This window comes from Callospermophilus lateralis, unplaced genomic scaffold (genome assembly GCF_048772815.1).
Source record: "Callospermophilus lateralis isolate mCalLat2 unplaced genomic scaffold, mCalLat2.hap1 Scaffold_127, whole genome shotgun sequence".
Taxonomy (NCBI): domain Eukaryota; kingdom Metazoa; phylum Chordata; class Mammalia; order Rodentia; family Sciuridae; genus Callospermophilus; species Callospermophilus lateralis.
This window is the reverse complement of record NW_027512450.1, coordinates 473,282-1,017,011: the sequence shown is the minus strand read 5'-3', so window position 1 is coordinate 1,017,011 and position 543,730 is coordinate 473,282. Positions and strand designations below refer to the sequence as shown.

The 543,730-nt window shown below is 38.0% G+C and overlaps 3 protein-coding genes, 2 non-coding genes and 2 pseudogenes across 5 annotated transcripts; 4 read left to right on the top strand and 3 right to left on the bottom strand.

Annotated features, from left to right (window-relative positions):
• Positions 1-5,369: 5,369 nt before the first annotated feature.
• Positions 5,370-6,341, bottom strand: LOC143387315 (lymphokine-activated killer T-cell-originated protein kinase pseudogene; annotated as a pseudogene).
• A 22,467-nt stretch (positions 6,342-28,808) lies between these two features.
• LOC143387301 (fibronectin-like) lies at positions 28,809-65,074 on the bottom strand. Its single transcript, XM_076841821.2, is given in 29 exon segments — positions 28,809-28,880; positions 29,226-29,339; positions 31,732-31,838; positions 32,338-32,463; positions 34,347-34,502; positions 34,717-34,725; positions 36,942-37,080; positions 38,177-38,631; positions 39,610-39,708; positions 39,875-40,054; positions 40,273-40,362; positions 41,245-41,421; positions 42,309-42,396; positions 43,190-43,383; positions 44,558-44,827; positions 45,643-45,756; positions 46,428-46,583; positions 47,226-47,390; positions 48,058-48,174; positions 48,949-49,218; positions 50,407-50,496; positions 52,507-52,689; positions 53,831-53,866; positions 53,869-54,102; positions 55,415-55,606; positions 57,756-57,842; positions 58,255-58,423; positions 59,900-59,994; positions 65,062-65,074. Coding segments are annotated over 29 exon segments (4,197 nt in total).
• Positions 65,075-76,177: 11,103 nt separating this feature from the next.
• Positions 76,178-77,965, top strand: LOC143387313 (zinc finger protein 511-like; annotated as a pseudogene).
• A 90,969-nt stretch (positions 77,966-168,934) lies between these two features.
• On the bottom strand, positions 168,935-423,636 carry LOC143387302 (NBAS subunit of NRZ tethering complex-like). Its single transcript, XM_077108062.1, is given in 41 exon segments — positions 168,935-169,330; positions 176,946-177,074; positions 183,702-183,846; positions 187,863-188,002; positions 203,691-203,886; positions 212,994-213,083; positions 215,493-215,695; positions 219,520-219,738; positions 236,543-236,877; positions 237,730-237,980; positions 246,585-246,695; positions 250,288-250,517; positions 260,872-261,009; positions 261,390-261,466; positions 272,695-272,812; positions 273,127-273,240; positions 275,592-275,759; positions 284,012-284,082; positions 296,079-296,192; positions 304,179-304,292; positions 314,114-314,226; positions 318,901-319,130; positions 322,586-322,688; positions 330,091-330,213; positions 331,952-332,014; positions 337,456-337,589; positions 344,210-344,383; positions 345,269-345,454; positions 350,107-350,301; positions 354,825-354,893; positions 361,525-361,663; positions 393,615-393,713; positions 394,713-394,846; positions 397,708-397,841; positions 413,096-413,139; positions 416,643-416,673; positions 416,676-416,689; positions 417,003-417,080; positions 419,895-419,931; positions 421,296-421,347; positions 423,520-423,636. Coding segments are annotated over 41 exon segments (5,496 nt in total). The 3' UTR covers positions 168,935-169,066.
• On the top strand, positions 299,626-299,732 carry LOC143389302 (U6 spliceosomal RNA). The gene has a single exon (XR_013090126.1). It is a non-coding gene; the product is annotated as a U6 spliceosomal RNA (small nuclear RNA).
• Positions 355,346-355,413, top strand: Trnag-acc (transfer RNA glycine (anticodon ACC)). The gene has a single exon. It is a non-coding gene; the product is annotated as a tRNA-Gly (tRNA).
• Positions 423,637-443,534: 19,898 nt separating the features above from the next.
• LOC143387303 (ATP-dependent RNA helicase DDX1-like) lies at positions 443,535-489,966 on the top strand. The gene is made up of 7 exons (XM_076841823.1): positions 443,535-443,602; positions 446,483-446,534; positions 446,797-446,860; positions 447,776-447,805; positions 448,529-448,625; positions 450,549-450,596; positions 489,689-489,966. The coding sequence occupies exons 1-7, from the start codon at positions 443,587-443,589 to the stop codon at positions 489,964-489,966; spliced, it is 585 nt and encodes a 194-aa protein (XP_076697938.1). The 5' UTR covers positions 443,535-443,586.
• Positions 489,967-543,730: the final 53,764 nt, after the last annotated feature.

Genomic DNA, 543,730 nt, shown 5'->3' with positions numbered 1-543,730 from the left:
TATTTACATGATCACACATGCATGGAATATAATTTGTTTCCTATCAGTCCCCAGTACCTCTTCTTTCCCTTCCTTTCTCCCCTGCCCTCTCACCCAGATTCCCCCTCCTCTACTCCATTTGCCTTTCACCCTTCTGTTTGCTGTTTTTATAAATTGGTATTTTATAGGTATAGACAAAGGTGAATTCACTGTGGTACATTCACACATGCATACAGCATAATTTGGTCAACCTCATTCTTCTGTTCTTCCCCTTTCCCATCTCTCTCCACTTCCCCCTCAACGTCTCTTCTCTATTACAATGATGTCCCTTCCATTTTCTGGTGTCCCCCCCTTTTCTAAATTCTCTTGTTTTGCCATAACTTCTGCATATTAGAGAAAACATTAGACTTTTGACTTCTCAGAATACATTCTTAAAATATAAGTAGGATTTATCTCAGGTATCCAAGGCTGATTTGAAATTCAGCATATATTAATGTAAATCATTATATTCAAATTAAAGAAAGTATAATTATCTTAAGGAGAGCAAAAAATATTTGATGCAACTGGACACTCGTATTTTTATGTTATATAATATTAGTTTTATTTTATTTTTACAGCACTGGGGAAAATCCAGGGGTACTGTACCAGTAAACAACAGCCCTTTTTATTTTTATTTTTTAAAAACTTGAGGCGCGACTTGCTAAGTTGCCCAGGGTGGCCTCAAACTTGTGATCTTCTTGCCTCAGCCTGTAGAGTTCCTGGGATTAAAGGCACTTACCACCACCTGTGGCGACACTAGCATTTTTAAGAAGAAAGCAAACCATTTTAGTTCAACAGAATTACAGAGAAATTTTCTTATCTTAATGAGTGTTATATGCATATACCAGCCTCACATCTAATGATGAATAAATGTTTTCCCACTAAAGCTTGTTCAATATTATTGTGAGAGACCTAGATAGCGCCATGTGAAAAAAAAGAAAATTTACAAGTGGCAAACTAAGAGAAAATATTTTCTATATTTATTAAAATATATTTATTATTCATAATAAAGTCCAAAATAATCAATTAAAATAGGAAGACTAGTAAAAACATGGGGCAAAAAATATAGTCACTTTCACAAGAAATGTAAATGATGCATAGAAATATAACTTAAAACAACAATGAGTTTCAGGGGTTTTTTGTTTGTTTTGCCCTTACTGGCAAAATTTTAAAAGATTGATACATTCAGTTATAAACATGTGAGAAATTAGATATTTTTATGGACAGTTGATTAGAATATAACCTGTAATATCTACTTCAAGACAATTTGGCAAAATGTACCTAAATTTTTGCACTATAATTTTCCTTCAGTTAACAATATTATTTCCACAATTTTAGCCTACAGAAATTAATTGTGCATAGTGCAAATCAATATATTGTAGTGTGCTCTCAGAATATTGACATATGCTTCTTGAAGTATTGTTTCAAATAGTGAAAAATTAGAAATAATTGAAGTTTCAATTAGTAACAAGATGATTAAATTATATGACTTTTACAGTTTGGAACATTATGCAGCTTTTTAAAAATGAGGATGATGTGCACTAAACATACAAAGAGCTGGGAGACGTATTTTGAAAAGTAAGACTAAATTATAAGCAAAAAAATGTTTTTAATAATTTTTTAGTTGTAGATGAACACAATATCTTTATTTTATTTATTTATTTTCATGTGATGCTGAGGATCGAACCCAGTGCCTCATACTTGCGGGCCAGTGCTCTGCCACTGAGCCAAAATCCCAGCTTGCAAAAATGAATTTCTTATATTACATTCACATAGATAATTAGGACTTATGCTCACAATTGTAGTCTCTAGGGAGAACAGTGAGAAAGAGTAGGAAATAATGGCAAGATTAATGTCTTACTGTCAGTATTTTGGTATTATTTGAATCTTTCAATGAAAATATGTTTGTGTAAAGTTTTTGACTTTTAAAATTTTGGTTGCAAATTAAGATAGACAAAACATGCACAAATGATAAATTATCAAATTATAATAAGTTTTACATATGTATTACTCATGTAACCACGAAGATACAAAATATTTCTGCTACCCAGAATGCTTCATTGTGCCTACACCATAAGTAATCACTATTTTTACTTTAATCACCATAGATTATTATTTCTGACCATGAATTTTGTGGAGATGAACCCATACTGCTTTTTCCAATTTCATGTCTTGTCTTTTCTCTGGTATCATGTCTTGTATACTCATCAGTGTTAAAAAATTCTTATTGCTGTATGGTATTTCATTGTATAAGTGTACCGCAGTTTATCAATTCTGCTGTTGATAGACATCTGAGTTATTTCCAGTTTATGGCTATCATAAAGAAAACTGCTGTGAATGGTCCTACACATTCCTTTTGCTTTACATATCTATACCCCTCTCTTATATACCTAGTATTAGAATTTCTAGATCATAGTGGAAGTTTTAGTAGACCTCAGCAGTTCAAACTGGTTGTACAAATTTACACTCTCATTTGTATTATATAAAACTTCCTATTCTAGCTGCTCCATGGCCTTTCCACACTTCATATTGTTAGTGTTTTTCATTTTAGCTAGCCATTATGTTGGGCTTATATTGATACCTCTTTATGGTTTATTCTTATTTGTAGTTTACTGATAAATAATCACGTGGAACATCTTTTCATGACATATGTCGATATTGATATTCTCTTTTGTAAAATGCCAACTCAAATTTTTTGCTCATTTTGTTTGTTGATTTACTTGCCTTTTCCTTATTGATTTTTAAGCATTCTTTAGGTATCACAGATATGCAACATATATGATATGTGTACATATCCCTACTGATACATATAGCAAATCTTTTACTAGATTTTGTCTTGCTGTTCCATTCTCTTAATAATGTCTTTTGATAAACAAAACTTCAGAACGTTATTAATATTTTCTTTTATGATTCATATTCTTAGGGGTCTTTTTACTAAAATCAGAGCCAAGTAGTTGCAGTTGGAGACCCTAGGGCCCACAAAGCTGAAAATGTTTACTATCTACAACCCCTCTTGTAGAATATTACTGTTATTTTTTTCACATTTAGGCCTACAATCCTATTGGAATTAACTTTTGTAAATGGTGTGAAATAGGCTTTGCTCCCATGAATGGAATAATGCCATCATTTGCGAGAGGGTTTCTAGTAAAAGCAAGTTTCTCTCTCTCTCTCTCTCTCTCTCTCTCTCTCTCTCTCTCTCTCTCTCTCTCTCTCTCTCTCCTGTGCACACTCTCCCACTATGTGGGTCTTTCTGCGCTGTTATAATGCATCAAGAAGAGCCTTACCAGATGCATCCCCTTGATTTTGGACTTCCAAGCCTCCAGAACTGTGAATGAAATAAATTTATTTTCTTTATTAATTACCCAATATTTGGCATTCTGTTATAGCAGTAAAAGATGGATCAAGACAGTAGAGTTAAAGTCTGTTTCTGTCATATGAATTTCCAATTGCTCCTCAGCACAATTTATTGAGAAAAAAAAGAAATCTTATCACCACAAAATTGCAATGGCATCTTTGTTATGCATCAGGTTACTATATATGTGTGGCCTATTTCTAGGCCCTTCTCTTCTACTGGTCTATTTATATATTATCACATAAATACCCCTCTGTCTTAAATAGTGTAGCTTTATAGTAAGAATTTTTAAAAATCAAATTAAAATTTTTTTCCTCCACATTTTTTTTTTGGTATCAGAGATTGAACTCAGGAGCAATCAACCACTGAGCCACATCTCCAGCCCTATTTTATTTAGAGACAGGGTCTTACTGAGTTGATAATCACCTCACTATTTGCTGAGCCTGGATTTGAACTCACGATTCTCCTGTCTCAGCTTCCCAAGACCCTGGGATTACAGGCATGTGACACTACATCTAGCTCTCCCAGCACATTTTTTATTGGTGCATTATAATTGTACATAATGGTGGAATTTGTTGTTACGTATTAGTTCATCCACACAATATAATTTGGCCAATATCACTTTATGTTAAATGTTATTATATGATGGTAGTAAATTCTCCAACAATGTCTTTTTCTTGATTTCTTGACTATTATAGGCCATTTGCATCCCCTTATAAATTTTAGATGCCCCTAATAAATTTCCACAGAAAAACACAATGAGATCTTGGCTGAGATTGCATGGAATTAATAAGTTAATTTAGAGAGAATTGGCATTTTTACAATATTGAATCTGCAAATCCATGAGCATGCTATATCTAGTCTTCTATTTAGATCTTTAATTTTCCCTGAAATATTCTGTAGTTTTCAGTTTTGTGATCTTGCATGTCTTTCCTCAGATTTTTTCTAGAAACATGATGTTTTCCAATGAAATTAATTGCTTAAATATTATTTTATTTATTAATTCTTTTTGCAAATACATATATACCTTAGGTTTTATATTCAGTGATCTAAGTGAATTTACTAATGCTAATTGTGTATATATTATTTTGAGTTTTTTTATGTTTAGAGCATGTCATCCAGAATGACAGCTTTAGATCCTTCTTTCCATTACTTATACCTTACAATTTTTGTTGTTGTTATTGCCTTCTTACACTCACAAGAACCTACAGAGGCAATGATTAATAGTGTAATTAAATATACTTGAATTATTTCTGAACTCAGAGAAAGCACTTGACATTTAATCATTAGATATGTAACAGTAGAATTTTTATTTTTATTTTTTTTTCAGTATGAAAACTATCCTTTATTTTGTATTGCCCTACTTGAGTTCTATTATTTTTATACAATCTTGATTAATAAATAAAAACTAAAAAAGGGATCAGTACAGAAAATACATTAAGTAAATTAAAGTAAACAACTAAGACTGGGGAGATCCAAGACAGCAAGACAAGCCAAAGAATCAAACTACCCAAGGAGTTTTCTATTGAGTCATTTTTTTTCTTCAAGTTCTAGTGACCACTTAATAAGTACATCAGCCAAAAAACTAGAAGCAAATGCAGGCTTTTGCACTGTATAAAGTGCTAATTTTAATAGATTCATAAAAAGAAAATATTTAACAATGATCATTAGTAAAAGTTATGGTCATCCAATTCAAATTAATATTAGACAGTTTACAACATTTATTGCTAGTGTTTTAGCTCTATATAAGCAACATTTAAGGAACTGCAGAGCTAGTTTTTTAAACTTCACAGAAAATCCAGTATAATACTGAGTGCTTATCATGCAAAAAAATAGCCTTAAGAAGTAATTCAAATGTTAACAGTACTATGGTCCTACAATAGGCCTCTTTCAGAGACTAGTAACTGTGTAGATCATCATAGTGACTATATAAATGTATCCAAATAAACAGAACAGTTATAGACACAAACCACACATGGTGAGGTGGTCATGAACATGGTCACTGGCCATCTAGTTCTAAAGCTTCAACAATGTGTGCAGCAGAGGAACGATCTTTAGGATCTTCATTAGTGCATACAGAGAATAGTTCAATTACTTTCTGGAAGGATTCATCCAGTTCTTCCATATTAATAGGTAGCCTGGTTCCCAAAGCTGTATAATATGCCTCATCATTGAAGTCACCTTCATCAAAAGCTTAATCTTCATCATCATCATCATCATAAAAATTAAAGTGTGGAATAGATAAAGTCATCATTTCCCACAGAGTAAGGCCATATGCAAATATGTCTGCCTTATCAGTAATAATACCATTTTCCTCCAAAGCTTCCTTGGGCTTTCATGGCTCAGTACCAATGTAACAGGCCTCAGGATCAGTCACAGTCATATTTTCATCCAATGGTAGAGAGACTCCTACATCACAGATTTTAATTGTTTAAAAATCACCTTTAATTACAACATTTGAGGACTTTATATCTCCATGAAGCAGTTTCTTTTCTTGGTGCAAATTCTTTAGCCCTCTTGCCATGTTCAAAGCAACCTTCAAAATTACAGCTGCTGGAAAGGCATCTTGGCTGTCTTTATTTTGTTCCTCTGTTAAATCATTTAGAGACTTTTCACCTCCATACTCCATAGCAAGGCACAGACTGCCATCACTGGCTTCAGTAAAAGCATGATAACCTACAATGTTTGGATGATGAAGGCTTTTCAAAATCTTAGCTTCATCAATCAGTCTCTTTTGGTATATACTCCGATAATCATCACTGCAGATGGGATTAATCTTTTTCACAGCCCAAAGAGAATGAGACAAACCTCTTGGAAATCTTTTCATTAGGTAAACATTTACCCCAGTCCCAAAGTCAAGCTTCTGCATAAATGGAGAGGCAAGGATAGTTATATATGGAGTTGAACATAACACAGATTTCCTTTTTTCAGATAATTTGCTTGGTGTCTTGAAATTATCAGTTCCTTTCATTGAAACAACCACTCTAGGTCAGGTAGCTCTCCAATCCGCACCAGCATTGCTCACCTTCGGCCCTAGAATTTTTATATATAACCTTTATCATCTTAAAGAAGTCCTCTTCTGGGGATGGAGTCTTAACTCAGTGGTGAAGCTACAAAAGAAAAGCCTCGCATGCATGAAGCACTGGGTTCCATCCTCAGCACCACATAAAAATAAATAAATCAAATAAAGGAAATTGTGTCCATCTACTAAAAAATAAAAAAAAATAAAAATAAAAAAGTTTTCTCCTATCCCCAATTTGCTGAGTTTTCTTATGAACTAGTGGCTAACTTAATTGGAGGTCTTTTTGTATTTGTTGAGATGGTCCTATGGTTTTCACCTTTATTATGTTGATAAGATGAATAATACTGATTAACTTTCAAAGTTTAAACCAATTTTTACTTCTGAAAAAAAGCCAAATTTGGTCATAATATATTATTCTTTGTATGTATTCTGTGGATTTAACTATCTAATACTTTGTTTTAATTTTTGTACATATGTTCATAAGTCTTATAATTTTCTCTTCTTGGAATGTCTTTGTCATATTTTTGTGTCAGGGTTATGATAGCTTCAAAATGAGCTAGGAAAAAAATTGTTCTCTTTATTCCTTAAAAGAAATTGGGTAGGACTGATAATTATTTATTTCTTAAATATTTTGATGAAATTACCTTTCTGAAAGACATCAGACTTGAAATTTTCTTTGGGGATAAATTATAGATTTAATATGTTCAACAGTGATTCCGATTTTATGATTTTCCTTTGATCAACTAGATAACTTGGGTTTTATTAAAAATTATTTTGCATAGTTTGTCAAATTTATCTGTATAAAATTGTTTAAAATATCTCTCTATTCTCTTTTATGTCTGTAGGACCTATATAGTTTTATTTCCCTTTAATTCTGATATTAGTAATTTATATTGACTATTGTGAATTGTGCTGCTATTAACTTGGTTATGCATACATCACTGTAGCATGATGACGTCAGTTCTTCAGGATAAATACTGAGGAGTGGTACAGCTGGGTGATACGGTGGTTCCATGCCTAACTTTTTAAGGAAACTCCATACTGATTTTCATATTGGTTGTACAATCTAACATGCCACCAAGAGTGTAAAAGTGTTCCTTTTTCTCCACATCCTCTCCAGCATTTTTATTGTTTGTATTGTTGATGACTGCCATTCTGACTGGTGTGAGATGAAATCTCAGTATAGTTTTGGTTTGGATTTCCCTAATTGCTAATGATGTTGAACATTTTTGAATATCTTTGTTGGCCATTTGTATTTCTTCTTTTGAGAAGTGTCTGTTTAATTCATTTGCCCACTTATTAATTGGGTTATTTGATTTTTTTTGGTGTAAAGTTTTTTGAGTTCTTTATATATTCTGTAACTTAATCCTCTGTCAGTAGAATAGGCTAACAAAGATTTTCTTCCATTCTGTTGGTTTCCCTTCACATTCTTGTTTCCTTTGCTATGCATAAGCTTTTTTAATTTGATGTCATCCCATTTACTACTCTTGGCATTATTTCCCAAGCTTTAGGAGTTCTATTGAGAAAGTCATTTCCTGTGCCTATATGCTAGAATGTTGACCCTATATTTTCTTCTAGGAGTTGTATAGTTTCTGATCTAATTCCTATGTCTGATCGATTTTGAGTTGATTTTTGTGCAAGGTGAGAGCTAAAGGTCTAGTTTCATTCTTCTACATATGGATAACCAGTTGTCCCAGCACCATTTATTAAATGGCTGTCTTTTCTCCAGTGTATGCTTTTGGCACTTTTGTCAAGGATCAGTGACTATATCTGTGTGGGTTTGTATCTGTGTCTTCTACCCTGTACCACTGGTATATGTATCTTGTTTTTATGCCACTACCATGCAGTTTTTGTTACTGTAACTCTGTAGTATAATTTAAAGTCAGCTACTGTGATGTCCAGCATTGCTTTTTTGGCATAGAATTGCTTTGGCTATTATGGGCCTTTTATTCTTCCAAATGAATATAGGACTCTTTTTTTCTTGTTCTGTGAAGAGAGTCATGGGTATTTTGATGGGAATTGTATTGAGTCTGTGTATTGCTTTTGGTAGTGTGGCCATTTTAGCAATATTAACTCTGCTTATCCATGAACATGGGAGATCTTTCCATCTTCTGAGGGCTTCTTCAATTTCTTTCTTCTTGTTCTATATTTTTCATTGTAGAGGTCTCTCAACTCCTCAGTTAGATTTATTTCTAGTTGTTCCCCTGCCTCCCCCAGGCTACTGTGAATGGAATGGAATTGTTTTCATGATATTTTTCTCAGCAGATTCATTGTTGGTATATAGGGAAGTTATTAATTTTTATGTTGATTTTGTAACCTGCTATTTTGCCAAATTTGTATATTAGCTCTAGTAGTCTTTTAGTGGAGTTCTTTGGATCTTCTAGGTATAGGATCATATCATCTGTAAATAATGATAATTTGACTTCTTTCCTTCCTATTTCTATCCCTTTTATTTCCTTCTCTTACCTAATTGCACTGGCTAGTATTTCTAGTACTATATTATTAAACAGGAGTGGTGAGAGTGGCTGTCCTTTTTTTGTCCCAGATTTTAAAGAAAATGCTTTCAGTTTTTCCTCATTTACCCTGAGTTTGGTTTTGGATTTTTATTTATAGCTTTTATGATGTTGAGATAGGTTCCTTCTATCCCTACTTTTTTCAGTGTTATTTATAATAAATGGGTACTGTATTTTGTCAAAGACCTTCTCTGATCTATTGAGATGACTAAGTGATTTTTGTTCTTAATTTTATTTATTTAATGGATTATATTTATTGATTTGCATATATTAAACAATCCTTGCACCTCTGGAATAAACCAATTTGCTCATGGTGTATAATCTTCTTAATATGTTGCCAAACACGATCTGTCTGCTAATATTTTATTAAGTATTTTTGCATCTCAGTTCATCAGGAATATTTGTCTATAGTTCTATTCCTTGGTGACAAATCTCAACTTTTAAATTTCAAAGTTGGCACACAAAAACCAAAAAGAAAGGGGAAAAATACCACACTCTGAGACACTCTGAAGGTACTGCAGTAATCTTAAAACATTTCTCTTTGAAATGTTTGGAAAATCCAGAATAAGGAGTCAAACAAATTTAGAGGTCAAAAATAGAATTCTTGCTGGGTATGATGAGGCAGACATGTAATCCCAGGGACTTAGGAAGCTCAGGCAAGAGGATCACAAATTCATGGCCAGCCTCAGAAATTTAAAAAATGAAATAAAGGACTGGGGAAGGGGATATGGGTCAGTGGTAAAAAGTCCCTGAGTTCAATCCCCAGTGCTAAATAAATAAATAAACCTTTATTCTAGCTAATAAGTATTTATTTTGGGAATTAAAAGCAGCAGCCAGAAGCATTAGAGGAAGAGAAATAATGGAAAGAAATAGACTCCTTTCCATCTAATGTGAGCCTCAGGGCTAAGAATAAAAGGCTCCAGGTGAAGTGTCATGCATTTGTAATCCCAATGATTGGGGAGGTGGAGGTAGGAGGAAAGGCAGAAAGTGAAAAGGACAGATATAATAAATTATAGTTTATATTTTGAAGAATCAGGATGGCAAATTCCAGGCTAACCTGGACAGAAAAGAAAAAAGAGTGGGGGCTGGGTATGTTGCTCAGAGGTAAATCTCCCTGGATTCAATCGCCAGTACACTTTTCCCCACTCCCCAAAAGGGCATGTTACTATTTTTAATACAATTCTAAAGAATACTAAAATAGGCTTGTGTGGACAGCCTATCTTGTGTATTTATTTTAAGCAAATGTGTTATTTCAAAAAGAAAACAAAAAACAGAAACCAAATGTGTTCAATTTTGCTTTTCCTGTTTTAAATGAATTAAGGTCTTTTCCCTCCCCATTTAACCAGTATCATTCCTCTCCTCTAGGCTTGGGGCAAAACAACACTTACAGATTTGCAAGAAACATAGCATCTTTATTTATGCAGATTTCGGGCAATTTTGATAAGTGAAATAAGCCAACTCAAATGGATGTCCGTTTTACTTCTTCTGGGCTCTGATCTGGGCACTCTCCAGTCAGTCACTTAATAAGTAGACCTCGATTTCATTTTTCAAACCTATTGAAACAGGAGCGTTGCTAGATGATTGCCAAAATCCTTTGGAACTTTTCCACTCTTAAGAACTGTCCCTTGAGGTTCCTTTACTTGTGTTCAGCATCGTGCGTTGTCACTTCAATCCACGTTCCAGCCTCCAGAGACAGGCTACCGTGGGCACCAGGAGTTTGCTCCAGAGGCTGTGGAGTGGCCGCATTCTCCGGGACACTGGCAGATCCTGTCGCAGGCCGGTTATTTTGGAATCCGAGGCGGGAACCCTTCCAGTTCAAATTCCGGATCTTGAAGCGCCACCCGGAGCCCCACCCTGCTCGGGTCTCAGCCCGAGGCTCCAATTGCACTTCCGAGGTTTGGCGGGACCCGGGCGGGGCTTATGTCATGTGACAGGACTGTGTCCCTCCCGCCCTCCCGCTTCCTGCACCGGACAGTCCCGGTGGCGCCTCCTCCTTCGAACGTGGTGTCCCCGCAGCCGCCACGCTCTCCCGGACTAGGTGCTGCAGCCATGGCTCCTGGCCAGCTCGGTGAGGCCCTTGCGGAGCCGCGCTATCTGCGAGCTTGCTTTGCAGCTCGGTGTCCCACCATGACTGTGGCCGGGCGGCCACCGCCGGCCGGGCTGGGCAGGGCTGCGGACCCCTCTGTGGGCTTCGATCAGTGCCCAGAGCCCGCTTGTCCCCGCGCAGCGTCTCCTTCTCCGGGCTCGCCAGCTTGCGACCCAGGTGGCTTCGGGGCAGGGCCTGCCTGTCGTAGGCCCAGACGCTGGCCTTGTCACGCATGAGTTTCCTCCCCCAGGCCTTGGAGAAGCGATGTAACATACTGCAAATAGTGAGCAAAAAATGCCTTCTCTTTCAGCCTTGTTCAGTGTCTCTGACAAAACTGGCCTTGTGGAATTTGCCAGAAACCTAACGTCTCTTGGTTTGAATCTGGTTGCTTCCGGAGGAACTGCAAAAGCTCTCAGAGATGCTGGCCTGGCAATCAGGTAAGGCACAATTTAGTTTTTAAGGTAAGTCCAGGCAGAAAGTGATCCATCCAGAAAAGAATGTAATCCAGGAACCCTGAATAAAACTCCTTATACTGAGTAACGCTGCAAGGTTGGAGCAGTCCTCACCCACTTCATGAAAGAGGAAAATGAGCCTCAAAAGTTTAGTAACTTAATAGATCTAGAGTCAAGTAAGGTGTATGATTGGAACCCAGGTAGTTTCAGAACCCCAGATTAATTTAGGTGGGTCATCTATTATGCACGATGAACTCAAAAGTTATAATTCCGTCTGTTCACGTGATTAACTGTTTAATAAAGCTGTTTACATTTTGAAGAATCACATTTACTTCCCCTTGGCACCTCCCCTAACAGAATGAAAGAAAGAACAAGTCATTCATTGGCTCATTTATTACCTTACTATGCAGTGGAAGGAGATGTCCAGAAGATAAAGCAGAAGGCCATTCCAGACCTCAAGAAACTTGCATTATGGCTGGAGAGGAGGGAAGGCCACTGAAAGGCGGAAAATGATAAAGGACAGATATAATAAACTGTAGTGAGAGTTCAGAGGAAGGCCATATCAACCTCAGAGAGATTTTAGAAAAGGGATGAAATTGCCTTTGTTGCTGTGTGAAAAGTTCACTTCTGGCCCTCCAGACCATGTCGATGTGGATTATCCACATTTTTCTTCATGTAATTCTGTGGTGCATGAGCAGAGCCTCCCTAGATGTACAAATTCAGATGCCAAGAGAAAGCTTTATTAAATAAATGCTTTCTCTAAAATTTTTTTTGTCCTTTTCCAGTACTGAGAATTGAATCAAGGGTGTTCTACCACTGAGCTACTTTCCCAGCTCCCTACTACCTCCTACCCCACCACACACACTTTTTACAAAAGAAATTTTGAGACAGAGTCTCACTAAGTTTCCCAGGCTGGCCTCAAATTTGGAATCACCCTGCCTCAGCTTCCCAAGTAACTGGGGTTACAGATGTGTACCTCTGCACCCTGGAGCTTCTCAAATCCTTTTTACATCTTAACACTGAGGTAGTAAAAGTGGCTTCTGATTCTCAACATGTTGATGTATTCCTTCCAGTGTTTTTATAAGCATTTCCTCTCTTATGTGAGGTATGTGAGAATCACAGAAAGCTGGCAGGTCTATTTTTCTGAAGAGCAGCAGGATGAGACTATGAAGTCCATATATCTTCTTTCCATTGGGCTGAGTTGGGGTCAGTTCTCATCTGCCCCCACCTTTTTCTCCTTCAAACCTTGTGTTTTGGAAACATTCTAGGCATAATGAATATAAGGTGTAAAATAATAATAACCTCTTATGTGTGTGCTATCGAGTTTAAATAGTCATCAACTTTCCAGTGTTATTGTTATTTCTGTCTCTACCTACTCCTCACTTACCCCCATTATGATGATAGCTTTTCTTTTTTTTTAAATTGAGAAGATCGATATGTTTCTATCCTGTTAAAGGGTGAGAATGTTCTCCATGAATGGTTTTTATAGAGCCCAGCACAATAAACTTCACTGAATGGAGTAAGACAAGTGAGAGGGGTATGTTTTGTTGTTTGTTTTTTTGGTACCAGGAATTGAACCCAGGGGTGCTTAGCTACCCAGCCATATCCCCAACCCTTTTTATTTTTTTTTATTTTGGGCTCTAGAGTCTCACTTAGTTGCTTAGGGCCTCTCTAAATTGCTGAGGCTGGCTTTGAATTTGTAGTCCTCCTTCCTCTGCCTCCAAGCCACTGGGATTACAGGAATGTCCCACCATGCCCTACCTGAGGGGTGTTTTATGTATATTAACTCATATAGTCCTCCCAGTAACATTTTTGCTATGGGTGATATTGTCGCTATTAGGCAATTAAGAAAACTGAGTTACACAGAAATCTGTACGGGGTTGGGTATGTAAGTCAGTGGTAGAGTGTTTATGTAGCACGCAAAGAGGCCAGGATCTTTCCCAAAAAGGTAACTATTGTCTTGTGTGGTCAACTGGTGAGGTTTCAGAGTATACAATAGTAAATAGAGAAGACTACATGTGTTACAGACAAATTCTTGAGTACAAAGGAATAACAAGCTTTTTAACCCCACATGTTTATTTCTAGGAATAAATCTGCTATCTCTGTTTTAAGTGATAATCTTTAGTTGGAAGAACTGAATTTTATTTACTAAATTTATTCCTGTGTAGTGTACTCAGGAAATCTGTATCCTATTTTCAGAATTTGCTGTTCTAAAATTTTATTATTTTCTTCCTACAAATGCCATATATGCTGATTGCAGAAAATTTTTTAAAGTGTGGAAATCTATAAAGAAGATAGTAAAAGGGCTTATAATTCTCAACATGTTAATATCTTTCTTCCAGTGTTTTTATAAGCATTTACTTTACTTCATAGCTTACACAGAAGATACAGTTTTGCTTCTTGCTTTTTTTTCCCCTTGCTCATATACATTATGGGCCTTTTCCCACATCATTACAACTTATAATTTTGCCAGAGAATGTTTATGTGTGTAGCTTTCTGGAGGTCAGCTTGACTGATGTGGCTTAATATTTTAAAATTGCCCTTTATATTTTGTGATCTCTGTTATCATTTTTCTATGTAGTTTTAACATTTACATAGTATTTAATGATGTTTTGTATCACACCCACACTGCTTCTTTTCCCCCTTCTTTATGGTATGAGGAGTTGAACCCAGAGGTACACTATTCCTGAGCTTCATTCCAGTCCTATCATATTTTAATTTTTTTTTTGAGATAGGGTCTCACTAAGTTGCTGAGAAACTCTATAAGTTGCTGAGGCTGGCCTTGACTTTGCGATCCTCTTGTGTCAGTTTCCAGAGTAGCTGGGATTTTGGGCATGTCTTGCCACGTCAGGCCTTACCTCACTTTTCAGAACAGGTTTCTTTTTCCACTTGTTTGATATGCCACTTTTATGCTTTTTTAATCATAAAACTCAATTCTTATTTCTACTTGGTTAATTTCTGAGATAAGAATATTTTTAATGCTTCTTATTAGATACTGCCAAATTGCTTCTCAGGTTGCATCTATTTCTTAATATTTAATAAGTATGGTTTATGATTCAATTTCTGGATTCCTGAAAAAAATGTAAAATTAGTGCTTTAGTATACTGGTTTTCCCCAAACATACTTCAGTTAGAAAATAGAATAACATTTATTTGGAAAGTTAATAGAATTTTATGTAAGAAATGAAATGTACCTGGCCAAGGTGGTGCAATCCTGGAATCCCAGTGACTCCAGAGTTTGAGGCAGGAGAATCAGAGGTTCAAAGCCAGGCTCAGCAATTTAGCAAAACCCTAAGTAGATTAGTGAGACCCTGTCTAAAAATTTTAAAAAGTTCGGGGAGAACTAGGAATATAGCTCAGTGGTTAAGCACCTCTGGAATCAATCTTTGGTACCAAAAAATAAGAAGTCGAATATTGTGAGAAACTTAGGACACTGGAATAATTTTTTTTGTTCAATTCAGGCTGTGAAAAAAAATCTCTTGAAATGAGAACAATAGACTTCATGGGAGCTGTTTGGATTATTGACAGTTCAGAAATAGTCCTAATATTCTGTTTATGTGTTTCAGAGATGTCTCTGAGATAACTGCATTTCCTGAAATGTTAGGGGGGCGTGTGAAAACCTTGCATCCTGCAGTCCATGCAGGTAAGTGATATTTTCAGTTTAAAACAATCAATGGTTTACAAGAATATTTTAAAACTTTATAGAACAAAGGAGAAAGAAAGCAAGTCATAAGCTGAAAAAAAATTACTGCTTGTTAGGTTATATTGGTTTTGTCACATCAACTGTCAAATTTCATACTGCATTAGAACCTGTTTAAAATCTGCCTTACCTTATTACATGATTAATTCAGATTGTTTACTTTTGCTTGCTCTTACTCTTGTCTTAGTAACTACTAATTTAGAGTGTTGTATTTCCTATTGGAGTTACTGAAAATATTTAGTTTTTATAGTACAAAGTATAGACTTTTAAAATCAGAAGATACCTGATTTTTTTTAAAAAATATTTTTTTAGTTGTAGATGGATCTTTATTTTATTTATTTATTCTTATCGGGTGTTGAGGATAGAACCCAGTGCTTCACACATGCTAGGCAAATGCTGTACCACTGAGCTACAACCCCAGCCCCCAAAATACCTGATTTTTAAAGGATATTTCTTGGAGTGCTTTATTCATTTGCCTGACACAGTTAATTGCAAATAAACAAAAATGGTAATAAATAGTATATTGCTACCTTGTCAGTTGCAGTAAAATTGGGCAAACAAAAACTGGAAGGCTAATGATCATCAGAAAAGCCGTTGACTTAGGGAACACCTGGACTGTGATGGATTTGACACTATTGGTATAAAATTTGTTTTGCAATTTTTACATTTTTTACTCAAGAACGGTATATTAGGTACTGATCCAAGAGATTTTTAAATATACTCACTATTATTTTTTGCTCAACAACTCTTAAACTGCATTTTGTATTTATATAATTAAGAGCATTAGAGGATTTAACTTGATTGATGGGACTTCATTAAATTAAGTACCTTCTTGTTTTCTGAACTTAATCTTTCTTTAACTTTGTTAAATTAGGAATCCTGGCTTGTAATATCCCAGAAGATAATGCTGACATGGCCAGACTTGATTTTAATCTTATAAGGTAAAAATCTGAAGTTGAACTTTTAACACATCAAGAAACAAAGACAAAGAATATGCCAAACCTGATGTTCTTCACTCTATTTTTCCTTCACTGTAAGCCTTGCAGAGTCCATCTTTCTCTCCCCTCCTCTTTTCCCCCGGTTCCTTTCCTCTACTAATACCTCTTCAGTTTTCCTGAGATCCCCTCACCTTTCTTTTTCTTTTTCCTCTTAACCTTTCACATATGAGAGAAAACAACCCTTCACTCAACCTTTGACTTTTCACATTTCAGCCCCTGTATATTTTCTTTACAGGGTTTTTAATTTAGGTATAAACTTAGGTCATTGATTCATTTTAAATTAATTTTTATATATAGGTGTGAGGTAGGGGTTCAGCTTTACTTTTTTGCATGTGACTGTCCAGTTGTCCTGCATTATTTGTTTAATAGATTTTTTAAATCGTCATTGGGTGGGCTTGGTCTGCTGTGTTTCTATGTTCCATTATGCCAACACTACTTCACTACTGTAGCTCTGTCTTATGTTTTGAAATCAGCAGCTGAGTTTTCCAACTTTGTTTTTTTTTCTCAAGATTATTTTGGGCTCGATGTAGTGGCCCACACCTGTAATCCCAGAGACTCAAGATGCTAAGGGAAGAGGATTGCAAGTTCCACTCCAGCCTTGGGCAATTCAGCCAGTTCCTGTCTCAAATAAATAAATAAATAAATAAATAAATAAATAAATAAAACCAGGCTAGAGATACAGTTTAGAGCACTTGCAGATTCAATCCCCAGTTCTAGAAAGAAAAAAATGATTGCCAATTCAGGGACACTTGAATTTCCACATAGTTTTTAGGAACACTTGTTCATTTCTACAAAAAAAAGGTAGTTGTAATGGGATTGTGTTCAATCAATCAATAGGTGATTTGGGAAATGTTGCCATTTCAGGAGTATTAAGTCTTCCAACCCATAAACATGGGATGTCTTTTCATTCATTTCAGTTTTTCTTCACTTTGTTCCATCATTATTTTGTACCTTTCAGTATGCAAGTTTTATATGTTAAATTTATTCTTAAGTATTTTTATTCTTTTTGATGCTATTGTAAGTAGGTTTGTTTTTTGAATTTCAGTTTCTGATTGGTCCTTGCTAATGTATACAGTTGCTTTTTGTCTATCAATCATATATCCTGCAACCTCCATGCATTTTTTTATTGGTGCTAGTAGGTTTTCTTGTGAGTTTCTTGGGATTTTCTGTATATATAAAACATCATAGCATCTGTGTGTGGGGATAACTTCACTTTTTTTTTTCTAATCCTGAGGATGCCTTTTATTTTTTGGTGAGTTTTCCTGACGGAAACCTCTAGCACAATGTTGAATATTAGTGATAAGAAAGGCTTTTCTTTTTAAGTATTGGGGCTCGAGCTCAGGAGCACTTAACCAATGAGCCACATCCCCTTGTCATTTTTTTTTTTTTGAGACAGTTCTGGCTAAGTTGTTGAGATTGGCTTTGAACTCTAAATTCTCCTGCCTCATCCTCCTGAGCTTCTGGGATTACAGGTATGCGCACTGCTCCTGGCTTGCCAGGTGCTTTTTTGTGCATCTATTGAGATGATCAGATTTTTTTTGTTCTTTATTCTGTTAGCATTATATTAACTGTTTTTTTCTGTTTTAAGAATATTTTTTAGTTGTAGCTGGACACAATATCTTTATTTATTTTTATGTGATGCTGAAGATCAAACCCAGTACCTCACAGTGTAAGGCAAGTGCTCTACCACTGAGCTACAGTGCCAGCCCTTAACTCTTTTTTTTTTTTTTTTGATACTTACCCCAACTCCACATTATTGGGATAAACTCAACTTGCCATGATGTATAATTTTTTTTCTATTTTTGTGGATTCAGTTTGTTAGGATTTTTTTGTGTCAACATACATAAGAGGTAGTGGTCTGTAGTTTTCTTGGGACACGTTTATCTGGTTTGGTATCAGGAAATAGACTTAATAGAATGAACTGGGGGATTCAATCTCCTATTTTCCCAGAGTTTTTGATCATTTTCACTACTTAAACATGTTTGACTCAGGAGCCTGCCAACAGGAATTTGAAGTCCAGAGAGTGGAAGTCTACTTCATTAGTCATTTTAAAATTATTTCTGCATTTTAAGTTATTCTTTTGGCCTTCCTGTTAACATCATTTTTGTGACCACTCTGAAGGCAAAACAAGTATTTCACCGTTAGAATGTTCTACTGTTTTTCATCATCGTGCACAGTCCATTGGTAAGTAAATCTAAATTTGAACATCCTAGATAAAAGTGATCACAGTCTAAAATGAGGGTATTATTTGTAGTTTGGTGTTTTCCATTTCTGTTGAAGTGTTTTAAGTTTCTGATGGCCTGATGAGGTTACCCAAGTGGTTCCTTGGAGGGACCACTGTGTGACCAGCTGGACAAGTAGACCTTTTAGCACAACTTTTTAGAACTTTTTAGAACTCTGAATGTCAGGCTCACAGTTTGTAATTTGGATCTTTTTGGCTTTGATCACGTTTCTAGTACTGACCTCTTCCTAGATAAGCTGTAAACCACATAAGCTGATTCTTTGGTGATGCTCACTTCTCTCCTTTCTAGAGTTGTTGCCTGTAATCTGTACCCCTTTGTGAAGACAGTGGCTTCTCCAGATGTAACTGTTGAGGAGGCTGTTGAGCAAATTGATATTGGTAAGTTAGAGAAACCATTTTGAGGACTGACTGAGGAGGGGATTATTTGAATTCTAATGAGATTTTCTTTCCATTATTAGTGAAACAAAGATAGTTACTTCTCCAAGATTATCTTCTGGGATAATTATAACTTTTCTGTTTTATTATCTATTTGTGGTATGGAGTTTTATTTAGGTATTTTTTCCTTATTTGTTTTCCTTTTTAAGTCAAGAATTAAAGAGAACTTTGTGTACAGTGACATAAAGATTTTTTTTGTTGTTGTTCTTGAAAGGTGGAGTGACCTTACTGAGGGCCGCAGCCAAAAATCATGCTCGAGTGACAGTTGTGTGTGAACCAGAGGACTATGTGACAGTGTCCACAGAGATGCAGAGCTCCGATAGTAAGGACACCTCTTTGGAGACGAGACGCAAGTTGGCCTTGAAGGTGGGGGATGCACTAAAGTTACATCTGAGCCAGGCATGGTGGTGCAAGCCTGTGATCCCAGTGACTTGGGAGGCTAAGTCAGGAGGATTGATGGCAAGTTCCAGGGTAGCCTCAATAATTTAATGAGGCCCTAAGCAACTTAGTGAGACCCTGTCTCAAAATGGAAAATAAACAGGGCTAAGGATATGACTTAGTGGTTAAGACCCCTTGGTTCAATCTCTGGTACTCCAAAAAAAAGTGATGTTTATCGAGTGCATTGTTTGCCAACCAAATGTATTCAGTTCTTGCTTAGATATATCACCTAACAAGGCTTTGTTTGGAACTGCTATCCTTTTGTTAAAAATAGAATCTACCAAAAAAATGACAGACAACAGGAAGGGATCATTTGTAGAGTTATTTGTTGTTTGTGTCATGTTTGTCTCATGCACAGGAACCAGGTATGCAGTTTGCTGTGTGCCTAAAACTCTCTTATCCCTGCTGCTAGTGTCTCACAAAGCTTACACCTTTTGTAGGCATTTACTCACACAGCACAATATGATGAAGCAATTTCAGATTGCTTCAGGAAGCAGTACAGTAAAGGAGTGTCTCAGATGCCCTTGAGGTATGGAATGAACCCTCATCAGACTCCTGCCCAGCTCTACACACTGAAGCCCCGGCTTCCCATCACAGGTAAAGCCTAGTGTTGTGTGACTGTGCTGTGTATGGATACTTGTGTGGCTTTCTCTGCATTGTACTGATATGAGTCACATTTAGAAAATAAGATAAATTACATAATACCTCTTGCAACTATCCAAAATTGGGATACCAGTTGGACTTGTGAAATGTTGAAGAAATCTGGAGTGGCAAAGAGGTCAAGTTGGAGATGCAGATTAGAATGTCCTTCGTATGTGGATGGATATTTGTAAAGATGTGGGATAGAATGGGATGCCTGGGTTTCACAGGGGAGGATCAAGACCAAGCCTTGGGGTGCTTCTCCACTTGGTAGCAAAGCAGTGGAGGGACCAGTGGAGGAAAACCTACACATTTCGATGAGGTGGAATGCTTTAGAATAGAGGAAGGACTTTTGGGGAGTGATTCAAGGAGCAGTTTCCTTGGAATGATAGCTTTAGAATCCATTTGAAGTGGGCCAGAACACAAATTTGAGGTTCGGAAATAATGATACATAATTCTTCAAACAAATTAGGATTTCCATTGGTTTCTAGAGTGAAAAGAGGGTTTTCAGTGTTTGTTCTTGATGTGGACTGTTGGAACAAGTCCTTGGTTAGGGAGAGTAGAGAATAGGAAGAGAGAATTATAAGTGTGGCAGCTTCGGAGACCAAGCACTGATAGAGCAAGAGCAGCCTTGTTCACAATACAAGGGCACGCCCAGAGCCCACAGGCTGGCATCTTTGCTGGTGGGATGGAGCAGGCCTTCCTGTCAGCTTTCTTTGTTGTCCTCAACAGCTTGGGGAGAGGTGAAGGGGAGCAGGATAAGATGTCTGTTAACTTAAAATGCTCTTCTCCTTCACCTTCACATTCTTTCACTATCTGTTTTTATTCTACCTCAGGTACATTTTGTGTCTAACAATACTCATGTCCCCATTAACTCCATAACAGACACGACTGTCTTAACTAATCTCTGCTTTCTTTCTTGGCCTTCTTGTTTCAACAACAGAGAATCTTAAAAATGTGCAGCAGATGATGTCACACCTGCTTGAAACCCCTTTCAGCCTTTCCTCTTCAAGCACCTGCCCAGATCTATTTCCTCTGCAGCACCCTCACCCCGCTCCCTAAAAAATACTTAAAAGTCTCCCCAGCCTCCCTCCCTAAAAGATATGTGTATATATACTTACATATACAATAAGTATATATAGTAAATATATGTATATAAATATGTATTTTATATATTACAAATATATAATAAATGAATACATATTTATATATTTATGTATATTTATTCTACATATATATGTATTGGTATGTTTACATATATTAATATATATAGGGGCTGGGGATGTGGCTCAAGTGGTAGCGTGCTCGCCTGGCATACGTGCAGCCTGGGCTCGATCTTCAACACCACATACAAACAAAGATGTTGTGTCTGCCAAAAAATAAATATTAAAAATTCTCTCTCTCTCGCTCTCTCTCTCTCTTAAAAAAAAAAATATATATATATATATATATATATATATATATATATATATATATATAACAGTATACATTTATATATATAGTACTCTTTGAACTTAGGTGAGTGACAGAAGAAACAAATTAGACAATAATGAATTGTAAAAGTAAAATATTTCACAAGACATACAATAATTCATAATAAAGTGAGGCATCCTGTGTATAGCTCCTCATCTCCCTTGCTTCATAGACAAAGTAGCTGTGTCGTGAGTGAGAGAATGATTGGTTTTTGAAACATCTCAAGAGTTGAGTACCAGTTACCCTTCAAGATATTTAAAGACACTAATAATTGATCAGCCAGAAAGTTCTGCAGAGAAGTTCTGAATCTAGTAAATAGCTAAATAAATAGAAATCGTCTCATTTCTAGTTGTAAGAAACTAGTCATTACAATCATACACACAATTCCATCTTTACTCTTGCTTCAGTTTTGTTTCCAGACACACAAACAAGCATTTACCTTGTAATTAAATCACTGTCAAAAACATTCAAACCATATGATAAAGCAAGATGCCCCCTCTGTTGTGAAAATAAGCATATATTTGGGAGAAATTCAATGAGTCTCTTACAGTAAATCATTGTTTATTTGCCCAGAGCCACCTCTGCCATATTTACCAGAAAACATAAGAAAAAAAAAAATTCATACCCCCACACACTAAAATAAGGAAACAATAAATCAAGACTTTTATATCGTACTAGTGAAAATGCTTTTGATAATGGAAAGTACTAGAACTGAAAGTACATGGAGATATTTTTTGCCTCAGAACCTAAATGAGGACTATAAATTACAGGGAACAAGTATCTGAGATAAAACACAGGTGGTACACACCTGTAATGTCAGCTACTCAGGAGGCTGAGGCAGGAGGATGTCAACAAAAATTCAAAGTGCTGAGGATGTAACTCAGTGGTGGAGGACCCTTGACTTTAAACCCCAATACCACCCTCAGCCATGGGCATTTAAGTTCATCCATGTCTTTTCATGGCTTAATAGCTTGTTTCCTTTCATTGCTTAGTTTTTTTGCCTCCCTCATTAGCTTACTGAAGACAATGATATGGGGGAGAGGTAAGAAGGAGTCCTTTATTCACTGATGTATCCCAAGTGCCTGAGCAGCCACTAATGTGGTAGGCAGTTAGCAAACATTTTGTGCAAGGTTTTTACTTTTTTCAAAAAGTCTTTACTATTCAAGATAACATGTGGGAAATGAAATCATGCAGATTTGTTTTTTGTTAGTGCTGGCTCACTGTTTGCTTATATGCACATCTTATGTTTATTCATGAGAGATACTAGCTCATGCCAAAAAATAGGAAAATAGTTAATGCTAGACTCTGAAGTTGCAGGCTCTTCCTAATTCTCCTTTCCTCCCACCCGCACCTCTTGCTTTAGCTTGTAGTATAATTTTTTCAATTGACAAATTGTAAAATTGTCAATATGTACTCTTTATCTATAATTACAACAATTATCTCAATTCTGAATTTACATGGATCTCTGACTGATTTCCAGTCTTGTCCCGATTCCTCCTGTACCTGAAACTCTATTGTTGATTGATGTCTAGTCTGGCTGGATCTGGTCCTCCAGCAGTGTGTGTGTCTAGCACCTGTGTATGAGTTCACGCTCAGCTGCTTTGTTTTTCTTTGTCACGTTCCTATATGTTAGTGTCTCCTTGCTCTTAATTGTACTTTACTTGAAACATTTGTGTAGACTTGATAAGTTTTATTTTTTAAGGACTGTAAAGTGTGTGTGTGTGTGTTTGTATACAGTGCTCAATGGAGTGCATGGATTCATAAACCTGTGTGATGCTTTGAATGCATGGCAGCTGGGGAAGGAACTCAGAGAAGCTTTAGACATTCCAGCTGCGGCCTCTTTCAAACACGTTAGCCCAGCAGGTAAAGCACTGTGTTCCTGAATGCTCTGGAGCTGCTCACCATGTGTTTCCTTTAAAATCCTTTAATATACTTTTGTATACTTGACACGCTGTAATGTGAATCTAGGTGTTCTGTGAAGGTTTCAGTGAGTCTAGTGATAATAGTATCAATATAATAATATCATAAAATACGATAACACATATAATTATTTGACTGTATTATGAGATAGGAAAATCAGGCCTTTTTTGCTGTGTAAGCATGATTTTATCAGTCAAATGTTTTTCTATGTTTAAAAATGAATCTTAATAAAAGATGAAGAAGTTGTTCTTATGACACTTCATCTGTTGCTCCCCCTGCCCCCCTGCCCCAATACTGGGGATTGAACCCAGGGGCACTCTACCACTGGGCTACATCCCCAACCCTTATACTTAAATGTTATTTTGAGACAGAGTCTCACTAAGATGCTAAGGCTGTCCTGGAACTTGCAGTCCTCCTGCCTTAGTCTCACAAATTGCTGGGATTACAGGCCTGCACTACTACAACTTTTTATAGCCATGTATGAGATACCCTTTTGCTTCTGAATTTAAACCCTAATTCATATATATATATGTATATATATATATATATATATATATATATATATATATATATATATACATACACACACACACATGTTATAGAATTAAGAATATACATATGGATACACACACATATCACCAGCTTTGCTGACAGTGCAACATATAATTATTTCTCAGTATTTATTACTTGTTAAAGCAATAGGAGCAGGGAAGAAATAATTGGTGTGTGTTACCAAGCAAAACAGAAAGAGTCAATAAGGAAGTAGCCCAGCTTCCTACACACTGGGTGCTATCAAGTTTCAGTGACTCTGTTTGCAGAAGCTAGAGAGGAGATTAAAGTCCCAACCCTACCCTCCTGCTGCCTTGGTTCCCTCAGCAACTCTATTTTTGGTGTTCAATTTTGTGGATAAGTAGGATTTTATTTGGCACAGGTGGTAAAAAATGTGCTGCATAGACTAGACGTTTAAAAGAGTCTTGATTTAGCAGTTGACTACTAGCAACTTGAGGCTTTAAGTTTATTGATTATTTTGTCGTTTTTGCTATAGGAGCTGCGGTTGGAATTCCACTCAGTGAAGATGAGGCCAAAGTCTGCATGGTCTATGACATGTATAAAACCCTTACACCCATATCAACTGCATATGCAAGAGCAAGAGGTGAGACTAATAGGATTTTTATTTTGGGGGGAGAAAAAGCAATATTTTATCCTAAACAGATAGGGGAGGAAAAGTTTATTTTGGTTCATGGTTTCAAAGAATTCAGTCCATCCAGGGCTGACTCCATTTCTCTGGGCCCAAGGTGAGGCAGGATGTCATGGTGGAAGGGTACGGTAGAACAGCCCTGCTTGGTTCATGGCAGCCAGGAAGCAGAGGGAGAAGGGGCAAGGGGCCACAGAGAAGATTAACTCTTCAATGGCACACCATAGAGATCCACTTCTCCAGCCATGTCCCACCTGCCCACAGTTACCACCCAGGACAGTATTCCTCTCAAATTACTAATTCACCAAATGGATTAATCCACTGATTAGGTTTCAGCTCTCACAGTCTATAATCGTTTTATCTGAAGATCCCTGCATTGATACAGGAGCCCTTGGTGGACACCGCCTAGCCAAGCCATAACACAGTATTTGGTTGTTGAGCATTTTGCAACCAACGCTGAGACAGAGACTGGCAGTTTACATTTAAAGTCCTGACTAGTGGTCACCTGGCAAAGGTAGTGCCTCCTTTCTGGAAGGAAATGGCAATTTCCAAAGTACTGTCATACAATGAGCTCCTTGGAAGAATTCCTGATCTTCAATTTGTTTGACCTAAGGGAGCACACTGTGGTGCACAGCACACAGGACGGGTGACTCCAACCCTGGAGTGCAGAGTGCTTCCTGTGACTTCCTGCCATCCCCAACCAATGCTAATTTCAAAGTCTTTGGGAGACTCCACATAAAAACTGTTTTAGAGATAAACTTAGCTTCTAGAATTTTTAAAAGCCTATGTCTCTAAAGAATAAGTAAAAAAAAGAATTCAAGGTAATGTAAAACACACTTTAATATCTACATCCGGCTCTACTGAGGAATGTTAAAAAAGGAATTTTCCATTTGGGGCTTTTAGCTTCTGAAGCACCATTTCTCTTCCCTTTTTATTACACACGGTATTTTCTTCTCCTTATTTGTAATTTATATAGATTTTTGTTTGCAATTCAAATTGAATCTTATTTTAATGAGATTATGGAATGGGACAACATGATCATGAAAACAATTCGCATTGCAAACCTAAGTGCCATCACTCTTGAAAAGAACTTTCTTAGTCTAAGGTCATCTGTATGTGCTTCTGCTTTGCCGTCCTGGTGACAATCTTAAAATATCCCCAAACATGAGGAGTCCCAACAGGAAACTTTAAAAAAAAAAGCATTGTATTCCCTGAAAATGAGACTTTTAAAATTGTAGCCTGCCACTTTCCCTAACACAGTAATGGGAACTTACTGAATAGGAAGCAATTTCAACACTTAAATGTGCTGATGTGATGTTTCTTAATCACGTTAATGAGTTTCATACAACTAGAAATGGAATAGAATTTTCAATGGAAATATAATTAAATAGATAAAGTCATTTCCTAAACTTGTAGTATCCACCTGATTATTTCTCTATTCACCTCCCCAGAAAGTGTGCCTTACATACACAGTGATATTATTATAGGTAATTTGCATAATTCTTTTAGGTCATTAGATCTGAAAACAATATTAATACAGAACAAATTTTACTACAAATCAAGCACAGTAAGGCACCATAAAACTTAAAAACCTTTATTTTTCTTTCTAAAGCCTGATAATATTTATTACGTTTACTTTCACTGGTTTTTCTTCCCATTTGTTGCCTAAATCTAGATCGGTCTTTTAATTACGTCTTTTTGATCTGCCTTGCTTAGAGAATTCTCAGTGGGAACAGTCACATGAGTCAATTAAAAACTGTAATAGATTTTTGGAAATACTTAGTTTTTATTTTGAATGATTTTGCCGAGAAATGGTTAATAAAAAAAGACTATTATACATGTCTTGCATTGTAATTCCCAGACAGAACAGAGCATTTATATTTACTTGATTTGTTCTGAGTTTAATTCATAAGTTTACTATACTGCTTTTGAAAATCCAGTAGATTGTTTTTAAAATAATTTATATTTGTTTATTCTTTTTAGATACATGACAGTAGAGTGTATTTTGACATATTATACATACATGGAGTATTACTTGTTTTAATTAGGATCCCATTCTTGTGGTTGTACATGATGTGGAGTTTCACTGATGGTGTATTCAAATGTGAACATAGGAAAGTTATGTCAGAGAAGATCCAGTAGACTTTGTTTTCAGATATAAATACCTTTTAAGCTTAAGCTGAGGTGCTGCTTGGTCCCTCACCTATGAGGGTTTGCTTTCTCTTGGGCAGGCGTCTTTGATAGAATTACCTACTGTTATACTGTGTAGGTTGGTCCTAGGTCCTAGTCTTCTCTTCCATGAGCAGGGGTGACTCACTTATGTCTGAGAGTCATTTAATATCACTTTGATCTGTGTTTTTTGTGTTGTTTTAATAGACATGGAACAGCTAGGCTGTAACTGATAGACTGGTGAAGCTGAAAGATTAGTGATATTAAATAGATATCTGGAGTCTGGGTCTGTATATTGCTAAGGAAAACTCATCTGACCTGTAGTCTCTATAAAATCTCCGCCAAATGAGATACTAAATGTCAAAGCATTTTATAAACTAAATCAATTCAAATGTGTATATAAAAACATGCTTCCTGAATTTTTATTAATTATTAATCAACTATTTCCTATGCCATGATTTACTATTCTGAAAGTGAGATTGATTTTTAAAGGGTTTCTCCCTCCCTCCCTCCCTCCCTTCCTCCCTTCCTCCCTCCCTCCTTCCTTCCCTCTCTCTCTCTCGCTCTCTCTCTCTCGCTCTCTCTCTCCTGGAGATTTAACCCAGAGGTGCTTTACCATGAAACTTTACATCCCTAGTACCTAGCACTTTTGTTTTGAGAGAGAATCTCAATAAATTGCTGAAGCTGGACTTGAACTTGATCTTTGTGCCTCAGATTCTGAATCCACTGGGATTGGAGGCATGCCCAGCTTCTTTTCTTTTCTTTCTTTTTTTTTTCATGGTACTAAGCATCAAACTCAGGGCCTCATGCAATCTAGGCAAGCATTCTGCCGCTGAGCTATACCCCCACCCCTGAATGTCATATTTAATCTCAGAGTTTTGTTGCTTCCCCAAGGTGAAATTGAAAAGGAAATGATCTTTGCAGACCATGAGTAAGGCAACTGTTGAGATGGTAGTTTATTAGTCATGCTAAAGTGTCAGTCGACATGAATTAAGACAGATTGGATGAGGTTATTATACCGTGGGGATTCCCTAAGACAAAGCTACTTGAATAGTATAGTACAGGGAAGTACTAACAGCTCAGCTATCCTTTTATTTTCCTCACAAGTAATCTATTTGAAAAGATGTTTATTCAATGAAGGAAGGAAAGGAGGAGGAGGGAGGGAGGGAGGGAAGAATAATAATGCCTAGAAAAAAGCAACTAAAGATTGTTTCAATTATGCTTCTGAAGTGCTAGCTGGCATGTTTCATAAAGATGAGAGGCTACTTAAATCTGTTAAGGAAAAAACATAAATCTCTCTGCTCTTGAAGAGTGGAGAAATGACAAAAGTGAAGCTGTTTTTGCAGCAAAAAGCAGAAAGCCTTGTACAGAAGTAACCCAAGAATTAAGGAGCCTTGCATGTCAGAGCTATCTAAATGTTTGATGAATTGAAAAGAAAAAGAACATTCATGGTGATTATTATTTCCTCCCCAAATATCTGATATAAAAAGAAGTGGCTTCCAAGTTGTGGAATGTAAATCTTTTATTAAAACAGTTGTCTTTCCACAGTAGTAAAGCTTTGGCACATACAGTATAAAAAATAATTACCAACCATAATTATACCAAATTTCTCTTGTCAACCGCATACCAAGTGTCTTCAATACAATTTTTTTTCTGTATAAAAATACTGAGAAAAATTGATAAATAACAGGTAAGAGAAAGACACTTCTAAGCAACTGTTAGAATCATTTGGAGAAGTGAATACTGTGGATATGTTAAATATCACAGTAGCAAGGACACGCCATTCCTATAGTATTGTGGGCTAGACAATTAAATGAAAACAGAAGTGTTTGGGCAACTTTCCTATTTAAAATTTTGGTAACATAATTCAATACATTATGCAAACCAAATCACACCGAGAATCATTTCATTTAAAATACTGAGCAGTACTGACTATTCTGAAGCAGAATAGACAACATACTGCCCTCATTTATGAGAAAAGTCTCAAAACACTTCCCAGTGTGATGCTTGGAGAAGCCGTGAGTTTAGCTGAAGCTGGAGTCTCCAGAGCAAAAGGCTAAGAAAGAAACAAACATTCAAAGATGGGATCTGCTAACATCACTCGACTTCGGATAGACCATAGCAGACACAGATGCTTGTTCCGTTGGGTTGCAAATATTACTCTCTGGAATCTTCTTTGTCAGCCTGCACATCTAAAGGCATGAAGCATTCGATTGGGCAATCAACATTCTGTTAATGGAAGAAGAAGGGAATCAGTATAGCAAATACTCTATAACGTATATGGGGGTGTGGGTTGGAAGGGGAGACTTGTGACAACTGTTCATAGAAAAGAAACTTTCTAGTTTGAAGAGCCCAGCCATATACTGAGCAATGAGAGATATTCAAAAATTCAATGATGCTTTAGGATACAGTATTCCACACAAGTCACTTAAGAGATCTTCAAAACAACAACAACAACAACAACAACAACAACAAATATTTGGTTCATTCAGAAGAAAGGAATCTGCAGAAAGAGATTCCCTGTCATGCACCCAATTACATTTAGGGAGAGTCTACAGGGGCAAATGGACTTACAGTGTTTGTTGTCTGATGATATCTCGGTGTATACTGGTTGGGGGAGTGACCTGAGGAGGGGCCTTCAGGAACAGTTGAACCACCTGGTCTGTAACAGTTGTCACAGAGCCAACCCTGGAGGAGAGAGATGAAACAAATGGAGCTTAGGACAGACATCCCAAGGGCATCATAATTAGTGCTTGAGTTAAGAATTTCAGCTCTTGTGCATTGGTCAAATATAAGCAGTAAATCACTAAAGAAGCACTGATGAGAATCTCATGTATTTGCAACTCTTGGAATACATTTTGGTTTATCACCAAAGCTCACACTGGCCTCTGCATACACTTTGTCTTTCTCCTGGAATTTCCTCTCTTCTCTTCCTATCTAAATCCCACTCAGTCTGCTAAGTTTGATTGCAGTCCCAACATCCTCAGCAATGTTTTTTTTTTTTTTAATACTAGATGATGGAAGAGATTGTTTCAAAGAATCTTAGAGCTTTTAAAAGAGACTTGAGACCACATAGACACATACCTTCATTATACAGCAAAGGAAATAGAGATCCAGGGGAGAGGAGTGGCTTGCTGGGAGGGAGAGGGAAGTCACACAATGGGCCATAGTTTGGGGCTGCCAACATGGAGTTGGGCTGACACTAGCCATGGTCTTTCCAGCATCGTATGGCAACTCCCTTCCTAAACCACCCTGGCCAGTAACATGGAAGTCTTGTCTCTGGCCAGCAATGGAGTGGAGCATAGGAACAGACCACGCAACACCAGTAAAACTCTCTCAGATTTTTGCCTGAAGTGAGGGGAAATGAGAGTTCTCTTTCTCTGTTCCTAAATTGGGAGACGGTAAATTTGAAGCTGATCTTGGATGTTACCATAAGCAGGGAATCTACTAGAAAAGAAATGGTAGCCCAAGAGCAACAGACTCCATATGCCATGGTGGGAGCTGCCCCTCAAGCTGGTAGATACAGAACTTCTCAGTTATGGGAGACATTTTTGCCCACTTAACTTGAACAGGACTTTCCTCTTGCAACCCAAAGAACACTAATATATTCTTTCTTATTTTTTAAATATATTTTATACATTCTTTCATATCTTTTATATATTCTAGACATTTTCCACTTTGTAGCCTACTTCCCATAACACCTAACATAATACAGGTCAATGCCTACCTACAGAATCAGGAATGTTCCTACTCCTGTCATAAGTGGTTCATTGAGCACTTTGCAACAGAAAAGGAGTCACAGGGGAAAGGTTTCACGTTCATTAAGTAACAAAGAGACTGAAGTGTGACCAATGTCTACTTCCCAATAAATTCTCCTTTACACATTTTTATACCAAAATGACTGAGTTCTATGATCGGTCTTTATGAGAGAAAGAGGGGGGGGGTTTGAAAGAAAGAGACCAACTTCACACACTAGGGATGGAATCAGATCAGTTTCCTTGGACTGTGTCCCTTGGTAAGGTGATGCAGAGAGAACCCTGAAGAAGCTTCCCTGATGCCAGATGAATCTCCCCAAAGTACATTTTCCATCACGCTCATTTTCTTCTTGTGCATCTGTAACTGGTTAATGCCAAATATATCATACTGTGGACCTCGCCTGGGGTGGAAGCATGTTTCCTTCCCATGGGATCAGAATTTGGAGTGTTGTTAGGAAAGGCATGTCTCCATTGAAAATGAAGGACGATGACCTTCCATTACTTTCCAGTTACAAGAGTCATTTCCCTTTGAAATTTTACTTATTTGGGAAAGGCACAGCATTCTGTTGTTACAATGAAGGAGGGCATATATTAGAAATAGCTGAGGAGTACTGGCTTAAATAGTGAATTTTTTTGCCATCTAATTTCTGACAACAAGACAGAGGCAGAGGTTTGGTTCATGGAGCCTACCTGGGCCAGTTCACCCTGTCCCTGGGGGTGTGCTTACTGTCTTTCTGCTCCCTCAACCAAATCTGAGACACCCCAAGTCCAGCCAGTTTATTCTTCTCTTTTCCATAAACCCTTTCTTGCTGACTCCAGTCTAGTCAGAACTGTATTTGTCAGACTCAACTCAAAAACCTTCCTTAATTAGCTTGATTTTAAATACATACTAATTTAATTTCTGACTATATCATTAAGTAAGAGCCATGACCACTTCTCATTTCCTGTTTGTCCCATTTACTTAGCATATTAGTAGAGCTAGTACAAGGATATATATTTGGACTAAGAGAGGGCACAAAGTGGAATTTTCTTAGACCCAAAGTATTATTTGAAATATTTCACAACAAGGCCACAGGAAAATTGTCCATCAGCATAGAGCTGGCTACTCAGTGCTCCATAGCAGGTAACACTTCCAGTGCTGAAGAACAGAACAGCCTGAGAAGAGCAGGCATGGGGAGGGGCTGTCTGCCATTCTCAGGGAGGATGCTCCAGAGTCTTATCAACTCTTCATAAGAGGCATGGAGGCACCTTGCACACAGCATGTAAATACAGGAGCCTCCCCTGTGTCATCTAAATTGCAGGGAACCTGGCACATCCCATCTTACCTGCTGGCCTCCAAAGCATGTGCAGGAACAAATGGCACCTAAAAATTCGTTCTGCCACCGTTCTCCCACCTGGTAAACCTTCCCATCATCGTAGCATGTTGTCCCATCTACATGTAGGCAGAAATCAGAAGCACATGTAAGACCAAGAACAGCAATGCAGACTCAGCTTGATACAAGGGTGGGTTCTATTTTATCCTAAATTTGTATCATCAAAGTCCAAATTACTCAAATTTATATGAATCATCATAAGAGAGGTACTACTCCTCAGATCTTAAGGCAGCATTTCCACAAACTAGATCTAATAGGTTCAATGGAAATCATATTTTAAAAGTTGAATTGACAGACCAATAGAGACTTCTTCCACCATTTTCACTGTAGATAATGATCAAAATACTCAGAAAAGTGCTAAAGTGGCCTGTAATAACATTCCATCATGACTCCTTTTTGAGGCTCACCTCCACTTTTCCAAATCAAAAGATGAACAAAGCCTCTGTTCAAACCTCAAGGGGACCTAAAGTCTCCAGTCCATCCTGTGAATGGGAGTTACAGCCCCTAATGGAAGTGGGTGTGCCAATAGAGCTCCAGAAACCATTCTCAATGACGTACCAGGATCGCACTTGAATTCTCCTTTCCCTTTGCCCAGCCACGTGCAGCTCAGCATCTCGCCGTTGTCTGCCCTGCGAGTCCACTTCTCCCAAATCTTGTAGTTCACACCATTGTCGTAGCACCATTCTGTGTGGGTGGGAAAATCACAGGCAGAGTTATTTGTGTTCTGACTCTCAAGAGAAAAGCACACTGGGATATAGGATTTTAAAATCCACATATCTGGAAAGAATGACAAGTTAAAGGTCACAATACCTACTGTGAACTGATTCTTCAGTTGGACTTAAAAATATAGTTTCTACTATTTATTATTTTCTAGGCCATTTTAAGGCACTCCGCAGTAATCATGTCATAGGACTTGGCCAATGATTTCCATTTAAATTTTCATTAAGGTTTAAAATTGTGGTGAATGAAAGCAGGATCAGAGTAGTCTTTTAGGAATATATATATATTATTTATATATATATTTTTTTAAAGTCAGTTTTGGATTTGCAGAGACCTTAGATACAAAGAAGTGCAATGAAACAGATCAGCATTTTCTTTCTGCCATGACCTCTTGCATGTAAGTTGAAAGAAAGAATAAACATAGATGACAAAACAATGATAAACCCTGGCTATCATCCCTACAAATAGAGACCTGGTGCTGAAGAGAATCCACAAGTCCTATGCCTTTACCATATGTAAAAGATGACTTTTAGTCTCTGAGATTTACACTAAATAGAACACACTTAGGAAGTTTACATCAGAATGCATTTTTTCTTCTAATTTATAAAATCAACAATTCAGTCTTCTCAAATTGGAAGAAAAGGCATTAAATAACTATGACATTCAAGCAAAGAATATGTAAGTTGATCTAAAGACACTCATAAACAACCTTAGACTTCTGCTCCCACAATTGCACCTAATACTTATGCAGGCAAAAAAACAGGCAAAGTTTTAAAAAGTAGTTCATTTTCAGAAGTTAAAAACCAACCACCTCATTGCTGCCACATGTTAACACACCCAACTCTACCACAGTGCACGCCCATACTTCTGCTCAGCCTCCCAATTTTATATACCATTTTCAGGTGGCCAAGCTCAGAAGTCTACACTGTAAAAATCAGTTGGCTTTTGAATTTCAATCTGGATTAAGCCATTTCATGTATATAAGTCAACTAATATACTTTTAAGAAATCTTTAAAAATCTGTTCTGTTTTACTTCCATGAATATGATTTCTGTAAAAGTTGATGAAAGGATTGTTTATATGGTATAATGGTTAACACCTGTAAAAATGAACCAATGGTCAATAATGATTATATCTCCTAAAATCGAAGGATAAGTGAAAGGTTATAAATTCTAATAGTAACTCTCAAAGCACAATAGATAATCCTAGGATCACTGTAATTTGAAACATTAAAATCTCTATAATTTGAAAATCAAATATTTTTTGGTGAAGTGGCTTTTAAATTATGGACAAGTAGAATATCTGTACATTTTCCTTTACATTACTAGCAATATTCAAACTATGTGGCTGGTGTGTGTGTGTGTGTGTGTGTGTGTGTGTGTGTGTGTGCACATATTCAATGTGTGTATTTGTGATGTGTGTGTATAATGTGAGAGTGTGTGTGTACATATGTATGTTTGATTTGTGTTAAATGAGTATGAGTATGAATCATCACCTTGAACCACATTCAACACTAAAGATTAAAAGAGAATTGGGGTTTCTCTGACTGGCACTCTCAATGAGAACTGACTCCACTGAGTTTGACTTAACAGAAAATTTCAAAAGCATCACCAACAACTTGCTTTAATCAGTAGTTGTATTAGCATACGACTTGAAATGAAGCGATATTCAACAAGTAAAATTTCCCATCATTTTTCAATGATACAAAATGTTACTTTGAGTCCAACAGTTTTCTCAAATGTTTGGAAGAGCTTGCGTCTACCAAACATGACTCCTTGGTACGTTAATGCGAATGTATGGAACTGGAGGAGATGGAGGAAGAGTGGATGGTCAGAGCAAGCTACTCACTAGATGAATCACATCTGAAATGCCCACTGCCAAAGCCCAAGCACTGGCACGTGAGTTTAAAACCAGTTTTAGATATTCGCTCCCATTAGTCTCCAATGTCATAATGGGAAGCCGAGTAGGGGTCAAAGCAGGTGTCATCAATAGGTTGGTTTGGGCCTATGAGCAACAGGAAGAAAAAGCAAAAGAGACCTATTATTGGTGGTTTGGAAGAAGAAGAAGAAACCAGAACATTATATACAATGACTTAATCTAACAGAAAAATTCCGGTAGCTCTAAAATTCCATCTGCTCCATGGATGTATCAGCCACTCTCATAAATGATGTAAAGGTGTAGCCAATGGACACTTGCCACCAGCATCTGAAAAGGAGACCATCTTTCACTTTTGTCTTCAATTGTAAAAATGATCAAATCTGGTAAATCTACTTTATAGAACATGGAATCAACTTTGAGGCAATTTAAGCCAGGTAAGAACAAGGGTAGCAATGCCTCTCCATCAGGACCTGAGTGACCTTGAGTTAATTATTTAACATCTCTCTCACAAGGCCAAGAAGCCAATGTATTGTCCCTTTGACAACCTGTAGAAAGTGCTCACTAAACTAAGAAATATTATCAGAGGCTACCTTCTGCTTATGATGCAAAGGTCTTAGCATTTTTATATACTGTTATAATGCAGTCTTCACTTTTATTATTGCATTTTTTTGCATAATAGTTTGGAAATCCTAGATTTTGCAAAATAGTTATTATGATAGTAAAACTGATTTTATTAATAAAACCAACTGTTTCAAATAGGAGAAATCAAATGGGAAGTACATGAGTTAGGAATAAGTAACAGTCTCATCATGTGACCAAAGATCTTGTCTCTTTATGTTTTAGAAAAACTTGTTTTAAAATAATTTGTGTAAGCCAGGCATGCTGGGTACACACCTGGAATCCCAGCGACTCAAGAGTCCGAGGTAGAAGGATTGAAAGTTTATGGCCAGCCTCAGAAAAATAGCAAGGCCCTGTCTCAAAATAAAAACTTTTAAAAAGGACTGGGGATGTGGCTCAGTGGTTGAATGCCCCTGAGTTCAGTCCCTGATACCAATGGATGGATAGATAGATAGATAGATAGATAGATAAACAATCTGCAAATAAAGCATGCCTCAAGTTATTCTCTGAAAACTGAATATGATAACTTACTGTGACTTTAAATCTCACTGTGTGGTTTTTTTTTTTTTTTTAACAGTGTAAAATCAAATCCAGTAGATACTGGAAGTGCCTAATATTTCAAAAGGCATCACTCTGGAAAGAAATATATTTTAGAGAGCTAAAAAGTCTGAAATGTTTCAAAGTCAAGAGACCCTGGCTATCATGAAGAACACTGCTGCCAGGAATAAGGAGTAGGAAAGAAAAACAGAAAGAACTTAAGACTGTTAAATGGGGATTCATTATTCCAAAAATATTCAGGAGTTAAAATTCTATTGTAACTAATGTTATGGAGTTGGACTCTTTTAAAGAAAATAAAAAGATGTGGAAAAGCACAAAAACCTTTATGCTCTCAAAAATTCCTTTCACACAACAATTTTGCCATTAAAGCCACAAAATGCAATACCTAATAACAAACACAAAAGAACCTCCCCCCAGCCTGCCAGCAGTTAGCTGCTATAATTCACCAAAGTTTACACATATAAAATAGTAGTCTTTTGTCAGATGAAGAATAAGGCTGAAATTATATAACTGGACCCTAGGATGAGATTCTGTTACATGGCATAGACAGGAGTTACCACTCCTTGTTGGTGTGGAGAGAGACCCTTCCAATGGGAAGATTCAGGATTCACGATTTTGATTATTTCCTATCTCATGTTCCTGGGTGAATAACATCAGCTGCTGCAAAGTAAAAGCCAGGTGGCATGCTACTGGCTTTAAAGGACTTGCAAAGTGCTACAAAGAAGAGTGAGTGGTTGCTGGGCACAGTGGCACATGCCTGGAAACTCAAGCTACTTAGGAGGCTAAGGTAGGCCAGCTTCAGCAATTTAGCAAGGCCCTAAGCAACTTAGCAAGCTCCTATCTCAAAATAAAAAATAAAAAGGGCAGGGGATGTAACTCAATCCCCAATACCCATTCCCCACCCCACAATAAAGTCAATGGCCATTTAACCTTTATGATGGTTTTACACCTATATAATCAGGAGAAAAAAAGTGAAATAACTTTAGAATTAGGAAGCTCTTTGGATAAAAATGTGTTGCAGAGGAGAACTTCCCATTAGTATTGGTACTAAGAATCACTCTAGGGGACCACAGCATGGTGAGAAGGAAGGGGTACGGGAAAGTATACCAGGAAACCAGTGCCTCATATCAACTCAAGACACTGGGAAGGATTCAATACTTTTGGGCTAAATAACTGAAGCCTGGCCTGTCATCCTAACACTGCATGTGTGTTGGTGAGGACACTTAAAGTTAAATGAACTTAAGGTTGCTCATGTACTTCATATTGATGGTAGGCATACTTTCCACAGTTGCAAGGCAACAAGCAACAAAGGAACAGTCACTAGGAAAAGCCTTCTCTGGTGCAGTCCAACAAGGAGCATGTGCCTAAACCACATGTGAATTTACATACCAGGGTTGCCCACAGTCACAACCTCCTCCAGAACCTTGTGCCTCTTCAGGTTTTTCATTGCCTCCACTAGGATGATGTAGGTGGCCCCTCGGGTAAGGCCTGTCAGAGTGGCACTGGTGGAAGTTCCAGGAACTCGGAACTGCAATTATTGGTACAGCCAAAATGGGGAGAGAGCATTATAGTAAAGAACAGATGCGGGCTCCTCTGGTCCCTTATCATTAACCCTCACTGTTTAAACAAATCAAAGGGAAACTAATAAAGACCAGGGGTATATAGGAGTCCCAACTGGCCAAGGAGAGAAATGGAATGAGCAAGGAATAGTCACTTCTCTCAGATTTTCCTACCCAAAGTCTGCCTATGTGCTCCATAGTTAGCAGGAGCCCTCAATGACACTAGCCGCCTCTTAATCCTACTAGATGTGGCTCTGTAGAAGCCCATGGAAGCCCTGCATGATCCTTTCACATCAAGCACAGACACTGCTCTCTGTGGAGACAGGCAGGCCATGCACAGTGGGCAGTAGACCACAACACAATACAGAGTCCTTAAAACAATGGCACATCCTCAAACTCAGGTTTCTAAGCTCAGTAATCTCCCACAACATAGTCATTTTTAAAAACTGTGCCAGTGGGACAAATTAAAGGATGGGGTTTTAGTAAGAGAATCCGTTACTTCTAACAGCTGACATGCACAGCTCCTCTTACATTCTTTTTCCTTGTATATACTACAGATAATGGGATTCTTCAAGGACAAACTAAGAATGGTGCACAAATGTAATTTCAGTGGAGTATCTTTCTTCTTTTCTAAGATCATGTCTTTGTTCATCTTACTATGGAGCCTCCAATGTGTGAAGATAATAAAAATGATTTCATTCTCTACTGAATAAAAGCTAATGACGCTCTCTCGTACATCCTCCCAAGTAGAGCCATATGGACTTTTAATAAATGATCAGTGCTTAAATGTGCCATCTCTCTAAAAGTTCTAGAAGTAGCCATTTTACATCAGAGCCTCTTAATCCTACTAGTAAGAAACCCATGGGAATTGATAACCATTACCAATTAATAACCATTATCAATTCAGGCAATGAAGACTATTTATCAACCTGATCAAAGCCCCTGGGGAAATCAGCAATTCTCAGATTACAAAACACTTTCCCAGAAGGAAAACTTTGTCACTTCTTTCCTCTAATTTATTCCTTTCTGAGCTTCCCAGCCACAGGCAGGGAGGGAGATGATTACCTGTAAGGGTTCTTCTGTCATGCCAATGGGCTGACATGAAATGATATACTCAGAACTGTCCTGGAATGGAGTCCAAGAGATGGTTGTCTGAGAGAGAACTTCTTGTCCTGTAGAGGCATTTGGATTGAGCTCCCTATTGTGAGGGTAGAGGTGATAGTCTACTTCTCCCCTGGGGACATGAATCTCATCTATAGTCGGCGAGTATGGTCTTGGCCTATGCCTTACGGGGGTGACCGCTGTGGGTGGTGTGGTCCTCCTAAAACCATGTTCCTCAATGACCATTTGTTGCCCCAAACTGGGCTGCCGATGGCTTGTGCCAGGAAGCTGAAAACCGTTTCCATTGTCAACCCCAGGGCTGGTGATGAATGGGGTCTTTGGAACTGTGGAGGGAACATCCAAGATCTCTGGTCCTTGAAGATTGGGGTGAGGAAGGGTTACCAGTTGGGGAAGCTCATCTAGCCAAGAGAGGTTAGAGCAAAAAAAGCAAAGGGCGTTAAGTTTCAGCAAGTAGCAACCATTATCAATTCAGGCAATGAAGATTGTATATCAACCTGATCAAAGCCCCTGGAAAACCAGCGGTTCTCAGATTACAAAAAAACCCACTTTTTCCCAGAAAGAAAACTTTATGATTTTTCTCAAAGGTTTCTTTATAGTTTAGAAAGAAAAAAAGTGTTAGCATGAATTTATTAGAGACACAAAGCTTTGAACCATTGAGCACCACAGAAGCTGCCTCTGTTCAAATTAAGCCTAATGAAACTGAAATGTGTAGTGCCTCCCCAGGCCATTGTCTTCTCTCTTTAAACCTGAGAAACAAATCATAGGAACTAGAATCCACAGCGATCATGTCAGTATAAGAAGTATGAGAATTACAGAGGTTTAAATCAGAAGTATGAGCATTACAGAGGTTTAAATCAATAGTTTTCATGGTTGGAAATGGTAAAAAGAGGTAAGAACACATATTTGTTTTGAAAGCTTTCCTATTGCCATATGTACAGCATTTTCTCCAAATTGAACTAAGACCGAATGACAAAGTAAAACATTATTTAGTTCCAAGTTTCAGAAATCAAATAATAAGACAATGGGAGGGGTTTCTATCCCTCCTTTTTTTTAAAAAAAAAACAGTCAACACAAAGTATAGAAGAATAGCAATAACAACTTGGTTTTATATTTCATATCGGATTTGAATTTTTGAAAGGTAATAACAAGGTTTTATATTGACTGGCCTTTTAATAAATAAATAAATAAAATGGAACTCTACAGAGGATGTTCAGTTATTCCTCCTGTCAGAGAGTACAAAATATACACTGGGCCATTAGAAAAAGCATCCATGATATATGCGTCAAAACATGGAGAGACCCTTTTTACAATGCAAAATCCATCATTCATTAGTTTAGTCTTAACGTTCTTCTCATTACCCGGAAAGTGCTTTTTACCTGTCTTTTTCCTCCCAATCAGGGGCTCATTCTTCTGGTTGTAGATTGTGTACTCGGTTCTTCTGATGTAGATTGTGTCCTTGGTTCCAGGTTCTAGGGCTGATGGGCAGAATAGAACGTCATGTCATATGGAGGGTACTGTGTGGAGAATGTCTTTTGAAGTGCAGGGCTTCCCTTTCTCATGATATAGCATCAAAGATACAGATGGAGTTTCAAGACTTAGACTGTCAGAGGGAGTAAAGAGGAAAGGGAGGGAACACAATACCAGTAATAGTGGCCTCTGTGACACCAGGTTGGGGCCGAGGGACCACTTCTCTGGGAGGGGACCCAGGCTTCTCATAATTGATGATGTAGCCAGTGATCTTGGCACGGGGCGGTTGCCATGCTACCAGCAAGGAGTTGGGGGTGGTAGTCAGGAAGCACAGGTTGGATGGTGCATCAATGGCTAAAAGAAAGCAAAACTAAGTCTCAGAAAATAAAAGCCAAGAAAATGGTCCCATATTCCCCCCCAGCCCTTTTAATCAGACTTAAGAGAGTGAAATTCTGTAAGCTCTTCCCATGGTTCACAGGGAGTCATATTACAAAGACCCTTCATTTGTTTCTTAAGTTCATGTGTCTGATTATACTACAAGCCAGTGGTGTCTGTCAGCACAAAGCAGTTACCAGTGGAGGCATCGATGACCACGGGGGAGCTGTGGGCATTGTCGTTCAGGGTATACAGGTAGATCTTGTAGTCCGTGCCGGGTTCCAAACCTGGGATGTGAGAGGAGATGGTTTCTATGTGTTCTTCTTTACTAGGAAAGTTTTCAAGCCCACACCTGCAATTTTCTTGGCTCATCTACCCACCCATGTTTATACAGATCATGGAAGTAGTCTACCTTTGAACAATAAAGTAGAACATGATGTGGATATTAACTGTTATTGTGGAGCATACTTAAAAGCAAATCACTAATGCAGAGAAGGACCTCCGACTAAAATAAATTTTTAAATGCAAAAATGCTACTTTAGAAGCAGTCCTCTTGGAGAATGAGGGGTGGCCCACTGAGTGTACTTTCTCTATAGGGTAATTAGGTGGTCATTATTTGGTACCTGGAATCAGAATTGTACAGCACAAAAAGACCTAAATTGATCTATTTTATCAAATTCCCTCTGAACTTTGACCTTTATTAAGTAATGTTGTTTGTCTTTATTAATTATGTCTTTTTAAAATCTATATTAATGCTAAGAACTATACACCACCATTTCATTTTTTTCTTTTCTATTTTCATTTTTTTGTGCTTCTGGGGATGGAAGCCAGAGCTTCACCAAGTGCTTTACCATTGAACCGCATCCTCAGACCCTATTTCTTTTGGTTTTACATTATTTTACTTTTTTTTAAATAAGAAAGGGCATAGGGATGAAAGAACAAATCTGATAAAAAGCCATTTCTCTGAGACCATACAGTAGACCAAAATAAAAGATTCAAAGGACAAAACTATTTTTGATTATGGTATGAGAATAACTGTTTCAAGCTGTGTTATCATAAAAAATTGGAAATAAATTGAATCATATAAGACATAGAATAACTAAGAAGCTGGTTTACATTGTGAATGTTGATTGACTGTCACTTGTGGTAAAGGTGGTGGGTCCCCTCACCTGTGATGGTATAGCTTCTGACATCTGGGCCGATGGTTCTCTGAACTGGGGTCTGGCCATTGGCTGGGACGGCATCAACTTGGAAACCAGTGATCGTCTCGGTCTTGGTTCGCCAGTTAATGGTGATGGTGGTCTCAGTAGCATCTGTTACACGAGCCCTTCTGGGAGGGCTGACATCTGCATGGGATTATAGCTAGAGATTAGTGCCTGCCTGGCTCATATAGGTGAGATTTCGATCTTTTAAAACATTTCTTTATGTTTTAAAAATACATCCTCTTCAGAAAATACATTGATTAAATAATTTGTAGATTATCTCCCTTGGCATTCAAAGAATGTTCAACAGTAATTAGGAAATATGGAAATAGTTACATTGGGTGCCTTTTTCTTTGAAGAACTGAAAAGCTTTATAAATACTACCAGTGGTTCCCAGGTCTGACTTTATAGTACATACAAATCTTCAGTAAGTATTAAAATGATTAATTTACTGTACTGTAAAAGTGTGTGGTAGGAATTATAATAGCATGGCCAGCTAGCAATTATATGTATAATAGCCAGTATTATTGCTAGTATTTCGTCGTTTTTATAGGGCTTCATATCTTTTCTCTCAACAGAAAAGATTCGTATTTTATCTCTATTTTATTGATGATGGAACTTTTGACACTTTATGTGACAGCTGAAAGAGCGCACAGCAAGTTATTGATGGAGCAGAAACTAAAATCTGGGCCAAATTTGATCCCATACTTATGGTGCTGTTAAAATACAGTAGAAATCAACATGTCCTCCCCAGACCTAACTCCAGTAAAACAAATTCTAACAAGTGGAGCATAAAGTAGCTGTTAGTCCTAATCTTTAACACCAATGTTATACCATTATGAAAGGATTTCATTTTAGGTATTAGTGGAATACTTTCTGAAGGGGCAAAAAAGGTAACAGTCAAAAAGATAGGGAATCCCACCAATTTCCACATTGGGACTCATTCCACTTTTAACTTAGTGACCAGAGAGATCATTTATCATTCTTTGTTTATACAGAAAATTTTGAGACTAGAAAATTGGATTACTTACTCTTGAGAGTGGTGATGATCCCCTGAGCTGGTCTGCTGGTCAGTGTGTCCTTAAGAGCATAGACACTCACTTCATATTTGGTAGCCACCTAGAAATAAGGGCTTGGTGAGCTTTAGCAGTGTCATTGCAAGAAGCCCCGGGAGTTTCACCATGGCTTAGATAATTCAGTGGTTATTAGTAAAAAAGAAATAAACTAACAAATCTCACAACACTGTCAATTCCTAGATTAATTTCATCTCTACACTACAGATGACCAGCAACAGACTGAAATTAAATGAATTTTAAAAAGCTCTTATGGGCTTATGCCCAAGTAAGCTATAACTCACATTTTCATGTAAAACTGGTGATGAAAAAATAAGAAAAATGGGTAATAGCCTGTTTTTTTTTTTCTTTTATGATATGACAGGTGTAAATCATGAATTTTTATGGTCACAGACAAAGATAATTTTCTTTTCTGTCTCTGAAACCCTTTTCTGTAGTTTCCCTGTAACTGGTCTTAATATATAAGTCTAGAATGATTTAAAAATTTTTTAATGAGGGTAGGGTCAAGTTGGTTGGTACAATCTGGAGAACATTTCTTGCCAAGATGACATCACTCAAAAAATGTATAACTAAATGAATTTATGTCTACTGATATGCAAATTGCCCCCACATATATAGAATACTTCCAGAAGAGCTGCACAAAATCTAAAGCTATTTATAAAATTCTGTTCCAATAGTCATCTGGAAAAGCTTAGGTCAACAAAAAGCAATTCTCTTGATACAAAAAATCACAATAAAATTATTTGACAGGAGAAGAAAAGATCAGTTGGATCGAGCATGAGATTATGTTCTACCACCTAATTAACTATGTAAGAGAGGCTCTACTTTATTCCAATGACAGAAGTCAGTCCTGATACAACCACAGAGGTGCTGTCAGGAGCAAGGTTGATTTCTTTCATTGGTCCGGTCTTCTTGTCTTTGGGGGTCACTTGTACTCGGTATACAGTGAGCTGGACATTGGGTGGTGTCCACTGGGCACTAAAGCTTGTTGGTGTAATCTGAGTAAACCTCAGGTTGGTTGGGGCAGGGATGGCTGTTGGGATGGTCATTGGTCAAAGGTTATCTTACAGGAAGTGGGGAGAAGGGAACATAGAATGAATTCCAGGAAGTAGAAGGGATAGCTCTTGTTGGATTAGAGGATTCCCTGGTCCAGAAAAGATTCAGTAGGAGAGCATAACAAGAAGGGATACAAAAGAAAGAAAGTTTTCTGAAATGTGTATTCTATATCTGCCAATTCTCAAATCCTGAAAACACTTTAAATACTTGAGCTCTAGGAAACTTTGGGTTTTCAAAGTTATTTGTTTTTCCTTAAAAAAACAAAAGAGTCATATTGGCTTATTGGTCATTACAATTGATTTTCCATTTGTATTTGTATGAAAAGAACAATGGCCCTTTTTCTATATAAATTATGTTCTTATGGCATTCAGAGTATGCCATCCAAAAAAAGATAGAATTATGTTTTTATTGTCTCTTTTTATTCGGACCCCAAGGCAGATGTAACTGCTAAATTTGAAGTATTTCTGTGGTGCAACATAAGAAGAAAATTAGATCACAATAGAAGCAGAAAAGAGAAGCAAGGAGCAATAATCAGATTGTCACTGCTAAGGTTTATACCATCACCAGGACAAATTTTTAGCATTCCACTCTGATTCAGCAATAAAGCACAAGAGGATAAAGAATCATGGAAAGAATTTGCCTTAATGACTGTTTCCTGTGTGTCTGAATCAGAATCCTTTAGGCAAATTATACACAAGCATAAGCTATCTTGCCAGGGGAGAAAGGTCTTACCCATGTGCTCTCAGAATCATGCTGCTATAAAATGTCCTAGTTGGGATCTTTTCTTAGAGGAAACTCTAGGATGCCAAACTGCTTTCCTTTGTACATAGTGTGAGAGTAACCACAGGGAGTCATAGCATCGGAAATATCCACAATTTTAGTATCATCTTTAGATGTCTGGTTTCATGGCCTTATGTATAAGCCAAGCTACTCCAATATTTCTTTTCATCAGATTTATTTACCTAATACCACCTAAAATTGACTGTTTTTCCTCTTTCCTCTTTAAAGAGGATCTTTTCTAAAGAGGGTTGTTTATTTTATTTATTTATTTACCCCTTAAATGGGAATGAAAAGGCCCATAAAGTAGACTTTCAGCAAGGCTTAAAGTAACTGCTCCCATGAGCACCCTGGTGGTGCGATTACCAAGATACCTGTGGACTGGTTTCCAATCAGGGGCTGGCTCTCCATATCATCGTGCAAGGCAACCACACTGACTGTGTACTCAGAACCCGGCCTGAGGCCTTGCAGCTCTGCAGTGTCTTCTTCACCATCAGGTGCAAGGAATAACTCATGGATTCCATCCTCAGGGCTCGAGTAGGTTACCCTGTACCTGGAAACTTGCCCCTGTGGGCTTTCCCAAGCAATTTTGATGGAATCGACATCCACATCAGTGAATGCCAGTCCTTTAGGGTGATCAATGTCTGTTAGGCAAATTAATGGTAAGAGGTCATGTGAAAAGCAAGTTGTGAAATAAGCATTTTTATAACATGCAAAGCAGTTTTGCAGATACCATTTTCTTTGATGAATTACACTGCAATTAACCCACTAGTCAATGGAAAATTACTTGACACTTGCCTAAAATTGTTTTGGTTTAGAAAATATTTGATGTTGCATAACTTATCAAAATAGGTGTACATGAGATGCCTAGGCACTCTGCAAATGTCCCCACGTTGGGGATATACTTGCATTGATTTAAAGATGTTCCACTAAGATTTGTTTTGCAATGTAATGTTAGTCTCATAGACCTGGATTTTCTATGCCTTGGAAGTGGTAATGTTGATTTTCAATGTTACATTCAGATCGCTATAAGCTTTCTTAAACTCTTCTTTTTTTCTTATTAAGTATTCATATGAAATGTTTTTCCAGCCATAGTCCTCCAAAAATGGTAACTTCATAATGTATACTTTATTCAACTTTACCATCCAGTCATAGAAAAGAAGGTCCTAGCAAAATATTTTGTAGATTTGCTATAGGCAAATAAGATTTTGCTGAGGCCACTGGAGCAAAAGAAATTCAAAGCACAGCAATTCACTATGGTAGTTCCACAACTTCTTTCCTGTACGTTCACTACTTGGCAGGAAGAAAGAAAAATGTTTGCCAAGGACTCAGCTCAAGATACAAACTAAACAATAAGCTGGTTCTACCTCTGTATAAAATGCAAAAGACATGCAGAGGGCATTCAGACCCAAGAATAAAATTTGACTTTAGAAAAGGAAACCACACATTTGTTACGTACTGGTTACTGCAGTTTGAAACAGGGGCTGACTTTCTCCTTTTCCATTCTGAGCATAAACACTAACCACATACTCCACTGTGGGCTGCAAGCCTTCAATGGTCATTTCTGTTTGATCTGCAAGGGGAGTGAAAAGCAAATGTAGCATCTATGCACTATAAAGTCATCCAAGTGACTTCTGGAGTTTGACAGTAAGCATGTGTGGTCTCGAATTTTTAGTTGCAGAATTGTCATGAAAATATCAAGGAGTTAGATATCAATTTCCTCTTGGACACACCTGTTTATTGCTAATACAATTTCCCATGTTGGAATAAAATCACATTCAAGGAGAAGGTCAAAAACTTAATATGATGCCCTCAACAATGAATGATGGTGCTCTTGGAAAAAGGAAGAAAGAAAATTAACTTGATTTTGAGGTTGCTTTGAGATCCTATTTTCACAAATATTTTATATAAATATAAAAACAACAGATCTACAAGAATCTGAAAAAGTCAGTTATTCTTCTTGGTGTGCATACCAACAAAACCACAAAGATGGATCTGGTAATTTAAGAGGCCCATGTCACTAAACAGAACCATGCATGTAAAACCAGAAATGTGTGTATCCTAAAACTGCTACTGTGAAGTAAGTTGGAAATGATCTTGAGTCCTGAGCTCATGAATGGGCAACCATGACATGTGGCATGAAATGTATGGTCCCCATGACAAGGTGGCCATCTAGTAAAGAAGGAAAATTATGTTGTCCTACTCTGTTCATCCTGCTGTATGTGACAAGAGGGTTATTCTTACCTGGACCTGCAGTTCTAGTTTGTGATGGTCCTTTGCCCGTTTTGGGAATGGTGGTCACTCTGTAACCAGTAATTGGAGAACTTGAAGGCAGCCACCTGACACTAATGCTGTTATCCTTAACATCAGTCACTTGCATCTGGGATGGCTTGTCAATTTCTACAAATAAAAGTAAAAAGAAACCAGTACAGGCCCAGTCCTGGGGGACAAGACTAGAAGAGTCCTTATCTTTGGTTCTGGTACATATTCAAAGATCTCTTATTCCTATTAACCTTTCCCAGGTATTTCTTTTGCAAGAATAAAGAGATAGCTTTGAGGGGTGGGGTGTTCATTACAAATGTTTTCAAGATGATGGCTTCATTCACAAAGAAGCTACACCCCAGGTAGGTGTTTGTCTTCCTATAATTATCAATACATTCATTTCTTTCTCAACAAATATTTATTGAATAATTATCTTTCTGCCTATTTCTTGCAGGAGGCACATGAGATATATCAATTAACAACACATTTTAAAAAATCTGTGCTCTTGAAGTCATTCCTTGTATATTTGCCTTATAATGTTAACTAACGATTTTGTCTTATTAAAAAGAAAGACCGGGGCTGGGGGTTATAGCTCAGTAGTAGGGTGCTTTTTTAGCATGTACAAGGTACTGACTTTGATCCCCAGCAAAAAAGAATAGAAAAAAAAAAGAAGAAGAAAGAAAGGAAATCAAGTTCACAGTGAGGAAAATATATTGGGAAAACATTGTAAAAGTTTTCTGAATAAATAATCCTGTGTTGTTCCAGAAAAGAACTTTGTACCTGTTCGATAGTCAATGGAAATTGGCTTGCTGCTGGCTGGGCTGTCCCCACGGCCAGTGACAGAATACACTGTGATGGTGTAATCTACTCCAGGTTTAAGGTCACTGATGGTAGCTGTGGACTTGCTCCCAGGGACAGTGAACTCCTGAACAGGGCTAATTCCTCCTGTGTGAAAAGGGATTAGTCCATAATGTGAGGGGCTTAGAGTTACTTGGGCATTACTGATTAATTAACATATTGAAAGCAGTATGTAAATCACATTTTATTACTTATTCCCCTTTAAAGAGTGTTATTAATAAATCCTGGACAGGAAGGTGTATTTATACACATACTAAACCTTCATAAGTATATAAAATAGGGAGAAAATTGCAATTAATGTTATTTTAACATTCTAACTTTGAAATGTTACTAAGCTGTAGATTAATATTAAAAGGGAGGAGAGGTAAGCCCTCACTCAAACTAGGATTTTATGTCCTTCATCCTTTTAAAGTTTTTTCATGGAATGTTTTTATGCTAAAAATTAGAGAATACAGAAAAGTAAAATGAAGAAAAAGTTAAAAATCATATTTGACCAGTGATAATATATTTGTGAACTGACAATCTTTTTTTCCTCAGTTCTGCTATTCCTCTTCTAGTTGTATTGGATCAACTTTTTCTCTTGATTTTATAACCAACTATATCATATGCAGAGTCCAGGTATTCATGGAATAGACAAGTGTCTGCAAGTGCGCTGCCAAAATTACTTTAATTTTATGTCCATTTTGAGCTTTTGGGTTCTTCACAGCAGATTTTGGTCTGCTTAAGAATGTGAAGCATCAAGTAGCCAACATACCTGTTTCTCCATAGGTGATCCTATAATATCTCACTGTAACAGCAGGGGCTTCCCAGCTGATCAGTACGCTGGTGGGGGTGGAGGCAATGACTTCCAGGTCCCTTGGGACATCAGAAACTAGAAAATACGAGGGACAAATCTTCACATCCATAACTTTCAAATGATAATTGGATTCTCGTTGCTCATTTTCCAGGTCATCATTTTTAGGTTTCTTTCATACAAAAATGTAAATACTGTATGAAATTAGTAGAACTAAAAGTTATGAACAATTCAAGGAAAGTGGTTAAGAGACTATTCAAATTGTGATAAAATGATTGTTTCAAGTTTATTGAAGGATTTTGTTCCTTCCACTTTTTATTTTAGTAAGACCATAGAAAAGTCACAAAAATAATAACAATGAATAGCCACCTGTCCTCCTCTTAAGTGTCTACTATTTGGAAACATTTGCAACATTTGCTTCTCTCTTAACATTAATAACCTAAAATGATTAACATCATTTCAGACTAAGATAGAGACATCAAGATGACACTTCTCCCCTAAGTGCTTCAGCATCTATCTTCCAAGAATAATGACACTATTATACTAAAATTATATTTTTAAGAGAACTTTGAAATGGTTTTCTGTATTTTAAATAAAACTTTTATAATTATAAACATATAAATATCTAAATCAGGTGAGAAATTTCTTGGGATAAAGAAATTATTTTCTTCACTATATTCTAAGAGGGAGATTTTCCTCCACACATTCTCTCACTGGCCTCTCTGTGTCTTTAACCATGATCTATTTTGGGGGGAGAAGATGACTCTGCCTACATAAAGCTAAGTTATTTCATAGACTGTACCGACTGTATGGGAAAGCCTGGGTTGCTCTGAAGAACAGACTACAAGTTACCTGTTGACTGTTGGCCAATCAAGGGGGAACTCTCCTCTCTGCCATAAAGAGCAACAATGCTGACCACATATTCTGTGCCTGGATTGAGGTTGGTGAGGGTGATGGAATTCCGAGAGGGGGGCACTCTATCTTCTCGGGATCTCCCAGCACTATGCTCAGGATGATGGCGAATCCAGTAGCCAGTGATGGCAGCTCGAGGAGCAATCCAGTGGACAGTGAAAGACTTGGGAGTGATGTCAGAAAATTCAATGCCAGATGGGGAATCAAGACCTATATTTTCCACCCATGAGAGGAAGAGGGGAAGAAAAAAGACAAGATACCATGAGCTTAACATGTGAGGAAGGTGGGAGGGAGTTACATCCACCCAACTTTTTATCATTTCTCATCAATGTAGTGAAGTGCCCTGAATCTTAGGTTATGAGGCACTGATTCAAAGCCACAGATGAATTTCAAAATCATATATTTTCAGTTCAAAATAGCCAATTCATGCATTTTTCTTTTTCTAAGCAATCCCTGTTATGTATACACATCATTACAGTAGTCTCTGTATCACATTTGAAGACCAGTGTTTAAAATACTGTGGGAAGTAATATTTTCAAGTGTTTCAATGTTCAAATAGTCCAGTTCCATCCTGTATCTCTCAAAGTAAGACAAGATCTGCCCACTGTCAAGTTAAAGAAGATACCAAAGAAGCTTTCTGTGCCCAAGAAGAGACTAATTTGTCAACAGAGTTAGTGGTGATGAAGCTGGACATAAATTTTCTAAAACTGAAGACATTATCCTGGATAGATCCAATGCAGGTAATCCTTTATGAATTGAGAACTTTTGAAAATTAATAAGAATTCAGTGTTCATTTTATTTAACCCATATTCAAATTATTTAACCCTTCTGGGACTTACAGCAAATTTTTATTTGAGTTGAAATATTCACTAATTCTATTTAATACTATACTCAAACAAAATTGTGATATATCAACTTCCTTTTGGGAAGTCCTTTTTGGACTATGAAGAACTAAACACACTAAAATAGGCTTTTTTAAGGGAAAACAATTAAAAGCATTCATATTTAAGAAAGAACATACTGTATAATGAAAAGAAATGTCCAGTAACTCTAAAATAATAGAGTTTATGAGATATTCTTCTTGGGAGTTTCATTTTGTTGTTTTGTTTTTGTTTTTCTGTTTTTTAAAGCATAGACAGCAAAGTTTCTGAACTAATTTCAGTCCACTGTGGAAGCAGGAGTAGAATGTCACTGACTGAATTGCTAATTATAAATTACTAATTGTTGAGTGAGGTGTCTTTTAATTTTTAAGACCACTGAAGAAAAAGTAATGACAAGGCTGCCCACACCATAATCACCACAAAAGACAAGGTGTATATTTAGAAGTAGTGTTTCATTTTGTTTTTTTAAAATCGGTAGGCAAGAGCTACTTGATAAGCATGTTGCTCCAAGACTCACATGTTTTCTGTCTTCCTTTAAGAGGTATGCTCTCGTGGTGTTCGTAGACACTGGAAACACTGACTAAATATTCAGTCCCAGGCAAGAGGTCTGAAGAGGCAAGTGAGACTCATTTTACACTTGTGCTTGAAGGTAGGAAAAACCAAAGTACTCCTGGGACTATTTCAACCGATACCATATACAAGCTTTTAGTCCTGCAAACTACTTACAACTATGTAAACATGGATACCTGGAGACGGTCTGTAAGCAGGTGATGATGAAGGGTCACCTTGCCCTGAGTCTTCTCTAAGCCCTGTCCTAAGTTCTTCCTCTGTATGACTTAGTTCTATCTGCACCTGATAGTGTGACCACTGGGAGCACAGGAGACAACTGCTATGGTATCATGGGTGATCACCGAGCCCTCCCCAAGACTCTACATGGTGGTTCACTATTTTCTAAAGCAGTTTTATAATGACACAATATACTGCAAATATTAATATATGTAGTTTGACAAGTTTTGACATATATTTAACTTATGGAACCTTCACTACATTTAACATAAAAAAATATAACCAGTACCACTGGACGTTTGGTTGGTGACAACCGCCCCCCACTTTACAAAGAAGAAAGCTGAGGCAAACAGAAATGATCATTTTTAAATGACTTGCCCAGGATCATTCAGTGATTGACCCAGGTCAGGACCAATGGTCTTAATAATGAAGCTTTATTGGAAAAGGGTAACGTGATAAAGGGATAACAATCAATTGAGCCATATTAATATATTTTAAAAGTTTAGCCTACATCCATGAGTAACCCTTTCTCCCATTTTGATATAGCCAAAGGGTACAGAGGAAGCTTTCCAACCTTTGAACTTCTGCTCACTATACCCTCATTCCCCTATATACTGTTGACTCTTCAGTCTTTCTGCAGAGGGTCCTGCAAGGTTTGGAAAAGGACCAGAAGGGAGGGCTAAATGCTGGAACTTCACATCTTCCTTCCTAGTTGCCAGAGGCAATGTAACTTAACAACTGGGGACCTCAGTTGTTTCATCTTTAAAACAGGATAATAATAATTCTCTAAGGGGGAAATGGCTACCTTGAGGTCATAGCATTAGGACCAGAAGGTCTTAGAACACATGAACATGTAATAGGTATTGGTTGAGCAGGAACCAACATGCAATGCAGGGTTTAGTGTATATCAGGTGATGAGGTCACCAATGGTTCCAGAATGCTCTACAACAAAAATAGTGCTGTGGACGCTATCATGCAAATATAAGGATGTTCTCTTTCACCAGCCAGCAAGTAAGAAATCAAGATCATGGTCACACATAGCTGCCTTTCTTTGTGTTTTGCTTTCTAGAACATGTTGGAAAGGAAGAGGATGTTTTCAGACCATCATTGAGGAATGTCCCTAAATGTAAGCCATTTCTGCTTATGTGGAATCTTTGATGTTCTCACACATTGTACCACAATAGTGAAATATAATAAGAAATGTTTATGTGAAACACAGCACCTCATTGCAGCCTACTCTTATTTTCTTTAAAAAATATTCTGTTTCAAAATGGCAGGGACTAGAAAGAGACAATTTCCATAACTTGTTTAATGTCAGTTGTTTTCTAGGACCTCAGCCTTCTGAGAAATCCTGCCAACAGATGCTTTTTGAAGTACAAATTAAACTTCTGTCCTCACAATATCCTGATCTATCCCAAGCAATCAGTCACTGTTTTTAAGTTTTCAAATGATAAGTAGATTATCTGCTGATACTTTAACAAGAAAAAATGACAACACAACAGATATGGGGACACTATTTTCAATCTTCATTTTTTTTTCTCTTCTAAACACTTAGATTTAGTCAAATAATTTCTCTTGAAATTCACTTATTTTATGTGTTTAGTTGAAAGCAGAATGTGTTTGAAGTCTTGGAACATTACTTTTAGGGTTTTCCACTAAAGTTGTAGATATCAACAGTATATTGAGATAGCAATAAGTATTACGTCTTTCAGAATTTACAGAAGACTTTAGTTTGGAGCTCGTCTGCAGATCTTCTGCGTTAATTCTCTTTGAGAATTAATACATCTGCTCCAGGCTAGTGTTTATTCAACAGATGTACCCGACTGCTTACTTGTTAAGACCACTGCACTGTCTGATGGAGAAATCGACAACTCTGCAACATCGTCCTCGTTTTTCACAGGTGAGTAGCGCATCAACAGGTTGCTCAGCTCAATAGATGAAGGGGGTGCCCAGGTGACATGCATAGTGTCTGGACCAACATTGGTGAATCTCAGGTCCATGGGAGGAGGAACAGCTGGTTTCAAATAAAAAGGAAGATTATATTAATATGATTTTTAAAGTCAAAGCTCACAAATCCACTGAAAAGGTAAAAAAATCAATATTTCATGCCTAAAGGAAACAGAGTCATAATCATGCAAATAGTCTAATCTAAATCTAATCTAAGTCATGGTAGACTACTGTTAAAAAATCAAACACTACATTCAGTAATGTTAGGCCCCTTTAACCTTTCTGCCATCATCGATGTGTTCTAAAGAATCATTTTAATCTACTTTTAAATAGGTTGATTTTTACATACATGATGAATACCACTTAAGATTCTTTTATCCCAGGCCAAAGAGGCTTAAGTTGCCACAGAGCAAAAAGAAACATAGCGGGTATGTTCCAAAAAAAACAAACACACATGCACACAGACAAAAGACAAGAAGGTCCTAAATGTCCCCCAGACATGAAATATCTATGATCTAATGGCATAGCCACAATTTCATTCCGTGAATTCTACTTACAAGTGAGAAGGGTTCATGCAAATTGGTTCTCAGCATGTTTCTTCCAATGCAGGGCAGAGAACCTTTAAGATGTTGCATGCTGGTCCCCAGACTGTGGTTAAAAAGGAGTTCCTTTACCTTATGATAGCAACAAAATCTAGCATATGCTGAAGTTTATTTTTCTTGTACATCAAAACAACCCCTTCCGTTCTACTGTAAATTTTGATGGCTTTTTAGTCAGCTACAAAAAAGGAACATGGTGGAGTTTATCCAGAGGTAGAAGGAAGAGTGTAATGGCATATTCTGGAAGTACCTTTCAGCATGAACTGGTGTTCATCCTAAAATTTGGTATTTATGTTAGGAATTTTTTAAAAAATGCTAGGTCTACAAATTTAACTCACCTCTGCTGGTTTGTATTTACTAGATCCGACATCTAGATTCCTCTAGTTTTATGCATACTTGCAGTTTAAATGAAAGTGCACTTAAGACTCTTTGGATACGACTTCAATTAGTCAGGCATATGCTTTAGATTCCTTAGGCTCAATCCCTCCCGTCTTCATCTCTGTGGCCAATTTCTGGCTTCTCCCTTGAAACATTCATATTTAACCAGAGTGGCTGTTGGCAGCATGCAACACCATCCATGTGTCAAACACAGAAGTTTTTAAAATTCACCCGTTTGCTGTGTCAGTGTAGTAGGGGCACTTCTCTGCCATTAATGAGAGTGATAACGCTGATGTCATAGTCAATGCCGGGTTCCAGCCCTGTAACTGTGTAGTATCCTACTGAGGAGTCCACAAAATCTTCAAAAATAGGGATCCCTTCTCCTGCTGCAACTACTGTGATGCGGTACCCAATAATGGTGGAAGAGTTTAGCGGGGTCCACCTCAGGCCGATGCTTGAATCGGTTATATCAACAAAGCTTAGGTCAGTGAGTTGGGGCACCTCTATTTAGTTACAAAGCGAAGAGGGGGCAACAGGAAAAGAGAAGCAAAAAAAAAAGAGGAAAAAATAAAGCAGTGTATATCAGGTTATCTATAGTCAAACTGATAGAATGGTAAAGCAATGATGGTAATATGCAATCTATTTCAAATGATCTGAAAAGATGTCCTAAGTATCATGAATAGTTTGCTTTCCTGGGAAAATAAAACAGGTTACAATATTCTTTTAGGGATTTTCTTGCATTTGGAAACAGTAAAGTTTGACTTCTAAACAGTAAAGTTTGACTTCTCAGATTCCTAAAAATCATAGGCCAGTTTAGGATGTCAAAACCATGAACCCAGACACAATATCCACATTAAGTATCAGCAATGATTTAAAAAAAAAAAATCTCAAGCTGTCTCAGTAGGAAAATCAAAGCTTGCATGAAGGTTTTAAAAAACTGGCTGATGAATTGGTTTTTGCCTCATACAAAACTCATGTCAACATCATGGTGATAATACTAATGCATTATGGATGTACGGTGTGAAAAGTGCCTTTCCCAAAAAAGCACATTCGGGCCAAGGACAGACAGGCTTGCGTCCAAGGCCACTGCCAATCTTTTAATTCATAATCAAAGTTATTTAATTAGCATTAGTAAACACATACCAAACAGTGCCAAAGGGGAAACAGTCTGTGCAGTAATTTCATTCTGTCATCATCCAATTTTGGACAAACAATGAATGTATCCCTAGATAGGTCTTTTCTTTCAATTCATAAGAAGGAATGCCCTGTGGGTGTGGCCTTGATTTCCTTCTTCATCCTCTTTTCCCTCCTCCAATTTTAAAAAAGACTTTGAAGTTGCAAGATAAGGAACTGGATATTGTCAACCATACATTATATCTGTGCTCACACATGGAGACAAAAAAATATTTTATAGATGGCTGCTAAAAGCAGAAACTGACTGTAAAATCAGGCACAGATGTCCCGATGGGATGCATTTACCATATTACTTTTAGGCCGTCAGTACTGAGTACAGACACATGACATTTTAATAATTTCCACGTGAGCAAACAGTAGAGAGTTCATGCCACGGTTGCCACTCCATTACATACTCATAGCAACAAAGAGCATCCCAGTGAAGCATAGACAGTGAAGTAGTGTTATCAGCAAGCCTTTGTCCAAACAGTCATTTTGACTGCGTAGTTTTGGAAAGTGCGGTTGGGAGGTTGGCATTAAATCCCAAACACACTTGACACACTCAGCCATCTGGGGATTAAGATTCTAATCCCTTCTTATTGAAACTGCCACTCTGAGGAGAACAGCTTATTTTTTTATTACCTGGGATGATGGTATCAGAGATAGGGACACTTTCCTTGTCATCTTTGACAGTGTAAACACTGACATTGTATTCCAGGCCGGGACTCAGATTTTCAAAAGTGCAAGAACTCTGATCCGCACGAACCATTTCTTCCAAAGCATTACCCTGCTGTCCGCTTGTAGGGGTGGTGGTGATTCTATAGCCAGTGATACCTGGAAAGAACAGAAAGGAGGAAGTTACCACAGAGCATTGATGACCCACAGAGGATTAAACAAGACTCCATGGTGAACTGACGAAGGAGATTGAATGTTTATTAAGGATTCTACTGCTATTCAACCCTTTGAGGTTGACCAAGAGTTTGAGTACAGTCAAGAAAATCTTGTGTTAAATAAAATAAGCTCAGAACAGAAAGACAAAACTGTGTATTCTCATTCATTTGTGGAAATTATAATGTTGATCTTATAGAAGAAGAGAGTAGAATGGAGATCACTAAAGACTAGGAAGAGTAGCAAGGAAGGGAGATACAGAAAGGTTAGATAATGGGCCGGGCACAGTGACAGCCAGTTTGGGAGGCTGGAGGATCTTAAGTTTGAGGCCAGCCTCAGCAATTAAATGAAGCCCTAAGCAGCTTAGTGAGACCCTGTCTCAAGATAAAAATTTTTTAAAAAGGGGGCTGATGATGTGGCTCAGTGGTTAAGCACCCCGGGCTTAATTCCTGTTACCAAAAACAGAAAGAAAAAAGGCAGGAAGGAAGAAACAAGGAGGGAAGGAAGAAAAATAAAAAGGTAGGTAGGTAAGAAAATGGTGCCAGAATACAGGTAGATAGGAGGGATTCGTTTTAGCGTTCTACAGCCCAGCAGGGTGACTATAGTCTATAATGATTTATAATATATTTTGAACTAACTAGAAGAGACTGAAGATGCCCAACACACAGAAATAATAAGAGGAGATGGAGAAGCTTATTTGATCATTACAGACTGTATCTATGTATTAAATTATTTTACTGTACACCCAAAATAGGTACAAATTTTGTGGGTCAACTACAAAAAATAAAGCTACCTTTCAGTAACAACAGAAAAGAAAGGAAATCTTGGAAAAAGGGGAAATGATGACCAAATTCCTCTCCTCCTACCACTCTCCCCAGCTTTCTCTTAATGATCAAGTCTCAGTAGGACTGTTGAGGGCCATCCCATTTTACCTGCATGGTACAAAACACTCTCTCGACCTATGGGATTTTCAGGAAGAGAAACCAAGGTGATGCCATTCATTCTAGAAAAAGTCTATAAATTATTTAAGACTTCAGGAATCATGGAAATTGGGCAGTAAAAGAATTGAGGGAGAGAAGGGAGAGATTCAAGTAGATGGTGACAACTAGAGATCTTCAGGACCCGAAGATAAGAGGTGGAAGAGTGATGATGTTAAACTTTCCAAAGGACAAGGAAACAAGGGTCTATTTTATCATTAGGAACAAGGTGAACACTAAAGTGTTATACAAGGAAATCCAGCTGGATGGGAAAAAATATTTAGGTCATTGTATTGGCTTGTGATCATCTGATGAGGCCATTGAGACTGGAGATTAATGACTAGCTGCCAGCCAGCATGAAACTCCCCAGCAGAAAGTTTCAAAACCAGAGTAACTCAGTTGGAAACTGGGTAGCTTTGGCTTAAACTATGTGTTCATATATTTAAAAACAAACAAACAAACAAAAAAACACCAAAATCATTCTAGACTTCAGAGGGAGATTAGAAAGGATATTTTGAGCTACTTTTACCTTGTGTGATTGTATAAACTGATCAGACTTAGAGATAATTACCTCAGTTTTATACCCACATAGCAGTAGAGGTGTGCAAAAAATACTTCTTACAGGTTTTTATTTTTGTACCAGGGATTGAACCTAGGGGCAATTAGGGGCAATGTACCCCTGAGCCACATCTGCAGCCTTTATTTTATTTTTTTATTTGAAATCCTTGGGATTGAACCCAGGGCCTTATGCATGTGAGGCAAGCACTCTATCAATTGAGCTATATCCCAGCCTCTTTATTTTTTTTTAATATTACATTTTATTTTAGAGACAGGGTATTATTGAATTGCTAAGGGCCTCACCAAGTTGCTGAAGCTGGCTTTGAACTCACCATCCTCCTGCCTCAGCCTCCTAAGTCACTGGGATTGCAGGCATGTGCCACTGCACCCAGCTACTTCTTACAAAAATTTTAACAGTAAAATAAGTACGAGTTAAGTAATAAACTAGATATATTCCTCAAGTTAAGTATAACAGGTATGGATGCAACCAACATTAGCTGAAACTTTGGTTTAGTATAAAATCTTGGTTTTGGAAACCCTCCAACTGGTCCCAGTCCTACCTGGGGTGGTGATCCTCTCCCAGGACACAGTAAGCTCGCCAGTATCAGGGTTGGCCTCCAGGTGCAAGTTGGTCAGTGGAGACAGTGCTATGCAAAAAGAAAATGTTAAATTAAAAATGAGAGCTCACACAAAGGACTTGGCCAGAGGAATGTTTCTTCCCCTTCTTTCTTTTCCCTTTATCCCTCCCTGCCTTCCTTCCAGAATTGGTGAAATTATAGAAGTCATAGTATGAAAACATGGTGCACGATTATTTTGTACTACTAATGGAATTATTTCCAACTTTCCAGCTTGCAAATACTCTTGACATGGAAAGAACATATCTTATGCCCCAAAATACCTGGCATGGGTTGGATCCGCTCTTCCAAATTTCTAAATAGTAGGTCGGGATAAGATTTTCCCCCCATACTATTCTTATAAATAGTGCTATTGACAGATTTTTAAAAGTAGAACAGTTTGAAAAGCTAAAAGAAAAGAAAAAAACACAAGAACTCTCCCTACGTGTCACCACTCTGTTGACAATCGGCTGTTCGATTTCTTTCCCATCTCTCAGGACTTGGACGCTGTAATCATATTCCACTCCTGGAGTCAAGCCAGACAGGACAATGCTTCCTGAGTCTGAAGTCACTTCTTGTGGGGCCTCACCTCCCTGGCTTGGTCGCACACCCAGCTAGAGGGAGGAGAGCACATAAACACAAAGGACAAGCATTTCTGGTTAAATAATAGTTAAATTATAATCTAGATACATGTTGAGAGGTTGTGGTTAGACTTTATATATCATGGCTCCTCAGAAACACACAATGTACTTTCACTGGGGAGGCACTGGGGACGTGCCGTAGCTCTATTTCCAACCTCAGCTGGAAATTCCCTAGATTGGACCCAGGGTGGAAGAGGTATCGTCCAAATAGCACTAAGGTATCTTCCAAATGGCACTAAGGTAGTTTGTGATGGAAGGTTCCAGAGAAATGCCTGGAACCTTCTATTAAAAATGCTGATTTGCTTGATAAAGGACCTTCTGGTATAAACAGGGGGCTTTGGGCCACATGATATAGTTCACTTCTATTTTCTTTTGTGTGAGAGGAAATTCCCTAGGCACTCTATTAAATGAGTTATTTACATCTAGTTCACTTTTCAGTTGCCATTTCAGGGCACCAGCCTCTGTAGTACCTCTTATTAAAACACACACACACACACACACACACACACACACGCACATACACACACACACACAAAAACCCTCCTGTTGAAGACATTATGTTCATAGTTCCAGCTGCAGGATATGTTCCAAAAGAAGAATTAAAATAAATGTGCCCATAGTTATGGTGTTATGAAATGGTGTTAGACCTCAGAAAAATCCTTCATATGCTACACAGCATCTGAAGGTTAGATTGATGCCATTAAAGGAAATCCACAAGGTACATTGGCACACTTCAAAAAGGAGTCTCAATAAGTGGCCTAATCATCAATATGGCCATTACATACTCAAAAAGGAAATGACCTCTGGCTTATTTTTAAAACAATCCTGGGGGTTTAGTCTTAATTTCCAGTCTTGATGAATTATTTCTTCCTCCATTCTCTACATAAACAACAAAAGTAATTCTTTCAAGCATATTCATTTGTATTCATCATTTCCCTAATATCATTACTTTAAAGAACATGAATCCAGATATCTACAGGGGAGACCTCAATCTTAAACTCTATTAAAGAGATTTACCGATGGGGCTTTGAACAAGTCAAAAGGAAACTGATTGGATGAAAGTGTGATTTTTAAATGACTCCAAGTTTAATTGTCCTCCCCAAATTGGCTTTTGTGAACTGCTTGGCACCCATTTAGAACAACATATCAAATGGAGTTCTCCTACATTTTTCTTAAATGTAGTTCCCTGGGGGAAAGGATAGAGAAAATAAAAAGAGCAACAACTAACAGGTCCATGCTAATGTTTTCTCCTTTGCAAAGCACACACACACCCTCAGTCCATCCTTGCAGCAACTGAACAAGGTAAGCAAGGGGATCCTCCAGGTGTGAACAGAGGCAGGTGACAACACCCAGGTCTCCTCTCCTGAACCACTTCTATCTACTGCATGCAAAAATAGGATGGCTCTATCAAGCCTGCATTGCAAGAATTTAGGAACATTTGCAGTTTACCTTAAACCCAATCCTTGGAACAGGGATCCATGTGATCACAATGGTGGTCTCAGTGACCTCTGTGTTGAAAGGTGGAATGGAGCTCGATGGCTGCACTGTGAAATGAACCAACACATGTGTTCAACACCTTCAACTCATAAATGATGGTAGAAAATGTAAAAAAAACAAGTATCTTTATCTAGAACTTGAGTTTAATGAACCAGTAGATGGAGAAGGAGTTACTTCATCAGGTGGGAAGAGCAGTGCTTCTCAATGATCAATGTGCCACACAAATAACCTGGTGAAAATCCAGGTGCTGATTCTGGAGGTCCAGCATGGGGTTGAGGAGCTAGCTTTTCAAACCGGCCAATGATGCCAACTCTGGTCTGTGAATCACACTTGAGTATAACAGGTGGCTAGACAACACTCCTTAGATTCTGTGACTTGTGGCTTTTCATTAATGTTGGGATTTGAGTTTGGTGACAATAAATTTTCTTATAACAGAATAAAGTCCCTTATAAAATATGTAACTGGTCACTGCAAACAGAGGATCATTTGGTTTCTTAAACATTAAGAACAATGGTAAAATTACAGATGTGATCTAAAAATAGCTTTTTGCTGAATTTTCCACAATGGTGACCAATATTCTTGGTTGTGGTAATTGATGCTATATAAAAGTTAAAAAAATTCTGAAATCATGAATGTATCTTAATTGTAAAAATTCATCCTTTTAATATGTGATTGTTCATTCATAAGAATTCTATAGAAGTTTAGTATCCTACCACTAGAATTAGAAATCATAACAAAGGTTTATTTTGCATCTCCTAGCATCCTAGCACCAGTTATTTCCCTTAGTGAAAATATTCTTTAAAGCAAGGGATTAGACAAAGAGGAATGAAGGGAAGGGAGTGGGAATGGGAATAGGAAAGACAGCAGAATGAATTGGACATAACTTTTCTATGTTCATATATGAATACCACCAGTGAAACTCCATATCCTGAACAACCTCAAAAACCAGAATTGAATTAGAATAAGTTATACTCCATATGTATATAATTTGTCAAAATACACTCTATATCATGTATATCTAAAAAGGACAGGGCTGGGGATGTGGCTCAAGCGGTAGTGTGCTCTCCTGGCATGCGTGCGGCCCGGGTTCGATCCTCAGCACCACATACAAACAAAGATGTTGTGTCCGCTGAAAACTAGAAAATAAATATTAAAAAATTCTCTCTCTCTCTCAAAAATAAAAATTAAAAAAAAAATAAAAAGGACAAATTTTTTAAATGTCTTCAAAAAAGCGAGGAGGAGAAAGAGCATGTGTACACAGTTAAGGCACGCACTCCCAACAGCCTTGCAAATTTTTGTTATAAACTTAGAAAGATGAGGCTTTGGAAGCCAAGAAGTTTGAGTTGGGTGAATTAAGTTCAAGGGTTTGGAGCACATTAGTAGCCCTGGGTTATGCCTTCACAGTTCCTTCCATTTTATGTCCCAACCAAACTCTGTTCTCACTGGGAAAAATAACTACTGAAAACATGTTTCAAAGAGGGTCATGTAACTTTTGCCAATTGATTAAAGCAAACATCCTGCATGTTCTGTGAAATATATGTCACTTTAGAATGGAAAACTATGAATTTTATACATGAACTTTGATAGCCATGTGGCCTGGAAATATGTACCCTCAATGAAATTAAGATTCAAAGAATATTTGGATTTCCAACCAACTTTGAATTTTTACCCGCATGAGAGTCAGTGTATTATTCTAGGACTTTTAAGTATACCTAGATTTACAAGTTAGATAATTATTCTGCTAGAGAATACTTTGTTTTCAAAGATAATTTAATGGCTAAGATACTAAATATATTTATAAATAAGTTTCTATATATTCGAAAATAAATATACTTTTCCCTGAGACCTTTCAGGAAACTTAAATCTGTTAATAATCTGGTGAAGTGCTTTATTAAACATACAAAATTCTTGGAAAGGTTATTTATTAGAAAGAACTTTTTTTTTATTTCTAGAAAATTGAACATTGGCTGACATTATAGAGAATACAGAGTTTAAGAGAAAGATAGTTTTCTGTTCTATAAACCTAAATATTTCAGGACTGTTTTGTTTTATCCTAAGTGGAGTCTATTGTATTAATAAATTGATTTTCTTTCCTTATTTTTCCTTTTCCTTAAACAAAAGAACCAAGTCCATAACAGTCACACATGCCAAGATGTGGAAACATTGAATTTATTATGTACTTCATAATGTCATTTTAGTTGTTAACTCCTTTTGAAAAAAAATTTTGATCTTTTAATAATTTGGCCAGTGGTGTGATTTTAGAGTATACTTTTTGAATAGAAATAAAGCTAGATTTCTTTTTCCAAACTGACAGAATGCTTAGGCTGATGAGAAATAAAACTGGGTATTTAATTATTACCTTTGTCTATTTGCCTAAGATTCGGCACCATTTAGAAATGTGTTTGTTTTACGTCATGTCATATGGCCTTTGGAATGTTGTTTTCTTCTCAGATAGCAGAGTCTTTGGTAATGAAACTTTCACAAATTAGAATTTTCTTTAAAGGAAACAATATAATCAGTAAATGAAGTTTGTATTCTGAATTACATTGTCTGTGTTAAAGCAATTTCACAATTGTTTCACAATTTTCCTTTGAAAATAAAGAAGAAAACAGATTAAAGAGATTTTTTAAAAAATGTTAATTATAAACATTTGTGTTTCTCATTTGAAGAACAATAATAATCATCTAAGAAAGAATTTGTTGCATTGATTTCCAGTGTCAGGAGGTGAAAGGCTTAACCAAGCCCAGATCATTTTTATTATAGTAATATTAGCTGATAAGCAATCCATTTTTAATGATGACATCCATGAACATTAAATTTTAAATTGGAGTGAATACTCTATATAACCAAATCTCAACTTTTAAAATTTTTAGGTACATGTGGTCCTGTCCAAGTAATTATCACTGAGACCCCCAGTCAGCCCAACTCTCACCCCATCCATTGGAATGCACCAGAACCATCTCACATCACCAAGTACATTCTCAGGTGGAGACCTGTGAGAATCCATCCAGAAACCCTGAACATTGAGTATCCCGACCTCACCAAATTCTGATATGTTTCTTTTGTTTGTTTCTAGCTTTTGAGTCAACAGATCTGATTAACTGTCAGTATGTTTTCTTAGTAAGAATATGTGGTCAATCAAATTGACCTTTTTTTTTTTTGTATTTAGAATTTAGAAATTTATGTTGCAAATGATCTTTGCAAGGAATTAGAAATGATAGCATAAACTTAATCTTGCCCAATGTGGGAAGATAATCTAATTTTTTTGCATGTCTTTCAACTCTATTAAAGGAAGAACTTATTGGGATCCGTCCTGTAAATTAATTCCTTTCTTTTTTGATCCACTTTTTAAACCATATTTTTGTTTTTTGGTTTGTTTTGTGTGTGGTACTGAGGATCAAACCCCAGGCATCCTGCATGCCAGGCAAGTGCTCTACCACTGAACCACATCTCCAGCCTGATTCATTGTTTCAAGCATTAATTTTATCTCCTAAGGTTATTTAGATAGAAGAGAAAGAGATGATGAGAGGAAGGTGCAGATGAGGGATGATAGTTGGTTTATTTAAAGAATGAGCCCTGTGATTTTCTAAACATCTAGAAACTGAAGAAACCATACCAAGGAAGATAATGTCCATTAAGCTTTAGTTTTTCTTACCCTCTCAAACCTACCCCAGTACAACTTTTAAGTTCATAACATGATTTGAGGAACAGTACTTTAAATACAGGAGAAAATGACTATTAAAATGAAAACTTTTCGATTGTTTCCTTATGAGTATATTTTCTAATCTTTTCTTCTGATACCTAATTTTAAAAGCGCACATTGAATACAAGTTTACTACCAATTTGGAGCTAATTTTAATGACTAATTTCAAAATTTTTCACAGTGTATTTAAGTTAAAATTTAAATTCAAAGGATACTAGGATCACTTTCATTTATCCCCAAAATGTAAATGGGCACTTGAGCATTTGAATTAAATCTGTGAACTGGTTGATTGGGCAATTAAAAAGAAAAATCACTGGGGATACAAAATGTATTTTGATACTCATACTACTTTGAATATTTATATTTAAAAGGATTTCGTCTTGTTTGCAGTTAGGGTGTTTCTTTTCCACACATTCTATTGCATTGAGCTTTGTGATCTATGACATATTAATGAAGTTGAACAGGATGTGAAAATGTAAACCAGGAGCAAAAGATTAAATAAACTGAAATTACATTCTTCTATAGTCTTGCCCAAAGTTGGCTGACCACTTTTGATGGGATAGTTTGTATCCAAGAATGAGTCACAAAACCAGACCAGTTGAATCTTTTTTGTGCTGTCCCCAGAATCTGAATCACAAAAAGAGTATGGTGCCTTTGGACACTTCTGCAGGGCAAGAAACTTAAATTGTATCCCATCAACTTAAAAGATGATAGAACATATTTTCCATTTTAGAAAGGAAGCTATCTCTGCTTATTGTAAAAGTGGAAAAAAAGTGGGCAAGATGAAAATTTAGGATATCATAATTGTATTCACCAATATTAAGTAATTGCTCTGACCAAAGCAAAGGTGTTCAGTGCTTGCAAATTCATAACCTCCAGCATGTCACATAATTCTTGGTTTTTCCACCTCTAAAATGAGAGCAGTAATACCAACACTACTGAGTAGGATGCAGGGAGGTGAAGATCAGTGGGAGAAAACAAGCAAAACAGCACAGAGCTATAAACTCCCAATAAATAATACTTATAATACAATTATTAACATCAACAAACTTTACTACTAGCCCCTGTTCTGAATTCAGTTTTCCACAATCGTCCTCTAGAGTGGAGCTGAAAATCTCCTCATTTGTCTTTGAAGATTGCTCACCCTCATCTCTGAATGTGCATCCTTGCAAACTCTTGTGTGATTTTTTCTTTTTTTAAATTTCATTTAAATTTTCAGAAAATTTCTGTGGGCCGTTGGAAAGAAGCTACCATTCCTGGTCACTTAAACTCCTACGTCATTAAAGGCCTGACCCCAGGAGTGATATATGAGGGGCAGGTCATCAGTATTCAGCAGTATGGCCACAGAGAAGTGACATGCTTTGACTTCACCACCACCAGCAGCAGCACTCCCAAAGGGACCAGTACGTACCTAGCATCCTCATGTCTACATCTGGGTATCCCAGACTCGGGCTCCCTGCAGGACCTGCTTCATTCTCAGTTCAATTCCTTCTGTGAATGGCACCTACATTTTTTAAATTACAGTATTCTTCAGACAAGAAGGGTGAACATTCTAGAAAACTCAAGGACTGCTCTCCCCCTTTCTGTGGCACTCTAGGCAACACTGTGACAGGAGAGATGACACCTTTGTCACCGGTAGTGGCCACGTCTGAATCTGTGACTGAAATCACTGCCAGCAGCTTTGTGGTCTCATGGGTCTCAGCTTCCGATACTGTGTCTGGATTCCGGGTGGAGTATGAGCTGAGTGAGGAGGGAGATGAGCCACGGTACCTGGGTAAGCTAAACACATTGTCTCAGGACAGGTTTGGAGGGGTGATGGGTAGACCCCCTGGGGACAGGGCATCACACGTGGTCTGAACACTCTCCCCTCTGATAAAAGTCAGGGAGGAGCTAACCATTTACAGAACTGGCTGGGTTCCTGTGAGCAAAGACACTTTGTCCTGGTCCCTGATGTGAGCTTCACTGAGCACCAAGTATTTGCCTGGACATAGGTTTGCCCAACAGAAGCTATTTTCTCATGGCAGTGATTGTATATGAGGACTACCTCTGAAGATGGTAGCTTTGAAGAGTGCTCAGGTCCTTTGCTTATGCTATCCAGATTCCCCTGGTTAGAGATCTTTTACAAAGTTTGTTGAGAGTGATTCTATATCATGTACAACTAAAAGAATGAGAAGCTGAACTCCATTTATGTATGATGTATCAAAATGCATTCTACTGTCATGTATAACTAATTAGAACAAAAAAAAGTAGACCTTTCAAAATTACTTATCTGAATTCACAACATTTGGAACTAAAGTTGTTTTCTTAAAGCTATATTAATTGTTGACTAGAAACCAAATGTGTTCATTCACTAAAGCACGTCAGTTAGGAAACATGAAATCATTAAAGCACATAGACAAATACAATGACCTAACCTGAAAATGAAAATTACAAAAAAATGTAGTAAAATTAAGTGGATTATAATCATTTAAAATCTATTAAAATGCTTATGATATAGAGCTTCTCATCAAAGAAAAAACATAAGCAAATTACATTACTCATCTCAAAACTAGGAATAGTTTATATAAATAGCTAATGTGAATGCAGTATTTGTGCCACTAATGTACGCAATAAAATTACAAACCAATAAAAAAAAAAAAAAAAAAAAAAGTTTGTTGAACTCATTCATGGGACCAGCATCCAGGTCAAGACAAAGAATATCCCTCCCACTCCGAATCCCATCACTTTTTGCCCATTGCTGCTACTAGGACTTATAATCACAGAGCTATTTTCAAAAATTTGGGGGTGGATTATTAAGACTATGCATCTTTAGGAGAAGATTTTGGAAAAATGAAAGAAGAAATATCCCATGGTACATTAATAATCACTGATGATCTTTTACTACATCTCCTTCTAGTCTTTTCCCCCCTGTGATATGTAGTTCTTCTTGTATCAGCTGTGGAGGCATTGGTTTGCTTTGATCAGTGACCTTTCCTTTTTTATTCCAAAGAACTCCCGAGCACGGCCACTTCTGTGAGCATCCCTGACCTGCTTCCTGGCCGAAAGTACATTGTAAATGTCTATCAGATAGCCAAAGACGGAGAGCAAAATTTGATCCTGTCTACCTCACAGACAACAGGTACCTGTGTGCTACGTGGTGTTCAAGGAATCCTTTTGTACAAGCAGGGCTATAGCAAAGTTGCCCAGCTGCCTCACTTCCTCCTTCCTTTCTTTGTTAGCTCCTGATGCCCCTCCTGACCCTACTGTGGGCCAAGTTGATGACACCTCCATTGTTGTTCGCTGGAGCAGACCCCAGGCACCAATCACAGGTGGGTTTAGCCTTGTTCTTTGGCTTCTTTGTTAATCTTTATGGCTAAGTGTGGCAAGAGCAGATTCATACTGTGGATAAGTGTAACATTCCATTTTACTAACTCCTTACACACACATACACACACACACACACACACACACACACACACACACACACACACCCCTGCAAAGGCAGCTCATTGGCCATTACAGCAAGCATTTCCAGGGCTGCAAAGGTGTGGCATTTCTGAAAACCTTACACTAAGACTTAAAGAAGAACTAAGTTGCCTATTCAGCCTCATAATAGAGGTTCCTCAAAGACCAGACAGGGCTTGAGAGCTCTGTGTTCAGGCTGGTTCATTAATTGCTTCCATAATCCAGAGCTCAAAGAAGAGAAATCAGCCTAGCATGAATATTTCCACCTACTGGCTTTTCTAATTGACAGTTATTAAGTATCTCATGTCTTCAAGGATGATATTTATTATTAAAAAGGTTTGTATGGCTCTTCTTATTTTATCTTTGTGCTGAATAGTCATTAGAAGTGGTAGCATTGAAAGAATCAAAAAGAATCTTGCTGATTCTTAACTAATCAAGCAAGGTGTAAGGGTGACTAGAGAGGGGAGGATTTATGATTTTCTTAGCCTCTGTTTTATAAAACAGCCCTCATACTTTTCTCCGGACCCTGCAGGGTACAGAATAGTTATGCACCATCAGAAGAGGGCGGTAGCACTGAGCTCAACCTCCCCGAGACTGCCAACTCTGTCACCCTCAGTGACTTGCAGCCTGGAGTTCAGAACAACATCACCATCTATGCGGTGGAAGAAAACCAGGAGAGTACTCCTCTCTTCATCCAGCAAGAAACCACGGGCACCCCACGGTCAGGTAATGCTCCCCTGGGGCAGCTAGATAACAGGTAGACCTCCTGGGATCAAGTTCATTCCATTAGCCTTCTGGGGAGAACTGGAGTACACAGACTAAGGGTTGATTGTCCCTGAGAGAGGGTTGTTTTCTCTCTGTCAGAAGTTCCTACATTCAAATCATCTGAAACTAAGGATATTCCACTGAAGTGTGCACAATACAAGTTAGGGAGCTTATCAAAGACAGCTATTGGAACTACTAGTCAAAAAACAATTTTACCATCAATTTTTCTTATTTTTTTCCTCATAAGCCTAGGGTCATTTTATCTGTTGCTCTTCATTATTATAAAATAGTTCAGTAAGATAAGACCATCTTATCGTTTGGGCAGGTACTGTATTTTTTTATGTTTAACTTCTCTCTCCAAATTGATACCTCTTATGCTGTAAACTCATACATTTACCTATGTATTTTAGACACAAAACTTCAAATTTCATAATGTAAGCAGTATGACTGAACTGTGAAAATCTATGCAAAAAAGCCAATTATCTGGTTAAGAGACAAAATTTAGCAGTGCTCTGGAGGGTAGCCCCATGAAGTGCCTAACATGTCCAGGAAAATGGCCTTAAAGACAGTTTTCAGCTGGCCATGGTGGTGCACGTCTGTAATCCCAGCAACCTGAGAGACTGAGGCAGGATTTCAAATTCAAGGCCAGCCTCAGCAACTTATCCAGGCCCTAAGCCACATAGTGAGACCCTGTCTCAAAATAAAAAAAAATTAAAAGGGCTGGGGATGTGGCTAAATGGTAACGTTTCCCTGGCTTAAATTCCCAGTACAAAAAAGAAGTTGGAATTGTGAATGACTTGCTGTTTCTTCTCTGTTAGATAAAGTTCCCCCTCCTAAAGACCTGCAGTTTGTGAAAGTGACAGACGTGAAGGTCACCATCATGTGGACACCCCCTGACAGTGCAGTGACCGGCTATCATGTGGATGTGATCCCCGTCAACTTGCCTGGGGAGCATGGGCAGAGGCTGCCTATTATGGGCAGAGGCTGCCTATTAACAGGAACACTTTTGTAGAAGTCATGGGGTTTTCCCCCCCAGGGCCACCTATTACTTCAAGGTCTTTGCTGTGAACCAGGGGAGGGAGAGCAAGCCTCTGACTGCACAACAGACAACCAGTATGTACTCTTCCTACCTGTGTCTGCCCCACCCCAGCTTCTCCACCCTCACATCTGACCTATGTGGAAGTGCAACCTTGCTCTTCTATTAACCTCCTGGGTTTACAGCTTAGCAGTAGAAAAATGCCCAACAGGGAGACTGTGTATTGAATGTAAAGCTCACTAAACTTGGAATGAAAATTCAGATAAGCTCTGTGGATGGTAAATGGTAATCCATTTCCAATACTCAGGGGAATGGCACTAAGAGAACCTAATTTCCTTTGCTAATGGAAACATGGTTAAGTAATTTGAGTGCATTTTTTATTTAATAAATATATCTAGATCTAAGTTAAATTGTAAACTACTAACACTTTTATAGTAGAATTTTAGAATTGTAGTTGCTGGGCTAGGGATGTAGCTCAGTGGTGGAACACTTACCTAATATGTTCAATTTCCAACACTGCAAAAAAAATGTGGAAATGAATAAGTGTCTACTATTTTGAACACTGAGTTGTCTGCTCAGTTCTAGCGAACCACTCTACTCATATTTAATCTTCATTTTAATCTTATAAAGGAAAATATTATTATCTCTACTGGATTCAGAAAGAAACTTAAACATTTTTGAAGTTCTGCAAGTTTTAAGGTCATAGAGCTAAGAAGAGATAGAACTGGTTCTAAAACCTGACTTTTTGATTCTGGACTCCCTGTTTTCAATTATACCCAGCCACCTCCTAAAGATTTCTTGTATCTGAAATGTGTTCTAGAATTCTGAGGGGAAACTACTAGTTGTCATACTTAAGAAGAAAACCCACAATGGATGTTTCCATTCCAATGGATGTACTATTCTTTCAGATAGTACAAAGTCACCCATGTCCTACTGAGAATCTGAGGTTCTGAGCCTATTCTAATAACTATAATTATTGTCTACTCAGAACCATGCGAAAATAACATTTATTTCTCCAGCAAAGGACTATTCATTTAATAAATGGATAGACTCTTCCTTTGATCCATAGGGAACTTCTGTCTTGCTGTCCTTTCTGTTGAGTTTATCTCTCTTCCCATAACCTTTCTGGCTCTGAGCAAATTGTGGGGTTCACAAGTATTTGTTTTGCTTTTTTAAGAAAATGCCATCACTTTAATGTAGTTGTAATTTCTGAGTGTGATGGGAGATCTTGCTGAAAATGAGACTGTCCAAAGGATAACCCTCAAGGGGAAAAGATCAAGGATTTCTCATGGCTGACACAGTGTTTAGGCACAGTTGTACAAAGTGCTCTGTCTCTTAAAGGCTCATTTTCTCCAGAGTTTTGACTTTTCCTTTAGTTTCTACCTTGAGTAGAAGAAATGCAACACTGTTTAGTCAAGCATTAAGATTCCAATGAGATAATTACTGATCTAAATATTTCTTGACATGTTTCATCTTTTTTTCTAGAACCGGATGCTCCCACTAACCTCCAATTTGTCAATGAAAGTGACACAACTGTCCTGGTAACTTGGACCCCACCTCGGGCCCGGATCTCAGGGTACCGACTGACACTGGGCCTGACCCGAGGGGGCCGGCCCAAGCAGTACAACATGGGGCCCTCTGTCTCCAAGTACCCCGTGAGGAACCTGCAGCCTGTGTCTGAGTACACTGTCACCCTCGTAGGTATCAAAGGCGACCAAGAGAGCCCCAAAGCCACTGGAGTCTTCACTACATGTAAGCCAAAATTTAGTTCTTTTTTTTTAATGGTGCTGGGGATTGAACCTAAGGCCTTGTGCATGTAAGGCAAGCACTGTACCAACTGAGCTGTATCCCCAGCCACATCATAGGTTCTTTACTGTATTTTTGCAGTCTCTGTTCTTCCATTTTTAAAGGTTAACTTTAAAAACTTAGTACATCATTTAAAGCAATGCTACTAAAAATGTGCTCTATGGATTGGCTGCTGGGCCATAAATTGTTTATTATTCATCTGCTACAAGACAAGGAGCTTGTGCCAGAATGTAATTCAAAAGCATGCTATTTCATTTAGCTGATATAATTTTTGAAGAAAGATCTTCTCTATGAGGGCTGGTGATGTGACTGCATCAGCAAAACACGTGCCTAGCATGCCCAAAGCCCTGGGTTTGATCTATAGTAGCTCAAAAAAATGAAAAAAAAATTTTTTTGCATACATTTGCCAAGTTCCTTATTTCCTCCTAGGCTAGCACTTTGAGTAGCATAATGACCCTGCAATTAGAAAAATTGAATTCTATCAGACAAAATAAATTTACCAAATAGTTAAGACAAAATAAATCAGCATCTCTACCTATAGTTTATTACATTGGGCATCAAATGATAGCCATATAAGCAGAATGAAAAATATCTAGGGACTGAGTGGAAACCAACCAATAGAGCAAGAAGTTGAGGAAATTTTTTCTCCCAAGTGTTGTTGACAGCAAAGCGTTAAGTACTTCTATAGCACACAGAAATGAACTTTCTTTTCTTTCTTTCTTTTTTTTGTTTTTTTCCTTTTACTTAAAAAACTCTTGAAGTTCCACAGAGGGTGAAAATTCTAATAATTTTTGGTCATGTTTCTACTTTTGCTCAACATTTTAGAGTAAATGGTCTTAAATCTTCTATATATACACATCACAATAAAGGCCTCTATTCAGAAACTGATTTCCACTAAGTACATTCCATTTACATTACAAAGAATTATGAGACTCCTTATTGCTAGCCGAATATTATTTGTTATTTTCAACTTGACATTTTGAATTATGAAAACATCTAACATAAGCACTTTTTTCAGCATATATTGCAACCATGTACTAGTTTTCAATTTCCCAAAAGCTTTCCACAAATCTTCCTCTTTTACTAATTTAAAAATATAGACATTCAAAAGCAGTCAAAAAAAAGTCAAGACAACCCTTAGTTTGTGCATAACTCTGGAATTTATTTCCCAACAAAATCTCTCTATAAATGTTTCCCCATAAGAATCCCTACTTCACCAAAAACTTATTTCCGTTTAAATTTGGTGTCTGGCCAATGAAGGCTTTTTCCTAAATGATTGTTAATCACAGGCAAATGAAATTTGCTTTTAATTTGAAAGAAAGTTCACCTTAAAATTTCACTCTTTTATGTCATCTGGTTCTGAGAGAGCCTAAAATCTACTCTCATGAAATTGTCTTTGTATTTCTTAAGAAAGGCCTTCACTGAGTTAGAATGGAAAGTCCTGTGCCTGCTTCCTCTCAGCAGACAGCCTTTTTTTACTGAAATGTAGAATTATATAGTTGTCTTTTTCATTAGCATGAGACATTTTATGTACTTTTCTTTTTTTGCTGGATAGAGTAGAGTGCCTATGAAATGAAAGGATTTTTAGTGAAGATAACAATAATTAAGTGGAGTGAGGGGATCAGTACAGGAACTTTTTTTGGGGGGGAACTTTGATATACTTATTGGAAATGCTATTTTTTGCTCTCTTGAATATGTCTATATATATATATATATATATATATATATATATATATATATATATATATATATATTTACTTAAAATATAATTATATTTGAATTAAAATGCTAATACCAAAATTAATATTTATTATGTAAAGGTTAAAATAGTACATTGCAGAGTATACTTTCAAAAAACATTTGTTGAAGAGATGATTGATTGAGAAAGAAATGATAATGAGAACCACTCAGGCCAGCTTATATTTAAATAAACCAACGTAAACAAGGAGTTATACAACTTCATTTAAACCTCAAATACTCCTGTGGCTGTAAACATCCGCAGAGCTTGCTGTTTTTGAAATTACTTGTAACTTTCTGTAGCTTTTTTACTGTCTTACTAAGCTGAATTCTGGGAATAACTTTCCTGAGTTTTATAACTTGTGCTGAATTCTTAAGAGCAAATGTGAGAAAAGTGGGAAGAAGCAGCTATTTCTGGGGAAAATATGGCTCATTCCTTTATTGATAGGGCATATTTATTTCTTTAACAGCCAGGCAGTTCTTCACCTAACAAGACCTTCCAGAATCTGTAACTCATACTTAACAGTCACATCCGTTGCTTGACATCAGTTTGTGGGGTTGTGGTTTGGTGATTTTCCTGTAATGGTCTTCTCAGACAGAGAGGATCATCTTAAACTTGGGAAGATTTTCCCTGGCTAGCTCAAGCAATAGAAAATACCCAGTTCTAAAGTCCAGTACTGTTGGAGAGAATGTAATTTGTGAAAAAGTTGTGGCTTTCACAGATGTTCAATAAAAGAAATTGACTGTTCTCTAAATTGTTTCTTGTGGGCCATTAAAAATGGTGACCCCCTGCTGGCCCTGGTATTTTGGCAAAGTGAGCCACAGCCACGTAATGTATGATTTCAGAGGTGCTGGAGAGCACCAAGGATCACCCACCCCCGTTTCCCCAAATGCCACCAGAATAATATACTTAACAAAATAGCTCACTAAACCTTAGTTCAGTTCAGCCATTATAGCAGTCTCTGCAAAATGGCCCACAAGATATTTGACTTTTTCCCACACAGTATTTTAAAAATAAAAATAAGAAGTAAGACATTAAAATCCAGACTGAGGGGGAAAAAAGGAATAATTTCAGTGTTGAGTCTAAATTCCCACATGGCACAGAAAAAACAAAACACAACATTTGATTTGAGCTATATAGACTAGAGTCTGAAGACTTTTTAATGTCTGTTGGTGTAATTCTGGGGGATAACTCTTTGTCTCACTAGCCATTCATGATTTAGAATAAATGTTTTCAGCAGTTTCTCTCACTTTTTGCTTCTTAGACAAGAGCAAATAATAAGCACTTACCTTTTCCTGGTAGCTCACACTTTCATTTCACACCCTGAACTCTAGTCCCCATAGGATTTATTACCATGTATGGCTCTAGGACACATTTAACCCAGTGACTTGTGTATGCTGACGATGACTACAGAAGTTTGCGTGTCTCTCTCCACCCTACCCTATTAGCTTGTCTAACTGTCCTGACTTTTATCCAAATAAGTGAAACTTCACAGTGTGTTTTAGAAACAGATTTCAAATTTAAAACCATCTTTCACTGAAAATCTTTTTAAATCATGTGTAATGTGACTGAGGAAACACCTTGAAAAATTTCAATGTGTTTAACAGCGGTAGCTTTTTACCTGTAGGAATGTCCGAGCTTCTGTGAGCCCCTCCCTGGGAAACAGCAGGGTAGCACCTACGTCAGGGTTAAAGCCAGCTCACTTGGGCTTCCAGTGACTCATCTACACAATGTGAAGTGACAGCAGCTGCTACCAGGAGCCAGGAGAACAGCAGAGTGGAGCATGTCCTTGGCCCATGGGAAGCACTCAACAAGTACTGTGGCTTCCCTCATGGGAGCTGCTGTAACTGCCAGAAACAAGTACCTACCCTGACGTGCATGGCCCTGCAGCAAGGACTAGTGCTCACCTTGGCAATGTGGGCAGAGACGGTGGTTGTGACATACGGGGTCTGGTTCTTCTGCAGCAGATAGATCTCAGCTCCATCTCCACTGTGGACATGCAACAAGCTGAGCAGCTCATTGACATCATGATGAATCCGAAATTCACTCATGGTTTCAGCTCTGAGGCATCAACATCACAAGACACACTCTCCTAAAGGAAAGTATAGAGTTATTCATAAAATTAACCTCTATGAAAAAATTAAAAGATCAAATTTGACCAACTTCATGCTTTGACAAAACAGATCACCTGGCCCAGCCCAGGCCCCCCCACATCACGATGCCCTCCCCCTCCCCTACCCTTGTGCAGTCAGTTCTACTTGTCTCCTTTTCCTCAGGGAGCTGTGGCATGCTAGCTGGCCTCACTGCTTTCACCAGTGCTACAACCTTCTGACAACCCAAAGTGCTGCTCCTTCACAAGTTGGGCATTTAGCACACTCTACCACTCAGGCAGTGCACCAGGCAGGTTGTGCGAATGGCCCTGTGGGCTCTTCTCTCCTGGGAGACTATGTGCACACTTAGCCCTAGGCCAGCAAGAAGTGGCTGTGCTGCTCCCCTTGGCTAATGCATACACAATAGTGTAAGGCACTGGGTTCAATCCTCTGCACCACATAAAAATAAATAAAACTTTTTAGTTGTTCATATGAACAATTCAAAACACCTATGTGTGGGTTCTTAAGTTAGGATCCACAAATAACAAAAGAACCCTTAAAGATAATCATAATCATTTGTCTGTGAATTTTGTGAGGAAATGGTCTTGCAACAAATTTTTAAAGGTTCTGTGACCCAAAAGGTTAAAAAGTACTGCACCAACAGCTCAGACAGAAACAGCTGTTGAGTTAGACTTCAAGAACAGGAGATCCAGCACACACTCCCACAGCATGCTAATTTTGTAGGGTTCATCAACTGGAACTCTAACCTCAGGGTAATGGAAAGCTTGTTAAATGAACCTCCAGCCCTGGACAAGGTAAGTGTCTCCAAGAATGAGGGTGAGAGGAGGAGGCCTGAAGCTGCGCCCAAGTCCCCAGCACCTTACTTTCCAATCAAGAGGCGCTCATGTAACCACAGTAATGGAACAGGGCCTCTCTTCCTTGGCACTGCACACAGGTACACAGAAGCCGTGCTCAAAGATGAACCATTCCACAAAGTGGGGTGACCTACACCTGCAATCTCAGAGACTCAGGAGGTTGAGGCACGAGGACCGTAAGCTCAAGCCCTGGCTCAAAATCAACGGGGTTGGGGATGGAGCAGGTGGTACAGCGCTGGTGGGTTCAAGCCCCAGCGCCAAAAAAGGAGAAACCGCGGCGCTGGGAGAGTGAAGGCTCCACACGGCCCACTAGGTAAGGTTGTCCTCCGACTTTCGTCCCCCTGCGAGGCGGTGGGCTCGGGTGGCAGCACCGCCTGGGACCTCCTCCCCCCGTTACCTGTGGTGAACGGTGGAGGAGCCGGGAGAGGCAGAGCCCGCAGGACACAGGCAGGGCCGGGCAGAGTTCCGGAAGCCCCCGTAGTGCGGCCGGCGGAGGCAGGTCACAGTGGACCGCCAACTTCCCCGTCCACTGGCCCAGCTGCAGGGCCGTTCCGGGGCCGGGGAGAGGCGGCCGCATCCTGCCGGTGCAGGCGGGCGGAGAATGCGGCCTGAGGGGCAGGGGCAGAGGTAGGGGCAGGGGCAGAAGCTGCACGAACCAGCTAAGCGCCGACTCACCTCCGCCGCCACCGTAGCCGCCGCGCTGGCGGGCCGCCACAGGAAGCGCAGCTACGTCACGTCCGGCTCGACGGGCTGCGGCGCCGCCGCGAAGGGTGATGCTGCTGCCCGTCGCGCCGCGCGCCCGCCTGGCCCGCACTCCCGGGGCGGCCAGCACCTGCCAGTGGAGAGGGACCCCGCGGCCCAGGCGGCGCCCTTCCGCTTTGTGGCACGTCCAGTGCGCCTCCCGCGGGAGCACGAGCTCTTCGAGGTGCAGGGGCGCAGGGGCGCAGGGGCGGGGCCTGACGCTGGGGCGGGCCCCGGCCTTAACCTCGGCGCTTGTCTCCTGTAGGACCCGGACGTGCAGAGGCATCTCTACCTGCAGGATGTGCTCACGCAAATGGCCGAGGAGCCGGAGAGATCCAGGTGAGCGACACCGCCCGCGCCCGTTCCCCCGCACCGCCTCATGCAGCTGAGGGCTCAGATCCCTCCACAGAGACCCTCCGGTGCAAGCGTTGGCACGTCTACTCCGCCTGTGGCCTGTTAGGGAAATTTCATTTTTTAATAAGTAAGGCTTGGAGTGTGGCGCGGTGGCACACTCCTCGAATCCCAGCGTTCAAGGCCAGCCTGGGTCCTGTAGCAAGACCCTGTCTCACTATAAAAATGAAAAGGGCTAGGGTTGTATGTATCTCAGTGGTAGAGCACCCCTGAGTTCAGTTCCCAGTTCCAAAAGAACCTCAGGAGCTTTATTGGGCCTCTTACTCTGGATGAAAAGTCACACTGGGGTTTCTGCTTCAGCAAAGTGTGCCTCCTCCGTTGAGATTAGCCTCCTTTCCCAGGGTGCCTGAGTTCACCTGTCAGGTCCCCAGCTGCTGCCAGGTGTTCGCTGCCCTGGAGGACTACCAGCACCATTACAACATGCTACAAGGGAATGCCTGCTCCCTCTGCAGCCGCGCCTTCCCCTCCGGACACCTGCTGGATGCCCACATTCTGGAGTGGCATGACTCCCTCTTCCAGATCCTGGCGGAGAGGCAGGACATGGTGGGTAATTAATCAGGCTGGGCACACGTTGTGCTAGGGACTTGGATCAGGGAGGTGACACCCTATCTTTTGCAGTACCAGTGCTTGATTGAAGGTTGCCCAGAGAAGTTTAAGACCAGCCAAGACCAGAAGGATCACATGGTGAGGTTCCACCTGTACCCCGCGGATTTCCAGTTTGATAAGCCCAAGACAAGCAGAGGGTACGTGAGGAGTAGGGTTGTTGGTGGCCCCTGGTCTTAGGAGATGTGAGAGCAGCTTGAATGGGTGGAGGCTTTTTTTGTTTGTATATACCTGCAGGTAGCTGACATTCTGACCATGGGGATCAGTACTCAAAGGTGTTACACAAATAGGGTAGTCTCCCCGCAAAGGGAAATCGCAGAGGAGTTCCTGGCCAGGAGTAGCGAAACAGGGATGTAGGAATGGCAGGCACTCCTTTCCCATACTTGCACCTGGGCTGAATCCCACATGCCCTAGTTTTCAGAGTTAGGAAGCTGCCAGCAGGGGCCTATGGAGTTCATCCAAAGCCATGAGCATCCTCTCCCTTGGTAGGCTTATACCATGTGGCACCATAAAAACAGTATATTTGAAAGACAGAGTATGATCATATTTAAATATATAAAATACAGGGCATATTATGTGAACTGTGACCTTGCCATAAGCATTCACCCCTTTTTTTTTGATAGCCTGGAAATTGCACTGTAAAATTAGGCTATGCCAACAGAGTAAGAATATCTTTGCAAGAAAAAAAGTGTCCTTTGCTTGAAAGTTTATTTCTGGGGAAAGCCAGGGCTGTGGGAGTTATGCTGAGCCGTTGCTGACACTCTGTCTTCTGCAACCCAGCCATTCGGGGGTCTGATGCTGACCTGTCAACTGCAGCCCTCAGGGATGAAGGGGATGCAATGGAAGTCTGCTCTGAGCCTGCAGCAGCACACCTAGCACCTGTAGGTGAGAAGCGGACCTACATCCACAGGTCAGTGTGGACATCTTCTTGAGACAGTAACACTGGGCAAGTGTTGGCCTCATGAGGTTGAAAACCAGAACATTCTGGTGTGTTATGAGATAGGTTAGGTAAATTCAGGGCTAGTCGAACTTGTGTTTCCCATTTTTTCACAGATATCCTTCAGTGATTCGCGTCCCTGTGTACAGAGCTGAGCAGGGACCTGATCCAGAGTCTAAGCTGATAAAAGGCAGAGACAAAATGATGGCAGAGATGTCAAGCTTTTCATCCTGCTTTGAGTTACCCATTGGGCATCTGCAGGCCTAATTGGAGGGTCAGTGTTTTAGCAAAAGCAGCTTCTAATTCTCTGTTAAAATTTCTCCCTAGAAAAAAATAAAAATATCATATTACATATTTAAGAATTTCCTTATTGACTAAGAGATCACTCAGTGTAAAAGGTATTTATTACAACTTAAGCAGTTCCAAAGAACAAAACACAGATTGCTAATTGTACAGAGATTGAACACAATTTGAAATTGTGCATATTCTAGAAAATAAAATTTTCTTTGTAAAGGTGACCAAACTTCAATATATTATGCAGAACATTCAAAATTCAGTATTTTGAAATATTTAGTTAGAAATTAATTGAAACATCGAGGCATAACTAAATGTCCATTCATGCTTTTTTTTTTACTTCTTAAATACTTTAATGTAGCAAAGTAGTAACATAAAATTTCAATGTACAAACAGTTGCATTGGCAAACAGAGTTTTTTAAAAATTTACTTTCTTAAAATTAAAACATTATGTTTGAATTATTTGAGCAAGATAATAAAAATAAGTTGGTAGATATTGATTAAATAATCTGATTTTCGGTGTTCCCTACAGCAGAATGCATTCTTTGGTCTATCAAAATTCAACTGTTTTATCAGAAGAGTACTTATTATTCTTTAAAAAATGAAATTCACATTGTATTGTGCTTATGGTGTAATAACATTGCTGTATTTTTTTAACAAGTTACCATTTGCCTGTGAGCTAAAAACAAATTTAAATGATTTTAAGTAACTCTTTCATTATAAAGTACTTTGTATGAATGGAAAGCTCAATGCAAATAGATTATAAGGAACACACAAAATTCATGGGGAAATGAATGGTAAACATGAGCAAGTCCTAGTGGATTTTGAATATCTGTCTATGCTCACTGTAAACCTTTGTTGACCTTATATAAATGACTCATTTCACAATCCATTGATAAAATATCACTCCTTCTCTGTAGGTTGTTTTAAAAATCTGGATAGTAATACAGTGCAATGACTATGCTTCCTCATTGCTATTCATGCTTTTAAGAAACCCACTAACTGAGAGAGCTAAAGTGCCTGCTAAAATCTTTCCCAAAGATTGTTTGGTTTTAAACTGCATTTAATGCTGAAGAGAAACATATTCCATGTCCAGGGAAATCATTCTGGTGATGAAGCCTTTTGAAGCTTAAAAGAGTGCCTGCCTACCTTCCAGAATTAGACTGCATGGAGGTAATTGAGCCCAATGGCAGTTTTATCCCCAGTGAAATTACTTTCACTGCACAGAGTATAAGGTATCTGAAGATTTATCTGACACTCTTGATACCTCAGCAGTGACACTGATGTTGAATGACACATTTGGCATAAGGGAAGGATCATTTCTCTCTAGAATGCTCTATATTTGTTAATTAAATGATCACTGCAGGATGCATCCTCTTCATGAATATAAATTACTAGCCCAGCAAAGGGCTCAGGTTTGTACGCCATCTTTTATTATGAAGGATTTTCAAGGATGCAATGAACCCATTTTACATTGCTAGTTGACATATATTTAGGGATTGCTTTATCCTGCACTGAACATTGTCCATAAGTAACTGTTATATTCAGGATGTAGCTCAGTAAATATAACAGCTCTTATCCTCAGTTGTGGAAGTTTATTTATTTTTTCTTAACTAGGCATGTATTGCCAGAAGAATTCTGCATACCCATGCAGTTTGGTAACAGGCTACAATACTTACCTCTATTTCTTTCAATGCTCTATTGACAATTGCTGACATGCTATATGCTTAAATTTGGCCATCATTGATTTTTATTTCCACTTTGGCACTATTATTCGAACTCAATGAGATTTCTAAGTAACAGAGTATACGCTGGTAGCTGTGTTTCTCACTGGAATATAAACTCCTTGAGGGCAGAGATTTTTAATCTAATTCACTCATGATATATGGTTCAAATAGTGTCTGGTACATAACGGGTGCTTAGTACATATTTTGGGGTGGACTAAATTGATGATATTGATGAGCAAAAGGAAAGAAGTAAATTTACAATAATATCTTCATTGAAATAACATAAAATGATGGACTCATCCTAAACTATATATTATAAGTGGTGTAACAAATATAGAATAAATTGAACAGAAATACAAATAACTGGGGGAAATGTAATAAATTCCTCACTTTAATGGAGATTTGATTTCCTTTATTCCACTTATTTCTTTGAGCAACTCTCTTAGGTAACCTTCCCACTTGGTAATCATATTTCTGTTTTTATTTAATCTGAATTCTAGACCCCCAACAAGTTGGCCTTTATGTTTTTCTGCTATATTATCAGGGTCACATTTTCTAGGGTTCCAATTTTTTACTATATAATTAATCTAATATATAATACTTGGAATTATTAATTTTTAAAATTGTTCTTATTGATTTTAGGTGTAAGAAATTTATATACTGATTATTGTAATTGTTTTTCCTAAACAGGCAATAAAGTGTCTTACTCTAAAAAAAATCAGAATTTTTTGATACTTTATTCCATCATTTAGAAATTATCATTTCCAAATGGGGTCAATACTTATTGTTCTAACTTCTGACAAGGAATTGTTTAAATAACACTTTGTGATACAACGTGTAAAATAATATTTGCTTTATAACTTTCTAACTGGTGTCTTAAACTGGGAATAGATAAAATTGATGTAATATACTTGCCAAATTTGGAATTTCATGCTGAATTGCATATCATTCAATATTTGCTTGCTGTATCAAGATGGCATTATTATATTCAGTGTTTAAATTTATCAATATTTTAATTACAAAGCCAGATATAATATAGTAACTAATAAGCTTTTATACAAAATGATACAGAAGCCAAAATTTAGTGCTTGTTTTAAAATTGAAATCATGGAAGAAACTACAATTATTTTTAAAAAAGTGTTTATAGTGATATTATATTTATGCTAAATGAATTCCAGAGTCTCATGCCAAAACTCATGAGATATTTGCAGTAAAATTTATTGGAAACTTTTCTGGATGTATTCATTATTTTCAGACAGTTTTTAACTTTGCCAATATTATTAATATCAATAAAAAGTGGATAACATAATTCTTCATGTTAAAAGTTATTAAAGCCTACTTAAATAATTTCACACAAAAGAGTTATCTACCTAATGACTGCTTCTATCTGAGATGATATATTGGAGAAAATAAGCACTGAAATTGTCAAAGAATTTTATTTTTATGAAAGCAAGATGTGTACTTATCAAACAACAATAAGTGTTAGCAAGGACGTAGGGGAAATGGCACACTCATATATTGTTGGTGGGACTGCAAATTGGTGCAACCAATCTGGAAAGCATTATAGAAATTTCTTAGAAAACTTGGAATGCAACCACTATTTGATCCAGCTATCCCACTCCGCATTCTATACCCCAGGGACTTAAAAACAGCATACTATAGTAAGCAGCTACATCAATGTTTACAGCAGCACAATTCACAATACCTAAACTGTGGAACCAACCTAGATGCCCTTCAACAGATGAATGGATAAAAAAAAAAACTGTGGTATTTATACACAATGGAATATAACTCAGCATTAAGATAGAATAAAATTATGGCATTTGCAGGTAAATGGATAGAGTTAGAAAATATTATGCTAATCGAAGTAAGCCAATCCCAAAAAAACAAAGGCTAGAGGTTCTCTCTGATAAGTGGATGCTGACCCATAATGGGGAAGGGCATGGGGAGAATGGAGGAATTTTGGGCAAAGGGGAGGGAGGAAAGTGGAGTGGGCAAGGTGGTAGGAAAGCTGGTAGAATGAGATGGATATCATTACCCTAGGTTCCTGTATGACTGTAAGCATGGTGCAATGCTACATTGTGTACAACCAGAGAAATGAAAAGTTGTGCTGCAATTGTGTACAATGAATCAAAATGCATTCTGCTGTCATATATACCTAATTAGAATAAATAAATAAATAAGTACACATCTTTTAAAAATGTATTTAATAAGAACTTTAAATGACTTTTTGAATTCCTGACTATTATGAAGAATATTTCTAATTTATTCTGCTCAAGAATTTGGTTTGCATTTATACAGAGTATTATAACAAGAGTTATAACTCTTGTAATAGTTATCATTAAGTATGTTCTTTATTAAATATTAATCCATCCATCAATCAAGGAAGATTATCTTTTCTAATTTATACAAAAGCACTGAGTAGACTACAGCCAAATTTTTAGGTTTCCCCATCCAAACAATATTGACCATAGGTTTTTGAAAATACTCCTTGTAATTAAGGGAATTTTATTCTATACTATTTTGATAATGAGAAAACATTAATTGAATTTCATATAATGTGTTTTCCATAGATGTTGATATAACCATGTGATCTTTTATTCCTAAATCCTTAAATTTTGGGGGGGCATTACATATTTTATTTTTATATAATCAATTCATTGTGCTAATATCCTCTTTAGGAATTTTGTACCATGTCAAGATTAAGGTAGGCTTTTAGATATCTTTTTTCAAATTGTCACCATCTGTTTTGGTTATACTAGACTTGCAGATCTGGTTGGAAAGGGCAGCCTCTTCCATTACTTGAAAGATTTTGAATTAATCAATTCTGGAGGGAAAAGATCAAACTAATCTGCAAAATCATCTGACCTTTGATATTTTCTTTGGGATAATACTGTTTTTTTAAAAAAATTAAATATCTCAATTTATTAGTTTTAAAATATCTAAGAGTTTCTATCTTCTCAGGAACAGTCTTTATATTTTGTAGTTTTCCAGGAATTTGCTTATTTTGTCTGTTTTTATATATATAGGCATTAAGGTGTTTTTATATTTTGCTTATAAATTTATTGAGGCGTAATTGGCTTGCAGTGAATTTTGTGTATTTTAATGTGCCATTTATGAATTTGGACATATATGTCCACTTGTGAAGCCAATACCATAGTCAAGATAATTAACATTTACCATGCTTTTCAAAGATTCATCCTGCTGCTGGGATGAATGTTAATTTGGAAGAAAAAAAATTTTTGGAATTTTGATTGGCATTGCACTGAATTACAGATCAATTTGGGGATAACTGTCATTTTAATCATATTATTTTTTATTCCATGAATATAATATAGCTCTCTATCTATGTCTTCTTTTCTCAATAAATTTTTATAGTTTTCAGTGTAAAAGTCTTGAAAATATTTTGTCAGATTTATTTCTAAATACTTAATGTTTAGTGATGTCATCATAATGGATTATCTTTTTTTACATTTTCTAGTTTGTGCTAGTAGAATGTAAGAAAACAACTGATTTTTGCTAAGTTTACTTGTTAATACTTCTGTGGTTTTATAGATTCTTTGACATCTTCTTTGTATACAACTTTATCACCTGAAAATACCCATAGTTTTATTTCTTCTTTCTTAATTTTATGGCTTTTACAATTGTCAAAAAGCATTACCAGAACTGTCCTCAGTATGTTAAAAAGACATTGCACAAGTGCACACTTTTTCCTTGTCCCCAGTTTCAGAGGGAAAGTGTTTGGTTATTTATCATTACATGTAATGTTAACTGTAGGCTTATCATTTTGAGTTAGATTCTTACCATTCCCAATTTGCTGAGTGCTTTTTTCTTTTATCATAAATGGGTGTTGAATTTGTCCAATGCTTTTTCTGTATCTATTGAAATATTCATGTGAATTTTCTCTTATTCTGTTGGTACGATGATTTACACTGGTAGCTTTTTAAGTTCATCAGTTTTGCATTGTCTGGTAATTCATCCTAGTCCTAATATACTATCCACTATAGACAGAATATTGCATTTCATTTGTAATATTTTAAAAGGGTTTTTGCATCTATATTTATGAGGAATATTTGTCTCCAATTTTTTGGCAATGCTTTAGACAAGTTCTAATATTTAGGTTATGTCCCTTCCTCTTTTTAAAACTTTAAAAAATAGTTTGTGTCAAAATATTTCTTGAATGTTTGATGAAATTGGTGACTAAGAACTCCGGTCCTGGAGCTTTCTGTTTAGGTCTGAATTGGTAAATATACTATGGACACTTGAAAAGAATGCATATTCTGCAGTTGATAGATGAAGCATTCAATAAAAGTCTGTTAGATCAAGGTAGATGATGATATTGTTCAGATCTATCTTTACTGATGTCTCATCTAATTGTCCTGTCAATTGCTGGGAGAGCAGTGCTAATCTTCTGCTGGTGGCTATAGAAATGTTGATTTCTCGATTTTTAATTTTGATCCTTATAATTTGGAGCTCTTATATTTAGCACACACATTTATAAATGTTCTCTTTTCCCAATAAATTGCAGCTTCTGTGATCATAAAGTATTTTTTAATCACTTGTATTACCTTTTATATTAATTTAATTTAATGTTCATACACTTACTCTAGCCTTCTTGTGTCTATAGGTATACTTTTATGTATCTTAATATATATTTACTTTCAACTTATTCAAATTTGTATGTTAAGACATGTCTTTCATAGGTAGTGTACAGTTGATTTTTTTCTATCCTTGCTGTGAATCTCTTCCTTTTAAGTAAAGTGGTTAGACTAATAATTTTTAGTGCAACTTTTGACATAATTGGATTTAGGTTTATCATTTTATTTTTTTATTTGTCACTTCTGTTTTTTCTCATGTTTTATTGTTCCAAATTTCTTTTGAATTATTTTAACATTTTCACTCTTTGATGTTAATAAATTAGTGGCCTCTTTATTTTGCTAAGTCTTCTTTTTTGTATTACATTAAAATCTGCATATCTAACTTTGTAATATATTTTTTTTAGGCAATGTGATGCCTCCAATGTAATGCCTTCTCAAAATTACCTTTTTCTTTGGGGTCATTTGTGGTTCTATATAAATTTTTGGATTTTTTCTATTTATGTAAAAAATGCCATTAGAAATTTGATAGGAATTGCTTTGAATCTATAGATCTCTTTGGGTGGTATGAATATGAAAAATGAATTTTGGCCTTATTTTTTAGTTGCGTCTTCATTTTCTGTCTCTTTAATTTCTGGTTGTATATCCATTATTTGTTCCTTTCATTGTATTTATTGTATGTTTCTAAATTTTAAAACTTTCTAAATTGAGAAAGTTAACTAATTAATTTTAAAGTCTGCTTAGGTTAAAATATAAGCATTTAAGCTATAAAATCCTCTTTAAGTACTATTTGTGTTGTATGGTATTTTAAAAATATATAGTTGTAATTTTTTATTGCATGAAATATTTGGAAGTATGTTTTGAAATTTGCCAAATTCATGTTTTGTATGTTTTGTCTTTGTCTCTTTCTATGGCACTATGTTTCCTTTCTTTTGAATCATTTTTAATGAGTCAATGAAACTCTCCAAATGGTAAAATCAAAACAGTCTGTCACCTCATTCAGCATCAACCAGTATCTTGAGAAATCAAATGAAACTACAAAGAAATAATAAAAAAAATATGATCGCAGGCTTATCCTGTCATCTCAGTATATTAAAAAATGTGTATATTTGTGGTTGGTGTGTTTTAAGGTGTAATTTAAGTATAAAAAGTTAAAATACAATAGTGAATTATGAAGATATCTGTCTTTGGCTTCTCTAAGCCAGAGAAAGCAAAACAACACTCAAATTAAATATTATGAAAAATTTCAAAATAAAAACTTGTAGACTTTTAAAACTTATTTGCATGGGAGATTGTGTGAGATAACAAAGATGACTTGTTTCAAAGAAATATAATTAATATGATAAAAACTACGTTTTGAGGTTGATTTTTGTTTGGTACTTGTCAGTAGAAGGGCCATCATCTGAAATATTATACTTTTTTAAAAAATGTCTTAAGAAGGGAGAGTCAGTGGTCCTGTGAAGTTTTACTCTCACATTGATGTCTATGCACCCACAGATTCAGCTAAGGAATAAGTAATAATAGTCTTGGGAGGAAGAAATCCTCCTGTAAACATTTTGGTGGCTGTATTAGTCAGCTTTTGTCACTGTGACCAAAGTCCCTGATATAATTTTAAAAGGAAAAATTTAGTTTGGCTTATGTTTTCAGAAATTTCAGTCCATTCTCATCCAGTTCCAATGCTTTGGGACTGAGATGAGGCGGAATCATGGAAGAAGGGCGTAGCAGAGGAAAACTGATTAGTTCATGTCAGCTAGGAAGGGAGAGAGACAGACAAAGGGACCAGGGACAGGATGTAGTCCAAGGGCACACCTCCAACCATTTTCCAACCATTCCCCAAATGCCTACAGTTTCCACCTCTTTCCTGAAGTCCATTCAAAGTATTAATCTATCAGTGGATTAATCCACTCATGAGGTTAAAGCCCTCATGATCCAATCACTTCCCAAAAGCCCACCTCAGGACATTGCTGCACTGGACACCATGTTTTCAGGACAAGAACTTTTGGGGGATATTTTACATCTAAACCCTAGTAATTGATTTCTTCATATACATAAAGATTATAAGTTTCTTGAGACTTCTGACTATGGTCCTTTTCATATTAATAGAAAAAGTCCTTTTCTTGAATTCATATTAAAGTAGGGCTCCTGGCATTGTGTATCATGGACCAGAACTGCATATGGAGGGATGGAATTGAGAAGAGGGAGAATGTTGTCCCAACATTGCTCTCCTATATTTGGGAGGACAGACTTCCTAAGCTCTGTACCAACTATTTGTAATATTTATCCCCATTAACACTCTGTGAATAGTCTCCGGCTTCATGTAGTTGCTGTGCCCCAGTAATCTGGGCTCCCTGGCAGCACTAGCTTGGTTTAAATGAACAGGTTAGCCTCGACACTCAGGGAACAGTGTAGCACTGAGCATATGTGCCATTGGTCAGTAAAGCATGTTACTCAGTAAACCAGCAACACCTGAAGGTGGAGAGATTGTGGTAACACAGAACTAAACAGTGAGTAGAGAGAAAAATGCCAGGAGTCACTTACATATATAAATGTGTGCTTCTATATCTATAGATCTCCTGCAATACCTACATATATTTGGGAGATAAAAGAAAGATGTTTTCTCTCCTTTTCCCTTGAAGACAAGGAAATGGGCTCAGATGAATGGATTCATCTCTAATGTGAATGAAAGATGTGAATATATGTTTAGGGAAGAAGCATGTTTTATCTCAAAGACGATTATGCTATCATTCATACAATGATACCAGAGAAGATGAATCAAATTTCCACTTAACATTCATTATATGTGGTAGGAATTACAGATTTGATCATCATCAGAATTTCCTGAAAATTGTAAATCTTTCAATGGATTGACACATGCAGTATGTGGTTATTTTAGACACCATCTCTTCTTTCTCCTCTCTGCTCCTCCTCCACCTCTCTTTTAATAAAAGGAAAAGGACTTGTGGAAACAAATCTTATTGAGTCACTTATACTCAGTAAGTGTGCCTGCTGGATATGAACACTTGATTATGAACACATCTTCCATAAGGTCACATTGTGGGATATAGACTAAACTTCTACAGGCAAAAATTTCTGTGACCTAGAATGTGAATATTTTCAAAAGTTCTGATTATGTAAAATTGTCTCTTATTTAAGGTCAGTTCATGTGTGATCACTGACAGCTTTGACAACGGTCCAAGTGACAAAGAAACTGTGTTGCTTTTGCTGTCTAGGACAGAGCTAAGCACACAGTAAGTGTTCACAATCAATTTAAATGAAAGAGATTCTTATGTGAAAATATTTTCACCAAGGATGAGTTGTATAACAACAAAAACATGTATAAAAAATTGTATAAAAATATTGTATAAACAGTTATACAAAAAGTATATAGATCAAATGAAAATCTTTTTCTGTGAATTTAAGAAAGATCTAATTTTTATCAGCTTATCAGTCCATCAGCATTTATTTAGCACTGACTATACAAACAAAAACATAAGATGTTGTTTCATCCCAAGGATCTTTCAGTTTTGTTAACCTAAGCAAACGTGTATTCTAACTTTTCATGTCTTTGTTTAATATGTTACTCTTGAGTAGGAGCATATTTAACATGTTAAAAACTAACAAAATTTATGTTCTAATTTGGAGGGTAACTTAGGTGACATAACCAGAGGAAAAAAATTGAATAAAAATAAAACATAAGGACTAATTGCAAAATTCGTGTGAAGTGAGAACAGAACTTTGAAGAATTTCACTCAACACATACAGCCTGTATCTATAAAGAGATGGTGTTTGTGTGTATATCAACAATTTCTTGCCTAGTAGTTTGTAGCATGTAAAACACTTTCTGACTGTCAATTAAAACAGTCTTGTAGACTAATAAGTGATCACACTAAAATTACAGATGAAGGAACTGATGCTTATCTTTGAGATGAGTCTGAGGTCCAAATCTGTTTCCTCCCGAACACACCTGCAGAATATTGAGAAGGGAGCTGAGATGCATTATGTTAGACTGCACATTATGGTTTGTAATTCACAGCTGGGGCTCTTCCTTTTGGTTCATCCCCGTCCATTCAGATAATAAGGTATCATCATCTGTTGTAAAGTATAACATGCACATCCCCATTATTCTAATAATTATGATTTCATTTTTGGTTTTCCTAATGGGTCTAAATGAAAAAAAAATGTTTATGTACAGGACAAAAGGGGCTGAAAATCTATCTGACCCAGAGTTTCTTGTCCTGGATTGGTTAAAATAATAAAATAGTGGTTAAGCACTAAAATCTGCTCTAAAATCATCTTTTGATGTTCTTTACATCATTAAAGTTCTTATTGGGATTAGCTTAGAGTCTTCATCTATCATTGTCTCTTTGGTTCAATGAAAAAATATTATAGATACATACAGGCCATTCTTTCTCATTAAACCTCTTGTCTAAATATTTTAAACAAATAATTTAGTTGTTGATCCAATTATTTGGAGATTATTTCTAATGGAGTCATTCAACTTTGCCTTAATGAGTGATTTATGAAGATACTTTTCTTTAATTGTACTTCCAGGCCTAAAGAGATTGTGCAGATTCTGATTCTTCTTGTTCTTTGTCAAAAGCATTCCAGTTACTTACAGATGTAGCTACAAAAGGATGAAGGCTGCACCCTCATGCACATGGTGTTTTGTGAATGATATTTACTTACTATTTCATTAAATAAATATTTATTAAACATCAAACAGTGGGATAGAGTCTAGAGACATGATGGAAGAGACATGTTATTCATTTTAATTGATTATTATTAATGGGTTTTTACACCCATTAGAATGTGAACTTCATGAGATCAGGGTCTTTTTGCATTGTTCATTGCTGCCTCTAGCACCTAGGATAATGCCTGGCACATAGTTGCTGCTCATTATATAGCAAATGGATGAACAAACTGAGTAATACAAGCTACATGAGTAGGGAAGATGATCAAAAAGAAACATTAACAAATAATATGAGACTATTTTCAAGTTGCACAATTTCTAAGAGAAAAAGAATCCCTCATTGCTGACCAAGAATGATTGAGAAAGAAATTTTAAAAATAGGATGGTCAGGAAATACCACCTCCGAGAAGGTGGTATTTCAGTGAAAGATGAAGGTCTCAGCAGAGAAGGAATGGGAATGAGCCAGCCCTGGAAGCCTAGAGAAGGGAGTCCTCTGGCAGGAAACAGTCTGCCCAGAGCCCTGAAGAGAAGAGCTTGGCCTGCCGACAGAACTGAAAGGGTCTGAGTAGCTGGGACATAGGGGCAAAGTGACATGGTATGTGGCAAGTTATTCAGGGCTTGAGCCTGTGGGCCACGTGAGGATGGTGGCTTCCATGCTGTGGGCACAAGAGTGCAGAGACGATTGCTGGCTGCCAGCTCAATATGGGTTCTCTTTGCTTCCTTACTGAAAAAAAATTCTGATTTTGTTGAGGACAGCAGTGTTATTAAAAAATGAGCCAACAAGCAGAACTCATGGTGGTCCCCTGCCTCCTTGCATGCAGGAGAGCTCTGTGGTTTATTTCCATTCAGTAGCAGGGGAAAGATATTTGAGTGAAGCCTGCAATAGGTACAACGGTGACTGTTCCTATGCCTTTGGCCCTTTTCTCCTGCCTTGGATGCAAGGAACTGCAGAGAAGCCTGTCTTGTCACCCTTGAGTGCTGAGTCAATGGATGCACCCCTCTGATGTTCAGCTTTCCATTGCTAAAACCAAGTGCATCGTTTCCAGGTTTTTAGTCACTGCTATGACAAATCTTCCCAGTCTGGCGTATTGTTTCAGAGGTGTCAGCCCATAGTCAGGTGGACTCATCGCTATGGCCTCGGGTGAGGCAAAGCAACCTGACAGCAGTGTGTGGGGGAGGAAAGCCACTCAGCTCATGTAGCTAGGACCTAGCAAGAGGTGGAAAAAGGGACTGGAGACAGATATAGTCCCCTAGAACATGCCCCCAAAGACCCTCTCCCTTTAGCTAGGTTCCACCTCCTAGTTTCCACCACCTCCCGATGGTCCATTCAGCTATGAATTCCTCAGTGGATTATTAATCCACTCATGGGTCAGAGCCCACATGATCTACTCACCTCCCTACCCAAATTTCCATCTCTGAACATTACTGTGGAGTGGGGACCAAACATTGAACACATGAGCCCTTGGGTGACATTTCAGATCCAAATTATAACACCCCTAACTTCAGGTTGTCCTGTAATATAAGAAAATATACCATATGTTTTAAAGCAACTACCAGTCAGATTTTTATCTCGCTTATAGTTTAATGCACTCCTGATTGATACAGTGACATATGGAACAAGAAAATTGCCAATTCAAAGGAATTCACTGACTCTACATTAAAGAAAGGAAAGGCTAGAACTAAATCACAGCTCTTTTTTTTTCTTTATTTAGGAAAAGAATGAGTTAAATGTCTAAATAGACATCTTGGTTCTTTGAGTTTCCTGACTACTGCTTCATCAGGTTTAAAAATGAAAGGCTTTGACTATGTGACCTCCAACATTCCCTTCAGTTCTCCAAGTCTATGCATTCCACAGTAATAGTTCTATTCTTTCCCTGAGTCTGGAAGTTAGACAAAAGGTGGGGACATTGATTCCTGGATGTGAAGAGGGGAGAGTACATGAACTCAGTTTTCTCCATAAAATCAATGCAAGTTGAATAGAAGAATCACCCAGAGCCAGTGAGGGTCAGGTTGAAGTTGTGTGGCATGGATTATTCATGGGTTCTGGTGTGGTGGTCTGGCTTTTCTTTCAGAAGTGCTCTTTAAGGAAGATTGAAAGTGGAGGGGTGAATAGTGTAGGGACCCTCCAACAAACTTGGATAAAAAGTTAAAGTGCAGAGTGGAAGTGTGTGCCTACCACAAAAATGAGGAAGAGGTACCCATGTATCTGAGGAGCATCTAAAGTTTTCTAAAAATAAGTAGACTCTTTTGTGAGTTTCTAGTTTTAATGGGTTTCTCCATTTATTCAAGTTGTTTTACTTGTCAACACATACTTGGGTACAAGTTCTTGTTGGCTATTTGTCTTATAAAATCTTCTCCTATTCCATAATTATTTTTATATTTTTTAGCTAATGACTTTTCATGAGAATAAATCCTTAATATAATTTGGTTTATGAAAAATTTTCTTTCTAGTTAAAACTTTTTTGTTTTAAGAACTTGCCCACACTTTTAGAATAAAGATATGTTTCATTTAGATGACAGGTTATGGAAATTTTATCACTTTATCTTTTGAAATTATATCTATAAATTTGACCTGGAATTTATTTCTGTGTATGGAAATGTCCTTCTTTCTGAAGTTGACTAAGTGTTTACTTTTGTTTCTGTTTAAAAAGAATGGAAGGTGAAATTTATCAAATATTTTTTCAGCATCTTTTGAGATGGTAATATTTTCTTCTGGTTTGTTTTTGTTTTTGGTACTGGGCTTTTGGGTTCTACCACTGAATTTTATCCCCATCCCTTTTCCATTTTTTGTTTTGAGACAGGGTCTCACTATGATGCTAAGGCAGCCTGGAATTGTGATCCTCTTGCCTCAGTCTCTTGAGTTGCTGAGATTACAGGCATGCACCATCATGTCCAGCAACATTTCTTTTTTTATCATAATATGGCGAATCATGCTACACTTTTGGAAAATGAAAATATTACTCCTGGAGCAAAGCCAATCTTTGACATACTCATAATTTTTATGTGGAAGGATTTGGTGTTTTGTTTAACATTCCTAATATGTTCCTGCTAACTTTGGTGTTCAGATTGTGCTGAATCATTTAAATATTCCCATCTTTGTTCTTCTGGAAAAACACTTGTGCAAGTGCTGAATTTATTCTTCTGAAAGGCTGGTAGAATTCTGTGGTTAAAACCATTTTGAACTTCAGTTTTCTTTGTGGAAGTTTTATAATTATAGATTCAATGTCTCCTATAGATACTGAATTTTCATATTTTTCTATTTGTTTTATTCTAGATTTTGTAAAATATGTTTTCTTAGAATTTTCCCATTTCATGAAATTTTCAAGTTTATTGGTATACTTAGTATCTTATTATCTTCTTAATATCAAAGACTGGTGATATTTATCTTCCTATGTTCTATTTTTTTTTCTTTTTTGGGATGCTGGAGATTGAACCCAGGGCTTTGCACATGCTGGATGAGTGCTGTATTATAAATCCAGTGCAAGATAGTTTTTTAGTACAGTAAGCATCTGTAAACGTGCTTCAAAATTTTTGGATGAATATTTTTAGAGTAGGTGAAATATATGAGGAAATTTGGGTTATCCTAAATGTAATGGTTATGTTTCAAATTGAGTGATCATTCCATGACAGTATGATGAACACACCAATGCTTCATAAAATAATAAGATTTGTACCTAGTATCCAGAGTTGAAGGCAGGCAGATAGCCCAGTAGTATGGACAAGAACACACATCCTTGTTTTCTTCTGCAACCAACACATCAATAAACAAGCAAATGATGTTCTCAGCATTGTGTGGAAGGAGGTAGGAGCTGTTCTGAGTTCTAAGCTGAGAGTTGGCATCTATGGCATATCATTCCTGTATCCACTCCCATGAACCTTGCTCTTGCCATTTGTCCCTCCCTGCCTCAGGACACCCTCACTCTGGAACTGTCCAGTTCAGTGTGGGTAGGAAGTAAACCCATCTTCTGACCATCTGCCTCTGTCCTGCAACTCTGCTGGGTTTCCTGCAATCATTCCTACCTAATGTCTCCTATACTGGCAGGTAAAACTGCTCTCAGCTTTCTATATGATCTCTGAAGATATTTTGAAAAGAACCATTTCTATGTGCTTAAAAAAATCAAATTGTGTAATTATTTTTCCTCCTAATAAGTGAAATATTCACTTTCAACTTCCATTTAAATGAGTGTCCTCTTCCTTTGTGGAAAGATGATCTTAGACCCATTCTCCTTCCAAATGACTACACATTTTCAATTAATGTATTTGAAGTTAGGCATCCTCCTTCCTGGAGTAATGAGCTCAGACGGTGGACAACCCACCGTCTGAAACTCCCATAAAACACATTTACTTGTTGAATTAAGTACTGAGTTCAACAATTGTTTTTCTATAATTAAATTGTGAATAGAATCATTATGTAAAATAAAGAATAAAATAAAATAAAACTTTAAAAATATCCCAGAAAATTACTGAAGATTCCTGTTGAACCTTAAATGACATGGTTGAAGGGACAACATTGTGGCCATCACCCACAACACATTTTGGAACTTATCCGGTCCTGAGTACATTATGGCCATTGTCTATTTTTTAATATTTCCTAATTATATACTTGGATGCATCTGTAATTTTCAATATGTTTCTTTAGCAGCTCAGAGAATTTTTTTATATTTTGAGGATTTGTGAGCACACATATTTTAAACAGGCAATTGTACATCTTTATCATCTTCTCCCCACCATAAATATCAGATGCTATAATTAAAGAAAGGCATGAAACAAGGGTACAAAATAGATGGTATGTCTCCCAAAAGTACAACTTTGAAAGAAAAAAAAATTCTTGTAAAGCAACGGGAATGTGCTCTGTGATTATGTGCTCTGGGGTGGTTACACAGCAAGCATGATGGGATTACAAATTTGCTAGCTCTGTAGGAAAGATATGCCTATTAACAGAAACCAGCTGTTCAGAAAAAATGCTATGCCCAGAGAAGTGAAAGGATGTCTTAATTTAGCTCTGGGCCACATTTATTACAGCTGAAATAAATTTTTTTTCAAAACTATAATCTCTGTTCAATTAATAACATTTCTGTGAAATTATGCAACTTACCAAGGAAATATTAAGAATAGTTAAATTTCATTCTACTACATATGGATTTCCAGTTTTCACAGTACCATATGTTAAAGAGGTTATCTTTTCTCCAACACATGTTTTTGGCATTTTTTGTCTAATAAAGATAACTGTATTTATGTGGAAAAAAAAAAAAAAAAAAAAAAAAGAATAGTTCATCTAAAGTCAATCAATTTCTATGACTTAACACCTTTCTTTCCCCACATGATATCTATATGCTTTCTAACTTGCTATTTTTCACTCAGGTCTATGAAAGGAAGAAGTATAGTCATGGTGGTAGGAAATGTTTGTGCTTACCTCTTTGGGATGACCAATTGACTGGAAATATCACTAAAAGAGTCCTTCCTCATTGAGCATGGAGGAGAGGGGAACTAACTGCCTTTAGCATTCATTGAGCATCCAATCTCTACTTTTCCTAATTGGTAACTGACATAGTTTAGATATGAGGTGTCCCCCAAAAGTTCATGTAAGACAAGATACAAGAAAGTTTAGAGGTGATGATTGAGTTAGGAGAGAGCTTTAACCTAATCAGTGGATTAATCCACTAATAGGGATTAACTGGCTGGTAACTTTAGGCAGGTAGGATGTGGCTGGAGCAATAAGGTTACTGGGGGTGTGCCTTTGGGGTATATATTTTGTTGCTGATGAGCTGAGGTCACTCTCTCTGCTTCCTGGTGCCACGTTCTGAGCTGCTTTTTCTCTGCCATGTTTTCCTGCCCTGATGTTCTGCTCACCTTGGGTCCAGGGCAATGGAGTTGGCCATCTGTGGACTGAGGCCTCTGAAACTGTAAGCCACAGATAAACATTTCCTCTTCTAATTCTGTTTGAGTCAACTTTTTTTTTTGGTTGCTGTGACCAAAAGACCTGACAAGAACCAAAACCGTTATGTAAATATTTGATGTCTTCCTGAATTTAAGTAAAATTGTATTACATCTTATGGTTTATGGAGATAATTAACTCAAAAATTTAAAATGCACAAAAGTCTAACCAGAATATTAGGTTGCAAAATAAAGCATAAATATTTGAAGCTCTGAAATATCTTCATTTCCAGAATGATCTCTATCATCTATTATAATAAGGGTACTTTTGCTTAAGAGCTATTAGTGGACAGACAAAATGGTACACACCTTTCACACAGAATCACACAAAAGAGAGATTTCCTCTTGAAATTTGAGGCAAAACAATTAGTGATTTCCAAAGCTATGTGGTAAGTATCATGGAGATACTCACAATATCACAGGAGTCCAGAGAATGAGCATTGAAAACAGGCAACTGACTCAGCCTTGGGTGTGGCTCATGTGTGTGCCTGTGTGTGCATGCACATATATACTCTTCCTAGGGAAGGAGACACTAAGATGAAGAATTGACATACTTGTTGGAAAAGAATAACACTAGATTGAAGCTTTAGAGATCTTGATACCCAACTCTTTCAAGATATCCATTAGCTCAGGTGGTGTGAACATAGGTTTTTACCTGAAAAGATCCTGAAAGTCAAGAATAGCCTGTTGAATGCTGTTAAATATCAGAATTCAGATTATTTTCTGGAAAAGTGAATGAATTTGATAAGTTTTTTTTAAAAAATTGAATAAATGAATAAAAGAATCTCTGAGGATACCTTAACTAATTATCTCTCTTCTACAGACTTAATCTGGATTTAGAGATATGGCCTGATTCTAGCTTACATAATGCATTCCATGCCTCATTAGTATCGTCCCTGGAAAAACCCTAAAATAACCCAGTTGTTTTTATTAGTCACATATTTGATTTGTCATAACACACATTTATTGAAAATTTGTGAATATGTCTGTCCTAGGTGTTAGGACAACAAAGCTGAAACTTTATCCTTAAGCAGCTCTCTCTCTTCACCCATGATTTCCTGCTATCTAGAACCTTACTTTTTATCATTGAAAGGCATAGTCATCACATCAGGGTATTTCAGGAACTCTAATGCTCATTATATATCTCACTGTATCAATTTTTAACTACTCAAAGGACTTGTTATTATTTTCATGAGAATTTATCAATCTCTGTTTTAATTAATAAAATATTTCCCTTTAAGTTTACTTTATCAATCATTTAAAACTTGATCATATTTTGCTCTCCTTAGCATATCACTGCACATTCAACATTAGTTTCATTATCTTTACCATATCAAAATTTTATCTCTTTATTAGTGCATTACAGTTAAACATAACAGTGGGGGTCATTTTGATGTATTCATAAAGGCATAAAACAATTGTCTTCATTTTAACAAATGGAAATTTGCAACTCTGCACATCAGTGGGTAAAAGCTTGTGGAATTTGGGTTTCCCATTTTAATATACACAGACTAGCCTTGGTTTGCTTTTTATACACGAATCTCATTATTTTGGATTCCTTTTCCTCATAAAATTTTCATAACTGCTCTATAGCCTCTTATGCTGGAAAATGACTGGGATCCTTATAACAGTTCTTTTTTTTTGTCCACAGGCTAATTGTACTTGTTAAAATTAAAAAATGCTGTTAAATGAATAGACATGAAAAATGTGGAGAAATCAATCAGATGTCAGAACAAAAGAATGCCTACTGTTGTTTTGATTCTTCTGTTGCAGATGCATGAGGTCAAACACATGTGAATTTGTAGTTTCAAATTTACTCTAAAAGCTAACACTTTTAAAGCATGATACTGAAAAAAAAATATAATTCCAAATTTTTAGATTGGTATAAGTTATCTTTATTTTGAAATACTTTTAATATGATTAGAGTGTATATCATAAGATTACTGCCCCATTATTGAACATTTTTGAATGTTGAATGCTTAAATTTTGCACATTTCAGTAATTCTTTGGCACTCATCTTCTTTTCAAGTAAGAAAAGAGGAGAGAAACATTTAAATCTGTAAGAAGATTACATGGTACATTCTTAGTTTTCAATATCTGGGTCAATTTGAAGTGTTGTTTAGTTATGCCATTAAAGAAGCATTAAATACATTTTGCGAATTGAATGAAAGAGTTCAAAGTTTTGAATACTTTAATGATGTCCTGGATATTTTTTCTGGTGGCATATACTGATGGTGTACTTATGGACAAAGAGAGGAGCTGAGTACATAAGCCTCTGGGGTCACTATGCTTCCTAATCTGAGCTGGCCTACAGGCTCATAGCCACCTCTCTAAACATGAGTTTCTTGGAAGACTACCATATGGGGAGGACTCTGGAATATTGAAAAGGAAACTGCCCTTTCACTAGAGCTACATCATGCATCTCTGGTGAGTGACTCTTTTTTCCCCTAACAATAACAATAATGAGGACAATTAGCATTAGCTAAGAGCTGGCTAAACCCCAGCCTTTGCTCACAGCTTTGTAAGAGGTCACTTTTTCAACTATGTGAAGGAGGTTTAGTGTCCACATTGGAGAGGTGAGGAAACGGGTTTATAAGGACTGGGCAACTTACCAAAAGCCACAAAAGGCATTGGTAGGCAGGATTGTGGGTTTAAGCTCATAGCCCATGCCTTCAGGCACTTCTTGGACTCATTGACAGCTTCTCTCTTGACCCCACTGTGCTAGTCTACACCCCACAATTTGAAAGAAGATCTGGGCTTTCCACACTGATCCCTTTCTCTTCCTTAGGTTTCCATTCTGGTACCTAAGGTCCTCATGGACTTTCCATTTCTATCATAATCTACTTTTAGGGGATTATATATCATCATTATGAAACATCTCTGTTTAGAGACTAGGACTTGACACACTTCTCTTAAAGGGAATGGTTACCTCAACTCCTGGACAGTAATACCACATTCTTTCCCTACCCCAGCTTTGTACATGATAGACAAATAAAAATAGATATTTAGGCTATACATTATTTGTTTATATTTTATATAAAATGCTTTTTCAAAAATTTATTTTAATTAGGTATATATGACAGCAGAATGAATTTTGATGCATAGATCACAATTGAAGCACAACTTTTCATTGCTCTGGTTGTACACAATATAGCATCACACCCTGTGCAATATTACATGTACCTAGGGTAATGATGTCCATCTCATTCCACCATCTCTCCTGTCCCTCTGCACTCTCCCCACCTTCCCTCCCCTTTGTCAATCAAAGTTCCTCCATTTTCCCCATGCCTCCCAGCTCTGTGTTTTGGATCAGCATCCACTTATCACAGAGAACATTAGGCCTTTGGTTTTTTGGGATTGGCTTACTTCGTTTAGCATTATATTCTCCAGCTCCATCCACTTTCCTGCAAATGCCATGATTTTATTCTTTTTTAATGCTGAATAATATTCCATTGTATATACATACCATAATTTCTTTATCCATTCATCTATTGAAGGGCATCTAGTTTGCTTCCACAGTTCAGCTATTGTGAATTGAGCTGCTATGAACATTGATGTGACTGAATCACTATAGTGTGCTGATTTTAAATCTTTTGCGTATAGACTGAGGAGTGGGATAGCTAGGTCAAATGGTGGTTTCATTCCAAGTTTTCTAAGGCATCTCCATACTGCTTTCCAGATTTGTTGCACTGATTAGCAGTCCCACCAGCAGTGGTATGAGTGTACCTTTCTCTCTACATCCTCACCAACGTTTATTGTGGTCTGTATTCTTGATAACTGCCATTCTGGCTGGCATGAGATTAAATCTTAGAGTAGTTTTGATTTGCATTTCTCTAATTACTAGAAATGTTGAACATTTTTTCATATATTTGTCGATCAAATGTACATCTTCTTCTGAGAAGTGTCTGTCCAGCTCCTTAGCCCATTTATTGATTTTTTTTTTTTTTTGGTGTTAAAATTTTTGAGTTCTTTATATGTCCTGGAGATTAGTGCTCTATCTGATGTGTGTGGCAAAAATGTGTGTGTGGCTCCCAAAATGTAGGCTTTCTGTTCATTTCATTGGTTGTTTCTTTTGCTGAGAAGAAGATTTTTAGCTTGAGTCCATCACACTTATTGATTCTTGATTTTATTTCTTGTGCTTTAGGAGTCTTGTTAAGAAAGTCGGGGCCTAATTGACATGATGAAGATTTGGGCTTACTTTTTCCTCTATTAAGCACAGGGTTTCTGTATTAATTCTTAAGTCCCTGATTCACTTTGAGTTGAATTTTGTGCATTGTGAAAGATAGGGGTTTATTTTCATTTTGCTGCATATGAATTTCCAATTCTCCTGCACCACTTATTGAAGAGGCTATCTTTTCTCCAATGTATGTTTTTGGCACCTTTGTCTGATATGAGATAACTCTATTTATGTGGGGTTGTCTCTGTGTCTTATTAAAGGAATACAGATAGGAAAAGGAGAACTCAAACTATCATTATTTGCTGACAACGTGATTCTATACTTAGAGGATCAAAAAAATTCCACCAGAAAATTTCTAGAATTAATTAATAATTCAGCAAAGTAGCAGGGTATAAAATCAATACCTATAAATCAAGTGCATTTATATACATCAGTGATGAACCCTCTGAAAGAGAAATTAGGAAAACTACCCCATTCACAATAGTCTCAAAAAAAAAAATGAATACTAGGAATCAACTTAGCAAAAGAGGTGAAAGACCTCTACAATGAAAACTACAGAACACTAAAGAAAGAAATTGAAGAAGACATTAGAAGATAGATAGATCTCCCAGGCTCATGGATAGGCAGAATTAATATTGTCAAAATGGCCATATTACCCAAAACACTATATATATTCAATGTGATACTAATTAAAATTCCAATGTCATTTCTTAGAGAAATATAAAAAGCGATAATAAAATTCATTTGGAAAAATAAGAGACCCAGAATAGCCAAAGCAGTCTTTAACAAGAAAAGTGAAGCAGGAGGCATCACAATACCAGACCTTAAACTATACTACAAAGCTATGGTAACAAAAATGCCATGGTATTGGCATCAAAATAGATATGTAGACCAATGTTACAGAGTAGGGTATAAATTATTTGATCTCTTTATATATTTACCAAAATTGTCTTAGTCCATTCTATAGCACTATAATAAAACACCACAGACTGAGGATAGTTAATGAACAGAAATGTATTTGACTCATGTTCTGGAGGCTGGGAAGACCAAGATAAAGGGGCCACATCTTTCTTTGTCATTTCATGATAGCAGGGGCAGTTAGGGGGGACAGAATAAAACAAGGGTCCAGGGAGAGAATTGGGTGGCAGAGAGTGGAAGCAAATCTCCATTTATTAAGAAGCTACTCCTGTAGTAAAGGCCTTAATTCCTTCAGGACTTGCACACCTCTTCAGGGTCCCATGTCCTAATACAGTTGCACTAAGGATCAGGTTTATATCACATCAACCTTGGGAGGACACTCAAGCACAGCAATAGTCAAGCTAAGTAGCTTATCCACCACCTCACATAGTTAACCATTTCATGTGGTGAGAACACTTGATCTACTTTCTTGGCAAATTTCAGACAAGTAATAAATTATTCTGAGTAGTCTCCATGTGGTACATTAGGCCTCTGGCACATATTCACCTTGTACCTGAAGGTTTGCATACTTTGACAGTATCTTGCCTTTCTTCTACCCCAAGCCCTAACCCCTTGTAACCACCATATTGCTCTCTGTGATAATGGCTATGACAGTTTTTTTAGATTCCTTACATTGATGAGATCATATAGTATTTGTCTTTCTGAGTCTGGTTTATGTCCAGGTTTGTTCATGCTGTAACAATTGGCAAGATTTCCTCCTTTTTAAAGGGAGAATAATTTTTATAAGTATATGTGCCTATACATACATATGCATGCATTTTTTTAATTCATGCATCTGTTGATAAACTTAAGTTACTTTCATAACTTGACTATTGTGAATAACTCTCCAATAAACATGGGGGTGTGGGTGTTGTATGTTATAAGTTAGTGATTTATAACTCAGAGGTGGGATCGGTGTATCATGTGGCACTTCCCTCCCTGAGACTTCTGGTATAACTTCGTGGGACTGTCAATAGACTGTGGCATATTGTTCCTACTTCACTGGTCCATAAAGTTTGGGGTGTTTTTCTATGTTCTATCTCCATCTCCTTTCTAAATTCTGATGTGATCCTCCATGGAAGGAAGGAAGCCTTTCAGTACACAGAACACGGAGAAGTCACTGATCCTGTGTGTTTTGTATCTCCCTCAGGTCTAGTCAAGCTGAAGGACTTAAAAAGAACTGTCATAAGCACATTTTTCCCACATGGAAGTGTTGACTACTGGACAATGATTCTTAAGAATTAATCATCAGGAATGACTCATCATACCCTTCCCTCACATCAGTCAGGGAGCTGCTTACATAGGATATAATTCCTGAGCAGCTGCAGCCTTTAAATTATTGACCTTCTCACTCAGGCATTGCTCAATTCATCCCAAGGGCTGAGATGTAAAACTTTGCCATGTTTACTTCTCTGTTTATGCTTCTCCTTTGGAAGCCAAATATTATGAGTCCCTTCTTGGATGCAGGAAAATATAAAATCAGAAATATGTTTCTTCCTTTAAAAAAGAATCTGTTTTAATTAAAGGAAAGCTAAGCAATTTCCTGGAGGAAAAAAAAATACTTGTCTATTCATTTTCTGTCTTATAAATCCCTTCAGTGTGCTTATAGGAAAGCTAGACTCTCGGGGCGGGGGTTGGGCTCAGTGGCAGAACAGTTGCTCAGTACGTGTGAGGCACTGGGTTAATCCTCAGTACCACAAAAAATAAAATAAATGTACTGTGTCCATCTATAACTAAAAAAATAGATAAATAATAAAAAATACAAGGAAGCCAGACTTTCAACCCAGTAAAATAGACAAAAAACCCTCAAACTTGACTGTGTTCTGCCTTTGTGATGTTGATTTCTCTGTTGTGTTGAGTCTAAAGAGAAAAGAGCATACCTATTATCTCTATGCAGCAGCAATGAAACATCATAAATGTAATTCTTGGCATTTGTCTTTTGAGCTTAGGAAATAAACTTCAGATGATTGAGGAAAGTTCTAGAACATGACAAGTGGGAAGAAGCAATAGTTTGCTATTAACTACATTTATGGTTAAAATACACAAAGAATCAACTGAAATGAACTTAGTGTCTTTTATCCTTGGCCTACTCCGAAATAAAGATCTTTATTTGGAATATACATAAAAGCCTTAGTAAAATTTCTAATATTTGGAATCAGCCTGAGCTTTAGTCTCTCTAGTCTTTCAAACTTTAGAATAAGCTTGAAATATACTTCCACGACTCAAATCCAAATAATATTATATGTTTGTCCATATTTTAACACAGACCTCCCAGTTCCAATAGTGTTTCACTTTGTAAAAGTCCATAAGTTTCTGTTTCCTCCCAAATCCAGGCACCTTCCCTCATGTACATAGCTCCCAATTCCCCAGGATAAGTTGCTGCCCACAGGTAATCTTAGATTTGGGTACTTTGTTAAAGACTCACGTAAAGGGAATAAGAGTGAACACTTTTTATGGGTCTTGCTGAGACTCCTGCAATCATATTATATAAGTAGCTAACTTAAAAAAAAACTGCAAGAAAATGTTGGTAATGCTGCTGCTGAAACCAACGCCAAACAAAAATGAAATTGGAAACATAACATGCAAATATTGTGTGCCAGGAACTCTGGGAAGAGTTTTCTACTTGTCTTGGCCTTTGAGAGTTACAAAGGGCATACTTGACTAGATTAGCAAGTCCTGGAGCAGGAGGCTTCTCTGTTTATGGGCTGTCATATCTCCAGACACCACACAGACCTCTGCTCAATACTGAGGTAGTTAATTATTGAAGAGCTACCATCACTCCTGCCTTATGCTGTGGAGATGGAGAATCCGAGTGGTTGCAAGTTTCCCCAGAGGCATATGGTGTGCAGGGCAACTGTCTAATTTGCCTTCTTTCACTAATAGGTAAAAGTAATTCTGGTTGTGTGGTAGAAGCATGCAAAATCAAAGGGGAGGAGGCCCTAGGGTTTTTGTAATATAAAGACACCAAAAGCTGACCTCAAGCACAGAGCTGACACACAGCTTTCTTACACAGTAGTCTCAATAGTTTGAGCTCCTGCTCAGAGGACAAGAAACGTCACATCACAAGAGTTTGAGGCTGATCATCAGGCCTGAATTCAGTGGCAAGAGGACTTACTCCCTCTCCTTCTCCTAAAACTCCCAATCAGAGAGTGACTATGCTTTGTTTGTCATCCAAGGTCTCAGCTACAGAAAACTTGAATCTACCCATAGAACGAAAACATTTTCTCAGCTACAAATTTCAAATTGTCTTCTCTTGTGGATCCCCCAGACTGCATCAATAAGTGTAAAATTTTATTCCAGTGCAGTAGTTTGCTGGGTTTATTTTCTCCACACCTTAGATTGTGCTCTTGCCTGTGAGAAGTCAAGCTCCTAATAGCCTGAGAGTCTCCAATGTCCCCCTGTTGCCTCCCCAACCCACACTACAGAGAGACAATAAACAGCTTGCTTTCAAGTCTTTTGCCTTCTATGGAACACAACAACACTCTGGGAAAATACTTTTTGAAAGTCATATGCTTTTGACAGAGATCCAGGTTGATTCTGGAACCAAGACTTCCCCATGTAGAATTTGGCCTCAATGAGAGATTCTTCACAGCTGTCCCTGGGGGGTCTTGCTACGGCTATATTCTGACCAATTTATGCTTCAGACCTTTGAGGGAGAACAGAAAATTTACAAGTGTCCTTCTTTGATTTAAACTCCTTTTTATTTAAAGGAGAACTACTTCTCTTGTATATTCTATGGTTAGAAGATTAAAATGTGGAAATTTGTGACTTTGCATGAAACAGATATCCAAGATATTAAGCAAAACAAAACCAACCAAACAAACAAACAAAAAACAAAAAGACTCTAAGCCTCTGGCAACATTTATAAAATAAGAAAGACCAACTCTTCTTTGAATGTAGGAGGGGATGGAATTGAACAGAGGGGATCCTGGGGTACTAAAAGATGGAGCCGGCAGAGAAGCAAATCCTGCTTCCAGCAAGTCTTCGAGGAGGTTGTCTCGAACACCTAAGAGGAAAGCCTGATTGGGTGTGGAGTTGGCACTGTCACAGCACACTCCTTTCTACCTGCTCAGCTTGTGTCTTTTAAGCTGTTCTCTTCTCTAGACTGTCAAGCTACATGCACAGTTTTCCTGAACTGTAATTCATCCAGCTGATTGGGAGGGGTGGGCCCACGTCAGCCTCACTAAGTTCAGCTGTCTGATTCACTTTCTCCAGCACCGATCGAGGAGGGGTTAGTTGATAAGTCACCAGGTCTGCAGAATTCATGAAGGATAGTGTACAGTAGGGCATAGAGAGATGATAGGAGCTCAAGAATTCTGAGACTTTCCTCATTAAAAAACAAACAAACAAACAAAAAACAAAAAACCCACAACAGATTAAAGATAGAAAATTCACCCTAGAGAATTGTCTATTTCAAAATGAATATTTATAAAATTTTAGGTAAATCATAAAGAAGTTTAGTGTTAGACTGAAGGGAGAAATGAATGCAGATCAATAAAAAACTTTCAATATGGTAATTATTATAATGTTGAAGAATATTTTTATTACTCCTCAGATTCTAAAATAATTTCAGCTATGTTTTTTTTTTTTATTTTGGAAAAAATAAACTATGAAGAGAATTTAATTTAATTCAGTTTTTTAAATGTATATGGCCCCAAATCTGTATTGTCACCTGTTTCAGTGTCCCCATTTTCTGTTTCAAAAGAGAATAGCAAAGATTTGGCTGGAAGTATGGTTGATTAGAGACAACTAAGAAGATAACAGCCACATGTAGTCCCAGAAAGATCCTAAATGACCTCATGAAGCACTAATTTTTCTTTTCTTTTTTAAAATTATCAGCTTACGCTTTGATATGGTTTTGGAGTACCATTTATCTAGGAATTTATTTTACGTTGTTTATCTTCGATTCATGGATTTTAATTCCTTCTGGTGTAATTCAATTCAGTATTTAGTGAGATGACTTCAGGCTTCCACGTGTATCCAAGAGGGAGTAATAGAGACTAAATTCACCCTCCCTGACACAACAACCAGGAAAAGCAAGCACAATGCAGAAAATAATGTTTTTTGAGGCAATGCCAAGCAGTGTTCCCTGAGAGATGGAACAAGTAAGATGAGCCTGCACCTGTCCAGGCTTACTGTGGGGGCAAACTCCAGGTGCTGGTGGAGGGGGAGCCTAGGAAACCTGGAGACCTTCTGGTGTGAGAAGATGGATGTGGTGGGGCAGAGAGGGAGAGGGAGCACTTGAAATTTACAGAGGTCTCCTCATTTGTTCTGGCTAAGAAGACACTACCCCAGGCCAGGGAACAACCAACCAATGGGTTAGAGACAGTGTATGCTCTCACTGAGGAGGAACCCGGAGCATACAGTGACTGTTCCCACCAGTCAAAACAGAAAGCTTTATGAGGCATCAGGAGCTGTACCGGGTACTGGGGAGTGTCTGGCAGCAGTGGAGGGGTGTTTTGATCCTTGAGTGATTGCTGCTCTTGTCCCACCCAACAAATCTTGAAGGTATGATCTGAAAGGATCAACCTGCTTCCAGGTAAGATAATCTTGTTCCAATGAAACTCAAGAATAACATGTCAGAATACAATAAGATCCAACACCCAACAAAGGAACTTTCACAATGACTGGCATCCAGTCAAAAATTAGTATCTGTGCAAAGATACAGGGACACATGATCTATAAGAAGGGGAAGAAGGGGCTAGGGTTGTAGCTCAGTGGTAGAGCACTTGCCTTGCACAAGTGGGGCCCTGGGTTCGATCCTCAGCACCATCTATAAATAAATAAAAATAAAGACATTGTGTCCACCTACAACTGATATATATATTAAAGAAAAGAAGGGGAAGAATCAACTGGAACTGATGTAAAGGTTAGGAAAGATAAATGTTATAATTAGCAGAGGAGGACATTAAAACAACTGTTACAAATTATTTCATCTGTTAAAATAGTTAGGTAAAGACATAAATGACACTAAAAAGATTCCATGTTTAGTCAGTTGATTGAATTAGCATGTGGGCTGGCAAGAAAGCAAAAGGTATGAGGAATAAAATGGGAAGGCGGTTTACCTAGGGCGACCAGGGGCGGCAAAGGTAGAAGCCGCGTTTTAATGGAGGGGAAACAGAGATTCTGGATTTGAAGTCATGAGACTCCCAACAGAGCCTGTTTTTGGACTCTTCTCTATTTCTTTATAAGTATATCGATTTATTATTTGTGTCATTGTACTTGGATGACATAAAGTCAGCTCTGCATCTGTGACTGCTTCGTCTTCTAGGAATTGTCTGGTCAGAGCTGTAACTGCAAATCAGCATTTCTCAGCTAGGGTCTGGATATTCTGTGGTGCTTTCAGATGTATTTTGGACATTTTCAAGTTCTCTGCTTCAAAATCAGTGGTCTAGAATGTTTTTGCTGATCATTCTTTGTTGAATGAGTGAATTTTGGGAGTTATGGGGAAACACTGTTTACGGGCCATGCATTTAAAACATTTTAAAAGATGGTACATTTTGTTATGTTTGTGATGTTAGGAGAATTTTGATGATTTTGTACAGTTTCTGAAAAATATACATAGAAGTTCTAATTTTCAGTTTCACAACTGGGATGGAAAAATTCAGAAAGAAATTACAAGGACATACTGGGAATTTTGGGTTTTCGTACCAGTAGAGAACAGTTAAAATTAGATTACTAGAGTTACAAATTAGCACTTATTTCAGTACAAAATAAAAGCAACTTTGTTGCTCAAAATGTAAATGGGATAAAGCAAATATTTCATCCTTAAGACAAGAGAGAAAGAAATCAAATTTGATTTAGTTCAGACAATTGAATTTAGAGGAAACGGGTCCTCTAGCTTATTTCATATGATTTCTGTTTATGCTGGGCAGGTATATAGTTAAGAGAGAAATTTGTTGCCACCATTTTCAAGGTATTTCTCTTTTGAACAGCAGTTATTTGTGGTCTGGGTCACACATTATAATTGGGATCTTGGTTCTCTGTGCACAGAGATACTTAATTTTTGGTCTGATTTGTCAGAACTGTTAGCAGTCACTAATTCCTCTTGATAATTGTAGGAACTGAACACAGAGCTAGATAGAAATAATTAACATTTCTAGACTGTATTTAGTAAAACAAATTTAAAGGCACGAAGTTCCAAATTGAAACACCCACAAGGCCATAATTCTGTTTAACACAAAGAAAATATTGGGCTTCAGTGAATTATTTTTCTTGTATGAAATAAGCCAGTGATATTCAAGTTATTCATACGTGGAGAAACTCTCAGGATCATTTCAGCGTGTTCAATCATTAAAGCTATGGAAGAAATGACATATCACAAGTATTTGATCTAATATTCAGTTTTCATTTGTATACCCCAATCCAACTCAGTTCTTAATTTACTACAGTTTTGGAGATTTCTGGCTATATTTGCCTTTTTAAAAATCTATTTTTGCTCAGTGTCTAGTACTTTCACAGAAGAGCAGAATTGAACATTTTTATAGCTTTGTTACATTCCCTTAGAAAATATTTTAAAAGTGACAATGTATTTCCTCCAAATAGTTTATTTGGTATGGTTCTGTCCAACTGTATGATATAAACAAAAGTTCAACAAGAAATAAGTTATTGTTGGGAAAGAAGAACAATGGTGTTTTGAAGAGACCACTGGCTCAGGAAGTGAGTGGATTGTGGATGAGGATGAAAAAAAATAGCATTTTAAGCATTGAGAGCTTCCTCTGCAGAGGACTACAGCTGCTGATGTGGGTGGTGTGTGCTGAGATGCTGCTGCAGAGGGAGGAGTTTGGCGCTTATGTTGAGGTGCCGTGGGAATTTGTGGGAGGTAAGGCCAAATAACTGAGAGCTGGGAATGACAGGGGATCTAGACTGTAATTTCAGACACAGGGAGTCACTAACCTCATCTGAGAATTTGAAATTAGCATTTGAAAAAGATAAACCTGAAAGACGGAAATAACATATAATTTGGATATGATAGAAAAATTAATCATTATGGTAAAAAACACATAAAACGACACTGTATTTCAGTAGTATTAAGTACATGCATATCGTGGTGAAACACATCACCAGAACTTTTTCATCTTGCAAATCTGAAACTAAAACTCTCCACCCATTACATAGCTCCCATTTCACCAGTGTTAGAGATATGATGTCAGCGTCCTCCCCAAATCCACATGTTGAAAGATTTACCTCCAATGCATTGATGTTGGGACCTGGCCCTTGGGAACTAATTTGGCCAAGAGAGTGGAACCTCATGAATGGGATTAGTGCTGTCTTGAAGAAGACCCCAGAGAGCTCCCTCCCCTCTCTGTCACAGGAAATCACAGCTGTGTATGAACCAGGAAGTAGTCCTCAAAAGATGTAGAATCAGAGCCTTCACCCTGGACTTGCTTCTGGAAGGATGTGAAATAAGGGATTATTTTATGTGACACCAAGCTTATTGTATTTTTATTACAGCAACCTAAATGAACCAAGGCACCATGGCTGAACCAGTAAAGATTTGATTGCACCCACACACCCACACACACACTGACACTGTTAAAACGAGCAGCAGCAATGACTGTATGGTACAGGGAATGGGGAGGGTGAAATGTTGGCTTAAACAGCAGGACACAGGTCAATGACAATGTAATAATCAAATGGGTGGAGTTGAAGCTTATCCACATAGTTTGTGAAGATACTAACACTTTTGTTGTATCTTCAGGCTAGGTAGATATTGATGTGAGTTTGAATTAGGATTTCGGAAGTGAGGAATCAGGAGCTGGGATGGATATTACAATCATTTTGAATGTTATCAATTTCCATTGTGATATTAATCAATTGCCTTTTTAATATTTTATCTCAATTTAATGTTTGATGGAATGTGTATAATCCTAATAGCATTATTCAATTTTTAAATATAACACTCCAGTGCTTTTATGTGTTGAAATCTGTTAGAAGTTTTCAAAACTAAAGCATGATCATGAATGGCAATATTTCAAAAATATATAGTATAATAGTGGTGTGATAGCTATTCTAAATATTTCAACAAATACACCTATTTTTAATGAATATTAGTCAACAGTATTTCTAGTTGCATTACAAATATTTAGTTCAATCTGTGATCAATTAGCTGATTATCATTGAATTTTTTTTATAATGTTATACTTCTTTAAGAAATTCTCCCTACTTTGCTATATACTTGATAGTTGTTCAATAAAGGTCTAGTTTGATACTATTAGGGAAATGTAGTAAACAAACCTTTCCAAATCCAGAATCCTCTCCACATGGGTAGAAAAATAAAATACTTTTTATTATTAAATAAGCATTAAAAAATATGATGAGTATCTCATGCAATTCACTAAAGGGATTGCACATGTAGAGTTAAATTAGACTCTTTTATATAGCCATGCACATACATGGAAGTGTGGAAAGCCAAGGGGTAGCCTCTCTCCAAACTGCAAAACCATCTCCCATCATAAAGATATGAAAAGTTGATTTTACCTTAGATAAAGTCATCTAACACAGGTGGATATTTTGATTGCCAGATAGATTTATAAGGATACCATCAAGTTTTCTTATTTGAGAAATATTTATCTTGAGAAAATGCATGCAGTGATGTATGGGCACTTTCTTCCTTGATGAGTACATTTCAAGAAATGTCTCTGGATGTTGAACAAGACATTCCTATGCTATAACATAGCATATAATATAATATAATATAATATAATATATATATATATATATATATATCTTTAAAAAGGTTTCTATATATTTGAGATGAGAAAGTTATTGATATGGGGAAAAAGATATATACATGGCTGATAGGACTGAAAATTGGTATAGCCCATATGAAAAGCAGTATGGAGATTCCTTGAAAAATTGTAAATGGAACCACCATTGACCCAGCTACCCCTTTCTTCGGTCTAATGATGGTGGAATGTGATGATCATTACTGTCCAAAGTACATGTATAAAGACACGAATTGGTGTGAATATAATATGTATACCACCAGAGATATGAAAAATTGTGCCCTATATATGTAATAAGAATTGTAATGCATTCTTCTATCATATATAAATAAAAAAATACATAAAAAAGAAAATACTACAGGAAAAATAGAAAAAGGAGAGGGACTCTTCCACTATTTTTAATAGAAATAATTAAATTAATGTTAAATTTATTATTTTAAAAATTTTATTTCCCCTTATGGTACCTAGAAGTTATGATTCTGTTTTACAGCAAATTTTGCAGTAGTTGCTGTTGAGTATCATACCAGAAAAAATATAATCTTTTGGTGAATCATTAGTTACAATGTAGAACAAAAAACCTTATGCTAGCTCTATGATTAAGAATGCTGATTTAAAAGTAATGTAACTGCTATTCTAAATTGCTTCACAGTGGGGTTATTATCATTCAAGTGAAAAAAAGTATATTTAAAGTAGAATGAAAAAGATACTTAGATGTAGGTCAGAATGTCTTCAAACATATATCAACAATAGCTACAGTCTTGTCAAAATACAGATTTTATGATCAAGGGTGGTTCCAGGTTTGGTAATGAAAGTTGAGGTTACTTGGATCAAGCTTTCCACTAAAAGCAATAAAAAAATTGTTTTAGAAGAATGTGTTTTTGAAACCACTAAGGAATCAGAAAAACAGTAGGAGACTCCAGTGCTCAATATTTGAATAAAATCACTGGCAGAGAGGTGAGCTCTAATCTTCCTTTATTTTGGGGCATGTGCTGATAAAGTTCTCTTGGGCTTTGATTTGACAATATTACACAGGCAGAAGTGAAGTTCTAGGATTGGGTAAAAGTGAAGGCATGGAGTTCCATAGGATTCCTTTTTCTCATTACAAATGGAACCTCAGATGGCTTGGGAGGCTGAGGCAGGAGGATCGTGAGTTCATAGCCAGCCTCAACTAAAAGAGAGGCGCTAAGCAACTCAGTAAGACCCTGTCTCTAAATAAAATACAAAATAGGGCTGGGGATATTGCTCAGTAGCTAAGTGCCCTTGAGCTAAATCCCTAGTACCAAAATAAATAAATAAAATTTTAAAAAATGGGACCTCGAAGAGTTGTGTCCATTGAGAAGGTTTAACCCAACTCTCTTCTCTTGCCGCTCTGAATCTTTTGAGACATCATAGAGGCTGTCTTAGCTCTGAGTAGGCAAAGAATAAAATGAAAGGGGAAAATGAGGATTTACTGCTGAGAACCAGCCTTTGCATGGATTTGCTCTCTAGCCTGAAGTGTTCAAGGAACCTCCAGACATGAACTTTATTTGAGGAAATCTGAGTTGAAGCAACTCCTTGCATCAGGCAAAAGCACTCCTGAAAAAGGGCTTGTCCTTCCTAGGAACCTGGGAATGCTTACAAGTAACTTTTCAAACCCATTGACTCTTACTTAATCAAAGATACCTAGTACATGCAGTAAACATGTCTGCTCTTTTAAACGTATAAATGTCACTCATCAAAACACCTGAAGATAATACAGTTTTATAAATGTGGCATAGCCAGTTTGAAAAACAAGCAAAAAGAATTTCCTTAAATGATTATTGAAATAACCCAAATTAAAAATTGGCAATAGATTGAATGCACAAAAGAAATAACTAGAATGAAAAGAAGAATAAGAAAATCATCCAGGTTAGTCTTAGGCAAAAAGATGGAAATTAAGAAGACAAAGCACAGTGGTATTTGTGAGTTCAGCATGTCCTGAGTGCTTGCTAAAATACAGATTCCTGTCTCTTGAGGCCTAAATACATGAGTTGTTTTGGTCAATGGGATGTTGGGTGAGTAGACAAAAGCAAGAACATTAGATGCACATCTCAGTAGGTCTTACTTTCTTGCACGTCTGCCATCTCCATGAGAAAGCTTGCATGAATCAATGCTTCTAAAATTGTCTCAAACCAGGTGAAGCAGCACTACTCAAAACCTTATTAGAAATGCAAATTCTCTGGCCCCAGTTCAGACCTACTGAATTGGAAACTCAGGAGGAATCTCCATGGATATATGTTCCATCTCTGTGAGATCATCACAGGGATGAAAGTAGTTCTGGCTTTGCTTCAATTTACCTTATATAAATAATGAGAAGTTCAGAGTGAAGGTTATAAAGAGATATGAAGAAAACATTAATACAAAATGCTGATGTAGCTATATTAATATAGGACAAAATGAGATTTTGTTATGAATTTAGAGATTAAAAATTTCTATTCGGTTGGAACATAAAATATTTTTAAGTATGTATACTTTAATATCACAGCCTCAAGTTTATAAGAATGAAAGTATGTTTTTTCCTAGAAGATAGAATTTATTTTTGCAAAGTTATGAAACATGATACAATTTATCATTCATCAACTTATTCATTCATCAATCATTCCATAAACATGATATTCCAGGCATCATGCTAAGAATGGAAGACATACAGATAAACATGACAGGATTTCTATCAAGAAGGATTTCATTGTTATGTGAGTTTAAAATTTGTTTTGCTTTGGATAAAATATAAAAAAGAAACAACATTTTAAGTGTCAGATGACTTCCTCTTTCCACCTCCCAGAATCTCCAAACAATTTCAAGAGCAAAGAGTGGCACATACTTGATTAATGTCCTGGTCCTGTGAGCAGTGACATACTTCAGCTTTCACAGGCATGGATATCTAAATTACGTGATGTTGCCTTAAATGAGAGTGGAAAATTGTAGGACCCATTCCCGGTCAAAAATATCTGAGGCTCTATGGTTCCGAATGTGACTGTTTAAATTTTGGAGTCAGCTATTGCACAGTTAGAAGGGAGAGCCATGTATTCCTACTGATGTCTTTCCAGTATTACTTTGAGAAGAAGGGGAGAGCTGGGGTGTAGCTCAGTGGTAGAGCCCTTGCCCAGCATGTGCAAGGTCCTGGGTTCAATCCCTAACACTTGTCAAAAGAAAACAACAATAAAAGATCTAGGGAGCACAGTTCATACAATGAAAATAAGGAATACGAAGAAACAATAAACAGCCCATTCTGCTAATCCTGGAAAATGCAAGCAATGACAACCCTCCAGCAAGTAGCACTGCAGAATGCGTACTCTCCAGCTCATGAGCACTATTATGTTAGCCCTCCATCAACGTGTCTTAGAGTGTGTATGAGTTTATTTACATAAACAATACATTCACATAGTTCAAAAGTCAATACAGCATGAAAAAGGGATGTACTGTTTCCATCCATGCATCATACTCTCAAACTGACTACGTTTATTTGTTTCTTCTCTTCAAATATAAGAAAATACAATTACATATTATTATCACTTCCCCTCCCTTTTTATTTTTTTTTTAAATTTATTCTAATTAGTTATACATGACAGCAGAATACATTTCAATTCATTGTGCACAACTTCTGAATTCTCTGTACGTGATACAGTCACACCATTTGTGCAATCATACAAATACAGAGTAATAATGTCTGTCTCATTTCACCATCTTTCTCACACCCATGTCCCTCCACTCCCCTTGCTCCCCTCTGCCCAATGTAAATTTCTTCTATTTTTCCGTTGCTACCCCTCCAACCATTATGGATCGACTTATCAGAGAAAACGTTTGGCATTTGGATTTTTGGGGTTGGCTTGCTTTGCTTAGCATGATATTCTCCAACTCCATCCATTTACTTTTAAATGCCAAAATTTTATTCTTCTTCAAAGCTGAGTTATATTCCATTGTGTATATCTACCACAGTTTCTTTATCCATTCATCTGTTGAAGGGCATCTAGGTAGGCTCCACAGTTTAGTTATTGTGAATTGAGCTGCATAGAGATACAAACCAAAACAATGAACAATCTTTTCAGTGACATATCAGAATTTGTTTGTTTGTTTGTTTGTTTGTTTGTTTGTTTTTGTTACTGGGCATGAACCCCGGGGAACTTAGCCACCAAGCCACATCTCCACCCCCTTTTTTGTACTTTTTTAAAAAAATTTAAACAGGGTATCACTGAATTGCTTAGGCTTCACAAAGTTGCTGAGGCTGACTTTGAACTCACCATCGCTCTCCCTCAGCTTCTGGAGCTGCTGGGATTATAGTGTGCACCTCCACGCCTAGCTACTCTCGCCTTTTTTATGAAAAATGTTGCATGTTATGTATGTAGTTCTGTTCTTTGCTTTCTTCCTTCATAATTCATTTTAAAGAACTTTCCATAGTTACACATTTATCATTTTTCTGCAGATCATAGCATTTCATTGGGCTAACATACTATCATTTTGTTAACTCCTGCCCTGTTGGTAGTCTGTTCCCAGTATTTTGCTATCATAAACTTCTTCAATTAAACCACCTATAAGATAGAATAGATATTTTCTTAAAAGTAATTGTAAGGTGTCAAAAAACTTTGATTTGGATAAGAAGAGACTTTATTCAAAAGGATTATAGCAGTAAGCAGAGAGAGACTATTACAATATGAGCACAGTTTCTTATAATAGGGAGAAGGCTCCAACTGAAGTTATGTAGATACCTCAAAGGTTAGGCAGGAAAGGGTTATTCATGTAGAGGAAGAGAAAAAGAGAGTTAAAAGAGCCATGGAGGGGAATAGGAATAGGTCAAACATTGCAGGTTCTCCAAAGTCAGAATTGTCTTTCATTCCAGTGTGGGTCACAGCTTTTCTGCGTGAAAGAACATGTTATTTGCAATTACAGACACTTTTACTTCCTTCCTTGTGGAATGCCTTGGTTCTTGTCTAAATGCCCTGGCTACAAGTTCTAGTACCATGTTGAATCCAGATAAGCAGAGCAGAGACTTGGTCTTGTTCCTGACATTAGAAGAGAGCATACCAGTCTTTCACTGTTATGTATAATATTAGCTGTGCAGTGTTTTTGTAAATGCCTGCTAGTAGGTTGAAGAAATCCTTTCTATACCTAGTTTATTGAGTGCTTTTATTAAAAGTTATTGGATTTTATCAAATGCTTTTCTGCATCTATTGAAACACATGTGGTTTCATATTTTATTAATATTGATGTACTGCACCCATTGAGTTTTGGAATGTTAAATGAAACTTGCATTCCTGGCATATTCCCTGTCAAAGTGTGTATCTATCTTTTCTTACATGTAGCTGGATTACGTTTTCTAGGATTTGAGGAAATGTTGCATTCAGATTTATAACCGATATTGAGCTGTGATGTTTTTTTCCTTGTAATGTTTTTGTCCAGTTTTGGCATCCAAGTGATACTGGATTTATAGGATGAGTTAAGGTATTCTCCCCTCTTCTATTTTGTGGAAGCATTCACAAAGAATTGTATTAAATCTTTTTTAATTATTAAGTAGATAGTGAAGTCATCTAGTCTGGTTTTTATTTGGGAATAGTTTTTTTAAATTACTAAATCAGTTTATTTTTATAAGTCTACTTGGATTTTCTATTTCTTTTCAGTTAATTTTTGTAGTTTATATTTTTCTAGAAAAGTGTCCATTTCAATGGGTCCTTCAATGGGTCCTTTCATCTAGATGTTCTAACTTTTCACATATATTTATTTATAGTATTCCTTTATAATCCTTTCCCCCCATAAAGTTGATAGTTATGTACTTTCTTTCATTTGAATATTATCTCCTTTTAAAAAATTAGTCTAGCTAAAGATTTGCCCTTTTTTTCTGATTTTTCAAAGAACAGGCTTTGGGTTTTATTGATTTTCTTTATTTCTATTATTTCTATGATGTTTCATTAATTTGAGGTCTAGCAAGTATTATTTCATTCTTCCTGCTTACTTTGGGTATTCTCCTCTTACTTTGCAATGTTTTAAGGGGGAGGACTACACTTGGCCTGAGATCTCCCTTCAGTATTTTATTGTGCTCATTTCTCTGATGCCTGCCATTGGACTGAGGGCTTTATGCACTCTGAGCACATGCTCTCCCAGGGAGTTATATCCCAGGCCTATTTTTCTTTTATACTAGGCATTTGCAGGTATAAAATTTTCTTTAAACACCACTTTGACTGAATTCTATAAGTTTGGTTATGTTATATCTTCATTTTGAGTCATCTCAACGTATTCTCTAAAAAGTATTTCTCTTTTGATGCTCTTTTATGTATTCCTTATTTAGAAACCTGTGGCTTTAATCCAAGATGGCAGCCCAGAGGGAGGCAGCATTCTGTGCTGCTCTGTGACCTGGGATTCAAGGAGTGAGAATACTACTTCTCTGAGAGCCATATTCCTGCCCCCACTTAGGAAGCACCGTGCCCATCCAGGGCTCCAGGCCTCAGGGTCAGGGTGGGTCTCCCAACTACTCAACCATGTGGGACCATGTGTGGCAGCAGTACCCACACAGAACTTTTGGCCACCCACCTGAGCAGAAATCACAGATGCCACTCCCACACAGGACACCTGGCTGCTTCCCACAAGTAGGAACTCTGACTGCCACTGCCGTGTGGACCCCCATCTTCCAATGTGGAGCTCCCTTGGTTGCCGCCACCTTGGGACTCTGCAGCAGGGGAGATAGTCCCCTGTGTGCAGTGTCCTGCCTGCACCTGGGAACCTCACACAGGCTCTGAAGTCAGCCACAGCCACACACTGCACACCACAGAGCTCATCTCTGAACTCATCATCCAACACCAACACTTGCTCCCCCCCCACCTGAACTGAGACCCCACCGCTGAGAGCAGGCACCTCTATCTTGGGCTACCTTCATCACCATCTTCAGTGGAGGCAAATTCCAGTTCGAATTCCGGCTGGCCAGGTATCCAGTTTCTACCTCCCCACTAATTCCCTGGCAGCCACTACCCTGGCATAGTGACACCCTGGTTACCTTCATCATCCTGAGGGTGGAGATACCACCAACAAGAGACGACCCCACCTATTGGAATGAAAAGGGAAACAGGAAGGATACTGATCTCCAACCAAAACAATCCTTGTTTCTTTTTTCAATGTGTTTCCTCTCCCTCTCTATTCTTCTGCCCTCACAACCCCAACATATGTGAAACCAAGTATTTTGCATGAATTGGGATTTTGAGAACTGGGACATCTGAATAGTATATTACCATTATGTTGTATTTTTTAAATTTTATTCAAATTTCTACTATTTTAAAATTTTTATTTTCCTTAATATACATGTGTGTTTGTTTTATGTACTCTACTGTCTTCCCACTTACTTGTCTACCCAAGATTACTTCTGCTCCCTTCTTTTGATACTAATCTTCCTCTTTAGATTTCTCTTTCACACTTCCTAAGATTTAATAACTCGATGTCTTCACCTCCTGCCTCCTCAGCATATTATCCTACTCCCCATCCCTGGTTCCTTGTCCACCATCAGAAACTGCAAACCCTTTCACAAACCTACTGAGTATATTGTAGATAATAATTGAATTCACCATTTCTGTACATTGTGATCAAACTGTAAATGTCTTAATAGCAAACATTTGTTTTTAGTGTACATATTGTTTATATTGGGATCTGTTAACATTGTCCTTCACCTCAAATGAGAGATATTGGATCCCTAAAGGGGCACTATAAGCCTACAGGCTAAAACAGTAACACTTCAGACCCACAGTGCTTGAAGCAATATGAAAAGACAAGTGAAGAAAGCACCCCAAACAAATCAAGATACCACATTATTAGAATCCATGGACAGCTCAGCAGAAGAAATGACAAAGAAGGAGTTTAGGATGTACATAATTAAAATGTTCTGTGAATCAAAGGATGATATAAAGAGGGCAAATACAGGCAGCAAAAGATCATTTTGACAAAGAGCAACATAAAAAATACGGAAGAAAAAATAATTTAATAGGCAGATAGAGGTTCTAAACAAACAAACAAACAGAAATCCTTGAAGTGAAAGAAAATCTAAAACAAAAGTTCAATTGAAAGCATCACCAATAGAATACACCACTTGGAAGATAGGACCTCAGACAATGAAGACAAAATATATAATCTTGAAAAGAATGTAGAGCACACAGGGAAAATGGTAAGAAACCATGAGCAGAACATTCAAAAAATATGGGATACCCATGAAAAGACTAAATTTAAGAGATATTGGGATAGAGGAAGGCATTGAGTTCGAAACCAAAGGAATGAGCAATTTATTCAGTGAAATAATACCTGAAAATTTTCCAACATGAAGAAGGAATTAGAAAATCAAATCCAGGTGGCTTACAGGACACCAAATGTACAATATCACAACAGATCCACACTAAGTCACATTATAATGAAAATGGTCAATATAGAGAATAAGGAGAGAATATTAAAAGCCACAAGAGAAGGGAATCAGATTGCATATGGGAGAAACCAATTAGATTATGTGTGGATTTTTCAACCCAGACCCTGAAAGCTAGAAGATCCAGGAACAACATATCAAGCTCTGAAAGAAAACGGATGCCAACCAAGAATCTTATATCCAGAAAAATTAAGCTTTAGATTTGATAATGAAATAAAAATCTTTCATGATAAACAAAAGTTAAAAGAATTTACACCTAGAAAGCCTGCACTATAGAACATCTCAGCAAAATATTCCATGAAGAGGCAATGAAGAACAATAATGAAAATCAGCAGAGGGAGGGATTACACTAAAGGAAAACCTATTCAGAGGAGAAACTAAGACACAATAAATACCAAAAAAATTAAAAATGGCTGTGAATACAAATCATGTCTCAATAATAACCCTGAATGTTAATGGTCTAAATGCACCAATCAAAAGACATAGACTGGCAGATAGGATTTTAAAAAAATGCAACAATATGCTGCCTCTAAGAAACTCATCTCATAGAAAAAGACATCCACAGACTGAAGGTGAAATCATACCATTCACATGGACTTGAGGAAACAAGCAGGGGTCTCCATCCTTGTATCAAAGTAGACTTCAAGACAAAGTTAATCAAAAAGAATAAAGAAGGACATTTCATACTGCTTAAGGGAACCATTCATCAATAATACATAACAATAATAAATTTATATAACCCAAACAAGAGAGCATCTACATTCATCAAACAAACTCTTCTGAAATTCAAGAGTCAAATAGACCACAATACAATAATTCTGGGTGACTTTAACACATATCTTTCACCAGTGGATCGATCTTCCAAACAAAAGCTGAAATAAGAAACTGTAGAACTTAATAATACAATCAATAACTTAGACTTAACTGACATATATAGAATATTTCAACATTCAATAAATGAATATTACTTTTTTTCTCAGCAGCACACGGATCCTTCTCTAAAATAGACCATATATTATGCCACAAAGCAACTCTTAGCAAACATAAAAAAGTAGAGATACTACCCTGCATTCTATCAGATCATAATGGAATGAAATTAGAAATCAATGATAAAATAAAAAATAAAAGCTATTCCAAGATCTGGAGGCTAAATAATATGCTACTAAATAAAAAATGGGTTGCAAATACATCAAGGAGGAGATTAAAAAATTCTTAGAGGTGAATGAGAACACAGATACAATATATCAAAATCTCTGGGACACTATTAAGGCAATATTAATGGGAAAGTCTACTGCAAGGAGTTCATTGCTTAAAAGAAGAAAAAGCCAACAAATAAATGACTTAACATTACATCTCAAAGCCATAGAAAAAGAAGAACAGATCAACACCAAAAGCAGTAAAGACAGAGAATAGTTAAAATCAGAGCTGAAATAAATGAAATTGAAATAAACAAAACAATTGAAAAAATTGAAAAAGCAAAAAATTGGTTCTGTGAAAAAATAAATAAAATTAACAAACTCTTATCAATGCTAACAAATAGAAGGTCAGAGAAAACTCACAATACTAACATATGTGATGAAAAAGGAAATATCACAAAGGACACTACAGATATACAGAAGATAATTAGAAATTATTTAAAACCTTGTACTCCAATAAAATAGAAAATATTAAAGGCACTGACAAATTTCTAGAGTCATATGATTTGCCCAAATTGAATCAGGATGATATACACAATTTAAACAGATCAATTTCAAGCCATGAATTAGAAGACACCATCAGAAACCTACCAACCAAGAGAAGCCCAGGATAGGATGGATACACAGCTGAGTTCTACAAGGCCTATAAAGAAGAACTAATGCCAATACTCTCCAATTTATTTCAGGAAATGGAAAAAGAGGGGGCTCTTTCAAACTCATTCTATGAGGCCAATATCACCCTGAATCCAAAACCAGGCAAAGAGACATCAAAGAAAGAAAATTTCAGATCAATATCTGTAATTAACTTGGATGCAAAAATTCTCAATAAAATTCTGGCAAATCGAATACAAAAACATATCAAACAGATAGTGCACCATGATCAAATGGGGTTCATTCCACTGATGCAAGTTTGGTTCAACATTGGAAATCAATAAATGTAATTCATCACATTAATAGACTTAAAGATGAAAATCATATGATCATCTCAATAAATGCAGAAAAACACTTGACAAAATACAGCACCGCTTCATGTTCAAAGCACTAGAAAAATCAGGGATAACAGGAACATATCTCAACATTGTAAAAGCTATCTATGCTAAGCCTTAGGCCAACATCATTCTAAATGGAGAAAAAATTGAAAGCATCCCTTGTAGAAACTGGAACAAGACAGGGATTCCCTCTTTCATCACTTCTATTTAACACAATTTTTGTTAAACACTGGCCAGAGCAATTACACAGATGAAATAAATTAATGAGATACAGATAGGATAAGAACAACTCAGATTAGCACTACTTGCAGATGATATGATTCTATACCTAGAAGATCCAAAAAGTTGTATCATAAATCTTTTAGAACTAGTAAATGAATTCAACAAAGTAGCAACATATGAAATCAACACCTATAAATCAAAGGCATTTTTGTATATCAGTGACAAATCCTCTGAAAGGGAAATGAGGAAAACTACCCCATTTACAATAGCATCAAAAATAAATAAATAAATGATTTTGGAATCAACTTGTAAGAACTCTACAATAAATACCACAGAACCCTAAAGAAAGAAATTAAAGAACACCTTAGAAGATGGAAAGATCTACCTTGTACTTGGGTAGGCAAAATTAATAATGTTAAAATGACCATACTACCTAAATGATTACACAAGTTTAATGCAATTCTGATCAAAAACCCAATGACATTCCTCATAGAAATAGAAAAATCAATCATGAAATTCATCTGAAAAAATAAAAGACCCAAAATAGCTAGAGAAATCCTTAGGAAGAAGAGTGAAGTGCATGGCATCACTATACGAGACCTTAAACTATACTATGGAGCAATAGTAGCAAAAACAGCATGGTATTGGCACCAAAACAGACTGGTAGACTAGTGGTACAGAAGAGAAGACACAGAGACTAATCCATATAATTGCAATTATCTTATATTAGACAAAGGTGCCAAAAACATACATTGGAGAAAAGATATCTGCTTCAACAAATGATGCTGGGTAAACTGAAAATCCATATGCAACAAAATGAGATTAAACCCCTATCTCTAGTACAAAACTCAACTCAAAGTGCATTAAGAACCATATAATTCAACCAGAGACCCTGCATCTAATAGAATAAAAAGAAGGCCCTAATCTCCATCATATTGGATTAGGCCCTTACTTCCTTAATAAGACTCCCGTAGTGCAAGAATTAAGGTTAAGGATTAATAAATGGAATGTATTTAAAATAAAATCTTCTTTTCAGCAAAAAAACCAAACAAACAAAAAAAAAAAAAAACAATCCGTGAGGCAGAATAGAAAGTCTACGTCTTGGGAATGAATTTTAACCACTTGCACATCAGATAAAGCACTGATCTCTAATGTATATAAAGAACTCAAAGAACTAAACACCAAAACGGAACAAAACAAAACACTCAAATAATCCAATCAATAAATGGGTCAAGGAACTGAACAGACACTTCTCAGAATAGGATATATAATTAATCAACAAATATATGAAAAAATGTTCAACATCTGTAGCAATAAGAGAAATGCAAATCAAAACTAATTAAGATTTCATCTCACTCCAGTCAGAATGGCAGCTATTATGAAGACAAATAACAATAAGTTTTGGCAAGGATGTGGAGAAAAAGGTACACTCATACGTTGCTAGGGGGACTGCAAATTGGTGTAGCCAATATGAAAAGCAGTATGGAGATTCCTTGGAAATCTGGGAATGGAACCACCATTTGATCCAGCTATCCTACTCCTCAGTGTATACACAAAGAACTTAGCATACTACAGGGACACAGCCACATCAATGTTTACAGCAGCACCATTCACAATAGCTAAACTGTGGAGCTAACCTAGATGCCCTTCAGTAAATGAATGAATAAAGAAAATGTGTTTTATACACACACACACACACTGGAAAATTACTCAGCAATAAAAGAGAATAAAGTCATGGCATTTGCAGGTAAATGGATGGAGTTGGTGAATATAATGCTAAGTGAAGTTAGCCAATCACCAAAAATCAAATGCCAAATTTTTTCTCTGATATAGGAGGCTGATTCATGGTGGGGTTGGGAGGGAGATCAAGGGATGATTGGAAAAACTTTAGATAGAACAAAGGTGTGGGAGGGGAAAGGAGGGAGTATAGGGGTATGAAACACAGTGGACTGAAGTGGACAACATTACCCTAAGTACATGAATAAGACACAAATAATGTATATAACCAGAGATATGAAAAATTGTGCTCTATATGTGTAATGTGAAATATAATGCATTCTGCTTTCATATATAACAAATTAGAATAATAAATAAATAAGAAATGTGTGGCTTAGTTTTCACATATGTGTGAATTTTTTTTTCTGTTATTGTTTTCTAACATTTCTATTATGATTACAGAACAAGGCCTTGTGTTATATCCATTACTTTTTTGACTAAGATTTGCTTGTGTATCTTGGTGACTATTCCTAGTATACTTGAAACACATTTTATTCTGTTGTTGGGTGAAGCATTCTACACCTCTACTACATCTAGGTGGTCTGCAGTGTTTACTCCTTTCACTGCCTTGTTGACCTTCTGCCTAGTTGTTGCTAAGCACTGTTAAAGTTTGGAAAACAAGTCTGAAATTATTGTAATGAAGTATTTCTCCATTTCTTGCAGTTTTGCTTCTGATGTTATGGTGTTCTAATTTTAGGCACATTCATTTATAATTTCTGATGAACTGATCCATTTTTTAAATCATAAAATGCCCCTTTATCTCTAGGAACATTTTTGGTTTGACATTAGTGTAGCCACTCTTTCTTGTGATCAAGTTTTTCAAGATACACATATTTGTATACATGTTCGTACACACACACACACACACACACACACACACACACACACAATTTTTTTTTTATCCTTTTACTTCCAACCTATTGGAATCTTTGAATCTGATGGTCATCTCTGGTGGGCAATCTATAGTTTGATCTTGTGTTTATATCCAATATGAACATTTCTCCCTGTTTATTGGATTGTTTAATCCATTCATATTTAATGTCATAATTTACAAAGTTGGATTTATGTCTTCCATTTTCGTGTTGACTTTCTGTCTGGTTCATATTATTCTTTACACCTGTCTTTTGAATAAAGTGAATATTTTCATTATGATATGTTAATTTCGTTAGTGATTACAGCAACATATTGTTGGGATTGTAACATTTGTAGAGGTAATAATTGTAACATCAAAACTATAACAGGATAAAAAAACAGAGCTATTTAATAACCATTCATCTTTTTATATCTCATTGGAGTTAATTTCCTGTGAGATCATGATTACTTATGTAATTTTATACCTTTCAAAGAAGCTCAGAGAAGAAAAGAGAGTAAGTTTATATTTATAGCTTTTGTTACATTTAACTTTTTACTTATTATTTCTGGTTCTCATCATTGGTTTTTATGGATTTGAATTTCTTTTCTTCTGCTCATCTCCTTTGTAGTTCTCCTGGCAAATACATTACATTTCCATATGGTGTAGGTCTAAAAATAAATTAGACATTTTTTTATATTAAGAGAAAAATGAAAAAGAAATATTTCTTCTTACTGGTTTTTATAATCACACAACTACATTTCTGCACTGTTTATATTTTTAATTTATTTTTGTTAAAGTAGATTTGAGCTATTTGAATTTCTTTCAAAAAGAACCTCCTTTGGTGTTTCTTGGAAAGTGGATCTACTAACAAATTTTCTTAGTGCATTAATCTGGGAATACTTTTATTTTATTTTGCTGTCACTAATGGAAGACATTTATACTTGATTGCCAAGTTTCATTGTTGTTGTTGCTATTGTTATTGTTTTAGTCTCCAAATATGTATTCTCACTGCCTTCTGGTTTCTGTTGTTTCTGATAAGTCAGCTGATGCTCTTCTTGGGGTTCCCTTATAGGAATGTGACAATTCATTTGCTTTTTGATGTTTTCGGGATTTTCTTTTCCTTGTCTCTGGCTTTTATTGGTTTTATTGAAGCATATTCTTTGGGAATCTCTGAATTTACCTTGCCTCAATTTACTAAGATTCTAGGTATGTAGAGTCATGTTTATCAATTTATCAGGAAGTTCAGCCACTATTCCTTTGCATCTTTTTCTTGCTTTATTCTCGCTCTTTTCCTCCCGTTATACGTGTTTTGATATGTCCCCTTGTGTCTCTCAGTTCCCTGAGATTCTGATTATTTTCTTCCATTATTTTTTTGTTATTTGGAATGTATAGCCTGTATCAATCTATTTTCACGTTTGCTATTCTTATTCCAGTTCACATCTGCTGTTGAGCCCTTCTAGTGAATTTAATTATTTCGATCGTTGCACTTTTTTACTCTGGAATTTTCTTTGGTTCATTTTTTTTTTCATAATCTGTCTCTATTGATTTTCGGTATTGATGCAATATGATGCATCCTTTTACTTTTTCAAATTGTGATTTCCTGTATTTTTTGTCAAGATTTGTAAGAGCTTCTTTGGAGTTTTTGCCTGTTAATTCCAACCTCTGATGACTTTAGTTCCTGCTGTCAATTTGTTGTTCATTTTACAGTAAAAGAGGCATACTTTCCTGTGTCTTTGCATGTCCCTTAACATTTACGTTGGAAATAAGTCTTCTCTCTCCCTCTCTCCAGACTACTGTTATTTTTTGTTTGATTATTTGGTGGTCAGCTGGATTATTTTCATATTTAGAAAAGTGATTTCCTTATTGTAGTGCAAAGTGTCTGGTGTTGTTCTCCAGGTATTTCAGACTTGGTTATGCTGAATAAATATTTGTCATATGCCATATGTTCTTAGGATCATTGCGAGAGTTTTAACTTTCTTCAAAGCAATTTTCACCAGTTCACTGGGAAGCAGGTCTGCAGAACTCCTAAAGATATCATGCCACTCACTATGTGTTCTTATAAACATAAGTTTTGTATTTAAATCTTTGTTCTATAGGATTCTTTCTTCATGTAGGTGAGAAGTGTGAATATAATTGTATCCTCTTTGTACTCATTTATTCTCATTTTTGGTGGGGAAGAGGGAAAATTCAATCTAACCCAAGTGATCTGCAATGACCATATCATTATATGATAAATTCGTATATACTTGTTTCTACTTCTGATTTTTTAAAATTGTCTTCTATTTTTTGGTAAGTTTAGTGACATGCCAGTGGAAACTTCTCATTGTTTGAGTCTGTATAATGTGTTTTAAGATCTGATTAGGTTAGTTTTCTTATTCTTTATTCTTCATTTAAAAAATAGTCTTGCTTTTTTTTTTACAAATAAGGTTTAGAATAAGTTTCACTATCAAAATGAAGATCTATTAGTATTTTTTTTGGATTTAAGTGAGATTTATTAATTTTCTTTGTATAAAGGATGTGGCTTCAGCTTTCTGTCCAAGAGAATTTCATGTTCACATTTGTTCAATTACTCTTTTGAGTTTTAACTGTGTTTAATTTTTTTCCTTATTCTAAGATTTACATATTTCTTATTAAGTTTACTCCTAAATATTTGATGAAGTATATGGGATTTTAGATATTAATTTTATAATTTCCATACTATGTTATTTTGTTTTCTAGAAGGAATTCTCAATGTATTCTTATCTTTGCTAGGTTATAGGTATGGCTTCTGAAGCTAGATATTTCTAACTGATTTTTCATTTTTGATGATTTTGGCTTGTACCTGCAGTACAATGTTAAACAGTGAAAATGTGTAGTGGGTGCTTTTGATATATTTTTCTATTTTTGATGGAAACTCATCTGGTATTTTTTAAATATATTCATATTTAATATGTAATTATACTTGTATATAAAATTACATGACAATATATGAATAATTTTAAATTGCCTTTTTTCTATATCATTAAGTGATTCAAATGAAGAATGAGTCTGAAATTTTCAAATTTTCAAATTTTTTTACTTTCCATTATTTGTGAAGACAATAACATAACATTTTCATTAGCTCTATTAGCACAAGAATGATACTCTTATATTTCCTAATATTGACTCATCCTTAATTTTTAGGAATAAACCAGAAGATTTATTCCTAACATGATGCTGATTTTTAAAAATGTTTATTTCTGATTACTTGTATTAATTATAAACATCAATGGAGTTTATGTGATATTTCAGTACATGAATGCAGTGTGCACTGATCAATTCTATTCTCCCTTATCCCCTTCCCAACTTCTACATTCAAGTTCACAATTTTTAGCCTCCACATAGGAGAGAAAATGAGGCATTTCTGCATATGGCTTATCTCAATTAACATAATATTCTGTAGTTCCAAATATTTTTCTGCAAATGACAGGATTTCATTCTTATAGCTGAAAAATAGCCATAGTGTATACATACCACATTTTGTCTATTCTTCTGTTGATGGGCACCTAGGTTGGTTATGTATCTTGGCTACTGTGAACAATGCCACAGTAAGCAGGGACATGCAGTTATCACTGTGGTATGCTGATTTCATTACCTTTGCACATATACCAGAAGCATGATACTTCATTATATGACAGATATACTTTGAGTTTTGGGGGTACCTCCACACTCTTCTCCACAATATTTGTAATAATTTACTTTCTCAATAAGTGTATGAGAAATCCTTCTTCTCTACATCCTCACTAGCATTTTCTTGTTCTTTTTTTTCATTTTTTTTTTATATTTTGGTAATAAACATTCTTATGAAAGTAAGATGGTATCACATTGTGGTTTTAATTTTCATTCCCCCAATGATCAATAAAAATTAATCATTTTTTATGTATTTGTTGACCATTTAGATTTATTCTTTTGATAATTAGCTAATTAATGAATTTGTTTATTTTATAAAATTGGATTTCATGTTTTTGTTGAGTTTTTAACTCATTTTATGTTATGAATATTAATCCTGTGTTAGGTGGATAGTTTGTAAATATTTTCTCCCATTCTATATGTTTTTTTTTTGTTGTTCATTTTTTCCTTTATTGTATAGATGCTTTTGAGTTTGATAAAATCTAATTTATCTTTTTTTTTGTTTTTCATTTTTGGGCTTTTCATAGTTCCAAATATCATTGCCTATACCAATGTCTTACAGTGTTTTCCATGTTTTCTTCTTGTATTTCACAGTTTCAGGTCTTACTTAGGTCTTTGATCCATTTTGGGTTGATTTTTTGTTGTTGTTGTTGTTGGTTGAGAAATGGAGTAAATCTCAGTCTTCTACATGTAGATATGCAGGTTCCCAGCACCATTTATTGAAGATACAGTGCTTTCCTGGTGTGATATTTTTGTGGCTTCCTTGAGAAACAGTTGGCTTGTAGATGTGTGGGTTTATTTTGGGGATCTCTTCTGTTCCATTGTTCTCTGTATCTGTTTTTGTTATAGGACCATGTGGTTTTAGTTTCTGTATTGCTATAGTATATCTTGAAATCAGGTGTCATGTTTCCAACATACTGAGAATTTTTGCTTGGTAAGATTTTACTCAAGTGTTTTTGCATCAATATTTTTGAGTAGGATGAGTTTGCCACTTATTTTTGCAGATGAGATCCGCACATAAGACTTAATAATTATAGCATAACAAACAATCAAAACATCATAAGCATCCACACTGCTTAAGAAATATATTTCAAATTAGAATAATTTGCTAAGGGCACAAAACTGGATGAGAATGACATTATTTTACCTTAATACCTATTCTAATTGGTGGATAGTTTATACAGAGACTCAGAGCCTGCCTTGGGATGCATGACAAGGAGCTACAGAGGATTTGAGATTTGTAGGTTAGAAGAAGGGAAAGGGAAGGAGAGGAGGACAGAATCTAATGAGTCTGTGGATGTCCAGACATGAAAGAAAGTTCTGAGTAGGTATTTGTGTGATTTACCCAGGAGTACTGAGGAACCCAGTGTAGTTTCAAAATTTCTCTCATTCCCTCTGCCACCGGGCTGTACCTCATCTCCATTGTGCCCATCCTTCTTGATCATCGTCTGCAACAGCCTGAGTTAGTTGTATGTATAGCTATAGCTTGGGAATGGAGAGAAAGTTACCCCCCCACAGAGACTGTGGACCCCCTTTGAAAGAGTATCACCTTGCAGATCCCAGGGCAATCCCCAGGGCAAGACCAACTGTAAAGTGCATCCATGACAGAGAGTCAGTCTCCGGAGTCTGGAGGAGGAGGTGGACTAGCTTAGAAGTGAGTTTTAAATAGTCTGTCTTATCCTGAACGACTAAAGGAAGGTGACACTGGGGAGGTGAAGAGGCCAAAACAGAGCAGCCTGATAATCAAGTCTACTCTTGCATAGCATTTAAAATCTGAATGTCACATTCATATGCATAATTTCACTTGAACTTTTATAGGAATTTGGTGTGTTAGGTAGAGTGAGCCGTGTTATTATTTTCTAGTTGAATAAAATTACATTGTAAAAGGTCATGTTCTTAGTCCAAGGTCACACAGCTAGTTAGAGGTGAAATCGAGTTTATGTCTAGGCTTTCCAAATCTTTTCTTTTTATTTTTCATGGTAATTGAGACCCATAAAGCTATATGTTCCTGAGGGAATTCTTCTGCAACTTTCATCTCTAACCTGGAGTGAGTTTTGTTTGCCTACCCTGGGCATCATTGATTTGATGTGATTCTTTGAGACCTTCATAGACTGAAGGTGCCAAGTGAACACCCTAAATAGGAAGTGAAACTGATACACACACACACATACACAGTTGAATCTTGACTTGCCAAACTGATCACACTTAGAATGCCATTTCTGTGCACATTTGATGTTCCTGGAGGTGTTACCAACTGCAATCAAAATATGTATGGGTGTTTACTTGCTTTGAAAAATGATGATGTCGCTAAAAGTAATTCAGTAAAGATCCCTGATCATTGCCAGTTTGACAGATATGGATCAAAGTAAACTTCCTATAGAGACAGTAAGTTGCTCAGTGATTCACCAAGCTGAACTTTAAAATGTGCTTCTAGTAGTCTGTGAATATGATGCTATGCATGGGTGACACCTTAGATTTCTACTTGGCTGCTTGCAAAGATTAATGACCAGTGTCATGGCAAGGAAGAAAAAAAGTACTGATTGAGGAGAATGCACAGTACATCTCATAGTTTCCTTAAATAGCATTTAAGTATTTTTTTCTTGCATAGAATATATTTTTACTCCCACCAATTAATGAGAGCACTATGAAAATTGCAATGAGCTCTGTTAAGTAATATTTTATCTCAGTAAGACCCCTATATGACTTTTGTTAAAAACTAGGGTCACTGTCTTGCATTTCCAAATGCTTGGTCATCTATGACAGGATATATTTGGCAAATGTACTCATATTTTGTAGAAGTAATTTCATAGTGAATTTTAAACATTCTAACTGCAGAAGAATAAGAGCACTGCAAACTTTTTAGACACTTGGGAAAACTAAGTTGCCATCTTTTGAAATCTACTAGTATTTTAACATTGTACTTTCAGGAATTATTTTTAGTTTTTATTCTTTTCAGTTATACATAACATCAGAATTCATTTTGACATAATTACAAAAGCATGGAATATAATGTGCTTTAATTCAGTCCCTCGAACGTCCCCTTTACCTCTCCTTCTCTCTCCCCCATTCCCTTTCCTCAATTCTGCTGATCTTTCTGCTATTGACTTATAGTTTTATTTTTTAATTGTGACATTGTTGATATATATACATCAAAAGGAGATTCACTGTAGTGTATTAGTAATTATATAGTTTTAAGCTGTATAAGTAAAATATCTTTTTATAATCTGACCCTCAATTGTTTGTTCCAAGACACTAGCTACAATTACAATGTTTTTTCCTGGTTTACATATTGAACTGTAGAGGACCTCAGAGACATGGATTCTAACAAAACACTGACATTTGGACTGATGTGTCCAGTAAAAGTGATGTAGCCTCATTTTGCCTGTGACCGTACCCAAACCATTTACTAGGTTTACAATAAATTAAATCCAGCTCTCCTTATTTAATTTTTAACCATCTTTTCTTAATAAAAAATATTTCAACCAACCCCTCAATTAAATGAACTTTGTGTTTTCCATCATTTACTTAAAAATCAACTCCAATAGTTGCTAAATGTAATTTTTTTAGAGTAAATAGCTGCTCTAGTAAGAAATATAATTGCTCATTTTCATAAGGTATTATTTCTTTTGTTTTTAATGAGTAATTTAAAAATCTATGTTTATATACAAATTAGCAGTAAAACATTTTGCAGGTGGGAACTTTCACACAGGGAACATTTTGCTCTTGAATTCCATGAATGATGTGGAATGGATCCCTTGGTGAAGACCAGAGAAGGGGATGTTGAGGTGCTGAGGTGATTCCTCAGTGGTTTTCCTAATGTGGCTCCATAGGAAGTGTCACTTAGCAGCATTTGGATGTATATAGCTATATCATTTTCAGTGCAAAAATAAAATCAAATATGAACTCTTGAATTATTTGAGAAGGGGCAAAAATTGTGCTAGTTGTCATTGTTAAAATTATTTTTGAATGCTTTTTGTTTTATCCAATTAAAAAAATCTTTGTTCTTTAATTAAAATGAATTATTTGAGGAAGATTTTGTTAATAAAGAAGTTTTACAATAGAAAAAGTGGACAGTATAGAGTCATGGCAAAGTTATAAAGGTGAGTTTAAGTAAATAAGCATTTTTGATGAAGGAGGAAACTTTTTTCCATGTCATGGCTATCCCTAGCCCACTGGCATGTGGGGAAGATAGATGTCCATCATAGTGCATCACCTCTGAGTTTACCTGACACACACCTGATAGCAAAATGTTATGATCCTAACTCACTTTGTGAGCTGTAAAAGATTGGTCTTGCTTCCCTAGGAAATTTGCTTGAGGAAAACCTTTGGTTATCTCTGTGCCCTGACTTTAACCAAGCAATCACCAGTCTTTCTCCCATATGGACTGCTGTATGGTTTTCTGCACATTATATTTCTAGTTCTGGGAAATGAAGTTCTACTTGGCTGGGACCTTGACAGTTCTCATCCATTCCAGCTTCCTTTGCTTGGAGTAAGATTCCAATATTCTATCCTAGCCAGAAGCTGGGGGTCTCATTTCACCTTGGTAGAGTACATAAAAATCTAGCTTTTCGTTCTCCTAACAACATTATTATAAACATTATAACAGATGACAGCGATGCTCACTGTTACCTTCCAACCACATGATAGCACATTTGGGATATGGACTACTCTATATTAGTAGTATTTATTTTTAATTTAATTTAATTTTGTTTTAGATCCATGAGTCAAAGTTAGATGCAGAATAGACATTCGTAGAGGAGACTCCTTTAGGCTTCCTCCAATGACATCTTCTTCCTAAGTTGATGTCCATCTAGAATTCTTAACTCCAGAAGGGAATGTTATAGCAGGCAATTTACAACTGAGAGGATATGACCAAGTGTAGGTCATGCTCTGGTGCTTGACCAAACAATATTTAATATTTAAAAAGAAGAGAAGCTGAGGAGAACTGAGAAGTTGTCTAAGAACTCTTGTCAGACTTTCCCTTCATCTCCTTTTCTTTGGTGTTCTTCCAAATTGAAACAAGAAATCAAAAAGAAAGGATATTAAAATCACCAATGTGTCGTAGTTGACCCTGACCCCTCTGGCCTCTGCCAGAATTAGACAGAGCTGATGGATGGCCAGTTAGGGAGGCTGCTGTGGAGTTGGGAAGTCTCACGGGACCGCTTCTCTGATGAGGTATTTTTCTATTTTGGTAGGAATTGCTTTAATGGGTTTTGGAAAGAGAGGAAGACACTGTTTTACTTTGATTTCTGGTCTCAGGTCTGCATTTATGGCTCTATGACTATCTCCATTCATGCTCTAAAATCCCTGCAAACTATCCATTCTTTTATGTGACAGTTCAGGCTGGATGCATTCTACTAGATTACTCCTCATACCTACAGTGAGTATACATACAGTGTGTGTAGAATACAAATGGGCCAGTGCAAGATGGACCATTGCTTCTTAATGCCTGATGTCCAGCTATAATTGGTACTTACCACTACAGCCTCTGAAAGTGATTTGTATCATATCATTTTTGCTTATTGTACAAAAGTAGCTTGCTGCATTTATTTTTTATACTTAGGAATCCAGCTCAGGTAGGCAGGTTTTTAGCTTTTAAACATAAGGAGGAGAGCATCTTAATTTTATTGGTGTTGCTAATGCAGTTAACAGCTATCCTGACAATAGCTTTAATGAGAATAAATGCTTTCTGACAAAATTTTCCTTGTTAGCTTACTCCTGAGAAACCTACATTAGATCAAACTAAACTGAATTTGTCTCCTGCTGGATGCAATATCTCCTCTGCAGCTTTATTTAGATGTCTGGGTCTTTCAGGACAGCGTCACATTTTACTAGGAATTATCTTGCTCAAGCAATCTTAGTCAAAACTTTTATACAAGTAAACTTAATACCCAGTATCCTTTAATGCATACGAAAGTACACCCCATAGAAAAGTGACAAATGCACCCTTTGTCTTTCTGATCTTCTGTCCCTGTTTTTTGTGAGACAGAAAACTGGGACAGGTACTTTTTTCTTTACCATTGCCTCCTGTTGCTTTTTCTTGCTTCCTTGATTTCAAAACACATCAAATTATCTATCACTGAAACAACTAAAAGCACATGTACTTTTTTTCTAGCAGGTATAAGAAAAGAAAAAAAAATTTATCTTTGTCTGTTTTTTCCTTTAATTCTAGCAAATGTGAACAGCGCTTTATTGAAAGTGCAGCATTTCTGTTTTCCCGGGTGTTCTCAGCTGTCCTTGACTTCTTTGTTTGCCTTCCTTCATTTCTGGAAGTTGTTGGCAGTGTTATTCTTAAATGTCATTCATGACGCATTTTTCCAACCTCTTAAGAAAAGTCATGTCAACTTATGTGCTTTATTCACCAGGGAAAGGGATTTCAGGATGGGATATTCACAATGTGCTTCACAATAAATTTTCTCTTACTCTAACATCAATTCATCAAACTTATAGGTTTGTTTTAAGCACGCAGATAAAAGTAACCCTAAATAGGCAGTCATAAATCACTCAGAGTATAAAGTAAGAGTAAGATATAGAAACAGCAAAAGGATGAATATAATTCAGGTTAGATAAAGTGCAAATACCTTAAAACTAATACAAATGTTAAAAGAGTGAAAAAATAACACATTATGAACAGCATAACTTAAATGTAGAACATTCTAGAGAGACTCCTAATGAGAAATCATTAAGCCAAAGGAAGGCAGTGTTTTTGAGGATTGCAATAGGTAGTTGCCTTGGAGTAATGTGTCATAGATACTTGGTACTCATATCATGCCCTGATTCTGAGTCAAATACTTTGGGAAGTAGAATCAATTTTTTAAAGCACAGAAACCTCGTTATGGCAATGTTTACTGCAGGAAGACATTCTACGTGAAATGGGGCTTTCTTAGCTTTTTTCTTCTGATGGGATTTAACTAAAGAAGAAATGGCAGGCTTTCATTAGGGAGTAAAAACATTAAGCTTTCTCAACTCATGGACCCCAAGCACAGAGTGCTTTAGTATCCAAGTAAAGCCTAGTAAATTTTAGCTTTAATAAGGTGAATAAATTTAAAATAGCCTTAAAATGTCAAGTGTCTTATCACGCAAGAAGCAGTTTAGAAGGACAAAGACTTTTTATTGCATATTTTAAAACATCTCATGACCATTAATCCTAAAAAAAGAAGGCAGGCACAGAATAATTCTTGCTGAACAAATGACTATGGAATTCTGATCTGAAAGTTAATTTGTTGACTATTCTATTCTGGGTCATAGAATATAATTGACAACAATGTTCCCACATACAAATCCTGACTTGATAATTCATTATAAGTATTATAGTCATGATCCTGCTTTATATATCTCAATACAATGATTTTTTTTAAAAAAATTATTTTTGTAGTTGTAGATAGACAGAATTCCTTCATTTTATTTGTTTAATTTTATGTGGTGCTGAGGATTGAACCCAGTGCCTCATGCATGCTAGGCAAGTGCCCTGCAACTGGACTACAGCCCCAGCCCCTATAATGATCTTTTGATTGTGAGTCTTGTCTTGTCAGATCTAGCTGAACAATATTATTTTATTAAAACGTAACTATTGTTGTTTGTAAATGTGGTTCTCTCTTATTAATTCCTTAAGAGGATTTTCATCTATTTGTCTCTTGCAATTTTTTTGCATCTCTGAAAAATATTTCCCAACATAGCCTAAAGTAATATGGCTCTAAGAATTCAAAGACTTAAACCTTAATGACAAAATACTCAGAACTTAAAAAAAAATCATTTTGAATAAGTATTCACACTTTCCTAATACTTAATGGTTATCAATGTTAAAGTACTGTGCCATTACTGAAAGATCATAAATCAAAGTACTTACGTAGGAGAAATAAAAGTAGAGCAGGGTCTCAACAGAATGAATTATTGTCTAAAAATAACATTTTCCTAAAATACAATGAATTCTATTTTCATTAACATCTCCAATGGAAAATAGAATTTTCTTCTCCTTATTAGAATTGTTGAGATGTATTAAAGATAAACATTGTCAAAATACCAAGGAGCAGAGGGAAGAACTAGGTCTGTGTAATTCCGATATATAATAAACCAAGTCCTTTCTCTCCCCATGCAACTTGGACCTTGTCTATGGCAACATCCTCCACTATAAATTCTCTTCCTCTACGGTGATGGCAGATCATATTGGTTTCCTCCATTTCAGTAATCACAAATAATCTAGATCCTGCAAGTTTTTTTGAACTTGAATGTTTCTCCGCTTTGAATTCCTTTTCTCCAACTATTTGAATAGATGGTTAAATTTCACTCATGATATCTCCATGCCCTTCAATGTGGTTGATTATTTCCAAATATGGTCACAGTAATTATTCCATTTCTGAATAGACAGTCAACTCCTCCTGTCCAGAGGTGGACTCTTTTTCTCCATTTTCAGTCTGGCATGGCCTTATACTCTCCTAGACTAATAAGATTCTGAATGAGTGATGTGTAAGAATGCCTAACTCAGACTTTAGGAAGATATGTAGCTCCTCCTCTTGCTCTTTTGGGATCGAGACTCCACATTTTGTTAAAAATGTGACACCTGCAAATTGTCAAGGAAAAAGAGAACACTTTCCTAGGTAACTTTAATGGATGAGAGAGTTGTTCTTTCCCAGAAATGCAATAAAATAGTGTTTCTAGTTTCACCAATGCTAACTGGATTGTATGCCCATCTCTGAGCCCATTCTTCTGGGCATGAAGGACAACTCCATCTATTGTCTTAATGTCGTCAGGGTGCAGGAGTATGTGTCTCGGTTTAAGACAATGTGAGACTACTAAAAGATATACTAGAAGGAGCTAAATTATGACCACATCCTCAAGATTGTTTTCTCGGCAGTTTAAATCATAAAAGCTGGCTAAGTTTACCCACATTTATCACCTAGAGATTTGCTATTTACTCTTTCTTCTGCCTCAGGCTTTTGACTCAGAGCCAATACAATTTGTAAATCTGCCAACATATAGATTTCTTGGAAATTTGAATTCAGGATTTGAATTATTTATAGTACTTTTCTTTAGGAGTTTTTTTTTTTTTTTTAACATGGTAGTTATAATCCTAGTTTTTACTCTACTATCTAACCCAGTCTTGGACATAGGAGGATCACATTTATAGGTTTTGGAGAATAAAAAATATTTTAAGGACTATTGATTCTTTTTTACAGAGGAATGAAATTCAGTCTATATAGAATATTATTTAAAGCTACTGAAAGAGTCCTAAAATGTGTGACATTTTATTGTAGGTTATTCAATAAATCTAATTTGCCAGAAATAGATGTCTTCTCCATCAATATCCATGTCACATGAAGATAGCTCAATAATTATCAGAAGGTGAAAAAGAGAGAACATGCAGGATGGTTTGAGGAGACATGGAACAGGATTTATGCTATATTTCTTTTGCAATTTTTCAAGGGTAGATAGAGGAGTGCTTTCTGGAGGTCCGTTGGGAGCTTGGGAGTCCAAATACTTCATCCTTTTTCTTCTCATATTAAATGACAAGTCGGAACCCTGAGTCAGTACTCACTGGCCTAACTCACTCAGAGGAAGCATTTCACTAGCACAAGCCACCATGGGGAACCAGGAGTCAGTGGACAAAAACTCAAAAACAGTATCTATTTCTCTCCTCCTTATTTCTCATCATGAATTTTTATTCTTTTTTCCCTACTTTTAAAGATATTTTAAACTTTCAATTTTGGAATGATTTTATACTTGCAGAGAGTTGCAAGCACATTACTGCAGTGTTCTCACATGTCCTCATCCTGCACCACACAGCCATCCTCTTGTATTACTCTGTCCATTGGTCAAAACAAAGAACCTAGCTTTGGTATTTTGCCACTAATAAGACCACAGAATTCGTTTGCTTCCACTAGGTTTTTGACTATCCTCTTTCTTCCCAGGATTCAATCCAGCACACCACATGTATTCATTTTCTTGAATGCCTCCTCATTTTCTTTTCTCTACCTCTCTCTCTGCTTTCTCTCTTCCTTCAGTTGACTCTCTATTGCCTCTCAATTTCAGCATCCTTTACATTATTATCACATTTTCCTCAACATGTTTCTTCTGAACTCTTGCAGCCCAGCTCTGCTCCACTGTGCTCCACTGTAACTGTTTATTCACTCATGAAAGTCACTGTTTCAGTACAGTTTTAGGGCTACAGAAGAGACTGTGAGGAGTGCAGAGTTCCCATGCACTCCACAGCTAGTTCCTCTGGTGTAAACATCTTTCATTAGAATGCTATGTTTGTTACAGTGAAGGAAACATTGATGAATTTTGTGCTTAATTCATGTGACCTTAGCTTTGACCTAAGAATCTTTTTATTTCACAAATCACTGTCTTGTTACCATCTTAGGGTCAGTCACTGCGTCTCCTGGTCCCCTCTTGGTTGTGACACTTTCTTGAACTTTCCCTGTTTGGGATGATCTTGGCGGTTTTGAAGAGTACCAGATAGTTATTTTGTGCAATATCCTTTATTTTGGTATTTCATGCTTTATCTCACGATTATAATGGAGATAAAGACAATAGGAATAAAGTTCAATTTTAATACATCCTATCAAATGCACACACTAGAGCACCACTTTCAATTATTTTTAGTTTTTTAAAAAATTTGTTCTTATTTGTTATACATGACAGTAGAATGCATTTTGACATCTGGTTGTACATGGTGTAGAATTACAATGGTCTGCAATCATATATGCACATAGCAAAGTAATGTCGGATTTATTCTACTATCTCTCCTATCTCCCATCCCCCCTTCCCTTAATTCCCCTTTGTCTAATTCAAAGTACTTCTGTTCTTCCCTACTCTTCCCCTTATTGTGAGTTAGCATTCATATATTGAAAGAGCATTTGGCCTTCAGTTTGGGAGGGTTGGCTTATTTCTTTTTTTCTTTTTTTTTTTTAATATTTATTTTTTAGTATTTGGCGGACACAACATCTTTGTTTGTACGTGGTGCTGAGAATCGAACCCAGGCTGCACGCATGCCAGGCGAGCGCACTACCACTGAGCCACATCCCCAGCCCTGGCTTATTTCACTTAGCATGATAGTCTCCAGTTCCATTCATTTACTAGCAAATGCCATAATTTTATTTCTCTTTAGGGTTGAGTAGTATTCCATTGTGTATATATACCACATTTTTTTATCCATTTATCTGTTGAAGGCCACCTAGGCTGGTTCCATTGCTTAGCTATTGTGAATTGATCTCAATCACATGACTGGGGCAGTAGTTTTCAGGTTTATTCATTGTAAAGTTATTTCCCTACTTCCTTTTATGTATTCAATGGAAAGATGTCTCTAATAGTATTTGTACATAAGGAATGGGTTGTATTTACATGGATAATTTGTACTCATTCTACACAAGGGATGTATCTATTTGTTAAATTATTTAATCTTTATATCAATGTTGATCATGAATTTTTTTTAATACCTTGAGTAATAAACTGATACTACTTGATTTTGTTGCTAGAGTTCTTAGGTCCTTTTGACATATGCCATTTAATTTGCAGATTTTTTTCTTCTATTTTTTTAAATTTCTGAAACTATAGTACTCCAGGACTATTTTATATATTTTCTGCCTCAATCCTAGAATGAAACATTTCTCTAAGAATCTCAATTGTTTTTCTTTTTCTTTGTTTTCTTCTTCCCTTCTCTTCTTTCCCCCATTTCCTTCTTTCCTTCCTAGAGGGGTATTGGAATTCAAGTTCATACAGTTATCAATCATTTTTGAAAATATCTCTTGAATTTATTTTTTCCATAGCAATATCAATGTTCATAGTCCAATATATACTATATGCTAACTTTGATAGTTTTTTGCTGAAAGCTACTAGAATATTGCATGGCATTTTTAAACATTCCACTGAGTATTTTATATATGAAATAACACACATTGCATTTATGAACAGTGCTAAATTTTTCCACATGCATTCAAGAGTATGCATTACTCGGTTCTGCTATGCTTACTGAATATGACTTCCTATGTTTTTAAACACTCTACCTGCTTTTTGATGTGCCTTTTTTGTAGCATCTCACAAGTGAAACACCCATTCCTATTTCTGTGCTTTTGTTTGGGCATTTTCCCTGTGTAGGATTTTCTTACTCTCAGATGTAACTCTAGGTTCATCTTTATGTATTAATTGCCAGATTTTATTAGAGTAACTTCACATAACATAAATATCAGCAGATTGTAAATTGAAATCAAAACACCTCAATATATGTGCCCAAACATAAGTGAGTGAATTTATACTCCTTACTGGAGAGTCTCCACCCTGTTATTCCACTTGTTTTCTCTCCCCACTAGGATTCTCCCTAACTATGAACACAGTCAGCACCATGGACATCTTCCTGAGAATGTTTCAGCCTGTGATCAGGACTGTTGCCAAGCATTGCCCTCTGCAATTGATGGTCAAACTCCTTTCTCCAGAATGGACTGCGAGAATAATACTATAGATGGGTCACTTGTTTTTTGTGGTGTTATCATTTATATATTGCCTGAGATGAAAAGTCTGATAGAGTGAAATGAAGAATAATGTAAGGTTTCCATATTAGTCAAATCCAATTGGTAGGGAATTTAATTAAGATCATGTAATGATGGCTCACTTATGATGGAACTTACGACAGAGGTACGAGCCGGGTTCACGGGAGAGACAATAGTGCAGGAGTGAGGACCAGCAGGCTCTTTCCACCCTGAGGGTCAGAGAGACAAGAGGATGAAGAGAGCCACATTGGGCAGAGAGCCTTGAATGGAGCAGTGGCTTTGGTAGTTATAGGTAGCATGAGGAAGGCTCTCAGGGAGGGAACCATTGGGGCAAAAAGTGATGATTCCAGAATGGAGAAACAAGAGATGGGGATAACTGAAGACCTCACACCTCTCTTCTCTGATTGTTTTAGGGGTCTTCATCCACTGGCCCCCATGGAAGTGACAGGACATGGTCGATCTGATGATACAACCCATGAAAGTGAGCCCCAGAGACACAAAACAGGATGGAAAAGGGTACAGAACGAGTCTAGGGTAGATAATGGAAATTTTAGGCCCTTTTAAGTTTAGCTCCTAATTCATGTCTAATGATAATGGCCAAATTCTATTGTAATACTGTATGTGTGAACAGATGTGTAACAACAAACCCCACCATTACACACACCAACAAAAAATGTGCAAAGAATAAATAAAAGTAAAGAAATAACAAGTCAACAACAAGAAGCCAACTACCTTTTCTAAAGAAGCACGATGCGCCCTGTGTTTTCGGATGGGGGCACGTTTAACTCGTCTCCTCCAGACTGGACAGACGTTAAAGCCACCGCGTGCTCGAGTCCTCGGGCGGCTGACCCCTGGGGACGTTCACAGCCTCGTGGAGGACTAGAGGAAGTGGAATTTAAGGGTCCTCATCAGACACTGGATGAGTTCCAAGGAGAGGCAGAGAGTCCCAGGGATGGAGCATGGTGGGATTGAAAGGGAAATGGGAAAGTTCATGCAGGAAGCAGCAGGCGGAATGAATGGTCTGAAGAGCTGGGAACTTCCTGGATATTCAGAGCTGAGAAGAGGCTGTCCAGGTGGAGCTGTCAGGGTGGAAAACGGGGGCCCCTCTCCCAGCAGAGCACTGGGGCAATCACTGGTCTGGGCCAGGTGTTAACACAGGTGTCCTGCCAGCTTTGAGAGGTGAAATGGGGAACTCAGGTCTGAACACCTGTGCTGGTGGTTGATGCTACTGTGAGCCGTGTCCTTGGCTTCTGTGGTTATGGGAACTACTGAAGGGTGTGAAAAGGGAGAACAATCAGGTTAAGGAACAGCACGGCTAGTGTGATCCCATTTGGGACTGAAAAAAAATGTATGGAATAAAACTTTTAAATGTCTGTACTGGGCTGGGGCTGGGGCTCAGTGGTGGAGCACTTGCCTAGAATGTGTGGGGCACTGGGTTCGAGTCTCAGCACCAATATAAATAAATAAATAAAATAAAGGTATTGTGCCCATCATCATCATCATCAACAACAACAAACATTTTAAAAATACATGCATTCATTACTTTCATAACTGAAAGTGAAACGCCTGGCCATAACTCAGGCTTACAGGCCCCTCGTCAGACTTTAGCCTCAGACCCAGGACAACGAAGCACCTGAGTCCGAGCCTCAGCTACCGCATTCTTCTTGGAGCTCGACAGACTGTCTCTGTATCTCCCAGGCACACGCAGATCTGTGAGGTCCAAGGGCAGAGCCTCCCGGAAGGCCAACGTCCAGATGTCTCCGAAACAGCACCCAGAACAAGAGGACCCTCCCCCCTGGCAGGAGCTGAGGCGCTGTAACCAAGCTGTGGCCTGCGGGGCCTTGTCCTGCCCTGGCACTGAGGCTCCATCCCCTCTTCACACCAAAGCTACTCACATCATCTGCTTCTTCATGGCTTTTCTATCTACCCCTTTTTCTAATAGTCTATTTAAAGCTGGAAGACGAACCTCATTTTTTTCTGAATGTAATTTGAGGGAATTTGCATGATACACGCGGTAACAAGTGAGTCCTGAATTATGTATGATCTCCTCTAATGGGCCGGAGCTTGTTTGGAAAGTATGATCTTATAAACTACCGGGTTTGCTTTTTATGGCAAATTGAACGCCATTCCCCCTTCTTGCTTTACATATTCTCCTAATTAGGGGAGATAAAATAGATTTTAGACCTGAAAAAAAGCGATTTCTTTCTGAGAGCCCACATTTGTATGGAGAATTAAGTTCATTCCAGTCAGCTGCACCCTCTAATTTAGAGCTGTTGTCAGCAAAACCATAAAAGATTTCTCCGTTGAGAGCTCTTATGCAATCCAGCTCTAAAGGTGACATTTTCAAGCTAAGGAGGGGACCGTTAGGTTGGCTCCTTCAGGTGGTCTGGGAGCGGTGACGTGAGTCCTGGGTTTTACCAAGCATGATTTAAGTTGCTCTAAATCCTGCTCATCTATTCCTGGCAAAGCAGAGGGAGTTGGGAATTGAGAATAATTGCTACCACTTATTGAAGCCTGACAGGTACCAGACAGACGAGCTGGGTGCTCCTGTGACAGTCCTGGGCTGGAGGGGCCCACGGGTGGCGGTTGGTCCTCTTGCGGACCTGCTGGGGGTTTCACTGGGAGCTCAAGGTCAGTGATCAACAAGACAGGGTTTTCCCAGCCTTCCTTAGAGATGACACAAGAGTGGGAAGTGGGGCAGCAGGAGGGTGGAGGCTGAGCAGAGATGAGAGCAAGGAGGCTGGACAGAGAGGAAGAGAAACAGACCTGAGGATACACTGTGGCCCTGAATAGCTGGTCTCACTCTAAGGAGGAAGCAACTCTTCTTCCTAAGAGACTTCAACAAGCCCCTCCCACAGGGGTTCTGCAGAGAAGGTAAGAGCAGGCCAGGGCCCAAGAGCACAGCTCCAGAGGCAGGCTGGGCTAGAGAGAGCTCTATTCCACCCTCTCTGGCTCTGCAGCAGGCCTGCAGAGGTGACAGGCATCCCAAACACGCAGGAGGTCCTGAGAGCGCAGGAGTGCCTCCTCCCCCCACAGGCAAGACCTCTTGCCAGGGCGCTGTGGATGACAGCGTCTTCTAACCCCGTGGTGAATGGGGTGAGCACCTTCCTTAAAGCAATCCCAGAGACACTGCTTACCCTTCCACCCGGGAGCTCACATCAAGAAATTCTGAGCCAGAATACAGGACCTCCCTGAACACTGACTACAGCAACTTGATCCTGGATTTCCCAGCCTCCAGAACAGTGAGAAATAATTTGTTTTATAAGCCACTCAGTTTACAGCATTTTGTTATAGCAGCCTGAACAGACTAAGATATGTGGTCTAGACATCTTATATAGCTAAGTGTGAAATAAAATCATATTACTTATATTAGTGATATAGCTAAGTTGTTTCTGTCTGGCTCTTTAGTAATAGTTGGAGAAAATCCCTGCCTATCTAATTTTGATTATTTGCTGGAAATAAGAGCCCTCACCCCCAGCAGATGAGGCAACCATTGCACCTTAGCCCATTCTGTACTCATCCAGCCACTAAACATTGCAAGTGGTGGAAAGATGCCAGGCTTCTTAGAACATAGCTCTGGTCAACAACAACCTGCAGTTTACAAGCTTAAACAGAAAAACTTTTCCAACAAGACACCTGTATTCAGGTTAATGACACCTTCAGTTTTCCCCCAACAGCAGAGGGAGAAGGAGAGTCTTAACTTTGCATCTGTGTAACTGGATAGCCTCTCTAGAGAGTTCTCTCCAGAACGAAAGCATGCTCCTTCCTCAGGGAAATGCACTTTCCTGCCCTAGAGGAGAAATGTGTGCACAGCTGGGAAACAGTTGGCCTCCCGTCTTCCTCCCCTCATGACTCCAGCCAGTCGCAGGCCTGGCCTCTGTCTCCACCAGCAGACCACAGCCCACCCCGTGACCCACAGGAGCCACAGAACGATGGTCCAGCTGGGTCCTGCAGCAGCAGCAGCAGCAGCAGATAGAGACCCAACCTGATCTGGGTCTGGAGAAGGCGTTTGTGGTTGAGCTCATGGGGGCTGAGATGGGAGGGTGAGAAGCCGTTGGTGGAGGGTGGGGAAGCAGCATGCACTGCTTCTCTCCTAGATGGGGAAAAAAGTTTCTGTGAGGCTGGAAGGCCCAGGTAACTGGGGCCCAGGTGTTCCACATAGGTTATGATGCTTAGAAGGGGTTGGTGGAGCACTTTAAGAAGAGAGGTGATGTCATCAGGTCTGACTCAGGGAAACAGAATGGTTAGAATTCCTGTGCATTTTGCCCTGCTCCAGACCTGCTCTCTTTCTGCACACAGTGCCTCTTTTCACCTCAGGAGCAGCCTGGCAGAATGACCAAGAACAGGGAAGGACACCTGGGTCATACATCGGCCAACCCCCCCCCCCCGACTCCTGGATCTCCTCTCCATTTCAGACCCTGGAAATGAGCCCACAGACCTTCATGTCCTCAAAAAAATAGATTAATAAGTGGAGGTGGGAAAGGCAATAACCGATATCCAGGAGTCGCTCATTTCATGGCTAATTTCTTTAGAATGTATCACTTTCGCACAGTTGCTGAAATGGACTCGATCAAATAATAAAGAGAATTTAGACGCTGTGAAGAATAAAGAGCAGGATAATTAAGACACATTAGTGAGCTCAGAGGGAAACAAAGAAGTCGGCTCCAGGAATCCACCTTTTTCTTGAGAGGGAAAGAAAGGGAAGGTAGGCTTTTGTTTGCTCCCATGTGCCACTGCGATGTCAAACTTATTTTTCACATCTTAATTTTTCTGCTGATTTCATGTTTGTTCTTGGAGGGCAGGAAATGGAAAAGGTTTCTGCTCAAGTGCCCCAGCCTGGATTTTGTGCCAGAGTCTGGTGGAACTGCCAGACAATGAGGGATATTTTGCTTCCCACCAGGAGGCTTCAGCCACAGACCCACAATGCCCCCAACCAGGCATGTCCAATTCAAGTTTTTCATCTTAAATGCCACTAACACAGGCCATTATCATCTTTTCTTTGAAAAGTACCTATAGGAAGCTTTTTAAAAACTTCCAGAGAGCTACATAGAATGCTTTGAGAGATAATGGGAAATTGTGAGGAACATTTAAGACTTCCAAATTCACAAATATTCCTGACCCTTTTCGCCTTGACTTCCAGGAAGCTCAGAGTTTAACCCTCTGTTCAGTTACTATAAGCATCACTCTAAGATACTACATGTGATCTTAATGTGAGTTCCTGTTTTTTTTTTTTAACTTTCTGCCTTCATATTTGGTTTTTGGTTTGTGATTTGGGGGTGTGTGCACATGCATACACACAGGTGGAAAGCCTCAAATTCTTTAAGAATCAGGCAGCAATGGTATTTTAGAAACCAGAAAATCCTGCAGCCTGATCCTGTTGCCAGTTTGTTGACCTGTTTCATGGAGCTAGAACGTAGGAGAAAAGATACCTGACAACCTGAGCGAGAGTCCCTTACTTCTCTGACAGGCCGCCACCTGAGCAAAGAAGGCACCAGGGAAGCATCATGGCGTCTGGCTGCATTTTGTCCCAGCACCCCTCTCCCGAGGCAGCCTGACATCACCAAGGCAGACCCCTCCCTGCAGTGGAGGACTGGTATATTCCAAAGACAGACACAGCGGCAGGGTCCATCCCACCCACTTGTCTTCTAAGTGACCTTGACATTCTTCCCACGGAGAAGTGGGGTCCACTTTCCCTCCCCAGGAAGGTGGGCAGATATGTGACCATAGTGCAAGGGATGTCACGTAACTTCAGAGGCTGGGGCAAAAAGGTGACACAACTTCAGCTTCGCTCATTTGGGGACACTTGCTCTTGGAACCCAGTTACCAGGTCAGGCTCGCCGTGACAAAGAAGTCAAGATGGAACTCAAAATCCTTGTTCACTTCTTGGATGTTGGTGCATGGGTAGGTCACTCAGTCTCACTGGGTGCGCAGTGTTCTCATCTGCAAAATGAGAATAATCGTCTTGTCTCACTGACTCACTGGGAGTATGAAATAAACTTATCTGGGAGTCTGCAGTATTGCAGGTGATCAGGCAATGGTTACTGCAGTCATTCAGGAACTGAAGGTCGGGCGTGGCAGTGTTCAACTCACCTGAAACTTGCAGAGGTGCATGCTGTGACCTGCACAGTGGTCAGGCAACTAGGGTGGAACGACATTTTAGGTTAGCGCAAAAGACTCTAAAAATTAAAGGCTCTGCTGGGATCATGTGTAACCCCACCGGACACCCTCAGGATGAAGATCGGCCAGGGGAGACATGGTTGGAAGGGAAAAGTCAGGAAGGGCACTGGGCTTTGAGGAATTCAGAGCCGACAGCGGGAGCCAATGCAGGTTCCTGAAGTTTGGAGAAAGTAGAATCTTCTCATCTAAAATTGTTTGAGTTCTTAGCAAAATATGTCTTTGGATGAAAATATTATCTCTCTTGGAGTTTTTCTGGATGAATCAGATCTCCCCCACGTCTCTTTGCCTTGGTCTCCTCTCCCTCTACGGGTCTTCCAGTTCCCAGTTGGCAAGAGCCTCTCACCGGAGCCTTCCTCTGTGCAGTCTCAGCCTGTGTTTATCGGGGGCTCCTGGGGCTCAGTGACTTCATACATGAGCCTGCTCATTTAATCCTGGTGACCACCCACAGAGGTAGCAATTGGCCCTTTAAAGACAAGGGCTGTGGGGCCCAGGTCTCACCCAGGATGCACCAGCCCAGGGCAGTGTCCCTTGTTCTAGTTCTTCCCACTCCGCTGCTGCAGGGCAGGGACACTTTTTCTCTTTATCTGTTTCTAGTCCCTACTCTGAGGACCTGAGATGGCGTGGATCTACTTTAAATAATGTCAATTAGCCCCTCTCACTGAATCTGGGAATGAGGCTGCAGGTGGGTTTTAGGTCACCTGCACTAATTTTGAGATAAAACCAAGATCTTTTATCTATAATGTTATCGTTGTTGATTATAAATAAAACCCATTTTTTTTTCAAATAGGGGCAAAGTAGGGAAACTAGAACTCAAAATGTATATTCAGTTTGTCATGTTATATGCCTGTCCCCACCAAGGAAGGGGCAGAGAATGCCCAGGAAGGGTTCAAGCCCAACATCACTGATGTTGGGCACCAGACACACCCAGCAGATGGTACCACGTATGCATGGGATCCTTCCCCTTCCTGGAAAGAGAAGTAATGAGCTCTTGAAATTCAAATTCACATCGACTCTGAAGTCATGAACATATTTAAAAACAGTGTGAGCCGGTGACATTTACAATCACTAAATTCATGTCAGAGAATAAATCCAGAATCACGTACGATCACTGAATATGGAGTGCCCATTCATCTGCAGCCACGTGTTGGAGGACTCGCGCTTCAGCAATGGTCACATTCAGAAAAAGCTGAGAGGCACGCCCGCGGGGGGCCACCCTCAGCCGCCAGGCCCTGGACATCACTGGCACACAGAGACTCAGGGAGCCCAGGGCACAGCAGCAGCAGGCGATGACAGCCGCAGAGAGTGAGCAGCCAGCCCCCTCTACCTGGGACAGGGACATTTGGCTTTGTCTAGGGGCACAGGTGTGTGGGCTGAGCTCAGCAAATGGAATGTCACATCCTGGAAGAGCCAAGTGCATTTCTCAGCCTGAAATGCTTCCCCATTAAAACCAAATAAGGCTCCCGCTCATGACGTCAGGCATGCTAAGCCTCGGCTGTCACAAAGGGACCATTTATTGAAGAGCTAAAAATGCTCGCTCTGCAAGGCTGACAGGCAAATATTTGAGGGAACGCTTCACTGGCCGCCACCGTGGCGAGGAGACAGCTGCTGGCTGCTGACGTGCCTTCCTGTCAGTCATCCCGCCGGCCTGGCCGGGAACGCCGGCTCTCTGGGGGGCTCAGCGTCCTGTCGCCTCCCCCTCCATCTCTGTCCTGGGTGGAGAGGGTGTCTCAAGAGCGCCCTGCTGTCCTGGGAACCTGCGGCCAGCACGCTGACAAGGCAAGGAAAACCTCGAGACTCCAGAAGAACCGTTTGGGCACTCGGCCGCTGTTGCCAGGACCAGCTGCTGAGAAGAGGACACCCAAGTCTCCCCCTGCCATCCTCGCCCAGAGTTTCTGAACAGGAGCCCCGCCTAGGGAGCCACCCCGCCCGTACAGTCCCGCCATCCTGCTCCATGGGGCACTGGGAAATAGGAACAGGATTGGCTTCTGCCTTCCCGGTGTGTCTGGTCACAGAGGAGAAGCTTCTGGAAGCCTCCCTGTGTGCTCAGCACCCTTCTGGAGCGCCTCCCCTAAGGCCCAGAACAAGCCTGTGGAATCAACTCGGGTCTCCCTGTTAGAAATGAGAACGAGGCTGGGGATCCCACGGGTCCTGCGCAGAGGTGAGACTCCGCAGCTGGCTCTGTCAGGGCTTCCACTCTGGCGCCATCCCCCTTGCTGCCCTCACGCTGCATGGGCCACCGAGAATGTGACATGGACGGATAGACTCAAGTGTTGACCCAGAGGCCAGTGTGGCTTAACTGAAGGATCAACTGAGCAGGGAACTCGGACCCAGCACAAACCCCCTAGGAACCAGGGTGAGACAGCAGGGCTCCTTGGATCAGTGCTGCACCCCGGGGGCCTGGTGCTGTCCTAGGTTTGTGACTGGTCACCCTGTGTCAGGTGGAATGTCACCCATGCCTGGCCCCTGAGATCACCCATTGCTCCCCCCTACACACAGGCACACGTGGTATCACAAGGCCACACGCGGGGCCTGGATTGTGTGGCCACACGCGGGGCCTGGAAGCCCCTGCCCCCAGATCCTGCTGCCTGGACCCTTGGCAGAGGTTCCTGAGCAATATACACCAGGGCGGTTTCCAGAATTCACCCCAGGAATGTCTGTCACAGACCAAAGTGTCAAAAATGTCATTGTCCTCTACCCCCAGGGTCCCCCCAATCTATTAAAGGAAATATAGCATGTTTCCTAGAGGAGTAACTTCTACATCTGGCTTGTTTTTATTACTATGGCTCCAGTATAATTCCATGCACAAACCTGCCCTGAGCACCGCCCCGCGTGAAGCACCCATTAAGTACTGCAGGGCAGGCGGGGGCCGCAGCGCAAGCCTGGCCTTGAGCAGCGCCGTCTGAATGATGTGGCGAGCGTCCACACCGCTGGCCACTTGGGCCCGACATGTCCAGTAGCACACATCCCTTGCTTTGCTTTGCATGCTCATCCTCTGAAAAGGCAGCAGAATAAGGAGAAGGTGCATGGACCTGGAAGCCGGCAGGCTCTGGGTTCAAATCTACTGAGCCCACTCAGAAACTGTCCCGTGGGAGTCAACACCGGGTCTCGTGTTGGTCATGAGATGTTTTTAGTACAGGAGGGTTTCAAGATGGTGGGGGAGCAGCTTTGTCAAAATCAAAGACAAGGCCACAGCAAATAGGGCCTGTGTCTACCGCCAGGTGGCCAGCTCCAAGGCTGCTAGAGTTGAGCTGTCCACCTGGTCAGGCCCTCCAGTGGGGCCGTGGGTAGAGATGGTCCCCTGCACTAAAGCACTGGATCAGTGAAGGAGGCTACATCCCCATCAGATTTTTAATTTGCATTAAACACTCTCCAGAGCCTAATCTCAAAGGCAATGTACGTACCCCAGGGTTTAAGAAGCCAAAGAATAGTTGGCTGTGTCACGGAGCACAGGCACCGGTGAGGTTCTATATAAATATTCCACTGGCCTTTTCCACACTGCTTTCTACTGTCTGCACCAGCACCCGGTCCCTGGGCTTTGAGCGGCCTGCCTTTAGCCCTCCTTTCCTCTAAGACCTGCGATTTTTATTATGCAATTTGAGTGAACCCAGGAATATCTAGGGCCACGTGTATGCTGATGCACAGTTACCTTCTGTGTGGGCAGGGGCATTTACAGGCCTACTGTGTGCCAGGTGATTTGCAAATGAAAGTTTTTGCTATGGTGTAACTGCCCTTGCACCTGGCACTCGGGTCGACACTCAGCCATTGTCTTGGCCAGTTGAGATTCAGACCAGCCAGAGTCCCCGGCTCACCTCTGCAGACCAGTGGGTACCGGGCTCCTGATCAGGATGGGGACCTGCATCACCTGATCATTGCCTTGGGCCCTGGCCACCTTTAGACATGAAAATTCTCTGGCTTGACCTCCTGGATAAGGAAATCCAGGCAGGAGCTCAGCCAGCTGAATTTTTTTTTTTTAATTTGCTCTTTTTAGTTACATCTGACAGTAGAATGTATTTTGACATATCAGACATAATGGAGTATACCTTCCCATTCTTGAGGTTTTACATGCTGTGGAGTTACACTGGTCATATATTCATATATGAATATAGGAAAGTGATGTCTGATTCATTCCACTGTCTTTCCCATTCCCATCCTCCCTCCCTTCCCTCCACTCCCCCTGACCCCATCCAATCCAGAGAACTTTCCCTTCTCCCACCTCCCTCCCCACCTATTTTGAGTCAGCATCCACATATCAGAGAGAACATTTGGCCTTTGGATTTTGGGGATTGGCTTATTTCACTTGGCATGATATTCTCCAGCTCCATACAATTTACTGGAGAAAATTGGAAAAATTCCATAATTTCATTCTTCTTTATGGTTGAGTAATATTCCAATATGTATATATACCACATTTTTTTTATCCATTTATCTTTTGGAAGGGCACATAGGTTGGCTCTATAATTTAGCTATTGTTAATTAAGCTGCTGTAAACATTAATGTGGCCACAGCTCTGTTAGTATGCTGATTTTAAGTCCTTTGGGGTATAAACTGAGGAGTGGGATAAACTGGGTCAAATGGTAGTTCTGTTCCAAGTTTTCTGTGGAATCTCCAAACTGCTTTCCAGAGTGGTTGCATCCATTTTGCAGTCCCACCAGCAATGTATGAGTGCACCTTTGTCCCCACATCCTCGCTAACATTTATTGTTGCCTGTATTCTTGATAATTGCCGTTCTGACTGGAGTGAGATGAAATTTCACTGTAGTTTTAATTTGCATTTCTCTAATTGCTAGAGATGTTGAACATTTTTTCATTTCTTGACCATATTTATTTCTTCTTCTGTGAAATGTCTGTTCAGTTCCTTAGCCTATTTTTTGATTTGTTAATTGTTATTATTATTAGTTTTGGTGTTAAGTTTTTTGAGTTCTTTATATATCCTGGAGATTATGCTCAATCTGAAGTGCAGGTGGCAAAGATTTTTTTCCCATTCTGTAGGCTCTCTCACTTCATGTACTTGATTGTTTCCTTTGCTGTGAAGAAGCTATTTAGTTTGATTCCATCTCATTTATTGATTCTTGATTTTACTTCTTGCACTTTAGGAGTCTTGTTACGGAAGTCAGTTCCTAAGCTGACATGATGGAGATTTGGGCCTACTTCTTTTTCTATTAGGTGCAAATTCTCGGTTCTAATGCCTAGGTCCTTGATCGACTTTGAGTTCTGTGCAGGGTGAGAGATAGAGGTTTAATTTCATTTTGTTACATATGGATTTCCAGTTTTGCTAGCACCATTTGTTGAAGAGGCTGTCTTTTCTCCAATGTATGTTTATGGCACCTTTGTCTAGTATGAGATACTCTATGTACATAGGTTTGTCTCCATGTGTCTTCATATCTGTTTGGTCTTCATATCTGTTTTGCTGCCAATGTTTTGTTACTAGAGCTCTGTAGTATAATTTAAGATCAGTATTGTGGTGCCTTCTGCTTCACTTTTCTTGCTGAGGATTGCTTTGGCTATTCTGAGTCTTATTTTTCCAAATGAATTTCATGACTCCAGCCAGCTGAGTTTTTAAAGCCCTCTGGGGGATTCTGAAGCATGATTAAGAACCAGCCACAAAGCAAACACTTTCTTTGAGACTTTCCAAGCTGGAGGGGCCGCTCTTTTGTTTATTCATTGTTCACTTGCTCATAGGACATCAAAATTCGTGGGTAACACCCTAACCCAGGGCCTGGGGGTCTGGTGTGACTCTCCACTGTGCTCCCTTCCCCCATCTGTGCAATGGGCTGGTCCTGGTACCTGCTTCATGGGGTTGTGGTAAGGATCCAGGGCACTGGGGTGCTCAAAGCCATGCCCAGAACACAAGTCACATGTAACACGGAAGCTAAATAGATCATACTTCAAGTAGGCTCCAAGGTCATCTTGGATTAAATCTGATTTGAGAATAAAGTGGGACGTGCATCCTTCTGAGGCCAGGAGAGACCTCTGAAGATGTGCTGCAGAGTGTGTTCTCCTGGTACAGGTCATTATAAAGACCACGAAATAGAACTCTAACCCGCCCAGCCAGACATGGAAGGGTGGAAGTATCACAGGGCCCTGGCTGCCATGAAGCTGAGGCAGCCACAGAGGCTCCTTCTTCACCCCGATTCTTGCAATTACTCCAGAAAGATTTCAGTCATGTCTCTCAGAGTAACAGCATGGGCTTATTATGAAGGATGGGAAGGGAAAGGGGTCTCTCTCAAGGAAGAGAGTGAGTCCCCACAGGCAGCAGACAAAGTGTCCCTCCTGCCCTAGTTATTGGGGAGGGGTGTCCCAGGGAAGTTCCAGAGAGCTCTGTCCAGGTCCACCTTTGGACGTTTGACTGACAGCTTAGGATTCACATGGACCACCTCTGAGAGAGGGCCCTGCAGCGCTCAAAGAGTTGGAGAATTTCAGGAAATTGAATCCCCCTGTTTCTGCCTCAATTTCCTGCCCCTAATCAGTTTGTTACCCTTTGAAGGGGTTGTGACAGTTTGGTGATAAGGGAGGACCCAGGACACCTGGTGGGGTGTGACACAATCTGGAAACATTGGTTTTTCTTAAGGGAATGTAACTGTGGTGGGGGCTTCTGACGTACCAAGCCCCCCTCTTCCAGGGGCGCACCTGTCAGATAAGGCTCCCTGTTGCTTTCAGTCACCCTTCATTGTCCTTTCCTTGCTCGCCCATTTCTGGGGTTTGAGAAAGGCATGAGCAAGGAGGCTGCCAGCCCCCCTAGAAGAATGCCCCAAGCACCTGGCAAACCAGAACCCCTGGCAGCGGGAATCCAGGCCACGGAGCAGGGGAGTGCTGCTCAGAGGTGGGGCAGAGCCAGACGGCAGGGCAGATGGACAGGCCTGGCCCCCTCCTCGGGCCTGGCCCAGCAAGGAGGCAAGCATCACTGGGATTGTTAGAAATCCACGAAACAAGGGCGTGGAGAAGAAAAGCACAGTGGACCCTGGGCCTGGGCCCACAGCAGAGTGACTGAGGCTCTGTTAAACAAAGCCCTTACTTCCTGCTGACCAGGAGTAAAGCTGGCTGTCCGCATGCCCTCTCCTTTAGGGTACAAGATCTTCCTGTGCCCCAAAGGGACCCCACCAATGCCCTCAGTAGCCTTCCTCTCCAGGTGTGCCTTTTGGGCCCGGGAGCTGTCCTCCGCATCTGGAGACCACTGCTTGCACAGGAAAACCGACTGTGTCCCGCGGCCTCTGAAGGCCAAGGTGAGCCCAGCGCACATTCAGAAAAGGAGGACATTTCCAGGAAAGGAGGCTGTGCAGCAGATCCTGCCCCCTGTCCCCAGCGGACCCAGTGGGTTGTTATTCAGGAAACTGGTGCTAAGAGAAGACTAGCTAGAAGACATTCATCACAAACCCACTCCAGCCCTGGCCTGTGGCTAATGGATTCCTCAGACCAAACATATGAAGGAAATCGTCCCCTTTTTGCTCATCGAAGGCGGCTCCAGGCTGGCCTTGACTTGTGGCCTCCCATTTAGGCAGTGAGCAAAACCCGCAGTTTGCCAGGAATGATGAGAGGCATAATTATCGCATGGCTTCATGAATGAATTAGGAGCAAACAAATCATTCCCCTGGTTTCCTGTCGAGTTTAAATATAAGACAGCAGGCTCAGATCAGGAGAATCGGGCAGATTTTACCTGAGGCCCGAAGAAAGGCTAAGTACCTATGTCGAAAAACAGTGAATATGTGGAAGTTAAAGAGGAAGAGGGTAGAGAAAGGCCAAGGGAGGTCAGCCGAGTAGAGGAAAGAGACCAGGGGAGGAGGCGGGGGAGGGGGTGCTGGGAGGATTTGGCCAAACCACACTGTTACATTCTGTGCACATAGGAATACGTAACCACAAATCCCACCCTTATGTATGACTGTACTGCACCAATAAAAAAAAGTGGAGAAAAAAAATTAAAAAAATAGAAAGATAAAGAAAATAGGGGCAAAATGTGTGTTTTCAGACTCCAAATAGCCAGCTGCAGAACTGAGACCCTCCTTGTGCCCCCCTCCGTCCATTCCGTGTGGGGAGCAGGATGGGTGTGACACGCCCAGATATGCTCCTTCACCACTGGAAACCAGACTGGGGGGAAAAGACTCCCACATGAGACGATCAGAAAACAACCGAATATTCACCAGAATGTTCCACCCCTGGCCAGCCAGGATGACCGGCTCTGTTGGTAAACCCTGACCCACAGCAGTTCCCTGCAGTTCCCAAGTGCCGGGGTCCCCGGGGCAGTCCTTCACCAGCAGTCCCACCTGATAAGGAGACAGGGGTCATCCAAGGGACTCCTGGGGCCTCTGCAGCAGGAGCAGGGTGGGGAGAGCAGCCAGCCCACCCTCTAGACACTCGGGGGTCTGCACAAGCTTCCAGGAGAGGGAAGACGTGACCTGAATTTTGGAGAAAGATACAGAAATATGAAGTAAGGGGAGGCCCATCCAGGCCCAGGCAGCACCTGTGTGAAGTCCAGGAATGGGGACATGCTCAGGTGAGGGTGGGCAGCAGTCATCGCTGGGGACTCCCTGGACATGGGTACTCAATGCAGCCTTGAACACCAGACAGAATCAGCCCAGGGAGATGGCACCGGCCTAGGGCGGCCCTCAGCCTGGCACCACAGCTGGAGGCTCTCTCCAATGAGCCTCTGGCTTTAAACTCAAGCCAAGGCCCTGCAGTTCCATGGGGGATCAGTGACCAAAACCCTGGCTCACACCCAACTCCAGCTTCAAATAGATCCAAAGAAGCCTAAAATCCTGGCCTCATTACAAGGAGTCAGAAAATATATAGAAAATAAAGATTTTTAGAAAATAGAACCTGCAGACTAGAGATTGGAGATTTCCTTGTTTTATCTAAATTCGCAGCTTAGAGATTTATTTCTTTATCTAAATTCACAGAAACCAGATAAAATGACTAAGGGAGAATCCATTGCTTGATCCTTCCACATTCAGAAAGAAGAAGCCATTAACGACCCAGATCTTTACTTCCGGCAATCCAGTTTCTTGAGCACAGATGGTGTTTTGGTTTCTGGCTGGGGTGGTTGTTTGGGTGGGTAGCTCCGTGTCAGAAAGTTGCAGTGAGTTTGTTCCACACCTCACCTGCTCCAGGAAGCCTTCCCGCCCTGCCCAGGGCCTGCTCTCCATTAGGGCCATCACACGGTTAACCCCCACAGGCTTTAACCCTAGAAGCCCCAACTCTGTCACTCATCTGACTTTGCTGGAGGTGTCCCGGGGCTCTCTCAGAGCAAAGCCAGCCAAGCTCACTGCCCAGAGAGCTGGGAGGACTCCCTGGGGGTTGACCACACAGTGAACATGGAGTTCACCTCCTCCCACAGAGGGGTGGGTGGCTGAAGGGGAAGGGGGAGGGAGCTCAGGGCTTGCAGTGGTGCCAGACAAGAACAATGGGACAGAATAACGGAAAGAGAGTTCGGGAGGCTGGACTCAGGCCTGGCTCCTCCCCTGACAGGCTGCCTGGCCCTGGGCAAGGCGAGTGGCACTTGGAGTCTGAGTGTCCCCTGCTCCTTCTTGGCAGCAGGCCATTTGGGGTAGGGCTGGCATTCAGTGGGAGCAGGGCACATCTCCCAGGGCCTCCAAGTTCTCCAACAGGAAGTCTTCTCAGGAGCAAGGCAGACAGGAGGGCGGACAGCAGGGGACAGGTGGGTGGAGGGGAGGTTCTAGGCTCCCTCGGGTCACATGCCATGATGCTTGGGGGACACCACCAGGGTTTTCAGAGCCACTGCAGGAAATAAAAGAGGAGAAGGATTTCCAAAATTGGGGTAGACAGAAATCCAGGAACTCCAGCCCAGTTATACTGATGTCAGTTCCTGGCGAAAATCTTCCAGTGGCGACTCACCAAACTGCAGTCAGGACTGTCCGGGATGCGACATTCCCGACTCACCTCAGAAATGTGCTGGCAGCAGATGAAGGCCTGAGCCCGGCAAGATGAGAGGAAGAGGGGGCAGAAGGGCCTGTGATGAGGTGCAGGCTCCTTTGAAGGTGGCCGCTATACTCTGTGGGATCCCGCAGGGGGCACCAGGTCCCATGATTAGGCTGCCCAGGGAGCCAGATTTTGCCTCTGTGTTCAATGGAGATACTCACCACTCAGTGAGTTTCTTCCAGAGCTCCATCACTAGATTTATTAAAAACATGAGCATTAACCTCTGCCTACCTGGCTCTAGAATCCAGTTGAACCAGTTCCCTCCAGGTTAAGAGTTCGGAAAGGTGTCGCCCCTTGCAGAGCATGGGCTTGAAATGGGGCTCCATGCTGTATGTCACGGGCACCTGATAGAAAGGCCAAGGGCGAGAAGACCCGAACAGAAGGATGTACATGAACTTCTGCGCACCCCTGGGGAATGCACTTCTCTAAGGCCTGACATGCTTCTATGTAAACTGAAGAGAATTCTTTACTCGGAAGTTCTGAGTTACAGGGATGTTGTAAGTAATAAATTAAATGAGATAATGTCCATGAAAGCATTTTATAAACTCAAAAGTGCTGTTCTAATGTGTGTTATCATTAAGATTTTAGGAGCTTGGAAATAAAAGTCTCTTGAGGCTAGTAGGACTCGGTGCACACTGCAGTATTCTATGCTGGCACTGAAACCTGGGTAGAAATAAAGTGCTGGGAAGCAAATCACGCCAGCCCTGGCACGCCCAGTGCAGATCAGCAAACTCCTTGCTCCGTTGTAATGACTATTTTAGAGCATAAAGACTGGGCCAGAGTGTCTGCTTGGAAGTTGGCACATTTGCACTTTGGCTTATTCCAGGTTTGAAAAATGATCTATTGGGTCGTCTCTAGGTCCAGAGACAGCTGATGAAATTCCACACCTAATTAAAGAAGTTGACAGATAGAAATGAGTTTCATTACATTAAATCCCAGCTCACTTCTGGCCTTGGAGTGAGGTCACTGGGGCCTGTGGGGACAATGACGCTCCAGAGGACAGGGGTGCTTTCTTCTTGGTTCTTCTTGGCACTTCTTGGAGGGCTGCAGAGACACTAGTGGTTTGAGGACTATATCTTTGCTGTGACTTTTAGCTGTGTGGCCTCTTGGTTCTGGCCAGATCTCCAACTGGAAAAATGTCACTTCTGGGTGTCAGGAAGCATGGTTTCATTTTATTCGAGTTTACTGTGCACCTTCTGCTCACTCATATGATTCGGTTCAGCAAGGGTTTGTTGAGAAACTGCCCTGGGCCGCAAGCCTTTTGTCTCCATTGTGGATAAGAGCTGGGCCCTGCCTTGTCTGGACAAAGGAGCTAAATAACCACCCCTGACCTCCAGCTGCCCCTGCACCTACTACCTCAGTCCTTAGGCTCCAGCATGCACCCAGGGACACAGTTCTAGAATGGTTACCCCAGAATGTGAGTTCTAGAGAAAAATACATCTGTCAAGTCCCTAAAAGGGTGCCTGGCACACAGCAGGCACTGGGTAAATCCTCACTACTTCCCTTCCATCTCTGGGCAGAACATTTTCCCCCCAAGGAAGTGAGAACTCATTTGTAGAAGTGCTGGTGTGTAACATGCCAGGAAGAAGTGCGTAGAGGACTTAAGAGGGACAGATTCTGCTTGCCATGGAATTCAACTTGGGGGCCATTTCCAAGGCCACCATGCTTGCCCGGAAGACACCTCCTTCTCCCAGCTTAGCCTCGTCTCCTCCCAGAGGGACTGGCATCACGGCTTGGTGAACAACTAGAAGCCCTCTTTAGACTTGGGGACAGATGGTGTCCAGTAGGGGCTTTGAAAAGCAGAGCCACCGACTTCCAACAGGGCTGTGTCTGGGATGCTGCCTTTCACCAGGCAGTATTTCTAGACATAGTAAATCTTCTCCCTCTTCCTGCAGAAGTAATTGGCGCTCGCGCATAGCACTGCCTGTTGGAAAAGTGTCACCCGTTTCCCTGGTCCCTTCCCACCACGTGAGCACTCCTGCAGGATGGCTGTGGTGCCCAGATGGTGTGTGAGGAGCATTCCACGGCAGCTCAATGCTGCTTTCCTGCCAGGACACACAGACGTTCTTGTTTCACAATGGAAAGGTGAGTGTCTGAATGAGGCAGAACCCAGGGTAATAAAAGCCCCTTTTATTTCAGTCTCTTTCACAGCAGTGGGTTTTATTCTGAGTCTCACTGGAAGCTTGACAGGCATAAAAAGCAACAATTTCCGGCCCCCCAAATGTTGCCTTCTGAGCTCTTTTGTTTCCTGAACTGCGCAGCCTGGGAAGAGAAGGCTGCTCCACGGGGAGGCAGGGAGCCCGAGAACAGGTCATTGTTTGTACTGCCACCAGGAACAGTAGCTCTGTGGGGCCCCATCCAAAAAGCAGGTGGGGAGATGCACCTTTTCCCTGAGGGCAGGTGACAGCCACCCCACACAGAGGTGCAGGTTGGCTTCACGAAGTTTGTTTCTCTTTTCTTCTGATCATCGGTGTGGATGATCAAAGATGGAAAAAGCCATCTTTGTCCATTCAGGCTGCTACAATAAAATGCTGAGACTGGGTGATTTGTACCCAATATGATTCATTGCTTATAGGTCTGGAGGCAGGGAAGCCCGAGATGGAGGCACCAGCAGGCTGAGCGTCTGGGGAAGGTCCGCTCCTCACAGAGGACGCCTTCTTGCTGTGCCCTCATGTGCGAAGCTGGGAGCAAGCTCCCCTTCCAAGTGCACTAATCCTATTCATGAGGCTCCACCCTTGTGACCTCCCAAAGGCCCTGCCCCCTAAGACATCACCTGGAGGGGCAGGTATAAATTTTGGAAGGATGCCAACTTTCAGACCACAGCCAAAGCGAGCCTGTTCTAGCAACCGAGTTCAAGTCCACAAGTACTATTGCTGCCTTTCTCATCACAGGCTTGTGCTAGGCACAGAGTGGTGAATGTAAGACACGGTGCCTTCATGTCTTGATTCCAGGCACTTTTATCCTCTCCCAAGAGGTGCTGACTCAGTGTTGCTTAACCTTTCCTGAGTACTCATGGTTTGGATATGAAGTGTCCCCCCAAAGCTCCTGTGTTAATGCAGGGATGTTTGGAGGTGAAATGATTGGCGTGTGAGAGCCGTAACCCAATTAGTTCATCCGGGTCTGATAGGCTGACTGGATGGTAGGTGGAATGAGGCTGGAGAAAGGGGTCCCTGGGGGCAGGCCTGGAAGGGTGCATACTCCCTGCGGCCCCTTTCCCCTCTCTCTGCGTCCTGGCTGCCATGAAGCAGCACAACTCACCACTCCCTGCCATTGTGATGTCCAGCGTCACCTAGGACCCAAGCAATGGAGTCAGCCATCTGTGGACTACGACCTCTGAAACTGTGAACCAAATAAACTTCCTCCTCTAAGTTGTTCTTGTCAGATATTTTGCTCACAGCGACGCAAAGCTAACTAAATTGCAGAGAAAGCTTCCGGCACCTTCTTTATGCTCACTGTCTCCACAACCTCCGGCCCCACCATATGTACCCAGTAATTTTGCATGTGATTTCACGGATTTGTAGGTCCCCATGACCCATGCACACAAACCCAGGGGGCCAGTGGCCCATCAAGAGAATTAGAGCCCAACCCAGAAAGCAACCTCCCTGTGCAGCTCCCTCCTCTTATAACCCGCTGTGGCAAAGCTGCACCCATCCACCTCTCCCACAGCCACCAACCCCAGGACTGAGTGGTGAGTCTGTGCCAGGGTATGCCCCAGGAGCCACCCAGTGACTCTGCTTCATTCATCTCGCCCACTGAGTGGAGGGCAGAACCACAGGGCTCCTTACGAGGAGCCTCATCTGCAACTCTCCAAAGGAGGATCTTCACAAACACAGAGCCGGCCCTGGCACTGCCTGGCACAGAGCCCTCTACAGCACCCACAGCCTGCTGCTTGTTAGGGGGCATCACTGGCCCTCTCTTCCCTCTGGCTTCTCTGTAAGTCGAGGATCATGTTTTGAGACTCCAAGGTTAAGAACGAGCTTCTTAAACTGGAGAGTGTGTTTAAAGCAGAATAGGAGTAATCCTCCTCAAAGTTAATGGTGACCCCCCAGGCACTTTGCCTGCCCAGGGCTTGGGCGGACAGTGCCCACAGGAAGCTGGGGAACTGTCTGGACCTCACGCCCCCCACTCTCTGCCCTGAGCAATAGCACTGATCCCCGTAACCTGGGGTGACCCAGCTCAAGGCCTCCACCCAGACAGGAGCCCTGAAGCAGGCAGCAGTTGCCCCTTCTGACAGGTCTTCTGGCCCCACAGCTCACCGGCCATGGTCAACAGCCAGCCCAGTGCTAACAGGCCCGGGCCAGGAAGAGCAGGGCGTTGCCATGGCAACTCCCACAGGTGTTCCTGGAAGGAATGACAAGGCCAAGGCTTGCTTTTCTCTCCCTTCCAGCAAGTCTAAAATTGAAAAAGGCCACGAGGTGAGAGGTCTCTTAATGCCAGCAGAGACAGCTAGGAAATGGCAGCGCTGAGACAGCCCCTCGTCTGCTCTGTCCTACACCAGGCTGCCGCTCAGCCAGCATCAGACCTGGAGGAAATCCTTCCTGCTGTCCAAGCCTGCCACGCCCCCTGCTCGGGGCCTTCACTGCCTCCTTCCCTGACGCTGTCTCAAGAGGATTTAGATCAGCTGCGGCGCCCCCATCACTGACTCCTCTCTTGCTGCTTCTGCAAGCCCTGCAGAGCCAGTTGGTAAAGAGTAAGAGACTCATGATTGGCCTGTGAGAGCCATAACCCAATCAGTCTGATAGTGTCCCCTCAGGCTGCTGCACCCTGTTCTTCTGTGGTTGGTTATGGGAGTAAGATCACCCCCTGTGGCCCTTCCACGGGTGGCACTGGCCAGTGGCATCCACCTTTCTCCTACCTCTCAACCCACTAAGCCCTGGTATTTGGTCATCACCATGTCCTTCTCTCAGGGGACCCTCCGTCCCTCTGCTTCTCAGACTCTAAGGCCTCCACTGTCCAGGAGAGGCTTGGAAGGGGCTCCAGCTTATGGAGGACTTGGGCTTGCGGGTAGAGATGGGTACCTTTCTCCATCCCTAAACATACCCTGTGGCAGCCTTAGACCTACATGGAATGCCAGAGAATCAGGGCCTCTGACAAGCAGGAGAGACTGAGGTTCAGGGAACTCGGTCACTCGCAGGCTGGTGATTTAACCTCTGTGCTTCAGCCTCCTCATCTGAAAATGGAGAACTGAAAACACCCACCTCACAGAATTATTGTAGGGTTAAATGAGGTGGTGCACAGAGTTCAGCGCAACTGAACTGTCCAGGAGTCTAACTAATCTGGAGCCCATCCCAGGCACTCACTATCATAACCAAAGAATCACAAAGGAGGGGAAGCCACACTCATAATCCTAACCAGGGAAGGGTACTGTCCCCTGTCACAGACTTTAGAATGGACCACATTAAGGAAGGTCCTACTGAGTGACTCAGCTCTGCCTCCTGAGAATTCAGCACATTATCCCTGGCAGAGGATCCTGGCCAAATCTCATTAACCTCTCCAGAGTAGCAGACTGAGGGCTGTAGGTGTGGGTTCTTCCCCAGCTGTAGGCCATGTGAGAAGGTGGTCTCAGAAACGTCGGGAAATACCCACCATAGAGGCCACTAATCAATAAAACTTTTTCAAAACCTACTGTGGGCTGTTAGAAATGAATGCGAATGGGTCTATGACAACCAATGCTATTAATAAATCAAAAGTGACTTTTCAACTGTCAAAAAGCTGCTGACAAAACTCAGTTTGTCTAATCAAAAAGAATGTTCTAATGCTCAAAGTTGAAATGATAAACTATACCACCAAAGATACAGAATAATACCTTTGCAAAGTTTTATTTGTTTTCAATGTCAAGAAACAGAGAATTTTTAAATAAAATACTGATTTCCACAATAGAGTGAAGAAAGAGAAAATGTGAACCACCCAATCACCATGAGAACAATGGAACAATCATCAAGGAATTCACTCCGCAAAGGAGAGGGTCCAGTGGTTTTGAATGAGTTCTTTCACACTTTCTAGATTCAGGATATAATTCCGACTACTCATATTAGAGAAGCTAATTTAAAGCATTAGAAAGTGCATTTCAAGTTATAAAGCTTGATTTAGCCAATGCAAAATATCAGCTTGATAAAGAGACCAAGTATGTGAACAAACCAACCTCACTAATTATGGAAAAATGTAAAACTGTTACATAGAATATGGTGGCTGCATCCAGTGATGTAGTGAACAAATGATTCACTCTGTCGTCTAAACCTTATTTGAGAAATGCAAAAATTTGAGATTATACAAGAAATGCAAAGGTAGTGTTAGGAGAGGTACAAATTTAATTAATCTAGATTTGTCAAATCAGAAAATGAATAAGATTTCCCATGGTGAAAACATGTTTGATAAAATTCAACATGCAACCTTTGATTTTGTTTCTGAGTGCTTTTCTAGGAATGGAAGTCCCCTCTCTCAGTGAAAGAAACACCCAAACCCTGTCCCAAGCCAACAGCCTGCTCCTGGGCTCACTTCAAGGACAGGAAAGATCCCTCTGGGCTAGCTAGCTCCTGGCTGGTCTGGGTTGCTCGTTTTCCACCCACACTGTCACCTGCCCACTCCTCTCTAAGTCCTTCTTTTTGCACCCTAACTTAATTGGTCTGCAGATTAGAGCCCACCTTTTCCAGTGAGTCTTCAAGACCAGGGTTTACAGCAGTCATCAGCCTCAAGAGACAGTCAAGAGTGCTGCCGGACCATAGGCTTTGTTCCCAGAGTTCCATTCAAGGTGGGAACTCCCTCTGCTAGGGGCCTGCAAGTTCACCTGCTCAGCTCTCTTTGTGGATTGAATATGGCTTCACTAGGGCACATGCTATGCAGAGCCAGAATGCTTCCCTTTGCAGAGCTTCTCATACAAGTCTATGTTCTGAAATAGCTGAAGATTGTAACCCACAAGGTGCTGATGCTGACCATTGCTCAAAAAGTGGCACTGTAGTACTTTCATGTGCTGGAATGATACTTGGCCTCAAAAGAAAGAAAATGATGACATATTCTAAAACCTTGAGGACATTGTGTGCACTAAGTAACCAAGGCAGATACTGCATGGATCCACTTATAGAGGGTCTAAAGAGCAGCCAAGTTCACAGAGGCAGAGTTAAATGGTGGTTGCTTGGGACTAGGGAGGTGAAAATGGGAAATTGCTTAGTGGGTACAAAGTTTTAGTTTGACAACATGAGAATGGTCTGAAGATGGATTCCACAATGTGAATGGACTTAAAACTACTGAACTGTACACTTAGAAATGGTTAAAGTGTTAAATGTTATTATGCACTTTAACACACACACACACACACACTTCTTGAAACATGGAAATACAACAGGGGGTAGGATGTAGGAAACCCATAAGATCCAGATCTTATTTCTGCTGATTCCTAGCTACATGATTGGGGGTACTGCTTAACCTTTGTTAACCTTTGTTTGTAACCTTTGCTCTACAAAATAATCTACAATAGGATTATTGTGATAAAATAAAGTAATCTACAATAGGATTATTGTGAAGGGTTTGCAAGTTACATTAAAGTAGCCACCAACCCAAACGTGACATAGAAGGCATCCACTGTCATCCTGAAGGGGTTTCCTTGTAGGCCAGCTCCTATCCAAGCAGAGTTTGGAAAGACTAAACTGACACACACTCACCAACTGTGTGAGGTCACCTGGACCTAGCAGCTTTCTCCTGAATGGGAACACCTCCTTCTCCAGGTCAGGATGATCAAACTTCCTCTTTAATACGAAGTTAACATGAAACAGCTCAGTGAACTATGAGATCCTGCATACATTTTGGGTTCTCTGTTCTACACAGAGAGATGCTGGTTGTGACCTCTGGCTGTGGTCAATCCCCATGTCAAAGTGCATAGCAGGGCACATGAAGCCAGAATTCCCCAGGAGCATAGAGCCAGCAGTGCAGGAGCTGGGCTTTGGAATCAGACTGGCATGAATTCAAATCCTGACTCTACCTCCTGGGGAGACCCTGGCAAGTTTATAAACCCCTCTGAGTTGGTTTTCTCATATACAAAGGGGGATGAGATCTGTTTTCCTTGCTGGAGTGACTCATGGCTATTATTAACGTATGAGACTTGCACACATACAGGTGTTAAATATGTTGTACCTTACGTTATTTTCGTTGTTAGTGCCAGCAAAGTACAAAATGACCTCTGGTTAAAGCAGAGGAGTAATAATAAATGAGCTACAAATGAGTTAACCAAATGGTGGGAAGATGTCTTTTTCCATCTCCGGGCACAGGTTGACTGTAAACAGTAGGACTCAGGTAGGTAAGGGAGCTGAGCCTGGTATGAGCCTCCTGAGACTGGTGCTATGGAAGACGGCTTCAAGTATTCACAGGGGTTCACTTTTTCCTGGGGGAGAAGCTGGCTGAGGTCATGGGGCACTTCTGTCCCAGCAGAAGGGCAGCATCCATGCCAGAGCCTGAGCCACTAAACTATAGCCCTGCCACAGGAAGGGGGACCTCGAAGTGGCAGAAGAAGTCCATCCTGCTCCACCCTGGCAACTCTTCTCCTGCATCGGGATGTCTACTGTCTGCCCAAGTCTCCTGGTTTGCAAATGGAGTGGCTGTCCTATTCTGGAAAGACAGAACTCTGATCTCTGCCAGCTCACTGTAACAGGACTCCTTGACAAAACAGGTGCTGAGGTAAAGACACACAGAGCACAAGCGGGAGATTGGGGGGCTGGAGATATAACTCAGTGGTACAGCACTTGCCTCGCGTGTGCAAAAACGTGGGTTTAATCCCCAGGACCACAGAAAAGAAAAACAAAAGAGGGATCAGAGTTGGAGTAGGGGCAAGGATCTCAAGGACCTTGTGGTTAGGATGTCACTATAGAATTTTAGAATCTATTCCTTGGCGTACTTTGTGGGATGGTGAAGGTCAATGCCGCAACCACTTTCTTCCAATTTCCCTCTTCTCAAGCTGCTCGTCACCCTACATGTCCTCACCCTCTTCTCTCTCTGGCATAGGAGGAAGCTCTCCCACCCATCTGGGCCTCACAGTGCGGGAGATGTGGCAGGCAACAGAGAGTCAGGAAGCAAGTTGCCCAAGGTCATATATTAGCCAGGCTGGCTTCAAACCCACACGCCTGCCTTCAGTCCAGTGCTTTCTCTTAACTGCATTGCTCAGAGGCACTCTGTTAGCAGTAACCCTTAGCCTGCCTGACACAGTGGTTGGCAGGCTAGGATTACTGCCAGCAGAGTGGAAGCTCCAGTCTGCCCCTTCCCCTTCTCTAGTTAAGCATCAGAATGGCCCTGGCTTCAGAACCCATCAGGGCTCTCCAAATCACACGCCCTCTTGCTTCTCTCTCCACCTGACCACTGAGGGCTCTGGTTTCTGAAATTTGCCTCTTGAGCCTGCAGGCAGCTTTCCAGAATTCTGACAGTCACTGGGGGAGAGAAACTCATGCTCCAGGAGTCGGACAGCAGCATTTGTTTTTCATTTTGCTCTCAATAGCTTGATGAGCACAATTCCTGTCTGTTGCTGTGAGCAGGATGCAAAGCTCTAGCTCTCAGGCCGGCAATGTCTGTCTCAAATCTAAGAGCTCTGTGTTCTCTGGAACAAGGGGAAAGCCAGGCTTCCTTCTCGAATCTCCCACTGCTGGCGGAGAGAAAACTCATGATATGGTACTCAAACAAGAAGCCTCCTTTTCTTCCTTTCAAGCTCTGGAACACTCCTAAGTCTATCTTCCTATTTTCACACTGTAGAAGCCATCTTCAATTTACAATGAGGCTGCAGTTATTAAGAGATACTGAATCCCCAGCTGTTGGCACTAAATGAGAGTAGGGAGCACTGAGTTTATAGTTAACTTGAGAAAAATGCAGCTCTCTCCAAAGAATAGGGTGAGCTTGCATTTGAATGCTCTCCTGCTACATTTATCATAATGAGTTTTCTTTCCAAAAAGGTCCAGTGTAAAAGGCAAGGGGGAAACTTTACACACCTGGCATCACAGAGCTGCTACCCTTCAGACTCGGGAGACCCAGCTAACTCTGCAGGCAACAACCTCAAGGCAAGATCTAAATTTAGCTTCAGGTTAAACAGGGACTTTTCCTACCTTTTAAAAAATAGTATCCCTTCTTTTCAAAGCCAGCTACACCACCCTGTTGCCTCAATGAAAGGCCAAGTGGGCAGATACATGGCTGACAAGAGAGGAGGTGCCAATGATGCAAGGCCACCTGGCCATCACTTGGGTCCCACCCGAAGTTCTGGTTTAACTGATCAGGGTGGGGGTAGGGGCAAGGGTCTCAAGGATTCAGACCTTGTGGTTATAAGTTCTGCATGGGGGGGTTCTGAATAAGTCATCGGAATCACGGTCACTATTGGTCCAGGAGACCTTCAAAGTGGCTATCAATACTTTAGAAATCTTTGACCTGTTCTTATTTTAATAAGTTAATGATGCCAATGGAGTAACTGACTACTGAGAATGTTATAGTAGTCACATGTACACTTGCCTTCTGTCTGGGGAGTCTGGCATACTAGGGCAGGTCTGAATGGAGGGTCCATGGTAGTCTAACACAAGGGGTGTCTGGGCACTGCAGTGCCACAACTCTGGAACAGAGAAGATAAGTGTGCCCCACCTTTAGGAAGACCGTGACATTGGCAAACAGTTGGGAAGAGCCAAAGGGGATGTCATGGCTCCCTCCGCCACAGTGTTATCACCAATTCTTGAAAAGATTGGAGGGGTGGGAAACAGATCAAAGTGTCATTCAAATATCCTCCAGAAACTCATCCAGGTTCAGTAGAGGGACCCAGATGCTCTGTGAGAACTGAAGTTATTACCACTGGATTGTGGTCAAGGGTTAGCTTCTGAACCAATCCCAAGCTTATATCGTGGTCCCATTACTTACTAGTTTTGTGACCTTGAGCAATTTTTTTTTATTAGTAGTAAATTTGCTAAGGCATTATCAGCCCTATTTATGGATGAGCCTTATTTATCCAAGTGACCTGCCAGAAGTTCTCACACTGTTTACACCTAGGCTGATGCCAAAGGCTCATTCTCTACACCAGTTCACTCTCAGGTCTGCTTCCCAGGAAGTCAAACTATAGAACTGGAGGGTGAGGTCGGTCCTTCTTTCTTGCACTGCTTTGTTTTCCAAGATAAAGATCTGGGATAACTGATAGAGACATTTTTACAATAAAGACAAGGTATCATCTTACTTCCTCATCAGGGTTGACATTCTAAATACCAACACAACTCTGTGTTCTGGAGTGTTTACTCAATTGGTATGAATCTGGAGGGAATTTCTCCCTTTTTGTTCTTTTATTCCCCATAGAAACTGCTTAAACAAACATGGAGAATTTGGTCTCTGAAAGGCAAGGAAACAGACAAAGCAACACAGTTTCTCTGAGGGAATCCCTTCCTTTTACGGGTTGCAGAGCAGGTGGCTGGTGACTAGACACCTCTACTTCAGTCGTCTCTGATCAAGTCACTTAGGCCCTCTGGGCCTCAGTTTATTAATCAACAGTGTATTGCACTGAATAATTTCTAGACCTTTAATACTGCAAGTGGAAGCAAGGGTCTTAAAAATAGACTGTCAGAACAGCCTTCCCTGTAAGGAAATGCATGTTTTCGTTTACCTGAATTAATAGCTGTGGGGCCGGACAAAGCCCATCCCCAGTAAGCTCATCCCACTTCCTGGATCAGTGCCGCTGGCACAGCTGCTGCCAACATGCTCAGGTGGCATTTCTGGACTCCTGTTTCTGTGTGGACAGATGTTACCTAGTTTGGGACAAATATGTTGTCCCCTTTCTTCTGAAGTAGTTCAGAGGCTTATAAGGTGCCAAAGTTTAAACAAGGAACTCAACCCTGGGCTAGATAAGCAGCAGAAGGTGGTGAGTGAGCCACTGTGCAATCTCCTTCCAAGGTGGCCAGATCTTTGCCAGAGGACTCTGCAGCTACATCTAGAGGAGAAGTGAGTGGAAGTCTATGGTGAGGCAGATGCCAGGCAAAGTGATGTTATTCTCAGAGGGTGAAGCTGGACAGGTGTGTGCACGGTGGAGGTGGGAGCCTGTGGGGTGAGGTGTGGAGACCGCTGCCCTGACATGCGGGATGGCAGAGCCCCATAGAGAGCCCTGTTACATCCAGGCTGTGGCTTTGACAGAGCAATATGGAAACTGATCAGGGGGAGCTCCCGTATCGCCTAAACTTATTTAAAATTATTCTTCATGACAAAGGATTATCTTATATAATATCACCTCATCTTCCTAGTCTGAACCTTCGTCTAAATTATTTCCTTGAGGGTAAGGGCAGGAGACGATGGTTCCTTGTCTGGATGGATGCCTCAGGTGGGCACTAGTCACTGTGCAGGTGTGGGTGCCCCTTCTCCCACCCGCCACTTTGGCTACTGCTGAGGCTTGGGATTGGTGTGAGATTCATCAGACCACCCAGAGCCCTGACATCCAGTGCACACTTTGGCAGGGGAAGCGAATGCCAGCAAGTGATACCTCAGGGTCCTTATTCTACATAGAGGAAGCAGCCCTTCTGTGGTTACATGGACCTGAAAATGTGTCATCCTAACATGTTGATGCTCACAAACCGTGGAGGTCCTAGCCTCCTCACATGCTGACCTTGTTCTGGCCGTGGCCTTTCAGTCAAAATTCCTTGTAACAGCAGCTAGGGGCAGCAGAGCTCACACTTCTTGGGCCCCCCTGTTTATCTGACAGAAACTCACCCACACAACCTCGCATGAAACTCAACAACTTTGTGGGATAAATAACCCTATTCTTACACATGACAGACTAAAGGTTCGGAGAGGTAGAACACTTTGCCAAGGTCACAGAACCAACCAGCCTTGAATCCATGTCCATTCTTCCTCCATCCGTGGCACCTGATCCCAACAGTGGCCGCTCCTCAGCCTCGCTCCCTTTCTCATGCAACCCACCGCCACGGTCAACTTCCTGAACCACAGTTTTAGATACCTTGCTAAAGGCATTCTACCCAGGAAAAGGTAGCTTACAAAAAAAAAAAAAAAAGGAAAAAAGAGGCAGTCAATAGGAGACGATGTTGATCACTTAGCAGAACAAAGAAAAAAGGTTAAAATGGCAGGCTGGTCACCATTTATATACAGCTTTATTTGAAATTTGTTGACATCACTGAGACAATCAGGTGTTGCTCATGTTGCCCTGGGAACAGTGCTCAGCTCTGATGTTCTCTGTCCCCAGAGGAGGGCCAGGGAAGGCGTGTTACATCCAGTGCTGCCCGGCACCAAGGGCTGTGCTGAAAGTTCTCAGGGCTGGATGAATCCCCCTGGCGGCCAGGAGGAGAGAGCCCGCTTCAGCTTCGTGGCCGGCCTGCCACAGGTGTTTAGCCTGCTCCTCCGCATCCCAGTGCCCTTGCTGGAGGTGGCGGATGAGGTGTGGATAGAAGGGAGTGGAGACACACTTCACCAACAGTCCAGCGTCCAGGAGCAGGGAAAGAAGCTCTTGGTCACAGTTGGAGACATTCACCTTCAAAAAAGACGACAGCAGAATGTGAGTGGGCATGCGGAACCTCTCCCCGCAGAGCCTTGCCCGCTCCACTGGGCCACTCCGCTTCCTTTTGCCTTCACGGTTATACTACCTTTGCCTGGGCTTAACAGCACCTGCTCCAAGAGATGCACATAGGACAGAACATCTTGGAGGTCACAGAGGGGGGGATGATGGACATGGTTTCCTTTCAACTTAAGGAGACATTACCACACACCAAGAACCCTGCTTGACTCATCGCTACATCAGCATATACTGAGTGCCAAAAGCTGTGCTAAATATTGCACAAACATCACCTCTCTGAGTCCTCCCAATCCGACCCCGTGAAACTGGCACTTTTCCTTGTCAGTTTTACACATAAGGAATTTAGGTGTTAAGCCTGTGCTCTGGACACCCACGCTGACCATCTCATGTGTACTCCCATCAGGGCTACATTTGTTCACCCAATTCTCTTAATGAGTATAGATCTACATGAAAATAATCTTTTCAGAACAAGACCTTTTCTCTACCACATCAAGAATCCATCTTGCAACCCAATGACATGAACAGGACATCCAATAGGGGGTTTTAAACTGTTCTTGCTCTAAGAAGCCCTTTTCAACCTACTTTTTAAGTAAGTGTTCAGAGGCTCTGTGGCCACACTAGCTCTCTCCCTGGTCTTATCTTCTTAATCTACATGTAGTTTTCCACAGCTTTGATAATTAGTTTGTATTTTTCTGTTTTATATTATTGTCCATATTTTTGTAAGAAATGAAGTTTCTTACCCATATCAGAAATTCTCATTTACACTAGTGTCACAAAACAGCCTCGTGACAGGCTTTTCTTAATGTTTCCGTTTTAATTAATTTTGACTGTAGGAACCTCAAAAATGATATGGCATTTCAAAACCAATTAACTAATGTGTAGGCCAACTATACTATAAAACCATATACAATGTGCTCTTCCTGCATCTGTTGTCCCAGAAGGCAAGGCCTGAAGATGAGCAGACTGATTGCTGCAAGACTTAAGTACAAGGACAAGTTATCACCCACCATACACAGTGTCTTCTCTACAACCTAGGGAACATTCCACTCCAGCCCACATCAGCTCCAATGACACTTTCATGATGACATTTTCTTTTGGCCAAGCTCCAGGTTTTAGTCATAATGAATACCTTAGTCTGTTAAATACAATTCTGTTTTGGTTACATTTTGTTTATAGGAGTTTCACATTTTTATATTATCAGAAAAGAATCTATTGCTTTATGACTTTTTCTGTTACTTTAAAGCACAAGTTGTAATTCTTCAAAGGAACTGATTATATATATATATATTTCAGTTATACTAACATGTACATTAACATGTAAAAATACATATGTATTTTTTCTGACTTTTAAGTGGTTAACTCAAACTAATCAGGAGTTGACTTTGGTATATGATCTGTGGAAAACCACATGTCCTTAACGTTGGATTAACTGGTGCTTTAAGGGCTGGAGGGAGACAACACAGCCTGTCATTTTTGGACTCTGGAAGTTTAAGTACGAGACAAGTCCAGAAGGATTAGTTGATTTAATTCCCCTGATCAAATAAACCCTGAATTAGAGTGAGAGACAGTTTGGAAGTGTGAAAAGACAGACTTTTGATCCTGGTTCCTTTGCTGAACTGCTGTGTGACCTTGTTAAGGACAATCTCTCTGGGTTCAGTCTCCACATGAGAAAATAGACTGATGGTAAGGCTCAGAGATAAGAGGCACTTTTAAGTGCCTAGCACAATGCCTGGGGCAGAGCTCCATCTCAGTAAATAGCTGAAGTTATTACAGTCAAACCAACCAGGAATGAAGGCTGTTCTGAAGGGGTAAGGATTTGTAAATCACAAGACGAGGAATCGCTGGCCATCTCTGTTAGAGATGTTAGGGTCTTTGTGTGTCAGCAATTAGTTTTTAATAAATGAAACTTTGCAGGTCTTGGGAAAGAAATCTATTAAAGCACAAAGCACTACTGTCTTCCAAGCCATTAAAATGTTATCTGCTTAATTCCTCTTTCAACAATAGGTAATGAACCTTCTCTGAATTAAAATCTTTGATTTTATGGATTCACATCAAGCTAAGAGTAATTACAGTAATGAGGTAAACCGAAATCCCAGTAGCATAATGCATGCAGGGCCTCATTTCAATTACTTTGAAGAAGATTATTTGTTATTATTTCACTGTTTACTTTAAGGAAAAATATTTGTCTTATTTTTACATATACTATCACTTAATAAAAGTTATTAAAAATATCAACTACAATGGCAGAAAAGCATAAAACCCTTGTGTATACTTGGAATAAAAAAATGCCTGCAGATAATTTTTTGTATTTATTTGAATACAATATTCAGATTTTATTTTCTCAGCATGCCATCAGCTCCACTCCTGGCATGACATTTAATAGTGCACTTCTTCCGAAACCACTTAGGACACATCACCTGGCTTATGTTCTAACCACAAGAGGAAGAAAATCTTTGAAAATCCAACCTTGACCATCTCTGGGACCACAACCTGAAGCTGGGCTTGACAGCTCTGGTTTGGTAGTCCTGTGCACGTATCCACCTCCTCGCTACCTTATTTATTATTTATTTTGTGTTATTTCATATGGCAGTCCCTGCAAAAGACAATGCCTTTAAGCACAGGGATGATGATATGATGCCCTACTAATTGCTCACTTCACACAGATCCAGGCTGGGCATGCAGGGGCTAGATACACCTGTTCACACCAAGGAGATCAACCAACCACCAGTGCTGTTTATGGTTGAAATGCTTAACCTAAGGAGTTTGCTAGCTGCCTATCACTGGAAAGACCCACCGAGACCTCTGCGCAGAATGAATGCAGAGCTTCATTCTTCAAGAAGAGGGAGCAGAGGTGAGGATGGATGATAGTGGGTGAAAGTAATGGGTTTTGCTAGGATCCTGTTTAAATGACAGACATGCCTGAGAAAACCGCCTCTAAGAGCAGAAAGAACAGTCATTAAAGAGGTAAGTCTGAGACCAATAGGTATCTGCGAAACATATAGGAAAGAACTTGCCTGGTTGTTTGCATCACTTGGATCACTTTTGCTCAGCTTGGTGTGGACACAATTAGAAGTAGTCCAACTGATGCTAGGGTTAACACCAAATGACTAAGCAGATTCCAGGAAAGGTTGTTAAGACCCCAACCCAATCTTCCTGCTGTCACAGTACACCAAGGCAGAAAAGAAAATGTGTAAGCCATAGCTGGGCTGGAGAAGGCAGCTCCAAGGGGGGCATTCCAGTGAGGAAGAGAGTCCTGTCAGGGAGATGCTAGCTGGAAATTGGGAAAAGGAGGAGCAGCATCAAAGAAAAGAAGGTTTCTTGGTTGTATGTGTCAATTCACAGATGCTTTTCTGATTGTATTAAGGTTCTTCCTCCAACCTAGACACTGGCATCATCATAAATAATAGTGGCAGGTTCTTGATGCCTTCACAGCAAGATCTGAGGGGGAGGAATCATATTCATGAAATACATGAAGGTCTGCCATTGGAGGAAGCATCTTGCTAATTCTGGGCATCTCCCCAGAGCAGGACTAAAGTCAACATGCTTGAGATAAAGAGGTGCAATGAGCTCTACCCAAAACAGCACAGAACTCCCAGAAGGTGGCAGTCACCCAACCCCTGGAGTGGCTCAGCAGAGCCTGGGTGAGGGAGTAGGATGACAAAGGAGGCCTGCCTGGGCAAACCACGGGGCAACCCTGTTCCCGTTTTTTTCAGCACTGTCTTACATTCTTCAAGGTGCTTTCCACAGTCCCATTTCTCTAGTGATTCCTGGATTCTAGATTCCTTTTCCAATGTAACCAGCTCTCCCAGTTCAGTAGAAGCGTATGGTTAAGAATGATGAACATTAGGTCTGGGATTTGGATTTCAGCTCTGGCTGCTCACTAGCTTTGTGACCTCTTAGTTCTCATCTGTGAAATTAAAATAATATCTTCTTATAGGATTATTAAGAAGATGAAGTGAATAAGAATCACTAAGATAGAAATGATTCTATCATGATGCCTGGCAAAGTGATGAAACTTGAAAGAGGGAATTATCATTGGCATCAGGGAGAGACCTTGCATGAGGTGTTCATGATTGTGCTGTGACACTCCCTTTCTAACTCCATGAATTACTAGGCATGGCAGGAGTCCAGGATCGACCCTGGACATGGGGTGGGGTAGACATTGAGCAGCACCAAAGAGGAGGTGGCAGCGGAAAGAAGAAGCCATTGCACATTTGGAATTATGAAATTGGAACATTTTCTGTACACAAAACTATTACAAAACTGGAGGAGTTTACTTTGATGGAATGAGCTGAGAGACTTCCACCTGAAGAGAGGCTATTCTAGAGGCGAGTTTTGAACACTCCAGCAGGGGCACTCAGCTTGGAGAGAACAAGGTCTTAAAGGTGCACTCTCAGTCTTACGGAGACTGGTGCAGGGAATCCAGCAGTCGATACTACACAGGGTTTTAACTATTCACTGACAATATCATCTTTAAGAAGGACTCTGCATTTCTGGCCCAGGAAAGAGACTGTTGGTCATCTGTAAAAGGTTACGAGCTCAACAACAGAGGTGTTGAGCAATTTCACCAGAGGTGTTGCAATTTCAGAAAAGCTTAGAGGAAGAAATGAATCCTGCTATTGGAGGAAAAGCCAGTACAACCTCTGGCATCAGCACTTAAGCATCATCCTTGTAACTGCAAACACCTATAAAGCTGTCAGCATCTGATAATGAACAGCGAAATAACACACACTATCAGCGAACAAGAGAGGGAGTCTTTGCACTTGTGCACTGTACTAGACCAATTGCTATCAGAGGAGTCCCTTTGCCAGATGTTGTTTCTTTTAATGTCCACAGGAGCTACCGTCAATAACCAATAAGGGAGAAACTAAAGTTGTTGATGAACTCCATCCCCCTGCTAATGGACATAGTGCATAGTAAAATAAAAACTAAAAAAGAAAAGTTTTAGGTTTTTCACTACAATACCAAAGATGATTTAAAAATAGCTAGCCAAGAGTCCTGCAAAAATGCCCACAGAAACTCTTCTTTTAGAAAAGTATAACATGACCCTTTAATGGTGTTGGGAGAGCAATGACAAATTATAGTAATTTCATATTTCATTTATACAGCATTCTTGAAATGACAAAATTACAGAGATGAAGAACAGATCAGTAGTTGCCAAGGTCTATCTGGGAGGCAGGGCAGGTGAAAGTGGCTGAGGCTATGAAGGACAGTCTGAGGCATCCTTGTGAAGGAATGTTCTGAATTGTGACTACAGTGGTAGACACATGAATTCACATGTGACAAAACCAGTGAAATTCCAAGAAGGTTGATACAGTATCAATATCAATATCCTGATCATAAAATTATATTAGAGCTATGCAAGACTTTACCATTGGGGAAACTGGGTGAGGAATGTTAGGAGACCTCACTGTAATAGTTCTTCCCATTGAATGGAATTTAAAATTATCTTAAAGTAAAAAGTTGAAAGATATTTTAAAAAATGGGAAGCACTGCAAAAGTTCGGCTCTCTGGAGGATGTAAAAGTCTAAAGATACTTAGCTTTTTTTGTTAAACACATTTTAAGGGCACAAAGGGGCTAGTTTATCATGAACACTCAACTTAGTGTACAGAAATTAGTTATGTCTCATTATAGAATTCCTAAAAGTAAGGGTCCCATGGTAGTGAGTGATATCTTTCAGCAATTTATACCTGTGACTTTGATTTTTGTGTCCCAAGAGTACTGAGGTTTTATGCTATTATGACAACTTCAGGTAATCTATAGCCACAGTTTGCAGATTAGTTTCAAAACCACAAGTCTCAGCACCCACCATGCAGCATATAAGTTCAGATCAAAGTATTGTGAGGTCTACCGGTGCCATGTAAAAACTGCTCAAGTGCCATAGAGGTCCATTTAGTTTTTAATTTTGATAGTCACTGTGTGGGGGAAGGGGAGCTGTGCAAGCAGGTTAGCTAGCAGTTTAGAATCCTGTTCTAGTTTTAGTTCTGACCAAATGAGTTTGAGAAAAAGAATCTTTAAAATGAAAATGGATCCACTGGCCTATGGAATCGGGAGTGCACCAGGAGAGCTCCACAGAGGATAAGGATGGGAAGGCAACGTGTACTCCACCACTGTCCTGCTCTCCAAGAGGCCAGTGAGAGTACCTGGACAGAGACCGGCAGGGCGCTGGTAGGGAGAGGGAAAGGCTCTGAAAACATGCAGCCTGACGTCCTTCAGTTTGCTCTGCTTCTTGATTTCTTGCATTTAAAGAAAAAACAGGCTATGATAAACTCACTATAATTCTCAATTTCATATGAATTTCCAAACTTATGTGCAGATAGGCAAATGGGGCTACCAACAGACAGCCCCTTATTCCTTACTTCAGTCAGGACTGATTATCAGTGACAATAGAGGCATTCCCAAACCTTTGCTGACTTTGAAAATACAGCTTAGTGACTAAAGACACTGGAATTCTCTCATTTTGTTCATAAGGAATGTTTCCAAATACAACGATATTCTACTTTCTATAACCATTTACATAACTTTCTATAGCCTTTGTCATTAATAAAATTTTATATCTATGGTATAATTTTATCAATCTCTTTATTGTCTTCGGTGGCAAACATACCTCTGATCTAGCTTTCTCTTTCCCTCTCTGGTCTTCAGAGGATATCCTGGCACATTTTTGTTTAAAAATATATTTTATACACATAAAAAGATTCAATGTGTATAAAATATGTTATATATTATATACATATCCATGCATAGTGAAATTATATATGTGTCAAAGTATGCATGTGTACACACACAGTTCAAATGAAAGTGATCTCTGTAAACAAGGGTTTCAGAAACAACATAGCTTGTTAAAACATGACCCTGAGCTATCTAATTGTAAAGTGTAAATTTTTGTATATTTATTTTTTAATTGTAGTTGGACATGATATCTTTATTAATTTATTTTTATGTGGTGCTGAGGAGCGAACCCAGGACCTTGCTAGACAAGCGCTCTACTACTGAGCCACAACCCCAGCCCTTGTAAAGTGTAAATTTTAAAAAGGAAGAGAAAGCTTCTTTAATCATGATAACAAAGTCTGAGGAAGGAATCCTAAGACTTGAGCTTCAGGATCTCTATCTTCAAGCCACAAGGCTGCTTCAGAGGCAGCTCAGGTTGCCAGAGGAAAAGAGTTTGAGATTTCAGAAGGTGACAGTAAATACTACGGGAAACTCACCTTTCATTAGCAGCTAACCAAACACATACCCAGGGATGGAATATCCATTGGATGCTAGAAGTTTCCTGCCCCCAAATTCCAAGTGTCAAGAAAGGTCTGCTGGTCCATGAGATTAATATACCACTTCTCTACAAAAACAGCTTTCTGACTTGTCTTTGTATTCTCAGCACCCAGAGTCTGGTTCACAGGCGGGGCTCAGTAAACATTTGTGAAACAAATACAAATGGACTGAACAGAACAGACACAGCTCTCTAGTGAGAGAATACTGTAGGTAAAGTAATTTTAAGTTAACCGTGGTTACTGTTTATAAGTGCCAATTCATTTCTACAAAACAAAGACAAATAGTAAATTCAACTGGGCATACCTTGCTGACAGTTGAGATTTGCTCTAGGCCCATGGCATGCAGATTGTCATCTTGGGTCTCAAGGAGAAGTTTCAGAGATGGGAGCAGGAGGGACTGACGCAGCAGAAGCAGGCTCAGCTCCTTTATGCCCTGGAAGCATAGGAACAGGTGAGCATGATTCATGGATCATTTCCTAGCCCTCTGCTACTCTGGATGCCTCTTTCCACCCTTTTGCTATAAGAGAGGGAGAAAGAGAGGTGTAGAGAAGGGAAGGAGTGAGAGGGGGAGGGAGCAGGTAAGGGAGAACATGCACAAAATACACACAGGACCATACTGAATATCGGAGTTGGTATCTGCTTCACTCACTCCATGTAAACTGTGATCATCCTTCCAATCTGTTATATTTGTCTACAACATAGCTTTTAAACTATAAAATTAATTAAGAAAGCACAGGACAACATAGCTTTTAATGGCTGCATGGTACTCATCATATGAATCTAGTACTATAATTTATTCTCCTAAACTCAGGTTAGTTTCCTTCCAAGTAGAATGGGGACATTTATATCTACTTTGTACTTTTTGGTGTGTGTGTGAGAGAGAGAGATCAGTGCTTACTGATATCTAGTTGTGCTTAATGATGTCTAGTTGTCATACACTTAAACAAAGAATATCAGAAAAAAATTTAAATGATTTCTAATTCTAAAGTTGAGGTAAAGTGAATCTTTAGTATAACTAAGACATTCCATGAAAATTATCCTATCTGTGGTGCATAAAAATAAAACTGTGGCCCTATGAAGGTGTGTCTGAATTGTATTCTCAGCTTTTTATTGGACCCGTCATGAGAAAACAGGTTTTAAACAAGGTAACAAATGATAATTCTTTACAATGAAGTAACAAAAGTATAATGTATAAAACAAAATATAAACGAATTTTTAAAAAATCTGCAAGCTGTTTTGTCCTGCTGAGCTGGCTACCTTCAGTGCCCTGGTGATAGCTGTAACATAAAAAAAATCAAACTCTTGGACCAACGACCAGACAATGAGCACAGCCCCATCATACTATAGCATGGCTGTTTCAAGAAAAGAATGGAGGATCACTACCCTCTGGGGACTGATCTTTCCCCTGTGCTACTCAAACAGTAGCAGATCAGAGAAAAATTCAAATGTATGTTTTCACAATTCCTTTACATTATAATAGAGTGAAGATAAAATGACACAAAGAAGCTCCAGTTAACAGTTAGAATAAAGTTCTCCACTGGAATTCCACACACTGTAGGTCTTTTTTTTTTCTTTCCCTTCTTCCTCTCCTTTACCCAGAAGGTCTCTCCTAGGAATTGGGGTCAGGCCTTCACATTTCAGAGTAGAAGGCTGTGTTCTACAAACTGGTGTGACAACAGTCAATACAGCAGCATAGCTGTTTGTAAAATGTACACTTCAAGCATCACAGATTCTAATTCAGAAAAGCACTAGGCGTGCTTACAGAACACACCACACAGAGGAGTCTTGCAAGCATCTGGGCCAAACAGAATGTTTTTCATCTGGGATGCAGAAAATATCTAGGAGGATGAAGCATAAACTCCCAAATATGACTCTGGCCTGACTTCCTTGTCCCACTTGCTTCTTGTGACCTGGTTCTCCTTTTCTCAGGTTTCAGCAGCATTCACTGTCTGCACAGCCCAGAAGGAATACGGTCCAGGGACCTCTCTGGGAAGGTGGAGCCATTATGTATTAGCACCCTCCAATACCATAGCCATAAGCCATGAGCCACATTAGAGAGATAAAACTAGTGCATATAAGTAAAATTAGAAATCCAGCACCTTAAGTTTTAATTGTAATGTTCACAAGTCACCAGTGGCTACCATATTGAATGGAACAACTGCCAGGTGTTGGCAAGAATATTTTTTCTTCTCATATTCCAAACATGTTTGGCACATACCATACTTAAAAATACTTGTATACAATCCTCTTGCCTAACACTCATATTTGCTTACTCAATAAGTTATTAGTAATGAGAAAAAATCATTTCTCAGCAAGTTATGATGTTTAGACTAAGCATAACACTTGACTGACCTTAGCTTTAATGACAAATTTTATGAAATAACCTGTATGCTCTTCTGAACAAGCATAATGCATAGTTGGCACACAGCCAGGCAAGGACCCTTGAAGGGAGGAACTTAGTTTATGTGAGCCATTGAGAATGCTTGATCTCTTAATTAAAAGTTATTGGCCAAATACTTCTGTCTTCTATGTTTGTTGTATATTTTCAGGGGCACTGCAAATGGGGCATTTATTGAGATTTACAAAGGGATTTGGGGAATGCAAGAAAGGCCAAAGCAGCCAAGAAAACCACAAAACACTTAATTCAACACCTTTACAGTTCCAAGTTGTTAGAACATCATGACACAGACCATCACAAGAGAGAGGCTTGAATGAAGAGGATTAGGTGGGCATGGCTCAGGGCCAGTTCATAATCCTGGGCATTTCTTCTCCCCAAAGACTTTGATCTAGTGTGATATACTAGGACATGGTTCCTGTGGCCTGATGGTGATCAGAGAAGATAGACTGGTGCACCAATATTCCTTTTTACCTCACACAACCCTGATGGTCTCAGGTATCTAGAATCAAAAGGTATTGCACAGCCAGAGACTAAGTCAGCAGTGGGAGCATGCGGTACGAGAAGTGCAAGGATCAACTGCACAGGCCCAGAGGGTATGTCATACCTACTAATCATTGCTCTGGGGCCGCAAGGTTGCTTGTAGTACTTACTCTCCAACAAGACCTGGAATGAGCTGTGTTCCTCTACAGCAGCCCCTGCTCCTGCTGGTTCTGTAGGCCTAGGTGATTACACTTGTGATTATGTACTGCATCTGGGCCAGTTGGGAATTCCAGAGGCCTTAGTTTCCTGTCCTCTAGAGCTTCTCAGATTACACTGGCTTTGGAGCTTGACCACTAGGCTACTGCTGATGCCTCTTGGTCTATGTCTCCACATGGGAATGCAGCTGCTCTGAACTGAACTCTACTTATGCATCATTTCATTTAGTTTTCTCCTCAAATCCTCTGAGGTAGGTACTGTGTCAGTCCCACTAATCAGATGAGGCAAGCAGAGTATAGAAAGGTTAAATAACTTGAATGTCATCAGATTCTAAAAATCAAGCTCCTGGTATTATCCAAAGTGGCTCAACCATGAGGGAGAACAATCATACTTGAGATTCTGAAGCTGGGGGTTAGCCGGGTTTGCTCATTAGCTGGGTGACATACTCCCACACAACAGCCTGTAAGCATCTGTGACTCTAATTCATGCTGTGCCTCAGTGAAATCATGGACCTTCAGGGTCAGTCATAAATAGCTGGAACTTGGAATTTTAGATGTGCAAATGCCAAGAACCTGATTCATGCCAATTTCTTATTCTTTACATCCTCCATTCTTAATGCTTCATATATTGCCATGGATACAAGCTAAGAAAGATCTATAACTTTCAAGATTGTAGGACACATGTGACCTGCAAGGAACAGTGATTATATCTTGCTGGTAGTATTATCCATCAGGAAAACCATTACTGCCATAATAGCAGGGAACCACAAAAAGGCATTCTGAAGAGTCATGGAGAAAAACAAATCTATAAATATGAGAGCTTTTCATGGGATGGGAAATAGGAATGAAGAAAATGGGTGAATCCACTTTAAGAGCCCCCTAGTAAACAACTGGGCACACACATTCCATTAACCAGGGTTATGGTTTTAAAAAATGAGTCATGGATGATGATGATTTACTATAGTGATATAAAGTATTATGAAACTCTGAAATTAAGCTACATGACCTCCAGGTGTGGTAAAATAAACAAGAGAATTCCACTTTGCAATAATAGTGCTTCTTTAGTAACATTTTTAATTCATATGTGAGCACATTGAGCCATTGACAAGAGCAGTATATACCACTGGCAAACTTCCTGTAATCAAGGCACATGAGGGGAAGAAAAATCTATAAATGTGACCAATTAAGAGAAAGAAACTGAAGCAGCACAAAAAAATGAAGAAAAGTCACCGAGGCAACAGAACTCCTTTAATAATTATCTTTCATTTCATTCAACTGGAGCACAGAAGTCAATAATCTACTCTGAGGTGGGTTTTAATCTACTACCTCTTCCACCCCAAGAAAATTAAGGCCTTATGGATGGTAGTGAGTGCTGTGTGTGAAGCAGTGCACAGGTGGTCTCAGTTCAAGTCTCCTCACAGCCTGGGAACACCATGGAAGAGACAGAACTAGAGTCCCTCTGAGATTTTCTGAGACCAGAAAACAAGGTGTGGAGAAGACTGTAGGTAGTGCTGAGGTCCCTGTGAACAGGGCAGCCTGGTGCATCCCTAGGCCCCCTTTTGCTCTGCATGTGTGGCGTGCCCAGTTCTGTGGAGAGCAAGGAGAGCCCTTTCTGTGAAGTGGTGAGAGGAGGACTGTAGAAAAACGTGCTCTAGGTGCTGTGCTTCTATTGTGACCTCTAAAAAGCATGTAGGAATCACTGACTGGAGATCCTGAGATCAATCAGTAGCACTGATATAATGTATTATTCTACTTTTCCAAGTACCTCAACCTGGCTGTACACGCAGATCAAGCACCGAATCATCACAGGTATTTAACTTCTCATTGAACCACTAAGTCTTATTTTTTGGTTAAAAAAAAAAAAACACAACTTGTGACCTATTTTCTTTGATGTCCAAGAACATTTACCTAAAATATAAATGTCATATGAACAAGATTTACTACTACAATGGACACCCATGCACATCTGTTACCTATTCCTAGGTGGCTAACAGATAATGTACATTTGCAACTGAGCTTTAATTACCTGGCCAGTGGATGATGTCAAGGTCAAAGATTCAGTAGTCACATCATCAGCTAGCTTATATTCTTTGCCTAGAAAAGTTAATGGTAAAACCAAACCAATAAAGATATTTAAAAACACAAACTCTTCTAGGCAATGGGAGAGATCCTAATAATCTTACCTCTCAACCATTAATAAGTTTAGATGCTAGCTTCTTATGAGCCATTACTGAAAAAAGTATATGGACAAGAAAAAACTAACAATAAAAGCTTATACAACTGCAGATACGCACTTATACAAGGGCAGACATGCACTTGCAACGTATCACAAATGTTGCAACAACGGCTTATCTGAAAATAGTCTTTTTTTTGAGCATTCAACAGAGACTTGGTCTGAAGAGCTATATACAACTGAGGAAGTTGAAGTGACCCTTGACCTCAGAGTCTGTGTTCCATCAGCTATCAGTGGAGATAAGGACCCCCTTACAGGCTGTGTTGAAGGTTGAAAGAGATGTTTAAGTGAAACTCTTGAGTGCTAGTAAACATTGGTTATGACCATTACCCGTAGCTTGTCAGACAATAACTCTAGATCCTAAATAATGTTCTTCCCTCAGCAGAACTGACAGCGGGACACTTCTGGCATTTGGTCCTGGTCTGACAATGCTTAATCTTAGCGTACATTAAAGTGAAGGGGAAACCCATATTATTCACGTACTCTTGCCCTGGTGTAGATAATAAACTGTGTTGAGCCCCACTCTATGCAGGGCTGAACCCTGCCCTGGGGACACAGAGACATTCAGTCACAGGTCCCATCTTACAGGTGTTCACAATACAGCAAAGAGTATCACAAGTCAGTAAGCAGCTAGAATCAGTGGGTCATGGTACAAAGCCCAAATCATACTCATCTGGGGTAAGGGGATGCTGTTTTTCAGGTTGGTATTTTAAATATTTCACAGAATAATTTTGTCATTCTGCTGGTTGGACGACTTCCTTAAATGGATAAAATATTTTAAAATTCAATCAAAAAATGCTTATCCATTCTCTCACTTGGAAAACAATTCATTAAATGTGCATTCATAATAAGAATAGTTTCCTTGAGTGATTACAATGAGGATGTTATCTACAATTTTATTTTCAACTTTATGTTCTATGTGGTAGAAACTTAAAACCAATTAATCAATTTAATGCCATTATCTAAATGCTTAAATTTAAGACATGTAAATTGCTCAAATATGCTGCTGAGTTAGTATTCATGGAAGGAGGCTGCAATTAATAGAATGTACTAAGTGCTTACATATACACATCTAAGTATGTTTACATACATTAATATAATATGTACTATATGTATAATACATACTATGTTACATGAATAATATGTTACAATAGACTAATATATTAGTACATATAATATATATTATACATATATATTTATTGTCTGTGAGAGTCAAATCATGAGATTAAATAGAGAACAAAGGTCAAAATGGCTAGTTTTTTTACCATGTCATAGAATAAATATTATAGTTATAAAATCTTGTTTCAATTTTATGTCAAGAGGTATGTAAAATTCAGAGTGGTTATTTGTTACCGGTCAAGGAAATTGCTAGAGCTTATTACCACTTTACAACCGACCCAGTTCAAACAGGTAACACATGAGCTACTGTGACCTCCTCAGAACACAAACTTGTGTTAGACATAAAGGGCATCCAGAGAGAACTAGAACTAGAACTGGGTTACACTCTGGGACTTGCAAAAGGAATACTGCTTCAGAGCTCTGAGGAAGATAAAACCACTCCTAAACATCGTTTTAGCATTGCTCTTCTTCATTAGATCCATTACAAATTATGGGCTTCTACCAGCAATGGCACAAGCTAAATGTTCCTCAGGTACAGTCACTGGTGTTGCTTAGAATAAAGAGTTTTGATAAGAGAAAGGATCCTTGGGGAATCCATTTGAAACACCTACTCACCTCTGCCGGCAGCATATGCTTGGTGCCATATAAAGAGCGACAGATCTTCAAAACTTCATTCCCCAGCTCCTCCTTGTTGTCCACTGTACATCTGGTCAGCATTTCTGTAGCTAGTCTCATCCATGGATTACTGGTTATACTGGTTCTAATGGAGGAAGAGTCAAAGCACTGGAAATTAGAGCTCTCAAAATTGCGGTAGGAGACTTTAAAACAGAAAAGAAATTCCACTTTATGAAATAAAATGCTAATGGCAGACTACAATCAGAAACTAGATAAGTTCCTTCGATGCGATCTTGTAGAGAAGACAGCGTGTGAAGGCGGAAACAGCTTGCTGTGGCAACAACAAATAGCACAGGAGCATGGGAACAGAGGATGGTGTAGAAAGGCCTGAGCTTTGAAGCCAGCCCCCTTGACTTATTTCCTGGGTAACTCTGAGAAGTTATTTAATACTCTTAACCCAGCTGCATGGTTCTGGGGAAGTTGCCCAACTCTTTTGGGCCTGTTATTTTCTAGTGAAAAGCAATTTAATGTTTTCCTGGCAGAGTTCTTTATTTAATGAATGAAGTATGTTACTGTGGCATTACTCTTACTAGCAAGCACACTTTAATATTCACTAGGCTGCTCCTGGCTCCTGCTGATCCTGTTGTTACTATACTGCAATGGAGTCAGCTCAGGAGCTTGACTGAAGAGCAACAGATAGTATGTGGTGTGCTTTGTACTTCATGTTGCTTTCTTGTATTTAGAACATGGTTTGCCTTTTCTTTTCCTTCTCTGGCTGCCACTATTCCATGTTTCATATAAACATTGCCAGAAGCTGGGTACCGACTCTGTTTAGAGTTGGTAAGTACTTTATCATTTATTAAGAGTCTGTTGTCTCCTTAGCAAAGCACTAGGTTCTAGATGTTCAACAAGCAGGCGTGGGCCTTCCCTTGAAGGAAGTCTAGTTCTTGCCTGCTGAAAACAGTTTCAAGTTCAATAGTGATAAGGGGACCTACAACACTAGCCTTTGGCAGCATTGGTGTGTCAGCTCAAACTAACAATCTCTGAGGACAAAGAATACTACTTACCTCAAGATACAAAGAGCTCAGAGAGCGCTCCTGATGGGCTGAGGAGTCTTGCTAAACTAAAGGATATACCACCACTCTCCTCCTCAGAGGTCTGGGGCCTTTCTCTACTGGACTACCTCTTAGAGTAAGAACGCTAATCTGCCAGGACAATGGACCCATGGTCAATATGGCTTTGACAACAAAGGATCAAAACACTTTCACCAGCTAGTTGTAATATAGTGGGTGAAAAACTATGAATCTTCCAGAAGTACAAATCTGGTATATTTTCCCTGAGCACTGTATTTTCCTGTAAGGGACTAAAACCCCAAACCAAAGTTGATACAGGCTGATCAGCCCTAACCCAAAATCTCCCAATTCAAAATACTCTCCAAAATATGGCACTTTTTTAGATTGGACAAGATGCACGAAGGTGGAAAATTCCATTCCTGATCTCATGTGACAGGTTGCCATCAAAATCTAGGCACATTAAAAACACTGTGCATAGGTGTTTTTAAGACTTTGTGTAGGGTGTAGATGAAACCTAAATGAATTCACATTATGTATATTTAAATATTCAAAAATTTGAAATTCTTTTAGTCCCAAGCATTTCAGCCAAGAGATACTCAATTTATATTAGTAAACTAGCTGTCATGTAGATCAAGCAAATTCTTTAACTTATAGTCTTTATTGCATTGACTTGCAACATACAGTCATTCTTACACCATCTTCCTTCTTTTTTTGGCTATTTTAGAAGTGCTAAAGTCAAAATTTGATTGGAGGGAAAATACTTTTAAAGGGTACACAGGTTGCTTAATGCTTTGTCCTCATTGTAATGATATAATAAAGTAGCTGTCATGTACAGGATAGCAGTTTAAAAATTATTTCACAGGAGACTTCAAAAGTAACAATATATTATAAAACTAATAGTTCTTGTATATAAATGCTTGTAAATGTTATAAATGCAATACATGTTTTAAGTGAAGTTGCTTTGAGTTCACATAAAATGAACCAAGTGAATGACTTGGCCAAGTGAATGACTTTAAATGTCATTTTAATGTTCTAAAAGTAAAAGAAACCAAAAAAACAGATAATTAACTTATCTAATAGTCATGTCACATTTAGAGTTCAGAAATGAGGGTATGAGGAAATCTACAAATGAACTCTAATAATTTTCTAAAGATTGAAGCATTACTGACAATCCAATCAGTGGGCTCTGGGCCTGCTTCACATTAAGTGCTCACCAGAAGTTTGTTCAGAAACAGATTCCAGGTCCCACTAAAGAGAGCTGGACTCAAGACCTATTCTTTAACATACCCCCAGCTCTGCCAAGAGAATCCACTGTCACAAAGGCACTGGAGATTTCATGATGAGCTGGAAGAGTCTACAACACAGAGCTCAAACAGTACAGGTAGAAACCTGTTCTTGAAGGCTGCAAGCCAGCATGCCACTAGCCACAGATGACAGGATCCGAGAAACACCTTTTTCTTTCTGAAAACGTTTGGTTAAAAAATCAAACCAAAATAGGAACACTTCTCTCATTGGTTTGCTTCAGAAATTCCTAATAGTCTCATCTTTGGGTTCACATAAAGAGTCTTCTTCAGATGTTCTTTCAGTTCTAAACTGATTACAAAAATGATGTTATCTTCAGGAGGACGTCCTTAACTTCTTACACATGGAGATGGGCACTGGCCTGGGGCAGAGCTTAGGGAACAAACTCAGACCTGGAGCAAACGGCATCCAAGCAGGCTGGGCCTCACCAATGAGATACTGTGGCTCCTGACAGCCAGCATGTGCAATCAGAGGAAATCTGGCCACTTCTTCCAAAAAAGGCGGGGGCGGGGGGCGGTTGGTTTGTGGCTGCTAGCACAGGGACTGGAGAAGCAACCCATGCCGATGAAAGCAGCAGCTGTCAGCCCAGCAGGAAACAGAAGAAACATAAGCAGAAAAGGAAGCCAGATATTAGGTACAACTGAGTCTCCTCCACTTATTAGCTCTGTGATGCCTGATATTATTTAAGTTCTGAGCTACTATTCCTTTACCTGCAAAATCAGCTAACATCACCTTCCTTTGTAGGTCTGTGTGAATGATTGATAACTTATGTAAATTGTACATAATGGTGTGCAACCCCAACAAGTGGGAATGATTCATTTAACCCACATGGAGCTTACAATGCTGTGTCAAAAGATAGGCAACAAATTCTCTGGAACAAAACACTGGAAACAAAGTTATTGTGTTGACATCATAAATTGGATATGTTTATCCAGCACAGTCTGAAACTTTTGAAGAAAATGTGTAAGAAAAAGTGGGTGTAGGAGCAAGGAGAAATGGAAAGACATTGCAGTATTTCAAAACCAATGCTAATGACCTTAGAAGGCAAATATTGATTACACACACACACCTTCCTTTTCCAATTTTGCTTTCTAAGGTTTCAGTTACTCATGGTCAGCTACAAATACTAAATGGAAAATGCCAGATTATATAATTCATAAGTTTTAAATTGCATACTTATCCAGTGTATCCATGTTGTATATAATATTCTTCCATTAGCCATTTAACATCTCTGTTAATAGATCAACCATCCAAGTATCTCTGTACCTGTGTTCAAACAATCCCTATTTCACTTAATAATGTCCCCAAAGTTCAAGAGCAGTGATTCTGGGAATCTGGATGTGCCAAACAGAAGGTTCACAGTGTCTTCTTTAAGTGACTAATGGAAAGTTCTGAATTTCATGAGAAAAAAATCCCATGTGCTGAGGCAGTAAGAACTATGGTTAAGAACGTATCTTTTAACTGTGAAGTTTTGAATAAGGAAAATAAATTCATGCTAGTTTCATTGTTGAACTTAAGATGCAACTCACAGTGCATGATGAGTGCTTAGTTAAGATGGAAACAGCATTAAACTTTGTGTGTGTGTGTATGTATGTACAGGAAAAACATGGACCACATAGAGTTCAGTGGTGTCCAAAGGTTCAGGAAGCCCTGTAGGTCATGGAATGCACACCCCTCAAATAAGGGGAACATACTTATATTCTTTCACTGGCTCTTTAGAGATGCTACATTTTCAGAAATGTAGTCTAGACCAAAGACCTCTAATTAGGCTAACTGCAATACTTACCTATTTTCACTTTCCATAGGTGGCCAGGCTTGCAAGAGCAAAACCAAGTGCTGAAATTCCACCTCATGCTGACTAGATGCCAAGAGTTCCATGAATAGAGAGTACCGGTTCTCTTCATTCTCAACATCAGCTATGTCTACCTGGAAGTAGAAATACACACTTGAAACTAATGGCAAAGCTACTTAACTGGTTTATAGAAGAATTCAAATTTGATTACTTTGATTAAACACTTGAAAATTTTTATAATGTACTTAGGGAAAATTCAACAACATCCAAAAACAAAACAAACTACTATGGTTTGGGTGTTGTCACTCAAATGTCTGTTCATATGTTGGGAGCCTGATGTCTGTGCAGTGATGCTAGATAGTAGGAAACACTGGGAGATGGGGCCTAATGGTTCCAAGATCACTGGGGGTATGACTTGGGAGGACCTTGTCTCTCCCAGCTTCCATTGACGATGTGATCTCCCCTCACACACGGGCTCCCACTATGTGACACAACTGAGAAGGCCCGTGTCAGAGTGAACCACTGCCACTGTCATGCTTTTGAACCTCCATAACTATCAGCTAAATAAACTTCTCTTCCTTATAAAGTTAGCCTGCCTCAGGAATTTCATTATCATAATGAAAAACTGACTAGTAGTACCCAATCTTCAAAAGCTCTATGCCTTAATTTCAAATAATTATATTAAAATCATATTTAAAATTTCAAATAATTATACTACAAGATTTCAGGAAGGTTTTTTTTTAAACTTAATTTACCCAAATAAATCCAAAGTAGATTTCCACATAACTAGTACACTGGCATTTAACATGTTAAAATATGGAATTGTTTCCTTTGAAAATGTTTTATTTCACCATACTCCACATTAAGTTTCTAAAGTTTAAAATATTCAAAATTAATTTCTAATTTCCACTTGAAAACTGTAAGCCTATGTGTTGTCTAGTAAATTTCAAATTAGAGATTTTACTAGGGTGTTTTTGTCAGAATATGCTTTTGCTATACATTAAAACCAAGAAAAAACATCCTTCATTCACATCTCCATTTCTAATGCAAAAGAAGTCTCTGTCAAATATACAACACTCATTTTTTTTTCTTTTTCACTGAATAACTGAATGATTTTTCTTTTATATTGAGGCAGGCCTAAAGCATATCATGCTTCTAGTGCCTCTGTGGAAAAAAATATTTGCTGTTTCTAGTTAAAATGGCCATAAGCATAAAAGTAAGACAAATCTGTTTTCCCATTTTTTTGGCCTCTCAGCACAGATCCTCTGTATTTAAGCACACAGTGAATTCATAATTTGTGTACACATTCAGATGATACCTTGAAATGATAATGAGAATAGATGTTACCTGTATATTTGCTAAATTGTCTGCACTAATGCATGTTTCCAAAACATTTAATTTAATGGCCATTCTGGCTCTGATCCCAAGAAGTCATATCAAAATGTCACACCACAAATTCTCCACTTTTCACAAACATTAATTGTACTATGAACAGTTGGTAATCACTATGGGAAGCCTGGCTCACACAGTGACCTGCCAGATACTTCACAAACTGCCTTCAAGCCCCATGCCATTCTTCTGTGGAACAGTCACCCAAGAGCAATGCGCCATTTTAAAAAATAATTTCATAATACAGTAAGTCACTCGTCCCTCCCAATAGTTTTATGCGGAGGACAGCACAGGCATTAGTAAGCTCACTTTACAGAGGAGGAAATGGGGTCAACTGTCCTGGAAACAGGGCCAGCAAGTGACAGAATTAAAAGAGAATTATAGTCAGACCAGGATCTCTTGAAACTAGAGAACTCGGTAAGCTTTAAATTACTGAAGCTAGTCTTCCAAGTGGGAGGTTGGTACTATTATCTTACCTATTTATGAAGTTTGTGTTTTTTTTTTTTTAATTTCAAACTCAAGACATGCACCTGATCTGACTCCAGCCATAGGCCTCGCTGAGATTCCTGGCACAACATCAGGCATGCTTCCACCTCAGAGACTTTGAGCTGTTTCCCCTGGCACATTCTTCCTTCAGCCAGTAGAGTCGCTCAAACACTGTTTCTTTCAAACACTGCCCTAGTAGCAAAGGCCTTGCTAGACTGCCTTCCCTAGAGGAGAATGACCTAGGCCCAGCTTTTCACCATTTATAACTACATGACATATATTTACTCTGTTTTCTTCCTGCAAAAGCATGTTAGTGCCTTGAAAGCAGAAACCATTTTTTGTTCAGTGCTTTATCCCTATTACTTAAAACAAAGCCTCTTATACAACAGGTACTTACTGAGTCAATGAATGAATAAACAGACATAATTACAAAAAAAAGAACTTTTAATTTATAAAATAATTTAGCATAAATGATATTAAATACATATAGATGTGCCATAAGTTTTTGGTTATTGGAAATATATAGAAAATTTAAAAAGAAAATGTTGCCAACAGGAAAGTCACTTAAAGAAAGGCTACACATGGCAGATTTACTGATATTACATCTGTACATCTGTAGAAATGATTAGCTACATGATTTTACTAGAGTCCCTTCTTTGGACCTCATTCAGCACTTTCAATATATTTACTCTATCTCATTCAATACAATTCATACAGTACATTCTATCTGGAATTCATTCTATACATTCAGAAATGGACTGCAGGAGGGGTGGTATGTTTGAATTTCTACTCAACTATTCACTAACTAGTGACTCCATGTATATATGAGTCTTGATTCTCAAAGACAACATGTCAGGGTAAGGGGACAATCTTTTCACATGACCACAGGAAAACTTAACGAGATAAAGCATGGAACATATCAAGCATTGTGCTGGATACTTGATAATCATTCCCTGCACTGCACGCTGGTGGCCTCCCAGCATTTGCTCTGACTTCCTGCCTCCACATTGAAATCTTAACTAAAGCCGTTTGTTATCAGGTCATAAAGCATAAGAGAGATGGCCTACCTCCCTGGCTTAAAGCAAATAAGAGATGTCTGACTTAAAGTTTCTGTACAACTTCTCTACCACACCAGCCCCATTCAGAGTCTAAGTCAGTTCATGCTTAAATGCACATGAACAAGGCTGGGGAGAGCTCCTTCTCTCTGTGCTTTGTTAACGGTCATTTGAATCAAGAACCTGGAGATAATTTTGAAGGACATCCATTGAGAAATGAGAGCCTTTGACAACTATGAATTCTTTATTCTTCTGTTGAGCTAACAAAATGATTTGCCATAGGTCAAGAGACTTCTAGGCCACTGTAAAGACTGTCATTATAGCAATAGGAGTATCTAGTCTATCAACATTACTTATGCCTCTTTTCCAATTCCCACAAGTGGTGTAGAGATAGGGACACAGACACATACAGTGGGCTGTGTTTCTGCAGAAGGACAAGCTGAGGAAAATGACTGACGCTACACAGCAAGCATGGTGACCTTATGCCTCCAGGGAGATACCACCTCTACCTTCCGAGGCTCTCTGCTGTACAAACGGTTTTGAAAAGTCAGACTAGGACACAGACAGTTCCTCTGGCTCAGACTTGCAAAAGTGTGAGAAATTCATGAAAAACTGTCTGCCAATAGCTTTTTGATTTTTGTAATCATCCCATCGAGAATGAGTCCAAAACTATCTTAACACAGTTAAATTCTTTTCTGTAGAAAAGAGTATTAAATGAAGATTCCTTAACATAGTTTTCTACATAATGAAAGTATTAATATATTTTCCTTTGAATAGCAATATTTACTCTAAAATTTATTTATGAAAATGATACACTAAGTGTAAGTAGGCTTATTTAATAGACTCCTACTGAACTATAAGTTCCCAAGGGCTTCTAAGAGCAAACTTCGTGTGTGTGTGTGTGTGTGTGTGTGTGTGTGTGTTGTTATACATATTCTTTTATTATGTATTAGAACTTTTAATATAATTTCTTTATTCATTCTAGTCATTTTTAGTATTTACCTTGGACTTTCTAGAAATTAGAACAATATGCAACTCAACAAGGGCAATTTTGCTTTTATGAAAAGTTACCAATCCTATTTTTCATTGAATTGACTTAGGTCCTTAAGAAGAATGTTAAAATAGTAAACATATGGGGTACTTCTGTATTTTCTAATTTTAATAAATATGCCTCCAAATATTAAATATCTTAACTATGATTAAATCCTAGTGGCCAGTAGAGAAGGAGCATAGCAAATGGTTAATACACATTTATTTTTGCATAAAAATAATGATGCATTCCTACTTGCTTTCTAGAAGATAGCTGTGGCCCAATGTATTTGCACACTATATCTAGTAATGTTGCTCATTAACAGTTAGAAAAACAACTTAGGTTGAAGAAATCACTGTGTCATAAAACTGACAAGTTATCTAGGAAAAAAAAAAATAGGGAAGGAAGAACTGCCCTGAGACCACAAAGGTTAAATCCAATGGTTCTCAGAGGCTCACAGAACTTAAGAGAGCATGTGATCAGTAAGTATGCATATCATGGGAAATCAAACTCCCCAAAATACTTGAAAACAAGGCACTGGTTCATCTTGGATACAGACCTAGGAAAGAATAATAGCTTCCCTGTTCTAGGATATAATATGTTCCACATAAAATATGTACTCCAAGCATCTAAGTATAGTTCATAAAATATAGTGATGCAGAGAACACTAGTCTACAAACAGCTACAGTGTGAAATGACTATGGGTCATGCTTTAATGTGGAGGGAAAACTAACTTTAGGTGGCTGTCAAATGCTTCAGCATAGCTCACCAAAGAGCCTGGAAAACAAATGACAAAAGGTCAATTTAATTAAATATGCAGCTTTCAAAAAATAATGATGAAGTCAAAGTACGACAGAAAATCTTCACTTTGGAGATATTTCCAACCTTTTTGACGCTTAGGGGATAAAGATAGCACAGACTTAAATGATGTTTGTGAGTAAGAAGTCAGTTATGGGAATAAAATAACTAGCAAAGAGATGGGTGAACAGGAAGGTAACATGCTTTTAATACCCTGTCCCTGCCCTTGCCTTGGTGATACCAAACAAAATCCTAGAGGTGAAAATGTCCAATATTTCACGGGTACCTGTGGATTTAGTGACTACTCTATACTGATACTAAACTGAATACTAGGGAACTTTAAAATGCAAAATTCATGTGACTCAAATATAAGAATATCTCTTTCCTTTTTGTCTCTCAAAAAGTGTTGGTTCTCTTCTCATTGAATTAGGTGACTTTAGCCTTTGTTGTAAGTCAATTTGTCAAGTAGCTTCAGTCTCCTTATCAGACACAGACTTGCTGTCCTTGAAAGAGAACAAAGTCACCTAGTCTCAGTAAAAGACAGTATTACCTTAAATTTCACTGTAGCTGCTAGAAGTGAACACAAATATCTTAAACTGAGGCAACCCCCCTGAAATCTGCATCTTGTTACGGAAATTGACAGTGGCTTTTTTTTTTTTTAACCTTCTGGTATTTACAAATATAAAACAGGAATTAATGCACACAGAAGTACTTTATAAATAGAAAATAATCATAAACCTTCAGAAGACTACTATTGGCAGTAGCAATATTAATCACTGTATGGTGATTATCTTGTAAGAGTTGGTGAGCTATTAGCTGGCTTCTGTGAGATTACCTAATGATACTTGATTCTATGCAATTCTTTTCATGATCAGAATGAAATTTGACTGAGAACTTTTTGTATACAGTGCTTCAAAATATAACAAAATACTCCTGCTTCAACAGACTACAGAATCAGGAAAAGGTGACAGATTTGACCTCTCATAACACTGTACCCATCTATTCAAGTGACTCCTTTGGTAAGGTTTCAGGTATACAATGTAGTCTGCTGTCTTCACTGGATTTAAATAAAATTTCTGGGAAAGGAAACTTTGATACCAAAACCCATCATAAGCTGTTGATAAGCAACTTTTTTAATCAGCCTCAGCAGTACTTAATCCAGTGCCTGACACATAGAAAGCACTCAATAAATACTATTAGTTATTACCATTAATGACAATATGTATTACTATTACACAGAAAAATGTCAATAGAACATAAATTATGAATTTTTCATTTCTGAGTTATTTGTGGATGTATTTAAAAGAAAATATAAAATTGTAAAAAAATGTCATTGAAGTTTTAAACATTAAAAGTAAAGTGAATTTTTTTGGGGGGGAGAGTTCCCATTTTTATATAACTAGTAGATACAGGAATTGAGTTTCATAAAATATAATGTTTAACTGTGTACTGCTTGAGACAGCCTGAAATTTCTAACAGCCTTCCCAGCCCATGCTGAGGTGAGACTGTCTGCCATGGTCAAAGGATGTCCTGACAAGAAATAAAGAGGCTGAACTCTTCCTCCTTAGGTTCTAGTCCTGGTGGGTGAGCAAAAGCTGTCCATCTCTGCTTTACAAATCATAAGGCACAGCAGGAAATCAAGGGTATCTGTGAACCACGTGAGAATAAATGGTTCACCACTGCTATAAAAAAAAAAGACTTCCCAGGATGCTGCTAATGTGCCCCTGTGCCCAGGAAAGCCCAAAAAGAAACTGCAACCTAGATTCCCATGGGTTTTTTTCCCCCATCTCTGTGTGCACATAAATACCTATGAACACCCTGCAGGAGCCAACAGTTGTGATTCTGAGCCAGTTTTTATAGCACCCCACTTATTTTATTACAACTCTAAACATAGAAATTAAACAATAAAATATGCTATAATCACTCCCCATAAATGCTGTTATAACTTCAACACATAATACATATTTTCATATAGCTAAATATGTTTTATGAAGCACTTTGAAGTGAAACATATGATAGGAGAAAATATTGTGTGTTAAAATAAGATTTTTGTCTTACAAATAAACATACTGCCATGTGAGCCCCTATAAATATACCTGTATTTACTTTAAAGAACTGCTATTAAAACTAATTTCTTAAGGCCAAGCTTTGTTTCTTTAGTTATAGTTTTTGAAGTATTACTAGAAAACTTCACAGAGCTGGAAACATTTTTACTGTAGCACATCATTCAGACTCGCATTTGAAGTTTGGTCCTACCACTGAACACTGACAACATAAAAAGATCTCTATGAGCCTCAATGCTTTCATAGTAAAAAAATAAGGCAATACCACCTTATCATATTACTTTGTGGATATTACAGTGCATCATAATGTATAACATAATATAATACAGTAGTACAATATATATGCAGATTTCCAACAGGAATCTACCTTTAGAGGTGTCTCAGAGTTAATACTGAGCCACTATGGTCACTACTAGTATTGTTAATTCATTATCATACCTAATTCTGCCACATTACTTTTGAGATATTGAAGAAATTTCTTAGCCATACTTAGCCTGTTTCCCATGGGATAGCATGATAAGAGTATCTATGTCAGAAAATTATAATGTTTAAACATGATATACACACAAAGTCTAATGTTCAGGCCACAGAAGGCCCTAAAAAATATGAAAACAACAATATAGGTAGCACCTTCTTAGCTTAAATGAAAACAGATTTTCATTATAGCTTTCAGAATTTTTTATTTGGACTCTGATTTTCATTATAGTTAGAATTTACCTGAAGAGACCTCTGGGTAGCAGAAAAAAATGTTGGCCAAGGAGTTATATGTATATCTATACATTCTCCAAAAACAAAGAGTACAAAAATGAAATTACACAAAATCCCACATGTTCAGCATAATTACAGGCTAAGAATATGCAATCTCTGAAATATTGTAAGTAAAATACACTAAATAGTAAAAATACACTAAATAGTAAAAATACACTAAATCCCAGATAATGATCACTTACATTCCAGGTTCATGTTTCCCATATTTTAAAAAGTAATTAAAATTTATAAGAATCAATTAGGGGAAAACCAAGCAAATGAAAACAAACCTAACTATAAGTGAAAATTCACACTAACGATGTCTGTGTGTGGGTGAGAGAAGAGAGGTGGGGGGGAGGCACACTCATTAAAACAGTATATCCTAGCTAATAATGTTGGCTGGGAATTTCAAAATTGCTTTATCTCCAGGATTAACAAATAAATAAATAAATTATGGACAATGAAACTAAAGTCTCTGACAGTGAGAGGAATTACAAATAAGCAAAGTTGGAAAGGCTAGAATGAACTCTGGCATTGAAATGGAATTGGTGATTTTGATATGAACTTGACTTTTAACGTGTACACAGACAGACACAGGACCAGATGTAGATTCAGGTATATTTGTGCAGATGCACACATTTATTACTTTCCATTCTGTCCCCCTAGAGGACCTAGAAACTGTAACAGCACACTATCATTGAACATATCTAGCACCAAGTCTTGCTTTTAGATACCATTCTTCAATAAAGGACCCAAAGCTTTCAGAAATCAATGACTGAACCCAGGACTGGGCACAGAAAGCAAAAGAGAAGGAAGTAAAGAAGTGCTTCAAAAATGATGGGCATTTGTGAAAAGGAGAAACTTAAAGGAATCGCCAATGGTCAAATTCAGGATAATTTGAGCAAAGAATAAATGATAGTAACAGATTAGAACCACAGAACAAAATGGGAATCCTTAAGCTCATACTGACATTTATAAATAAGTAACTGAATAAACAGATATGAAGGGGGAAATATAAGAAAACCTTACCATTTGGAAAATCCTATAGTAATAATTATCTCAGGCAATAATTAATTTATGGTATAATTAATAGAGGAAAAGTACAAAGCAAACTGGAATATTTACATAATTTCAAGTTACTTATTAATTATAAAAGGGAAAATGATAATTTCATAAAGAAATATGGTTGGCACTACATCAGGCAGGTGGTCAGAATTAACGTCATCAGTAATGAAACAAATCAACACCATATATCTGCTGATATAATACACTGAGAAGGCCATATCACTTCTGTGGTATTCTTACCCAAAATGTGAAACTTGAATACATGCCATATCAAATTGAGGGACATTTTATAAAATAACTTTCCAGTACTTTAAAAATGTCAAGGTCAAAAAAGATCACATCAACAAGACCAAGGAATCATTCCAGATTAAAGGCAACTAAGCAAACATGACAAATAATGCAATATGTGACCTGGTTTGGATGTGAACCAGAAAAAGAAATTAGTGGAACAACTGACAATATATGAACTATTTGTAAATTAAATAATAATATGTGTTGATATTAATTGTGGCTGAGAAGATACGGTGAATCTGAGTGAAAAGCATACAAAATTCACTGAACAATTTATGCAACTCTTTTGGTAAACCTAAAATTATTTCAAAATGACAAATTTAAAAGTAAAACAGTTATCCCCAGCTACTCTATATCCCCCACCACTGCCAACATGCACACACTGGTTTTCTCTGTGCTTTTCCCTTTCCCTTCAGTTTTTCTCCCTAATCCTTAGGTCGGTGGAAGAGGCAATGTTGTCATGTAGCACTGTGACCAAGACCAAGACTGCAGAGAGGCTGTCACCCTAAAGCAGAGGCAAGGTGGACACAATCACCCACTGCAAAGCCCACAGAGAGATCCCTGCCTCTGGGAGGACGCAGGGGAGCCAGGGCCAGTGTCAAGCTCCTTCCTATCCTAGCTAACAGTGACCACTTCCTAGGAAGGAGCTTGATTTAGCAAGTGTCACACTTGCTAAATAGGAAGGAGCTTGACACTGGCCCTGGCTCCCCTGCTTCCTCCCAGAGACAGGGATCTCTCTGTGGGCTTTGCAGTGGGTGATTGTGTCCACCTTGTCTCTGCTTTAGAGTGACAGCCTCTCTGCAGTCTTGGTCTTGGTCACAGTGCTACATGACAACATTGCCTCTTCCACCGACCTAAGGATGTGGCTCAAGTGGTAGTGCGCTCACCTGGCATGCATGCGGCCGGGGTTTGATCCTCAGCACCACATACAAAGAAAAATGTTGTGTCTGCCAAAAACTAAAAATACTTAAGAAAAAAAAAAGTCTGCTTATATGAAGGGGACAAAAAGAGCCTTCCTAATTCTCTACCCATCACCCCTTCAGAACATGTTATGCAGAGTTAAATTCCCTGAATTTAGTTTCTTTCTCCCCAAAACTGGTATTTCCTGTATTTTTTACCAAGCTGAGTAGCACCACTTTCTCCCTAGGAATATAGGCAAAATTCAGAGCAACATCAAACTTTATGCTCATCCCCCCACATCTAAACAGTGACCAAGTTCACTGCTAATAATTCAAGCTCTCCTTCTACCCTCTTTTAGCTTCAAAGCTAGTGCCAAGTTCAGGCAACTTGACCACCACAACCTTAGTCCTCCAAATGGTATCCCTCCCATCCACTGCTCATGCAGGGGTCAGCTGGCTTCTCCCAGAACAGTAATCTGCTCATGTCACCTCTCCAGCACCATGCTTCCATGTTACGTTAGCGTCATCACAGTGAAACCTGAGCATGACACTAGAGGCTCCCAGCAGTCTGTGTGCTCCTTTCTACTCTCACCTCAGGGTGGCCCCTGCTTTTATACCAGATGCCAACTGTGCTGAACTAGGTTGTTCATGCAGCTCTTCCCACTGGTCTCCCCTCACTATATCCAGACAGAAAGGCTTGGTGCCCACCTCTGAATCCTGTATTAGGCAGACCTAGACTATCTAGACACCTAAATACTTTAGGGTATTGACTATTTGTTAATAGATCAACATTCTCTAGTAGTGTGGAGGCCCACACCAATGAGGTCCATTTAGGAAGCTCTATGTAATCCAATGAAACCCAGATAGTAGTGCTGAATATATTTCCCTGGCAAATGGGAAGAAGTGTAGCACAGGACCAAGAACACAGGCTTTGGGATTGGACAGAAACTGAGCTGGGGCTCCAGTCTACCACTCACAAGGTGTGTCAACTTAAATCAATCACGTGACCTCTTCTCAAAGATGGTAACTATTCTGCAGGACAGTTTTTAAAATTAATGTGCACACAGAACACATTCTGTAGTCCCCTCTTCTGCCCCCAATGATACCAGTGGCAAGAGGGCGAATCTTCAAAGAACTTTGTCCATAAAGAATGACTCCTGATGTTGCCAAATATTTATAAGACCAACGAATATGAACACTTTCTCAACTTCAATTGTCTTGCAAAGAAAGGGACATGACCTTTGGTTGAATCCTGACAAACCTGCTTGTGCCTTGCTTGCATACGACATGAGAAGCAACTGGCTGGTCAGAAATCACCATCAGCAAAGTATGGCAAACTGAGACAGAATATATGCAGATGTATCAGGTTACTCTGTAAAAATTATTTTCCATTATCTCATACAAGGGGGATAAAGCGTGGTCTAATTTTTCATCATTAACAGTAAGAACAATGCACTGAAAGTGAGGAGTCCTGGCCTTGCCATTTAAAGGTGACCTTGGACAAGTTTTTAAAGATTTAATATTAATTTATTCAACAAATGTTTATTGAATATCTTTAAGATACCTGTTCTCACAGAATTTATATTCTAGTGGAAGAAGAAAGACATCATATAACAAATAGAAGGATAGATAGGAAGAAGTTAGCAGACATGGTGATTTATACAAAATTAAGGGCAATAAAATAGACTGTGACTGGTGTGGTTAATTTAGGCTGTGTAGTCATTGTAGAAAAGGTGACATTTAAACTAAAATCTGAGGAAGTGACTTCTGCTTTTTGTACAGTCATATCCTTTTCTATAAAATATGATTACCTAGCTGAGAAACTTTTGGAACTCTCTTCTAGTTACAGGGCTGCATGAGTTCATAGCTATTAGAGACAAAGTATACATGTGTACACTCATTCATATCATGAAATATTATTTTATATTTGGTTAAGTAAATCATGTCTGTGATTCTTAGCTATGAAGATATTTAAGGCAACAGTGAATTACTTTTAAGGTACTAAATAGAGCTTTGCATACTGAACTTCTGCTATGTTCTTTGAGCCTCAACTGAGAGAAGTGCTTATTTTGTTAATGTTCTGGCAAAGAATGCCAAACTAGTCTCTGGCCAGAAGGGTTATTATATCCTTGTTATGTTTGAGGCAGACAAAAACTTGACTTTGTAATGAGGCTAGACGTTGTCTGAAATGAATTCTTTCTGGTGATCACTTACAACCACAAGTTCAGACATTCTCAATCTTAAAAGGCAAAACTCAAAACCACATGTTCTCTTCTACATAAAAATGGGGGGGCAGTTTGAGGTGAAGTATGTAAGTTTTTAAGCAACATCAGTATTTTGACCCATATTTTTCATGCACCAGTTAACCAGAAAATTACAAAAGCTGAAAAACTCAGATAAACTGTACCAAGGGGATTAACACAATACATCCACTCCCTCCCCATTCCCAGCACATCCTCTTCTTCCTCCTCTACCCCCACACTGGGGTACATTTCTGGAATAGAAACTAAAGCCTCTCAAACTATTAAAAAATGAGGACCTCTGAATTTTTAATTCTGTTCACTAATCATTAGAAAAATAGAAACTGCCATCTATCTGAGAAGCAGTGAGAGCAGGAGCCACAGACTGTTTAATTTTGCAGGAGTTGGCTGGTTTCCCAGCAACACGATGATTTGTGGGGCCACTACTTTGGGCACCTTGAAGATAATTAAATATTAAGTCTCTTTTTGATGTATGCAAAGTCTGTTTAAGAGGATTACCAGCCACAGTGGAGGTAGCAGTCCACATTTCTTCTTTTTTTTTGGTTATTGAACTTGCAATATCATTATCTATTCTTATCTTTAGTCTGTTAGAACCAATGTCCATCCTTAAAATAACTGAAAGCATGTTCAAGAATGAAGAAGGTGATAGGGGAAAAGTGGAGAAAATGGCAGTTCATACAGTTGACATTTTGGGATCCTCTAGTATTGGGGATATACAGATAAAGAGCACAGTTGACGTGTGTGGGAAAAATGACTGATGAAGTGAGCAGACCAACTTCTCTGTCCTCTAGTTCAAGGTTCCATTTCACACCCTAAATAGCAAAGGCACATAGTGCAAGAATAGTCCCAGGATAATATGACTAGTGGCAAAGGGAGGGGAAGATAAACACATATCTATTACAACCTGATCCTTCTACAGCTTCAATGAAAGGTAGCATAATTTGTTGAAAACAGTAATTGAAGACATGATTTGAACTATCACGCACTGTTCTGCAACATTCCAGAAGTATTGGTGTTTCTATTCTGAAACTACAATTTTTCTGCATTCATTTGCTAAGAAACAAGAAGTTCTATCAATTATAGGAAAAAACACCCATGTCAAATTCACTTGTCCTCCAAAGTAGATTTGACTCATCAGTGCCTTGCAGACATAGGATACTTAATTATACTTACTTTCTAAAGGAGGAGGAAGAGACACTCAGTGATTTTTTTTTTTTTTTGAGAAGACTCTGGATGAATAGCATAATGAAACTAGAATGAGCCTTCTCATTCTGGTTCCTAGATAATTTTGAAATCAAGACCATTAGCTGCCAAGAGCAGGAAATTATTCTTACATAAGAGGAAAGTAGTGAAGCAAGAAGAAAAAGGGTGAGGGAAACATGAGAGGACTTTTACTAGTCATTCTAAGACTTCTACAAGAGAGATTTTTCAGAAGGCCTAAAAGTTTGCTTCTGTAAAGAGGACAGATTTGTGAAATGCAGAGTTACTAATGGGCTTCACAAGTGAGGAAAATAGTTTATATTTAGAGCAAAAATGTCAACTCAATTTAGGAAAGTGTGTGAAAAAGGACTTTGTTAACAGAGGATTGGCTGTCTTAAGTCCTATTTGGGGGAAAAAGTTAAGCAATAAAGGAATTAAAATCTCAGAAAAATTTATAAATCATTGAAAACTTATAAATCATTGAAATCATATAAAAGTTCTAACTTGTTTGAGTAAGTGGAACATTGAGAAAAGGATAAAAAAGGAATACTGGCAATGCTATAAAGAGTCTGGGTTCAAATATGAAAGTATTATGTTCTAACATTTCAACATGAAGGATAGGATGGATGTTTCCCCTTTCCCAACTTCCACTCTGCTCTGTAATATTTTTAGCATATAGATATGACATTAAATGAAGTGAAGCTCCAAGTAGAGAAACCAGATTAATCATCTTTACAGACTCCAGAAATCATAGAAGATGAAACTGACAAGGTTGAGAACTTGAAAAATGGAGGCTGATCACAGGAAAGGACATAATTGCACTAAAGTTGCTTTGCTTCAGGATAAGGGTCAGAACAGGAAGTTCTGTGTGGCAAAAATAATATGGTCTGATTTAAGGTTTGCCTCAGGGATGTTATGTGTACCCATAGCAGTGTTTTGCTGAGAACCAACACACTGCTAATCCTACCATGCCCTGTACTTGGAATATATTCTACAGCCTCCAGCATTTGTGCTCCAGCATTGCTCGAGAGGCTGCAAGTGGTCTTCTGAGGTAACTGTAGGCAAGGCGAAGAGCCCAGATATGTAGGGAAGGTCATAGTGCTTCAGAGAGCATTATTCATATATTTGTGACTTTTTCATTTTAATCCATTTCAGCAATTTGGGAAGACTAGAGAATCTGATAAAGTCCTCTTTTTTAAAAATCTCAATTTCTCTGAGAAGTAAATATTATTTACCTAGTTATTTCACAAAAGTTGATAATAATTAAGATATTTAGATATGAATCCAAAGATGTTCTTAATATTTGATTCATTAAAAACAATTTAGGCCAGTGGAATAGTTTAGTGGTACAGCATATGCTTAGCATATATAAGAACCTGAATTCAATCACCAGTACCGAAACAACCCAGGAAAGGAAGTCATTGTTCTTTAGACATAAATATAAACTATGCTTTAGAATTAGGAAGTAAACTGAGTTGGAGCCAGACTTCCAGAGACCTCTTTTGCAGATGAGGTTACCTGGGAAGTCTTGATTTCTAACTTTCACTGACCTGGTAGTCTAATCTGCATGCTAAAATACGTGATGGAGTTGCTGACTTCTGGATCTTATGTCCTTAGGATGCATCAATTTAGAATTCAAACTTCTTCAGTCACCATACTTCTTTGACTTAGGAATTAGCATTACCATTTACTCAAAGAACAAGACATTACGCTCTGTGATGTACATGCACAGAATATTTTCAGGGATTCAAAAATCTAAGTACATCCTCTGAGTTTTCAGAATTTTCATGGTAGTCGGAGATAAAACTTCTTTAAAATATCTATAAAATAATTAAAGCTCAACTATGTAGAATTCAAGGTTTAATTAATATGTGATGGTCAGGGAAAGTTTTCCTAGTTTCTCCATATCATGCTTCAGGGTTGTGAGTCTTTCACTCTGGAACTTTCCCTGACCATCTGTGTGCGTTCCATTTATGTCCAGCAAGGTACAAAAGAGAGGGTAGAACATAAAAGAAATGAATTAGCTCAATTACATCCTATATTTCCATATAGCTCTGCATTTCTTCTGGTACAGTGTCAATTAGTCAATAGTAAGAATAGTCCTGCCAGGTGCAGTGGTGCCCGCCTGTAATCCCAGTGGCTCGGAGTCTGAAGTAGGAGGATCGCGAGTTCAAAACCAGCCTCAGTAACAACAAGGAGCTGAGCAACTCCAAGACTGTCTCTAAATAAAATACAAAATAGGGCTGGGATGTGGCTAAGTGATTAAGTGCCCCTGAGTTCATTCCCTGGTACCCATCCCCACTCCCCCCCCAAAAAAGAACAGTCTTATCTCTTCTGAAGAAAAAAATGGTAAGAATGTGTTGCACATTCAAATCTATAAAAAATAAAAATACACTGTATTGCACATACTCAATTACTAAGCCATTGGAATGCTTACCAATCATTAGCAAGCCGATTATTCCCTCGAGAGAAGCTTAAGGTAACCAAGATTGACCTCTGGTAACTGTCAACAAGGAAAGCAGTCAGATGCTCCTTTACCTGTCTCTGGGGCCATGCAGCTTTGAGAATGGCCTCTGTTCTGAAGAGCACAAGGAGCTTGCCATCCTCCTCCGTCAGGTGGAATGACTGCCCCAGGATCTGCAGCACATGGACGCGGGGCCGCACAGGCTGGGTATCATCAGCACAGAAAGGCCGCAACCACTCCAGCAGGTCCTCAGGTGACACTAGCTCCTCCCTGCAGGGCACAAATGGGGGGTGAAAAGAACCACTTAGGTCGTTCTGCTTTCTTCCCTTCCAGTAATCGAATGTGGTCACTGGCCTCAAGACTTCTTTGTTGGTTACTTTTTTTTTCTTGAGAGGAAAAATATAGGTTTTTAAATGGCTTACAGCAAACCATGTTAGTCATTAAAAAGCTATGTAAAATTAATGTCATTTTAAAATGAGTTGTATTAACTAAAAAATAGCCATTAACCAATAAGTCCTTAGCTAGTTATTTTTTAGAATTTAAAGTATAGGAAAGCTTATTCTATTAATCATAACTATGATTCTAGGTACCATTCTAGCAATTTTACATATTCTATTACTAGTTGGCAATAACTATGCAAAGCAGGGATCATAAATTAATTTTAAAGATGAGAAAACAGGCTTCAGGGAAGTGATATAATCAGCCCACAAACCTCTGTAGGAGATACTGCAGTGTGACCTCAAAGCCCATGCTCTTTGTACCACTTTTCATTGAGATTAGAATTTCAGCATGTGGTTAGCATATCAATTTTTACACTACCCTAAAAATAAAATATGAACACTTGGCTCTTATAGGACTGTAGAGTCTAAAAGAATTTAGAGAAGGGGACATATTGTACAACTTTCTATCCAGCAGAATTGCTTCTTTTGACGATGATGTCAATGAATTACTATCAATGACTGTTAAGAGGTTATCCATATAGAAGACTCCTCACAAGGCCCTGGGGATCCATGTTAGAATAATATATTATACAGTTTTTGTTGTAACTAGATCTATACGAAGATCTCGGCGATAAATCACCTAAACTGAGTCGCAGACTAACCTATCTTCAACCCTATCAAGACTACAAGGCTTTTTAAAAACTTCTGAGAATAAAATACTATAATGTCACTGAGTATTCCTCTTAGTAGTTTCTCCATAATACAGTTGCCAAATGCTACATTATGGCAATTTAAATTAATAAAAACAGAATTCATCATTTGTATTAGGATTAAAAGAAATTACAAAACATTGCAGACAAATGGCTTAAATAGTCCTAAACTTATGAATTCATTTCTTAGTTTTACCAATGAATAACCTTTACAATATCAGAAACAGGAAAAACTGGTGTGTGAAAAACGTAGAATGAACCAATAATTCCTGGATACCTGCTATTTATAAGGTAACCAAACAGTATGGTACAATAAAAAGACCGCTTTTTTAAAAAAAATCTGATGGATCTAACTGTAACCCATCCTTTTTGAACAACTCTAGACAAAGAATCATTTTGAAAGTTATCATTTCCATCTTAGAGTTAAGCATACAAGTATCCCTAGGAAATCAAGATAATATATACCAAGCATCTAGTACAACATGGGGCACAGAGGAAGCACTTAATAGCAAACTATCCTTGTCAGAATCACCATAATAATTATCATCAGCATCATCAAAGTACTAGTTTGTGCTTGATGACAGATATTAAAAAATCACATGGTCTCTGCCTTGTAAGAACTAATGATACAATGGAACAGAAAGACTTTAGAAGTAACTATTATCCAAATCACTAATATAACAAATTTGAACAATTGTTTTGGACAAGGTGGTGTGGCACCTGAACAGGATCATAAGGGATAAGCAGGGGGTACTTAAGTGAAAAGGTTTGAAAATAGTTCAGGAGGAGATTAAAGCTCACATGAGTAAGTGGTAAATTAGAGAGCATTGTGATAGATGTTTCTCACCTAGGTAACCAAGTGGCTGAAGAAGCAGCTCAGCTGCACTCTCTGGAAGTGCAGGCTCAGGAGCTGTGGGGCCCAGATTTAGCTCCCAGGTCTACTATTTCCTGTTAGGATTACTTTGGCTAAAAAGTCAATTAATTATGAGCCTCAACTTGCTTATTTGTCAAAAGAGATGGATAACAATTCCTTTCTCATGGGGCTGTTTAGAATTAAACTGAAACATCAAATAGTTAATACAAATGTAAAGCACGTAATACAAGGTTTGGCATAAAACTAAGGACTTCGATTACTGGCAGCCATTATTATTGAGGTTCTCTGGTCTTCCTTGGTATGGAAAGGGAATGAGAGAGTATTTCTGAGCAGTGAAACATCAAAGTGGTGTTAAAAATTAGAGAAGTATGCAGAATGAAGCAGACTCACCCTTTTTGGTGGAGGTCCAAGTGTATGTAATTCAAGGGGAAAAGAGTTTAAAGCCCATGTTTGGCCATGAATTCAAGCTAGATCTACATAGTATGAAGCTAATGTTTTGACCTTCTGCCCAAGTGCCAAGAAGGTGGGAGAGGGGATAAACGAGAATGGGAGGAAGTGGGAGTCATGAAGACCAAATGGAAGCTATAACAATACCCCAAAACCTGAATATAATGAACAAGAATAAAAACAGTAATAATTTCTGAAGGCTTGAGGTTCGCTGTGACTTATAGCTCTTCCTCATAACTGTCTTTCTCCTGTGTACTGTATCAACTCTAATTTGTGGATGAGGGAACAATCAGAGGTTTAATACCTTTTCCAAGGTCACACAGTAAGTAGTGAAGCTAATATTTGAACTTGTACTATCTGACTGCCTTATCAATTACTACACAATGCTGCTGAACCCAAACTGGGCCATATTCCAGAACAATGTGGCAGGAGATTAAAATTATTCAGATACTGATGAGATAAAGACTATTGCTATAGTATTTTCCAAGTTATTAAATCGAGTTAGACTCTTATTACATTAGCGTTTACAATGTAGTTAATAATATTTGATATTTTGGAGGCACATATTCTAATTTTTGGTAGATAGTTCAAAAACAAAATTATGAGAACTCATTCCTAAAACAGCTCTTTAGAAAACACTGTGAAGAGCCTGAACAAAACACTAACTCCTAAAAATTATAGTTAAAAAATAATATATGCTTTGATATCAATTTGAGTTTTTAAAAGTTTTAGTGATTCTCATGGATCAGCACACAGAGAAACACAGAATTGTGATGAAATGTTAATAATTGGTAAATTAGGGGAAGAGTATGTAGATATTTTTCTCCTTGCAACTTTGAAATTTTTCAAGGTAAATAGGTTGGTAAAAAGTAATGACTTTCATCATGAAAAAAAAAAAACAGAATAAGAACAAGGAAAGTGATTCCATTTCTATAGGCTTTTATGAAAGCAAATAGAAGATTTAATGAGTTTAGGAATAATAAAAGAATATTTTGAAACATAACACACTTTACTATAAAATTATAAATAGGTAAAGGGAAAATCTCCAGAGTCACTATAAACAGATGAGAAATCGTTTCTTTTTCCCTATATTAAGAACAGGGGTGGGCATTTTAATGTGCAGGGTAAATGAATATACCATTTAAACAAATAATTTATAGGGGAAATACAAAATCACAAATTTGGCCCAAAAGATAACGAGTCACCTGGAATACATAGTAAGTAACTTTGAGCAGAAAAGTGCAGTAGCAACAGTGACAACACAAATGTTAACTAAATGATTACTTAGAGAATGTGACAACTAAGGTGGGTGGAGTCCTCACTTGGCCTTCCTGTTATGACTGGCCACAGGAGAACACTCACAAAGTACACACACAAATAGAAGGGAATTCAATCAAAGGCAATTGTTGAAACAAGGCAAAAGATAGATTTAATGAATACAAATAAACTAATTATTGGTAAAAGGGTTTTCAAATCCTGCATGGCATATACATAGAAAGACAAGCAAAACTTAAAAGTTAAGGTATATTAAAAGAGGCAAAAAGCATATGGATAACTTTATAAATCATGAAGCAGAATGAAGAAAGGAAAGACTGCATTCAAACATGAAAACAGACCTTTGAGATTTCTTGTAAAATAAAAGTGTCATAGAATTTGAACAACTGACAAGAAACAAGGCCACTTTGTCCAGTCTTTTGTACTGAAGGTAAACTGGCAAACAAATTTGGGGACTGACTTGCCAGTATTTACCAAAGTTTCAAAATTAAGTTCTCTCTCTCTCTCACACACACACACACACACACACACACAAAATGAATCAGAATTCTCCAGTTCTTTAAAAACTGGATAATATGAACACGTGGCAACAAAAGGCTGGGACCAAGGCAAGGCCTCTCTTGGAGGATGCCTCTGGAAGCTTTCTAGTTCCTCCTAGTCTCCATTGTCCAAAACCTGATTTATCTCACTCCATTTCCATAACTGCCTGGCCTCTCAGCAAACAAGTCTGCAAGCTCTGATCTGCATGACAGTGGGAGAGGGAGGGAAGGGGGAGAGGAGGATGCAAGTAAACATGAGCTCAGAGTGAGGGAGTCAAATGTTCATATTCTAGGCCCCTTGCCTCTGTTAATGGATGGATCCACACACTGTGCATACTTTCCTCTCTATGCATGGAGTTGAGTGGGGACGACACTTCCCAGGTGAATGTCTATTATTTATCAACAACCATGAAAAAATCAAGGACAACCAGCAAGGGATAAGAGGGATCTGCAAATACACAAATGTATGTTAATAGTACTGTGGTTATATAAGAAGTGTGACTTTAAAAAGTCCCAATTAAGTTGAATTAAAAGAAAAATTCCTAGAATGAATTGGTCTTGTCTTTCCTATCCTCATAAATACACGACCAATGTAATTCCACATCATGTATAACCGTAACAATGTGATCCTAATTGGAAGAAGCTATACTTATTCAATGTACGTATAATATTTCAAAATATACTGTCATGTAAGGAATACTTAAAATAAAAGTTATCGCAAAAAGTTTCAAACATTCTTTCCTGTAACATATCCACAGATTAAAGAGTCAGGTAGGCTCAAAAAATAATAACAACTGTGGTATGCACACAATTAGAATCTTAAATCCTAACTCTTGGTAAATACTAATATCTTTGTGTCTACTTTCCAATATACAAAATCCAAACTATCTTCCTTGGCTTCACTTGCTAAGAAGCAGCATGCTACATCTTGCTGTGACAGGTAGCCACATCTGCTAGGAGCCATCAACAGGGCCTAAAAGGATCCAGGAACTGCAGTGGTGCAGTAGTCCCACCATCCAGGTCAGTGGCCATGGCTTTCAGGAGGGCTCTGTACCTCACAATGTACACTGTAGGTACTTGAAGAACATGATTCTCAATTTGCTCAAATGGGCTCTCCCCTTTTTCTTTTCTGTATTTTAAAAATAATGTGAAATTCCTAGGTAATAGCAAAGAGTTCAATCAAGTCTGAATTATCTGACCCTGTTCAAAATACATGAGGCTTTAAGATAGTCCATCTGTTTTTGTAGTTAAGTAGCAATGTTAGCAAACAAAAGCACCAAAAATATTAAAAAGTTCTGAAGAAAATCTCTTCTTGGAATATTGCACAGATGGATTCCTTTATTAATTATCTTATCATCTGAGTAGATTTAACCCCATACTTCCTTTGAGAATCACTAATATGCAGTTCATACTTGTAGGTCACTCAAATTAAAAAAAAACTTTAAAGGCTTGAAGACAGGAAGTAGGAAAAAAAATAAAGTGAAAGTAAAGAGAAGCAAGGCAAAGGGATGAGACAGGTGAGGGAAGTACTACCCTAAGATCTTCTACGGAAAGTTTAGTTCATGAACTAGGTGTCACTTGGGAAAGTTTAAGGCCCCCTATAGACTTCTCAATCCAAATCTATGTTAATAAGACACTGCAGGCAAGCTGTGTGCAGAGTGAGGTGCCAGAAGCAGCCCCTTACTCTCCACTGCTGGCTCTTTCATGTCCTGGAGAAATGTCAAGGTGAGAGTCATAGACTGTCCTTACTGTGTGATCATGGAAACCTCCCTAAGATTCACATTTTTTTTCCTTTTCTTTTCCAGTGGTAGGAGGGATTGAATTCAGTTCAAGTACCAGGCATGCTAGGTGAGCACTCTACCACTGAGCTGCACACCTAGCCCTTTCTCTTTTGAAACAGGTTCTCACTAAGTTGCAGAGGCTGGCCTCAAACTTGCGATCCTCATGCCCTAGCTTCCCAAGTAGCTGGGATTCCAGGCATGCACCATCACATCCAGCTTGAGCTCCATTTCTTCTTAATCTGTAAAATGGAGATAATACTTTCTGTGTGGTAGGATTGTTCTGAAGATTGAATTACTGAATAGCACCTTTCTAAGGTGTTGGTATAGAGAAATAAGTGATCATTAAGGATTTTTTGTTTTTTAAAAATTTAGGACAGTGGTAGCTTATTAATTTCTAAGTTTAAGAGATATATTATTTTAGAATATGATTATGTTAAGCTATTGAATTTGAATAATAAGATTTATTTTTTTAAGCAAACTAATAAACGAATTCTCAAACTAAATATCTGGATTATTGCTGGGAGCCATCAGCCAAGTAGGTATGACAAATTCCTTGCCAGCTTACTCCCATGCTGTCTAGTGGAAGGACTTCTGAAAGGTGACCTTGCTCAAGGACCAGGGCAGGATCCGTGTTTAGGGTGTTCCCCCTTTAGAATAGGGCGGTTTAGCATAATAGGAGATTAGGGTGTTCCCCCTTTAGAATAGGGCAGTTTAGCATAATAGGAGATTAGGGTGTTCCCCCTTTAGAATAGGGCATATCCTGCTGCTGAGTTCCTCTTGAGTGCTTAGGGTCAGACGGTATATTTTGGGAGACAGAAGCCCATGCGGAGTGGATTTGGGCAGAGAGTGGATTTTGGGAGAAGTGGATTTGGGCAGAGAACGTGGATTCCCACAGAACGTGTTTGTAGACGGCCGGTATGAGTTCGGGAATAAAGAATTGCTGTTTGAATCTACAAGCTGTGTGGAGACTCGTGATTTGTGCCCAGCCAGAGACTGCGGCAGATTATATTCTCAGAACATGGATGTTATAAGCATACAAAAATAATGGGGGAAGCATGCAAATTCATAAAGTAACTTCAATATGCATGAGGCTCTGAATAATTAATTACCTTATCACATCTTTAACTACAGATATTATAGAAAGTGGGGGGAGGGGCATTCCAAACTCCTGGAATACTTTCATGTGTAGTGGTGTGAACCCTGTTAAACTGGAAGGGAAAGACAACTGGTACACATAGTCATTTGTACACTCCACTGGGGGCTAGTCTGAGTGATTTTATGTAATTTAAAAAGTAGCACACAAAAAAAGTGTTTTCTGAGTGAGGTAGAAGCTGCACCTACAAAGCAAATGACATCTAAACCAATATAAAAAGTCAAGAACCATGCTGACAGATGGCATTAACTATCTAAAATTTAGTCACAAAACCAAAAACTTGGTAGTATTCCTACACACACACACACTCTCGCACTCTAATTCTTACTCTCCTCCACAGCTTCCTGCCAGGAATATTGCAGGATGGTGTGAATAGCCTGTCTTGTGTGATGGCTGAGTATGTGCAGCTTCTTTACTACTGAAACAGATTGAGGAAGGTAGTAGATGTCAAGGCCGGGACTGAAGGAGAGCTGGCATGTTTAGAGGCAGGGAAAGGGGCACACCAGCGTGGCACATCCTCCTAGAGACTAGGCTGCTGGGATCAGAAAATCATCAGTGATATTAAAGTGCTGGGTTAAAGAGACTGGAGTCCCCATGTCACCCAAAGATCCTGTCTGGAACTACCTGAAATACAGAGACCAACCTCTCTATTTGATTCTGCCAGGAATATTGGTGGGAAGGGAAATAAAAGCAAGTAGAATCAGGTTTAGCACTGTAGAATCAAAACATACTTGCCAGGAATAAAAGTCACAACTTTATCTTCTTTTTCCTTTCCAAAGGCAAAAAAGAAAAAAAAATCACTGAAGTTTGTTTTTTAAAGACAACTTTGCTATTCTGTTTCTGGAATAAAAAGTAAGATCTTGCTCTGCTCTCTTGTTCTCCATTCCATAATGTCTTCCTCTTTAGAACTTAATAGAGAGTCTGTATTCAAAAGACCCAATGGCATTCTCTGGTCTGGAAATTCCGAATGCAAAACACTATCTTTTAATCTTCCTGACTGTCCAAAGGTCCCACTGCAGCACCTCTTGGATCTCTCTTCTTGGGAGGCCAGGATCTAGAGTCAGCCTTGCCTGAGAGAAGCTGTGCTACTGGCAGTACTCGCAGGGGCGTTGTGAGCTGGGACTAGGATGGCAGCAGCTAGATGCTGGGTGAGTGTGTCCTGGGCAATATCTCAGCCTGCTCTGCTACCTGCTGCACCTGCTGTCCTGCAGGTAGCTTCCTCAGGCTGGAATGCCATCATCCACAGCCTGTCCCTTTCTAACAAACTTTTTTTTCAGAAAACAGTTCAATGGTCACCCACTGTGTATCTGTCCTGACTTGCCCAGGTGGAATAAGCCTCTCCCTTGACCCTGCTTTCTGTATAGCACCTACCATTCTACCACATGGTTCTTACAGCTGAGAAAGCTCATCTCCCCTGCAAGTTCCTTGGGGTTAGAGGTTAGTTCTTATCCACATATGTAATTCCTCGAGACTTAAAACAGAGCATAACAACACACACAGAATAATTTTTCTCTTTAAAGAAACTTCATTATTAAAAAAAAATGGGAGAGGCCTTATGAGGTTGACACATAGGACATTAGTCATATGACAGACTGTTGTAAATTCTGAGGAAGTCGATAGCTATTCATTGGTAGTTGCTATTATTCCTATCAACACTATTGTAGCTGAATGAAAAACGCTTTCTAAAAATGGCATTAGAGATGAACACTTTTCTAAATTCTAAAGCTGTAAACTGAGTCTCCAAACAAAGCAGACTTGAGTTGTATAAAGATTTTTTCTAAACACACATACACACACACTCTCTCTCTCTCTAACTTCTATACTTCACCAATACAGTTAACCTGTTGTGGATGAGCATCCTTCTCTTTTAAGAAGCTCAGAGCAGTTTCCTCTTCCAGGCCTCCATGTGCAGGAGGCAAGAAGAGACACTTCTCTCCAGGGTAAGCAGATCCTACAAGCACAGATGTGGCCAGCAGAGATAGGATCCTGGCTCTCCAGATGCAGAGTCCTCCTTAATATTGCAGAAACAACTCTGTTCCTTTTAAAACACCTACAGTTGTTGCTTAGTCTTAGAAGCTTTAGAAATATGGACACTAAAAGTAATTCTCAAACTCAGGAAAGCCATTCAGCAGAGATACTCAAACTATCCAAGTCTTACCCCTTGTCTACACTGGTGTGGACTGCTGCAACGACACCTTCCAGTACCTGGAGGGGGTCTCTTGGCCCACCAAGGTCAGCACTGGTACCACTGTGAAAATAGAGAACAGAGTCAAAAGAGGGTCACTCAAGCCTCAGAAATACATATGGTATTTACATACTCAGATGAACCCAGCAGGAGTCCAGCACAGTGCACTGGCCACCCACGGCCATTTGTGCTGCATGTGTACTAAATCCAATATCAGGTGCTAAATGTATGGAAATGGGACATTTCCTGCTCTTAAGGAGCATGTTTTACTGTCAAGAGAACATAATCTATTTGCATTCTGTCACTGAGAAAACACTCACTTAACATGAAATATGCAAGCCATTTAAAGTGTTAAATATGTAATAATAATTCTAAGTATTCCAGTTGAACATTCTTAAAAAATCAACAACAACCAATATACACTTGTTGTTTATTAGGTACTGGGCATCACTAAGTGCTTTACACATATTCTGCTGTTTAATGATCCTCACTGCCCATTCTCCAGATATGCCTGTGTGGAACTCCAGAGTTCTGAAAATGCAACAGAGGAAAAGGAAGTTTAGCCCGAGTTTCTGGGACAATTGAAGTTTATGACTTAAATCAACTGCTGGATTCTGTTACTTTCCTGCTTTTATCACTTTGCGCCTACCAAATTTTACTTTCTGAAAGGTAAATATTATGGAAGTTATCAACAGCAGTTTCTTTTCCTTTGAAAAAGAGGCAGCTGAACTCAAGCTCTCCTTCCTCCACTTCTGAAAGATTTAATTCACATTCATTGAAAGTCCTCTGTGAGCCAAGTATATATTGATCAGATCAGAACCAAACCTTGAATGGTAGAACTGGGTACAGGGACGGAAAAGGAAGTATAATTTATGTAAAGTGTTTGTAACTGTAAAGCTACTAGATATCATAATTTTAATTATTAATGAAAATGTGCAACTTTAAAGAAAAAACTATATTCATCAAAACACTGATTTCTCAAAATGTTTATTTTTGTAAGTTTCATTTAAAGCTTGATTTAAAAAAATAATAAAAGGGTAACTATAACCCAAAAGGTACAAAAGTAGCAAACAAACTTGAGTTGTATAAACATTTTTTTGAGAGGGTGATTCTTATAACCAATGACAAAAAAACTCATGACCAAAAAAAAAAAAAAAAACCAATGACAAAAACAAAAAAACAGTACAAAGCTTCATTAACTGGTTATTTCTAAAAAAAACAAAAACAAAAATAAACAACAAAAAAAAAACCACAAATGCTATCCTATTTCTTGTCTGCCCCTATGTATGAAATTCCCAGATACTTTAGAGCGCTAAGGTGAAAACTGTTTGAGGCTGGGGTAATTAAACTGATAAAGGCTCATTTGATTTCAGTTCAGCTGCAGAAAACTGACATGCATTTAATCAAAAAGTTCCTCAAGAGCAATACAGAATTACAAAGAATGCTCAAAAAGAGAATAAATTAAACACAACTAAATCTTTTAGCCTAATTGCATTATTCACAGAAAGCACTTGATGCCTCATTATTTTCTTAGCTTCACTTTTCCCTCTTTTTTAATCCTCTTGGATACAAGCCTACCAAGGCACCAGCATATTGACATGAAGCAAGAATTTCTCAATTGTCAAGTTTATGCCATTAACTGTAGGTAAATAATGTCCTTAACAGATATCTAGTTTCTTCAGGGTATGATTAACTTTGTTTTACATGTTCAAGTATTTTTTTTTTCAGTAGTGGGGACTTCATGAATGGTAGGCAAGTGCTCTACCACTGAGCTACACACCAGCTGCTTGATGTAGTTCAAAAGAACCTTCTGGAAACTATTTTCCCATTGCTACCAAGAAGGGGTTTCAGAAAAGGCAAAATCTGGGGCTGTGATTGTGGCTCAGCGGTAGAGTGCTCGCCCAGCACGAGTGGGACCCGGGTTAGATTCTCAGCATCACATAAAAATAAAGGCATTGTGTTGTGTCCATCTACAAACAAAAAAAGATTCTCTCTCTCTCAAAAAAAAAAAAAAAGGCAAAATCTGAAAATACTTGCTGAAGCCACAGGGCAGTCTGGCTCTTAGCTACATGCTCAGATGCCATTTTGGACTTTCTCCTACTTCAAAAATAACTTAAAAGTTGGGTGTGGTGGTGTGTGCCTGCAATCCAGCTACTTGGCAACATGAGACCCCCATCTCTAAATAAACAAAAAATAATCTGAGGAGGGAAAGAAGGTCCACTAGAAGTTAGCTTCTTAACATGTACACATCATACAAATGATACAACAATTCATAGTTCTCTATTTTCAAGATTTTTAAGAAATAAGACTGAGCACTCTAAAACTAATTTCTCACTTTGGAAAAATACTTGAAAATTTAAAGCTTCTACATACATGAGGACAGTTTAGCTTCATAACAACCATGAGGTAAACACTCATTATTGGTAAAATAGTACCTTTGTTTTTCTTTAGTATTTTCTCTTTAAAGCTTACCCCAAGACAGAAATTATTTTCCTTATTGCACATTGTACTACATCCTTGGGTGAGATGTCTAGAGGACCAACCGCCACTCCAAGCAGCTGCTGAATCATTCTGAGAGGCTGACCATCCAAACACATAGTCACAGCTTGGTCATGAAGTTTCCCTTTTTCTGATCGGGATAGGTCATAGAGGTCACTGTATTTCTGCAGTATTTCCTGGAAAGACATAGAAATCAACACCTAAATATCAGATGGAAATTAAATGTATCTACAAGCATGTAGTAAGACCTAATTAGAAGATTCTAAACCCAGATAAATTACAACCATTGCAGCACTCCAAAGGCCATGAATTGGTTATCAAAAGCTTAGGATCAAGGGTCACCCAGGCTTGATTTCGAATTGAGCTTTAACATTTATTAAATAGTGGGTCTTTATGATCTGAAATTTCAGCATCTGTGAAATAAGGTTGAAGACTAGAGGGCATGGTGAATGTCAACTGACAGAATGATGATATAAAGTCAGTCCTTTAACACAACGTCAGCATAAAGCAAGACTCAGGAGCTGTGTTGTCTATTATTATGATGATGATGATAATGATGACAACAGCCAAGTTATAATTTGTTGAATATCAACTTTGTATATTTACTCAGTAGATTTTAACTATTATTTGGTTGCACATATGGTATCTAACATAATACTTAAAATAATCCTGTAAGTAGTTTTAGTTAGCCCCATGTCACCAAAAAGAAAAAAGACCAAAGATTTTAAGTAATATGCCCAAAGTCACATGGCTAGCATTAATGGAGATTGGTTTTGAATCTAGAAGGCTACTAATCCACCCTTCTTGCCATACTGCCTGCCTCCCTTTATCATATTTGTAAGAACTAATGTTATAACAAATAATTTAAGAACTAAGATACAAACTACTGTTTTGCAGAATTTTAAATATGATTACTGAGTGACAATAACACTTTCAAGGTTCTTTAGTTTCCCTGATGATCCAAAATATACTTTATTTTTCAAAACAACCATGTAATGAACTGGGAATGTTAGTTGGATTTTTTGATATTGAAGAATTATGATTAACCTTTTGATCATTTATAGTGATATGTTCAGTTGGATGTTCTAGAGATAGATTTACTTTCAAGTAAAATAAAAAGATGACTCCCACAGGAGTGAGCAGAGGGAAGGTAGGGGTATGTGTGATCACGTTTTGGTAATTCTTGAAGCTGACAGGCACATGAGGTTTCATTTTACTATTCTCCCCATTGTTTGAAATTTTTTAAAAAACAGTCCCCATCAATTAGGCAAAACAATCACTAATATAAGAGGAGAGGGAACTGAAGCTCCATGGGATGAAAGCCTTTCATGTTATTAGACTGCACCAGCCTTCATGAGGATACAAAATGTTCTTCATTGGTCATAAAACTAAGCAGGTTAAAATCAAACTCGGAATTTAAAGTGGATAAATGTACAGAGCTGAGGTTATTCCCAATTTTTGTTATAAAAGGGGTCTTAATAAAATTAAATAATGTCCAGTTCAGTAACCATGAGTATCCTCTTATGATTTTCACATGGTTTGGCTGAATGACATTTATAAGGAGTGACATGGTACCTTGCAACCATAACTAGAAGAAATGAGCAGATATTTTTTGCTAATAACTCCCCTTGAATCCATGCAGATGATTCTAGCCATTGAAGGACAACACTTGTTCCAAGAAGAGTATTAATGCTATCCATCTAAAAGTAAACAATGGTATTAGACTGCACCAGCCTTCATGAGGATACATGGAGCTAGGGGTGTGGCTCAGTGGTAGAGTGCTTTCCTAGAACTTGTGAGACACTGAGTTCGATTCTCAACACCACATGAAAAATTAAATAAAGATATCATATCCATCTACAGCTAAAAATATTTTTTTAAAAAAGTAAACAAGTGACTGGGCACGGTGGCACATGCCTGCACACCTGTAATCCCAGTGGCTTGGGAGGCTGAGGCAGGAGGATCTCAAGTTCAAAGGCAGCCTCAGCAACTTAACAAGGTACTAAGCAACTCAGTGAAAACACTGTTTCTAAAATACAAAAATACAAAAAGAGCTGGGAATGAAGATCAGTGGTTAAGCACCTCCGAGTTCAATCCCTGGTATGGCTCCCCCCACCAAAAAATAAAATAAAATAAAATAAACAGGTACTTAGAAATTTATGCTAATAAGTATAAATCACTTTCACGTAAATCAAGATTCAAACTTTACCCTAGTTCATATAATTATGAATTGTGGTAACATAAATATCAGCAGGATAAAATCAAACTTAGTAAAGCCAGTTTGATCCCTAAAATGACTTCTATATTATTCATATAATTATTTAATATATTCATTGTACAGGTTAATAGGCACTGAAAAATACAAAATGAAATAAAACTGCTATCAAACTTTGCAAACTTTCTTCCCGTTATCTTTTTAATGAGGGGTTTGCATTTATATGGCTCATACAAATTTTGAAGGCACCCATTTGTTTATTATCTGAATTCCTTTCCAGTAACTGACCTTTCTAGTTAAATTTTTTTTTTCTGCAAGTCAAGGAAATAAGTCAATAAGTGGAATTTGGGAAAAATGAAAGAGGAGGTCAGTGGCCTTGTCTAGGTTCCTTTGCCACAAAACTGAAGGGTGGTTGGAATGTTATTCATATATCTAAACAATGTTTTCATTCACATGAAAATCATTTACTTATTGATTTGTCAACTCTCCAGTTACAAAAATTGATATCTAAACTCCCCTGACAGAATACAGAACAAATCTTGGAAGACCTCAGAGGGCTTCTGGCATCCCTGCAACAGTGCTAACACCCAGGTCCTCAAACCCCAGCAAGGGCAGGGGCTCCTGAGCTCCAGGTGGTATTTAAAGACATAGTCTCAACAAGAAATGAGGAGAAACAATTTTACCAGCCATAAAATTCATATCAGTAACACAGTTATACTGGAAACATGTAACATTAATACAGGATAAGGAGGATACATGTTTAAAAAAACTGTTGAAGGCGGCATTAGAGGCTATTTCTGATATTTTTTTTAAAATTATGGGGAATACCCCTATTATTATTCAGTTGGAGAGCAACACCCAGCAACTGGAAGAACTTGAGGAGCACCATCTTTAGCACTTATGAACTATGGGGACCATCCTCTGCCAAGGCACAGGTCCAGGGCTCGCTCAACGCCTGCTATCTAATCCTCTCCCACCTTCCCATTCTCTTCTTTCCCTGATAATACAGGTATTATCTGTATTAAGTGGCCCAAATTCCTTCCAAAAGAAAAGTGAACTGACAATCTTAAGTGATACTGAAGAGGTTAAAGGATAAAGGCTTAAGAACCATTTTCAAGTGTATCTGCAAGTCTGAAAACCCAATTAAAACCACTGCTAGAGTTGGGCTTTTTTGTATTTATCTATCTATTTATCTATTTTTTGAGCAGAGCTACCAGGGATTGAACCCAGAGGCACTTTACCACTGAGCTTCATCCACCTCCCTTTTTATTTTTTGAGATAGTCTTGCTAAGTTGCTGAGATTCACCTCAAACTTGTGATCCTCCTGCCTCAGCCTCCCAAGTTGCTGGAATTGGCATGAACCACTCTGCCTGCCTTGGAATTGGAATCTTAAGTGTTCTACAAAGGTCCATGTGTTAAAGACTCCATCCCCCAGGTGGTGCTGGTGGAACTTTAACAGGTGTGGCCCAGTGAGTGTTCCTTGGGGCACTGAGGACAGGCCTTAGGAGGGAATAGTGGAACTCTCACTCTTTTCTCTCTTGCTTCCTGAACACACGGTGAATGCAGCCATCATGTGCAGACATAGGTCCAGAGCAATGGGACCAACTGATCACAGTTGAAAACTGTGAAAATAAACCATTTCTCTTTATTAGCTGATGATCTCAGGCACTTGTTATAGTAATGGAAGTTGACTGACACAACTACTAACATAGCTTTTAAAAGAAAGAAAAGGATATCCTGATATTACTGCTGTGAGTGAGAATACGGAAGTTTCCATTTCCTTACCTGTTCACTATTCTTCAGAGAAACAATGAAGCTATTGTGGAGAGTTTCCAGGTGGGCAAGCGATTTCTCCAAATGATTCAAAGCATCCACGTATGTAACCTTAGAATCACTAGCTTCTTCAATGTTTTCTTCTGCATTTCTTTTCCTTGGCTTCTCAATAAAATGTTTGACTATTTTAATGGCCTTTCTAGTCATCTCTTCACGTGCTTCCACAGATAGCTTTGGGAAAAAAAAAAGGCCTTAAACAACAGTGAGACAAACCATCTTGATTATTATAATATATGGCATATTCAATAAGGCATTAGTAAGGTAGTGAAAATCAAAGTAAAATTTTAATATTAACAATTTAGCCAATGAATAGGATTTTCACTAGTTTTTCTTTTGTAGAAGAAAACAAAAACAGTGAGGTATCATTTGTACTATTAAATTAGAACTATAAGTTTCAAAATGATAATAATCAATTAGGCAATGCTGAGATAGAAAAATCAATATTCATACTATCAATTACAGAGCAAAAATGAGTCATTTCTACAAACCAAATTTCTAGTTCTAGTCATTTATTATGAGGAAATAATTCAAAAGAAATATAAGCATGAAGATTTTTAACTAGAACAAGTCTCTAAAAAGAAAACTTCAAAAGCAATCTAATTGACAAGAGAAATGATGACTAGTTTATGACAAATTACTGGTTAGCATATTATGCAGTCATTAAAACTGAAATTAGAAAAAGAGGATAGCTATTTTGAAAAATGCTTATCATAAAATGTTAAATTTTAGAGATCAGAATATTAAAAACTCTATACCAAGTGTACATTAAAATATAAATGATATCTGTATAGGATATATTTTTTGAATACAAAATATATGCACACATAAAAATAGATATACTCTTTTGCCTATAAATATACATATACATGTACATGTGTATATATGTGTGCATATATATTTATATATACATATATACACACACATATGTATATTAATAAACACCAAAAAAAAAAAAAAAACAGTGACAATGAAGGTACTGGAATTATGAACAATTTTTTTCTTCTCCAGTTTCCAAGTATTCTGTAACAATTCATTTATTCACTGACATGTGTCAGGCTGTGTTTGGTAATGCAGGGGTTATATTTTTCTAATAATATTAAAAATATTAAGCTTATCCTCACGAATATAAAGTCTAAACTTTACCCATTTTGATGGGGAAACTAGATACCTCTGAGCAATTCTTGGTGCCCTCTGAAGCCCTAATTGGTGTTATTTTGAATTGTGGATTCTGGCTTTCTGTCAACTACTCAAGCCCATTTTTAGTATATCCTTAAAAGGATGTGTTTGTGTTTATTAAAAAAAAAAGATAAAATTCCTAAGACAAAAATCTCAATTTTCCCTATTATTTCTCCACACCCCTCCCCAACCAGTACTGCTCTTCCACTATACCACTGAGCTATATCCCCAGCCCTTTGAATTTTATTTTTGAGACAGGGTCTTGCTAAGTTGCTGAGGCCAGCCTTGAACCTGCAATCCTCCTGCCTCAGTTCCCGAGTTGCTAAGATTTCAGGTGTGCACCAGTGCCCCCAGCTTCCCTATTATTTCTTAATGTCAGTCACTGTACATCTCTGGTTATTCTGAAAAGTAGGAATATTCTTAAATAGAAGTCATCAATGGCCACACTAGGAGGTATACCTCCACTAACCCTCCATTTCTTATCTGCTACTTCCAAGTCACTCTACACAGAATCATTAGCTTCAAATAGTGAAAGCTGACATTTTCTTAATCCCACATAAATATTCATAAAAGGTACCTTTAGGAAAGTACTACTTCCATTAAATTGTAACTTTTTATTCCCCCTGCTCTGCAAAGGCAGCTTCATGACAAGTTCTATAGCCTCCCCCTTCTCAGACTTCTGCCTCTAAGCACCTATGGCATAAAAATAATCAGAAGTCACCAATGCTGGAATGAATGAATTACATTCTTCTCCCTTTCCCTCAACAAACAGTGAACTCCTCCCTGTAGTTTAGAAGTACAAGATACTAGAAAGTATGTTTAGCTCAAGGGACTCCCTTTCTTCCACCATGTGCATGGAGAGATTAAGATCAGGAGAGTTACGTGAAAAGAGTAAAAACTAGTACCCAGAGCATATGGTTACCCAGAGGATGCTAACTACCACTGTCCCTCACACAGTTGCCTCTTCGTCACCTGTTCATCCAGGCAGGCTCTGCCAGAGTATGTTGCTTAAATGCTGAATAAGAATCAATATTGTACAGTGAGTCTTTCTATTATATTTGTTTGTCCCAAGAAATAAAATTTAGACAATGATTATTTTAATATATCAGTTTGCAAATACTCTTCCTGCCCTATTATGCACTGTGGAAGAGAATAAATTGATAAGACAGTAAGGAAAGGCAGGTGATTCACAGGAACAGGAAGTTAGGTTCCAGAAGAAACAATGGGTCCCTAAGCCCTTAGGTCCAGATGCAATCTTTGCTGTCCAAGGCTTAACTTGCCATTGCCAACCAACCCTGGAATGAATGCACGGCAAGCAGGAAGCACACTAAACTCAAAGCCTGTGCCTAGCACTGACTCCCAGCATGACTGAAGCACTTTGAGCCTTAGTTGCCTTCATTTACAAAATATGAAAAAATGTCATCTACTGTCTGATGTCATTTCTTAAAAATGAGATAATACATAAAACGATCACTATAAAACCTTCCTCATAGCAAGTACTCAATAAATGGAAGGTGAATTTTAATTTGACCAACTGATAAAATATACAGGCCAACTTCTTGTTGGTTTTTCATCTAATAAATTGTCATGTAATTCTCTTTCAGAAGAACCTTTTTAAAAATCTCCTCAAATTTCTCAGCATAGAAGACAAGGATCTTCACAAACCAGCTCCAAGCCAACCCTCTGGCCTTATAATTGTAAGCCACAACCTAGGCCTCAGCCAGGCTTATCATTCCCAGTTGTCATTACACATCTGTCGTCTCAATAAAATGCTGGCTTCCCTCGTCTTAGCATGGACGATCCCTAGCCATGTTTCAATACTTTGCAAACATAAAGGGTCAACTCCAACTCATGAGCCCCTACAGCAAATCCATTGGCAAGTCATCTGCTCTATGTGCATGACCCACTCTGTCCCCTGCACCTGGGGCCTGGCTCCTTAGCACTGCGGAATCTGGAGCTCACATTAACACTTCTGTCATGAAGCTTGATATGGATCATGAGAGGCTAAGTAACTGTTTTCAGGAGTTAAAACTGACCTCAATATCACAGAGGCATAAGAAAAGGCATTTTTCCTATTTTAAGTGATCCTTCCAGATAACTCAATAACCTGATGCTTGATATAAATAAATACAGCCTAACTTTGGTGAGATAGCCAGGAACTCCAAGCAGCAGAATGCTAGTATGAAAAAGATGGAAGAGCTTTTCTTTCACTAGGCATCTGACTTCAAGTTTTTCACCACTTCATAAAAAACAGGTCCACTGCTAAAAGACTCCAGAGTGTGGTTAAGAATTATAATTTTAACACTGAATTTATGTCTAGCTGATTTACTTTATTTAAAATGTTCCATGATGAGTGGAGCAGAAAAAAAAAGAAATGATTAAAGAAATGTTTCAGAGTAAGAAATAGCAATTTCTTTTTTATACCAGGTGGCCATGCAGTACTTTATTCTTAACATTCTTTTTGAAAACCATAGCATTAACATGTCAGTCATATACATTACTATAATGTAGTAAATGAAGATGTTTTAAGCTGTTTTCTGCAGTAATAATTGTTATTAATGTAGATTTTGTGAAATTAAGATAAGCGGCTAAATTATTCCATCCCTCAATAAAGAGGTATTGACCATCTATTTCCCAGGCCCCCAGAAAATGGAGATAAAATCATGAGCCACGATCACCAAGATACTACAAATATTTGGGGCCAAGACAATGGAAGTGGAATAGCTGGGGTCAACTATGACATTAGCAAATCTTATTGGGGTCTAGCTTCAAAATACACCTACACTCTGGGCTGGGGATACAGCTCAGTTGGAGTTCTTGCCTCACATGCAGAAGGCCCTGGGTTCGATCCCCAGCACTCCACACACACACACCCCTAAACTCTAAGATTTCCAGCACTTCCCCTCTCAGCACTGTTCTCAGACACCATCACCCTTCACAGAGTGCTGCAATGGTTGCAAGGTGCCTCCCAATAAGACAGAGAAGACAAGCACCTCATCTACTCCACTGTATTTGTCAGTGTCCTTGCAGTCAGGCTAAGCCATGTTCCAGCTAATTAAATCTAAGTGGAAGCGACATGTGCTATTTCTGAGCCAAAGCAACAAAAAATTCACAAGGATCCCTATCCATTCTCCCTTCTTTCTCAACCACAGCAACTGGGAAGCGTGCAGGGCCCAGAGGCCAGCGGCAGCTAAAACAAATGCAGAGCCTCCACCACCCTGGATCATAAGTTATTTTTATGCCATAGGGTCTTTTACAGTCTTTTACTCAACTAGGAAAACAAAGGAATATTAACCTTCTGACTGTTGAGACACTACACATACCTAAGCCTATTCTGACATACACCATGTACTAAGGGTAAGGCAATATGTGGCTTTGGTTTTCAGATTAGATGTTGCAAAAATAGTTATCTGTTATGCTATAATGAACTATTTAATAAAACTATTGCCCATGGTAATGTCAGGTGCAGATCCCTAAGGAACTTGTGGCACCAGAGACTGGAAAATGGAACAATGATAATGTGTGTTGGATGTTACAGGATGCTGTGGTTAACTATCACAAGAAAGAAATGACATTGTTCAGACTGTGTGTAGGACTGAAATGGAACTGTGAAATAGCAGAAATTCAAGGGCTTATGGGGTTTTAAAAAAAAAAAAAGTAGTAAATCTAGACCCCAGTAGTAAAAGATTAGATTGAGAATCCAAAGATAACAAATGCCAGGTTAAACCTTTTGGAGATTAAAGTGCTTCAGGGGAAAGATAAACCAAGGGTGTGACATCTCGTAAATTTTTTTGAATTGTCCAAAATGACTCAGGGCAGAGATTCAATTAATGATGTGGTCTTCCACAGACACCTGACAGCTTTAAGATAGCTCCTTTTAAATTGAGAGACTATGTATAGGGTGATACACTAAAGATACATAGTATCTGAGAAAAATGTCTCAAAAACAAATAAGCAAATAAAAAGAGCCTGGAGATGTGGTTATGGACATGTGTTGGTAAAAGATATCAAATATGTAAGAATTCTACTAAATTTCTGAGATAGTGGTGCTGCTCAAGAAACCAGAAGCCTGGACTAAAGGTGACTGATTGTTTGAAACAACATTTGGGCCTTCAACACTCTTCAGGCAGCTTTCAAAGTGGGCTCAAGCCTGTAGCATCACTCCACATGTGGCTACAGAAGAAAGTAGAAGAGACTTCCCTGGCAGGTAAGCCTGAAGTCACGGGGCAAAGGTCAACAGTGAGGCTCCTGGAAAGCCCCACAGAGACCTAATGAATGAATATTACCTGCCTCAACAGGGATCCCCACAGCTGCAGAGCAGACAGTACTGTCAAGAATCTCCTGCATCCTCCCCTTCCAAGGTGTTTGACAGAGTTACCTGAGCCTGCTTCACCATATAAACTGTGTGTCCCGGTATAGAAAAGCAAAGCAATAGGTTTGCCTATCTAACCCACAAATTGGATCAGAGCTGGACCTGATGCACAGCCTACCCAGGATTAGGTTGGCTTGGAGTTCTATAATGACCCAGTGGGCCCTGGCAGAGGGTGGCATGTATTCTGTGGCAGGAAGGATGCTTGGTGGACCAAAGGGTAAGTTAGAGCTGACACATTCCACCTATACCCTCTACTTCTCAACCCCATGTCATTATGTGACAAAGATGGGCCCTATGTGACAAGATGGGCCCATGAAATGTGAGAGGAAAGTCATGGTTCACCCTGGGCTGGGGCAATCACAACCCATTTTCCAGTGCCCCCTCTTTTCATGAGGTGCCTAAGAGGACCCCAAGTGGCTCTGGACATGGAAGGAGAATTTTGTGGTGTTAGGTCTCGGTGATTACTGGGTCAGTTTGTTACTTCCAGCATTACCTAGTAGCAAAGATATTTTAAAACACAGATGGGATAATGCCACTCCACTGCTCAGATCTACTGACTATTGTCCAATTTACTAAAAATAAACCCCGTCTTCAAGGCCAAGACACTGGCCCCCTCTGTCCCTCGAAGCCCTGCACTTATTGTCCTCTACTTGAAATGCTCTTCTAGGCTCCACCTTAGGACTTGACATGAACCCCATCTTACCAGGGAGGCTTCCCTGGCAACCCTAATACCCAGGGCACTCTCCACCTTTTTCTCCTTACCCTCCTTTATATTTTTCTTCATAACTAACCTCCTGGGTTTCTATTTGTTTACGGCCTGCCACAGAAGCACTTCCAGAGTGTAGACTGTGGCTCAGACATAACACACACCCTTTGAACAGAGTGTTGAACTCAGTGAACCAAGAGTTTCAGAAAGACAACAGCCAAAGCACAGTTGCAGGAGTAGGAAGGTCACAAGAGCACTTTGTAGTTTACCTAGGGCAGGAGAGTAAGGGGCCTGAGGCAGGCTTCTTCACAGGCCACAGAGGGTCTTTGTTACATACTCTTTTGTTTATTTGGGTTTTGCCATCCTTTAAAAGGATATAAAAGCCAGTTGTAGCTAAGAGCTGTACAAAAGACAATGGGCTAAACTTAACCTGCAGGTCACAGTTTACTAACCTCTGGCTTATAATGCTAAAAAACTATAGTTGGGAAGACAAGGTGAGAATAAATTGTAAGTGAATGCTAGGTTAACTAGGGAATGTGATTTAGAAGCCACTGAGGGCAACTGTATATTAAGAAGAGTTTTACATGAAGATGGCCTATTAGAGCCAGATTTAAAACACACTAAGAAGATCCAATTTCTATTGGACAGCATTAACCAGAGGCTGCCTCTAGGACCCATGAACAAGAAGGAGGAAGCCCTTCTGACAGTGTGTACGTGCTGCAGAACTGACCGTGTGCTTGGCAAGGCTGTCTGAAGATCCAGAAGGGGATTATACACAGCAGGCAGATGACTCAAGAATCAACCATGCCCCCCCTCTAATTCTACTAACACCCCACTGAAATTTTGATTTCCATCTATCTAATTCTAATGACTGGTTGTAGCTTGAGAGGAAGAACAGCTGCTCTTCTCCCATCAAAATCCAAAGATATGATGGAAATATTTCTAACATGGAAATGGCACAAGCACAGAAGTCAGAGAGGAGCATGAAGCAGAGGTAGTGGACTTCTCTAGGCCATGAGGGACACAGCTGTCAAAAGCATCTGGATTTCAGTTGAGACATTCACTGAGGGCGGTTTTCACCTGAAAGAAATGTGGGCCTGACTGGAAAACTGTCTGAGGAAGTAGGATTCTCAATCGCTCTAGCATTCCACTCACGTGAGTTTGGGATAGACTAAGGATCCAAAGAACCCTTTCTGGGAGCCTTATTTTGCTTAGTTCCCGTCTCAGGGCTGATAATCTGCTTTATTTTCCAAACTGCAAAGATAAGGAGCTGATGGTGATACATCTTTTTCTAATATTCTTTGAGAATCTTTGAAAATGATGAAAACCTGTTGTGGGATTAAATTAAAACAAAGAGGAGCAGAAAATTCTGCTTAAAGAAACTGACTCCACCCAGACACCTAAACCAGACCTCTCTGGCTAAGATGGAACAGACACTAGGAAAATTAATCTATCAATTTCACTTTTGGTGAATTTATGGATTTCAGATTTTCATTTAATTGAACTTTAGCTGAAAGGGTAAGAGGATCTAATACTTAGGAAGTTAATTTCTCTGAGAATTTAATAAAAGGAATTGAAATTTGGGACATTTTAAAGTTGCTGACCTGAAGCATATTTTCTGCTCTCACTTATTAAGCTCATTGCATAACTTCTGGTGGGTTTTAATGATCAGTGCAGTCGGGCAAAATGTGAGATGGGAAATAGAGCTTCTGGAAGCACAGGCTAAACTGTCCACTACTGACCTCAGGAGGACACTCCAAAGACTAACAGGTACGGAGGACTTGTTGACGACATAGGACCTGCAGGGCCAGGTCCTCACAGATCCCAGCTGTCTTTCTCCCTGGCTGGTAAATGGTTTCATGATTAAGCTTAAACACTTACTATAACAAAAAGGTACTCCCTACTTCTCATGCTTGCACTACGAGGAGAAAATTTTTCACTCCAATCAGCAGAAAACTCTAGAAGGAAGGAAAGAAGGCATCTTTTTCCTTCACCACACTCTTCAGCACAAAATGAGAAATGGCTTAAAAGCTAAGTGGTGTGGGGCTGTACCCTCTCCACCCAGTCAGTCACTCTAGGCTTCCTGACAGTTACTTTCTGGAGCAGCTCCACATTGCCCAGTTCCACTAAGTGTAAACGTGCAGGGTCCAGTGGTTGCAGAGCAGGCCAATCTCCATTCCACCTCTTCCCAAAATATTATTTACTTATCATTGATTTTTTGTTTCTATCTTTCTTAAGTCTAAGAGTGGAAGTGAGGGAGGGAGGGGAGGAGCTGTGAGTAAGCATCACCCTCAAACTCAGAAAAGAGTCACCTCTCCTCGATTTGCTATCCTGACCACGAAATATCAAAAAGCACCCCTCGGGGCTGCCCACTTGCTGTGAGCCTCTTCCTGTCTTACACTTTGCCCTCTCATACAGATCTCCACTAATCTTGATTAATAGGAGAAGAGGTTGGGGAGGAGTTAAAAACTTAAAGGCTAAAATTTATAGAAAAAAATGCTGTGTACTGTGCAGTTCATAAAATTGAAAGGTGGTATCAATAAAGCATCCAGCAGGCATTCCATCTTACATTTTCAAATTATTTATAACACTTCTTACCTCTGGAAAGCTGCTTAGGAATTAATCTATTTTAAGAAATTGAAATTTTAAGACTACCTTTTATGTACTTGCCAGAACATATTCTTATTACATTATAAATATTTAGGAAGTTGGAATGATCTTTCATATAGTCACACTCATTGATGGTTGTGGTTTTGGGAAATGATAACCTGTGACACTTGTTCTCAAAGAGTGATCCACAAACTAAAAGAATCCCAAGACTCAAGGGATCTGCAAGTTAAACTTTATAACAGCACTAAGATATTACTGACCTCTTTCTACTGTGTTGACATTTGTACTGAGGGAAGAAAAGCACAGGTGGATGAAGCTGTGAGTATATAGCACAAATTAAACTATGCCATGAGTCACTGTATTTTTTATTGTCATTGTGACGGAAAGTTCCAGAAAAGAACAAATCATGATTAATGATTTCTTCTATGTGAAATAAGATCTATACATAGAGTACTTCATTATGTACTGAAGTAGCAGAAGAAAAATTAAAATTATGGGAGTTCTGAGCTGAAGTAGCTGTTTTTACACACAACACCATTTTTGCTTGAAAGAACAACCGACAGTATGATTATTTAAACTTGGATATTTGCAGACGTTTAAAAAATTTAGAAATGGAAGGATTCTCTCCAAAGTGAACAAAGCAAACCTGTCACTTCAAGGAAACCAGTGCACTATATTCATTGTCAATGATGAAATTTGAACTTTCAAGCATAAATTGGAAAATGTGTTTTTACTACTGTAGGCTTGACTATATCCCAAACAGATTTATCTGATGAGACCGGTGCTCATACTAAGGCATGTCATTTTTTTGAATATTATATAATGCCATGTATCAACATTTGAGTGATCTGCATAAACCAGTGAACCAATTATTTCCAAATGCCTAACGCAATTCTATTACAAAATAATGTCTGAGTAAGAGATTGATTCAAAATGCAATCTAGACTAATGGTTTTAATGTTAAAGGATACAAAAGGTTCAATATTTTTTTTTTTTAGATTCCACATTATAATGTTTAAGAATCTACCACTTGTTGAGTTTCAGTGTAGTATCAGAGTACATACCAAATTATAGGCTATTAAAATACCAATCTCATATCTGTGTAAAGCTGGATTTTCTTCATGTGCATCAACCAAAACAGGTAAATTACAGAAACAAATATGAACTATGTTATATTAAGCCAGATGTACAAATATAAAACCATTTTACCTTTTCATTGTCTTTTGTAGTTTCTGGAGACAGTGATTTGTCATTCAGATATGCCCAGGTGCCCATCAATAGATGAATGGCTAAACAAAATGTGGTATACATACACAATAGAGTTCTATTCAGACATTAAGAACAATGAAATTTTATCATTTGCTGCTAAATGGTTAGAACTAGAGAATATCCTGCTAAGTGAAACAAGCCAGACTCAAAGTCAAAGGTCAATTTTTTTTTCCTCTCACATGCACAAGCTAGAGAGAAAAAAGGAATAAAAAGGAGAAATCTTGTTAAAAAAAAAAAAGGGAGATCAAGAGAGTAAAAAGTAGAAGTGGGGGCCCAAGGCACTATTATTTATAACTGTAATAACTAAACAAAGTTTTAAAATATACTATTCACATCAATCTATAAGGGGTCTATTATTAGTCACATTAATTAATATTAAAACTTTGTTTTCAACTTCTAATATGATAAATACTGATAAATAGAACATTTATAAACCAGAGCTCCTTAGGGTTCTCAGTAATTTTTAAGACTATTAAAGTATCTTGAGTTCAGAAGTTTTGAGAATCTATGATATTAATTAAATGACTACTTCAAGAGTACCAGCTTCATACCATGCTAGGAAGTAGGGAATTGAAGATAAAAGGCATCATCCTTGCCCTCAAAAACATCTCTAAATTCAGCTCTGTCTCCCCATGTGTCACCTTCACAACTCTCGGTACATGATTATTATTATGATTATTATCCACGATGTTATGATTCAGCAAGGAGGTCCCACCAGATCTCAGCAAATGCTGACACCATACCCTTGGACTTCCTAGCCTTTAGAAAGGAAAAAGAAAACAGATAAATTATTTTCAAAACCAGCTAATTAATCTCAAAAGAAGAGAAGAGAGAGATGAAGTACAGAGTCAAGATAAATCACCTCAAGGACTAATTTTAAGATAAGGGAAAAAATTAACTTGGAGAATTGATATATGTAAAGATATACTGAGGCGAAGGTTGCACAGACCTAGAAAATGATGCAGCCAAACAGGAACTCTCCTTGGAAGAGGCTGAGATGACAAAAGTGTGGTCCTTTTTTTTTCTAGGGCCCCTTACTTAGCTAGTGCAGTAACAGCCACATGACTCAGCAATGTCTGCAGGTAAATGCAACTGAACAAAAGGGAGGCTCTGGAGCAATACCTGTGCAGTACTGTGATTTCATCTGGCAAAGAAAACCTGAGCTGCTATCTTAGCTGCGTCTCTAGTCTTGAGAACTTCTGATTCCCAACCCAGCTGGAAACAACTCTTGGTATGTGATTATTGTTCTTACAGAAACAGGATCAAAACTAAATAAGAGAAATGGATTCATTTGGAGACTGAAATATTCCTAAGAAAGGAGCAGCAGAACTTGAGAAGCTAGAGTTCTGGAAGAAGAAATCTGACAAAGACACAGATATGAAAAAGGATTGTACTCTTAAAACTGCAAGGCCAGTGTCTGAATACTTCCAGAACTTGCAAAAATGCTAAAGGAGTATGAACAGGTCATCACTGAAGATGGCACAGGACAGAAGACCAGGAAGAAAATAAACAGGATAACTTGGAATTAAAGAGCACCATAAAGCCCCAGGTCTGGTTGTAAGGCACTGTAATATGGGACAAAACTGATGGTTTCAAAATGCCAAAGCAGGAGAAAGACGATGGATTCCAAAGGTAAAGTCACAGAACAGAACAAACCAAAAAGCAAGAAGTAACCTAGTCTTCTGTATCTTTTCCTTTGGTATTTTGGAGGTGGAAAGAGGACCTGGTGGAGCAGGTAATATTCTATATTGACAACTCATCAACAGGTTATTGACTTGGGACACTCCCAGGTGACACCTGGTGATTTCATGACCCCTATTATATTGGTTTCTGAACCTTGAACTAGTATCACTGATGTAGGAATTCCTCATATTTTGAATTTTTCTGAGAAGAAACGTTTTGGGTGGCCTTGTGAATACTACTCTTGCTCTTTCTCACCAGGAACAATAAAAACAGTTCAGTAATTCCTGTGTGTCTGAATCTGATTTTATCCAACTTAACCATAGTAAAATAATGCTTCTGAGAAAAACTGAAGTGTTCACTAGGAATTACAAAATTATGTTTATTAAATGATGCTATAGTTTGGATCTTGAATGTTTCTCAAAGGCCCATATGCTTAAAGGCCTGGTCCCTGGCTTGGTGCTGCTGCAGGGGTAGAAATTTTAAGAGACTGGGCCAAGTAGGAGGTCTTTGGGTCACTGAGGGTCTGCCCTTGAAGGGGAAGAGTGACCCTGCTCTCCCCCACTCTTTTCCCCCTGATCATGAGATGAACAGGTTGTTCCACCTGCCATGAGTGATAAGCTGTCACCACTGCCCAGTTGATCATGCATTGCAATGTCCGAAACAAAATAAACCTTCTCTCTTTATAAATCTATATCTAAGGTATTTGTTATAGTAATGTGAGGATTTTTTATAGTAGTATGTCTAACATATTAGATACCCAGTAAAGATTAAATATGCTTCAGTTCTTGTCTTTTAAAGCATTCCAACCTCATGAAGAATGTCTCAATTATAACATTTTAAAAATTGTTTTACTATAGATTTTTTAAAATTTTATTTTAAGTTTCTTTCAAGCATGTTTTCCATTGCTTAATGTCTCTGATGGTAACTACTGAGGTATGGAACTTAACTAAACCTGAACTTCTTATGTTCAATCTGAAACTATATAAACTACGCTTGATTCATGCATCAGAAAATTATATGTCAATCCAGGTATGGTGGTGCATGCCTATAATCCCAGGTCTCAGAAGGCAGAATTGTAAGTTCAATGACAGTGTGGGCAATTTGTCTCAAAATGAGGGGCTGGGGTTGTAGCTCCTTCATAGAGTGCTTGCCTAGCATGTGTGAGGCACTGGGTTTAATTCTCAGTGCCATATAAAAATAAATAAAACAAAATAAAGGTCTGTTGACAATTAATATTAAAAAAAAGAGAAGTGTTGGGTATGTAGTTCAATGGTGAAGCACCCCTGAGTTTGATCCTCAATACCACAAACAAAAAAGGGCAGTTAAGTGTTTTAGCATTTGCCTAGCATATGCAAGGACCTGGGTTCGTTCCCTAGTAAACCCTCCCCAGTCCCCATGTCATGTATCATTCTAAGCAATTAGATAATACACTTTATCTCTATCTAAACATTTTTATATAGACCACTTAATCATTACGGTGAAAGACATATTTCTATTCTTAGTTAAAAGACAATATTAGCATAGCAGAGACTGAAGTTACAATGCAACCCCTTGAGAGAAGTAAACTTTAGGTCAAATCATGTTTTTGTTTTGTTTTGTTTTTTAACAAATTTTACTCTCCCCAATTTTTTATGCCAAGTTGTTGGAAGAACAAAGAGTTGCTTATTTCAAGAATTTGAACAGCTATAATATGAAAGATGCCCTTCTACTGTTTTCATAGCTTCAGAGGCAGAACCCCAAAGTGGGGACTACAAGGAGGAATAAGGGGAGAAAACAAGAAAGCAGCAAGGAAGGACAGACATTATCAATAGAACTGGTGTCCGAAGGCCAGAGGATTGATAGATACGAGGTTTCCAGCTATTTTTATGCTCCAGTTCAGGAGAGACAACATGTTCCCACCAGGAACAGTGGTTTACAACCACAGTGACTTGTGAGTGGTGCGAGCTAGAACGCGAGGCACCTGAGGGACCAGGGGTAAGGGGAGCAGGAAATGTCTATCCCATTCCTGGTTAAAAAGCACTGGGAAAGATACTAGAAAGCCTTTTTAAAATCCCATTGACACCAAAGGGCACTTAAAGAATTCCAGCAAACTTCTTGATAGATTTCATAAGTGACAGGAGTAATGTCCTGCCTATGGATGTGGCCACATTAGTAACCAAGAGTAAGTAGAAAACACAGGGCAGTGGTTACACAGATGTTTCCCATATCTAACCTCATCAGGTCTGAACCAAGCAATGCTGTTTAGACCTGCCTTTCATCTTCTGTCTTCTTAGACTTACCACCTACTAACTTGCTCTCTGTCCTTTCCATATCATTTCTTTAATGCCGAGTTGGATAAGCAATAGGAGAGCAACTCTAACCTGACCGGATCACATAAAACAATTTGGATTTGCAGCAAAAGACTTTAAACATTTGTGTCCTTTTCCCTTTTGCACATTCATCACCTCAAATGACGTGAAAATTATTCTCTTGCAACAAGACGTTAATCTTGCTTTGTGAGTACTGCCCCCAGAATTTCTAAGAATTCTGCTGATGTGAGTGTTAACTAAATGACTGTGACCAGGAGTGTGGGGAGCCCATCCTGCTGAATTACCTGGACTGGGCACTCAAAGTTTGGGTTATTCCCGACTTCCAATATCTGAACAATTGATTACTGCTTTTTTTTTTTTTTTCCTAATGTACTCTAGAATAAGCTTACTAGTTCTGAAAATTTGGTTCTCAATTAAATGTGGGTACACATTTGAAAACTGAACACTGTATGAATAGTACACACTTATTTTACATTTTTAACATCATGTACAAGCTGTGAGAACATCTGGTGTTTTGCAGATTTGGACAAATCCAGCTGCATTTCCTCTTCCAAATGTGTCCTCTGACATATGTGGGTTGTGTTTCATTTTTATATTCTCTATAAATAGGACAGCAGTGTGGGCTTTAAACATTTATCTAAATTTTACACTTTTCCTCTCTGATCAGAAAATTAAAAGCTTGCTGATTAATAAAATGAAAGCAAATACTATAGCTAGACTAACAAAAATTACTTCTAAATGTAGTAGTCTAAACACTCTCTATATATCTACATGATGATAGAAAACCATCTCTTGAGAACAGCTACAAAAAACACCTATGCTTTGGATATACCATCTGAGCTAAGAGGAAGCAACAAAAACTGACTGACTTCATCTTCACAGAGTCAGCCAGGCATTTTCTCCTCAGAAAAATACAAACATAGGAATAAAAGATTATGCCATCCATTTTCAGATGGTTGGTAGACATCTTAAAGTGCTAGATTACGATTAGATGAATCGATGAAAATGTGCTGTAACTTAAAATCAGACTCAAAACATAAATAACAGCTAAAACTCTAAGTGAACCCTGTACTACAGTCTTAAGTTTAATCATTAATAAGTAATTGCTACTGGAAGGTCTAAAACTGTCAAGACACATACCTCCATATACATGCTCAAATTAGCATATGGCCTTCGCTAACCAGTCCTACACCCACATAAAATATTTAAAACCTCCTTTAGCCTGAAGTGGGGCTGAGAGACTGCCTTAGGAGGGGGGACTCCCCCATTGCCTCGGCTGGTCTCCTTGCTTATCTGCCTTTCAGCCAGGGCTTAGGCCCCAGCTCTGCGGTTACTTTTCTAGGATACAAACTGACCACATGGATCTATTCGTTCCCATATATTACCAGGCTCCTGCATGGCCTCTCTCATTTGACCCAGCCTTGCTATGGACACAGCCCAGGACAGTCTGTTCTTTGGGGTCTGAAATGCTTGGGGTTCTCTGACCATCGCACCCTACCTGTCTCTAGACTGGCTCCAATGATTTGTTCTATGACTTTTGAGGGGTGGCACAGTTCAATGACGAGGCGTAAAGGTTATGGAGGAAGTCAGTCTCCCTCGAGTTCAATTTGTGGCTCCTCATTACCAACTTAGCTTTGTCTATAAAGTCAGAGTAATAATGTTATCTTCCTCACAGATTACTCGGCCCTGACTCTGCCTTGGAAAAGGCAGAAGACCTGAGGCCACGCTACACAGCTGATATGTGACAGATTCAGAGTTCAAAGCCAGATTTGCATGACTCCAAACTTATGATTTTTTTTTTCCAGATATTCCATAGCATCTTCCTTTAAAACAATTCTTACTTTCTTCCTTGAAAGTAACAAAAATGGTTGTCTCCTTTTCAATGCAGTGCTTATAAAATTGAAACCAAGTTGTTAATTAAATTACTTGGGTTACAACAATTTTTAAAAAAAGTCTTTGGCTATACACAACTGTGCATCTAGTTAGGTAAAACCTAGCCTTCTCCACGGATGTTTGATCCACTCCTATGCCAACCTTCAAATGAATGGTTTTTATTTTCTGTAATTATCTGATTTCCAGGATATTATTAACTATAATGAAGCTGACTTGGGGTAAGGAGAAAGCAAAGATGGGCAAAAGGAGATTTTGTTTTTAAAAAGGCATTCCAGAGACAACAACTTTCTCTGGAATTTGTAGAGGCTGAGAGATTTTCCAGAAGAGAGAACACCCTGGGCCCAAGCAATGAGAAAGGATATTTTCCTAGCAATAAAACCTGGGTGAGTGAGAGAAGGGGAGAAGGAACTCCCTCTTCTGAGGGAAAATACACATTGCTGAGGGATTGAGAGCAGCTATTAAGATCAACTCCAAGGGTTCAGATCTGAGCATGGAAAACTGGAAAATGTGACAGGCAGTATCTATCTCCAAGCCATATGCTGTGTGATTTTCAATGTGAAATTTTTTAAGGGCTCAATTTAATACAGACAAATTGTTAGTGTGAGTTCTGAATAAAGGTACTCTTGGCTTAACAATGGAGTTTTACCCTTGAAAATGTTATTTTAAAATGATATATCATCAAAACCTATAATATGTATAAAAAAAGTAAGTTAGAACAGCTGAATCTGATTTTCACTATCTAAACATCTGTAATAGAGAAAAATGATCCCAATTAAAACCTCATGCTTAACAAAATAAATAAATAAATAAAAATAAGAATAAAAACTAAAAGAAAGGAAAAAATCAAAAGACAAGCAATCATTTTCTACTTCAAGGAAATAAAAACATATCTACAGACTGTGAAAACAATTTTCATTTCTTCTAAACCACTCAACATACTTTCTACCTTTTGGTTACCTTGGCCACAGCCTTTGGAGAGAATGTAATCGCATCCACCACAGCAATGAGGTCACCTGGGTGGAGGCGGTCAAAGTATTTCACGCAGATATCATAGGCATGAAGCCACTCTGGGGAGGACTCTGGGATTTGCTTGATGAGGTGAGGGTCTCCAGTCCAGAATAACTTCTGTAACCAAACAGTGTACAGAGAGCTGGGCAAAAGCATCCGTCCCTCCTTTGCAGGGATTTTGGGAGCAAGCTTGGAAATAGATAAGATATTTTGACTTGAAAGAACGGGCTCCAATGCATCAAGAGGATTCTTATTTTCATCTGTCAATTTTTTGTAATTAAGACCTAATGAGAAAAGAAAGTGGGTAAGTGGTTCACTCAGATATAAACACACAGAAACAATCTCCCATTTACACTAGACAGTTGATTTCATTTAAAGATCAGAAGATCTGAGAACTGGTCCCAGCCTGAAACTTGATCAGCTCTGCAATCCTAGACAGGCCACTCTGTGTGCTTCAGTTTTCTCATGTGTACACTCTGGAAGGCAATATCTTCTCACCTCTCCAGGCTTCCACAAGTTCTAAGTCTTCTCCAGACTGCATTATGTTTGTTATTTATCTAGCATTTCACCAGCTACCTATAGACAGGGATTGATCTTAGCCCTTATTCCTTTGTAAGTGGGGAAAAAAAAAAACCTGAAATACATTCTCAAACTGTTATGAATATCAAATAAATATAGACATGAAAGTGCCATGCAACTTATCACAGAGATTTAACAGTAGTATTAGCATGTTTAATTTCTTAATTATGAGCACAGGGACCCTATTCTCAAGATTTCCACAATTTATCAAAGATGCAAAGGCTCTTTTTCAAGTGTTTCATGCATATTTTTAAATAGGCTCCATTAGAGTGAACTTGAATGTCTTAGTCAATGGAAACAGGGATAAACTTCTGAAACAGGAGTTGAAGCTGTGGGTTCAAGTATTAGGTTTATCAGAACTCACTGTATGACTTTCAAAAGGCCTCTTACTTTTTCTGATTTAATTCCCTCAGTTGTTAGTGAAGGAATTGAAAAAACAGAAAACTACAGTTGATCAATTTCAATATTCTATGTATATAAATCTAATTGTGTACAAAAAATTAATCCCTAGATTTAATTTTAAAAACCAAGTTTGAGCGGCGACATGAGCATCCTACCTGATGCGACAACTTTAAACTTCTTCAGCAGCCGAATGTGGGTTTGTGGCTTAATGGCATGTCTACCTAAGTCTGCACATCCACAGTTTTCCAGAAGAGTGAAATAATACAGCAGCCTTTCGTGATCAAGGCCACCAATAGTGGGGTAAATATACTTGGCCATGTGCTTCTGAAAGGCTTCAGGATCAGTCTTCAAAGTCTGGAGGAGATGAAGGGCTTGGGCCCGCTTTTCAATTTCTCCTGTGGACAAACTGAAATTAAGAGCCAAAGAAAGTGTTGAGATTTGGTTCCTTTATCCAACAGCATAATTTTTTAAAACTCAGCTGGAAAGTCTACTTCATTCAGATCCCTTCCTTTTGCCTAATCAAAGACTTTCAGCCACCAGGATCCAGGAAGCTCTTAAGAAAGGATAACAACACACATCGGATGCTGACCACTGCACCGCATGGCCCTCATATCACTTCCGGGCCCAGCAGCCCTGGGAAGGAGGGCGTCCCTGCATCAGAAGGGTTGTTCAATGCTTCCCAGCTAGAATACAAACCAAGATCTGTTAGCTTCCACTGTAAATCATTTACCCATGTCACAAGAAAAAAATTTGAATCTGCACTTCAGTATAGAAACACTACAACCTTATTAAGAATTCAGGAAACAGCAAGGGGAAGAAAAAGTCCAAACTTTCAGGCATAAGTGTTATATCTAAGAGTCTTGAATTGATATTCTATAGTTCCCAATTTTATACTGTGTTCAAATAAAATGGCAAAGAAGAAATAAGTGTATTTTCTCTTGAATTAACTTTAGTAATACTACTTGAACAAAACACGTATCTTAATATTTTCATACTAAATAAATGTCTTCGTAATATAATAAAAGCCATTTAAGGTTAACTTATTGGGGTAAAAAAAATTCAAGCATTTTTGTTTGTTTGGTCCGTGTTTTGGACAGAAAGGAAGAGTCCACTTTGGTCTACGTTTGTCCCTGGATAAAAGTCTCAGGTTTAGTGCCACCACAGTGGCCTAGAGAAAACACATATTTAGTGCTCCAATTTTAAGGATTCTTAAGGCAGCCCTACAGACTAACAGAAACGTCCAGTTTCCAAGATTCCCACAGGCAGAAATAAAAGTATCTGGGGGCAACAATGAGACCTTGGGCAAGAAAGATTTCAGATGACTTTAAAGCAACCTCTCTGAAATATGATACCCTGTTTACTAGAATTACCATTTTTAGAAAGTGCCAAAGGGGATATGTGTTTGGTTTTTGTACATGAACAATATAAATTGTGTTTTAAAACTTTTATGAGACTATAAAAATTCTTGGGATAAAAGAGACAATCTATAAAGTCAAAAAATAATTTTAAAAAACTTTTCTTTTTACTTTCACTTCAAAATAAATGTTGCTTTCCATTAAGACAGTTCAAATATTTGCAAAAATATCCCTATCTATAAAATTTTCCTTCACTGCCTCTTCTGAGTCACTGACATATGCTAAATATTCTGATACCCATAACATATTTAACTATTATACTATGATGGCATAGATCATATTACATCTTGTTTAACTTTAGTTTATCAGTTCCAAGATCCAGTGTGTGATACAAAAGAACCATTCAATAACATGACTTACAAATGCCAAATAGATGAGTGGATGTCCTCTATAAATAGGTGTCATCTATATACAAAGCACTGTGCTCTGGGAAGGATATAAAGATTTATAGCACAGAACTCTCCTCCAGGTCTGAAAATCGAGTTTAGTTATACGTACTTGGCATTGAACAACAATGCAAACCAGTGGTAAGTGCTGACAAAGGACATAAAATTGTATTCTAATTAAGAGAAAGATCACTAAAAGCTATGACTGCAGAAGTAGAAATCAATGATAACAGAAGACTTAAAGAAGTACTTGAGTTGACATTGTAGAAAGGAATGAAGCAGAAATAATATGAATCAAAGTACCACAGCAAGAAAGCACAAGGCCTGATCATGGAACAGGACAGCAGAAACGGCGACTGTTTGGAAAATACTCTTGACCCCTCTCATTACTCTTAATTGTGCAATGTCATCTCTGGAAAAAAAACAAAAAAAAAACAAAAAACTGCATATGGTAGTATAGGAAAGTGACTAACAGTAACTTGCAAAATGAGGTCTGAAGACAATGAGGAGATAAATAATAAGCCATGTAGCCCCGCTAAGATGATGCATATTGACAAACACTTGCAAGCAGAAAAAGGTGCAGAACAGAGAAGAAAAACAAATTTGCCTTTATTATGGTGGCTGCTAGGCTAGCAAGTTAAAACTGGGTCATTATCAACTCATAGTTAAAGAAACTGCTAATCAAGATAGGTTACATGACTTCCCTAAGTCCAAGCATCCAGATCTGTCTGGACTCAAAAGTCTAAGTTTGTCCACACATCACACAGCAGCCATTGACTCGAGAAGGTCAAGTGTCCAAACTAATAACCACTTGAGAAATAGCACAGAAAGCTCTGCTGCAATAATCTCGAAGGGCTCTGCTGTCACACTTCACTCCTAACACCCTGATAAACAGAATTCAAGACAGATTCGTCCACAAAATGGAAAACAATGACTAAATCATAACAGTCTATTTAGTTCATCTGTGTTTGACTCGATTTTGGATTTAGTTTCTCTCAATCAACATTACTTTTTCCTGTGCCCACCCACTTATTCTTCTGTGCCTACAATTCAGTTTGCCTCATGTGCAATTTTACCTAATTATCTTGTCAAGACAGATAGTGGAATACCTTTACTGACACTTGATAAATACCCAAACCTCCCTTTTCAGTAAATTACAATGTGCTGAGATCTTTTATAGATGCCAGTAATCAATAGCTGTTTTAATAGTTTCCATTGAAAGAAGCTGTTATCTTCCCTTTGGAACAAGAAATGAAATCTCTGCCTAGAAAACAATTCCAAAGAACTTACATTCAAGAGAGTAGGAAGAAATACCATGAAACCACTATGGACTTTTCACTAATCAAATTAATGATTACCCTTAAAAACAGTTTAAGTGCATTTTCCTGAACCAAGTTTAAGTATAAAGCAGCTTATACATACAGTGCATATTTAACTTTCAAAGATTAACTACAGGAAGAAGCTAGTGTTAGCTGTACTCGATGCATAAGGGATAAACTTTTAGTACTAATCCCACCATTAAGGTGTTCTGTAACGGCTTCAAGTTGCCAATTGCCCCAAAATATGACTCAAAATCAGCAAGTATTGAAAGTTAGAAAACAAGTTTATTTAAATACATTTTTCTGTACTCAGTCTAAGACTGAATGATAATGCAATTCCATTAGCTGAAAGGGATACTTAGAATGTGAGAGGGAGGAGGAAGAAAGAGAATGGGAGAGGGCTGCAGGGCGAGGCTGAAGAGAGCAAGGGGGATGGGATTTAAACGGAATTTAGCAATAACCTGCCAGTGCTTTTGCCCCGATTGCCTCATTTACTCCTCACAGTAACTCTCTGCAGAAGACCTCGTTATTCTTGTTCTCTGAGGTAAGCCAAAGTACAGATAAAAATCCCATAACTAGTAAGAGATGGAAACTGATTCCAAGTTGGGTCTCCCAAATTCAGATCTCTGTTTTTCTCAATAAAGCAACAGAGCCAATATTTTCATATGAGATTGCTTATGTGAAAGATAGTTCAGTAGAGTACTTATGGCCATTTCCCCAAAGACTAGTCAGTTCCAAAGCATGGAGGTCTACAAATCAACAGGAATGACCAGCATGCTAACTTGCAAGGGGATCAACCCAAGAAGGGTAGGGTGTGAATGCTTCAGGATGACCCCAACGCAGCAGCCTGGGGCTGCAATGCAGCTTGCAGCAGCACCTATGACTACTAGAGGGAAAATGTGGGCAAAATGAATGTCACCAACTTAAAAAAAAAAAAAAAAAAAAAAAAAAAACACCCAGAGAGTTGATGGAAGAGTCAGCAATGAATATCTCAGAGACAAGTTTCTGTCACACTGATACTCCATGAGTTCCTTTATAGAACATTTTCTGCTATGAATGGTCAAGTTAAAAGCAATGGAAATTAGTATCTTCATTTTTTAAGGCCTTGTGGATTTGTGTGTGTGTGTGTGTGTGTGTACAAACAACAGTTCTGGTTAAGTTCTCTCTCCTTAGTTCAAAAGAAAAATCAAGGGCTGGAGATGGAGCTCAGTAGCAGAGCGTTTGCCTGGCATATATATGCAAGGCCCCGAGTTTGATCCCCAGCCCTGACCAAAAAAAAAAAAAAAAAAAGAAAGAAAGAAATTAGAACCAAATTTATGGCTCAATTTAAAAAAACCTGAAAGGCCTATGATCTGAATATCTACATGCAACATTTCCTACTCTAATATGTATCTTTCCTGGTCCTGGATTTTTGTTTTAATTTTCAAAGTTATAACAAGCCTTTAATAAACTGAGGTACCTTAAATTCTAGGAAATAGGTATGGCTTTAAATCTCCCCCCTTCATATACTAATCACTCTGATACCACCTCCTCAATTGTGTCAGGGTCTTCAAGGGAGAGGAACCTGGAAGAGGTATACAGAATACTTTACTTGGCAACCTGGACACAGACCTCACTGAATGATCAATAACAACCCCAAGTCATAAATTTGGTCTCATCTGCTTCAACTCAGAAAAAGGCAGATACACTACAGTTTGTTCCATCTCCTCACAGAGATACCATGTTCTTGCCCGTCTCTGCATTTGAGATGAATGAATCCTCCCTAGAGAATATGAAATTCACTATGAAAAATAGCACAACACATCTAGGGTCCCTGTGAAGAGGAACCCTTTTTACGGTACTTACTAAACTTGCAATTTACCTTTGGGCTATTTTAGGGGACAGGGAGGAGAAGAAGGGGTCCCTATTAGGTTATAAGCTCCATGGGGACAAGAATGTGACTCAGCACATTGTGCTTGGAATACAAAGATACTAATAATAATACCATCAACAACATTAATAGATATAGTTCTAGTATATCAGACATGTAACTCCAGTATTTTAAAAGGATCCTGTGTCCAAAACTGAGAGACACTCATGGAGTCAGCAAAATTAACAAAAATTACAGTAACAGCAATAACCAGAATAGTACTCAAAGAATCACCTAGTTACACAATTTCCACAGATTTCTTCCAATCTTCACAACCCTCCAGGGTAAGAATAATAGTCCCTATAACTAAGAAAACAGTGACTTAAGAGAATTAGAAAACACTCAAAAGGCTGCACAGCTGGTGGGTCTGGCCAGTAGCACTGGATCTTAAAACTTGATTTGATTCCAAACCCCATGCTGACCCATCAGGTCACATGCCCACTGAGCGCTCCTGCTGTCTAAGATCCACCAATGTCTAGTGCAGCCTCAGGGTGAAATGGATACTAAATGTGCAGTGAGTGACAAGTCCACCTCGAGCCTCAGGGCAGAACATACTCCAGCAGGACTAAGCAGCCATGAGAGACTGTCCAGCAGTTGCAAGTGACTCAGGCATGACCATGGAAAAGCAGTATACTGCTTAAAACAGTATAAGAAGGGGGAAAAGAAACCAGGAACTCAAGCATGGGTGTTTATGAGAACTCTGATAGGAGAGATACAGGGAATAACTGCCCTTTGTGAGGCACTGATCATGCATTGCCTGCTGTAGGTTAAATATTTTACCATTAAATTATTGTTATTATTCCTTAAAGTCAAGAAAATGAACTTCAGGGAAGTGAATGTTCTGGTCTAAGGACACAGAGATAGGATGACATCAATGGGATCTGATCTAGCCATCCGACTGGAGGGCTCATACTCTATAGGCTGAGGACATTTCACCACACCAGGCTATGAAGCTGCTGTGGGGTCACACCTCCAAGTCCACCAAGAGAGGAGGGAGAAGGTACAATGACAGGGGAATGAACTCCATGAAGGGGAGGGTGTGATTTTTTTTTTTAAAGGAACAGTTTTATTTACTAATTTACTATTAATTCAACTAATTAATGATGGGATATTTTTGTATTAACAAGGCTGATTTCTAATAATCAGATTACCAAGTTTGATTAACTAGTTGTCTGGAAGAGGTGATGCACACTTGTAGCCCCAGTTACAAAAGAAGCAGAGGCAAAAAGACCACAAGTTCCAGAACCTCACAGGCAATTTGGCAAGACCTTGTCTCAATGAAATTTTTAAAAAGGCCTGGAATTACAGCTCAGTGACAGAGTGCTTGCCTAGAATGTGCAAGGCCCTGGGTTCAATTCCCAATCCACGAAGGAAAAAAAAAAAGTTTGAATAGTAAGGCAAAGGGTTTTAAGTAAAGAACACAGAGGACCTAACACACTTGCTAAATCAATATCAAGTGCTTTGCCACTCACAAGTAATGATGCGAGGAGCTAATGATTTCCTGGTTTGTAATTGCTGTGCATCTGCATAATCACACTGCTATCAGGTATAATGATATGCTAGGAACAGTCTTGTACATTACTCGACTGCCTGATAATTTATAATATATTCAGAGACCAATGAAGCTTCCTGTTTTTACAGATATGGAATCCTTTTATGTAACAAAGAAAAAAAAAAAGAATTAACAAAATGCCATGATATTTTTTTAAATGCCAATATGCACATCAGAAGAAACATTTATTTGAACATATTATTATGCCTCAAAAATAGTGAGGCCAGGGCAGTATTTATCATAGATAGCAGTGTCACCATGTAGTAACCTGATGAATACTTAAAATGAAGTACTTAAAATTTCACTGATTAATAAAAATTAAAGATGCAACATCATAAGCATCTCTTGACCCTTCAGCAGGATTTGACCCCACTCAGTTCTCCCTGCTTCTTAAAAGGCTCTGGCCACGATACCCTTCAGCACCATTCCTGTTCTCCCCCTCCGATCCTACTGCTCTCCCCTAATTCCTTTTTCTAGCAGCTCTCGACCAGCTACCATGAAGGCCCTCACGGTTGCTTCAAGCCTACCTCTTTGACCATACACTCCTCTCCAGAGTGCACGCGCACACACACACAGCTTCTGTACCAGCGACACGCACATAACTCCCAAGCCAGTTCCTCTGCCTCACCTTCTCCTTTGAATTCCAAATCGCTAAGTTCCAACAGCTGACTGCCATTTTTTGGGGGGACGGGGGTGTATCAGTACATATAACCTCCCATTCTCTTCCCTTCTCCACCCTGCTTGACCTCCATAGAGTGCTTCATCTCACTGAATGATGCTACCACCCAAAAGGTGGACCAAGTAAAAAGCTGGGGATGAGAGTGAGTGGGGGGGATTGAACATAGGGACAATGAGCAACATCCCATTTCTTTTTATTTTGAGACAGGTTTTTGCTAAGTCAGCAGTTTTGGCTTCCAACACATGATCCTTCCGTCTCACCTCCAGAATTGCCAGGATTACATGTGTGTACCACAATGCCCAGCTGGGATGATTCTTGATGTCTCCCCTTTCATTTGCCTTTATATCTAATTTATTCTTGTTAATTAATATATTAAGTTCCATCTTTTACCTTTTAAATATCTCAAACCCATCTTTGCTTCACTTACACTTTTAAAACCGTACTCCAGTCTATGTCACCTGTGGGGCAGACTATTGCTATAATAGTGCCATAAATAGTCTGTATATGTCTATTCTGATTTCCTTCAGATCTTTTCTCAACATAGTCATGAAAGTGATCTTAAAGTGAAAATCTGGTCATACTATCTTCCCGTCCTTCATCCAAATCCTTAAATAGCCTACTATTCTTACGAAGAAGTCAACAGCCCTTGCCGACACATCCATGTTCTTGCTGCATCGTCTGGCTTGTCTCATTTCGTGCCAGGATCCCAACTCACTGGACTTCACCTACCCTGTTCCTCTGCCAGGCTCTCAGACTCATCATGTTCCTCAAAGGGCCTTGGCACTTACTATATTGTCTACTTAGGAAATGATTCCTTTATCCTTGTAATCAATTCTGACTCAATATTTAGGTCTTAGCTTGTAATAGTCTATTTTGCATTACTATAATGAAATTCCTGAGGCAGGCTACCTTATAAAGAAAAGGTTTACTTAGCTCACAGATCTGAGGTCTCAAGGGTCCACATCTAGCAATGGCTGGTCTTGCTGGCAGAGTTCATAGGTTGCATACAGCATCACAGGCAGCACACATGTGCATCTATATCCGTAGGCCCCTCTCTTTTATGTGGCAACCAGATTTAACCATGGGGACTCCATCCAATCTTATCTAATCCTGATCTATTTTTGAAGGTCCCACCCTCTAAACACCATAGCAGGATCCCATTCTCTTATTTATACACAATGGGCATTAAATTTCAATACATGAGCACCTGGGGACACTCAAACCATAGCCAGATCATAGCACAACTGAACCAACATTTCCACAGGAAAGCCTTCCCTAACTATGCCAAATCACATAACTGGGCTCTCTTATATAGTACCTGCCCTGGTTTTAATTTCACATTTGATTATGTCACTACTTGATTGTTGTCTGTCTCTCACTGTATACCCTATGTTCCAAGACAACCAGGATGCCTGCTTTTGCTCACCACTGTATACCTACTAACATTGTGAATCACCACTGTATACCTACTAACAATGTGAAGAGTCTCAACAGAAACTGAATGAATATATAAATGAACAGTAAAGTATCTAACTCAAGGCTCTTATTACCAAAAAACATGAATAGGCTATTGCTTAATATCAAAAATGTGTATATCAAAAATGTGAAAGGGGGAGAGTACTAGGAAAGTAGTCTATTATAGCTCAGAAGTAAACCTGAAGTTGTACGCTGTAACTTCAAGATTTTTTTTTCTAATAGTCTCGGAAAAGAAAAGCATGGACATAAACATTCATATGAACTTCATGCTTACCCACTGTCTGTGAACAGGAACTCCAAATGGGTCATAAAAACTTCCCAACGGGAGATGCTATACCGCTGTGCCAGAGAAAGAGCAATGTTGTAGACATTTTCTTCGAGAGTCCTTTAGAAATGTCCACCATGCACAGGAAAGAGAAAAGGAACACGTTACCTTAATCGGCAAAGACAATTTTCATTGGGATTGCTCTCCAGCTGTGAGGGTAGTCACTACAGCCCTTAATAAAAGCCATTTTATAAGAATTCAGAAACCGACTTCCAAGGAATTTGATTGTTCCTTTTCGACTGAGTACACAGCAATTTACCATGAATTAATCTAGACCAGTAGTTCCCAACTATGAGTAATTCTGTGACCCAGGGAAGATTTAACAATGTCTAGAAATATTCTGATTGTCACAAATGGGGGATGGGAAGGATGCTATTGGCACCTAGTGGGCAGATGCTAGAGATGCTGTTGAACACCCTACAATACAAAGGACAGGCCTAACGATCACCCCGCAAGAAAGAATTATCCAGTCAAAATGTCAGTAATGCTGAGGTTAAAAAATTCTGATCCAGATTCTAGAGCCTCTGCAAATAGTATCTCTCTACAGTGAGGTATCTCTCCGAGAAGCCATAGTTACTTACTCAATAAGCATGTTTTCTCTGTTGTGACAGGTACTGTGCTGGTTATTTAGGACATAAAAATAAACAAGATACTTCTTGAGGAACTCAGTCTACTAGATGATATGTGAACTAGTAGTTAAATACCATGGGGATAGAGTTTTTTTTTTTTTTTTAAAGACCACTAAATGCTTTGACAATAGGGATAGGAGAGTAACAAACTTGAGCTGGAGGCTGAAACAAGCATTAACTAAGCAGAGGTGGTCAACAGGAAGGAGAGACAGATGGAACTATGAGAAATGAAGCAGAAAGGGCTCCTGAAGCTTCTCGGACATGTATCTCATTCTATAGGTAACTGAAAGTAAGTGGAAGGTTGAAACCAAGGAATGACATCACCAGGGTTGAGATTCTCTAGGCATATAAAGAAGTACAAGAAAATGGTCCATGGTGCCCACATTAAGGTCTACTGCAAAACCCCTAGTTCCCAGCAGAAATGCAAGATGGAATTCTTGTTTGGCAAGGTGTGGCCAAAATCAGTGAAGTACAAATGAAATCTCTGTTATTAACAACTGCTCAGACCATATTCACCCTAAGTAAACCATGACACATATGTTTGATTAGCCAGGGGCTGGTAAACATTTTCTGTAAAGAGCCACATAGTAAATATTTCAGCTTTACTGCCATAGTCCCTGTCGCATAGCCTTTTTATTGTTTTGTTTTCCACAAACCTTTAAAAATATGAAAGTCCTTCTTTGCTCATGGGCTATAAAAGAAGAGATCCAGGGTTAGATAAATTTGTCAACCTAGGGATTAGGTCACTGTCAACTGAAATCTTTTCTTATTTTTTGAGTACCTGTCTCACATGATAGAATGAGAATCTGCTGCGAGTAGGGACCATTATCAATTCTAGGCATATAAAGAAGTACAAGAAAATGGGGGTCTATTTTCCTATTATGGGGGTCTGGCACATTGCCTGGCATTGGGACATACTGTGTTTAAGTACCGGTATTTTTTATCACTTGATAAAGATGGAAGGGAACAAATTGTGTCATATCCTCTTCAAAACCACCCTGTCTGACCCCTGAAAAGGTATTATTGCAGACATGTGTATAATGAAGGACTTACAAAAAACAACTGAAATAGATACACAACAAGCAAGAAACTAAAGAATGGTCACATTGTAATACAAGTGAAGAAAGAGGAGCAAAACAAGAAATGGGTTTTATAAATCTATACAAGACACTGAAATGCCATCTCTAAAATCAGAACTGGTAAGGCTGAAAGCCTTAGAAACTTTCACCACCTTAAACAAGCCACCCAAAGACTGCTGTATACTTTTCTAAGCAACTCAAAGTACAGAAGATTCTACACTTATCAAAGGCTTGTATTTGTCCTTTGGTATATACTTCAAATAGCATAGGCTAATTGAATACTTTAAAAAGTAAATACAGGTTAAACACTAGCAAAATGTAATTAATGACAGAAGGCAAGCCTTACCTTATGAACTTTTATTCTGCATAATAATCCTCTCCTATGAAATCATGAACACAGCATTAAGGATTACAAAATGACCAAAGGAAAAGCTCAGTGAATTTAGAATTAGGAAACCCAGGCTCTTCTCCTGCTGTAGGACGCTAAGCAATTCCTTAAAGCTCTCTGATTCTCAAATTCCTGCTCCAAAAAGGAAGGAGACTGAACTATAAGATGTCTTATGTCACTTTCAAATTGGACATTAAATGACTCTCAAATTGTGAACTTCCAGGAGGATAGAGGAGAAGAGAAAAATATTCTATATTTCTCCCCTTAACTGAGAATGGCTGGGGATTGTTCCCACTATTTTTTAAAAATTTCTCCACACCCTGCCTTATTCTAAAGATAATCTGGAGTGTCTGATAATAAAATTATCAGAGAATATCAAGGCTATTTTTCCATTTTCTCAAGGATTTAAATGATACCATGAAAACTGACATACCATTACCATAATCAAGATCATTTTTTATTTTGAAGGAATTTGCCCTGAGAGATGAATGACCACTAAATGTGGCAAAATTTAGCCTTAGTTTCAAGGTTGGAAGCCAAGACTGCATTGCACACCAACTGCCCCTTGAGAATGCAACAGGATGTAAGGAAGGCATGTGGTGTCGTGAAGATGCAAAGGCTTTGACACGTGACTGATGCAGGGTAAAGTCAGACTAGCAATCTGTACCATCAACTGAAACTAGAGCCAGTTACCTCCTACTCCTAAGCAACATCCAGCTCAATGAGATATGGAACAACATCTGAACTCATGAGGTTATCTATGATAAGATATCTAAAGTTTACAGAGCACTTTATGTAGTGCCTTGCCCATAGTAAGCACTTAAGTTGTGATGTTAAAAACAAACTGTCTTAATAACCATAATGTGTGAACATACTTTTCCACCTCCTGACATATAAATACTTCTCATCTGATCTAAACTCCTGAAACAAAAAACAGACATCAGTATTAAAACCAAAGGGAATTCCATACCTAGAAAGCAACTCTTACAACTGTCCCTTGAGCTGTACTGTCACCTCATCCAAGGCCTTGCTCTTCTCTTGAAAGGGGTAAGGCACAAAAGGAAAACTGGCAGCTCTTTGCTCCTTGCCTCTGACAAAAGAAAACTTGTACCAGGCAGCTTCTCTTTTCTTAGAGGCCCAGAACTGATAAAGGCATCCGAACCTATGGCACGAGGTCTTCCTTCGCTAGTCAGTCAACTGTCTCCCGTATTAACATACTGGAGAAATTAAATTTGCATATACTTTGGAAAGTGAGATTCCTGACCAGGAATACTAATTTGGTCATAGTCTTGGTATTGGACTATTAAAGTCATGGGAAACTTTATTAAAAAAAATAATAATCCCACTGCTTACTATTTAAATCTGTAGCTTACGATGTCTGCATTTACTGATCTTTTGGGAAGACACATGCATTCCTCATATGAATGGAAAAAGTGCAGAAAGTCCTGCTAGTATCAACCATTAATGTGAATCTTCAAGGAACTGGAACTAGTAGTCTGAATTTTACTTTTGCTCCATTTTAAATTCATCCCTCATAAGACAAAGGTATCACTTACTCTGCCAAGCCAAGGATAGTTTCCCTTTTATACTGGTCATCTGCAGTGAACCTCTGCACATCCACCCCCTTCCGAAGGCCCTGAAGTAGTCGTGCCTGAGTGAAGTCCAGGAGGCGCTCATTGTAGTAGTGTAACTGCTCAGTCAGTGAAACAAGGTCTTCAGGCCAGGCTTCGTGTCCATGTCGAGTCACATGCCTGGTGACCGTCTTGATTAGCTCTTTGGGATCGGCCTGTGAAAGGCATGGAAAGATTATATTTTATACACAATTGCATAGGCATGAGCAAGTAAGTAACAAAGAGAAGATAGTGAAGTCCACTGGGCAGCCTGGTTGGCCCTTCATACTATGGCCTTTTAATCAAGGCTCACAAATGCCCTGGAGCTGACTGCAGAGGTGGTTCTTAAACTACTCTGAAGACTACAAAGATAGGACAAAGAACAGAGTCCAGGAACAGGTTTCTGGCTCACAGCCCTATTCTTTCAACTTACAAAGTACCTTCTTGCTTTTACAACTGCCATAAACCTACATCATCTTTTTGCTCTAACCAACTGGTCACTTATAATAATTCACTCTAGAAGAAGTTTTCATCATCATTGCCTCTGACTAAAGTTTTGTGGACCACAAGTGTTCTCCACAAGAAAACTGCAGTTCAATAATCCCATTATAAATGGCTGGAGAGCTAAGGAGAAGAGTGTTTTCTCCAGGGATAAGTGTGTGGGGGGGAACCCACCCCAGCTCCCAAAGTCAGAATCTCTTCTAGTCATCTAAGAAAGCAGTCAACCAATTTTGACTCTGCTTGATTTGAGGCTCAAAAGGATTATTGTTCCATGATTCTTAGTTTCTCTAATAATAAAACTATTCAAATAGAACAAAACCCAGAATCCAATAGCTGACAGAAAAGGAGAATAAGTGATTAAATAGCCACATTTATTTATATTGAAGTTGGTCTGGGGTGTCAACGAAGCAATAGCAACTGAGTCATGATACAAGAATTATTTAACAAGGAGCATAATAATTGAACAGCATTAACTCAATCACTTTGATTTCTGGGAAGATGGGGTACAATTTTAACATGAGCAAATCAGGGAAAAACAACTTAGAATTTACTTTTGGTTCTCAGAAATGCACTCCTAATTATAGTAAGCTGTCAGCATGTCTAATGTGTGAAAACCATTATTTTGAGCTACACAGGAGTTTTGTCAATGTCGAGTCTATATCACCAAACCTAGCCTAACAGTTTTTCTTTTGATCCTATTAAGGAATAATCTGGGAGTATAGATAAAAACCAATTAAAGAAACATTGAATTCCAGCAGGTACACTTGTGTAAAAATCAAGCTTATTATATTTAAATTTTGTCTACCTCTATGCATACTCTGAGTCATACTTTCAAAAATAACACGTGAAAAGAGCTTGATTTGAATACTAACCCTATCACAGTAAGACATGGGAACATCTTTCATTCATTTAATAATTTTTGTGCACCTTCTATGTACCAAGTGATAAGCCCCTTTTCTCTAAAAATAGTATATTAAGAAACAATCAATATGCAGCAAAATGAAAATAAACCCTTATCTCTCACCATGCACAAAACTCAAATCAAAGTGGATCAAGGACCTAAGAATTAGACCAGAGACCCTGCGCCTAATAGAGGAAAAAATAGGCCCAAATCTTCATTATGTCGGATTAGGCCCTGACTTCCTTAACAAGACTTCTAAAATGCAAGAAATAAAATGAAGAATAAATGGAATGGACTCAAAATAAAAAAGCTTCTTCTCAGCAAAAGAAACAATGAGGTGAAGAGAGTCTCTACATTTTGGGAGCAAATATTTGTCACATGCACATCAGAGCACTAATATCCAGGATATAAAAAGAACTCAAAAAACTTAACACCAAAAAAGCAAACAACCCAATCAATTGATGGGCTAAGAAGCTGAACAGACACTTCTCAGAAGATATACATTTGATCAACAAATATATGAAAAAAATGTTCAACATCTCTAGTAATTAGAGAAATGTAAATCAAAACTACTCTAAGACTTCATCTCATGCCAGTCAAAAATGGTAGTTAACAAGAACACAGATAACAATAAATGTTGGTGAGGATGTGGGAGAACAGTGGTGGGACTGAATATTGGTGCAACCAATCTGGAAAGCAGTATGGAGATTCCTCAGAAAATTTGGAATGGAACCACCATTTGACCCAACTATTTCACTCCTCGGTCTATACCCAAAAGACTTAAAATCAGCTACTACAGTAACACAGCCACATCAATGTTTATAGCAGCTGAATTCACAATAGCTAAACTGTGGAACCTATCCAGAAGCCCATCAATAGATGAATGGATAAAGAAACTGATACACACACACACACACACACACAATGAAATATTACTCAGCATTAAGAGAATAAAATTATGGCATTTGCAAATAAATGAACGAAGTTGGAGAATATTATGCTAAGTGAAGTAAGCCAATCCTCCCCCCAAAAACAAAGGCAGAATGTTCTGATAAATGGATGCTGATCCATAATTGGTCGGGGGGGGGGGAGCGGCAGCATAGGAAAAATGCAGGGAGGGGAAGGGAGTGGGCATGCAGGCAGGAAAGACGGTGTACTGAGATGGACATAATTATCCTAGGTATGATGACACATATGGTACGACGCTACATTGTGTACAACCAGAGAAATGAAAAGGGTGCTGCTCCAATTGTGTACAAATAATCAAAATAAATTCTGCTGTCATACCTACCTAATTAAAAGAAATAAGTTTTGGTTTTGTTTTGTTTTTTAAAAAGGAAAGGGATGGGACCAAAGTACCCAAAGGTCATAAACAAATATGGAAGAAAAAAAAAGAAACAAGCAAATAATTGCAAATATCAGAACAAAGTAAGCACAGGGTACTATGGGAATACAGAAGTGTGGGACTTGGGCAAGTGTCTAAGAGTTCTCCTTATAAGAGGTTAACATGAATGCTAATTACTCAGGTGTCAGTAGTAAAATAGTCAACAGGAATACTAATTCCAGAAAAGGCTAGAATATGTGCTAAGGCCTTTGTAGGCAGATAGAGTCAGAAAGAAAGATGAAGTGAATAAACCACATCTAACTGCAATTAGTTAGCTATTTGGGAACCAACTGTCTATAACAGTATTTCCGGCAATGGAAATAAAGCAAAGGGGATCCAATGCCTCCGCTCTTAGGGAGACTATGGCTACATTAAACTCCTCCTCCCCTTTCCACCTGTTGACTGAACCCTCTGGAGTATCACCCTGAAGCCATCATGGGCACAGTCTCCTCTGTAGTTTTCTGGTACAGGGATGTGGCTCATGGGCCAGCTAGCCCATCCATACCTGCTCTGTATTCCATCATAAGGGGGGTGGTGCACACACTTGGCACTTCAACTCAGTAGTAAGACATCTTATTTCTATTCTCCTTACATTCTCATACAGTTTATTATACAAATTCCAAGGCAAAGAGGAGAGCAAAGCTACAAAATGGCAGCGCTCAGCAATAATAAGCATAATTATTGCTACTAATATTTATGCAGCTCTCACCCAGAAAGAAAGTTTGAGTCTCCACATAAAACTTGCACATTCATATGTGACAAGAAGGATAGATGAAATCTCCTTTTGCCAATAAAGAAGATATCAGGGTATGGTGAAATAAGCAGACATGCAGAAGCTAGAAGACAAGTGACCTTGTGCAAGTTACTTAACTATGAACTGGCAGTAATAACACAGCTTTCAGGGTTGTGAGAACATATAATATACATGCTCCTATATATTTATTATAGGAATCAAGTCTGGCAAGATGTAGGCAATTTCAAAAAAATGAAGAGAATGATGGAACTTGCTAAGAGGCATTTAAAACACACACACATACACACACACACACGCACTCTTTAATTGTACCTCTATTATATAATTTGCATTGCCTTCTCTTAACATCACATTAGAGCATCTGGAGAGCAGAGACCATGTGTACTTCATAAATTCACCTTTTCCAGAACACAGTGTTGTGCATGCACCAGGTAGATGGTGAAGTTGGGCACACTGAGCTGGCTTTTTTTCTTTTTAGTATTTTTTAGTTGTAGTTGGACACATACCTTTTGTGTAGTGCTGAGGATAGAAACCAGGGCCTCGCACATGCTAGGCAAGCGCTCCACCGCTGAGCCATAACCCCAGCCCCCTGAGCTGGCTTTTAAGTCAGTAGTTCTAGTTCCTATTCCCATACATAGCTCCCTCACTGAATAGAGGCAATTTGAAATTACTTCCTATCTGCTTCCTCGCCTATAAAAGAATATCAGTAAACACACCCTCCTTGTGGTTCGCTGGGAGGAAGGACCCTGCTCCCCACTATTCTATGAAAGTAAACTGAACTCAGAGCTTACTCTCAAGGAATTACAAACCACTGATTGTCAACAACGTGCACATAAGCAATTCACAGAAGACATCTGAATACAAGCTCATTATAGAACCACAAGCCAAGAGTCCTGGGAACTCCAAGGAGGGAGCAATTGATTCCCTCTCGATCTTCTGATGCTCAGTTTCCTCAGATGGAAAAAAACGAGCTTCACCAAATGATCACCTAAGACTAAAATCCTATGAATATAACAAGAATTCAATCATTAAGATAAAATAAACCCTTGTAAATCCCTCCAGGTGTGGAAACGAGGAAGCTCTACAGCTCTCTCATTTATTCCTCCACTAATATTCAGAACAGATTTGTTGAAAAATATAATTTTTCAGACCCACAAATTATATCCAAAAGATTCCCACAGTTTTAACAACTTTAATCTCTTCTCCTTCACTTAAGTAGAAACTGTCTGGCTACTCTGAGTAATTTTTATTTCATAGACTTTGTACAAATTTATTCACTATCCCCAAGAAATATTTAAGAACAAAAATCTAATATTTCAATGGAACAGTCCTAGTGGTAATTATACATGTACTGAGCCTTGGTTATTACCAAGAACCTCTTAAGACAGTTGTCTCTTAATATCATCTCTGTTTGAGAGACCTATCTATGTTCTTCTCTAAGTAGAAGAACACTATTTTAGAATCATGAACAAGAAAAGCACTTTCAATTACCTGTCTGATATGCTTCCTTTTGAGATTATCTTATGGAGGTGAACAGGGTTATTCCTTTAATTCTCTGACAGCAGGCTTCCAATGGCTGTCAATTTATGGATTAATAAGTATTTTTTAAGTGCATAGGAAGGTTTTCAGGTACTTCAATTTATAGTGTAAAATAATACTAGGGAGAAAAGATAGTTTCTCACCAAGGCTTCTAAGGAAAAGTAAAATTAGGTATGAGGGGAATCAAAGAATCGGAAGCAAAGGCCTAGATTGCTCTCATTTCTCTCCTAAGCATCTAGTTTTCCGCTTCTAGAGTTCTCTTAAGAAATTAGACTGGGTGGATAAGCATGTAGTAAGTCCTAGCTACCTCCGCCAGTTATTTTATTATTGCCACAACCTCTTTCTACCTCTTCCTCAAGGACTCTGGTTATGATTGCTTCAAACATTCAATCCAAATTTTACTAAAAATTTCCCCCCTCAGCTTGTATCACCACTTTTCTTAAAATAATTCAAGAATCCCCTCTTAACCCAGTGCTTCAGCTCACACATCCACACACTATCCAAGTGCACAGCATCCCAAGCTTCTGAAGCATTCCCTAAGATTCTCACTCAACCCTCACAGCAACCAGCAGTGAGAGAGGAACAACTGGTCCTATTTCCCCAGATACCTAGTCTGCACTTGAGGCACCTACAGCTGTAGTCTTGCAGCTGGCTCCTTGGCCTCCCGTCACTGCTTTCACACCAACTGACCAGGTCTTCACGAGTGTTCTACTTGGCCTCATACTGGCCGTCACTCAAAGGTCTCGGGTGTATAGCATACATTTAAACTTCTGTTCCTCTTGTCCTCTCCCAAGACAATGACATGATTCATAAGATGCTGATTCCTAAGTATGAAAGTTTTAGCCCCCGAGAAGATTGTGAAGGACTGCATAGGTAGCTTTGAAATATTCAGTATTCACAATGGATATTGCAAAACTTCACAGTAAAGACTAATAGCATAAAAGCCATCAGGAATTTAAAAAGTAAAGTGTGAAGAGTTAGATTAGTTTATTCCCCCACCCCCAAAAAATCTGGCAATGCAGTTCAGGCTTTTAAATAAAATTTATTTATTTAAAGAATATGGTCAAATCGCTGTAAAAACAAAATATACATAAATATTCGTGACAACATAATGCTCAATGACTTGGTAATATTTTTCAGGAAGTTTTATTCAGGTGGTACATTTCTGCTTTAGGACTGTTATTTTGCTTGAGATAATTTTCTAGTTAGTATTTTCAATTAGTAACTTAAAAAAACACATTTTAGAAATAGTCTACCATAAAGCTTTGAATTTCATCACTGCTGTGTTTGCTTCCCTAGCCTATAAACTAAAAAATTTGTTTCCATTTTCATCTTTTGAAAACTTAAAGTCTTAAAAGAATGCTAGAAAGACTGTATTTGAAGATACATTTATAATAACTATAAAGGTGAGCTATAAGTGAAAAAAAGATCAAGGTATAGTACAATATGCAAGGTTTACTCATATTCACCTAAAAATAGTTGTATAAATATATATAGCCATAAAATGTTTTTTGATAGATACAAAAGAGAAACACTAACTATTGTGTATCATTTTAACCACTTGCATATTTTGGTCACGTGCGTATCATTTCTTTAATATAAAAATAAGTTAATTAGGGCAAAGGTTAGTAGAGAAAATGATTTCCTACTGACCATTTGCCCATCATAATCATACAAAACCACAAAGAAAAATGCACGTGAGGCGCACTGCCCCAATGATCCTCTCACAAAGCTGCCAAGTTCCAAGGCCTCTGTGGCTGGCTCAGGACGCTGCTGCCCTGCATGATGCTCAGGCCTTGTACCAGAACTCCTGCACATTCTATCAACCTCAGTTAGCATCCCCACAGCACATAACGACAGGGATGGAAAGAGAAAATGTGAAAAAACTGTGGAATGAGAAACAAGCTAAACTGACAACTGAGTGAAAGCTAAGCTCCACTGGGTGTTATTATGCGTAGGCAACAAATTGAAACCACTTTGATTTCAATTTCCAAGATGATTCATCAGGAGTTTGTCATATTTAATTCCAAACTCAGCAGTGCAGTTTTATGCAGAGGAAGATGCTGAAAAGACTCAAATAATGAGGCATTAGGCAATCAACAGAAAACTCTTGTGTTCTTCAAACATTCAGCTATTATACCTACCTGTACTTCCTTTCAACCCTAGAGGTTCAGGACTCAAAACCACAAATCTGAAAGCTTAAAGAGCTTCCTGACACACTCAGTTGATATGATTCCTGAAGTTATTCACTTGCCAATTAATGGTCACTTTTTAACTACAGTGTCCTGGGGACGCAGGGGACAGTGGTATTCCTACACTCAAATAAGGTAAGATGTACATCAATTATAATATCCCAAAAGAACTACTTGCCTGGGGCACATGCAAAGAGCAAAGAGGGGGAAAAGGCCGGTGTCTGTGGTGGAGGCAGGGAAGGTAGCACCTGTGGGCTGACTCATCCATATACAGTGCGGAAGAAGCGGGTAGCTTGCAGTACAGGTTGTATATGCATGCAGAGAAGGATTTAAATTCAGAGAAATAAAAGTTCTGAACAGCTAAACATAGGCTTCAAAAGACGTTGCATCAGGAAAGCACCTGGAAGGGCAAGGCAGAGCCAGCCAGTTCACTGAGGATCTTATCTGTCACGTACAGGAGCTGAGGTTTTACCTCCAGACTGAGAACTACCCATGAAAATATCCGGCTGGAAATCACCCACACACTAGCATGCCAGAGAGATCACTCAGCTCCACAAAAAGTGACGCTGCCTCCTTTGCCACAAAGCCAGAGTGGCAGTACATCCAAGCAACAGGCTGGGAAAGCCTGGAGTCAGAGCTCTCAATGACAGGACAGTGCTTTCCACCAGAGCACCTAGGGAAGTCACCACAGTTTTCTGAACCACAGTCTCCAGAGAAGATTCCTTTTCTGTAAAATGGGATTGCGCAAAGGATCAAAGACCAGAATGAATGTGGAAAAAAAAAAAAAAAACTTAAAAGAGCCAAGTACCTCTTCAGGGTTAGTTTTCTATTTGTACTGTCCATTGGCAACTCCCACTAACTGTTGCTGTCACAGCCCTTTCTGACATCTTTCTTGGCCAGAGAGAAGGGCCCCCACATAGCCATTAACAAAGGCTGAGCACAGTCTGCATGTATATCACTTTTCTCCAGGGTCAGGCAAGTCCTCTATGCCTTGAATTTTATATAGTAAAATTTAAACATCAACTCAAATACCTTACAAGAAATAATATAGTACGTATGACAGAAAAGTGACTTCTGTGCCTTTGGTCCTGCTTGTTCCTGTCTGGAATGTTCTTCCCTCAGGTATCTGCACAGTATTGCTTATGTCCCCTTTTCTTTAGTCAAAGTCATCTTCTCAACTGAGGCCTTTCCGGACCCTATTTAAATAGTATTTTTCACACATGCACATGCCAGCTTCTTCTACCTCACTTTGCTTTTGTTTTAGTACCTATTTGATTCACCTCTTCTATTTATGCCTTTAGAATGTAATTCCTAAAAGAGGGAGGGCTCACTATGCTTCGTTCACTCTTGCTTCTTCTACAACACTTCCTGGCACACAGCAGTCACAAGATAAATATTTGATGAATACACAAGATGTAAATTCAATTATCTTGTATGTGCTGTAGAATTACCTATGAATTGTCAGTCACCTACCCAGTAAACATTTCTATTTATATTCCAGGTCCTGCTCTATGCATTGGGAAACCCACTAAAGAAAGACAAACGCTATCCTCAAATAGCTCATTATCCAGTGAGATGAAAAGGAAAAACTCAAAAACTAGCATACATGTGCCAAGACAGAGGCAAGTATAAGGCAGTGCCAAAGCACACGGAATCCCCTCACCCTGGGAGTACTGAAGAAAGCTATACTGGTCAGGCACCTACCAACTAGCTTAGCAAAGGCATGGTGGGAAAAGTACTTTGGGCAGAGAGTACAACATGCCTGAAGACAGGAAAACAAAGAGTGATGTGTAAGAGGCAGACATGACTTTAGGTAAAGAAATGAGACTGAATTAGGGTGAGGACATGAGGCAGAGAGATGAAAAGAAATGGAGAGGCTCTAATTCTCCTCACTCTCTTAACACGTCTCTCTAGAAATTTTTGCATATCTTCTTGCTGCCGCTCTAATCCACAGCTCCTATGACTCCTTTACATGCCCAGACAGTGAGTGCCGAGGTCACCGAGTTCACCGAGGTCAGACACCAAGCCAGTAGGAGAGGGCGGCAAGTACAAGATGCTCTAGGAGATCAACAATCTAGCTGACTGGTGTTCTTTCAATTCTCTATATTCAAGAAAGGTACAGCAAGCACCATGCACAAAGTAGTAGCTTTATATAAATGACATAAATTGAAATGAAAGAGAAAGACCTCATTTCAGCACATGCTTTCCACTCAGATAATTCAATCAGATATATTTTGAGAACCTGACCTTCTGGGGGGGGGGGAACAAGTTTGCAAGTGAAATAAGTAACTCAACAAAGTAGCAGCAGCTATTTAAAAAAAAAAATTAAATTCCCCCAATAAAGTCATACATCAACTGAGTAAAAGAAGCAAACATTCCTATTTCCTGGCCAAACACAATCATGATAATAAAACTATGCCTAAGAACTATGCACACCAAATGATGACAGTGTCCTTGGGAGACTAACCTGTGGTGGGTAGCACACCGGCTGTCCCTCTTCTCTTAAATAAAAACTGATTCAAAAGGAATATGTTCAGACACTTGGAATAAGAGTTCTTAGATTTGTTCTGGATGACTGTGGCAGGTAAGTTATTGTCTGCTTAAGGTCAAGAAAGGAGAATCTTCCCTCAATAAAATTTGGATCGTAGACTGTGTGTCTAGTTGATTTGAAAGTTTACTTATCTACTCTTTAAGTACTTATTTTCTTAAAATAATCCATTTTAAGAAAGTAGATCATTTCCTAATGCTGATCTTTTAAAACTTGTATATACAAAGAAACTTGGATGGCTATAACTTCCCATAAGCATCTGTTAAAACTTTTCTATCTACAAAAGAAGGTACATATATCTTGAGGAATAATGTTTCAACATTCTATCTATACAATTACTATTGTCATACCTCTGGCTTTAAAATAAATGAAAGTACAATATGGCTCAAAATATTACATGGCCTACTTTATTAGATAGCCATCTTCCTTTGAAACAGTGAATTAAAAAGCCAATTCTTCATTTAGCCTCTCCTAATTAAGCACTTAGAAAATAAATGAAAGAAAAGTTAGGGAAAAGAATTGGTATTCATAATAAATATCAGAAGCTCTACCTCTTACTGATACCTGGAAAAGCAACTGTGTCTAACAGAAAAGGCAAGTCCTGTCTGCCACTTGGAAGCATTTGGGATACAAAGGGAAAAAAACATGTTTTGACTATTCTAGGAATGCTTGACCTTTCTCATCAGTAACATGGAAAACATGAGGACTCACCCTGTACAGCGGATGGCACTTGTCCCTGAAACATGGAGCCAGTCGGGCATAGATCTGCAGGCTGTAGTAATAGGCTGCTAACTGGAGAGACAATGCCGAGTGGGACTGCTTTTCAAAGCACCTGTTAGCATCTAACACCTAGGAAGGGACAAGATATAATTCAGTTGAAAGAAAATTAAAGAGATCATTTAAATTGTTCCATTTCTAGTCACTGCCCTAGATTTTGATAAAGTTCTTATCCCACCAACTCCAACTGCTGGGCAACCTATCGTGATGATATGAAAACTCAGAAGGTACTATGAAGCAGATCCCATGTGTGTAAAAGTGTATTTAAATATCAACACTTAAGCTACGTTGTAGGATTCACTGTCTGGATACTGATTAGGGTCCTTTCAGCACCCAAGAAACACCAGAAGGAAATGGCATATTTATAAACAATTTTACTGATAAAAATCCCCAGTACAGGTTTTCTGTTTACTCACTTTTAAGTACTTCTATAATGGAAAAGGCAGGCTTACCTGTGGTAAGGCAAGGAGGTATGCAAGAGCCAAGGTCATATCATTTGGCAAAGCATCACTTGCTAGCTGCAAAAGAACTAAATGCAGAGAAAAAAAATGCATGATTGAACTTAAGGATCCATAAGACATCCACAGTCACTAAGTGTCATGGTTTGAGCCCTAGTGATTGCAAACAGACACTTAGTTTAGGAGGACTCTTTAAGACCTTTTATGAAAATCTATTCAGCATCATCTAAACAGATGACATAAAACCATTAGATAGCCAGGTACAGTAGTGCACACTTGTAATCCCAGCAGCTTGGGAGGCTGAGGCAGGAGGATTGCAAGTTCAAAGCCAGCTCAGCAAAAGAGGCACTAAGCAACTCAAGTGAGACCCTGTCTCTAAATAAAATAGGGCTGGGGATGTGGCTCAGTAGCCAAGTGCCCCCGAGTTTAACCCCCAGTGGGAGGGGGAGGGGGAAACATTGAATAGTAATCTTGCCTAACTGGAAACAAGTATGCCATCGGTCACTTATACACCAGGAAATCCTGTCAGGGTGACTGTTGCAGTCTAAGTGTAAACATGCCAGTAAGTGTGGCGGTAAAGACCCAGGCCAAGCTGTATGATCATGTACATTAAAGACAGATACTATGGAGGGTTATGATATGAGTACAGTGCAGTCAAACAGCTCTGGGAATACAAATGTAGGATAAATCTTTTGATTACTACAACATGATTTTGTTCCTCCCAACAACACTTCTGTTCACACTCCACAAAAAGAACACCAGTCTTGTGCTTTGCTTACGAGTTTGTTGGTGTGGACTTTCCCTACCTGCTTATCATTTGGGAATAACTATAGGTCAAAATTTCAAAATACTGGAAATATTTACATAAAAAATAACAGTGGCCCTATAAAATATATGAGCATAGTATTTTAGAATTCTTAAAGCTAGTCTAGATCTTAAAGTTAATCTAGACAAAATTTGATGATCTAAACAATAATTAGATTATGTAACAAGAATATGCTTTGTGTCTGTGCAATTCTTTCCCAAACCCATAACTCCAGTCGAATCATGAGAAGAAAATCAGACAAAGCCAGATTGAGGCAAAATTCTTACAGGATGCCTGGCTGGTTTTCCTTGAGACTACTGAAGGCATGAAAAACAAAACTGAAAAGCTGTCATAGAACAAAGGCAACTGGGGAGATGAGACAAAGAAATGCAGTGCAGTTCCCTAGATTGACTCCTGGAGCAGAAAGAGGACATTAATGAAAAAACTTGTGAAATCCGAAGAAGGGTAGCTCCAAGCACTCACTGAAGGCTTTTGCTCCCTCTGGAACCCTCTGTACCCAGGACGGTGGTACTCCTGCATGGAGCGGAGCAGGTTGCCTTCCTTCCCTTTCCAAACGTTCCCAACTCATTTCTCTCCCAAAGCACCTAGTTATGACTCTAACATCAGCGGGCAATACAGTGTGCCAAGCCTTCCCCACCATTGCCACTCCCTTCATCCTTGAGCTCGCTTTTTACTGATAGAATTTTTGTTTGGAAAAACAAAAAGTGTCACCAAACAATAACTTTGTTACTGTATCCCATAAGATAAATGAAAAAAAGAGCAATTGCAACAAAAGCATTCAAACAATCTTCTCTCAAGAGTCTGACAGCAGGACTATTCAACCTATTTCACCTAGTTTTTTTTTTTTCACTTCCATCTTAATATTGTTTAGATATTTTCCTTCTTCAAGCATAAAAACAGCCAGTTTTCAAAAAGTATATCTGAACCCATTTATCCAAATTAGGACCATCTCTTCAAAGGAGTCCCTGTTTCAGGCAGCTGCTCTCCAGCTCCTACTGAACCTTCTTTCTTAGAGTTGTGGTTAGACCCAATCTCAGACCCACCTGGGAAATTAAGTTCCATTACTGACAATGTATTCATCACATCTTTTCTATTATCACATCAACTCAATCTTTCTACAAATTTTAATGTGTATATGACTGTTTCTGAAAACCAAAGCACCCTCAAGGGATAGTCTGAAAAATATGCTAGAGAACCAACAAATTTCAAAATAAAACTAAATGAAAAACAAAAGCAACACCCCCCCCCCCAAAGCAACGAAGTAATGACGACACACAGTCAGAATAAATGTTTACAGGAGTTATTCTTTAAGGGAAGACTCCAAACACCTAAATTCCAGCAAGTTTACAGTTACACTACATCACAACTACTCTCACAAAATGGTCAGAAATATTCTTAAATATATATAAATGAATACAACATTTATAGCAAGCTAAGGAAGACGGGAAGAAAATTTCCAGGAGCTCAAACTCCTGACAAAAATCACCCTCAGAGAGTTGCCTAAAAGGGTCACTGTCACCAAGCAGTGAAGATATAAATGTGTGTTCCCAGTCAATAACACCCATACAGAAGTCATACACATCACTGTGTGAATCATGCCTTTCACTTTTCTATTTTATGATGCTTTGACCTGGAGAAGGTAATCCTGGAGGAAGTGCCCTCTCAGGGCTAATTGCTAGAGAGAATAAACAACTCATCTGTGAGCAGTTTTGACATGGAAATCAACCAATTCAGGGCCCATACTCTGAACCCTCCTCTAGGTAGTGTTTTATATTCCAGGCAGCAATAATCTGTCCTAACACCTGGAGTAAGTACCATTAAACCAGCTAGAGACTACCCCTGTAAGCTTAGAGATGCCGAAATCAGAAATACTGCCCAATCGAACTCGCCCAAGCTTGTCTACCAGGCTAAACCCATTCCCTCCATGAAAACCACAATTGAGGCTTTCTGCATGCTTTCCCCCGGCTCCTTCTGCCTTTGACCCACCCAGGTTTCCCCATGTGTAGTATACCATGCCTCCTATTTTGGGAATCTTAATATCAATCTCTTACATCTTAACAATCATTTCCATGCCTGTGTCTCCCCCCATAACTGGAGAAAAACAAAATCCCCAGCATTTTAGAACAACCACTCAGACAAAACCTATGAACACACAATGAATTTCTGGCCAACAAAATCAGGTAGAATGATATACCAGTGCTCCAGAGCAAAGGTCTGCCAGGAAGTCAAGATTGCCAGAGAAGTTCTCACTGTTCTTATGATCATGCCACAAAGAGTTCAGGCATGTGACTCAAAGTAGCAGGCATGAGTTCATTAGAAAGGACGGAAAAAGGGGACATGCTCAGGAGAGTGTATGGCAGACCTCTTTGGCCCTCATATTTTACTGGGGGGTTACAGGCGAGTTTTCACAGATTCCCCCTCAGAAACCTCTTGACTCTTGGCTGCCAGCTGTACAACAGCAGCATTTCAGGTCCCCTGTGTGCATAACAACTCTAGGTCACTTTGGCCCACACTGACCAGTTCTAATTGGAATCTGTTCTCATAGATTTCTTTGGTTAGAGAAAATTACCCCTACCTCCTTGAGTTCTGGGATCTAATCTGTGTAAAGGTTACAAAAGTACCCTCCACCCCACTTTTAAAGAATTACTTGTATGCTTATCATTTCGGGTCTGCATTTCTCCTTCATATAACAGGGTACTTGCTAAGAAATGTAACATATCCTATTGACTTAAGGCAGGTAAGGATGTGGGAGATTTGTTTTTTAAAAGACAGTTATGTCAACGGCTCGCACAATGGGCCCACTTTACAGAATTATTCCTTTAACCTTGAATTCCCAGAGCTCCAACTGTCTGTAACTATCACCAGGAGGAAAAAACATCTTCAGAACTATAACGTCCTAAGATTTGAGTTTCAGCATTTGGAATGTTTGGACATCAGAAGGTTATGTCATACACATATTGTATATTATATGACAATGTCATCAAAGTGATCTGGAAGAAGCCAGTAATCAAAGACATTAATATTTCTGTTTTAAAATATTTGAACACTCATACTAAGTAGGATAGGCAAAGCCTACGAATAGACTCACATCAATTTAGTTCAAGTTTTGAGGCCACACAAGTTACAAAGACCCTACTGGTTTTCAGAGCACCTTGGATATTGGGTTTTGGCATTTTTGCCTCATATGTAAATAAGGATTAAATGAGGGAAACACTAAGTGCACATCAGCTCTCTAGCATGTAGACAGCACCCAGTAGATTCCCTTGCTCCCTCCATAAACAAAAGAGTCAAGAAAGCAAAAATTTTATTTAGGACACATCTGATTTGCCCCTGAAAATGGTAACAGGTTATTCCATTAACAATCATCACAGTGGTAACAAAGGTAATACTTCTATTTTATATAAATCATAATTACTAATGAATCAACAACTACATTTAAGCAGGAAGATTACTTTCACTCAGAAGAGATGGCAAGCTTAAAGAGTAACACGTGATTAACTGATGCAGTTCTGTTACTGCATTTATTGTTATTTTGTAATTATTATTACATTTATTGTTACTTAGCAGCTTCTCACAAAGCACTCAACAATTATGTGAATTAGCTTCTCCTCAAACATTGTCCGTGGAATAAGTTGCAGTTTTCCGTGTGTGTTACATATATATTTAATACATAAGTATATATGTTTAGGACTGCATAAAAGAAAAATAATTCTTCCCTTGGAAACTAGCCACTCTAACAAATTCAGTAGAGCAGTGACCTGGATCATGATCTCCGACTATGCCTCATGGCTGCGTTTGCACTAAGAACTTCCCATGTAAAAGTACAGGTCAAGATTGCCCAGTTGCTATGGTGACACCCAGCCTGAGGAAACTGTGCAAAGGCACAGAGTTCTATCAGTTGGGACCTTGAACTCAGATATCATCTCCTAGGGATGGAGAATTCTGAGCATAAAAAAAATAACCCTAATGTCTCACCAGTGCTGTGCCCCTCAGTCTATCTGCTTTGCATAAACTTTCCCAAAAATAACCTTTTGATGATAAAACCTATGTAATAAACGTGCTGAGGTAGCTCTGGGTCACTGTTCCTCCATTAGAGTACAGTGTCCCACCTTTCTCTATATACGTGATCGTCTTCTCAATCCCCCATCACCCCTTGAAGATTTCTGAATTAACGGCTATGGCAGAGAGGCTGCAGCAACAGTCTCCTTTCTTTACCTGCTAAACTTTATAAATGAATGATCTGGCCCACTGTATCCATTACTATGACACTCATTCTTTTTCCAAGTCCTTCTGTCCCAAAATCCAATTGATATTGCTCCTAAAGGTTGCCAAACTCAGTGACCTTCCTCTTTTCTCACATGTCATTGGAGAACTAGACACTCTTAGATAGCTGCTCCTTGGGCTTCCAAAATATTAATTCTCCTGCACCTATGCTCAAGTAGTCCTCTGTGTGTGGCCAGATCCTCTTGCTCCCCACACCCCATGCTTCTTTTCCTTTCCCCTCCCACTACAAGTGCTCACTGAAGGTATTCCATTGTTCTATCACTCTCTCAAGTCCCACTTAAGGTTTTCTCTCCTGCAGATCTCAGCTACATTCTTAACTTCTACAGAACCTTGGTCTATTTTCTCAGAATTTCTTTCTATATTTAATCCATCTCACAAGACCAACATTACCAACTATTTATTGGACATGGCTGCTACTCAAATTTTTCACAAATTCATCATTTTTTTGGTGTGGTACTGTGGATTGAACTTAGCAGTGCTCTGCCACTGGAGCCACATTCCCAGCCCTTTTCATTTTTTTATTTTGTGACAGGGTCTCACTACATTGCCTAGGATGAACTCAAACATGTGATGATACTCCTGCCTCACAGTCCTGAGTCGCTGGAATTACAGGCTTGTGTCACTAGGCCTGACCCAGATTAATCATTCATTACCCAATATCTTTCAAATTCTTGAAATAGTGCACTGTGCTGTCCCAGTAAGCCAAGCTCAGATTCCAGAGTCATCTTGGACTTCTTCCTCTTCTCTGCTCCCAACATGCACAAATCCTGCTGAATCACTTCCAGAGAACTTGCACACATACTTTCTATTTCCACTCCCACAGACTCAAGGTTAGCTTTTCATTGTTTATACACTGGACTCTTTAACAACCTCACAACCTAACTCTATATAGTACCTATGGTCTTTTTCCAATCCCCTTTTCACTCAGCAGATCCATATTAATTTTAAAACGTCAAAAACTGTCATTCTCCAGCTTAAAACAAAACCAAACTCTTCACTAGTTTCCCACTCCCTAAAAAATAAAAGTAAATTTTATTATTTGTCATTTAAGGGTTCCATTAATATGAGCCAAACAATTTGTGCTTTTAATTGCCACTGTCCCTACACTATGTGCCAAGCAAATCAATCTGTATCTAAGCTCTGCCTATGCTCATGTCTTTGCTGTATATAACAAGAACAAAATTATTAGAGAACAAAAATACCCATAAATTTGAAATATCTTCTCTGGTGAACCAGACACAAGATAGGTACTTCGTATGAATTAGCTTAAAAAATCCTCAAAGAACATTATCTTGAATTTTTAACACGAACTTGGAAACTTGTGTAAATTGACCAAACTTAGAAAAGTAGTTCTGTGTTCTAACATGAAACAAGATATCAAAATAAGACTGGCATCTTTCCCTAGCAGTAGTTACCAGGATATTGACAATTCTTATGCTATTATCATGAACAAACGTCCTTTTTATTTTTAATGTGTGTGAACAAATTCATAAGGTAAATTCCTAAAAGCAGAATTACTGAATCATGCAATACACACAACTGTAATTTTCAGTCACTACCAAATGGCCATGTGTTCTTTAAATTCTCACTTCAAGCCTGCTGCTGGCTGGCAGAGTTCTCCACCTGAATATACCTGGGGTCCATTTCCCGATAGACTCTTGACATCTATTTTAACTGCCCAAGCAAGTTGGAATATGTCCAGAATTCTTTGCACCAGGCACAGCTTCATTCATAAATTGACTTCTTGGAAGTAATCCTAGGAAAAAAGGCATCTGGGCTTTCTATTCCTCTTCCTAGAAAACTACAACTCTGAGTTTAACCCACAGTCATCTGAGGAACCACAGTGACCAGAACAGTAACTATTTAAATGCTTCCATGACCAGGTTCTCTGTTTAAAAGAGCCCTCCTGCAAATGAAAAGTACAGACTTTTACTTTTATATTTTATAGTATTAAAAAAAAAACAGGTGTCAGAAAGCACTGGGAGGTAGCAAAAGCAGACAGAAAATTTAAGGTAGTTGCCATTTGGAAGAATGAATGGCATTGGTAAGTTTTCCATTTTTACAGCTTCTGACCTGAGGGCAAGCCACTATCCACTCCATATTGGGCAAGTAAAACTCAAATAGAAAACCAGAGCCCAGAAAAATCACAACAGCTAGAAAGAAAGTAGTTAGTAAACTAAACAAATGCACAATATTTGACTAAGCAATTCCATCCTAAAAGAAATAAAAGGGTATGTTCACAAAACAGTGGTACCAGAGAGTGCAAAGCAGCTTTCATAACAGTTATGCTGCTACAATCCCAGCATCCTTAACATAAAAGATAAACTCATTTATCTACAATGAAATACTACTCTAATTAGAAATGAAATATGCAAACACCTACTGATAGATGCAACATAGGTGAATTTAAAAATCTTTGTTTTATATAAAACACTACCTAAAGTCTAGAACAGTGAAAATTAACCTACAGTAGGGAAAAATCGAAACATGGGCTGACTTGTAGGGAGAATGAGGCACAGGAGCTTCAGTCACTATTCTACCTTTGGGCATTTTATTTATATATATATATATATATCACTCTTCAATTCTACTGCATTTCTGACAAATATTTGATGTTATAAAATAGCCAAATATGTGTGTTCTAGATGTATTAGTGTTATCAAAAGATAGTATATATGAAAATGCTTTCTAAATAATAAACCCAAATGTAAATAAAGGAGATAATTATTATTTTTTTCATTTTTTGGTAGTACTGGGGATTGAACCCAAGGGCACTCTACCACTAAGCTATAACCCCAGCCTTTTTTATTTTTTGAGACAGGGTCTTGCTAAGTTACTGACACTGGCCACAAATTTGTGATCTTCCTCACTCAGTCTCTTGAATAACTGGGATTGCAGGCATGTGCTATTATACCTGGCCACAAATGATTACTAAAATCACCTCTATATTCAATATACATAGCATATTAATGGGGTGTGTGTGTGTGTGTGTGTGTGTGTGTGTGTGTGTGTGTATATATATATCTTCTTAATTCTGAAAATATTTTTTTCTATTTAATACTTGACATTCTGAAAAATTCATTAACAGACTTGGATTCTTTTCCCTAAAGGAACATAAAAATCTGATTGTCAAAAAAAAAGATAACTTGAAAAAACAGAAGTACACAGAAAATTCCTGTACTCCCTTTAAAATCCCACAGACCAAGAGGAGTACACATACCTGCATTTAGATTAACCAGGAGCACATGCTCAGTTCACTGGCCGAGCCACCACAATATACACCCTACTTATTCTCCTCACTATGAAGAAACATTCACTTTGCACCTATCACATAGAAAATCCTCACACGTCTGGCAGAAGTGTTAGAAGCAGAAATGGTACTCAGGGATTAAGTCTCAGGTCAAAGAGACCAGAGATGTGAAAGACACTGTGTCTCTATGCTGCCAGGAAAGAGAAAGGATAGATGTTTGAAGAATGGACATATTATGGGTGGGGAGAATCCAATAACTTAAGTGAAACTATGGTTTCACAAATGGTCAGCATGAGGTACTCTAAAAAATATTTGCTATGTAGGCACAACTCTACAGATTGTTAAATAAATTATCTACAATGGATCCCAAGGTTTAAGTATTTCTTAAAAATTGCCTAAGTGATTCTAATGTGTAACTAGGAGGAACTATTAGGCAGATTGGTCTTGAAAGAAAGGTAAAATAACATCTGGATTAACTGAATTGCATAGTTGTAGCAAAGAAGATTCGGGACTAACCTAAGCACACGTATATAAGACTAGGCCCTGCCAAGACATCATAAGAGAACATGGTACAGAACGGAACAACTGAATTGTTAAGCCATTTAATGCATAAGGGAACTGAAATACAATAATTTTCTGTTTGAAATCCCTATAGCTCCCAGCAGAGGGCTCCATCAGAATGTTTAACGGATTGCTATTTGAGGCTTTGTATTTCTTCTCAGCCTACTTTCACCTCATTTCTTTGCTGTTTGCCCACTCTATCGAGGTATTAGAATAATTTCCAAATCTCTGAAAAATCACATTGTTTTATCTTCCTTATTTAGTAAATTTTCCCATTTGTAAAACATCCTCTTTCTCTCTCTTACCCATCTTGATTTCTATGCTTTCTCATCTACTTAACTCCTATTCAACCTTCCAAACCCAAGCCAAACATCACCTACACCTTACACCACCTCTTCCAGCTGTCAGATCTCCATAGTCCCAATGCCTCTCACATCTGCCTGTCACAGCAAATACACACAAATGTATCTGTCTCCCCACCTCCACTGTAAGCCCTTTGAAAACAGGGACAATGTCTTCCTCCACTTTATATCCTAAGTTCCTAGGACAGGGCCTAGAACCATTTCTTCAGTAAGCAACAAATTCACTGTCAGCAAAGGAAGACAAGGGGAATCTCCTGACATCAATTATATTTTGTCTACCCCACACAGCTCCTCATGGAAACCTTGCTATCTACTTCATATTTCAAGATCATTTTAAAGCATCATTAGTGATCAAGTATAACAAATATAGCCAAGTATTCTAAGGGCCCTATAGAAAGAGGACCAATAACCAGAAATGTATGCCTGCCTGGGTATTATAATTAAGTACTCTAAGCATTTCTCCAAAAACAGCTCTGGAAAATGCCAGAAAGCTTAATGAGAAGGGGAATCAGTTTCTAATCCAAGAAGGCATCCATTCTTTGGACTTTTAACCATAAGTCTACAGGTTCACAGGTCTGCCTTTTTGTGAGGCACGCTTCTGTACAAGGGATACTTGAATTCACAATAAACAATTAGCAAGCTAAATAATATATAAAAATATTATATGGGCAATATGCAGACATACTGGCTATTGCTTCGGTCCCTGGCAATAGCCAGAATGTTTGCCAATCAGTAAATGACATTCCCATATCCAACCCATTATTTTGTTAAGGTTTCATATTCTATCTTTACAAACTACCTGTTATCAATTGTTTTCAGACCATGAGCCACTGACTTCATACAACATAAAGCAAGAAGTAATGACGAATAATTATGTGAATAAAGAGTTATGATACTATACTCTTCATATATACTCAATATCAACTGTGAAGCATATCATGAATAATAGCTTTTAGAGAAAAATAAATGTGATAAACTATGTTATATACCCTCATTAAAGAATGATAGAAGGTAGAAAAACATTTCTCAGAAATGAAGAAAAATTGTATAGTTTATAAAAACCTCTAGTATTCTAAGGATTCATATAGTTTATGGGAAAGTGGTATTTGTGACTCCTCTTCCCAGGGGCATACAAATTTTGACTAAAGAAAATAATTATTTAAAAATAACTTATAGGCTAGGCATGGTGGTGTACACCTGTACATCTAATCCTAGTAGCTCGAGGCTGGGGCAGGAGGATCACCAAGCTCAAAGTTAGCCTCAGGGACTTGATAAGACTCTGTCTCAAAATAAAAAAATATAAAGAGCTGGGGATGTGACTCAGTGGTTAAATGCCCCTGGATCAAACAAACAAAATAATTGTAGTATCAGATTTTCAGGAAAACAGCAAACTGTTCCACAATAAGTTTTCTTGATTTTAATTTACATAGTAGTGTGCTAGTTAGCCCAGAGGGCACTGGATGGCACTGCCAAGGCTCACTGGCAGTTAGAGGTGACCAGTAACACGGAGGTAGAAACTGAATAGGACTTCCAAGAAAAACATTTCTCCCTCCTCACCTTTCTTCCTTCCTCACTGATGGCCTGGAATATGGTGCTCCAGTGGCCTTTAAGGTACTCACCAAGATGGCAGAGCAGTGAGAGAGGTAACTGGAAGACTAAAGTCAAGAAAAGGTAGTAAGAAGGCTAACGAGGAAAAAAAAGTACACTGTCTTTGGTAAATTTACATACATTTCATTCTTTTCCAAGAATTCTATGTGGAAAGATATGCCACCGTGCAGAAAATGCTTACTATCAAATATAGATGCACATTTGATTAAGGATAAAAAGCCAAACCAAAATAAATATTGAGCACTGCATACCATACATGATGAGAATCATTTTACATAATCAGCAACCTAAAGATAGGAATTATACCTGTTTATCTTTTTAAAATTCTCAGTATGAACAAGTTATCCAGAAAACAGTAGGTTCTCAGTAAATGTTTGAAATAAATGAAACTAGAACATCCTTTCTTACCTTCTGTAGTTGGAAATACTTCTTCAGTTTCAGCCTCTGCCAGTTTCCCAGTTCTCAGCAGAACTTCCGCAAAGCTTTCTGCTGGGACATGCTGGTAGGTGTCATAGGTCACTGCAGCCTAGACAAAAGCAGCAACTTCACCATTTAATAGGGTCTCTTCTAATTACACATTCTTAGAAATCACAGGGGAAGGAGTTTATGGCTTCTGCTGACCTGAATAATAATTTCTCGCTAATGCATATTATTGTATCTAACATCTTAAATAGATTTTCATTTCATAGGTCATAATATATATAGAATGAATCATATAAAAGCACTGAATAAGGAAGAATAAAATCAAAGTAGTTTATTTTCAGGAAAATTTTAGTTTTTCTTTATACCATCTTCAATAGCTTGACAGTAAATCTGTTTTCTTAGGCTCACTGTCCTTACCCCATTGACAAAGGGATCAGAGATGACCGATTCATAAAAGGGATGACACCCTTGTTTTTCTAGATCTTCGTTGGCTACAGTTCCAATTTGATAAGCACCACCAAATTCTTGCCCCTAAACAGAACAAAGTGAAGAACAGCAGGTTAAAAAAAGAGCAAAGAAGGGGGGGAGAGAGAGGGAGGGAGCAAGATGGCAGGGAGAAAAGGACAATTCCAGGAGAAATTCATCAGTGTGCTTTCTATGACCAAAAGAGAGGGCAGCAGAGTGACAGACACCAGCAGAGAATGTAATAACAACTACGTTCCACAAGCAGCATTTCAACCCCTACCTTCAGTGCCTCCTGATTTTCCTGGTCAATTTGACATCTATGAATCAGAAACACTGAAGTAATAAGTGCTATAAACACAGCAAGTTTTCTATATTACAATCAGAATAACCATCATAAAACATCATCTTGTTCACAGTGCTTCCCTGCTCAAAAAAACCTTCAGTGGCAAGGCAAATGGGCAATAGCACAAAAATCTGAACTATGTAGAACATTCAAGATCATCAAATGCTAATTAACATTAAAGTCTAACTCTTCACCTCAATCACACCACCCTGCTTAATGCATAAAAGGGGCCTCTGTGCCTTTCTTCCACAGCCTGGCTGCCTAGTGAGAATCTACCCTTCCTCCAGGTCCAGCTCAGACCCCACCTACTCTGCCTTGGTGGAGGAGTAAGACTTACGAAGGTGCCTCTTTCCTTAACCCCAACTCCTTCTTGACCACCACTTTAAGACTGGAGCATCAACATTCCTGTTAGCAAGTATTTTATTATTACTAATATAGTTGATTATGGTGGTTTTGCTCTCCTCAAATCAACATTAAAGCTCCTTACTGAAAGATCCAAGTAGAAGACATTCCTCCCAAGTTTACTGAACCCAGACCCTCTACCAAGTCCCATTGAGGGAAACAATGAAGCTGCTGGCAGTGGTCAGAATACAGCAGATGTTTAATAAAAATTCAGACTACAATCTGGGTTAAAGATCTGACCTAGGACATAAGCCTTCAAAACACCGAACAGTTGAGAAAGGAAAATAATCATAATCCAGTGTGATGCGTGAAGGGATAAGAGATTTACCCCAGAATCAAGTACAAAGAATCACAGTAAACAATATTTTTTTCATTTACCCAAGCATTTGGATGATCATCCTTAGATTTTTCTCTTTCCTATACCCCACACACAGATCCATCTGTAGGACCACAAAATATATCCCACAAAGTCCTCTCTCACCACCCTCCTGGTACTCCGGTCTACGCCAGCATCATCTCTCACCCAGAGGACTGAACAAGAATCTCTCTCTGCTTCTGACTGCCAGCTCTCCACACAGCAGTTACATGAGCTCATTAAAAGTAAGGCTGGAGAACACAACTGCTTTGCCTCAATTTTCCATAAGTTTTCCATATTATCCAGCATAAAATCCACACACTTATTATCACAGTCTACACAAGCTTTCAATGATGGGCCTCCACACCACCTATCTAATCTCTTTTCCCAGTTGTTCACAGTCCTCAAATTACACCTGCCTCTTTTATATTTACACCTGCCACAAAGACATCAAATAAGTCCCCCTGCAGGGGTTCTGCAATTGTTCTACTTGGCTCAATCATACTTCTGCTCAACCCGATTCTTTCCTGAGTAACTAAACTTCCCTCCCTAAATCAGAATTTTAATTCCTCGACATGACTCTTTATTCACTTACCTTGCTTATGAGATACATTCGTATACTTATAGCCACCCTGGCATTATTCAAAATATTTTTCTTCATCTCCCCCATTGAAACATAAGTTCCACAGAGGAAGGGCATTAGACTGAAGGGTTATCCTTTTCTATTCCTAACTTTAGCACAGTATTTGACTCATAGAAAATGGTAACTGTTTGTGGATGGATGGATGAATAAATAAATGAAGGAGAAACTACGTGTGTTTGGGATGAACCGATAAACAGGCAAGTTTTTCCCCTTTGTTTTCCAATGTGAGACTATAGAACTGGAATGTAATAATGCAGAGAATACAGGTGAACCATGTGTTAAGATTTCCCCCAAAATAAACTCCGTTGCTCTACTGCTAATCCTGATCTTTACTTCAACCCTTCTCCATCAGCTGGCTCCTAACTCTTCCCTAACTACTGGCTTGTAGAAATATAGCAAAGCAATCAAGCACTGATGCAATCATTTTCGTTTCACTAAATTTTAATTCTAAGATGTAAACCAAACCCTACTCAAATGTATCAGGGTCCTTTGCAAGTACTCCATGGGAGTGTATTTCACTCCATGAGACAGACTACTCATGCCCTGACAGGAAGCCTGGATTTCTGAAGAAATTTTATAAATCATTAAGACGTAACAGTGAAAACAAATGAAGAGTAGTGCTAACAAATGACAAACCACACAGCACATTTGAAAATGAAGGCTGCCTTGCTTACTTGCAGGGGCCGGAGGCAAGTTAAAGACTTCTTCCACCACTGCCCATCACTGACAGCCTGCAGTACTGCTCTGGTAGTGGTTGTGGTATTGGAAAGGACTTTCATGGTGGTGGCAGTAGTCCAGTGTAAGAGGTCAGCTGAGCTGCTGCCTGGAACACTCATTTCATCCTGCATTAAAGAAAAAATAGCAACCAGATGTCAAATTTTTGTTTAAAAGCCTGTAAATGTATGGACATTTTCTCCCTATGAAATTTTGCCAGCTAATAAATGGAAAATTAGAATTTTTGTGGATTGCTGAAAGACTAACAGGTTCCACATTATAAACCTTCTAAACACTATCAATCATCCATTTATTTGGATGAAAAAACAGTGTCCTTGGGCTGGGGATGTGTCTCAAGCGGTAGTGCACTCGCCTGGCATGCGTGCGGCACGGGTTCGATCCTCAGCACCACATACAAAAACAAAGATGTTGTGTCCGCCGAAAACTGTAAAATATTAAAAATTCTCTTTAAAAAAAAAGTGTCCTTTAACATCGAAAGGTAGAAACCAGAATCTTCTATTTTCCTTGGGGGTCACAGTAGCATTGTTCAAATGAATAATTTAGTTAATAAATACTGTGGTTAAAGAAACATGAGTTGTTAGATATTAGACTGGTAAAAGTTAAAGAATATGTCATTTGCTTTATAAATATTTCTGAAACTAATGTACCATGATGTTTTTTCCCCCTGAATTTTCTTTTGAAAATGATTCAGGGAGGAACAATATGTATGCTATTGTTTTGTTATATATTTATCTCATTACTAGCAATGATGGGTTTTAAAATTTATTTTCATGTGTATCATCTGATCACTTTGAGTGGTCACATTTATCACATTGAGGCACATTTTTGTTTTTGCTTTTTAATTTCAAGCTCTCCCCCCCACTAAACTTCCTTTCTCCTACGTACATAAAAGTGAAGTTCCCTTTGGTATATATGAACATAAAATGATTTTGTTAAATTCAGTCTATTTATCCTCCCTCTAGTTCTCCTATTCCACTGATCTTTCCTGTATCTTTATGGTATCCTATCTCCTTCCCAAGCATCTTTCCTTTATCTTGCTCTAGCCTCCACATCTGAGAGAAAAATATTCAAACCTTGATTTTCTAAGTCTGCCTTATTTCACTTTGCATTTTTTTAAAATTTTAATCCATTTACCAGCAAATATCATTATTTCATTCTTTATGGCTGAGCAAAGCTCCACTGTGTGTATATACCACATTTTCTTAGTCCATTCATCTCATGGGCATTTCTTAATCCATTCATCTACTGATTCCATAGCTTGGCTGTTCTGAATTGCACTGTTATAAACACTGAATTGGCTATATGGCTGATTTCAGACCTTTTGAAGAAAGGCTGAGGAGTGGAATAGCTTGGTCATATGGTGTTTCCATTCCTTGTTTGAGAAATTTTCACACTGCTTTACAGAGTAGCTGTACTAATTTGCATTTGTACATATTTTTCCCCATCCATACCAGCATTTATTATTATTCATGTTCTTGATAATTGCCATTCTTTCTGGAGTAAGTTGAAATCTTAGGGAAATGCAAATCAAAACTACACTAACTGCTAGAGAAGCTAAACATTCATATTTCTTGGCCCATTTGTGTTTTTTTTTTTTTCCCTTTTTGGAAAGTTTTTTGATTAGTTCTTTATAAATATTTGCTTTTTTCCTTTTCCATATTGGCTATGTTTTTTTCCTTCGGCATTGAGATTTTTGAGTTCTTTATGCATTCTGGACATTAGTTCCATCAGAGAAGTAGCTGTCAAAGATTTTCTCCATTCTGTAGGTTCCTCTTTACTCTCATGACCATTTCTTTTGCTGTCCAGAAGCTTTCTAATGGTATCTCACTTAATGATTCTTGGTTTTATTTCCTGAGCTTTAAGGATCTTGCTGAGGAAGCCAGTGCCTGTACCTATATCAGAATGTTGACCCTATGTTTTCTTTGAACAGTTGCAAGGTTCCTTGTCTGTTATCTAAGTGTTTCATCCATTTTGATTTGACTTTTATGCATGGTGAATGATAGGGATTTAAATTCATTCTTCTACATATGGATATCCATTTTTCCCAGCACCATTTATTTAAAATGCTGTCTTAGCAAGTCTATCTTGAAGTAACTATCAAGTAGCTGGATCTGCAGACTCTAACCAAAATTATCACGTGAGTGTAGTGGTGTTAAACAGTGGAACACACATCCAGAACTGCCTCTAACCTGAGCTGTCCAACACAGTAGCCACGAGTCATGTGTGAAATGTGGCTAATCCAAACTGAGATACGTTGCAAATGAAAATACACTATAGATTTGAATGACAGGAAATAAAGGGAAGGAAACAGGAAAGAGTATCATATGTGTGCTTAACCTCAATGAACTAGAAGACAGCCTTTCTAGTGATAGAAAGGAACCGAGGAGGCCAAGTTCAATCACAAGCATTCCAAGGCACAGAAAGAAGACAGATGCAAAAACAGAAGTTCATTATTCAAACACTTCTGAAGAGGCAAGGTAGAAAGCTCTAGATAGGAAAATAGCTAAATGTCCCTTTGACAACAATAATAATGATAGAAGCATTCAAGAAATGGTAGCTATGTGCCAAGACCTTTGTAAGTATACTGAATTTAAAAACTAGAAGGTAACACAAACAGAATGGAGTTGCTTTAATAGTGGCATTACTGGAATTCTCCTTCACTTCTTTATCATTTGTGATGATAGCAATACAAGTTCATTTCTTCTCATAATACAGCGGAAAGCTGGCTCTCAGATCTGAATTAACACAGTAGAAGAAAAAACTGGTCCAGTTTCAGGACCTCCAAAGGCTTTTTCCCCCAGTGAGGCCCCTTCTCCAGCCATAGAGTTTCTCATGCCATGTAGACATGTAGTGGATGTTACCTCCAACTGCTATCCTAACTTGTGTTTCATAATAACACTGCAAAGTACGTATTAGGATACCATGACACAACTGTAGATCAAATAAACTGAATATGCTGCCTAGAGGCAACAGGGCTAGAGTGCCTCCTCCCCTTTCCTTAACTAGATTTGGTATCAGAATGTTTAGGCCACTCATTCTTTGCATGATTTCAACACACCAGTAATCTCTCTCTCCCTCTCCTTTTTTTCTCCCCCCAACCCCCGTCTTCCTCCTTCACACCCTCCCTCAATATTTGCATTCACTTAAACTCATTTTACTTTGTTATAAAACTAATTCGAACTCATTAAAAACGATTTGAAAAGTTCAAAAAGGTATAGATAAAAGAACATTTATTCACAGCCCCATTACAAAAAGACAATTATAACCAACATATATTCTCTTCCTGTCTTTTTAAACCAAGCAAAAGGATTCTTTTGAATAAACCTCATTTGAAGTAGAAGACATATTCAAAGACAATGCACAGCTCACTGATAGAGTGCTTGCCTAGTGTGTGCAAAGCCCGAGTTCAATCCCCAGAATTCCCTCCCCATGGGAAAAAAGTATGCGCACACAAGCTTATAGTATGATCAATTTTAACACGTTCATGTAATGAGCCCTCAGGCCAAGAAACACAATACCATCAGAATCCAAGGAGCTTCTTACATTCCCTCCCAGACATACCACTTTGAGAAAAAATTGTCCAGATTGACAACAGCATAAATGTTTTCCCTGTATTCATTCATATAAAAAAAAGTAGAATCATATACTCTTGTGTTTTCACTTTTATGTACATAGTTAAGGGTTCAGCCCATTGTTACATCACATTACCCGGTATGAATATACCAAAATTTATGTATCTTTTCTTCTATCAATAGGCATTTGGGTACTTAATTTGAAGCTAATACCAATAATGTTTCTCTGAACTTGCTGGTAATTACCTTTTGGTGAACGTACTATGCGTAGTGGAACTGCCAATACACACAGTATGCATATGTCCATATCTAAAAAGTAGATCCAAACATTTTCTTCACACTCTGACCAGCAACTCAGAGTTCTGATGGCTCCATATCCACGCCAACATCAGTTCTGATAATGTTTTTTGTGTGTGTGATTTTAATCTCTGCGATGAGTAATTTCTATTAAGTATTTGCTCTAATCTCTATTGGTTTTCCATCTTATTCACTTATCAGTGTTTTGTGTGTTCTGGAAACAGATTTCTTATTAATTGTATGTACTGTGAATATTTTCTATTACTATGGGCATTACCTTTTCATTGTATTAATGGTGTCTTGTGATTAACCAAAGTTTTTAATTCTAAATGTAATTCATCATTTTTAACTAAGATTATTTTTAAACCTTATTTAAAAAATGTTCACCTACTTCAAGGTCACAGAGATGTTCTTCCAAGTTTTCCCTAGCATGTGATACTTTTGCTCTATGTCAAACCTTTTTAAGATAATGTAGTATCCTTCTATCCATTCGTAACATTAAATGCACATTTTAAATGTATTTTCACAACGTATTAATTTTTTTTCCTTTCTGACTAGACAGTGAGCCAATCAGGAGTAGGGCCACTATTTATTCATCATCACATCTGTAGAATGTGAAAATCTCTGTAATTTGGAGCTAGAGGTAGATCTAAGAAGTCTGGTTTTATTGAGCTGTTTAAATGTTTAAAGATACATTTCCAAAAGCATTATATGTTGTACCTAGAGTAGATAAATTTTATTCAAATAGGATTTCATGTCACATTTTCCATTGCTGTTCATCTGCAGAATCTTAATTGAGAGGGCGTAGTGAATGATTTAAATGTCATCAACTAATCCAAGTATAGAATTAAAAATATAAACAGGGTAAGAAATATGGCACTTAAGCAGAATATGACTTACTTCAGAGGAAAATCAAATAAATTCAAAGGTATAAAAAATGACTTTTATGAAAGTCATAAAACCATTAGTCTTTCTGGGCATGGTGGTGCACCTATAATCCCAGTGGCTTGGGAAACAGACAGGAGGATCATGGGTTCAAAGACAGCCTCAGCAACTCAGGGAGACCCTAAGCAACTCAGCAAGACCATGTCTCTAAAATATAAAAAAAAAACCATTGGAGATGTGGCTCAGTTTAAGTGCCTCTGGGTTCAATCGCCGGTACCAAAAATTAAACAAAAAATTATTCTATTTCATAAAAGAAACTTAAAATTTACTTCTTTCCATATTATGGAGCAGCTAGACCAAGATAGGAAATTTAAAACAGCAAATGCAAACATTTGTTTCAGAAAATAAATGAAATTCACATAAATAGATTTTCTGTATTTCCCCTAAGAAGGATTACAAAAGAGAAAGTAAAATAAAAGATTCATGTGTTGGACCCACAGGACAAGCATTTGTTTTAGGGGTGGTTGACCAAGATCGTAGTGTAACCAGAGTCCTTAATGAGGAAAATATTTCTCCTTCAACTTCATATAATGGGGAGAGCAAAAAGATGTTAGGCAAAATTTACTCCTGAAATTAAACTACTGACACTTTTTATAGTCATAGTGGCACACTGCTAATTAATTTACAGTGTGTAACACCAAAACTAGATTAAACCCCAAACCCAAATTATCCATACCCAGCATATAATTTAACATGAAATCTCATTAATGTCAAGTGTGCTACATAGATCAAAGGTTAACTTCCTAAGCACTAATAACATTTTTCAAATCCTATGATGAAAGATACCATTACCAAATGGGCTCACAAGTACAAAGATAGTTCCACATGTCAGACATGGTTCTTATTGGTCAACTACTATAATGAATCTTTAGTTAAGGAGTTGCTTTCTCCATAGTTTGATAATACAAGGGTTAATTTCAGAGAGATCCATTGGCCTCCTATACACTGAGCTGGGGGGACATGTACACTATGCAAGGATTACAAATCGAGGTGCGACTCAACCACTGCCCCTTTTCTTCTAACATATCCATAATCCAAAACAATTCTCTGCATCTATAATTTATTTATAGAAAATTTCTTCCTGATATCCAAAATACTAAAAAAATAATCCTTATTAATGAAAATCTAAAAGTACCTGTGAGAGAAAGCAACAGAAAAATGCCCCATGGAGTAAATAAATGTAAAGTCTGACTCTGGTTCAACTTATCTGCCTCATGAGCAGGCACAGCTACAATTTAGCTCTTTTGCCTTTGAAAGCCATAAGCACCTTCATATTTCTGAGGAAGGTAAGTCCTTTCCCCAGAAAAATGAATGCATTTTATGAAAGTGCTTTTATATATAATACACAAGTCCCCAACAGACATACTCAAAGATATACTATTGTAAGGGATTTAAGGGCCAGAACTTGGATGTCCTAGCTTTTTCTTTTTTGAGGCAGGAGGAGGGGGCAGTGGTTACTTGGGATTGAACTCAGGGGCACTCAACCACTGAGCCACATCTCCATCCCTATTTTGTATTTTATTTAGAGACAGGGTCTCACTGAGTTGTTAAGTGCCTCAATTTTTGCTGAGGCTGGCTTTGAACTCACAATCTTCCTGCTTCCATCTCTCCAACTGCTGGGATTATAGGCAAGCCCCACTGCACCTGGCTTCGTAGCACTCTTGGGCATACTCAAAATTAGAGGTGTAAGACATAATTTTCTTTTTCCATGCTCAATCTTTTATTTAAAATCACTTTTTTAAAAATTTATTTTCAGTTTTAGATGGACAACATGCTTTTACTTTTATGTGGTGCTAAGGATCAACCCCAGTGCTGCACACGTGCTAGGCAAGTACTCTGGCACTGAGCTATAGCCCCAACCCTTTAAAATCTCTTTTGATACATGTCTTTGAATTCTGCATGTACCAACAAAGTTTACTGAACATACTTTTCTCATGTCTGTGTTGAAGACCTGTGCAATGTATCACGGTTATGATAAAGATAAGGTCCCTGCATCCAAGGAACTTAATACCTTAAGGAAGAAATTAACTGAGAACTTACCAAGTTGAACACTATTCAAATATTCTTCCCTGTGTAATAAAGCAATTTATCTGCACCTATCACATCCACATCTTACCTTCCTCATCACTCATTCTTCAAATATTTGTGACATCAATTTGTAATAATAATTCTAAGCTGCTGGAAATACAGTACTGAATAAAGCACCATTGTTGTCACAGATAACTCACATTCCAGGAAGAGAAAAGCAAAAAAATCAATATAAAGTATGTCAGAAAAGCACATCCCATAAGGAGAAAAATGAAATGGAGTAGTGGCATGAAGGCACTCTACAGTACATAGGGAGAACAAGATCTTAGTGAGGTGACATGTGAACAGAGACCTGAGAGAAGCAAGACAAAGTCACCTAAATAGGTGGGAGAAAAACATTCCAGGTAGAATGTAGCAAGCTCAAGAACCCAGAGGCCAACATTTTCTGGCAATGTTTAAAGAATGGCATAAGGCCCATATGGCCAGCCAGCTCAGCAGAGTGAATGTGTATGCTAGGAGATGGGGAGGGGTGATATGAAGTTGAAAAGGGTGTGGAGAAGAAAGATTATAGGTGTCTTTGCTGGTAATTGTAAAAACTTAGTAAGGGGCTGGGGTGTGACTCAGTAGAAGTGCTAGTCTAGCATGTGCAAGTCCCCATCACTGCAAAACAAACATACATAAATTTGTAAAGTTTAGTTTTTACTCCAAGTAAAAGGTTTTAGGGAAAAAGGTATGTCATGCTCTGTGATACTTTAGAAGAAACACTTTTGATCCCCTGTTGAATAGAGAATATTGTACAGTGGGAAGAAAAGCATAAGAAAAATAGGCCACTACTTTAAGACTTGAGGTGAGACATGATCATTTAAACCAGGGTGGTAGTAGTGGGGTACACAATATAATCCAACTCCCAGTCCACTGTGAATGTGGAGCCAACAGGGTTTCCTAGAGACAAGATGCTTTGTGCAGGGGAAAGAGAAGAATCAAGGATGCCAGGAAGATTTATGCTGTGAAAAACTGTAAAGATAGACTTGTTCTTTCTAGACATGGGTAAAACTGAAGAAAGAACACCAGTATTCCAGGGAATAGGGGCTAAAGGGCAGAGATGGGTACAGAAGAGGAGATGATAACAATTTTGACATACTGCAATTGGGTTGTCTTTAAGAAAGGAGAAGAGATGTCAGGCTGGTGGTGGTACATTTAAGCCTGGAACTCAGGCTAGAATTAAAGAGTAGGTAGTCATCATCATGGGCACAAAACTGATATCTGAAGTCTTGATAGCAGGTGACATCTTCTAGGGGAGGAGCACAGTCAGGGGACAGATTGTGAGAAGATAGACCAGAGCATCTGACATTAAGCTGGAAGATGAAGAAGAACCAGCAAAGACAATGGGAATAAGAGCCAGGGAGGCCCAAGAAAAACAAGCCAAGTGGGTTAACAATTCCCTGAAAGAAGTATGGGTCAAATAAAACAAATATCAAGTTTTGACCCACAGACATAAGAGGTCACTGACAACTCACACAGGTTTCTTTGGTGGAATGGTGAGGAAAGGAGGACTCAGAATAGGTGAAGGAGACAGGAGATGCAGCCACTGAAAGCATACACCAAAACGGTACAGGACAAATCTCTCAGAGTGGCACATACTGACCAGCCGAAGTGAGCAATATCAAGATACTTCCTCAAAGGTAAACAGAAATGAGAACCACCCACAGATTTCACTGTAAGCAAGAAAGGCAACTTGAATATATTGTTTTTGGAAAGTGTCACCTACAAATGGATTTAAACAGCAAATACACAATAAACCTGTACTCCATCTTGCTAAAACAATTATTTTAAAACAGAACATGAAACAAATATTAGAAAAATGGCATGGGCCCTATGAAGGAAAGGAAAGTCAAAAAGGAAGAAAGTTTTGTAATTCCAACTAAAGTGCTAAAAGAGGAAGCAGCCAATTTTAACTTTTGTGAGGAAATCCATAATGTGGAATTGCCAAACCAATCAAAACCATATGCTCACCTGAATTCCTGGGGACAAAAGTCTCAATTAACTAAGCACATCATCCCGGAAGTAAAACAAGGAACAGTGTGCCCTCCTGTGGGCAGATCTACATGCTGACTGAGATGCATAAATGAATATTCTGAAATGTGTCCTACTGCATTACCAACTGGATAACTGAGGACAAATGATTTTTGTAACCAAAATCTCCCACAGAGAATGTACACCAGACGTTGTTGTTTAAGAAAAAAAATAGCAAAATAACAATTAATGAAGACTTACCATACTTCCAGTGATGTGCTGGCTCATAACAGTGGAAAGACAAAGGGAGCACTTATACAAACATACAGAGGAAAAGCTAACAAAAATCACAGGCAATTACATATACCAGGAGCTCATTTCTACCATTTTATAAGGGCAACACTACTAGAATTAGTGTGCAAAATGTGTGCATAAGATGTCCAGAATACTTCAGTCTAAAAAGGCAAAAAACTGACATAGTCTCAATGTCCCAAAACAAAGAAAGAGTAAATTAATCATGGTATGTGCATCCAATGAACCCCATGCAGCCATTACATAAATGGTCTACATGTAATAATAGAGCAGATTCCAGAACACAAAGCACTATACAAAAATGCAAGCTGCAGAAAAATAATATATATGGTTCTTATAGTCTTGAAAAAAAAATAACCCTCTAGGAGCCAGGAGAAGCGTTAAGTAAAATCTGTCTATACTCAAGAAAAATACAGGATACATCTAAACTTAAGAATGTTTACCTCTGACTAATGCGATTCATGGGATAGTAGAAAGATCAGAGAACTGTAACTTTCATATTAATACTGTTATTTTGTATTTTTTAAAAAACAGAAACCACAAAGTTACCACATATATCCCTGTATGACTTATCAAAAGTTAACTATGTTAACACTTTATCATAGATGGTAGATGGTTCGTATCTAGTTGTTTTAAGACAAGCAACATTCTGGATTTTATGCCCATTGAGAAAGAATGAGTTATAAGACTTAAGAGAAAACAAATATATTTCTTTCAGGTCGATTTCTTTATGTGCACAAGGTAATGTTATAAATTCATCTTTTTTAAAATTTTAATTCGTTATATGTGACTGCAGAATGCATTACAATTCATATTACACATATAGAGCAGAATTTTTCATCTCTCTGGTTGTACACATGTAGAGTCACATCCTTCGTGTCTTCATACACATACTGAGGGAGATGATGGCCATCACATTCCACCATCTTTCCTACCCGTATGTCCTCCTCCCCTTTTCCCCTTTGTCCTATCTTGAGTTCATTTAATCCTCCCATCCCCCCCCCCCGAACCCTTGCAGCATATTATGAATCAGCATCCTTAAATCAGAGAAATCATTCGGCATTTGTTTTTTTGGGGATTAGCCAATTTCACTTAGCATTATATTCTCCAGCTAAATCCATTTAACTGCAAATGCCATAATTTTATTTTATTTTTTTGGTGGGCATCATTGGTTTTATTAATTAATTCTTTGAACACTGATGCATTAGTGAACATAAAAACACATCTAAAGAGCGATTTGTTTTCTTTCCCTTATGATTCTGACAGCTGCTTTTCTTAGAGTTTTTTTTTTCTTTTTTAAATTAATTTTTATTGTAGGTTGTTCAGAACATTACAGAGTTCTTGATATATCATATTTCACACTTTGATTCAAGTGGGATATGAACTCCCATTTTTACCCCATATACAGATTGCAGAATCACATCAGTTGCACAACCATTGATTTACATATTGCCATTCTGGTGTCTGTTGTATTCTGCTGCCATTCCTATCCGCTGCCATTCCTATCCTCTACTATCCCCTCCCCTCTTCTCTCTATCCCCTCTACTGTAATTCATTTCTCCCCCTTATATTTTTCCTCCTTTCCCCTCACTTCCTCTTGTATGTAATGTTGTATACCCCTGAGGGTCTCCTTCCATTTACATGCAATTTTCCTTCTCTCTCCCATTCCCTCCCACCTCTCATCCCTGTTTAATGTTAATCTTCTTCTCATGCTCTTCATCCCTACTCTGTTCTTAGTTACTCTCCTTACATCAAAGAAGACATTTGGCATTTGTTTTTAAGGGATTGGCTAGCTTCACTTAGCATAATCTGCTCTAGTGCCATCCATTTCCCTCCAAATTCTATGATTTTGTCATTTCTTAATGCAGAGTAATACTCTATTGTGTATAAATGCCACATTTTTTTTTATCCATTCGTCTATTGAAGGGCATCTAGGTTGGTTCCACAGTCTTGCTATTGTGAATTGTGCTGCTATGAACATGGATGTAGCAGTGTCCCTATAGTGTGCTCTTTTTAGGTCTTTAGGGAATAGACCGAGTAGGGGAATAGCTGGATCAAATGGTGGTTCCATTCCGAGCTTTCCAAGAAATCTCCATACTGCTTTCCAAATTGGCCCCACCAATTTGCAGTCCCACCAGCAATGTACAAGAGTACCCTTTTCCCCACATCCTCGCCAGCACTTGTTGTTTGACTTCCTAATGGCTGCCAATCTTACTGGAGTGAAATGGTATCTTAGGGTGGTTTTGATTTGCATTTCTCTGACTGCTAGAGATGGTGAGCATTTTTTCATATACTTGTTGATTGATTGTATGTCCTCCTCTGAGAAATTTCTGTTCAGGTCCTTGGCCCATTTGTTGATTGGGTTATTCGTTATCTCATTTTCTAATTTTTTTAGTTCTTTGTATATTCTGGATATTAGGGCTCTGTCTGAAGTGTGAGGAGTAAAGATTTGTTCCCAGGACGTAGGCTCCCTATTTACCTCTCTTATTGTTTCTTTTGCTGAGAAAAAACTTTTTAGTTTGAGTAAGTCCCATTTGTTGATTCTAGTTATTAACACTTGTGCTATGGGTGTCCTATTGAGGAATTTGGAGCCCGACCTTACAGTATGTAGATCATAGCCAACTATTTCTTCTATCAGACGCCATGTCTCTGATTTGATATCAAGTTCCTTGATCCACTTTGAGTTAACTTTTGTGCATGGCGAGAGAAAGGGATTCAGTTTCATTTTGTTGCATATGGATTTCCAGTTTTCCCAACACCATTTGTTGAAGATGCTATCCTTCTTCCATTGCATGCTTTTAGCCCCTTTATCAAATATAAGATAGTTGTATTTTTGTGGATTGGTTTCTGTGTCCTCTATTCTGTACCATTGGTCCACCCGCCTGTTTTGGTACCAGTACCATGCTGTTTTTGTTACTATTGCTCTGTAGTATAGTTTGAAGTCTGGTATAGCTATACCGCCTGATTCACACTTCCTGCTTAGCATTGTTTTTGCTATTCTGGGTCTTTTATTTTTCCAGATGAATTTCATGATTGCTTTCTCTATTTCTACAAGAAATGCCGTTGGGATTTTGATTGGCATTGCATTAAACCTATAGAGAACTTTTGGTAATATCGCCATTTTGATGATGTTAGTTCTACCTATCCATGAACAGGGTATATTTTTCCATCTTCTAAGATCTTCTATTTCTCTTTAGGGTTCTGTAGTTTTCATTGTATAAGTCTTTCACCTCTTTTGTTAGGTTGATTCCCAAGTATTTTATTTTTTTTGAGGATATTGTGAATGAGGTGGTTGTCCTCATTTCCATTTCAGAGGATTTGTTGCTGATATACAGGAATGTCTTTGATTTATGCGTGTTGATTTTATATCCTGCCACTTTGCTGAATTCATTTATTAGCTCTAATAGTTTCTTTGTAGACCCTTTTGGGTCTGCTAGGTATAGAATCATGTCATCTGCAAATAGTGATAATTTGAGTTCTTCTTTTCCTATTTTTACGCCTTTAATTTCTTTCGTCTGTCTAATTGCTCTGGCCAGTGATTCGAGAACTATGTTGAACAGAAGTGGTGAGAGAGGGCATCCCTGTCTTGTTCCAGATTTTAGAGGGAATGCCTTCAGTTTTTCTCCATTCAGAATGATGCTAGCCTGAGGCTTAGCATAGATTGCTTTTACAACATTGAGGTATGTTCCTGTTATCCCTAGTTTTTCTAGAGTTTTGAACAAAGGGATGCTGTACTTTGTCAGATGCTTTTTCCGCATCTATCGAGATGATCATATGGTTCTTATTTTTAAGCCTATTGATGTGGTGAATAACATTTATTGATTTCCGTATATTGAACCAACCTTGCACCCCAGGGATAAATCCTACCTGATCATGGTGCGCAATTTTTTTGATATGTTTTTGTATCCGGTTCGCCAGAAGTTTATTGAGGATTTTTGCATCCAGGTTCATTAGAGATATTGGTCTGTAGTTTTCTTTCTTTGAAGTGTCTTTGTCTGGTTTAGGAATCAGGGTGATGTTGGCCTCATAGAATGAATTTGGAAGTTCTCCCTCTTTTTCTATTTCCTGAAATAGCTTGGAAAGTATTGGTATTAGTTCCTCTTTAAAGGTTTTGTAAAACTCTGCTGTATACCCATCCGGTCCTGGGCTTTTCTTAGTTGGTAGTCTTTTGATGTATCTTCTATTTCCTCAATTGATATTGGTCTGTTTAGGTTGTCAATATCCTCCTGACTCAATCTGGGCAGATCATATGACTTAAGAAATTTATCGACGCCTTCACTATCTTCTATTTTATTGGAGTATAAGGATTCAAAATAATTTCTGATAATCTCCTGTATTTCTGAAGTGTCTGTTGTGATATTGCCTTTTTCATCCCGTATGCTAGTAATTTGAGTTCTCTCTCTTCTTCTCTTCATTAGTGTGGCTAAGGGTCTGTTGATTTTATTTATTTTTTCAAAGAACCAACTTTTAGTTTTGTCAATTTTTTCAATTGTTTCTTTTGTTTCGATTTCATTAATTTCAGCTCTGATTTTAATTATTTCTTGTCTTCTTCTTTCGCTGTTGTTTTGCTCTTCTTTTTCTAGGATTTTGAGTTCAAGTATTAGATCATTTATTTGTTGGTTTTTTTCTTTAAGGAATTAACTCCAAGCAATAAAGTTTCCTCTTAGAACTGCTTTCAATGTGTCCCATAGATTCCGATATGTTGTGTCTGTGTTTTCATTTATCTCTAAGAATTTTTTAATTTCCTCCTTGATGTCTTCTATAACCCATTGATCATTCAGTAACCTATTGTTCATTCTCCAAGTGATGCATGATTTTTCCTTACTTCTTTTATCGTTGATTTTCAATTTCATTCCATTATGATCAGATAAGATGCATGGTATTATCTCTACTCCTTTATATTGTCTAAGAGTTGCCCTGTGACATAATATATGATCTATTTTTGAGAAGGATCCATGTGCTGCTGAGAAAAAAGTGTAACTGCTTGTTCTTGGGTGGTATATTCTATATATGTCAATTAAGTCTAGGTTATTAATTATGTTATTGAGTTCTATAGTTTCCTTATTCAACTTTTGTTTGGAAGATCTGTCCAGTGGTGAGAGAGGTGTGTTGAAGTCTCCCATGATTATTGTATGGTGGTCTATTAGACTCTTGAACTTGAGAAGAGTTTGTTTGATGAACATAGCTGCACCATTGTTTGGGACATATATATTTATGATTGTTATGTCTTGTTGGTGTATGGTTCCCTTGAGCAGTATGTAGTGTCCCTCTTCATCTCTTTTATTCTCTCTTAATCCTGAATAATATTCCATTGTGTATATATACCACATTTTCTTTATCCATTCATCTACTGAAGGGCTTCTAGGTTGGTTCCACAGTTTACCTGTTGTAAATTGTGCTGCTATAAACACTGATGTAGCTGTGTCCCTGTAGCATGCTGTTTTTAAGTCCTTTGGGTATAGATTGAGGAGTGGGTTAGCTGGGTCAAATGGTAGTTCCATTCCCAGCGCAGATAGTGCTGGGAAAACTGGAAATCCATATGCAAAAAATGAAATTAAACTCCTATCTCTCAATATGCACAAAATGCCAGCCATGATCTGAAACACAACTGCTATTTTGCTTTTATTTCAATATTTCTAAACAATTTTTTTTATAAATTCAAAACAGCTATAGGCTTAGGCCATGTTCAAATTTAAACATTAGTCCAATCATATAACTCTGTAGCCACTTAAAATGCTCATTAAGTATACCCACATGAAAATGATTTTTTTTAATGGAAACCCTATATAAAAACCATTTCTAACTCTAATTAAATTTATCTTGGGAAAACACCATTGGCTAAATGCTGTAACTAATACTAAACAAAATGTTAATATACTTAAGTGGTGGAACACTGTTCCATTTAAATGGCATAATAAACAACATTAATAAAAAACTGGAAACCTATCGTTTTGTAGTTATTCACAAAGTCTGCATTTTGTTCTATTCATAAACAACTATGTTCACAGGGACAAAAACATTATCTTCAAATTTGTGGGATCCACTTGTACTAATGCAAATGCTACTGCATAACAATTACATCTTTATTTTGCTTGGATATATAAATAAAAATCATTTTCACAACTCAAGTAATGAAAGTGTTAAGTATTATGCAGATTATACATAAAGTCAGCACTCATTTATGAGTCACAATTTATTGTGGTTACTATATGTAGCACACACATCTTACAGCTAAACACTGTATTTTAACCTAATAATAGTAGCTATAACATTCTGAAATGTGCTTCATGAGTCAAAACCATAATGTGTTCACTGAGGGTTCAAGTGAGCACTTCACGAGATCTGGATCCATTACAACTTGCCAAAAGAGCACAAAGGAAGACAAGGAAGCTTTTAAAAAGGAAAAAATAAACAGCAAAAAATCATTTTGGAAGAATTTCTTTTTCTCACTAAGTGGAACATGCAGAGGATGGCTGGTGGTGGCTTTCATTTACGGATGAGGTTTCAATGGAGCAGTATGTGCCCACTTGTGGTGACACAGCATGGCCTACTCCAAAGAAGCCACCAAGGAGCCAGGCTTTGTAGAGGCAGGAAACAGGAAAGCCAAAAGTCATTAAAGGCTTTCCACAGATTATAAGAAGAAGAATGAGAATGCAGAAAAAGCTCAAGGAGCTAAACTCAGCAATTCTATACTGAGCAATGACATATCCCTTACAGTGGCCAAAACAACAGAACCTCAAGAGCCACCAAGGACATACAGAAGAGTTAACTCAGAAAGTCTTTGTGTTTTTATGTTAAACTCTACTTCCTAACTAATTTTCCACAGACTAATCATTACAAGGTTAGTTTTCAAATGAGCTTTATCAAACATTTACCAGGCATTCACTAGGTAATAAACACTCTGGGAGGAGTACAAAGATAAATGACACACTTTCAGTGACCATACAAGTTTGTACCATACCTGTAAGTGTACAAACAAACTGATGGGACAATATTTAGAGAATATAGAGGAAGGAACAATTAGAAAGACAACATTAGAAAGAAATCACTTAAGCTGAAGGAATAAGATTCAGAACACAAGATGAGAACGGTAGTACAGGCAAACCGAAAACTCATAATACCACCAGAGGTATGAAAGAGCCCACTCAGAATGGTGATGACTTTGCCATGACTGGGACATAGAAGTGTCTGAAACACAGGACAAGAGATGATGTCAGAGAGCCATTCAGAGTGCCAGACATGCCTTGACAAGTGAGAAGTGGCAGAGGTTCAAAAGATGCAAAATCTTGGATTAAGAAGATTTCATGCTGGGCGCAGTGGTACTTGCCTGTAATCCCAGCAGCTCGTGAGGCTGAGGCAGGAGGATCATGAGTTTAAGGTCTGGCTCAGCAACTCAGTGAGGCCCTAAGAAACTCAGTGAGACTATCTCTAAATAAAAATTTAAAAGGGGGCTGGGGTTGCAGCTCAGTGCTAGAGTGCTCGTCTCAAATGTGTGAGGCAATGGGTTTGAACTACATAAAAATAAATAAATAAAATAAAGGTATTGCGCCCATCTACAACTAAAAATATTAGTTGCAGGGGGAAAGCTGGGGGTGTGGCTCAGTGGTTAAGCATCCTGGGTTAGTTTAATCCTTGGTACCAAAAACAAAACATAATTTCATAAAACACGGGTCTTCAATTGGACCCTAAAAGAGAGTCCTCTTAATTCACACCTAATTCACAGAACACAGTGAGCACTAGCTATCATAAAAACTCCTTTGAATCCCATGGAGAAACCACCATAGAATTGAATGTGTTCTTATACCCAGAAAGGTAACACTAATTCCTAATCAGTGCAACCACAAGTCTAAATACACCCAAGGATGAAACGTATCCACACCACTGCAGACACTTGGAAAATGCTACAGCTTCAATTTGAAGGGAGAACAACCAAAACCCCACTGTCTGCAGTGAAGGTGACCAAACCAATCCTCTACTGAAGGTGAGCTCCTCCAGAGTTGTGATGACCAACACAGTAGCCAACAACCTCATGTGGCTGCTTAAATATAAACTGGGTTGGGGGCATAGCTCAGTGGCAGAGTACCTGCCTTGCATACACGAAAGTCTGTGTCTGACCCCCAGCACCAAAGGGGGGGGGGTTAAATTTAAATTAAATAAAATTTAGAATTTGATTCCTTAAAGGTACTAGTCATATTTAAAGTGCTCGACAGCTACATGTGAGTAATAGCGGGCACACTGGGCATGCAGGAAGAGAACATTCCTTCACTGAAGAAACTTCTATTGGTCAGTGCTGTCCTAGAGTCACCACTGCAGGAAAGAGGACCACAATCTCCATGTGGGCAAAAAGTCATCACAGACTTCTCCGAGATCCTCAGATCACTTACACTGAACTGGGAACACATATATTTTCAATATATGCTCACTAAATGCAATTTTTAATATAATACAGGTGTGAAAATTATGTATGTTCTACTGTAGGAAAAAGCTAAATCTCTCCATTCTAACTGCATAGATTGCACACTGAAGCTCTGTACCGTAGTACTAGAAGTACCACATGGTACACATATTGTTAATGGATTTGTCAAGATGGATACAGCCAATTAAAAAAAACGTTAGGTGCACCGCACTTATCACAATGCATACCTTCCAACACAGCTCTGGAGAAATGGTTGACATCTTATACTATGGAAATGAAGACTACCATTTCATGGAATCTTGTTAGAAAAAAATCTACAACAAGGATCATCACCTCTTAATTTATCCAGCTGCAAAGTCAGAAACTAAAATACCTTAATCTAAAAAACACCAGTTACATGTTACTACAAACAGTCATGAAAATTGAAATCCCATGGAGCAGATGTTGATCAACAGAAAACAGGTGTCAGGGGGTATACTTGCCTTCCTTTTTCTCCCAGGATAGACTACCAGGAGATTTATAAATATTTAATTGGTTCATATAAATGTTATTCACAAGAATCTCAATAAAAAGGAAAGTGAGGGGAAGGGAGGGGAGAGGGAGATAGGAAAGATAGCGGAATGAGATGGACATCAGTACCCCCAATTCCATATATTAAGACACAATGGTATGATCTATTTTTTGTACAACCACTGACATGAAAAATTGTGCTCTATATATGTACTATGAATTGAAATGCATTCTGCTGTCATATATAACAGAACAAATAAATTTTAAAAAAGCGAATAGAAACTGGTATATATACACAATGGAATATTACTCAGCATTAAAGGAGAATAAAATTACGGCATTTGCAGGTTAAAAAATGAATACAAGAAAAAATGGGTAAGTGTGCTTTCAAGTGCGTATCAGTATATTAATATCAGATATAAGAACAGAAGATAAATGTGTTATGCAGAACAATTTTACATTGATGTAACTCTTGAGAGCTGGGGTTGTGGCTCAAGTGGTAGAGTGCTTGGCTAGTATTAAGTGAGGCACTGGGTTTGATCCTCAGCACCACATAAAAATAAAATACAGATATTGTGTCCACCTAAAACTAAAAATTAAATATTTTAAAAAATAAAAAATAAACCCTTTTGATCTTTAAAAATAAGAATGTCAATTAGAAAAAGAAAAAGAATAAAAATCTAAAGAGAACTGAACAGGCAGCTTGAAAAAGATCTCTCCAGAAATAACTCCATCTTATTAGACCAGAAAAATATGAATTCAAATCAAAACTAGTTATCACTAAATACGTAGGAGAATAGATAAAATTTCTACGATGAACAATACTAAGGTACTAGGTTGGGCATAACTGCCAATCCTATACTCTGCTGCTGAAAGTGCTGTTAGCTAATAAAAATTAAATTATTTGGGGGTGTGGGTGTGTGGGTGTGTGTGTGTGTGTGTGTGTGTGTGTGTGTGTGTGTAAAACAATGTGCACTTCCAGAGCTAGGTATATGCCCAAGAGAAATGTATGGCCATGGGCACTAGAGGCATTTCTAGTAGCCAAAGTTGAAAATAAGCCAATATAAATCAACATTACAATGCATACACCATAATATACACATGCAGCAATTAATGTTTACACATCAAAAAACAAATAATCTAAAGATAAAAAAAAAAATCTAAAGATACTTCTGATGTCTCTTCTGTACTGAAACTTTGCGAGCACATGCAGTATCAGTCCTGAATACGGGCTTCCTTACCATTATAGCAGGTGTCAGAATAGTTATTTCATTAACAGTAGACATGCAAAAAGTGTACAATCAGTGCCTGCCTAGCACTCCTGATGCCCTGGGCTCAATCCTGAGCTCTGGATGACTGCAACAAGAGTACACAACTCTGCACAGCTCCAGAGTTATCATGAAGTGACGCACTGGGTTTTAGCCACTCTTTTTTGAAAGTTTCATATCTTTAATAATATTACAATTAAAATCAGTGACTTTTAATCTGAAAAAGAGACAATTGATAGCGAACTTTCAGACAGTAATGGAGAAGCTCTTATTAATCTCTATGCTTTCTGTGAGATAGCTATATATATAGTTTATGAGGCTGCATTAGATGCCAGGGACCTAGAATACCCAAAATGTAATTTATAAACCAGAGTCAGGTGGAGTTAGGGTTTGTGAGTTGCAGTAGTATTGAGTTTTTCCAAGAGTTCAGTCCAAGACTAAATTTATGATGTAACACCATTATTTGTGAGTCCCCTAGCCACTCACTCTTAAGGATAGATATGTACAGTGCTCAGGCATAGGCACAGAGTGTTTAGCACAGAGCCCATGATGAGATGTCATCACTTCCCCTTCCACTGGGGAACCTGTTCTTCAGATGAGAACTTTTTCCACAAATCTGCCTACTTTCCAGAAACAGGAATCTGAATTTCAACATGGAAAATCCTAAGTTTGCAAACTGCTTCCCAATTTTTTAAAATTAGGTTGAAAACAGTTTTCCTTCAAATTCAAGGACAGGAATATTTACTATCTATTCACAAACTGTGGATATTCTTTTATTTAAGACATAAGATGGGACTAAAATGTTTTACAAAAAATTGTTCTTAAAAAGACGAGCATATTTTTAATATGAATTAAAAGCAACCAAAATCTCAAATATAGCATCTAAGCCCATTAAAATATCAATATATAAACACACAGCATATACACTTGTCAATGCTAATAAAATGTATCTCAAGCAAAAATGTGCCTGGCTTACCAATCAGGCCAATTGATTTCAAACTAGACCTTTTTCCATTATTCATTACATAAATTGAACGCGAGCAAAGTGTAAAGTTGTCTACTCACCTGCAGCCATCAGCTCCTGACAATGCATATTGGCTGCTTTGTAGTCATGGAAATGAAGGGCTTGCTCTACTAAAAGAATTAGAACCTGTCCACGCCTTTCTTCTGCATCTTCACCTGTAGGCACATACAAAACACTTAATGATTATGACAGCCTCAAATGATAAAGGAGCACATTAACACTCAAATTAATTCAAAAATAAAACATAAATCAGACCAATTTTAAAAGATTAGAAGACAAAAGTTTATAGCAATTTGACCTTTTGATCTATTTATTGTGCATGGAATTAATTAGCCCTCAGTCTCTGAAGAGATCAATGATTAACATCAGTTTATTTAAAATATTCACACCAAGAAGTCCAAAATCAGAGTGGTCTTTAGCCCTACAGAGAAATCTTAGTATTACTCAGGTTAGGGAAAGAGAAGAAATCCATGCTCCAAAAGAAAACAGGTTGTAAAAGGGTTCAAGAAAGAGTGAATAGTAGATTAGGTAAATGAAGGTAATAAACTAATAACATTTCTCATCTTTTAAATTCAAATAATATTTAGAAATTTGAAAATAAGTGTAGTCCAGAGTACTGACAAAGACCGTTTCCTTGAAAAACTGCTAAGCCCCACCCCATACCTGTCCTTCATACTGTAGTTAGTAAAAATCCTGCTGAATTTTGACATTGTGACCAAAATACATAACAAAACAATTTAGAGGAAGGAAAAATTTAAAAATTTGGCTCAGGTTTGAGAGGTTTCAGTCCATGGTCAGCCAACTCCATTACAGAAACATCATGGAGGAAGGACCTGTTAAAGAAAAGCTGCTCAGCTCATGGCAGATCAGAAGCAGAGTGGGAACAAGGTAATAAGGGTCAGGGACAGACATAGTCCCCAAAGACTTACCCCCATTGACCCACCTCCTCCAGCCACACCCCACATGCCTACATTTACTACCCAGTAGTCCATTCATATTTTTGATCCATCAAATGGATTAATCCACTGACGAGGCTACAACCCTCTCAAGGCAATCATTTCACCTCTGAACACTGCTTCAACTCCTAACACAGGAGCTTTGGGGGGACAGTCTGGGTCTAAATCATAACACCTGCTAAATCAGTTTAGCCAGAATCTCACTCTGGATACCACTGACGATTCCTTTTAGTAAATTTTCATCCCTCGTGCCCCAATTTTCCCCTGTTGTATTTGGAGTTGGGTTTGATATTAAGAAATCCAGCTCAATGGAAACAATAAAACTTTGTAGAATTACAGACAACACATCTAGTTATATTGCAAAAGCCATTGCCCTGATAAGGTATTGGCTACACTTTTATTTTTTATTATTTTTTGCAGTACTGGCAATTGAACCTCTGGATGCTCTACCACTGAGCTATATTCCTAGCCCTTTTTGAGATAGGTCCTGATTTGCTAGAGCTGAACTTAAACTTGCAATCCTCTCCTAGCTTCCTGAGTTGCTCAGATTATATGCACACACCACTATGGCAAGCTTTGCTGTATAACAGCTTCAGAGTTCGGGAAAGGCAGAACAAGGTTTCTACCACTTTAGCAATGGCTATTGTCTCTGTGTTTACGCTCATAGGACTCCCTTAAATACAGAATTCCTGAACTGAATGTTCAAAAGAGAATATTAAAATCACTTCTTGTGGTGCTGGGATTGTGGCTTAGTTGTGGAACCTAGCATGTGCAAGGTCCTGGGTTGGATCCTCAGCACCACATAAAAATGAGTAAAATAAAGATATTGTGTCCATCTCCAACTAAATATTAAAAAATCATTTTGTTTTAGAATATTGATGAAATGGAAAAAGACTAAATTTATGATGTAACACCATTTTTTGAAAATGCTTTAAAGCACAGGGATCTTGTACACAGACAGATGGAACAATATCCATGAGCCTGGCTTGCTTCTCCCTCACCCCAACTTATCTTTGAGAACAGGGCACTAAGATTAGAAGTTCTTCATAATAATCAAATTTCAGGATAATCAAAGTAGCCACCTAATTACTCCTACTAGACCAGAAATCTCACTTTAATCCCATCTACATGCTAAATGACATATCCCTTAGCACAGATAGCAATGAAGATGGCCAGAAAGAACTGAAAAAAGAGCAAACAAGCTATGCATGAATGCCTGAGAGAAAATATGAATATTCCCCCTTTTCTTAGTCCTACCCACCCAATGCCCAGCATCCCACCTGCCCCCCCCAAGCTTCTTTTGTCTTATATCGATAACTTCCCCACCTCTACCAGACTGTGAAGTTGATTTGATGAGAGAATTCCACTTCTCCATTGTCTGGTCACAAAATGAACTGTGCTATTAGTGATCAGCCTCGGTTTTTCTTTTTGGGCTTCCCAACACTGAACAGAAAAATAGATGCCTTCCTGGGTATTTTCCACTCTTTTGAGGTCAGAATTTGTTGGCAATGGTGGAACAACACATCACATACAGTTTAAGAATATGGTTATGAATATTCACTGTATTGTTTATTGAACTATATATAGCCCAACATGTTTGAGACATCTCCCCCGAAACTCAGGCAGTTATTGGAGTACCAGAAGGGCTGAGAGTTGCACAGGACCACATAGAATGTTATGGTATTACAGAGTTATTTCAGCCCAAAAAGTCAGTTACTGGAAAAATTTTTATTTTTTAACTCCAACCTCATAAGTTCATGGGGTACTCCCAAAGCACATTAACCCAGCAATCTACAATGAGAAGAACACCAGCATTCATTACAAATTTCATTATAACACTTTATTGAGGCTAAATGTATAGCTATTTCATACCTAAAAGTTGCTTTGATATGGTGATATGAACTTTTAAAAAATGCAGATCAGTATAGAACTGGTGATAGAAGAAGAGCTAGAAATCTAGGATGGTTTGTAAATAACCTGACTTCATTTTTTTTTTTAATACATTGAACAGTAAACTCCAGTATTAACTAAGGGTTTAGTGACTACAGAAACTATCCTGGAAAGATTTCACTTTGAATTCATCTTTAAGAAGATTTAGAATATATTCCTTGATTTAAAGGAAGTGTAAGAAATAAACATCTGTGTATAAAGTGCTTAAAAAGAAAACAAATTATCAAATCAGAAACCATCAAGTACTCACTAAGGCTTTAACCCATCAGAAGCTGCCAATTAGCCTCTAACTAGGGCTTTCCACTTTAGCCAATCACTTTTTTTTTGTCCTCTTGCTTCTTCAAACACTTCACAAAACTTTTGCTCTGAAATTCTTTTGGTGGAGCCCTGAACCATTCCAAATTTAGTGCTGTCTCATTGATGACTTATTGTCTGCTGAGATAAGCTCATTCAAATCTACTATGCCTAAAGTTGATCTTTTAACAAGCCCAATCTATCCCCTCCAGGCAAAAGTTGACTGCAGTAGTCCCCATACCAGTCATTATAGATAAAATAGACCAGTCTCCCTTTCCATCTTAACAAGCATCAAAAATTTTTTAATAGAAAACACTAATTCCAATAATAGAGATGTATGTATTTCAAGGATGGAAATGAAAAATATATTTATTTTAAAGTAAATCCTATGCTTGCATCAGCAGCACATACATTAAAATTGCAGTAATACAGATAAAATTAGCATAGCTCCTGACCAAGGATGACAAATTTGTGAAACACTATTAAAAAAAAAGTCTTCTATTACTTTACTTGTGTAAAAAGAATTCCTATGACACCCAATACACTAACTACATTTAAAAAATTTTTTTGGCCTTTTTTCCTCATAAAAGGTTAACAATGAAAAATAAAAATAAAGAATGAAATTTTTTTATTTTAAACATAAATTAATTTACATTTGGAAATTTAATATAGGATAATACTGTTTTCCACAGGCTAGTGAAACTACTTGTACATCTAGAAAATGAAAAATTATTCTCTCTCTCATAATTCTTGGCTGGAAGGGACTTTTCTTACCAAAAGAAAAACCCACACTAGTTTATTATATGTATACCCAAGAGAAGTAAATAAATATCGAACAAGTGGCTCTGAGATACTATAATCCACTGAAACAAAGTAGGATGTGGCAAAGCCAGTAATGGGGAGATGCCCAGGAAACACAGGGCAAAGAAGGAAAGTTGGTGCCTTCGCTGCATAGAAGAATCTCTATTCAGGGTCCTCCATCTCTCCCTAGTGCAGAGGGAGACACCTTGCAAATGGAGATTTCCCATATAGAGGAGGCTCTCTTACAAGAGTAACATCTGTTTTCAGAGCTTCTCTTATGTCTCACAAAATAATTATGTTCCCAAAATTGTTAGAATGAAGTAACCCTTCACCAGAAAGGAATATTCTGGGGTGGCATACTCTGGCAGTCTACAGATATATTTTGGGATGGCATACTTTTTGTCTTCAACATATACTAATGTACTCAAATTATTTCAAAAATAAATCCATTGAGATTTCATTTAAGAGGATGGTTCACATAAGTTTCATGTCTAAGAATTAGGAAGTGAAGGAATCAGCTTTGCCATAGAAGTTATTTTGGGGGGGGCGGAGAATTGAGCTAGAAAAGAGGCAGAAAGTAATCTTATCCGAGTTTACATTATTTGACTAAAGCAGAGACTCCCTATACTCTTAATTGCTGTTAAAACCCCTCCAAGGGAGTTTAAGAATCAGCTATAGACTTCTACTCCTACTAGTATCAAAACCTTCAAAAGAACCTTCCATGTTTTCCTTCTGAATGCTTAACCCATTTAATTTTGAACATAAACCTTTACTTTTAATTATTCTAGAAATAATTATTCTGGGAATTACTCATAACTATATAACTTCTGCATGTATGTATACTTTTTTTACACTAAGGCAGAGCTAATATATTAGTTTCACAGATAGTACTAATCTTTTACTTACCATAGTGAGTTTTCAGAGTCTAAGAACACGTATGAAAATTCAGCTCATGTTAATATAAAGATCTCAAATTATTTTCCCAAGACCTTCCTTAGAAGCCAAATTGAATTTCACTTCCTACCCTAACTCTTTCTCAAGGGACATTTTAGACTTCCTTTACTCTCTGCAGGTTCAATAATTTGAGTGTCAGAAACTGACGATAAATTAACAGGAGAAAAATCAATCATTACATGTGTACGTAATGACAAGACTCACAAGTATGAGACTCAAAGAAGGACCAGATGATGGAACTTTTTATAGCATCCTGAACTACAAGAAAAAGGGGCTTGCAGTTCCTTGGTAGGGGGAGGTGGAGACAGATTCTGTGAGAATGACAGGAAGAAATCCACAGTAAACTGAGGGGAGAAAAATCCTTGGTGAAGGAAGTCTGTTATTATGCAAATGAAATCTCTCAGCCAGGAGCCCTCCAGTAGCCAAGCCTCTCTGGAAGATTGCTGACCTTTCATCTCTTTCTGGGATATATCTTTCCTTGATCCACCTTTAATCTGATAAGAGGACCTGAGAGAAAACCTGTCTGCATCCTGCTTCCCACTGTTCCCCAATCACAGTACCAAGGCATCACACTTCGGGTGTGGTTTTCGGAATCTCAACAATTTTTTTCTTATAAAATACAAGACTCATTTAAAACAACACTCTCCTTTACTTTTCACTCTTAAAACCAATTTATTGTGTTTACTCTTAGTAATTAACATCCTCTAACAGAATTTAGCTCTTTGAGAACAGATGCCTTTAGAATGTGTCCTAATATTTGTGCTTCAATGATTTTTTTTAAGAATATAAGACCCAACCTGCTCTAAAAAGATTATTTTAAAAAAAAATGGTGTAGCATTCAGTAGTATTATTAATAGTAAAGCAACACAATGATGTTTTAGTAACACTAAGACGTATTCCTGGAAATGGAACAATATCTGTAAGTTTTCCTGTAATAAATACATCACACTTAATAATAATAATAGTAAAACTATTCTCTATGTAACACTCTTGAAATGTTTGTATTTATTCAGAATACACTGAAGCAAAAGTGAAAAATCCAGGAATAAGATTTTCATGGCGAGACTATGAACACTAACCTCAGTGTGGTGAGGTGTTTCTAAAATAATTAAAGCCCCCATCATCAGCTGACTTTAAGTGAAAAGTCTATAGCCCTCATGATCTTGATAGGTGACCAAGTCAGTGAAAAGGCCTTTAAGATGCAGAGGTTCCCCAGGAAGAGAGAAACTCCACCAGTGGGTAACAATTTCAGCCTATGTCCATACAGTTCCACCCTGCTCCTGATCTCTTCCTGAGAGATTGCACTTGATTAGCCAATCCTCATAGTACAAAAAGTCAATTCCTAATAATAGAGTCCTACAGGTTCTGCTTCTCTGGTTAAACCATGACTAACAGGCCATGGATCTGAGCTACTTATTCTCTTATTTATAACCTCCTCTCTTGAACACTTTGCTCTTTCCTGCATTATTGTCTGATCTCAAATCAAGAAACTTGATAGCAATTGATAATTTCTGTAAGAACAGCCAGACAACTGCAAAACTTAAGTGAATGAAATGAGGTACAATAGGGTATAGTGAGTACTATTAAAAAATGTAACAAAGGGAAAAAATAAAGAATAAGGGCAAAGGTTTAAAGTAAAACTGAATGTAAAAATCCTCAATAAATTATTTATCTTCTCTATTCGCTTTTCTTTACTTCCAAAATGAGATTCATAACTCTAAGGGCCATAGTAAGTATAAAACTATAAAGTGATAATTTATTGTTGTTAATAGAAACTTTTATATGAAGATGGGTCAAACAATAATTTTGATGTCCAAACTTGTTAGCTGGTTTTGATATCAGAAACTAAATGGGCCAGAAAAGAATGTTTAAAAACATTTTTTAAACAAGAAAATTCTTAGTAACAACAACCTGGAGTGTGTTCAAACTAGAAATCTATTAAATAACTTGGATAGTTAGTCTGAAGAAAGAAAACTAATGGTGGCCTGATGAGGTACCAGCTATCTGAAATACTTTTATGCTCCCTTCTAAATATGAAGCTTAATGTCCCTCCCTTTGACTATCAGCTGCTCTGTTATTTAACATAACCCTTCCTTATTTGCAATTTTGCTTTCCACATTTTCATTACCTGAAGTCAAAGTCTAAAAATATTAAAGATTCCAGAAACAAACAATTCATGAGTTTTAAATTACATGATTAGACTAGTACAAATTAAAACCATTTTTTTTAATGGAACAAAATGGCTAACAACTATTCCTGTAGGAATCTGTAACAGTCAAAACTACAGAAAAGTTTTAAAAGACTCTAGTAAGAAGACCACTCTACTTAAGGAAACATGAAACAGAACGAAAATGACTTTCCTCCAAATACAGTCTGCTGTTTAACCTTGCACAGTAAGATATTTAACTTCTGTGATCCTTAATTTCCTTTGAAAAAGGGGAAAAGATATCATTTATGAAAACTTATAAGATTAAATAAGATAAAATACATGAAAACCTCTCTGCTTCACTGATTTTTTTTTTTTAAAGAATGTAAGACCCAACGTGGTCTAAAAAGATTATTTTAAAAAAAGAAATGCTGTAACAGTAAGTCATAAGGTTATTAATAGTAAAGCAACACGATGGTGTTTTAGTAACACTAACACATAATCCTGAAAGTGGAACAATATCTGAGTTTTCCTTAATACATGACACTTAATAAAAAACTATTCTCTATGTAACACTCTTGAAATGTTTGTGTTTATTCAGAATACACTGAAGGAAAAATGGAAAATCCAGGAATAAGATTTTCATGGCCAGACTGAACACTAACAAATAGTAAATCCAAGTTTCTGACCAATTTTTCAGATACAATAATATAAAACTATGGTTGGACACTGAAGTGAACTAATGAGGCTGGCTGGCTCTATGTTTATGTGTTCTGGTTATAAATGGTAATACTGACTTCTGACCCAGCTCTCACTCGGTGGCACCGTGAATAAGCCTTTCTTCATTTAAAGGACAGATGATGGTTTTAGCAGTTCAGTGCAGATACACACCTCTATAGTATGCCAATCTTTCTAGAATACACTAATTCTTACTCAAAAGATAAACTCACACCTAAAAGAATGTATCCTGATGCTTACCTAAGATGATGTCAAGTGTGACACAGAAGCCTATTCTAGAATTTAGCATTCAAAAGACTTACCTGCAACCCTCAGCAACTCAGCAAGGCCTAGAACCTTGGCAGATTGTTTGTAGCACACGGGAGACTGGGAAATACACTCCTTGATGAGGCTGATCCTATCTGAGCACAATCGCACTACAAGAGAAATACGTATTAAAGACTTGCAACTAGGGACATCACAAAAAGGTGTCATCACATTCCTAATAAAAGGCAATCAAACAAAATGAACACTGCTAGTCTTCAGATCAGCAAAAATTAAGTAAAAATACATATTAATAAAACAATATTATTATTGTTCTAAATGACTAATGTTCAACATGGATATTTTCCTTATAGCCAAACTTCTAAAACATGGCCCTGACCTGTCATTCTGAAGACAGAAAATCATGTCATCTTTTCAAGAATCATGTCAGGACACAGAATTTTTAAATAGGCAGTATTTGTCTCTGAAGACTTCACATCCTTCCTATCATACCAGTCCCTTTACCTTGACCTAATTCCCCAAAACCCATTCCAGATTCCAAATATCCATTTTCTAAGTTCACATCACATTGGTATAGAAGGCAGGAGTCCTCAATGGACATACTATTCTAAGGTTAAGCCAAATCCTCTCATTTAATATAGACATTAGGAAAATGAAACACATCTGATCCAACCAATTCATACCATAAAGAAATGAACACAAAGAAAAAAACACTTTGGTGTTAAAGAGAACAAAGTGTGCTCTAGAAATATACAATGCTTATTTAGAGTACAGATGTCAACCTTTAAGGAGCCCCACACTGCCTAGGAGGTCAACCCCCAATAGCTATAACAAATGTAACACCATCTAAAAAGAAATAGATAAGAACTATGCCACTGGCACTGCTGTAGGTGCTTTGTGCATATTAACCCTACCTAGCAGAACCATATAATCATTACCATTATTTTTCTCAATGGAAAAAAGTGAGGTGCCAAAAGGTTAAGAGCTTTGGTGAAACTCACCAAAAAAGTGATGGGATATGAATAAAGTCAACCCAACTCCATAAATGTTGTCCACACTACAATCATTATCCATTCCTAAACTCATGGCTATTCCCTGTATATCCCGATTTCTTAAAAGTTCTTCTAAGTGGGTGGGAGGACACATAAAGCTTGGTTAGATTAAAAAAAAAAAAAAAAGTAGTGTTTTTTTCTTTGAAATGGGCCTTTTATTTTTGTGTATTTTGATTATAACTTAATTTTGAACTTACAGAAAAATTTCAAGTATGGTACAAAGAACTCCTCTACACTCTATGCCAGGATTAACCAATTATAATAACTTGCTCTGTTCACATACACATATACACAATCATGCATGTACTCCCTTCTTCCTTCCCCTGCCGTATCCACCCAGAAAAAAATACACACATGCACACATATATATACACACACAAATATAAACACACGCCTATATTCTTCTGAACTATTTGAAAAAAGTTGCAAACATCATGTTCTTTTATCCATAAATACTTTGGCATGTGTTTCAAGTTCAAGCTATTTAAAGATAGATATTTCACTGGGTATTGTGGCACATGCCTACAATCCCAGACACTAGAGGTTGAGACACAAGATTACCAAGTTTGAAGCCAGCCTCTCCACTTGAGCAAAACTCTCACCTCAAAACATACATATGTAAATATATACATTTATATGTGTAAGTACAGATACACATATAAATATCTATAAATACATATATATGTATGTATGTAAAGGCTAGGGATATAAGTCAGTGACAGAGTGCTTGCCTACCATGTATGAGACTTGGATTTGTTCCCGAGTACTGCCAGAACAAAAAACAAGAAAAAAGATGAATATATCTGTGTGTGTGCGTGCGTGCGTGCGCCATGCTGGTGTAATAAGCTTGTTGTGACCACTGTAAAATATAAGGTAAGTGTAAATTTCAGCTAACTTCTTTCGCAGTCCTAGTGGTCAGTATCTATGCATCTATATCTGAATATAGCTTTGGTAGATAATTATTCCTAACTCTCCACTGCAATTATTCTACATCCCAAACTCCTAACTTTAGACTTGACCTGTGACTTATTCAGGAAATGAACCTCAGTGGAAGTGATCTACGCCACTTTTAAGCAAAAGCTGTACAGATTATTATGGAATTCCACTTCTGACTTTGTCCCTCTACCACAGAAATGCCACAGTGGGCAGGAATGTGGGCAGGACTGTGGGCAGGAACCAAGCCTGTTAGCACATGTTGAGTTTTTACTGAAACATGCTTTTTTTGCTAGACTGTGCTAAACTTTTATATAATTTAAGTATAAAAAATTTGAGTTTTTTGTCCTAATTACCCGCTACTATTTTAACAGGTTTTTTTTCTAGATTAGTAACATAACTTTTTACATGTTTTCATTTGCTTTTCAAAACACTCGCTACAGACATTGACATTCTATATGTGTAAAACTTGGGGGGCTTCATTGGCTGCATCTATGGACTTGTTGACACATTTGTGTGTTCTTAGAGAAGCTCCAGCTTTAACTTTAGTAGGCCACTTTGATACTATGGCCAGCCTCTACCTAGCAATTAAAAGAAAAGTGGAAAACTGAAGTTGCAAACAATAAAAAAAATCATTTCCTTGAACCTTTCTTTTGATGAAGGGTCAAGTTTTGTTGTCTCCTTGTTACCCTAAGCAATGCATTCTACTAGTGTTTCAAACATATGAAATAAATTTGGAGATCAGGATTCTAATAGGCTGCAATTACCATGCTCAAATTACATTTTTCATTATTTATCCATTTTCTGAATCTCTGGACAATAACTACACTACAATGAATGCTGACCTTCGAATGTGATTATATTTCAAATGCTATTTCTCAGTTAACTAAGTACAAGCCTTAGATATTATCATCTGTCCAAGAAGGGGTGTTTGATTCCATTTGTAAACTAACTTCCAATATGAAGCCAACATACTGAAAAGAATATATTCATATATAACCTTTTCCTGTGGATCTCACAAATATATCTCAAAAAATACCTATACATATATACACAGATAAATAGAGATATACACACAGATATACAGAGAGACACAGAGAGATACACACATACAAATACACACATGTACACACACACCCAGACACCCCCACACACGGACACACACCCCCACCCACAGACACACATACACCCCCACCCACACACAGATACCCCCCCACCCCCACACACAGAGACAACAGACACAGATACCCACCCACAGAGACACAACACAGACACAGATACCCACCCACAGAGACACACAGATACCCAGAGACACAGATACCCACCCGCACCCACACCCACCCAGAGACACACACCCACACCCACCCACAGAGACACACACCCACACCCACCCACACACACCGACACTGAGACTCACACTCAGATATACACACCCCCACACACACGCAGAGATATATACACACACCCCCACACATGCAGAGATATACACACACCCCCCCACACCCACGCAGACACACACCCCCACATGCCGCACTCTGGCTGGGCACAAAATAATCGAGCCACCACAAAAGCCTTGTAGATTCAAACAGCAACTCTATTCCTGAACTCTCACCGGCACTCTACATGCACATTCTGGGAAAATCCCCACACTCCACTGGGCTCTGCATCCCAAATACTCTCTGAATCCCATGAGAACTCAATGGGAACTCATGGAGCGGGCGCCTGAGGCAGCAGGATACGCCCTATTCCCAGCAGGATCCACCCTGGTCCTTGAGCAGGGTTACGTTTCTCAAACATTCATGCAAAGTCACTGCAAATGACCTGGGTCCAAGGCAAGCCCATTTCCACAATGGAGAGTCCTCCTTCTAAGCAACATTGGGTAGACTGGGAAGGAAATTGCCATGTGTCATTCCTACTTGGCTATGGCTCTCAGCACCCACACCCACGCCGACACAGATATACATACCCACACACAGATACACACCCACACACGCGCACACACACAGATACACACCCACACACGCGCGCACACACAGATACACACCCACACACGCGCACACACGCAGACACACACGCACACAGACGCGCACACACACACGCACACAGACACAGCTATATACACACACACACACGGCTATAGATATATTACACACACACACACACACGGCTATAGATATATTACACACACACACACACACACACGGCTATACATATATTACACACACACACACACGGCTATACATATATTACACACACACACACACGGCTATACATATATTACACACACACACACACGGCTATACATATATTACACACACACACACACACACGGCTATACATATATTACACACACACACACACACACACGGCTATACATATATTACACACACACACACACGGCTATACATATATTACACACACACACACACACGGCTATACATATATTACACACACACACACACACGGCTATACATATATTACACACACACACACACACACACACGGCTATACATATATTACACACACACACACACACACACGGCTATACATATATTACACACACACACACACACGGCTATACATATATTACACACACACACACACACACACACGGCTATACATATATTACACACACACACACACACACACGGCTATACATATATTACACACACACACACACGGCTATACATATATTACACACACACACACACACGGCTATACATATATTACACACACACACACACACGGCTATAGATATATTACACACACACACACACACGGCTATTGATATATTACACACACACACACACACACACGGCTATAGATATATTACACAACACACACACACACACACGGCTATAGATATATTACACACACACACACACACACGGCTATAGATATATTACACACACACACACACGGCTATAGATATATTACACACACACACACACACGGCTATAGATATATTACACACACACACACACGGCTATAGATATATTACACACACACACACACACGGCTATAGATATATTACACACACACACACACACGGCTATAGATATATTACACACACACACACACACACGGCTATAGATATATTACACACACACACACACACACACGGCTATAGATATATTACACACACACACACACACACACGGCTATAGATATATTACACACACACACACACACGGCTATAGATATATTACACACACACACACGGCTATAGATATATTACACACACACACACACACGGCTATAGATATATTACACACACACACACACACACACGGCTATAGATATATTACACACACACACACACACACGGCTATAGATATATTACACACACACACACACACACGGCTATAGATATATTACACACACACACACACGGCTATAGATTACACACACACACACACGGCTATAGATATATTACACACACACACGGCTATAGATTACACACACACACACACACACGGCTATAGATTACACACACACACACACGGCTATAGATATATTACACACACACACACACACGGCTATAGATATATTACACACACACACACGGCTATAGATTACACACACACACACACGGCTATAGATTACACACACACACACGGCTATAGATTACACACACACACACGGCTATAGATTACACACACACACACACGGCTATAGATTACACACACACACACACGGCTATAGATTACACACACACACACACGGCTATAGATTACACACACACACACACGGCTATAGATTACACACACACACACGGCTATAGATTACACACACACACACACGGCTATAGATTACACACACACACACACGGATATAGATTACACACACACACACACGGATATAGATTACACACACACACACACGGATATAGATTACACACACACACACACGGATATAGATTACACACACACACACACGGATATAGATTACACACACACACACACACGGATATAGATTACACACACACACACACGGATATAGATTACACATTCACACACACGGATATAGATTACACATTCACACACACGGATATAGATTACACATACAGATATAGATTACACATACACAGATATATATATATTACACATACACAGATATATATATATTACACATACACATACAGATATATATATATTACACATACACATACAGATATATATATATTACACATACACAGATATATATATATATTACACATACACAGATATATATATATTTTTATTAAACTACTGTAAGCATACACACACAGGACTCAAATGTAAAAAGCATTTTACTGACCAGCTACCTACCTGGCAGTCACATCACTTTGAGGAATGGACAATAAATGTCCATCATTATTCACTCATGAATGATATGAAAACGTCAACACACATATACTTACTTGTGACATTGCTAGAGCTCAAATTTGAATTGTTATCAGCCAGAAAGGTACAAACATGCAGGATTCAATGATGACAAAGAAGAAAAGTCCGTCCCTTTCCCAAAGGAACTTTTACTTTTGCATTTCTTCAATAAAATCGTGTCTACCGTTTGCAAAAGCAGGTACTTGAGCCATACCACCTGGATTTGAATTCTAGCTCTATTTCTTGGACCCTATCCAAGTTACTTAATCTTTCTGTGCCTTGATTTTTATTATTTGAAAACTGGAGAAGTAATCATCACTATCTTACAGGGTATTTTTTGACACTTACTGGATATATGTAAGTGTACTTGGAACATAAAAGTCACTCAATAAATATAAATTGTTGCTGTTATCACTACCAACATTGACAGAAATGCTTATCCAGTGTGGAATCCACTAATGGAAGGTTCCTCCGTGTTTTAGAATATAACTTTTAGGACTATTTAGGGAATGTTCTATTTTTACATTCATCCAAGAAAGGTGAAGCTCAGACATTGTTGCCACAGGCCTTATCAAAGCAGCTGAACCAGATTTAAACTCATGTGACACTATGATGTGACTCTTATTTTCAATGTGCCATTAATAAATTAATGTTTACAAAATAGAAGGAATAAGGAGGAAAAGGGAATTGAGTGCTGGAGGTAGGAGAAGAATCAAAGGCAGGAAGTAAAATGAATGAATAGAAAGATGGGAAGGAGAATAAGAAGGCAGGTAAGACCACACTAATTCTATGATCATTTATAAAATGCCTTAAAGCAAAATAATGAAAATGATAACTGATATTTGTACAGCCTTACCACATCCTAGGCCTAGAAATGTATCCACTTACTCCTTTTATTTACTTATTTATTTTTAATTTTTTAGTTGTAGTTATTTATTTCTGTGTGGTGCTGAGGACTGAACCCAGGGCCTCACCCATGCTAGGTGAGCGCTCTACTATTGAGCCACAACCCCAGCCCCCACTTACTCCTTTTAAATAATTCTTGCAGTTCTTATCAGTATCTCCCTTTGGCAAATAATGGGAGGGGGAGACACTAAGATAAAGATACTTGCTCACAGTTACCAAGAAAAATGGCAGAACCAGCTAAGCAGAATCACAATGCTGTGAGTAAAACACTGACTTCCCTTGTGACTGAAATAACTCAGGGAACTGAAATATCCAAGAACCACTCACTTGAATAGTAAAAAACAAATACACTCAAATAAAACAAATACAAAAATCAAAACACCCAAATTACAGGGAAAAGAACATACATGCACGTACACATGCAAATACTTCTTGGACTCAAACTTATGGAACTATTGTTACATGCTATTTCACTGTTTTTTTAATTATAATTTAGCTAGTACCAACAGTCTCCATCTTATGGGATTCATGGGCTTTTCTGACAAACGTTCTAAAAGAAAATTTTAAATTTAAGTTTTCTGCCGCAGCCCGGCTGGCTGGGCAAAATAACCAAGGGTGTGACGAACAACTTGTGTATATTGATACAGCAGAAGTAGGAGCCGTTTATTGTAGGACAGGAGCGATATTTATACATTCCACACAGCTTATCTAATTAACATAAACTCGATACAGCAGTTAACCAATAAGGAATCTCCACACTTAATGGCTCCCTGGTGTAACTTCACAAACCACTCCCTCTGGCATTTTGCCAGGAGCCATCCAGACTTGTTTACAGACTAATAATTCTCAAATTGATTTGAAATTTCAGAAGCTACAGGTTACTGGGTTTGATTGTAAATATTTAAACTCAGTAGCGAATAAAGCTGATAAATATTACAAGCCAAAATATTGACAGAAAGTCAGGGCTCAACATTTTAAAGTTCAATAGCATATGAGGAACTATAAAAAGTTTCTCTATATTGTTTAATTACTGAAGTACCATGTGCACACGCACAGAGCGATGCTACAGTATAACCGCACAAGGGATAAAGGCAGAGTAAAAGTTTCATTGTGCTCCAAACTCTTCCCTAACTGAAAACTGAAATTAAATGTTTAAGGGTGAAGGAGTTAATGATTTAAGACATTTTAGAATAAACAGAAAATGCTGTTTCAGTCACTGATTAATCTTCACAATTTTCAAAGATTTTTGAGCTTCAAAACTGATTTAATGCTACAATTGAATATAATTTTCTAGCGATTTAATAATCAGCTTACATACACTTAAGATGCTACAGGATATTTAAAATTATATACAAATACACTTCCAAAGATACTAAAAGTAACAATAATATTCTTTGAAGCCTATTGTCTGAGAAGCAGAAATTTAGGCCCATATGAAAGATTGTTCGAGATTCAGATCCCTTGAGGTCCAGCCAACCTAATACTGTAGAAGACAAAAGACACCAAGGAACTTACAACAAGGCCTTATTATCCAAAGGTGACATCTATTGTGTAAACATACCAACACACAGAAGGAGGGAACTCCACTATACACCTCCTCCCAGTCCCAATTCCAACGATTTTCAGAATTAAAAACAGGGACTTGCAGGTAAATAGATGGAGAATATAATGTTCAGTGAAGTAAGTCAGTCCCCAAAAACCAAAGGACGAATGTTTTGATATGAAGAGGTTCACTGGTAATGGCAATAGGGGGGTGAGCATGGGAGGAATGGAGGAACTTTAGACAGGGCAACGGAGAGAGAGGGGAAGGGAAGGGGCAAGAGGGTAGGAATGATGGTGGAGTGAGTTAGACATCACCACCCTAAGTACATGTATGAATGGTGTGATAATACTTTGTGTAAATCAGTGACTCGAAAAATTGTCTTATGTATAATATGAAGTGAATTGCATTGTGCTGTCACATATACAAATTAGAATGAATAATTTTTTTAAAAAAAAAAGAACACATGGCCAGCCAGGGAAGCCAGTCAAGCACACCCCTAAGAGCCAAACACCCTCTTCATTTAAGGCATTGGTATCTAGGATTTGAAGCAACTGAAAATCTACCTTCCACTTATCAGCTTAGGTCAGCTAAGGTCCAGGTCGTCGTGAGCTGGGCACTGTGCTCATAGCATAAAGTAGAAGAGACACATGTCTGTGTGAGGAAGCTCTTTAGGTGGAACTTTAAGGCCTTTTACATTTAGGCACCAGAACTTCAGCTTTATGAAAAAATAACACTAATTAACTAAACTCTACACAAAACTTAGAATTGACTTAAACAATTTTCTACATCAAGTATAAAAAGAAATAATCAAATCTATGAAATGAAACAAAATTCAGAATAAGCTATATACTAAAAACTAACGTAAATCTGAAATATTCATCTATAATTCCCAAATTCAACTTTTATTTTTATAGGTAGCCTCACTACTCTATTACTAATATTTTTTAAAAGTCTGCAAATGTGAGTTAAAAAATAAATTTATGGTAAAATGTTGAATTTATTTTTTGGTTTGGGTTTCCACTGAGATTTCACTGGAAAAATAAGAGAATATGTAGAATCTATCGCTAATGGACTAAACGGCCAAAGATACTTGTGGTTTCAAAAACTAAAAAGGGACACTAATAAATTGGCACAAAATAAGTTACTACCAATGCAATACTAAGAAAAAAACTCACCTTGCAAAGGCAGAATCTTTACCCCAAATTCTTCAAGACATCCAAGGGCCCGGATAAGGTCTAGTTCCTCTTGAATGGCAGCAGGCTTATCTGTTATCAGCTGTAAGCAGCACCTGTGAGAAATTAGATTTTTAAAAAGAAGCATGTTCTGCCAAATTATCTTTCCATATTTAACATGAGACCAGACATATTTATCATGAATCTATGACATTGCAGATATTTATTCAGCTAGATGCTTTGTTATTTTTCATAATTCTTGTAGTAAGCCCATGAGAAAGGCAAGTATCATGGCATAAAGCATTCTAATTCCATTTAGTGCTATTTTACTGATGAATACAAAAGTAATGATTACATTAGAAAGGACTGTTTTTTAAAGACAGAATTAAGATAATTTTTAATTTCCCTTTTAGAAAAAACAATTCAGTCTCAATGTGGTTTTCCAAAAGCAACTACAGAAATATTTACTGCACAAAACCTTTTTCTGATTAAAAAAAAAATGAAGCAATCAATTGATAATACTGACATATTAGCAAATTACTTGTCTTTGTAATTTAAGAACACATTAAGCCTATCAAGTTTGGGGGTTTTTTTGTTTTGTTTTAATTTTTTTTGAAATAGGGATCTCACTTTCTTGCCCAGGCCGGTCTTGACCCTGAGGCTCAAGCAACCCTCCCATCTCAGCCTCCTAAGTAGCTGAAACTACAAGCTCATGTCATCACACCTGGCATACAGAATATTTTAAACAGACTTTCAAAGTTCAGAGAAAGTGTATTATTTCTTCATTTTTTATTTAATGAACAAGCTTATTCTCTAAAGATATATAGAGAGGAATACAGAGTTGGCAAATCAGAGGTCATGTTCTAAGGACCAATAACTGCTGAAACCACAGACCCAGGTGCCAGTATCTAGATGCCATATGCCTGAGTGATACAAACAGGCCTAGCTTGTTCTTGCAAACCTATAGGATTTAAATCAGTTGAACACCCATTTATACTCCCAAGTCACTATAGAAAGTCTGATTTCTTTGTAGTTTTTATATACACTTCAAATGTAATTTCCTCTGAATCCTGGAATTCTAAGATGTGAAAGTTTATACTACAGATAGGCCCATACTTTCTCAAGAGGTAGTATTATAAACAATTTCCACAGACTGCTGTTTTAAAGAAAACGTACCAAATTGGGAATTAATAAATCCTATAAAAGTCACACAATGGAATATTCTAACTATCAAAAAATAACTCAAACTTACACCAAAAAAAACCCAATCAATAAATGGGCTAAGAAACTGAGAAGACACTTTACAGAAGAAATACAATCAATCAGCAAATATTTGAAAAAATGTTCAACATCTCTAGCAATTAAGAGAAATTTTAATCACAAGTACTCTAAGATATCACGTCACTCCATTCAGAATGGTAATCATCAAGAATACAAACAACAATAAACGTTGGCAAGGATGTGGGGGGAAGGTACCCTCATACACTGCTAGTGGGACTGCAAATTGGTGCAACCACTCTGGAAAGAAGTATGGAGATTCCTCAGAAAAACTGGAATGCAACCACCATTAGATCCAGTTATCCCACTCCTTGGTTTATTCCCAAAGGATTTACAACCAGCATATTATATTGACACAGCCACATCAATGTCTATAGCAGCTCAATTCACAATATCTAAATTATGGAACCAACATAGGTGCCCTTCAAGAAATGCATGGAAAATGTGTTATATATACACAATGGAATATTATCCTTAAAGAAGAATGAAATTATGACATTTGCCAGTAAATGGAGAGAGCTGGAGAATAGCATGCTAAGCAAAATAAGTCAACCTCAAGGAACCAAAGTCTGAATGTTTTATCTGATATGCAAATGCTAGTTGACAATAAGGGGGTGGAGCTAGGGAAGAACAGACTTATTATGGATTAGAAGGGAGTGAAGGGAAGGCAAGAGGTTTGGGGTAGGAAAGAGAATGAACCTAACATTATTCTATGTGCATATATGATTACCCAACCAATTTAATTTTAAATTATGTACAATCAGAAGAATGAAAAGTTATACTCCCTTTATGTGTCAAAAATGCATTCTACTGACATAATTTAGACAAATTTTTAAAAGAACTACAATAAACTTATATGTACTTATATCTAAAAAACATTCAAGATAGAACATAAGTGATAAAAAAAGATAAAAAGGTGTTTGTTATTTTTAATAAGGAGGGATTTCATTTATTTAATTGATTTCTTTTTTTAAGTACACAATAGCTGAATGCATTATAATTCTTATACATATAGAGCAATTTTTCATATCTTTGTATATAAAGTAGGTTCATGCCAATTCATCTTTATACTTGTACTTTTTTTGCATTACTATCTTTATTACACATACATACCACAATTTTTCATCTCTTTGTATATAAAGTAGGATGATACCCAAATCGTGTCTTTAGTTCATTGTGAGCTTTGCCGTCTTTCTCCCTGTCTGTCCTTAACCTCTTTAGCCATGATGATAATTATAATAGCAAAAATATAGTAATAGAACATTATATAAGCATTTTAGAAGAAACTGGGTGCTTTCATAAATAACATTTCTAAGTAACTAAACATTTTAACTGATCATAAAAGCCTGAAATTTCATGCACAAATATTTTATGTACATATTTTATGGATATGTGATGTTGTAATACTTGTATACTAAAGTTTATTAGTTATTAAAGTGAAAAAGCTTTAAATATTTTGGTAAGTTATGTAAGTTTTATATTTAAGTAAAACATGAAGAGTATGAAATGATCATAAAAAAGATATGTGTTATAGTTTAGATATGAGGTGCCTCCAAAAAAAGCTCATGAGAGAGAACTCAAGAAAGTTCACAGGTGAAATTTGGTTTGAGAGCCTTAATCTAATTTGGTTTTGAGAGCCTTAATTCAGCAGATATGGATTAACTATGTGTTAAGTAAAGGCAGATAGCATATGGCTAGAGAAGGCAGGTCACTTGTGGCGTGCATTCAGTGGGTGTATATGTGGGCCCTGGTGAGCAGAGCTCTCTGCTTCCTGTGGGCATGATCTGATCTGCTTTCCTCTGCCATGCCCTCCTGCTTCCCGGGACCAGAGCGACAGAGCTGGCCATCTGCAGACTAAGACCTCTGAAACTGAGGTCCCAAACAAACTTCCTCTCCTCTACATTATTCTTACCTGGTCTTTTGGTCACAATGATGCAAGAGATGACTAAAACAGACTGTATGAATAGGAAAAACTTGTTATTTAAGAAAGAGGATGATGTTCAATAAAATATTTTGAAAGATAAAGAAACTAATTTTAACAATAACTGAGGAAAATTTAGAGGAAACAGAATGAGGAGAAAAATGTTCCCATTCATATCCTTCTTATATTGTTTGGATATTTACTGCTTTCTCAATAAGAAGCTAGTTAACAAGACTACTAGATAAGAATGTACTGGCCGTGATGGGGTTGTGGCTCAGTGGTAGAGCACTTGCCTACCTTTTCTCGAGTTCCTTTGTTTGACCAAAGAAACAAATACTCATGGAGGACGTGAGAAAGCCAAGTCCTCAGAAAAACTGCTAATTGAACTAAAAGCAATTTTAAAATGTGTTTGTAGAAAGGAATGAAAATCAATTTAGCTTTAAGCAAGATGGAACAGTCTAAAAAAGGAGATCAAAGAAAAACAAAACAGACTCAGACTTCCAAGATATGAATTAGATGAGAAGTACGTAGTAGTAATAGGACTAGATACAACAACAGAGAAAACAGCTGGTGGTAAGAACATCAGGAAATTGGTCAGATGGCAGGAAAAAGGATGCCACTTTTCAGCTCCTGCAGCATTGAAGAAGTAAGATCAATGTTATGGTTTGGTCATGGTTTCAGTGTCCCTCAAGGGTTCAGATGTTGGGAGCTTAGTCCCTAGTATGGTGGTGGTAATATTTCTTTAAGAATTGGGGACTAGTGAGAAGTTCTAAGACTGGCCCAGTCCCCTTGATCTGGCTTCCCATGGGTTCCTCCCTCTCCCACCTCTCCTTGCCTTTGTGATGCCATCTGCCAAGTGGTGATGTAGTAAGGCCCCCCCCCAAAGACAAACCCTTTATGGTTCAAACTTTCAGCATCCAAAACTATGAGCTAAATAAACACCTCATCTTTGTAAATATTTAATCTCAGGTTATTTCATTTTAATAATGAAAAATGGACTAATAGAAATATTTTTGAAGCTTTTATCATAAAGTGATATATTTTTTCATCAGTATTTATTAGTCTTTTAATTTCATCAAAATTAACTGTAAAAACTAATTTCAAATCATGAATAAATTCTTTCAGGGAAAATCAGTTCAATTTTGAGTAACTAAAAATTTAGACTCTTCTATTTAAATAAGAGGATTAAACTAATAAGAGAGGCCAAGAGAGGAACTGAATTTATATTCTAGATATTTCTACTTCGAAGGAACTTTTGAACTTTATCATCTAATCAGGTCTCTTGTCTCTAAACAGATCAAATACTGTGCAAAATCCTAGGAATTTTCAGAACTTTAATTTATATGCCATCACATGAATCTCTTCCAACAAAAGAAAAATATAGACTTATAATCAGCACAAATGACCTAACAAAAAACAGGCTGGAGATACTGGGTCAAGATGAAGTAAATAGATATTCATAATTCATTAGTTTTCATTTTTTACTGAAGCAATAAATAACTGTACTTTTATAAAGACATAAAGAATCAAGTCACGGTGGAGTTTATGCATTGTGACTTGCCCCTCTCTTATGAAAAAACAGGTGTTCGACCTGGCCAGATCCATGCAGCTGTCGCTAAGATTGGTGGATGAGTTGAAGTACTCTCTGCTGGCAGCCAAAACCAAGTCAACACTTTTCTCGTAACTGACCCTGTACTGGATTTTTCCTTTCTGGGCCACACTGGCTGCAGGATTTACTGACCAAGCACTGCAGTGCATCATTTGACCAGCTAGGTAGATGTTCTCAAGGCGACTGGAGCACAGAAGGCTTTCTGTAAATATCTGGGAAGGAAAAAACACAGGAATTAGTGATAGACAAGGCAGACTCATTTTTAACAAAATGAAGGCTCTGAAATCCAAATGAAACAAAAAACACATTCAACCACATCCGCTGGTTGTGTAACACTGTAGAGGTACAAAATAACAATAAATTATATCCTTCAAAACCGGCTAATTTCACTTGAATAAAAAAAATTCACCTTTTAGAAAGATGAAAGAATAATTTCACTGAACCAAAACAAAAGCATATAATTTTAAGGTGTTAGAAGCATTCAAAGTTCATATTCATTAAAAAGAGCATCTAGTAGATATACTCCCCTACCCTTAACCAGGGCCCTTCTGTTAAACTATAATCACTTCAATTTTTAAAAGGAAGTCTTTGAATATGATATACATAACTTATAATTGGTTAAACCATCTGAATTCAGTCTCGCAAACTAAACAGACAAGCTACAAGTGTTATATTTAACCTAGTCATTAAAATTATGATATACCACATAGCAGATTTTTTTCAACCTGCATATTAAAAAAATATTTCAAGCTGAACGCAGTGGCACACGCCTATAATGCCAGCAGTTCAGGAAGCCAAGACAGAGGATCACGACTTCAAAGCCAGCCTCAGCAAAAAGTGAGGTGCTAAGCAACTCAGACCCTGTCTCTAAATAAAATACAAAATAGTGCTGGGGATGTGGCTCAGTGGTTGAGTACCCCTGAGTTCACTCCTTGGAACTCCACCACCCGAAAAAATACTTCAATAAAAAGACACTGATAGAAAGTGTTCATGCAAATATCATATTCTAGGAGGCAACTAACAGTATCAATTAACAAAAGTAATAAATTAATTGAGCTTACATACATACTATATAAAGTATTAACGTGATCCTTTTAAAGCCTACACTAATGATGTGATCTATAGGGCTGGGGTTGTGGCTCAGTGGCAGAGCACTTGCGAGGCATTGGGTTCGATTCTCAGCACCACATAAAAATAAACAAAGTAAGATATTGTGCCCATGTATAACTAAAAAAAAGTTTTTAACTTTTAAGGAAAACTAATAATGTGATCTATAATTAGCACAAGAACTTCCCCAAGAATGTTCTTCCCTAGCATTCCACAGCTGGATGAAGATAGAAGAGAAACAGAAAAGAAAAAAAAATGTATATATATATATATTTCATGGAGAAGAGTCTCCTCATAATTAAGATCAAGTTTTCATAGTTTTCCCTTGTTATCGCTTTACGAAAAGCATTTTTGACCCGGCCTTTATTGAGATGTCTGTTAAGAATAAAGTCTCTAATGTTTAAGAAGTATCTTCTATAAAACAGATATTATATAGAAAGTAAATCAATGAACAGTCCTCGTCGCTTCTTCCATCTGACTGACCAAAACAGCTTCCTCCAAGCATGGACCAGTTTCTCTATAACTCTGGTTTATTCAAGCAAGCCATAAAGACTCAAGGCAAAAGCTGAAAAACTCAAATTATTTAATCCTAAAACTTAAAGTCTTGCTAAAATGAACAGTATGGATTTCTGTTCTAAAGGCTATAAGTAAATCTTTATGTAACATTTTCAAAGTTACACCACTGAGGTTTCAAATTACTTTCCAAGGACAGCAAAATCTAATAACTGAAAGTCAGTAAGACAATATAGCATAGTTTAAAGGTACAAAAATGATATTTAAAACTTCTAAGTTTATCAAATCTATACAACTGTCTTCTAGAATCTTCATAATGTTTCAAATGTTTTCTCAACAGAGAGACACTCAAATAGATATCATTAAGATGTCAAGCCTAATAAAAAGGTACTACAATATTTTAAAATGTAATATATCAATCCGGTTGTTATGAGAGATTACTGCACAAAGGAGCTAGTTGAAGTGTAACATACAGATGGCCAATTTTTCAATCGAATCCTAATCCGAAACAGGAAGGTACCAAAACACCATCACAGTGATATAAAAATACTACTTCAGACATAGTAAGTCAGTTTTAGATTCCAAGTGCATACAGATTATTTTCTCCTAAATTTGATTTCAAGTTTTGTTTTCAACACACAATGGGAAGTTACTGGCAATTGTATGTGCTGTGAGACTGTAATCAACAATATCAACCTTACAGTCAGTCAAGCATTTAAAAACCTGAATTTCAAATATAAAATCATTCTTTTCTCAACAGTCTGTTACTGCTTTTTTGTTTGAATTACTTAAATTAAAAAACAACAATTTCACAAAATAGAGACCTATTTTTACAACTCTCATTCCATAAAATGGATTGTGCTTTGTTATGGGAATGCCCTATATGGTTTTGTACATGACTTATTTAAACAAGAAACTTCAAATGCGAAACCTCTTTTAGGCTGAATCTCATTAAAAGTGAGTTAGTTGGATCATCAGCAATTTATTGTTATTACACAAACCTTCAAAAATAATAAATAAGTCCCCCCTGGATTATGTTCCCAGTCAAGTGACAACCATTTCTTAAGCATCATTTTTTACATTCCAGACATAACACTGCGGGGTATGTAAGGATGAATGTGTTGGGATAACACCTAACTAGGACCATGACCAAATTCATGACCAAATCAAAGGAACACATATGTAAGCAAAAACTATTTTAAGAAAAGCTACAGCAGAGGTAAGTTATAATGAAAAGACAAAGGAAGGTATCCCTAGGGGACATAATTAGTGAAGTGAGTCCTAAAAATGCATCGGGATGTTCCAAGTAAATGAAAAAGGAATATATTTCTGGCAAAGTACATAAAGTCACAGAAATGTGGACCAGCATGGTGGTGGATAGGTGGATTCATGTCAGATTTGATGGAGTTCCTGGAGTATAAGTTCATGGTGGAGAGTGACCAAGGTGGGAGCGGACAGGAGAATGCAGGCTGCTGTGGCTCTCCATGCCATGCAAACAACAACTACAATGCTAACATTTTCATCTGGTTATTTGTATGGATATCAAGCAACACATTTAAGAAAGGGAGCACCATGAACATTTTGTTTTAGAAGAATACCCTGACAGGATAAACAATAAAGAGATAAAGACATATGGAAAACAAGTAAGATAAAAGAAGACAAGACAAATCTGGAAGAGTTTTCTAAGGCACATTAAATATGTTTTTTTGGTTTTATAGTCTTGTTGCATGCTGAGGGCTGAATTAAGGGCCTCCCACAAGCTAAGAATGCACTATACCAGAGTTACACCCTCAGCCACTAAATAAAGTTTTAATAACCACCACGAAGAGAAGTCATGTACAATTTTGTTTTTAGCTGATGATTACCCCATTAAATACTTGGTGTTGCAATAAGCAAAGATAGAAAAATAGTGAGTATAAAACTACTAAACTGGAAGTACTAGTCAATTATCAGCTATTTGAACAGTATCACAGTGCAGCTTATTGTCATCTTCCTTGTCACCAACAGTGTAAAAAATTAAAAGGCAGCAGTTTACAGGAGTAGTTACCTCATAACAAGCATCGGGATCCAGACACGTGTACACATTCTGCTGCATGGTTAACATGTCTTGCAGCAAGGTTCTCCAATGAGACTCACTCACAGGAGGCTGCCTGTAATAACAGAGGAAAAACAAGATGAAAACCGAAAACATGAAAGATCTCTCTTCTATTAGTTAAAAGTTAAGAACACAACAAACAAGTACCACCATTCCAAATGATCACTAGGAATGATCTCATATGAAGACAGAAAGAAAAGCTGGGAAGCTGTACCTCAATGCTAGAGCTGCTGCCAAATCAGCCCCTGTCATAGGCTGCTTAGACACGAAACGAGCAGCAGAAACAATAAATGGCAAATCGACAAGTTGTGAGTTTCTAAGGTAAAATAAAGCACAAAACCAAAGCAGCTATGATGAAGAAAAAGCATTTGGAGACAGGAATTCGTTTCAAACTTCATCTTCATCACTGTGCACCTCCTCTCTGAGGTCTGTCTTCAACTGAACATTCAAACACATGGGGCAACCACAGGCGATACTGGATTTGAAGACAGGATGGGAACCATGACTCGCAGCAGGGCCATTTGAGTTGTTCCTTCAGTGACAGTATGGACAGCATTCCATAGAGCAACTTACAGAATACTGCAGAGTCACCTTCTCAGGTGACAGTTCAGGTAAAAAAAGCCTCATGGAGCAGTTACAGGAGTTCACCCCGTGGGCACAGCAAGGAGCTTCCTGTTCCCAAGAGCCAGGACCCTCTGCAACTATTCCACAGACACAGTGTTCCAGGCCCCTTAAGAAACATGCCAGTGACCACACTCAAGAAAGGCCCAAGTGAAAAGGTCCCACAGGGAATTTCTGGGTCATTTACACTTCTTCCATGCCAGAAGTAATTTACCAGTTCGATCAATTATACCCAAGCACTGAGACGTTTGTAATTCGGTTGATTAAAAACCATTTTATGTTTTCTTCCAAAGGTACAGAGAAGGGAATTTATGATCAAGATCTCCTGTAGCAGGGGAAAGGGTTTTGCTAACATTTTCATCTACAGTCACAGATTAGCTGTCATTTAATATTTCTGAATTTCACTTTCCTAACTCAAAGCCCACCTCAGTTTCAAAAGGAATGGATAATAATTCTGATGAAACACAAACATTGATGCAAGATGCTCCTATAAGCTTAATTACCCGTATGAACTTGAGTTTTTAATATACTGAGTTCTAGGCTCCCTTTTATGTATGTTATAAAGATAAACTTAAACTAGAACATACAAAGAGACTTCCAATTTTTCTGGTAATAAGTTTTCAACAAACAATGAATGAAAATGAAGTTACAAATACATTTATGTGTTTAAGTTACATATGATTACTAATATTGCCTTGTAGAAAGAACACACTAATTCTCAAAAGTTCATCTTAGATTAATATATATTTGTTTGGAATCATCATTTATGTTTACCTAAAATTTGTTTTCAAGTTCTACATAATGAATCTCAATTTTTTTTTTTAGTTGTAGATGGGCACAATACCTTTATTTTATTTATGTGGTGCTGAGGATCAAACCCAGTACCCCATGCACACAACGCAAGCACACTATCACTGAACCACAACCCCAGGCCTGAATCTCAATGTTCGAAAAGGGTAGATTCTGTTTTGTGTTTGTCAAATACCAACTAGATAATGTATCTTTTTGTTAATCATTTTTGGCTTTATGTCATAATGCATTTTTTAAAAATCATTACTATTTCCAAGTGCTGTGATAAAAAGAGCAGATTGACAGTACACATATAATATTTCTATACGAAAAGTATGCATTGAGGTGAATTTCTGTAAAAAATCTAGTCTATAAAAAATTTTTTGTCATGTTTTCTAGGCTGTCCTGCAACTCATGGGCTCAAGTGATCCTCCTGCATCAACTTCCTGAGTTCTTGGAGTAAAAGGCACACATTACCTTGCCCAGCTTCTCCTAAAAGTTTTAGTAAGCATATGCTTCTTTTAATAAGAATATGCTTCACTTGCCTTTGGCATTTTATATTACACAAATGAATAATTACTCTCATTTCATATGTAATACATAAGAAGAAAACCATTTTTTAGCATACACACACACAAAATATATAACATTGGCAAGAATTTCTCAGAATAATCCATAAAATGTTTTCTTTAGTTTGATATTAGTACTTGAACTCTACCCTCTGGCCTCAAAGAATGGAGGACTCTTTCAGCTTTGGTATGCAAGCGGAGACACAGCAGAAGGTTTGATGAAGTGAGGGCCCCAGCTTCCACCAGCTCAATAAAATCAGACCTAGGCATCATCTAGCTGAACTCAAGTCCTCACAGCCCAGCTGTTCTTCTAGAAGCCATCAGCACCGGGACAGATGGTATTAATGTTTCCTCACACATGGCTAGTCGTAAATAGAGTTCTAATTAAAATAAATTATAACACATTATTTATAATGGCCTTCTTCAGAAAACATTCAGTAAATAAGAATGAAGAATAGAACTTGAAGAAACTAAACAGGCTTGCAAATTAACAAGATTCCTGAACACACACATACACAGTATGAGTTCAGCTTTGGAACAGAGGTGGATTTTTAAGGGAAAAACAGTCTTGTATTCAAGATGGTCAAACCTCGGTTTTAACAGATTTGATGACATTGCTACCATTTAGGATATATACAAGACTATTCTGGAGGTAATGAAGGCCAAGCCATGGTAACGTAACAAAATAATTAAAATTCATTTTAAGCATACTACTTTGAAAATGGGCCGTATTCTTAGTAAACAGGTCACTGAGTAAAAATTAACTTCAGACACTTCAACATTATGTAAGGAACTCAGTGTGAGGACAATCTTGCAGCAACAGCAAGGCTTTCCTGTTAAAGAGAAGGTTTTAGAGCAGTCAGAACCTCACACCCCACTTGAACAGGAATTTTTTCCCCCCTCTTAAAGGAAAGAGAAGTGGGATTTTTGTTTTGCATCTTGATTGATTGGTTGGTTGTTTTGCAGCACTTGAGATCAAACCCAAGTCTCCCAGTCTTCGAGGCAAGTGCTGGTAGCACTGAGTTGCATTCCTCCGACCATTAAGAAATCTTAAGAGTTGAATCATTCAAAATCTTAATCATTCAATAGTCAGACAGCTGATATGCGAGTTCCCATCTGAGCTGTATGGTGGTGATCATGTTCGTGCTAGAGAATGAGTGATCTAAAGGGGAATGTAAAGTACAGACTTTAATTACCACAGGATGCTATTTCAAGAAATGAGGACAACAGCAAGGGAGGCACATGGGAAAAGCCAGGGAATCTCCAGGAAAAACAATTCATTCCACCTGGAGTAGTCAAACCAGGTTTCCTAAAAAGATGTAGAACTAGATCTTAAAAGAGGGAAATATATAAGACTGACTCGTTAGCATCAGAGTTTTTTCTTTTAATCTTTAAACTGTATCTCAAAATTCGAATAACAAGAGAGAAAAAAGATTTTGAAAAGCTCTCATTATTTGATCCTACTTCCTGTGAGCCTGCCCCTTCAGCATTAGCTTTTGAGAAGGCTTTTCCCAAGCATTCTTCACATCTTTACAGTCTCCTGAGGGTCAGGTTCAGAATCTAACCTCACCTGCATCCTTGGGGATCCCACTCCACTCCCTACCTCCAGCTTACACCTCTCTGATCATCACATCCATCTTCAATCTGGAATCTCCACCCTAAGGCCACAAGGTCACAGGTCCTCTCTGCTTATTTCCCTGCCTAAAAATCTAGTATAATAGATTAAAAAATTCAGAGTTTATTACTGAACATTTGGATACCACCTACTTCAAAATGCCTTTCAACTCTGTTGCCAACTTTTTTACAAGATAATCTTTTAATTCTCACAGACTTCATGAGTATTCTGTTAGAATAATTGGACATAGCTCCAACCAGTCCAGAGAGGTGTCATGTCTTTCTTCAGAAGCCTGACATCAAGCATAATACAGACACTAAGTATGTCAAAATTCATAACAAAATAGTCATAAAATAATGTAAATAAAAAATTCATAAATATTTAAGAAATGTAAATGTTAACTAATGAGTTCAGTTGTCCTGTCTCTCTTATAACTGGTTTTAAATAAATTTCCAAAGAGAAACTCAGCAAAATTTCTAACTTCCTTAGAATGACTATTATACTTCAAATGAAGTTAACATAGAAACATAATTAGTGTAAATAAAAATGTTCTAGTTATCAAATTTAACATTATCTTTTTACACTTATTCACACATTCGTTTGAAAAGATTCATTACCTATAAACTGTTAGAATCTGTTTTAAGCAACAGAAATAGAACATGAAAAAGTCATATATTCACCAAATTATTGAGTAACACAAATATTTTCTGATCATCATCAGAAAATAACATTTCCACTGAACAAATTTTATACTTGCGCAGCTCTTAATTTAATATGTACATATACTAGAATCCTTATAGGAATGCAGGAAAAGAATAGATCAGCTTAGGCAGAACTGACATTTACACGACTGTATCTTCCAATCAACAAACATAAGGTATATTTGTCCATTTTTTATGTCTATTATTGTTCTCAGTGTTTGTAATTTTCAGTGTATATGATTTATATATTTCATTTTAGATTTACTGCTAGAAATGTGATGTTTTGATCCTATTATAAAGTTCCCAACTTCATCGTCATTAGGGAAATACACATTAGGATTTCAGTAAAATGCTATCGTATTTGCTTAAAAAAGGAGGAAAGGGAAAAAAAACTCAGTATCAAATAACTATATACTGCTACAGCAATATACACAATAATTGTGAAATATTTGGCAGAATCTCCTAAAGTTGGTCTCAGGCATATTCTATAACTCAGCAATTATATGCTAAGTAGGTATGGTATTCAAGAAAAACACATATGCATATATATCCAAAGACATAAGTATAGGAAAGACAGGAATAAATCTGACTTAACTTTCCCATGTGCATATGTAAGCATAGCGTAGTCAATCTCCACATATGTACAACAAGAGACTGGAATCTTTATTAGAATAAGATACTTCAGATTTGTTTAAATATGTCAATATATTCTATTACCATGTTTAATTAAAAAAGAACAAATTTTTAAAAATTAAAATTATTCATAGAAACAGTATTAAGAACAAGTAAAACTGAGAAATAATCAAAATGTCCATAACATAGAATTTATAAATAATGTATTATATTCACAAAATGAAATATTTTACAACAATGAGAATGAACAAATAATGTTATACCAACAATGTAGATGAATCTCACCAATATAATGCAGGGAGACTACATAAAAGTACATACTATAGAATTTTATTTACATTAAGCAGTAAAAAGGGGCAAAGTTATGTATTGAAGGGAGGTCATGACTGGGAAAGACGAGAGATGTGGCTTACAACAATCCTGATTAGCACACACTGTATAAGCCATATGCCCTCCATTCTGACTACTCTCAGCTTTCCAAGCACATGGCAGCTTTCTACTTTAGCATCCAGGACTATGAAGTCTGCAGAGAAAAACTATATAAGCTAGTCAGTCCAACAAAGTTAAAAAACACAAGATCAATGTTTCAAAAATCAACTGTATTTCATTACATCCTAGGAATGGACAATTTAAAATTAAGAAAGCAATTTCATTTACAATAGAATCAACAAATAATATTAGAAATCAATTTAACAAAGTAAGTATGAGATTTGTGCATCAAAAGCAACAAAATCATTAAAGACCCAAGTAAATAGAGAGGTATACTGTGTTCATGGAATAGAAGACTTAATAGGGATTTAGGATAGCAATGCCTCCAAAATATGTAAATTTGATGTAATCCCTACCAAAATCCCAAATGAGAGCACTTGACATGTCGATTTTAAAGTTCATATGTAAATGGAAAGGCCCTATAATAAGCAAAACAAATTTGAAAAAGAAAAAAGTTGAGAGACTAATATTAACTAAGGTCAAGATTTATTATAGATCTATAATAACCAGTGTAATGTGCTTTTGGAAGAATGAAAAATTAGTAGACAGAATAAAGACTTTAAAAAAATCACCCTTACACATATGCACAACTGACTTTCAACAAAGTTGCAAAGGTAAGTAGGTAGAGAAATGACAGTATTTTCAACAAGTAGTGTGGTTAACACTCAGATGTGAGGGCTGGGACCGTGGCTCAATGGTAGACTCCTTGCCTAGTGTGTATGAGGCCCTAGGTTTGACTCCTAGCACCAAAAATTCATTCCAATGTGATGCATACTTTGAACAATAAAAGTAAACTCTTAAAATGCATCATGAACCTAAAAATAAACATACAACTAAAGATTCTGCTATAAAATGTAAATATAAAACTCTGTGGCAAATATTTTTTAGATATGAAAACAAAAGCAATATTCAAGAACCACCAATTGATTTTTAAAAATATGCTTTTAAAAAGACAAATAAGAGAATGGAAAGATAAGGCCCAAGGGGAGAAAAGATTACACAGCATATGTCTAACAAGGAGCATGTATCCTGAATATATTTAAAAAAAAAAAAACGAAGACACGATTTTAAAAAAAAAAATAAGCCCCTCCTGAATTACACCTGTAATTCCAGCAGCTCAGGAGGCTGAGGCAGGAGAATCAAATTCAAAGCCAGCCTCAGCAATAGCAAGGCCCTAGACAACTTAGCAAGACCCTTTCTCAAAATAATTTTTTTTACAAAGGATTATGGATTTAACTCAGTGATAAAGCACATCTGGTTTCAATATATAGTACCAAAGGAGGAAAAAAACCTGAAAAGAGAGACTTGTCAAATAAGCCTATAAAAGGATCCCCAACATTATTAAAGACATGCAACTAAACCAAAATCAGATACTACCACATACCTATTAAAATAACTGAGCTTAACAAAACTGACCAATCCTAAGTATTGATGAGGATGTAGAACAGCTGAACTCTCCTACAAGACTGGTTAAAAAAATAAAACGATACAAATACTTTGGTAAACAGCTTGGCAGGTGGCCCCCTCTCCCAAGTTAACCATCTACCTACCATGATTCTGCAGTTCACCTTTATGTATTTATTCAAGAGAAATTGAAATCTATAATCTACAGCAGATATATTTGTGAAAGTCAAAACTTGAACCATCCAAATGTCCACTAATAGAATAGTTAAATAAGGTGAGATTAATCCAAGCAATGAGATACTACTCAGCAAATAAAAATGAATGGGCTACTGAATGAATCAAAATATTCTGCTGAGTAAAAGATGTCAAATAACCACCACAAAATACAGATGATTCATTTACACAAAATTCTAGGAAATGTAAAGTAACATGTAAAGGGACAGAAAGCAGATCTGACCTTGTAAGGGAATGTGGACTTGATGAAGAGAAGCTGGCAGGAATGGATCGTGAAGAAGCAATAGCAAACCCTTAAGGGGAATGAATATATTCATGAACCTGACAATACTGATGGTTTCATGAGCATATATATGTCAAACCTTATCAAACTGTATATGTGTATGAGTTTTAACGACTCACTTCCGACCGGCGTGTCTTGTCAATCTAACCATCAGCTTGCGAGCCTCTTCAGAGCTAGACTGAGTGTTCTTAACAAATGAAATAGGTTTCTCAAGTCCATGTTTTTCCAAAAGCTCTGACACACTGTAAGTGAAAAAAGAATTATTTAAAATCTTGCTGCCAAACAAAAGGACTCTAAGAATCTTAAACATACAAATACTTAAGTTCTAGTATAAAAACAAAGCACATCACACAATATGATCCAGTTTTATATTTTAATTTAAGAAAAACAAAGCTCATTATATTTCAAATCTTATTTTCCCCGCTGACTTTCATTAGAATATACCTGGACTAAAGCATATTTTTTTAAAAGGGCATTTTTATTTCAAAATTATTTTAGCAATTTCCCTCTACCATAATAACACAAATCAGTAAAACAAACCAAATATATAATTTCATTGCCCAATTTTAACTCGTTTGTTAACAATTCTATGATTTGTAGCTGTGAGGGACAACAAGACTAAAAATTTATTTTAAAATAAGACCTACGGCCAGGCACAGTGTCACACGCAGCGTGGGAGGCTGAGACAGGAGGATGACAAGTACAAAGCCAGCCTCAGCAATGGCGAGGCGCTTAGCAACTCAGTGACACCCTGTCTCTAAAATATAAAATAGGGCTGGGAATGTGGCTCAGTGGATAAGTGCCCCTGAGTTCAATCCCAGTACCCACCACCGCCCCCCCCCGCCAAAAAAAAACACCCACACACACATTAAAAATAAGACCTAAGCATCATCCAGAGACCTATAGGATACTACTGTTTTCTTGAGGTACTGGTACCATAAGGGCCACAAACATGCAGTAAATAAATTATGACTATTTCATTGTATCTCAGTGAAATATCTTTTCTAGGTTTCATTAGGCAAACAGATAAAAGGAGTAGTGAAAAGTCAACTTGTAATAGGAAGTACTTGATTTATTAAACATTCTGTAAGAAATACAACTGTATAATTTTCAGAACATAGAATAATAAGAATCAAGCTAATAATAAATGGAGGTCCTGAGAAAAATGAACAGTTAATTCTTCATTTAACTCATACATGGTACACAAAACATTCTGTTCCCTTAAGTGCAGCTTAAAATGTTTACCCTAAAGACCCTTAATTTGAGTGAATAAAATTACTGAACTCCAAATTATATTTTACCATACATATTACCACTACTAAAGTGGTGTTATTATCTATAATTTCTATAATTACACATTGAAAGAACAATGTTATTCTTAACATTTTATTTGAAATATTTTAAAGTTACATTTTTACATACACATAAACACTAACAATATTGACTTCTTAAATGGCAAATTAAGAATGTTCCAATCTCAAATAACTCAATGTTTCCTCAGAACAGTAAAGAAAACTATTCAAGTAATATGAAGGTTCTAGCAATTTGATCTAATTAAATATATTGTACCCAAAAAAAGTCAGATGCAATACTTGCTCCAGAAATTATCATTTCTTTTGTGCCTGTTATGTTTAAAGGACTTTAAATGCTTCATATAGTATTAATTCCCAAATTCCACGAGTTCAGTAACTAAAAACAAGGAAACCACAAGTTCAAAGATCACAGAGCAGAAAGGTCTAGATTTGAATATAGGCTCATCAGTCTATAATCCCATGCCTCCTTACTATTCTTCCATTCTACTGTAACAAGGCAGCTGTACATTCATCACTGGGGAGATTCACTCAAAAAAAAACCAAAAAAAAAACAAAAAAAAAATACAAGGTGAAAGGAGAAATAATGACTAAAAGGCTGGCTTAGGGTCACACTTCTTGAATAGTCCCACTTACTTGGCACAGAACCAAAAGACTTCATTTTTCTCACCTGAGAATTTGTTCCAGTTGGTCTACCATGTCATGAAGAGTTGTGGCCATCTTTGTCTTATGACTAAAGAAGTGAAAGAACAAAAATTAAAATTAAGTCTTAATAGTGGGTCTTTAATAAAGCATACCACCCAATTCAGTGGTCTAAGAGCATGCTTCTCTTCTGTTTCATATGTAACATACTGTCCAAATAAAAGTTCAGGCTTAACTCCTAAATTCATTCAATAGTTTTCTTGAGTCTATAGATTATGCCTGTAATCCCAGCAGCTCGGGAGGCTGAGACAGAAGGCAGGCCGACTGAGTTCAAAGCCAGCCTCAGCAAAAAGCGAGGTATTAAGCAATTCAGGAGACTCTGTCTCCAAATACAAAATAGGGTAGGGGATGTGGCTCAGTGTTGAGAGCCCTTGAGTTCAATTTCTAATACAACCCCTGCGCCCCCACAAAATAAATAAATAAAAAGACACAAGAGTAGGTCAACATTCTCCGTAACAGATTAGCCAAACAGGAGTAACTACTTTCTAAGGTATTTTTGGTTTAGTTCTGACTCAAGGCAAAAAAGAAAAGAAAAGAAAGAATAGAATTTAAATTAATTGGAGAAGAACTATAAATCAGGGGGCTGGGGCTTAGCTCAGTGGCAGAGCACTTATCTAGCATGTATGAGGCACTGGATTACATCCTCAGAACTGCATACAAATAAAGGCATGTTGCCCATACACAACTACAATTAAATAAAAAACAAAAACCTAATACATCAGATAAGGAGCAAGGCTCCACATACTGGCTTTCAACAAGGCCTGACAACATCTGTGGCCTCCCTAAGATATCCTCATTAGCATTCCATATACAAGGAGGAGCTCTCACACAAAATCATTCCACCCCATCAGGAATCCCATCCACCTCAGTGGTGAAGAACCAGGGAGAAGAACCACCATTTGATAGAATCACTGGCAGGCAGTAAAGACAGGAAAGCAAGTCTTTCTGTGGAAGCCAGTGAGTGGGAACTAGAAATATTATTAGGAAAAGGCACACAAGTCAATAAAATTGTGGCTGGTAGAGAAAAGGAAACGTGGCACAACACATCAAGGGAACACGGATTTGGCAGAAAAACCTAGCAATTGCTATAAACACTTTCACCCTACATGACAGTAAGTGCTCCTCACAACTCTGTTGAGAGTCCCAACTTGACACTCTCAGTGCCTTCCCACAGTGCCCTGAATTTCAGCAAAAGTTCCAACTTGAACATAAAGCCTTATTATTTTTAAAATGATTGATCTCCCTGGTGTAACTCTATTTGACAACTATTCGGTGCAACTTTCTGAGATTACACTGCCTTCTTAGGCTTCAAACGAGAGTGAGCAGTCAGGTATAGACTACCTAAAGTCATTCGTCAGAGCTAACTTTCATTAATGTACACCTTCTGCAATAATCTTTTTAAAATTATCATTCTGTAGCATAGTCATAGATACCAAAGAACAAAGTGTACTTCCTTTATGAATTGACATTGAATAAGTGATTATTCTTTTCAATGATTTGGTCTACTTCACTTAGGACCAAGACAGGAGGCATCAAGCTGAGAACCACCGAGTTTCCCACCCAGCTCATTGAAGCAGAAATCCTTCAAGGACTTACTCTCTGAAAAACAGGTTAGGGAGTAGCCTCTGCATCACGTTGCCCTGTATAGAAGCAAATTCTAAAATCCTTCACACTGAAGTTTTTAAACTGTGGGTAATAACACTTTGCTGCAAAATGTCTATAATACAATCCATTTTACCTGCCTTTTGCTGCCTACTGAAGGACATGACTGTTAGAGGCATACTTGCTATATACTGCCATTCTTTACCAAGGATGTGAAGGAGAGACTGGCCATACTCGCATAGGTCTAAGTAATACCAAGTTCCCTACACAAAGATGCCCAAGCCCAACTGAAGAAGGGAGGTACTCAGTACTACTCGACCTCCATCCAGCTTTACCATTAACAGGATAAATGCTGAGATCCTTTCTTAATGGTCAGAAAACTTAGAACTTTGACAAAGAGAAAGGAATGACCGAGATGTACAAATCACCAATGTAACCTAACAGGCAGAATGTAAGATATATCACTTCTCTAAAAAAATGAAAACTGAGACAAGACTGGCAACCCAGATCATAGAACTGCAGAAACAGAGCTAAAAGGCCTTCCAATTAAATATGACAGAAGGAACTCTACATTTATCTCTACTCCTTTCCAAACTCCATTTAAAAGACGGTAAGTGAAACAGCAAAAGGAACTGGGGGTGTACACACAAGGAACAGAGAGAGAAAGGAGACAGCAGTGGATAAGAGATGCACAGAAAATCTGGAGATGCAAATTAGGTGGCTATAGACATTAAGCAGAGAAGTAACAACTGCAAGAAGAATGGAAAGCCAGCACACATGCAGAAAAAGGAATGCCAAGGGCTGGAAGCAGCAGGTATTTCTGAAAACATAAGCACACTCGTGCACACCAGTTATAGTCCTTTTATCTCACACAGGCAGTACACTCTTCCACACCTGGAAGAACAGAGGGACTTCATACTGTAGACAACTGGATTAGGCACACCCCAGTACTAAAAAGTACAAGACATGTAGATGGAAAGGGCGGAAAAGAGGGACTATTCTGAGTTAAAAGATGAAAGATAAAACAAAAAAGATTAAAAAAAGATAAAACACACTTGTTAGCATTTTAGGGTCTCACCCATTTAAATATCCCTTCCTGACCACGTTAAGGTAAGGTTCACCTAGAAACAAGCCTGCTCTCTACGAATACAAGGCTTCCAATCAGCTGTTTAGGGCTTTAACTATAAATTACTCATCAAGAATAAAAACAGAAAAACATTCCTAAGAGTAAAGGCATAAACACAATAAGAAGAACCAGAAACTGAGGTGAGGATCAAAGATAGCAGAAGAACATGTATCCATGCATCTGTGAAACAAGATGGGGATTTTTTTTTTTAAATGAACAAGTTCTTAGAATTTAAGTTAAAAAGGTAAAAACAAATTTTAAAATTCAAAAAACTGAATTATAAAATAAAACTAAAGAAATATCCCAGATCAAAGGTGAGAAACACAATGAAAAGGGCAGTAAAAGGTCTTAAATGAGAGCTACAGTTAAATAACAAAATTCACAGATCTAACTTTTGAAAAACAGGAATTTTAGGAGAAAAGTACAAATAAACTCGTTAAGGAAAAAAATATATTCCCCACAGGACTGAAAGTTATGAGCTTCCAGAATGGAGTAGATTAGTCAATGAACAACACAATAAATGCAGACTTGCAAGAAAACATTTTTAAGGTATTTCAGAACACTAAGGACGAGGATAAGATAGTAAACCCTGTAAAAAGGAAGAAAACCACACGTAAAGCACTATGATTCAGAATAGCACTGGGCTTCTCAAAAACCTGGAGGAGACAAGAGCAATATCTTCAGACCTTGCAGGAAAAAGATCGTGCACCTAAATTGCACAGTCTAGCCTTCTACCTACTGGAAGAGTGTGATCATGGTATTAGAAAGATTAAAGGACAAAGAATAGGAGATTACCCAATCCAGGGAAAACAAACTTGAATCAAAAGGAAACAAAAACACCTAACTCTGTATAAACAATATTGCATAATTGTGGGGGGGGGGGTTTGAGAGAAAAGAATTTTTTAACATTTATTTTTCAGTTTTTCAGTGAACATCTTTTATTTTTATGTGGTGGAGAATCGAACCCAGTGCCGCACGCATGCCAGGTGAGCGTGTTACCATTTGAGCCACATCCCCAGCCCAATTGCATAATTGTAATGACAAAAAAATAGGAATACAAACAGAAAAAGGAAAGCATTTCCATAAAAGCATACCAAGAATGACCTAAAATTGCAATATTAACAACAAGCATAATATTAACATAATAAAAATTATGAAAGTTATATGCTTTTATGAAGGCAGGTATTAAGGATGAAGAAAGGAGGCCATGAACAGTTGTCTACTATCAGTCTTAAATTGCCTGGTTTCAACTGTGTTCATACATTACATCGTTTTTAAAAATTAAGAGGGGATCGTGTCCCTCTGGACTCCTGTATTTTACAACAGCACCTCACTTCTTTTCAATAAGAACTTTCTTTAGGGAAAAGACCAACTAACTTGCAGAAAGTTCCATATTCTAGATTGACCTTACTATTTTCTTCATGCCTATTTAAATTGTCTTTCTAGTTCCTGTTTCAACTATAGAAGTTTGGCCGAAAAGTGATAGATCCAGAGTGAACAAATCTAGCACAATTACTCCTCAGGGCACTGAAACACCAGGTTCTTCATGCTGCAGCACATCAGAAGACAGACATTCGATGTCAGGTTATTTGACTATAAGTGATGCCAGCCTGGCTAAGGTGGCTAGGAAAATGGCAGTCAGACCTTGCCTTTATAAATGTAAATTTCACCTTTAAAAATAAAAGAAAAATAGTCGCTGGGATAATGTTTTAGTATATTGCTTTACCATTGATTTTTCATCTGATTTCAGTACTATTAATGACTACATGATAATTATTTCATGGTGAATTGCAAAACAGGTGTCTACTTTCATAAAAAATATTTTCTAGAAAAGACAAGAAACAGATAAGGATAGAGAAAATGGATAAGGAGCTTTCCTGTTTAAGTATCTTATCTTGCAAATAAGAAAATTAATGACAAGAGGTTAAAAGACTGAAGTTACAAAGCTTAGAACAGGCCTGCTGACTTTCCCTTCCTGCTCTTTCAAGTGTTGTAAGCAACGTGAATTCTTTTCCAGATGTAAAAATTGTATTATACGGTAGATTTTAAAAAAAGATTAAAGGAATGACTGTTACGTGACTTACAATTTGCATCCAACTCAATAATCAAAAAGCACATATAGAAGATTCCATTTAAACGTGAAAGTACTTAAAAATTATACACATTCATCCATCACTAGTACAGGTCCCCTGAGGACTAACACAGGTAAGCACCAAGAACAATTCATAGAATAAATACACTTTTAGCAGATAAATATGACAATTAAAACACAACTGAAAACAAAATCAATCAGTACCAATCCACTAATGAAAAGATTTTGGGGGTGGGGGATACCAGAGATTGATCCCAGGGGCACTCAACCACTGAGCCACATCTCCGTTTTTTTATTTTGCCGTAGCCTCCTGAGCCACTAGGATTAAAGGCATGTGCCACCACATCACACCCAGCTAAAAAGAATTTTTTGTGGTGATGGCATTTTTATTTTTTAACAGATAATTATCAAGTTTAACAAAATTATATAACTTAGTTGTAATTATAGTAGTATAAAATGTACTAGAACTTCCCATATAATGGTAGAAGAACATGAGTTTAGCTCTATACAACAGGATTGCAGATGATTTTATTTTTCTCTTTGTATTTCTTTCACATTCCAAAAATTCTCTATGATGAATATTTGGGGAAGCAATATTTTCATTTTAAATGTTAGAATCAAAGGACAGTAAGATTGGCCTGTGGACTCTTACCCATATCCCCTTTGTGGCAGACATTCTAAGATGTCATAGCAAAGAGAGAGTTGATCATTTCGTTCACAGTTATAGATGCACTCTAGCGATATTGCCATCAGCTGATCCTGATCAGGAATAATTTTTTGCTTCAGCTAGAAAAAATAAAGCATTTTATACTAAATGTCAATAGATTCACAGTCTGTTTCTCCCTAGCCCAGTACCACTGCCAATAGAATATTAAATAGTGCAATTAATCAGCCACAGAAACAAATCTTGATTTTTGTTCAGCTTAAAGACTTTGGGGTCTTTAATAATTCTAAATGAAATCACATTTTAATTACAGAATCAGCTAGAAAAGATAATTTGTAACCCATAAGCTTTGCATCTGCTGAAAACAGACTTGTCAATTTATGACCCTTTCAAGATAAAGCAGAGAGGAAAAGCACAGTGAACTGAAAAGGCAATTCATTAAAAATAACATTTCTAACCCTGGAGCCAAATTCTTTGGGTTCCAATTACAAAAACATAAAATTCCTTAACTAATATTTAAAAATGCTAGAATCTATTATTTTTTTTCAGTATGTATTATACATTATTCATTTAACTACACAGTACTGACATTCTGTTCAGAAGTCCAACTGTAATGTAGTTGTACACAAACCACATAACAATCTATTTCTGATGCAGAAAAATGACCACTTCAGGCCACCTTCTATACAGAATACATCATTTCTCCCTGCAAACCACAGATTTCCATTCTTGCAGTATTTTCTGATACACAAAAATAACCGATTTGATCCTTGTTTTACTCCTCTATAAAACAAATATTAACAACACCTTCCTAAAAGAAAGTAGTGAAGGCTAAATCAACTATTAAATGTGGAAGACATTATCAACACAGAAACTACAATGAAAGCTTGAGAGAATTAAGTAAATAAATACATGCAGAGCACTTACACTTTACCACCACAGAAACCAAATGAAAGACTGAAACTACTTTCTTTAGAGTTGTTTTCAACAAAAAGTAAGTTTAGGATAATTTCTGTAATAATGATCTCTTGCATTTCAGCATTTTAGTAGAAACTCACCAATATACACAAAACAGATGGGAAAGTGATGGGAAGAGCTGCCTAACAAAGGCATTTTCTTAGAAAACTTAAGTCAATATTTGTTTCTACTGGGGATTAAACCCAGGGTCTCCCTCCTACATGCTAATAACATTCTACCACTGAGCTGCACCCCCAGGCCCTGGTCTTCAGCTTACCCTGCTCTCCCACCCCCACTGCAGAAGATGGAACTTTCTTTGACAGCTGCCAAAGAAGCCTTCTGTTGTTCAGCCTGAGTTTTCAATAGTTTAACTACTCCCAATTTTTCATTACCTCTCTATAGGGGGCACTATGGACTTAAGTATGTCCCTCACTTCCCCCTAATGTTGACGCCCTAACCCTCAAGGGGTGCACACCTTCCTTCCTCTTTCTTGCAAGCACAAAGCACAGGTAACCACAGGACAATGGTAGCCAACTATAAGCCATGAGCATAGGGCTCAGAATGAAATCTACCTTACAAGTACCTCAATTTTGAACTTTAAGTCTCCAGAGCTATAGGAAATAAATTTCTATTGCTTAATTAAAAAAAAACTCAAATTAATGGATGCAAATTTAAAAAAAAATTCAAGGTTACCAGGGAAACAAAGTTTTCTAAAGCAGCTGAGTCAAAAGATTTACATACATGTCCACAGGTATTAAGAAAACACTTATTGTCATTAAGTTGGTACTAATATCTGACAAAGGACTGCCCAGAGTTACAAAGTGATTAACTGGTAACAAAAGGACAAGAGAATAAAAATGAGTATTATTATAAATTAACAAAAATAACTTTTCTTGGTTTCTTATTTTGTGCCAGCTTCCACTTCTAAGTGCTTGCATGCATTAATTTATAAATCCTCATAACAACCCTCTAAGATTATTGCTAGTCTTATTTCCATTGTACATTAAGGGAAAACCAAAGTGCCGAGAGATCAAATGATTTGCTCATGCTTGTAAAGCTAGGAAGTGGCAAAGTCACGATTCAAATCCAGACCATTGGCTCCAGAGCAAAGAGGATACCCAGAAGAGGGAAGAAGAAGAATATGTGAACAGGCAGACGAGGAGACTTTAGACCAAGAGGAAAAGGCACAAGAACAGAAGGAGGGAGAAGAGAAAGAGGTCTGGAAAGAAGCTACATCTAGAAAAGGAAAACAGCAGAAAGTCAAGCAATATAAGAAGTCAGTGAGGAAGAATACAAACTTCACACGCAGCTATAAAGAGCTTTCATATTCACACGTGAAAAAAAAAAAAAACAAGAAATGAGGGAAGAGAAAACTTCACTTTGTAAGAGGGACAGAAAATTAAAAACTTAGGAATAAATTGAACAAAAAAATATGCAAAACATCAAAAATTTTAACCACTCCTGAAACATTTAAAAAGGCAAACAAATAGAATAAAATATCCTACTTTTGAAGAGGGTGATTGAACATTAATATAGTAATCTCCCTATGTTAATTTATAGATTCAATATAATCACAAGGAAATACAAATAAGCTGTCAGGAAATTAGACAAGCTGATACCAAAGTTTAAATGGAAAAAAAAATCCAAGAATAGCTTAAAAAATTAGTTGGGAAAAAAAACTACAAAGGAATACTATCCTTATCAGACATTAGACATACTCCAGCCAGGCACTGAGGCACATGCCTGTACTCCCATTGGCTCAGGAGGCTGAGGCAGGAATATCTCGCGTTCAAAGCCAGACTCAACAAAAGCGTGGCACTAAGCAACTCAGTGAGACCGTGTTTCTAAATAAGATACAAAATAGGGCTGAGGGTGTGGCTCAGTTGATGAGTGCCCCCGAGTTCAATCCCAAGTACCAAAAATAAATACTCCCAATTCTGTATAATTAAAACAACACTCTACTAGGACATGGACAGACCATCAGACTCTCTTCCTAGAAGTCTTGCTAGTCCTACATCAGACCTGCCCTGCCTATTCTCCATGTCTTTTCACTTTATGTTCTACATTGCAGATAATTGTGTTCCAAATTTCAATTCTTTCTTAAATTGTCTTCAATTCCTTTGAATTCCTCCATTTAAATTTTTGCTTTTATTACAATTTCAATTCTATAAGTTCTAAATGGCTTATTTTCAAATCTCAGCTAATTTTTTTCAGTTTCTCCATTCCTTCTCATGTCTTTGTTTCTTTCCTCATATCTTAAGGACTGAAAATATGTATTTTGTAACCTATATCTGATCATCTATTATCAGAGTGGAAGGGGAGCAAGGTTCTGCCCACTCAATCTTGACTATAGATATTTTCCTTGGGTTTTGTAAAACCGAATTGTAAATTCATCTTCAAGATTTATCTGTAATATTCTTACACATCTGTTCAAATATGAGTCCCTCAAAGAAGTTTTGCTTTTGCTATCACCAAGAGAACCAGGTCCAGTTTTATCACAGATAACAACAGATTTGACTTAACACTGCTCTGTTAGGAGGGCTGCCCATCCCCACCCCTTTAATGAAAAGTACATGCCAGCACAGTCACACCTCTTGGTGGTCTTCACATGCCCATGGGTATGAAGCTTTCTATTCTGCACTTTCACTGACAACGCCATGGTAAGGAGTAGAACAGAAAACCACACCCCCACCCACGCAAGCACTAACTTCTCCTGAGTTTCTCCGACTTCCTTCTGCTTCACTTTTGGCCAGCAGGAATTCCCCTTACTTTCTCTGAAGCTCAGCACCACAGGTAAACATATTTTTAATAATTTAATGGCTAATTTTAAATAATTTAGAGTAAAAGAATTTTCAGAACATTTAGTCAATGATGCTGTCAGAAACAACATTATTTCTATCTTTATGTTTTATTCTACAGTAAATATTAAATTAGAAAATATAATTTTAAAACTAAAATTGCCCACTGAATTATGTAATTAGAAACAAACTTAAAAGATGGTATTTTAACAAAGCTAAGAAGTAAATTCCCATTGGTTAAAAGAAAGGACATTTGAAACAGTGGTTCCCAGCCCTGGCTTTCCATCCAAATCACTGGATAAATTATTAAAAGTATACCCAAGACCCCACCCCCCCAAATTCTACTCCATTGTATCTGGAAAAGGCACAGAAACTCTTAATGTGTACATGGTTCTGATGTACAGACACATTCAAAAGTCACCAGTTTGGAAGACAGAAAACACTGAGAAGGCAGGAGATTGTGTCCCCATGACATTAATGCCCAAAACTGCCCCCCTCAAGTTTCACTTTCCAATGACAGATTCAGTCGCAGAGCAATGGCTTACAATCAGAAGAGTGTTTTAGGAGTTATAAAGTAGAATAAACTTTGAGGTACACGAGGTGATTTAGAAGGATTTAGGCAGGTGCAGAGGAGTTTCAAGACCTTCCTTATCACTGTGACTCTGGCTCCTAAGTATTAGCTTCCCTCTTCCCATGAAAGAATTGCTCTTCTCTGACCTTTAGTGTCAGGCTTGGCCATCAGACTTTCTTGTGCCTGGGGAAAATGAGGAAGCAACTTGAGCCCCCTTTTTCAACAAAAGTTTTAAAAGCCACTGGGAGTCTACTATTGTTTTCCTGGGCCATAGGATAGAAAATAATTTTTCTGCCTCATTTGCCAAGTAAATAACACATGGAACACAGCAGAAGCCCAACTGTAGTAGATATGACAGTTGTGAGAATAATCGTATTTGCTGTTGCACAGTATTAACACAGAGATCATTTGTTAATGCAGCATACTTGATCTAAGCTGTCTGATACAGAAGCCATTGCTGCTGTTAAATTATTAAAATACTCTGTGCATCATTCATGGCAGATCTAAGTACCTTCTTTTCATAAAAAATTAAGTGAAATACAAACAATACTCCCAGTACAATCTTAGTCAAGTAAATAAATATAAACAAGTGATCTAAAGCACCCCCAATGAAACCAAGTTTCAATCCTTCATTCCTACATTTGTTCTGCCAAAGTGAAAGGAGCTCTTGTTCACTACTAGGCAGCATGCTATTTCCTGGTAATAAAGAGATGAATGACATACAGAGAAGGAATAAAGGAAAGAAAGAGAAACATGAACAAATAATCCCAACACAGTATGATAAGGGCTATAATAGAAGCAAGTACAAAGACCTGTCAGAGCACAGAGAAGTCGAGGAAGATTTCACAGTAGAGATAATCTAAAAGAGCAGGACTTGAAGGATAGGCAGTTATTTGTGAAGTGAATGAAAAGGGGGAATCACCATTCTAAACAAAGGAAATATGCCATAAAATACAGAAAGCCAAGAGTGAGCCTGACAGAGTGAAGAGTCAAGAAGTTCACTGTGAACGGTCTCATGTTCTCCTGGAGAGAAACAAGGCTGTAGAGGCAGACTGGAAGCACAGGCCCTGAAGCTTCTCTGCTTTGATGTTCACATGTTTCAACAAAGGCAAATGACTGTATGGTTTATTCAAAAGGTTCATGCTAAATTGTCGAGTAGAAACAACAAAAAGCTGACTACAAACCAAGGATTTACAAGATTCTGTGAGGAAGAAGCATAACAAGATTACTGGAAAGAATTTAAAGTTGCTTCTTTCTTCCTCATAAAACATTCATATTCAATCTATCCTGCTTCTCACATGGTATTCTGCTGTCATAAGCAACCCACCTCAGCTCACAGTAAACCACCACACATTTAAAACCAGAATACTAAGTGCAGACTGCTTATGAGAAGATGGAAAATTTTAAGTAACCAAAGGACATATTTCTGACAAATCTTTTAGAAACCAAAAGCGTACAATGTAGCATTTTTTTCCTTTAAAATTTTATTATACTGCTCTATGACCATAAATCTTAGTGGACTTATGAACAAAGCATAGGGCAAGAAAATAGTCTCAATGCGAATTTTAAATTGGAAAAAGTCTGAAATGCTTTCTGCTTGAACCCAAATATGATGTTTTGAAAATTACTACAAAGTCAGGACTCAAGTGACCATGCCATCTTGCTTGAGTGGCCCTCAACAGAAAAGGAGGCACTATCGCTAGAAATAGCATATTTGATCTATGGCTAAATTAAGACACTGTTAAATGTAAAGGTATGCTGTACTTAATAAAATGACTTTATCATCAACCAATGTGAACCCTTTAGAAATTCAAAGTTATACAGTACTCTATAAGTAGATATAACAGTAATTAAGAATAATTACAAGATACCATATAAGAGCATAAAGATTTTTATAAACTATTTGAGTGTACTCAAGGGCAGAAACCATTTCCTATTAGTGGTATCATACAATGTAAAAGTTAACAGTTGTGGCGTTACAATACTGTATTTGAATGCAAGTTCTTCTACCTACTGTGTAACCCTGGGCTAGTACCAAATCACTTCAGATCACAACTTTCCTTTCCTCTATATTAAGATAATAAAAGTATCTATTTCATAGGATTATTAATTAAATATTTTAACACTTGAGACATGATAGGTATTGAATTCCTATCAACTATTCATCTTCTTGGTATTAACAGTTTCCAACATATAGCAGATAGTTCACAAACTTTTAAAACAAATAAAAATAAACAATTTTCTGAACTTTTGGAAAAATTTTCACACTACACTACTGAAACACTTTTAAAGAAAGGCAGCCATTTTCTGTATAAAAAGAATTATCCGCAAAGTCTTTTATAAAAATTCATTTTAAAAAACCTATTTCTATAAATTTAAAAAATGCAGGGAATTTTAAGTTAGAGTTTCTACTTACATCTGGTTTGGAATGCTGAAATATCTTCAGGGGAAATTTTAAATCCCCTTTAGCTAAAGTTACTAAATATTCTTTTAGTAGCTCATTAGCTACACCAGGAGACTGTTTCTCACAAGGATGGAGAAACGGAACCATCCATTGGTAGGCACTTGTCACATATTTGTCCTCAGAACACTGAAAGAACATTAAAAAAAACATAAGCATTAAATATTGCATTATCCCACACGAGTCCTAAAGTTTATCAGTAGTCAGATGATGTTAAACAGAGGCTGTGCCATACTTTCTAAAACAGACACTGCAGGTCACCACTTACATGTGTACCAACAGGCATCAAAGAATGAGTCACCTACCTGGGAAGGGGTACAGCAACAATACCACTGTGGCCCATCTGCTCATGCCACTACATAGTCATGAGATCCTCCAGAGCAAAGAGGATACCCAGAAGAGGGAAGAGGAAGAATATGTGAACAGGCAGAGGAGGAGACTTTAGACCAAGAGGAAAAGGCACAAGACCAGAAGGAGGGAGAAGAGAAAGAGGTCTGGAAAGGAGCTACATCTAGAAAAGTCCAGAATCCCTCCATTCCTTTCCTCTTTTCATTTTGCTCCTTTATATCCACCTTCACAAAACTTCAAATGACACTGATAATTTTACTCATTATCCCTAAAATTATGCAATCACTTCTTTTAATTACCCCAAAAGATCTACCTAAGTCTCATAAGGGGAGTCCCACATACAAAACAAACCAAGTTTCACTGGGTTGCTTACAGGGGAAAAAAAGCAAAAAAAAAAAAAAAAGGGTCGGAGTGAAAGAGGAGGATGGAAAAGAGGGGACAGATGATAGAGGAATGGAGAGAGAGAAAAGGCAAGCCAGGCACAACAGTCAACACAGCTTCACATCACTTCATTAACATAGCAATGACGTTTGATTTTGGGAAAAAAAAGATCAGGAAACCTTTATGTACTCAGTTTTCAAGTTTGAAGAACATTTCATTTTTGGTTCAAGACTTGTATTAGTCAAAGTACAGAGAATGCTTAAAAAATGTTAAAATAAAACTTACGCCATTCATCAGTAATCTTAGTTTTTCAATGTCTTTCATTTGCTGGAGTTCTTTCAAGGTTAGGGTTAAGTCACACCCAGCTTCATAAACCAGTGTTTCCAGAGTGACCAAATTATCACACAGAACTAGCAAACCAGGAATATGCCGCTCCATTCCAAGTCGAATAAGTGACAATGCACAGTCAACCTAAAATTGAGAATAACTGTAAGTTCCCAAGCTTAGACATTCTAAAGTAAAAACTTAGTACAGAATCTAATTCTTATGACCATTTTTTTAATTCCATTAAAAATATATTTTTTACCATAAAAACAGAGTTCTTAAAAGACTCAACCAGCAAGAAATACTGAGGATAAAGATATTAAATGAGTGGGGAGGGGCGGGGATTGTGGCTCAGTGGTAGAGCGCCTACCTAGCATGCGTGAGGCACTGGGTTGGTTTCCCAGTACCACATAAAAAATAAAGCACTCATGTTCAAATCTAAAAATTTTTTTTTAAAGATATTAAAGGAAAGATAACCATCTTAAGTTTCTCATAACATATTAACAAGGAGAAGGAAAAAATTAACAGATAGTAAGAAAGCCAAATTACTCTTACTTTACTACACAGTTCTGTTTCCAAGAAGAGCAACTATCCCCACAGCTTCCAGTTCAGACACTTTCCTTCCACAGTGCCTCCCATACAGAAGGCAATAAATATATGCTGATTAACTAACTCTGGTACAAACATTTGACTCAATTCACTTAAGCTTCATCAGATAAAAAGCAAGGAATGATTTTCCTTTAGAGGCTCAACAGAATGCCATTTGTCCCATTCCTTGGTAAAATTTATGGATTAACATTCTCTGACTCATGGAAAAACATCTGTCATGGCCTATGCCCATGATCTTTCACACTACCCTAAGTTTCTGGCTCCTAGACTAAATTATTTTTTGAGGCCTTACTGTGAGTTAACATCATTAGAAGCACTAAGAACACAAAGCTGAGTAAGTTGAGGCCTCTACCTTCAACGGTTCCTCAGTCTAGGAAGGAAAAACAACGAATCAGTCAATGCTGGAAGGAGTGAGGCAAGTGCTGTGACTGACGGGGATCCAAAGAGCACTGAGCCCATCCTGAGGGTGTGCAGCTTCCCAGATGAGGAACTTGTAAATGGGCGCTGCAGAACCAATGGGTTTTAGTGAGGTGAAGCACAAGAGGGAGGGAGAGTAGCGCAGGAGGCAGGGAGGCAGAGCGCACTGTCATCTAGCTTCACCAGACAGAATGGTGTGATGTGAAGGGCAGGAGGGCTGGAGTCCTAAAGAGGAAGGTGCCACATCAGAGGATAGTGTGACACTAAGGAATCTGCAGTTTATCCTGAAACAAAATGTGACCCAAGGTTTTCCACTGAGGCCTGTCAAACAGATTTACACTTTGGAATAGTATTTACTGAATGACGAATTAATCAGGATGATGAACTGAAATTGCCTGGACTGAAAACAGGGAGACTAGTCATGAGAACTGCAGGTGCCAACATGGGAGGAATCCTGACAGATATCCTGATTCACACACCCATTCACTAGCTACTTCACTCATTCATGTGGGATAAGTATTAGTTGAACACTTTCTATGTACTGGGCAAAAAAATAACAAGGAGCCAAACCATGACAGTGTAATTGAAGTCATTCAAGAGGAGAAAAACAATATTAGGAAACAAACTATGAAGTTTGGTCAGACCAGATGAGGAGCATGAGTAAGGAAGAGGAGTCAACAATGATGGCTTGGGTTTTTCCTTTAAGTCAAAGGGTGGGCACAAGGGATCATCAAAACCGAGAACCTTGAACTGAATGTGTTGCTGCTCAGGAGCTTGTGGATTATCTCAGTGCAGAGGCCCAACACAGATCCAAAAATAAGTAAACCAAACCCGTAGCTGAAGTAAATGTACATGGCTGGACATTCTACTTGGGAACTGTCAGCACATAAATCAGAGTGGTGTGAGGTGAGAAGATCCGAATGGGCCACACTTGTAGACAAGAATTAGTGACTAGAGAAGCAATCTGAGAAATAGTGAAAATGGACAAGCCAAAGAACGTGAGCCTCAGGAGCAGACAAATTGCTAAGACGAGAAAAGAAAACAGTGGAATATTGTCACATACACCCAAGAAGAGATTTCAGGAAAGTAGTAAATGGTGTCAAAGGACAAGATTTTCCATGAGAAACAGAGGGAACTGGATATTAAGAGTTGGACTGTTAGCCTGAGTAGTATTGTAGAAGGATTCAGACTGGATAGAGAAGAAAGCAAAAACTGAGAAAGTGATTACCAAGAGCAGAGTGACCATTTCTAGGCTGAGATGTGATGGAAACCAGAAGCTAAGACAAAAAGCCAGAAAGAATATGAATTTAACTTATTTTTCTAGTTATAAAAGAGGTAGGATCTGAACATTCTGCCCTAAAAGTGGGTAGGGGTAGTAAAACCCATTTAAAGGAGGAGAAATTAAAGACAAAAACAGGAGCAGAGTGAAGAGGCGGTAAGAATGACCCCAGGTGGACCACAGCTGCATACAGCTGCGTCCAGGCGTCCAGCGCCTGCATCCGCTGTCGTCACCATCCTGCCCAAGAGAAAGGCTGCAGGGAATGCTAAAGGAGATAAAGCCAAGATCTGAAAGTTGTCTGCTAAACCTGCTCCTCCAAAGCCAGGGCCCAAGCCTAAAAAGGACCCTCAAAAGGAGGGAGAGAGAAGGGAGAAGCTGAGGCCAGCAAGGATGGGAATAAACCTGCAGAAAATGGAGATGCCAAAACAGACCAGAGAGGCGAAGGAGCTGGAGACACCAAGGGAAGTGTGTGCATTTTTGGTAAGTGGCCTTCTAGGGACTGTACATGTTGAAATGCCATTTTTTTAAATCAAGTTTTATAAAAATGCAGAATTTAGTTTTACTTTCTTTTTTAAGCTATGTTGTTAGCACACAGAACACTTCATTGTTTTTTTGGGGGGAAGGAGCATATGTCACTAGTAGATTGTCTCCAAAGCTGGATTGCTGTGGGGGAAAACACCTTTCCCTTCTAGTTTTGAGAGACGACTTCTTTGCAGTTCCAATATATCTCCTGCCCCACCTCACTTCCTATACACACACCATCCCCACTATCAACATGCCTCATCCCATCTTAGGCCACAGATAACATTAGATTCACATTTTGTGTTGTACATTCTATGGATTTAGACAATTGCATAATGACATTTATCTACCTTCATAGTATCATTAAGAGTACTTTCACTGCCCTAAAAATTCTGTGCTCTGCCTACTCCTCTAACCAGTGGCAACCACTTATCTTTTTGTTGATTCTATAATTCAACATTTTACAGAATGCAACAGAGTGGAATTATGTTCTAGGTAGCCATTTCAGATTGGCTTCTTTCACTTAGTAATATACATTTAAGGTTCCTCTGTCTTTCACGGTTTGAGAACTCATTTATTTTTGTTTTTAGTAATATTCCGTTCTCTGGAACTATCATAGTTCATCCATTCACTACAGAATGGTTTATCAATTGTAACAAATGTACCATTAAAATGCAAGATGTTAGCAATAAGGAAAATTTGGTGGGAGGAGTAAGGGTCTATAGAACTCCACAGTAGCACACTATTTTTCTATAAAGCTAAAATAGATGAAGCAGGAATTCAAGATGGCTACCATGTGGAAAACTGGACCTTCTTAGATACACAAAGTAGAAATGTAAACAAGGATCTACATCTTTCTTCCCACATGCTATTGCTCGCCAGAACCTCTAGAATCAACCTTTCTGTCAAACTAAAGACTGATGGTGGGAGTGGAGGTCCAAAGCCAGGATGTGGGGAGAAAGGAAATGTCAGCTACTGACCAAACCCTGAATGAGACCTTTAAAGTGCCTTTTACCATTCTTTGTTCTGAATTACCAATCTGCTCTTAAGATGAAATCAACTATGACTTGACAGAGCACTTAATTATTAGCAGAACTAGGGTGAGGGGAGGGGCACAAGTGGTAGTGTTCCTTTGAAGTACTGGAGATTGAACCCAGAGGCAGTCTACCACTGAGCTACATCCGCAGCCCCCCTTTTGTAATTTTGAAGCAGTTTTTCACAATCTTCCAGCCTCAGCTTCCAAAATGACTGATTACAGATACTACACTATCAAGTTCAGCCAACTGGCAGAATTTTCAATGTTCTCAAGTATATTTCTTTGTTCTCATGAACTCTGAACTAGAACTAATGCCAAGAGAAAATTGAGGTGGTACAAATAAGGTACAAAATCACGAAGTCTGTTAGTGGAAGACTCAATATTCATATTCAGCAACTTAAGCTCAGTATAATCCTCATCTCTCTGAATCATGCCTCCTCTCTGATGTAGTTATGGATCTCAATAAAGGTCCATAAGCCTAAGAGAAATTGAGTATAGTTTTAAGGAAAATAGTAGAAACAGCTTTGAACAGGGTTCCTGAAAGGCAAGATCACAATCAACCATATTACCTCACTGTAAAATGGAACTGGTCAAGCACTCTATGAAGAAAAAAATATTATTAATATTTACTGACATTAATATTAATGTCAGTAAATTAATACGTAGACAAACAGGGACAGAATGATTTGCAGCTTATATTATAAAAGATTTAGAACTTTTCTTGCACATATTTGCTCTGTAAGAATCCAAAATAAAAGCCACAAAAACTTCTCAGGCAAAGAATAAATGAACAAAAGTAATAAGAATCACTCATTCCATCCCTTGCAAATGACCTCCATGATTCCTGACCCTGCTATCCACATCCATTGCATACCCTGAGCCCTAAGGACCCAGCAACACTGCAGTATTACTGGGCAGCAGCAGTCCTCCCCTCACCTGCCCGGCATGGTGCTCTATCTCTTCTGCTCTGCTCTGATACCAGTCCATAGCCTTCTCAACTGTAAGCTGGGCTGTCCTGAACCTCAGTAACTCAGGCTGCGCGGCATACAAAAATTCACTTTCATCTTGGATACTCGGCTCAACAACCACTCTGCAAATCACGAAAAGAACAATTAACAACTCATTGGAATGCTAGAAAAAAATATAATTTTATGAGCGAAAGAGGGAAATAGGTGACAAAGGGATTATGGGTCCTTATGTGTTTTTTCTTATGTATTTGCATACTTACAGGAAGAGACACTTTGTGAGAATTTATTTTCGTACAGTTTTTCCCAATTTTAAAAATCATAAAACACTTGTGCCACAAATCATAAGTATTAATAAAATCACCCTGGAAAGCAAACTGGTTAAATCAAAATCACCTGTGCTGGCCAGCCAGGCCTGGGTTAGGAAATTTCCCCCAGACTACTTCAATTTGAGTTGGAATTACAAAATCTTGTTTTCATAAACATAAAATAACGCCTCATTTAGTTTGGGAATATACCTCTACTAGGCCCTGGCATGGTAGCAATGCACCATGGTGTGTGCCCAGTACAGACTACTCCGTAACATTCCCCACCAAATGAACAATAGTGAAAAATGAACAATACCTTAAAGGAACACACAGGGATAACATCATGAGGACCACAAATTATAAGGAGTTTTTATGAGGATGATCAAAGACAACTGCCTTCCATGGTTAAGGGACAAGACAAAAGTAACTAGACTCCCCAGATGGACCAGGAAAACACCATGTTCCTTTAGGGACATTCATTCATCTAAAGTGAGGTGGTAACACATGTGGTTGGTTATTGTGATTTTAAGGAAGTGAGCTTATATTGGCACCATTTGTCCTTATAGAACACATAATTTAAAGTTTACACATCAAAATAAACAAAATAGGTGAAGCACAGCATAATATTAAAGTGTTTTGCTAAATCTGTGTATGGCATTCTGCTCAGCAATGCCCAAAACAGACCAGAAGTTGGGAGGTTTTTCTCCTCCTGTTCCAAATAGTCAACAAGCCATCTGACAAAATTACTATTGAGAACTGTTCCACATAATTTTGGTCAATGTTGCCACCTCTTTTCTCTTTTCCTACTATACTTCTATAGATAACATTAAAACTTCCTGAGGAATCCTTCAGATTTCTCAGAGCTATATCAACATTTGTGCATAGAACATATATCACTGATATCTGTCTTCTCATTTTTAAAGGTACTTTATTGTAAGCGCACTGTATTACTAACAAACTGGAGAAAATATTTTTCCCCAATACCTGGAAAATAATAAAATATCAAATATAATCCATAAAAAAGTTGAGGAAATGAGCTTATAAGTGTGCTACAGAACACGCAACACAACACAATTCCTCACTGAAAGCTGTGAAACCCTGGGCAAGTTACTTAGCTAATACTACCTTAGGATTCCTTTGCTTCTAAAATGTGGGGCTAATACTACTGCAAAATGTTGTAAAAACTCAAAGTAATTTAAGTAAATAGACAACACTGCCTGGCATGAACCAAATAGCTACTTGGTTTATTTATAGTTACTATTGGGGGGGGGTTCCATCAGGTGTGGCACATGATTAGACACAAAGCACCTAAGTACCTGGGCATCTTAGGCACATACCCAAGATAAGCCACTGTGCTTGTAACTGGCACCACACTAAGTCTCACGCGTGGAATGATCCTTTACTTAACTAGCCTCCTATTTTCATTAGTATTCTTCCAGGGATTTTCCCCCCACACACAAAGCCACATCACTCCTCCAAGCAGTTTTTTAAATCTGCCCCTTTTCAGCAGGGAAAAATAGCCACCAGCAACTCAGAGTTCCTTTGATGCTTTTTTTTCAGTCCTTCCCCATTTCCCTGTCAACACCATCTGAGAGGATTTAACTGCTGTCTCCTTCAGGAATCAGCTTCCCCTTCATTCCAGCAGCCATACAATCAGGATTCCTTTCATCTTTTCGGCTGCTCCTTTTTGGTCACCTTTGCTAGAATATCCTCTTTACCCAACATTAAATATTAGCACTTCCAAATGCTTAACCCAGCTCTCTTCTTACTGTGTACTCTCTCCAGGTCTCCCTGCAACTCTACAAATATAAATGACCACAGACGATTCAACTACCATATTTTACCTGCAACCCAGACGTCACTTAGAAGCTTTAAGATCTTCCTGCTGCTTGTTCCTAAATATTTTTCTGGCATTTCAAATGCAACAAAACTGAAAACTAAATCTGTGACATCCTCAGGTAATAGTCTTTTTACAACAGAAATCTGATAAAAAAATAAGAACATTTCTTATTTTCAGTTCTTGAAGAGGGCCTTGCCTTTAGCCTTTCAGCACTCCCTCCTCACTGCCAAACATATCTCCACTGAGCTAATTCCTGCTTGTTCTCCAAATTCTTCAAGTCCCCACAGGGATTCTCTCTGACCTCCACCAAGGTTAAGGCTTCCCCTGGAATTGCCCACAATGCCCCGCCATGTCTTTCATAGTACTCTGCACTTCCACCTGGGGCACACCTTCGTGAAGACAGGGACTACACAGCCCTTTTCTTCCTTCAGAATCCCTGGACCTAACCAAAGACAGATGCTAATTAACAGAAAAATGACCTGTACTACTCAAGATCTGTATCATCTTCCAAATCATCTTTTCATGGCTTCACATGTTTATAGTTTCTGGAGTTTCTTCCACTTAAGTGCTGTGGTTGGTCTAAGAAGAAATACCTTCATTCTTGGCATCTACTTGTTAGAATCACAAGATACAGGCTAAAGAAAACTGAGAAGAACCCAATGAATGGGTCCAGTCCTGGGCTTCCAGTGCTGTTCCATAAAAAGCATCATCTCAGAGAAGCTGGGAGGCTGGGTAGGGGAGGGGAAAGTCTTATTTAATTGGAGAGAATTTGTGCAGTACCATCATCTCACTTTCCTCACCATGAAAACCAACCTTCCACATTTTTTAATTTCTCTACCTTTCAATTTTTCATTACAATTAGTAAATAAAGAATTCTAGTTAAATATGGTAAATAAATAAAATGTTCCCATTTTATCCAAAAAATTCCACTGATAATAAATTCTTGGGTGGGGGCATGAATACACAAGAAACTGTTGTTGTGTTTTTTCCTGAACTTAACACCCACTGTACTCTCTCCACTCTTGATTGCTTGTATGTAGTCACTGCTACTTTTTTCTTCCAATTTCTAAAAGATCAAATTTTAAAATATAAAATATTTTGCAATGAGGGCTGGGGTTGCGACTCAGTAGCAGAGCGCTTGCCTAGCAAGTGTAAGGCACCGAGTTCAATCCTCAGCACAACATGAAGATGTTTTGTCCACCTATAAGAAGCCAAAAAAAAATGATCTATTGTGAAAAGCAATTTTTAAAAATCCACAAGATTTTTTTTAAGAAATTAATAGATATTAATCTTCTTCTCATGCTCTTCCTCCCTGCTCTGCTCTTAGTTGCTCTCCTTATATCAAAGGAGACATTTGGCATTTGTTTTTTTAGGGATTGGCTAGCTTCACTTAGCATAACATTAAACAGGGATGAGAGGTGGGAGGGAAAGGGGGGGAGAAGGGAAATCCTATGGAAATGGAAGGAGAGCCTTGTCCATTATAGAAAATTACATAAGACTAAGAGGGGAAAGGGGAAAAAAAACAAGGGAGAGAAATGAATTACAATAGATGGGGTAGAGAGAGAAGATGGGAGGGGAGGGGAGGGGGATAATAGAGGATAGAAAAGGCAGAATACAACAGACACTAGTATGGCAGTATGTAAAAACGTGGATGTGTAACCCATGTGATTATGCAATCTGTATGGGGGGGGAATGGTAGTTCATAACCCACTTGAATCAAATGTATGAAATATGTCAAGAGCTACGATTTGAACAACTAATAATAAAAAAAATTATAATTAGAAGATGTTAGATCTGTATTCAGTAGCATCACCAATTCACTTAAGGGACATCTATTACATTAAATTTCACAGCTTTTTTTTTTGCAAGAGTTATTGTTCTCTGATGAGCAGAAATTAGAAGTATCTTGTTTCCCTTGAATCTTTAATTTTAAAGATTTGAAGAAAATGTTTATATTACAAATTTAGACAATATGTTTTAAAATCAAAATACAAATGAATTTTATGCTGTCACTCATGTCTCTATATATTCAAAAGTCAATGGAAATAGTGGTACCATTCTCAAATTTTACATAGCAGTTTGCAGAATGGGACATAAACTTGCATACGTATTTGTGAGTCAATATGTATATTAAGGTTTTATTTTTGTAAAATGCTCCATGGCATCAGTGTCCAAACTCTGCGGTGCGGGGGGGGGGGGTGTCTCTTCCTGATTCTATAATAAAATGAGGTAGTGTTGCCAGTGGGGTGGGGGAAAAAACAAATTCATAGATATATGTATGCTTCTAGGAGAATTCTTTAGGCTGTCTTCAGAACCCAAGAAAACTAGGCTCATTCTCTGTATTTCTCTTTGAAGTTTTTTTTCCAGTTAAGATTGAGACATACTAATAACCCTAAGTTTTTACTAAGTGCATATATCTGCATAGAGTAAAATTATGAATACACCCGGATGAATCTATAATATTCAAAGTTCACTCAACTTTTAACTTTACGGGTACTCTGGTGAAAATGAGAAGCACAAGGTTAAACAAATTTGCATTACCTGTTCTTGTCCCTGGCGACTGTAAAACTTGACACTTAACATCCTTAATAATCCTAATGTCTTTGGTACCTACAAAATAAACGCACATCATACAAAAAAATTAATGAAAATTTTGTCACTGTACAAACTCATAAAAACAAATGTATAGCAAATCGAGTTTTTTTTGTTTGTTTTTTTAAACACAATTGTTAAGAAAATCCCCAACAGGTGTCAAGAATCTTGGTGAGATTCTTTTCGGTTCAAGGGGCGGGGGAACTACCAACTGGTAAAATCTTACAAAATATATCCAACATCCAATGGTTTGAACAGTCTAATACAATTTATAAATATTAGAATCTACCACAAGCTCTTAACTGAGGCTGTCCCAGATTACCGGTTATCCTAGCACCACTACAGAAAATTTCAAAATTTTTCCAACACATTTTATTCATTAAGAAACTCATTCTACACTCTTAAAATACTGGAGAAAAATTCATCATTTAGAAATCAATATTTAAAATAACAATATAAGAGGCTGGAGATATAGCTCAGTTGGTAGAGTGTTTGCCTACCAAGCATAAGGCCCTGGGTTCAATCCCCAGCACAAAAAAAAAAAACCCACAAGATTAATTTGTGTTTAGATTTAAGAAATATACTTACGAAAGCAAGAAAGACAACTAATTTAAAAGCTGAAAAATAAGTGTTATTGAGCATGTCAACAATTTGGAACAATTATATATCACTAGTGGGAACACAAGGTACTATAGTCTGATATTTCTCAAAGTTAAAGAGAAAATTATCATGTGACCTAGCAATTCTTTTGTAGGTCTATGCATAAATTAGACTAACTTCAATCAAAAGATGACTGGGAAAACTTCAATGAAAAAACTAACTTCAAGCATTTTAAAATGCATAAATGCATATCTAAGACTAAAGTGGAAATGAGAGTCCAAAGTATGTGTAAATAGAATATACTGTGACAAAGAAGAAATAATCCAAATAAAACAGCAGAAAGTAAAGGGAAAGGAAAATAGAATAAGCTTACCGATTTTCTATATAAGTAACTATTAGGAATTTAAGAATACCAATAAAACTGACAAGACATTGGAGAATACTGATAACATCAATAACAATATTTTAAATTAAAAGATGGAGCTAAATTCCCATCTAAGTGAACTGGAGAGAAAATGGAAAGGACAGAGTTGGAAGCCAACAGAGCCAAAATGTGAACACTTTAAGGAAAAGAAAAGGGACGGAGGCTGGAGGGCAAGGGGGGCCTTACAGGAGAAACAAAAGCATCTTATAAGTTGGTAAGTCTAGGAGACAGCAAAATCTTAGTGTAGGAGAACATTCTTCAATTATCTAGGCAGATCTAGAGGACAAAGGGAAGGCTTGGCCTTAGAGCAAGGACAGCACCTGCCATGACAAGAGAAAAGAGTACACACGTACGGCCCCAGGCAGATGGTAAAATCTCATGGAAGACCTCTTCTTAGGCTTCTATTTTTTCAGAAAAATACGATTTTTTTTTTTTTTTTTTGGTAAAAAAGATTCCAAAAAGCCTGTATTCTTTCCACTATAACAACGTATATTGAAAAAGCAGCAGCATCATCCAAAAAGTCTTAATTTTTATATATTTATCTTCGAGATTTTTAACTTAAAAAAATAGGCAATAATATTTGACCTTGTAGAGCATCTGAGTTTATCAAGTACTTTCACATACATTTCTCTTGTGGATCCTGGCCAAAGCCTGAAATGGCAAGGGATGAGCAGGAATTCAATATCAGCCTCTGACTTTAGAGCCTGCACTTTTCCTTGGTCCTAGTTATTAAAATCTGACCTGGTATCTTTTATAGCTTATTGTACTTATTTGTGGACAGTTATACTAATATCTTTATATTCCTAACACTTGGAGTAGTGATAGGTAAGTAAAACTATCTCACATATGTGACACTAACGTTAGTTTGGAAACTAGTCAATGCATGTGTTGAATTTTTCATAGTTTCTCTTACAACCTAGCAGCCTAGAATACATGCCCCGCAGCATGTTTCAATCAATATATACCCCAGCACAACAGCAACTTTACAGATTAACAGGCAGTTCAATGAGAACAATACCCATCTCCTGACAAAAGGAGCTATAACAATAACCTCAAGTTTTTCAGAAGTAGGTGACACCTGTGGAGAACATTTTAAGTTTAGCTGCAAGACACATTTTAAAGCCACTAATTAAAATACACTTGCAACATTTCAAGAAGTTAATCATACAGAAGGGCATTCAATTTGCGATTCAATATTTTTCCTAACTTATTTTGTCAGTGCAAAAGCTATTTTCTTTTAAGACTTCAATACAAAAGCCTCAGGCCAGAGATGAGCAGTGACTATATACAGCAGAGCAGTTTCTAATACATCAGCAAGGAGCACAGGGATAGCACAACTCCAAGAAGTCAGGAGAAAAATGGTTTCCTAACATGAAACAGAACTCCTTGACATCTCCTTTCCTGGAATGTACACTTGACTATGCTGTACGAAAACACTCACACTTCACCTGCTTTACCTCTCCTAGCATCCTCCACACTTACCTTTTTCCCCCCTGTATTTTGTCAAATTTCATAGCTACAGCATTGTACAATGAAGCACCAGTATCCCTTTCATCTGGGTTGACCAATTATATACATTTTGTCACATCTGTGTATTATCTCCCTCTCTATACACACTTTCCTAAAGATTATGTTTTGATTGAACCTCTGGAAAATAAGCTTAAAACATCATACTTGCTTTAGGCAGATTTGAGAGGAAAAATCCCTCAACCTCTTTCCAAGATCTGCCCTTATACAAATCTTACATACAAAACTAGATGGATATGAGTTAATTCAGAGAAATAAACACAATAAGCTACAAACAAGAAATTATGTATGAAGTATGTATAAGTGACTCCTACCTCACTTTTATTTGATAGGATAATCAGTATAAATTAGATGTGTACATAATTTCATATGGGAGGGAAGTGCTAAACAGGGCCACAAGACCTGGCCTATCCCCTCTTCCATCTTCAGTGCTTAGACTCTCATGAGTCTTCAGCTCCTTATCACTGCTCTGCTCCCCGGGTTCAGCAGACAGCATAAATGGGTAGAATAGGTAGATGGTTAATAAATGGAAGTCAAAGCACAAAGCCTAGTACAAAATAAGTTGATCTCCAAATCTAAACTGATTCAAGGTCTGATGCCATATAAACCCATAAGTCATAATCACTTTTTGAAAAAAAATTAAGGTTAGTGACATGTGGCGTTTCACACCCGTAATCACAATAACTCAGGAGGCTGAGGCAGGAGAATCCAAAGTTCAAGGTCAGTCTCACCATTTATAAGACCCTCAGTAATTTAGCAAGATTGTGCCTCAAAATAAAAATTTAAAAGGGTACACATGTAGCTGAGTGGTAGACCATTTGCCTAGCATGTGTAACAACACTCTGTGTTCAATGAATTAAAAAAACAATTACAACTTCGTTGGATTAAATCCCAGTCATACATTTCAGTATATACCAAATGCTAAAACAATGTTACTAATCAAAGAGTATATAATTGCTAATATTTCTTTTCGAAAATACTTTTCAATACCAAGTCATTGTTTTGTAAGATTAAAGTCAATAACATTTTAAGATAAACAACAATACACTCACCATTGAAACAAACAGCCTAACATATTCACTTATATTGTGCCATCCTTAAATTTCTCAGTTTCTTCCCTCATCTGAAAAAGAGCTAATTGCCCACTATGTAACAAATAATATGGTAAATGCTTTCATACAGCCTACAGAAATACCCAAGATACGTAGTACTACAGGGTGGGTATTCAAGAAGGTAAACACAATCAGTACTCTCCCATACACCTAGTTCTTCTTGCCCTTCTGAACACAAAGGAAAGTACTTACTGGTATCCCTTTATAGCTAGAAAAGGGGTTATCTTCCAAGAATCCTTTCTTCACCCATTAGAACAAGTTGTCCAGAAGAACCACAGTATCAACATCAGGCTTTGCCACAAATAAGAAATAAATTTTCACGTGGTAGGCCACAGAAATTTTAGGATTTTTCGTTTGCTTTTCATTATTTATGTATGACAGTAGAATGTATTACAATTCATGTTATTCATATACAGCACAATTTTTCATATCTCTGGTTATATACAAAGTATATTCACACCATTTGAATCTTCATACGTGTACTTTGGATAATGATGTCCGTCTAATTCCACCATCATTTCTAACCCCTGTCCCTTCCCTTCCCTTCCCACCCCTCTCCCCTGACAAAAGGAGCTATAACAATAACCTCTAGACAAACCTATCTAGGGTTCGTCTATTCCTCCCGTGCTCCCCCATCCCTGCCCCACTATGAATCACCCTCTTTGTATCAGAGAAAACATGTGGCATTTAGTTTTTTGGAATTGGCTAATTCCACTTAACATTATGCAAATGCCATGATTTTATTCTCTTGTTGCTGAGTAATATTCTATTGTATATAAATGCCACTTTTTTTTTAATCTATTCATCTACTGAAGGGCCTCTAGGTTGATTCCACAGTTTAGGTATTATGAATTGTGCCGCTATAAACATTGATATGGCTGTGTCACTGTAGCATGCTGTTTTTAAGTCCTTTGGGTATAGACTGAGGAGCAGAATAGCTGGGTCAAGTGGTGGTTCCATTCTCAATTTTCCAAGCAATGTCCATACTGCTTTTCATATTGGCTGCACAAATTTGCAGTCCCACCAGCAGCGTACGAGTTTACCTTTCCTCCCCCACACTATCGCCAACACTCGTCTACATAATAGCTGCCATTCTGACTAGAGTGACATGAAATCTTAGTAAAGTTTTGATTTGCATTTCTCTAATTGCTAGTAATTATGAACATTTTTTCATCTATTTGTTGAATATATATATCATCTTCTGAGAAGTGTCTGTTCAGATCCTTGGCCCATTTATTGACTGGCTTGTTTTATTAGTGTTTAGCTTTTTGAGTTCTTTATATACCCTAAAGATTAGTGCTGTATCTAGTGTGTGAGGGGTTAAAATTTATTCCCAAGATGTAGACTATTTACCTCACAGATTGTTTCTTTTGCTAAGGAGAAACTTTTTAGTTTGAATCCATCCCATTTATTGAATCTTGATTTTAATTCTTGCACTAAAGGAGTCTTAAGGAAGTTGGGGCCTACTTCCACATGGAGATTAAGGCCTACTTTTTTTTCTATTAGACGCAGTTGCCGATTTTATTCCTAGGTCCTTCATTGATCCATTTTGAGTTTTGTGCATGGCGAGAGGGGGTTTAATTTCATTTCCAGTTTTCCCAGCACCATTTGTTGAAGAGGCTATCTTCTCTCCAATGCATGTTTTTGGTGCCTTTGCCTAATATAAGATAGTTATAATTTTGTGGGTTAGTCTCTGTGTCCTCTATTCAGTATAATTGTTCTACCAGTCTGTTTTTATGCCACTACCATGCTGTTTTTATTACTATTGCTCCGTAGAATAGTTTAAGATCTGGTATAGTGATGTCACCTGCTTCACTCTTCCTGCTAAGGATTCCTTTAGCTATTCTGGGTCTTTATTTTTACAGATGAATTTCATGACTGCTTTTTCTGTTTTTCTATGAGGAATGTCATTAGGATTTTAATTGGAATTGCATTCAATCTATATAGTGCTTTTGGTAGTATGGTCATTTTGATAATATTAGTTCGCCTATCCAAGAGTAAGGTAGTTCGTTCCATCTTCCAAGGTCTGCTTCTTGACAGGATTGTCTAAATCATCAGAATACAGCCTAGCCTATTAGTACTATAGCCTATGAGAGTACTATCATCTAGAACTTGAATGTCTTCCAAAGGACCACTAAAGGTTTGGTCCCCAGCTGATGGTGCTACTTAACTGCAGTGGAACCTTTTGGAGGTAGGACCCAGTGAAAGGAAGTCTGGGGGGTGTATGCTTGAAGGGGCTATTGGGACACTGGCCTCTCCTCTCACTTCTCCATGGGCCATGAGGTGAGTAGCCTCTTCACCATGTGTTCCAATCATGACTTACTTCCCTAACAGGGACAAGCCACCATCGTGTAAACCTCTGAAACTGAGCCAAAATAAGTTTTTCCTCCCTATAAGTTGTTTCTCTCAGTATTTTGTTGTAGCAACAGAAAGCTAACTAACCCAAAGGGTGTCTGACGCAAAACAGAAGCCCAATTAATTATAAATAACAAACAAATAGTTCATAGAAAAAGGAACAATATTGAAAGGAAGCACAGCGTGGCAGTTAAGAAAATGGACTGGTGAACTTCTGAAGTTTCTATTCTGATTTTACCACTTGCTAGCTAGGTAGCCCAGGGCAACTTAACTACAATTTCCTCATGAACAAACCTTCAAAGGGTTACTTAGGTAAGCTAATACATGCAAAAGCATTTTACATAGTTGCCATAACATAAAAGGTGCTTGATAATTTTTAATGTCTAAAAAGGCAAATACAAGTAATGAGACTACTCTTAGGTTATTTTTCTCATATCTGAAAATATTACTAAATAAAACCAGAAAAAATTCAATATACTCTGTTCAACTTGATATCTGAAAGAACTGAAATTGAATTATCACTAATTAACCTTCCTCATTTAAGACATAATTATTTATTCCATTAAATCATAAGAAGGGTTTATTTGTGTAAGAACAATTAGAAAAGTAAAAGGTTGTAACTAATGCTTACCGTAGTAACCCTATCTCCACCATTAGTGACCTGCTTGTAATAGGGTGATCCTGAAAGAACTCTCCATGCAGAAAGGCCACAGCCAGCTGCTGTTGTTGGGCCCATGTCCGCAGTCTCACATCCACCAACCAGAAGAAGTCTAAACATGAGACAAATAGAATTGATGAACTGCAAGTGTGAACAAAATAACAGAAAAATACCAAGTACAAAAAAGTTTCTGCAAAGGAAACTAAATTATTATATATTAAGTTTAGAAAATTTCAGATAAAACAATGAAAAGAAAAACAATTGGAATGTCCCTTTCACTTGAGAAGGAAAGCCTATACATTCAAGCACCTGAAATCAGATGGTACCTGAGAAATGAAGGGAAAAACCATCTTAAGGCTGGCAACGGCATATTGGAGAAACTGCCTGTGTCCTAACAGTAAGCATTTATAGAGTGATGACAGAGTGGCAGAGCAGTAACAGATTGGGAGTCTACAATGAGACCTCATGGCTGTGGCATGCCTACTACCTGGGAATGTTCCCAGTACTCGGGCAACAGGATGCCTAGCTGCTATAGTAACCAACTGCCAGAGGAGTCTCCCTGTAAAAGTTATCAGCTTAGGCCTTCATCTTATGCACACAGCTCCCAGGGACAAAGGAATTCGCATGCAAGACAACCACAATGTTTCACCAGTTCTGATACTCCTGCCCACTTAATAGTAACTTTAAACAATGGACCTCCTTGAGTACTGCACAAAGAACATTGTACATTGAAACTGCGGAAAAGCTGCATAGCTGCTTCTAGTTCTTTAAGTTTCATGAGTACAAAGAATAATGCTTGCATTGTCTTGAACCTGATAATGAGACACGTAAATAAAGATTGCTGGTGTAATTTTTTGTTATTGTTGCACTGGGGATTGAACCCAGGACCTTGTGCACGCAAGGCAAGGCAAGCACTCTGCCAACTGAGCTATACCCCCAGCCCTGATGGCATAACTATTTAAGTATGCTACTCCATCAGAGAGCAGCACTCCACCTGATCCCAGCTTTACCTTCATATCTGCATGTGTAAATATTTTATAAACTTCCATCACACCTCGCCAGAGGCAAGCATTAACAGTTGTGTGGCTTCATATAGATACATGTATTAAATGACAGCAACATATGTGATGCACTGAGGGCACAACTTCAGCACATCCAAAAGAAATGACAAAGGATCCAACATGGCGACGGGCGCAGAGAGATCAAGTCTCTGACCTCTTCAGCTGCGCGGGCATAGGGAGTCGTAAACTGTCTAAAGGCTGTTTGCTCAGGATCACTAGGCAATGCTGAGCTGACGTGGATCTGGGGAGAACAGTCTGGGCCTCTCAGAACACACACCGAGCCCGATCGGCTGCGTTCAAGCTCCTGTTCACCCGCTTCTTGCAGACAAACTGCCATGACTCAGCACTAACGACCCCGCCAAAACAACTGGTCAGCCCTTCTTAATTGACAGAGGTAAAAGCCAACCGAGCCTTCATAGGCAGTGGCCACAGGATTGAAACGGGGCGTGGGAGAGACACTCAGGACCCACCCGTTGCATTAGTCACCCAGCCAAGGAAATGAACTGTCACCATTTGCATGGGATACCACCATGGCAGAGAACTGATGTCACCAAAACGCGGTGGAGGAGACAACTTCATTGAAACGAGTGGCGACAGGTGTGTAATCTCCTAGCCATCCCTCTCCACACAGTGGGGAATCCTTAAGGGCCCCTCCCAGGTCTCCCATGAGCGCAATAGTCAGACTGAGGGAATCAGGAGTGGCGCGGAACTCCCAGCTACCGCTCCCACCAGTGCTGACAACTGAGGTCTCTTGCACCAGCTACCAGGGGCGTGGCTACCGGAGGGCAAGCAAAATTCGCTGGGGGTTCTCAGCCCGAAGCTCTACAAACTTAGGGTCTGAGGGAATGGCAGACAGGGAAAGTGTGCCGAGGCATTCATGAAAACGGGGATCCCAGGAGCAGATCTGGCTGTAGCCAGTATTGTGGTGAGCATCACAGGTGAGCGGGGCCTGGCTTGAGGAAACACAAGAGAAGGTCCTAGGCACTCAGGATTGGAGACCCGCTCAGTCTGGGAGGAAGAGCTGCTGCACAGTGATTGGTTCCCACCTACTGAGAGAAGCTTAGCCCAGTGGGCACAGCTCCACCTACTGGAAGAGAAGTTAATCAAACTCTAAGACTGCATTTATCAATTTTTTTTAAATTTGGGTTTTTTTCTTTTCATTTTCATTTTCATTTTCATTTTTTAAATTTTACTTTAATTTTTTTATTTTATTATTTTTAATTTTAATTCATTTTTTTATTTTCTATTTTTTTTCTTTTGTCTTTTCTTTTCAGTTTTCTTATTCCCCCTTCCTTGAATTCTACCTGCTCACTCTCATTCTCTTTAGTGACTACTTCCCTTCCCTTCTAATATCTTTCCTCCGAAGCATCAAACAAATTTTTAAGAGTAAACAGTAACTCAGCAGTCAAACAGAACAAGAAGTAACAAGAGCAGCATGAAAAAGCAAGGAAGAAAAGGAGTACAAACAATGAAGGACACCCTAAGTATTCAGGAGGACCTAGAGTCATCAGAAAAATGGTCATATAAAGAACTCAAGAAATACCTTAGACAGATGCAATGGAACCTTAAAGAGGATACGAGACAACAAATTCAAACAGTGAAAGAACACATTGAAAATGAATTACATAAACAGATAAAAGAAGTTAAGCATCTTTATCAGGAGATAGAGATAATAAAAAAAAATCAAACAATAATTCTAGACATGAAGGAAACTATAAACCAAATTAAAAACTCAAATGAGAGTATCACTAACAGAGTGAAACAAGTAGAAGCCAGAACATCAGATAATGAAGACAAAATATATCATCTTGAAAACAGTCTAGCCAACTCAGAAAGGCTGGTAAAAAAATCACGAGAAAAACATCCAAGAGATACGGGATAACATTTAAAAAACCAAACTTACAAGTCATTGGGATAGAGGAAGGTATAGAGATTCAAACCAAGGGAATGAGTAACCTGCTGAATGAAATAATTACAGAAAACTTTCCAGAAATAAAAAAGGAAATGGATATACAAATGGTAGATGCATACAGGACACCGAGCACACAAAATCACAGTAGACCAACGCCAAGACACATTGTTATGAAGATATCCAATATACAGAAGAAAATATTAAAAGCTACAAGAGAAAGGAGGCAGATTACATTCAGGGGTAAACCAATAAGGTTAACAACGGATTTTTCATCACAGACGCTGAAAGCAAGAAGATCCTGGAACAACGTATTTGAAACACTGAAAGACAATGGATGCCAACCAAGAATTCTGTATCCAGCAAAATTAAGTTTCAGGTACAACAACAAAATAAAAATCTTTCATGATAAACAAAAGTTAAAAGAATTTGCAGCCAGAAAACCAGCATTGCAAAGCATCTTGGGCAAAACACTACACGAGGAAGAAATGAAAAACAATAACCATAACCATCAGTGGGGAGTGCCTCGGTAAAGAGAGGGCAGGGGAAAAGCTAATCATGGAGAAACAAACTAAATTTTAAAAAAAAGGTAAATAATCAAACATGGCTGGAAGTACAAACCATATATCAATAGTAACTCTAAACGTTAATGGCTTAAACTCTCCAATAAAGCAACATAGTCTGGTAACATGGATTAAAAAAACAAATCCAACAATATGCTGCCTCCAGGAGACACATCTGATTGGAAAAGACATACACAGGCTGAAGGTGAAAGGTTGGGAAAAAATATACCACGCACACGGTCCTCGTAAGCAAGCAGGGATGGCCATCCTCATATCGAATAAAATCGACTTCAAGACTAAGTTAATCAAAAGGGATAATGAAGGACATTATATACTGTTAAAAGGAACCATTCACCAACAAGATGTAACAATTATCAATATTTATGCAAACAATGGTGCTGCGACGTTCATAAAACAAATTCTCCTCAAGTTCAAGAATCAAATAGACCACAACACAATAATTATGGGTGACTTCAACACACCTCTCTCACCATTGGACAGATCCTCCAAACAAAAGTTGAATAAAGAAACTATAAAACTTAATATCACAATCCATAACCTAGACTTAACTGATATATAGAATATATCAACCATCATCAAGTGGATATACTTTTTTCTCAGCAGCACATGGATCCTTCTCAAAAATAGACCATATATTATGCCATAGGGCAACCCTCAGTAAATATAAAGGGGTGGAGATAATACCATGCATTTTATCTGATCATAATGGAATGAAACTGGAAATCAATGATAAAAGGAAAAATCCTACATCACATGGAAAAATGAACAATGTGTTACTGAATGATCAATGGGTTACAGAAGACAAAGGAGGAAATCAAAAAATTCTTAGAGATAAATGAAAATACAGACACAACATATCGAAATCTATGGGACACAATGAAAGCAGCTTTAAGAGGGAAATTCATTGCCTGGAGGTCATTCCTCAAAAAGAAAAAAACAAATGAGCTCACACTTCATCTCAAAGCCCTAGAAAAGGAAGAGCAAAACAGCAAATGTAGCAGAAGGCAAGAAATAATTAAAATCAGAGCGGAAATCAACGAAATTGAAACAAAAGAAACTATTGAAAAAATTAACAAAACTAAAAGTTGGTTCTTCAAAAAAATAAACAAGATTGACAGACCCTTAGCCATGCTAACGAAGAGAAGAAGAGAGAAATCAAATTACTAACATACGGGATGAAAAAGGCAATATCACAACAGATGCTACAGAAATAAAGACAATTAGAAAAATTATTTTGAAACACTATTTCCAATAAAACAGAAGATAGTGAAGACATCGATAAATTTCTTAAGTCATATGATTTGCCCAGACTGAGTCAGGAGGATACACACAATTTGAACAGACCAATATCAATGGATGAAATAGAAGAAGCAATCAAAAGACTATCAACCAAGAATAGCCCAGGACCAGATGGGTATACAGCGGAGTTTTACAAAACCTTTAAAGAACAATTAATACCAATACTTTTCAAGTTATTTCAGGAAATAGAAAAAGAGGGAGCTCTTCCAAATTCATTCTATGAGGCCAACATCACCCTGATTCCGAAACCAGACAAAGACACCTCAAAGAAAGAAAACTACAGACCAATATCTCTGATGAATCTAGATGCAAAAATCCTCAGTAAAATTCTGGCGAATCGGAATCAAAGGCACATCAAAGAAATTGTGCACCATGATCAAGTAGGATTCATCCCTGGGATGCAAGGATGGTCCAATATACGGAAATCAATAAATGTTATTCACCACATCAATAAACTTAAAGAACCATATGATGATCGATATTTGCAGAAAAAGCATTCGACAAAGTACAGCATCCCTTTATGTTCAAAACATTAGAAAAACACGATGTTTTTGATAACTTAGTACAGCAGCCACAGAAAACTAAAATATACCTTGTTTCATTCCCAGTCCCAAAACACAGAAGATCTATCAGACTCAGTCCAACAGCTCTTCTCACACTTGATCATTTGATTTCTAATTAAAAAAACCTAATCTCTAACATGTACTTTTAAGTCTAAAAATTTTTAAGCTACATAAAATCCTGTTGAGTTTAACCAGAAAGCTTTGCAAAACTCAAAATCCATGAAGTCATTTAAATGAACTTTAATCACAGAAACACAACTTGAGCCTTCACTTATAGCTTTTTTCCTATTGTTTTATTATATAGACCTCTTAAAACTTTACCCCAGCAAATGGAAAATAGCAAATTATGAGATGACAGCTTGAAACAACCTGTTTAGGTTGTTTCTAATCTAGGCAAATCCTTAGCACAAAAACAATTAACCTGTTGCCAAGGACAAAAGATTTTGGTCCAAAGTCAAGCTAATAGTGCAATTATTACTTGGCCATAGCACTCATTCTGTTCAAGTAGATGACTGCTACAATAGTTATTTCCCTAATTTTATGTAGTACAGATAAAGTTATACTATCCCTCTAACCTAACTACCAATTTAGACAAAACAGATGAAGAAAAATATGGTAAACACTAAAAAGACACAACAAATCTATAAGTTAGAAACATACAAAAATCAATGATGTGGTTTCTTAAGAACTCATACAGCAAGAAAGCAGAAGAGAGGGAAAACAGAAAGATCAGTCATCTCGGCAAGCACAGGCTGGTATCTGGAGATGTAGGCAATTATTTTTCTCCGAATATAATAATGGTATCATTCGGTAGAGTCCTTATTTTGTAGAAATACTGAAGTGTTTACAAATAAAACATGTTGTCCAGGATTTACTTCAAAATAGTTCAGGTGAAGGGATATCTGGGATGAAGATGAAATGAGACGGGCCATGAGCTGCTGAAAATTCAATGGTAAGTCTAGAGCTCTACAAGAATCCTACTCTATATTTGTATGTGCTTCAAATTTTCCATAAAGAAATTTTTCCCAGAAGTCTAGTTACTAGGATGAACTCTGAATAGAAAACGGGTAACTGAATATTTGTAGTTCCAATTTAATCATAATATTTTCAAAGGAAAAAATATGATTTATAAAACAGCATTAAAAACCAGTAACTTATAATAAAAATTACACTAAGGGATGGGCATGGTGGCACACACCTATAATCCCAGCGGCTCAGGAAGCCAAGACAGGAGGATCGCAAATTCAAAGCCAGCCTCAGCAATGGCAAGGCACTAAGCAACGCAGTGAGACCCTGTCTATAAATAAAATAGGGCTGGGGATGCAGTTCAGTGGTTCAGTGCCCCAAGTTCAATCCCTGGTACCAAAAAAAAAAAAAAAAAACCCACCACTAAGAATACTCAACAAATCCCCCCAAAAGGCCATAACAAAACATTTCTTTGATAACTAAAATAAGTACCCTCTGATCAATTGCAACATATATATTAAAAATATGTATACTATGTTGAATATTTTAATGTATTCAATACATAATTTCTATTATGTTAATTGTATTTATAACAATATGAAACTCTTATTGACTGACTACTGAAGGAGTTAGAGGGGTAAAAATTCAGATCCCATATCTCCTGGTCTTGGTCCTGGAGGATACTTCCTCTCCATGAATTTTGACAAATGACTGCATAGGTTAAATTGGCTACTACAGATAAGCTCACTGAGAACAGAAGAGATTCAGTACCTGCTTCGCACTATTTTTGTTTTTTTATTGGTTGTTCAAGGCATTAAAGCTCATGACATATCATCTTTCATACATTTGATTCAAGTGGGTTACGAACTCCCATTTTTACCCCAAATACAAGTTGCAGAATCACATCAGTTACACGTCCATATTTTTATATAATGCCATATTAGTGACTGTTGAATTCTGCTACCTTTCCTATCTCCTACTATCCCCCCTTCCCCTCCCATCTTCCCTCTTTACCCCATTTGCTGTTGTTCAATTCTCTCCCTTGTTCCCACCCCCCTTTCCCCTCACAACCTCTTATGTAATTTTGTGTAACAATGAGGTTCTCCTTCCATTTCCATGCAATTTCCCTTCTCTCTCCCTTTCCCTCTCACCACTCGTCTCTGTTTAATGTTAATCTTTTCCTCATGCTCTTCCTCCCTGCTCTGTTCTTAGTTGCTCTCTTTATATCAAAGAAGACATTTGGCATTTGTTTTTTAATGACTGGCTAGCTTCACTTAGCATAATCTGCTCTAATGCCATACATTTCCCTGCGAATTCCATGATTTTGTCATTTTTTAATGCAGACTAATACTCCATTGTGTATAAATGCCATTTTTTTTAATCCATTCATCTATTGAAGGGCATCTAGGTTGGTTCCACAGTCTAGCTATTGTGAATTGTGCTGCTATGATCATTGATGTGGCAGTATCCCTATAGTACGCTCTTTTAAGGTCCTCAGGGAATAGTCCGAGAAGTGTGATAGCTGGATCAAACTGGTGGTTCCATTCCCAGCTTTCCCAGGAATCTCCATACTGCTTTCCAAATTGGCCGCACCAATTTGCAGTCCCACCAGCAATGTACAAGTGTGCTCTTTTCCCCACATCCTCGCCACCACTATTTTTATTTTAGTCACCTTTTTCACTGCTATGACTACAGGATCTGACCAGAACAAGTATAGGGGCAGAAACGTTTGAGGACTCAATAGTTTCAGAGGTCTTAGTCCATTAAAAGCTGGCTCCCTTTCTCCGGGTTCAAGATGAGACTGAACATCTTGGTAGAGTGTGTGGCAGAGGGCAGCAGCTCACATCATGGTGACCAAGAAGCAGAGAAACTCCACCCACATACAAATATACACAAAGAGACTATGCCCTAGTTCCCACCTCCTCCACCCACACTCTACCACTTCAGTTACCCCTCAGTTAATCCCCATCACGGGATAAATGTACCGACTAGGTTAAGATTCTCACAACCCAATCATTTTTCCTCTGAATTATCTTACATTGTCTCACGTGACCTTTTGGGGGACAACTCACATCCAAAACCCTTTCCTCCATACCAGACTGAAGAATAAGTAGAAAAGCAAGCAGAATGATAACCCTAATCATGTGTTGTTCCCCACTGAGAGGGGAGCTTTGGGACACAAGCAGTTCAGCATTCCACATGCATTAGAAGAATGCACATGTGCACATATGCAAGCAGGCTTGCCTGTTCACATGTTTCAAGGGAAGGACATTGAAATGACTCCACATACCCACAGAACAAGTAACTAGTAACTATTGTGTGCAATGCAGCTAACAGAGAGCTATGAGCAATACACACGCTCTGCATTCCAAAGCTCACTAAGAGGGCAAAGAGCGAAGAGCCAGGGGAAGCATGGAATTAAGTGGCATAGATGACAATTGGTAGGTGATAAGCCCGTTTCAGTCTATTGAAGGATTTTCTTCAGTTATACATGCCATGGAAGATCAACCTCAATTCAAGGCATCAATTTAATCCATTTGTTTTCAAGACTCACAATGTTGGCTAAAGCTAACTTACAAATGATTAATAAAAGCAGGCTAGCCGTGATGCTTGGCCAAGCAAATAAACATTCTCCAACGTGTTCGCAGTGTTTGTAAGAGGCTTCCAGGGCAACAACGCAGTGGCCAGTGAAGAATTAAGTTCCATCGGTAAAACTATGCAATTTACATCAAGTCAGACAATGGAAATGAGAAGACAGGCGTCTCGGGCCCAACATAATATACTCAATAGATGTTTTACAAGCGACTCAAAAGTTGAGTCTCCAACTTTCTCCTTCAGCAGCACAGAGTGAAGGTACTATAGAGACTGTCATGGTTTGGTTTGGATATGAAGTGTTCCTCCCCCCTCCCGAAAGTGCCTGTTTCAATGCAGGAATGTGACTGGATTAGAACTATAACCTAATCAGTCCATCTCAGTTTGAAAAGGCTAGGTGTTAACTGTGGACAGGGGGACCTGGCTAGAGGTGAGTCACTGAGTTTGTGCCTGGAAGGCTGCATCTTCCCTATGGCCCTTTACCCCCATCTATTTCCTGATCCTGCCATGAGCAGAGTAGCTTTCCTTTGCTAGGCCCCTCCCCCATGATGTGCTGCCTCATCTGGGGCCAAGAACAATGGAGTTGGCCATCTGAACTGCGGCCTCTGGAACTATGAGCCCCAAATAAACTTGCCTTCTTCTAAGTTGTTCTTGTCAGGTATTTCGGTCACAGCATTGAAAGGCTGATTAAAAGAGACCCCCATCTTTTCTCTCGCCAGGTTTCAGCACATGAGGTGGAAAGGAAAGGAGCACAGCAACGGGGGTAGGAGGCGAGAGTCACATCATTAAAGAGGGCACCAGAAAATGTTTAGCCAAGAATGCCGTAAGAGCATCAAGAAAGTGCTTGTGAGAGATGTATGAGAACATGAGTGAAGACACAAGAGAACACCTTCTCCTTTGGACAGTCGATACCTTCAGGCTGACAGTTCCTCTTAATGGAAATCTCAAGCAGTTTCAAAGAAAATCCTATCCGAATATTTTACAGAACTGAACAAACCAATTTAATGAAATTAGGCAAACAAGATTCGCCTGAGAGAATGTCAACTCAGTCCCCACTGATCAGTCTTTCCCTTTCTGAGCTAGCCTTTGTGCACCTTGACCTAGAAAAATTTTCCTTCCCTTGCATTATTAAGACATTCTCCTCGAAACTGACTGTATTAAAAATTAACCGTATTAACCTGGCGAGAGAAAAGATGGCTATCTCTTTTAATCAGCCTTTCAATGCTGTGACTTCAATCTATAACAAGTAACAAGTCATATTCAGGAGAAATTATCCGTAACATATAAAATAGCATGTTAGTAGGGAGAATTTATAAAATCTTCCATCAGTTCAAAAGAAAAATGTAGAATAAGGAGAAATCCAAAGGACAATAATACAGATTAATTTAACAAAGAGCTACACCAACTATCCTGTAGAATGTTTAGGGACAATGCAACTCTTAATATACTACTAATGAGTTTGCATTGAGAATGAAGATGTTTAGAACAATAACAGTGTTTATGAACTCAACTAGATTGCATTTACAGTGTAAAGATGGCAAATGTAACTAATTGAAAGGTCACACATCAAAATCATCATAGCTACCTGTAGAGAAGACCAAGACAAAGGAATGGAGCAGAAAATTGTACTGTTATCTCTCATTTATAGATCTTCATGTGTGAATCCACCTAGATGCACACACATCTGAGGTAAAAAAAGATTTGTAAATTTTATGTAGTAGGTACTTAGGTATATTTTTTTAATTTCAAAAAAGAATTAGAAATGCTGTGTCTCACATTAGGTACATAAACTTCTGAAGTTAATGATGTCCAGAAGACAAAAATTTAATAAGTAGGCTTTAACACTGTATCAACCCACAAGTCTAGTCAAATACTAAAAAAAGGAAATTAGCATATATTTTGCTGTGACATTGGAGGTTGTTTATACATTAATGGTTAAACCTTAAGCATTTTCTGGCTTACTACTGAAATAACTGATAGATTTCGGTAGAAATTAAGTGCAGAAACACAGTAAGAAAGCAATTCATATTGTGAATATTATTTGCTACTGCATTAAGTTCTTCCACCAGAATATATATTACATTTTGAACTATACTGAATATTAAAGTGCTAAATTTCAGAATCACATTGATTGAGGCAATTTGAGGGGGGTGCATAACAGGGTATTGAACCCAGGGTCACTTAACCACTAAGTGATATCTCCAGCCCTTATTTTTATTTTGAGTTAGCATCCTACTAAATTACATGGGGCCTCACTAAGTAACTGAGGCTGGTTTAAACTTGCAATCCTCCTGCCTCAGCCTCCCGAGTTGCTGGGATTATAAGTATACACCACCATGCTCGTATAATTATTTCTATTCTTAATCATCATGTAGACAAAACAATTTCTAGAGTATCAATTAAATTCTCTATACTAAAGTACATGATATGTAGGAAGTAACAAAACTATTTACCGAAAACAAACAAAACAGGAAAAAAAGTAATTATCTTTCCCTAAAATCTTCAACCTCACATTCTGTGGAAAACAGCAAGAAATATTGTAAGTCTAGAAATGAGGGGTAACAAGTTACAATATCTTTGAAAAAAAAATTAACTATAATCTTGAAACACTTCTTTCCCTCCCTTAGTAGTTACTATACACCAACTATGTACAAAGCCATGAAGAAATTGAAGAAATACTCTAATAGATCATTTCTAATTCTCCTTGGAATCAGTTTTCAATGTAACTCTCATCTTCCATAGTTCACCAGTTTCAAGTGGCATGCTGCTCAGGTGGCAGAGTCTTTGACATATACTCACACACGGGAATGAACATGAGCCTGGCTCATTATAGGTGAACTAACTAGGAACCACTGACCACAGCTGCATAGGACCTCTGCAGCAACCTCTGTAGTATGTACAAAAACAGCCTGCAAGGCATATTAACTGCACGGAAGAAGTCAAGAAAGGCTTCACTGGGAAGCACTAGTGAAGGGTTCACTCATTAAACAATTTCCCAGACAAAGGATGAAGTAAGAAACACTAAGCCAAGAGAACATGAACAGGAACAAGAGCTGAGGCAATAAATGGTGTGTTCGGAGAGTATAAGAAACACTTTTGTTAATTCCCACATATCATGTACTTTAGTGTAGAGAATTTGATTCTCTAGCAGTTTTAATTTATGTCTATATGAAGCAGCAGCGAGAACAGAACAGAAAGTTCAGATAGGTCCTTTGCAACACATACATCTTGCTCATTTTCTGGGCATTTATGTTCTGTCTTTTTTGATATAACAGCTACTTATCCTCATCTCTAAACTTGAAGCCATTTTGAGGGAGGGACTGTGTCCAGTTCATCTTTGTATCCTTTAAAACATTTATTACTGATGTTCCACTCAAGTAGCATTTATCTGGGCACTATGTGAAAAGAAATATAGCTACACAAAGATAAGACAATCCTTGTCCTTGGCTTAACTTCTCTAGGCTTCACATTTCCCATCCAAGAAATGAAGGAACTGAACCAAATGATAGATGAAGTCCGTTTTAGTGCTGATACTCTACAAATCCAAAACTCAAAGCAGAAACATAGGTATCAGGGAACAAGAATAACCTGATGGAGAACAAGCACGCACGCACACAAAATTGAATTAAATGATCCAGAATAAGAGACTAGAGAAGAACAGGAGACAGTAACACATAGGTGGTCAAAGCTGAGAAAAGTACAGACAGGATGCAAGTCTGTAAGCATGTTACAGTAATGGAATGAAAGTTACACTAAAAATTGACTCCAAGAAAAGTTAGGAATAATTTATTAAGACTTTTCAACTTAATAACTCTTGAAAGAATCTGCCATCTAGTGGCTTAAAACTCCTTCAAACCAAGGAAGTAAGTTCAAAATAATTTCTGTATATTCTATCCAGTGACCAGCATGCTTAGGTCATACAATAGGGAAAAAAAATGAAAGGAAAACATACTCCAGGTCCCCAAATTTTGGGGTTGGTTTATGGCTCAGTGATACAGCACTCGCCTGGCATGTGTGAGACCCTGGGTTAGATCCCCACCACCACAAAGGAGAGAAAAAAGCTTAAACACCAGATTGGTCAAAGTAAGAGCTCAAATGTTATCTAGTATCTCAGAGCTAGAAGCCATTCTCTTTTGGAAAAGCAAATATTCCTAATTCATTTTAGTATATCCTAAGCATTCTTTACTACATAAAGTCCAGCCAGTTTGACATTTTAAAATTCTACTTACATTTATTAAAGAATAAGAAAATAAAACCCTGACCCTTTAAGTAGCCATTCTGGAATCACCAGGCTTAACATAAACCTCTGGGCCACTCCTCTAGAGCCTGATTCAGGGTAAGCAGAGGGTGGAATCAAAGCCTCTGAATTTCTATAGCATCCCCAGTGATCTTCAAGCACCATGCTTTGAGATCTGCTGCTTCATAGTACTCTTGAATATATTATGAGCTGTAGAAGACATTTCATTAAGGAGTCAAATTATGAAGCATTTAACTATTTAATCAATATGTGCTTATAGATGTTCATAGAAAGCTGATTAAATGAGTAATTATTAAAACAAGGGAATTTTTTTTGGACTCCTTAGTTCAACAAAATATTTTCCTAGCAACTTGATAATTGAGCATTCAGTACACTTAAAATGAGTAGTGACTGGCTAACAATTTCTTAAAATTTAGAATTTACAATCAAAAAGTATGGAAAAAAATGAAAGCTCATTACTCCTTTCTTTGCACCACCTAAGCAGAGCTAAATCACTTATTCTGAGATGGCATAGACTTGCGATCAGCAAATGAGTTCTCAAAAATGGGTCATAAATATTTCAAGCTTTGTGGGCCACCCCACCTCTTTAAAAACTATTCGTTTATGGTATAAATAAAAACATACAGCATTTAAAATGTGGCTATGTTCCTATAAAACTTTAAGGGTACCGAGATTTGAATTTCGTATAATTTTCATGTGTCATAAAATATGTGTTGTTTTTCAAGTGACTAAAAAATGCAAAATTTATTCTTAGAAACAGACTGGGCTAACAGTCTACAGGTGTCTCTTTTCAGAGAAAGGCTCCCTAGGCATGGAATCAACGACATGAGTTTACCCCCTAATACACCATCATAGTTTCATAAGCCATTGGGAATTTCAGTTTCTCCAAACACAACAGCAGTTGTGATACCATGTCGCAGAACTGTGATGACTGAGATTTAGCACATATAAGCATCTGGTGAACAATAAAGGCTCCGATTTTCAGTTAAAATCTTAGATCAATGTATAATTGATTTCTTGAAGTTAAGGAGTGTTTAAGTTTTGCAAGGTACTGTGCCAACACGAGAAGGTAATATAATGCTATAAGAGAGCCACCATTTCCCTGCCCTCATGAAGTTTATAATGTTGTGGGTTAAGACTAATTTAAGCCAAGAAAAGTTCAAACAAATCTGTTTTATAACTTCAAGTTTCTCCCCCAAGCTCTTAGATTTTAATTCGTCCAAAGTCAGACTTTCATTGACTAAAAAATGTTTGAGCAGGTCCTCTTCTGTATACAGAGAACAGAGCCATAAATAAGATAAAGTTCCTGCTCTCCTAAAATTGACATTCCAGTGTGTTCTAGTCAGCTTTTTCATTGCTGTGAGCAAAGGCCTGACAAGAACAGTTTTAGAGGACGAGTGTATTTAGGGGTTCAAAGTTTCAGAGTTCTCACTCCATAGACACCCAATTCTGCTGCTTGGGACTCGAGGCGAGGCAGAACATTATGGAAGAAGAGATGACATAGGAAAGTACCTGGAAACAAGGCACTAGGCTACCATCTCCAGTTTTTTTTTTTTTTTTTTTTTTGGGGGGGGGAAGACTGGCCAGGTCTTGCTAAGTTGCTTAAGGACTAAGTTGCTAAGGCTGGCTTTGAACTTGCAATCTTCCTGCCTCAGACTCTGGAGACACTGGGATTACAAGCATGTGTCACCACACCTGGTCCTTAAAATATTCATAAACATCTAAAAACACATTAAGAATTTTTGCATCTGATCAGGGATATTGCTCTGAAATTTTCTTTGATACGTCTTTTTGGTTCTGTTATCAGACTACTACTGGCTCCACAGAATGATTTGGCAAAGTTCCTTTCTTTTCTATTTGATGGAATAATTTGAAGTTCTTTAAAGATCTGGTAGAACTCAGCTGAGAATCCATCTGGTCCTAGACTTCTTTGCTCCAAGACTTAATTGCTGCTTCAATTTCATTACTTGATAGTGTAAAGTTTTCTATATCCTCATAGTTCAATTTGAGTAGGTCATATCAGAAATCTATCAATCTTTGAAATTTTGTAGCTTATTGGAGTATAATTTTTCAAACTTGTTTCTAATGATTCTGGATTTTAGTAGTGTATCTGGTGATCTTTTCCATCTCTAATTTTGCCGATTTGGATCTGTTTGCTTAAGGATTTAATCGATCTTATTTACTTTTTCAAAGAACCATCTCTGTTTTATTGGTCCTTTGAGTATTAAAAAAAGCAGTGCAATTTCTGATTTCCTATCTTCTACTCATATTGGTATTTGTTCTTTCTCTACAGACTTGAGATGTAACATTAGATTTGGTATCTATTTTTCATGTAGGAACTTGGTGCTATAAACTTTTCTCTTAGAAAAGCCTTCTGGGACAGTATGAGATTTTGATGTTTTATCACTATTTGAGGAAACAGATTTGAGAAAAAAAAAATCAACAAGGCTAAAAGAAGTTAAGAACAAGCTAAGAGTTATCTAAAGTAAACCTCAGGTTTGGGCTTCATGTAAATACATTGAGATTTGGAAACACAGGAAAAGCAGGTCTGAAGAAAAAAATGAAGATAGATTGTAATGAGGGTGAGGTACTTATGAGCCATTCAAGAAAGATGCTAAGTAAACATGTGTTTTGTAGCTCTACAGCCCAGGAGTGACTTCTGGGATTCAAATGTGAGAAATGTGTGCATTTAGGTGGTTTAAAAAGCATAAGTTGAATAAGTTCCTATAACATAAAAAATTATGACTGAAGGATTCCACTAGAATTACTAAGTTCATCAAGGTAGAGGGAGATTAAAGATCAATATATACAGTTATATTTCTATATACTAGCAATGAATACTGAAGGATAATTAGGTAAAAAGGCAAGAAACATAACCAAAACTACAGACACTAGCATACCCTTTCAAATGATTTGACATACAAAAGCTGTTAATATTTTTTCCTGTCTTCATTTAAAAAAAAAAAAAAATCAAACTTCAATTTAGTTTTACCAAAGCACTACTCTAATAGTTTTCTTCAAAACAAAGGAAAATTTAAGATTTATCATAGTATACTAAAGCCACCATGTGTATGCCTGTCACACCTTGGGAAACATTAAGCGGGATAATGTTTCTATTTGATGGAACAATTTGAAGTTCAAATGGAGGGATTTCTTGGCTGCTAAGGTAAGGATGGGGATTCCAAACTGACAGGAGTGCGAAATGCCACATACAGGCCTTTCAAAGGCAGACCTTCTGCAGTAAGAATCACCTAGAAAGCATTTTTTTTTTTTAAAGAAAGAATTTAATATTTTAGTTTTCGGCAGACACAACATCTTTGTAAGTGGTGCTGAGGATCGAACCCGGACTGCACGCATGCCAGGCGAGCGCGCTACCACTTGAGCCACATCCCCAGCCCACCTAGAGAGCCTTTTAACAAAAAAAAAAAAATTTCTAGGACTGAGCCTTTGGGAATGAGACCAGTTATGCTTTCTTCTTTTTGAATTTATCAATAGGTGATTCTGCTGTCCATTCCCTGTTAAGAACCACTGACCTAACAAACAGAATGTCAATGAAAGCACTAAGGAATGCGTTAAATTTCTTGGGAGTCCTTGCCTAGCACCTTCCCTCAACCCATAGCTAATGCCAACAATCATCAGAAGACTTAATTTCGTCTAAAACCCTGGGATACATTTAAACAACTCCACTACAAAACCATGTTCACCACCTCTATACAGTCTACTTATTTAAACCAGGATTAAAGGTTTGCATGACTATCCAGTTTCTAAAACTAAACCCCACTTTTCAGCCAATATTATCAGTTTAATTTTTTTAAGTCATGCCCCCAGGAAAATTAAGTCTCGTCTCTGAAACAAAGCCCACTTTCTGTTGAAGCCTACTAACTACTGTGGGCCAGGTAGGTACCCCTGACCATGGCTCCTCCTACTATGCCTACTACCAAATTCCCACCATGATTTTCCTGTTAAATGCTACCTTGTAGCCTCCTCTGGACATGCTTGGTGCTTGCAAGCTTGCCAAAAACATCACCTTTTCTCAGTCCTCAGTGCAATACCAAGAAAGAGTAACTGTGGTTCTGATGAACCCAGCCCAATTCTATTTTAAGATTAGGAGCCATCTCAAAGTCATGAAAGTTAGTTTCTATTTTACCATAAACTACTGCGATTTCTAAAATTGCTTGGAATGCCTACCCATGCCCTGAACTCACCTATGCCTGGTTTTCCCTGACCCGATAACCACCCTCTGAAACCTTAGTGGCTCCTCAAAATTTCTGATGCTGGGAATCTAAATTTATTCCCTAAGTGCTGAACCATTTAGACCATTAACCTACTACCTGCCCTTGTATTATGCATGTCAAAATCCTGTTATCTAAGTTCAAGACAACCTACTTTTTTGCAAATTTTTGTGTTATAACACTGCGCTCCTAGATAGCTGGAGTACCGTCCTCTATTACACGGATTTCGGAAGAGGGACATCCCAGCTGGTCGGAGTTACAAGCTTGCTTTAATTTGATTTAAATTTAATTGGTGGTCTTTTGTGTTGTGGTTTAACAGTTCCACAATTATCAATACAACCAAGAAAGAATTCAAGACCCTGTCTCTTAATCCAGGGCACATTCTATTCCACATACAATTTTTTTCCCCACTTGATTTTTTTTTTTAAGATTGATAACTGATAAATAAGATAAAGGTTACTCAATAGTCTTCTTTCGTCTTTCCATTCAATGTAAACCACAGTAGACAGCATCATTCATAGCATAAGAAATTCAATCCAGCCAAGCTAATTTCTTCAGATTACATTTCCAGAAATCTTTGCAGAGATTGTGAAGTAGTTCTTAGAGTACAAAAAGCAAAAACAAAAAATCTGAGAAAAAACCTTGATATGTAGTGAATTTGATCTTAAGTTAACCAAAAAGATTCACCTGAACAGATTTTAAGAATTTATAGTCTTCAAAAAGCTTACTTAAATGTGGCTATGACAAGAACTAGCCCACCCTATGAAGGAATCTCCCAGAATAGGAGTCAAGGTGTCAAAGTGATTTCCAAGTTAATATTTTTAAATGTTAGCCAAAAAAGGATCAAACTAATGAAAATGATCAAAACACTCCATCACAATTCTTTTATTCCCCATCAAGAAAAATAAGTTGTGTTCTATTTAGCAAACATTCAGCTAAAAATTGCTAAGAACCAAGATTCTTCTGAGTCTTACATGTCTACTGACCTTTAGCATATTCTGGAATGGTCAGCCAGCATATAAAGAATAAAAATAGACCACAGGAGATAGTCCACTTCCCTCCCTCTGGAGAACCCAGTGCCCCTGTCATCAAAAGTCAGACTGTAGAGATTAGCAAGGACCTGAAATCAAATCTGAAGATTTTCATTCCTACCAAGACAATGTAGTTCTATGGACAAGTTATCTCCTCATTCCTCTTCAAATAACCAATCTGAGCTAATAGGAAGGACTTTCTCATGTTGGACAAGAAACCGAGACACAAAATGAAAAACTCTTAAGGTCAACTCAATTACTGATATTCGTAGTTCCCAAATACAACGCTGCACATTCACCTCTCCAATGGCAGCAGTGTCTACGTTATCAATGGTGAAATGCACTCCCTCTCTGCATGAGAGTCAGTGATTAAGGCTAAGACTTTTCCAAAGACAATCCTTCATATAATTATTAATCTTATCTAGCTAGAATTTATGAAAAATGTTCTATTGTAACTTATACTCAATTGTGCCTCTATCAATATGGAATATTTTCATATATCACTATTTTGAGTCTCGAACACATTTGACTTTAAAAACAAAAGTTTCATAGTAGAACTGCTATGAATGTCTACTGAGTAGTTTGCAAAAATCTCATAAGTCTAGATGGAACTTATAGTTCATAGAAGGAAACTGCACTTGGGAAAATCTTCAAAGATGGGAATCCTCAACACTATCTTCCCCCACAAAATAAATTTAAGCATGTGTAAGACCAACCCACATTTCTCTGGGTAAGGATGATGTATTAAGGACAAGTATGACTCTGAAGACTACTGCCAGGTAGGTACCCATTCTACTCCAAAATTGTTTCCATTCTATGTCACTGAAGTTACCATGATGTCACATGAGAGCTCTTTCATACAATAAGTATTTTTGACTCCCTGCTAAACTATTTATTTCAAATACCTACTTTATCCCAAGAGTAAAGACATTAGAAAGCTTGCATTTTAAATGTGTACGGTTTTGTTTACGAGAAAACCTACATGATATTAAATCACTATGTGTAAATGACAGACCTTCAACACTCAGCATGCAACCACTTAGACATCTTCCAGTCTTCCCTAAACAGCCTTCTGAAGACTATGTCCTGCTCCACCTCCTGAGCCTTTCAAGCAAAGTAGTAGTCTTAATAAGTGTGTGCTTAGAAGTAATTACTAACCACTCTTCAATAGTGAAGTTCACCCGTGTGACTAATGTACTTTAAGGCAAACTGACACCCTAACCTATAATTCCCTGTAAATTTTATTTCAAGTTTTTCCTACAGAATCTGTGTTTGGCCTAAAACAATACTTGGTAGAACAGAAATTAAGTCATTGAAATGCTTGGACTCTCCGTTTGTACAACCTTGACATGAATTAGTCATTCATGGTAGTTACACAAAGAAAATATACTCATGTTTTCATAGTCTAACAAAAATAAAAGTATTCAATAAAAGCATAAAGAGCTTTCTTTGATTTACACATTTAATTTATAACAATGCTGTGGTCTGGACATGGCTCCATGTGTTAAAATTTGATGCCCACTATGAGGTATTAAGATAATAGAAACTTAATCCAAACATGATATTAAGAGGTGAAACCTTTGGGAAGTGATTAGTTTAGGTCATATGGTGAAGCCTTCATGATTGAACCCTCATGGCTTTATACGAGGGATAGAGACCAGATGGACACACTCAAAAGCAAGCTTCCTGTCTCTTGCCATGTGATACTCTGCATTGCCTCAGGAGCCGGCCCAGAAGAACAGATGATGTTCAGAAGCTGGATTTCAGAACTGTAAGCCTGAATAAGCTTCTCTTTATGAAGTAAGCCTGCTTCAGGTATTTTGTTTTAGTTATGAAAAAGGGACAAATACAGCTTCGTTGACATGACATACATCCACAAACTTCAGACATGAAAGGTATTTATGGATAACAGACAAAACTGATTATAATATTACACAAATCTATACAATAAAAATCATCGAATTGTACACAAATTTGGTATCAAAGAGTCATGAATGGCTTCTAAAAAAAGAATATGCCTACTTTCTGGGAGGAGCTATCTTTTGACTATTGAAATGTAAATTAGGGCCTAGTTACCTTCAAAGAGTAACTGTAGTTATTGAAGAACTGTTGAAGATTCAAAGCTTAAAAAAATTAAGGCTTTGCTTATAAAAATCTGCAACATTAGGCACAAATTTTTTTTAAAAAGTTACATGCTATTGAAGACTAAGTATACTTTAAAAATCTATACTTAATGTCTATTTAAACTTGAGTTAACTGTCCTTTTTTGTGAATACATGACCATAAAAGTCTCCAACTCTTGGAAAGCATGGGCAATCTCTGAATCTCCTGCAGTAAGCACAGTACCCACCATGTACTAAAATGTGAAGGAGGCAAGAGATTTCTCAGCCAGAATCCAAGTATAATCTCAAAAAGAGCAATGAGAACAAGAAAGGAGTGTGGTGTGGCAAGGTACACCTAATAATACCAACTCCTCAGGAAACTGAGGCAAGGTGATTTACGCCTATAGTCTCAAACTGGGCATGGCAGCACATGCCTAAAATCCCAGCCACATGGAAGACTGAGGCAAGGGGACGGCAAGTTTATGGCCAGCATGGCCAACTTGACAAAAACCTGTCTCAAAATGACAAGAGGAGGTACCAATATAGCTCAGAGATAGAGCACCCTTGGGTTTGATCCCCAGTACGGTCAGAGAAAGAAAAGATGGTTTCAAAATGTTCGAGTGGGTGGAGAACAGAACAGGACTGGAGCATAAGATACTCCACATGCCTAAGGACATAAGATACATTCATTCAGCCTCAGTCAGAACATACAGGTAGCAGTCAGTATACCCAAAGCTTATCCCATACTTCAATTAATTTTTGTTTCATATTACCCAATTTCCCAACTCAATTTTTCCTCAACAATGCTCGCAGCAAGAAAAACGATGAATTCCATAAAACCCTGAATTTGTATATTACCAATTTATTCCAATTCCACTCTGGCTGATATATTTCTCATTTATAAACTCCTTGTAGATAAATATCACGTGTTAACTTTATACTAGAGAAACTGGAAATAAAAATGTGATGAATATTTCACCTTTCATTTAAAAAGGACCACATAATGGAAAATATAAACAATCTAGCAAAATGTTTATCACCTACAAGCCGACATTTATACATATTCCTTGCTTTATAGCTATTTTCATTCAGTAACAATGTGGTCATCCATCTGCAAGCTGACTGCCATCAAAAGTTATATATGATTGCAGAATAAGCAATCTCCTCCTTGGTTTGAGAATATATTTAATTTTCTAAAAATTTTATGTAAATAGACTACCCACCCCCCCAAAAAAAAATACCCTCAATTGCTTAGATCCTGGTCCAAAAAGTGTGAGTCTTACAGTAATAAATATAATCTGACTTAGAATTATCATGTAATAAGTACTCTAATAACTACAAACCTGTAATTGCCTTCCTGAAAAAAATACTAGAAACACTAATATTCATTCACTTTGACAATAAGTCAATGTAGTGGAGAAGACACTGAAATAAACTAAAGAAAAACAGCACATGACAAATACAATAAAATACCCAGTAAGATCTGGATCTTAAATGTCCCTCAAAGAATATGGAACAGGCTTGGTCATCAGCCTGTGGCACTAATGGAAGGTGGTGGAAGCTTCAAGAGAGGAACTCTATTGGAAGGAAGTTAGGTCATTGAGTACAGGCACTAAGGGGAGGTTTGGGAACCCTGCCTCTTCCTCTCTTCACTTCCCAGCCACCATGAAATGGGCAATTTCCTCAACTACACACATCCAGCATGATGTATGGTGCCTCCATAGGCCAAAAAGAAATCAACCACAATAAACCTCTGGAACTGAGCCAAAATAACTTTTCATTCTTGAAGGCGACTTATTTCAGGTATTTTTTTCCTACAGCCACAGAAAACACAACATCCTTCTCTTTATGGGACAAGGGAAAAGAAATAAAGAAAACAGAAAACAAAATACAAAAATAAAAGGGGAAGAGAAAAATCAGAAGAATTAAACAACAGTAACTGCCTCAGTTAAGAGAAGTTATCTAAGGTGCCCCAAGGGAGCACTAGTCAACATACAAATAGAGCTCCTTTACTAGATGCCACGAATTTTACAGACTTATACAACACAAACTCCTTGCCTTCAATGTCTGACATTCAGATTGCAGTTATGGGTTATGTCTAAGTCCATTTATACTGCTTTGACAAAATACCCAAGACTGGGAAATTTACAAAGAACAAATTTTCTGTCTCAGTTCTGGAGTCCAGAAAGGCTAACACATGCCAACACGCCAGCATGCCAGCAAGTGTGGTTTTCTGGTAAGGACTGTTGTCTACTTTCAGAATAGCACCTTGTTACTGTATTCTCCAGAGAAGAGGACCGATATATCTTCACATGGCAGAGGATAGAACAAGAGGATCAAGGGCTGCGTGAAGCCTCTGATAGGGGCCTTACGTCAACTCTTAAGAGTCATAGGACCTAATTACTCCTTAAATTCCCCATTTTTTGTTCCATTTTAGTAATATTGGAGATTGAACAGGGCCTTACACATGAGAGACAAGTGTTCCACCTCAGTTATATCCCCAACCCTTCCGATTTTGAGACAGAGCCTTCCTAAGTTGCCCAGGCTGGTCTTAAACTTGTGATCCTCCTGCTTCAAGCTCATAGCTGAGAATACAGGTGCATACCCCCACATTGACCAGTAAGTTTCAACATATGAATTTTAGAGGGAACATATTCAAACCATAAACAGATACCACACTTCATTTTGCAGTTTGACTATATCTAAGTAGTGCATATCCTCTCCCTTCTCCCACACACCTCCAACTACACTGCCAGCCATGCTACACCACTTCAAATTTCCCCAGATATATGACTTCTTTCCTCTTGCCATTTTTCCTATTGTCACTTCATCTGGGATGTCCATCCTGTCCAGACTATCCATTCTCCAAAGCAAATACAAGTGCCACAAGTCAAGCTTCCCTGATCCTTCACAAAAGTAATCTCTCCTTTATCCGAATCCACCACATCTGCAGTTTTAAGGCCCTTACTTTCTAACTGAAGAATGTGAAAGAAATAGGGTATACTAGACAATATATATTACACGTATATAACAAATATGCACATATTTTATGTTATTTTTTATCCAAGAATAAAAACTTGAGGTCAGGACTGATATTCATCTTTACATTGTGCACAACATCTAGCATAATGTGTTTCACACAAATAAACAACAGCAAATAAGAAAATGAAAGCAGGCCAGTTATAGAACAGACATTCTACCTCAATCTTCATAACAGACAACTCATCTCACAGAATGCATGCACATTTTAATACAGAAGGTTAAAATTTCAGAAAAGTTTACAAGCACTGAGAAAGGAACATATTAATAGCTAGGCTTTAAAAAAAAAAAAAAAACATCAGGTGAACTGTCGACAGCTATCCATGGCCAGTATGAACCAGACGATCATTTTAACCAGTGAATAGGAAAATCTGCTGCCTGGGAACTTCCAGTGGCAATCTTGCTGGTTAAAAATGGACAGATACATGTTAGTTCTATTCATCTATTCCAGGTTCCACACAGAACCAGAGATGAGGTAACCTGTTGCAGCCACCTAGCCACACAGACTCCCAGAGATAGGCATGGCTTCAAGATGCCAATCAACCTGTTGACTACCAGACACCATGAAAAACTCCACCTGCTGAAACCCTGTCCCTGCCTTTGAACTCTTCCTTAAAAAAAAAAAAAAAAAAAAAAAAAAAAAAAAAAATTGGAGAGCCACCTGCCCGTCACCCCAAAGGAGGAATTGAAAAATCAAATACAAGAGGCTTACAGGATACCGAATGTACAAATTACCACAGATCCATAGCAAGGTATACTATAATGAGAATGCCTAGCATACAGAATAAGGATAGGATTAAAAGTCGACAAGATTACATATAGGGGGAAACCAATTCAGATCTCAGACTTTTGAACCCAAACCTTCAAAGCTAGGAGATCCTGGAACACTTACCAACTCTGAAAGAAAATGTATGCCAACCAAGAATCTTATACCAAGCAAAATTAAGCTTCAGGTTTGATGACAAAATAACCTTCCATGATAAGACAAAAATTAAAAGAATTCAACAAGAAAGCCCACACTATAGAATATCCTTGGCAAAAATATTCCATTAGGAGGAAATGAAAGTCAGCAAAGGCAGGAACTATGCTAAAGGAAATTCCAATCAAAGGAGAAACCAACTCAAGTTTAAAAAAAATAAAATAAACAGTAATGACCAGAAATACAAACCATGTCTCAATAATAACCTTTAATGTTAATGCCCTAAACTCAAAAGACAGACTGGATTAAAAAAAAAAAGAAAAGAATGATCTAACAATACGCTGCCTTCAAGAGATTCATCTCATAGGAAATGACATCCACTCACTGAAGGTGAAAGGATGGGGAAAAAACATCACTCACATGGGCCACATAAACAGGGGTTTCCATCCCAATATCAGATAAAGTGGATTTAAGGTCAAAATCCATCAGAAAAGAAAGGACATTTTGGGGGCTGGGTGGCTATGATAGAGTGCTTGCCTACTATGCGCTAGGTTCATTCCCTAGCACCATGTACAAAATAGACAAAGATATTGTGTCCACCTACGACTAAAAAACTTTAGAAAAAGATTTTATACTGCTTAAGAGAACCACACATCAACAAGACATATCATAAGTATCTGTAACACAAAAAATGAAGCACCCATATATAAACAAATCCTTCTCAATTTCAAGAAGCAAATCAACACAATAATACTAGGTAACGGAAGAATGGAGGAACTTTGGATTGGTCAAAAGGGAGGATGAGAAGGGGTTATAAGGATAGGAAAGTTGGTGGAATGAGATGAACGGACATTGTTACCCTAGGTACATGTATGATTGTAAATGGTGTAGAGACACCATTCATGCAGTCAGAGAATTGAGATGTTGCAGTGCATTTTTGTACAATGAACTGAAATGCATTCTGCTGACATGTACAGCTAAGTAGAATAAAAAAAATTTTGAGAATTGAAGTCGTTTAATAACTTTTCTGTTCCAGCTCCTATCAGGACTGGAGGAACCTATCAGGAGTTCCCTTGAAACTAATTCTGAATTTGTCTCATTTCTTCACTAATTACTTTAGAACATTTTTCTCTGGTGGCTTATCCCCTCCTGCACAGGAAGCTCCTGGTGAGGGGCTGGCTATGTGGTGATAAATATATGAGGAAGGAAAATATTAATAGCTAGGTTTAAAGAAAACCAAAAAAAACTTGACCAAGAGTAAACTTTGTTTCAACATAATAAAACACTATCAAAGAATATGTGAGCATAAAGAAATAGGTTACTGTCAAGAAAAATAAATTATCATTGTGGTCTGGGAGCAACAAATATGGTCAAGGCTTGAGACTTGCGGTTTCTACAAAGGGCTGACAGCTCAGCAGAGGAGTGTGCTCTTGGTTCAGTAGCACACAGTTTCTTGATTCACAGCTATTACCCAAGCTGAAAATGTGTTTTGCTCTTATTAATTTCATTGTGTATTTCCTTATAAAACTTTATAACTGCAGCCTACTGGTATTTGCAGAAGCACAGCTTCTAATAGAACAACCTGACTTGAGACAATAAGCAGTCTCATCTATGACAGGATATAACGCTGACTTCTAGTATGAATACTGACCCCAATTAACTGACATTAAAGTTAAAACACATGGGCTGGGGATGTGGCTCAAGCGGTAACACACTCGCCTGGCATGTGCAGGGCACTGGGTTCGATCCTCAGCACCACATAAAAAACGAAAGATGTTGTGTCCACCAAAACTAATATTAAAAAGAAATTCTCTAAAAAAAAAGTTAAGACTCATTAGTCCTACTTGAAGACTAGTGAAGCTGACCCCCTAGATGTTTAAAGCCCAAACCTGGAAACCGAAGTTAGACGTAAAAGGGCCAAGGAAAAAGCCAACATTTTGGCCTTTGCCCTCTAAGGTCAGCCAGGATCAAGGGAACAACAGGACCCCTCTAAAGGCCCGGCAACTCCACTGAGCCACTCAACCTCCCTGTCAGCAGGATCATGAGGACCCTAGAGAACAGAATGCCAACCAGAATTCTGCAGAGAGAAGGGTCACTGGAGAGGGAAATGCCCCTGATGCTCTTATTAAGGGAAGCCACATGTGCTCAGCAAGACCCTGACCCATCCCGGCAGATGTCACAACTAGTAGAGGAAAAGCTAAAGGAGCCAATTGGCTTCTCACAGGTTCCCAAGATTGCTCCCTGACAAATCTCAGCTAACAGTAGATAGGAAAAAGGACAATTTTGACAAATAGCCTTAAACACCTGGCAGGAAAGTATAACCAAAACACAGCCATACATGGACATTTAAAAAAGACAATGGCTCTTATTTTTACTTCAGATGTACATTTGTTAGTCCTTCAGAAAATAAGCAAAACTAGATTATAAAAGGTTGTTTGTTTAATACAGGAGCGCCTGAAAATTTTCACAAAAAGCTCTGTCAAAGTCAATAGTTTCTTAGTGAATCTGGGAACTACAAGTCTTTCTAACCTTGCATAGGTGACCTTTTTGGGTGGATTTTTTTGTTTTGGCTGTTATGATTTTTATAAGCTGCTGCTCAGACTCCTCCTCTGGAGTTCACAATTCATCACTTTGCCTTGTGACTTGGTTTCAATCAAGACCTGGAAAGAAGACAAGCTTCCACTAAGCGGGAAAGGAATTTGTCAAATGCTGAGTATTACTGGGGCAGCTATCCAAACTGCTAACAAGGGAGAACTCATTATGGGTGATCTCCAATTCAAAGTTAAGATCTCTAAGATGGGTGGCAATATCAGAGGGTACAAGAACAAAAATAAAATGAGACCAAGAGGTATAAAGAAAAGCGGGGGGAGGGAGGTTTTAAGAAATAGAAAAGTCCTGCGGTCCATTTTTAGAATATATTCTTTAGTTTTGAGATGTAAGAGTCAATCACACCCATTTTAACTATAGCCCTTCCCTCTACCAGCCCCAATTTTAAAATTAGCCAGTCACATAGACTGTAACCCAGAACTCGTATCAGAACAAGATGCAGTGCTCAGTTAGGATAAAAACAGGTAGAAAGACAGAGTATTAAGAAAAACTAACCTGAGTACCAAGAGGAAATTGAATTTCTCAATTTCCACAAATTGGCCTGTGACAGTGTCCCTTGTAGAAGCATAGAACTGAAGCTTAGAGTATTAGGAACTGAACCCAGAACTTCACACACTGGCAAGCAGTCTACTTCCCTGCTACACACCAAGCCCAAAACTGATATCTGACACACTTCTCCATGAAACAGTGTCTGACACATGTGTGGCATCCCAGTCTGTAGATAAGATCTCTGCAACCCAAGCATGAAGGAAGACCCATCTGCCTGCAGTAAAGACCTCTTTTGACTTGGCCATGACACCACCTCGCCTGGAAAAGTCACATCTCTGAGCACTTGTGTTCAGTAGTGTAGCTACTCGTGGGGGATGAAAAAAGAAAGAAAGCCAAAGTTGGCAGGTATGTACCGTATGGGAATGGAGTTGAGGCTTGGAAGATCTGGATTCTAGCATAGATTCTGCACCCTCCTGTGTCAATGCTTTGCTAGCTTAAGCAAGGAAGAAGTTTGTCACTTAAGTTCCAAGGTAGGCTGTGTGAGGATATGACGACCTGGCACTCCACACCCATCCTCTTTCTAGTGGTCTTTCCACTAAGGGCAAGAAAACTAAACACTAAATTTCTCCGGTTCTCAGCTTTGATTTGGGAGAGATGTTTTGGCAAACCAGATGCACACATGTGGGATAAGGAGAGTGGAAAAGGAGGAGCAGCTGCATTTAAGCTATTATGAGGGTTGCCTGGTTTTCCTGTGCTGTGTCAGCAAAGTCTCCATGACCATCATTGATTTGTAAGAATGAGGAGGCTAGCTATGAGCCATTTATTTTGTAGGTGCTGATGGCAGCAAGTGCACCATGATCACCATCTTTTCTGCTTACACCTGTGGTACTATAGTTCTGATTTACAGAAGAGCTAGCAGCTCTCGTACCACAGTGTGACATGAGGAGTCACTTCTGGATGGTTGACAGTGTGCGCCTTGTACTAAATCCCTTAAAAAAAAAAACCCACAACCCAGGCAGAGTACCAAGTGTGGTTCTTGCCAGACTCTTCAGTAACATACCCTTCTGCAAAAGTAAAGTTTGCTTTGCATGTGTTTGATTCTTCATGGCAATCTGGTATTTCTAACAAAATGTAGGGATTACCAGTACCCAAACTAAGGGGCCAGAGTGGTAGATACTAAAAACGTAGTCCAACTCATAGCATGGTCCAATTTCAGAACACAGGAGGGAAAAAATCTTAAGATTCCCTTCCAGAAAAAGGGAAAAAAATAAAAATGGGCTTCATTCCAGAATGTAAAAATTTAAGAGTAATACTGGAAGCTGGAAAAAAAATACAGCAATACCTCTCAAATTGTAAGGGAAGATCATTTCCATCCTACAATTCTGTTGGCCCAAATATCAATTAAGCATGCAAATAGAATAACGCCATTTTCAGGCATCTGTGACTTAAAAAAAATATACTCCCATGTGCCTTTTCGTGAGGTGTTATAGGAAGTTGATTCACCAAAATAGTGAGATAAACCGGAAGAAAAAAGAAAACTTTCCTGAATCTGTTTTTTTTTTTTAACAAAACAAAAAATTCTTGGGATGAGGGTAAAGTTCCAAGACAATCGCTATATAGCAGGCAGAAATCTAAATGGGAGCAGATCAGAAAATTCTGAGATACCAATTTAAGAAGGTGAAATTTGGGCTGGGGATGTGGCTCAAGTGGTGGCGCGCTCGCCTGGCATGCGTGCAGCCCGGGTTCGATTCTCAGCACCACATAACAAAGATGTTGTGTCCGCCAATAACTAAAGAATAAATATTAATTCTCTCTCTCCTCTCACTCTCTAAAAAAAAAATAGAATAAAATAAAATAGGACTCTTTAAAAAAAAAAAAAAAAAGAAGGTGAAATTTCACACCACTAATGTTGTGATGTACTGAAGGGAGACTTACACCCAGAGTGAGTTTAGGGGTTAATCTGTGGTATGTACATTTAAAAGCTTGAGCAACTAGAATATTAACTAAGGAGAACATAGGCAAAAAGTAAGAACACATGTCTGAGTGGCCTGCAAAGCCCTGCAGGATTCAGCAATGACCATTACTCTTCTGACCTCCACTTATTACTCTATCCAATCTGCTTCATCTAAACTCACTTCCTTGCTGTTCCTAGAAAATGCAGACCACACTCCCAACTCGGGGCCTATACATTTGCTCCTCCCCTGCATGAAACCCTCTTCTCCCAGATATTCAAGTAACTATCCTCACTTTTCACAGGCCTTTGGGAAAATAAATTTCAAGGAGAACAGAGACCTCCCACCTAAAACTGTCACCTAAGCCTACTGTCCACATTTCCAATCTGCATCTCTGATCATTTTCTTACCATAGCACTTATCAGCTTTTCACATACTGTGTGTTCATCATTCATTATCTGCTATCCTAGCTAGTTTCATAAGGAACACACATCCCAAGCACCTGGAATAGTTGACAGCAATAAGACATCAATAATGTTTACTGAAAAATAACATTAAAAAGCAATCATGGAATGCCATATAAACTTATCTCACCTGCAAATATCTAAGTATAATACTCATCCTACAAATTGTAATATTAGAGACCAAGCAAAGAATTAGTGTGCATGCATGTGGTAAAGTGAATAAGAAGCTTAGTATCCATCTTCCAAGGGGAAAAAAAATGCAAAGTTGTAAATCAAAAACAATGGAAGCATTTTATTTAGATGCATGAAAGCAACCAGAAGAATGCCACTTAAAGTGGACACCAATTTAGTTAGTTTTTAGAACTATTTAAAACTATTTGATATATGCACATAATTTCAAATATTAAAGTAAATCTAATAAAAATGGTAAAAAAGTTAATCTCGAGATCATGCATATAACAGATCCAAAATTACTATACAGATCACACAAAAATGTCAACATCAACTACCTAACAAAAAAATGATGAATCATTTTATAAATCACAATAGTGGCCAATAACAAAGTTGTACAACCTCAAAGAGCAACCAAAGAAATGCAAATTGAAACCATGATAAGATTCTTTTATCCTTAACAAATCAACAAGTATTTAGAAGTCTGACATCATTCCCAACATCAAGATCATCATTGAGAATGAAATAGAAACTTTCAGACTGGTGATGGGGCTGTATAACGTTGTAAGTTCTAAGGAAAATACTGAACTTTACCTAGATAGGTTTAGGATGTACTTTCTCAACAAGTCAGCAATTCCATTCTAGATACTATATCCTACAGAAACTTACACAGAAGGTGCTAAGTGTACAGTGATATTTTTTTAACCACTATACTTGTGTTTATATCAAAAAAAACCTGGAAACATTTTCATCTATGGGAGAATGGATAAATGCTACATATTATTCAGAAAATAAAATATTCTCATAGTTAAAAAATACGTGAACAAGATTAAGTACATCAAAAAGCAAGTCAAAGAAATACCTACAATGTCTTCTGTGTGATTCCACTTATTCCTAGTTTTGCTGTTTGACTTTATATAAGTGATAAAGAAGCAGGGGATGATATACACGAAATTTGATAGTGGTTATCTCTGGGACACTGAGGATGGCATTAAGGAAGAGCACAAAGGGCATTTCAGTATGGGGGTAGGGGTATGTATTCTTTTGCAGAAAAATAAAATTATGAAGATACCTATGACTGAATGGTACACAAAACTTGCACACATGTTCAATCGATAAAGAATTAAGTATCCTGAGGGTCAAAAAGTTTAAAGACTAACCAAAAAACAAATTAGTCACAAAATTCAAAACTCAAGTTAGGTTCACCTGACTCAAAATTTGACACTCTTTCAAATTAGAGAATCAAACAATTACCTTGGCTAATTTATGAAATATGTAAATTTCATTCTCAAAATTAAAGGAAAAATCACTGGAAGGAGAAAATGCCAAAAGTTCCTAGTAAACTTCAATGTAGATGGCAAATAATGGACAAGTGGAATCCCTGAAGAATATTGGAAGGAACTATGCAACCTATATTCAGCCAACCTAGCACTAATCTGCAAGGGAAGGAGAAGTAACATCTACTGCGGCCCTTCTGTGTGAAAGCACTTTATATGTAGTATTTTAATAGTTCTCTCAATGCCAAGAATTAGGTATAATACTCATCTTACAAAAAAAAAGATCCAAAGGGCTAGAGGAAAGAAATTCCTTAACAAATATTCCCAGTGCCCTATCTGGCTTGGAGAAATTCAGTTCACCAGGGAGATAAGCATAAAATATCAGAAGATGACTACAACAATATTACAGATATCAAGCATAGCTATACACAAAAGTGTGGAATGAAGCAGCCAAAGAAAGAATCAGGATAGACCATTTCTTCTCACTGAATCAAGATTTCCATATTCACCCAATATTCCACTAAATATCAGAGCAAATGGTTGCTTACCTATGACCAGGGTGGTAAACAGCAGCGTTTATTCCATGAGGATAATAGGTACTGAAGTTGAAACTGTGACTTTCTTGGTAGCTCTGATTTGTTCCCACACTAAATTTAAGGTAAATAAAAAATAAATACCATTAAACCACAAGGACATCATTAAATGTCAATTTGTAAGACCGGGGGCTGGAGTTGTAGCTCAGTGGTAGAGTGCTTGCCTAGCACATGTGAGGCAGTGGGTTTGATCCTCAGCACCACAATAAATAAAAGGTAATGGGCCATCTACAACTTAAAGGAATCCAATTAGAACCAGTCAGCATGGGCCAAAGTGACCTAGAGTTTTCCCGATAGTGGGGACTTGAAAGTCTCTCGTCAAAAGTCAAGAGGTACACCTGGACAGGACTGTATGGAAACTTCTCTGGGATCTCCAGTAAAACTGGAATGCTGGAGAGGCACACAGTCCCTTTGTTCTGAGAGGATCCACTCTCTTGAGAATGTCTCCTTTTTCCTATCTCTTCAGTAATCTCATGCCTGTTACTCTGAGTGACATGTATGAAATCTTTGCTTTGATCACAATAATGGGGGGTTGAAGCGGGGGTCTTTGTGCTGCCTCACTATAAGGCCCGAGCCCTGTAACATTGGGAAAGGTACAAGGGAACTTTCTTGCATGATGGCAATTTTCTGTATCTTGAGAAGGATTTGAACAGCACAAGTATGTACATTTATCATAATTTACCAGTGGGTACAACCAAGATTTGTGCTTTACAATGTATGCCATTTTTACCTGAAAAGAAAATTATAAGCAAATATGGAATTCTAATTAATGAAATGCATGCTAAAGTATTTGAGTGCTGATGTCTAACTTATTTTGAAATACACTGCAAGATTAATAGCTAGAGACAGAGGGACAGATGGTCAAAAATGTGTTATAGCAAGTATATAAAATCCTAAGTATAGAATCCAATGTGAAATGTGTGTTCAACACACCATTCTTTCAACTATCGTATTTGCAATTTTTCATAACATGCTAAAAGAAAAAATACAACTGACACTAAACCAGAGAAATAAACATTTTATCAAATATGACTTCCCAAAGTACATTTTTACCTCACAAGGTAACTTCTAAGTTCTCCTCGGTAATTGATGACCAGGAGTTCTGCAGACCACTGTGCACTTGCTTTGTATTCTAAAAATATCAATCCAGCAATGGCATAGCTCAAATCACCTACAAAACTAGATGCCTGTAGAAGACAGAAAGTAAGTTACTGAGATAGTAGATAAAAGTTAATACATGCTTAACTGGAGAATATCCAAGACACTGGCTTTGACACCCTAATCTAGACCAATTTTCCCAACCTCAGCAGCCTCTGAGATGTTCACACAAGTTAAGTAAATTTCTATTCACAGGGAGAAAGGCGGAAGGGTGAGAAGGTCAGGAGGAAGGAAGAGCCACCAGACTCCAAACTCTAAATATAAGCTTTCAAGTGTTAATTTCTACTGCTAGCAGTATCCTAGGCTAAAAACAAAACCAACTCCAATTACTTCCCAGGCTATACTGTTAAATACATGAAGGTCTGAGCACCTTGGGAAGCATGCATAATAAAGTTTATTCCCTTAGAGCTGATCAGAATATGTCACTACAAAATACGCTATTTAGGTATAGAATCATTTTGAGAAGGCAACTGAGAACCAAGGGATGCAGCAAAGTTCTCTGCCATCTCCTTACTGCCTAAAAAGGCAAAATTTTCTTTAGAAAAGTGCTTCTACACCAGGAAGGGACTGCAAGTCATACCAAAACGTGTTGCAGAAATGGACCTCATTAACTAATGGAAGATGAGGATTATTTAATTTCACATTTCCTAGGCACTTTCCCAATTTCTAGACCTTTATTAAGATAGTATATAAGCCCCCACGTCTACTTCCTTTAATTCAGTTTTTTATGAAGGTCCAGGCATTTGTGTATTATTTCTCCTGATAATCTGTCTTGTCAGTTTAATTTACAGTCTCCCAACTACTAAGATTTGAGAGTAGAGGAAGTTTTTTCTCCAACACTAAATGGTATCTCGTGGTCTAGAGCCACTCATTGAATACCCGATACATGCAAGTTCTAATTGAGATACTATAAATATATACATAAAATTTCAATGATTTAAAACAGAGGAAAGAAAATATCTCACATTTATGATTACATGTTGAGATGGTATTTTGAATATAATGGCTCAATAAACCAAAGAAATTTTACCTGTTTATTATAGCTACTATAAGATTTTAAAAATTACATTTGTGGGTGGGTGTGTGTGTGTGTTTACACACAAACACACACACACACACCCCTCGTATTATATTCCTAATAGACTAGTCTAGAAACTAGTAATCTAGATTCCTTAATGTGTTTCCAAAGGATTTCCATAATAGAGGCCAAAGCACGTTTTCCAAGTTTTTCCATTCATTATTTTTGATTTTAAAAATAACGTTCTCAGCTCCACCTCTCAGAGTAAGCTGAAAATCTTACAAATATTAATCCTCAGCTCCTACACAGATCAACTAGATACAAATGCCCAGTAGAACCTGGGCAATCGTGTAGTGCATTTTGGTTTTGTTTTTATTTTCCTTATAAAACTCCCAGTTGATTAGCCAGAGTTAGAACCACTGTTCTACCTGCCCTGTACCTTCACTTGAGGAAGAAGGATATAAACTGAAAAGCACTAGGTCACTAAAAAAAGATATTAATAACTGGGCTGCCCTGAGAAAGTCATTTTACTTCCAGACTGGGTTTTCTCAACTGTAAAATGGGAATAATATCTTCCCAATGTACTCAAAAGGTAATTTTGAATATTAAATGAGAATAGACTTAGTCATTAATATAAAGTAGCCAATAAATACATGTGGTTTATTTCTCCCCCCACCCATTATTTTTTCCCCATCCACTTCTTTCAATTTCTATCCCTTATTAAAGGTAACAAACTCTAGTTGTTCCAGTCTAGGGTACATTCTGCACCACAACAAAAGAATTATAGCCAGGTGCTGTGATGCATGCCTATAGTCCCAGTGACAGAGGAGGATGAAGCAGAAGGATCAAAAGATCAAGGCCAACCTCAGCAACTTAGTAAGACGCTATCTTCAAAACAAACTAAAAAGAGGGCTGGAGTACAGCACCCAAGGTTAAATCTCTTATAGTAAAAATAAAAAAATAAACTAAGATATCCTGAAATTAATTAGGAGGGTCAGAGAATGGAAGGGTGTTGGAGAGGTAAGGGAAGTTAGTCAATGAACAGATGTGGACAAAAATCAACTCTAGGTTGAAACCTTGACTTAAATCCCATCATGGCTGCCCACCAGGCCCCGTTTCTGGACTGTTACTCCAACCAATCCAGAAGCAACTATTACTTCTCCTTGTGGACTAACCTCTTGACCCAAGCTTCCCCTCCTTCACTGTTCTCTAGAGGCTTCTCTCTCCTCTAGAGGCAACAGAAGTTCAATGTAAGAATTGTGCTTTCCCTCCCCAAAGTTTATGAAAATACAGAGCTCCAGGTTCAGCAGACATTTTCTAATTCCTATCTAGCCTTGTTGCTGGAAGTTGTAGGAACTTGTTCCAAGACTTAGTTTTTCCTTCTCTGGGTAGCCTGTGTAATGAGGCTCAAAAAACACCTTTATTTCATACATCCCTAGGTCTCAACAGTCTTGTTTTTAATAATCTATTTAGTACTTACCAGGTGGTTTTTAATCTGTATAGTGCCTTATAAATATAAGGAATACCACATAGATATAGACTTCTAAGTTTTGGGGTATCTTAAGTTCTTAGTTTTGTGGGGTTTTTTGGGGGGGGCAGGGAGGTACTGGGGATTAACTTAAGGGCACTATCACGGAGCTACATCCCAGCCATTTTCATTTTTTCTTCTTCCAATCTTTTGAGACACTACTTGCAATCCACCTGCCTCAGCCTCCCAAGTTGTTAAAATTAAACGCATGAACCACCATGCCAAGCAAGTTCATAGGTTTTTCCGACTTACATTTACTTGTATTTCCCCTATACATATATTCAGTCACCTATACATAGAAAGCAACAGACAACTAATGTCAGAGGTTGAAGGAATATACATACCGGGGAAATGACAAATAGTTCACTTCCCATGAGATCAAATACCCTCACAGTTCCTGTGCTTTCAGCATAGGCCAGCAGTGTGCAATCATAACTCCATGCTACCCGTCTCCACTGGGGTTTCGGATCTTTTGGAACTAGAATGAAAAGAGGTGCTTTTAACAATGTCATAATGATAGTTAACATTTTAGTCACTGCAACTATAGTATTCAACTATATTACATTATCTAAGGATCTCTAAAATTTCATTCAATAGAAAACAGTTTCAAGAAATCCATTTCAAGTAAAATGTAAATCAAATATTCTGCCCCATTTATTTTAGAAGCAAAACCTCTGACACCAGAGGCCTGATGAATGCTAAACATACTCTCGTGTCTGGTAAAGGCTCAGAAATATGTCTCAAATAAAATAGAGCAAAAGTCTAGAAAATAATTCTAGTACAATGAGTTTGGCCCCTCTAAAAGCAAAATTTGAGAAGCTTAACAGATCCTTTAAATATATCAAACACAGATGCCAAGAAAATACAAAATAAAAGGAATTCCATACAGATGCACACATTTAGAAAATGCACCAGAACAGTTTTTAGTCAATAATATAACTAAGATTTTTATACGCAACACCTTAAAGTAATCCAATAATCCAACACTGGGATTTTTTTCTCTGAATTTTTAAATAGGAAGGATATTAGCAATGAGGGGAAAAAGAGGTTATGAAACTCTAAACTCCAGGTTTTGTTTGAAGTTTGTGTGTTTCACTGGCTTCCATTTCCCCTCATTAGAAACTCAGAGCTGAAGAGACAGGTAGGATAAACACCCTCTTGTTAGAATTCCAAATAATCAAGCAACTCAAGGTACCACCACGGGACAAGAGCAGAAAAAACCTAGAACCTCAGCATCCTTCCTGCCCACACAGAGCACTTCTCATTATGGCATGCTGCCTCTTGGTCAGGGCCTTAGGACTGCTTCTGTGGGAGAGAAAAATAGGCCACCCCAAATCCAACCTCTTCAGCATATTTTGAGCCAGTTACTCAAAGAAAACAGATTTCTGCAGACAAAAGAATGGCTCCAAGAAGCTGTCCTTTTAAAGAAAAAAAAAAAATTCCATCTATAAAATTGTGTCTACCTAGCCAGGAACAGAGGCACAAGCCTCAACACCACCCTCAGTCCCAACTCCAAGCAGCATTCAAAGAGATGCTTCCCACTAGGTAAAGAAGCGGGAATTAAGTCCAGGCCTTAGACTTGAAATCCAGTGCCAAGTAGAGACCCATGACTCTACCCCCCAGGTCAATACCCACAAACTGAGCCACTGGAACTGCATTAGCCAGGCTGCAAGTAAACTGCCTCCGCTACCCCTCCTCCAACCTTGGGCAACAGAAAAAGAAAAAAAAAAAAGACTACCAACTAGGAAGCAGATCATGAAAACTAGCACAGATCTTTAGTCTTGGAGCTCGAGACTCAAAGCCAAGGAAAACCCCAAAGGCCACATACCTAAACCAGAGCTCACAGGTGTAACCTCCAGATCTGTACTGGCATCAGGCAGGGAACTGCACAAATGGGACAGACTTGAGTTTTGGCCTGCATCACTGCCAGCCTTGGAGTGTGCCTGGCACACCCAATCCCTCACACCCCCAAGTCCCTGAAGCTGTAAAACTCAGGTATAACAGTAGCATCAGCCTTGGTAGCCAAGGGACTATCTCCACATCCCATCCCCTTCAGGCACCATAGCTATCCTCAAGGCCAGTGCTTGCAGAGGAGCTGCTAAACCTGCTCAACACCAGGAGAGACTTGTACCCTAGTAGGATGGGTCATGTTTCAGCCTGTATCCCTGCCAACCCATAGCATGGGCCTAGATCACCCCTGAGACCATGCAGATTCTTGTGGCCGAGATTCAGGCACAAGCCAGCTTAGAGTTAGACTTGGAGCCAAAGAACTACCTTCACTATCACTACTCACCTTGGACAGCATAGTGTAGAGCAAAATGCCATTCATTCGCTGACAGTAGGACAAGGCAATCAGCATAGAACTTGGCCTTGAAATGCAGTGCCAGGATGGTGAAACGTAACACTGGAGAGATCTTAACAGTCCTCACCAGTAGGCCAGTGCCCATGAACAAAGCTTTTGAACGGCCCCAGTTCTGACACAGAAGATATATAGCCCCAGTATATCATAAGCCTAACCTAACCAGGATTACCTGTGGCTAACTGCAACCAGCTTGAGCCATAAAAAGACTCTGGTGATAGGCAACGAGCAGTGTAGGACTTGGGCTACCCAGTGCTGGACTGGTCTTGGTGGATTACAGGCTCTGTGTGAAACAGCTTGGCAGTTTGGGTAGCCATAGGTGTGGCTTAGGGGCCTGGGACTAGCCTCTCCATAGTGATTCTGCCCAGAGTTGGGAGATTTCCCAGTGGCTGTAGATAAGGTGTCTGGGTCTACCACAGTCCCACAGAGGCTTGAGGTGATGGAGTACCCTTGTTAGGTATTCCCCCAGTTCATGCTCAGCAAAACACCAACTGCAGAACTGGTACAAAGTTGTGCCTAGATAGCTCTCTAGTATGAACAGACAGCAAACCAACAGAGTACTCAAACAAAACCTGGAATTAAGGCATCACATATTCCTTCCCAAAAGTGAGTCATGAAGAAACAGAAAATGTGAACAGACTAATAAGTAATGAGACTGAATCAGTAATAAAAAGCTTCCCAAAGAAAAGCCCAGTATAAATGGCTTCACGACTGAGTTCCAAACATTTAAAGAATTCTCTTTAAATTATTGCCCCCCCCAAAAAAAACTGAAGAAAATTTTTCCAAACAGATTCTACAAGGCCTGCACTACCCCGATATCAAAACCAGACCTGTACACAAAAGGAAACAAACCAGTATCCTTGCTGAAAAAAATCCAACAAAAATGCTAACAAACCAAATTCAACAGTATATTAAAAACATTAACCATGATCAGTTGGAATTCATCCCAGGGATACAAGGATAGTTCCACCCACATAAATCAATACCACCTCAACAGAACAAAGAACAAAAACCATATGATCACCTCAAAAGAAACAAAGTGTGTGTGGGGGGGGGAAGATCCTAAAATTTGTATGGAAACAAAAAAGGTCCAAATAACCAAAGGGATTTTGAGGGGCGGGGGGGAAAAACACAGGAAGTTCAACATCCTTTCATAAAAGCAGTTAACAAGTTAGGTCTATGGCCTCAATATGATAAAGGTCATATACAATAAGCCAACAGCTAACATTACACTGAGTAGTAAAAGGCTGAAAGCTTTCTAATAAGTGGAATAAGACAAGGATGCCTAGAAACACTACTTTTCAACATAGTACTATGAGTCCTAACCAGAGCAATCAAGGAAAAAAAATAGCCAAGGAAGGTGGCACATGCCTCCGATTCCAGTGATTTGAGAGGCTGAGGCAGGAGGATTCCAAGTTCTGTGACAATGATTCATTTTATGCTTTGAATATAGTAGCCCTTGAGCTCCACCATCTTGGCTTATCTTAAAATGGGCATTTTTTTTTCCTTCTCCCTATCCCAAATTAACCAATGAATCACAATCCCCCTACAGAGAACACTGTGAATGCAGACTTGGAATAGCTTCTTTAAAAACCCTCTGTTCTCCCTGATGGCAGAATTGCATCCTCTGGGACAGGAGTCCCCTGTGCTTCTCCTTTGATTAAAAAAAAACCCACACACTTTCCTTTTTCTCAAAATAGTGTCCTCCTGACAATGATGTAAAGAAAAGGGAACTCTGCACACTGTTGGTGGGTATGTAAATTAAAAGTAGAACTACCATATGATCCAGCAATCCTATTCCTACCTACACATATCCACAGGTCCACAGGAAATGAAATCAGTGTATGATAGAGACATCTGCACTTCCATGTATATTGCAATATTATTCATAACAGCCAACAAATGGAAGCAATCTAAATGGAAACAAGTGAAGAATGAACATAATGCATGTGTACATTAAAAACTATTCAGCCATAAAAAAAAATCCTGTCATTTGTGACAAAATGGATGGAGATTATGTTAAGTGAAAAACAGCAAGCAGAGACAAGAACTGCATGATCTCACTCAGGTGAAATCTAAAAAAGTTAACCTCCATTTTACTTTCAAGTTTCGGGAGATCATCAGAAGCTGGGGAGATAAGAGGGAAGGAAGGGATGGGGAGAGGCTGATCAATGGGAACTACAGGGAAAAACAATTTTCAGAAGTTTGTGGCCTTCTCTGTAATTATCTGCTAATATCACAGGTCAGTTTTTATCATTTTTTTTAACTCTTATAAAATAGCTTCCTAACTGGTCTTCCCATCTTCAGTCTTTCTCTTCCTCCACTACCCAAAGAACATTTTAAAATAGAAATGAACAAATCAAATCCTTCTGCTACTTTAAAATCCCTGATGGCTTTTTCATTCCCAACAAAACCAAGTCTCAATGCCTCACTATACAGGAAAGGCCCTTACAGAAAGGCCTATCGTATACGTTTATAGTTTCATCCCATACCACGTCCTGTTTCACACCCCTAACACCACCCGCACATATCACATCTGCCCTTCATACACATGGATGCCTTTACCTGGCCTGTTTCTCTCCATTCTTACTCATCCTTCTAAGCCTAGTTTACCTGTTACCTCCTCCTTCCTTGACACTTTGAAGCTGACTGGTCTCGTCTAGTACACCAAATATGCCATACATACATCTTTCATAGTATTGATCACCTCGTACTAGGTTTACACAACTAGCCTTAAAGAACACTAATTAAGTATGCATTATCCAACTGGGGTCTGTTCTCTACCTGAAAGAGGTACTGTGTAGAAGTCAGACTCCCCTTGCCTTCAGTAATATATTTTGTATATATGAGCAAAGTATGCCAAGTATCAATGAGTTCATTTTTACTGTCAATAAGTAAAAAGTATATTAAAAAATCTGAGAGGTCCTTAAACACAGGAGAGTCTAAGTAACTTTATTCAGTCCTACCAAGACACTAAAAAAAGTTCTGAGTTTATGTAAACACAATGAGAGTAAGATGAAAAACAGTTCCATGTCTTCAGATAGCTTAAGAGTCAAATGTGGAAGCAGACAAAATGATGAACAACTCAAAAACCTACATATGCACAGATGCTACATAAAAACCAGCAAGACAACGACTTTGACTTAAAAAATATTTATGTGCTGAGAAAATGCTGCAAACATTTTTCTATTACTATTGTCTCACCTGAGAACAGATTTTTCCCTCTTATTTCATTTTGATGGGATAAAGAGACATATGCAGTACATTCTGTTTCTGTCTAAAACAAGTTCCTTCTAAAAGGGATTTGTTTGTACTATTACTTCTAGTTATAAACAGTAACTCCAGAAAACTCGGCATGTGTTTTGACCCAGATAAAGATGTGTTTTCATTACAAGAAGATTTTACAGAACCATGTGAAAATAAAGTCTATTGCTGGATTTTTCCAGCTATCTGTGTGGTTTGGGAAAGGAATGAACAGTATACATTTTTACAAGACAAATGTCAGAGTTACCCGAGAAGTATTCAAAAAGGCTGAGAGTACAACAGCAACCTGACAACTGACATTTCAAGGTCAAAACGTTTACACCTGCCCAGATTTTCATCTACTGCTGTACCTGAAACCTGCCCAGCTGCCAAGCTCTCTCCCCACTCCAAGTTTTGTTAATGTTATTTTAATGTTATTTTCTCTGCTTAGAGCATCCTTTCCCTGAACCCTTCACTGGCTGCTTTTTCAAATCTCACATCCTTAGGAGAGCTTCTGACGACTCTAAGCAACCTCTTATGCCCCACTATTCTCCACCTTTACAAAGATTTCATTTCCCTCAGCTCTCATCGCAATAATTAAACATTTGGAATTCAAAATTGTGAGAAGCTGCATCAACTTCGTTCAGAAATTTTATCACCAGTGCCTTGTTCTGGTAGTACACAATAGGCACCCAAAGATTAAAGGGGTACATTTCAATCCAGTGCTCACTTGTACACACTGCAAAAGCAATGGCAAGAACTTTAAAAATAGGGAACAATGGGGTTGAGTCTCAGTGTTACCAGAAACAAGTCGAGGATGGCTTTGGGGAGATTATGGGGGCCTCAGTCTCCTCACCTGCAATATGAAGAGTCTGAGGAACAATTTCATATACATCCTAATTTCTAAGTCAGGAACTAAAGGAGCAAGTGCAAATTCATGTGAATAGGAAGACAGATGCTAAATTATTTATGTTTAAAATAGAGTCACTAAAAGATACACGAGAAAAAAATGTACAATTCTACAATAAGGTCTAAACATGATAAACCCTCAAGTTTATTTTTCTTAAAAAATGGCAAACACTTAAAGAATAATTCTCTATGGAAAAGAAATTTAAGAGACTTCAATTGGGCAAAAATATTCGCAACATGGATAAAGAGATAACATTCATGCTATACAGATACTACAAACCAAATACAAAAAGCCTATTAAATCCAAAAGAATATGACCTAATTCTCCCTGCACACACACACCCCCCCCACATATTTAAAAGACAGACAATAATATAGTGTTGAATATTTAAAAGACAGGCAATATATAGTGTTGAAAATGGATAAAAGACATGGCCTCAATCATACCTTTTTCATGATTTATAAATAGGTATAACTCTGAAAAGGATTACAGCAGTAGCTATCACATTTTAAATTCTATACCCACATACAGAGTGGCTTTTCCAGCATTGTTAGGATGGGAGATGAACAAAAACAGGTAAAATAAAGAGGAAGAAGACTGTTATCCTAAATTTCTATTGAGAAGTGGAATAGGAAAATGAATGTGATCCACATTCTTATACTCAAATACTGTGTCCACATGAAACAGAATGAAATTCTTTAAGAAGTCACCACCCCATAAGATGTCCCCCATGTAGCAAATGAGGGAGCAATGTCTCATTACACCATGTCTCATTACACCTGAGTAAATGCCAGCCCATGTATATGAAAGGATTATAAGAAGCTTTTATGAAGATTGCAGATTGAAAGAATCATTCTTTCCTACTTGTGTACTGTTCAAATTTGTTATAAGTTCTGCTTTTGTTACCAAACAAAAGCAGCAATTAGTCTTGAACCTGATCTCCCACAAGAGTTGGTGAATGTGTGTAAGATAACTTCAGGCAGTGCAAGACTGCCATCACTAAGAGGATGAAAAGAGATGACAAAGCCATCTGCTATGCACACACATCTCAAAATCAGGGTTCCGAAATACACACAGAACTGAAGTGTAAATAAATACACCATTATACACAGAGAATTCTACACTTTCCTCAGGAATTGAGAAAGGAGTAGCACCATTACCCAACTCAAACTTATAAAACACTATACACAATAACTGCACCATAGCCAAGAACCAGATTTAATATATATAAACAGGGGCTGGGGATGTGGCTCAAGTGGTAGTGCGCTCGCCTGGCATGCGTGCGGCCCGGGTTCGATCCTCAGCACCACATACAAATAAAGATATTGAGTCTGCCGAGAACTAAAAAATATTAAAAAAAATCTCTTAAAAAAACTATATAAACATTCATGAAGACATAAACCACAATACCAGATTAGTCAAAGTTGTGTATGTTCTGACAACAGAAATTATCAAACAGAAACAGATGCATATATTAGAATATGCTTAAATGCTAAATATAAAAAAAATATTTAGTCTAAACTTCCATCTTCCAAGCCAGGCATGATGGAGCACACCTATAATCCCAGCAACTGGGGAGGCTAAAGCAGGAGGATTGGGAGTTCAAAGCCAGCCTCAGCAATTTAGCAAGACCTTGTCTCAAAACGAAAAGGGCTGGGGATATGGCTCAGTGGTAGGGTGCCTCTGGGTTCAATCTCTACTATGAAAAAATAAGACATCTTCCATCCAGAAAAATAAGAGCTAATTAAATCCAGAATAAAGATAAAAATCAAAGAGAAATAAAATTTTATTACTTAATATTAATACACTGATAAATCTCCATCCTGTCGAAACAGAAAATTATGAATCAGAAACAGTAAATATGCTATAGATAGTAAAAGTTTAAGAATATTATAGACAGAAGATAGCCTATTCAACAAATGGTGCTGGCAAAACTGGAAATGCATATGGAGCAAATGAAATTAAACCTCTCACCATACGCACACACAAAACTCAAAATGGATCAAAGACTTAGGCACTACAGAGATACTAGCCTAACAGAAGAAAAAGTAGGGCAAAATCTTCATAACGGCCTAGGATCTGACTTCCTTAACACCACCCCTAAAGTGTAAGAAATAAAAAAAGAAATCAAGAATCAGTAAGTGGAATAGATTAAAACAAAAAACTTCTCAGCAAAGGAAACAACCATGTGAAGAGAGCCTCAGCATAGATTGGTAGAAATTCTTTACAACATACCTCAGATAAAGCATTAATATCTAGGGTACATAAAGAACTCAAAAAACTTAACACCAAAAAACAAATAACTCAATAGTCTAAAATGTACATTTACTAAATAAATGTACAGACTTCACAGAAGAAATACAAGTAATGAGAAAATGTTCAACATCTCTAGCAATTAGAGAAATGCAAATTAAAACTACATTGAGATTTCCTCTCACTCCAGTTAGAATGGCAATCATTAAGAATACTGGGGGGAAAAGGTGCACTCTTACATCGCTGGTGGGACTGCAAATTGGTGCAACCAATTTGGAAAGCAGTATGGAGATTCCTCAGAAAACTTTGAATGGAACCACCATTTGACCCAGCTATCCCACTCCTCATTTTATTCCCAAAGGATTTAAGAATCAGCATACTATAGCGATGCAGCCTCATCAATGTTTACAGCAGCTCAATTCACAATAGCTAAAATATGGAACCAATCTAGATGTCCTTCAATAGATGAGTGGATAAAGAAACTAGTATGTATACACAATGAAATATTACTCAGCATTAAAAGAGAATAAAATTATGGTATTTGCAGGAAAATGGATGGAGTTGGAGAATATCATGCTAATCAAAATAAGCCAATCCCCAAAATCCCAAAGCCAAATGTTTTCTCTAATATGTGGATGCTAATTCACAATAGGGGAAGGGAGGACTAAGAATGGTTACCTTAGATTAGGTGGAGGAGAAGGGTTTATGAAAAAAACAAAACAGACATTACACACATACACACACACATATATACATATAACTATGACCAGTGTAATTCTACAACATGTACAATCAGAAAGATGATAAATTATACCCCACCTATGTATATCCAACATGCATAAATGCATTCTACTGTCATGTATAGCTAATTAAAACAAATTCCATGAAAAACTAAAGATCTGAAAAGTTTAATATATCCAATTTTAAGAATTTGAAACCTAATTAGAAAACTCCAAGTTTCTCTGGTGAATTCCATCAAACATTTGAGGAAGAAATAATTCCAATTCTACACAAATTCTTTCAGAAAATAAAACAGGAATACTTGCAACCAGTATTTTGGGACCAGCACTATTATAACATCAAACCAGAAAAGCACATTACAAGCAAACAATTTACATACCAATATCCTTCAAACAGAGATGCAATAATCTGCTACTTATGCTTTTCACAATTATCTGCCTAAGGCCTGATGATGGCTTCACCATGCCTGTGAAATCAAGTACAACACTGAGTTGCTTGCTACTTGAGATCACGTTCATAGGCATCTTCTTGTGTTACCTGAATAGTTTGAAGACCTATGTCCCGACATTTAGGAAACTGTGCAGCAGAAAATATGGGTGGAGGAAAGATACTTCAGAAAGTCTTCTTTAAACTTCAGCCTGGAAAAGTATTAAGCCAGGCACAGTGGTACACACTTATAATACTAGCAACTCAGGAGGCTCAGGCAGGAGGATCACAAGTCTGAGGCCAGCCTTAGCAACTTAAGTCCCAGTTTCAAAACTGAAAACTAAAAAGCTCAGTGGTAAGTGTACCTGGGTTCAATCCCCAGTACAAAAAAAAAGTGCAACCTATCATTAACAAAGCCAATTACAAAACATTAATGAATACTATAGAAAAATCAAAAACAGAAAATGTTGATATGTGGTTACTTTTGCTCCTTAATTTCTACTAATATGTATTTTTCAGTAAGAAAATCTCTAAAAATTTACGAAAAGGGGAAATAAGTTATATAATCTGAAGCTCCTAAATCACTTTTGAAATAAATTTTTTCATTTCAAAATGAGCATTTCAAATAGATGCTTCCCAATCTTTTTCATGGCAAAATAGGAAATCATGTTGCATGGCATCCAACAGCAAACTGATGAGACTGCTGGAAGCCTGAGGCAACCAGTGGATCTCAGGCAAAGTGCCCCAGCCACTGGCGGGCTGGCAGGCCATCGGCTGTCCTACAATAGGCTAGCTGCTGCTCACAGTTAAACTCTGGCTTGCTACATTTCAAAGTCAGAAATATGAGGAAAATCTCTTAATTAAAATAGAGCAGCTTAATAAAAATAATTCCACATGAATTTTTAAGTCACTGTTCAAGATGAAAAGAGAAGAGTGAATGACTTAAAATGGCATGGCAAACAGAGTCCAAACCAGTTGCAATGCATATTTAAGACCTCTCTCAAAGGGCTTATCTTTTATAAAAGAATAATTGAAAAATATCAAAGTGGAACCAAATAGCTCCTATTTCAGTTTGCAGACTCTGCAGTATGTAGTTTCAAAAATACATTAACAACAATCTGGCTCCTTTTCTCCAGGCACGCACATGAAATATCATTTGGCATATGGGAGTTATTCCCATAAAGATGAGTCAGATAATAAGCAAATGATCATTACCTCACATTATATGAAATGGAAAGAAGCCATTAATGCAGCATTAAGGGCATAAACTTCATACATTTGGAAGCCCACAAAATAAAACATTAGTTCTCAAAGCATTATCTCATCTATACTGCCACATTAACTGTGTACTCTAAAAATTTTTTAGCAAGTATTATAATTTATATGGAAAACAGAACAGTTAAGCTTTCTATTTTCATGTTAACTTGTAAATTTCTCAGTTTACTTACTGGCCAAGAGGTTTCTAAAGCCAAAGTTCAAAAGGAACCCCGTGTGTGTCTAGATCTTCCAACGTTCTGAGCATGCTCCTCAGAGACCTGCCTCAGAGTTCCCAGGCTCACACCCAGCTAAGGGGCACACTGGAAAATATTCAACTGAAACTCTCCCACATTATTCTTTTGGGGACTTTACAAACCATATATATTATGTAAGCCAAATAAGGTCTACTTTAAAAAGCACTGGTGAGGAAACTATAGAAGTTCAGGAAACTGTAGAAGTTCAGGAGATTCTAGAGCTCTAGAATTTCTTTTAGTTCTAGAGATTCTAGAGCTCTTTAAACATTCACTTTTATAAACACTACCTCTCTTCATGCTATTTTGAAAAGCATACTATGCAAGCAGAGCTTCTCAACTACCCTTACTGTTCCATTCATGGTATGTATACACATTGGTATATGTTAATAAAAACCACGACTATCATGACAATTACTCAATATAAAGATGTATATAGTACACATAATTAACACATAATATATATTCTCATGTATTTCAAAAATTCATCAACAGGAACTAAGCACATATACTGTGTTCATACATTAATAAAAGTCATTGATTAGTTCCTAAGTACTTACTCGATAAGGTCAAAATTCATGTGCCTATTATTTGTCAGGCAGCTCTAATCAGTAAAAATCCTAAGTTCCTGAGTAAGACAGGAGCCCTGCGTCAGGCGTAGTGACACACACCTGTAATCCAGGGGCTGAGGTAGGAGATTTGCAAGTTCAAGGCCAACCTCAGTAAAAGCAAGGTACTAAGTAACTCAGTAAGACCCTGTCTCTAAATAAAATAGAAAATAGAGCTGGGGAGGTCAGTGATCAACTGCCCCGAGTTCAACCTCCAGTACCAAAAAAAAAAAAAAAAAGACAAAGACAGGAGCCCTGACTTCAAAGAACAGTCTGAGAATCAGACAAGCAAATCAACAATTAAAGACTAAGTTAATTGAGATACCAGCACAAACAAGTACCAGAGAAACAAGAGGTATAAATGGTGAAGGTGGCTTCCCAAAAGAGCTGATGCTTGACCCAACGTATACAAAGCCGATATATAGTGCAAGGAACCACCTTGCACAAAAAGCACAACGGGAATGGAAAACTTGACATGCAAACTCTACAACATAGAACACAAGGCAGAGGACTCACAGAAGACAGGCCGATTGTGAAGGGTCTTACATCCTCAATTAGGAAATATGAATTGTATTCCACAGCCAAATCAAACAATTGATATTTTAGGTAGAATCATAGTAACAGTAGTTTAGTATCTCCTAAGTACTTATGCATCAGGCATTGAAAGAATTTTCATATTCTTTTGTTTTCTCCACAACTCAATCCATAAAATTATGTGAACATTACAGATAAGACTGAGGTTCACAGAATGTGTCAGCTTTCCATCACTGACAAAATAATGAGAATTTATGAGAAAAGATTTAGAGTCATGGTTTCAGAGGTTTCATCCATGGTCACTTGGCCCCGTTACTTTGGGCCTCTTGTGAGGCAGAACATCATAGTGGGGAGCATGTAGGTGATAGAGCCAAGCCGCTCACCTCATGGAAGCCAAGCAGCGAAATAAAGGGACCCAATATCCCCTACTCAGGCACACCCCCAATTATCTAATTCCCTCCCACTAGAGCCCACCTCTTCAAGGAACAGTGCCTCCCAATAGGCTGATGACCAAACCTCGACTATGTAACTTTGGGGGACATTTAAGTTCCAAATCACATCAGAGAGGTAAAGTTACTTGACAAAGTTACATATATAGGAGGTAGTACAGCCAAACATAATAACTGATAGAATCCTGCTTTTAAAATGATCAGTTTGAGGCTAAGAGCTCAATGGTAGAGGGCCTGCTTAGCTTGCAAACAGCCCTGGATTTGCTCCCCCAGCAACCCCCAAGGGGAAGGGGCGGGAAAAAAAAAAAATCACCTTGTCAAGGAGTGTAGAGTGTGAATTAAGAGAAGGGCACAGAGAAGGAAACCCACCAGCCAAGTGTTGCAAGAAACCGAGTAAGGTGTTAAGAACCTGAACCAGGACTGATAAAGGGCAGAAATGGGAGACGAGAACTAATTCACCAGATCCCAGGGCTCTGTAAAGCCCAATTCTCCACTGCAGCACTTAGTACAATGTCAATGAAGTATCTGTCCTCTTCTCTCTTCCCTGATAGACTAAACTCAAATCTAGGAACCTATATCATAATCTCCATTTACACATTTAGTACCCAAGACAGTGCCTGGCACATAGAACTATGTGTCAAAGGAGGAAGAAAAAAAATTTCTAGTTTTCTGGCTTGGGCAACCTAAGGATAATGGTACTACTGACCATCCAGGGAATAGAGGAGGAAAAAAACAGATTATAAGAGGAGATACACATTTATATAAATATGTAGGAAGTGTTACATTTGCTACTATTACAACATACACTATGTATAAAAATAACTCCATAGAAACACTTTAACCACCAATATATGTGAAATTGCATTAGAATGATAACTGACATACTAATAGAATTTCAGTTTATGGGAATTCAGGGTTTTTTTTTTTAATATTTGATCTTTAATTTCCTGAACACACTAGGTGGCCGAGAAGGACAAAAGTAAGAAAACAGGACCTACACTACCAGTGGTACATTTGACAACAGCTGAACACCACTATTCCCACATGTAGGGGAATCCTCTATTAGCACCACTGTATAGCTTCCAAAACCATTTATGTTTCCCTCCTCATTCTTCCACTGTCAAAGACTCTTCGTATCCTAATATTGTTTTAACATAAAATATACGTACTATTTTCTTTCAAGTAAATGAGAAAATGCATGTAAAATACTACATAGCCTGGCAAACAGTAAGACCATGTTTGTCATGAACAAGATGATTGATTATCAGTTCCTACAGGTATGGCACTATTAAACTGACACTAGATCTGACAAGGACCACAGGTCCTCTAAAACATAGTAAAGGATGCATTTACCTAATCAATTATTTTCCTAGTAATGTTTCCTCTGCCTTTTCATGCACTGCTTCTGCAAACTAAAATCCAAACCACTATCTCCATCTTCTGCTGACCTCTCATTCTCATGTATGTGTTTGCAAGTTGGCTTTATTTTTTAAATTTTTACTGATGCATTATAATTATACATAATAGGATTTTCATTATGCCATATTTGTACATGCACATAATTTGATCAATGTCATTACCCAGTATCTTCCCTATCTCCTCCTTCTCCCTCCTCCTAGTCTGCTTCCTCTATTTCAATTAATGCATTATAGTTACATATATAAGCAGGATTCACTGGTATATTCGTGCATGGACTTAGCATAATTTGGTAGATTTGTTCCCCAGTACTTCCTTGTGTCCTCCCCTCTTCCTTCCTTCTACTGCTCTCCCTTCTATTTTCATGAGATTCCTCCACCTACCCTCCCCCCAACCCCCAACTTTCTTTTATTTTCTGTTTTTCTCTAGCTCCCACCTGTGAGAAAACATTCAACCCTGGACTTTGAGTCAGGCTTTTTCCACTTTGCAATCTGTTCTCCAGTTCCATCTATTTTCCTGCAAGTGCCATGATTTCATTCTTATGGTTAAATATTGTATACATACAAGATGGAATTTTATTCATTTTATTTATCCATCAACAGGCACCTAGGCTGGTTCCATAACTTGGCTATTATGAATTATAACTTGGTTATTATGAATTGGATGGCTATAAATGTTGGAAAGTATGTATCACTAATATACTGATTTTAATTCTTTGATAAATACCAAGAAATGGAATAGATTGATAATATGATGGTTTCTTTCCTTTAACTGAGGAATCTCATACTGCTCTTTCTAAAGTGGTTTTATTAACCTGAACTGACTTCTTAAAATTTATTTCCAAAAATCACTCACTTATTTCACACCCATTAAAAACTCACTGTAAACCATTTCCTTACTAGATTCATCTGTTTCTAGTTAAATATTTGATTGCTTCACAGAGGACTATACCTTCTTGCTAAAACACTTGATGCACATAAATTGTATTCAGTTAATTTTTGCTGAATGTTTCTAAGAATGATTAAGTCAGACTTTTTTCTTTTTACTAGTCTGTATCTGACCAACTCTTGCCATAAATGTTTCTTCAGTGATCCAAAATAAAAAGCTACACTTAAATACTTTAAGTCAGTTTAGTGACAGTTTAAATTTCAAATTCTTCTAAAACACATCTTAAAGCAAAATATTTAAGACATATACACAATTACAATTTTAATTATTTCAATAGTTATAATAATCTACAAATTGTAGATTTAAAATTTTCATTTTATATCTTGTAAATTCTTACCTTGGCATTTCCCAATAATGGAGGTAAAGTCATCTTTGGCTGATCTGTAAAATGTGCAAAGATCAAGTTTTATCCTTAAATACTACTGTGTAAGTCTAAAATACTAGATCTTATACACATCTATATTCAACACTGAATCACTCCTTTCACAGAGTCTCATATGAGGCATAACACTTTCATTAGACAGTATTTTCTTCCAACCTTCTTATGAAATCAGAAACAAATACAATGATATAGCACAATGAGTTTAAGCATGCTCTTTTAATATGATAGAAAAATCTAGCCCCCATTCCCAAAGGTTCCGATTCATTAGATCAGGGCTGAGCAAGGTGGTGCACACTTATAATCCCAGCTACACAGGAGGATGAGGCAGGACGATGGCAAATTTGAGACCAGCCTGAACAATTGAGACCCTGACTCAAAATAAAAAGTGCTGGGAGTATAGATTGTAGTAGAGTGTACAGCACACTCCAGGCCCCAAGTTCAATCTGTACAGCCAAGGGGGGCGGGGGGAATGCATATATATAGGATGGGACCCAACAATACCTTTTAAAGTTTCACAGGTTGATCCTAGTTAAGAATCACTACTTTCTTTCGTACTACAAATTTTCATCATGAAAGAAAGTCTAATTTTAATAAATCGAATAGACCAAACAAGTCACCATATTTAAACCAGTGACACATTTAAATCTGTGATCTTGAAATAGAGTACTATAATTATAAAATATGTTCAGAAGTAAGGCTAAATCTAGAAAATTTACTAAAAATCACTCGAAACTTTCATATCTTTAGCATCTGACCCAATTCCACTTCTACAAAGTTATCTCTGGGAATAACTACAGATATATACAAGTGTTGAGAAAATTAATGCAGTCTAATTATAAAATAAAAATACACCCAGAAGATTAAATTTTACTATGTACATGCATGAAATATTATGCAATTACATAAATGTCAACATCTTTCCATATCACTTATTTCTTAATAGCCTTTTAAAATTAATATCAAGAATAAAAATTAAGTTTACATATTGCAGATGCAATTCATGAGTCACTATAAAACAGAAATATACAATATTATTCCACTAAACAAATACAAATAGAAAAGGTTCAAAGGATATACAACAAAATAGTAATAGACAATTTTGGCTAATAGAGTAGGTAATTTGTAGTTCTTTCTACTTAACTGTATTTTCTACTATCTTTAATATAATCACTAACAGTTGCTATTTTTGCTGGGGAAGAAAAGACAGGAAGATATAATTTTTTTTTAAACCTTAATAGAACTTATTCACCTAAAATAGTTAAGCAAATCCTGGGGATGAGAGAATTTATATGCTTTTTTCCTGTAAGCATTCTTTATTTTAATGTGTTCTGTTGTGTTCTGATAGTTTCCAATTACTGCAGAGTCAGTCTATATGCTCCTATATTTAGTCAACAAAAGTAAATGAATGCCAACTGAGCAATGCAAGGCATAGGTGGCTATGCCCTATAATGCCTTCTCAGCCCAATTCCCCTATTCCACTTGCAAACACCCCGTGCTTATTCACCTAACTATTAATCCCTAGGTATGTATATTGAAATACAAGCTGGGAAAAACATAGGAGTCTCCTGCAAGGAGCACATAACTGGAGCTAAACACTCCAAATCCCATCTGTCCCAAATTCCTGGTAAATGGAACACACTGAAGTGCAAAGCACTAGTCTAATAATGGAGAAACATACAAGCATTCTTGGCTAAGCATGACATAAGTGAAACGTAATATAGGTTTGTGGCTAAGAGCATAAACAGTGAAACAAAGCCTACTGCAAATCCTTGGGGAGGTTATTCAACTATAGCATGCCCACTTTATTATAGAAAATAGAAAATAATAGGGAAAATAGCAATAACTACAGCCTCACAAGGGATTCTACCAAGATTAAATGAGTAAACATGCATAAAGCATTTGATTGTGCCCACTATTAGCATCTTATTAAAAACAGAAAAAAGTTATATCATAGGTTCCTAAAGGATAGATGATTAACCAATATATGGGATGAGGAGACTAATAAAGGGTATATTATCAAAGGCTTCCTAGTGGAGTTAACTTTTCACCATGTAAGTCTCAAGACATAATACATTACAAAACATTTTCAAATTATCTTTTCATCCATGAGATCATTGGTCAAATGGTCCCTTCCCAAGCTTATTATCTATCTTGACCACACACATGCACACCCAGACTAACACCTAAAATCATTTCATTGTTTTCCTTTCATGGAAAAGTGGAAATAAGTCTGGCCTACTTATTTTTGAGTCACTATGAGCAAGCAAATTTCTCTAAAAAAACATTCTTGCAACGAATGGAATATGAGGTGCTAGCCCATTCCTATGAACAATTTAAATTCAAACACTGTGCTGATTTGATGCTTAGTGATGCTGTCAAAAAAAGGAATCACAGGCATGGTGGCACACGCTTGCAATCCTACTGGGCAGGGAAGCCAAGGTAGGAGGATTCCAGGTTCAAAGCCAGCCTCAACTTATCGAGGCCCTCAGCAACTTTGTGAGACCCCATCTCAAAATAAACAAAGGGCTGAGGATATAGCTCAATGGCTAAGCACACTTGAATTCAATCCCTGGTACAAACACCACTCGCACACACCTGCCCATAAAGTCGCATCAAGTTAAAGAATTTATTTTTGAATGGCTGTCATCACTGTCCATTACTATTGATGGTTTTTAGAAGGGATAAGAAAGCCTTCCCAGTTGAAGCCAATGCCCAGGTGGGGACAGATCTTCTGTTTTCTATCCCTACCCCCTAAATTTGAAGAGTCCAGTTCTGCCTGAATACATGAAAGAAAGAAAAAACTGATAACTTAATGATCATTAATATCACTTTTCTTAATGAAGCAGCAGGAAAATCCTGACTAGCATCTAGACCTAAACATCTTGAAAAGTTTTGTTTTCTTTCCAAGAACCAAGAAAGAATTAGGGCTTTCCTAGGAAAAAAAGTAACCCTCAGTTCTAGAGTTGCCACACATTTAATTTGCTGCTGCAAATTTCCCAAAGAACTAGTTTTTCTGAATTAGTTGTTGTAATTCTTTTACAATTAATGTAATATTTTAAAATAAAATACCAAGAAAACCCAACTTAAAGAACTCTTTTTCATTGTCAAGTAATGTGTAACCTTGGTCTTTCACAAACCCAAATTCAATCTACAGCTTGTGCCAGCAGAACAAAGCTGTCCCCACTCTGACACCTTCCTGAGCATCTCCGATAGAGCAGTAACTAGTCAAACAAGGGTGATTTCCAGAGTCTAGAAAATGAGACATTTACTGTGAATGTAAAACTCAGGAGACAGAGTGGCCTGGGGAAGTCAAAATATGAGTAAACTACTTAGAAAGCATCACTCATAAGTTGGCATTCGATACTTCACAAAATTAGGTGACTTAATAGTAAAGTCCTTATGAATATTCCTCACTTAAGAAGACTAAAAATCTTAGCTCTTATTTCACAAGTAAAATTTTACTCAAAGGAAAATTTTACATATGAATAATATTAACAATTACCTTATCTCTACACACTGATCTTGAACAGCGCCAAAAGCTTTCCATTGCTTTCATGAAAGAAAAAAAATAATATGAATATTTGTCACAGCCTTCAACACAGATGGAATTATTTTAACTTAAATCATTATTTTTCCTATAATTATTCATCTTTTGACCTTACAATGAGTACCTAGGTACAAAAGCAGAGAAAATTATTCCATACAGCTTGAATTAACGTTTAAATAATACTGATCATAGGTCACAATAAATTTATATATCATAAAAATCAAGAATGAAAGCATAGAACCCTAAAACTAATGTCAACAATGAAATTTGAGAGCTAATCCAGATATAAAAACATGTAAATTTTACACATCTTACCTTGCAAGTACCAAATGCCAGTTTATCTGTTTATTAACCAATCGAACCAGTCCATCAGGGAGCAAAAAGGGTACAGGGCTGAAACCACAACACATCAGTTACTTAAAATCAAATCTAGATAATTAGTACACAGGTTTTTACAAAGAATTTTTTTCCATTAGAACATAAAATTAGAATATCAACACAAAACCAGAAGTTGCTAATTGATACCTGAAACTTGACTATATTTTATATACATATATATTTCTCTATTTCCAGAAAACATGGTGTGTGTTCAAAGATACAGATCTCACCCTTTCCAGGAAAAATATATCTAGAATACCAATAAAAGAGCAGAGTGTGTGAGTGAGTTTATGCCAAATCCTTTCTGCTGCGACAACCCAGAAATTCTGGCTCAACAAAAACAAACTCCAAGATAGAGTTACATTCACTGTAGAAAGATAAATTTCCAAGTAGTAACAATGAAAAGATACCTGAAAGCTAGAACTGGTCAAGGGAAAAAGATGAGAACCCAAAACAGGATTTGCTATACAGAATAGGAAACAAGCAACTAGATCAGAGAGGACAGGAGTTAGAAGAGAGATGCACAGTGCTCAAGTGTATGTTCCAACAATGAAAGAATAAGGGCCCAGAAACTAATGATTCTCTTCTGCCTGGAACTCTAGTCTGTGGAAAACAAGTATGAAATCTATCAAAAACCAAAAGCCCCAAGCTGGGGCTAGAACTCCGTGGTAGAGCTCTTGCCTAGCATGTGCAAGTCCTGGGCTTGATCACCACCATCAAAAAAATTTAATAAGTTTAATAAAAGTTCAAGTCTACATTAAGTGCAAGATCAGACTACAATTTCACTATACTCATATGATACAGAAATCCCCAAGCATAAGTTCACTATAAAACCATTCACAGAAGAAACTATCCACAACCAATGAATTAAACAAATGAGGGATACCTGAAGAAATCAAGACAATAGAAAATTTCTGCTGAAACATTAAGTTTTAGAGAAAAATGATTGTTGTGTTATTAAAATGTTGAACTAAAAAAACTGCAGGAAAAACAAGGAAATCAGAAAATACAAAATCGTATTTTTAGACTAGAATATATTTTTGGTGTTATTTATGCTCATTTTTAATATAAAGACAGGAAATATACATGAAATGTGAATATGAACACCATCTACACAGGATGATTTTCTCTTGGAGGGACAGAAAAGGAAAGACATGGGTAAGGACTTGAAATATGACATCTTATATAGAGCAAAAGGAATATCTGAAATATGGCAGAGTAGCAACAACTGCTTTAATTCAAATGTAGATACAAATCAAACATGTTTATTATATCGTATAGAATTCTCAGTATTTTTAATATTTTTAAATTAAATGGAAAAAATTTTTAAAGAAAGCTATACTTTTAATATTAGCTCCCAAACCTTCAGGTTTAATGATCATAAGCTCAAGAGCACTAATTAAAATATAATCTTTGAAAACAACATAAAAACTTCATAATGCATTCACAACCTATATTATGATCAACATGGCTGGTATGGTTTAGACATGAGGTGTCCCTCAAAAGCTCATGTGTAAGAATACAAGAAAGTTGAGAGATTAGATTAAGGTTCTCATAATTTGATAATCTCATCAGTACATTAATCCACTTAACTGCATTAACTGGCTGGTAACTGTAGGCAGGTAAGGTGTGGCTGGAGGTGGTGGGTCTCTGGGGGGTTATCTTTGGGGTATGTATTTTGTGAGCCCAGTTTAGTCAATCTGCTTCCTGGTACCATGTCCTGAGCACTTTCCTCTGCCATATTTTTTCTCCATGATGTCCTGCCTTACCTTGGGCACTGAAGAATGAAGTCTGCTATCTATGGATTAAAACCTCTGAAACTGAGCTGCAAATTAAATTTTTCCTCTTTAGTTGTTCTCATCTTTTAGACATAGCAGCAAAAAAGCTGACTCAAACATTGGCCAGTTTAAGGAAAAGGACTTTCCATGAGAAAAGGAGACAGATACCTACTGATGGCTGATCTAAAGGTAAGGTAATCACATAAGGACTGCATCAGAGTGAACTTTGAGTCCTCAAAAAATGCAATCAGCAATGTGAGTAGACATTTCCTGCCTACTCTGTCCAGGGTGTTCAGGATACCTTCATATTCTCCCGTTTACCTACTATTCCTTCCTCCTCACTCATCTCTACCCTATCATATTCCACATGCTCAAAGAAACAAATAAAAAAAACCTATAAAAATTTGCTTGTATATATACATATAGATGTGCCCTCGCATGCACACACACCCCAATCCATAGAGTGCTTAAAAAGAAAAAAACCTGGAGGAAGTCCTAGAGAAGAGCAAAGGTCTCTTATGCGAGTATATTATCTCTGGAGCTTTCAAGATGAGGAAAAGGCAATCTGTAATAAGTAATTCTATAAACAAGTTCCACATATTTCTAGAAGTAGAATTACATCCTTTGAGATTACTTCTTCATTCCTTTTTAAGTTAAAAATTAACACTACATCAGAAGAATTAAAGAGTACACAAGAATTGAAACCTAAAGAACAATCTGATATATAGCAACTGAATATTAACACGGGAGAGTGGATCTAACAGTAACTTTTTAAAGATATGCAAGCCACACATCCACCCTGTGTGTTCAAGATAATGCTGAGGACACACAGATGAAGCAAAAGTAATGAGATTCTTAATGACTAAGGAAACAAAAATTACAAGTCTATCCTCACAATTTATGCCAAAATATTAGAAATGTATACTTTTTAAAATTGGTCACCTTAATGTCAGCATTAAGGTCATAATCTGGAGTTTATTTATTAAAATTTAAATCAGATAATGTACGTATTTGATGTCCATACTGTTTCTCTGAAGAACTGAAGTCTCACCTGTACCAGATGTATTGGCGTAAAAATAGTAAATGATCTGGAATAAAAAAAGCCAAATATAAGTTAATTGCCCTTTAATAATCATTTTCAAATTAGGTTTACAGGTGACAAGTCTAAAAGGTACTATAGTCTGAGTCATCACAAAATATTGAGAACATAATTCTTAAGATGAAAATAACCTAATATACAGTTTTAATAGAATTTAATGGGAACAAATATGATTCAAGTTTGTGTATTATTCAAGACTTCAAAATACTACCTAACAAAAAAAAAAGTGGTAAGAAATAAAATCTAAGAAGCTTCAATGAAACCATGACTAGAAGTCATAGAAATTGACCTTTAAAATCAAGTAAACCATTTGTATAAAAATTAAACCAAAGACACCAATTCACACTTTCTTTATAACAAAGAAATACTAAGATGAGGAAGCCAGGGCGGCGGGGGGCGGGGGAAGTTCTAATACAGTACTACATGATTTATATGATTTTTAAAATACCTATGTGTGGTATATACATGTATGAATGTGTATGCAGCTAGGTGTATGCAGCTAGGTGTGTATCAATAGAAAAAAGTCTGAAGCTAAGATTATCTCTGAGTTGTATAGAAAAAAGTATTCTAATTTGTGATTACCTGTATTTTCTAAATTTTCTACAATAAATTTTTACTGTTGTACATGTTTTCTAAAATTTCAAAGCATATGAGATAATGAAAATTCAATGTTACAGCTCATTGTATAAGATAAAATTATAGTTTCAACCATTCAACACTTTTGAAACTGAATCTTCTTATAAGGAGCCCAAACCTCCCAAAAATAAAAATGGACTTTGGAGGCAGAATGATCACATTAAGAAAAACAAGCAAATTTCCTCAGCTGAAAACAAAGGAATAAAAGCACCTCCCCACTACTCTGGTAAAAGGACTGTTATTTAATGAAAGTCTCACAGTCCACTCAATAAGGATAGCACTCAATTCTTTTTCAGACTCTTATTAGCTCACATGTAAAGGCTGTCAGTAGTGGGTGGCATGAACAGATATTTTTGACCAGTTATATCTGAATCATTTTTAAGGTAGTTTTCCAGCCTTTTCCCCTTCAACATCCATAGTCTCTCCAAGACTCACACCAGGTTGGATTTCTTCATTCCTTATAGAATACATCCGCAATAGTTAGAACTAGGGTACACCCTCACCCTACACTGCATTAAAGACATAAGTGTGGAAATACATGTATATGCATCTGCACATAAAGATAAACTCATAACATGTATGTCACTTCCATCATCTTCCACATCAATAGTCTAAAGAACACATTTTAAAACACCCAAGCTTTCTAAAATAGCAGTTGTAAATGAAATAGGGGGAAATTAACTATTACATATAGGAAAATAAATGAGCTATATTTACCTCTGATTGCTTTTGTGATAAACGATGCTCCATGCTTTCGGTTACCTCTAGGCTACAATTTGAAAAACAAATTCTTACATTTGAGAGTGTTACAGTAATACCTGTACAACTTGTCAACTTATACTTAACTAATGCTCAGAATTAAGAATATTCAAAACCTAGAGATTGACAGAAAAGTATTATCAGGACTGGGTACAGTTGGAATAAAGGTGAGCCTGGCAGTAATAAGCACATGTCAACCTGAATCTTGCACAAGAGCACAAGAACTGAGGCTGCAAACTTTCCAAATAAAAACAAATTGAAGACAAGAGAAATCAAGGGCAAAGAATGTGGCTGCTGGTTCAGGATGTGGGTGGGCCGCAGAAACCTAAAATAAGGTTTGCTTATAGGAAAAGTGATCATATGGATTAGTAAACTCATCCCTTAAGGCAAATTCATTGAATATCTCCTCTATGTCCATAAAGGCAATGCTACTAACAAAACAGACATAACTGCTATATTGAATTCCATTCTGTAAGTATAAACTGAACACTACTGAATGCTCATTAAACAGGTATTATATGTGAGTAATATGCACTGAAGGGCTGTCAAGAAAATGTGAAGACAACATTAAGTGCAGATAATGTTTTTTAAGAATATATAAACATTTGACTCAACACAGGTGATCTTCAAGACACAATTTGGCCCCACAGAGATGGATCAATCTGATGCAGTGGCCCTTTAAGAGCCACTGGTTCAGCTGCTGACATCAACAGAATCCAAAAAAAAAGGGCAGCAAAGCGCTTCTAAAGTTTCAATATAAGTTGCTGCTGTGCTTATTTTTCTAAATCAACTTATAATTATTCTGAACACTACTGTAATTAACCATCAGTATTAAGGAGTAGAAACAGCCTGTAGAACGCAAAAGGTAGCCTACCTGTTAGGCTAGCTGTGTAACCTACAAAGTACTTATGTTATTCAGAACAAATGGAAACATACCGGAAAAACTATCTGCAGAATTTTTCCTCCCTACAAAATGCATTAAGCAGAAACTGCAGTAAGACTGTTATAGAGAAAAGCTATACACTTTATAGGAAGGTGAGCTGTACAATAAGGCAACACTCAGAAAAGACATGGTAAAACCGAGTTCATATGAACTACATTTTCCTTAATGATCCTGTTAGACTTGGAGGAAGCAGCAAGCTCCAACACTGATAGGCAGTTAGATCCTTGAAGTATCTGAGATCCTTGAAGTATCTGTTGAGTTAGGTTCGGTAGCACAAGCCTATGATCCCTGCCACTCAGGCTGAGGCAGGATTGCAAGTTTGAGGACAGCCTCAGCAACTTGGTAAGAATGTTTCAAAATAAAAATAATGATTGAGAATTTACCTCCTTGGTAGAGCACCCCTGTGTTCAATCCCCAGTCCCCCTCCTCCCAAAACGTGCTGAATAAACCCGAGTCTGGATCTTCACCCTATGCATGGGAGGTCCTGCCTGGGAAACAACTGATAACCCCAGGATCCAGTTCATAAGCCACCAACCAACATAGAACTCCTTTCCTAGCAGGGCTCCCAAACCACGTCAGTTGCTCTCCTCTCCTCACTGCCTTGGCATGGCACGAAAACCGCTACGCAGAACATACAGCACCAGCTTAGGGGAAAGTTCACCGGGTTATCACCCCTCTAGACTGCAAGTCCCAGGAGAGCGTATTATCATCTGCGTCCCCAGCTCCTCGCTAGGACGCGGAATACAAAACACGGACACGGTTTTACTAAATGCTTGTTTACTGGAAAAAAAAAAAAAACTAGCGCGATTCACCCCACGTGGGGGGAAAGGGCGAGATCCCGCGACCACCCCCGGGGGCCCCAGAAATAGAGCCTCTAGCGACCTGGGAAACTCTCCTGCCGCAGACAAGGCAGCCCAGACCCGGCCTCGCCAGTCCGCGGGAAGGGACCCCCGAGAGTCCGGACAGGAAGACCCCCAGTCCCTCTCCGCGACCTCCCTTCTTGAAAAAGAAGAGTGACAGCGACTAGAGATCAGGTGCACGGCCATCGCGCGCCGTCCCGCACAGATACCCGGAGTCCAAGCCCAGGAGGAATTCGAGACCCCCGCGGGCGCCAGGTGGACCGCACACGCCGCCCACCCGCACCCGCTCCTCTCCGCTACGTGGCTCGGGCGACGTGGCTCTGCCTGCCAAGCGCCCGCGCTGCACCGGCCGCCGCCGCTGTACAGGGGCCGGGCTCACCTGTACTTCTGTCTCGGGTGGCCACTCGGTGTTGACCAACAAGTCATAGAGGATCGTCTCCTCCTCGCCCTCTGAAGTGCCGGGACTCAAAGCCAGCACGGACTCGGGGGCCGCCATGTTCGCCCCGGACTGAGCAGCCGAGGAAGTGGCGCTACGGCGTCCCACGCTGGACAAGCTTCCCCGGCTGCGGCCGCTTTTAATTCTCCGGGATGAAGAGGTAGGAAAGTGAAATGAACTAGCCACCAAAAGAAAATGCTGTTAGGTATGACAATGGCCATTGAGTTTGGAGTAGGACTTGGGTCCTGATCCCCTCGTTATTTCTGCGTGAGAAGAGCCAAGCCATTGAATCTTTCCTGTAAAACTGAAAAGCTTCTGTAAGAAAAAAAAAATAAAAAGTAAAAAGCTTCTAAAAAAAAAAAAGTACTTTCGAATTGCCGGTGATGGAACCCACGGTTTTTAAGTGGGTAAACGCCAAAACAAAAATTACCTGAATCAAAACGTTGAGCTAAAGATAGGCATCAGAAGCTTAAGAAAAGTAGTGAGGGTCAGAGGGTTTGCAGGAACTTCCTGGAGCAGGCGGTGGTCGCCCTGGGTCTTTATAGGTAAATTTGAATCCCGCAGAGGTGGTCTGAGGGAGGCACTTCAATTAGTGAGAAATGGAATGAGCAAAGAAAAAAGAGCAGACAGACTGAACAAAACTTGAGAAAGGGTGTGAAAACCATCAGTGATTTAATAGCAAACTGAGGACCAGACTCGTTTGTATACTCAACAAGTACCTCCACGTAGAAACGCCTGTACTGTAAGCAAAACCTATTTTAATTTGAACGAATATGCAGTGCAGGAAGTATCAGCACTGTCACATTCAAAACAAGCACAACTTCCCAAGATCTCTTGAGGATTACATTGTATAAAGTCTATCAAGATAGATTAGGCAGTGATGCAATTAAAATCCACTACCAGAAAGCCTCTAATGGCTCCCATTTCGTTTGAAGTTAAATGAGCTCAAAGCCCTATGTCATCTACCTGGCTTCCCTTAGTTTCATACCTCATCTGTTGCCCTCACTACCTTCAAGCTCACCGACTTTGCCGTTTCAGAGTCACCAGACACAATCTTCCTAGGCTGCTCCCACTGGTTGGAGGTTTACTATCTGCTATTTGCCTGACTCTCATTGCCCTCAAGTTTTTGTTCAAATGTCACCTTCTTTCTGAAGTCTACACCGACTGCTCATTTTTAATTTTGTAATCCCCTTCCCAACTCCACCTGTCCAGATCCCCTACTTTGCCAGCTCTATTTTTTTCTCCTTAACACTTGGCATTATCTGAAGTGCTCTGCAGTTTATCAGGGTTGTGTATTATCTATCCCCATTCTTTAAAGTGGAAGCTCTGCCATGGCACAGTGCTCCATATATATATATGTAGCAGGGATGTGTATTGAATCTGTTTAATATATATACACACATATATACACACATCCAATACACATCCCTGCTATATCCTCAGCATCTATTACAGTGCCCAGCACAGAGCACTGTGGAGAAAAATGTTATTTGAATAAATGAACAATTTCCCCAAATAAAAAAAAAGAGACAGGGTCTCCCTATGTTGCCCAGGCTGACCTCAAATTTGCTGGGGTCAAGAAATCCTCCTTCCTTAGCCCTCCCAGTAATGGACTACAAGCCCATGCCACCATATCAGGCTTTTCAAATCAAGTATTTTTCACAGCAGCTGTGTCTTTTCATTGAACCTCTCATTGCAAACATCAGCATCTCCTCTCCCTTCCTCACTCAGCAAGCTGCACACCTGCAGAGAGCACATCTCACATTGCATGCTGTAGAGGAGGCGGCAGCAGGAACACCATTCCCAGGAAAAGGCAGCGGGTGGTGGCTATAGTCTTACAGTGCCTCAGCAGCCCCACCCTCTTCAGTGCATGAAGTTTCCTTTACCCCTCACCCTTCCTTATCTAGTCTGACAGATATTGGGATTGCTTTCTGCATCATCCATTCTCTTCGCCCAATCACACAGCAACAGATAGGAGGTAGCTGGTCAATCTGGCAAAGGATGCATGCTTCTTAGTTGGAACGCGAATGAGACGACTGAAAATACATCACTAAGAACTTTTTTCCTCTTAGCGTCATATTTACGGCTCTCTGTTCCCACCCTCACCCTATTTGCCACAATTTGTACAGTAGAGGGGGAAACAGAAGAGCATGCCTAGCTGAACCCCGAGAGCTTCTGTCATAAAGAAAACAGTTTCTCTGGCTAAAACCACTCTTTGGAGAGTGTACAAATATAGCTGTAGAAATTCCCAAAAGGAACATTCTGGTGCCAGAGATGCACTGAGCAGATGGACAGGTGGTTAAGCCTTCACTAAAAATCCCAAAGAGTTCCTGGAACGGGGAGAAGGAGTTGGCCAGTGAAAAGGAGACAGGGATAAGAATGTATGGGTCACAAGAAAAGCACCCAATGTCGGTATCAGACCCTGGAATTGGAAAAGAAAAGGCAGGTAATTAAAGTTCAGAAGAGTCAAAGCAACAGGCTGACTTAAAACAGGTCGAGTATCTGAAGCCAAGTTGCTAACTGGTCTTATTTATGGTGACTATGTAGTTAATTGCTCAAACAGGACACTTTTGAGACTAGAACGTATGCTAGTAGCTGGTAGGAGAACAGGCATAACGCATCCGTCATAGGTACAGAGAGATAATGGTCACGCCAATCTGAAACGACAGAGTGGTTAGTTTAATAAGACATTGAGCATTTTAAAAGGATAGAGAGACTTCTAATCCTCCTTGCCTCCCTCACTTTTGTAATAACAGCTATTGTTTTTGTCTACCCAACATTTTTGCTTCGTTTGGAACACTGTTCCAACAGTTCTTAAGTCATTGACTTCTGGCGGGGCCACCTGTCCCCAGACTCTGCCTCTTTGATACAAAAGACTCCACTCCTCTTATTTCAAGCACTGAATTTAGAATATTTACCTGGGGTTTCTTTTAATAATAAAAGGAGAGGAAAAGAATCCTTGATTTGGGGGATCACTGTATCATCTTTTCTTGGTGAGACAGAATACCTGGAAAAAAAAACAACAACACTTATAAGGAAGAAAAGCGCACTTGGGCTCACAGTTCCAGAGGTCTCAACCCTTAGTTGCTTGGTGGCCTGGCTGTGGCTTAGTAACAATACACACAATCGTGTGAGGCCAGTGTGAGAAAGAAGAGCTCCGCCGCCATCAGCTGCCAAGAAGAGAGAGAAGGAGCTACCTGTGGTGGGCCAGATATACTCTTGTAAGTCACGCCCCCTCCCCAATCACGCCATCTGGGGACCAAGCGTGTAGCACGTGAGCCGCTGGGGTATGGACCAGATTCCAACAATCATAGAGATTGCAGAATACAAATTGAGGATTGTGAGCAGCTGTCTTATTTACCACCTAGAGAACCTACACAATGAGGGAATGAAATCAACATGTTAAGAGAATTAGAGAAACTTCATTTGACAAAAACACGTCTGAGAGAAGCGACACCTGAGTGTCTCCATCTTCCCGGGCGAGGAATCAAGTGCAAGACTTTTTATGCTTATGTTCCTTTGAGTTCTGCATCAGAACCATCCCTCTCTTATGTTTCTACAGTGGGTTTTGCAGATTTGCCTAACTTCAAATCTGTATGTAGGATATGGATCACGACAGTGTTACTTCCAAATTGACAGATAACAATATCTGTATGGTATTCATTGTGTGCAGAGAGGACTTTCCTCCTCACAGGAGCTGCTGAGAGGAAAAGACAGAAACTTGGAATTGAACTTTGGATCCCTCCCCATTCACAGACAGAGAAATGGAAGCGTAGAGAAGTCTATGATCACAGCAGAGCTCAAAACTCAAACACAGTTCTTCAGGTTTGGGTCTGTGCTCCTTTCTTCATAAGGTAGCACATCGCAGAGAATTGTGCAGCAAAAGGTTATTAAATAATTCAGATGGAGCACTTAGAGGGTTGAAATAGGAAGTAAGTACTTACACGTGTGGGTACTACCAACCTGTTCCATCAGGAAACCTCAATATGTGATAGGTAGAATTTACTTATACAATCTTGACGGTCATCTAATCAGTCTCTTATTTTAGTGGAAAGTCCTGCTGTGGTTGAATGTGTCTCCCTAAAATGTACATGTTGGAAAAAAAAATCTGCAGTGTGGTAGTATTAAAAAGTGCAGTTGGGGGAGGCAACTAGTGTCCTTACACAAAGGGACTGAGGGAGCTTGTTCCTGCCCCCCACCATTTGAGGACGCAGTGAGAAGGTGCCATCTGTGAGGAACAGGGCCCCCGCAGGATACCAAACCATTTGGTACTTTGGTCTTGGATTTCCCACCTCAAGAACTGTCATCAGTAAAGTTCTGTTGTATGTAAGTTACCCAATCTAAGGTATTTTGTTGATAGCTACCCTAAGGACTAAGAACGCATCTCTGGTTTGAAGTAATTTTAAATCAGGAGTAAGTCACTTTAAAAAGGAAGATTATGTTTTCCCAAATGCCAGTGTGAACGGTAACTGCAAAGTGCTTAAGGAAATAAACACTGAGATAGGCGTCGTCATCTTCCTAACTGCATCATGACGGCCACCTCAGCATTTAACCCTTTTATGCTTCTGCTCCAAGCACTATGCCAAGTACTATTTTATGCCTCATCTTTGTTCCTTTCTACAACAGGATTCCTCGCCCGGGAAGATGGAAACACTCAGGTGTCGCTTCTCTCAGACGTGTTTTTGTCAAATGAAGTTTCTCTAATTCTCTTAACGTGTTGGTTTCATTCCCTCATTGTGCAGGTTCTCTAGGTGGTAAATAAGACAGCTGCTCACAATCCTCAATTTGTATTCTGCAATCTCTATGATTGTTGGGATCTGGTCCATACCCCAGCGGCTCACGTGCTACACGCTTGGTCCCCAGATGGCGTGATTGGGGAGGATTGCTGGGGGCGTGACTTATATCTGATCCACCATAGATATAGATATGTAGATATATAAATATGTAGATATGTATACAGATAGATAGAGATATATAGAGATATGGAGAGAGAGAGAGAGAGAGAGAGAGAGAGAGAGAGAGAGAGAGAGAGAGAGAGAGAGAGAATTAGGAACCCAAGGTTCTGAATCAGTATGACCCAACCAAGGTCATACTGGTTGTCTAATGTTCAAATTTTTAATAGAGAAGATACTGAGAGTGACATACCCATTTTAAACAGTAGCAATCTGATGTTTTCATACGCTTTTGATGAAAGGAAGAAAAAAATAAAAAAGTTTTCCCATTTCTTACAATTTTCTTACCACACATCAAACGTACCCTCAACTCAACTAAAATATAATTCTTAATTCACTTTGCTGATGGCCATAGATATTTTTTAACTTAGAATCAGACAGAAAAATTTTTAACAATATCTCACAAAAGGACTCATTTTTCTCCTGTTAATTCTTCCATGCAGAGCTATCATTAACTGAAATATTCATTTTATATGAGCTCAGCTTTTTAGCGCCTATCATCTAAAAGGCCCTTTAAGCTAAAAGCCATTAATGATTCAGCATTTAACCCTTTTATGATTCTACTTATGAAAGACTAAAGAGATTAGTTTATCACATGAAGTCACTTCCATTTTAAATTTGAAATTGCATAATAAAATTGAATCGAGGCATTTGAATGCTACCAGTTACAGACGTCATACATTTGTACTTGATTGGATGGTGCACAAGATCTTTATGAAGAGTATAAATTTTAATCATGATAATAAAATAATATTGAGAGTAATTCAAAAATTCTATTTCCTCCAGAAAGCCTGGAGAATTCCAGTCAATCCTTCCATAAATATTGTAAGAGTCCCATAATATCTCTTGGCAGCCAAAATACAGATCATAAAGTTCACACCTAGTTTTAGCCAAGAAGTGATCTCCAGCCCTTGCTCATTTTCTCTAATTTGCTACATATTCCAACAGGTCATTTTTCCCTTCATCTTCCTCTCTCACAAATTATATGCAACAACAAACAGGGGAATGACAGACACAAAAATCAGCAAGAAGAGCAAAAAGTGAGTAAAAATATGCTAAATTTAACAATGCTAAAAGTACATTGGTAATTTCATCAACTAGGGACTAAAAGTAAGAGTAGATTTTTCTTTTATTTTGTTTAAAATAAAAGGTAGATGATTTGTAATATATTTTGAAGTGCACCAAAAATTAAAGTGGATTAGTGGATAGGCTGAGGAATAAATAAATGGAAAGATATACACTAAAATATCCTAAAATATTGATGACAGAATCTCAGTGATGGGTACGTGAGTGTTCACTTACAAACAGTAACTTTGGAAATTTGGAATGTAATTTCTCCCCTGCTCTTTTCATTTTTTTAAAATCACTTACAGAAAATTTTCACTCAGTGCATCTTCAAGTATTGCCTGCCCACCATTCTCTTTAGACATAAGGATAGACTATTCTCTCCTCCACGAGGCACGGCCACCCTCACACTCTATATCTCCTTGTCTTTCTGTTTGATGTTCAGTTTAATGTCTTCAGATCTCTTTTCCAGTCCCCCAGTTCACTTTTCAGCTTTGTCTGTATCTAATCTTTCCATAACATATTTAATATCAAATGTATAGGTATATGAACATTTATTTCTGAAAGTTCTGTTTTTAAAAAAGAAGTATACATGTCATCTTGTTACTCTCTCTGTTTTAACTCACACTTTAGAAATACTTGAACTACCTGATATTTCCAGTACCTGAAGTCTTTGAGACTCTATTGCTTTCCTGTCTACTTTGGCTTATGGTGGTTTCTTTCTTCATGCAGTGTTTAAGTAGTCATGGAGTCTAACTTCATATAGAACTTCTCTCATGAACCAACTATCCAATTCCCCTCTCTATCAGCCCCAGCCTTTGTTCCCAGTCTCCCCCATTCTATCCTGCCTCTGTTTTCAGCCCTGAAATCAAAGCTCTGGCTATCTGGTTCCCTAGATATCCCTAAAGCTTTCTTACAGTCTTCCTCCCCCTCCCTCTTGTGCTCCCTCTCCCCCACCTTCCTCTGTGGTACTGGAGATTGAACCCAGAGGCTGGTTTCAAACTTGTGATCCTCCTTCCTCAGCCTTCCAAGTAGCTGGAATTACCGGCAGGTGCTGCCATGTAATTAATTCATTTATTTTTTACTTTTTGGTAGTGGTGGTTGGACAGCATACCTTTATTTTATTTGCTTATTTTTGTATGCAGTGCTAAGGATTGAACCCAGTGCCTCACACATGCTAGGCAAGCGCTCTGCCACTGCCCCAGCCCCTCATCAATTCATTTTTAAAGTTGTGGTTTTGTTTTTGTGTTTCAGTTAGCACTCTTGATAGTTTGTGGGAGCTTATAAGGATGTCTTATCTGACAAATTGCCTGAAAAGAAACACTCTGAACCTAGCAGAGGGAAGCAAAAAGCAGGGAAGGCCGCCTTTGACATTGCTGCAAATAGCTCTGTGGCTCGCAGACAGCTGAGACCAGACAGCACATCAGCAATGGCTCCAAAGAGAAGCAATGGGCAGAGTCCAAAAGGAACTGGTACTTGTTTGCTGACATGTACCAGACACCGCTGGGGCTCCCCCAGAATATTTGGTAGGGAATTTTATAAATGACTGAGAGTCACATGTCACCAACTGAGAGCAAGTTCAGTGAAATTACAGTGCCTCATATTACAATGACTCAGTCATATCCAGAGACTTGGGGGTACCTAGAGGGTGACAGATAATGCCAATCATTCAAAAGTTCAAGGGGCAACTCTAAAATCAAAAGATGATAATTCTTTATGGACAGGAAATCTCTGTAAACCCAACTTGAAGGTAGGTCCTGAATAAATTTGTAATGCCTGCATGGTTTATTCATGGCTAAATTGATGCTGTTATAGATAAATCCTCATTAATTTCAAAGACCAACTGTGATCTTTAAAATCATTTATTTTGCCCTGATTTCTCTCACTTAGCAGACCATTCATGAATTGAATTTTTTTCCTACTGTTGTAGTGAAGTTATGGTCAACTCCTTCCTTTAGTTTATTTTTTGGATTCCTCTAATAAAAAACTACAGTGGAAATATTAGCCAAAAGAGCAAGGACTCAGTGAATCTGAGGAATAATTAATAATGCTCTTTGATTGTGTAAAGTACTAACTGAAATGGAGAAGTTATTAAATTATCAGACCAGACACCTTCTGCAGTGTGGGAAAGTCAAATTAAACACCAAGAATTGAAAACAAATTAAGGAAAGAATTATTCAATCTCTCAGTAAAACTAGTTTTAGCTCCTTCATGGGATTTCATGCAGTAAACTATTTCCTATTGAAATGCTTACCATTTTAGATTTCTATTAAAAAAATATGTACCTCATGTTAAACTCCTATAGTTTTAAGTTTAAATTATTATAATAAATTATTTTTTAAAAGAAGCATCGCAACCTAATTAAGTCCTGAAGGAATTAACTTAAAAAAATTTTAAAGACATTTACGGGGAGACAAAAATCTCTGAAATTTAAATTGTGATATAAGAAAGTAGTATAAAGCCAAATCTGTTAATATTCTAAAAATTGCTCTAGGATTTACACTGAACTTGTGAAATAAAACTCAAATACAGTCAGTGTACATTTTTTTAAAAAAAATTTAGTTGTAGACGGGCACAATATCTTCATTTTTACTTATTTCTTTATGGTGCTTATGATCGAATAGGGCTTCACACGTGCAAGGCAGGCTCTCTACCACTGAGCCACAACCCCAGCCAGTCAGTGTACATTTATAGAGTGTCATTCTGTATGATCTTCCAGTTCCTTCCACCTCTGCGGAAGGAGTAGAAGGACCTAGGTTTGAGTCACAGCTCTGTGATGGACTAGTTCTATGGCCTTGCATGAATTATTTAATCTATCCGTGTCTTAGTTTCCCAAACTAAAACTAGGACTTGGGAACCTAAAATAAAGCATGATTCTGTCAAGATTCTCTCCTTCACCAGGCTCTTCTTCTTGGCTGTCTCAGTCTTGGCCTAGAAAAACTACAGACTCAAACTACACTAAGATTCCATCTCACTCCTGTCAGAATGGGCAATTATCAAGAATACAAGTAACAAATATTGGCGAGGATGTGGGGAAAAGGCACACTCATACATTGCTGGTAGGACTGCAAATTGGCGCAACCAATCAGGAAAGCAGTATGAAGATTCCTTAGAAAACATGGAATGGAACCACCATTTGACCTAGCTATCCCATTCCTTGGTTTATACCCAGAGGATTTAAAATCAGCATACTACAGTAATACAGCCACATCAATGTTTATGGCAGCTCAATTCACAATAGCTAAGCTATGGAACCAAACTAGGTGCCCTTCAATAGATGAATGGATAAAGAAAATGTGGTATGTATACACGATGGAATATTACTCAGTCATAAAGAAGAATGAAATTATGGCATTTGCTGGTAAATGGTTGAAACTGGAGAATATCATGCTAAGTGAAATAGGCCAATCCCCCAAAACCAAAGGCCAAATGTTCTCTCTGATATGTGAATACTAACCCAAAATAAGGGAGAGTTGGAAGGGGAAGAGTAGAAATCCATTGGATTAGACAAAGGGGAATGAAGGAAAGGAAGAGGGATGAGAATAGGAAAGACAGTAGAATGAATAAGTCGTAACTTTCCTATGCTCATATAGGATTTACATGACCAGTATAACTCCGCATCGTGTACAACTGCAGAAATTGGATCAAAATTGGAATGGGTTGCACTTCATATAATATGTCAAAATACACCCTACTGTCATGTGTATCTAAAAGCAACAAATAAAGAGTAACATAAAAAAAAAAAAAAACTACAGACTCAGCACAAATGATTTTATCCACCTCTATTCTTTTCCTGATTTAAAGACTTAAACATCAATTGTGACCAACTGTTAGTAGTCAGATTAGTGTCAGACTACGTGGTCCTCTTCACCCTCCAAACATCTGCTTGATAAACCTAGAGTCTACCAGAAGAATATGCCATTTTTTTCCTAACTAATACTTCACCCACGTTTTTAGAGCATTTATTAAGAATGGCTTACTATTGGGCTAGGAATGTAGCTCAGTTGGTAGAGTGTGTGCCTTGCATGCATAAGGACCTGGGTTCAATCCCCAGTACCGCAAAAAAAAAAAAAAAAAAAGCTTACAATTGTGATCTTTGCTTTGTCCTTTTGAGATGTACATGTTTCTCTGACAATTCCAGAGTTTCTATCTGAAAATCCTTAAAGTCATTGCTTTGAAATCCAATTGCCAGGACCCGGTCCTGGGAGAATGGAATGCTAAATTTGATGATTTTCAGCTGGTGAAAGCAGTTGGTCTGATCAGTGTTTACATTGACCAACCTTTATAATTTTTCCTTCTCTGGCTCTACTCAAGCCCTATAGGTCACCTCACCCAGGGTGAGTGCAGTTTACATTGGACCCTCTTCCCTAATGCTATAGATTACTGATTAAAATCTGTCCCTACCAGGGCTGGGGCTGTGGTTCAATGGTAGAGCACTTGCCTAGCACATGTGAGGCACTGGGTTCCATCCTTAGCACTGCATAAAAATAAACAAATGAAATAAAGGCCTGCTGTCCATCTACAACTGGAAAAAAAAAAACTGTCTCTACCAGATTAGTATGCTGCTTTGCCTTTGAGGGTCCAAGAGGTAGGAAATAAAATGGCATCTAAGAATAAAATCAACACAAAATCAACATGCCCCCATTGGTGAGCCCTAAAACAACAATATTCTAGACTAACCTTGCTCTATACAGGTGGTTCAGGGAGGACTCCTGTATCGGAACCACCTCGAGGACTTGCTTAAATGCATATCCCTGAGCTGGCCTCAGACTCAGGGGACAAAACTTCCTGTGGTCTAGACCTAGGAATCTGGTGGAAGGAACTCCCTGGAATAATGGGGACCTGCTTGCCTTTGAGGATCAGTGGTATAAACCGTTGAATGTGGAGCTGGAAATTTCTTTCAAACGAGTAGTTGGGACATCACAAATATCCTGTGTGCTTTGGCGTATATTAGGCAAGATATCTCATATGAAAACTAGAGGTAGGGTGGGGTGCTAGGAGGGCAGGTTTAGAATTCTGTCAGTTTGCAATCATGTAACGAAAAAGGGAGTGTAGACCAAAGGACTTCAAGTGCTCCAGCCCAGAAGCACAGCAGGTGAAGCCTGCGTCTCTTCCCCTGGAACCTGGCTGGGCTCCTAAGTGAAAGGTTTCTCTTTTGAGCTCGGGCTTGAAGGAGGCCCAGCAGCTTCAGTTTCCTCCCCCTTGGATTTCTGAGTTGCCATGAAAAGGCCATTTTGCTTGAAAGAGGATCCAGGTGGAGGAGCCTTGGATGGAAGATGGCAAATGGAGGAAGGAGCTCCAGGCTCCACACAGCCCCCTCCATCAGGTGCATTTTATCTCACTTGAAAAAACATTGATTATCTTGAAAGCAAAGAAAGTATGGCTTACTCCTGTCTGTATATCCTCAGCACTGCTGCAAGCTAGGGTACACAGGAGGCACTTAATATGTTCTGTTAGGTGAATCGTAAGTAAAGGATCCTGCAAAGGTATCCCAGGCACTAACACGCAGTGCCTGCTCACTCTCGGGTCTCCATGTTCCCACTTCTTCCCCAGGCAGAGGCAGCTTCCAAGTTAGCAGACTGAACATATTCACGCGGCAGAGACAACCATATGCTCTGTGTCAGTGTTTAATATATGGTGCTGTTTCTCCCATAACCATGGTTCACAGGACAAATAATCAAGGGATGGGAGGGATAGGAGTGGCACTGTATCACCTCTAGAAATCCATTAGCAGAGTCACCACTTTTTTCCTCTTAACTTTACGTTCTGGATGTCTGAGAAGGGAGGAATACTTCCCCCAGGAGATATAACGGCAATTCTATCCAACGGGAAGTTAGGACTGCCTCCTGGTCATTTTGGGATCCTCATGCCTCTGAACCAAAAGTCAGAAAAGGGACTTACTACACTGGCTGGGCTAGTTCACCCCCTCTACCCCGCCCTGCAGGAGGAAATTGGATTGCTACTCCACCATGGAGGTAAGAAAGAATATGTCTAGAATACAGGAGGTCTGTCCTTGAAAGTAGGCTGAACTTTGTAAATGTCTCAACTAATAGAATGAGGAGGAAGTGACACTGCTTGTTCTGAAGTGTGGTCATTAAAGACCACGAGGCCCTTGGGATGCTGACCTTTAGGACACAACCACCATGGTGTGCAAGGGCCCAGGCCACATGAGATGCTGCAGCATCAAACAGCCCCAACTAGGATCCCACTGATACATGCATCAACTGTGAATGACTGAATCTTCGGATTCTACCCCCTCGCCTTGATTTTGTGGTGGAGGTGCTCCTGGGCATTGTGGAACAGAGAGAAGCCATTCCGGCTGCATCCTGTCCCAGGTCCCTCACCCACAGATTGGTGAGATAAAAAAAAAATGGATGTCATAAGTCGAAACATTTGGGGGTGATTTATAATACAATTATCGTGACTGGAACATCACTGTTCAAAACTGTACTTGAAGCAGCCTTTGCAAATTCCCATCCTTATGATTATAATGTCACTGGTACCAGGCTGTATCAGTTTATATATCCAGAATTATTGTCTCCAGGCATTTTGAAGAATTCTTGACCTTTTTAAAAATTATCTCCTCCCTTTTAAATATAGCAAGTTATCCTGTTCCGGCTGGTAAAACACTCTCAAGCCTTGTTAACACGAAACCCTATGATCAGTGTCACAGGCAGAAGGTACAGTGAATGAGGTCACTGGTGGGAAGCAGAGAAAGCAAGCCTGAACTCTGTGAGCTGGGGCCACGTGGCTTTCTACCACAGAGAGGAAGCTGGGGTCCTCAGAGATTCTGGGCTGCTGTATTCAGAACATGTGCCAGGCACAGAGACTGTTCTCAAACCCTCCCACCTCCACGCGGTGTTCTCTTGCGCAGACTCCCAGTGCAGGACCGCTTCCCCGGGAGCCATCAGCGTCACTCACAGGAGCTGATGAGCACTCAAGATGGCGGGGATGGGGGAGAGAGCCACAGTCATGCCTGCCGGCCAGTCAGCACCCAACCATAAATCATGTCCCTGCCTGGCTTGCTTATAATGAGACTGACAGTTAGTAAGATCTCTTTTTTCTGTTTTACAGCCCCTCTGAAACTCCTCCAGGCCGCCCTTTGTCACCCTCCCTCCATATATCTGGAGTGAAGGACTTTATGGCCACTTCTTCAGGGGATACAGAGCTATAGATCTCTGGATTTATGTCTCTTTGCCAGGCCCCCTCTGTCCCTGCACCATAAGGTGAATGCCAGGGCAGCGGGAAGGCTGTTGCATTCTAATAGATCTGGACCCGTTTCTGACAACTTATTTTGACAAAAGCATAAAATTCAATGATTGTTGCTCTGCTCAGAAGCTGCAGGAAATATAGACGGGAAAGGAGGATATTTAAACGGGAGCCTCTTTATGTCCACAACACTAAGTCAGGGAAATTATGAAAAACAGGGAAAGCGAAGCCGACAAGTATAGTGATGACAGCGGCTGGTCTAGAAGTAGCAAGATTTATCCCAGGGGATGCTTATGAACGTGCTTGTTCCTGCATTACAGCTTGCTACGTGAACAGAATCTGGGGTCTGTTAGGGAAGCAGGGGCCTCTGGTAGCCTGCCTCCAAGATGGTTCCCCAGGATTTTCATCAACTGGTATTCACACTGCTATGGGTGTAGTCCCCTCCCCCGTTGAATGGGCCTATGTGATCAATAAGAGACTGAAGAAGTGACAGTGTGTGCCTTTGATGGCTGTACCATGCCATAAAAGATGTCACTCATTCTGCTTTGGAGTTGCCTTGCTTTGGCGGGGAAGTGAGGGCGAGGAGCCAGCAGATGAGTCCTGACAACACTGAAGTAGTCAAAGATGTGGCATGTGACATGTGGAAAACAGGTTTCCCACTCACTTCATCACAGTCTTGTGAGTGACCTACCTTTTAAAGCTGATCCTCCAGTCTGAGCCATATCTTTGCACGGTTGCATTCCCCACCAGAACTTTGCCTGCCACTCTAAGAGGGTCTCTCAGTGGACCTGTTCAGCCACACTGCTCCTGAATTCTGTTCCACAGAAGCTGTGACTGATAATGTTTATTTTTAAAGTCACTGGATTTTGGAACAATTTGTTTTATAGAAACAGATAACTAGCAGGGGTATTTAAAATAGGATTCACTTTAGCTGTATGGTTCAGAAACCCCCAAAGGAAGAGAGTTTTTATTATCTCATGTAAAAATCTGAAGTCATGCCAGGTGTGGTGGTACATACTTATGATCCTAGCGACTCAGGAGGCTGAGGCAGGAGGATAGCAAGTTCAAAGACAGCTTCAGCAATTTAGCAAGGCCCTATGCAGCTTACTGAGGCCCTGTCTCCAAATCAAAAATAGAACAGGACTGAGGGATACATCTCAGTGGTTAAGTGCCCCTGGGTTAAATCCCCAGTACCAAAAAAAAAAAAAAAAAAAGAAAGAAATCTAAAATCACAGGTACTACCTCCCTTAGGGACATTTCCCGGAAGTCAGTCAGTCTCTCTCTCTCTCTTTTAAATAGATTTTTAGTCGTTGATAGGCTTTTATTTTATTTTATTTATATATGGTGCTGAGAATCGAACCCAGTGCCTCACACATGCTAGGCAAGCACTCTACCACTGAGCTACATCCCCAGAAGTCTCTTTTGACACTTCTGTTTACATATATATATATACACACACACACACACATATATATATATATATATATATATATATATATATATATATACACATACATACACACACACACATACACACACACACACACACACACGCACACACACACACCACTGGCCAGAACACAGGCCATATCTAGCTACCAGGAGGCCAAGAAGGAGGGAATCTTTATTCTGGGCAGCTATATGTACAGCAAAGATTCCAAATTTTAAGGAAAAGGAGAAATAAACATTCATATAGCAGGATTTGTGGTAAGGTGCTCATTTAGCCGAATCCAAATGATAATTAGGAGTTCTTCAAGGAGATAGGTGTTATGGGTGATATGTTGTAAATATACCCAATGTGTTATAGAAGGTGAGTTTATAATAAATGGCTGCAAACTCTTTGTCATTGATTGTGTTGAGAGGTAGAGTGTATTTCTTCTCCCTATGAGTTTGGGCTCTGTGATCAAGAGAATTTGACACAAGGGACACTGTACTCCCTTTCAAGACTGACAAGAGATGTGCACATCTGCTTCTTATTTTTGGAACACATCCTGGTAGAACCCAGCTGCCATGTAGGAAGTCTGTCTTCCCTGGTACCAATCCTCTGTGAGGAGGTCCAGGCTGACCACACAGAGGAAGCAAGGCCCCCTGGGGAAATGCTAGGGCACACCCATGGAAGTGAGTCTTCCCAGATTTTCCAACCCAGCTGAGACACCAGCTGAACGCAACTGAGTGAATAACTCCTGGAACGCCATGTGGAACAGATAAACCATCCAGCTAATCCCACCGAAATGGCTGACCCATAGAGTCTTGAGCAAATAAATTGGTGGTTGTATTAATTCACAAAATTGTGGGTAGCTGTAACACAGCAAGACATTACCAAAACTGGAGGGAAAGCTATTCCAGGGAGGAGAATAGCATAAGAAAATGCAAAGCAGCGAAAGGCACTCTGATGTACGCAAGGATTGCTATGCAGTTTGACATCCTGGAAAGTAATGTTTTTGGAAGAGAGGGCAGGTACTGAGGCTGGAAGTAAGCAGGAGGTTGCACATGGAGGATTTGGTGTGTGTCACTATAAAGACTGTGGCTGCAGGAGACCTACCACCTAAAAGCCACAGCAGAGGGCAAAGGGCTTATTGATGAGAGGCACCATCACATTCAAAATCCAGAGCAAGTATTTTTGAGAACTTTTTTCTCCTACCTCATGGGTCTGGGGACAAACTTCATGGACAGCATTTAAGGAAAGAGAAGAGTGCTGTTACTTCTGTGAAAAAATCAGTGGGTTTGTAGCATGACTTGAGGGGAGTTATGCAATGAAGATATTGTATTTCTACTCGACTTCTTTTATATTAAAACAATTTCTCTCTCTTGCTGTTTCTTTCCTCTTGGTGGCAAAATCCTTAGGAACTAGGTAGCTAGCTTTTTCCATTCCGAAAAGCTGGGACTAGGAAATGGGGACAGAATTGGTGTTGATGAAGGGATAAAGCACCAATCTACTTTGGTTTTTGTTCCCTGGCCTGGGTCATGTCCTCCACTGCACAAAGCACATTTCATCTTCATTGTTAGTTGTGAAGAAATGACTATATATTCAAGGATTTTTTTTTTCAGTATTGGGGATCAAACCCAGGGGCATTCTAACCCTGAGTTATATACCCAATCCTCCTTATTTTTTTAAATTTTGAGACAGGTTCTCCCTAAATTGCCCAGACTGTCCTCAAACTTACAGTCCTCCTGCCCCAGCATCCCAAGTAGCTAGAATTATAGGCATGCTCCACTACACCTGCTCAAGGGTCATGTTTCATGGTACTTTTAGGACCCAGGCCAAATGTCCCCTCCCTATAGCCATAATAAATTACTTACTGCTCTATTATAGACCACTTGAATTTTTTTTTCTGAAAGATTCATTATACAACATCCGTAATGAGGAATGCTTCATCTTATTTCTTTTCTGTGCTTCTCAGGAGTGTGTTGGGCTGCAGGTAAGAGGAAATTTAAAGAAACTTAACTAAGAAAGGCATTGGTGAGCCATAAGAGATCTGTGTAGAGAGAGACATGGGCTGGTCACTTAGTTTGCCATCTTCATTAAGAAGCCAGTTTCCATCAATTTTGCTTCAGTAACATTAGCCTGCAGCTTTGACTTTTATGTCTCATTGCATTTGTACAGAGGGTTCCTAGAAGTACCAACTGGCATCAGCATTTATATCCCTCTAGGAAGAAATAGTTTTCAAGGCTGTCTTTCACTACAAAGAAGTCTGAAAAGATGATTGTTTTCTCCTCATCTTGCTCCTTCCTACCTTCTTTTTTGTTCTTTATAAAGTATCCAGTCTCAGGTATTCTGTGATAGCAGTAAAAATAGACTAAGATGTAGGCTGTGTGTTGCTTTTGAGTGACCAATCTAGAATCTTTCACAAGGCTCATCTTATATGCACTATCATGGGTATCTGAAGGTCTTTTTTTTTTTTTAAAGGCTGTCTTTGCAAAACCATCTGTTCTGCAGTGGGGAATATCACAGCTTACTTGTAATATATAACACAGTCTCTCTGATGCATACTTATTATAGTAAAATTGCACTACAACATGATCAGTGGGATCCAAAACATGCAATTACATGAAATGTGGGGTTATCATGAGGTTAAAGAAATAAATGTTGGAGACAAACCCAAATTAGGAATTTTAAAAGTCAGTCCAATCTCTTCCTATCCAGCTGCCATTAGGCACCACCTTCTAGAAGCCATGTTCCCACCTAACTGTGACTTCTCCTCTGGACATGGAGGATGAGGATTCTGCTATTCTAAGGAGGGTGGGTGCAGGATACTCACCAACCAAGAGCTGCAGCAGAGATGAATGAGCTTATTGATGGAAGACTCCATCATGACAGTATTCAAGATCCAGGGCAGGGATTAAAGAAATCTGTGGTAGTAGGTCCCCATTTAATCAGCCTGCTCTGGGGACACAGACCCCACTAATCATGTTACTGGTGTGTGTGTGTGGGGGGGGGGCACACACAACCTTTATTTTTTGGTTTCATGAAGGGATTGCCTGATATTTCTCTACCTGGCCTTACCTACCTTCCAGAAGAGAAGTTAATCCCAGTTACATTCCAATTCCCATTCTTGACGATACTATAAAACACACACACACACACACACACACACACACACACACATTTATAATTATTATAGCAATATATTAAATGGGCTGAACTTCATAGGGCCCAAACAGAAAATACCATTTATTATATTGAAATAGTTTCTGTAAGTTACCTTTTCTGCTCACCTAAATGAAGTGTCTGGCATCATCTAGAACTTTTCCAGTCACTCTCAACTAATGAAAAACTATGATTGCTTTCAATACAATTACAGTCTCGAGTTCAGTATAGTGATCTAGATTCACAAATTTAACCAAGGTTTCTTCCTCCCCACCTTGGCCTATCCCAAGTCTGAGAGCTGTGTTGTAGTGGAGGTCAGTCTTCTCTGCTCTCCCCTCTCCTATCAGCTGTTGTCTCTGATTCCTGGGGAGGGATAGATAGTCTAGTGAGTGGGGTTCCCATCTTCATTGGCTGGTGCCGTGTGATTTGATTCTGCTCCTCCTTGGTTCAGTCACATTCAAGGCTGATTCTTTCCCCCAAAGGGCATATTTTGTGTTTGCCTTGGAGATTCTCCTGCTGGTGTCCTCCAAGTGGCTCTCACACAGGTAGTATCTCCCCTCCAGCTGGATGGTACAGAAACAACAGGGTCCTTTGAGGGTCTGTCTGCTGAACAATTCAGCTTCTCTAGGCAGCTCTCTTATGTACATTCCCTTTGAGGGAAGCTTCAAGTTCATTTCCCACAGGTTTGTTTAGCCCTTGGAAGAAAAAAGCCAGCTTTCTCTCTCTGTGTGTTTTCCTCTCCTCCCATCTCAGATCTCAACTTCTTGCGATCAAAGCTTCTCTGAGTAGACCCTGGAAATTACTTTCTCCCTTGAGAAAGGAAAAGCCCAACAGCACTTCAAAACTTTCTTTAGAGAAACTTTTTCTATTTATTTGCATCTTCGATACGTTCATATGATTAGGGTGAATGTTAAAGACACAAACACCAGATTTCAGATTTCCTTTTGAAATTGCTAAGTTGTATAATTCTCAGTATCATTTATATAAAACATAACAAGAATATAGAATATAATGCGAGTGGTGCTCTCTTGGAAGTGTGAAACTGCAGACCTGAATGTATTGTCATTGGCTTTTGGAGCTTCAAGTAAATTCTTAAAAAAAAAAAAATAATAATAGGGATAATACTTTATATTGTTTTCATGTAATATGCACTCTTCTAGATGCTTTATATATTTTATTGAATCCTCCTAACAATCCTGAGATAGATGCTATTATTGCTCATCCCTATTTTAGAGTTGAGCAACCAGAAGCCCAGAGAAATTTCACACTTGTTCAAGACTACACAGCTAGCAATTGGCACAGCTAGAATTCAAATCCAGAGGGTATGACTCTCAAACTTGTATTTCTAATCATATCTGAACTTAGGGTTTCACTTTTCTTCATGACACTCTGGGACAGACTATACAGAGTACAGAATGGGCCCTGGAGTCAGCAGATGTGGCCCAGATTCCAGGTTGCCATTTAGTAGCTCTGTAGTATTAGACAAGTTACTAACTTTCCTGAATCTCAGTGTGTGCATCTAAAGATTCTATTACTACCTGGCAGAGTGGGTGGTGGGATGAATTAATATTCATTTACTTGTACCATCTTTCTGCAAAGAGAAAGGAGTCAAAATTGCCTGGAAGTCAAGCCTGAAATTATCAAAGCTACATCAAACATGTTTGAAAGAAAAGGAGGGAGACCTAAATCTCTACTTATTTCCGTCAAAAATACGTAACAAATATCTAGTGTGTCCCAGGCACTCACTAGTCTTGATGTGAGCTGAAGACTGGGGTAGTGGTGGGGGTGGGGGGAGGGGGGGACGAGGGAGGCAGCCAGGAGGGCAGTTTTGCTGTTAGATCAGCCCGGGTCCATGGTTTGACCCTAATCCTCGAACATCTGCTTCCTTGACTGAGGAAAAGTGATCCTGATGACAAGCGGACTGCTCTAAAGAATTGATAACCACCAGGACGGCTAGTGACCGGTCCTGGCTACTTCGGGAAGGCACCGTCCAGCTGAGCTGGGCCTGCGCTGGGGCTCAGGGTTGTGAGTGGCAAGCCGGGTGTCTTTTTCTCGGTCGGAACCGTTCTCCCGGGGCCGAGTCTCTGCCCGGACTCGGAACGGGAAGGCCAAGGGCCGGAAGCACGCGCTGCCGTGCCCGCGGTGTCAGTAGGGAGGGAGGGAACGAGTGAGCCGAGCCACGGAGGACAGGCGAAGATGGCGGCCTTCTCCGGTGCGTTGGTGGAAGCTGGGGGTGGTGTGGGCGGCTCGCTGCACGCCTCGGCCCCGCGGCGGCTGGGGAGGAGCTTTAGGGGCTGCAGCGGACTGCAGGGCGCAGTCCGCTGCAGCCCTGGGGCCCTGCGCGGCGGGGTCAGTGGCGGCTGCCGAGAGGCCCGTCCGCGCGGCCCAGCTTCTGGGAGGGCATTTCTCGCCAGGTGCTGCCGGGGACGGCACTGCCCCTGCTCCTTCTCAAGCTTCTTTCTCTTCCATCGGTGTCACCTCGGCTTTCCTGCCAGTCCGCGCGGGGCGGCGGCAACCAGGCGGTGGCGATGTGCCAGCTGCTAGCGGATGGCCAGGCTCCTGCCCCTTTGACGTGGCCCTGGCGCTTTGCGACCCAGGTTTTGCCCGCATCCTATCAGGTTTTGGCCAGGCCTGGAAGCAACAGGACGTGGGGAGGGGTCATTGGGACAAGTGACGATCTTGCCTCCATTCAGTTGTTTCCAGGCCTTTTAAAGTTAAAAAAAAAAAAAATCCACGCAAGGATAAACCTGCTCTTCTATTTGTTGTTAAGGACAGTGTATCAATATTAACATTAAATGTCGAAGCCAGAGGGAAAGCATTTTCACTCATGTTTAAGTTAGCCCAACGTAAAATTTGAAAATTAATTGTTGATTTATTCGCCCATGATACGCCATTATTACAAACAGGATTTGAATTGACTTATTGAACCCAGTAGTTGGGGTGGGGGGGTTAATGGAAATTGAACCCAGGGGTGCCCCACTTAGGAGCCATATACTCAGTCTTTTTTATTTGTATTTATTTTATTTAAAAAAAAAGATTTATTTTTTAGTTGTAGTTGGACACAATTCCTTTATTTTATTTATTTATTTATATGTGGTGCTGAGGATCGAACCCAGGGCCTTGCACAGGCTAAGCAAGTGCTCTACTGCTGAGCCACAACCCCAACCCCTTATTTTTTTTATTTTTTAGAGCTGCTTGCTTAGTTTCCCAGACTGGCCTTAAATTTGACATTCTCCTTTCTTGGCCTTCTGAGTAGTTGGGATTACAGACAGGCCTGTACCCACTGGACTGGGCTTCTCCCTTTCTTTATCATTCTCCTTTTATGCAACTACAGTATTATAAAGCTATAATTAGCCTTAAGCTTACTAAATATGATAAATTTATATAGTAATAAATTGTTAGGCCTACTTTTAATGTTTTAACCCATTAAAATGACATCAGATGTCACATATTGTATACTTTTCAGTTTTCTCCTGTGAGAATATTAGGAATTCCAAATCTCTAGTCATATGAGAAATTTAGATCACCAAAATTACATCTAATTAGAGTCCTGGGTAAATCTATTTAGGGTGATTGCTGTTTTTCTTTTCCTAATTCTTACCTAACACAATTTTGGAGCCAAGATCTGTAGAGAAGTTCTAGTTTTTTGTTTATAAAATGCATGTCTTTGTAAGTTATGTACAGATTTCAGTAATGTTGGGGCAGAGAACTGGGAGAAGAGACTGAAATGATGAAATAAAGGCAAAAGTAGGATTAAATAACATGAATATTCTTTTTTTCCTGTAAATGTTAAAAAGTGCTCAAAGAAAACATGCAGAGCTATGACCAGAATGGGACAAGAAATTGTCTGGGATTTGCTGAAAGCACTGTGTGGTTGCTTTTTCCAGTATTATTGTTTTGCAAGCAGCTTTAGCTTGTGTATATGGCATATTTAAGACCATCACTTCCTTTTTTGAAGCAGTTTGTATTTTAAGAATGAGAATATAACTGAATTCTAAAGTGGGTAATGCTTAGAAAGATCCTCCCTTTAGAGCTTAATTAGCTTCTCTATCTGGATTTTCCTGGGGAGATTTAAAGTTATGACAACCTTCTTTTTGAAAATGAAAAAAAAATTATATATATGTATATATATATATATATATATATATATATATATATATATATATATTACGATTAGCTATATGCTTTTTCGCAAACTGACAAGAATTACAAAATTTTTAAATTTTGTAATTTCTTGGGCTTGGTAAAGTTTAACTTTTATTCACTTTTATAGTAGTGTATACTTTTGTAATAATAGCAATAAAAGTGCTTTTTATAAATTCAGACTTAAAAATCCCTTCTCATATGGAAGGAAAATTGAAGTAATCCAGCTGACTACTCCTTTTAAACTTGAGAAAGTTTACTAAAGAAATGATGAAGTGAGAAAACTTAATTGGGAATAGCTTGATCTATTCACTTTGGACTTGCCTTGGTGTAGAATTATTTAAATATATGCAGAGTTAAGATCAGAACTGATCATTTCCAGTTGCCCAGAAGTTGCCACCATTGTCAGCTCCCTCTTCAGTTAACCAAAATTTTGATTATGGCTGCCAATACATGTGGGCTGTTCATTTTTCTCAGATCCTTGAGGGTATTCAAATGGTATTGGAATAGGCAAGGTACCTAACTGCCATATCACTTAATGAAGCAACTGAGATGCTGGTTTAGAACCCTGACTGGCAGATTTTTCACTAGTCTTCTAGGAGGTAAACAGCACTATGAGTACTATGTGTCAGATGCATTACATTATTATCACTAATCTTCCTGTATTCATACCTACAAGGTAAGTCATATAAGCCTCATTTTGTGTGAAGAAAACAGATTATGGCTTTGCTCAGGGTCACTTACTAGTAACTAAAAGCTTGAATTTGAACTCAAGTGTGTCTCCAAAACTTGGACATTGGACATTTCTCAGCAGTTGCTATACTTAGTGGGTCTGATATCAATAAGCCATGCTTTAAAGTCTACCCAGTTCTGTGAAAGGAATCTTAAGAGCAATATGATTTATGATAAGTTTAGTTGTATGGATTTTAAAATTACTTTTTATTTTCAGAGATGGGTGTTATGCCTGAGATTGCACAAGCTGTGGAAGAGATGGATTGGCTGTAAGTACATAGAATCTAAATGCATGGTAACAAGGGTGTTTTATCATTTAAACATTTAGTGACTATATCAAATTTTTTTTATTCTAGTTGTAAAGTGATACATGATTTTTCTGGTGATTCTTTCAATTATGTTTCCTTTTTAACTTGGGCATATTTCTAGCTGAAAAAATTGGTCGCATTTACCAATAAAATGATTTAGTTAGCTTAGGTAGGTGATTTTCTTTTTTTTTTAACTAAATTTCTTCACTTGTGATTCTTTTAGCCTCCCAACTGATATCCAAGCTGAATCCATCCCATTGATCCTAGGAGGAGGTGATGTACTTATGGTATGTTTAAATATGATTGTAAAGGGGTGTATTTGTATTGTTTGTGTAGCCTGATTTAAGAATTCCATAGGCTTAAGAATGATTAATTAATTTTATTTATTTACCAACACTTATGATACATATGCCATCAAAGTATTGAGTAGAAGCTGTAGGGGCACAAGGAAAAAAAAATATTACATTTGTATTTTTCTTGGTTTAAACCAAGTAGGGTAGGAAGACGTGCAGAAGTAAATGTCATATGAGAGAGTGGGACACCTACTTTGGAGATGCATAGTACTACAGGGTTCAGGTGGAAGTCAGTTTATCCTTTGGCTTGAGGGATCACAAGGGACTGTTTGGAGGAAGGGAAGATTGAAGAGAAAAGCTCCAAGAAAAACAGTAGGTAGGAGAAGGGAGGATGTGATCCTGGAGTAGTTCAGGTAGATGGGAGCATAAAATACATATTCCTGAGTGGGAGATGTAGCTTGGTAAAATAGGAAATAATATTGTGGGTTAGATTTTTTGGACTTTTGCTCCAGTGTCTTGTTAAAGAATTTGGACATTTTTTGAAAGTGGAAAGTGTGTTAAATAGGTGTGGTACATTGTCAGAATTAGGTTTTTGAGAAGCCTGCTTTGGACGCAGATTGTAGTATTGCTCTGTGGGGCTAGATACTATTAGGACATTGTCATAATAATCAGATTAGAACAATGAGGGCTTCAGTTGGATTGGTGGCAATAGAAAGGAAAGGAAGAACAGATTCTTAAGGAATTGAATTAGCAATAGTTAAAGTTGTCTGGGGAAGTCTGGGTAATCTTGAAGTACTGTGAAAATAAAGGCAGCTAGTTAAGTGTTAAAGAGTTCTACATGGTTTCATTTTAATTTCATCTATGTAATTGACAGTTTTACTGTAAATCAATTTTTTTCCCCCAATTCAGGCTGCAGAAACAGGAAGTGGAAAAACTGGTGTAAGTAATACATTTAAATTAACATTTCACTTTAATTAAGAGCTGAATTTTAAAGTGTCTTTGAACCATAGTGTTATTTTGAAATATTTACTAAAACAACCATCTCCAAGGCTGGGAGGTAGACTGCTCAGTGGTAGACTGCTTGCCTAGCATGTGTGATGCACTGGGTTTGATTCTCAGTTAAATAAGTAAAAAAAGGTCCATCAGCAACTGAAAAAATATTAAACAAACCCCCAAACAACCATTTTCAAACTGTAAGCAATTGATGGCTTTCCATTGAGTAATGTCTTTGTTGTCAACAAACTGAACGTCTACAAGAGTATGGCTTTAAGAATATAGATTTAAGCTTGTCTTGAGAAGAATTGTGGTATGTTTAGTGTTTATACTCATTTCAGAATTTTAATGCAGTGGCTTAGTGATAAAGAAATGATCTACAATTGGCCTCCTCTAGAGAAACCATTTGTCAGACTAGATGATACTTTTTAGTTTAGGTTTGTTCTGAAGGGCCTTACTGTTTATGTTTTGGGTTATCAGCTGCCTTCTGTTTTGTTCATTCAGTAACTCCCTGTTATCTTACTGGTGTTTTGGGTTTGGGCAAATGAAATTAGAGCAGCAACCCAATGCATGTAATATTCAATGTGTATGTATAACCTTTGTCATTCATATTGATTATTAACTTATTAATACCTGTCACTAATAAAAAAAACTTTGTTTCTTTGATAGGCTTTCAGTATTCCAGTTATACAGATAGTTTATGAAACTCTGAAAGACCAACAAGAAGGGAAAAAAGGAAAAACAACAATTAAAACTGGTGCTTCGGGTAATTATTATAGATGGATGTTTTCTTTTGTGTAAATCATTAATTCTCATTCTGACATTTAGAAGTTCGAGGTTTGGTATGCCTTTTTATTACCAATACCTGCAGTGTGATATTAGAATTTTGTGCCCTGGAAAACAGGGATGCTAAGTGCCATTTAGAACCCACATAGTGAAATATTGTCCCTTCTAAAATAAGAACACTGGAAGTTTGGAAATTACATTTAGTTATCTTCATGTCTTTTCTTTTTAACCTTTTAATTTTTTATGTCTAATATTAAAGATAAATTGGTACAACATTCTGCAAAGGAAATATTGAAGAAGGATTTTACAGATAATATATAGAGTAGAAACCCATGATGGTGGGAAAAGAAGTGTGCTTTTTTTTTTTTTTTGAGGTTGGAAGGAAGGAACCCAGAGAGTTAAAATGTAAAGTATAAATTTTATGGTCAATTTTTTTCAGTTCTATTTCAGTTGGTTCTTTTAGTAAGTTTATGATTCTTTCTGTGCCATGAACAATCTTACTTTTATTTTACATTATGTTGCTTTTGTTAAACACTTTTTAAATTCTGTTTTATTTTAGTTAATCTGTGGTTTTGTTATAATTTAACAAAACTTATATTTCAAAGTCATTTGTGTCATATTACAAAATAGGATTGTGACAAAATAGCAAGCTTAAGTAGAGTGAATGGGCATATCACATTTTCTTTTTGCTTGTTTGAAAATAACAATGTTATATAGTTCATAGAATTCATTTATAATTGAATTGTGAAATAGAAAATGAGTATAACTATTTAGACTATTGGTTTATTATAAAATAGTTTCAGAATTTGTCATAACTGTATGTCATCTTTTATGTGAGATGATTATAAAAGAGAATTCTTCTAAAGCAGGACAATTAGAATGGTGAGGGTTTGAAAAAAATCATGTCCTCTGAGAAATTAAAAAGATATCGAAACATGGAGAAGTACAAAAGGAAATAGGGTAATTGTCAACTTGTGGAGGAGATCTGCAGAGAAAATAATTCTAGAAAGTAGGACCAGGACCAGTTAAAAATAATCTGCATGATTTCTGTTTAACTTAAGTACTTCCCAATACCTAAATTGAGCCAACAATGGGGAAGAGAACCTCCAGAAAGATAGTTCTCCATTATTCCAAGTATTTAAGCCAATGATGGAAATCTTTTTTTTAAGCTCTTGATGGACACAATATCTTTATTTTTGTTTATTTTTATGTGGTGCTGAGTATAAACCAAGTGCCTCATGCATGCAAGGCAAGCGCTCTACCACCAAACTACAACCCTAGCCCCATGATGGATATCTTTTGATCAGAAATGATCTAGAAAGGATTTCTACCTTGGGCAGAAAGTTGGACTAGAAAATAGTCTTCTCCTTAGCTATTATAATTCTTTATTCATAGACTATTAAAATATTTTAGAAAAGGAAAATTTCAATCACAAAAAAACAAAAAATGTGTAACTTTTTAATATGATTGAATTAAGATAAAGGTCTTGCTTTTCCTTTAATAATAATAGAAGAATAATTATTAGATTCTGAAATACAGGCCAGTTATTGATAAATATGATTGAAGTCAGTATGCTTATTTACCTAAACTTCATTTTACCAACCATCTAAGTAGGAATGAGGACAAAGGTCAAAGTCACCTAATAAGAAGTGTACTGAATCAAGTAAGAAAATAAGAATTTAATCCTAGATAAGCCAGTGATTACTATCTTTGACATGTTTTGATTTTCAACAAAAAAGCTCTAGCTTTAAATATATATTCTAAATAATGTGTGTGACCATATTGAATCTAGAGGAATTAAGATATCATGTAAAATATAAAATATGTGCTTTGTTTTTTTTTTTATAGAGTATTTTTAATGTCATACATTTCTGGGTAACTTTTCTTATTGTTATTGGTTTAGTGCTCAACAAATGGCAAATGAATCCATATGACAGAGGATCTGCTTTTGGTAAGTAGACAGATTTTACCTGCTCCTCTGTAATTCAGAAACTTTCTTCTGAAAAATATGTGGACTATTAAGAAAATTATGAAAAAGTCTAATAAATGATCTAATTTACCAGATATTGGAAAACAGTTACTATAATTAAGCAGTATAATACTGAAATAGGACTAGACAGCAGAATGTAATGGAAATAAATCTCAGTTAATATGCAAGGAAAAAATAGTGTTTCATTTCAGTGAGAAAAAAGGATTTATTCAGTGAAGCCTGCTGGCACAATTGATGATCCATCTGGAACAAGATAAAATTGACTTCAATTTATATCACAATTAGAAATAAATTTCATATGTATTTAAGATTTAAATTATGTGTGTGTGTGTGTGTGTGTGTGTGTGTGTGTGTGTGTGTGTAATCATATATAAGTGTAGAAAATCACATACATAATTTACTGGTGAAACATTATTAACCCAAATAGGAATCTCAGAAATTATAAAAGAAAACATAGGTGTAGTTGTATAGTTTTTTTTTTTTAATGTGAAGAAGATATCATAAAAAGATAGTAGACAAGTAATAGATAAGAATACATGGAATGTTGATGAAAAATGAGGAATCATTATAAATTAATAAAGGTTCATTATGTAGCTAGCAGATAAAGTTTTATCAATTTTGGTAAGAAAGACACAGCAATAAGAAAAATCTGCAGAGGGATATAAAATTAACACCCATAAATCAATTATGTTCCTGTACATTAGTAATGAATCAACTGAAAGAGAAATTAGGAAAACTATCCCATTCATAATAGTCTGAAATTGAATAAAATATTTGGGAATCTGTCTAACAAAAGAGGTGAAAGACCTCTACAATGAAAACTATAGAATACTCAAGAAGGAAATTGAAGAAGACTTTAGAAGATGGAAGGATCTCCCATGTTCTTGGGTAGGCAGATTTAATATTGTTAAAATGTCCATACTACCAAAAGCACTCTACAGATTTAATGCAATTTCTATTAAAATTCCAATGATGTTCTTCATAGACATAGAAAAAGCAGTTATGAAATTAATTGGAAAAATGAGGCCCAGAATAACCAAAGCAATCCTCAGCAAGAAAAGTGAAACGGGAGGCATCACAATACCAGAGCTATAGTAAGAAAAACAGCAGGATATTGGCACCAAAACAGACATGAAGACCAGTGCTTCAGTATAGAAAATACAGAGACAAACCCACAGAAATACAGTATCTCATACTAGGCAAAGGTGCCATAAACTACATTGGAGAAAAGATAGCTTCTTCAACAAATGGTGGCAGGAAAACTGGAAATCCATGTGTAGTAAAATGAAATTAAACCCCTATCTCTCAAGCTACATAATACTCAACTCAAAATGGATCAAGAACCTACACATTAGACCTGCGCTATAAGAAAAAGTGAGTCCAAATCTCCATCATGTCGCATGAGGAACTGAATTCTTCAAAAAGACTCCTAAAGTGCAAGAAGTAAAATCAAGAATCAATAAATGGGATGGTATCAAACTACAAAGCTTTTTCACTGTTACAGAAACAATTAAGAACGTGAAGAGAGAGCCTATAGAATGGGAGAAAATCTTTGACACCTGTACGTAGAGCATTAATTTGCAGGATATATAAAGAACTCAAAAAACTTAACACCAAAACAGTAAATAACCAATCAATAAGTGGGCAAAGGAATTGAAAAGACACAGAAGAAGAAATACAGGCAATCAACAAATATATGAAAAAATGGTTCAACATCTCTAGCAATTAGAGGAATGTAAATTAAAACTAAGCACTGAGATTTCATCTCCAGTCAGAATGGCAATCATCAAGAATTTAAGTAACAATGTTGGCAAGGATGTGGGGGAAAAGGCACACTCATACATTGCTGGTGGGACTGCAAATTGGTATCACCACTCTGGAAAGCAATATGGTGATTCCTCAGAAAACTTGGAATGGAACCATCATTTGACCCAGTTATCCCACTTCTTGGTTTATACCCAAAGGACTTATAATCAGCATATCACAGTGACACGGCCACATCAATATTTGTACTAGCTTAAAAATTTATACAAAGCAAAATGCTTGCCTCAGAGAGCTCATCTTCCAGAGAGAAAGCCAGCAATTATACATATACACAACATGGAGAGTGATGTCAATGTTATGAAAAAGAAATGGAAACAAAAGTAAAACTTGAAGGAGAGTAAGAGACCCTGGGTGGTGGAGATGAGTAGATGAGAATGGTCAGGGAAGGCCTCTTGGACAGAAGACAATTGAGCCTCAGCCGAACAAAGGGAGGAGGTGGGTGGTGTGGCCATCCAGTGGAACAGTCTACCAGACTGGTGCAGGGTGGCCTCCACATTCAGGCAACAGCAGAGGTCGCTGCATCTGGAGTCAATTGAGCAAGGGAGAGTTTTAGATGGAGAAGCAATTAGGGATTTGGAAGAGAGGGTCTTGTAGGTGTTTGCAGAGTTGGGTGAGAGATTTAGCTTCCACTCGGGGTAAGATGGGAAAACACTGGAAATGTCCAAACTGGATCTCAGAGAAAGCTGGACATTTGCTGAAGACCAGGAGGTGAGAAAGGGCAGATGCACATCCATTTTATTACCTAGAATGTACATGAAGCAAATCTGCTGTGTACTCATCAAAGACGCCAACAGGCTCCTCTCACTGCAGCGCTAATTTTGCATGAGGAGGAAGGGTTGATTGAGGCTCACTGTTCACAATAGCCTTCTTGTTGGAAAGAAAATATGGATAGAATCCTAAATGAAGTCCCAGTCCAGATCTGAGAGCAGCTTGATGTAGGTTTGCATCATGTCAAGTTTGGCAGAAAGCGGCTCTAGAAAAGAAAGCACTAGTTAGAGAGTAAAAGTAGGACACAGACATTCTTGACTTTATCCTTTGCGCCTGGGGGGGGGATGCACCCCACTCTTTTCAATAAGGCAGATACTGGTTTGGTCAGAGAAAGGGCCTGGGGCTAGCGAAGGACCTTGGAGCCTCCGGTTCTCAGTCATTAACTGGCAGTGTCCACACAAGGGCCTGAGGACTAGCTGGGGTGTGGAGGTGCAGGAGTCCCCCCTTTCCTCACCCCCACATCTCCCACACATCACATGCAGGTGCTTTCTGGGATGCTTACTAATCCTGGCTCAAAATTTCTCATTACCTGTTCCAAAAATTTTGACTATTTCTTCCTTGTCTACCACCCTCCTGTTCTTCCACTTGGTTTCTCAGTCATGGGCTTGTCTGCCTCATTCCTCATGTGCATCTCCTTCCTTCAGTTTCTCTCATCTGCTCCCAGCAGACATTTCTTGCTTACCTGGCATTCTCTGTAGGGAGGTTTGGGTACCATTTTTTTTGAGAGAGAGAGAGAGAGAGAAAAAAAAAATTAATTCACCATGCATGTTTATGGCTACTTTTGATTTTTACTCAGGATACCATGAGGGGTCCTCTCAACTGTTCTCTTTTGAGTATGAATCCTTTCTTCCATTTCAAAATCTCAATTCCCAGTGACACATACCTCTGTATGCCTCTAAATACATGCACAGTGGTCTGTAAGTAGCAACTCCAACCTTCATTTGGAAGACAGCCTCTTGCTGATCAGGAATGCCTGAATGGATTTTACCTGAGTCCAATATAAACTTCTATATTATAGGTTTTGTAGTTGGGAAGGTTTGTCTGTTAGAGCAATTATTGTCTCCTTAAAGGATGCAATACCTAATGCTTTTGCCATACTCTGCTTGAAAGCTTGTAATATCCGCGGGTATTGTGAATAAATGACTTACTACTCTATAGCAGCCAGTATGATGACTTGAACATCGATAGATACATATTGAGATTTATGTGAGTGTTCAAATTCAGGGGAAATTTTCATACCATGTGATTATAGAAATGTGTTATTATAAGTAGAAAAATCGAGGTATGTAGGCAGGTTGAAAGATGGATTTATTTCACAATTCAATATTAAGTATATTAAACTTCAATTCCTTGGTGGGAAATTCCCTTGTGGAAACCAGAGCCAAATAGTCTAGAGTGTTCTGCTGAAACTAAGAGAATATATGATAAAAAATGTTGCTGTCATCTGCAGACAGGTGGCTGTGCAGGGACTCCACCTGTGTATTCAGAGGTAAAGAACAAAAGACCAAGTGCAAACGGTCCACAAACTCCCATATTCCCTGATAAGAGAAAGATCTGGCAGAGAAAGATGTGAATGGGGCAGTGAAGGGAGAAGGCAAGGCAATGCCGAGAGCAGGGGAAGCCGCTCAGGAATGAAGTGATAGTTGAGGCAGGGAAATCAGTAACCGACCACTGAATTTAAAACAGAAGAGCTTTCTGTACTCCCTGAGTCAGAATGTGAGTGAAGTGGTCAGATAGGAAACAGCACTGGGGGGGGGGGCTCAAGGACACAGTAAGGGGCAATGACTCGAAGGGTGACTGTACCAGATCCACCAGGACCCTCTGGTGGAAGTCCTACCCATGCCATTCTACAACTAGTGGCCTGCATGCTTCTGCAGTGCTGAGGTGCCTCTTTAGGTCTGTTTGTTTCAATTTGGGCTCTCTCCTCATTACTTCACCACAGCAAGTTGGACAAGACTGAGGAAATAGGTCGCAAGCTGGCAATCCTCAGGACAGGCAGGCAGCTGGAGATCCATGGGAGGCTGGGCAAAACAGAAGATGCCATATATAGCTTTTACAATGTTGAGGTAAGTTCCTGCTATCCCTAGTTTTTCTAGTGTTTTGAACATAAAGGGATGTTGTACTTTAAGCTATATATGCTAAACCTCAGGCTAGCATCATCCTAAATGGAGAAAAACTGAAGGCATTCCCTCTAAAATCTGGAACAAGACAGGGATGCCCTCTCTGACCACTTCTATTCAATTTAGTTATTGAAATACTAGCCAGAGCATTTAGACAGACAAAAGAAATTAAAGGCATAAAAATAGGAAAAGAAGAACTTAAATTATCGCTATTTGCGGATGACATGATAATATATGTAACAGACCCAAAAGGGTCTACAAAGAAACTGCTAGAGTTAATAAATGAATTCAGCAAAGTGGCAGGATATAAAATCAACACGCATAAATCAAAGGCATTCCTGTATATCAGCACCAAAACTTCTGAAATGGAAATGAGAAAAACCACTCCATTCACAATATCCTCAAAGAAAATAAAATACTTGGGAATCAACCTAACAAAAGAGGTGAAAGATTTATACAATGAAAACTACAGAACCCTAAAGAGAGAGATAGAAGAAGATCTTAGAAGATGGAAAAATGTACCCTGTTCATGGATAGGCAGAACTAACATCATCAAAATGGCGATATTACCCAAAGTTCTCTACAGGTTTAATGCGATGCCAATTAAAATCCCAAAGGCATTTCTTGTAGAAATAAATAAAGCAATCATGAAATTCATATGGAAAAACAAAAGACCCAGAATAGCAAAAGCAATTCTAAGCAGGAAGTGTGAATTTGGAGGTATAGCGATACCAGAGTTCAAACTGTACTACAAAGCAATAGTAACAAAAACACCATGGTACTGGTACCAAAACAGGCAAGTGGACCAATGGTACGGAATAGAGGACACAGAAACCAATCCACAAAATTACAACTTTCTTATATTTGATAAAGGGGCTAAAAGCATGCAATGGAGGAAGGATAGCATCTTCAACAAATGGTGCTGGGAAAATTGGAAATCCATATGCAACAAAATGAAACTGAATCCCTTTCTCTCGCCATGCACAAAAGTTAACTCAAAATGGATCAAGGAGCTAGATATCAATTCAGAGACACTGCGTCTGATAGAAGAAAAAGTTGGCTACGATCTACATACTGTGGGGTCGGGCTCCACATTCCTTAATAGGACGCCCATAGCCCAAGAGTTAATAACAAGAATAAATAAATGGGACTTACTTAAACTAAAAAGTTTTTTCTCAGCAAGAGAAACAATAAGAGAGGTAAATAGAAAGCCTACATCCTGGGAACAAATTTTTACCCCTCACACTTCAGATAGAGCCCTAATATCCAGAGTATACAAAGAACTCAAAAAATTAAACAATAAGATAACAAATAACCCAATCAACAAATGGACAAGGACCTGAACAGACACTTCACAGAGGAGGACATACAATCAATCAACAAGTACATGAGAAAATGCTCACCATCTCTAGCAGTCAGAGAAATGCAAATCAAAACCACCCTAAGATACCATCTCACTCCAGTAAGATGGCAGCCATTATGAAGTCAAACCACAATAAGTGTTGGTGAGGATGTGGGGAAAAGGGTACACTTGTACACTGCTGGTGGGACTGCAAATTGGTAACGCCAATTTGGAAAGCAGTATGGAGATACCTGGGAAAGCTGGGAATGGATCCACTATTTGACCCAGCTATCGCCTTCCTCAGACTATTCCCTGAGGATCTTAAAAGAGTGTACTATAGGGATACTGCCACATCAATGATAATAGTGGCACAATTCACAATAGTTAGACTGCGGAATCAATCTAGATGCCCTTCAATAGATGAATGGATTAAAAAAATGTGGCATCTATACACAATGGAGTACTACACAGCACTAAAAAATGACAAAATCATAGAATTTGCAGGGAAATGGATGGCATTAGAGCAGATTATGCTAAGCGAAGCTAGCCAATCATTAAAAAACAAATGCCAAATGTCTTCTTTGATATAAAGAGAGCAACTAAGAACAGAACAGGGAGGAAGTGCATGAGGAAAAGATTAACATTAATCAAAGACGAGTGGGGGGAGAGAAAGGGAGAGAGAAGGGAAAGCATATGGAAGTGGTAGGAGACCCTCAATGTTACACAAAATTACATAGAAGAGGTTGTGAGGGGAAAGGGGGGGAACAAGAGAGAGAATTGAACAACAGCAGATGAGGTAGCGAGGGAAGATGGCAGGGGAGGGGAGGGGGATAGTAGGGGATAGGAAAGACAGCAGAATACAACAGCCACTAATATGCCATTATGTAAAAATGTGAGTGTGTAACTGATGTGATTTTGCAATTTGTATTTGGGGTAAAAATGGGAGTTCATAACCCAATTGAGTCAACTGTATGAAAGATGATATATCATGAGCTTTGTAATGTTTTGAACAACCAATTAAAAAAAAAAAAACAGAAGATGACAGAAGACTTTCTTCAGAAATGGTGGTAAGAAATACCCAAAGGTAAGACACGAACTGCAATGCCATCTCTCCAGTTGTGTATGCAGAGGCCCGTAGTCCCTGTGTAGGCCCAGCTGTAAGACACCAGTGCCCAGGCGAGAGAGCAGGACGTCAGCAGAGGCAGAGAAGAGAAGCAAGAGGCAAGCAGAAGGCCTAGAGCAAGGTGGTGACAGTGCTATGGAGACGCTGTGGCCAGTGGCCCAGAGATAGAGGCAATGGTCTGAAAAAGCCTGGTATCCTCAGAGATTCCCCCCGCTGGTCCTTACTCCTAAAATGACCTCAGTCAGTGGACTTGTGTGATTTTGTTTTGTTTTATCCAAAAACAACTTGAAAAAAGAACCACAAGTCTTCTTAGTGTTCATCTAGCTGTGCCAAAGCCAGGTGGCTCCATCGTTGGCACTCCTGAAGGGTTGAGAGCATAAGGTCAGGGGAGAGGCATAAACACCGGAGGCAAGGAGTTTTGATTGAGTGAGATAAGTGCCTTCTGAATGGCTCCTGGTGAGTCACTGCGCCTTTCATGCAGGGCAAGCAGCCACGTCTGACATCGGCCTGAGCAGGGTAAGATTCCTTTCCACGCAGGCCCATGTGTCCTCTCCAGAGAGAGGAAATGATCGCTTTTGGTCCTAGGATGTGAGGACACCATATGATTCCTCAGGGGAATGAGGGCTGAGTCTGCACTTAGCTGTGGAGCAATCAATGATGGAGCACCCTGATCTCAGAGGAGAGATCAGAGCTGAGAACCCCTGCGCCCTCACAGACCAAAACCCCAAACAGGATGGCAACAGGCCAGTTTTGAGTCCATCCGTGTGGGCAGAGTAAGAAAAAATTTTAGTTATACCATCTTATCCACATTAAGGAAGTGGCAGGAAAATGTTTGCAAGCTGATTTTCAATGCTACCACCTTCTGTTGGAGGAGTGGATCAAGTGTCATTTGCCACTTTACATTACGCAATAATCATTTAACAATTCTTAAGCACGATTCCCTGGATTATCTTCAATTTTGTTCTTCTGTTTCAGCAGCCATGGCAGAATTATCTTCCTATCACTAGTCACAATTAATGCACATTTGGACATTTAACTACTTTCTTTTCCAGGATGGCATGAGTACCTGCTATAATGATTAATAAATAAAAGCAGTGTTTTGAAAGTCCTCTTCAATTATGAAATTATGGAGTTGTATTTTTGTTTGTTTGTTGTAAATTGTTTAATCCTTTAATTATATTGTAAATAATAATGATTCTCCACTGATAACATCTGGCACATGCATAAGAAGCATTTTAGTTACCAGAAAATACTACTTCTAGAAAAAAGACTTCTGAATGTATTTTTGTATTAGAAACTGTCAGTCATTGACCATCTTTCTGTAACCCATCCTTAAATATATTTCTCCTTCAATAAAAATAAGTTTTATGTATACTTATACATGTATATTATAGAGCTAACATAAATATGTTGCTCAAAGTATTTTGATCATTAAACACTATTACTTATATATTACCGTATTTTCCTACTTTTGTGTAAAATTAAAGTAATAATCTGAGCAGCTATGAATTAGTGATGCTTGCCACAAACCATAGGTTTTATATATGGTTTCTTATTTAGGTAATAACAGAAGTGATTTTTTTCACCTATGGAACTGAGACTAGAAGACAGTAAGAAATAGCATGTCTGCATACTGCAGTCAGGACCCTCCAGTTCTGCTGTGTACTGTCTGACCTGCTCTTTGCCTCAGGAAGCTGCCTCCGTGGTTGGTTTCAATCCAGTTTCTTTGCTTCTACCTTCTGCACAGGTTCAGTTAACAGAGACCAACAATCATCATCAGATTGCGGCTGAGAAACTCCAGGGCATTCGTGAGTGGGTGCTGAACCTCCGCTGGTCCACACTCTCCCATAGCCTCTGGTCCTCCTGGTCTGCAAGCACTCCATCTCCTTGCCCTTTTAGATATAAGAACTAACACCTTCCCTGCTCTGTGACACCAGGGTCCTTGTATCCATGGTTGTCTAACATAAGCCAACTAGCAACATTATAAATTCACATTTTATTAACTTCTATTAAATCCCATCCTGTGAGTACAAGGTTTGAAGTTGTCACCAGGATTGGCTCCAGAAAATAGAACTGAGTAGAATTTGGGTTTCAAGTTACTTAAGTTTTTTCCTAGGGCATGATGCTATATGGTATGTGGAGGCTTTGTGTGTGTTTGTGGCGGGGAGTGGAGAGGAAGTGATCATCCTTTGGTCTCTCTGGGCAGAATAGAAAGGAAAGAGATACAGAAAGAAGAACCCACCAAAACACTCAGATGTGTACCCAGCTCAAGTGTAGGGGGGGAATCTCAGAGCCATCAGGACAGTTTTAAAGATGGCCTTAAGTTTCTGTACCTTCAGGGTAGATGTGGCTGAAAAATCAAGCATTGTTCCCAATTCTAATTGTCAGAGTTGCTACGCTGATAAACATGACCCTGTAGGATTCTTTTCCCAAAGTAAGGGAACTAACAGGGGCAGGAGTGTGCTGAGCCATAGGATTGGGCTACCTCAGAAGACAGCATCTAGCTGAGTACTGCTGCACCTAGGTCACCCTGAGTGGTCCTCGCCTGCTCTCCAATTTCCTCCCGGCTCAGGGAAGGAACCACCCTTCTCATCCTGAAACCCTGGCAGTAGCTCTTCATGGAGCAGAAGCCTCTTCTCCCAAACCCACTGCAGGAGTCAAACTCTAACAGAGCCGAGCAAGAGAAGGGAAATGACCCACCTGGGAGAAAAGAATCTTTAGAACAAAAACATGGCAGAATATTTTCAATATGGATTGAAAGGAATCTGAAGGACCTACTGGAGTACATTCTGAGCATGTTAGATCAGGAAGCACAAAAACTAGGTAAATGCACTCACAATGAGCAAGAATTTAGTTTATCAGCTCATATGGCCTATGGCTGCACTGATAGATCATTGGTTAGCTAACTGGTTCATCTGAATCAATGAGGCTGAATTGCAAGAGCTGCTGTGGCAAACTTGTATCAGAACCAAGTCCATGAACCAAATCAAGCCAGATAGCTTGTTTGTAAATACCTTGTTATTGGAAAACGGATACAAGTTTTTTATGTTTGCTTTTGCACTATGATGGCAATCATGCATTTGCAAAAGGGACCAGACATTCCACAAAACCTAAAGTGCTTACTATCTTCTACTTCATAGGAAATGCTTTCTGGCTCCTTCACTAAAGGGAAAAAAAAGACTTTAACTACAAGAAATGCTTTAATCGATTTTGAACAAGCCACTGGGACTCCCTCTCATGCCTTGACCACATACATCCCTGATGAGGACAGACACCAGGGCGTGGGGAAGTGTAGTGATGTTCCTCAGCCTAGGGACATTTGGATGATGTTGTAATCCAATCAGACTTCAGGGGACATCAAGGTGACTCCTGTGGTTCATAGAATAAAGTCCTTCAAGTAAAAGGTGCAGTACTATAAATGCAAAAAGGCATTGCAGACAAAGTAATGAAAACAATCTTGAAAGGTGGAGTCTTCCAGAAAGCTGTCAAATGTCAGCAACATCACAAAATTAAATAAGTAAATAATCAATTAATTAGCTTTGTAATTTTTTCTTTACAATTTTTCCCTATAGGGAGTGATGATTTTTAGTTTGGTTGTCACGGTTTTTATCAGGCCTCTTTTCACAACAGCGATTCCACAGTGGTGGAGGCCACAGAGTAACACGCAACTACCAGGTAACATGGGCCCAGTCCCTGTGGTAAGTGTCAAGGACCTCTGGTGGTGGCAGATGCATGACAAATTTCAAGAAATGAAGTAGAGGAGTGGTTTCTTCTAGGTAGTGTTTGACCTACATAATTGGAAAAGTTCAAGCGGTCGTTTTGAAATTTAGTTGATTTGTATTAATGGAGTCAATGTTTGGGTTCCCTCAAACTTTGTATGTGAAAATTTATATTTTAACATGAAAATTTGCTCCTGTGACAGAGGCTTGGTCTTCCGCATGTTGGTGTGATGCAGTGAACCCTTGGGAGGTGGAACCGGTGGGAGGAGTTGGGTCATTGTGGGGATGCCCTGGGAAGGGACTGGGAAGCTGTCATGAGACTGAGAATGGTCAAACGCCTGAGTCACTCTCCTGCATACTATTTGTCATTATGATCACTCCCTCTGGCATTTGCTCCTACATGAGGTCCTCACAAGAGACAAGCTATGCTTGTACCATGCCCTTGAATCTCTAGAATGACAAGCTAAATAAATCTCTCCTGTATAACACAAGCCTGCCTCAGGTATTTAGGTCTGGTAGTAAAAATCAGATGAATTCAATGTGATGGTATTTAGATGTGGGCCTATGGGAGGTCTTGAGAGTAGAACCCTCACGATATAAAAGGAGGAAAGATATGATTCTCATTCTCCCTTTCTCTCTCCCTCCCCCTCTCTCTCTTTCTCCATGTAAGGATTCAAGGAGAAGAAATATATCTGAAACCAGAAAAAAAGCCCTCAGCAGACATCAGATCTATTGACATCTTGATCTTAGACTATGTGGCTTCCCAGAACAGTGAGAAATAAGTACTGCTGTTTAAGCCACCCACTGAATGGTATTTTGTTATAGCAGCTCACGGGTACACTGACCTGTGTCAATTCACAGACTTGTTGCTCCTTGATTGGCAGGAGGTCAGGTTCCTTGAGGGAGAACCTAACACAGTCCATTTTTGTGTCTGAGAATATCCCTCCAAATCTTACTATAAATGTACTGTAGCCATTTACCCAAATGACTAGATTTTTTAAGGGGTAGTATGTATAGTTTATAGGTTTGTGATTTCTGCTGGGTTTGCTCATATGCTGAGATTCCACCAAGACCCCCATTGCTTAGGGCAGAAACTTTTGGAGGTCAAGTGACAAATGGAATCCTGGCCCAACTCTGTCTCAGAGGGATTAACTGAACCACAAGTCCATCCTGTAGTTATTGCCCCAAATCTAGACTACAGAGTGAGGGAGGGTACCCTTGGTGACCTACAGGATCTCCACATTAGTTGCTGTATTATTTCTGATATGGGTTCTGTTAGGGAGGGTAAAGTGGAAGTCCTGAAACTCTTTTCACACCTTCCCCCTGTGATAGCAAGCTGAACCATTGCATCCCAAGGGCAGGAAGGAATCTGGTGTCTCCATCAGAGCCTCCAGGGATTCAGGGGCTTTCTGAATATGTCTCTATAGGACTTGGCTGAATATCCAGTTGAGATGGCCAGAGAGCACTGCAGAATGAATAAGGACACTTGAAAACACACTTGGGTGGTGATATTATCCCAGGTGTGATTGCAGGTGTATTATCTCTACTCAATCAGATAAAGACATCCTTTGGCTGCTACATGACAACAGGGTATGTCTGAGCACTATGCTTTGTTTTGAACTCCCTCCAACAAAGTGAACCAGATCATCATGCCTCATGAGTTGGGGACAACAGTTGAAGTTCTTTTTTTATACGTCAAATTATAGTCAACTCTCCTTCTGAGTTTAACATGTAGAGTTCAGGTACCTCAATCATCTTAAAAGCACATAAAGCTATTGATGATACTGTGCCAATTGGGGCTAGCGAGCCAGGATGCTGGGAACCTTAGTGTGAGCACATGACAGGACAAGGACCTAAAACCCATGAAAATCCAGGGATGTGACAAATTGGGAAAGGTCCTAGCAGTCCATTGATCTGGGAAATTTAAGATTATAATGAAGAGCAATTTCCTGTATCCTGCACAGCCTTCCATAAACAAGGAGGAACTTTTTAGTAGATTGTTTCTGACCCATTGACCACAGTATGCTAGGGTGATGCATTTAAGTCAGACCCAGACCACAACTCCACAGAAGTTCCAGTATATAGCTCAAACTTTCATGATTCGTGGCTTTAATAACCAAAAATGTGAATGGCATACGGGGCAGCTCTTTAAGGTCTCTAAAATTTTTCAGTACAAGAATTGTAGCACTGCTCCTTCTCCAGTGCCAATCGTCCTTCATTTCAAAAGTAAATCCTGAGACTGCACAGCTGACCCTATGGCACATGCAGCCTAGTAACTGTGCCTCTGGACTGCCCTCTGTGAGCTGGTGTTATATGATCTGCAAACCCCACATCTGAATGTGCACAGCAGCATTTTATTGTTAGATGGAAATGACGTATATAATGCTGGGCCTGTGCAGGTCCAGAGGAACCTAGGGCAAACTTGAATTTGTGATTACATTTGTCCACTACAGAAAATTGGCTTTTACATACTCCCTAAATGCAACTGGGCAAAGCAGCTGCATGTAATTTTTCAATTATCTGAACCAATTTTGAATATCCAACACAGAATAAAAGCAAACCTTAGTAGTGTTAATCTTTCAAATAACCTGCTCATGGTGACAGTGTTATCTTTGAGGATGGATTCTCATCACTGAGAAGTGTTTTTCTACTATTAACTTAAATAATATATATCATATTCCTATTTTACCCCTAGAAATCAAATTCCAATAATATTCTGATAGAACTACATTGTTTTTTAAACTTTTATGATATTACTTATTTATAGTGTTTGATCTGTAAGTTTTTTGTCTTTTAATGTTTTTATAACACCCGATTTACTAGGTAAGCATTTTATTTTCACAAATAAGACTTTAATAATATATAATATCATGCAGGTTTGTTGTTAAAGCCCTCAAATACTGCTTGATACAATTAATCACATCATTTTTAATAAATAAGCACATACTCACAAGCATGCATGCATATTCTTGGAATAGCATTTTGATGCTTTGGGGATGTATGTATGTATGTATGTATGTGTGTGTGTGTATATATATATATATATATATATATATATATATATATATATATAGATAGATAGATAGATAGATAGATATAGATATAGATATTCTGATCTATACAGAGACTCTTTTAATGGCCTGAATATTTTGGAAGGTTTTTGAAAACAGTTTCTTCAAATTGGTCACCAACTATAATTTTGTTGTTTTTCCTGGAGTCAGGTGACTTTTAGTATTCTTATCAGATCTACAGTGACTGATCTTCTTACACTCAAAGTCATCCTGAGTTTCACACCTGCTGCATCTTTGAATTTCAGCGACAAGAGTGTGATTCATCTTCTTGTTTGCTCAGTCTTGTGGCACCCACGGGGAGAGAAGGCTTTCTTTTAATGAGCTTGCCCCGATCTTGCCAGGAATTAGCACACTTCCAAAGAAATGGCAAAAATGCCAGTCCAGGCAAGACTCAGAGGAAGTAGAGGGCTTAAGGAAATCCTCAGCATGAGCCTTCCTTCTAGGCTGCATTTCAGGGATGGGCACAGAGTGGGTTATTATAGTGAACATTACACATTCCTAGGTACCGCTTCAGACCTTCTGAATATCAACAGGTATGTTAGACATGTTGAAAAGAAAGAAGTAATGAAGGGTATCTAGAAAGGCTAAAATAAAAAACAGGGTTCATTTAGACATTGTTTTTTTTCACAACAATGGCATTCTGTGTTTACTCTTACCATTATATTTACCAGGCATGTTCCTAATAGACTCTTAACAGCTGGCAGAAAGCAACACAGTCTCATGGTCTCTGTGAGCCTGAATGTAGACATCTGTTATGAATAATACTCTTCTAAAGCATCCTGCCTGATGAGATCATCAATCTCTCTCTGATTTTCCTAAGCAATCTCTTATTATCACAGTTACCCAGGGATGTTACTGAAACATGTCCCCTTACCTCCTCTACTCCGACAATCACTGAAGTGAATCACACCCCAATCTGAATTTCTTGAAGCAATTCAAAATAATGTGTAAGGGATGGAAGTATTTCTCTCTCACTTTTATGGGTAAAAATTACTCCTAAAATGTTTCATTTCAATTTTATTTCATTTGCACTTGGAATTGCAAAACGATTACTTTCTTTTCCCTACATAATTGTTAGAGTTTAGATCTGAGATGTTCTCCAAAGACTCACATGTTAAAGGCTTGGCCCTCAATACAGCAATGTTCAGTGGTGGGGTTCTGGGGTGTGATTGGGTCATGAGAGTCTAACCTCATCGATGGATGCATCTATTGATTGTTCATAATTGAATGGACTACTGGGAGGTGGCAGGCTCTGGAGGAGTTGGAACCAGGTTGGCAGAAGCAGATCTGTAGATCTAGGGGTGCCTGTGAAGGGCTTATCTTATTCTTGGCTCTTGATCTTTCTTTCTCTTTCTGTCTCTCTCCCCTACCAATCCATACCCCCACACTCCCTGGCCACCATGAGGTGAGAGGTGAGCATCTCCGGACCACCATGTCCTACCTGCCAGGATATTCTGCTTTATTACAGGTCAGACACCATGGAACCATGGGCTGGAACCTCTGAAATAGTGAACCCAAATAATTCTTCCTCCCTTTAAGCTGTTTACCTTGAATACTTTGTCACACCAACAAAATGCTGAAGAACAAAATGATCAAGGGCAATCGTTTAGACTGCAATTCTAGCTTTCTACATCACTGCTTTATCTGATTATATATCTATGAATTTTATATTTTATTACTATAGTACCCCCTCTCTTATTTCTCTCTCATTGGGATTTCTGGGATGCTTGTGATACTTTCTAACAGATCTTTCAATTATAATCCTGGAAGTTTCAGAAAGTTAAGGGAGATGCTTCTTGATTCCACCTGCTTACTTCCGCTCTGGGGTGGCACTGGGCATGCCCAGGGTCACTTCCTATTCAATTGTGCTCGAGTTAGCAGGGCACTAGGTGGTTGTGCCTTCATCTTTGCCACCTCAGATTTGTGGGGAAATGATGATCTGCAATCACTAACAGTTACTAACTACTGAGGCCTGATCAGGAAAGGTAACAAACACACTTTCAAGTGGGCCAGATTTTAATTTAAGCAGTTGTGCTTCAAATCATAAATTTATGCAGCACACCAAAATCCTCATTTCATTTTTTCTCTGTATTGACTCTGCTCAGTTTCCCACTTGTATTAATCTACTTTTTAGGGAAGGCCAGAGGTGGACAAATTAGCCTTGCAAATCCTTGTCTCTTGAGTAATTTTTCAGTAATTTGGAATAATAATAATACATTATTCTAATGCATATTTTTATGAAGTGTGCCCCCTTCTTTCTTGATCATTATACTAATACTGTTTGGTTTGTTTTCTTATCATCCTTCCGAGGTAAAGGTCATGGAAGAATTAGAAAGTTTCTTTTGGTTTTGTCTTAGAGAACAAATATAGTTCAATACCAAGCTATATTGTTTATTTTTATGATTTCATTGTCTATGCGTTTTGTTTGTTTGATTTCATGCTCTTTGTTCATAGGTTAAGTTTCTTTAATTTTGAATTATTAGAATACACCTAATTTATTATTAATAATTTCTTAATAAAGTTATCATTATTCAAGAATTTTATGTTACAAATTTTATTTAGATGCAATTATAAGAAAATTTTAATTCAAATAATTCTTTATCCATCAAAGAAAAGAGGTGAGCTTTTTGTCACATTTTTGAAAGAGATATTATATCACTGGGGACTGGGGTCTGAACAGCAGTGCAGCCTATCCCCAGTTATTTCAGCTCATCACCTGAAATTGAGCAAGTATATCATTTAAACAGAGAAACTCTTAGTCATCTCACATAAAAGAGGAATCATGATATCTAATTGACAAGTTGCTATGAGGATTAATTTTATTGGCATACAGACAGATATGATCCTTTCTATATGCACAGATTGATTTCTAGCAGGCCAATACTCCCAGCGAGAACTAGAAAGTATGGGAGAGAGACTGGAAAGAACCCTTTGAAGGCACCTGGGAGTTACCAAGGTTGTTAGGACTCGAGGAACCGGATCTTGAAGAGCAAGGACCCTCCAGGTCCTGATGCGACATTCTTTTCCATGACACCCCCCATCCACACATGGCACCAGCTGATAGACAAACAAAAGCCCAGAGCAACTTGGGCAGGGAAAGCAATGCATGCAGTCCCCTGAGAAGGATTCCTTATGCAAATTGGAGAGTACAAAGTCAGAAGTGCCTTCACTTTTATGTAGCTAGTGAGAGCTTAATTTTCTTTTGGAAATCAAAAGTTATCATTGATTAAGTAAGTTGAGAAAAATCTATGCAGACATGCATTGAGTAAGTATGAAGCATTTTGTTACACTATATTTATTTGCATGTTTTTCAGATTCAAGTTTTTATATTTATGCTTAGAAGAGGAATATTCATTAGGAACTTGATGAGAAGAGTTCCTCTGTAGTCCTCACCCTTCTGTCACCACTTGTGGCCTTTCACCAGGGTAAACAGGGTGGAGTTGGAATTCTACAGGTGGCTGGAGTTCTCTGGTTCAAAAGGCAGATGAGTCCTCAGGAATGGCCAGCATATTTGAGAAAGAAGATGAGACTAAGACAAACTATCTCAAACCATATGGTAATAATCTACACAGACTATCCTAGATGGAACAGAGCAAACAGTAATGTCCTAAATTTTCAAAGACTATAGTAACAACTTTTAAAAAAACTCATGGCATAAAGTAAAAAAAATAATAATAATAATATGTATTGATGTGTAAACAGTTCCACAAAAATATTTAAGATTTAAGAAAGGTTTATGATGTCACATTTAAAGCTGTCATACATAGAGTAAACATCTCTAAAGTCATGTATCAAGTTATCTATCAGTGGTTACCACAGCATGGAAAGATTCAGAGGACCTTAGTATCCCTCACATTTACTCAGTTTCCTGTCATTTACTAAACATGAATTACATGAAAAACTAAATGTCAGAAGATCCTAACATGGATGTCCATCAGCATTTATGCTGGTGCTTTCTCAACTGTTTAGAAAACACTGTGGGTAGGAGTTCTGCTTGTTTTTGTTTTTGTGTTGCTCTTGCTTTCACTTGGACATAGATTGATTGCCCTTGTCCTAAAGGCTCTCTGTTGCCGAATCCATCAGATATTAATCAGCCACCTCAAAGTGCATTTCGAAGGTGAGTCTGGAATATCAGATCAATGAAAATTGAGCGCCTGTTAGATGCCACTGGCTGCCCCGGGTACTATTGCTGACATCACATATCTCTGACTCAGATGACCTTGTGAATCAGCATGACTCCCTATAAGTGCCAGCAGCATAAACTCAGAACACCTTGCTCAACAAACATCTTGTTTCTACTAAGAGCATCAACTGAAGAATATACTGCTGTCTAAATTTTACTACCGAAGAAATCGAGACTTGACGTGTTCACATAAGTCACACACAGCCATTCAGGGATTGAGTGGTACAATCAGCATCAAACGCAAATTCTGCACATTCAAGACAGTTTGCTCCTTCCTAGGACACTTGCTCAGCTCATGGAGAGGACTATGGCTTTAAAATATTAAATTACTTTTCCAAGGGCACTTAGCTGATGAGAGTTAAAATTGGAATTTCAGTAGATGTCTTTTGAATCTTTGCAGCACAGCTCTGTTAGTATGCTGGGATTTGTCTGTCTACCTATCTACCTACCTACCAATCCACCTGTCATCTTGCATGTGCCATCTGTTTTATAATATGCCCTAAATCCCATGCACTCTGTGGTATTGCCTTTACAATCCACCATAGCATGACAACAGTTTGTAGATGCTCCTTAAATAAAATCTCTGCAAGTCAAAACTAGTTTCTTGGGGAGGTGATTTGTCAGTAGTCCTGGTTCTTCTCTTCTTGTGGGGTTTGGGACGATCATCCACCCCCACTCTCTTGAGGTTAGATAGAATTGTGTAACATGAGAATTCATCTTTTGAAGCAGAGCTGAAGAACCATTGTTCATGCCCTTCTCCTCTGATCCTTTTCCTGGGCATCTTGACCAAGGTGAAAGGTAAGATGGCCAAACTTCAGCCACCTTAGTTCTCTGAGCACATTCCTAGCTAACTTTCAGATGACTTGAAGCCTGAATAATCAATACGTGATTCTATTTGAAGCCAATGCAAACTTGAGACACTCTTTATGGAGCATACATACCTGGGTCAATTCTTACTACTTATTCTTAATTAACAAGATCAATGGTTTGACGAAATACTCAAGATACACTTCTGCCTTTTCACCCAGTATATACTTATTGACTGCCTTTTCACCCAGTATATAATTATTGAATACCTATTACAGGACCAGCAATATGCTAGGAGTTATGTGTATTGTGGTGGGTAAAATACAGAAGAGCTGTCCTCATTAGACTTACCTGGCAAATGACTAACTGTTCTGTTTCTCAGGAACTTATAGAACATGATAGGATCTGCAGCTTCCCCCAAATAAATAAAGTGATAAAAATCTTGTTTTTATTTTTTTTATTTTTTGAAACACAGTGGAAGCAAGTTTAGTATTTGTGGCTGTGGTTGAATGTCCCACTCTTGTCTTCCAGTCCAATCAAGACTATTTAAATGTTTATTAAATAATTAGTTTTGAATATCTTCACAATTTTTTGACCAATCATCAAAATATATGTTTGAGTTTTCTCTTAATTCCGTTTAGAATTTCCTCATTGGGTCTGTAATTCACTTCAATAGCATTGTATGTGGTTTGGGGAAAAATAATAGAAAATACTTGGAGCCATAGACGGACATTTGTAATTTTACATTGTTTCCTACTGAAATAATATCCTTTGCATTTTTTTCACTTATTAGTGTTTCCCTAAAATTTATTGATTTAATGTGAAATACTTCAGTACTTTGACTCTACAATTACAATACCTCAGAAAAAAATGAAAGAAATAAACATGTTCATCAAGAGTTGAATTGATAATTTGTGGTATATTTATACAAAGCAAAACTATAGAGTGATGTGAATTAAGGAGCTACTGATACTATAACAACATAAACAGTTCTCATAAAACTAATGCTGAATGAAATGGGACTCTCTCTATATAACATATTATTCAGTTTTTGTAAATTTGAACAATAGTGAAGGCAAATTTCATACAATATGATAATACTATTAGCTAATATTAAAGTCATGTTAACATAATAATATGTGAAGAGAATAATGATTATCACTAAAGGGAGCAGAATTTGGTTTTAGAAGCTCAGTATTCTATTTTTGATTACTTTATTCTTTATTGGGTTGAATCACTCTGTGATCACCCACCGAGGTGTGCTATGAGTTGAGGAATTTAGTGGCTATGTGATATTCCATTATGAGAAGCAAACTATTTTCTCATGTTTTACACGTGAGTATTCTTCACTGGTTTCTCTAGACTTCCTTCTGTGGTTCTTGTTTGTCTAAAATATAGTCATCATTTTCCCTTTGGTGAGTCAGCCAATGTTGAATTCTCTCCAATCCCTGTGCAATGAATCTCTGAATTCAAATTAATTTTGAGGTTGAGATTTTTTTAATGAATTTATTGGTTTGTTTGAATGCATGGAAAATGTAATGCCATTTTCTTTTAACATTCATATGCATTCCTGCCATTGAACATTCAGCTGTTAGATTTTGTAACTCTGGGAACTTTGCACTGTTTTGTTTTGCCATATGCTTAGATGTCAGTTTCCTTATTTTTAAAATCTTGGTACTCATGTGGCTTCTTGATTCTGTGAATTGATCTCCTTAATAACAATTGGAAAGTTGTGCCATTGTCTCCTGGCCCCTTTCTTTCTTTGCTCTTCCTAGAACACCAGACCCATCTCTGTGTGAGTGCTCTTTCTGAATATCCTCCACGTCTCACATGATTGTCTCTCGGCTTCATCCTGTGTGGTTTCTTCTCACCTCACCTCCTACTATGTCTTCTCCAATTGTTCTTATTATGCAATTGATTTTATAATTTGGATTGAAGTTTTAATTGCATATCCTGGAAGTATTAGAAATACATTCCAGCACTGCTAAGTTTTTCAGTTTTGTACTTCTATTCTGAGTTGAATTACTCTGGACATTTTAGAGATGTGTCAGAAATATCCCATGCCTCAAACAATCATAGGTTGTTTCTAGGGCTCCTGTCTCCATTGGTGATCACCTATGTGTCATTCCTTAATGCCACATCATATTCACTATGTCTTCACACACCACACAAAAAAAATACCTTTTGTCCCTTTGAAAGGATCATGAAACTCTGGCAGCAGAGATATCACTGAGCTCTGGGCTAGATGTGGTGATGCTGATGCTAGTACTCAATCCTCTGAGGGATGTAGGTTTTACTTTCTGCTTCATTCAACAAAGTCGTGCAGAAATTCAATATTGGGTAATTTGCATAGTGTAATATGATTTCTTCTTGTTTCAGAATTTGAAGGACAGGAATACGTTTGCGTGAGGGTGCCCTCCTCTTACTAGAACATTGTTCTTTATTTCCTTTGGTAGTTCTCTGACTTTCACTCTTAGGGACTAAGGCCTATTACCATCATCTGTGAGAACTTGTTGGATCCTACCCAATGCATGTGCATTTGACCACCGTCTTGGTGGGTGCTCTCCAGTGTGATTTGCTAAGGCACTCTGTGTCATACCCCTGCTAACCACAAACTTATTCTCAACGTTATTGTAATTTGTTTGAAAGGAAGATGTGTTTATATTGTTTTACTGGCTTTATTGAGAGCTAATCTATATACCATACAATTCTCTCATTTTAAAGTGCACAGTATGATGATTTTTACTATAGTCACATGATTATGCAGTCATTGCCCAAATCTAATTTTAGAACATTTATACCCCATTAAAGAAATTCTGCACACATTAACAGTCAATCATCATTCCTCCTCCCAGCCACTCCATTCTCTCCCAGTCCTAAGCGACCACCACAGTTGCATTACCTGTCATTAGGAAAATGACACATATGTTGTGAATTCTAAGTGAGTGTTTGCTTTACAATACAAGAAGGGCTGTCCAGTAAGTTTCTCTGGCTTCCCTGGAAAAGCAACACAAATGGGTACCTTTAAATAGCAGAAATTTCATGTCTCATAGTACTGGAGGCTAGAAGTTCAAAGTCAGTTTGGTGGCCCTGGTCTTGTTAGTAGCTTTTGGTGCTTTTTAATTTGCCTGACCTCCTTTTAACTAATTACATGTGCAACACCTCATTTCCAAGTAAGGGCATATTCTGAGATATTAGGGACGAGGACTCAAATATATATATATATATATATATATATATATATATATATATATATATATATATATATATATTTGTGTGTGTGTATATCCACATATATATATACATATACATATTTGTGTGTATATATGTATGCATATATACACACATACATATATACACACAAACACACAAATATTTTTAATATATTTTATATATATTTTATATATTCATTCAAATATATATCTTTGTTATAGATCTATAGCATATATCTCTAATATATATTTTGTTTTGGGAGGACATTTTCAACCATAGCATAGATGATGAATGGTCAATAACATTTTTCTTTCTTTGCAAAGGCTTTTATCTTGAGTACGCTGATAATAAGTAATTCTATTGTTTTTACTTCTCTCAATGAAAATTCCAACACAACACATGTTTTTTTATAGTGATTCCATGAACCACTCAAAGTAAATTATTCCTATTGTAAATTGTTACATTGGTTATAAATTATAGGATTGCAGATTGGTTCAATTTTTTAAAATTTTCTAGATAATAATCTGTAATTTCTCTCTCTCCAGTAGAATTACAAGTAAGAGATTTCACCCACCATATTCCACACAACCATTTTTTTTCCCAAAGAGGTAATGCTCTTTGTTCAAATCACTTAAATTAGAGCTGCATTAATAAAAAAAAGCATTAGAATTTAGTGTCATATTTTATATCTTTTACCTTTCCACATAGAACTTTCTTTCAAAGTCCTTAAATGACTTTTAACTCAATAAGAATTCTAGTATCTAAAGAATTATTTATTACCCATGATCTCAAAACAGAATCTTTGATCAACCAAAGATAAAATAATTTTCTTTGGAACTGGAGCACAAATTGATTTGTAAACTACACAATGGCACCAGTCAGATATCAAGTCAAGGCTGATATGAGAATCCATCAGGAGTTAGGGGCAGAAGGAGAAAATGCACCAAGTAAACAGTAAGAGCCAGGGAGAGAGTTTGTGGGGAGCGTGAGAGTCGCCAGACAGAGATAGAAACCACATCTCTGAGGGAGGAAGATCACCAAGACCCTTTGCAGACCAAGGGAAAAAACAAAATTGGAATCCAGAGAAAAGAGTAGATTCTTTAGGTCTATATTTATTATGTGTTTACATAACTAAAATCAATTATAGCCAATTTATGGGCAACCTCAGAGTCCGGATCTCTAAGAAAGTAGCTTGAAAGAAGTTTCAAGTTCTTATCTAAGTGTTCCATTAATCTCATGATACTTAATTTAAACTACAAAAGAAACTTTTATCTGACTCAAAGTAGAAATGCCAACTAAATCACAATTAGATCTACTGGATATTTTGTAATTTTCTTTTTATAATTAGTTTTTTGATTTATAAGATGTTTCTGTCTCTTTTTTTCCCAAGAAATATGAAACCTTAAGTTTAATGTTTTTGATGACCTGTTTCTTTCAAATATTTCTTTTGCATATTAGCCTCTTTTTCCCTTAATATCTAATCTAACCTTAAAGAGGAAAGCCACTAGTGGAAAACCTCTGTTCTGAAATATAGGTGAGAAAGATGCTTTGAAGATGGATTTTGGTTAGGAGGTATTACATTCATGTTTTCAATTTGACCTGTCAAATTTTGAAATTTATCAAATATTTTTCTGCTTGAAATTAAGATAGAAATTTTGTCTAAGTGCTTAAAGTTCTGTATAGAAAGTTGAGAGTTATTATATTTAGTCTTTCTTCATCATCCCAGAGGTGAATGTAGACTGGTTTTTTAATGGGTATGTTATTTCTTAAAATATTGAATGCTTATATTTTCCTTATGGCTGTGAAATTGTTCTTGATCATGTGGGGACACACTTGAATACCACATGGTTACTTCCTTCAAAAGTTCTTACAGACTACTAGCTTAATAAAGTAGAGATGTGAACAAATGTACTGAGTCCTGAAAATAGGCTGTGGGTGAGGAACATTATATAGACTGTGCTGTTTTTATAAGTTCAGATTACTTACAAACCTCATACACAGATTCTTCTCTCCAAGAGCTTGACTTTTTGTAATTTGACCTGGATATTTAACAGAAAGAGTATACCAAAGAAGAGCTCCATGAGTATTTGTATAAGTGGATTAATGAACTTAATAAAGGAACAAAGTAAAGAAGATTTAGGTATCAATTGAAAAAAAGCATTCTTCCTGGATTTAAAAGCTTTTTGAAAGTTTCATTTGTTTGTTTTCTTTGTAAGTAGAAGATAAGATTTATAAGGGCTTAAATTTATTTTCCATCTCTAATTTTAGATCTACTTTTCTTGTGTCAATATGAGAAAAATTAAAACTCGTCTAACTTTTTTTTTAAAATCTGTAAACATAAGAGTTCTTTCCAGTCATCAAATTTCAAGCTTTTTAAAGCACAAAGTATGCTTCATAAAAAGATAATATTCCTTGGAAAGAGAATCTTGCTCAGGAATGACTCTTTTTTTAATGTGTTTTCTTTTTTTTTTTTTTCTCTCTCTCTCTGTTTTTTTTTTTTTTTTTTCTTTTTTGAACGTAGGAGACTGGAATTTAGTAATAGAGATTTTAATAATGGAAAACAAAAGATAAGAAGGGCTAAGAGGTTTACGTTATCCTGTATCTGAAAGTCCTCTAATGTTAGCCTAACACTAAAACAAGCTCCCTGGAGCTGGAGGGGCTGAAGTCAGTGTGGACTCCCAGCTTCATGTACTGCTGCCAAGACAATTCCCCTCAACAACCAAGAACACGCCTACCAACGCCCAGCTCAAAATATACAGGAAAGAAATTCCTGCATATAGAACAGGAAAAAGTTGAAGAAGGTCCTACATACATAGGAAATAAAGGCATAGATACTATTTGAAAGGGTGAGAAGTATAAGGAATAAATTCAAATCACCAAAATTTGTTTAATATGACAATTGCACATATCATCATTTAGACCTGGGCTTGATGATTCCTTTTCATTTTTATATTACAGAAAGAAAATAATTATCATAGGACATCACTGCATATAACATTTTCAATAATACTTGAATATAAAATAAACATTTACAAAATACATGATAGCCTTCCAATTAAATTGTATCACTGAACCAAAGCAGCTTCAAAGTACCACCTAGCCCCACTGTGAAATTCTAGTTGACTGACACAAGTTTAATACTTAATCCCTACTTTTTTGTGTTTGAACATATAATTCAAGTAAATATAATTAGGTCAATTCCAAGGTACAATAATTAAATATTGATATAAATACTTCCTCTGCAGTGAATATCAAGGAAACAATTTTTAACATGGAGAATGGAAGACTGCTGTTGAACAGCAATTACTAAATACTCATGTGAATGTGCTAGAAACACTAATGTGTGTGTTTGGTTTTGCTTCTAGCCTCAATGCATAAAACTATTTTTAACTTCAATTAAAATTGTATAGGTGGCATGAATCCAGAGAAGAACAGCTGTCCCTATTAACAATCGATTGTGCAGAAGATAGATAGAGATCAGAATTATTGTCATGATTCTAAATTCACCATCATTAAGAAACTTGGAAATAAGCAAATTTCATATGTTCTAAAGTATTAAAGTAAGTCTTTATACAAAAAAGTATTTTTATGCATTTATAAAATAATTAACTAATAGTTGACAATATATTAGATATTATTTGAAGAACATAAGATTGTTTTGAAGCTTTTATAATAATTTATATTGTAATTATCATTAATTTGCATAAGCAAGTACCCATTTGTGAATAAAATTGCTCAATTTCTATAGGAAATGTAGATGAACATAGCTCATGTATTATAGAGATCTTGGCTGCTATCAATTGTTGTCACGGTCTTCAGTATTAAATCATATGTAGAAATAAGTACAATCTGCCTCTCAGGAGAAGTGAAACAGATCTCCTCACAGCTATTATCTAGCAGTTATTGGTTTTATACATCAATTCTATGACATAATTTATTACATGATGAATTTTCTAACCTGCAATCCATCTTAAACCACTATATATGTAGAAACTGAAAAATAATACAATTTTAAGTCAATAAAGTTAAATTTTAACAATGAAAAATGTATATTAAACTTTCTGAGAATGTAAATGTTTCTATTTTTTGTTACTATCACAGACACATCTTAATAATCTGAGTAGAATATTTCTAATGTCATAGTCTTAGTACTTCCCCTGAAAAAATTAAAGTAGATGCTGGACAGACCTTCATCTGATTCCTAGCTTTGTGTCTTATAACTTCGATTTTACTGTCTAATATGTCATTATAGCATATTACAATCCAAGTAAGCTATTTCATTTTCAAGCCTGGAAATTGCTGATTGTGTTTGTTAAAAGAGAAGATCGATTCAGGAACAAAGCATAGTACCTGATTCAAGGGAAGTCAAAATTTTCGGGGAAAAAAAAATCATACCCTGCTACTGGAATTTTGAAAATCATTTTTTTACATTCTAGTGCTAAATGATAATCTCCAACTTTTACAATATCCTTTTCTCCACTGCAGCATCAGTCATTTCTTCAAGAAGTTTTGCTATCTATGAGAAAAATGGTATTAGAAACCAAGATATGTTAGACTATTTGCTACTGAGATGTCAATTCTTTAAGACTTTTCAATTGACACAACTCATTATGAACACATTTTGAAACTATTTCTCTCTATATCCCTCCATATACATAGGCAAAGCATGAATGAAATATGGTTTCTCTAACAGTAACATATTATAATATGTATCATTTGAGCATACTTCCTTGCTTATCTGCAAACCCCAGCAAAAAAGAGCTGACTCTTATCATCATTTATTTATTTTATTTACTTACTTGTTCATCTTCTGTTCATTTATTTACTTAATTCATTTATTTTCTTAATTTATTTATTTAATGTTCAATTTAAATTATTTATTTATTAATTTTGCACTTAATTTTTTATTTACTTATTAATTATTCATTCTTTATTTGACCTCAGTTTTACTTAAATGTTCAACTTAATTTACATAATTTTTCAGCCATCACAAACATACACAGCAGTCCTGGATGGGTCAGCACAATTCCTACAATGAGTCTCACTGCATGTGTCACCTACATCCTATTGGTTCCGTTCCTCTGAAGAATCATAATGCAATATACAACTTTATCAACTAGGCTATGCTGCTTTTTGCAGTCTCTTTGGTCTTCAGTCTTTAAACAGCCACTGTCTTGAAAAGTTACTTTGTTCATGAACTCACCACCATTTTCTCCAGATGCTTCATACATTTATTTGCTTACAATGTGGTTAGATATTCTTGCCATTTCTTCCATTTTTCTTTGACCTCTTAAGTGTTTTAATTTAAAAAAAAACTATATTAAATTTCACCTCTGTGTTTTAAAGTTCTGCTTACTGACAAATGTAACCATCATATATTCACCACTAAAGTAGCTCATAGGATACTTTCAATGCCTTGAAAGTCCCTCCTACTTTACTTAATCATCCTCATCCCTCAGTCCAATCCTCTGGCTGCTGCTGGTTACTGATTATTTTACTGTCTTTCCAGCTTTGATCTTCCTAGTGGCTGTACTGTTTTACAGTTCCACCTGAAAATACTGAGAGGTCCTATCACTCCAAGTCCTCAACATTTGCTTTTGAAAATTGTTTGGATTTTACCCATTTGGATAGTTCTGTGGTAGAATCCTATTGTGATTTTAATTTTCAAATTCTTGAATATGAATAATGCTGTGAAACTTTTTATTTACTTATTATTCAGTTGGGATATTGTCTTTAATGAAATATTTCTTCAGATTCATTGCTGAATTATTTAATGTTTTCTTATTTTTCTTTGTATATGTTGGACACAACCATGAATAGGTATATAGATTACAAATATTGTCTCCCAGCTTCTATCATGTCTTGTTTATCTTTATTTTAATGTTTTAAAATTATATATTTATTTTAAAATAATATTTCAATTGATATATAATAACTATACCCATTTTGGAGATATAATGTGTTATATAGAAATGTAGAACTATAGATATTATATATATTATATATAAGATATACTTATATGCATACGTAAAAAATATTTGGGAAATACACAGACTCTCTCTCTCTACACATACACACACACACACACACACACCAACACACACACATATATGTAGAGAGAGATAGCTATGTAATATATATAAATATATAGTATATATGAATATATAGTATAGATATAATATAGTGTATATAGATATACACTATAGATATCTATAGTATACATTATGTATATTTGTCTTTCTCTCTCTCTCTCTCTCTCTCTCTCTCTCTCTCTCTATATATATATATATATATATATATATATATATATATATATATAAAATATTGACCAAACATTTACTTTAAATTTTTGTTTGTGGAAGAAATGTGGTTTTCAATCTTTAAAGTGTATCTTTTGCACAGCAGACTTTTTTCTTATGAGGATAAGTTCTATCTCTCACTTCTACTTTAATAGATCATGCTATAGGTATTTTATCTAATAATTACTATCAAAACCCAGGTCATGTGCCGTATTATACTTTTTCATAGATCTGTGATATACTTTAATTTCTTTTGGGGCCAATTTGAAAGATCTAAGTCCAGGTCTTTTACTGTTTTTTTTTTTTTCACTTGGTCATCCAAATGCTATAGCACCTTCTCAAAAACGCAATGCTTTCTCCATTGAATTTCCTTTGTGCCTTTGTTATACATCAGCTGAATACACTTGCTTCAGTCTATTACTGAGATGCCTGTTTTGTTTTTTTTATTGATTCTTTTGTCTATTCTATCAACAGCATCAGGCTGTCTTCATTCTGGAGCTTTAGATTAAATCATGTTTAGATAGTGTCATTCCTTTCGTTTTACTTCTCTCCTTTAATACTGTGTGGATATTTCAGGGTTTTTTCCCTCTCTATATACACATCAGAATTAGTGTGATAGAGAAATCTACAGGATCTGGGATTTGGTGATAATCACTAAATACACCTAAAGAGTAATCCATAAAAGTAAAGGTGATGTTAGACCTTATCATAATTTAAAAATCTGCTCTGCAAAATATTCTCTTTAATGATTGAAAAAAAGCTGTGCATCACAAAAAATGGTAAATGTTTCAGGTTATGGATATGAAAATTTGGTCAATCCAGAATGTACACATGTTAATAGCTTGCTGTAATTTATATGGGATTTATAATATATCTGTGAAACACATATGAAAAACTTAGTTCCTTAATATTTAGACTTTCTTTCTAATTAATCTATTGGTCAAAACAAATCTCCAAAAATATTTTTGAAACAAATGAAAATCAAAGAACAATTCATCAAAATCTGTAGGATGCATCAAAATCAATGCTCAGCAGCAAATAGTTAACCTTTAATGCATATATTAGAAGAGAGAAAGAGTCAGTAATTTAATTTTCTATCTTAGACAACAAGAAAAAGAACAATTAAAGCAAAAGTAAACATAGAAAAATAAAATAAAAAATATAGCAACACCCAATGCAATTGAAACAGAGGATCAACAAAACAAAAACTCATTCTTCAAAATGAACAAAAAATTTTGTCTTTAGTCAAACAAAGTTAATTGACAAAGACTCAAATTATTAATAGAGGAACTGAAAGAGGAGTTGTCATTGTAAATCCCATGAGCATTAAAAGGAGCATATGGGAACATCATGAGCAATGCCATGTCCACAGATTTTATAATGTAGATGAAATGAGCCAATGTCTTGAAAGACACACTTCAGCAAACTCACAAAAAATAAATGGAAAACATAAAGAGACACATTTATTAAATAAATTGAGTCAATAGTTGATAACTTCCCAAACCAGCAAGTCCCAGCTGTGGATAGATTAGATGGTAAATTCTATCAAACAAATTCTACTAAATCTACCATTGCTTTCAGAAAATGGAAGTATAGGTATACCTGCTACCTCATTCTATGTAATCAGCATTACTCTAATATGAAAACCAGACAAAGGCATTGGAAGAAAAATAAACTAACCAATGTATTTTGTGAATATTAATTCATAAGTCATCAGAAAATTATTAAGAGATCCAACCCAACAATGTTTGAAAGAATTATGCACAACCACCAAGTGAAATTTGTCCCAAACATGCAAAGCTTGTCAACATTCAAAAATCATAATAATCCATTCTATTAACAGGCTCAAATAGAAAAATTGTATGATCATAATAGTAAATGCAGAAAATGCATGTGACAAAATAAGATATTCATTAATAATCATTATATAATCATGTCATCTGTAAAAAAATAGTTTCATTTCATCCATCTTATCTTATAAGTGTTATTTTTGTTTTCTTGTTTTGTTGCACCAGGCAGAAATTCTAATGCAACACTGAATAACAGTGGGAGAAGGCATCTTTGCCTTGGTCTTGGTTTCAGGGAGACAGTGTCCAGTTTACCACCCATAAGTAGGGTAATAGCTGCAGGCTTTTGCTGGGGTTCATGATCAGGTTGAGGAAGTCTCTCTTACTCCTAGTTTGCTGGGGAATGTTTTTGTTTTGTTTTGTTTTTATTGTGTTTTATTTTATTTTTGAATATATGACAGCAGAATGCATTACAGTTCTTATTACACATGTAAAACACAAATTTTCATTTCTTTATATATAAAGAATGTTCATGTCAATTCATGTCTTTATACATGTTCTTTGGTTTTTTTGCATTACAATTTTTATTACACATATATGCCACAACTTTTCATATCTCTGTTTGTATATAAAGTATGTTGACACCCAATTCGTGTCTTCATACATGTACTTTGGATAATGATGTCCATCACATTCCACCATCCTTGCTAATCCCCTGCTTCCTCCCATTCCCTCCTTCCTCTCTTCCCTATCTAGAGTTCATCTATTCCTCCCACACTGTCCCTCCCTACCCCACTATGAGTCAGCCTTCTTATATCAGAGAAAACATTCAGCATTTGTTTTTGGGGGGATTGGCTAACTTCACTTAGCATTATCTTCTTCAATGCCATCCATTTACCTGAAAATGCCATGATTTTATTCTCTTTTATTGCTGAGTAAAATTCCATTGTGTATATATGCCACATTTTTTTATACATTCATCCACTGAAGGGATCTAGGTTGGCTCCACAGTTTAGCTATTGTGAATTATGCTGCTATAAACATTGATATGGCTGTGTCCCTGCAGTATGCTGTTTTTATATCCTTTGGTTATAGTCTGAGGACAGCTGGGTCAAATGGTGGTTCCATTCCCAATTTTCCAAGAAATCTCCATACTGCTTTCCATATTGGCTGCACCAATTTGCAGTCCCACCAGCAATGTAGGAGTATACCTTTTACCCCCACATCCTCACTAACACTTATTGTTGTTTTTCTTCATAATAGCTGCCATTCTGACAGGAGTGAGATGATATCTTAGAGCAGTTTTAATTTGCATTTCTCTAAAATATTATCCATAATGGTGGAGTGATGTGTCAATTCAGTCACTTGGTTGACATATTTCAATTTCCTACAATGTGCTTACTTTCCTATCCCTTTTGTCTTCCCTAAAAACTCTTTCTTTCCTTATAATCTCCCACTACTTTTCCAAACCTGGTTGATGAGATGGTAAATTATGGGGTGGGGGAAGCACTTTGTAGTTGTGTGAATAAGCCCAGTGTTAGTGGTTCTGTGTGCCCTGGCTGTGAGCTCTCTCTCCTACCATCCTTCTCTCCCTTAGGTGATGCCGAAGGCTACAGTGTGCTCTGATGCGTGATTCCCTATTCCTAGTGTTTTAGTCAGCCTTTTCTTCACTGTGACTAAAATACTGACCAGAACAACTGTAGAGTAGGAAGTGTTTATTTGAGTGCTCACAGTAACAGAGTACTTCTTAGTTCATGAAAGCCGGCTCCATTTTTCAGGGCTTGAGGTGAGGCAGAACAACATGGCGGGCGAGTATGGCAGAGGGAAGTGGCTCACATGATGGTCAGTATGCAAAGAAAGAGACTCCACTTGCCAGATGCAAATATATTTCTAAATAGGGTTTTCTCTCTTCATCCATTGGAAACATGGGTATTTTCTTGACTCTTTACAACGAAAAATTTGGTTGAGTTCTAGGATAAAAAGTCTATGAAGGTTTAGGTCCTCTGCTAAGCATTTGCCCTGGACTTTGTTTCTCTCCTGCTGCTTCATACTCCCCAACAGGTCATCCAGCCATTATGCAAGCTTTCTCACCAGCTGCGCTCTTGGGATTTCTAATGTAGGTAAACTGATCTCAGTCACAATCTATGCTCCTATCTCTGCAGATTTGGAGTTGTTAGTTGGTCCAGAAAACTTGCTTTCTGATGGTTCAAAATAAAGTCATTGATTTTCAGGGGTTTTAAAAATTATTGTTTTATTTTTCCAGTATATTTCTTATTATAAGGATGAAATCAACAAATTTTAATCTCCTTACTTGTTGAGCTGAATCTGGAAGATAGGTAGGCTTTAAAAATACTCACTTCTCAATTTATTTACATCATCATACTAATAAAGGAACAAACAGACATATTTGAATTTTATTTTTGATTGGTAGAAAGCTCCAAACTGAAGTTTCAACAAGTTTTCTTTTCTTTTTCTTTTTGTTTTCCTTCTGAAGTCAGTGCTGAGTCTTTCTAAGGGAGGCAGGATTAAAAAGCCCTCTTCTTGGTATTTACAAAGGGCAACAGCAGTGCAGCACAGAGATCTGAAAAAGGAGAATTTAACAAAATAAATCAGGCACTACATTCCCACCACTGAACTCGTCAGAGAATGTGAAATATCTTAGTACACAAAACACATTTCATCAGAAAGAGCTTCCTAAAATAACAGAAGGGGTCTAAAGTGCACTGTAATCTTAAATAATAGTTAACTTCCGTTGACATTCAAGTGGCGTTCAACTACAAGTTGTATGTATAAATTTCTAATTGTAAACATGTTATCCTTAGATTATTAATATTACTAAAATACACTAGTAGTCTAATTTCATTTTTTTCTGAAATAGAGTAAACATAGCATTGATTCATTTAGAAAATGTAAATCACAGGCCTGAAAGTTATTGATTATCCAGTTGGTATTCTGTCCTTTAACTGCAAACAATAGTTTCAACAGTGAAGCACAGGTTCATGTGAATCCATTTCAGTTTTCTAAGCTTTTCATCAAAACTCAAGATGGAGCATTGTGTGATCTGTGAATAGCTTGCATTTTTCCCAGACAAATTTCTGGTATTCTTTGCTTTGTAACAAAACTTTCATTATAGAGATTAGGAGGAAGATACTATAGAATTGACGCTTCACAAAGAATGAAAAGCAAAGTCTAAAATAGGCTTCAGCATCACATTTTTCTACAGAATGTTGAAGCAAAAGAAAAAAAAAAGAAAACAGTCACAGTCAATTCCTGTTGGCAGGAAATTCACCTGTGGAGAGAGGGTGTGATGTGGAAATGCTACCCTGGAAGGAATTGATATTTACTAAAAAAAAGCATCACTTGCAAACATTAATTTGTTTAACAGAATTCAGAGATGTTTCTGGTGGCCTTTTCTTTTTATGGACCAGGAAGCTAAGGCTTAGTGAAGGAATCTCTGTGATTTCTTTCTCTGTGTATTGCTTTTCCTCCAGATATGAAAATCATTTGTTTTAAAAATGAGCATCTAATCAGAATCTGGTTCCAGTTCAAATATGGAATCCAGCATTCCTGTCCCCACCTGTAAAATAGTAGGTTACTTTCCACTGATGTGTTGCGTTTGTCAGAAAAACTTGAGTTCTCTAGCCATGTGTTTGGCCTTGGGCACCCAATTGATCATGTTTTATTAAAAATCAAATATAAAATAAGTGAATAACTCAAGTCCATCTTAATTTTCTATGTCCAGATAAATCAGACACAAGTAGCCTTTATGAAAGTAATTACTATAGAAAGTTTGTGGTTTTTCTTTACACTATTTCTTTAAACAATGGGAAAAAATGATTGACATCTTTGAGTGCTTAGAGTATTTCCTCAAAGAAGCACCTAAATTTGTCTAAGTAAATAATTTTTATAGTGGTGGCATTTGACTTGAATGTGCATTTAATATCTTGGGGCTCTCATTTAAAGAAGGCTGGTTCTATACATCTGAGAAGATGCCTTTAATTTTGCATTTTTAATAAGCTCCAAGTTGCTGCTGATGCTGCCAGTCCATGGACCACACTACGATAGCATGGTTCTATTGGCTGAAATCTATTGACTTAAAAGATGCCATAAGAAACACCTGGTACCTAACTTAGCTGTACTAAGTGGGTACATTTTTAGAGATTAATTTATGATTATAGAATTGGTTTTCAGTACATTTCCTAGGCATGGTCATTCCGGGGATATCACTTGTTTGCAGTGGCTGTGTCAATGCTCTGAGAGGAGTGGCTGAGCGGTTGAGGCAGGAGCACATCAATTTGCTTCCAGAAGCCATGGGTGCTCTTTTCCTCTGAGGGTTTCAGGAATCGTCTCTTGACATGTACTCTTGGTAAGAACAATGTAATATCTTCCTTATAAAACAACACCCCTGCAATCATGAAGTGCCAATAATTTGGCATACTTAGGAAGAACACATTTTTTTTAATCTTAAAGAAATATAAAATATTGGAAATCCATTATGTAGTATAAAAATAATGGCAAGCACATATTAGTTTTTAAAAACATTTCTTTTTCCCTCTCTCTAGTGACTACAGCTCTTGATCTTCTCTAAAACAAATCCTTCCACCTTCTTCTTAGTCCAGTGGAATATTTTGTTTTATATCATAACTTTGGACTTTTTTAATATATTTGTTGTTATAACCACCTAGATGTAGATATTTCTACAGATGATAGGAAGATGACAGAAATATATAAAATGAAACATTTTTTTCTACTTACATGAATTGTGAAATTATTACATGGGTTCTTTCAATTATTTTATGTTCATTCAAACTTAAGGCCATGAAATGATTATCCATCCAACACAATCTACTAATTGTCATTTCATTTTTTCCATAGATACTATTTATTCCTCTAATTCTAGGGAAGTCATTATGAAATTCCTATTGCAAACAACTCTGCAATAACTCTTCTAGTGCATGTGTCCTTGTGATCCTGAGAGGTCCCTGACTCTCCTGAGTGTTGTCAGTTTTTTCCTGATTTGTGTATACTGAGCCAACTCAATGGTTATGGGATATTTTACCATATTTCTGTTTGCTTGGTCAGGTAATTGTTTTTCATATTCTTTTTATTCATTTTTTTAGATCTATGAATTGAATGCTCATATCCTTTTACCCATTATGGTTTCTTACACTTCTACATAGTTGTCATTTTATTTATTTTATATTCTGAATATTAAGAATTTTTCAGTTATGTGTTTGAAATATCATATTCCAGTTGTAGATTGATTACCTTTTAACTTAAAGCATGATGTTTAGTTTAGTAAGAGAATTTTTTAGCTTTTTCTTTATTTTTCCTTTAGAGATCACATAAAATATCTTATTGATAAAATTTGTCTTCTAAAATTATATATTTTTTCTTTTACATTTATATGGTTAAGCATTACAGATGATGTTTTGTGTGCCAAGCAATCAGAGCATATTTTCTTTCATATGGATACATATTATGTCCAACACCTTTTATTGAATATGCTAATTTGTGATTTCAGCTGCCATAAAAATTTACAATACGTGCACAGGTTTGTAGGTGTCGACGTGCTTCTGGCTAATTTCATCAGAAGGGGTGTGTTGTTTGCAATTATATCAAGATCGAACTGCTGTACTATACTGTAGCATCATGATTTACATGAGACTTGGTTGGTTGTTGAATTTGTTTTGAATATTGTTGGTCATTTTACCTTCATATAAGGTTAAGATCAGTTTTAAGTTTCACAAAACGGACTTGGTAGAAATTTTACTGGAATTAGAGAGCATCATTACCACGATTTGAGAAAAGAAGCATTTGGGGTAATATATTTCCATTATGAGAAAGATGATTACATTTAAGTCCAAGAATAAACTTGTCTATCTGTATTTATTAAAAATTAATATTTGGTAGTACCCTACTCAGTATGTAGCAGAATTTGATGGTATCTTCATTTTAATTATCTATTCACAGGGTAAAGTGAATCCCAGGGTAGAGCAGCACACACTGCTATTAATTGTCATATGATTTTTATATGATCGCATTTTGTGTAATCTCAGATTTTCATAGAATCTCACATTTTCCTGCAATGTCTATTAGACAGTCACTCTTATTTTTGTAATGGGTATTTTGTTCCTTGTTTTTTTTTTTTTTTAACTTTCTTTTGTTCCCTGGCGTAGGGCTTCAAGCACCATGTAGTACACAAGTACCAATAGTGATGACATTTCTGCTCCATGCTTTTATTCGACTACTTCTAAAATGCCACCATGAGCTATTAGTTTGGACTGATTTTTTGATAGTTTTCCTTTACCCTTGGCTTTTGAGGCACATGCTTCAAGCTGTTTGCTAGTCCTCGATTGTCTAGCCTGGTTTGCATCTGTTGAAATAATCACGGTACATTTTCTCCTCCAATATGTTAATAAGGCCTGAAGAATATCATTTGTAGTTTATGTAACATTCTGGATACAATTTTGGCCATTCTAAGATAAATCTAGTTTGTCCATGGTGTATTTTCACTTTCAAAACTTGGTGAGTGTGCTCAGATGCCAATATTCTATTTAACATTTTTGCATTTATAGTCTTAACTTTGATCTCTCTGCAATTTTCCTTTCTCAAACTATCCTTGCCTGGATTTGCTATTACAGTTTTAGTAGCCTCATAAAATGAGTTTGGAAACTTTCACATTATAGTCCTCTGGAACAGTTTATATAATTTAAGGATTACACGTTCTTTTAAAGTTTTATAGAACTTTTGTTAAAAAACTGTCTGGGCCTGGTGTGTGTTGATGTTGAAGAGATTGGAAGAAAGACATATTTATACTGTAGTTTCTATGGCTTTAATTTCATTAATCGTTTATTAAGGTTTATGTTTCACTTTGAGTCAGTTTTTATTATCCTTACTTTGTAAAATGTCTATTTAATATAGATTATATAGTTATTTATATAATTAGTTCATTCTACACTTTTAGCTTCTAATGTTTATGTGTTGGTTTTCTTTACATTTTCTTGATTCACTAGCACAGGAGCCTGTGCAGGGGACACGTAGCATCCAAATCATGACTGGCTCTAATCCTCTCTGCTCAGGACACTCAGGCAGGAGGTTCACACATGCAAGACCAACCTGAGTAACCGAGTGAGACCATGCCTCAAAAAAAAAAAAAAAAAGTTCATGGATGTACCTTAAAGGTGGAGCACTTGCCTGACATGCCCAAGGCCCTGGATTCAATGTTCAGTATGTCAAACAAACAAAAAACAAAATGGCAACAAGGTGCTTTGACCTTGGACTTGCCAGTCAGCAGAACCATAGGAAGTTGATTTCTATTGTTAATAAACTACCAGTCTAAGGTACTTGACTTATTTGCTAATTCTAGGATTTTCTGCTTCTGTATTTTACCCTGTATCACTTTGAACTGCCTTTGGATCCAGGGTTTCTAGAGCAAAATCTGAAGAGAACCTTGTGGGGAAGGGATGAGGAGTGTTCCTCCCTCTCAACCCCATAGGTGTTAAGGCCAAGTTCTAGAGTGTGTTAGGGGACAAAGCATTTTGTGGTAGCGTCACCATGTGAGTGAAGCACTATCATCCCTAGGACACCAATCATTCTGAGTTGGAAGAAATAGGAATTGAGCACTTTGAGTGTAGATAGGAGGAAGCTTTAAAGGCCCAAAGTTGTTACGGATTTTCATCAGATTCCAAGTGAAAAGATCATTGAAGTATCCCACAAGTTTTAATCTCTAAACGTGTAACTGTTGGTTCCTATAACTCCCTGAAACCAAAAGCTTCCAGGGTCCTTTCTTATTCTTATTACAAATGTTGAGAAGGTTCTGAAGGTCCCGGAGTGAGATGACCACTGGGGATTATTCCCAGGCGTGACTAGGGCCACTGGGATGGGATTTCAACCCCTGGCCATATAAGAGGGTGGCTGCATCTGGGTTTTTGTCCATGAGCACAGGAAGCTCTTGGTGGTAACCTGTTGGACTCTCAGATAGTTAGCATGTTTGTGGGTTGGTGGTTGGTGGCTGGTAGTTGGTAATTGTGGTGTTTTGCTGTTGGTTTTTTGATTTGGGCTTTTGTTTATTTTGTCTTTCAGTTGTTGGCTTGGGTATTTTGTTTGGGTTTCTTCTTCTTATTATTTTTTTAGCTAGCATCCTTAGTTGGTGTTCTGGCTTTAGGATGCACAGTCAGTGAAGTCAGAATAGCATAGGAGCCAAGCCCCTGCTACAAGTCACCCCTCATGAACCATTACCAGGTCGTGAGGGACCTTGGGTGGGGAGCCTTCAGCCAGGTGTTGCTAGCCCACCATCTCCTCACAGAGGAAGAGGTGGCAGTGAAAGTTGTGGTGAGGACAGAGGGAACATGTCCATCCCATATGAACTGGAGAGGTTGATGGCCTTGGATCACTGAAACATGATCCAGCTCTTCCAGGTCACGGAGACCATGGGCAAGTCCTCATGTTTATGGAGCACGCAGGTGGGGACAGCTACGGTCCTGCATCCCAGAGGCCAGTGGCCTGAGGGAGTAGAAGGCCCACAGAGTATTCAGGGAGATCGTGGGTGCTCTGCATCACTTCCACGACAGAGGAATCAGGCACGTGAACCTGAAGCCTGGCAACATGGTGGTGGATGCCAGGGCGGCAACATCAAGCTCATGGACTTTGGCCTGAGCGCCAGGTTCGTACCTGGGCAGAGGCTCAAAAGGTTCTGGGGCACTTTCTGTACGTGCCCCTGAAGTCGTGCAGTGGCAAGAATATGAGGGTCCCCCGTGGAGGTCTGGAGCTGCGTGTCACTCTCTTATGCTCACAGGGAGATGCCCATTTAAGGCACGCACCACCAAGCGCCTGCAGAAGCTCATCGTGCAGGCCAGCTACGACCTTCCCCGCACCTTTTCCAGGACGCCAGCAGCCTTCATCCAGCAGATGCTTACAGTGGACTCCACTCAGACGCCCACCCTGGAGGAGGTGATGGGGCACCCATGGCTGAGCCAGGGTGAGAACCCTTCACCCAGTCCTTGTAGCAGGCAAGTGCGCTTCCCAGACACCCTGACCCTGCCAAAAAGACCATCATGTTTGACATGGTCATGACCCCTACAATACCTGGGTGTCCCTGGACCAGAGGAAATCCCAGGAGGCCAAGGCCACCTACCTCATCCTCTAGCAGCAGAGAACACAGAGGGTGTGCTGCGTGCTCCAGGTGAGCCCTGTGCTTTGTAGGGAAGTTCAGCCTCATCCAAGCCCTGCAGATCCCCCCAGTGTCCACCCCAACAAGGCTGCAGCGAGCCCGCCCTTCGCTTGCCCTGTGAGCAGCAGCAGCCTGAGGAGGCCGAGCGGTCAGGGCAGCGTGCCCACCATTCCTCTGAGCTTCTTCCACATGGACACACCTGTTCCCAGCCCAGCCCCTAGCTTGACCTGTGCTCTGCAGGCCTGAGCACCCCTGGCCCAGCCCCGGGGTGGTCCTCCACAGGTGGGTCACAGACGGCCCCAGCTGTCCTCTCAGAGTCCCTCCTCAGGGCAATCCCTTCACAGCAGCAGGGGCTGGAGGGGTCACTAGGACAGTCGCCACCTGCATGGGCAACTATGCTGCTGCGTGCTGTGCCTCCAGAAGGATATTGACACCAAGGCCAGGAGGCCACAGGTGCCCTAGGTTCCAAAACAGAGTGGCTCTAGTGGATGCGCCCTGGTGAGACAGACCAGCATACACCCAGAAGACCCCGAGCTCCGAGCATCCGGACATCGTGCAGCCAACACCTGTCAGGAAGGGGACCGAAACGGCTTCAGCAGTGAGGCGTGCCACCTGCCTCCGGCTTCCCCACGCGGGTTCCAGCCAAGAGCACGTCTGCTTCCACGAGGACCACACCCCCGCCCCCGACACCAGAGGCTCTTTTCCCTGGGACATTCCCCCTGCCCTGGCCTTCCTCCCTGGCATCTGGGATAGCAGAGATGGTTCTTCAAAAATCTTTGTTTCTCACAATTTGTATAATAAAATGGAGATTCCAAATTTTGTTTTGTTTTAAAAAGTCAGATTTAAAAACAGAAGAGACAACTTTAAAAGAAATTTAAAAAGAGAATGAGGGCTCAGGGCAAGGGCAGAAGCCTGAAGCCATTCAGTCCACGGCCTGGACCACGGGGCCTCCCTCTGCTGTTCAGTGCAGATAGACTCATGGGCCTTGAACCAGGGTACAGGGGGCCTTGCTGGCCTTGACCTAGTGGAGATGGAGATTCTCTTTTGAGCCATTGTAGGCTTGAGCTGACTATTTTGGGCAGAAAGAATCCCTTCCCCAGTCTTCAGGCCCCTCCCTGAGGTGTGTGGGGAGGGTGGGTGGCAGGTATTGGAGAAGACACATCTAGAAAGACGTTGGACATTCCAGAGTGTTCTGTGCCATCATCTCCATAATCCCAAGGGCAGAGAAGCCAGAGGGGCAGTGGGCAGGGTCCAGCCTGCCTGCAGCAGTGGCTGGTGCTTCACCACGTGCCCCACAGCCTCTCCACCCAAGTCTTCTGACCGCTGCTAAAGGTGATGGAGAGTGAGCACATAGGCTTTGGGGATCTTAAACTGTTTCAGGGCCGTTACTTACATAAAAGCCAAGTGACCATGAAGGAAATAAAGTTCCTCATATAAAAAGCTCCAAAAATCTCTTCAGGTATAGATGATATCCCTGGAGAATCCCACCTCACATTTGAAGAAGAATTAATTCCCATCTTATACAAACAATTCCAGGAAGTAGAACAGGGAACAGGTCACCATGTATTTTATGAAGCTGGTATTACCTGAGGATCAAACCAGAAAAGTCGATGCCAGGATAAAACCACGGAAGAAACCCAAGATTGACAGACCAAAGTCCATCCTGAGTATAGACACAAATATCCTTATGTAACGCGCTTTATTGAAAAGCCAAGAAACACATGATAGCATGTATTCATGTAGAATAATTACATGACAAAATTCAGCACCTATTGATAAAAATGCTCAAAAAGGTAGGACGTGAGTGTGGGAGGGACTAAAGGAACAGTACCCTGATGGGACTCTGTGGTACTAGAGTAGAGAATGCTGCTGCTCTGCCTCTCCAGCCCACCCCCTCAGCCAGTGTTACATGCGTACACACTGTGTGCTCAATACCACAGAATGATGTTGTTTTTTTTTCTGCTACATTATTTTCTTATGTCTTGTGGGAAGCAAAATCAGCATTAGTTTTTATCATTGTCACATATTCGCTTTTCCAGAGATCTTTCTGTCTTCATTAAGATCTGAATACCTAATCCAATGTCCTCCAGGTCAACCTGAAGGACTCCGTTACACAGGGCACATCTAGTGGGGAACCACGCCATGAGGAGGCAGTCAGGCCATGAGGCTGTGACCCCCAGTATGAGATGCGTACTTGAAGAGTGCTTCTCCAGCATGCTTAATACCTGGTTCACTTCCAAGCACACACACACACACAGTGTTTGTCAAGCTGGGAAAAAAATAGACCTAAGCCTATGTTTGAATTAACCTTATCAGCACTGTAGCCCAGTCACCCAACAAGAAACACAGAGGAGGAAACGTTTGCACAGAGGTCAAGGTTTCAGTGGTCTCAGTCCACAGATTCCTGCCTCTATTGCTTTGGGCCCAAAGTGAGGCATTCCATTATGGCAGAAGGGCCCAGTGAAGGAAAGCATCTCTCCTTAGGGCAGCAAAGAGGCAGAGGCAGAGGCAGGTAGAGAAAGAGAGTGGGGCAATGGTTACAGAAATAAGAGCCCTTCCAGGACATGACGCCTGTGAGCCATGGCCTGAAGTGACCGGCAATGACCCTCCCACTGCCTAGAGTAACCACCAAGGTTTAAGCACTGTGTTAGTATTTTTGAAAGAATTAGACTTATGTTTTCCCACACACTGTTTTCTATTTCACTAACTGTTAGATCCTTTGTGCTTCAGTATTGCTCTGGTTACTCTGTCCTTCTTCTAACTCTCTGAGCTAAGGATTCTCCATGGAGGTCTCAACCTTTATTTCAAGGGGATGCATTTTAACATTGAAAATTTCTTTCAAAGGACTGATAGGGGTGCAACCCCCAAATGTTGTTAACAGCATTTTTTTTATGCTAATGGATATGCTGGGGTTTGAAAATGTCCCCATGATTCACGTGTTGGAAACTTCATCTCCAGCTCTCCTGTGCCACAGAGTGGGGAGGAGCATTTAGGTCATGAAGGCTCCTTCTCATGACTGGATTCATACCACTGCAAAGAGGGTGCCTGAGAGTGGATTGGCTCCTTCTTGCCGCCCTGCCTTGGGGAGATGCTGAGCTCTGTTCTGTGACCACCCACCTCCCTCAAAATGACCACTTAGCAAGAAGGCTCCTGCAAGGCATTCACTTGGCCAATGCAGTTCTGCTCACTGTAACTTACCCAGCCTCAAGAATTCTGCCAGAGTATCACAAAAGGGACTGAGACACAGCATTAAATCTTTTTTGCGGTATATTCTTTACTTAAATCAGTGATTAGTTGTGTGTGCATGTTTTGTTTCCCAAAATATGTGGCTTTGAAGATTCTTTTTAGTATGAATTCAAATCTCATAGAGTGTACATGATGGTTCTATTACTGTTGAGATTTCTTTTGCTGTACTATCTTGGTAATTGAAGTACTCTAGGTGCATGTGAAAGATTAACTAGAATGTCTAATAATTAATAGAATGTTTAGTAATTAATAGATTAATAGAATGTCTCTTTCATACACAAACACACACAAACACATCGTCATCATCATTTTCTTCATCCTGATTATTGCCCTTTCTTTCTTTCTTTTTAAATCTGTGTGAGTCACTCCTGTCAGGATTTCTTGAGGAAGGGTTGGGTTGTTATAATGGGAAGATGCTGAGATTTCTCATTATCTAGTGCATTGGTGGATTTGGGGGATATATTTCTCAATATTCCTTCATGAATTTTGATCTTAGAAAAGAATGTGTCCACTTTCTTAGGATATTACCTATTATGTACACTTCTATACTTGTTCTTTTTATTATTCTTCAGCAACATTATTCATAATTACATTTATTTACCTGAAGTATATTTTGTGTGGCCTTAATATTTCTATGCCAGAATTCTCTCTGATTAGTTGTCACATATCTGATGAATCATAATGTACTGGGCATTATCTTCAAAATATCATTCACTTCACTAATTCTGTCTTTAACAATGTTTAATATGCTCTTTAAGTCACTCATTTAAAATTTAACTTGAATAACTGTTTGTTATCTCTAGAAGTTCCACTGTTGCTAATATATATTTTTCTTTTCTATATTTCAATACTTCCCTTTATCCCATCTCATTTAAAATGCATTGATTTTATTAGACTCTTCAAGTTTTCAAGTTATTTCAAGTTTGTGGGGCTTATCCCTCCTATTTAGTGTCTACTCTTTTTAGTGTAGTAGATAATTTTATCTTTGTCAGCTATGAATTCTTTTTTCCTTTCCTTATTTAATTATTTCTACTATGAGAGGCCTAGGTGTTTTTAATATTCCTCCCAATTCATTTCCAGTCTGTTTCTGTTCCTCATACCAGGTGCTACTCTGCTGGGAATAATTTCTAGATTCATATCTTGGCTTCGGCATTTGGTATATAAAAAACAAACAAATATAAAGCAATGTGCTAGCATGAGATTTCACTTTCATTGGAAAACACCCTCACCTCAACTCCCAAGTCTAGATAGAAGTAACCTTCACTGTCTCATAGCATGACTTTGCCTCTTGATTTGGGCTGTTTATCTTCTCGTGGAGGTTGTCACACTGCCAAGAAAGGACATTCTTCCCATTCGTGAACTTCGTTTTCCTGCACTGTCTGAGGCCGAGATGTCGACCTCCTTGCCCAAGCCTCACCACTTCAGCTCCACCTGAACCATCAGAGCCTCCCTTTTCCTGCTTCACTCAAAGCCCCTGTGGATTTTGCGTTCTCATTTTGGAGTTTGCAATCTTTTAAACAGCTCTGGCTAATCCAGATTCTTAAGTTATTTGTAGGAGGATTTTCCTGCTAGCCCAGTTCTTTTATTTTATTGGAATCAGAATGCTGTGCCTCCTCTGTTCTACCTTATCCAAAAGATCCATGAAAGTAAAAATAAATCACTTCCATGTAAGTCAGTACACTATATTTAGTCTCTTCAAAACCATTTGATGTGCTTTGTTAGTTCTTTGTTTCTTTTTAACTTCAAACAATCTGTTAAGTCCATGGTATCCTGTTGTATCTCTAAATGCACTTGGGCAGGATGAACCATCACATTTACCATTTTATTGCTAGGATTTAGCTCGCTGTGCACTTATCCCACTATCACACCTTCCGGGCAGCTTCCAGGGTTTCTCTACACTAGTTTCTCTACCTTCATTCACTCGCTTCCAGCAACCTGATCTAACTACAGCTAAAATAATGAAAATTTAAAAACTCAAATTGTTGCTTCCAGTGTAAAACCTGTGATGGCTTCTAGTACCTGACCGCTCCTTGGCGTGATCTCACCTACCTTTCAGCTCCACCTTGGCCTTGTTTTCCAGTCTCTTTTATTTCTTAACAACGTTGGCTGGTCTTCCATTCTTCACTTGTAAACTATGCTGTTAGGCAGTAGTTTCCTTTATTTTTCCACATTGTTTTATTGGTGCATTATTGTTGTACATAATAGTGGGATTTGCTAGGATTCAGCTCACTGTGCTCTTACTCCACCATCGCACCTTACGGGCAGCTGCAAGGGCTTTATTGCACAGGCACACAAGTAATAATATAATATGTCCCACTCACCCCCTGGTATCTTTCCTCCTCTGATCTCACTTTGTTTTCTATGAGACCCCTGCCCCTGCCTTCTTTTTTCTCTCTAGCTTTCATCCATGAGAAAACATATGAACTTTGACCTTCTCAGTTTGACTTATTTCATTAACATAATGGTCTCCATCCTATTCATTTTCCTATGAATGACATCATTTTATTTTTCTTTATGGATGGATAAAACTATCTTGTGTATATACACCAGATTTTATATATCCATTTATTGGTTGAGTGGCACCTAAGCTGGTTCCACAGTTTGGTTATTGTGAATTGTGCTGCTATAAACATGGGTATGCATATATCGTTATAGTAAGATGACTTTAGTTCTTTAGGATAAATACTGAGGAGTGCTACAACTGAGTCATATGTTGGTTCTGTGCCTACTCTTTTAAGGGACTAGCATGCCAATTTCCATAATGCTTTTAATAACTTACAACTGCACCATTATTATAAAATGGCTCCTTTTCTCCACCTTCTCTCCAACATTTATTATTGTTTGTATTTTTTTAAAATATTTTTTTAGTTGTCAATGGATATTTTATTTATTCATTTATTTATTTATATGAGGTGCTAATAATTAAAACCATGCCCTCACACATGCCAGACGAGTGCTGTACCACTGAGCCACAACTCTAGCCCTATTGATTGTATTCTTGATGACTTCCATTCTGACTGGTGTGAGATGAAATCTCAGAGTAGTTTTGATTGTCACTTCTATAATGTTAATGATGTTGATAATTTTTTTCATATATTTGTTGATAATTTGTGTTTCTTTTCTTGAGAAATACATGTATAATTAACTTACCCATTTAGTAATTGGGTTTTTCTCTTTGGATGTTGAGTTTTTTGAGTTCTTTGTATATTATGCATATTAATCCTCTTGTCAGAAGACTAGCTAGTGAAGCTTTTATCATGTTCTATAGGTTTCCTCTTCACATTATTGTTTCTGTTGCTGTGCAGAAGATTTTTAATTTGAGGTCACCACATATATTAATACTTGGGATTATTTCCTGAGCTTTACGGATCCTATTGAAAAAGACTTTGCTGGTGCCTGTATGTTGGAGTGTTGACCCTACATTTTGTCCTAGGAGTTGTGTAGTTTCTAGCCTAATTTTAGCTAGAGTTGTGTAATTTCTAGCCTTTGATCCATATTGATGTGACTTTCGAGGTATAGGGGTTGTTATGGTTGGTTTGTTTGAAGTCCCCCAAAAGCTCATATGTGAGACAATGAAAGAAGGATTAAAGGACAAATGATCAAATTACAACAAGCTTTAACCCAATTAGTAAATGGATCCCCTGATGGGATTAACTGGGAAGTGACTAAGGTGGGTAACTTATGGCTAGAGGAGGTAGATCACTGGGGACTTGCCTTTGGGGCATGTATTTTATATCTGGTGAGTGGAGTCTCTCTGTTTTCTGATCATTACGTGAGCTGCTGCCCTCCACCATGCTCTGCCACCATGACGTTCAGACTTACCTGGAGAGCGGGCTGTCTATGGACTGAGAACTCTAAAACTGTGAGCCTTCAAATAAACTTTTCCTCTTCTACATTGGTTCTGGTCAGGTCTTTTAATCACAGTAGCAAAAATGATGACTTAAATAGAAATCTACTTTCATTCTTCAATCTACAGATCCATTTGTAAAAGAGGCTGTCATTTCTCCAGCATATGTTTTGGCACCTTTGTCAAAGGTCAGATGGCTGTACATGGGTGGTTCTGCCTCTGTTTTCTCTGTTCTATATCTTGCAACTATGTGTCTGTTTTTATGTAAGGTGGTAGTTTTCCAGGTGGGTTCCTAGAATAGTGGCATTGCTTTCGGGTTTATCAGGAATGTGTACTCTGGAGTCCTATCTCTTACTTAGAGTCTGAAACCCCCAGACAGAGACTGACAATCTGCTTTCACGTGCCCTCCAGGTGTTTCTGAAACATGCCAAATTCTGGGAGTCACATCCACTGGTGCTGGCCACATTTAGAACAGCCCGTGCCCTATCCTCAGCAAGCTGGCCTGGCTGATCTGTCCCATGCTTCATGCTTCAGATAAAAAGTCATTCTCAGTGAGGCAAAAATAGCACCTATGGTCTTATGGAGTCCACCTGCTTTAGGCTGCTCTTGTGTGTCGCACTTCCTTGTTAATGATTGTCATCCTCTGGTAGGATGTTTCTGTATGTTTGCATCTTTTGTAAATACTGTTTAACCTTCTGTGAGCAAGAGCAGACTTGGGGAAAGTAGGAAATTTCAGTGGTCTCTTTGCCATGTAGGGTCAGTGTTTGCCATGTGCATACACAGGAGGAGGTTGATACCCATCTACGAGGTAGATGATGGCAAAGTATTTTTAAATGCATGGAATGGATGAATATGTGGTCGAATCAATATTTTTGCTTGCAAAGATCAAAATGAATCCTCCCCAGATCCTCTCACTTCATTTCCAAGGTATTGCTTGTTGAAAGAATTGATATCAGGGAAATCAGAAGTGCAGATAATATTTTTTGATTTCAGGTATTTGTTTATAAACCTAAGTTTCCCAATGAGTATCTATTTATATTGTCATTTCCAGCTCATTTTAAAGTTGGCAATGGCTGGGTGAGAATGGTAAACACATAGGAGCTATTGGAATGATCTTTTTCAAGCAGACACAAGTTTCAGGTGTTCAGTGCTCACTGAGAACTGTCTCTAGGCAAAACGTCACTGAATATCTCCCACAGGCCAGCACAGCTGGGTTTACAGGTGAAGTTGGAAGGACAGCTGGTGGTGGGAGTCTGACTGTGGGAGGTGACTGTGCAGGAAGCTCACAGTTGTAACCTCCCTGGTCCTAGCTGTCCACCTTCAGTGATGTCACCTGCCCTTCATGCTTGGGGAAACTATTTCACCTCAGAAGACTGTTCTCATTTGTCTGCTTCTGGTTATATGCTTTCTCCTTTATTAAAGTTCCCTTTTCTCCATGATAAAAAGAAAAAAAATTCTGGTTGTTTCTGTATCTTTGCATATTTTGTAATGATTTATAACTCTTTCTTTTGAATTTTAACTGATATAATCAAACAAAGTTTAAATTTGCTTACCTGTATTCATTCAATTTATTCTCTTATAATATTCTCTTATAAGTCATTAGTCACCTTTGTGATTGCTTTAACCAACTTATTTTTAATGCTTCCACCTCAAGGACTCTTCAATGTCTTTGTGTTTATATTTTCCTTTAATTTGACTGAATTTTTTTTTCTAGTTTCAGTGTTTTCAATTTGTACTTTTGTTTTCTATTCTCTTAATTTTATAGTTTAAAGTTTAAATTATCAATTTACTTCTTGATTTTTAGCCTTTCTAAATCTCTCCTTGTGTATTTTACCATTCTTTCATCCAAGTTTTTATCCTAGAATTAAAATTAAAACTTGAATTTAGCATTTTAATTTTGGGTCTATCCATGTGCTATTTATTTCACAGGTTTCAAAAGTAGGTCTTATATTTTATATATATGCATATATATAACTTATATATGAAATTTTTATATATAGTTATATATAATCTTTAATTAATTAATTAACTAATCAATTAATTAATTATTTTTGATACAAAAATTTAACCCAGGGGCGCTTAACCACTGAGCCACTTTCCTAGCCCTTTTTAATATTTTATTTAAACACAGGTTCTCACTGAATCACATAGGGCCTCGCTAAGTTGTGGAGGCTGACTTTGAACTTGCCATCCTCCTGCCTCAACCTCCTGAAATGTTGGGATTACAGGTTTATACCACTAAGCACAGACTCAATGATTTATTTTATAATGTCATCAGAAGACATGACCTTTGTAATTTCCAATGAGAAAATCTGACATAATGAGCACCATTGTTTGGAATCTTTTTTGTTTAATTCTTTTTGTACCTAACCCTTTTCAAGTTCTGTAAATGAGAATCACTATCCCTATCACCCATTCATCAAGGTATTCAAATATTTAACATTTTAAAATGAAATCAATGTGTGGAAAGGAAAAGTGTTGGTACTTGGATATAGCAGTGGAAAAATAAACTGATCTTGGTGCATAAAATCATAAAATGTTAATAAAGATGTACACACATTAAGAGCACATGTGAGAGTATAACAACCTGCCTCACAAAGTGTGCCAGACCAGAGGGGTGTTAGGAAATGTGGTGGTGAGCAGATGCTCCTGGCAGAGACGATAAAGTGTAAGTGTATTAAGACAGGGAAGTGTTTTGTGGTATCAGACAGATAGAAAGGAGAACAGTCACACAAGAGAACAGGGGCAAGAGTAGCATCTGGAGGGCAGCAAAGAAGTTGTCCTAATCCTGGGGTTTTAGGCAGAGCCCAAAGCCGTGCCTTAAAAACCACATGTGCTTCCGTCCCAGCTCACCCTGGTACTTGCTTGGATTAGGGAAATAAGAGCAGAATAATGCGAAGGTTGTCTGCTAACAGCTGGAACACAGCTCACACAGAAAGCTGGGAGTGCCAAGAAGGAGAACCAGGAAAGCTAGAGAGAGGTAGGAGCAGCAGGACTTGCGTGATTTTTTTGTATGAGAGAAGTTTTAACCTTTCTCAGAGATGGGGGCATTGGAAGAAAAGCAAGTTTGGGGCAAAGGATCTTCTATCTGTTTGGAATATGTCTAGTTTATGATAGATATGCAATATGTTGGATTTTATTCAGGCAATTAATAAATAAGAAATGAAAAAAGAGGTTTCAAACAGAGATATCCATGTGCCTGCCAACTGCATATCATTAGTGGTGGAAACTGTGAGAGCAGAGGAGACTTCTGAGGCACCATGTTTAGGGTCAAGCAGTCAGTGGCCCATAGGTGGAGAGAAGAGGAGAGACCAGAGAAGGAAATGAACAAGCCCCAGCCGAAGTGCTGATCCATGAGCATGGTTGTCACAAGAGTCAGTGGAGATATCTGAAAAGAGGAACATTGGCTAAGCCTGCTGACAGCTGCTGGGGAGCTGGGATGGTTAATCTGAAATGTCAATTGGATTAGATTAAAAGATACCTAAGCTGAAGAAGCTTCTGGTTGTGTGGATGGGGGTGTTTCTTGGAACGTTTGGAATGTGGGACAGGGAACCGAGTGGGAGACACAATCCAGTAGGTCGGAGGCCCAGGTGGAACAAAGAGGTAGAACAAGGAAGGTAAAGAGAGGAGCTCAGTTCTTCTAGAGGGGTACTCTGGTTGTCGCTGTGATCACTCCAGGACACCAGGCTGCAGCTCTCTCACTCTTGCAAAGCAGATGCTGGCAGCCACCCTCCAGAGAGTTTTCAGGGCTTCATCGCAGAGTAGGCTACATCGCTGGCCCTTCTTCTTCCTGGGTTCCAGCTTCTTGGACTAAGCAGCTACTGATTCCTGCAGCTATCCAGCATGCAGATGACCACTGAGGGACTGTCCACTCCTGATCCTGTAAGAAAAGGTAATAAACAATTCCTTTGACAATCATTCATATACACACACATTCACATATATATGTATATATGTGAATGATTAGATATATCTATCTGCGTGTGTGTGTGTGTGTGTGTGTGTGTGTGTGTGTGTGCGCGCGTGCACACATACACATGCTGTTGTTGTGCTCTTCTAGAGAACTCTGATTAGTGGAAGAGAACATGAAGATTCTAGAGGAAAAGGAGTCCATTACTGAAGCAACACATCCATTTTTGACTTAGGGCAGTTGTTGCAAGGCTGCTTGTTTGTGGTGAGTATTGAATGAAAGGTGAGGGAAGAGGAAAAAGAAAAAAGAAGAACCTGGATGGGTGTTGTGGAAAACCAGGAGGGTTTTTTAACATACAGGGAGCTTGGTAGCACTTTCAAATGATTTGAGTACCATGTCAGAATGATTGAAAGGTTGTTTCTTTGTGGTGCCACATTACAGTTGTGGTACTACATAGAGTTGTGTGTTTTAACTTGCATACTCATATTCGAATCTGATGGCATTTAGTAAAATCAAAAGGAAAAAACATAAAGATCTTGGAGTTTGCACATTTGGGAAGGTTTCCTGAGTATCATACTGTGGATTGTACAAAATATATTAAAGGGCATGTCATGAGGGTCACCACAATGAGACTCCAGGTGCCTATCGGTGCTGTCAGTGTTGACGAATTCCCAATTGCATGGCAACAGACACTTGTCCACAAGAACCATCAGGTGAGTTTGCTGCATGTGGCTCTCCATCAGCGTTTCTCTCTGCACTTGACCTCAGCACCTCCTCTCTGTGTTCTGGGCACTTGACATCAACAACCCCTCTCTGTATATTACCACCTCCCTAAATCTCCATGCTATGTTTTCTATAAACTTGAATCTACACCGTAAATTTCAGGAAATGAATCCTGTGCATGTGTGTTTACCCTCACTTACCTCTAGCAGTGCTCTTGCTTGCCTTTTATACTATGATAACTGAGAAAACATTACATCCTGGTGTCAACACTTGCAACATTCTGATCTTCCTTGCTGTGGTTTCTCAATCATCATATCCTCTACTTAGTTAAAAAGACATTAGAGATTCCAGAGACTAAGGAATCCTCAGGAGAAAAGTGTCAATCATGCCTGTTCTATTACATATTATTTATTTACAAATCAGTTTATGTTAAATTAAATGCATTAATATTCTAATCTTCTTATTAAAACCACGTAATTAGAAGCAATTAGTATAGTTAACTTGCCTAAAATAGATGCCTTAAATCTTACATATTTTCAGTTATCTTATGTAGCACTCTATAGTATTTAATCATTTAAACTTTTTTTCTAAAAGAATATTTTGAAACTCCATATAAATCATAGGTTACCTTTTTAAAAAAATTGGCCATCCCCTACAATTTCCTCTACCAAGCATGTATGAATTAAATGCTCTCATCTGTATTTTGTAAGAGCAGTATATGATTTGGTAGTACTTGTGGCAGAATAATGACAATCCCCAAGGTGTTTATATCATAATCTTTGAGCATTTGGTATGTTTGACCTTACATGGTTAAAAAGGGCTTTACAGATATGATTAAGGATCTTTAGATGAGAAGAGAATTCAGTATCCAGGTAAACCGTATGTAACCACAGGGTCCTTGCAAGAAGGAGGGCGAGGGCTGGAGGGGGAGGGGACAGGACACAAGGCCCGAGGTGGGAGCTAGAGCTGTCAGGCTGGTGCTCAGCTGTCCTTGAAGAGAGAACAGAAAAGCTGAGGAAATGGCGTCTCTCCTGCAGGCTGCAGAGGGGTCGCAGCTCCGAGGACACCTCTGGTTACACCCAGTTAACACCATCTCCTATGCTCCTCTTCCAGATGTTAGACAATAAGCCTGCGTTGTGCGCAGACAGTCGGTGTGTGGAAATGTTCCAGGCAGCAGCAGGAACCTACACAGTATCCTGTAATTGCCCAGAATTTGTAATTTGACTTTTCAGCCACACTATAGTGGTTACAGTCTTGTGGCTATGGTCAGTCACATTCAAGCAGGGACAAGTGTTGAGGTAGGAGAGCCAGGCAAGCCTTCTGTGGCTATGCAGTCTCTGGAAAGGCCTATGGAGCTCAGGGAGCAGACAGAACTGAATCTTGGCTTGTCTGTAACTGGGTACTTTACCTTCTACCAGTCATAGAGCATCCCTAACAGCTCTGTGATAACATCATCTCCTAAGAATGCTCAGTAGGTTACCAACATCCTCTTAAAAAGTGTACTTATGAAGTCACTGAAAACAAAATTTTTAAATGTACTTACATTTGTTTCTGCTAATATTTCACTCCCATGAAATTCCTGCCAACCTTGTGTGAGTCTCATAAATTCAGGGGACGTGTCTTTGCTATCTAATGAGAGACCACCTATCAATCCTACAGCCACTCTGGAACAGCTCTGAACCTGCTTCTGTAGTGGGGAAGAACTTCTCTCTATTGAGTGGACTATAAAGAACAAAAATAAGAAAGAATTAGTTTTTATTTATCTGAAAAACCAACAAATGTTTGCACTTTCCTCTATTGGTGCATGTTCAAAGTGTGAATATATGTATTTGTTCAACAGAATTTTGCCACATAAAGATTCATTTCCATGTTAAATATAGACTCAAAATGATGACATTCTATGGTCACATTAAAATTTCCCATGGATGTACATCAGAGTCTTTATAGAATTTGGGAACAATAAATTGAATAAATGTTATTTATTGGACTCAATTTCACATATGAAATCTATTGAGTCATGGCATAAGAACTGTGCAAAAACTACACAAATAATAAAGAGCCATCCACAGTGACAGTTGTGAAGTTGTTGGGCTCCACCATTTTTCAGCAGCTCTGTGCAAATCGTATAGCAGTGGCCATGGGGAAACGATATCAACATCTGGAATTTTCATTTAACAAATACCAACAGCTACTATTTGATTGCTCTTTCCCAAAGCAGAGATTTAAGTAATAGTCCATCAGACACCTGCTGCATGACATTCATCAGAGCTGCCTGTCCCACCATCAGGCATAGGTAGCATCTTTCCTGCCAAGTCCAACACAGGAGACTTGACCTCTTGATGTGAGTGTGGGCATGAGTGAGCAAACCTGGAAGCAGAAAGAAAGAATGGGAAGTACCTATCTTTCCTTACTTAAAGGGAAATGTTTCTAAAAGCTGAAAATATGTCCATTGAATCATAACTGGGTTCCACATTTTTCTGTGAATTTTAGACACTACATGCCATTTTACTATAGTATTAACATGTTTTTAAAGATTATTCATATAGGACCAGATGTGGATCATAATGGTTTCCAGAGATGAAAATGGTGGGAATCCATTATAATAAGGGTTATTAGATTTGGAGCAAGGAAAGTACATATTTGCAGAACTGTTTTCACATAATTTTAAGAGTCGTAATATGTTGGAAATCAGGCTATTGGGCTAAATTTAAAGTGGAATTTGCCATCGTAAGGCAAAGGTTATATTAAATAGAAACATGGCTTTAAAGCTGTATGTGGCAGTGCCTTTCCCAAACACAAATGGTCTACCCATATTGAAGGAAGTGCAAATATAACCATGGTTTTTCACAGGCACTGTTTGGAATAGTTTATGCTACTGAAAATGAGATCTGCAAGTCTGCAGCAGGAGAATTGCCTGGGAGTTCCCTAGACATGCAAATTTTTTGCCTTTAGATTGAGACCTGAGCAGGTTTTGAAGATGGGGTCAAATATCTGCATGTTGAGCTTTCTAGATATTTTACATGAAGCGAAGGTAGAAAATCACAGGTCAATGTGACTGAAGGGCACCACTAACTTGAATTTATTCATCAAATATTGAGTACATTCAAATTTGAAACAACCCCCTAATCGCTGGTGTACAGGGACTCAAATTCATATACAGGGATTCATACATGTGGTTTTCAAACCTGCTTCATAATAAATCCCTCTTATATTTAATTTTGTATTATTATTCAGACATACATGGCTGGATCTATCTAGTGCTTTTTCCAAATTTAATTTTAAATAGAAAAAAAAGTGGGGGGATAACACATAATAGTGATACCCAATTTAGCTGAGATAGATTGGTAAATGATTGGAGTAAAAGATGTCAAGACTAAGAAAAAAGTTTCTTCTTATATAGAGTTTTAAAATTATTTCTGAATCTTAAACCTGTATATAACAAGTGAAATAACATTTAGAGGAAGCTTGAACCAATACCATTCTGACTAATATGGCATAGACTTATTGCCATTTAGAAGTCAAAAGGTTATTTTGACAATAGTTAGTGTGTTGTTTAGGTGTGTTTTTGAATGAATTGAATGAATTAAACTTGGCTTAAAAAATGGCAGTTAACCACTTTCACATAGCAAAGGTATGTGGCCAAGAAAGTTGCTGGAAAAGCATTAAGACTGCAAATTTTGTGCTTGGATTCCAATGAGTCATCCTGTCCATGTTCAAGGAAAACAGAAAGGGAGAAAACAGCATGAGATCCAGGTGTCATTTTAATCAGAAAAGCTAATCTTGTCTTTCAAATCCAAGAGCCTTGGCATAAGGCCACTGCCACATGAGGACACCTTTAATGAGAGGTAGTGGCAGAGATATAATAACTTCTGGATCAGCCTGTCAAAACCGAGTGTCCAGTCTAGAGGTACAGCCTTGAATATTCACAAAACCAAGATCAATAGATGATGTTGTATAATCAATAGACAACATTTATAATAACCATTCACTTATTTAGCGATTCATACTGATGACCAATATGTTCCTGAAACAAACCAATTGGATTTACCCTACTAAACTATTTAAAGGTGAACATATTTCTATAGTCTTTTTTTTTGCCTCTGATGACTTCAATAATGGATTTAATACATACAATAGAGAGAACTGAAATATAGTCATTTTTCCCAGTTCCTCTCTCCAACAACTAACACAAAACAGATGTTAACATTGCTTCCACGTTTACCTAGGGAGGTGAACCGCCAGTTCTCCTCCGTGACCTATTCCTGGGCCTCTGGGTGCTAGCTCAGGACATGGGACAGTGTGGAGCACAGCCCGGGCAGCAGCAGGGAGCTGAACTCCATGAACTTTCAAGGTCTCTTCTAAGGATATTGTCAGATTTGCCTGCAGTGCAGTCCCAGGACTTGCTCATATCCACATGAGGTCAATGCTGCCTCCCTCCTATTAATTTTCCTGCCATCTGTGCTGCCAGATGTAGTGAGAACAGAGGAGGATCTCCACCCTTGGAAGAAAAGGCAACTCCGCCCAACTGCTCTGCCTCTGCCTCAGAATCGATTCTTCCCTTTGTTCCCAGATGTGTGCTCTCTTTTAGCAAAAGTAAATTTCTGAACGCACAATGGAGTTGAAAATAGCCTTCACTGAGTGCAGCAATAGTTTATGCCAAGAAGATTAATATTACACATATTTCTTTACTTTTGCTATTTATGAAACCTTTTGGAATTTATTTCCTAGCTAGATTACAGCTCAGTATTATTGAGAGACTGACCCAGGATAACTGAGATAAGATTCAGTCAGAGAAGCATAAGGCAAGGAAAGCCAGGGCCTGTGGTCATTGTGTGTTGAGGACAGAAAAGACATTCGGGAAGCATCTGCACCCCTCCCTGGAGCACGTTTGCAATTATCCCAGAATGCAGGGCACACCAAAACAGGAAGCTACAGCCTCATGGAGTGAAAGCTGCCTCTAGCTGCCTCCTGGCTCCAGGTTTCTAGGAAGATAAACATCATGTGAGTTCATTTCCAAGATTTTCTCAGTCATTTTGTACTCTTAATATGACAGCACTGAGCACTTTGGAATTTGGGGGAAATATATTCCTCAGCATGGAGTCACTGGGTGTTGAAGGTGAGTACACATGAGTCTCAATTCATGTTTTCAGATTTAGCAACTGAGTCTGCAGGGGGGAGGTAAAGACCTGCCTCCCTTTGTCATGCAGAGCTACACAATACTGAGGAATCCTGTGTACCTGAAATTTGGTTTGTTAGTAATATTTTAGTTACCTTCCTACTGACCTTCACAAGTCCTATCAATGGAATTGAACTTTGAGTTTACTGAGTGAAGACTCACTCGGTATATGAATACAGGCAGCTCTTGTGAATACATTTAACAAAGGTTGAATACATCTAAACTAAGGTCGGATTTCTGACCACTTCTGAAATCACAGGGAGCTCACTCAGGGTCAAAAACAAGAATAAATGGTTGTAAAACCTGTCCAGTGGAAAGGAAACGACAAATTTATCATGCAATCTCAGGTTCTGACCACAGACTCCCATTTGGTCATAAATTTCAATCACTGTTTATTCATGCTTAACAACCCCTGTGGATTTGTAACTCATGGCAATTTTAGGTTAATTTAAAAATTAATTTCCAAGTCATTGGGGAAATTGGAAACTGAGGTGTATAAATATTTGCAAGATTTGATTATCCATACTATTCTAACTAAAAATGTTCTTGTACCATATTAACAAGCAGAAATGGTCTCTCTTTTCATGCTTCATATAGTATTTAAAAATGTATTAATTTTTCAGTTGAAGCATGAATACTTTGTGCTTTCATGTTATAGCCACTTTGTCATTGTGGAAAATAAGATACTTGTCCAATCAATATCTATGGTAGTTTTGTCACATGTATAGCTCTATATTAGATCCATTTACATTTTTATATTTAACTGAGCTTTTGTAATAAAGTTTTCAACACAAACTGGAAGTCATATTTGGTAGGCACCTCAAGGGAAGTGCTCCCCGAAGAAAGGAAAATCAAAACAGAGGAGGCAAAGCACACACTGCACTGCCCAAGGAAGCTTGTCAGGGGCAGTCAGTCTGTCCTTTGGTCCCGAAGTTGGAAATACTTTCCTTACTCTTGGTGCCTTCTCTTCAAGGTCAGCAACCTGCACTTCTGGAGTACGTCACCTATTCAGCGGCAGGCATAGGTGAGCACCTGAGCTGGGGTAGAGTGTTTCTTGGGCTCTTCTCTCCCTGGACCGTGGCTTCTATTTGCTGAAGGGAACTAAACCTGAGGTCTCTTGTTTGCCGCTGGTGATCATCTACCTATGCTGGGGGCTGTTGCTTACAGCCCAGAGCCTGCCTGTCTCTCAGCAGTCTGCTAAATCAATGAGCAATAAATGAAGGTATTCCCTGCTAAAGGGAAACAGACTGAAGACATTTCCTTTTTAGAAAATTGCTAAGCATTCTTGCTATGATATTACCAAAAAGAATGCCATAGATAGATTTTTTTTTCAGAAAGTAAACAATATTAAATAAAGAGGCAATGCAAATGTCTATCCAAGTCTTTTCCGTAATGGTCAGTGGTGGTATTATAAAAAGAGCACTGGGTTTGGAGCCAAGGAACCTAGATTTACATCCAGCTGTACTACTTAATGTGTTACCATGTGCCTGAATAGATTCTGGGAGCTTCCACTTTATTCTGCAGGAAAATAAAATAAAAATAAACTTTTTTTCCAGGATATATTTGAAGACTAAAATATAGGACAAACAGAAACAGTTACTGGTTCATGTTGGTCAGTCAACAAACATTTGCAAAAATCAGCCTTATCTGAATGTGTGTACTAATTCAGATATCCTTCAATGTGTCTGGGAATAAGTTGATTTTTAATTTTTCTAACTCTGTGTTTGACAAGAACATAAAAACTACCTTCTATAATTTATGGAATCCCTATGTCAGAGATTCATTCTATCTATTCCTTCTCCTTCTCTCCTTAAACTAGTTTGGGCAAAAGGATATTACAGGAACACAACTAACCACATGTGGTTAGTGAAAACTAGGCCAAAAAAAAAAAGATTTCATCTGTAAGAAATAATTGTTTTTTTATCATATCACTCAATTTTCAGAATCATCAATGGAAAATAATTAAATTAATTCTGTTTACTGTGTGATAGCAAACATAACTATTTGAACTAACTGAAAGTTTGACAATTAGTTTTTATACAATTATTTTCTTTCCTAAACTTTTTAATTAATAATAAAAAAAATCTTTACATAATACATGATATATATGAAAACAGGAGTATAAGACAGTGTGGGTTTGAGAAATTGAGATAGTCCTAATATTTACAATAAGATACTTGATTTTGAAAACTAACTTAGACTTAAATCATTGTAATTTACATCTTTGAACACAAAGGAGGCATATATAATGTAAGAAGAATCAATTAGATTTACCTACTAAGTTGGATATAGCAAGTAATCAGGATGCATGTTAGACTGGGTAGGATCAGCACAATGAAGAAAGAAATTGAAGACAACCTTGGAAGATGGAATGACATCTCATGTTCATAGATGGAAAGAATTAATATTGTCAAAATGGCTATGCTACAAAAATTGCTATACAGACTCAATGCAATATGCAGCAATGTACTGATGATGTTCTTCACAGAATTAGAAGAAAAAAAGTCCAATAATTTATTTAGAAGAATTAAAGGCCCAGTGTAGCCATAGAAATGCTGAGCAAGAAGAGCAATGCTGGAGATACCTCAATACCTGGGTTCAAATTATACAACATATGTGTGTGGGGGAGTGTAATTTGCATAATATATATATGGTATTGATATTGAAACAGACTTGAAAAACAATGAAATAGAAGTCAGAGACAAACCCACATAGATACAATCATCTGATATTTGACATAGATGCCCAAAACATATGTTGAACAAAAGATAAGGAGTCTAGCAAATAGTGTCAGGAAAACTGGATATCCACATGTAGAAGAATGCAATTAGATCCTTATCTCTAAGCCTGTAAAAAAGTCAACTGAAAGTGGGTCGAAGACCTAGGATTTGACCAGACTCTTCAACTACTACAAAACAAAGTGTCAATTCTCCAACATACTGATGTCAGCACTGACTTTAGCAATAACACTAATGCTGAAGACCTAAATCAACAACTAACAAGTGAATGACATCAAATTCCAAAGCTTCTGCATGGTAAAGAAAACAAGAGTCTGAAGAGAGAAGCTACAGATAGGGGAACATCTATGCTACTCCTGACAGGACAGTCACATTCAGAAAAACGTGAAGAACGCAAACATTAACACCAAGCTACCAACAGAATCAAATAAACAGGAAAAAATAATTAAACAGACATTTCTCAAAAAGAAGAAATACAAATGACGAACAAGTATGTGAAAAAAATTCAACATCCTAGCCACCAGGGGAATGCAAATCAAAGCTGCACTGAGAATTAATCTCACTTTTCTTACAATGGCAATCTCAAGAATACAAAAAATAATAAAGGCCAGCAAGAAAGTAGGAAAATGCTACACTCACACATTATTGGTGAAACTGAAAATTAGCACAACCACTTTGGAAAGCAATGTGGATACTTCTCAAAAGAAATTTGGGGCCCAGCCATCCCACTTCTTAGTATATATCTAGAAGAACTAAAATCTGCATAGTATTGTAATACATGAATTGCCAATATCAGGAGCAGTGGAAACACAATAGCTAAGTTATGGCACCTGCCCAGTTGCTCTGCTCCACACACAGAAGAAGAATGGGTAAAGAAAACATGGTCTGTGTGTGTGTATATGTATGTATATATATATATATATTAACAACACTGGCTTTCTTGGTAAATGTCACATCAGGCTTATAAAAATTCTACAAGAATTGGTTTTTGCTTACAAAAAATCTTTTAAGTGCAAAACTTACTTTGAATACCTTGTTCTACTTCTTCTTACCCATAATCCTACACTTAATTTTAGGAATGCTCTATTTCCTAGATGTATTTTATTATTGTTATTAATAGTAACTGCAATATGTTTAGACTCTATGTACAAATTGCCTAACTTCCATAGCTAGTAAGTGGTAAAGCTGAGATTCAAATGAACATCTAAGTGACTGGAAAGTTAATATTCTAACAGCCTAGGCCTGTCTTCCTTACAGCTTTTCTTCTTTGTTTAGTCTAGACATTCCACATTGTTTTATTCAAAGTCCTCATTTTCACTTAGGTTATCAAGGAAATTTAAATATTTTTATATGGACATAATATCTGATTATTAGTTCATATATTATAAATCGGTAGTATTTCTCTTTTCATATACAATATCAGAACCTAGTCGGTTGTTTAATAGACTTTTCTGGACTACTTACTAGACTTCTTTATTTTGAGTATACTTCAGTTTTCTCATAGCAAGAATTATTAACCTATGACCCATAAACAGATTTTAGGGGATCCCAATGCCTCGAAATTATATGGAAATTTGTATGTTTATGTGTTCTTGTGGAAAAATGGCACATATTGTCAAAATACTTTACTTTACATGGGCACTTTTACCTGATATATACATATACACACACAGAGAGTGAAGTTTTACTCAGTTATCAAGAAGAATGAGAGTATGGTATTTGTGGGTAAATTGATAGAAATGGAGAATAACATGTTAAGTGAAATAAAAAAAAATCAAGGGTGGAATTTTTTTTAATATGCAAAATTTAGACTAGCAAAGCCGGGTAATCCCATGAAAACAGAAAGGAGATCAGAGGAACACAGAAAGAGTCAGAAGGAGAGGGAGGAGGGATGGGAAAGGAGAGGAACTGTGGAATGCAATTGAACATTTTATGCTTTGTACATATATGATAGAGTGAATTTTGTATATCTGTAAAGAGCCAATACAAAAAGACTTAAATAGAAAGAAGACCAGTAAAGCAGAGGAAGGGGGATAGAAGGAGGGAAGAGAGGAGGTGACTTTGAAGTCCTGGGGATAGAATTAGAACACATTACATTCCATGCGTGTATATGTAGAGCCTCATTATTATGTATGGCTCTAAAGCAGCAATAAAAAAACATTTTAAAAGTAAAACTAAGGAATTTATATTAAATGCAGCACAGAAACTAAAAAAAAAAAAAAAAATAAGAATATTAGGAACCAGTACAATCAAATAGAATAAAAATGTCCAATAGATCCTAAGAGCAATTGCAGAAGAAGCAAAAGGAAAGAATGGCAGAGAAGCTAAAATGATGTACCTGATAATTCTCAAGATGTATTTTTCATATATATAAAATTTATTTTTATATAAAAGAAACAAAATTGATTATGTAGAGTCATAAATAAAGAAGACACAAACAAGTAGAGCTTTACACTGCAAGAAATTGTGGGTAACAGTGAAGATGAAAAAAGATAATATTTAGGGAGGTGGTCATCATGCTCAAGAATATCCAGCCTAAATATGATAGATTCAATAATTATGAGGTACATGATGAGAATTATACTAATAGAAGCAGTAAAAATCAGGCAGGCAGTACCAGCACTATTGGCAATAGCCAGCGGGTGGAAGTAACCTAACTGTCCTCGGATGGATGAGTGAATTAAACAAAATGTGGCATTCACATACAGCAGAATATGGTTCAGCCTTAGAAAGCACAAAAATCCCGTTACGTGCTGCAACATGAATGAACCTCGAGGACATTATGCTAAATGAAGTAAGCCAGTCATAAAAGACAGACCCTGCATGATTTCATTTATGTGAGACATCTCAAGTAATCAAATTCATAGAAATGGAAAATGGAAAGGTGGTTTCCAAGGGCTTGGGGAAGATGAACAGCAGAATTGCTGTTCAGTGGATATAAGGTTTCAGAACTGCAGGATGAGAGAATTCTGAAGATCATTTTAGCAATATGAATGTATTTAACACTACTGTTTACATAAAAATGAATACATAGTAAATAATATTGTTTTCTCCCGAAATTTTATAAAAATTTAAGACAATGATTCACAACTTCAAGTCATGATATTTAAATATTTAAGCACACAGATGGAAGATAGATTAGAGAGACCAATATTGATAAAGCAATTAAAAACTGAAAAGATAACTAGTGCATTTGACCTAGCAGATATCTATCAAAAGTGTATCTTTTATATATATATATATATATATATATATATATATATATATATATATATATATATATATAAATGCACATAATTTATTTTCATATAAAAGAAACAAAATTGATTATGTGGAGTTATAAATAAAGCTTTGACAAATCAAGATTTTACATCTCACAGATCATAAATAAAGAAACATTACAACCAACAAACAAAAACAGTAAACCTAATGATAAAACCACCATAAGACTAGAAACTCAAAAAAAAAAAAAAATCCAAAATAAAATTTTGGCAAAAGACAAAATTTTTATGAAAATTATGAATAACCAATTGTATCAAAAGCCTATGACACACAGCAATGATTTGAAGATGTTTTTACTTTAAGCACTTGCATCTGAATACAAAAGCATTGGAAAGGAACAAACTAAGCAGTTTGAGGATGTTAAAAAATTTATAATTTTAAAAGAAGAAAATGACAATGAAGACTCCAAAGTCGCAATACGTAAGACAGAAACTTTCAATTTAATTTTTAACAGAAGATGTAAACTTTATAAAATTGAAGATATAAGCAGCTACCTCTGCTGAAGGGTGTAAATGTAATTACAAATTAATTTAAAATGTTTACAAATGATTAGATTAAAATATGATAAATTTTAACTAAGCATTTAAAACTCTAAATGAAATAGTTATAAGAAAATATAATAGACTAAATGCATTATATGATTAATTAAATTTAAGTTTCTAATTAGCATTATTTTTCTCATTATAAAACATCAGGCATTGATGGAACACTCTCATGCATATAAAACCTACAAATAAAATTTTAGCCAATCTCCTTTATAAAAGCTGAAATAAACTATTAGCAACTTAGATGTACTCTTACAATATAAAGAAAACCAAAAGTAAACAAATTGTTTTTCTGGGAAAGCAAAGATGAATTGAAATTAGTAAATATATTTTAATATTCAGTAAAACATCTAATGAAGTAATTACTAAAGTTTAAATTTTACTGAAGATAAAAAATATTTTAATATCAAGAATATGAAAAGTACCAAAAATTTAATCTGATAAAAGGACTTATTTGAAACTAAACAAACCTCATGCCTGACATTTTAACTTTAGAAGTTCTTAAATAGAAGTTCTCTATATTTTTTTACATAATGATATTTTGTCAAAGTTTTTATTCAACATTCATCTAGAAGTTTTGATCCATGTAGCAAGTCACTAGGAAAAAGCAAATGCAATAATATTGATAAAAATAACCTTAAAAATTCTAAAATCTGACACTTTTTTGCAAAAATGTGCTTGTCTAAACTCATGTACTAGAGAACATATTAAGGTAAAACAAAATTCAATGAATTCTTTCATCTGTAAACCTATGTTGACACACATAATCACACACTTGAAAAACATGTATAATAGGAGAGAAAGCATTCACTGACCATTATAACCAAATCTGGAACAAGGCATGCCAACCAATATATGCAGGCATTGATGGAATTAATATTAAATGTTACTAAGGCATACAAGAGAAGATATGGAAGTAGGGAATATAAGGCTCCAAATATCCTAAAATATCACTTTTTTTTCAAAGCTAATCTATGAATGTCCTGTTTTAAATCCCCAAAGTATTTTTACAAATAAATTTCAGAATTTGTTCAACTTATGAAAAAATAAGGACTGAAATTAATTTAAATAATTGTTAAGATAAATAATAAGATGAAAATCATGAATACCAGAAAAAGTGTGGTATTTACATAGAGATTAAAATGGACAGATGAAACAGGAAGGAATATTCACAATAGATTTGCATAAAACATCTGTGAAAAACTCATATGTCATTGCAAGTGAGTTAGGAATGTTGGTATTATCTACAAACAAGGGAAGAAAAACCGATTTCCTCTATCATGCCATTAGAAATATTAATTATAGATAGAGAATTGTTAAAACTTTTAGAAATAAGTATAATAAGAAAAACCCTAATGACTTCAGAATAAGGTTGAAAACCCGAGAGGAAAAAAATAATTAAGCATATGATCAATAAATTTGATATTAAAATTTAAAAGGTTATTTAATAAGATGCATTGTATGCATTTTCAGAAGAGAATGCTCCAAATTTGTATTATGTGGAACCACTCATTGTTTTTGTATTCACAATATCATAGAAAAATCAATTAAGTAAGACAAATACATAAACAATCACACACCACCCTAGAAAAATATTCAAGGTGTATGGACAGGTAATTTAGAGAAGAGAAAACTGAGTGACAAAACAAATATTTGTAAAGATGAAAAGGCAAACATATTTGGCAAAATGAAAAATGACAGTAAGATATTATTCCAGACCAATGAGATTGAAACACAAATAGCAAATTCTCACGAAAACAAAGCCTAGGTGTCGGAGTGGGGAACACAAATTTAAAAAACCATGTAAATCCCCATCAGTCTCAGAAGAGGCATTGCTGGATTAGTGGGCAATGATAGACAGGCTTGCAGCAGAGTGACAAAATAACTTGGGACCTGTGCACTGCATGAGCACCTATTTTAAATTACACAATGCAAAGGGCAAGGTGTTTGAGGATATTTAGTGTATAGTATGTTATATAAAATGTGAGCTTTTAGAAAATTTTAGAGACATTTAACAAGTGAATCAAAAGATAGTGATTAAAAACAGGGATTATATTTAAAGAAAAAGGAACAGGAGGGAGGTTGGGGATAGGGGCAAAAGGACCCTCAACTGTATCTGAACATTTTATTTCATCAAAAATATCCCCAAACTCATATGATTGGATTCTTATGTTTGATGAAAAAGTGAGACTCTAGGGCAATGTGCCCTTTTGAGAACCTTATATTCTGACTTGTTCAAACTATTTCTTCTTTACAACATGTTAGTGTGATAAGAAAAAGCTAGGGGCAAAACAGTAAAGATAGCATCAAAAAGAATTCAGACGATATTTTTAATTTCTTGCAAAGCTGAGTGAGTTAAGCCTCTATTTAGGCCACTAAAGCAGGACCTACACTAACTCAACTATAGATCTCCCTGATCTCAGCAGTGTTTCCAGGGTCAACATTTCACAAGTTTTAAAACTATTGCACCCACAGTTTTTATTGTTCAGTTTTACAATGACCTGCACATTTTGAAGGAGAAGGCCCTGGGTTGATATTATTCAGCATGGTACCATGTCCAAGTCAGGAGGCTTGAATGTGAAAATAATATGGAACCATCCAGGGCGTCTGCTGGGAGCCATCAGCCAAGTAGGTATGACAAATTCCTTGCCAGCTTACTCCCATGCTGTCTAGTGGAAGGACTTCTGTAAGGTGACCTTGCTCAAGGACCAGGGCAGGATCCGTGTTTAGGGTGTTCCCCCTTTAGAATAGGGCGGTTTAGCATAATAGGAGATTAGGGTGTTTCCCCCTTTAGAATAGGGCGGTTTAGCATAATAGGAGATTAGGGTGTTTCCCCCTTTAGAATAGGGCGTATCCTGCTGCTGAGTTCCTCTTGAGTGCTTAGGGTCAGACAGTATATTTTGGGAGACAGAAGCCCATGTGGAGTGGATTTGGGCAGAGTAGTGGATTTGGGCAGAGTAGTGGATTTGGGCAGAAGTGGATTTGGGCAGAGAACGTGGATTCCCCCAGAACGTGTTTGTAGACGGCTGGTGTGAGTTCGGGAATAAAGAATTGCTGTTTGAATCTACAAGCTGTGTGGAGACTCGTGATTTGTGCCCAGCCAGAGACTGCGGCAGGCGTTGGCAGGCACACCTGCACACAAGACTTCCAGAGGTTCATATTTTTATTTCAGCAGTCCGCCCTCTCTCAAACCTCCCATAAATCTACATAATGCTGGAGCATTGCTTTACAACATCTGGTTCCTTGTGGAAAGCTGTGGTGTGAAGTAGCTCTCAGAGATCTGGAAAGGAGACGAGGTACAAATGGTCCCTTCTTTTGTGAATTTTCAGTTCAAAGGAATAAGATTAGGACATAAAACAGAGTCATCCCTGTGGCCTCAAAACACACATACTTGCACGGACTCACATATATACACAATGTCATAAGATATCCCAGAGTAATATTTTTAATTTCAATTGAATAAGCATTTAAAGGCGGGTCCTTTTGGTGTCCTGTGGGAAACATGAAGATGTTTACACATGATTTTTAGGCTTCAAGAACAGAGAGAATTTATAAATCACATCATAAGAAATGATTATTGGGACATGAAGTTTTGTATAAAATTGTACAATAAAAAGAATTAGAAAGTCCTTTCTAAAATGATAAATGCTCTCTGGTCATTAATGGCTGAATAGAAAGTTTAGTGGTACCTACTTAAAACACCTTTTACTTTAACAGCAATGCATACTCATTTTAGGAACTGGTGACAATTCTGGAAATCACTATGGAGGACTCACCTGTTTCAGGGGATAATGGCAACATCAGGCAGCCCCCGAGGGTCTCTGCAGCCATGAAAGGCACCGGCAAACAGGTTCCAGTCTTTCACTTCTGCCATTGGAATACTGGGGAAAGGTCTCTGAAAGATGGCGGAGACAGAAACAAATATCACGTATTCAGACAAGGGCAGGCCATGTGGAATGTTTCCATGTTGGGTCAGTTGATGGCCAGTTGGATCAGCTGATGGGGAAGAGGTCCTGTGGTTTTGAAAATATTATTATTTTATTTTATTTACATTTTTATGGAATATAGTATTTTATTTTATGGAAATATATTTTTATTCACTTCATCCAACACATTACATTTCTGACTTAAATATCTCTTAGAGGTTTTCAGTGGCTGATTTTTTTTTCTAAGTTAGTAAAAATACTCTCTTTCTGTTATTTCTTTTCTAGGCCTTGGCATGCCTACTCTTGTCCTAAATTCATCTACATTTTTAAAATGGTGATCATGTGTTGGGTCCCTTCTGCATGCCAACTCTTGAGCTATGAAATGTGATTACGTGATAGTTCCTACTTGCCAAGAGCTAGGGGTCTCAGCCTGACTCTATTCTGTTCTGGTCTAGAATAACTATGTCTTCTATTATATGCTTCTTGATTCCTGAAGTTATTTTTTTTCCTAATCCATCATGGAAACCAGATTAATCCTGCTCCTGGATAATAACAGAAATTTAAAAATAACAATAAAGGTAAGAAGAAAAGAAAATTCTTCCCCCCTCATCTTTTTTATCACCTGTGCCCCTGATGACCACACCCATACCTGATGCCTGGAAGGAGACATCCCCCACTCCCAATTCCACACTCTAAGCTTCAGATTCTCTCAGTTGTGATTTTCAACTGTTTTCTTACGTGATAATATCCCATTTGCCCTCTGACCAGGCTGTCATAATAGTTTCATTCTGCTGCAGTCCAAAACAAATATTAAATACTCTTGGTCACTTTTCAAATTATATTAAGGGAATTTTAACTTACACTAATATATCTGGGCATTTTTCTATACTACACACACACACACACACACACACACACACATAATTCTTAAATATTACATATTAATTTAATTTCTGTATAATGATTTGTAGTTGAAAAAAGAAAGGAGCATTAAGCTTAGAGATTTCCCATGTTGCCAAGTTTAATTCATTGTAAACTAAATCCTTGTCTCTATGTTTATTAGTTATAATAGTAGTAGCAGCATTTTAATTAAATCTGCATTTTCATGGAAAGTGTGGCTTTATATGAGAACTCTCATATACATCAATCCCTGTATTTCTAGTATGTTTTAATCCTAAAGGGATTTCTCAGTAGACTTTAAACCATTCCTACATCTGTTATGAACTAAGCATTGTCTGAATATTTAACTTGTGAAAGAAAAGGAGGGAGATTGTGCCTCTCTTTATGAACAAGAGAATGCAATCTTTCATTTATCTTTAGCAATATAATAGAAATAGCATCCATAAATGGCTTTCTAATCTATTCTATGCACAAGAAAAACCAATGATATGTGGAATTTCTTCTAAAATGTACTATTAAGAAAAGGGTCACAGATAACAAAGTAGATGACTTTGTCAATACTGATACTAATCATTGAAAAATTTTTATTCCCGTCTTTTGAATCATAAGATTCTGTTTATTGTATCATTTTTATGAATGTGAAAGCTATTCATGGATCAAGTCAGTGCCTCCAATTTTTCATATTATTATCAATATCTGAGAGATCATCAGCATTATGAAGAGATTTTTTTGTATGAAAAAGAATTCTCAAAAAATAAAAAGAACAAACAACAAATGTACACACTTGCAAATGTAATTGTTACTATATACTTATTTGCTGTACAGACACACCTTGTACATAAATGCTTATACATTGTGTGTGTGTGTGTGTGTATATATATATATATATATATATATATATATATATATATATTATAAATTCATAATCACATATTTCCACAATTCTATTTATTTCTTGGAGCATTTTACCATTTATAAAATTATATAGAGACAATTGTGCAATTCTTTGCATTTTAACTGCTCATAAAGGTATGCACACTGTTTTTGGAACCCATCAACCTAGGCTTCTATAGAACAATGTTCAAGCTGGAATGCTTTCTGAATGCAGAAATAAGTAGAAGAGGATTATTTCAAATGACTCCCCTTAGCTGCTGACAGCAGAGTGGTGACCTGTGTATGCAGGGAGTGCAGTGGTACCAATATGAAGACATCACCAGACAGGGTCTCTTAAGAATGGAGAACAGACGTCATGCACACTGACTCTCAGAAGCGTATACAGCAATGTCAATGGCATTCTTAATTGAGAGGGAATAGAAAAAGTATTAAACATGTTTTATAGGTTACCAAGAAATCCTTAAGTATATATGTGCAAAGTAAATATCACAAATACTTTGTTTCTATTATGATAAGAGTCTTAATTGGATTTAGCACAATGTCAAGATATTCAATATATCTGAAGAAATATATTTTATCTGAAATAATTTCTATTTAAGCCTAAAAATGTGCTAACAAATATGTTTGAGGATATTGCAGGTTGTTTTAATTTTTGTCTACATATAAATTTTGGGAAATGTATTCCTAATCTTTCAAGGAAAATTAAGGTGAAAATTAATTTCAATACAATGTTCAGGGAAATTTTTGTTTAAATAAAGATGAAATGCTGAATGCAGTGAAACACATCTTGTAATTCCAGCAGTTTGGGAGGCTGAGAAGGAGAATCCCAAGTTCAAGGTCAGCCTCAGCAACTTAACAAGACTCTGTCTCTAACTAACTAACTAACTAAATAAATAAATAAGTAAATAAATTGCACTGGGGTATAGCTCCTATAGCACCCACAGACTTAATTTCTAGTAACACACAAATAAAAAAAATGAAAAAAATTCTCATTTAACTTTCAACCTACTACTTCCTTGAAAATAAATATATAACTAAAATGTATGTGTATGTGTATGTGTTGCATTATTTCTCCACAAAGTTCTCATTCTCTGGCACCTTCAATTTATGAAAGAGACCTTCAAGTCATACAAAATATTTCTCAGCATTTAAGTAGTTACATTTATTTCAAAGTTAAATCCATAGAAAAGTGATTAGTGTTTTAATCAACTACTAAAGATCTATGGACTCACACAAATTATATGCATTTCAAGTTAAATTTTAATTATTTCCTTTCACAGGAAAAAAATGTTATTATTTTACAACTCAATTTTTCACTAATCATGCAAGTTCTTATCAAATGTATCTAAATAGCATTCATTTTATAGGTAAAGTTATAAAGATATCCCAGCAAAGGGTTTTGACTTGCAAATTGGCTACTGTGAAGAAGAAAATGAGACTCTGTATACACAGTATGCAACGTTTTACTTGATTACACACACACACACACACACACACACACACACACAAGAAACATATGTAATCAAAGGGTGCAGTGTGTTGCAGACACTTCTGACTACTTCAGTGTACGAGGTTCACTACAATTCGTACAATGATGTTGCATCCTCCCAGATTTACTACTATTTTCTTTCTTTGGATTGAGCAAATTTGAATTTTGAAGAATTTTTATCATCTTTCCTTACTCTATAAACTTAGCTCCATATGTACTTTTTTTAGTGATTTGTACAACAATTTAAGCATGTCTTAATTTTGATAGATTTAATTCAGTTCCTGTTGAGACTCTGATATTTTTTGATAATGAGACATATTCTTACAGTTATCTAGGTATATTGTGATAAATAAGAGAACTGGAGATAGTGTCATGCTCAGATAAAGGGATAATGAGCACAGAAGGCAAATCTTGATCAACACCTCACAAATAATGGACAAAAATCTGTGGGTGAATAGAAAGTTATGCTTACATGCAGAGTTTCATTATCCCAACAACCTGTTTTATAATTTCCAGCCTAACTCTCTCTAAAGGTGTCTAATATCTTTGCTCATATTCTCCCCTTTGCCTAAAATGATTTTACTTACCTTGTCAAACTGGTAAATTCTAAGCATTTTTAAAGTTAATATCAAATGTTCTCACAGATAAAAGGTTCAGGAAGCTTTCTCATTGCAGCTGAGCAGCTAAAGAAACATCCACTTGAGTGGCACAGAACAAGAGCTCCTGCTTTGGCCACTTCTGTGCAACCTCTGTGTCCTTCCTATTCAGTGCAATATGGATAAAAGTAGGAGACATAACATTAAAAGGCAATAAAAAGACCATCTTTTTCTACAGATAATATGAGTGCTTACATTAAGTTCTATCAACTTTACAACAACAACAACAAAAACCTTAGAAATATTTAATGAATTCATCAAGATTAAAGAATGCAAGTTAGCTAGATGAGCAATTAATTGCATTTCTACTTACCAGTAGTGAACAATGGAGAAATTCATATTTTATGTGTTGTATTTTTAAATAGCATCAAAACATGTTCTTAAATATGAAAATAACTTATAACATATAAACTTATAATTATAACAAAATACTTTCTTTAGGCTTTCTAAGACTAAGGAAGACCTAACAATGGAAAAGTGCACTCAGTTAAAAAATTGGGAGTCTCAATATTGTTTGACAATGGTTATCCTACACTTAGGATATCAAGCACATTTGTGTTTCTCCTAATACCAAAGTTCTAATATAATATTTGTGTGTTCATTTGATGATTATGCTTTTTTGGAAAAATATTCAGTAATTAGAGTGCCCAAAACAATCTAAGTAAAGAAGAAAGGTGATTGGCATTAACCTTATCATTGCAAGTCTTAGAATATGTTCATAAGAATATATGTCATATAGATTTGATACACGAAAAAACAAATAAATTTCTCATACATAATAACAACAGAGGAGCAAGTTTTGGGTAGACCAACATCAGCACATGTTTGTTGTCATTGTTTGTTTATTTTTATTTTTTGAACAAAGATACCAAGACATTTCAGTGGAAGATGAAAAATGCTTTAAATTAGTATTTCTTAAACTACAATAATTTATGGGAAATAAATGATCTAGGAATGTGATTCACACCAGTAATTTATGAAAGTTAATACATAATGACTACATAGGTACACAACAAGACTGAAGTTTGACTTAAGGTTCAAAAGTGAATTAATGTGATCAAAAAATCCATACAACAATTCTCATAGATATTGAAAATCTTTTGACAAAACTTAGTATTCATTCATAATTGAAATTGCTTACAAACCAGAAAGGAACTTTGTCAATTTGATAAAGTATGCACACATATTAATTTGAGATGGATACTAGTCAAGCGAAACTATACATTTTCTACAAGAAAACACTGAAGAATATTTTTTAACGGAGTAGGTAAATTCTTACATTGGTCTTAAGATATAAAAACTTATATTCAGGATTGAACCTCTGTTTGTTCCTGTTGTCAAATAGTATCAGTGTTTGGGGGTTTTTTGTATTTATTGTTTTAAAATTTTTAATAGATATTCTTTTCTAGAGTCATTAAGTTCACTTGAAAATGGAACAGAAAGTACATGCACCTCCTGTCTGACATGTGCAGGGCCTCCTTCACGAGAGTGGATCATTTGTTAAGATTGATGAACCAATATTGATGCATCACTATCACCCAAAGACTACTAATAGAGTTTATTATTGGTTCTGTACACTTTATGGGTTTTGACAAAGGTAAGGTGGCAGGTGGCCATCATTTATAGCATTAGAGCATGCGGAGAGTAGTGTCACTGCCTGTTCAGAATTTGATCACCCCAGACTATGGAAATACTACTCTTAGTGTCTAAACAGTTTTGCTCTTTCCAAATTCTGTGTGCCTTAGAATCATGTTAGAATCTTTTTAGATTGGCTTCTCTGATTTAGTAATATGCCTTTAAGTTTTCTCTCTGCATGTCATGGCTTGACAGTTCTGTTGTTAGCAATGAATAATAGTCATTTTCTAGATCTATCATGGTTTGTTTATCCATTCATCTACAGAAGGACTATGTGGTAACTCCCACGTTTTGGCAATAAAGAACAATACTACCATAAAGTTCCTTGTGTAGGACTTTGCATCAATATGTTTTCAGCCCCTTGGGAATATACCAAGAAATGTGATGGCTGGGTTGTACAAAAAGAGTATATTTATCTTCGAAAGAAACCATCAACTGTTTTCCAAAGTGGATGCATTCCCACCAGCAATTAGTAAAGTTCCTGTTACTCCACCTTATTATTAACAGTTAGTAGCAGAATCCACTTTCTGATTTGGGGCCATTTTTAATAGGGAGTGTTGGTATCCTGTTTTAATTTCTATTTTCATGGTGACTTATGATGTTTAGCAGAAGATATCTCCCTAGGAGAGTCCCTCATCAATTTCTGCTTCTGTTCCTAGAGTGTAAGTCTGGTGAGATAAGTCACTGTGCAAGTATTGCAAAGCAACTGTATTGCTTACAGATAAGGAGGAAGAAGCAGCCATTTCCCTCAAGTCTCACAAAAGCTCTTCAGGGCAGATGATGCCTCTTCCATACATGCTCATGTCCCAAGGTTACGAAGGAACATTAAAAGGAATCTGCTCAAGAGTGTTATACACCTTGGGCAATCTGGACTACTGAGATACAAGCACTAAAGGACATCCTGTTCTAGGAGGAGTGAGATTGAAGCCTGGCTTGTTCCCCCAACTCAGAATGCTGCATTTTCGGCATATTCTATAATTATTCCAAGGATCACAAAGGAGGAAGGAGGCAGAGGTGGGTTGCCAAGGTTATCTGTGGAATTTCTTTTAATATGCTCATCCGTCATCTGTACGTCTGTCTTGTATGTTTTTAATGATGTAACTTCTAAGATATATTGCCCATTTTTCCTTTACCATGTTCATTTGCATATTGTTAAGTTTTGTCAAAGCTAAATTTAATATGAACCTAATTATTTGTTCCTTGTATACAAGAAATGAATTGAATATTTGTGTTAATCTGGTTCCCTGTAACTTTGCTATAAACTGTATTTACTTATCAGTACCAGAAGCAGGCATATTCTACTTAGATAATGGTGGCAATTATCAAACTCATTGATCTAGCTGATTTCCAATATGGTGACAGAATGGAATGATTAGAGGATATTCCAGGCTCATTTAACCTTAGAGAAGAAACATCTAATTTCTCACCATGAGTCAAATGTGAGCTGTGCACTTTTAGAAATATCTTCATCAGTGTGGGAAAGCTCCATTCTATTTCCAGTTTGCTGAGATTATTTACCATGAGTGGGAGCTGGAATCCACAAAATGTTGTTCTTTGTCCACTGAGATAATCATATGATTTTTTTCTTCCTCTTTTAGATGTGGTAAATTATATTGATTAATTTACAAATGATCCATCAGTCCTTAATATGTGGACTATATCTGACTAGATTGGGATGCCTAATATTTGAACACTGTTGGATTTCATGTTTTAAAATGTTGTGAATATTTTTTTTGCATATATTTCATGAGAACTCTAATGAAAAAAGTGGAAAAAATTGTTAGAGTAAATTAATAATATAAGCAAAGCTAAGAAAGAGAAGGAAATGCAAGAAATATTAAAAATACAACTCAATTGAAGAATGCCTCTAATAGACTGAATGCAGCCAAAGAAATCAAGGCTGAGGTGAAGGACGTCTCCATAGCCCTTTTCATTTCATGGTCTGATAATTCCAACATCTTCATCTTCATCACATTTGAGCTGGTTCTGTGGCTTGCATTGTCTCTTCTGACTCATTTTTTTTTCTTTATTGAAAGGTTACTGCGATGTATCAGTAAGTAGAAGGAGAGACGATTGGGTGTTTAGTGTGAAGTTTATGTTAGCCTGGTAGGAGTGAGACTGGGTTAAGTGTTTGCTCTGGCTGGAGAGTCCAGAGGGCGCTATAGTCTCCAGTGTTCCTTTCTCTTTCTTTGTGCTGTCCTGGACTTCCCAGGGAACTCCTTCTAGATGAATTAACCTTATAGCTCTGTCAGCGAGAATCCATGATTTTAGACCAGAGCCCTGTTAGTGGGGTGTTAAAGTAGTGGGGGAGAGGTCCTCCACAGCCTCATGGGTCAACCTAGTCTTGGAGTGGTCTCAGTTCCTGGTCTAGGACCTTCACAACTGTGTTAGTTTGTTCATCCATCTGTCCGTTATTTCTTCCTTCCTTCCTTCCTTCCTTCCTTCCTTCCTTCCTTCCTTCCTTCCTTCCTTCCTTCATTTGTTTCTTTATTTCTTTTTTTTTTCTTGTGACAGGAAGTTTGGAGGGCACAGGATTCAGGGTATTTCTTCTCCTGATGGCATAGGACTCAGGAAAAGTCCTTTTTCCCAGGAAAATAGATCTTCACCTTGAAAAATTGGCGGGGATAATCTAACCTCTTTATTTTCTCACTCCTTCCTCCAGTGTCAGACACAATCCCTCTTGCTCTTCATTTAGACAACCTGTTGGATTTTGGATAAAATTCTCATGGAAGTCGGTGCATCCTCATGAGACTCAGCCTAGAGCCACGTGCTGGAATCATTATTTCAGTGCTCCTGTTAGTTCATGCCTCCAGCAGCTTCCACTCCAAGGGAGCCGATCTTGGCCACGACTCGTTGAGTTCACTCAGCTCTGCCATCTTAGGTAGGCACTTTGACTTGAGGAATCTCAATGATCAGAGCAAGGACATCAATTTTGCATGTGTTCAGTTTTCAAACTGTTCTTGGCTCTTTTTCCTTATGACACTGGTATTCTGAAGATGAGGACTGGGTGTTCCATGGAATATTCAGTTTTGTTTTGACAGACACTGCCCTGGAGACTCACGCTCTGGTGAAGCTCATTTTGATTGCCAGTCAAGGAGTTAATCGTTTCTCAGTGAATTGATAATTTTCCCTTTACAAATATGAGGCTATCTTTAGAGAAACACTTTCAGAATATATAAATATGCTGCTCCTCATCAATTTTTTCTCCTATATTTAGCATTAATTGATGATCATTTCTCAAACCCATCTTTACTATACTCAGTGCAAAATGGCATCTGGCCCACTGTGATACTTCTGCACATGCAACTGTCTGCATTCCACTGAAAGGAGAACTTTCTCTTCACCCTGTCTATCTTTCCATCTCCTTGGTTACTATCAGTGTGGGCTTAAAAATTAATCTATTTCAATATTTTCATAATCCATGACATCTTAAATTTGGTGTTCCCATGGTTCTGTACCTGGCCAGCAAGACCCCTTCTTGCTAGCTCTTTTTGCTAGTTTTGACATTATCCTGTCATATTTTATTTTGCCACTTGCTTCTTTTCTTCCCCTACAAAATATCCCATATGCATTCCGTACCATTCTCAATTTAGTGTGAAATTGGAAGATATTTCTTCAAAGGATCAGATATTTTTTCGTAGGGCACTGTTGGAAATCCAGACCTGTGTACCTGGTTAGCATGTGCCTGGCTGCAGGGATGACGTCCCTAAGAGGACTTTTCACTGATTTTAGTGAGGACTTATATAGAAGCAGTGTGTACCATTGTATCAGTTCTCTGTATTTACTGCAGCAAATCACCATGACTGTCTTGAAACAGAGCAATACACAATGATTCTCTTATGGTTCTGAAAGTCAGAAGTTCAAACTCCAAGTGCCAGCAGGGCCACACTCCCTCTGGACATGATAGGCTCAGATAAGTGCTTAGCCTCCTCCAGCACATGAAGACGACTGGCACTGGATTTGAAGAGCATCACTCCAGGACCAGCCTCCCTCTTCACATCCTACCCTCCACCTGTCCGAATCTCACAGCTCCCTCTGGCTCTCTTACAAGGTGCAGGCATACATGGCCCATGAGCTCAGGCAGGATCGATGCTTTCCCAGGCAGCTTCATTTGGCCACCTCCTTTGCATTTAAGGTAGTGCTGCCTTGCCTGGCATATGAGCTGCTTTTCTCTGGTTCTAGAGATTAGGAGCTACCTATTTGGAGGCCATTTTCATTCTACAACAGTCATGACTTCTTGTTGATATTTCTGAATCCAAATTATTTTCATAAGCTTTGACCAAAAGATTGTATGCTGCTGTGACTAAAAGATCTGACCAGAAAACTTATGGGAGAGGAAAGGTTTATTTGGGGGCTCACAGTTTCAGAGTTTTTAGTCCATGAATAGCAGGCTCCATTTCTCGTGGTTCAAGGTGAGGCAGGACATCATGGTGGAAGAGTATGATAGAAGGAAGAAGCTCATATAATGATCAGAAGCAGAGAGAGACTCCACTCACCAGACAGAAAAAATATAACCCATAGCCATGCCCCCAATGCCTCACCTACACCAACCAAACCCCACCTGCTTTCAGTTACCATGCAATTAACCCCATCAGGTGATTAATTTACTGATGGGGTTAAGGATCTCATAACCTGATCATTTCTTCTCTGAACCTTGCATTGTCTTACACACGATCTTCTGGGGAACTCCTCACATCCAAACCATAACGCAAATCAAATATATCCCCCAAATATCCTTTATCATTTTCTCAAGATTCTGACAAAGTTGAAATTCTAATTCTTTTCCCACAAGTTTTACTCTAAATTTTATGTTAACCTGGAAATCAGGTAATGACAGCTCAGAATAGATGTTATAAATTCAAATCAATTTAAATTAACATATTAAGATTGTATTAGGGACTTAATGAACTGTAATCTCACATTACAAGTTATAGGCCACCACGATCCTGCAGACATTTTCACAGTACAGTGGATCAAGTATAGACTTCCTTGTTTAAAGCACATATTTACCTATATACTGGAAAAGATATGGTAGGGGGGCCATTTAGGTGGAAGACAGTCTCTGCAATAAAATATTTTCCTTCTTTTTCAAAGCAGACTTGGTTCATGTTCAAACTCATTTGTGACATTGTTACAAAATACAAAAAAAAACTCCATTTGGAGTTATTTGAATGTTGATATGCATGAAAACAACTCTGTATATAACATTCTTAACATATGTACAAAAAAAATTCCTTTCTAATTATATTAAGTAAATAGCACCGGTGGCAATGATGCATAAATATGGAGGCTGTTGGGGAAGGAAAAAAAGCACGCAGAACCCTGTGACTGAACCCTGCTGCTTGCTGAGGTGGCACCACATATGGCACTTGGAGTACAAGCACCGCAGCATAAGGTGGTGGAACATGCCCCAGAGCCTTCTCAGCAGATTACAATGGTTGGTATGGGAAGCATGAAAAGAATCCATCTCTTTATCAAGGAGCCAGACACACTTACAGAAAAAGAGTAAAACATTTTTGATAAAGTTGTACAGAAGTGACAGTTTTGTAGGACTCCACTAGATGATGTTTAGGATGCATAAAACTAGAGGGAAAACTGGAAACACATGCCATGTTTTGCTCTTAGAGGTATTTATAGTGTACTTTTAAAGGACAAGAATATCTTGATACAGAACTTTATTACAATATAGAGAACAAAGAGAAGGTGTTGGTTGATGTTAAAAATATGCAAAATGTGTGAGCAACTTGATGTTTCCTTACCTTAGTGGCAAAAAGGAAATTAGAATTGATAACATTTAGATGCTTTCAACCTTAACGTTATGCTTACATGTGACATAGGAACAAAATCAGTACCGTTAGATAGGAAGCGTTCAGCTTTTTATTTAGAGTTTGGTATTGTTAAATCATGGCACTGTTTTAATGTTATGACTTATCATGCATAATTTATAACTTTCATGGAAAAAACACATTAATGCAGGCCTCTTGATTAGATCATTTCTAAGCTAAGAAGTCTGAAAATATTGCATGTTGCTTTAATTTTTCCTCATCCTGTCAGTTTATTACTGATTTTGTTGTTACTGATTTTGTTATTTTATTTATTACCAGGTCAGCTTATTTCATATGAAGTTACACACAATGGGTCTTTCAGAAAACCTATTGAATTGTAAGGTTGTTTTACCATTAGACATGAACCTGGACTCATGCAAGTTCAATATTCCCATTATTCATGTTAACAGAAGCAGAGTAGGAATGCATTATCATAAACAGTTTATTACACTTGATTAAGACATTGCCTCACACTTCCTGCTTCTCACACAAAATGTGTCTGTGCACCTCATGTGTGTGTTTGAAGAGGATATGTAAGTTTCATGGTGAGAGTGAACAGATTTAAATCAGAAGCGCCTTTGGGATTTTCATATCACATCTTGGGAAGCATTAATTTTTATGGGGTTTTGCATTTGATGGAAATTCTAGTTTGTCACTAATTCTGCATTAATCTTTTATGAGAAGTCAACATTTAAATAATATAGAGATGATTATTTATGGTAAACTAAAATGACAACAAAGTACTCCAACATTAATTCACTGCTTGTAAATTACAATCTGAGCTTCTAATAGAATTAACTGAAGACCAAGTAAGATAATTTATTGTATAATCCAGCAAATCTATAAAAAGGATAATGAGAAGATATGCACTACAATGCAATCCTGAATGTGAATGTTGTTCATAATCACTAAATCTTTGATCTTGTTATATTCATGCAAAGTGGATAGGGAAGCAGAAAATAGATTATTTTAATAAGTAGAAAAATAAGAAGATAAATCAAAAAGTGGGATATTATCCAAAATTATTCCAACAATTACTTGGACAGATAAAATAACAGTGAAAATACAGGCATAAACTTTTGGTCCAAATTCATAAGCACGGATTTTCAGAAATGTGTTCTTGTGCCCTGACCTCTTATACTCCCGATATGCATGAGACAAAAAGAGACATTTTGTCTTCTGTGTTTTCACATTCATACCAAGGTCACATGGAAATAACCCAAAGTAGGGACAAAATTCTAAATGTAGAAATCAATTTGAATTGGACAATTTCCTATAAATGATAATAATGCTAATTTCAGCTTTCTGATCAATTTTAGAAAATTACTAAAATTTTATCAGCAGATCTACCACCTGCAAAAATTAATTTGTCTTTGAGTCTGCTTTTTTGGGTACTTCATGGTAGCCATCAGTAATAATAATGATAATGCTAAATGTGGCTCATTTCTGCATCTCTTAATCTGGTCCATGCATATCCTCCACTTGCTTTTACCCTTGCTCAGTGGAGAAGAGGGAGTTGCCTTGATCACATCAGTCTCTGGCAAAATGAGCTTGAGAAAGTTCAGGGAGACCTGACATTTACTAAGCTACTACTGTGCTGGGTGTGCTAGGTGTCGGGCTAAACATTGCATGTATATGACCCTGTTTAAATTCTTCCTGGAGGTCTATGAGGTTAGGGAATGGTTTCTATGGTGGAGGTGAGGAAAAGGGAGCACAGAATCTCGGGTTATTCAGTCATAGACCTGGAGTTGGCTCCTAGCTGGATAAATGAGACACCTACCCCAGTTCTTTCTCCTACAAGAGCCTTTGCAAACCAGGGTCATCAATCAAAGGTTTCTGTGTGCAATGAATCACTTTGAGGATGGGGGACAGTTGAGGTGGCTAAATTCCTGACCTCTGGTCTCAGCCAAATGATCTTCTTTCAATTATTGTACAGGCAGGAGTTCTATATTAAAACAGATGAAAAACCATCCATAAAATGTGCCACATCAAGAGAGAATCCTAATTTATACCATGGACTTTAGGTGATAATGTTGAGTCGATGTAAGTTTGTCAGATGGGACATTCTGGTGCGCATTTCTTCTTGGGACAGGCTTACCTTATGGGGTGTACATGGGAAATCTCTGAACCCTTTGCTCTGCTTTCCTGTGAACCTAAAATTACTTTTTTTAAAAAATAAAGTCTATTAAGGAAAAGAAAAAATAAATAAAATTAAAGGAGCAAATTCTAAGAAGTTTTTATCATGTCTATCTCTGAGCATGACACTCCCTTGGAGAATATTGTATTAAGACCCACAACATGTGAGAGTCAGCCCCTTCTGTGTGTCTTACCACCTTGTTGGTGCTAAACCAATAAAAAGAACATCAGAATGTTTCTCCAGCTCTCATTTGGTCATTTACATCAAATAATGATTTCACAAACTCAAGTGTCTCATGCTTTTCTCAGTAAATGAAACATTTTTCACAGGAAGCCTATATGTGCTTATTTAAACATTCTTAACACTCCCTCCCCAGTGTTATTGTCATTACTACCTTTTTAAGGTGAGTGGGGTAATTCTAAAGTCTGACCTTCCGTCTTCTACTTCCCCCGCCATGCCTCTTTTACCACCAGACTTCACAGGTTCTCTTTCCCTGCATCTTCATGACCTTCACCAATGCGCCAAATACTTTCACCGACACTGGGCCCAGTCCTTGAGTTCTGGCATGCAGTGTGGTACAGGGCAGGCTGATAAGTGGTCATGCCAGTGGAGGAAAGGGATGGCTTCTGGCTTCCTGGGTCTTCACCACTGACCAGCACCACTTGGTAGCAGGGTTTCCCAGACTCTGCAGAGATCCCCTGAACATCTTCATCCTCTCTGCTGCTATAAATGGGAAAAAATGTGTGTGTGTGTGTGTGTGTGTGTGTGTGCGTGCGTGTACATGTGTGTGTGTGCACACACAAGATTTGGAGTCAGGATGGACTACTTATATTATGTCTGTATATATTTCTCTTCCTTTAGTTAGGTTCTATTCCTTCCGTGTACCTTTCTTACTATCTTTTAAAAAATGACTGGTCAACTAGGAGTCTTTAACTTGAAAAGCAATATCTACAAAAAACTTCCAGGTAACATCATATTTTGTGGGTGAGAGACTTGAATCTGTCCCACTATGACCAAGAACAAGGCAAAAATATCTCCTTTTACATTCTTTCTCAACACTATACTGGAAGCAAAAATATATCAATAGAACAAAAATAGAGAGACACAAAAAGAGATATAGTTATAGACAGCAAAGGAGCAAGGGCAACATCACGGAGGAAAGGTAGTCTTTTAACCTAATGCTGCTAGAAGAATTGGATAGCCACATTCAAAAAAGAAAAATCTAGACACAGGTCTTATCCCCTTCATAATAATTAATTCAATGTGGATCACAGACCTAGAAGTGAAATGTGGAAATATAATATTTCCAGAAAATAACAGAAGAAAACCTGGATGATCTAGATTTGGTGATGAATTTTTAGATATGATACCAAAGGCAAAACCTAAGAAAGAGAGAAATGAAAAGTGTGACTTCAATAAAATATAAAATTCTGTCCCATGAAAGATACTGTCAAGAGAATGAAAAAAGAAGTGCTACAAATTGGGAGAAAATATTTGCAAAATATTTAGTAAAAAACTCTTATCCAGCCAGGTAGGGTGGTTATGTGCCTGTAATCCCTGTGACTCATGAGGCTGAGGAAGGAGAATTGCAAGTTTGAGGCTAGCCTTAACAACTTATTGAGGCTCATAGTAACTTAGCAAGACCTTGTCTCAAAATAAAAAACAAAAAGTTCTGGAGATGTGGTCCAGTGGTAAAGCATCCCTGAGTACAAAAAAAAATGTTGTCCAAAATATCCTTAGAACTCTAAAAACTTTAAAAAAAATGGTGGAAGACCTTAGGTGACACCCCAGCAGAAAGGATATATACATGGAAAGTAAGCATTTGAAAAAGATACTCCAGAGAAATGCAAGTGTCAAGATACTACTATATACTTATTAAAGTGGCCAAAGTTCAGAAGAGTGATAACACCAAATGCTGGCAAAGTTGTGGAGCAACAGGAACTCCCATTCACTGCTGGTGGGAATGCAAACCAGTGCAGCCACTTTGGAAGATGGTGGTTTCTTCCCACCCTAAATACACTCTTGCCATGACAGCTAGCAGTTGTGCTTCTTGTTACTTATTTAGAGATTTGAAAACTATCTCCATACAAAAACTTGCAACTAGATGCTTACAGTAGCTTTATTAATAATTGCTCAAATTTAGAAGCAACCAAGATGGCCTTTGGTAGGTAAATGGACAAAAAAACTATGGTATATCCAGAAAACAGAGAATTATCCAGTGCTAAAAATATATAAGCTATCAAGCCATGAAAAGACATAGAAAAGCCTTAAATGCATATTATTAAATGAAAGAAGCCAATCTGAAAATGCTACAAACTGTATTATTATTAATATTATAATTACATAACATTCTGAAAAAAAAGCTAAACTAGGAAGTAATAAAATATTAATAGTTGCCAGGGGTTAGGGGAGAAAAAGAGATGAATAGGGTCAGCACAGAGGGCTTTTAGGGCAGTGAAACTGCTCTGTGTATTCAATAATGATAAATACAAAACATCATGCAGTTGTTCAAACCCACAGAATGTATCACATCAGAGTGAGTCCTAAAGTAAACCATGGACTTTGGGTGATAATGATGTGTCAATCAGGCTCACAAATGATAACAATTGTACCCCTCTGGTGGGGTATATTGATAATAGGGAAAGTTATACAGATGTAGGGAAAGGGAATGTTCTCTACCTTCTAGCAGATTTTATTGTGAACCCAAAACTGCTCTAAAAGTAAAGTTTATGTATATAAGACAAAAATATGCATGAAGAGAATAGTCAAACAATTCACTTTGAGATCTTTAAGTGAATACCTTTCAAGTTTAAAAAAATATGTTGTCCCACAAAAAACCTGCATCATATTTCAGTCCCATAGAGACCATTATGATGCTAAAACTCTGAATTACATAAATGAGAAAGTACTTGGTCTGAAAAACAAAGAAAGAGCTGGGGGTAAGAAGAGATTAAAGAGCTCTGATTAAATCCTCTTTTCTACTTGAATTATTTCAGAGACAAATTCTAGAAGTACTCTTTACTCCTCTGTCATCAAATATGTCACCATCCTTCCTTTCTCACCCTAATCATAACCCTGAAATCTCAGGGAATATGGAAAGGGTGGGAGATCTTATTCCTTATAATCAAGAGAAAATGATGATAGCACAACTTTTTACCTTATTGATTAAATAGAGAAGAGAAAGTTTATCCCAGATAAAATCCATATACTCAAATGTTGACTACTGTGTATTGCTGAAGATATTCCTGAATTAAGGCACATGGATGTGAATCACCTAGGTTGCTTTCCTACATTGAGATTCTGTTCTAAAATTCGCAATTATCCATTTCATTGAAAGAGTCTTAAATGTGAGCCTACTTCAAAGCATCCCAGATTGATGACTAGAAGCCACCAACTCAACTATAGGATCTTGTTAAGAGCAAAGGAGAAGGAGCTATAGTGGTCAGTTTTAGTTCTAGCTACATCTCATTCCTTGCTTGAAATACGTTTGCATGACCAATCACTTCAAAAATGGTCATCAGCAGCTTCTTCCAACCAGTAGCTTATCTCCCCATTCCCAACATTCCTGATAATGTTTTGCTCCTCAATCTCTAACAGCAAATTCAAAACTGCTTGTCCCTACCATTGCAAGAGATTATGAAGGGCAAGGAGAATAGACCAGGGAAATACGGATATACCAGATATCAACTGAGGGTTTGGGAGATGACTCAGAAACATAAGTTTAAAAATTATTGCTGGTATGTTAATCAGTGGAGCTCTGGATCTATATAAAGTCACAGAGCAGGTGTGGTCATTAGACCAGGTAGGTGTCCAGCACTGGGCAGCATAGGATGTGATTTTGAGGTATTTAGGTTATAGAATGAACAGTGTTTTTGGAAAAAAAATTGGAAGATGTGGTTTACATGCACAAATTATCAAAAAGTTTAGATATCCTTATTTCTCTCCCAAGCATAGAGGGAAGATTTCATATTTTATATTACTCAGATGTTTTTGTTGTATTTTTTTAAAAAAGTAGATGGAAACAGTATCTTTATTTTATTTATTTATTTATTTTTACATGTTGCTGAGGATCAAACCCAGTGCCTCACACATGCTAGGCAATGCACTCTACCACTGAACCATAACCACAGCCCTAGTCATATAATTTTATAGCATTCTTTAATCCTACATGAAGTATTTTATTCCAGTTTGCTGGGGTTTTTTTTAGAAATTCTAAGAATGGGTTGATTCATATCAACTTTTTTCCACCAAGATTATCATGAGCTACTTATATTTTATTCTGTTAATGTAGTAAATTATATTTACTTATTTTTTAATGTTATGCTAATCTTGCAATCCTAAAATAAAGTTAACTGGATCATGAAATACATGAAGTATTTTATTCCAGTTTGCTGGGGTTTTTTTTAGAAATTCTAAGAATGGGTTGATTCATATCAACTTTTTTTTTTAAAATTCCTTGTTAATGAATGAGATTCGCCAGTATTTTTCTTTATTATAATGTTCTTGTCAGATTTTAGTAGCAATACATTTTAGCTTCATAAATTGTTTTGTAAAATGTTCCCTCATTTCTAGTCTCTGGATGAATTTTAGATTGTAGGATTTATTTCTTATATGTTTGAAAGTGTTGATTAGTGAGGTAATCTGTACCTGACTTTTCCTTTGTGGAAAATTTGTAATTATAGACTCAATTTTTAATTATAATACTATCTAGATTTTCTATTTATTTGAACCACTTTTTGCAAGGTGTATTCTTCTAAGAGTTTGCTTATTTTGCCTAAATTTTCAATTACATGACTTATCTACTTGTCTTCTTTATTATTGTTAAGATTCCTAGTGGAAATCTTCAACATTGTATCTCCAACATTGAATCATAATAAAAAATAAGATAGTAACAATAACTCCTTATATGTCTGTAATAATAATAAATATAAATGAATTAAATTTACATATTAGGTTATAGACAATCTCTATTGGGATTTTTTTACAGTATATTGCTGTTAGCATTTATAAGAGATAGCTTTATTAAAAAAAAAAGGAAAGGTAAAAATGAAGAAAACTGTACCCTCAGAAAAATCGCAGCTTTTAAAAAACAATATTAATTTAAAACAAAATGGTTTTCTAGGTAAAAAGTATTAATAATGACTAATATATTCATCATATTATAAGAATACACTCAGGTGTGGCTCAATGACAGGGATGCACTCCAAGAAATGCCTCATCAGGTGACTCTGTTTCTATGAGAACATAAAAGTGCACTTGCACAAACTAAGACAGCTATAGTGTTTGTAGATGAAATGATCTTGACCACTGAGCAATCCAAATGAGCATCATCATCCAGTTCATGACTGTAGCCACATTCTAAATGATAGGTAATGAACTTTCACTCCTACTGCATAACTTCTGAATGCATAAAACAAAAGAAAATGATGGAAATAGAGTAGAAACTGGGAATTTGAATCATAATGAAAGATTTTAATATGAAACTTCCAGAATTTGATGGAGTACGTAGAAAGATAAAAGGAGTGAATACAAATATGTTGTATTTAATAAGCATCATTAACCTTTTTGATAAATATACCTAGGCATGCATCTACTTCATGCTCAAAAGATGTACATTATTACCCCTCCATGGGATACCGTCAATAAGAGAGCTGGCTCAGAAGAAAGGCAGGGAACCAGATAAGACACCATCTCCTCTCAAGGATGCAGGCCTGCTGAAGTCTTTGGGGAGAACACACCCTCTAAGAAATCATCTAGGCACTACAATAAATAGGAAGCAGCAGCAGGCTGTGACTGGGGGAGAGGCAGGAGAGCAGAGTCAGAGTCCCCTGCAGGCTCTAGCAAACAGAGGCTGCTGGCATCTCTTGGTGATACAGGACAACTAGGAGAAAATGCCCCCAGCTTTCCAGGAGTCACTCTGAGTAACAGGCAGCAGCTCCCTGGCCATGAGAAGGGCTAAGAGAAATACCCCTGAGGTGCCAATGTATGAAGTCTGCTTAAGACTAGAGGCAGAACTTGAGACAAACCCAATAAGCACTAAGATTCCCATCTCTGCTAAAGGGAGGATTCTGACCTACCTTCAATCATCTGAAGGCCATGGTGAGGCAAAACTAACTGAAAGTAACAATAAATCCCAGACGTAACAGGACTATTGACTAAACTGACTCCATACTCTGTGTAACTGGCTGGATGAGAGAAGGAATATTCCCTTTTGAGAACAAAAAAGTATTTACTTTCTACTCCTTTTTTCTGAGGGGAGGTTACATACAACATTTATAATTTAATAAAAAATTTCAAGACACACAAAAAAGAAGAAAATGATACCCATCATTAAGAGAGTAAACAATCAATACTACTAGACTCAGAGATAGCCCAATGGTTTACTTATCAGAAAGAGACTCTAAAATAACTACAATAAATATGGTAAAAAATTAATAAAAAATGGTGGGATGTTTATAGATAATTTCAACAGAAAGATGAAAAGCAGTGACACAAAGACCCACATTAAATGCTAGAGGTAAAAATAAATAAAAAAGAAAGAAACTGAAATGAAGAATTCTTATGATGGGATGATAAGTATAGCATTAAACTGGGATGCAGAGGAAAAAGTAAGTGAGCTTGAAAATGGAATGTATAAATTCTACAGTTATCTTATATTAGACAAAGTCACCAAAAACATACATTGGAGAAAAGATAGCCTCTTCAGCAAATGGTGCTGTGAAAATCCACAAGTGAATGGAAATCCACATGTAACAAAATGAAATTAAAATTCTCTCACCATGCACAGAACTCAACTCAAAGTGGATCAAGGACCTAGGAATTAAACCAGAGACCTTGTGCCTAATGGAAGGAAAAGTAGACCCTAATCTTCTTCATGCCAGATTAGGCCCCAATTTCCTTAATAAGACTCCTATAGCCCAAGAATTAAAACCAAGAATCAATAAGTGGGATGGATTCAAACTAAAAAGCTTCTTCTCAGCAAAAGAAACAATCGGTTAGATGAATAGAGAGCCTACAGAATGGGAGCAAATCTTAACCATAAGCACATCAGATAGAGCGCTAATTTCTAGGATATATAAAGAACTCAAAAACCTTAACACACATACACACACAAAAAAAGACACAAATAACCCAATCAATAAATGGGCCAAGGAACTGAACAGACACTTCTCAGAAGAGGATATGCAATCAATCAACAAACATGAAAAAATGTTCGACATCTCTAGCAATTAGAGAAATGCAAATCAAAACTACTCTAAGATTTCATCTCACTCCAGTCAGAACGGCAGCTATCCAAAATACAAACAACAATAAGTGTTGGTGAGGATGTGGGGAAAAAGACACACACATACATTGCTGGTGGGACTGCAAATTAGTGCAGCCAATATGGAAAGCAGTATGGAGATTCCTTGGAAAACTTGGAATCACCATTTGACCCAGCTGTCCCACTCTTTGGTTTATACCTGAAGGACTTAAAAACAGCTTACTATAGGGACACAGCCACATCAATGGAGAATATAATGCTAAGTGAAGTAAGTCAATCACAAAAAATGAAAGGCCAAATGTTTTCTTTGATATGAAGATACTGACTTATAATGGGAATGGAGGGAGAGGATGGGAGGAATGGAGGAACTTTAGATAGGACAAAGGGGAGGGAGGGGAAGGGAGGGGAGAAGGGGGTAGGAATGATGGTGGAATGAGTTAGACATCATTACCCTAAGTACATGTATGAAGACACGAATGGTGTGGAAATACTTCGTGTACAATCAGTGACTTGAAAAATTGTGCTCTGTATGTGTAATATGAAATGAATTGCATTCTGTCATTGTGCATAACAAATTAGAATAAATAAATAATGTACTTTAAAAAATTAAGAACAAATTATCAAAATTCAAATACAGAGGGAAAAGAAAGATTTTTTAAATGGAACATAATATTTGAGCTCTATGGGTATATAACAAGTATCTTATGGGAAGAGTAATCAGTGTCTCAGAAGGAAAAGAGAAATATTCCAAAACATAATGGCCAGGTATTTTTCAAAATCAAGGACAGACATTAACTTACAAATCCAGTAAATCACCAGCAGAAACATTACACTGAGAAACATTGTTATCAAACTAAAAATTACAGATGAAGAGAAAAACATGTAAAGCATCTAGAGGAAAAAATGACACATTACAGAAAAACAACAGTAAGATTCATGAATCATGTCTTATTTGAAATGAAAGAAATGAAAAGACAAAATTACCATTCTGTGGCAAGACAGAGAAACAAGCAAGCAAACAAACAAACAAAAAACCCAATATGAATCTGTGGTTTTGTAGCCCTTTAAACTGATCTTCAAGAATGAAGGATAAATAAAACATTTTCTTAAAGGGAAAGCATTCTTTATTTTTTAACTATTTATTTATTTTTTTGTGGTTCTGAGGATTGAGCCCTGTGCCTCACATGTGCTAGGCAAGTGGCAAGTGCTGTAACACTGAGTCACAACCCCAGCCCCAAACAAAACATTTTAAGACATAAGACAATTTGAAAAATTCATCTGTACTAAAAAAAAAAAAAAAACACTTCGAGAAAATCTTCAATTTGAAAAGAAATAAGTCAGCTGGAAAATTGGTTCAGCAAGAAGAAATGAGTCACACTTGAACGGTTAAAAATTATCTGATAAGAAACCTAAAGGTTATTTCTATTATATAGAGGACTATTACACCCACATACATATTACAAAATATATTATCATGTGTCTACCTACTTGTAATACTATCAGTAGATAAAAGTACTTTTAAATTTTCTTCAAAGGCTAATCAAGTAAAGTTAAATATTTGCACAGAATTGTGAGATTTACACATCTGTACAACAAAATTATGAAAATGGGAACACAAAAGGTAAGAGAATAGTATTGGGAACTATACTGTTTTTTATATTGTGAAATAGTATATCTTAAAGATAGAATCTAATTAGATACATACTATAAACTCTAGAGTTGTGCTGTTCAACACAGTAGCCACTACCCATATATGGCTATTTATTTTAAATTAATTAATGTTAAATAAAATTAAACATTCAATATGAGTTGCACTAACCATATTTCAAGTGCCTCAATAGGCACATACAGCTCAATTGGCTACCATATATGCAGGGCTTATTGGAACATTTCCATCATGGAAAAAAGCTCTATTGGACTGTGCTGCCCTAGAGAAACCACTAAAAAAACATAAAAAATAACTTTAAAGAAGCATAACATAGTAACAAAACTAAGATGATAAAACAGATTTTAAAAATTCAATTCATCCCCCTCTTCTCAAATAAGGCAAATAGAAAGAACCAGTTTTGGGTGGGAGAAGGGTTGGGGAGAGAGATGAACAATAAGAAAGCAGCTAATAGTATGGCAAATTTTTAACAAAACAATTTCATTAAATATAGATGGAACAAACACCCAAATATAAGGTGGAAGTTGTCAGACCACACTAGGGAAAATAAAAAGCAAGACCCAACTATAAGTTACTTACAATAAAGTTGCTTTAAAAATAAAGACACAAATGTTGAATATAAAGTAATAAAAATAATATAACATTGAAACACTAAACATAAAAAAGTTGATATTCTTAAACTAATACCAGGAAAATAAACAGGATTCTAGACCAAGACAATGAATGGAGTAAGAAGGGAAATGTTATCATAACTAAAGGTCAAATCAACAAGAAGACTCAATTTTAAATGAACATGTAACTATTAAAATAGGTCCCATGACATGAAATGAACGTTACAAAACTAAAGAAATACACAAATCCAATTTGGAGCTGGAAATTAATACCTCCCTTGATAATTAGGAGTACAAATAGAAATTCAGAAACAACTTACACACTTTGAGCAGTACAATGAGCCAACTTGTCCTAACAGTCATTGTTATCAAACATGGAATTGCCCACCCAATACTCCACCAAACAAAATAAAAATTCTTAGGTGCTCATGAGACACTCACCAAGATAATCATATTCTGGGCCATAAAACACAATAAGTCAAAATCAAACATATCAGGTACCCTGATTTAAAAAAAAAACAGTATGAATTAATAACTTATAACAGTAAAGTGCCTAGAAAATTCCTTGATACTTCAAAATTAAATCACTTTAAATAACTAATGGGGTAAAAAAAATGCCACAATAAAATTGTTAAACAATTAAACTAAAATCAAAATGTGTAGAATGCAGCCAAAAATGTAATACAAATACACAAACATTTATAGTTTAAATTTCATATATTGGAAAAAAGAAATTTAGAATATTAATAAGTTATTTATATTAGGAATACAGGGAAAGAAAATAACTTAAATCTAAGAGTAGAAAAAAGGAAATAACAAAACAAACACAAAGATCATCAAAATGGAAAACAAACAATAAAGAAAAAAATGAAAGTCAACTGGTAGTTCTTTAAAGAGTTTTTAATTTTTTTTAAAAAAAATTTTGATCAAGCCCCTTCCCAAAGATGTAAGCATCACAACAGATTCTACAAACATTAAAAATGTAACAATGTACTATCATAAAATGTATGCCAATACATTTCACAAAATAGATGAAATGAAAAATTTCTTGGAAAATTCAACTAACTAAAACCAGGATAAGATAAAAAATGGAAAAAAATTAATAGCTTTGTATCTATTAGAGAAATTGAATTAGTAATTACAATCCTCTCAAAGAGAAAGCCTGGATCAGATTGCTTTGCTGGTGAGTTTTACCAAATGTTTAAGGAAGAGATTACACCAGTGCTCCAAGTACTCCTTCTGAACTCTCCTCAGTTCCTCTGAATGAGGACAGCATACCCAAACCTGGTGAAGATGTTCTAAGAAAACAGAAGGGCACCGTAGGATGGAGACTGAGCAAGGTCCTTGGGCAGTCCTCTCCCCATAGACACAAGTTGAACTGCTATGCACCCATCAAACCAACTGCACAGAACTAAAGAGATCAGGTGAGAGACCACAGTGCCTGCTTTTAGTACAACAAAAAGAAAACCTTTCAGAGAGCAGCTCTGTGTGGAGAGATGCCTTCCACCTTGGAGAGGGAGAGCAAATTAAGTCCAGGCCTTGTACTAGTTAAGAAAACAAAATTATAGACCAATATCTTTAATGAACACAAGTGCAAACTCTCCAACTCACTCTATTAGAAAGTGATAATAGGTAACAGGAACAGGTTAAATGGTTAATACAGCAGGACCAAGTGGTGCTTATCCCAGGAATATGGGATTGGCTTAATATCAAAATTCCAACCAAGGGATGTTCTGAATGACTGAATAAGTGGCACATCTCCGCACAGTGCCCTCTTTGCTTGGCCAGGATCACTACAGCAACTCCTTGTATTTGCTCCACGACTTTCTCCCTTGTTTTGTTTTCCTTCACCCTTGCTGCCCTGAAGTTTCGTCTTCCAACAAAGAATTAAGCACTTAAAAAAATGAATTCACATAATTCATCACACTAACAGAATGAAAAAGAAAATGCATAGGATCATTTGTCAGATGCAGAAAAAACATTTGACAATATTCATATCTATTCATGATTGAGAACACTTAACTAGGAATAGAAGTGAACTTTCTCAAACTGAAAGTAAATATCATACCTAATAGTGCAAGACTGAGCCTTTTCCCCTCTGTCTGCACATAAGGCAACGATACTCTGTTCTCACTACTTCTATTCGACCTTGCTCTGGATGACCAAGTCAGTTCAATAAAGCAGGAAAAGAATTAAGACAAGAATCATACTGTCCTGGCTCACAGAAAACCACAAAAAGAAAAATCTATCTATTAGAGGATGCAGAATTATTCTAAGTATTCAAATATTCAATATCAAAGCTGCCCTTATCATAAACTTTAATGGCATCCAAAAAATATTTATAATGAAATAAATATACATACAACAGAGTTTTTAAAAAATCACATTATAAAATTATATATATAAAATAATATTTTCAAAATGGAAAGGAATTTGTTCAAAATGTCAATTGGGAACCTTTCTTGGTAGATCGGGATAATGGTTATTTTCTTCTTACTAAAGATTTGTTTAATAATCAAGAATGTGAAGAGAGACCCAAAAGAATGGAAGAAAATCTTTGCCACCTACATCTCAGATAGAACATTAATCTCCAGGATATATAAAGAACTAAAAAAAACTGAACAACAACAACAAAAAAAAAATAGTCAGTCAATCAGCAAAGGAACTGAACAGACATTTCATAGGAGAAGGAATATGATCGGTCAACATATATATGAAAAAATGTTCAACATTAATAGAAATTAGAGAAATGCAAATTAAAACTAAAATTTTTTTCTCACTCTAGTCAAAATGGCAATTATCAAGAATACAATTAACAATAAATGTTGGCAAGAATGTAGGGGAAAAGGTACACTCATACATTGCTGGTGGGACTGCAAACTGGTGCAACCACTCTGGAAAAAAGTATGGAGATCTCTCAGAAAACTTGGAGTGGAACCACCTTTGACCCAATTATCCTACTTCTTGGCATATGCCCAAAGAACTTAAAACTCAGCATACTATAGTGACGCAGCCACATCAATGTTTATAGTAACTGATTCATGATAGATAAGCTATGGAACCAACCTAGGTGTCCTTCAACAGATGAATGGATAAAGAAAATGTGATATATGTATATGCAATATTACCCAGCCATAAAGAAGAATGAAATTATGGCATTAAATGGACAGAACTAGAGACTATCATGCTAAGTGAAA

Coding starts and splice junctions, on each gene's coding strand:
- LOC143387303 (XM_076841823.1), top strand. Junction 446,861..447,775: donor GAGGAGGTGATGTACTTATG/GTATGTTTAAAT, acceptor CCCCCAATTCAG/GCTGCAGAAACAGGAAGTGG. Junction 447,806..448,528: donor CAGGAAGTGGAAAAACTGGT/GTAAGTAATACA, acceptor TTTCTTTGATAG/GCTTTCAGTATTCCAGTTAT.